The sequence below is a fragment of the Manis javanica genome, chromosome 1, assembly GCF_040802235.1.
Source record: "Manis javanica isolate MJ-LG chromosome 1, MJ_LKY, whole genome shotgun sequence".
In the NCBI taxonomy this organism is placed as follows: Eukaryota; Metazoa; Chordata; class Mammalia; order Pholidota; family Manidae; genus Manis; species Manis javanica.
Genome location: NC_133156.1, coordinates 207,003,706 through 207,568,811, shown reverse-complemented (window position 1 = coordinate 207,568,811; position 565,106 = coordinate 207,003,706). Strand labels below are relative to the sequence as shown.

General features: G+C 37.5%; 8 protein-coding genes and 1 long non-coding RNA gene across 35 annotated transcripts in view; 6 read left to right on the top strand and 3 right to left on the bottom strand.

The window, feature by feature from the left end:
* Positions 1–301: 301 nt before the first annotated feature.
* DYNC2LI1 (dynein cytoplasmic 2 light intermediate chain 1) lies at positions 302–30,641 on the top strand. 2 transcript variants are annotated; one of them, XM_017640949.3, is made up of 13 exons: positions 302–445; positions 2,376–2,484; positions 8,381–8,415; positions 10,673–10,742; positions 12,848–12,936; positions 16,940–17,126; positions 18,082–18,150; positions 18,754–18,831; positions 21,817–21,893; positions 22,471–22,541; positions 25,530–25,627; positions 26,052–26,144; positions 30,578–30,641. In XM_017640949.3, the coding sequence occupies exons 1-13, from the start codon at positions 438–440 to the stop codon at positions 30,638–30,640; spliced, it is 1,047 nt and encodes a 348-aa protein (XP_017496438.3). In that variant the 5' UTR covers positions 302–437; the 3' UTR covers position 30,641. The 2 variants fall into 2 exon arrangements, with proteins under 2 accessions (XP_017496438.3, XP_036846703.1); XM_036990808.1 differs by lacking the exons at positions 10,673–10,742; positions 12,848–12,936.
* A 102-nt stretch (positions 30,642–30,743) lies between these two features.
* ABCG5 (ATP binding cassette subfamily G member 5) lies at positions 30,744–54,398 on the bottom strand. 3 transcript variants are annotated; one of them, XM_017640944.3, is made up of 13 exons: positions 54,096–54,393; positions 53,295–53,416; positions 51,413–51,549; positions 51,237–51,335; positions 47,657–47,789; positions 46,392–46,531; positions 45,557–45,686; positions 44,912–45,125; positions 44,624–44,829; positions 43,674–43,812; positions 38,425–38,610; positions 34,505–34,617; positions 30,744–33,664 (listed from the first exon to the last, which is right to left on the bottom strand). In XM_017640944.3, the coding sequence occupies exons 1-13, from the start codon at positions 54,236–54,238 to the stop codon at positions 33,471–33,473; spliced, it is 1,956 nt and encodes a 651-aa protein (XP_017496433.2). In that variant the 5' UTR covers positions 54,239–54,393; the 3' UTR covers positions 30,744–33,470. The 3 variants fall into 3 exon arrangements, with proteins under 3 accessions (XP_017496433.2, XP_017496434.1, XP_036846702.1); XM_017640945.3 differs by having other exon boundaries at positions 30,776–33,664; positions 54,018–54,121; XM_036990807.2 differs by lacking the exons at positions 30,744–33,664; positions 34,505–34,617 and adding an exon at positions 34,624–37,576 and having other exon boundaries at positions 54,096–54,398.
* Positions 54,399–54,492: 94 nt separating this feature from the next.
* On the top strand, positions 54,493–71,070 carry ABCG8 (ATP binding cassette subfamily G member 8). Of its 3 annotated transcripts, XM_017640940.3 has the most exons (13): positions 54,493–54,679; positions 58,407–58,547; positions 59,719–59,869; positions 62,790–63,028; positions 63,506–63,638; positions 63,730–63,999; positions 65,720–65,882; positions 65,972–66,055; positions 66,647–66,846; positions 67,263–67,339; positions 68,036–68,303; positions 69,237–69,364; positions 69,443–71,070. In XM_017640940.3, exons 1-13 carry the CDS (start codon positions 54,617–54,619, stop codon positions 69,578–69,580), a joined length of 2,055 nt encoding a protein of 684 aa, XP_017496429.1. In that variant the 5' UTR covers positions 54,493–54,616; the 3' UTR covers positions 69,581–71,070. The 3 variants fall into 3 exon arrangements, with proteins under 3 accessions (XP_017496429.1, XP_036846700.1, XP_036846701.1); XM_036990805.2 differs by lacking the exon at positions 63,506–63,638 and having other exon boundaries at positions 63,849–63,999; XM_036990806.2 differs by lacking the exons at positions 62,790–63,028; positions 63,506–63,638.
* A 6,663-nt stretch (positions 71,071–77,733) lies between these two features.
* Positions 77,734–191,733, bottom strand: LRPPRC (leucine rich pentatricopeptide repeat containing). The gene is made up of 38 exons (XM_073213764.1): positions 191,532–191,733; positions 177,825–178,024; positions 176,619–176,741; positions 172,211–172,332; positions 172,043–172,101; positions 170,929–171,015; positions 170,193–170,319; positions 161,103–161,247; positions 160,663–160,808; positions 160,301–160,406; positions 160,112–160,219; positions 154,426–154,544; positions 152,893–152,986; positions 150,057–150,123; positions 141,859–141,886; positions 139,879–139,936; positions 138,701–138,807; positions 138,411–138,488; positions 138,040–138,084; positions 137,583–137,696; positions 136,428–136,558; positions 135,626–135,711; positions 134,001–134,208; positions 126,098–126,222; positions 125,522–125,628; positions 107,172–107,240; positions 106,299–106,389; positions 100,297–100,439; positions 100,053–100,161; positions 97,181–97,307; positions 91,958–92,046; positions 88,124–88,328; positions 86,205–86,344; positions 85,960–86,075; positions 83,441–83,515; positions 81,609–81,693; positions 79,535–79,677; positions 77,734–77,893 (listed from the first exon to the last, which is right to left on the bottom strand). Exons 1-38 carry the CDS (start codon positions 191,678–191,680, stop codon positions 77,837–77,839), a joined length of 4,188 nt encoding a protein of 1,395 aa, XP_073069865.1. The 5' UTR covers positions 191,681–191,733; the 3' UTR covers positions 77,734–77,836.
* Positions 191,734–192,014: 281 nt separating this feature from the next.
* LOC108403722 (uncharacterized) lies at positions 192,015–308,585 on the top strand. 9 transcript variants are annotated; one of them, XR_012121548.1, is made up of 6 exons: positions 192,015–192,433; positions 192,594–192,729; positions 221,257–221,393; positions 221,911–222,104; positions 298,866–298,943; positions 308,458–308,585. It is a non-coding gene; the product is annotated as an uncharacterized lncRNA (long non-coding RNA). The 9 variants fall into 9 exon arrangements; XR_012121547.1 differs by lacking the exons at positions 298,866–298,943; positions 308,458–308,585 and adding exons at positions 236,816–237,252; positions 271,126–271,178; XR_012121544.1 differs by lacking the exons at positions 298,866–298,943; positions 308,458–308,585 and adding exons at positions 236,816–237,252; positions 249,128–249,688.
* A 6,964-nt stretch (positions 308,586–315,549) lies between these two features.
* PPM1B (protein phosphatase, Mg2+/Mn2+ dependent 1B) lies at positions 315,550–394,673 on the top strand. Of its 4 annotated transcripts, none has more exons than XM_017671048.3 (6): positions 315,550–315,992; positions 361,449–362,308; positions 369,393–369,510; positions 374,680–374,791; positions 375,174–375,231; positions 393,254–394,673. In XM_017671048.3, the coding sequence occupies exons 2-6, from the start codon at positions 361,463–361,465 to the stop codon at positions 393,326–393,328; spliced, it is 1,209 nt and encodes a 402-aa protein (XP_017526537.1). In that variant the 5' UTR covers positions 315,550–315,992; positions 361,449–361,462; the 3' UTR covers positions 393,329–394,673. The 4 variants fall into 4 exon arrangements, with proteins under 4 accessions (XP_017526537.1, XP_017526539.1, XP_017526538.1 ...); XM_017671050.3 differs by lacking the exon at positions 393,254–394,673 and adding an exon at positions 383,871–384,922 and having other exon boundaries at positions 361,449–361,591; XM_017671049.3 differs by lacking the exon at positions 393,254–394,673 and adding an exon at positions 385,747–387,512 and having other exon boundaries at positions 315,551–315,992.
* Positions 394,674–419,456: 24,783 nt separating this feature from the next.
* On the top strand, positions 419,457–469,340 carry SLC3A1 (solute carrier family 3 member 1). 3 transcript variants are annotated; one of them, XR_005053778.2, is made up of 11 exons: positions 419,457–419,945; positions 422,436–422,615; positions 422,771–422,925; positions 426,764–426,889; positions 444,323–444,442; positions 446,781–446,905; positions 448,207–448,402; positions 451,135–451,302; positions 452,268–452,384; positions 467,988–468,269; positions 468,963–469,340. XR_005053778.2 is itself a non-coding variant. In XM_036990833.2 (10 exons), the coding sequence occupies exons 1-10, from the start codon at positions 419,516–419,518 to the stop codon at positions 468,027–468,029; spliced, it is 1,659 nt and encodes a 552-aa protein (XP_036846728.1). In that variant the 5' UTR covers positions 419,457–419,515; the 3' UTR covers positions 468,030–468,560. The 3 variants fall into 3 exon arrangements, 2 of the variants coding, with proteins under 2 accessions (XP_036846728.1, XP_036846727.1); XM_036990833.2 differs by lacking the exon at positions 468,963–469,340 and having other exon boundaries at positions 467,988–468,560; XM_036990832.2 differs by lacking the exons at positions 467,988–468,269; positions 468,963–469,340 and adding an exon at positions 457,144–457,584.
* PREPL (prolyl endopeptidase like) lies at positions 455,625–501,359 on the bottom strand. 4 transcript variants are annotated; one of them, XM_073213664.1, is made up of 16 exons: positions 500,772–501,359; positions 498,931–499,027; positions 491,647–491,695; positions 488,382–488,504; positions 487,010–487,076; positions 486,266–486,472; positions 484,941–485,076; positions 477,786–478,002; positions 476,978–477,163; positions 472,526–472,723; positions 470,035–470,210; positions 468,598–468,814; positions 460,213–460,362; positions 459,684–459,807; positions 458,774–458,847; positions 455,625–458,402 (listed from the first exon to the last, which is right to left on the bottom strand). In XM_073213664.1, exons 4-16 carry the CDS (start codon positions 488,454–488,456, stop codon positions 458,313–458,315), a joined length of 1,917 nt encoding a protein of 638 aa, XP_073069765.1. In that variant the 5' UTR covers positions 488,457–488,504; positions 491,647–491,695; positions 498,931–499,027; positions 500,772–501,359; the 3' UTR covers positions 455,625–458,312. The 4 variants fall into 4 exon arrangements, with proteins under 4 accessions (XP_073069765.1, XP_017516366.3, XP_017516368.3 ...); XM_017660877.3 differs by lacking the exon at positions 491,647–491,695 and having other exon boundaries at positions 498,931–499,461; XM_017660879.3 differs by lacking the exon at positions 491,647–491,695.
* Positions 501,311–565,106, top strand: part of CAMKMT (calmodulin-lysine N-methyltransferase) — a 422,349-nt gene continuing 358,553 nt past the window's right edge. For 4 of the 6 annotated variants that reach the window (XM_073213696.1, XM_036990834.2, XM_036990839.2 and 1 more), the window contains exons 1-3: positions 501,311–501,517; positions 513,370–513,542; positions 526,820–526,884. In XM_073213696.1, coding sequence (XP_073069797.1) covers positions 501,380–501,517; positions 513,370–513,542; positions 526,820–526,884 — 376 coding nt within the window. In that variant the 5' untranslated portion in view covers positions 501,311–501,379. The remainder of the gene's footprint in view (positions 501,518–513,369; positions 513,543–526,819; positions 526,885–565,106) is intronic. The other 2 variants (XM_073213707.1, XM_036990835.2) reach the window with 1 other exon arrangement.

The window sequence follows — 565,106 nt, the reverse complement described above, 5'->3', positions numbered from 1 at the left end:
AAACTCCTAAATATTCTTTGCCTCCACTAAATCACTAGAAAACGGCTCAGGAGATTTTCACACCCTCCATTCCCAAACCATTGCTACTGGGGAGAGAAAAGTAACTGAAAAGAGAGAGCAGAGACCTCTGGCATATAGAGGGTGCTCACTAGAATATTTTTTAAATAAAAGAACACTTCCAGACCAGGATGTTTTAGGTCCCAGGTTACCACGTATCACCTCATTCTACAACATCGTAGATGAGGCTGAGAGAGACTGGAAATAGAACGTAAAAACTACATTTCCCATGATGCCCCTCTTACTCACGCAACCCAGTCTGAGACGTCGCTCCCATGGCAACCCAAGAGCCTGCATTTCCCGGCCCATCTCCGAGGTCGCAGTCCTAATTTTGTGCTGGGCCTACGCTGAGCCCACGGCACTGGGGCCGCCAAGCCACGATGGCCAGGTATCCCGTAGTCTTGCTTGCGCCCGGCTATCCTTTCTGTAGCCTCTTCTCCCCTCTTTCCCACCGCGGCTGGAAGGGCAGGGAAGGGAGAGGCCGTTGGGGGTTATTTAGCTAGACTAGCCCACGTGGGACCAGCTGATGGAAGAAAATTGTGGGTCTGTTCTGCTTGCAACCAGATCTGGTCAGGGATCCGTAGGAACTGTCCTTTGAGCATGTGGGTTCTGTCAAAGTAGAAAAGTACCTCACGTAGAAAAGAGATTTTGAAAGATCATTATTCAGTTCCAAACATCCACTTACTCAACATTCATTTACTGAATAGAAGTTGCTTGCAAGCCAGGAAGTGTCCTAGAAGCAGGGGTTAAGGCGATGAACTAGACAACAAAGCCACCTCTTCAGGGGCCTCCCCTCCTGGTGCAGGGGTTCGCAACAACAGTAAATGAGGGGAATAGTACGAAAGCCTCCCGTGAAAAGTGAAAGATCACGTTTAAAAGGGGGCGGAGAAGGGAGAGTTGTGATGATCTATAAAATGCATTTTAGCTCTTCAGTTCCATTTTAATTACTTATTCTTAAGATCACACCTAAACCTTCTCTGAACAATTTATAAGGACGTCTGGGAGAGAGGGTTCCTGCAGTCAATGACAGAGAAGGATAGGTGTTCTGGTTCAGTGGTCTGATCTCTGTTGACTTTATGAACCTTGGTGTGAAAAACTCTCAGCTTCCTTCCCGTCATGGGATAATTGGTTACAGTTATAAAGTTACGGTTATAGTTATAAATTTCCACCAGTGCAAGACTGGTTGCCGCACCTCCTTCTCTGTCTCTGCTGGGAACTTTGAAAGAAGATAATCGCACTTTGAAAGCATGGTGTGTAAATGAAGAGCAGGCAGGCCTGGACTGAGTTCCTGGATGTTTGCCTGTGAAATAAATGGATTTTAGTGCAAACATTTAGGGACATCTATAATGGACTTTTATAGCTCCTTTCCTAATCCCTGGTTCTTGAATGACAATTATTAGGAGTGCTCAATAATTTTTGGTAATCATTTATAGGCCAAGCTCTAAACTGAGTTATCACATTTTAACAATCAAGCATGACCATCCTATAAACTGATATTCTTTTTTATCAGTAATTTAGAAATGAATGAACTAGGTATGCCTGGGGACTAGCACAGAAGCTTGGCATATATTAGGTGCTCAAATATTGGTTAACTTAATAAAGGAATGAAGGACCCAGAGAAGTTAGGAATTTGCCCAAGCTGGCATTTGTGAAAAATAGCAGATGCAGGGTTATAATATGTCAGATCTTACCTGTATTGTTTTAGTTTGATACTCCATTTTTCATTTAGGCCTAAACAAACAAAACAAAAAAAAGATACAATCTTTGTTGTGTAAAATTATGTGTGTATGTGGACAGATGAATGAAAGGATGATTTTAAAAATGTAATTTTAGGTGATTTATTTTCCTTCTTTATATTTCATACATTAAAAAAGGGAATCTTGAGCCAGAAATAGAATTTAAAAAGCAAAAACAAAAAAAGAAATAGTTCAGGGAGCAAAGATTATTTGGTATACTGGTTTGACACATTCCCCGTTTTCCTAGATGTTGGTGGTTTCTAAGTTGTCATTTCCAGAAGTCGCTGTGTATTCATGTGTGTCTGAGAAGTTAACCATACAGCTTTCAACCTTGCCTGGGAGCCCCAAAATAATATAACCTCAAATTCTTGTGATAAGCACTCTGCTTACCATTTTCTGCTTTCTTTGATGAACCAAGTACAAAGAAAATGAATAATCTCAGAAGTTTTACCAGCTTATTGTCCCCCTGAAAATAATGATTTGTTTTCTAATTTGACTGAAATAAATCTCTGAGCTTGTAGTAAATATTGGAAAGGATTCTTTTTGTTTCTCTGAATTTTGTTTTTTCTGCCTTTCAAATAGTGAAACTCTATGGGAAATTGCAAGAGCTGAAGTAGAAAGAAGTGGAAGTGAAGGTGATGGAGTTGAAATTGGAGAAAAATCCGTTTTCTTCATTGGTAGTAAAAATGGGGTAATACGTTTTTTTCCTACTTTTTTTTTCAAGTGTTGTGATGATTAAACAACTAGTGGTAAAATTTATTTTAAAACTTTGATAGAAATTTGAATGCTTCAATTCTTTAGCCATAAAACCAATCTCTGGCTTGCTGGTTACATTGGAGCTGGTTATGCCCTGTATGATGGTGCCCTGCTCAAGTACGAGTGGGGGCTAACATCCATTCTAAGTGCTTCTCATCAAGTGTGTGCCCTGACGTGGGCCACAGCAGCCCAGGGAAGTCATCTTTTCCCAGTTTTCACAAAAGCACCATAAATGCTAATCTGCTGTTCATATTTATAGCACAGTTGTACAACTGAAGCAAGTATATAGAAAATAAACACATGAACCATATATATACATTTAATCTTCATTTATCTTTACTAGAATCACTGGAACTGAGGGAAATGGGATTTTCTTGTCTTCTACAATAGGGATTTTTTTTTTGGTATCATTAATATACAATTACATGAGGAACACTATGGTTACTAGACTCCCAACTTCACCAAGTCCCCACCACCTACCCCATTACAGTCACAGTCCATCAGCATAGTAAGATGCTATAGAATCACTACTTGTCTTCTCTGCGTTGCACAACCCTCCCCATGCCCCCCCACATTATGTCTGCTAATAGTAATGCCCCTCTTTTTTTTCACCCTTATCCCTCCCTTCCCACCCATCATCCCCAGTCCCTTTCCCTGTGGTAACTGTTAGTCCATTCTTGGGTTTTGTGAGTCTGCTGCTGTTTTGTTCCTTCAGTTTTTTTCTTTGTTCTTATACTCCACAGATGAGTGAAATCATTTGATACTTGTCTTTTTCCACCTGGCTTATTTCACTGAGCATAATACCCTCTAGCTCCATCCATGTTGTTGCAAATGGTAGGGTTTGTTTTCTTCTTATGGCTGAATAATATTCCATAGTGTATATGTACCACCTCTTTATCCATTCATCTACTGATGGACACTTAGGTTGCTTCCATTTCTTGGCTATTGTAAATAGTGCTGCGATAAACATAGGGGTGCATATGTCTTTTTCAAACTGGGCTGCTGCATTCTTAGGGTAAATTCCTAGGAGTGGAATTCCTGGGTTAAATGGTATTTCTATTTTTAGTTTTTTGAGGGACCTCCATACTGCTTTCCACAATGGTTGAACTAATTTACATTCCCACCAGCAGTGTAGGAGGGTTCCCCTTTCTCCACAACCTAGCCAACATTTGTTGCTGTTTGTCTTTTGGATGGTGTACAATATGGATTCTTACCCTGGGGTCCAAGGAGGTACTTTTGGGGGGTCAGTGAACTCTCTAGAAATGTATGCAGAGTTGTGTGTGATTATGCATTGGTGCATTTTCATAAAAAATTAGATTCTCCCAGCATTCCAACACCTCCCAAAAAGGTTAAGAGCCACTGCAAATAGTGGTTGTATGGTTTTGGTTTGAATATCTCCAGCAATGGGGGAGTTCTGTTTTATAAGGCAGCCTGCTTCAATTTTTGTTAAACTAGGAAGTTATTAGAAAACATGTTTCATTGTGACATATAATGGTCCTAATTCTGACCTGTGAAAGTATAGAAATAAATCTAATTCCTCTTCTACTTGTTAAATCTTCAAGTATTCTTAAACTGTCCTTCAAATACTTAATGGCAACCACCTTGTCTCCCTGAGTCTTTGTTTCAACTCTAACATCTTCATTTCTTTCAGTCATGCCTTTTGTGTTGTGGGCTCTCTGCCAGTCATGGATTCTCTGTCGTGATCTTAGTAACTCTTGACTGGAATTATTCTAATGTGGAATTCTCAAGAGAGAGCAGAATTTTTGAGATTTTTCTTATCACCATATAGACTAGAGCAGGTCTACCAGCTTCTCTTTTTCCAGATATGGAAATAGAAATATTTTTGTAATCACATAACCCTGTTCACTAAGGATGAGCTAAAAAATTGTCTTTTCATTTATGCTACTGTTTTGTCCTTAATTTTGTTATATTGGGCCTTTTGTTGCAGTCTGTTTTCATTTTTATATTTTATTACTTTTATTAAAGTAATTCATGTATGTGGCCTAAAAACTCAAAGATTATCAAAAAGTGCATAAAGTAAAATAACAAACCTCTCCACATTGTTCAGGACCTCTCCTCAAAGCAACACTTTCATATCTCTGTTTCTTCTATAGTTTACCTCTTTATTTCTGAAATGGCTTATGGGCTATTTCTATACTTTCAGTGTTAGACTTTATCTGATGTATTTATGATAATGATAGATGTTGAATGGCATCAGATGTTGAATTTCTGATAATGGTTCTATTTCTTTTAAACTCTGACTTCCCAGCCCTAGTCTGCAACACAGATGTTATCATTTTGGGCTAAATCAATATTCAGTCTTCATTTATTATTTCCACAACTCATTTGCTGCTGAGCCAACTGGATTACTTTTCCTTTCTTGAATAACTTTTACTAAAGTTTAAAACTGCCATATTTTTTTTATTTGCTTAGTTTTTATATGTGTTAGTTATCTATTTCTACATAATAATTACCCTAAAACTAGCAGCTGTTAAAACAACAAACATTTTCTCACCTGGTTATTGAGGGTCAGGAATCTAAGAGCTGCTTAGTTGGGTGGTTCTGTCTCAGGCTCTTTCATGAAGTTGTAGTTAAGATGTCATCTGGGACTAAAGTCAATTCACTGCTCAACTGAACTGGAGAATCAGCTTCCAAGCTCACTGACAGTTGCTGCAAGAGGACTCAGTCCTTTGCTGATTGTTGGCCAGGCTTCAGTTCTTCACCACGTGGCCTCCATAGGGCTGCTTACAATATGGCAGCTTTCTTCCCCCAAAGTGAGAGATCCGAAAGAGAGAGGGCACCCAAGACAGAAACTACAGTATTTTATAACCTAAGATTGGAGGTGGCATGCCATCACTTCTGCCATTGATCACAAGACCAACTCTGGTACAGTGTGTGAGGGACTGCACTGGGTGGAAATGCCAGGAGGTAGGGATTATTGGGGGCCATTCTTGAGGTTGGCTTCCCATGTACCTGTTTCTAATTCTTTCCACAATCACCAGCAGATATTCAATATAATTTTCATGTAATCAATTTTATCAAGGCATCTGAAAATTTACCCTCTCCGGCCAGAGTCCATGCATCTTTACCTCTCTGTACTAGTCTCTACTGGTGTTCTTGGGGCCAGCTGCATAGTACTGTCCTTCCCCAACATCTTGGGAATTCTGTTTTTAGGTTGGAGCTTCAGTTTCCTGGCTGCATTGTCTTCTTTTTCTTGGTTTACTCATTTATCTTGCTGGTGCACATTCTTTTATATAGTATACAAAGTATACATGGGAAGTATATGTGGGAAGTAAATTTATGAGAGCCTGCATGTCTAAAAATGCCTTTATTTTCCCTTACTCTGATTGAAAATATATCTGGGTGTGGGATTCTAGGTTGGAATGAGTTACTTACCCTATCTGTGTGAGTCTGGATTATTTTGGGGGGAGTGACAGAAAACTCAATTCAAACTGACCTGGGTGCTTTTTCAACTAGTTGATATCTCCTTCACTGTTACACTTTACCTGTACTCCTCTTGTGATGTACATCATGAGATATCAAATGTATAATTCATTTCATATGGGCAGGCAACAGTCTATTTTACTGTCACAATTTTACAACTGTTCTGTTCTTTATTTTCATCCAAATGCATTCTTTCATGGATGTTTGTAAGTTTTCATGTAAATAAAGTGTGCTGCATTTTATCTCCCCTTCCATCTCTTTTTATTCCTTTACATCAATATATTGTACTCACAAGTTTCATACCACAAGTTTTGGTAATATATATAAGGTCATTTTGCTTCACTTTGATCACAAAATAAGGCCTACACTTATTACCTGCATGGTCTTGCATCTGTAGCTATAAATTCTCTCCCCAGGCCTTTTCTTGGCTCTTTTCTCCTGTACCCTCTTCAGTTACTGTTCCTAAAATTTTTTCTTAATGTCATGCCTAAATTATGACATCTCAGTTTATCTAGATATTTTTCTCTCGTTTAGATTGATTGTCAACTCTGTAGGCATGGTCTTCTGATCTTGACATATGTTTCCTCTCTTACCAAGGGATAATCATTTCAGTATTTGTGGGGTATGGACCTGAAAACTCTGTCATTGACTAGAAAAGGTTGAGGATATTGGAGAGTTTGCCAGTCATGGAGATGGAGCTGTAGAATGGAAAGGTTCTCAAGGAAGAGAAGGCATTATTGCGCTAGAGAAAGGAATTTCTAGAAAATTATGGAATGAGAGTTCTAGGGATAAAGGATCACAGAAGACTTGATGTCTCTTGTGACTAAAGGAATGGGAGGAAAGATAGGAATCATTCTGATTGTCTTTAAATGAACATGTACGAGGTCAGTGTTTCTTGAACTAGGAAACCAAGGAGTCTGTGGAAGCATTCTCAGAGAGCAACAGTTTACTAGTGCATTTTAAAAATATGGGACCATGAGAATTTGAAAAAAGTGGCTAGATAATCTAAGGTTCCTTCCAATTCTAACATTAAGAATCATTAAATATAACAATCCAGATTTTTAAAATGCACTAGTAAACTGTTGCTCTCTGAGAATGCTTCCACAGACTTCTGGGTTTCCTAGTTTTCTGTATCTATTTATTTGTGTGTTTATTTCTTTGTCGCTTGTGTGTGTGTTTGTATATATGTGCATCTCAGAGAAGCCGGAAAAAATATTTTTAATTAGAACAGGGTTAGGCTAACCTGTTATAAATACCTTATCATGTCAGTAAGTATATTCCTACATCATCATTCCTAATTGCTGCATGTTATTCTATTATATGGATTGTCATAATTAATGTAAACAATTCTGTATTTTGGGAAATTTAGGCTGTTTTTAGTTTTAAATTTTGATATAACACACGTGAATAAACATCCTTTAATTATATATTTTCTTGGTCCTATTCCAATCATTGAATTACATTTCTCATTACAAAAATGTCATTTAGTTTGATCATATCTGACATATAATCTAGAGTAATTTATTTGTGATCATCTTTTTTTGGTAAAACTTACAGGTTTTTTAGTAAAACATATATTTAGTAATATATATATTAACATGTTCTATGTTTTTGGTAATCTAGGATTTTACAAACTGTTTTCCTTGGATCCTAAAGGTTTCCTCCATTAGACCTTTCCCTGATGTTCCTCTTTTATCTGTTTTCTTCTAAGAGATCATTTGTTTAAAAGAAAAAAAGTTTTACTATTAAAAAGAAAAACAATGATTAAACCACTGAGCCAGTCCTTTGCTAAGATATGAGGTTAAGTTTCATGGGTAGTGGCAGAGATGGCCAGGAACTATTTCCTGACTCCTAAAAAGAAACTCAGAATAAGTATATACTCTAGAAATAAAACAACAACAAAATTCTAACCCAGTATCTGGGTTGCATACTTTGAACATATTTGCAACATGTATATTGCAAAAACATGTAAATACATATATTTTTTTGTATATTATCTTTTTTCTTAATTTCCACTTCAACAACTAGAATTAAAACATTTTAGAAGACACCAATCTTTAGCTTAACCAGTAATTAGCATTGATGTATAGAAAGAAAATTTAAGACAGCTGCCAAGTTGACCACTAAAGTAAGGTATGATTTGCTAATATTTGTCATCTGCAGGACTTTATAATTATAATAATAGCAGTGTAATTACACTGTGATGGAAAGTTAACAGTTAACTTTTTCCATTCATCAAACTTAGGAACAACTCTGAAAGTTACTGGTTTCCAGGTAATTTATCATTCAAGTGATTAAAATGCTATTTTTGGCCACAATTAGGAACAATAATAAAATTTTACATATGAGTGACATTAACATGATATTCTTCCTTTTTTAATTTCCAGGGAAAGACTACCATTATTCTGAGGTGTCTTGACAGGTAAGTGTTGTATTAACCTTTAGACTACATTTTTTGCTTATTATGCTTGTATGGGACAAATTAGATTCTAAAGGATATATGGAGGAACAATTTTGAGACCCAAACAAAATAATTTAATTCTTAATGACTCCTTACTATGGCCTTTAAGATAATTTTTTAAATGTAAAACCAACAAAAAGCAAAAAAAAAAAAAATTATCCAGCATTAACACTGGATTTCCCTGTTGAGGGAGAAATTAACATAACTATGATAGTACTTACTTCTTTTTAGCTATGTTACTCTGGTGTTTAAATTATTTTTATTTTACCTAGTCCATGATTATTTTGGCATTAATTATAATCTTTAAATTGCTCAAGGATACATTTTTGAAGCACAGTGTTGGTCCTCAAACTGGACGTTTTACCACTTTTTTAAATACTTTTTTGCCTTCTATATGGCCATCTGATTAAGCTTTAGGTTTAAGATTGGTAGATATTGCAGGAAGTTGATAAGGAAAGTCTTCATCCAATTTTGGAAGATATTTCTCAGTTCTTTTCCTTCCGATGCCTATTATATCTTCTCCAGAAACATCAAAAAATATAGAATTTTGTCTCAAGGTTATATTATAGAAGTATCATTCATTTGAAAAATACTATTAAAGAATAAAAATAATGGAATACTTGCTTTATGTAACTCTTTTCACCAGCAAAATTGTTTCTTAGAAGAACTATCCACAGTGACACCCACATTATCTTTCCATCCCCAGGAACCATGGCTCTCTTTAAGCCACATGTATTTCCTTTTACAAATAAGTAATCTAACACATCAGCTTAGGGTGAAATGCTTCATTGTACTGAAAATTAATCGTTTCCATTTCTTGTTAGTCTACTTAGAAACAAGACAACTCTACAAATTGTAGGTTAAATCAGAGCTTATAAATTTTGTCTTAAAACAGCATTTTGTTTCATAAAAGAAACTTTGCCTCTTTCAGGAGATATAACCAAATATTATCCTAGATGTGTATCAGAAAAGATATATGGAGGGATGATATACAAAACATTTAATAAACATATAAATCACAAATTTAAAAATTGTTTATGTTCTCCAAATAAAAAGATATATACCAATATTATTCAGTCTTATAAAAGAAGGAAATCCTGTCATATGCTACAACATGGAAGAACCTTGAGGACATTATGCTAATCCTAAAGAAATGAGCCAGTCACAAAGGACAAATACTGTATGATTCCATTTATATGAGGTATCTAGAGCAGTCAGATTCATAGAAACAGAAAATAGAATTGTGTTTGCTAGGGGACTGGGGAAGAGGAAAATAGGAAGTTGCTTAATGGGTATGGAGTTTAAGTTTTACAAGATGAAAGTTCTAGAGTTTGGTTGTACAACTATGGGGACAGACTTAACAGTACTGAACTATATACTTAAAAATGGTTAAGATAAGAGACTGGGAAGGATGGGTGGGAAGGGAGGGATAAGGTGGGGGGAAGAAAGGGGGCATTATGATTAGCATGTATAATGGAGGGGGGGCATGGGGAGGACTGTGCAACACAGAGAAGACAAGTGGTGATTCTACAGCATCTTACTACACTGATGGACAGTGACCGTAATGGGGGTTGTGGGGGGAACTTGGTGAAGGGGGGAACCTAGTAAACATAATGTTCCTCATGTAATTGTAGATTAATGAAACAAAAAAATGGTTAAGATGGAAAAATTATGTTACATGTTTTTTACTGCAATAAAAAATGTTAAAATAAATGGTTATATACCATAAAACTCCTTGCCAAGCAATATAAGCTATAGTATAAATAATTAATCAAATAATTGGTTGATTTTTAGGACTTGTTATTTAATTTGTTTGCAGCTCTCACTAGCCATGTTTGAGCTGTCCATGCATGTCAAAGCTGAGCATGAACCTGAAGTCAGTGCTCCCCCCATGGCCAGGATGCCAAGAGCTTGCACCCTAACATAGCCATCGACACTGCCAACCCCACTCCCTTCTCCACTTGCCCTAACAATAGTGTATCAGGGGCTCCCACATTGTGCAGGTGCCATTGTTTACCTCTGCAGCTGCCACTAAAATCCACTAAGATGTTTTTTTGAAGACTTATTTATATTTTATATAAAACATTTTTACCTCAGTGCTATTATACAAGGTAACTTCTCTATTAATAAAATTTTTAAGAGCAAGCAAAAAGCAATTGGGTAATATGATAGCATAAGAAAAGCCATGGTGCTCATACTATCTATCTGTATTATATAGGGAAGAGCCACCAAAACCAACCTTAGCTTTGGAATATACATATGGAAGAAGAGCAAAAGGGCACAACATAGTAAGTGTTTTTTTAAGTGATATTGCTCTGCCTGTACATGGAGAAGTAATGATGCTGACTTTGTTTACATTTTCCATCTTATCTGCAATTGATAAACATATCCTTTTATACACTTCATAGCTATGTACTTATGAACTTAAAATGCAGCTCAGCAGATGTAATGTCAGCCCAAATTGAAAATATTACAGCATTCTCATCTGTTGTATCTTAAAATTCTGGAATAAGATTCCTCTTTAACTTCATTGTACAGTTTGTTAGCATATTAATATTAATTGTGTTAATATGACTTTTCTTTCATTGAGACTAATATTGTTAGTTACCATTTGCCTCACAAAAAAATGTGCCAAAAATCTGAGTTTGACCTATGGGAATATTTATGAGAATATACTGCTCAAAATCCAAATTACTATTATTTTACAGATACATGTCTTAAAATTGGCAATATTATTTGAGACTGCAGGCCCAAATTCATCAAATTCGTGTTCACTTGTTTTAGTGTCTCTTCAGAAGAAAGTTAGAAATTGTTCAGGATAGACGGAGTGTTTATGGCATATGTTAGAGAGATTAAAAAAGAAATCCAAAATAGAGTTTTCTTTTGGAGTTCTCACATGAAAGAGGTCATTTCTTAAAGTTAGTTGCATGGAAGAACAATCTAGAATAGAAGGTCCCACTTCTCCCATGAACACAGACAAATTTTTAGAGATTGACTTAGTCCAAATGTTTGGTCATTAGACAGTGTATGAAGAGTTTAAAACTGCCTGTTACTGTTCCCTGGATTCACCAATGAAAGCTGATTATTAAAACTATGAGATTAAAAAGAAAAGAAAAAATATAATGTATTAAGGTACAGGAGAACTTTATTTTAGTGACTCACATAAATTTTGACATGAGAGATAAGCTAGAACTGGGATGATCCTTTTCATTGGAAACTTTGAGACAACTTTCATAAGCTTAGCTTTTGAGAAGAGCTCTAAAAATGTCCCTTTGTCAAATTATGAATTCAAGGAGATTTTCCAATGAAAAACTATTCTCCCACAAACATTAATGATTCAAATACAAACAGCAAAACCATTTTAATGATATTGAAATGATACTTTGTCAAAAATGCAAAATATGTATTCATCTAAAACTTGCTTCCGTGATCATCTGTCTCTTCCAAGTTCCTGGTGGCATATCTGCAAACTCATGTGATTCTTTTCACTTATTTTTTAACTAAACTTTGTGCTATCAAGTCAGGCTTTTCATATTTATTCTGGAAGATTCATGTATTTCTCAGATTGCATGTTTCATAAGAGTTCTAAATGGAAGCACTGTATCAGCAACTCACACAATCTTGGTGTTCGAAAGGTTTCTCATCATCAGGGAGGAAACAGAGATGCCCTTAGCAAGCAAGCAGTCTAAGGTTATCATGGAATAGATGGTCTCATTTCCCTAGCTACTTGACTGCCTAGTCCTAATATGTAAGAAACCTATAAAAAGGGGAGCGGTGGTTTAGTCTTTGCTTGTTCCCTGCCTGCACTTTGTATTGTTAGCACTAACCTGTCAGATTCCCCAGGAGTGTCAGGCACAGATCCTCTGCTTATACTTTTGCTCAGATAATCTTGATCTGCAGCCGGGACTGCCATCTCTTCATCCCACTTCTTCATGCCTCACCTGAATGTCTAGTTTATTTTTTGAGCTTCTGCCTGTCTACATCAGGATATTTTCCTATTCAACTATTTATTTCTACCTAGAAGTATAACTATTTTCAAAAAGATGACATCAAATGTGTTCAACTGGTTCATTTTATTTCAAATTTGAGTGTCTGCTGCATGTAATATTTACAGAGTCAGGGCACTGGTTATGTCTTCTATTGAGGTATTATTAGAATTAGGGCATTTATGTACACATATGTATTAATGTTTCAGCTTTGTTCTTTGGAATAGATGCATTTTGAAGGATGGGAGAGAGGAAGGGGAAAGTTTTGGCTGTCAACAAAGGGTTGATTAAGGACTACAGTATTTTCTATCTGTAATTATTACTGGCTGGTGCTAATGAAGTATAAGAAGTATTTAAAATTCAAAAAAAATTTTAAAATTATAATATGGAAGAACCTGTTTTTACAGCCAAAAGATATTGCTCACTTTTGGGAACTAGGTGGCGGAACCTCGTTATTGGACTTAATCAGCATACCCATCACAAGTGACAATTTACGGTAAGTGAGCCAGCTCTACAACAGTGGTTAGTATGGAACCATAGTGTCCACAGAATGAATATGACTGACTTTTGTGAATCGGAATTTTGGGGGACAGTTCTATATTGCTGAAGGCTTACTCTTTCTTGCTCTGTGCTTAAACTGTAATGCTGTCAGAGGTTTTAAAAGAAACAAGCCTGGTTCTGCCTGATCTGAAGTGAGATAGCTGGCAATCCAACTAGCAACATATTTTCAAACCTGCAAACAAAAAATACGTCAAATAACACTTGGGCAATGAATTCACTTGGCAAAAGTAAACTTGAAAAGTTTAATTATTTCTGATACCCATCCAAGTGTGAGCTAATTCAGCCCTGAGTTTTTTCTTCAGTTGGATATTTTAAGTCTGCCTTTGAATTTATGGTTAATTAATATGTTGAAGCTTCATCCAAGGGAAGACTATGACTTAGAAGAAGGCAAAGTCTGTTTGCTGACCTAAAAGAAAAAGCAACTTGGGGAAAACCTCAAACTCTCTGGTGGTGTTTTCCTGACAATGACTCCCACATGTTGGCCAAATCTGATGTGGAAAATTGTGACATTTCTTACAGTGTTCATGGGAACCCCTCTTGGCCGAGGAAAACAAAAATGTTAAAATCTGAAATATCTTCTTAACTCTCATCAGAGTTTAACACAAACCATTGCTGCTGCCTGGACCAAATACAAAGGGCTTGACAATTATTTGTTACATTTCAGCCACTAAAATCTTCAGAGTATGAAATTATTTCTTGTCAACAGGACATTTATTTTTGTATTGCCACTAGATATAGATGATGTTGGCTTCACTTGTCCAGTGTCATTTTTTTCTTTTAAACAAATATAATTTACTTTCTTTTACTTACCACAAAAGTAATATATGCTCATACAGAAAACTTGGGAAAAACTGAAAAGCACAAAGAAAATAAAAGCACCCATAATCACATAAAAAAATTGCCACTGTTAACCTGCTAAGGTATTTCTTTCAGTGTCTATAAAAATACTTGGTACAGATTTGGGATGTTTTATATATACATTTAGATGTTGCTTTTTCACTTATAACTACCATTTTCCCCTGACATTATTTTTCAGGAGCCTGGAATTTCACAGCTATCTAGTTTTTCATTTGTTCTCCTTTAACAGAGATACATCGTCAGAGCTGCCCGGAAATTAGGGATTGCTCCTGGTGGAGGGGTTGAGAAGAGATGGTGCGGTGGGAACCAAATCTGCCTGTTAAGTGTGGCCTGTGGCTGAAAGGAGTGGAAAATGCTGGGAGCAACTCTTAAGAACCTGGCTTCTAACTGGCTCCAATTCCAGCCCTGCTGTATCCCCTCACCCTGTTAGAGTACCACACTCCCCTTCTCTAGATCTAAGAGCGTTTGGGCTGATGGCCTTGTGGAAAACCTGGTTTCTGCAGGAAGCCAGATCTTTCCACAGCTTCTTTAATACCTAACTTTGTGAGTTCTGGGTCTTCTTTCCATGGACCCCAAGGGCAGCCAGGGCCTGCTTTAGGCAATAGTTGAGGTTGGGTTTATGATGAGCAGAGGAAAGGGGAGCCATAAGCCTGGGTCCAAAGTGGGTTGCTGAGTGGTCAAGGCTTCATGGAAACATTTCCTTCCTAATACAGTCGCAAGTCTCAGAGTGTTTTGTGACTGGAATTAATTTGACACGTAATTTCCTTGTGTTGGACAAGCCCAGCAACTTAAGAAAACTCTATTACCAAATGCTACTACGTACTTTTTATCTTTAAAATGACTGTTTCCAAAGACTTCAGATAATTTTGCAATAGAGCATTTCCTGGGGTTCAATTCCTGATTTTAAGAGTTTGTTGGATTTTTTTTTTTAATTTTAACTGTCACTTGCTGTGAAGATTAAAGTGACACCATGTATTTCCAATGCAGTGGAAACACAAATTTTAATCTTAGAAAAAAAGTTGAATGATCCATTTGTCTTCTGCTTAAAACAAAGTTATTTTTCATTTGAAAAAAAAAGATAAATTTTATGTTATGTGCATTCTACCATAAAAATAAAAAAGCTGTACCATAGTCATCTTTTTTAAACACTAACCATACTAAACCCAGGAAAATAAAATTAGTTTCCTTACTATTAAAAATATTTATATATTATTATTATAGTTAAGGAAAACTTTATGAGCATATTAAAATGATATAGATATGATTGGCTTGACGATTTAATGGCATAATTTTATAGAAAATCTTGAGGATTACTATCTAAAAGACTACTTTCTGAATTTAGGCCTGTAGTATAGAATTTAGTTCATGTTTTTCTTGAATTATACAAAATAGCTGATTGCACAAACTAAGCAAAATAACTATATTATAAAATAAACTAACATATACTATTATTTCTTGCTGTATCTACTAGCAGAATGTTTGCCCTGTTGATCAAGGATATATTCGCCCATAATTATGGCTCCACATACTTATTATGACCATTTTCTGAAATATTCCTAGATTTATGATTACTTGTTTATTTTTTAATTGTAGTAAAATATAACATAAAATTTATCATTTTAACCATTTTTAAGTACACTTTAGTGACATTAAGCATATTCACATTGTTGTATAACCATCACCACCATCCATCTCCAGAACTTCCCAAACCGAAACTCTGTATCCATTAAACAATAACTTCCTATTCCGCTCTCTCCCAGCCCCTGGCAACCACCGTTCTACTTTCTGTCTCTATAGATTTGACTACTCTAGGTATCTCATATAAATGAAATCATGTAATACTTGTCTTTTTGAGTCTGGCTTATTTCACTTTGCATAATATATTCAAGTTTCACACATGTTGTAGCATGTGTCTGAATTCCCTTCCTTTAGAAGGTTGAATGATATTCCATTGTATGTGTATACTACATTTTGTGTATCCGTTCATTCACTGATAGACATCTGGGTCATTTCCACCTTTTGGCTATAGGGAGTAGTACTGCTATGAGCATTGGTGTGCAATATGTTTGAGTCCCTGATTTCAAGACACCCGGAAGTGTAAGTGCTGGATCATATGGTAATTCTATGTTCAATATTTTGAATTTGAACCACCATCCTGTTTTCCACAGTGGCTGCAGCACCATTTTGCATTCCCACCAGCAAAGCACAAGGGTTTAAATTTCTCTATATCCTTACCAACACTTGTTATTTTTTGGCATTTTGTTTTTGTTTTTGTTTTTTTAATCAAAGCTATCCTAAAGTATATGAAGTGGTATTTCATTGTGGCTTTGATTTGTATTTCTGTAATGACGGATGATGTTGGGCATCTTTTCATGTATTTATTGACCATATGTATACTTTGGAAAAGTGTCTGTTGGAATCCTGTGCTCATTTAAAATTGGGTTGCTTGCTGTTGCTGAGTTTGGATTTTTGTTTGATTTCCATGATCATGAGTACACATGCATGTGGTGATGGCGGTGGTGTGTGTGGTGGTCAGCAGTATGCAGCGTGCTTTAGCAGAAAGACATGAGGCTTTGGATCTAAATGCCAGCTCTACAGTTCACTAGTTATATAAATCTGTGCCTCAGATTTCTAATCCATAAAATGGATATCAACATCTTCTAGGAAGGATTGTTGTGAAGACTAAATAAACATGGTAGTCCCCTGGCAAGGCCCACCAGTAAATCTGTTCTCCTTCACCTGATCATTGTGTTGCTGCTGGTACTGTTATTATTTTCACTTCTGTTCGTTTGGAGCACATAGTAAACTTGGATCTAAACATGACATTGTCGGACTCAACTGCTTACAGATTATTTAAATGAACTGGATTATTATTAGTTCAAACAAAAACCTCAGTGCTACTCTTGGTTGTAACACTTAAATATCACTAGAGAAAAGCATTGGTTATAACTTTGGTTTTGTCATAGAAAATTGCTAGGTTTTTAAGCTATAGTGTTATTCTTAGATAATAAATTTCAGTAGTAGGGTTTTACAATGTAGTTACTTTGGATCTTTTTTGAGAGATGTTTTTATTTATTTAGGACATTTTCTATTGTTCTTGTTTTGGACCTTTCAAAACCTAATGACCTTTGGCCTACCATGGAAAATCTGTTGCAAGCCACAAAAAGCCATGTAGATAAAGTGATAATGAAACTGGGGAAGACAAATTCTAAAGCAGCTTCTGAAATGAGACAGAAGATACGGAGTAGTATGCAGAAGGACCATCCAGTGAGTTGCTGTTGGAATGAACCCTGGAATCATAAGCCCCTTAAATAGTTAAAGATAACATTAAAAACAACTTCTTTAGATTTTTATGCATCACTTGAAATTCATTTGATGTAGGTGAACCTGTTCACTGGAAAATTATAGCAATTCAATAAAACCTCAGTAAGAGCAAAACAAGGAAAAAGATTTCTTACATCTTCTTGTTAGGTGTCTACTGATTGTTATGGCATATTACACCAATCAAAAGGAATAGGGTTTTAAAGTAGTAGTTTGATATTGTTTTTATAATCTCTGTAAAATGAAGATTAAAAAACAGAATGGATGAAAGTCACCTGGCAAAGACTAGATGAAGCTATGAATTTAAGCAAAGAGTAGAGTTTTAACAGCCTTCACTGTCACTCCATATTTGTACATTTATTTATTCTCTATCACATATTCAAATCTTTTGAGCATCTGACAACTAATAAAATTATAAAGTTGCACTGATGAGAACACAAGTCTGTTAAATATAATCATGAATATCACCTTCTGGAAAACTAAGAGCAGTATTTTATGTTGCCCAGTGTTTTTATATTATATGTGTACATAGGTTGAATATCAGAACAAAACTGATAGTTTATGGTTCCTATCTATGCATTATAAATGCTATTGCAACAAACAGTTAATATAAAATAGTAAAAAAAAAAAAAAGGAAAATGACATGTTATATAAGAAAATAAAAGGGCAGAACATGAAAAAGAATATCATATTAGTTTAGGGAATGCTGTTTCTAGTTTCCTACTTGAGAAATATAGTTTAGTAAGTGAAAGCAAATATTGGAACAACTTCTATGTCAAGTGAACAGTCAACATTTATGAAGAGGCTTAAAATGGTATATTTTTAGAAGTAAATAAAAGTTGCTGAATACTCACTAATAAACAATTATTATAATAAATCAGTGAATTATGTTTGTTTACAGGACCGTGAATTAATTGACCCATTTCTAATACCTCTGGTCATAATTGGAACTAAATATGATATCTTTCAGGTAATCTCTTATAAATTGAGTTTGTTCTACATGCATACCTAGGAGAGGAACAAAAGCGATAATAAAATGAGGAAAATGGCTCTGGGAGGTAGAGGCCAAGGAGCCACACATCTTAAAGATTTTGGAAAAAAGGATATAGTAGGGAAGAGAAAATAAAGAACAATAAAATACAGTGGAATGGAGATAAGGCAGTGGAATGTGGATAGGGTAGATTGAGAAACTGAATCTTTAACCCTTCATGGAGGGATAGGACTTACCTTCCAACTTTTAAATTGAAGAAAATAGAAATTGGTTCCTTCCTATCTTTGCTTGTCAGAGAATCCTTAGGGTATTCCACACTATAAAATGTGTGCTCGTATCTTAATTCTTTTGAGCTAAATGTTTAAACAAGGAAAGATCTGATAGCTGTAGCTCTAGAAGGCTGCAGCTATTGTTCAACTCTCTATGGAAACAAGTATCAAGGTAATGGAATCCTACTTCTCAGGGCATGTGCCCAAAAAGAAAAGAAAGAATATATTTCTACATTTAATAATTTGCACTTTCTGCTACAGAAATTTAGTTCTCTCAACTTGTCTTTTTCTTTTTAATAACATATTTGTTCAGGATTTTGACTCTGAGAAGAGAAAGGTAATATGCAAGACACTTCGATTTGTTGCACATTATTATGGAGCATCATTAATGGTTTGTATATTTCCTATCCTTTGGGCTTAAATGGACAGTACCAAATTTGGAAAGATTAGCAACTTGATGCACAGTTATGAATACCAGTGCTTTTACTAATGCATATAATCCCCTCCTTTCCCATTTCCCCCAAAACATCTCCTTACAGAGTGTTTGATAATGTATTTATAGACTAGATGGCTACCATTTTGGGGGAGTGAAAGTTCTAATTGCTTATATCCATAAACTCCAATCAATCTCAAACAGATAAATTGGTTATTTATTAATTGTTTTCCTGTAGAATTAGAATCTGTATTTCTTAGAAGAGAGAAGAGAAAAAGGCTTTAACAATGTATTCTTTTTTAAACTTAAAAAAAACACCTTTTTTTGTAGAGGTTAAAAATATAAACTCAAAAGTCATGCTGCGTAGTTTCAAATCTCAGGGCAACCAAGTATTAGGTATGTGATCTCAGACAAGTCACTGATCTCACTTAAGCCCCAGTCTCCTCTGGGTGAAATGGACAAAAGTAGAACTTTCTTTGTATGGTTGCTGTAAGGACTACAGAGGGAGCGCCTGTGAAATGCTTAGCCCAGGGCCTGAAACAAGCATTGCTCAATAAATGGTGCTTATTCTAGTTACTCTTAACATTATCTTCCATAGAGGGTCCAAACTGTGCTAGATATCCTTTTAAGACAATAAAATATAAAATAATTTTTATTTTTAAAAACTACTTCCCCTTTAGAAGGGTCTCTTTTTTCCCCCTAAATCAAAGTGCTCAGAGGAACCTGGAGACAACACGGTCTAGCCCCTAGCCTTTATGGCTATTATGTAGCTTTATGACTAAATGTAATAACTGCAATCTGTATTTTAAATTTTTATACTTTTCAAAATACTCCAAATAAATTTCATTACGTATTTTCTTAAAAAGTCATCACCTTTTGTGTTTGTACTATATTTGCTTACATACTAGGTTGGCAGAGTACTTTGGAAATATTCTTCTTTACTATTTTTTTAAAATATGGGGAATTTAAAATCAATTAACTCATCCAGGAAGCAAAGATAATGGATCTTGTAACTTCTTATTTTTGCCACCAGATAAGGCCCCACAGTTAGTTTTGGTTAGTGGGCTCAGGGAAATCCCTGGCTTTCTTTAGGAACAGATCACGTTTAATGATCAGTCAGGGCCTAGTCTGGTGTTTATGGGTACAAATTGATACAGGTCAACTCAGGCCACCTTAGTCCTGAAATTAACAGGTCCCAGAAGACCCTAGAAGGACCAGAGACTAGGGAAAGGATTTGAGAAGGACTTCACCTCAGCTTTCAATTGGCCTGAGGGATTAGAGGTTGGTGTTGGAAGAGCTCTTGTGGATCACCAAGGGAAGGATAAAGCTTTCCTAACTCTGCAAATCAAGAGGAGAGTAGCTCAAGTTATCAGAGCCTCACCTTTCAGTTTCATTTCCACTCTTAGCTGTACCCCATTCCAGGGAGAGAGCTGAATACTGCTTTACAAGATGCAGTGATGCTCAGCAGATTTTTTTCAACACTAAAGAATGCTGATTCCGTATTATAAGCAATCTAATGAAGTTCAAAGGACAAAAATAGAAAAGCATTGATAAGCAGGATGAGATTCAGTGAAGAGCCACCAGGATGGACTTGAAATTATGGTATATGAGGAGCAGTATAAAATTATATTCTATCATCTAGAATGTTCTTTAAATATTTGAAGGACTGTTCCATGGAAAAGGGATTAAACATATTCTTTGCTCTCTTAAGAGTCAACAACAAGAGTCAATAGAGAGAGTTTAGCTCAAAATAAGAAAGAACTTGCTAATACTGTCATTATCTGAAAATGGAATGAGTTGCTTTGGGAGATAATGAGTTCCCAGACATTGAATTTATCCAAGCAGAAGCTCTACAGCTATTTATGGAGGATGTTTTCAAGGTGATTGATGTGGCAGATGGAGGGGTTAAGTTGGAAAACTCTCACATCCTCCCAGCCCTACAGCTCCATGAAATACATTTGTGATAAGGTATTTTCCTCTCCAGATAGAGAACATAATTTAATAATAAAAATAATGAAGTTGTGTTTTTAAATTTCAATTTGTTTTCTACATTGTTAAAAATTGTCTCAATAGAAGCATTAAAAATGCTTCAATTTTTAAAAGACACATTATCAAATTTTACATATTCACATGAGTGATCTCCTTTAAATACTCTCCCTGGGAGCCTGTTCTTAATCAAGAATGAATCTTATCATTAAAATTGATCTCTTTGCCTTTAATTATATTTAATTTTGGTTCAAGGTTGTTTTCTCACTTTCTTACATCTTAGCCATTCATTCTGATTTGGCTGAGTGACTTTTGGTAATTTCAAAAATCAAATCTAGTCTTAAAAGATGTGTTGGGTAACCATATGTCTTGGTTTTCACCTTATGTCCCAGCTTAATTAGCAGCACCCTGCCACTTTCATTCTCTGAAATATTCTAGTTATGGTCACCCTAATTATATACCACCACTGAGCATATTCAGTAGTTTATTTTTAAGTAACTTCAAAGGCAATTCAGAACAAAAGTTAAAAAATTCTCTAAGTGAGCATCAGTATTGTTGGACTAATGGACAGCTCCACCGACTGCTTTTGAAGGCAGAATATGCCCTTGAATGGAAAAGTTATCTATGATATATACTTCCTATTTTCCAACCAGCCAGATTGCATTTTGGCAATGATTATGATCTAGATGTAGGGATAACTGAAATGCCTAGTGCATAAACACAAGTCCCTTCAGGACATGCACTCATAAAGTTTGAAGAGTGAGTTAAAACAAGTTTATTGACACTGCTTTCCTTTATTCAGGTTTGTTTTGTCTACTCAAACACAAGTATTTGTTGGGCACGTAAATAGTAATTCTCTCTGCAATCTGTACTTGTTCAAAGCCGTATTTATTTTACCCGTTTCTGTGATTTGCAAGTAGAGCATATAATTTATTCTAATTGTTTTTTTTTTTTTAGTTTACCAGTAAATCAGAAGCTCTTTTACTAAAAATCCGTGGAGTTATCAACCAGTTGGCATTTGGAATTGACAAAAGGTACTGTTAAAAATACTTTTTTTTTGCCAATATTGCCTCATCTGCTTATTGGTCTTAGCAGTCTTTTGTGTCTTGACAGGGAAGTGCCCACAGACGGCTGTTTTTAGAGAAATGCTGTCCTGCTTTTTATATCTTTTAAATATTTCTCAAGTTTTACAACTAAAATGTTATATGATACTTAGTTTCAGAGTAGGATAAAATAGCCTACTATTACACTGTCTCTCTGATTTACTTCTTTTCCCTCATTTTAGCAGCCTGCACTATAATATCCTTTTCTTATATTGATTAGATATGGAATTGATAATTTTAGTAAATATTTTTCTTGACCTTGCTACTTTTCTTGGTTTTGATTTAAGGTAATTTGGGTCTGTCACCTCCCCACCACCCCATAAAAACCTTTATTAATTCTACACTTTAATTTTTGAAATCACTTAAATTGATATTCATTCACTCACTTGGGGCAATGCTTTCACCAGTAACTAGATATAAAACTTGGCTCTTGTATTTACAGTAGAGTATGGCAGGATATTCGATTGCTAAACTAAATTAGATTCTTTTTTTCTTTTTGTCCATGTAGCAAATCAATATGTGTGGATCAGAATAAACCACTGTTTATCACAGCAGGATTGGATTCCTTAAGTCAAATAGGTTGGTGAACTTATTAAGATTGTTCAATCTTTTTTTTAATTGCTTATTGATTTCATCCTACTTCATGTTCACTTTATCTCCAACCTACCACCATTTCTGATTTCATTACTGTTGCTATTATTTTCTTATGTATTTATTTGTATGCACAGTATTGTTGCAACATGCAGCACATTGACATATTTGTGATGGAAAGCATGTTGCCCCCATAAGAGACCAATTTCTGATCTCTGTTCCACTAAAAAACATGTATGCATTTCCTTTCCCACCTGGATTTCCAAGTACTTTTAAATTTTAGTTCTGGATTTAGAAGAAAATTAGAAGCATAGAGTGGTCAGGAAATTCAGAACTATATATTATGGATAATGATGAAAATATAAGAGATTAGGTGATGAAATAAACCAAAAAGAACACAGTTGTATTAATTAGATATGCCTTAATTTTTCATTATGGAAATAGCTTGCCTCATCTAATGGGACGTTTTTCCTAAACTTATAGACAACCCTAGACTCATGAAGCAAAAGGAATTTTAAGAATTTATATAGCCAAGATCCTTATCTTCCCACAGAAACTATTTCATTCTGGATATTTTGGAGCCTAGCAATTCTTTATATTCTGGGGTTGGCATAGTTTGGTTTTAAAACTCTAATGGATATTAGTTTTCTTTTTTATTTTCCATCCCCCATTATTCTTACAAACTAAAGCTGATTTGATGTCAAATGTGGAGATCTTTGTAATGAGATTATAGATTGGATTGGGATGAAAAGAAGAGAGATAATTAAAGAGTGATCATGAAGACTGATTTTTATAATGATCATTAGTACCAACTTAATTGCATTAGCATTGAGAATCACTATGTATACTGATAATGCTGCTGGAAATCTTTTGTCCATGTAAGTAGCTGGAGGTCAGAAAAGGGTTAAGAATTACTGAATTCAAAAACCATGGATCTTGGACCTCATCAAAATTAAAAACCTTTGCTCTTGGAAGCCCATGTGAAAAGGATTAAAAGACATGCTGTAGTCTGGGATAAAATATTTTTCCACCTTATTATTCTGACAAATACTAGTCCAACAAAGGATTAGTATCTATAATATATAAAGAACTTAACAGTAAAAATTAAAATGCAATTAGAAAATAAGCAAAAGACATGACATTTTACCAAAGAGGACATACAAATGGCAAATAATCACATGAAAAGATGTATAATACTATTAATCATGAGGGAAATTCAAATTGAAACTACAATGAGGTATCATCACACATGTATCAGAATAGCTAAAATAGAAAATAGTGACAATGCAAATTTTGTCAAGGATGTAGAGAAACTGGATTGTTCATACATTGCTGATGGGAATGTAAAATGGTATAGCCACTCTTGAGGACAGTTTGGCAGTTACTTATAAAGCTAAACATTCAGCTACCATCTGACCATATTGCACTATTGGGCATGTATCCCAGAGAAATGAAACCTATGTTCACATAAATCTATACACAAATGTTCACTGCAGCTTTATTTGTGATAGCTCCAAACTAGAAACAGCCGAGATGTCATTCAACAGGTAAATGCATAAACAACTGTGGTACATCTATACTGTAGACTACTGTTCAAAAATAAAAAGGAATCAATCATTGATACACACAGCAACTTGGATGATTCTCCTTGGAATTATAGTGAATGAAAACAGCCAGCCAATCAGAAGAGGTCACATGCAATATAATTACATTTATATGTCATTTTTGGAGTGAAAAAACTTTAGAAATGGAGAAAAAGTAATGGGTGTCAGAGATAAAGGGCAGGCTTGTAGAGGGGGAGGTAAGGGAAGGGGTTGGGAAAGAGGTAGGTGTGGTTATACAGGGGCAATACAAGGGATCCTTGTGATGGAACGTCAGTATCTTGACTGTGGTATTTGATACATGAACTTCAAAGGTGCTGAAATTCATAGAGCTTAAAACACACATACAAAATGAAGACAAGTAAAAAACTTGGGAAAACTGCATAAGATCAGTGGTACGTGTCAGTATCTTTCCTTCCGAAATGGTGTGGAGGCCCTGTAAGATCTATAGTGAAAAACAGTCTTAGTGAACAGTGTAGAAGCTAGAATAGAAAGAATGAGAAATCTCAGAATAGAGATTGAAAACTGCCAGGAAATGCAGGACATTTTCAAATTTTTCAAATTAATTTGTATTATACAAGCAATTCATAAAGACATTCTCCTTATAAAATGTGAAAATAGCATATAAAAGGATCAAGTTTGATATGTATCTTTCTAGACCATTTTCTATATGTTGGAATGTGTATAGAAAAAACTATTTGTTTTAACATAACATTTGTTGTACTGTTCTATAGCTATCATTTTGAATTTCCTTGTTTATTCAGTATGCCTTAGTGGGTTTTCCATATTAATGGTACATATAGGCCTATTTGGTATTTTGACTACTGGATACTGTTATAGAGCATGGCTCTGCATAGTAATTTAGTTCATTATACCTTTATTGATTGACATTTGGGCTCTGCTCAATTTTTCACTAATAGAAATGATGTTACAGTGTGAAATCCTTAATACGTGCATGCAGTTGTTTCTAGGGTAAACACCAAAAACTGGAATTGCTGATCGATAGGGTATGACCGTTTTAGTATTTTCACAGTATTTAGTGGTGCCAAGTTACCCTCCTAATTAGCTGTCCCAATTTGCATTCTAACCAGCACGTAAGACTGTTTTCTTACAAATTCACAGGAGCTTGAGAATATCAAACTTTATATTTTTGCTGGGTGGCAATTTAAGTTTTGGAAAAGAAAATTACCCTTTACTCATTGCTCTTTCTCCCCTTCCTCTGGTACTAGTATCTGCCCCAGTGGCCTTGCTACACTGGGTTGGGGTAAATTTTAATGGTGACTGTATTAGGGAGAGGGGAAATAGTGACCTAGATTTATACTTTTATAAGTGTCATCTGTCTTATTGAGAGAGTTTGTAATGACTTCAATTTTAGGATCTCCTCCTGTTCCTGGTAACGACATCAGAAAGCTTCATGCAAATTCACCAATGGAGTTGTGGAAAAAAGTGTATGAAAAGTTCTTTCCACCAAAGGTACATATTTCTAATTCTGTTGAAACAAGAATTTTTAGCACTATTCAACAGTTATTGGGAAATGTTCCAAAGGGCCTGTTATGATAACTTTGTTTTCTACTCCCATGCTCAAAAACCAGTGAAACATTCACTAAAAACCTATTGTATATGGGCTTAAAAGATGTGTAAGACACCATTATTGTACCACTTGCAAACAGAACTCCTGGCTGTTATGGAGAGACAACATCTGAAAGGAGAGGGAGGGGGAGGACCTGGTGGAATTTGAAATGGCCCTCAGCAGTGGCAGTGATGATAAAAGCTCCAAAGATCAGAGTGAGTCCTCAGTGGCTGGCCATGAAACAGGAGCTTGGTTTGTGAGGCAGGGGGTAGTCACTGAAGGTTTTGGGTTATGGGCATGACATGATTTAAAGAATTGTAATTTCAGAGTATCAACACACTAAAAGATATCAAGGACCCTGCAAGAGACCCTCAGTATGCTGAAAGTGAAGTTGATGAAATGAGAATTCAGAAGGATCAGGTATTACCCTAAACATATACTTTATTTCATCTTGAGTTTTATCACAAAAATACTCCTAGAGTTCTATAGATTTTTCTCAGTTAATTTATCATTTTTTTTACTTTTAAAATTAAATAGTATGTCTTCACTATACAAAAAATAAGATTCTGGTGAGCATACAGAAGGAATTAAAAATCACCATCATTCTACCACCGAGAAATGACTTAATGTTTACATATCCTTTTTGGGTTTTCCAGTTTATTTTATGTTAAAGTCGCTTATGTTATTTTGCTGCTGGGGAGACACTTTCCCAATATTCTTTTGTTTGTGGGATTATTTAAAAGGTTTTGTTTTTTATTAGGACATTCAGGTGTACCTATGCTTTTCCTGTGGCAGAAAAATTAAGGAGTGCCCAGTCTGAAAGCACATAAACCAGCTGACAAAACCCAGGCTCTCTCAGGAAGCTGGTTAAAAGGGGAGACATTTCACATATGCTCAGATAACATGGTTTCTGATACACAAGTTTGATGTAAGAATACAGAAGTTAGTAAATTCAACATGGCCCAATATTAGATTTTTCTCAGATAATCCTCTTAGTTTGATAAAATGAGACACTGTGCTAAATCTAACCTTATATTAGTAAGCATTATAAACTGATGGTCTGACAGCCTCTCAGGTTGGATTCGTAGAACTGTGTAACATGAGAAGTCACACTGCTGCGAGGATAACCTGGACACAGCCTTCCACTGGGAGCAGTGACCAGGGTATTGTTCTCTACCCCTTTCCCTTCAGGGGCCCTAGAGTTAGTAAGCAAAACATTTTATTTAAATATAGTCCAGAAGACTTTTTAAAAATATGTCATGAATATTTAGAGGGTTTTGTAGCTGTAACAAAGTGAGAGGCATGTTGTAGGAAGAGTAAAATGACCTTATGTAACCCGAATTAAGTGTGCAGCTTGGCTATGGATTAGTTGCATGTCATTCTTGAATTAATATTTATCTAGGAGTCTGTGACTAACTGCCATTATTGATAACAGTATCTGTTTATATTGTATAGTGATCCCTTCTATGACGTTTATATACATAGGTATTATTAAAGAGCTAGGATATTCAGAGCATTGTGAGTTTTCATATTCAAATCCATCTTCCCTAACTGACCTAAAACCATAGGAATTTTAAGTGGAACTGGAAAGCAACCCCAATAGCCACATTATTCACTCAATTCTTGTACCTCACTAATTACTATACTCTCTTGCCTGAGTGATTTCTTTTTTTTTTTTTTAACATACCTGAAAAGTTACAATATCCCAGTTTTGCCTCTAGGCCAATTTCATTCATGGTGTTTTAGTAGACGAATTGCATTCATTTCAGTTTGCACACTATGTAGTATCTTAACATAATTTTATGCTTGTTTTAAAGTTACCTTCATGATTACCAGTTGATGCTCAATTATTTAACTGATATCCACATCCAAATTCTAGCATTCTAATACCCCAAATTTTAAATTGCTATTATTTCATGTTCTTCCGAAATAGTTTCAGGGCCTTATGGTTGTTTCTAACTGTGCACTGATATACACAGAAGCTGACTTAGGTATGAGAAAATTCTCCACAAGTTAATTTTGAAATATTCCTATTAATTTTCTTCTGGACATTTAAAAATAACATTTTCATTTTTTATACAGGCTAGATAGGTAGTATCAGCTTTATTAACACAGTCTGTAAAAGAATTCATCTGCATTAAGTGAAAATCTATCCAGCTGTCCACAACTCTGTCTTCACATGACCTATCTTTTTGATCTTTTAATATGATTATTGTCAAAGAACATTTTTCAGTGAAAATAGCATTATAACCTTTAGATCTGATTTGATTTGCCATTTGGAACAATAATAATATTCACTTAAAAGAAATGTATCTCTCAGGGGTTTCCACAATTACACAAAAGTATGTTCTTATTTAAAAGCTATCTGTAAATGCTTAAAGAAGTCTATACTGTGTGCTACATGTCTGCATATCTTTAACCCAAATAGTTACTTCTTATTCTTATACTTCTTGGAAGGAAAGATAACATCCTGTTTCGCTAAAATATAATTGCACATGAGTGGAAAACTGGCCCTGCGCCTGCTTAAGACCAGACATGATCTTCCTTTTGACTCCCTGCTCATGCCCAAACCCTGTTTTTAGTGGCTTAATCGTCAAGAGTAAAACAGAAAATAAAGTCCAGGGTCTTTAAGCTTCGGCAGTGAAATTAGAGCACGTCACTTCTAAGATGGAGAGGCTGACTCATGAGTTCCATTCAGTTCCTCCAACACTTCAGCCTTCAAAAAAGGCCCCAGTCGTATGTAATTATTAGGCCAGAAAGATGTGTCCATCCTCTGCTGCAGAAAAACTCACTTGAGCTACACTTCTATTAAATAATCCTGCTGGTGTGGAGAAAGCACCAAATCACAATATTCCATAATACCTTACTGTAAGTCCTTGGTAGTAAAACATGTCATGTGTGATGGTTGTCCAGAATCCCTCTTGCTCCAGTCCCCGCAGATGCAGGGAAGACCTCTCAGAGGACTGACGTTAGTTCTCGCAGGTTTGAGGGGCAGCCTTAAGACCCGTTTCACCTTTCCTGCAGACTGTTCTTACTAATGAGTTTTCTTTCTCTAATTACTCAAAGTTCTCTATTTGTCATGCTTCACATGGGCTCCAGAAAATACCTTCTCAGTATTTACTATTTTTTAAAAGCCCTCTAGTTTTATAGCATTTCTGTTTTTAAGGGAATGTGAATATAGAAAGCACTTGCTGAACCCTTCTACTTCTTTTCTATATTTTTGTTGTGAAAGAAAGCAAAAAAAAGGGAAAAAGAAAAAAGTTTGGATGAACAATTATTTTTAAGATCTCCTTCATCAACTGCATGTATCTATTTTGAGTCCTTATCTTCAAAAAGCAACTTGTTTGTAATCCTTAGTCCTGTAATTTAAACACACACACACGCATACACACTGATTCACAAGTTCAGGGTGAAATGTTCTTACTATCCTTTATTGAAGATTCTGTTTTAAGCATGAGAAGCCTGGTCTGCTTATATTTGAAAACTTCAGAAGTTTTCAAGAGGCAGGGTGGAAACCTTTCTTGGTTTTGCTTTCCTTTTAAAATGGCTCTCTAAAGCAGCCAAGAGGAATTGCCATATAAAGAAAACCCTCTTACTTGCTATTCCTTTAAGGCATCATCATATTAGCTTGAGTTCACATGATAGCAATACTGAAGATCTAATGGACATGGTGAGTTCTGTAACCTAACGATCTTTGAAACCCTAAATGGTAGAAAACTGGTGAACTGAATTGATTTCATTTAAAAAAATATATCAAACTGTAAGACTAATTTGGAATTATTACTCTAAAAATTCTTCTGAAGTCTTTATACAGTTTTAAAACTTTTAACATTTAAATTGTAATAACTTAGAGTATAAGTATGAAAGAGACAATCTGCAGTTTTTCTGAAAATGAGAATATAATTTTCTTTGCAGAGCAACAGTGAACTTAGGTTATGTTAGCCAAAGGGCAATGACTGCCTTATCTTGCAGAATAACCTCTTTTTGCTTATCTGGAATAATAATATACTTTGTACTGTTATTTAGAAATAGAACAACATGTAAGAGGTCAGGACACAATCTCCTGAAATGATCCCTTTTGTATATCAATCCTCTCATGCAGGATTTCCACCCCTACTAAAATTTGTCTTCATGAATTGTGAAAGTAGCATACACTCATTGTGGAAAAAAATTCAAAATATATGGAAGTATATAAAATAGAAAATGGAAATGTCCTGTCCTGCCCTCTCTCCACCTGTTTGGTTTTTTCATTGGCTCATGTGACTACTATTATTTTTCTTGGCTGCCTATGAAGACACATATGAATGACTACTGATGTATTTAATCATTCCTTAGTTGGAGATATGTAAGTTGTCTCCAGTTATGTGCCAACATTCATAGTGAATATCCTTCTGTTTATATACTTGTGCTCTTCTCTATAATTCTATGATAAATTTCTAAAGGCACAATCACTGGGTTAAAGGATATATATGTTTTAAATATGGATGCTTTGCTAACTTCAAACAGGTTTTGATAAGAGTTGGACAGCAAACAATTAAAAAGTATCACTTTAAAATACTTAAGTATAACAAACGTCCTATTTTATTAGTTGAAAGACAATTTGTGTTTACTATATAGTATATAATTTTGTCTAAAACTTTAATAAATTCATCTCTAAATGCTGCTTAGGCTACACAGAAACCGAAAACTATGTTTCTAGAAAATAATTCCAAAGTATAATCATTTACAAAATAGTCATCAAGCAATTTTAAGAATGATAAGGCTACAACTTTATTCCTTAAAAAGTGCTAAAGCAGTTTTAAGGTACCTAGTTTAATTTTTAGATTTTTAAGTAATACATTTTTTTGTTTTAGGAACTGGAACAGTACAAAAGAAGTTCTTCAAAGTCTTGGAAACAAATTGAACTTGATTCTTGAACCTAATTTGACTGTCGTGTATTTATTTCTTCTTTCCCAAACACAATATTATTTTATTAATTAACTATTATGGTAATAAATGAAGAAAATAAAGATGTGTGATTTGTTAAAGGAAAAGTGGAAGGTCTTGTATTAGTGCAACTCCCTGGATAGTTTTATATCTTTAAAAAGGGGGGAAGATTGTGTAATTACATGTAATATTCTTTAAAAAGTTAAAAGAATCTCTACTGTCTTCCCCTAACATGTATAAGTAAGTACAGGATACTCAGTTTCTGCATCTGTTTTCAGGAATATATGAAAGAAGAGCATTTAGTAACAGTTATAATGTTCTGTGCTCATACTGGACACATTCCTTCTTTAAGGAGTTCTCTGCTGTGTCTGGCAGAAAGCTGGAATGGGTTTATTTTCTCAGCTTTCATGGTTTCAGTAACAGTGGGGCATCCCGAGCACCTGTGGTACTTATTTAACGTGCACATTCCTGAGTCCCACACCCAGAGATCCTGAATCAGTGGGTCTGGAATGGGGCTCAGTAATCTGTATTTTTAATCAGTTTTTCTGGTGATTCTCACCTACTATTTGGAGCATAACTTTTTGAAGAACAGGCAAATTTAAGGAGACATTCTATGAATAAGTAAGCCAAAACTTCATGAATTGGTAATAACCAAGATCATTTCCAAGGGGGAATAGCAAGCCTTGTTAATCTTGTAGATTTGTGTACCTGCTAGCCAGGTTCAATTTGGAGTAAGCATAATTGCTCTCATTTACCAGGAACATCATTTATTCTGTGTCTTCTATTTCTCCTACAATATATGTCAACTATAATATGCCATGTACCTAGCTTCAAATAAGCACACTTAACCCCAAGAACACTAAGAGGAATGAGTGATATCTAAGTGTATGGCAAACTACCTGATTATTGCAATGAAATGCGACTTCCTAAACTAGCTGCAGTGTTTGTAATTCCAACACTCTTGACAATGGGGTTTTCAGCATGTTTTCATGTCTTAGGAGCAGACAGGCAACCTAACTGTGGAGAAAGAACTGTCTTTAAAATAATTGTGAGCATTATGAGCTCAGAAATATCACTGATGTGGTGGGAAGAAATAGCCTATTCCACAATAGTAATAGACATTTTTAGTATATAATTTGATTTTTTTTACACATCGCTGCCCATTTTGGGGAAGAAACAGGCTATTCCACAATAGTAATAAGAAGTTTTATTATATCATTTGGTTATTTTGTACATCACTGTCCATTTTTGACTTAGACATAAACTGTCACATGTTGAAAGTCATTGTGTTTTTTTAAGATGGTATCACTAACATTTAATAGCTTGAAGTCACGTGCTGTGTCAATTTTCCAAATGTTTCTGAGCTAGAATGAAATTCATCTACATATGAATAGTAGAAAATGTTTCTACTTATATTGTACACCCATATCTTTAGTAAGTTGAAATCAGTGATTTCAAAAGAGGTTCCTGTGGGACTCTCTTTGAACTACTTTAATAGATTATCATCTTCAGAATTGTCTATAACTGATGTGACATATATAATCTGTAAGGCATTATGTAACTATTATACCATAATCATCAGTGTCAAAGACCTTTTATAAAAATTGACAGTACTATTCTGGTAATTTACCAATGTCTCCAGATCCTTAAATACTGTTCTAAGAAATAGAATTTTACTGTGGTTTCCTTAATGAAATGATCTTTCCTACTATAATGTGAGACATTTCAAATGCTATAATTTATCATTCTTTACAAGTTAGGTCACAGTAACTGAACAAGTTCATGTACTCTCTAAGATATTCTCACTCAAAGTTACCATGGTAACATTGCGACAGTTTCATTTCAGAGTTGTATATGAATTACTTGAAAATAGATCAGAAAGATTTCATCTCATTTCATCACTAAAAATATGTAATATAGATGTCTGTATTTATCAGTATTCTTTATCTTTACGGTTCAAGGACATGAATTCCTGGTGTGTAACCTCTTCTTCTCAGTGTACATGTTATGGCAGCTGAGCATCTTTTCTGTAGGGACTTAAAATAACAGCTGTTCTCTAATGTTAAAGATGTCATTTTTCACTCCATACACTTTATCTAGCAGTATGTACTTTTAATTTTATTAGTAAACTCTGCAAAAAGTGAAAAGTAGCCAACAAATCTCTAAACACATAACCAGAGTTTTGTCTGGTGTGCTGTGTTCCCAGTTCAGCCCATTCCTGCAGTTTTTCATTCAAACACTCACTGAACTCATTGGATGCTCCAGATCAGTGTTGTTCATCATCTAAGGTCTGTCCTATATCCTCTCCACTTGATCAGCTACCTCTAACCTCTCATGGATATGTGCACATAAGTGTGGGTTTTTAAAAGATATTGATAGCATTCTTACCCACTCCAGTATGATGCTTTGCTTCAGTCAAACCCACAACTCTCTTTTCTGTTACTTACAGTCAGTAATCATTCAGATGTTTTCTTTTTACCAAATCCTTTATCAAATGTAAGCATAATATTTTTCACTGACCTGTTTTTCTATGTCTAGAACAAAGAAAATGAAAAGTCACACTTGTTTGTCTCCCATACCTTTATGAATTATTATTATTCACATTATTGGAACACCTCAGTCACAATTTTCAAAACAACATGTCCCTACAAGTTGGAATAGTGTTCAAGGCCTGCATGGATCCAGTGGGCACAAATGGAGTCTTAATGGTTAAAAAACTTAAGATCTTCTGTCAAGAAACACAGACATTCTTATTTCAGACATTCAAAGCAGTCATGCACATCTAGGCACTTAAGTTCTATTTCATAACAATGTTCTTTACTATCTGCTAATGAGATGATCCCTAATTTTAAAAACAGCTATCCCTAGGATGATAAGACTTGGCGTAAATGCATATAAAAACAGAAAGTTTGTTGTGAATCTGGAGGTTGCACCCGGGAAGTTTTTCTCAATGAACTGAATTCCTTGAGTGAAGGCGCACATTGGATTAGTTGTCACAGAACCATTTGAGCTGCCTGCCAGGGAAAAGATTGACAATGTCAGATATGTTCCTTCCCAGGCAATTTAATCAAGTATTTAATGCATACCCACTAAATGCTTAGCTCCCTGCTAAGTACCCTTCTTCATTAAGTATCTATGTCTTTCTCTAAGCTAGGCCATTTTAGACAGCCAGAACTCATTATTAGATGAAGCAACAGTAAGTGTTCTGGGTCTTGGCTTCATCTGAAGATGGAAATGTATTTGTTTTCATTTTGGGTACATATTCATCACCATAGTATAATAAAAATCATAATCAGTTATGATCACTTACCAATGAATGTCCTAAAGTTACTGATGCTATCACCTAAGACTATTTAAAATAACTTCTAAACTCTACCCTGTTCTTTAGTTGTCTTCTCAGAGTGGCCTGGGATTTCCATTGGCCAGAACGCCCTTGTTATGCTCCCACTGCCCTCTCATGGGCTTGGGAAACAGACTTTTGCCAAAAATGGCTTTACTCAGCTATATACTATGTACATTTTGGCCACTGCAACCAGCTTCAGTGTTTTCTACTCAGTGGGTATAGAAACTGATTCTATCCAGGATATACTAGAGTTTACCTAGGTATACATTAGGTCTGTCATTTTCTAAAAACATCAGAGTGGCCCTAAGCTATTAGCCTTTGACAGGTGACAGACTTGACCACTTATTTTCTTTTATTTTAAAAATGAAAGAAATGTTACCCTTTATTTCAAATCAAGGTTTTAAATCTTTTTATTAAAAGACACAGCTTTTATTTAAACAACATATTTCCCTCAGGGAATTTTTTTCTCAGAGTAATATGTAAAAATAATATTCCAAAATAGAATACTTACCACAAGTGAAATTCTGTCCATAGAACTCATTGACTACAAGAATCTCACAGCAATATTTTTGGAATGTAAAATAACTTAAGATTTTTAAAGGAATGGGCATATCTTCTGTGTTTCTTAAGAAAAAGAAAAGAAGAGACGAAATTCAGTAGGCTCTGGGAATATCCTACTAAATGAAAAGAAAGGCAACCTTTATGTTTCCCAAGATGAATATAGTTTTTCATCTCTTATTACAAAGATTATGCTCACTATAAAAATCTTCAAACAATATCGAGAAGGTTAAAGAAATACCACTGCTCAAAAATAACTACAGTTAACATTTTGGTGATATATAGGTAACATGTATGTATGTGTTTATAAAATTTTACATAAACGGAATTAAACTCTTTATGTTCTTTCATAACCTGCTTTTTTTCAGCCAAACATGTGTCTCAGATGTCCTTCAAGTCAGTAAGCATAGCACTCCATCATTTTTAAGTATAGCTCAGTGGCCCACTATAATCGATACCTCAATTTAATAATCCCCTGATGATGTCTAATTTTTTTTATAAACACCGCTGGTATAAACATAAAACACACACACACACATATACACACACACACACACACACACACACCTAACATTACATTAGAGGAAAATATTTATGCTTAAACATATTTGAAAGTGTTAGTATATGAATTGAGAACTATAAGGGGAAAAGGATGGAGAGAGCAAGCAGACATTCATTGTGAAAATGAATTATGTCTCTGCTTCAGTCTACCTCAAGAGAAACTGTATGCTGATCTTGGGGCTTTCTTGGTCCACAATATAGCTTCTATCAATCAACAAATATGTACTAAATTGTCTCTATTTGCAAGGCAGAAGTTTTAGGTGCTGGAGGAATTCAAAAGAAGTATCCTCCCCCTAAAGAGTTCACGATGTGGTTGGAGACATAGAGTATATACTCTTAAGACTATAAAAATACACAGTGTTGAGTGATTTGTGTCAAGGAAGTGTAAAAAACCAATACCACATGTCCATGACATTCTTGTATTTAGTACTGATGGTTTCAGTTATTCCCAAGGATCCTCAAACTCCATGACATTCACTAATTGGCAGTTTTCTAGGGCACAAAACTGAATTAGCCACATTGAGAGGCTGCTAATTGGAAAGAGTAGATAGGAACCTTGGGAGGAAGCAGGGGAAGAGGAAGGACATGTTAGGAATACAGAATGGTATGAGCACAGGCATGTCAAGGGCTGCATATGGAACTGAATGAACCAGAAAGGCTTGAGCAGAGGATTTGAAGTAGAAGCAGTGGGAAGTGAGTTTGGTCTGGGAACCAGCTGTTTCAGGACCATGCAGTAGGTTGACATTGAAGGACCATGAGAAAGATCATGCTGAAATCAGTGTTTTAAGAAAATTAATGTGGCACCAGCAAGTAGAATGGACCAGAATAAGGGCAGATTAGGAAAATCAAAAGAAAGGAGCACACGACAGCAGTAGTTAAGTATGATATGATAAAGATCTGGAATAGGATGGTGGCCACAAGAGAAGCTGCCCACCTGGCCACATTGTTACCCCCTTAAGGTAGGAACCGTGTGCTTTCATTTTGCAATGCACCACAGAGTAAAAGGTCCACATGCATTTGCGGTTTGACATCAGAGAAGAAAACTGAGTTGGTGACTGATCCAGTGTGTAGGCAGTCCAGGAAGAGAATAGTCATTTATTTACTCACTTAATTCAATAAATGTTTTTTGTAAACTTAATTGGGTCAAGGCCTTGGGCCAGCCACTGAGAACCCTAAGGATGAAGGAAACACAGCTGCTGCCCCCAAGAGGTTGATAGTCTTTAAAGGTAGACTGCAACAGGAGAAGCACATGATGGCCTCTCAGAAAACAAAGGAGGCTTTCAGAGCCAGCCGTCTAGCCGAAGGAAGGATAGGCTGGCTTTCCGCAGCTGGCATAGGGCAGCAAACAGTCAGTGAAAACAGAAGAACCAGGCTATGTTGGGGAAGTCACTGGAGTACTTCCGAAACGGAGGAATCATAGATCTAAATTTACTGACATGGAACTGTCCACATTATATTGTTAAATGGGAAATCAGCATGCATACTCCACAACAATATAATCTCACTTCTGTTAAAGATCATTTAAAAGTCTAGCAAGGTACACAACAAAATTTACCCCTGGGTTGTGATACTTCAGGTAACTTTTACTTCATTACACATTTCTGCAATGTGTGCACTTTTCTCCCAAAGAACTTGCACTATTTTGTAAGCAGAAAGAACAACAAAGCTATTCAATTTGTGTTTAAAGGAGGAGGCAGCCAAATATGCAAGTGTTGCAGTCAGTCAGTCAGGAGAGATGATGACTTGAAAGAAAAATATAAACTTAATGACTAGGAAGTTGATATGGCCTTCAAGAGTGGAATTTCAAATCAGTGATGGGAGTGGAACCCAGGTGAAGCTTTGGGATATTGAGATTTTGCAAAGAGCCCAAGGGCATTTGTCAATATTTAGCCATTGCCTCTTCTTTTAGAACACTGAATCCCCTTTTCCTGCAAACCAAATACATGAAATAGTGCCAGATTGATTGGAATACTTAATGAATCAAATACAAAAAAGGAGATGACTGACCAAGGTTGGGTCAGTTACTTGCTGGCTGATTCCATACCCCTGGGGTGATTTGATTTGTGTATTTTTCACTTAAGCAACATAGACTAATACGATCTAAAGGTGTCATTGTAAAAAATCCTTCTTGACCGATCAAAACCTAGCTTTCTTCGCTTTATACTGTCTCACCTTTATATAACTCACTACAGCTTGTGAAATGCTTTCACGTTATCTTATTTGCTCTTCCTGATCTCCTGAGGTAGGTGGGGCCAAGATCATTATCTCCATTTTATAAATGGCAATACTGATTTAGATAAAAAAGTGACTTGCCCATGGTCATGTGGCAGCCAAGTGGCAGAAGAAGTCTCTGACTCCAGAGTCATTCCTCTCTCCAGGGAGCCAGTGCATCCTGGGAGAATCTTCACAATGATGTGACTGGAGCAAAGTCATGTCTGAACTTAGTTTTCTTACCTGGATTGCTCTGAGAGTTAAATAATTAAACATGTAAATATAATTAAATATAAAAGATGCTCAGTAGCTTTTTTGTTATTTTATTTTTAAGTCAAAAAAGAGAGCCACTTCACTCTTCCTTTGAGACCCATAGATGACTTACTAGATCCCACTCTCATCACCTATGTGCCTAGGACCACTTCCATCCTTCTAAAATTTCCCAACCTTCCTGCTACTACTTTTAAAAAATGTATGTATGTATGTGTATATATACATATTTTTCTTGGCTATACAATGATGATTGTCCATTATTGAAAATTCACAAAATATAGGAAAATATAAAGAAAGAATTAAATATCACCCAAAGATAATTACTGTTAACATTTGGTGACTGTCCTTCTAGTCCTGATATTTTCTTGAGCATTCTTTTATCCTGCAGGCTCTTTTCTTATCTATTTTTACTTCCTAAAAGTAACTCAGAACTGAGAACTGGAATAGAGACTCAGTATCAGGGCAGAAATGTACTAAATCCATGCTATTTAGCTTGTAATATCTGTGAGTTGTTTTTTTTTTTTGGAGGATGGATTGGTTTTCTTCCTCTTGTTATGACTTACTTATCACATGTGAATCATATTGATAATATGCCTAATTTGTCATTGCCTGGTTCTCAGTGTAAAGATATTTTATTGAACAAATGGTGAACAGTTCAAGGTCTAAGCAATAATGACTAGCAAGCACTAAAAATACTCGAGACTACAAAGCGATACCTTTAATCAGTAAAACATAGCTCTTCTCTGGAATTCCTTACAAGAATCATTATTAAGGTGATCAATAACAACAAATCATAGTAAACTAAATCCTTGAGTCATTGTATTTTACCTTACAAATCCAGATCCCACAAGCAGTCCAGCAATGCAGAGAAGAGCCACTATACTGTTGACTACATTTGGGTTTTGGATCATACCGAGGAGCACAAGAGTTAGGAATTCACCAATTAAGTGGGGGGCCAAGAGAGCAGCAGAGAAATATCCAAATCTGGCAACCTCAGGGTATAAGCCCAGAGTCCTAGAAAAACATAAGGTCTTTAGTTTCTTCTCCAAGGGTTATCATTTATGAAAATGGCCCCACTTGCCTTCTATGAATAAGTCCATGGGGGTCAGCAGGTGGAAGGAGTTTGCAAGGACTTTTTGGAAGGACTTTTTGGAACACAGTCAACATTTGAGACCATTTATTACCCCAAATTGTTTCTTTTGGCTCCAAGTCAGTGTGAGCCACCTTTCCTCTTTTACAGCTCCTTCAGCTCTCAGGAAAATATTAACATTGAGACAGTGGTCACAGCTAACTGCAATAAGTAGGGTTGTTGAACCCTCTAGGCTTCTCCATAAATAACCACGTTCTGCCTATCCAGCCCTGCCCCTGCACTAGCTAGCCTACTGCCCTAATGCTAAGGGCTCCCCCAACCTGCCTCTCAGCCCCTCCTTCCCTGAACCCTGTTATGTGTGATTATTGCCAGCATGATGCTTGCATCCTCCATCAAATCAGCACCCCCCCCCCAGGTCTCCTCCATTCTATTCTTCTATTTTATTATTATTCTCCCAACCCCTTGCATTGATTTGACCTTCATATTCTTGTAAACAAACTACCCTGTAGCTATGCCCCTGAACCCTTCCTTCTATTCCTTTCACCAAATAACATTTCCCTGATGATAGCATGTCCTCAGCAACCATTACACATGGCTGCTCTTTCTTCCCATTTGTAAAGGAAAAGGAGATTGCATGTCTTATATCCATCCCTCCGTACCCTTTTCAAGACCATCTGCATTTCCTTTTACACAAATCATGAAGTTTGCTTATACTATTAATTCTCTTCCCCAATGCAATCCTCTGTGACTTTAAGACTTTCTGTCACCTTTGATGATTTTACAGCATCTGAACCAGGGTCAGTCAGTGCACTCCTATCCAACATTATAGCCCTCAAGATCTTTAACCTTCTTGGTGAACCATCAACATCAATGCTTCTTAATTAGATAATCTGATCAATTCCAGTGGTTCCATCCACCTAATATTGATCACTCACCCTGTCTTGCACTTAAATGTTACTCAAAACTCTTCTTCCAAGACTCAGATTCTAAAAATTCCCTGTCTGATCATGGCCTCCCTCTGTCTCCCATTTCCCCAAAGCCCTCACTGCCTCAGATCCTTGCCCCCTTCTGCTATTCTTTGCCTTACCAATCCCTACACCTAGAGAGCCCTGCTCTCACTTAAGCAACTGAAGGGGTGTTGAACAAGGCATATCACTATGCTCATTGGATCCCCTCTACCACTTGGCCTCAGCTGACATCAAGATCCCTGGTTTTTTCTCATTGCTTATTGAGTTCCAATGGCATGTCCCATCAAGGTTAATATAAACCTCCACTTTAAATTACCCCCTCCCTAATTTCAAACTCTACCCCATGCTCATCAAATGGATTCACCTCCCATTTTATGAATTTCTCACTATCTTTATTTTCCCTACTTTTCATCTTCCAGGTCTTGCATGTTCTCCCCACCCCTCTTTTTCCCTGTCTTTGCCAAGATTGATCCTGTCTACTTGCATCCTTGATCCCATGTTATCCTGATTCCCCTATCCCTACTGTGGTCTACTCTGCAAAGTTGATTTGTGAATTATACAATTTTGCTATAGTTCTGTCTACTCTCAATCTAATGTTTTTTCTTCATTTGCCAGATCCTAAAACACCCATACCTTCCTTGATAACCATTTAAGCAACTGCTCCCTCTTCATCCTACCCTACACTGCCAAGCTTCTCAAACAGCTTCTGCTTCTTCCAGCTCACTCCTTATACCCTTATAAACCAGACTTGCACCCCGACCAGTCTACTAAAGCTCTTTTTTGGAAGATTGCCAGTGATCTCCAATGTTATACCTCGCCTCCTTGACCTCTGTGATACTGCATGGGTTGACCGCACCTCTCCTTCCCGGGCTTCTCTGACGCGGCCCCTATCCTGCTGTTTCTGCCCCTCTGCCTCTTATCACTGGATCTCTTGTCACTTTCCTCTTCCCACTTTGTGAATGTGCCCCTTAAAAAATTCTTATACTCCGACAGCTTCCTTCCCTTCTGATTCTCTCTCCTACAGAATCCATTCTCAGGTCTTTACTCTTACTCTCCTTTCTTTTATTTTTCTACTTCAACCCAAACCTCAGATTGACATCTCCATGTGGGTGTTCTGTAGCATCCTAGACACAACATGTTCAAAACCAAGTCCATTCTCTTTCCCAGCAATCTTGATAAGGGCACTGTTACTTCCCATTCCCTCAGGGTGAAAACTCAGGCATCATCCATGACATTCTTTACCCCCAAAAAATCCATTCAATTTTAGAGCCCACTCAGCTCTACTTCCCCAGCATCTCAGAGCAGTTCCTTTCTGCTGCCATCACTACTCTCTTCATTATGGCCTCTGGCTTTCCCACAGATTGTTGTTGCCAATGCTCCTCACTGGGCTGCCCAGCAACTCTGCCCTAACTTCAGTCTATTGCCAATGTGATGCCAGTTCACCCTCCAGAGTCCAATACAGATGGGTCACTCCCTGGTTCAAAGTCCTCTCCTATGTCCCATTATCAAATCAACTTCAGCCCCTTGGCCTGGCATTCAGCACCTCCCCTCTGGGGCTCCAAGGCTGTCAGGCCCTATTTTTCCTCTACTCCTTCCAAACCTTCATTCCCCACAGTACACGCACCTGAACCTTTTCTCTGGAAAGCTCTTACGTGTTTTTGCTTCTGAACCTATGGTCCTGTTCTTTTTTCCCTTGGAATGCTCTTGCTCTCTTTTCCATCTTCTGAATGTTGCTCACCTCTCAAGTTCTTCCATAAAGCCCCCAAAAGTCCTCTCCCTGCCAAGCAAATAGACTCTTGGTCTCCTTTGTAATTAACTGTGATAATGGATGTGAGATGAGGAAAATACTTATCCCATCTGTACCTCACTTTGCTCATCTCCAAACAAGAATAATTTTAGTAGTACCACTTTTATAGAATGATTGCAAAGATTACTTGAGTGATATATTTAAAGCTCTTAGTGCCTGAAATAAAGTGCTCAAAATGTGTTAGCTGTTATTACTATATTCCTCAGTATAGGGTTTGTGCTTCTTTATAATACTAGTCTTATACTTTGTTGAATTAAAGTCATCTGGAAATTTATGTCCACAGTCTGAAGTGCTCTAGGGCCAGATGTGTTTGGAATGTGGCAGTTACAGATTCCGGAAAGGTTGTGCACTGCATGGGCCACACCTGCTCCGCAGTGGGATCTGGGACTCCACCCATAATCAAGCACATTAACATTTCTGCTAAACAGGAGTATTGGTGTGGGAAAAGTACAAAGAACCTCATGTTAGTTTAGATCAGATTTTGTCACTAAGTGAGTTCAGGTCAGAATGTGCTGCTAAAAGAGTTACAAAAACACTATGGCTTTCAGATATGTTTAAATTTTAGAATGGTAAGTTTGACGGCAGTGCCTTCAGTGTACTCCTCCTCAAATCTGCTGTCACACCTAGCACTGTCCCTTATGAGGCATTCAGCAAATATTTCTGTCATTTTACAAGCATTTGCCACATTTTTTTGCTAACGTGTGCTGCCACTGGAAATGACTCTGTACTTTTGTGTCTGACTTCTTAACAAAAATAGTCATGACCTGCATGCTTACATGGAGCCTAGTTTAAAACTGCCCTATTTTCTCAGATCTCACAGAACCTTTTCTCATGGGAAGTTTTCCCTATACTATGTGGTCTTCAAAATCAGTGCCTCATAAATTTTAAAGTACATGTGAATCATGTAGGGGATTGTGTTAATCACAGAATCCAGCTCAGTAGGGCTGGGCCTGAGATTCTTTTCTTTAAGTTCAACAGGCTCCAGAAGTAACACTATCACCGTGGTCTGTGGGCCACATTGAGTAGCAAGATTCTAAATGAGCAAGGCCTTCAATTTTTAGCCAAACTGTTTTACTCAAAAATACCAGGTTTTTAAATTTGCTCCTGGGTCATTTCGCTTGAACTAGGCAGGTTTGCAGTTCACGTCACAGATCGGAGATCCCACCTGTTCCTGAGTGTCCCAGAATAGGGAGGCTTCATCTGGGCCAGTGAGGAGGGCCACATGGCCCCTGCCGTCGCCCTCAGGCGAGAGAGTCTGCCCTCCTGCTGACTGGGGACAAGCAGTTTTGCCTCTGTCTCTTTCCAGACTGGTGCTAACTTCTAAGAGCCTGCACCACGGCCTTCCAAGTCTTCATCTTGGAGCTCAAACTAAGTAGACTTTCATTTACCTTTTATTTATGCATCACTTAATCCATAATAATTATTCATATAGTGTGTCATGGGTCCTTATAATGGCCATGGTTAGGAGCACTTACACACAAGCCCAATGTCCTGAAGAAAGACAGTGTCTCAAGCTGCCTGAAGTTCCATCTTGGGATGCCAGGCTGGGCCCCTTTACAGCACTAGAATGCCAGCTAATTCCCCCCATCTTTTCTTAGGGGGAAGCTACAGATTAGGGAGATACATCTCAAATTGTGACAGCAAATCATGCAAATAACTGTATGCATTTTCAGATTTGTATCTTTTAAAGTTCTAAGAAACAAAAAGAATGGTCTGTATGCCTTCAATCAAGCCCTAACAGCATCCAGGATACCCAGGGCCCTCTTCCCATAGCCACCCTCACCCCAGCCCAACTGTGATGTCCCAGGTCAGTCAGTGAAACCTCAGGTGGGGTTGCTACTCCAGCTTCCAGCAGCCTGGGAGCCACTTGTAGCTGCTGGGGACCAGTAGCCCACTTCCTCCACACCTGGTTGCATCTATTTCAGAGCCATCTTCTCTGGCCAGGCCCTGCAGCAGATGTGGAACACGTACTTTCCTGGTATAAGCAGTCCTGTTGGTCTGCTCTTAGGTCCCATGTGGCCCACGGTTGGGTTCTTTTATTTGTCCTGAAGGACAGGACATTGTACTGGATGTTGATGGGCAAAGACAAACCCTCCAGAGTAGAGAGCAGGGAGTTGTTCATCCTGGAGCTCTCCCTCCGCAGGTCCCACTGGCCATCCGGGACTGCACGGGAGGCCTAGCCTGAGCACTGAACCCTCTGAACACCCCTTACCAGTAACACACACTGCTGAAAACCACGGTGGCAATGATGCTGAAGGGGAGGATGTGCAGCATGTAGGCCAGAAGCATCTGCCACTTCTGATACAGGCCGTCCTGGCTCTCCTGGTCGCTGACAGCTCGCAGCACAGGAACTGGGCATGGAAGGCAGGTTTTAGAATGCTGGGTCACACTATACAGCTCAGGGAAGGAGGGCTAGCGCAAGATGAGCTTGAGGTCCCCCTGGGCTGGAAGGTGAGAAATATCTGGGGCTCCCTCTTTGTGGAAAGAGAGGACCTGCCATCCATAAAACTATGAATAACCCCACCCCAGTAATCTACACTCTACCTGAATTACAGTATGATTGCAAAAGTTGTCATAATTTGGTTCTTTATCTCTAATGTGGGAGGAGTGGTATCACCAATACAAGAACATGCATGCAAAAGGGACACAAAGGAGTGAGATGAGGCACCCTGTCCTTTGTGCAGGTTCTTGGAACAGGCAACTAGGTACCACTTCTGGATTCCCACTGAGTTTGAAAATTAGGTGCTGGCTGTCCTAAAACAGCTCCAGAAAGAATGTACAAGTGCAAAGTTGGCAGGTAGCTGGGCCCCCATGGGCTGCACATCCTAATGGCCAAGACAGGATACCAGGAATGCTCTGCTGAAAAACACCCTTCCCAAAGCCTGCCCCACCAGCACCTGAGAGCTTCACATTTTCCTGGATCCTTAGAGAGGCCCTCAGAGAGAATCCACCTGGTAAAATAACTCACATGAGAGTGGAGGAAACTCAATAGTTACTCTCCCCAGAGAGAGAACCTGGAGAGAGAGAGAGGGTGAGCTCAGAGGACTACCCATAGAAGAGTGGAGTCTTGCAAAGTGCAAGCAGGAGAGGGGAGATACTGAGGGAGGGAGGAATTGCCCTCCCCAGCCCCCCGGTGCACACCTCCTGGGTACAGGTACTTACACAGAGTCACGGCGTTGAGCATGCCTGTGTACGGGGTGGCACCCACAAACTGGTACAGGAGACCCACGCGGTCCTGGATGGCACCCTTGAGCACATCATTCTGGACTTGTAGAAGGTAGAAAATGAGGAACAAACCCATGACAAGATTCTGAACCAGACGCATAATCACTGCCAGCTTATTTCTCATTAAGTTTCTCGTCACTTTCCTGAAAGCCAAACAACCCCATTTTAATTCTCTTTCTTTTAGAGGTGAATGTCTGACTGCCTACAGAGGGGTGAGGCTCTTACCTCAAGAGAACACCCAGTTTAGAGAGAGCACCAGGAGAATCTTTGGTTTTGAAAGGAAGCATTGGTAATGTTTTCAGGTGTTTTGTTCTTTCAATATTCTCCAGTGTTTTGTGATAAATCGCCGATGCTTTGTAGGCAGATTCAATCACCTGGACTCTCCTGAAGGTTTCTATTTCCCGTTCTTTGTTTTGGGTATCCACCGATGTCAGGTCCACTAAAAATTATTCCCATAAAAATTGACCCATGTGTTCTCAAATGCACACACACACAATAGCTAATAATATATATTTCATCACTTGCTTAGGAGTACTAGCCATAATACCTCATCCCATCAGAATATACCTGTTGCTAATGCCCACCTATAAAATCAGAACAAAGCTACCAGCAAGTCCATGAGGATCCCTCTAGGGCTGTCTGGGAGAATTTAGAAGTTCAGCTAATTTTTTTCTGACAAAGTAGATAATGCACCATATCATTCTGACAGGTCATCCATGGCAGTTAATTCACCCAGCCAAATTAACTCCTTAAAGAGCAAAAACACCAAAAGCAAGAATAAGCTCAGTAGTGCTGGTGTCATCCAGGTAGACATGTGAGATGATGAAGTTTAAAATCATTCACGATGGGGAATGTGAAAGAAAAACTTACTATAAAAGTCAAAAGGATTTGAGTGTTCAGGACAAAGATAACCGCAGCCACTGAAGAAATCAAGCATTTCCACTGGTGTCCCACAGAAAATCAGCTCTCCGCAACTCAGAATGGCAATTTTGTCAAAGAGCTGATTGGACAATAGACGATGTTAGTATGTAATCAGATCACCATATCCTTATGGAAAATAAGTCTCCAAGCAGTCAGTTCTGCATGATGATCTTGGCCATGCAGCCATATGCTTCCTATGTCCACTGGAGACACTCATCTGTTCTATTCGGCCTGTTATGAATGGTGCTGCATGCCAGCCTACACCCTGCTACATGTGGGGTGGAGGAGAACTGCTGGACCTGGTCAGTGGACCTGGGTTTGAGTCCCTGCCATGCCACTGAGTGACCTCATACCAGATTATTTTTTAAATCTCAGATTCTCATCTATAAAAAGCAAAAAATCCTGGGAGGATAAAGATTTTTTGGAAGGGAATCAATGTGATTTAGTAGAAAAACACAGCCTTTGAAGCCAACTGGACCACAAATGCCAATTCCAGCTTTTTTACTAACTGTGTGATATTGGCTCAATTTTGTATCATTGCTAAATCTCACTCTTCTCTGTAAAGTAAAAATGCTAATACCCGCTGCATAGGGTTGTTGCGTGAACTAAATAAGCTAGTGTATAGAAGGGTTTTGGTACATGGTAGGTGTCCTTCCCACATCAGGAGCTATTGACTCCAGCTTCTGTGGTCGGCAAATACTAATCTCTACCCTGTGATCCCCAGTCAACACACACATGTAACCACTTTTGATAAGCTGAGCCAGAGGAAAGACGTTCCCCTCACCTGGAAGAGCTCAGAGCGGGGCTGGTGGATGGTGAGGATCACAATGCGCTCCCTGCGAGCCAGCTCTGCTAGGAGGAGGACAATCTGATTTGCAGTCATGCAGTCCAGGCCTGTGGTTGGCTCATCAAACAGCATGACCTCTGCCGGCACAAAGAGTCAGAATTCTGAGTTACTGCCAAGCCCAGACTCTGTGCTCTAAACTTAGAATTTTGAACAGTTCTTTATTGAGCTGTCTGACCCCATTCAAACAGTGCACAGTGAGAAGTACCTGCATGTAAACTGGCTTTCAGCCGAGCCCAGGAGAAAGAACCTGACCCGGGAAAGCCCAGCTCCCAGCTCTGGAGCATTTCAGCCTTAATTCTCGAAGGGACAAGGCAGCAACCAGACTAGGCTTCTCACATTGTCCTATGGACTGTTTGAGCTCCATCCCGGGACCCTGACAGGGAACAAGGGCTGCCAGTCTGGCACCAGGTTGTTTTTAAAAGACTGAGAGGAAACTGGTTAAAAAGACATAGCCTTATTTTATGTCTAGCACTTCCCAACACTAATAGAGTCTTTGCACTGCAAAAAACTCTGACCCATGGAACAAGGTCCAAGGCAAGCAGGTGTCTGGGTTCTTTAGAGGTTTTAACTGTAGATTATTTCTACCCAAAAGTCACAAGGGCTCAAAAGAACATCTCTCTTATTTGCCTCTAGTGAAAAGCAGGCAGTCTTTGTCTACTCCAGGGTGAATATGTCCTCCCCAAGGTACATATAGCTGGTGAGATTTCCCCAGGTGGTGGGGACAATGACCAAACCAGGCACAGGAAACAGGTGATGGACACCCATCTTGACAGCCCCTCCCTCTGATATACAGACTTTTGAGTGTGTCTCTCAAAGTCCTACTTTCATTCCTGCCATTTCATAAATACCTCAGTCACACCAAAAGTCATTGGCTTTCGATAGCAGACATGGTGGTACTGCTCTAGGAAGAAGTGAGGATGGATAGGGCAGGGCTCCAATATTCATGGAAAACGGCAATTGAACATTGAAACACAAATGTGGTGCTTCCAATCCAAGAGCTGTTTTGTACTTGAATGATGGAAGAACATCAGAAACAGCATAGTATTTCCAAAGAAAGCGAGTCTCTAGTTTGAAAAACCTCAATGACTTCAATTCCACACAAACCCGTGTCCAGATGGAAACTGAAGAAACGGCCAACAGCATCTGCAGATGTACAGAAGATGCCCAGGCAGCAGCTAAGAGCAGTTCTGGGTCCCACTTACTGGGATCCTGGAGAAGCTGGGCTGCAATGGAGACCCGGCGCCGCTCGCCATTGGAAATTCCCCCAAAGTTGTAGTTTCCAATTAATCTATCAGCCACGTGGCTGAGACTCAACTCAGCCATGACGGTGTCCACCTGCAGGAGACACAAAAGCCCAGGGAGGCTGGTCACTGCCAGGCTGCTGTTCCAATTCATGGGCAGATTTTGGCATAGGAGAGGCAACATACTTCCTTTGCACACTTGGGCCACTTTCAGACTCACCACCCCGTGGGGAAAGCTTGCCTATTACAATAAAACACAGTTTGGTTTAAATCACATATAATACATGTATCACATTAAAATAAATAATAATTTTTTTTCACATTTTTAGAGCAATAAAAACTGGTTATTCTTGCTTCAGGGAAATTTTCCAGGAAACCACAAAGATTTCACTGGACTCCTCTATTTAAGATGCTGCAGTCAGTCCAGCCCATCCAGGAAAGTCCCCCAAAGGCATAGTTACCACATACCTCTTTTTTCATGTTTGGTTTTTGAAACTTTATTATAACAAATGTTTTTTATGTAAAAAAAATCCAATTTGATTTGAACTAAACCTGGCTTTATAAACCTAAATAAGTCCTAGTGTCCCATATGGTCCAGCTATAAAAAGGAATTAAAATAATGCCAATCTTCATTGGAATGTCTTTAAGGACTTTAAAGGGAGCCCAGTTTATAACCTACAACCACACTTCTTATAATTTCCTCTCCCCCATTCTCCAGCTATAAAAAGGAATTAAAATAATGCCAATCTTCATTGGAATGTCTTTAAGGACTTTAAAGGGAGCCCAGTTTATAACCTACAACCACACTTCTTATAATTTCCTCTCCCCCATTCTCCTCAATCTACTTTTCTTATATTCTGCAGCTCCCTGAAGCCCTCTCCCTATCCTTCCTTCTCAGTTCCCCCACAACAACTAAAAAAATTCTTTACTGACTCCCTGATGGAGATTTGTGGCCTTTTTCCTCCCTCTCTCTTTCCTTCCTCAGTATATTTCCTCTCCAGAGACTCCTTCAAAAATCTCTATTTCCAGCGCACCCCTTACTGACCACCCCTATCTGCATAAGGCTCTAGGGAAAGCAGATAGAAAGAAACTGAGAATACTTACAAATACAGTAATGAATTTTGTTCCCATACACCTCTAATGAGAGTGTGGTACTTTTTAAATGAAAAAAGAAACAAAACGCTGCATTAGAAAATAAAAAACTAGACTGGAGTAAAAGAGGGGATGGAAAAAAGATTTATGGAACAAAGTTCCAGAGGAAACAGGATGGGATCAACAGCATAGGTGAAGTTTTGAACCAAAAGAAGGGACATATCTGAAATAGACACAAAGGAATATGGTGAGGTGGTTAAAATTGCAATAAACCAGTATGAGTTCTGGAAAAAAAGAAGGGTCTCTTCTTGCCATCAGAGTAGAAGGATCCTGGATCTGAACTGCACTTAACGTAGCTAGGTTTATGTGCTCAACAGCGAAGGCAGATTTCCTGAGCATCCCTTTCATCCGCTCTGCAACAGCAAAGGGGTAAAGCTTGCCCCTCCTGGCTCAGAAGGGATGGATAAAGAAGACATTTACTTAATCTGTTCAGATGTCTCATGCTCTATTGCTCTGTCCGGAAGCCTCTCCCATGTTTTGCAAACACTGTTAGGAATGGAATTCAGTCTTGGAGCACTGGGATCATTGAGACCCACTGGAATCACTAACCTTCTCTATGCTATGTGTATTCACAAAACTGATTTATCCCTCACATCAGTTCCAGAAGAGATGCATTATTATTCTGATTATTATAGAGGAGAAAACATCCTCCATAGCCTGCCCAAGGCTCCACCATTAGCAAATAGTTTTGCTGGACTGAAAGTAGAACTATCTAGCCTCTCTCAGGTGGTCCACAAAACACAAGGTTTAGCCAACAGCCCAGCAGACGCAGACTGCCCACATCAACCATGGCCTTATGTTCAGGTTCCTCAGAGCACAAAAGCAGATCAGCTGTGTTCTGCCCTTTGTTATCACCAGCACTTCCTTCTCACAAAATTACTTTTGTACCCAGCGGACTAGAATTGCTCAGGAAGCACTCTCAAGCAGGGAGAACTTTTTGCAGGACATAGAGAGAGTGCTAGTGCCAGGGAGAGGGACCATTCACCAGGGGGATGAATTTGCCATCAGTCAATTCCAAGGCACCCATGAATTTTCTGAATATTTATGCAGATATGTGCATTTCTGGGGGAAAGGGCTCAGTGGATTTCTTAGATTATCTCAGTGGGATATGTGACATAAGTAACTCAGAAGAATCTGTTTATGACTTAATTTCTCCTACCCCAAATACCAATAAGATCTCCTGGCCATTTTAGAGACAGAAATAATAAAGCAAGTGAGAGAAAGCCTACAGAGGAGCTCTCCTGTCACTCACTGTCAGGGCTACTGAATCGTGTGAACATGCCTGTGCCTCACCATGGGCTGGACTCTGACCTCCATCTTCTCAAGTCACAATAGGACTCAAGAGACCCCAGGACCCCAGAGAGGCATAATGGAGCTGGAAGTCCTGCGTTCATGTTCCAGCTCTGCCATTCCCAGCTGTCTGATCTTAATATCCTTGGGTGTCAGGAGATAATGCCTCCCTCACAGAGCTGATATCAGAATGAAATGAGATCTTGTGTGTGAATAAGGGTTGACTGTGCCAGCCAGATAAGAGAGCTCAGAGTATAACCTGGTAGAATGGCAAGAACCTTGCAAACCTTCTGAGCACTTGAAGGTAACCAACAGGGAAGAAAGAGGGGTAGGTGAGGCTGATGGTCCTTCTTGAGGGCTGGGCCCCTTGCTGAGGATCTTCTGGAGTGAAAGCAATACTCCAGCATTGTGCAGGACTCTCAAATAGAAATTAGACAGTCTTGTCAGGTCAGGTCCCTGTGGGTTTACTTGCAGCTACATCCAAACTGGGTACATTTAAAGAAACAGATTGGAACCTAGAAAGACTTGACAATTCAATAGTTCCTTCCTTCATTAACCTAGTCCAGTTTGGATGAGGCACATTCAAGAAACTCCAAAAAGTGCTGAGAAAAATCCCAACAGGACTGCAGGGTGAAGTGCAGTGAGGAAAATAATCATATCTTTTCAGAGCTCCTAGAACAGCGCCATCCAATAGAAATATTATGCAGGTCACATATAGAATTTAAATATTTTAGTAACCACATTTTAGAAAGTAAAAAGAAAGACGTGTAATTAATTTTAGTAATTCAATTAACCCAATACAGCCAAAGTGTAATCGTTTCAGCCTATTACCAATATTTTTTAAAGTATTAATAAGGTACTTCACATTCCGTTTTTTCAGACCAAGTGTGTCTTTTACACTCATGGCACTTCTCGCTTAGGACTAGTCACGTTTCAAGTGCCAAAGCCACGTGTGACTAGTGGCTGCCAAACTGGAAGCGCGGGCCTGGACGCAACAGGCAAGTGGAAGGAGAGCGGGTGCGAAGCCACTGCGGGGTGGCCCCTGGGGCAGGACCCTGGCCTTACTCCGAGGCCCGCGCTGAGGGTAGGCGGTACCCACCTTCTTCTGGAAGAAGCCCGCGGAGCCGCCGCGGATGGCCAGCAGCGCCGTGTAGCGCAGCGTCTCGCGCACCGTGAGGCTGCTCAGCAGAGTATCGCTCTGCGGGAGAGGCAGGCGTCAGTCAGCGTGGCCCGAGCCCCCGGCTGCGGCGGGCGGGGGGCTGGGGACGCGCCCACCTGCAGGACGTAGGAGAAGCAGTCCTGGAACTGCTCGGTGCGCAGCGGCCGGCCGTTCACATACACCTCCCCGAGGAAGGTCCCCGCGCGCCGCAGCCTCCCGGACATGGCGTCCAGCAGCGTGGTTTTCCCCGAGCCTGGGAGCAAGAAGAGAAGGCCCCAGACGAGTCCCTCCGTGAGGCTCTGCAGGACCTCTCAAGACCTCGGGAGACCCTCGGTCCAGCCCTGACTTGTTCTCTCTTTAGCTTGTGAGTCAAACTCACGACAGAAACGTGGCTTTCCACCTGGAGCCCTGAATGAGAGGGACAGACCATTTCTCTCGTTCGGGTCCAGACTGGAGGGGCTTTGGCTGGCTATTTATTTGCTTTTAAAGCTATTTTGGCTTGAAAAAGAAAATACAGAATCAAAATGAAAGGAAAACAAGAGCTCTAGGAAATGTTGGGATCTAGAACATCTGGATTTCCTTCTGTGGGCCCCTGGGGTTGTTGAGTGAGTGGTTCCTGAGGGTCAGGGACACTGCCTAGAGCCCTGCTAACCAAGTGCGATCTGAGGACCAGCAGCATGTTCAGTGTAAAAGCATAAACGTTGTCATCAGACCATGACTAGATATCATCAGAAACCAGCCCATGAGACTCCAGATCAAGACCCCCCACCTATGAAGCATGACGTTGGCCTGTGGGACACACTTCTGAGAAGGAGGGTTCAACTCCTTGTTGTGTGCTACACACCACCCTTTTTTATCCTACACGAGGAAGGCAGAAAGTAACCAATTATGAAAGGATAACTCAGCCTTTTTTCTTTTTAAAGAAGTATATTATAATTATCAAAAGGAAAATTAGAATGACCCTGGATATTCTGGTATATGCCTATAGTAAGAAATGCTTAAAACTTGGAAATAGGAACTGACAGCAAATCTCAGGAAAGTGTAATAGTTTTACTCTGTGAATTCCTTTTCATTTAATCTTAACAGTACCACTACCACCCAGTTCACTTGTTGTGGCTATGGATTTAACTCCCCAAGTCAAAAAAGGGTGACCATGCTTACCTTTCGTCACAGATTTACATTGCCTATCTCTATCACAGGAAGGCATGCAGGCAGAGAGTGCCAGTAAATGTCAGCAATTTGCAGGCAAGAACTCAATCAAAAGGCTCCTCTGAAGCCAATTTGTCAGGATCTTTCAACGTTAAAATGTGTGGATAACCTAGTGTAGCAGACCCTGTGATGTACCACACAGACCCCCTCCTCCCAGCCAGCACACCCATCCCCCAACTGCTGCCAGTTCATAGCTGTGGCCCTCAGAGGGCGTCGTCCCCAGCCACGGCAGCTACACCCTCCCACAAGCGGATAAACTCAGTCTAGCTATCCCAGGAAAGACCAGAAGGACGAGGTGAGGAATGGGTACATAGATAGCTTCATTGGAATCTGTAATATTTAATTACTTTAAAAATAAGGAAAGGAATCTGAAGCAAATATGGTATAATGTTAAGATTTGATAAAGCCAGATGTTAATATATGAACATTCTTTATGTTATTCTCTATTCTTGCCTGTATATACATCAGAATTTTTTTTTAATGAATATGGTGGCTAACTGGGCATCTTTGTGTGATTTAATTCCTCTTTCGGTCTCTAGGCAGGGTACCAATCAGGTAAATTGTGTTTACTGAGCACTGTGCTGGGTGCTTTACACACTTTGAAATATGAATGACTTACATGTTAGGTAGGACTTTATTCTTTTTCAAGTATCCTTCTAATTTCATGTTAGTACCAGGTTCCATTCACAGACATGTCATTAGTTTCAATCTTCAACATGGTGTTCAAACCAAAGCCTTTTCTGAACCCTCATTGAGAATTCAGATTTAATGTATATTTCCCAGGCTTACCTGAACTCCCTAAGATGCACATGATCTGCCCACTCTCTACATACAAAGAAACATCTTTGAGGATCTGTCTGTTCCACTGCTGCCGGCAAGATGTGACGTCCCACCAGGGCCCAACTCGATGGCTGTAAAGGAAACCCCCGAAGGGGAAAAGGTGTGTGGGATCCCAGACCTTTGCCCCCCAGCACTGATTCCAGTTGCCCACCCCAGTTGTCTCTGGACAGAGTCCTAAATGTGTTTTACTTCTGGGTCCTCTGTAGACCCTGGCAGGCAGTGACGGAGGAAGATCATCTGTGTAGAACCGCTGCCTGGCAGCTCCTCTGAACCAGCTGTCTTCGGCATTCAGAGCAGGACACTGTTTTTTCCTTCAGTCCACCCAGTGTTCCTTCACCAGGCTTCATTACACCTCCTGCAGCCAGCACCCTCATTCCCCAAGGCCTCTCCCTCCACAAGGGCAGGCCATACACAGGGGAAGCAACAGGAAGGGGTGAGGGGCCCAGAGCAGGGGCATGAGGCAGAGCAGGCTGCCTCCTTTGTCGCAGCTTCCAGGTCCTCCTGTGTGCAGGAGGAGGGGCCGTTCACCGTCGCTCCTCATTCACCGCTGGCAGCCTTTCCCCTTCCCTTCTCCTCTCTCCACCTCGATCCACTGAAGTGGGGGCCCAAAGCCTCCATGCATGCCCCGCATTAGTGAGGAAAGCCAGGAACAGGGGTGAGAGGACCACTTACCTCGGGTCATGCCATCCCTGACCACAGCTCAAAGCCCAGGCTTCTATCTCCAGCAGGTAGAAGAGGCATCAGCCTTACCTGACACTGTACGAGGCATGGAGAACACCCAGACTGTGCCGAGGTTTTGAGGCAGCTGTAGGGACTTCCGGGGAGCCCTGTAAGCCTCTGTTTACTTGGAGTCCCAAGGACCCCATGGGGGCCCTAGATAGGAGTTCACTCATGGCCCACACACAGCAAAGACAGGTGAATTTTCTGGTGGCCTGACCCTCCCTGGAGAGGCCTCAGCTGTGGAGCCAGCAGCAGACTGCCTTGTCTTCTCTCCTGGCCCGAGTCCCTCCTCAGGCCTTCCCAGCGGTAGCCCTGGGGGTTAGCCATGCAGCCATTATCTGATGTACCTTTAGCCAGCGTGTGTGTGTTATCTTGGCAGGGGCAGAACACAGAGCCTGTGTTTGTAGGAGGGCTGGCTGGAGAGGAATGCTGGGAGAGAGACCGTGGCACAGTGAACGAGGGCCAGAGGTTGCCCAGCTCTGGGAAACAGAGGAAACATTGGTAGCAGCTAAGGTCCAAAGGAAGCTGCACCAGAGCAACGCCTGGGCTCCATGGCTGAGAAGGTCTCCGGGGAGAGAGGGCTGTGGGCCGGGGCTGTGCCCCAGAACGCCTCGGTGAGTGACTGACCGTCACCTCATCCTGGTGGGCGGGGGCGGATCAGGCCTCTCTTTCCTCCCTCAGCAACTTTCTGTCCAAACTCATCACCCGGACCCCCAGCAGGGTGAGAATGTGACAGCAGGACTCTATTTCCTGGGCAGCAAAGGGCTGAAGGGAGCAGATTCAGAAATTAGGAGGTGGTGAGGGGCCTCTGAGCTCACTTCCTGCCCCAAGGCTCACTCCCACAGAGAACTGATGTTCTTATTTGTGACTTGGGCTGATAAAGCTTTTTCCAAAGGATACTCCATCAGAGGAATTTGTTCATGCATACCTGGGACTCTGTGGTGTCCTCTTTGTCTACGTGGCTGTCAAGCTCAGAGTCTCAGTGGCACTGAACTGATGAGATAAGATGGTAGGTGACTTGTGGAAGCATCAGAATCTATGCTCAACATAGGGCTACAGCTAGCAGTCATAAGACCACGGGGAAAGGTGAAAGAAATAGATGACAGCCGGAGGGCCAAGAGCCTCTGCGCCTTCTCTGCCCACCCCCAGCTCCACACACACCTCACCCCTACGTGGTCATCTGTCCTGCCCACCCTCGGTCCACCACACTCTCCACAGACACATGCGCCTCTGGCCTGGGATGTCCAGCTGGGCAGTCCTGTCAGTGACCAGAAGAATGGGCCTGAGATGAGGTTCACAGGCCCTGGGAGTGGGCTCACAGCTATTTGTGCAGAGAATTCTAGGGTCCTGGGTACCTGGAGTGGCAGGCGTTCTTGGCCCACACGCTCCTCAGTCCATGGGCAGGAGCATGGCCTGAGGAGGACGAGAGGGACCCAGGCCCCAGGCAGAGCGGTGTGAGATCTGGCCTGGACATTTCAGTAAAGGCCCAGGCTGATCCCTGCAGCTGGAACAAACCCTTCCTGTTTCCCCCAGGTGTGCGTCCTCAGCACATCACCACTCCAGGGCATGGGCTCCTTGTCTCAGAACAAGAAAACTGGGCTCTGTGTCCCTGAGTTTTCTTTCAGTCTATCCTTCTGACTCAGGAATTTGATCAGAAGTTAATACGAGGAGAACTGACAATGTATCCCAGCAGGAGCTGAGCAGGTTACCTACAAATAAACCTGCTTTTGCTTTTTGGGTGTCACCTGTCAGAAATTCAAGTGATACTCTCACAGTCATACTGATTAAGATGTCAGCTGAATAGATATTTAAGTATTTGAAAAATACAGAGAGTTTGTCAAAACCTCGGAAAGAATCTAACAAATCCTTCATGGGAGCCAAGATAAATATTTCAAAGTAGGAAGGAGGCTGTCCACAACCCAGCCACGGATTCTCTCTGAAAACTGTGCTGCCTGTGTAACTCCCAGAAGGCCCAGCCCCTCGATGGTGGTTAGCATCCCAGGCTGGTCCGCACTTGCCTGCTTAGGCCAGGGTGAGGGTGTGTGTGGTGGGGGGAGCTGGGGTGCAGGGAGCACGCACCCGTCCTATTCCCTTTATCTGTCTTCCCGTTCTGATGCCTCTTTCCCCAGAGCCCCAGCACCCCCACCTTTCTCCCTGAAAAGTGCAAACCACCTGGGCTTTAGGTCCCCTCCACATATTGCTCCAGACTCCAAAATGCTCAACCTCCATTCCTCAGCAGGCCTTCCACCTCACCTGGGAAGCTTTGGGCCAGGTATTTACAGAAGTAATTTCTGAGCTAATTCATATCTTGTATCAATTGACTAATATCTCTCCGATAGATATTTGCTTTTTGTAAACAAACAGGATGCACATTAGTCCAAATAAGTCTCTCAGCAATTAATAAAACTTCTCGTAGTTCAACAAATTTAATGAAAAAAGTAGGTAGTGTTTTTTCACTGCTTCTGCTAGTGGCAGAGGAGGTAAGAGAGGGGGTCAGGGTGTTAGGGCTGACCTGCCAGGAATCCAGCCGCTTCCAGAGCTGCTCTTCATCTCTCCCAGGAGCTTCATTCTCCACCTCCAGGCACAGAGGCCCTCTTCTCCTCTCCTCCAGCTCCCGCCTTGGAGCCACTGGTGGCTGGGGACAGAGGTGGGAGTAGAACTTGAGTTCTCCTCATGGGCTTGCCCTCTCTATTTGAAAACTTACTTGGAAGTATTTCAGAGAAATCAGTTTAAAGACAGGTGAACTCCCATGTACCCAACACTACCAAGAGCTTTGAAGCTACCCCATGTGCCCGTCCCTCTTGCACCCCTCTCTGTTCCCCAGAGATGGCCCTCCTGCTAAATGAGGTGAGTATCTTCCCCAGGTTTTTCTGTCTACTTTAGGATCTTTATGATAGCAGTTCAAACATTAAACAAGGTAAAGAGCCATCATCTGCTTTTCCACACTCTCCCGGAACTCTGGGTGAGTCTGCGGCAGATTGTCACCTGTATTTATTTCCCTCCACTTTCACTGGTCTAGAATATCCTTTCCAAGCACCTCTCACCTCTCTCCTTGCAGGGAGGCTTTGACAAAGACTGTCAGATGTTATTTTCACATCAAGCACACATGGGCATTGTGTACACAGTGTAAATATCCCCCAAACGGATGCTCCAGGGCAGCCTGCCTCTGCACCTGGCCTGTCAATGCTCCATCCTGACCACCTGTCTTGTCTGCTTAGATCTAAGCTTTGTATGGTGACAAATGGTAACTAGACTTCTTGTGATGATCACTTTGAAGTGTATACAAATACCAAATTACATCATACACCTGAAACTGTTATAATGTTATATACCAATTTTACCTGAAAAAAAAAATGTAAGCTTCTCAAGGACTTTTTCACTGTTGTATTCCAAACTCTAAGCCTGAAGCATGATGTGGGCTCCCAGTATCTGCTGGATGCTTGATTCCCCCACTGAAGGAACACATAACGGCAGCCTTAAGGGAAGAAGACTGGTGTCTGCTCCAGGGACTTATTAATGAGTACATACTTTTTCCTGCACTAAGAAACCAGAGAAAAATTGAGTGCATTAAAAAACAGAAACCTTAATAGTCAGGTTCTTCCCTTTGGGGATCTCAATGATTTAAATGATTGAATTGATAAAAATAGAAGGAATTCAGATCTGCAGATGCAGGTGTATCTGCAGATACATTCAAAGGTATCACCCGATACCACGAAACCTTGTTTTTTTGAGGTGTGCTGACAGACAGCACCACGTCAACAAAGCAAAAGGACCATGGTGGTGGTGGTGATGATGATAGGGACTTCCTCTGAAATCTCCCAACAGCATTTTAAATGGTTTTGTTGTGCAAAACTCCTCATCAAAATAAGATGCAACTTTCTAAGGATAGTGTCTCCCAAGCATGAATCATTAGCCTTTTAATAGCTGTTTTCCTCTCACATGCCACATATGTAAAGTCTGTTTGGCCTTAGGCAATACTATTCAAGACACAGGGAAGAGGCAATTAAAGGCCAGTTCCCTGCTGGGGTCCCCCCAGAGCACGGAGGCTCCCAGAGCTTCCTCCAGTTCAGAGCCTGGGTCCCATCCACCACAGGCTGCTCGGATTCAGGCTCCACCAGCCTGAGGCTGAGGTTCTCTGGGGCCCGCAGCTGTCCTGGGAGGAAGCCCCAAGCTCTCTCCGCAGGGAAGAGGGGATGTGCCCTCATCAAAGCTCCTATTTTCTCAGAGCCTTTGGGCTCCACCTGCCCGAACCACGTCTTCCCAGTTCGGGCTCCCAGTCACACCGGCCGCTACTCTCACTCTTGGGTCTCCTCCCTCTGTTCTCTCCTATGTCCTCTGCAGCTTCTGAAGGAGTCTCTCACCTGTCATGTTGCCCAGCAGGGCCTCCAGGACAGTTTGTTCTCCTCGGAAAGTGACAACAGTCTGTACTTCACCTACAGTGGCCACTGCAACACCTTGGAGGTCCGAGACCTCAACTACCAGGTAGAGGCACAGCTGAATACAAGTGGAGGAGCTGAAGGGGAAGGCCAGACCATTCCCCAAATGCAAGGGAAGGGAGCCCACCCTGCGGGCCTCTGCCCAGAAGGACAGGGTCCTGGCCGTGCGGATGCCTCAGATGCTGGGCGAAACACTGCGAGCTTCCCTTGATTACCCCTACTGTGGCTGGAGTTTGAGAGACATAAGTAGGAATGAGACGTTTGTTAAAATATAAAGAAAGTTGTGTGAACCTGTGGGGGAAAAAGTCCCTAAAACTTTTTAAACTTCATATTTTGAAATAATTTCAGGCTTTGAAAATGTTGCAAATATAGTATAGAGTTTCCACATATCTTTTGTCCACCTTCCCTGAATGGTAACATCTTGCAGGCCCACAGCACAGTTATCAAAACTAAGAAATTAACAGTGATGGACTAGTAACTATAGACTTTTTTTTTCACATTTCACCAGTTTTTGGGGAGCTTTTTCTTTTCTGTAAAATGTACTGTCCCTCAAGGTAATAAAACGTACACAGCATGAGGGGACCTCTGGCCTTTCAGAGGCTCTCAGAAATATGATCAGATTCAAAGACCCCCATTTCCCACACCTCCAAAGACCCCAGGTGGGAACATGGTGGGGCCTGGGATGGTGAACCCCAGAGGCCCAAGTCTGGCTTCCTGTGAATGTGAGTTAGGATGAGTTAACTCGCTATAACCACACCATAACCTTTCTCTGCTCTGACCCGTGCTGTGTGACCTTGACCAAGTCACTTAACTGCTCTGAGCCTCATCTGCAAATGGATTATAATAGTACATACATTATAGGCTTACAATAAAGACTGCATGACATAATGGAAATAAAGAGATTTCCACAATGCCTTGTGCAAAGTGAACACTTGCTAAACGATTAATAAGTTACGTTATTGAGAACATTTTTTGCTTCATGTCTCATATTTTCTTCTGTTCTACTACATGTGCTTTCCACACCTTATCTTCAGACTTGGAAATGGCATCTTCACATTCTCAGCATGGTGGGGTCCTCCTCTCTGAAAGACCTGGGCGGGGGTACCTTCAGGCCTGTTCTTAGCAGGAGGATGTCTCTTGTAGGAAGCTGAACAGAGATTGCTGAAACCCTCGGAGACATTCAGCTCTCTGAAGAAACTTCCAATGTGTCCCCACAGGTGGACATGGCTTCCCAGGTGCCTTGGTTTGAGAAGCTGGCTCAGTTCAAGGTGCCCTGGACATATCACAAGGACTCTTGTAAGCTGGGCATCCAGAACCTGAGCTTCAGAGTGAGGAGCGGGCAGATGCTGGCCATCATCGGGAGCTCAGGTACCACCAAGGGCACATAACAGAGCAGTAAGTTTGTCTCTCCTGGGTTGAATAGTCCCTTGGACAAACAGGTGTTCCTTACAAAATCCTGTGCTGACTGATAAACTAATATAGCAGAGTGGTTAAGAGCACAGATTCCGGGTGAGACAGACCTGGGTTCAAAGCGCAGTTCCTCCATTTGTCAGCTCTTGGTCATTGCTATTATTATGAATCATGGGTGTGCCTCTTGAAGCTGCAGCCAGAGTTCCTGTTGTTAGTTAACATCTGTATCGAGACAGGACAAAAACCTTTCCCAGATCATCAGGCAGCTTCAGGACTGAAAGTTCTTCTCAGGGGACTCCCCACCGTGAGGAGCACTCATTCGTCCTTCCCCTGCACCCCAGCACCCCTCACAACAGATTCCACTTACGGCCACACAGCCAATAGGCACAGCCTCCACCTCAGCTCCCCCTTCTCAGAGTGACCCTCCAAGTTAGCACAGCCTTTGGCCTTCAGCAAAGATCCACATTCTTGGGGTGCCTCCACGAGTCACTTCCTCAGGCCAAACTTAAAATTATAGGAGGCCAGAGCTGAAAGAGGGAGAACAGAATTCGTTCTCATCATTATCTTCTACTTTTCTTTCTCCTTACCAGTCTGGAACCATCTTTATAGGATGGTTTTCAAATACCTGGAACTCTGTATTTCTACAATGTCCTCCTACACTACCACCCACTCCACACACACAGCTTCATTTGACAGATGAGCAGACGTCTAGGGAAGTTGAGTGGTTCACCTAAGGACATAGCTTTAGTGCAGAGCCAGAACTAGAACCTAGCTTTTAGTAACTTTGGTAAAGTGTTTCTCCCTTACATAGTGTTAGAGAGAGCACTTTATACCTTTTAATTAATCATTTCCAGAAGTAGAGATTACTCAACTTTTTGAACATCTGCTCCAAATTTTTACGGTCTTCTGATAGGGAAGTTCTGTTTATTGTCTAAGCAAAGAGCAAAAGAGATAACGTGTGTAAATGCACTTTGTAACTGAAACAATGCCCCCACCTCTGCTCCCTTCTGGCCCTGCCTGTGCAATTCTCATCTGAAAAAGGAAAAAGCACATATTTCAAAGGCCAGTTTTATTTTTGTTTGTAACTCTTGATGGCTTTTCTTGTTGTATCTGCTCTTTCTTCATGACCTGAGGATCTAGGGGACATGTGAGCCCTTACCAGGCACTTCCCCAATGCCTGGGCGCCACCATGGTTAATTCTCACTACATACAAATAAATGACCCTGTGGCTGTCAGCATCTGTGATCAGAGGATGAGAAAAGGGAAGTTCACGGAGGTTAAGCAGGAATGACACAGAGCAGTCTCCCAGGCTAGGTTCACTGATGTTTAGCTTCAGGTTTACTTGACCAAAATGATTTAAGTGATTTCTTAGAAAGATTTATCAGTCATACTTCCTGCAACTTTTATTCTACTCACATATAAAAAAAAAAAGTTGGGAGTGCTGGTCATAATTTTTAAAAACTAGGTGTTTCTCCTGGTTCACAGGTCTCCCTAACTGTGCCAGGCAGCCTCTCCTGGAAAGCCCACCCACAGCTCTCACAAAGCATTGTTTAGGAAATGTGGCCTTCCCACCCCCTGGTGGCCAATCCCCTGGTCCCTGTGAATGTTGGCAGAGTCCTGTGTGCTCCCAGAGCCTGGATCCAATGCCCAAGGCTGAGCAGAGAGCAGCCCCCGAGCTTCTCCTCTAGTTTCTTTTCTGGCTATTTTGTTCAGGGTACGTTCTCAGGGGCGCTTGACTGAGGGGTACCCATGTGGTGCACAGGTGTGCAGGTCTTCTCCCCCTGAGAGCCTCTGGTCAATAAACAGAGGGTTACTGAGGAGGCTTCTTGAGTTGTTTTTTTTTTTTTTTGCTTGGGGCATGGGGCTGCCTGCAAGAGGCATATGGCACCTGGCAAACAGCTGTTACATTCGTTTATTGGCACTTTCCTTAGTTGAAAACAACTTGGAAATGTTGCTCACCAAAAGGAATTTAAGGTAAGGAAACCAAAACCCCATCTGCGGGAATTGGACAGAGCTTGTTCCCAGCTCATTTGCAAGAAGGTGTTCTCAGAGCCTGGCCCAAGTCACATTCCCAGCTTATACAGCTGCCAAAGAGTCTCATCTAATGCTTTTGGAAACCTGATCCAATCTGACTTTCCCCAAATCGGTAGCAATTGCTGTCATTCATGTAGATGGTGTTAACTTGCGTGCAATGGATTATTTTTTTAAAGAAGGAGTATAATGTACCAGTGATATAAATAAGAGAAAGACAGGCATAAATTCAGAACATGTGTATACACTGTGCTTTTTAAATCATTTCCACATCTACTACCTCTCCGTTTTTTTCTCTGATATTTCTGAAAATACGTTCCACTTTTCCATTTTTAAAAGACACTGTGTTAGTTCTCCAAGATTAGTCTTTCCCACAAAGCCAGCTTCTGAGCCAAATGACTTTGAATGATGAAATGAGGCTGGCTCCTTTGCCAGCCAAAAACAGTTAAGCTTCACAGTGCAATTAACACCAGCCTTCCTTAAGGGAGAAAGGACGGTGTTAGCAGTGGGAGGGGGCTCATACTCCAGTCACCAGCAGGCCTGTGGCAGCCAAGACCCCAGCCCTCTGCTGTCATGCAGCCACTGGGTGACATGGACTAAACTCCCTCATCAGTGTGCCTCCAGTCCCCCAAGGGTGCTTAGATTGGCTGTGGGCTCCAGGTAGATGCTGGGACTGCCCCATCTGTGTCAGAGAGCCAATTGACTTTGTGCTGCTTTCCCTAGAGCTTGGTCACTTCTGCAAGGACAGAGCAGTCTAGGATGGCTAGACAGTATGCAGGTACCCATGGCTTCCAGGCTGGCCCCCAAGGAAGCTCTGTTCTCAGGGATGTCTCTGGTGGCTTTGCAGGCTGTGGGAGAGCTTCTGTGTTGGACGTGATCACAGGTCGGGGCCATGGCGGCAAGATTAAGTCTGGCCAAATCTGGATTAACGGTCAGCCCAGCACGCCTCAGCTGGTGAGGAAGTGTGTGGCCCACGTGCGTCAGCATGACCAGCTGCTCCCCAACCTAACCGTCCGTGAGACCCTGGCTTTTGTTGCCCAGCTGCGCCTGCCCAGAACCTTCTCCCAGGCCCAGCGTGACAAAAGGGTAACTACCTGACCCTTGGTGACCCCAAGAAGCCACGACGTCCTTCCCCTGTGTGGCCCTCCCTCTCTGCCTCAGCCACAGGTGGAGTTTAAGCAACTCAGCTCACTGTCCACCCATCCAAAAGAGTCATCCATAGGCTCGGCCCTGCCCTCGAGTCCCCCACCACATTCTATAGGCCATCTCAGCCCCTGTGGGTCATCTTGGCGGCATGTGACACAGTGCGTGATGAGCTTTGCTTACTTGTTTTCTGGCCCTCCATGTGCACAGGGAGACTGACTGACATTTCCCCTGGACGTGGCCATGTTCCCAATACATGGCTCAGGACTCAGCACAAGTGAGCTGTTTGGGAAAGAGTCAGGGGGCAAACATTGCATCAGGAAATGAAGGCTGGCACTTTAAACCCATCCAAAGGAGCAGGCGTGTTTACACCTGGGGCAAAATATGCCTGGCCCTGAGTGAGGCCCCTCTCGCCTGCAGGTGGATGATGTGATCGCAGAGCTGCGGCTGCGGCAGTGTGCCGACACGCGAGTGGGCAACATATACATGCGGGGGGTGTCGGGGGGTGAGCGGAGGAGAGTCAGCATTGGGGTGCAGCTCCTGTGGAACCCAGGTGAGGTCATAAGGGCCTCTGCCGACCACCTGGCCTGGCTGGGACTGCCTGGGTCCTGCCGACTCACTGGGCTCCTCTCTTCCTTGGGAAGGAATCCTCATTCTGGACGAACCCACCTCGGGGCTCGACAGCTTCACAGCCCACAACCTGGTGAGAACCCTGTCTAGGCTGGCCAAGGGCAACAGGCTGGTGCTCATCTCCCTCCACCAGCCTCGGTCGGACATCTTTAGGCTGTTTGATTTGGTCCTCCTGATGACGTCCGGCACCACCGTCTACGCGGGGGCAGCCCAGCACATGGTCCACTACTTCACAGCAGCTGGCCACCCCTGTCCCCGCTACAGCAACCCTGCCGACTTCTACGGTGAGCCAGCCAGGCCAGCGGCCCGGTGAACCAGGCTCTTCCCCCACCAAACGCTGCCAGAGCCCAGTGAGGAGAGAAGGAGAGCCGGAGTGAGCAGAGTGGGGCGGGCCAAGGGGCAAATGCTGGAAGTGAGGCCTGGAAAAGTGGCTTCTGACACAGCCACCCTTGAGTGCAGGATAGATAAGAAAGGAGAGCTCCAAAGACCCAAAGGGATGGAATCCAAGAGGCTTTGGGCTGATCTCTAGAACTGCCGTCTGTATTCAGACTCCACAGGGAAACTTACGGTATCTGGGCTCAGGGGGTCACCAGATCTTAAATCTGTGCCTGGTGCCCAACAGACACAAAGATCCTAAAAGTACTGGGTGGAGGAGGGGGCCCAAGGCAGCTCAGGGCCTTTTGGTGATCACAGCCAGTGAATCTCTAGCTAGGAAAATTGCTCTGTCAATAGCAGTCTTTGTTTAATAAAGAGCCTTTCTGCTTGGGGTGCTTAGCATATGGCCCTCAGGGAAAGCGTGACCCAATTCCTTCATTCCTAGAGTGGAGGTGGGTGGGGAGCAGTTGTCTTTCCAGATGCCTGATTTGAAAGGCGTGCCGGAATCTGGCATGCAGAAGAATGACACAGCCACTGGTTGTGCCTCACAGTCGTGGCAGCGCCCAGGGGAAGCAATAGCCATGGCGTGTCCCATAGGTCACCTGGTGCCTGCCGTCCTCCCAGGGTGGCCTGGTGTAGCAAGGGCATCACCACTAACCATGGTGACAGGGGCCAACTCCTTGAGAGCAGACTCTGGCTCAAAGGTGCCAGGGGAGTGTCCCCTTGACCCTCCCAGCCCTGCCAAGCCAAGGTCATCTCCTCCATCCTTATCGAGGAGAAGACGGGAGCCCAAAGAGTGAAACACCTTGCTGTAAGGCATAGAACTGGGACTCCCATTCTGAGGCCTGGCCTCCACCCTGACTGCCCACACCCTCTTCCCAGCAGGGGAGGACCAGCCACACTCTGCTGCCTACCACCCCTGGGTCTGTGCACTCACACCGCGTGAACTCACATAGAGGTCACGCTCCCTCCCTGTTCTCAGGTGCCAACCTGGCTTCCTGCCACTGCACCACCTTCACGCCAGCCATCCCCAGATAAGGGGCAGAGGGCACCTGTTCAGCCTGGCCACCAGGACAGTATGCATTAACCCCAGAGAGAGAGAGAGGGGTTACCAGAAGTCAAATGCCCATAACAGGCCTGGAAAAAAAACCTTTTTCTTTATTTTTATATTATCATCTTTTCTTGGTGGGGAGCTCTTGCCCACAAGCCCTGGGAAGAGCACCGTCACCAATCTAGGATTCAGGGCCTCGCAATGTTCACAGAATCAGGCATTCTGAGCTGCAGCCTTGCCAACTGAGGGGACACGCTGTGGTTAATAAGACCCATCCTAGACAGTATCCTGCCTTGAGGTGTGTCATGAAAATGGCAAGAGGGAATTGGCAGAGAGGTTAGGGGGTGACTCCCAGCCAAGAGAGGAAGGGAGGAAAGGAGGGGAGTCCCCTCAGGCCTGGAGTGAGGCTGTGACCTGCAGGGGTCCCTTGAGGAGGGGGCTGTGGTTGTGACTACCAGGTGCTGCCCACAGGCTAACATGGGTGGGAGGAGGTCTGGAGCCCCCAAGGGCTGCCCAGAGGTGTGGGCAGGCCTTGCACCAGCTCCTCCCCTGCGAGCAGATGCCTCCTCTGCTTACAGTGGACTTGACTAGCATTGACAGGCGAAGCAGAGAGCAGGAAGCAGCCACCAGGGAGAAGGCTCAGTCCCTTGCAGCCTTGTTTCAAGAAAAAGTCCGTGACTTCGATGATTTTCTGTGGAGAGCGGAGGCAAGGCAGCCAGGTGTGGGCGTTTGTGGAGCGAGGTAAGGCAGTCAGGGGTGGCCCTGGGTGGAGAGCACCCTGCAGTGGGGGCTGTCCCCATGCCTCAGTGACACACTCTGCCTCCTGACAGGCTGGCCCTGCCGACCGACACCGGCCACGTCCCGACTTCCCCTGAGCTGCCTGGCCCTGTGCAGCAGTTCACCATGCTGATCCGGTAACTGCCATTTCACCTGCCCCCTACCCCACCTGCTGGAAGTCTTTCTTGTTTCCAATTAAGCCATTTCTATCTAAACTGAATTCACAGGAGAAAGCAAGAGGTAGAATCATTTGAATAAACCAGAATCACCGACACTAGCACCCTCAGTGATACAGAGAGCTAGTGATACAGAGAGCTCCTGTTACTTTTATTCTTAAAACTAAATCAAAAGATTCTTACTGGCCAAGTGATCATAGACATTACATAGGATCGTTGTGAAAAATTCAGAAAATACAGGAGAACCAATGCAGTGGAAAGGGAAGGTTCCCTGTCACACCAGCCCTCAGAGAAAACCAGAGCCAAGTGTTTTAAGTAAAATTGCAAGGCTGACACATTGGGGATAAAAATAACAATCATTCGTTCAGCATCTGCTGTGAAACATGCTTTGGTCCATGATATCCTTTGATCCTCACAGTAACTCTGTGAGCTGGGTATCATCCCCATTTTACAGATAAGGAAAGCATGGCTTACAGAGATTCAAGGACATTGCCAATATAACAGGGCTTGTAAATGTTGTTCCCTCGGCACCAATTTCTTTTGTTTTTTAAGTCGTCAGATTTCCAACGACTTCCGAGACCTGCCAACTCTCCTCATCCATGGGGCACAGGCCTGTCTGATGTCCCTGATCATCGGGTTCCTCTATTATGGCCACGGAGCCACCAAGCTCCCCTTCATGGACAAGGCTGCTCTCTTGTTTATGATCGGAGGGCTTATCCCTTTCAATGTGATCCTGGATGTCATTGCCAAATGTGAGTGTTGCTTGCCCTCCGGCCCCACACCTGGAGCAGCAGGAAGCACAGCATTGGTGCCTCTGAGCTGGTCCGAGTGCAGCCTGTGTTCCTCTGAGATTCTGGGGAAAATAGGTTTGCTGATTGTGAAATAAAAGGTGATAGCTGTTTTTAAAGTTCACACATTAATGTTAGTATGCAAATGAAAGCAAATTTCCAAGGAGACTTAGTCCCATCCTAGCAGAATTTATATTTGACAGCAATGCACAAGCCACAGAATTACAAACATCCAAATTAAGATGGTCTTACTCTGCCTGTTTTTTAAAAAATAAGACATTTAGGCAATATAACTATTTTCAATTGTACTGAGGATCTCAAAAACAGAAACACTGTAAATTAATTTCACTTTTTCATTTTCCTTTTCTCCCCATTTTTAGGTCACTTGGAGAGGGCAATGCTTTACTATGAATTGGAAGACGGGCTGTACACTGCTGGACCCTATTTCTTTGCCAAGGTGACTGATCAGGGCTGAGAGCGAACAACCACTCCCAGTGGTGGGTACAAGTGGAGAAAATGTGCTGCATTGTGCAGAGTTACCAGGAAGCGTTTTGCTGAACCAGGGGCCACACATCACCTGTGCTCGCAGGTGCTGCATTCCCTGGGGGAGCTTCAGAGGCTTGATATTTTTTTAAACATTTACCAGAAGGCCAGGACTGGGGACAGAAACAACACTTTTCTGGTCAGCAGAAACCTGAAAAAGAAGAGCAGGGAAACACCTAGTGTTTTTCACCTCTCCGGTGTCACCACATTTCCGGAGGCAGATTGGCCAGGCAGAAGTGGAGGCTCAGAGAGGTTATGTGGCCGTCTAAAGGCACACAGCTACTAGCTCTAGGCATGAGGGATGTGGACTTGAAACCAGATATTAGGAGAGCAGATACCTCGCTGCCATTTTCACGGGCAATGTTGCCTTCCCGGGGGAAACTATTCTGAACTGCCCCAGACGGACATAGCACCTGCAGGGGAAAGCCAGCAGTGAGCTCCTTCCTGCTCCCGGCTCCCGTGCTCCCGCACACAGGCCTCCTGCTGCAGCCCCCTCACAGGCAGGGAAGGTCGGCATCGGCATCGTTGGGGTTACTATGGTCGAAAATTTAAAGAACAATGGCAAATGAAGGTGTTGGCACCATATCCTCATTGGGGCTGTTCTCTGCAGATCCTAGGGGAGCTTCCGGAGCACTGTGCCTACATCGTCATCTACGTGATGCCCATCTACTGGCTGGCCAACCTGCGCCCGGGCCCCGAGCCCCTCCTGCTCCACTCCCTGATGGTGTGGCTGGTGGTCTTCTGCTGCAGGGTCATGGCACTGGTCACTGCCGCTCTGCTCCCCACCTTCCACATGTCCTCATTCTTCGGCAATGCTCTCTACAACTCCTTCTACCTCACCGGAGGCTTCATGATAAGCCTGGACAGCCTGTGGACAGGTGAGGCCTGATCCGCACATCCGGTCCAGCGCTCCGAGGCCTTCTGTGGCCAGATCGGGGCACATCATTCAGGTCCGAGGTGAGGCCATCCCTCTGGGAGCTGGGCCCTTGCCAGCTGCCCTGCGAGCCGTGGGAGTGACTCCATGCGATACCCCCAGCCCACATCTGGAGGCCACCCGTGACTCCCGCTCACTTTCCACGCGCACCAGGAAGCTGGGTCATTGTGCCGCCCAAGTCTTTCTGAAGTGTCCCCTTGCCTTATTCCCCAGCCCTGGCCTTATTTTGGGCACCGCAGCAGTCTGGCCTCTGTGACCCTGGCCGCTGCACACCCCTCTCAACCCTCAGCCATGCAGTGAGCTTTCTGAGGTGCAAATCTGCATGGCTGCTTTGTTCAAATCCCTCCCCCCAATTCCCCCCGGGGCTGCTCATTTACTGCCGCTTCCCCTGGCGTTTCTGAAGCCCCCACCTCACTCCATGTGCTCCCCGCCTGAGGGTTGCCCTCTAGCGAAGGGCCACTCCCCACCCCCACGGCTGCTTTCCGCTGCCCTGCTTTCCCACCTGGCCCCCGGCAGGCCTGTCACATCCTCCTCCCTGCCCCGTGACACGCCCACAGGGCCGGGGCACACACACCAAATCTCTGGTGTGGGGCCGCTGGGTCTCCACAGCTGAGCACTTTCCGGAGACCCCATGAATCACTCTCTCTAGTTGCTTCAGATCAAATGTGCGGTGACGGCCCAGCCCCTCAGCCCCTTCAGCCTAGCCCATGTCCCAAGCTGCTCCTCCGCCCTGTGCCCGTTTGTCCTTTTTCTCCCCTCCTACTCCCTCCGGGGGACGTGCTTCCCCTGGGTGAGAGCCGCCACAGCCCCTTGTCCAAGGCGTACTTCCCAGGGAGCAGGTGGTGAGCCCGTGTGAGTAACATGACTGTGTCTTCAGTGCCGGCATGGATTTCCAAAGTGTCCTTCCTCCGGTGGTGCTTTGAAGGGCTGATGCATATCCAGTTTAAGGGGCTCACTTACCACATGGCAGTCGGCAACCTCACCATCCCTATCCCTGGAGACGTAGTAAGTAGCCAAGGCCTTGGACACTGAAGGGATGGCATCCATCTAAAGTTCCTCATGAGCTCACTTCTGTTTTCCCAGATCCTCAGCTCCATGGACCTGAACTCGTATCCACTCTACGCCATCTACTTGATCCTCGTCAGCATCACGGGCGGCTTTATGGCCCTGTACTATGTATCCTTAAGGTTCATCAAACAGAAACCAAGGCAAGACTGGTGATCCACACCCACACTCCTGCCCATTGGTGGAGTACTCGAGAAGACCCTTCAACTGCACTCCCTTCCTCCCGAAGAACCTCTTCCCGGGCACAAGGACAGTGAGAACACCGAGCTCAGCTACATCCGGCCCACAGTGCTGCAGTGGCACAGGCCAGCCACAGGATGGCAGTAGAATAAAGACAGTGGAAAGGGATTTCTGCTCACTGGCCAAAGCTTGCAATCACTGGGAACGTGAAAACCATGCTTGGGGACACCTACAATGTTGCTAATTTATTTCCTTCTTATATATATTTATATAGGTAACTCAGTACAGGATAGGAGCAAATCAAGTATGAATTGAGTAGCTAGGCTACGCAAGAATTGGTAGGGTCCAGAGGGAATAATATAAATAGCTAGTGAAATGTTTGGCCTCATCTTCCTGGGGCCCTCTGTGTTAAACCACTCTCAACACAAAAAATGACCTAAAATATACCAGTGAGATGCCATCACTTGGTGTGGAAGAATGGGCTCCAAAATCCAAATTGAACAATTAAAAATTTATTGAGCATCTACTGTATGCCAGGTACAGCTCAAAACACTTAATTCATGTGGATATCATTTAATTTCAGAACAACCTTTATAGGTAAGCAGTATCCCATTTTATAGATGAGGAAACTGAGGCACAGACAAATTCGGTCTGCTAAGTAGGTTATACAACTACCATGTGGTAGAGTCCTGTGGGAGTCAGAAAAGCCTTTGAAGGCTTTAGGAGCTAGAGGGCAGAGAGCAAGGCCTGAGCCACTTAAGGCTTAGAAGGCCAGGATGGCTCTAGAAGATGAAGTGGTTTATAGAGGCTGTGTCAACTCAGCCAGACTCCTTAGAATTGCATCTCACTGGCCCTGCTTGAGTCTCAGGACCAGCTTTGATGGTGGCCAGGGTATGGGATGGAGCAGGCCCAGGTCACATGCTCCATGCCTGAGCATTGAGGACCATCTGCCCCAAGGTACACAGAGAGCTAGGAGGATATTGTTCCCAAAGGAAATACCAGAGTCTGGAAATAAAAGGGGAAAGGTGAGTGTTTGGGAGGCAAATAGGAAATGTTTACTACAGTTGGTTCCCTAGGCCATTGCTACTTCAAGTGTGGCCCCCTGGACCAGTGGCATGGCCCCCACCTGGTTAGATAGGCAGACTCTCAGGCTCCACCCAGACCCACTGAATCAGAATCTGCATTTTAAGATCCCCAAGTGATCTGTATGCACAATGGAGTTTGGGAAACAGTGTTGTAGCACACTGCCCTTATACAGGACAACCATCAAACTCAGGGCCTTCCTACTAACACAGTACATGGTAACTTTGTTACGTTGCCACCATCCAAGAGGTGGGCCCCATTCAAGAAGTGCTAATTGTTCTGACAATACGTCCTTCATTGCAAAAGGATAGATTAGGATTAAACCTATTAAACGAATTGTCAATAACCTCTGGTCTACAGTTTACAACAGTCCTTCGACTTTCCTTGACTTTCCCTAACACTTGAAGATTTTGTAGAATAGTCTCAATTTGGGTTTGTCTGGTCTATTTTCATGATTAAACTTGTCACGCACCATCGGCAGTGATATGCTCTTCTCATCGCATCCTGTCACTGGTGCATGATTTCAATTTGTCCCTTATTGATGATGTTCATTTTGATCACTTGATCAAAGGATATCTGCCAGTGTTCTCCACAGTCAAGTCAGTTTCCCCTCCTTCTGTATTTAGTAAGCATTTTGTAGGGAGGGACTTTGAAACTGTGCAAATTGCCCATGCCTCATTAACTCACTTTCAAATTTATGTCAATATGAACTGTGGTTTCTTTTATTCAGTGAGTTATAATCCCTTACTGTCATTAATTTTTATCTCAAATTATCTCTAATTTGGCCATGACAGCCCATTCAAGCTGGCTTCTGCATTCCTTTGACATGTCCCCATCATTCTTTGAACACTTTTCTTTCACAAAAAAGTGTTTCAGGCCCATCTTGTACTTTTCTACCCCTAGTGCTGGAAGCAGACGTTTCTCTAAAGAATCTTAATTCCTTTTAGTGAAAAATGGTATTTAGAAGCCAAGATCCAAGTGGTAAGTATGCTCATTGCTATTGCGGCATCACTGCTCCAGACCCTCAGTGGACAAAGCTAGGGAATTATATATCCAATTCCAAAATTCCAATGCAGCATCACAGAGTTAATCCTAGTGTCCTTTTTTGTATTTGTAACTTGCTTCTCCAATTATGAGAAGCCTGGCTTCTGTTATCCTTCCTATTTTCCAGCCATTTGGCTAATGCCCTACATGTAAGCCATCTCCCACGTACACCACGCGCTTTCTGCTGTGCGGGCGCCCTCCTCGCTCTGCTTGAGCTCTAACTCCCGTATCAGGCTGTCCCCTAATCTGTGTAGATGCACTCCTCACCCTACTCTGGACCACAGTGGCTCTCCAACCCACACCCACACTGTGGTCACTACTGGCTTTAGGCCTGAATGGAGAAGAGAGGAGTTAGAGGACACAGGACTTTCTCATTAATTCCCCAGTGATTCCGATGCGCAGCAAGGGCTGCTAGACAATGCAACACACCACCTGACTCTGTGAGAGTTACAGCCACCGAGTCTGCAAAGGGCTTTAATAACTCAGTGGGCTCTGGTGCGCAGGCTGCAGGGGCAAGGGGTGAAGTGCCAAGGCAGGAGAGATGGAGAAATTCCAGCAGCTGTCATTTCACTGGGTTTTTTTTCCAGAGCATCCTGGTTTCTCACCCTGGAGCTTTTAACAAATGCCAATGTGGATCCACCCCTAGAGATTCTGACTGCACTGGTTTAAAACAAAACAAAATAAAAGCTCCCCTGAGGGCTGTGCAACACAGAGAAGACAAGTAGTGATTCTACAACATCTTACTACGCTGATGAACATTAACTGTAATGGGGTTTGTGGGGGGGACTTGGAGAAGGGGGGACCCTAGTAAACATAATGTTCTTCATGTAATTGTAGATTAATGATAACAAAATAATGAAAATAAATAAATAAATAAATAAAAGCTTCCCTGGGAATGTAAGGCCAGGCAGGGAGAACCACCACTCCAGAGGCATGCACACTGTTCAATCAGACCCTCCCTGCAGTGAAAGGGTAGAGATGTGCTTGTAATTATCAAAAGCAGGTGTTGTAAACTTTTCCTGTTAATGGTGAGATAGAAAATGTTATAGTCTTTGGGGGCCATATAGTCTGTCACAGCTACTCAATCCCGGTGTTTGGAGACAATTTTGAAGGAGAGGTGATGTGTCTGTGTTCCAGTGAAACATTATTGACAATAACAGCTTGCTGGATTTGGCCTGAGGCTGTACTTTGCAGATCCTTGATCAAAAGGTAAAGGTTTCAAAATTTGCATTTTAAAACCTCTAATTTCAAGTTACACTATTGACAGGGAAATTTTAATGAAGCAGGAAATAATTACCTATATTGACTCAAATATTTCCTCATGTGGTTTTATTTTTAACTGTTCGCTCCTATTAAGATTACGTAAGACATGGTCTTGCCCTAGGTCAAGCTAGTCCCCCTGGTCAGGCTTGCAGAGGTACAGCTTGCATTTGCTTTCTTCTTCTCCCCTCTTTGTTTGTTTTGATTCCAGAGTAAACATCTAGCAGCAGTGATTTTTAAATGGATAGTGAATCCAAGTGTTAGCTACAGACCTGGACTGAGGGGTTCTACTGAGACTCAAATACTAGTCATTCAGCACAGCTGCCCTTCCTCACTGTCTTTGGCCCCGCCCTGGGTCTGGAGCACCCAACTGGCTGAGGAAGAGAGCAAGGGGCTGGGATGCTGAGAGTGAGGAAGCATCTTGTTGGCTGACATGTCCCTATTGGAAAATACATCCTATGCTCATGCCTTAAATATCCTCATTTGCTAATAGGCCAAACTAAGCAATTCAAATCTCAAGTCATCAGTCATTTGTTTTGGATAATGATTTGTTCTTCCTTTTAAGTGGTCAAGGTAAAGAGCAATATCCTGACCATGTGGTCTCTCTGCCTGAGGCATCTACAGAGGGAGGAGGCCGGCAGATGGAGCACAGCTACTTTCTGCTGGCGGCCAGGGAACACCAGCATGTGGGGTGTTAGCAGCTAATAATTAAAATGTTTCAAGCAGTGGGTTGAGGTTTTTAAATGCATCAACTTAAAGGCTGGATAACACTTCTTAGTAATAGAAATTGTGTCTACGTAACAGAAATTATTTGTCCGATGGCTGTCTTTTTGTAAAGTTGGAGACCTTTGTTTCCCCAAACTGCAAGTTCTACTGCCCTGTTAAAAATGAAGCTGTCTATTTTTGTTGGCTTCATTCTTGCACTGAGCCTCTACTCAGCTTGAGATTATCTGCCTTCCATTACATATCTGAGAGCCCTCCTCCTTGGCAGCAAACTTGAAAAAAACTTGAAAATACTTTCATGTGGGCACACGGGTTTTGAAGGGCCTTAGGCCTCAACCCCCAATATCCTGGCTCTGAGCTACAAAGTGGTATCTTTGATCTCTTATGAAGACACGTACATATGCACACAAAGCATACATCTTATAAAAGAACACTGCTTGGAAAGGGACACAGGTGTGCCCACAGATTCATCAGTGATGCTTACTGGGTGCCTGCCAGTACCAGGCTCTGTTTTAACTGGTGGGTCTGTGGAGCACCAGGAGAGCTCAAGGTCTTGGGGAGACAACGACAAAAACAAGCAAACAATGAAGGGAATTTCAGCAAGTGCTGAACCCTGGGGCATGACTGGTGAAGATACTTTCAAGAAAACTCTAAGCATGAATCCGGAGAGCCAACCACTGTTCAAAGATGCAGGGGTGGTTAAGTCTGAAGCTGGTTTCATGTTTTTGCTCTTCTTGGACCCGATGTTTCTTTTCTTCATGCAAAAAAGAATAAGATAAATGCCTATATTGAATTTGCTAATGCAGCCACTTCCTTTATTTGTACTAAGGCTGCATAATGTGGGCTTTGTAAAGTCTGCAGGCCTGAAAGCAGGGTACATTTCTAATGGAAACACTTGCGTGCATGATTGTACAACAGCAAAGCGATAAATTACCATAATTCTGAACCTCCTGCAGCTATTAGTTCGATCATACTTCAGGAATGTTGCTTTCACTTTCAGAAGCTCTACAAATATTGCTTTGTTAGATGAATATTAAATGAAAATTGTGCTCAAAGACATGAGAAAAAGTGGGCAGGGTACACACATTGCAGACTTGAGCAACAAACTGTACCGGGAAGAACAATTAGCAATATAAGGCTTGCTTAATAATTTACTGGAATATGCCAAGCTGGCGATTATGCCAGGAACTGGGTATTTGATTAAATGGAAGAAAATAACCTTATAGTGTAGGCTGTCCAGAGATTGGGAACACATGTATTAATGTGAAAGGTTTTTTCCCCCTAAGTATTCTTAGAGTTTGGATTCCAATGTGACTTTCAACTGGATTTTACTTTGACTTGGATTGCTTGATTTTGTTAAGTCAGAGTCCTATTGCCATGATTCTGGGCAAATTAACTTCTGTTAACCCAAGTTTTCTCATGATGATGATCAGGCAAGGGGGCACCTGACAAAAAAAGGTTAGTACACAGCGCTGGCCACACAGAAAGCACAGAATTGACTACAGACAAGTCCAACATACCTTGAGCCTGCAGGCAGGCTTGTGCTAGGCCTGGGTATACAGAGATGAGACAAAGAACTTGGTCCATACGGAATCCACAACCTGTGTGATACCTGCTCCGCGTTTAAGTGACTGCAAGAGCCCTGGAGAGAGAGCGGTTAATATGCTGGGAGGGGAGTGGGGCTGAGAAAGCAGCAGAGATGTGCTTACCACAGCTTTGTGGAGCCTACCAACAGCAACGTGGCTGTAAAATGCTCCTTCTGACACTCAGTGCGAAAGGGGTTTAATCTTGCATTAAGTGTCGATTTACCACACACCTGACTCCACTAATGCTTGCCCACTCTGTACCTCAAAGATCTCAAATTAACGTCTGCTTGTCCTTAAAACAGATAAGCGGTCATTTCATTGGTTCTCCTCACAAACTACATGCTATTTAACAAGGAAAATTCTTGTTACAGCAGGGGCTACCACATAATTCCTAATTAAAAATTTTAAGACTAAAGTCCTTGAAATGGCTTAAAGTGGTTATACAATATTTTGGTAAGATAAAAATGACAAAGTTCACATAGGTTTTTGGAGAACATTTTATTCAAAGCATTTCACATTAAAAGTTATTAGGTTCAAATACATGAATGCACAATTACATATAAAACACTATACTTTCCAAAAGTTTACAATTATGTTTACTTTTTAGAATCAACTGTTTGCTTATAATTTGAGTCTAAAATGTATTAGAGTACTGCTGTAATTGTTTACTCTGTATTTGTTTAATTTCGCTATTAGATAATTAGAATGTATTCACAAGTCCACGTAGAATAAACCATTATTACATTTAAAATATTTAATTTCAAAGGGGAAGCCGATATGGTGCTAGAGATACATGATTTTCCAGTTGTTTATTAATACATGTAATATTTTAATGGCCTAGCCTGCTATTTAGAATGGTAGGTGAGGATTGGTACCTATTTCCTGTGCACTACATCCACATTTTACCAGAGTTAATATTCATGGCTGGGTTGGAATCATTTCATGCAAATGAGATTGTACTCTCGGTTTCCCCAAAGACGAATGGAAGTCCAGACTTTGTCCCAAGGCCATATTCATCTTACAGACCTGTCTTAATGAACAGTACCAGTAAAATTTAGCTCAACTAATATGTGGTTATTAGCACAACTGCAAAACATAAGGCCTGCTTCAGTGGAATCACTAATGGATGAGGCTCATGACAAATCAGACAGTATCAAAACCACAGCATTTACAGGTCCTGCACCTGAGAAGTGCACAAAGAAAAGCTTCATTGGGTCCTCTTAGCTGGGACTTGGCCTTAGCCAAGCCCCAATTCCCTGGTCTAACTATAAAACAAAGATGAAGCAAAGCACAGCCAATGCCAGGATGCCACTTACTTCTTGGTGTCGCTCCATTAGCCTCCCTCTCATGCCATCTGCAGGCTCTAGATACAGGATGGCTGGTCCAAGACACAGGCCAGCAGCACAAACAGCCTGAAGCCAGCTCACCCTCCCACCAAGGCAAGCGCTCCCCTTGTGTAAACAGCGGGAACCAAGTAAGTTGTCCCTGCAATAGTGGGTAAGTCACTGATTTTAAATGGACAAAGAATATACCAAAATGGAGACTAATCTCAAGTAAAATATTTACAACTTTTTAAACAGTTAATAACCTAATCTCCAAAAGGTCAATACTACATGTTAAAGATACCTTTGTAATAGCAAACTGTTTTGACTAGCCATCTTAAATACTTTAATAGTAACTACCTACAATTGTAGATCGTAACAGGCATGAAAGCCAATCTGGGGATAACTTGATAAACTGAATACAAACCAAGATTCCATTCCCTCATATATGGAATCACATCTCACAGGCTATGAGTATAAAGTAACAAGACCACTTAGGGTGCAGCTTGTGCTGACAAAGACCAGACACTGGAGTAAGAGGACCCATGTTGCCCTGCTTCGTGACCAAAGCCATGGCTAAGCCTCAGTTCTAGAGACTTCCATGAATAGGGACAGGCTGCCCTGGCAGAAGAGAAAGCATGTGAGGAGGAGCATCCAGGCACTGGCAAGAGCACCCTGACTACAGACAAGTGACGGCCTCTTTGAGTCTCTGCTTCTCCCTGGAAAATGAGGAGCACAGGAATTGATGACTCGTAAGATGTCTTCTGGTGCTAACATTTCATGAGACTGGAAAATTATGCAGAGCTTCACACATGTGAAGAATTGTTGTATGGCAGAATATTAAGCATTAGAAAGCTCACTGAGCATCAACTGTGTCTAGCTCCAAAATCTTTTTGAAAATCAGGAAGGAAACAGCAGGGACTTGAAAAGTCAATGGGGAGAAGAACCCTGAAAAATTATCGCTTCATACATCAGGAGCCTCAAAGAAAATGCCATAGATTTGCATTGTAGGCAAAACTGAAAAAAGTCTAGTGACTACATGCATACAGTTATAATCAATAAGATGTTGAATTATTATGTATTCTGAATAAATAAAAATACATAAACAAAGTAATTTTTCACTTATTTATTTAGCCCTCTCAAATACGTTTAAAAAATAACATTTTTGACACAAAATCACAAGTACACATAAAATAAAGTAGTGACTGCTTATTTCATGAAGGGTTTTCCTTTAATTCCTTTAGCTGCTTTGCATAAAATTCAAAGCTTTCCTGTTAAGGAGACACAAAGGGAGGGAACATATAGAGGTAAAGTTACTAGCACGAGATGATGGTACCACAATTAAAAATTCCAAGAACTGTAAAGCTGGTAGCAAAGCCTGCTGGCCCACGGCAGCGGCTGCCCCCTCAAGCTCTGGCACTTCAGTCTTAGCCCATCGCCAGGTCCAGGGCCCCAAGTGCAAAGGCAGAGCTCACACCAGGAGCCTCTGCTGTGTGTGCGCGTGCAACATGCTGATTACACCTAGGTATGGAAGATTGAGTTGTTTGAAAAATAACATGAAATAAAACAAAATTTTCTAGACAACTGATTAAAAATGTACAGAGGATCTGAATAGATATTTTTCCAAAGAAGATGTAGAGACAGATGCTCATCAGGGAAATGCAAATCAAAACCACAATGAAGTATGACCTCACACCTTTGAGAAAGGCTATTAGCAAAAAGACAAGACTAACAAGTACTAGCGAGGATCGGGGGAGAAAAGGGAACTCTTATATATACTGTTGGTAGGAATACAAATTGGTTTAGCACCTAAGGAAGTGGTATGAGGGTTCCTCAAGAAATTAAAAACAGAACTACTATAATATCCAGTAATTCCACTTCAGGGCATTTATGTAAAGAAGATGAAAACAGTAATTCAAAAACATATCTGCACCCTCACGTTCAGGGACACATAATTTACACAGCAGCCAAGATACAGAAGCCACCTAAGGGCACTGATGGATCAATGGGCAGAGAAGATATGGTACATACAGAGAATGAAATCTTGCTATTTGTGACAACATGGATGGCCTCGAGGTCCTTATGCTAAGTGAAATTAGACAGAAAAAGATAAATACTATATGATCTCACTTATATGTGGAATCTAAAGAACAAAACAAAACAAACCTCAAGCTCGTGGATACAGAGAACAGACTGGTGTTTGTCTGAGGTGGGAGTGAGGGTCAAAATGGATGAAGAGGTGAAAAGGCTCAAATTTTTAAATGTAAAATGAGTAGGTCATGGGGATATAATGCACAGCATGGTGACTATTGTTAATAATACTGCATTGTATATTTGCAAGTAGCTAAGAGAGTGGATCTTTAAATTCTCATCACAGGAAAAAAACCTTTTATAATGATGTATGGTGACAGATGTTAACTGGGTTTAGTGTGGTGACCATTTCCCAACATATACAAATACTGGATCATTGTGCTGTACACCTGAAACTAATATAATGTTACAACAATTATACATCAATAAAAAAAATGCCTAGATCAAGAAATAAAAACCAACTTAAAATGATCAAGTGACACAATTTGCTTGGCTACTGAAATACAGGCCATTAAATCTTATTTCAAGTAGAAATTATCAGAGAGCCACACCAAGGACATTTGTTAAATTCATACCTGTTGCTGAAGGTCTGAGACTGACCTTGTATTTTAACCTGAGACCCAGAGGGTTGTGTTCTCCCCCAGGCAGACCTGTGGCATGATTGAGCCCACATGTAGTTCTGAAGCCCCACCTGAGGAGTCTTCACAGAGATCTAATCCTCATGTAATTAAGTAGTCAACTGACATTTTTTTTACCACATTCTTATGAAGCATACATAAATCTGCAGAGGTGTTTTTTCCCCTTAATTAAGAAATACTCACAGGGGGTTCAACAAAAGGGACAGACTCTCCTGCTTTCTTCAGCAAATCTGCGTAACGCTTTAGAAACAGACCGTTCAATTTTATATTCTTTGCAGTCAATTTTTCATATAGTGCTTTAGCAGACACAACATCTTTGTCCAACACTGAAGAAAAAGATATTAATCATGAATAAGAATAAACTGTCTTCTTTTTCTCCCCAAACACTTAGTCATTCAGGGACTTCTGGATCCCTTTTATTTTATTTTAAGGCAAACGAATACTTAACTACCTCTGGCAAAAAGCCACATTCAGAATCTATAAGCTCCCCCACTCCTTCCCCACACCTCTCACTCAACATTATTTACAATGAATAATGAAAATGACAAATATGGCAAACTTTAAAGACCCATGATGGTCAAAGTCACCACACTGAAGCCACCAATCAGAGTAAACACACACTGACCCTCTTCTACTTAAAACCTCACTTTGAAATCCTACTAATTCAGGGACTGCTGTGGTGGGGCATGTAAATTACGTGGACATCCGCATCTACATCACTATCATGATCATCAGCTGAACACACAAAGACTTTTAATACAGCCTCCTACTGTAAAACAAGCAAGTATGAGGAATATAGCTAGCCACGAGAACTAAAAAAATCTATACACACTATCAATATACACAGAGAATCTACATACTTTTATTTAACAAGTTACACTAGTATTTCACTTAAATGACTGACGAAGTAGTCTAGAAGCCAAGTTTAGATGGCTCTCCACTTGTGGCAGATTTGCAGAAATTCTGTTATTGCATTTACTGTTGAGAATATAAGGGCTCTGCTGACAAGTATTGCTGGTAATTCAACTTTTAAATTTTACGTCAGCTTTTCACAGCTAAGCCACCTAACAATCCCCGAGCCTGCACTACTGCTGCGAGACCACTCCCAGCTCTGGCAGCCCCAGGGTGAGTCTCCTGGATGGATGTGGGATCTGAGAATCTCCCCAAAGGGAGTGAGGGTGAATGGCTCACCAACTCTCACTGGAATTGAACAGATCTTCAATCTGGGTGGAAATCAATTTCTTCTGTGGAAATCCTTTGTTCTCCCCCTTAAGGGACCAAATTCTTTCCCCACCACTGTCAAGGGCTCAGATCAGGCTCCACCACCTTCCAGGAAGCTGTTCAGGAAACTTTCCCATCATGCCTTTCACTACTTCCTGATCTCCTTCTCTCCCCACCAGGTCTACACACTTTAGTAGTGGTTTCATGCTGTTTGACACAATTTCATGTTACTTAGTTATTATTTAATACCTGCTAATTCCCCAAGTGTAACTTTGCAAAGGTTTATGATTATAGCTCTAATTTGAAGTACATCATGCTCCCCTCTGTGGAAAAAATGAGACTCAATTTACCAATTCTGATTGCAGTCTGTTGTCTTGCCAACAGTAAAACCAACAAAGCAGTTTTTTATTTACTCCTTGCCTCAAGTGAGTGAACTGGAGGGTGGCAGGTAGATAGGTGATCGTAACTTTGAAATGCTAACAGTTATCTTGATTACTGAGGAAACTTTAGCCTGGTTCCCTTTAATATATGATGGGCTAGCAATCAGGGAACAAACTGCTTAAAAAAACTAGAATTTCAACTGTAACGTAAAGTAAAATCTCAGGGCCCACTTTTCAGTTAAGGTGTCTGTTATTTCAAAGGCCAAGCAGGCAGGAAGGTACTGAAGGAGCAAGAAGGTAAGCCATGTTATAGTTTCAAATGTACCCTTAGTTCACAGTATGTTTAAGGTGGCAGGTTCTTGGGGAGACTGGATTGGTTCCAATGTGTAAACCTGAGGGCACATCCAAGTCTTTTTAGGATCCTATACAACATACCTGGGTCCCTCGGAAGATGTTCAGTGATACTTTTTTATTTTAAAGTTATATGAATAATTTCAGTTTTCTTATAGTTCTAAAACATGTCCTAAAGCTAAATAAGTTTATACCATAAATTATCTGATACCGAGGATTATGCCTCTGAGCTGAAAACTAACTTACCTGACTACCCTACCAATATTTAAATCACTAAAATAAGATAGTCAGATTAAACATATTACCGTAGCTTTTAATGATGGAAGTGTATGCTTCTTCCTTTTCGGTTAATTCAGGAATCAGTTCTAACAAAGAGTTCAGAACTGGTGTCTAGGAAATTAAATACAGGTCACGTTACCACAACCCAAAAGAACAGTGAAATAGAACACTGATATATGGACATTATATCAGCAAATCTTGACAATAATTATAACAGAATGCCTATTCAATTGCATGGACTATTTTTCTTTCTGTGTATCTGATGCTGATTTAATAACTTACAGCCAAAACAAACAAGCATTTTTAAAAAGTTAATGCAATTCCAATTGCATTTCTGAGTATTTTTCTCAAACATAAAAATTGCTTCTTTTGTCAACTGCTAACCGTACCACAAAGTTAAGAGATCCTAAAGAGCAGAAGAGAAAATAACAGTATCTTAAGGAGGCCAAAAGTTTTAGATGATATGTGAAGCATTCAGTCAAACATTCTGAAGTTTATATTCCTACTTGATACAATACCAGAGCAATTTCAGATCTCACTGGAATTTTTACTTCATTGCTTTCAGGAATATCTAGACAGAGGTATGGCTTTAGATCCTGTAGTGAATACAGAATTGTCACATCCTAGTGAGACCCATATTTCCAAACATACTCCAATATTGCTGGATAAATCAAAGATGGATTTTACATACCCTTATAGGCATAGATACCTGGTTTCTATCTCACCCAAAGAAGCTAAATCTGGCTTAGTTACTCTATTGTCACACAGGGAGACACAGCAACTGGAATTTTTAAAAATCCTCACTTTTTATAACATTTTTTTTCAGACAATCTTTTCAGGATTTCCTGCAATTTCAAGTCTCCTGGGAGACGTATTTTAGGCAGATATATTAACATATACTTCCTGTCCCATCTTCTGAGCAAGGCAGTAAGTACTTGGCACAGCCTCTTATATGGAGGAACAAGTGCTTTTTTAGATTTCTTTTACTTTTTAATCACAAATTTAAAAAAAAAGTCTCTTCGTAAAGAAAAAAAATGGCAACTGAGTATCTTCAAAAAGTTATTGCAAACAAATACATGAGGCCAGAGAGAAGAAGTGCAATTAGGTAAAAAAAAATTTTTAAGTATGTGTATATGTAGGGGATATGTATGGAAATTTAGGACTAGTCCTCTCAGACTGAAAAGAACCTAAATGTTTCACATAAAATTACAATTTCACATATGAACACAATTGGCCCTCACTCTGAAAAGTTCAGAATGAGCCCAAATCAATTAAGAATCGGGTTATTAGTGCTCAACAGGTAAATCAGATTAAAAAAAAAAAACAGGACTTGGTTCTTCTTTATGTACACATACAGACACCCCTTTTAGTGTCAAAAAGGTAACTGTACAAACTGAGAACAATTATTTGTGGCACATACCGCAAACTTAAAGCCAAACAGCTCATCTCCAGAAGGTTTATGCCTGATAAGTGGTCAAAGGTAGCCACGGAGGGGAGATGCCCTGAGTTGGGAGGTCTCCTGCAGCAATGCTTCTGCTCTGCTAAATGTCTAAGTGACCAACGGGGTTTTCATCACCCATTCAAAGGAAGGGCCTTTCCTTGGGGCTCTTCATGCCCAAGTGTATGAGTGGAGAATTCACTGCATGACCTTGTTTTCCAGCTGCAGTCCAACTAAGGAGCCAGAACTGACTCCATATCAACATCTACAAAAATGAACAAGTAGAGCCAAGCGAAGTCTTCAATCTCTACAGTGTTCTAGATAAGGTCCTGAGCCAACAAGCTCTTATGAGAAACTCAATACTTGAACAGAAAACCTGGCTTAGAGCATCGTTATTTGTCAGCAAGTAAAGCATAGTACCTGGCCTTGTTTCTGCGAGCTCCTGACACAGAACACCACGAAAATCGCAGTTTGTTCAGCAATTGCACCACATCTCTAAAAAGTGAAACATCATTCAGTAAGTGAAGGTTTCCAATAAACAGGCAGACTAAGGTGAATATTTCCAATTAAGAAAGTTCACAGTGATACAGTAATGTATTATTACCAATAGGAAGGCCTAATAGCAGACAGAGTTTTTTAAGGCAAGGGAAAAGAAAACAAGTACAAGCTATGCCAAGCTTTTGTGAATGCTGTCCTTGGCACTGCAAATATAAAGTTTGTTTAAAGAGAAAAGGGAAAAATTAAACTAATGCTTCAACAACCACAGAATGAGGTTTGGGACCGCAAAGAAAGGAAAAAAAGAAACACTATTCCTCTCCAATTAATCTGCCAAGCATTCACAAGTGAGCTAGGGATCATAAGGTTAATTATACATTTAATAAGGTGTCAGGGAGATAACTGCTCGTTTCTTTATAAAAATTAAAATGTACAAAGCAAGTTCTCTTTAAAGTATAATTACCTACACTTATGCATACAAAAGGACTGATTTCAATCTCTCTATTTTATAAAAGGCTTTCATTGCAACAGACAGCCAGTGCTCGAGAAAGAGACAAAAGTTACACTCAAAAAAAAAAAAAAGTTTGTATGACAGACCAGATAAATCAAGTGTCTATCCAATCTTAGATGCTATAGTAAAATCAAATATGGCAAGACAATATTTTAGTTTACACTCATCACAGATGTCATTCTCTTAAGTTTCTAAAAGCATATTGCTCTTTCAAAGCTTTAGAACATTGTCAATACTAAAATGAGTAGCATGAAAAGAACTTTTGGGGACACATGGAACATGTACATTATAAACTGATGTTTTCGACATATGAATAAAGTACTCTTCACTATGGCAAGCATCATCTTTTACTGTTTGACAAGCAGGTAAAAGACGAGTAAAGGGTTTTACCATTTGAAACCTCAATCTATTGACGGGATGAAAAGCAAACAACAGCTGCCATTGCGCCCACTCTCAGCTGTCCTCAAGGGCCCCAGCCAGGCCGCCACGGGCATACACAGCCCTGGGGACGGTAGGCACCCTCCCTGCTGTCTCCCGCCCAGGGCAGCTGTCAGTTGTGCCCTCTAAGAGCCTTGAAGATTATAGCTCAGAACTAGCTGGTAGATAAAATACCAAGTGCCACCCAAGTGCCACGGTCTCAAGAGCAATCAAAACAAAGCATTAAACTTGAATGAATGCTATCACATATATAATTAGATAGGCATACACCCAGCAGGTACTCTTAGAGATGTATACGCAAAGATAAATAACTAGAGTCATTCCTTTGAACATAGAACTTTTAGCACTAATGGTGGCAAGACAGACCAATGAAGATTCCTGAAATCCCTATCAACCATAAAGTGCCCTTTCTGTTAAAAGTAGAAAAACAGTGAACAAACAAGAAAATTCCCAATTAACTGGAATTTCTAAGAACAAAAGTAAAAAAGCTTTAAAGGTGGTACCGATTTATACTTTTCACAAAACTATTAACAAAGAGAAATTTCTCAAGAGCTCCTGTTCAAAACGGCTTGGATCCTAACTGTCAAACTAGATGAACTTTAAAGATCTAAATTGAGTATATGGATACAGTTTCACCTTCCCTATCTATCGCTTAAGATATTTTCAGCTTGTAAAAATGTAAGTGAATATAATACTATTTACTATCAGAAATTGGTCCCAGGCCTCAACCTGACACAGGAGTCTACACAAACACAGCCCTTGTCGGGATCATGGTGACTGTTTGACTGCCACCTGCTGGGAAGGGGCTCCCCAGCGGTGCCTGTTTGTGTACACTGCCAGTGGCAGCTCAGATCACCCACCGTTCAGTCGGCACTTGGCACAGCTTTATATTTAATGCCGTTAAAATGGCATGAATGCAGTTGTCTCCTTCCTTGAAGATTGCTAATTTAACTTAGAGTGCGGGCCACGGAGACCTGCATTTGTCATTTAATGTGTCTGTGACACACAAGTGAATAGAAAGCAAATTCAATTCTTAATAAACCTTGAATAAGGCATTGAGAATGTTTGAGTATTCAAGTGAGAAGCTGTACTTAAAAAGCAAACATTTCCTACTTTTTGTTTGCAAACTGTGTTGCTATGGTGATGCACAGTATTTAGAGCATTAGAGAAATTAAATTAGGAAATCAAAGGAGTTGTTTTGCATTACCTATCTGCACTAAAACATTTGTCTTTAAATAAGTTCAGCAAAACACTTCCTCCCATGCTCCCCCTTACACCTAAGGACATTTCTAGTCTGAGCTGACATCTTTAAAACCAGCAAGCTACAACTTACAATCCAGTCCTTGTCATGCAACCTTGATTCACATGAATTTAAATGTTCTAGCAGAACCACACTTCAGTTCTGGTGTTCTACCGAATGGCTATGTTTAGTAATTTCTCAGTTTACTTCTCACAAGCCACAAGCCCAACGGCTCCATATGTGGTGGGTTATTACCTGTAGGAGAGCTCTCGCATCATCCACCTTGCCTGAATCCAGGAACTGAAGGAAAAGATCGGTGACAGGTTTGTAAACTGCAAACTGATTGGCCAATCTTTCTGCCATGATGCTTACTGAAAAAATGACAGGTAAGAAAAATTTTTCATTTAAATGGTGGTATAACTTATCCACCAAATAATTTGCTCCAGTCTCACTAAAGAGAAAATGTGCTCTGTGTTTTTCAGCAGGAACAGCCAACTTACTCTTTTCAACTGCTGGTTCCAACTGTTCCTCCATTATTTTTCTGAATAAGTATGTCAAGCCAAAGTGTTGGAGGTCCACAGTTCGATTCTCTGAAGTAAGCATATTTTCAATGCTTTCTATTGCAACATCTATGTTATTGCTATAAAAAGAAAGTCAAATCCGTTATAAAGAAATATTTGTTTTTGTATTAGTGTTGCAGGTGTTTAAGAGTTAAGAACTTATTCTAGGATTCACACATGCAAATACTTTAGGAAAAAAGAAAATATATTTACAATTAACTGGATAAAAAACACTAAGCAAGCTGAACCCAATCACATTCAGGTACCAAAGGCAATTGCTGGGTGGTTTATGCTACAATAATTGAAGCAGTTGCTTGTTTTAAAACACTGCTCTACAGACAACTATATACAGGAGGATTAGTGATAATACCTTAATAAAATACTGTTATTTTAAATATTTAATTTGATGTTGTAGCTGTTTGGATGTAAAATGAAAACTTAAAAGTGTTTTATCTTTACAGTCTACTGTATAGATAATCTTTATAATCTGCAACTAGTGAATACAGTTCACTACTGCATGGAGTAACAACAATCTACATCTCAGGATTCTTAAAGATGCCGATGATGTCTTCAAAAAGTGTATTTTCATTTTTCTCAATCCATACTCACAATAATTTGTTTTTGTCAGGTATTACATACATTTGAAAAATATTCAGATTATACTAAAATTCTCAGAAAAAAGTACCTTTACACTTTACATTTAAAAAAGTCAATTACATGGCCTTATTTAACAAGTTAAGATAAAAATTATCTTTAAGGCTATCTTTGTGGTTAAGGTACTCTTTAATTGATACTTTATAGTTATGATATGGCATTCCAAATCCAAATTATCAATTTTATATTGGAATTAAGACCTAAATCATAGGGATTCTCTAACACCCTGTTACAGTAATTTTTTTTCTTATGGGTTTTAGTTAGAGAGTTATTTAATGGTGAATAAAAACATATTCTCTACATCATATAAAACTGTTTATATGGTAACATTTAAAAATTCATCCAGATCTTACTTGGATCATTTCCTTCATCTTCTAATGTAAAATCATCACAATCTCTTATTAAAGGGAAAGTTTAAAGTTCTATTTGGGGAAATAGTTTCAAAAGGGAAAATATGAACAAAACACAACTTCTTCTCTGCCCAAAGAAATAGGAACAAGCAAAAACAAACATTGCATTTAATATCACAACCCACTAAATGTATATAAGATTAACCTACTAAACATTTTTTTCTAAAAGTATGAAGATTGTCAATTCCATAATTACTGCCATGAACCTTTAACTCAAGCAGAGTACTTTGCTAGTGAGGTCATCAAAAATCAAGCTGTTATTTACTTCTACCAAAGTGATTCTCAACAAGGAATCTAGGGATGGTGGTGAAAACAATCACTTCTAAACGCATCCCTTTTCGTGGGTGTGTATTGCCAAGGATGGATGGAGGGTGGGGAAAATGAAAATGCGTATTTTTAACAAGCATGCCTGCGTGTTTCAGAATGTTCTAGTAGCGTGTGACCCTCAACTGTTGCTGATGATCAAATGAAAACTCATCTTTCAGTTTTCTGATAGTATTTCGACAACAAGGGCCTGGCATATATGAATTAGAAAAGTTACCAACTGTGGAGCAAGTTTTATTAATCTGAAAAATTTGATAAATATTGTTTATGCTAAGATTTAATTTAAAGCCAAAACACATTTTGTAGCATATAATTTATTCCCTAATAGAGACCAATCAGCAACTGGCAACAGTATTTCCTCGTCCAGTTGATATGGTTTCTAATAGCTTAAACAAGCTTTTAAAAGGTGGTACCTGAGGCAGTGCTCCTTCTAGTATCTAATGGAGGAAAAGGAAGCTGGAAAATACTCACTTCTTTATTTGTGCCAAAGCAGTGTTATTGATGAAAACCATACTTGAAAGTCCAATTGAATTTTCGAGTCCACTTGTCATCTTCTGAATCACTTGTATGCTTTCTACATCACCCTTCAAGGCACATGCCTGAATAAGGCGGGTCACTGCTACCCTGGAAGGAATCTGCTCCAGATCCAAGGCCATTTTCAGTGTTGTGAGAGCCTCTACAACAGAAGAGCAGGTAACAGGTTTTCTTATATGAACCATACAAAGTTTAATGCATTTTGAAAACCAACTTTTAAGTATGAGCACCAAAAGGCTATACACAAAAAACTATGAATAATTTATTCCAGATTATAGAAAATATTAATACTTTATGAGAAACCTAAAGAAAAAGATTCATTTGACTGTATATAAGAAATCGGAGAATAGAGAAAATTTTTCAGTCAAATGTTACTGATGGAATGTGAGTTCCATTCAGGGATGACCTTTAGTTATTTAGTTATTTATTCAAAGTTGACAAGTTCAGGGAAAAAATAGATGAGAAAGAATTTTAAAAATGAAAGAGTTTCCCAAACCACGTAACTTCTACCCACATTCATACATCCCCTGATTTTATTATACTCAAAGATTACATGATTATCAAAATCTTCCAATGTCTCCTTCTAGTCCAAACAAGACTGATCACAGGATCAGCCAATTGGAACATTCAACTTTTACACTAACAAATTTATTTTATATGATTAAATATCTTACAGATATTTTCTTGCACTCATTTTACAAAGAAAATAAAATTTATCAGATTCCCATGGATATATAGCCATGGGAGTTTTTTATTTTTAAGTACTATATTTACAAATACTTGGATTATGGATAAATACAGAATATATCCTTCTGATTTACTGATTCATGTGCAAGTGTAGTGAAACCATTATACTAAATAAAGTGATGGACTAGAAGGAAAATGTAATACTGAGCCAACAATCACCACAACCACTACCAAAGAAAACTTAATGGCTTCCAAGCAATTAAAGAAATGTCACCTAGACAAAACTAAGACTCTCAAAGCACCTTTCAAATAAGAAGAGCCTATCCTTTACAGAAGAATGGGGAAAGGGTAATAATTAAACCGTCTATTAAAAGCATATCATAAAAAAACAATGAATTCAGTGTTTATTACTGCATAAATAAACAATTTATATTTACTCCAAGTCTGCAATGTAAACCAGTGATTCTAAAGCGGGGAAAGGGAAAAATAGGTATTTTAAAAGGCCCATTCAAAAACTTTTTTATAAATACACATGTACATATAGAAAACAAAAAATGTTATTTTAATAATGTAAGCTGTAGAAAATCAACTTGATAAAAACCTTAACTGGTGGTCATACAGATAATGAACTTTGCAATACTCTTATTAACCAAGAATATGTGGGCGAGAGAGGATCTTCCCACAAGTGAATCAAAATAACAACAAAAATAAGATAATGACGATGCTACAGTACTAGCATTTATTGAGCTTTTACAAGATATTTTGAGCATTTACCACGTGCACAGCAGTAAGCAGCTACCCTGACAACTACCCTTCTAAGTCAGTACCAATTTTATGTGTGAGAAACTGAGGCGCAGAGTTTAAATAATTTGCCCAAGGTCATACTGCTATACACCAACCCCAGAATCTAACCTCACCAGCAAAATACCTAGCTTGAATTAAAGATTCATGGGGTTACTATGGGGGCAATTATTCCAGGGACTGTATTTATGGGTACATGTGTGCGTGACAGAGCAGATGGTGGAAGAAAAGAGATCATTTTATTTCTATCCATCGGAAGCACAGGACCTTGGAACCACACCATACTCCCATACAGGGAGTGACATCTCCACAATTTATGACTTAAGGGACACCAAGAACAGTACCCATCCATACCCCTCCACCTGAGTCATTTTCACCTGACACCTAATTTACTTGTAATATTGATTATATTGCAAAGGTGCCATGTATGAGCTATTAGTATTCCAGAACTGTATTAGTTTATAAAATTAGATTAAGACTGAATTGGCTTTATTTTTCTTCCTGCTTTTGATGTGATTGAGAGAAAGAAACCTCAAACACAGAAGGGATTCTAAAAATTGAGAGCACTAGTCAGCCATGGAGCAAAGTAAGGAGATGGAGGCAGTGCCCATATCACTCCCACCCTTGCTGATGATCACTTGACTCTGGCGAAGGGTGGTCTGTGGTGGCACGGGCACCGGCAGGTGACGGGGGAACAGGGGCTCATGGCTCTGGCTCTCAGCCAACCCCCCGGTGAACAGAATAGCTAGGAATAGTCATGAAATCCCGTTATAAAGTTTCTCGTTTTCACAGGATACCAACATACAACTGAAGGATGGTGGTCAAGTTAAACAAATTCAGTTCAGATTCAGCTAAAAAATTAACCCCTTGAAATTAAAAAGTGTTTTACCCTCATCTTTCTACCTACAGAGATATAAGCTATTTATGAGAATAAGCTTATTTATACAGTGAGCAAATTAAATTTTTCAATGTTTTAAAATTATCATTTCAACATAAAAATTATCAACTTGACCAAAAACCCCTTTTTATTGAAAATAAAAGGAAGGCTTTTAAAGTCTTAATAACAAACCCTACATCACTCAATTATGACCTAAGGCTATCCAAAGACTGTCTAAATGAGTTGGCCCTGCTTGTGGAATGCTGATAGAAATAGTGCCAAGGGAGAACTCTTCACGTACTTGGTCTTAATTAATTAAGACATCTAAAGACCAACACAGTAAGCTATCACAGGCAACATTAAAGTTACACAATTAGACAGCAACTTTCTCTCAGGGAGGTAATTATTTATATTTCATAAACATTTTATAAATGTTTATTTATAAAATAAGAATTATAAACATGCAAGTAAGGAATAACCCCCCTTTGCAGAATTAGGAAGAAAGGTGGTAAAATATTTAACAGTTTTAAAGAGCATCTTCAACCTTTCTTACGGATTTCCTAAGTGGATTGTTGTATTGGCAAAACTGCAGTATACCTGTATTGACTAAAATTCAAATGTAAAATTAAATGTAGAAAGATGCTTACCTAAGATTTAAGAGATGCATCATTTTCCCCCTTGGGAACTTATTCATAAGACCTCCAGATCCAAATCCACCCCTCTGCGAACCCATAAGCAGCCTCTAGCAGACAAACGGCCCTCATCCCAATCCTCCCTGGAGTCATCTCCACATCTTTCTGGTGTTATCCTCTTAATATTAATTTAAAAACTGTAAACTCCAAACAAACACTGTATTTTACTGCTGTTGGTATTATGAACTATTAAAAAAGTATTAGATTAAGTTTTAAAAATCAATATTATAATCACTTGGTGCACAATCCCACACATTTAACACTCAATTTAACTCATTTGCTATCTCACACACAACCACCAACACAATATGCAAGAAACAACTGCTGGGAATTGTTTCAGATGCTCTAAAGTATGTTAATTTCCAAAGCAAAATGACTTGTGCTGTGAATTTTAACGCACTTGAAAGCCTGTACTTTCTCTCATTCTGGAACACAAATTTTGCATGTCTGAAGAGCTGTGATTCATCTTAAGAAAACCCATCTTGTGTTAAATGGAATGGAAACTGGACTAAGTGGTCAAATGACAAGTACATTCATATTCAAGCTGTATTATAAATGCATGTACAGTAATTTACGTCTCTCAGCTACCACAAAAGGCTCTTGATAAGCAGGTAATTTGCTAAATGGACTCCTTTATCCAAGTATTCGAAGGGCGTTACAAGAAAAATCTGCAGAGGCATTAATGTGACGTAAAGGTCAAGCATTGTGACATACCTTTCAAATAATCCCGCCTAACTTGCCTTATGATGAGGAGGCTGTTGGCAGCATCGTTCAGTGTGAAGCCCTTGATGTGGGTCTCAGCGCTAAAAGAAGCAGACATTTAGAAAGGAATTACTGACATGCTTCTGATACGATAATAAACGGTTGAGCACCAAGGTGAAATTATAAAAACTACTGTTCGTATGTTAAAAATATTGCTGCAAAATATCGACCTGGAGACAGCTTTTGTGTTATCCTGTCAATGGTTATAGAAGGATAATTTTTTTTTGCATTCTGACAGATGACAAAGTTGGAAATGAGCAACAAAAGAAACAAAGTACAAGATTTTTTTTAAACAATCGGTTCAGATTCTTGAATGCTGACATATTAGATGACTAAAATAACTGCATGCCCTGCATTGTTCTGCTATATCCAAAGCTGGATACTTTCTCCTCTTTTTTTCCACATTCACCATAATTATAAAATGTAAAACTATTCTTTTGGCAACAAAAATGAACATTTATTTTCAGCACTGTATTATTTTAAATACAAACTGAAGCATACTACTAACACCGTATCATTTGGTTGATTAATTTTCAAATTTTTGTTATCTAGATACATAGTTTTTAAAGGTGAATGTACTGCAGAACGAAAACCACTGTTACATTAAAATTAAAAATGTCATACAATCTTGATCCTTAAATTTGAAACAAAACCCAACTTCCTACACTCAAGAGCAAACACTTGCTTTCCTTAGTACTAAAACCTACATGATTAAAAATTTTTTAAAACCTAGCGAGAGATGTCTCTTTGCTACATTGTTTGTACATCTCTGTGATGAAATTTCTGCATCCATAATGCCCCCAGGGTTCATATCCTGATTAGGAAATCTCCACAGGTCAAGGGGACAAAAGCAATTGCTGCCATTTGTCTTATCAAACTCCATGATGATTGTGCTGCCAGCAGCCTCAACCTGCCGACAGGAACATCTATAAGCCGAGCAGACTGTGAGGAAAGCAGGGTCACTGCTAAATTATTCTCATCAATCCCAAGAAAATCCTCCAAAGACAAGGGGCACGTATCCATCCTCTCAGTCACTTCCAGCCTCTGAGGTTCACCCCTGCAGTCCCTGGACATAGGATTTTCTTATCCCCCGACAAATCCCCTTAATCCCACCAAAGCACCCATTGCTCAGTTGGACTTTTTTCCTTTGTCCCATCTGTCAAAGCTCTTAAGTCAACAACTCGTGCATGAGACTACAAACTGCACACAGGATTTACTTTCTCAATCTTCAGCATGATTAAAGAAACAGAAGACACTATTAAAATTAAGCTCACTTCTTATGCCAACATTATTACATGTATTATACCACATTTACTTGAAAATATCACCTAAGATTTATTAAAGCCATGAGATAACAAACTTCTCTTTTAACTGACATTAAGTATGAACTATAAACCTTTCAAAAAAATCTCAAAACACAGAACATTTTATTTCAATAATTTATTCCTATCGCAAGAAGCTGTCTATTCAATACAAATATGAAAGTAGGGATAAAAAGGAAGAGAAACCTCTTGGCTCTATTATATCCTGAACATACATATTTTTCTACAGAAACTAACCAGTCACAACCAAAACGTATTTCCCAATTGGCCAAAGGAGAAAACCTACAGAAGTTACTGGTAAAGATCTTTGCACTGGACTCATTCATACAATACAACATAAGTTTACTTCTGACCCATCATTTTGATCTTTCCTCTGGAAGATGATCTACTCCAGGGCTGACAAATCAAATTTCTTGTGATGATGGGAATATTTGTTATCCATGTTGCCCAACAAGGTAGCCAACAGCCACATATGGCTAAATGGCTACTGTGATGGAGGAATGGAAATCTTTATTACATTTAATTTTAATTAATTTAAATTTAAACAGGCATATATGGCTAGTAGCTCTGGAACTGGACAACACAGAATTCTATGCATTTTCTTTTCATTCATAGAACTGCCAAAATAGAGGAAAAAATTACAGAGGGAAAGAGGTATGAATCTTTGAACATACAATCAACTGCAAAAATTAATCTGTCTTAACCAAAGAAGATAGTATTACAAGGAAAGTTTCACATTAGAGATTTCAGAGCAATGACTAGTCAATGGATTGTAACTTACATAACATACATATAGGACATTAGTCGGTGATTATAATTTATCTTACTTTGGATAACAAAAACCAGCCAATCCAGTAAAAACCATCAGTGATGGATTTAGTATTATTTCTAGATAGAATGAATTAAGAGTAGGGACAAGAGAAAATGAAGTGCTTGCCTTAAAAGATAAAGCAGAGCTATTGCTGCATGATTCTCAAATTACCCAAGAATCCAGTTTAGTGGTATCAGAGATCAGAGATTTAAAATAATAATTTATATCCCTTACTGCTCTTTGAATAAGTAGTTCTGCTCCCTTGGAAGGATTCCCTATACTGACATTTTTATTCTGAAACATGAGGAAATGTTGAAATTCTGACTAAAAATGAAAAAGTTGGTTTCTTTAAAAAACATATAAAGGCAGCTGATACTGTTACGTTTTAGCCCATTACGTGTTGGTAAGTTAAATGACCTTGTTAATAAAACTGAAGAAATCTCATTAGCAGTCAAGGGAGCTGTAACACATGAGAGACAACAAAGGTATAGTGAAAACAAAGATGATATTTTTTAGTTCATAGGGAAAACTACTACTCTTAAGACTGAACAAATGGCATTATTTGTAGGTAAATTATACTAGGTAATTATAACAATAGACTGCTGTGTATAGACTGAGAATAACAGTTCTGGAATACTAGGGGGTACTGCCACTTGCTATAGTGGCACATTTGATCACACCATATTACAATAAAGACGATTATTAAAAAAGCAACAACTCGTTTATTCTAAACATTGACACAGAACTGGAAGGGGAAGAGATGACCTAGTCAAATGTTGGCAATGAATCAGGAAATGAATCCAGAGAAGTGCATGACACTCCTCTAGAAACATAATTCACTGAACAGGAACTTCAACTTCCACTTTTGAATTCCCAGTACAGAGTTTTTCAGAAGTACCCAGTGGAGACCTAACCCAAGATACAATTCTCCACGGTTAACATATATCATCCTATTGGACCAATGGTAAGGGGGTGCATCCACTTCCCAGATTAGGCACCTCTGGGCATTCTAAGACTTTGCATCTAAGATTCTCTGGGGCCCATACAGCTTGATGGGGGGAGGCAGCTAGGAAATACTCCCGCAAGGAACACACAGCTAAAATAAAAGCACCTTCAAGAAGTCTTCTCAGAGATCTAAAGACAGAGACAAGAAAAGAAGATGAATCTAGATTTTCCAGGTTGTGGGCATAAGGGGAAACAGAAGGACTACGCTTACAACCATCTTCCAGTTCAGCAGCTTTCACACTTGTTTGATTGAGATCCACAGTCAGACGTAGTTAAGAAATTATATTTTATACTACATACCAGTGCAGATATATACATGCATACACTTCAGTAAAACTTTCACAAAATAGAATCTTTACTACATGAAATGCTTTTATATTTGCTATTTCCCTTAAAAAAACTACTTTTTAGAAGTATTTCAGAGGTCTTTGTAACCAACCTCAGGATTCTAAGTTGTTTTTTTTTTTAAGTTTTCCCTCTGCATCTATTCCCTTACTTAATCATACACAATTTCCAATACAAAATGCTCTTCCCTTTTTCTGCCTCCCCTTCCTCCCAAATCACTGTTGCTTCAGACGGCTTTTATTTAGTATGGGTAGTGTTGGAATAGGGAGTTCAAATGAGAAGAGTAATTTTAGGAAAAAAATCCACATCCCCTTGAAAACTTCAATGGTCACAGATGACAAGATGCTGTTTAATGTGAAATTTTCCAAGTCATTAATTGAGGATGTATTGCATATTCTACAGATAGGTGATATAGTTAGCAAATGAATAAACACTCAAATGAGACACAGAATACATTAAAAACCTGAACTTAAAAATCTTAGTGTGACTGTCTTGTATTAAGACATAGATGATCCAAGACCACAGATATATACAGTGTAGTGTGTGCGTATATATATACTGTACCTGTACTGTACATATATATATACACATACACACACATTTCCATAGATAAGTAGTTATACACATTTTTCACAATGTACTGAAACACAAACAGTATATATGGCCCTGTGGTATAACTGTAACATAATACTAAAATCAATACTAGGTTTTCCAGCAAATTGCAACAGTAAGCATTCTGTTTTCTATTCAAGTTTTCTATTCAAGTTTTCTATTCAAGATTCTAACAGTCTCAAAGTGTTATGACTTAAAATTTTAAAGGCCAAAAATTAGCCATGACAGATTATTTCAGAACTCTTAACAAACTAGGAAAAGGTTGATCTTTGCCACTGAAAATAAGGCTATTACCTCATCAATAGCACAGGTCTAATATTCCAGAGCACGTGACCTTGATCTACTCCTTTCTAAGGCCCTTCCTCAATCTTTCAAGACAATTCCTTGGGATAAAGCAGCAGAGTCAGTTAACTGACACACCAGGTAAGAAAACTTTAATCAAGGGGACTAGCCAGAGAGAGAAAACCACTACCACTGCCAATACCACCACCACCAAGCCGATTAAAAAAAAAAATTCAAAATAAAACTAGAAAACAACAGAAGGGGAAAGAGAAATGGCATTTAAATGTGTTACCTACCTATATTTCTCTACTTAATTCTATCTCCTTTAATACCTAGAAGAAATCTTTAATGTAAGTTTTATCGTCATCCACTCCTCATAGAGAAAATAAAACTAAAGCTCAGAGATGGGAGGTAATTTTCCCAAGGTCATAGAGCTTTCAAGTAAGATCTGAACCCTTGCCGTCTTCATTATTAGGCTGCTACCACCACTAAAGGTACATTGATTAGCTGATGAACAAAAAGCAGAATAAGATAAACAATTACTCTTCTGTATGTGGACATCATAAATCAGTTGCAAGATTATATAAAGTAAATAAAATGTGCTACATCATGCTGGGCTAGTAAAGGTTATATTTTTTTATAGGTTAATGAACCCCATAAAATTAGAAAAACATTTCATATGATTTTTGTGGATAGTTGAGGCTAATTAAGCAACTGTGACAGTGACACATCATTAGAAAAACCCTAATGACAGATGATATTTTAAGTGAGAAGTTTTATAAATGGACTCATACTTACAAATCTTTTACTTTCATTGCGTCTGTAAAATTATCCTTTGCCAACAGTAATTTTATAAGACTGGTGTAAGTTTCACTGTCAAACACTATGTTTTGCTTTTGTGCACTGAGGAAAACATTATATGCATCTATGAAGGAAAAAAAAGATGACATTATTCTGAAATGGAAAAAAGGGAGGGAAAAAACCTTAAACAAAGCCCCAAACCCACACATTGGTTTCTTTTAACACTTATCCACTACACCACTCTACAGAGGCACACACACTGACCATGCAAGCAGACAATGGTCACTCTATTCAGATTTAAAAAACAAAGTGACAGTTTTGGAAACTACTACTTAATACAAATGGATGGTGCCTAAAGAGCTTCTTGTTAAAATTATGTTTCATATTAGCTTTCTAAAGTCAATAAATTATTTTCACGTCAATAAAAATGAGAAATGGCTTTTCTGAATTTGTCTGTCATAAGATGATACTAGTTTGAGAGTAAATTGCAAAATAAGTGTTAAAGTCCAAATAAAACAGAAGTATAATTTAGATTGAGGGGAGCAAAAGACTCATTTTAAAGCAATCTTTAATCTATAAGTGGGTGGTTACAATGGTTAACATTTCAACACAATAGCATTAAAGAGAATATAGCCTATAATTCTAAAATTAGGAGATCAAATTATTTGGCTACGACAGGACTTATACAAAAACATACAATTTTCAAATATACAGATATCTAACAAGTAAACTAAGCAACATTTGTTCGACTGATTAACAGTTTTATTTCACTCATTCACAATAACTGTCAGCGAATGAAAAGATGTTACCAAAAGAGCAGTAACTACACTTTTCAGTCACTTACTTTTCTGAAATAAAATTGTCTGCCTATAAACATCCAACTGAAACTATAATCCATTCTCTGGTGTATATAAACAAATCATAATAAAGATGGGGCATAACCGAACTATCATATATGACCTTCTATGGATATAAAGTTCAATGTAAGGAAAAGGAGACATGCAACTAGGAATGAATATATTCATGTCAGAAGAACATTCTGTACTACTTTAGATACTTCTGAACAAGCAGAAATTATACTTGTATATATAAGTTGGGTGAGTTTGCATTTGCTCTTCAATTAAACTGAAGTGACAATGTCAAAAACTTAGCTATCCTTTCAAGCTAAATTCAGAGAAAACATGAGAGAAAAGGTATGACATTAATATTTGCATCTTAACTAAGGAGAACAGAATCTATTGTTCACTACCCAATGCATATATTTTCCTTGTAAGGGAGCTAAGAAGTCAGATGTAATGCAATTATTGTCTACTTCCCAACAAGCAAATATAATAGTTCACTAGTTTACTGAATGGAAATATACATTCAAATCCTGAGATATACACAAAAGTAGCTAAAAAACTCTAACAAACTAACAGGATAAAACCAGTAAGACAAATATAATTTGTATATTAAAACTAGAAAAGGGATACACCTCTACACTTATAATAAATACTGCATTATATTTAGTTATTTGGTTAACTGGTTAAGTGTTTTTACTTAAATAAAAGAAACAATTTTTAAAAAGGCAATCTATGAAGGATTTCTGGAATCGTTAAATGTAAACTAGACACAAGCCCTATATTCACCTCAGTCAAATCAAAATTCCAACTAGAATATATTTAAATTGTTTGATAATGATAATTAACTTTATATTTAAGTTTCATAGCTACCTGGTAAAAGACTCAAGGATACATAGACTGTGCAGCAAAGGAAAATGACTTAGAAAGAATGAAGCTACTCTGCATGACTGAGCAAGCATTAAGAGCTTAGCCTACTCTAATTTCATACACTTAATGTCGGTGTCGCAAAATTTCTAGTTAAGTCAAGAAATTTTGAGGTTCTGTAAATTTCTAAAGTGATTCTGTTGAACAGAGCTGAAAATGTCAATATTAACACAAAAAAAATATGCTGCATAATGGTTAAATTATTACAAGGCGTACTTCAAAACACACAAAAATTGAAGGAATTAAAGATAATGGTAGCATTCTATGGGAAAAAATTTCACAGAAATAAAGGAGACAATAATAATATATGATAATAGCAATAGAGTACAAGGGAGTCTAAAATGAAAATACCTAAAATGCAATAAGAAAGTTTGTATCAGAGAGTTCAAAGTAGTTATAAAAATTTTAAAGTAGTCATAATAGAGGAAGGCATGACTTCAGCCAAGTTTACCACTAGAGGAAGAAAAGAACAAGAAAAGGGCTCATGTCCTGCCTCCAACCTTGAGATACTGCTTTGTATTTTTTCAGTATGGGTGGTTACCACCCTGATTTTTTGTTTTTGCTTTCTAATGAAAAGGAAATATAAAATAAATATATTAGCTAAACAACATTCATGGTCATGCTATTTTCAAAGTATATTTGATTTTAAAAAGTATACCTATTTTGTAGTTATTATGAAAAATTTCAAATGTATAGAGAAATATAAAAAATAATATAAAGAACCCCTCCATATACCCATCACCTACATTTAACAATATTAACATTCTGCCATATTTGCTTTACCTTTGTTCTTTATGGCTTAAATATTTTTACAGAGGTCCTGTTTTTTTTAATCCCTAAATATTTTATTATAGATCTCAAAATTTAAGGATATTTTCCTATAAATCAAACACTGTCATATCTAATAAAATGAGGTAATTCCTTAAATTTATCTACTTAGTCAATATTTAAATTTTTCCCAATTGCCCCAAAATGTCTTTGTTAAATGAAAAAAAAAAAAAATCACACAATTTAAGTTCCATCTCTATCCTACAGCACTTTTAGTTTATTGGGCTTAGATCCCATGTTGCTATTAGAAAGAAGACCCCAGTGTTCATGGTTACCTTTGCTTTTCTTCCATTGGCAGGCGTTCAACAGATCTTTCTCCATATTAGTTTCTTTAAGTGAAGGTATTGTTAAATTCGAGGACTGTTTTTGATCCTCATACCACAACTTAAAAACAAAATTATTTAGTTAAACAAAAACTGGTAAACATAGCAATCTTTTCAGTATAAAACTGGGCTTATCTATGACTTAAAATTATACTGACAACAAAATGTGTTACGCTTACAGGTTAAAAAAAATTACCTCAGGTACATCAAACGGAACCTCCTGATTACTGGTTCTAAGGATGTCTGCTAATAATCTTAATGTTTTCCCACGAGGAATAATATTTTCTTCTTGCATTTTATTCCAGACAGCATCGGCTCTTTGCCAGTCACCATTTATTTCTGTAAAATTTGATTAAGCATAAATTAATGAACATACTAAGTATAATTCATGAAAATGGTTAAATTTTTTCTTATTCAGTGTCGAAGGAAGCATTATTCCAACTACTGCCTCCAGGGGAAGGAACAGGATGACTACGGACCAAGTAATTGAGAAATTGCCCACTGCTAAAACCAAAATCAGAAACAACACTTCAATTATGCCCATTAATCTTTGGAGTGATGATGGATACATGCACGCAGTGGTATAGATCACAGCCAAGGGTTTAAAATGATTCCAAGTGTGCAAATGTATGATTTTCTTCAAAAGTTGCAAATCCACAAACCTTTCACTTAGTGAGTAGGGAGAATTCTGTCTCTTCTGTTGATTTGGAGAATTTCTATGGCAGTGTGTGACAGATTTCTCATCTCAACAGATAATGCCATCAGATTAAGTCAGTATTACAGGTTGAAGGAAGGAAATAGGCAGATTCCTTCATACTGAAAAATTTAGTTCCTTCTGTGTGATAACAAAGTCTTCACAAATAGCAAAAACTTAGTAGTCAAGACTTTATTTTTAAACATTCTAATTGGTTTTGAAAAGAGAAAAGGTCATTAAATTAAAAAACTTCTGCTTCTTAAAAGCTAGATCAAAATATGGACAATGTTATATGATATTAAGTTCAATACAACTCTGAAACACACAAATGTGGCTTTTAATGTGTTCTTTTTAAAATTTTCACATACGAATAAGGAATATCTTGATTGTATAGTCAGCTCTAGGAAGGGGGTTTGTTTCAGAGCACAAATGTTCCAGAAAACAAAGTAAATTTGTTTCTAAAAAATACCAAAATATAACAAATGGGATTTTCCTAGACTCCCCTCACTGTCCCCCAAAACTGAAAAGCTAAGTATTTTGATCACTAATGACTCCTAGAACTAAAAAAAATATTTAAAAAAGAGCCCCAAATATATTCACACTCCAGCAGAAACTGTAATAAAGAAAAAGGTAATAAGGAGGAAAATTTCCCCAGGTCAAACAAAAATTGCAGCCTAACCTTTCACACAGAATATACTAAAAAATGGCCCAAGTAGTAGTAGAAATTAATCTAAAATTCAGAGTGATTTTATACATATTTCTATAATAAAATCAGTCTAATAAAAAAAAACCTTAAATTGTCAATTTCCAAAACCAGACTCTCATAAGCAAATGATGCTTTTCCTTCAATCTCATGGAATATAAAATTCAAAAGTAATTTTCCAAGGAGGTGAATGTATAAAATTAACTTAATTAAATAAATTAAAAACAAAACGCCAAGTCCCAGAATCTTTAATTCTGTAGAAGGGGGAAGGTGGAACAAGACTTCTCCCTAGCAGGGGATACTACAGACAGTGGCAAGACACACATTTAGGTCAGGTTTCCAAGAGCTGAGAACAGCACTGCTCAGGGGCTTTTAAAAGAGATTTATTTTTAAGATAATGTAGCTGTTCCAAACACCTCAGAGAAGGTGGATAGATGATGTACAACTCTCTGCCTTCAGACTGATTAATGAACTCGGGGAAGATAATTTTCTTCCTTTAAAAAAGGCACAAAGTATACGAGAAGCTTCTATGCTTTGGGAGGACATATCACAGAGATGCACCTATTCAAATGGACTAGCAACTTACAACATGAAAATATTGCATAATATAAGTGAGAGTTAGTGTATATAGCACAAAACTCAGTTTATATATAAAATATATATGTGGTTTTTTTTACAGGGAAAAAATTTCTTCAAAATGTGCTTATAACCCAAAATCTTAACAAAAATTTGAGGCATTCAAAATAGTCAATATGCCAAAATCTGCAGCTGTTTGTAAAATGCCATAATGGCACAACAAGGCCATGGCTTTTTTCCTATCTCTCTGGGGCTTAAAATTCCTTCTTACCAAGACAATGACCATACTTGTTATTTAAAGAATCAAACAGCCAGAAATGTGGGCTGTGACCAGAAAACAGACACTGTGCCTCCACAATCCCATCACCTGCCTGGAACTGAAGGTTCCTTCCTTAAAGAACAACAGGACTAAATGATCTCTGAGAACTCTTAAGCTATAACGTCCAATATTTTTGATACTATTAGTGAATTTTACAACAGATACAGTAGTGGGGCTATATTTTATGTCTATAGCCTATAACAACAGTTGGCACTGCCTGTAGTATCTCTACAATATTAAACAAGAGATGAGGTTTTCTAGTTCAGGGTTTTAATTATAAAGCTAAGTTTTTACATATTACCGATAAGGTATGGCAATTGACAAATTCCCCATTTGTCAATCACCTGATCATGGTCCTAAAATCATTCCTCTCTAAAATGAGGCTCCAGGTCTGGGACAGGAGTCATGCCCTGTAAGCCTGCATCACCTTGTTTTGCCTGAAAACAAAGGAGTGCCAAGACTGACAAGGTGGTCCGAAGGTGTAGGAGCCGGCACAAAGGGGTTCCTGCTGGCTGAAGACGGGAGAGAATTTAAGCACCAAAAAGAATGATGACTACAACAAATTAGCACACAAATACATAGAAAAATTCATTTTGTCATAAATTAAAAAACATAAACAAAACCCATGATCAAACTGAGAGGTTAAAAGGACACCAGTATTTAAAATTGGTGACTAAAGGGAGAAAAGGTGTTTATCTTTTCTTGTGAATTTATTTCAAATTAAGTTAAAAAAAGAAGTTACAGAACACAATGTAGAGTATAAAACAATCAAAGTAACAGGTGTATATATAAAAAAATACATGCACACACATGGAGATGGGGGAATGGAAGGATCTACAAACTACAAGTACCTCTGAAGGGTGGCCGCAATGAAATTTTCTCATTTTGCTCTGTATACTACTGCATTGCTTGAATCTTTAGAAATTTATAATATATTCGTGTTTATTTGTATAATAATGGAGGGGAGAAAAAGGACCACAGAGTGTGAAAAGAAATGCCAATGCCATAAGTACATGAAGAAAATAGCACATAAGTAACTTCTGAAGTAGAATAAATGCTGAAGTTGTAAATGTTGATGTTTTAAAATTAGATTCAAAGGAATTTTATTGCAAAATTACAAATATAAGGCAATTTTATTTTTGGATAGAGTGCTTTATGTATATAAAGAACAAAGTATATATGTAAAGAAGAAATTGAAGTGTTTAGAACATAAGAAAATGTTCAGTAAGAGGGTAAGGTAAAAACTGTCATTTAGAAAAAGTGTATTCCTTATGCAGGTGAGAGTTGTTTCATTCATGTAACGTCTATTGTAGGTCGTAGGAGCTAATTTTGCAAGACTATCACAATGAAATGTCAAAATGTGTTATAAAGGATAAAACTGAAGTCTGAATTATGACAGATTTTTGTAACAGATCACCTGTGAACATCTTACTATACAGATTAAGTAGAAAATGAAAGCAGTTTTAATATAGCTAGTATTTATAGCTAGTATTTCTATTTCTTAATCTAGATTAGTTACATGAATGTTGGCTTTCATAAACCACTGAGTAATCTTCATTTTGTGCATATCTCTAGTGTAATTCATAAAAAAAGTAAGTGTGTACATGTGTGAGAGAGAGGTCCTATTTTAAAAGAAAGAAAACAAAACTGCTCTCCAACAAATATCTAAAAATAATTAATCCAACCCCTTTCAAGGGCTAAAATAACATAATGAAGAAGAATAAGGTTGTAACAAATTTCAGTAGGTCAAACAACTTATTTTCTCAGAAATCCACAATCCAAAATATGGATATTTGAAGCAAAATAGGACCACATTTCATATATCATTCCATGTCATATATTCATTTTCAAATAAATTGAGTCCATAATGCTTTGTAAATTATATAAGTATTTTTAAGTAGAGGTCCAAGTCAGAGGGCATAATGGAGAGAGGGGGATGCAGAAGAAGACAGCTTACTTTTCTTTCAGAAAGGGAAGGATTTGGGTTATCACACTCACATTACCTATTTATAGCAGTACAGAAGGTGGGAAGTATACACATTGAGTTAAAAAGTATACTTCTCTATAATGATTCCTCCAGCCTCCAGCCTCACGAGAGGCTGCCCTCACCCTAGAGTTCCTCCGACTGCTGGCCTGAATACAGAGCAAGAAATGGGAGGGAGGCATCCAACAGAATAGACAGAAGAGGTTAAGGAGAAGAAAATGGGAAAAAAATCTCAAAGACTGCTTATCCCTGGAGGACGTTTTAAGATGGAACTTAAAAGTTGTTGTTCCTTTCCTTTCCTTTTTTTTTTTTTTTTTTAAGCAACAGCAAAAGGTCATCTGCACAGGAAAAAGAAGTTTGTGATGTTGGCCGTGTCTCACACTAAGCCATCCCCCTCAGACTACGACTGTGTCTCGTGCATTCTTACAGCTCTGCTTTCACCCTTGCGTTGTCAGTCCTGGTTATAGGTCTCTTTTGCAGAGCAGGACCTTACAGCTGTAGTGTCTACCTCAAAGCTACCATAGTAAAGGGCTTGAATGATTTTTTCCTGAATGGAAGTTACATGGTTTCCTACTGGACTACTTTAAATGCTGAAACTCATTTGGATACAGAAATTTTTTTTTTGCAGTTTTCATAAAATTGGAATTTAAACATGAAATAGTTCTTCAAAAGGAAGAAAGAGCAGGGAAAGGGGGAATATTAGCACTTGAACACAGGTTATAATCTACAAATTAAGGACTAAATGTCTAAAGCATAAGTTTTTCAATTCTACACATTCAATATAACAACCTCAGTATTGTATACCAGAATTTTATCATCATTCAAGCCAAAGTTTTAAGAATTACATTGTAAAATGTGTACTTCAATGCAACAAACAATTGAAATGTAAATCTTACAGCAAGTCTTACTTTACTTACATTAAATGTATGATAGAGCTTCCAATGATAAGAAATACAAATTCAAAAAGACAAATGAATCAACTTATTTATTGCTGTTTGGTAAAGAAAAATTTCCCATGAGAAAGAGAGAACAGTAACTTTAGATCAATCATCTATGAAGCCAAAAAAGAAAAAGAAAAAAAGAAAAAACAAAGAAAGGTCACTGCCTATTCTATGCATTGTTCTCCTTACCAAAAAAGAGGCTAAAGTTCCCAGATGTGTAAACTGGTATAAACATCCTAGAGCATTGTTTGATAACAGAGATCAAAAGTTTCAGAAATGTCAATCACTTTGAACCCTAAATACAAATACAAATTCAGCTTATGGAAACAGGGGTGCAAACAAAGATTAAAGTACAAAAATGATTAATGCAGTGTTATTTTATAATATGGAAGGCTGAACTCTATATTCACATGTCTTAACAACAGGAAATCAGTTAAGTAAATTCTAGTATATCCATTCAGTGTAGTCAATTTATAGGTGATAAAATATAGAAAAATGTTTGTAAATATAGAACTGAGTCAAACTAAACAATAATATGACCACATCTTAAAAAGAGATTATTTAGCAATGAGTTTGTGTATCAATATGTATTTTCCTGGAAAAAGATCTAGATACAATTTGAATATGGTTACCTATTTACAGAAATGACTGATAAATATACTAGAGGATTTAAATAAGAAGAAGAAAAAGAATAGTCTCTCCTCAGAAGTTCTATTAAATTCTGTGGCTCCTGTGAAAATCTTTCTCACCTTTTCATTTTTGTAGTAAGAATGTCAGAAATTATGAAGACTATATGGTATCTAGCGATATAATATTGTGATAAAAAAAATCCATCTGGTTTCTATTTAAAGCCTCTGTTAAAGACCCCACTTTTGACAATCTCTGAAGCTTCCTCAAAGCTACTACTCCTTTCCTGCCAATGCTTTCACAATAGAATAAGTGTTACAAAATTAAAACATGAGGAATAGTCAGATTACTTACTATATAGTTTTAGCAGATTGTAGTACAGCTGATCTCTATCACATTCAAATAGCTTCTGTGTCAGTTCCACTAATTTTTCTAGAGTTTCAACCTTAAAAATAAGATAAACAGATGGATCTAGATTTTATAAAGGATATATTTTTATAGTTGACAAATCTTCATTTAATCCTTCAATTAACTTTACAGAAAGGGCAGATTAACTTCACTTCAAAAGTACTGAACACAACGAGAATATAGGGAATGTCACTGACCTGTACCCTTAAAACTGGTTAAAATGACAAATTTTGTATGTATTTTACCACAATTAAAAAATTTTTTTCCTTTTTGAATAAAGGGTTGACAGATTCTTCAGAATAAAAACCCAACATGAACAATTATCCAGTTGAGGGAACCACCACAACAATACATTCTGGAGAATTCAAAGATATCTGGGGTGGAGGACTCGGTAAGTAAGAATATTCCTCCATCTAAACATTGTACTCCTTTTTCCCCTATGGCTTTTACTTGGTGGATGTGAACAGATATTTGCACTGGAAGAGAAAGAGGTAAAAGAGAAATTCCACTGGACTCCCACTGACTCCTCCAGTCACTAAGGACTGAAGCAGATTAAAATTGCCAAGGAAACAAGGTGAGCCTGCTTGAACCAACAACTAGGATAAAGCAAGCTAAAATCTTCAGGGCCAAGGTAATATTTTTAGGGATCTACTGCAGCCCAGGAACAAGAATTAAGCTATTGCTTATCTGGTAACCAACCAAGACAACAGTGCTTCCATTACTAGATTTCCTGAAATATCCAAGTGCTCAAATGTCATATGGGACACTTGCTTTCTACTTACAGTTTTAGGTGCTTGAAACCAGAAATTAAACACAAACCTGATTACTTGTAATACATCTATCACAAAACCACTGCAGTCTTGTAGATCGAGCTCTAATGCCTGGAGTCTGTAAAATAAAATAATCACATAGCGCACAAGGTAAGGCTTTAGCTACATCTTAGTTTTCTCTCAAAGACAAATAGTTTTCCTTCTAATGAATCTGTTACTTCCTTCCCAAACATACTAAAAGAAACCTATAGTTTAATCCCACACTTATGAAAGAGTTCTGGATTAGAACAGAGCACAAAATGTAACCTATACTTAATCTGTGTCTAGAAGAATCACATTATTTCAAATAATAATTTGCAGGTCAATTTTCATTCCACATATCTTTAATTATTAAAATGGTTAAGCTTCTTCAGTTCAAAAAGAAACTGAAACAAATTAACTAAGAAACTTTGAACTAAATCAACTCCAAAACACACTTCAGAGATTCCAACAGATTCAGGAAGCAGAAACTACTAATATGTTACACAGATTTAATTAACTATTATCACAGTAAATCAATGTCCTGCATTTTTAAAAGAAACATGAGTTGCAAAATTTAGTGACGATTTCGAGTACCACAAATGACTGGCTACTAGAGAGCCAAGTATTTAAAACAAGCTAAGTACTTAAAATTAGCTCATGTTCTTAGTTCCAGTAACTGAGACATGATATATTCTCAATTAGAAATTACTAAGGTTTAGTCAGTAACTGGCTTCAAGGCAATTATTTTACTATTCTAGATAGTGAAATAAGAGACAAATCATTTCACACATAATTCCAAGGATTTGTCACTCTTAACTAGACTATTTTTATCATCTGTAACAGGGTTTCCCCATTAAATACTACACTTCAATCACAGCACTATGATAAGATACACTCATTAGCCCTGGCTGCTCCAGCCTAGAGGAGACACCTTTACTGCTTTCTCCACTCAGCTCTGTTGATTAAACCCCTCAAATCTGGTTTCTATTTACAAGTCCTCATTATTTTTTATTTCTTAAAATAACATTGCATAATGCTAAACTATGAACTGAAGCAGAAACTAACATCTGAGAGCTTTGGTAGACTGACAGAAAAACTGGTACAGCAGAAGTTGTGCAGTATTCTAACGGTGCAAGTGTCCACATTTTGGGATATAAGAAATAAATGCTGAATAAATTGTTTAAATATATTCTTAAGTATCATTAATATTTACATTTGTGCACAATTTCTGCTCAAGGACTTTCTTGTATTTTGTTTCATTTCACATGCATTACACTGAAAATAAAACCAACATCAAATGTATAAAAAATCCCTTGAAAAAATATTAGGTAATCCTCTTCAGAATTACGGCAAAATTCGGGGGCTACATTCACTTACAACTTTCAATAGTATTGCTGATTCTGGTGGCAATGATCTAAATAAACAGTACAACTTTTATGGTAAACTCCTCTTTTTCACAGCTGATTGATCTGCCTGTCACTGGCCAGACAGCTGACCTATACAGCAGATATTCCTGTGTTCATTATGAAATTGAGAACTGTTTTCACAAATAAATCTCAATCATTAAAAGAACATCTAGGTCAGATTAACTAAATCTGCTAGGCTTTAGTAACAGTCTACATTTCTGGCTTATCTCTTAACATCTTATTGAATTTTAACACTGCAAGTTGAAAGCAAAAATAGAAAGTAAAAGAAAACATGGAGAAGAACAGAATTCTAACTGGGATGCTAAATATAACTTAATAAAAATCAGTTTATGCCTAATTAAAAACAATAAAATCACCTCTAGTTTTTTTCTGTTTTTGCTATATAATCTATTTAATGACAGTAAGTATGAAACCATAATTGTAATGAAAATATCGGCATGCTTACTTCAACCTTGGTTACTGTGCTTCAAAACACTTTGTGCAGTTCCAATTTAGTACTAAGTTCACTTGTAGAAGAAAAAAAAGGAAATCCAAAATAAAAATAACTTTAAGTTCATTTCATTACTCTGTTGTAAACTTGATGTTATCATAATAGGCTTCTGAGTATACTAGTAAAAAATAGATTATCAAGTAATTATTACCTTTAAAGTAAGAAGAAATGAAGACTCTACTTCAAACTTTATCTCAAGGAAAACTGTCTTAAATTTGACTCAAAGAAACTCTTACCTGTTTTAATTTTTCTTGCCATTACTTCTGGAAATGGAAAATGGAAAACAAACAACTCCCCCAGCCTCAGGACCTCTAATCAGTATAGCCGAAGGGAAATCAAGTTGCACGAGGGGCGTAAGATAAACAACAAGAACCCAACCAACCCAACGTATCCCCACAGCCAGGATAGCAAGGGATGAAAAAGGGTAACCTTTCAGTATTTGTCCTTTTCTCTAGTATCTTCAGGGACAGAGTTAAAGACCATGTCCAGTAAGGAGGAAAATATGCCTGAACAAGTCAAAATAACAGTTTACCTACAGTAAACTAAACACGATCCACTTGAACAGCTGTTACAGGAGATACCAAGTAAACTAAGTCATGGAAGAGGGGGTATGAAAACTGGCATCTCCTGAAAAGTTGGGGGAGGGGAGAGCCAGCTCTAAAATCCCTTATATTATGTAAAAAAATCTATCTTCACTTATTAAGGAAGGCAAATTAGGATAAAACCCTGAATTTCATCTAGTAAAAACAAAGGGCAAAGTAACAAAGATTGGGAGATCATTGTAATCCAAACTTTCGGTCCTAACCAAAAAGCCACAAAAAGGTTTTACCTCCCTACTTTCCCTCCACAAAAAGACAGCAAGTTTACTCTGGCTACAGCGGATGGAACAGTAATAGCAGATAAGAAGAAAGGGAAAAGGTAAGAAAGAGTACTTTTGGAGAAAGGACAAACTGTTTTGTTGGTTCAGATAGCAAGGGGTCAAGAGACCATGGAGGTCATACTGCAATATATAAATGTTTCAAATCAACAAGTGATACAACTTAAACTTACAAAATACTATACCTTACCTCAATTAAAAAAAAAAAGAGAGATCATGGAGGTAGAAATGGTAGGGGAACCAATAGATAATGTGAAATCAGGATCCAGTTTCAAATTCTGAGAGTAGGAACTAAACAAGGCCCACACTCTCACACTGAAGTTTCTATGCCATATTTACTTGTCAAGAGTTGTTTTGTGAGGCTCACATGAAGATGTACATGAAAATCGTTTGAGAAGTATAGAAGTGTTAACCAATATTAGTTGCGGAGTTTAGCCAGTAATCTTGGTAGGAACCTTGACAGAAGAGGCTAGAGTAAGAAATGCTAGGTGTGTTTACAGCAGACTCTTATTTGCCTTTCTGTTTGTACTCTGAGAATTTAGCAGTGCCTGGCACATGGTAGGCACTTAGTAAGTGATTACTCAAGTGCTCTAAGGGCTAAGAATGAAATTAAACAATACTATTTAACTTTTCATACTTGTATGTATCATCTCTCCCTAGATTTAATGTCCAATCTTAAAACACAAAATGAATTATCCAAACAGTGTTAGTTTATTTAAACAACCTGCAATGCTTTCTTCCTGAGGTGACTAAGTACCTTAAAGGATATATATTAGGGCGGAGCCAAGATGGCGGCGTGAGTAGAGCAGTGGAAATCTCCTCCCAAAAACACATAGAGCTATGAAAATATAACAAAGAAAAATCTTCCTAAAATAGAGACCACAGGACACAGGACAACAGCCAGACCACATCCACACCTGCAAGAACCCAGCGCCTTGTGAAGGGGGTAAGATACAAGCCCCGGCCCGGCGGGACCCGAGCGCCCCTCCCCCCGGCTCCTGGCGGGTGGAGAGAAACCGGAGCAGTTCTTGTTTTTTTTTTTTTTTTGGCGAGCGCTTTTTGGAAGCCTTAGAGGGACGGGCCCCCGTTGCTGGGGAGGCAGGGTGGCGGGACCGGTGAGGAGGTGCCTGGGAACGGCGCAGGAGGACAAAGAATATCCCGCGTTTCTCCCTGCGAGACCTGGGGGCGGGTGCCTGAGACCGGTGCCTGAGGACGGAGGAGGTCGCGCGTTTTTCCCCTTTTTTTTTTTTTTTTTTTTCTCTTTTTGGCGAGCGCTTTTTGGAAGCCTTGAAGGGACGGGGACCCCAGTGCTAGGGAGGCACGGTGGCGGGACTGGTGAGCGGGTGGCTGGGACCGGCGCTGAGGACAAAGAATATCCCCCGTTTTTCCCTGCGGGACTGGTGGGCGGGTGCCTGAGACCGGCACTTGAGGACAGAGGAAATCGCGCGTTTTTCCCCTTTTTTTTTCTCTTGTCTGCGAGTGCTTTTTGGAAGCCTAAAAGGGACAGGGACCCCGGTGCTAGGGAGGCAGGGCGGCGGGACTGGTGAGCGGGTGCCTGGGACCGGCACCTGAGGACAAAGAATATCCCGCGTTTTTCCCTGTGGGACCGGTGGGTGGGTGCCTGAGACCGGCACCTGAGGACGGAAGAAATCGCGCGTTTTTCCCCTTTTTTTCTCTCTTTTTGGCGAGTGCTTTTTGGAAGCCTTGAAGGGACAGGGACCCCGGTGCTAGGGAGGCAGGGCGGCGGGACTGGTGAGCGGGTGTCTGGGACAAGTGCCTGAGGACAAAGAATATCGAGCGTTCCTTCCCTGCGGGACCGGTGGGTGGGTGCTTTTTGGAAGCCTTGAAAGGACAGGGACCCTGGTGCTAGGGAGACAGGGCAGCAGGACCAGAGAGCGAGTGCCTGGGACCGGCACCTGAGGACAAAAAAAAAAAAATCGCTTGCTTTTTCCTTTTTTTTTTTTTTTTTTTTTTTCCCATTCTCTCTGTTCCCTCTCTCATTGTTGCTTGTTGTTTTGGTTTGGAGAGTGCTTTTTGGAAGTCTTAAAGGGGCAGGACAGGTCACTTAGACCAGAGGCAGGGAATCTGGGGATCTCTGGGCACTCTAACCCCCTGGGCAGCAGGGAGCACAGAGGCCCCTTACGGAGATAAATAGCCTCCTGGCCGCTCCCCCTCCAACGGGGCTCCACCATTTTGGAGGAACAGCCCCAGCCAGGCCAAGACCACAGCAACAGCGGAGATAAACCCCAAAGCAACTGGGCAGGAAGCAGAAGCCCTGTCTGCGCACAGCTGCCCCGCACAAGCCACTAGAGGTCGCTATTCTCCCAGGAAAAGGCCACAAACCAACAAGAAGGGAAGCTCTTCCAGCGGTCACTTGTACCAGCTCTGCAAACTATCTCTATCACCATGAAAAGGCAAAACTACAGGCAGACAAAGATCACAGAGACAACACCTGAGAAGGAGACAGACCTAACTAGTCCTCCTGAAAAAGAATTCAAAATAAAAATCATGAACATGCTGACAGAGATGCAGAAAAAAATGCAAGAGCAAGGGGATGAGATGCAGAGAAAAATGCAAGAGCAGTGGGATGAGATGCAGAGAAAAATGCAAGAGCAGTGGGATGAAGTCCGGAAGGAGATCACAGATGTCAGGAAAGAGATCACAGAAGTGAAACAATCCCTGGAAGGATTTATAAGCAGAATGGATAAGATGCAAGAGGCCATTGAAGGAATAGAAGCCAGAGAACAGGAACGTATAGAAGCTGACATAGAGAGAGATAAAAGGATCTCCAGGAATGAAACAACACTAAGAGAAATATGTGACCAATACAAAAGGAAAAACATTCGTATTATAGGGATACCAGAAGAGGAAGAAAGAGGAAAAGGGATAGAAAGTGTCTTTGAAGAAATAATTGCTGAAAACTTCCCCAAACTGGGGGAGGAAATAATCGAACAGACCATGGAATTATACAGAACCCCCAACAGAAAGGATCCAAGGAGGACAACACCAAGACACATAATAATTAAAATGGCAAGGATCAAGGACAAGGAAAGAGTTTTAAAGGCAGCTAGAGAGAAAAAGGTCACCTATAAAGGAAAACCAATCAGGCTAACATCAGACTTCTCAACAGAAACCCTACAGGCCAGAAGAGAATGGCATGATATACTTAATGCAATGAAACAGAAGGGCCTTGAACCAAGGATACTGTATCCAGCACGACTATCATTTAAATATGATGGTGGGATCAAACAATTCCCAGACAAGCAAAAGCTGAGGGAATTTGCTTCCCACAAACCACCTCTACAGGGCATCCTACAGGGACTGCTCTAGATGGGAGCACCCCTAAAAAGAGCACAGAACAAAACACACAACATATGAAGAATGGAGGAGGAGGAATAAGAAGGGAGAGAAGAAAAGACTCTCCAGACAGTGTATATAACAGCTCAATAAGCGAGCTAAGTTAGGCAGTAAGATACTAAAGAAGCTAACCTTGAACCTTTGGTAACCACGAATCTAAAGCCTGCAATGGCAATAAGTACTTATCTCTCAATAGTCACCCTAAATGTAAACGGACTTAATGCACCAATCAAAAGACATAGAGTAATAGAATGGATAAAAAAGCAAGACCCATCTATATGCTGCTTACAAGAAACTCACCTTAAACCCAAAGATAAGCATAGACTAAAAGTCAAGGGATGGAAAAACATATTTCAGGCAAACAACAGTGAGAAGAAAGCAGGGGTTGCAGTACTAATATCAGACAAAATAGACTTCAAAACAAAGAAAGTAACAAGAGATAAAGAAGGCCACTACATAATGATAAAGGGCTCAGTCCAACAAGAGGATATAACCATTCTAAATATATATGCACCCAATACAGGAGCACCAGCATATGTGAAGCAAATACTAACAGAACTAAAGAGGGAAATAGACTGCAATGCATTCATTGTAGGAGACTTCAACACACCACTCACCCCAAAGGATAGATCCACCGGGCAGAAAATAAGTAAAGACACACAGGCACTGAACAACACACTAGAACAGATGGACCTAATAGACATCTATAGAACTTTACATCCAAAAGCAACAGGATATACATTCTTCTCAAGTGCACATGGAACATTCTCCAGAATAGACCACATACTAGCTCACAAAAAGAGCCTCAGTAAATTCCACAATATTGAAATTCTACCAACCAATTTTTCAGACCACAAAGGTATGAAAGTAGAAATAAATTCTACAAAGAAAACAAAAAGGCTCACAAACACATGGAGGCTTAACAACATGCTACTAAATAATCAATGGATCAATGAACAAATCAAAATAGAGATCAAGGAATATATAGAAACAAATGACAACAACAACACTAAGCCCCAACTTCTGTGGGATGCAGCGAAAGCAGTCTTAAGAGGAAAGTATATAGCAATCCAGGCACACTTGAAGAAGGAAGAACAATCCCAAATGAATAGTCTAACATCACAATTATTAAAACTGGAAAAAGAAGAGCAAATGAGGCCTAAAGTCAGCAGAAGGAGGGACATGATAAAGATCAGAGAAGAAATAAACAAAATTGAGAAGAATAAAACAATAGCAAAAATCAACGAAACCAAGAGCTGGTTCTTTGAGAAAATAAACAAAATAGATAAGCCTCTAGCCCAACTTATTAAGAGAAAAAGAGAGTCAACACAAATCAACATAATCAGAAATGAGAATGGAAAAATCATGACAGACTCCACAGAAATACAAAGAATTATTAAAGACTACTATGAAAACCTATATGCCAACAAGCTGGAAAACCTAGAAGAAATGGACAACTTCCTAGAAAAATACAACCTCCCAAGACTGACCAAGGAAGAAACACAAAAGTTAAACAAACCAATTACAAGCAAAGAAATTGAAACAGTAATCAAAAAACTACCCAAGAACAAAACCCCGGGGCCGGACGGATTTACCTCGGAATTTTATCAGACACACAGAGAAGACATAATACCCATTCTCTTAAAGTGTTCCACAAAATAGAAGAAGAGGGAATACTCCCAAACTCATTCTATGAAGCCAACATCACCCTAATACCAAAACCAGGAAAAGACCCCAACAAAAAAGAAAATTACAGACCAATATCCCTGATGAATGTAGATGCAAAAATACTCAATAAAATATTAGCAAACAGAATTCAACAGTATATCAAAAGGATCATACACCATGACCAAGTGGGGTTCATCCCAGGGATGCAAGGATGGTACAACATTCGAAAATCCATCAACATCATCCACCACATCAACAAAAAGAAAGACAAAAACCACATGATCATCTCCATAGATGCTGAAAAAGCATTTGACAAAATTCAACATCCATTCATGATAAAAGCTCTCAGCAAAATGGGAATAGAGGGCAAGAACCTCAACATAATAAAGGCCATATATGATAAACCCACAGCCAGCATTATACTGAACAGCGAGAAGCTGAAAGCATTTCCACTGAGATCGGGAACCAGACAGGGATGCCCACTCTCCCCACTGTTATTTAACATAGTACTGGAGGTCCTAGCCACGACAATCAGACAAAACAAAGAAATACAAGGAATCCAGATTGGTAAAGAAGAAGTTAAACTGTCACTATTTGCAGATGATATGATACTGTACATAAAAAACCCTAAAGACTCCACTCCAAAACTACTAGAACTGATATCGGAATACAGCAAAGTTGCAGGATACAAAATCAACACACAGAAATCTGTAGCTTTCCTATACACTAACAACGAATCAATAGAAAGAGAAATCAGGAAAACAATTCCATTCACCATTGCATCAAAAAGAATAAAATACCTAGGAATAAACCTAACCAAGGAAGTGAAAGACTTATACTCTGAAAACTACAAGTCACTCTTAAGAGAAATTAAAGGGGACACTAATAAATGGAAACTCATCCCATGCTCATGGCTAGGAAGAATTAATATCGTCAAAATGGCCATCCTGCCGAAAGCAATATACAAATTTGATGCAATCCCTCTCAAATTACCAACAACATTCTTCAATGAATTGGAACAAATAATTCAAAAATTCATATGGAAACACCAAAGACCCCGAATAGCCAAAGCAATCCTGAAAAAGAAGAATAAAGTAGGGGGGATCTCACTCCCCAACTTCAAGCTCTACTACAAAGCCATAGTAATCAAGACAATTTGGTACTGGCACAAGAACAGAGCCACAGACCAGTGGAACAGATTAGAGACCCCAGAAATTAACCCAAACATATATGGTCAATTAATATTTGATAAAGGAGCCATGGACATACAATGGCAAAATGACAGTCTCTTCAACAGATGGTGCTGGCAAAACTGGACAGCTACATGTAGGAGAATGAAACTGGACCATTGTCTAACCCCATATACAAAGGTAAACTCAAAATGGATCAAAGACCTGAATGTAAGTCACGAAACCATTAAACTCTTGGAAAAAAACATAGGCAAAAACCTCTTAGACATAAACATGAGTGATCTCTTCTTGAACATATCTCCCCGGGCAAGGAAAACAACAGCAAAAATGAGCAAGTGGGACTACATTAAGCTGAAAAGCTTCTGTACAGCGAAAGACACCATCAATAGAACAAAAAGGAACCCTACAGTATGGGAGAATATATTTGAAAATGACAGATCTGATAAAGGCTTGACGTCCAGAATATATAAAGAGCTCACACGCCTCAACAAACAAAAAACAAATAACCCAATTAAAAAATGGGCAGAGGAACTGAACAGACAGTTCTCCAAAAAAGAAATACAGATGGCCAAGAGACACATGAAAAGATGCTCCACATCGCTAATTATCAGAGAAATGCAAATTAAAACTACAATGAGGTATCACCTCACACCAGTAAGGATGGCTGCCATCCAAAAGACAAACAACAACAAATGTTGGCGAGGCTGTGGAGAAAGGGGAACCCTCCTACACTGCTGGTGGGAATGTAAATTAGTTCAACCATTGTGGAAAGCAGTATGGAGGTGCATCAAAATGCTCAAAACAGACCTACCATTTGACCCAGGAATTCCACTCCTAGGAATTTACCCTAAGAACGCAGCAATCAAGTTTGAGAAAGACAGATGCACTCCTATGTTTATCGCAGCACTATTTACAATAGCCAAGAATTGGAAGCAACCTAAATGTCCATCTGTAGATGAATGGATAAAGAAGATGTGGTACATATACACAATGGAATACTACTCAGCCATAAGAAGTGGAAAAATCCAACCATTTGCAGCAACATGGATGGAGCTGGAGAGTATTATGCTCAGTGAAATAAGCCAAGCAGAGAAAGAGAAATACCAAATGATTTCACTCATCTGAGGAGTATAGGAACAAAGGAAAAACTGAAGGAACAAAACAGCAGCAGAATTACAGAACCCAAAAATGGACTAACAGGTACCAAAGGGAAAGGAACTGGGGAGGATGGGTGGGCAGGGAGGGATAAGGGGGGGGAAGAAGAAGGGGGGTATTAAGATTAGCATGCATGGGGGGGAGGGAGAAAGGGGAGGGTGGGCTGCACAACACAGAGAGGACAAGTAGTGACTCTACCACATTTTGCTAAGCTGATGGACAGTAACCGTAATGTGGTTGTTAGGGGGGACCTGATATAGGGGAGAGCATAGTAAACATAGTATTCTTCAGGTAAGTGTAGATTAAAAATTTAAAAAAAAAAAGACAGAAAGAAAGAAAAGGGGGATTACTCCTTAACAGGATAAAACTATTGGTAAATCAAAGATCAACGCATGCTTTAAATATCCTTAATGTTGATCACTTAAAGGGTGTCAGATGATCAGCTATGGAGGTACTCTTTTCTGATAATATTCCTTTCTCTTAATTAAAAAAAAAAAAAAAGCAGTTACTGTGTGCTGACCTCCAATGAGTTCTGCACAGTGGTATAGAGGGCATGTCAAAGTGTGGGCAAAGGGTCTGTTTGTTTCTATGCAGAAGATCAAGGCCTAGCTTGGATACCCAGAAAATGAACTAAGATACGATATGAGGAGGAGCTTCCGGCATCAGCACTCTCTGGAGGACTCGTGCCGGGGGATGATCATCAAAAAGCCTCCACAGGGATCCGGACGATGCTGCGGTTGTGGCTGCATCCAGCCCACTGTCTCCTGGACTTGCCATAAGAAGGAGGAGGGAGATGTCTAGGCTGGCATGTGCATACAGTGAGACAACGAATTTGACTGGATCTGTACTGTTGGAACTCAACCAGGAGTTGGGAGGTGTGCAAGTTGTAGCACCCCAAAATCTCATGACTATAGACTTTCTATGGTTAAAAGAACATATGGGATGTGAACAGATCCCAGAAATGGGCTGCTTTAATTTGTCTGATGGTTCAAGTACAGTTGGAAAATATCCATCATATCATAGATAAATTTTCACAAATGCCTAGGGTGTCTAAATGGTTTTCTTGGCTTCACTGGAGATGGCTGGTAATTATAGATTTGCTTTGTTTATGTCACCGTATTCCTATTATGTTAATATGTGTGTGCAAATTAGTTAGTAGTTTAAAACCTATACATACTTAAGGTACTATACAAGAAGATATGTCAAAGAAATAATCAATCCTCCCAAGTTTCCTTCATATGCTACATCTATAGCTTTTCTTCTTCCTTCCTAATTACAAACCTTAAATAGAATTCGTGCCTCATATCGAATTTACCGAGTATCATAATTCCTCCAGGTGGTAAAGATACCTCGAGACAAGTGCTGGGCATAGAAGCCACAGGGCATAAATCTGCAAAGAAATAAAAAGCTAACCTTTGCAAACAATATGGCTTCTCTCTCACTTACCAACTTTACATTTCCCTGTATGGCCCCGGAAGATGACTGGTTAGCCAGAGACGGGTAAGATTCCTCAAGGGAGGAACAACCTAAGACAGGCACAGTCGCAGGGGGGCCATCAGGTGAGAATTTGGGGATCAACAGAGGTGAGGCTCAGAACCTCACCCCCCCTGCTTTGAGAGAAATCTTCTGCATCCGTGGATGTCTTGCTGCCCTTGTCTAGCCTGGATTAATACTTAGTCCATAGGCACACACCTGATCATCTGATCATCTACATTTGCCTTCTTACAGCACTAAACTATGTTTTCTACCTTTATCTTGCATCTACCTACCACTTCAGCATTTTATTAAAAATAAAAATAATAATAATAATAGGAGAAATGTGGGATCAACATATAAATCAAGTACAAAAATCAAATGAATATTCATATTTGACCTGATGGTTTATAGGTCATATTGCATGATCAAAACCGAAAGTTTCTGTGATGACTGCCCTTGTACTGTTCACCATGTAAGAATTTATTCACTCTGTAAGAATTCGTTCACCATGTAAGAACTTGTTCGTTATGCTTCAGAAGATTGGAGACTGATGAGAATTAGGCTTGAGATGGATTAATGATTGTACATTGAGCATTGACCCCCCATACTGAATTTTATTGTTGTTAACAACCATTTGATCAATAAATATGAGAGATGCCCTCTCAAAAAAAAAAAAAAAAAAAAAAAAAAAAATGCAGGAAAAAAATTTACCACCAAAAATGTGTAGAGATTTGAAGGCCATCCCACTTTGCTCTTATTAGAGCAACTTTCTAAACTGTCCATTGTTATTTTCATTTTCTCCATAAGAAATCCTGTGTCTTAAAACACATCCAAACAGTTGTAAAATGCTCTGAAATAAATCTTAAACAATTCTCATAAAAAAAAAGAAGTTCTGGAACTAGATGGTTGCACAACATTGTGAATCTATCAAACGCTCCTGAATTGCATACTTCACAGTGGTCAAAATGGTCCATTTTATGTTATGTGTACTTTACCATAATAATAAAAATAATCCAAACTAAAAAAAAAAAAAAAAAAAAAAAAAAAAAAGATATAGATTAAAAGAATGAAGGCTTTTCTTTTTTTAAACAATGAAATACCATTATTATTATTTTATCATTATTTCTAGGAAAAGGAGTATGGATCTAAAACTCAGGAGGCCTGGATTTTGTCCAAATCTGTTACTGTATGAACCATAAAACAGGTATCACCCATATAAAGACAAAAGAAATTTGTCTTTATGGCAGGAAACTTGGAAACAGTGATGACAATTGCCAATTCTAAGAAACGGTCTTAAGTAACCTGAAAAACAAATATGCCTGTAGGTAAAGATGGGAATTATGATATCACTCATAATGGTGAAATTTTTTCTCAAAGGATAAATGGGCAAATAAACTTTAGTTCACTTAAATAATGGAATGATGTGGCCATTAAAAAATAATGCTTAGAAGACCTCTCAATTTCATGCAGAAAAATGCATAAATAGTGATATGTAGGGTGAGAAAGTATAAAATAAACTATTTCAATAATATATAAAAGAACATATAATTGAATAAAGGAGAAAAACCACAAATATGACCAGATGAGTTAATGGGATTAATAGTGGGGCTTTGTACTTGGCATGTGTTAGACAATGACATGTAAGTTTTACTTGAGTCCATACACAGGGGGACAAAATCAGAATGATCATCATCTAGAGTGTCTGGTACATGATTAAACACTCAATAAATACTAGTTTTAATTCCTTCCTTCTACGTGACATTCTTTCCTGGGTTGAAGTCAACTCTTCTGTCTCTTCTGCAGTCTCATTCTCTGCAGGCTAACTGTCCCTAGTTTCTTCCAGCTTTCTAGCATGTTCTGGAGGGAAATGCCACTGGGAAAATATTCACAAATTAGTTTTTTGAACGTATATAATAGTATCAGATAAATATATTCAACCACTATCATAATTTAGATTGTGTTAATCTCATTGTTTCAAACCCCCTTTATCATGCATCCTTCTGCTAGTATAAATTTCTTTTTAACACTGCTCAGAGTCCATGGTATTCTGAATGAACTCCAACCTGCTTACTCTGATACTGAAGGGTCTCTGGAAACAATCTATTCTTATAAAGCATTTCTCACAAATCCTATACCCCAGGAGTAAAAGAATTATTCAGAAAATCAGAAAGTAAAATTGTCTTTGTTTACAGGTATCATCTTATATGCAGAAAATCCTGAATACTTCACCAAAAGCCATTAGAACTAATCAACAAATTCACTAAGGTTGGAGGATACAAAATCAACATATAGAAATGAGTTTCATTTTTACACACCAAGAACAAAATATCTGAAGAAGAAATACAGAAAGCAATCCCACTCACAATGGTATCAGAAACAATACATACTCAGGAATAAATGTGACCAAGTGTATAAAATATCTGTACACTGAAAACTATGACTTTGATAAAAGAAATTGAAGACATAAAAAAATGGGAAAATATCCCATGTTCATGGAGCAGAAATAGAAGAAACAACCCACAAAAGAACCTGAGTAGCCAAAGAAATCCTGAAAATAACAAAACTGGAGGCATTACATTTCCTGATTTCAAACTATTAATAAAGCCATTGTAATAAAAATGGTGTGGTACTGGCATACAGACAAATGGAACAGAATTAAAAGGGCAGAAATAAACCCTAACATATATGGTCAACTAATATTTGACAAGGTAGCCAAGAGTAGGAGATTCACTATAGAAAATGATGCTGAGAAAACTTGATAAGCACATGCAGAGAAATGAAATTGGACCCCATCTTATGCCACTCACAAAAATCAACTCACAGTGGATTAAAGACTTTAACATTAAATTCCCCAAACTGTCAAATAAAAGAAAAGGAAATACAGGGAAAAAACTCCTTGATATTAGTCTTGGCAATGATTTCTTGGATAAGACAATAAAACCACAAGCCAACAAAACCAAAACTAAACAAGCATGACCACATCAAATTAAAAAGCTTCTTCTTAGCAATAAAATTCAAAGACAACCTACAAAACTAAAAGGCACTGTGAGAAAATATTTGCATATCATATAACTGATAAGGGGTTAATATCCAAAAATATAAGAAAATCATATAATAGCAAAAAAATAAAAATAAATAGGCAGAGCACCTGAATAGACATTTTTCCAAAGAAGATATATAAATGACCAGTAATTACATGAAAGGATACTCAACATTGCTAATCACCTGGGAAATGCAAATCAAAACCACAATGAGTTACCTTCTCATATCAGTTAGAATAGCTATCATCAAAAAGACAAGAGACAAGTGTTGGCAAGGATGTGGAGAAAGGAGAACCCTTGTGTACTATTGGGAACCTAAATTAGGTCATCAAAAGATTAAAAATAGAACTACCATATGGTCCAGCATTTCCACTTCTGAGTATATAATCAAAGGAAATGAAATCAGGATCCCAGAGAGGTATGGACACTCCCTGTTCACTACAGCATTACTCACAATAGTCAAGACATGGAAACAACCCAAGTGTCTGTCTATGGATGAATGGATAAAGAAGTGATATATATATAATACTTATCTTATCTTATAATTATATTATATTATATATTAAATAATCAATCAAAACCACAATGAAAAGACTAATACTGTATGCTATCACTTATAAGTGGAATCTAAAAAAGCTGAACTCCTCCTAAAAACGGAGAGTAGAGAGGTGGTTGCCAGGGGGCTTGGAGCTGGGGGTAATCAGGAGATGCTGCTCAAAGGATGCGAACTTCCAGTCACAAGATGACAAAGCTCTGGGGATGTCAAGCACACCATGACATTACAGTCAACAGCATTGTACCACATACCTGAAAGCTGCTAAGAGAGCAGACTGTAATGCCCTCACCACAAAAAAGAAATGGTAATTATGTGAGGCAATGGAGGTGTTAACACTACTGTGCTAATAATTTTGTAATATATAAGTATACCAAATTAACATGTTACACACCTTAAATTTACATGATGTTACATGTTCATTATGTCTCAATAAAGCTGGGGGAAAAAGAACTAGAGACTGCCCTTTTCTACTCTTTGCTCTACCTCCAATAATACCTCTAATACCCTTCCCGACCCCATCAAACTCCTAAATGTTAAAGTACTACCACATGCATGAATCCCCACCTCACACTGCTTTTCTTCCAGAAAGTCTTGCCTAATTTCCTACACTGGGAATAAATTCCTATCTTGAACTCTCAAAACTATTTACACTTTTCTTATAGCAGTTAATGCTTCTCAGTTTTATATAGCATTTATCTTCACATATTAATCTCACATTCAAGGAGCCTCACTTCAGCTCCTTCAAGACTGATCTTAGTCGAATGGATTTTTTTTTTCTTTCACTCTCTTTCTTTTGGAAGAAAAAACACTTAAATCATAAGAATACAGGTGCTCATTATAAAAACTCAGAAAATACAAAAAAGTGTAAAGCAAAATACCTGCACCCTCCCACACCCTCCCACAATAATCTATGTGTAGAGACACAAGACTATATTAAAATGTGTTATAAAAAATACATGATAGATGTACATCAACTCATTTTAAAAACAACATAGTTCATATTATACACTGAATCTTGCCTCTTCTTTATTTAATGTGAGCATTTTTATGACAATATTTCAAATACAAAGAAGCTTTCTTTTATATTTTGCTTTGGAAATTCAACACTAGTAATAAAAATGTTGCTCAGTATTTAGAATATTCTTTCACTTCTGATAGTCCTAGCTTATTCATTTGTATTATCTTTTATAGTTTTAATAATTTTAGAAAACTATGAGAGCTCCAGTACTTAAATTTTAATAGTGAAATAAAGGAAGTTCCCACTTTAATTCAACTCCAACTAATCATTTAAAAAAGAAAAAGACAGCTGAAAATGTGCTTCAGTATATTCTCATATATGACACACCTTGCTGTCCTACCCCAGGGTATTATAGGGGTTCTGTAAAGCTACTCTTTATCATTTAAGCAATTTTGTACACATCTACTATGAAAATGTCATCAGTAGCCAGCTATTCCTAAATGATTACATTCAGTGATGTACATTGGCAAAGCTTTAAAGTAATTAACAAGCAGTTTTCTGTTACCTCTTCATGTGAAAAGCATGTACTTTACACTAAACATGATATGGTGAATTATATGAGGGTAAAGAAGGTAACACAATCCCTCCCTTTTAGGGGCAAAGACAATTAATATTATTGATTATTACCATAATCCAGGAAACAAGCAAGCTGCTTTATATGCATTATGCAAATAAATCTTAAAGAAAGATACTATATTCCCTTTTATGGATCAGCAAGCTAGAAAGGTTTAGTAACTTGTCCATTATCATACTAGCAGGTAGATGGGAAAGGAGAACTCACCTTTACACTTTTGGCTCTTCCTGTTATGTTTTGCTTATTACATAAAGAGAGGGACATTATTTCCTACTGTAGAACATCTCATAGCTATTATCTGAGTGAACTTAATTTCTACTCTGATTTGCACCCTGCTAATACTGATAGCATGCATACAGAGCAGCAGAACTCAACAGGCAGAGGGTGCCCCTCATTTTCAGATACACTGTGCACTTTCAATGAAAGAATTTATTCCATTTTCTAGAAAGCACCAAATGAACTACTTGAACTACAGAAGCTACCTGTCCAAGATAGCACATCCCACTTCCCTCTGTCAGGAGGATAGACTGAGTTATAAGACAGACAGAAAGAGAAGTTAAGTTCTGAATTTTTTAGTCTTTCTTTTTCATTTTAGACTTCTTTTTTCATAAACATTAACAGAAACTAATAATTTTCTGGGTTGTGTGCCTACACTTTCAATTTCTTGATAAGCAGCCATCAATACAAACAACGAGGCTAAACATCACCTTTGTGTCTCATCCACCGTGGGCGGGAACAGACATGGAGTAACGGCAAAGTACGATCTGAGAGAAACATGACTGATGATGGTATTTTTAAATTTATTTTAACTGTATTAGATAATTTTTCATAAGGTGATGGGTCTAGCTTCTGCGAAATGTTCTGGGATTTTTTTAGGGGACACAGAATTGTTTAATAGTGAAATTAATCACGATTTGGACAGACTTTATAGTTGCCCTTTGACTTACGAATTTCAGTAAGTAAAATTTCAATCAAATCTAGATAAAATATACTAATCCTAAATAGGCCAGGTTTGTTACCTACCATTTCACATAAGCTGCTTACCATTTTAAAAAAAAAGAAAAAGAGAAAGAGAAGAAATTTAAAATTAAATGCCAAACAGTTGCAGACAGCACTTGTTTGGCTGATTAACTTGTAGACAAGCATTACAAATAAATCTGAGCATGGTTTGCAGCAAATTAAATTCCACTGCTTTTAAGAACAAAGAATTCCTTGGCAAAGAGGATTAGCAACTTTACACCTAGGAATGCCAGTTTAATTTAATTGTTCCACAATCCAAGATTTAATATGCAAATATCATTTTGATATATAATAGTGAATTTAACAAAGTGAGAAACAAATTTAATATACAACCAGGCTGACTTTTCTGAACTATAATTATATACAATAAAGAAGCTGGCCAAGTTCCCCCCCAACCTGCCACCATTATTGGGCCTGAATTATATTAACATGAATCAGAACAAGTATAATTAAAGGTTAAAAATTTTAAATATACTCTAATTAAGAGTCCAAACAGCTGTACAATTAGAATACTGTAGTTAAATCACACCTCAATGATCTTCCTGGCCTCTTTGTAATTTCCTGTTTGTAGGAAGGCAAAGAAGAGATCATAGAGCATCGTCATTTCACCTTGTTCTTGGCTCACAAAGTCCATTGCTAGAGAGGAAAGGAGAAAATGTAAGAAAAAATATAGAGAAACACAGCATCACTTGAAGTTTTGGACAAATAAAACTTTAAAACAAGTATTTAGAATAACTTAAAAGATTATAGTTTTATCAACCAATTTTCTGTCACATTTCTTATCTGACAGCCTATATGATCTAAGACTAGCCTCAAAGAGAACTGGTGAGGATAAAGTAAAGAAATGCCCTATACAGGCAGATCACCACAGAAAATAAGAGAGGGACAACTTCAAAATAAGAAGTTATTAAAGTCAGGGACATTTATAGTATTAAAAATCTATCTGACGTTTTTCTTTTCAATTTAGAAGTATAACAAAGTTTCTCTGGTGTGTTTGCCTTCCTGTTATAAATATTCTCTCCACAGCAATGCATTAAAATTAAGTAAGTAAGAGAAAAAAAACAACCCCAAACCAACTACACAAAGATATTGGAATGTGACTAACCTTTCTGAATTAGATCAGTCTCTCCTTTCTCTATCAGTTTACATAAGACATCATGAATCCTTGGCAGTATTTTATACTTTTCATAGCAGTCAATGGTGACTTCAAGAGCAGCATGCAAGTCATCCCTTGGAAACATCAAAGTATTAACAATGAATAAAACAGATCCAATTTAGTTAAGAGAGATGTACAATGGCCAGTCACATGTACACTACTGAGCTTTATTTAAGGTACAAAACCATGAAGCCAAAATGGAAAAAATGGTAAGAGAAATGATCTTTATATATAAATAAATGTTCAGAGCAGACATCATCAGCAGTTCCCCATTTTCTTTACTTCATCTTTTATTTCTCTTGCTAAATGGCACTTTTTTTTACAAAGTCCAAAAAGATGAAAGCATTCTCTGAGATTATTATAAATAAAATCTTATTTTATACAAGTTGGTATAAGAATACATTATTTCTAAAAACAAGGACTAATGTAAAATATTTTTTCCCAACTACTTATATATGCTTATAGCCCTCAACAAATCCAAATTTGGGAAAATTTATTTCAACTTTATCGTCGTATTTTTCATACTGACATCTCTCCAGATAAGGAGGAAATAACTTCAGGATTCATTTATACAGACTCTTACTGTTGATAAAAGTAGGACATTTTATGGGATCGGAGGGGTTATCAGCGAATTCTAGAACTCTTAAAAATTTCTTCAGTAGAGGATAAGGTTTTAAAAGTTATTTCCAGTTATAAAGTCAAGGTTTCTCTTATGTGGCAATAAGTTAAAATAAAAAGATATTTTCATAAGTCAGTTTCTTAAACAAGAGTGTGAAAATACATTTTTGTGGGTCCTCAAAAACTACATTTCCTTTAAAAGGAAAATGACAATGAGAAATATCTGCAACCTTGGAAAAGCTGTAGAGATTATGTAATCCAGTATTACTTGCGACTCTCCTTTATTTTTAAATAGATCAGGAAATTAAGGTATCTAGAGACTGACTAATTAGCCAAGGCAACTAGGTAAACCGAGGAAGGCAGTGCCTTGGACTTCAGGTCCTTCGACTTCCCACTTTCAATTGAGGGCATCTAATTATACATTATGCTCTATTAAAAGCATGGTGGTTTGTTCAAACTAGTAAGGTGGTACAATCTGGGGTAGGAAATTAAAGATTTTTGAAAAGGAAGTATGACATGTATTAAAGAGGAGGCATGGTTATAGATGTAACCCAAAGTACAACTAGTGACAAGTAACAATCTTTGTGAAAAAAATACATTTTTCTCTCACACACACAACAGTTTTCAAGAAGAAAGCCTTTTACATATCTGTTGAAGCCCTAACATTTTAGTCCATTATACAATTGTTATGTTGCCCTAGACTGAATTACTATTTTATGTAGATTAAGATTTTAAGATGTATTAAAGAGTAAAATACCATGAAGAAGTGTTAATTTTATGCAATAATACTGACACAGTGAAAATGAGCCTATCCTGAAGGAACTCTACCTTATCCCCTTAAGAAGCCCTGTTTACAGTGCATCTTCTGGCACCCCACAGAGTCATTTGAATTTTTGTCATTCGGGGTGAAGACTAAATTACAGGTTAATTTCAAAACCGCAAGTCGATGTTGCAGGCTAGATTACTGTCATACAAGAGAAACGCTACAGTAGCTACCACATATGATATAAAGCTTTATATAATCAGTATTTTCCCTTGCTTCAGACACAAGTTCAGTTATTACTTTTCTACAATCCCATTTAACAGAAAACTACTAAAACATTTTTAAGAGAAAAACTAACACAAACTGATATTTTTCAAAGTGGTATGATTTGCTGTTTCAGATTAATTCCCTAACTAGAATAGTATTGTCTTCAATTGTATTTCCCCTATATTAGGTCAAAGCTATCAATAAATGAATAGTTGTTCTGTCAATCAAAGAGACGTGTTAATAGTCTCTGGTCTCCAAATATATGCTTCTGAAGATTATACATGCTCAGAACAACAGTAAAGATAAGAATAGCAAAATGGAATTAATTCATATATTTGTTAGTAATTTTAAGGACCAATGATACTGCTCTCAGGTTCCCAACAAAATGAATTAGAAATCTACCATGCAACATTCCATACAAAGTGTACTGATGATACAAAGAACTAAGGAACTGGGCCAGTTCTTTTCAATTCTTGTTACCTACATTCTGACTTGTGCTTGAAGAACAGAAGAGATAAAAACGTCTGTTCCTCATATGATTTGATGTCACCATTACTCTTTCCTATTAAATCTTAAAAACTTGGGTAATGAAAATGAAAAATATGAAAAATATCTAAAATTCATATTTCTATGAAAATAGTTATATACTCTTAGGACTTCTGTATTTCAATCCCAATTAATAAGTACTACATCATGCAGCTCAGCTCTAGAGATGTGACACATTTCTAGAAGTGGTAATGAAAAGCATATTATCACAATGGCTGAACTCAAGGACCTTTGAGTTTGGTCCCAGTTCTAATACACGAGGTTCTATGAATTTGGGCTTATTAAGTTCATCAACTCAAATGTTTCACACCAGTTGATAAAATCATCATGTGGAAAATACAACTTTTATTAGGCAGGATGAAATCACTAAGAGCAGCAAAGTATTGAAAAGGAAAATGTGGAAACTGTTTTATACCCAAAATGTGGGATAGCATATCAGTGTACTTTTAGTTTTTATGATCTAAAATGATTCTGTGATTTCCTTTTTATACTTTAAAATACTAGAACTGATTTAAAGCCTGACTCTACAATAACCTGACTAAAAAAACCTGACACTAATCCTTTGAAGAAATCTTGCTGATAACATTAATTTTGGATACAAAACTTGGATTCCATGCTTATTTCAGTGTATATGTGTAATTCCTATGGCTATATATACAAATATGTCACAACTTTTAAAAAGTACATTCCTGATAAAAATTTAGCTACTTCTTTCACAAACTTCAAATAATACTAAAAGAAAATCAACTCTATAACATATTATCTAAAAGAAACCCACTCCGATAAACTAGACCCCACAAAACAATGAAATATATTTCAATGAAATACATAAAATATTTTCATGAATAAAACTATATAATGCTAATAAAAAGGCAAATAGTTAAAAAATATTTTGATTAAGGTAAATTTACTTAACATAAGCTTTATCAAAATTCTGTTAGCCTATGAAATAAAGGCAGAACAGAGGGCAAAGGAAAATTCTATAATTCTAAATTTTAAGAACACATATATATAATAAACTGAGTTCAGCAAGCAATTTGTACATTTAAAGGAGAGTATTTTATTTAACTGGAATGGACTCTCCTGGTTCATATTTAAATTTTAGAACCTCGAATTCACTTTTCAAGGTAACATGACCATATATAAAACTACTACAAACTCTAATTTTGCATGAAGGAACATCCAAAAGGCAAGCTTAAAACTCACGTGACAAATCTGATGTTACCACTTGTTTTAGTCCTTAACATGAAATGAAAATAAATGTAATGTCACTGACAGAAAAACAAACACCGGACATACGTTCATATGAGGCATCCACTGATCATAAAAATACCTGAAAGCACTCCTAAATTCCTCACTATATATAACTAAAAAATCACAAATGTGCTTCATATGATCTTAAATTGTTAGAACAAGAATAACCAATGGCAACTATTCACTTATCAGCAGCTTTAAACTTAATCTCCTTACTTATCTTTCCAATCCTGAGTATACTTAAACAACAAAAAAATGACAAATATTGATTTTTAATTGGAATAAAGTGCTTCAACATTATGCATAAAGTGTTAGTGAAGTGGCAATTTACCTTAAGCATTTACTGACTGAAAAGCTCTCAAAATCTAAAATGACTGGAGAAAAGAGGAGTTTGGGGGGAGAAAAACAGTTTAAGACAAGAAGGGGGAAAAAACACTTCAACACTCTAAAAACAAACTATTCTATAAATCTTATGCAGATGTTACTGTGGAGAAAAATCAATTCAGGAGAAACCATCGTCTTCACAAAAATTATTCTGTTAAGAGAATCAGCCCTTGAAAGAGCTAAATGTTTTTTTCTGTTCATCAACTATAAATGAGGAATCTTCAAGGAGACTGGTGTTGCAATTACAACTAATCCTCCCCAAAAAATTAACTGTGTTGAAGGCTTTGTAATTTCCCTAGGTACAATTTAGCTGTCACTTACTTTAAAATTTACTCAAACATGCGTTCCGAACAGCACTAACTTCACATGTCAAGTGCTTTCCAGCCAATTGAGTCTAAACTGGAAGTCGGTGTTAAACAACTGAATGATTAGACAAGATAGCTCATTTCCCTGCTCTTTTGTTCAGAATAAAATGCCACATTTACATTATCAGGCTCAACAGGATTTTCTGACAGAGGGAGAAAAAACCCTACTGAACAGTGTCCGTACTAAGCACATGAAGCCTGTCATTTACCAATCATCCTTCAAAAAGCAATAGCCATGAATGTAACTTAATTACGACCCAATGATCCTTGACGAAAAATCATCTTATCACTGTCCTGTCCCCCTAGGGCAAATGGACCACTTTTGTCCTTTGGCACCCATGATGCTAAATTCTTAATTGCAATAATGGAGTAAAAGAGCCAAACCTCCTTAATTTCCTTTCAGCACATAAAGAGTTTTACTCTAGAAAGCAAGCATTCCCGTAAGTAATAAAAGTATCCAGTACAAATGAAGATGCTAAAATTGAAGGGGAGTGTATATGACAGAATAATAAGCATTTAAAAATGTGTATTTCCCATATATGTAACATATTAAAGTGTTACAGTGAGTTTTAAAACTTCTATTATTACAGGGTAATCTTACAGAAATTGTGACCTTTATGAAGAACTCAAGATTAATTTACCAAGAGTTCTGGGAGGATTATATATACAAAGCCCATGATTCACTTAAATGAAATGCATGTGGGCATATACAGATTATAGCACAAATCAACACAGAAAAATCCTTAATGGAAAGCAGAAATTAAACTTTGATCATTTGCACTAAATAATCCAGTTAAAAAGCTTCAGATATTTTTCATATGCAATGAAACCAAAATGGATCAGCTATAAAACAAGTGAATCTCAAACTGCCTCACATAAATGTTTGTGCTTTTAAAGTAATGGCCCAGATTTTATTAATTTCATTTCCTTTACCATTGCATAAAGACTAATCAAAAACTCTCTTAATCAACTTTAAAGCATTTCTTTCTTCCTTAATATGGAGGACCCGGATCATCTTCTGGAATCAGGCATGATTTCAACTTTTAAAAAATTGTTTTTAAGTAGTTACAAAAGAAAATGTTTAAAATGACATTCATTTGGATTGTGTGTAGACACAGGGTTTTATAGAACAATCCTGATGTACACAAAACACATGAAAATTCTGTTCAACTCTGCAATGCAAGCATTATCATTTTGATAATACAAAACTTCTTTATAATTTTGCAAACCTATTATTTTGGATTTCCTTTGGCAAATGAGTAAAAACAAAGTGTATTATTTTCCATACCCATGAAGCATTTTTGTACATTAACCAAATTACAAACTGACACAGTACTGATTGTTCCTGTATTTTATCCAATGCTGGAAAAGTCAATTTAAAATTAAGATCTCCTGACCTAAAGATCATCTTTCTAAGGAACTCGACCATTTATTGATTTGTTCCAGAATTACAGTATGTAAGTGATAGTCTCTTTAGAGTCTTTGCAATGATAATTCCAAAATGATGTTTGCCTTTGAGTGAAAAGATGAAGATTTTGCATATGATGTCCTGAAATGTTCTTCTTAATTTTACCTCAAGTTTGAATTTAAAGCTCATTCCTCACGTGAGCTCATACCTGCTGAGGTCAATTACAGGATATCATTGAAGATTAAACATACTTAATCAAATCAAATACATGTGGACTTTTTGGCAGGCTAGTATAGTTAATCCTAGTACTGCACTTGTCATGATACTGAATAAATTAGCTATCATCCATCAGTTGGAGAAAACAATTGAAAAGTTTCAAAGCTATTTTCCCCCCAACTTATCCCCAACTAGGAATGCTACTACTGTTTTCTTCAAATTTATAAACATGACATTTTCCCATCTCTTTTTTATTATTTTCATTACTCTAAAACAGTCAACAAAATCTCTTTATGATGATGATGAAACTGAAAAATCTTGTGGAGACTGCCTCTGAAAGCAAAGACAGCAAAAGAAGACTAGGTAAATAAAAAGAGAACAAAATAATTTAGGTATCTGAAAGTAGTAAGAAATCATGAAAGAAAAGGTTTAATTTAGACTTCTCTAGTCCAATTACCAGGGACAGTCAATTTTTACCCAGACATACAATTCTCTTACTGTCCTGGGACAACCAGAGGCACAGAGTACACACCAAGATAACATCTGAGTCAAATTTTCCCTTAGGTAAAGCTCTCTTTGGTTCATGAGCCCCATCTGCAGACTTCTTGCGGAAAATTTCTGTGTCTCCTCTGCCTTCAGGGTATTTCTATTTGTAAGGTGCTTTTCTACCACAGCCTCATTTTCACTGTTAATTATTTTATTTTTGCCCAGTAGTGTAGGAGGGCCTAATTCTTCTGGGCATTGGGCCCATTTCTTTCAAATCCCTACACAGAGCTCCATATGCAATTTGCAGAGATGGGTCTTTTAAACAATCAAAAAAAAATTCTAGTAGGAAGCATATTAATTATAGGATTTCTATATAAAGTTGGCTGTTAATATGAGAACTCTGTAACAAAGTAATTGTTTGAATCGTTATTTCTTTAAAAGAATGTAATGCTGAGATTGTGGAGGGTTAGATTTGAGATTTGGCCAAGTATTTAACTTCAGAGACTGTTTTTGATTGGATGGCAAAGGAATTATTTCATAGAACATGTATATATATGTATGTGTATGCACATATGCATATTTCCTAACAGAGTTAAAAGACATGTTTTTTATTCCACTTTTTAAATTAAATACTAAATCATGCATTATATTCAATTAACATATCCCCTAATAAATAAAGAAAAACTACCAAAAATTTCAGAAGAAAATACCTTTTCTTTTTCTCCTGGCATTAATAGGGCAACACCCATATTAAAATCAGAAAATCCTAATCACAAAATTAGATTAAAAACTGCATTAACCATGGAAAAGATAACAAAGAGGCAAGATCTAGGAAATTATTTTTAAAAAGGAGAACAAACACAAAAAGAAAGACGATAATGAAGGGTGCTTAGTCAATCTTACTAAAATGTTTCACTCATTAGAAGAGGGCTGGCTGATTTTTATCATTTGCATTGCAAATAATACCTTAAACTGGACACCAAACACAAGCATTCCTAATGTAAAAATGTTCAAACTCAGTAAATATTGCCCTACCAACAAAATTCATCTTTTTCCCACAAGGCACAGAGACATCTTGTATGATATTTATCAAAGCTAGAATAACTGTATTGGTATGTACAATTGAAATAAAATACTATATGGAGAAAAGCAGCACTGAAGAGATGCTGCTACATTATCATCACCTGAGTAACACCACCATGCATTACTGAAAGCCCCAAAGAATCCTTCTTTCTTATATTCATTAATAATTAACACTTGTAAGGTTCAAAACTGGGAAAGACTATTCATGCCTACAAGAAATTACCATAGACCATTCCACTGAGATGTAATCCACAGGACCAAAGGGCTGTTGGTAATCTTAAAAAGTCCCCTAGTCCACGTAAGCCCTATTTTGTGGCAAATAACCTCAACGCTTCCATAGCAGCCACAGAGGATTTACAAAGTATAATCCCCAATGTCCAGTATTTTTGTTAGATAATCCCCAAATGATCAGACTCATTCTTTTAATGACAACATTTAAAATTCAAAATTCATTTAACTTACTTTTCCAGATATACAGTGACCAATGGGGAACTCAGGTTGCTGGATGGTTTCACTAACCCTAGAGTCACGAGGGCTTCATGCAACTGTTGTACTGTTTCAGTTTCACCTCTTAAAGCTGCACCATTTAGGATGTGGAAAAAGGACAACACTGTTGCATCTCTGATAACAACATCCTTCTCTTTCATCTCCTTTAGAATGTTAATAGCATCTACAATGAAGTAACACAAAAGACCCTTAGGTAATTTCATGTAGGGAAAACAAACTGCTATTAAAACAGCATTTCAAGCCCAGCAGGAATGTAAATTCTAGTGTATAATGCCGATTTCAAGTTAATTACTACTTGCATTTCTAAACGAGACTACAATTATAAATCCACAATAGCATGGTTTTATCATTTCCCTGCAACTTTGACTACAAATTACAGATAGGGACTGTGTGCCCACTCTGCACCACATAACCCTGTATGATCTGCCCTATAGCTGTAAGATCCTCCTAAATGGATGCTTTTATCGTTCAGAGCTAACATCTGCTAAATCACATCATTGTTTCTTCAGCAGATGGCTTGTCAGGAGGCCAGATAATAAAGATGTGTTTACACTGCATATACAGCCAGACTAATGGTCTGATACCGATAGGGCCTGTTTGCTATGTCGATACTAATTAGCCAAGCAGAGCCAATGAAAGCTTTCCAAAAGACTGCATGTTAATACATTAGATTCATTAAGCTTCATTAGGAGGACAGAAACAAACATTTTAGGATATGGAAGAAGTGCATTTTTGTAATGTTTTTAAATACTGCACAAGACAAAATGTTTTGAATGCTTTACAAAAAGTGATTTTTAAAAAGCTGGCGAATCCTTATAAAGAGTTTTCTGCGTTAGAAAGACTTCCTAGGAAAAAATTCAATGTTCACGTATTTTCCCCATACATTTTTCACTCCAAAATTCTTTTAAAAATCTTCTTTAGATATAAAAGGAGGACAGGAAGGCTAAAAAGGAATTTTCAAAATAAAGTCCAATGAGAAAGTTGAGAAACTAGATATAGTAAGAATATATTATCAAGTGTAATTAATTATATTAGGCTTGCTTATCACAACAATGAAAAAATTAGAGTATGCACATCAGCTGTATAATCAGCTAGGCTTTCCCTGCAAACTTCTAAATAAAAACATACTGAAGTATACATTTTGTTAATGTTATTAAAAGTAAAGATAAAAAGACAGACTACTGCAAAATTCATATTCTTAAATAAAGGTTATGTTTATAGGTTTTATGTTCAAGCCTTCAGACGTTCTTAAGCAAAACCAAGCCATTAGTGCAGGCACATAAGCAAACTGTGCCATAAGTCATGATCTTCAAACTCCAACCCAAACAGCAATGCTAATAAAAACTAGCTGCAGAAATGCAAAAAGCACTGAGCTGTGCAAATGTAAATGACAAGCTTGCCAATCCATTAAAACTAATGGCCTACACTGTCCATGCAGCTCTGGATGAATTCACATGCAAATTTGTATGCAAAGTGTTGAAGCACTTTGCAGGACATGATATACCATTAATATCAGTTCACATGTTATTCCAGTGGCAAGATGCTTGCATCACATATTTCCTTTATGTGCTGTGGCTTACCTTGGAGCTTGCCATGTTTTCCCAATACTTTTACAAGGCCTACATACTTGTTGGTGTCAAGGATGGCAGAAGAATCTAAACGGTCACTAAAAATTAAAGCCACATTTATATTATGTTAAAAGTTGATTACCTGATAAAAGGACTGCATATCCATTTTACCACTTTTCAAAAACTCACTGGACAGTTTGACTTGTTATTGACATTGGTCTCAACAATTCAGGTAAAGTTTATTTTTGAAGCTGTATACAAATTCACGTGCAGTTATAACCAAAGTAACATGAAAAGTAAAAGTCTAGCACTAAATATTTTTGCATCATTCCATCTGCAAATGATACTAATGAAGACCTTCTTTTGCTTCATGCTATTTTAGGTGATTTTAACTGTTGCATGAATATTGAAATGCCAAGAGACATATTTTTATTTGATACGTCTATCAGGATGGGAAACCAAAGACACCCGAGAAATGGACACAATTTTGTCTACATTACAGAACAGAATGGGATGTTTAATAAGCCTTATAAAATAATTGCCATCACCACTGTTGTGATATGCAGTTGTATAAACAACAGGGGGGAGGAAACCTGGGTTTTAATGAATAGAATGTCTTACACTTAAACAAAAACTCCTTGTTGAAAACAAGCCATAAGCTATCAGTCTCATATTATGAAATTTCAAGAACACAGAGAGAAAAGAATCCTTAAAGATTGAGTCTCATATAAATATAATACTCAATTTACATGATCTATCAAGGACTATGTATTAGCATAAATGTTGATGATTTATTGCAGTGCCAAATACTCACAATTCTTGTTTGAGGTTCAGTGCATCTTCTGCATTATCATGTCGACAGCACAAATTTATTAAAGCTGCATAGCCACCAAGAGTCATGTCTGATTCATATTTTGCTTTAATTTCAAGAGCTTTTTGCATGTTCTAAAATAAAGGATAAAGTGAAAAATAAGATATAAAAGCAAAAAATTTTAATTTCTAGGTTTAATGTCCAGAGTGTAAAAAAGTTATTAATACTTTAAAAATACATTGATTATGCCACTGATTTCACCGTGTTCCTTGGTATTTTTATGCACCTTTTAAGAAGCAGGCAAGATAGGCTTACATCTGTAATGCAAAACAGGCTAATATCTTGTTTCTCTGTAATGCAAAATAGGCCACTATGCCAAATTTAATGTTTTATCTTTGGGTACTATATTACAAAAAAGACTTCCAGATTAAATGTGTACCAAGTCAGCCCCTACTCATAGTCCAATTTCCACACACAGAAATATATATATCACTGCAAAGTTCCTCACGGTCTTTGTGAAGGTAGAGAGGTAATATGAAGAAACATTTTAGAATCTAAGAGCAGTACCATGCTATAATCTTAAAGTCAGTTATATTTTTCCCCTAAAAATACAAGCATGCCACCAAATCATATTGAACTAGAAACTGAAAAAGTCTACTGATACACAACAAATTGCAGACACACACTAAAATGAACACAAAGTACAGCTGGATGCCTGCTGGAAAAAGGCAAGAGACCCTTTATCTCAGAAAGAGCTTTTTTTCCAGGAGGAAAATGGAATTTCAATCCCTGCATTAACAACCTAGTAATATTTGACTTGCAAATGACTACTGCATGTATCACTTGCTTGACAATCTAGATATGAGCGACCGGAGCCATGGCTTGAAAGGACACTTGGCATGTATGATAAACCTATCACAGCTGTTACTATCATTCACTTTGCAGATTATTGTAAACAAACTACAGCAACCTGAAAACATGCCATTCAAGGTGTAGCTGAAATTAGTTAACCTTTCATTTAATTGCATTCTTCACAGGCATACTGAACAATAATCAATTGTAAATATCATAAATATTGTATTTGGCTTTGCTTACCTTACTTACTGAAAAGAATTTTCTACCTTAATAGCATATTTGAAGCATTTAAACAAATGTTACCTCTTCTGAACAAAGTGCCAATAAGAACTGCTTTAGGACATCTTCTATAGGTTGATTATCAGCTTTTAGTTTTTCAAGTGTAGCCTCCAAGTCAGATGATGCAGACTGCATAGTCTACAGAAATGAAAAGAAAAAAAAGAAGGAAATTTACTACAAAAAAAAATATTCACCACTTGTCACTTTTACCTTTAAACTGATCTTCCTAAATATCATAAATACTATCAAGGATAATAACCTGGAGATCTGTGGATGGGCTCCAGAGGTTTATGAAGTTCCTAAGATCATATACAATTTTCTTAGATATGTTGATATTTCTGGTGAGTAACAGCTTTTGCCAACTTCTTAGAAGTATACGATGACAAAAATGTTAGGGACCACTGGTTTTATAAAGATATAGTATAGAATTCTCATTAAATGTGGTTATTATAGCAGGTAGAATCTCAGAAAACCTACTTACTTTTCGAGAGTCTGTCTTCTCTCTGTCAATCAACAAATAAACATCCTAAAATTGAGATTTAAATTAGAATTAGAACATACATGGCAAAAATATATCAACAAATGTCAAAAGCAAATTTTGAAACTCTCACCTGATTTTATGCTTATTATTCACTTTACAGAAATTATTCATACTTTATTAGCCATTGTAATGTTTTAGATGCATTCTTTAATATATAAAGTTATTTACCAACAACCAATGAAAAGCCACATTTTAATGGTTGTCATCTACATAAACTTCTTGGGGGCCAAAAACATATTTAAATAAAATTTTAACATGCTTTTACATATAAATTAAGCATTTAAAAAGGTTGATTACTATTTCACACACACCTTAATCAATTCAGGAACATGGTGGCTATCCAGTAGATTACGGATGCCTCTGTAGATATTCTCATGAATTTTTACATTCTGTGCAAAGGGATGGGAGGAAAAAAAACCCCTGAGTTTTAGACAACTAAACTGAAATTTGTCTAACAGAAATTATCTTAGACATAATATAAGTCTCCAACTCGTGTATGTCATTGAGAAGTGGTCTAGTTGTACTTAAAAGCAGCAATTTCAAATCTAATAGATACATGTCAGGGAGGACAGGCATTATATAGCGAAAGATGAAATGGTACCATCTCCTTCAGCTGATGGAAGTATTGTCTCAAATGCTCCTCCTTGGCCTGTACCTCTGAGTCACTCATGCTGTCAATCAAGTTATAAAGAAAATAGCCAACAGCTTCTGTGGAAAAAACAAGAGAAAGCATTCCACTAAAATTACTGAGACTGTCATGTTATCAAGATTAATTTATAAGAAATCATTTTGGTGTGAGATGTCACCCTGATGAGAGGCTCTGAAACGGCAACAATGATCACTGAGGCATAGAGATTATGTGGTTTGGGAGCACATATCTAACTGGTGAGTGAAAGGAATATTAATTATTTTCAGACCGAGTGACAGCTTTTCAGTACTGAATCTTACTTCAATCTATTTTTTTCCACCACTCTGTGACAGAAGTGGTCCTGCCCAAGGCCTTACCCCTTTCCTGTCCAAACCACATGTAGTGAGAATAAATAAATGCCTTACACACATTTCTATACTGATTTTTTTTTTGTGGGCAATATTTAGAGAAACACATAAAATTAGAAAGGATTGTTAAGTGTTGAGTATATAAAGTTAAATAATTTTAATAAGCAGATACAGCAATCCTGTGGAGAGCTGCCTATTAGCCAATGAAAAACCAAGATTAACAAAGATGTTTTATAACAACAGTAATTTTCCTATCTATTCAAGCATAAAATGTATAGGGCTATGTCTTAATGCCTACGATAGAAAATTTAAACTTTAAAGAAGGGTACCTTCTTACAGAAAACCATACCTTCTAGGCTTCATTATATGAACAACAAAAATCATTAAATAACATACTAATGTATTTTGAGTAATACATTTAAGTGGAAAAAAATCTACAGGACCTCTTTATTACGTATATTCAAAATTACACCTGCAAAACATTAAAATCACATAGACCCTAAGAATACTGATTTTAAACTTATTTATTTTCATAGGTGCTATAAAAAGCATTTCCTCAGTATCTGAAAAGGCCTCCCAACCCTTTTAAAAAAATAATTATGATAAAATCAAAACACCTCATAGCTCTCAAAATGTTGTGCTTATCAACAGAGATTTATAACCAAATGTTTTCAAATTTCACTTTCAAAAGGAAAATGTTTATTGCTGTAATCCTTCTAGTCCATCATTACACAGAAGAATGGATTTGTGGGTAAGTTACAATCATCGAAATTGAAATGGTACCCATTGGTCCTGAAGGATCCTGGCAATTACCTCCGTCCTTGTACAAGAGTTCTGTTATCTGGTAAGACAGAAAATGCGTACATTGCAGCAAGAGAAGCAAACAAGAACAAATACAATCTGAAATTGAATTCTTGAAATAATATAGCCTCTTCCCAGTAAAGTATTATTCTATATCAGAGTAACTCAACACCACCCCCACCTGCCAAGGAGACTGTTTTGTTGTTAAATAACAGATTTGTCTTTAAAAAACAAAACCAAAACAAATCCATGTTGAAGGAAAACTGCAATGTTTTATGAAATGTCACTAAGAAAGCCTCTAAACTGACTTGTTTATATATTGTTTTAAATGAGTTGTTATAGGAAATAGCTTATAGGCATTATCAACCAGTATTATTTTTCATCATACTGTTTTGGATCTGATTGAAATTGGACCAGTTTCCTCCTTTTAAGTGAAGTATTAAAGAAATAATAAAGTAAAATATCCTGGACCACTAAGCAAATCAATGATTTTGTTTTTGTTTTTTCCACAGACATTTTTCCAGTCCCAGTCATTTTAATGGTGTAACAAAAGGGATCGTAAGTTCTAATAGGTTGTTCTTACGGATTCTTATCAATACACGAACACTAAAAGACATACACAACACTTATTCTTCAACATTAATTCTGCTGGCAAAATTCTATGGTTTAAAAAAACCAAACATGTATTTTATCATGAAAAAGATTACAAAACCTATAGTACTGACTTACAACTTCTGAACACAGTATATGGCTATATATCCTTGGACTGAAGATAGTAAGAACAGCACAGAGTTGTCTTCTAAAGTGTTATGAGTTAGGAATTCTCAACTACTTTTTGTATATTCTACAACTGAACTTATATGCTCTTTCCTGGTACATACTATGTTAGCAACTGAAACTGCAGCTACTTTTTCTACTATTTATTTGCTAATATGGAATTAGGCAAAATTGACCATAAACTGCTTTACTCTACCGTGATTATCATGTTGCAGTTAATGGCAAGTCAAAGGATAGTTAAGGTAGAAGCTGTTCAAAAACAAAGCAAAATAAAGCAATTCTCACCTACAAATTGTTTTTTTAACCATCACAAACACATGTAGAATATACATAATAAATTCTGCTAGAAGTAACAGCCACATATTAGATATAAAACAGCTACATTTAACACAAGGTTTGAAAGACACATTTATTGAACAAACCAACGAAAACTCTTTCTCACCAAAAAATTATTTCTAAATATACATATCACAACCATATATTACAATTAGATACATATAGTCTGAATGGTAGTGCAAGTAACACAAAAAACATAATTAAATGAAATTTAGACTTTAAAAAATGTCTAAACTGGGAATGCCAGTCAATAATGTGTACTTTGGTTTTTATTAAGCTACAAATACAAATAATAATTGTACTTCCTACATAAAAGCATTTAACTTTTAAAAGAAGACAGCAGTTTAAAACTGGTCTGTATATACAGATTCACTTAAAAACATATCCATGTATATATTATAAGAATTAATTATTAAATCTGTATATCAGATGTCATGGCAATAATGTGAACAGTTGTCCTCTGGAAAAGTTGGAAGCCTTAGGAAGAATTGAGGACTAAGTCAAGGATCACTTCACTAACATATTTCATACTCCAAGAAGATAGTTTTAAAACTACCAGTGCTTTAAAATTCTAAACTTATTAACTTATAATAATTTATCATAATTGGTAAGGCTTGTACTTCACATCACAGCACAGGCAGGTCCCTGGAATGACAGTAGAGCATGAAGGAGACAAGTAATAGGGGGCTGAGGGCTTGATAATATGGGTGAATGCTTTGTGCATGTGAAACCATCATAAGATTGTATATCAATGATACTTTAATTTAACAAAAAGGGTGAAGCTATTATGACTCTTCATCTTAATGGTTTTTTGTATTTCACCATACAATTTGCATTAGAAGTGCTTACCTTGCTCCAAAGATTTACATTCATGGACCTGCAGAGGGCAGCAAAGGATTAAAAATAAATCCAGAGTGTCAAGAAATATTTAAGTTAAAATGCCCTAGCAATTCTTACATGCAATGCATAGATGAAAGCCTTAAAATAAAAGTAAATAAATGTTTCCAAAGTCAAGTTGAATTCTCAGGACAAGGTAATTTAGAAAGGTTGACTCTCACTTTGAACTATCAAAATAAAGATTAGTTTGGGCAACAATCATTAAGAACCATTCTAAATCTGGGGGTCCAAATCTGATGCAACAGGATGTTTGTACGGTCTCAAAAGTGTTTGTCTACAGACTGCATATTGCTTGTAATAGTAAAGATGGAAGCCATGCAATAGAGAAATCAACATTTTCACTATGTGAACAAAATTAACATCACTAATGAGATGCTGTAGGACATTACGTGTTTTTAGATTTAATTTCCAACAGAGTATCATTCTTGTGGTATTCCAGCCAGGGATATACAACTGAATAGTCACAGGGAACCATCATGAGGAACATTCTATAAACTAACTGGCCTATATTCTCCAAAAATGTCATCATAAAAGACAAAGGCTGAAGGACTGTTCCCAATTGCAGAAAATTAAAGAGAAAAGACAATACCATCTCTGAACTGGATTCTGGATAAGAGGTAGAAAAATACAAAAATAATAATAATTGTTAAACTAGAACATGAACTATATTAGACAAAGAGTTAACTTTCCTGAATTTGTTAGCTGTGCCATGGCTGCATAAAAGAAGAGCCTTGTTCTGTGGAATTACATACTGACATATTTAAGAGTCACGATACATGCAACCTAAGCCCAAACAGTCCTAAAAAAATTAATTTTATGTATCTGTATTTGTGTATGTGTGTATATACAGATTGATAAAATAGATGGAGAGAATGAACAATGATAATGTGGCAAATGCTAAAACTTAGCAAACGGGATATACAAGAATTCTTTAACGTTCTTATAATTTTCTGTAAATCTGAAATTATTTCAAAGAAAGCAAAAAGGACAGCTCAAACTTTGCATGTTTAAATAAAAACACATTTACAAAACAGAATAACTAATGATTATAGTCATACTATTTCTAAGCTTTGTAAATTTAATGTCTAAAAGCTTTGTGTCGTTAACCCAAACACACAATCTACTTGAGGAAGACTTAATTATGTTCTTACAAATGTTCCTAGTGGCATGTAGAATGGTGAACCCTTTCTAGAAGGTTTCTATTTACTTTGCCCAGATCCACCACAGCAAACAGTATCTATGGCAGCTACAGCCTTATGAAATGTTATTTCTTACATAGTAGTCTTAAAGGTCAAAATTACTGATTCATGGGCTGCAGAATGGATCTTGTGTTAGCAAGCATGTAAACAACATTAATCTCACCGTCCATCTCCATCAGAGCTCTTGGTGACCAGATGCATTGTCAATGAGCAGTAATATTTTAAGAGAAATCTTTTTTGGAGCAGGTCTTAAATATTCAGGCTTCAGATATTCAATAAACCATGTTATAAACAGATTTGCTATCATCCTGGCTTTGTTGTTCCATTTAGAGAACACAGGAAGAGTAGATTTAGCATAATTCTTAAGGACCCTAGGGTTTTTGGAATGGTGTATAATCACTGGCTTCAACTTAAAGTCACCAGAAACATTAGCCCCTAACAAGAGTGTCAGCTTGTCCTTTGAAGTGTCGAAGCCAAATATTGGCTTCTCCTCTCTATGAAAGTCCTAGAAGACATCTTCCTCCAGTAGAAGGCTGTTTCGTCTGCATGGACAATTTGCTGTTTAGTGCAGTCACCTTCAATAATGATCTTATAGATCTTCTGGATAACCTGCTGCAGCTTCCACATCAGCACTTGCCGCTTCACCAGCACTTTGACGTTATGTAAACAGCTTCTTTCCTTCAACCTCATGAACCAATCTCTGCTAGCTTCCAACTTTTCTTCTGCAGCTTCCTCGCCTCTCTCAGCCTTCACAGAACTGAAATGAGTTGGGGGTTTGCTCTGGATTACACTTTGGCTTAGGGGACTGTTGTAGCTGGTATGATCTTCTAACCAGACCACTAAAACTTCCTCCTTATCAGCAATAAGACTGTTTCACTTTCCTACCATTCGTGTGTTCACTGGAGGAGCACTTGTGATTTCCTTCAAGAACTTTCCCTTTGCATTTACAACTTGGTCAAATGTTTGGCACAAAAGGCCTAATTTTTTTGGCCTATGCTGGCTTTCAACATGCCTTCCTCACTAAACTTAATTATTTCTAGCTTCTGATTTAAAATGAGAGATCTGAGACTCTTCCTTTCACTTGAACACTTAGAGGCCACTGCAGATTTATTAACTGGCCTAATTTCAATATTGTTGTGTTTCAGAAAAGGGGGAGGCCTGAGGAAAGAAAGGAGGAATGGCTGGCTGGTGGAGCAGTCAGAACACACATTTACGGATTTAAGTTCACCATCCTATGTAAGTGTTGTTTGTGGCCCTCCAAAACAAGTACAACAGTAACATCAAATATCCGTGATCACACAACACCATAACATGTAATTATAATCATGAAAAAGTATGATATATTGCAAGAATTAACAAATTGTGACAAAGTGCCAGAAACTAATACATGTGCCAGAAATGCAAGGCTTTTGGGGAATTGGTGCTGACAGACTTGCTTGATGTAGGGCTACCACAAACCTTCAAATTCTAAAAAATACAATTAGCTGTGAAGTGCAATAAAATGCAGTAAGCCTGTACCTAGGGAAGGCATGGAGACAAATTTTCTATATTGCACATATATGTAGAACAATAGAAAATGACTAAAAGCACTACCTTGAACGTGAAGATTCATGACAGCACAAGTTCAAAAAAAACAAAATAAAACAAGCACAAAAATACACAGAGAGAATCTTTCAAAACCAAGCTTTTGTTAAGATTAATTAATACTTCTTCTCTGCATGTTCACTCTCTAATACACTGTAATCTGTCCTCTGGCCCCAAACCTCTACTCAAAGGACTTTTACTAAAATGACCATTAACCTCAACTCAAAATTCAACTCCCCATTTTGGTTCCCTGTAAGTTTTGAGATCTGTGTTGTTACTGATCATTCTCTGTCAGTCTCCCAGTGATGCTACTCAGATCTCTTTCAGAAATTCTCCTTCCCTATCTGCTCCTCAAAAGCAATTTCTCTATTAGGTTGCAAACATATTACATTAAAAAATATTTTAAGATAATCAATCCTGCAAGTAGGTATTGAAATTCCTTGTTTCACAGAAGAGGAAAGGAAACCTACTAAGCAAAGCATCTTCACCTGAAGTTCCACAGGCAACTCACAAGGCAGCTCAGAGGATCCCACAAACTACTGATCATCTCTTCACGCAGTCCCGTTCATCCACCTACTTTACCTGCACCCTCTCTCTCTTCAAATATCCACTATCAGTCTTCTCTTCATTATGTAAATCTTTCAATGGCTCACAGCTATGACTCAAGGTCCAAACCTTAGAACTTACTTAGAATGAGAGCCCAGGCTACCACTTCAGCTTTATTTCTTGCCACTATTTTAGTTTCCTGAGCTACCATTATATCAATCTACCTTCAGATGCCCAAAGGCACTGCTCTCTCAGACTTAGTGTCTCTGCCTGGAATTTCCTAGACAAATTCTCAATCATCCCTTAATACTCAGCTCAGAACCTTCTCTGTACATCTTGTCCTGACCCATCCCTCCCCTACCTAACCTTGGTAGAAAGATAGAGTACTTTCTTCTCTATACATTCATAATTATCAAGACTAGTTTGCTGTTGCTTTCCTATTTTCTGGTGAGGCACGATTCCTATTCATTCTTGAATTATGTCTATCTTGCAGCCCTAGCCCTTGGTATTTTCTGAGCACTTACAAGTTGTAGTTCATTAAGTACTTTCCTTTCCCTGTAAAAATGTCATGAATGGGAGGGAGCCTCATTGGCTGACTGAAAAGAACACCTTAACTTGTTGACTTGGATAGGGCTAACATCAGAAACTTGAATTTTTTAAACATACAAAAAGCAGCACCACACTTCAATAGTACAAACTCCCACTCATCAAGTTCAGTCTGTTGCCACTGGGTCAGAAGTTCCCTCCTTATATCACAGAACTCTTCTGTGGACTACAAAGACTTAAATACCTCCACGCCAAATCTGAAACATTTCTGTTTGATACATTATATTCCCAGCCGAGTTTTGAACTAGCTTCAGTGACATTTTGTCTCTTAGAATGATTCAGTATTTCTGGTGCTGGAGTTTTTAGTAATATATAAAATGTATACTGTTTTCTTTCTCACTTGAACTTTGTTCGGCTAGTGGTATTGTCAGGAGAGAAAAAAAATCCTTATTCATACTAAACATCTTCTTGCCCTGGATTTGACATAAGAATTTACTAACTTTATTAGTTATCGATTAGATCTAAATGCCCTTTAAAATACTCTTAAAAGTAGCCTTAAAAAAAAAGGTTTAAAAGTAAAAATTCCCTAATAATCTTGAATACTCTCACCCTAACTAAGCAGTATTGAATTTAAATAATTTTGCCTACATGTTAACTGATAATTTAATTTATAAATTGGAAAACTTTACAACAGCATTACACTTGATTGACAGTGACCATTCCTTGAACTCATCAGCTTACAGAAATACTATGTTACCACATAAACACAACTTTCAAAAGTTACGAAGAAAAGTGTTAGTGTTTTGAAAATATTGTGGGATAACACAAAATGATAATCTGGGCATATGGATTACAGAACACATGCTATAGGAACTACTGCCTCATAGACCTTGATCAACCACTAGTAGGTAGGTTATAGTAAAGGTAGGTAACTATTCCAAAAATTGCATTCCAATATTGAAATGCATATCCAAATTTCCCTTATGATTAGCTAAAGTGACTACAATATCTCTTTAATGTTCTACAACTTCTTAAATTATTATTCAAGAGTAATATTAATATTATAATTATAGTTTCTTACAGAATAATTTTAAGTGAATCTCTAATGTGCTAATCTTTAAAGAAGTTGAAGGTAGTTAATTTAGACTCTATTGAGAATGCAACCAGTAGAGTTTTCTCCTACTCACTCAGCTAATTCTAAAGTTGCCAGAGTACAATAGGCCCCCAAGAAGCATGATAGGTGACTGTTTCAGTAGTTGCACTGAATGTACAGACAAAGGATTCTAAAATATATATGCTATTTGATTCAGTATCTAATGAAAGAATAAAGAGCCACATTAACACCAAGATAATGGATTATAAAACATCAATTACACTTTGAATTTTAAGAAATTTGGGGGAGTAGAAGGGAAAAAAGAAATCACCTCTAGTCACAAATACTTCAAATTATGCACATATTCTTATGAATAATGCCAAATTATCACAACCTAAAGCTTTTCTATACCTACAATAAGAAAAATTCATCAACATAATGTAGTTTTAAAACCTACAGATTTAAAATACATTCCTGGAAGGGACTACTTGAAATTTATTTTTATAGGACAGAGTACCAGAGAGCAGGGGCCTTGACAGAGAGTGCTCTAGAGATCTGCAGAGGGTTGTACTCCTAATCACATGGGAGTGAGAAAGCTATGTGAAGCCTAGAAAACCACCTGAAACCTCAGAGCCTCTGAAAAAGACAATTCCCAGAACTCACATAGGGACTCAAATAGTTCAGATTCACAGGAATTCCAAAATACATAGGCTAGCAGGAAGTCCTCAGCCGGACACTGCCTCAAGAGCAGGGCTAAACTAATTTAGTGGGAATAATCCTAGTCTAAAGGCTGCTCTAGTACTGCCTAACAAAGCATTAAGAGCAAGCTCTAGGAAAGCTGTTCCAACCAGCTTAACTCAAGACTGTCTCAGAACAAAGCTCAAAAATATTTAAAAGAATACAAAAATTCCATATCTGCGAGCATTAAATCCACACCAGGAATCCAACCTGAAATCATAAAAAAGCAGTAATGCACACAACAAAGGAAAAAAGTTAATCAATAGAAAGAGATTCAGAAATGATACAAAGGATAGAATTAGTAGATCTATCATTAATATTGCTATACAGTCAAGAAAGAAGAAAAAAGCACGAAAGTGTTGAGGAGATATGGAAGATAAAAAAAAAAAATGAAGCTGAATTTCTAGGAATGAAAAATATGATGTCTGGCATTAAAATACATTCTAAACTTATCTCTGCCTCAGCCACACCTCCATCCACACTGAGCAAGTTAGTCTACTTTCTTCAGAATAAAAGACAAGTTCCTTCATGCTATTTAAAATATTTCACAATCTGATCCCAACCAACATCTCCGATCTCAACAATATTTACTGAATTAAAGGGAATGCTTAAAAACAGAAGCAGAAAATATGGCCTCAGTAATTAATTTAACAGCACTGTTTATGTGCCAGGTATTAATCTAGATGCCAAAGATAGTGCATTAAGCCAAACAAAAATGGAGCTCATGTTCTAATAATTAAATATCTGCAATAAAATCTTTGTCCCAAAACAACAGCAAAGATATTTGTGTGCCCTTATTTAGAGCCATTTATCTTTCCAAATTACAATGAGTTTCGTTACCTAATTTCCTAGCCCACAATAAATCAGAAACAGCAAATTATTTGTGTATAGGTTACTTAAAGAAAACATACTGGAAGAATGACAACAAGAAAATCTTACAGCAGAAATAATACAAAATTAAGAAGCAAAACAGAGAAAACACAGCCACTAGACACAGTTACTGTATGAGAAGAAGCTGTTTACTTCGATTGTTAAGCCATTAGAAGCTCTGTGACTGAAATATATAACCTGTTTTTTCCCATCACATTAGATCAACTTTATAGTCCAAGTACTCTAAGAGGTCTCGGATTTGTGAAAAATAACAACTGCCACTCAAACTGAATAAACAATACAACATTAGTGAAGTTAAAGAAATACCCACAACCTGGAAGTTCATATGAAAAAACTTTTCAAGTCCTTTTCCAAGGACAAGTATATGAAAATTTTACTGTATTTTACTGCATAATACACTATGAGTTCTTTTTAAAAATCTGGCTCTACCAGCATTTTTATCTACTTGTGTATTCTGTATTTTTCACACTTTACTTTTAAAGGCACAGACATTGGACTTTTTGCTGTTGGTTTTTTGACTTTACACAAAATTATTACTGAAATGAGTGGAACTGCACTGGCCAAAGGAAAAGCAGAACACAGACACGCTCACCTGCTTGTTCTACCTCTTCCTACCTACAATGGAGGTTCTGGAGGTGTCTGCAGAAAGCCAACAAACAGACTAAAAATTACTGGGATTAATATTAAAAGTCATTAAAATTGTAAATACAGAAAGGACAACAAAATTAAAACCATATCCTTTTGCAACCACCACTGTGAACAACTGATTCAACATGGATTATCAATGGCTTATAAAACCACTAAGTGAAAGGTGCTGGGAAACAGGACAGACACACTGTCTCAAAGTACCATCCTGAAGACTTCTTACTAATTACAAACAGGTTGAGGTTCCTTTGCAAGGGAGAGACATGGGGGTTACTACCATAACCAAACTTAGCTGATGGCACAAATACTGGATGCCTAATACTGTACCTCTTGATGTAGTAAGAAATGCCTATTACCTGTGAAGCATTCTTGCTAAAATGTTCAATTCTGAGTCTGATAATGAGGGAAAAAAATTTAAAAAAAACAAAATGTGGGAGGGACATTCTAAAGAGAAAGTAGCCAGGACTCTTCAAAAACGAGTGTCATAAAAGACGATAAAAGGTAGGGGAATTGTTCTGGACTAGAAGTTAATAAAGAGACAGCAAACTGAATCCTCAATCAAAAAGTAAAACAGCTATAAAGGAAATTTTTAGAACTGGAACAATCTGAACATGAACTATGTGTATTAGATGATATTATAGTACTGTTGATTTTTTAGGAGTGATATTGGCAGTGTAATTATGTAGATGATAACCTTATCCTTAAGAGATATAAACTGTATTTCTTGGAAAAGATGATATAAAAGGCTGCCTGAACTCAATTCAACTAATCAGTAGGAAGAATAAAACAGATAAGGTTATTTCAGGTAACTAGCATACAAGATTGGGAAGATAAAAATATGTGTATCTTTCCTCAAAAAGAAAAAATCAGTCCATATTTCAGGCAAAAAACATTATATAAGGTCTTACCTCTTAAAGCCTAGAATTAGACTGCCTCTCCAAGTATTAAATGAGAGAGGTGATGTATTTGATTCCACTGAAAAAGAAAATAATCATCATTAAGTTCCAGACCAAAAACAAAAAATTTAAATCAACTTATTTGGAAACACATTTATACCAATACCTTCTAATTTTCATTTTGGAGATTTTAAAAAATTTAACTACATAATGCACTAAAACATATTTGCAATATAAGCTATCCTTTTAAAATATTTTCACTTCATTTTCATGAATACAACTAATGAATTTAGTCTTTCATAGAAAAAGTCATAACTAATCTATCAGCATCTAAGTCACTCTGGTACACATATCAAAGCTGCATGTTACTGGCCGATGTGGCACTACCAAGAGAGACTGTGACCACCCTACAGGACTTCTGCCCTTTAAACAACAGACAGGGGGAAAAGTGCTCTTCTGAAAGTGGTAGTGGGTTCTGTTGAATCATTCACACTTTCTCATTCCACTTTCCACTATGATCAGTGACCTGCATTCATGCAAGAGTGACAACCTAAAGTCAAAATAAAATAAGTCTTTATCTCTGTTATGTAATTGATTTATACTGATCTTTCACTTTTCTGAGCATTTGTTTTCATTGGACTCATTTTGACATTTAAGTCTACCATCTGTATGCTTCAATGTTGACACTGTAAGCCTGATTTGCCTCAGTACAAAAATACTGATTCTTCACATAATCCTTGTCATAACTAGCAAGGGATGGAACCACAGTAGGCACCTCCTGGATTTATTTTTCCCTCACAGTATTAAAATGATGCCATATTTTAAGTAATTGATTTAACCTGTTCAGTATATATGTAATGTGGCTACTGAATGGTCCAAAATGGATGGAATTAGAGAGAAACTCGTGCTTGAGGCAAATTCTAAAGACAGAATTAACAAATACAGTTTAGGTGATGATTAAAGATAACTGGTTAACTTAAAAAAAAAAACTCAAGCAAAAAGTCACAGATTTTAGGATTTGCTCATCTCTCCTATATATGAATAAAATTTAACCCACACTCATTAGAACTGTTTTAGATTAGCTATTATATCCCTTCACAAGAAGCGTAAGTTTCTCAGTGGTTTTACAGCATTTGAAACTCTGAACAATCATTTAAAAATGACCTCCATTTAGTCACTCAAGGAATTTTAAAGTAGACACACCTACATGCCTTTCGGCAACCTTTAACTTGCTTGATCAAATTCGTTTTCCATGCTTACTAACAGAAGTGGGAAACTGTTTCCTACTACTCCACAAACTCAATCAAGATAAGCCCTTTACTCTTCTCTACTACCCGCCATTCGTGTGCTGTAGTAACCAAAGTGCATAACCAGGAGCTGCCTACTGCAAATACCAACCATTATTGAACTAACCTATACATCAGAGTGGAAAGGGAGAGCGCTGACAGGAGTGAGCAGAGATACTCTTTAGTATTGAAGTTCCTACAATTTTTCTTTCTCAAATTTAATAAATAACCTCTTGAAAATTTATCTTTATACTATTCAAACTGGCATTTTAGAGAACACTGTCAAGTTTGTGTTCATTACAAAGGTGACCAGAAACATCTCAGCAAGCTGAAGGCTGCTGACAAAAATCATCTACTTTCCTTAGCAACAAACAAGTCTGAAAAATCATGAGGTTGACAATGAGGTGGATCAGATGGTATGATAAAGGGGAAAGGCAGCTCTCATGTATGCACCTTATGCACCCAGATTCCTCTAATGCTTCTGTTTTCATTTTGTCAGTATAGAAAACCTATATATTATACAGAGTGGAAGTAAAATCAATACACTCAGCAGCCAGCATTAATGCCCAACCTTCAATTCAAAATAACTACACCTCTCACAGTCACCAATTTTATACTGAACACTTTGCCCTTCCTTTACAGTATTACAATGCACTACTTTAAGTCACATAACAGGTAAAATATATCTATAATCTAGTTTTTACAAAGCTCCCACATATACAATTCGAATACGCATTAATGAGAGTTTCGCAACATTTCAGAGGGCTAGAAATTGAAGTTTGTTCTCGTTTTTAAATTTTCTTTTTCAGAAGATTTGAAAAACTATCAAGTACCAACATGGATATGTGCAAAAATAAGTAAGATTTTTAAGAACTGTCTTATTTACTAAAATGTAGTATGATGAAAAGAATATGGTTAAAGTTAAAAGATCTTGGTTCTAGCTCAATCACTAATTTTGAGCAAATCAACTTCTATATGCCTGTCTTCATCTATCAATGGAGGTAATTTTATTAACATGTGATGAACATTACAAAGCACCCTAGCATTTCTAAGTGTTTAGTAAACATTTGCTGTGCTTTTGTTAATGAGGACTGGGAGATGGCTTCATGGAACTTAAGGCTATAATAGGTGTTAGTTTAGAAAACACTTTCAGAAACAGTATCTCATATGACTTTCACAACAACTCCCACAAGGTAGACAGATACGTAATATGATCTCCATTTCATGAAAATGAAGCAGAGAGGTAAAGAGAGCTGTTCCAGGTCCCATAATCAGGAGCTTAATTTAAAAAAAAAGAACCAAGACTTCTGGGTCCCCAGTCCAACCTACTATCATGTTATGTCCAAGGTCCTCTTAACCTTAAAAATTACTTCCAGATTATCCACAAGTTCAATTCATAAACTGTCTTACCAAGTCTGACTTAAACAAACCATAAGCACACCCCTGCTTTCAAGGGACTTACCTTAAATTGCCCTATGGAGGCACTGAGAGCATGAACTGCATGCTCTCAACAGTAACTGAAACAACACCTGTTAAGTTTACTGCTAATGTTACATACTTACAAAATGATAAAATATAGTCTAAGTTTCCATTTACAGCTTCACTTCTCAATTCAGCCTCAGAAAAAATATTATTTTCAGGTAGACATCCATTTTCCTAGGAATAAAGTATATTTCAATGATAATGTGCCTCAGCTAAAAACATTTTGATATGCAATTCTAATTTCCTGTTTTCTCATTTCATTCCATCACATTATCTAATAATCCTTCATTTAAAAAAAGTTATTTTCTAACAATATATAAAATGAGTAACCGAACTTGAGCAAAAGCTATCAGATGGAATTACAACATCCCATATTGTTTATTTTCAAATTCTGACAATCTATTACCCTTAGAGTGCCTTAGAATGAGTTTACTAATAAAGATCCTTGAACAATTCTCTCATTTACAACAAAACAAAAATTCAATGCCTTAGTCTTGGGGCATACAGTGAGGTAAAGATCAAACTTAATTTTGCTAAATTCTGAAAGATTAATCACTTGTCCCAACATCATCATTTGTTTAATAATTTAAGAATATAAGCCAAAATTTAGCTGAAGTATTTTTATTCAATCCCTGCACAATATTAAAAACTACCTAACTGGATATAAGCAAATGAATAAAAAATAAATCATGGTATATCCATACAATAAAACAGCATACAAGCATAAAAAATAACTGGAATAATATAATGGAAAGGCACCAAGTGAAAAATTAGGTTTTTGGGGAAATGAGAATATGTGGGAAAATTACTTCTTGAAATATATTTTTAAACAGTAAAATATGTACAGCAGTCTCAAAATGCTCCACTATGTACTCAAGAAAGAGAGGTAAAGACATTCAAGACAAAAACTCTACCTTTAAGAGGACTGTAATTATTTCTAAGAAAAGATTTCTAACAATAGTTTAGAAAAATCAATGCTTCATGTGAATAACCACCAAGGAAACTGAGCTTTTGAACAAAATATTTCTTAATAAAGTACTTGGTGCTCTGCCATGTTGCTCCTAGTTGTACAACACTGTTTTGAAAACAGAACGTGCATCCCTTGCTGATTCAATGCACTACACCCAAATCGATTTCTTTGTATGCCCCTCCCCTAAATTCTGTGCCAATTCTGGTAGGGACAGGAAGTATTAGGTGGGAAAATCATGCTTTGGAGTCAAACAAAAGAATATTTTAAAAAGAGTGACTATACAGAGTGTATTATGAAAACTCATACAGAAGTGAAAAGTAATATTCAAAAAATGAGAACTGTAGTTGCACTGTAAAGTGGGATTATGGAGCAAATTACTTTTTTAATTTTTTCTGACAATGGCATACTGTCTTTCAACACACAAAAAAATGCTGCCTCATCTTTTTTAAGTTTTTTAAGTTTAATCACTACAGATATTACACTAATCAATATTGTTAGAAAGCTTTAGAAATCTGTACACAGACACAATCATTCTTAGCGCTTAGCCTAATGACTTCCCATTTTTTTTGGTTACCACTAAACATTAGGGAGGAAGGAAAAATATTCTCTTTAATTATGAAATTAAAACCACAGTTGTACTTACTTGTAAAACAGTACGAGCTGACTTAATACTAACAAAGGATGGAAACACGTAACTTATGTATGTTTCATGATCAGGATTTACTTCTATTTCTTGCATTCCTTTGAGGACTTCAATTATACCTGCAAGATAAAATTTAGAAGCACAGAAGAACTTGGAATAAATTAACAGAAGCTCAGAAAGTTCAGTTCACTTACTTTATGAATCATAATGTAGGGAAAGTATGCAGTATTTTGTTTAAGAGAGAAAGCAGAAAAGCAACAAAATTGAGAAGTAAGATGATAAAGGAAAACAAAAATCCTCCTTTCTTCATCTGTCTCTTAATTTAGTGATATTTCCTTTAATGAGTGCTATGGAAATATCTTAGAAATTGGAACCATAATAAAACTTAAAGTAACTAGGCAACATACCTAACATTTCTGGCATCCCAACTGAACAGAGATCATAAAAACATCATTGCTATTACAGAGCAATAATGGATCTACACAATAAAACTTGACAAGAATAAATACTGCAGAGGGACAGGATTAGGGAGCAGCATGAGAGGGGAATCTGTCAGAGACAAAAGTGTTTTTCAGTTAAGCACTTAAATTCCCTAATTGTTACTAACTTCCCAATTTCATATTTTATGACATAATAAAAAATGAAGACAACAACTGATTTTAATGAATTACCTCATTTTATTTAAATCTAAAAATCTACTAAATTGTTCCTTCTCCCACTCACAAATAAAAATATCTTTTATTACTGTCTTAAAAGGACATATCATGTTTTCCAAAGCTAGTTAGATTCAAATAGTACAAACTGATTTCTTTATATCAAACCAATTAATTCTAGAAAATTGTCAAACTACTCAGGTGTTACCTAATTTGATAGAGGCCAGTTTGATAAAAGAAAGGGCTCCTTTTTAAAAATTACTTCTTAGCTTCGTGACTTTCACATTATTAATACTTCCCCCAGAGTCCTGTCCCTGTTTTTGCCCTATAACATCTACAGAAAAATTATTTTTATACATTTGTTACGTAATGTGCTTTAAATACAAATACTTGATTATAAATTCCCATTGAGTACTGAAATGCACAGGTTAAGTGTGATACACTAAGAATATCTGCTCATTTATTTCTTTTAGATAAAAGTCATACTATGGGACAAAAATTTTTAAGCAGTTTATTATATTTTGAATGTTTAAAGGCATTTTTCAAGATGTAGAAATAACAGAAAGAAAAAATACCTCAAAAAAAGACAAAGCATATGTTTAGTTATAAATTTAGGAGAACATACATGTAGAGTTGGTCCATACAGTACACAAGCATTAACAATACTTAAATGCAAAATTTGTAAGTATTCCTGGGAATTAGTGCTTTATAACCACTATTTAAAAAATGGCAAATCGTACTGTGTTTTTCATATGCAGAGATTACTGAACACGTGATAGGAGGGCACAGCTAGCTGCTTTTCAATTACTAGTAACAGACCTGTGCTAATCTAATATCCTTGATGTCCTTTCTGACCATTCAGGATTGCTTTCATGACCATGGTTTAAAGTAAATAGCTAAGTGTTTGGAAAAACACAACAGTGAAAACAAGAACAGGCTTTGGGGTTTAAAGAGACCTACCTTTCAACCCTTGGTTCTGGCACCTAATTGCAGTATACATTTGAGCAAGTAAGTACCTTTCCGAGTTATAATTTCTTAGTTTATACACTCAAAATAGCAGTATGACAGAACTGTGTCTCCTAGACACTTTAACGCCTGGCTTAATCCTTCTAACTACCATCTACAGATTAAGCAAGTCAATATGTGTCAAGGCACTCAATGAACAGAACAATTTTTTGAGCTACCTATAAGAGCCCATAAACACTGAATAAACAGACACAAAATACCAAGAATTGTAAATATTGCCCACAGATATAAAAGGAATTCTTGTGGTCTAGGACTAGAGGAAGACTGAGTACAATAGGAAAAAGAGAACAATACTGAATAGAAAATATCCCAGTGTTACAACTTGGTTTAGATCAGTTTATCAAGCTGTACATTAAGAAGGCTTTCAACTCTCTTTCAGGGGGATGAACTTTTCTATGTAAATAAAGCTGAAAATGGCTTTAGAAGTCAAATAATCTTTAATCTAACAAAACATTAAAGTAAGCGATCTCTCCAAGATCAAAGGCATGTATGTTGAATAAAAAACCAAGCCTCCTAACTGCTGGTGCTTATGTTACAAAAATGCAAAAATGTACTTTTTCCTGGAATCTGAAGGACTCAGGATTATCCTTGTTCTGCCACCAAAAAGTGACTTTAAGTGATTTATTGAGCTCCCTAATACCTCTCCAAAGGATCATTAAAATTAGAAGTAATAATATGTGTGAAACCCTAAAAATACTAAGTAAATGTTAATAGTAACAATGAATTAAGTTTTTTGGCTGTCCTGAAATACTCTTAATAATTTTAAATTTTCTTTATATGATACACAGAATAAATGTAGCATAATAAGGTAGCTATATACTTGATTTTCTAATGTTTGAAAACAAGTTAATCGATTGATTGCAGACAGAAGAATCTTATTCCTACAAACAGTTCACACCATCATTTATGTCTCAAATACATTTTATTCCATTAATTCTTCATTTTTCCAATAATGCTTATCTGGGGGAGAAGTACATTCTGCTCATTTAGATGACCTGTGCTGCTAGCACTTTTAACTTACATACCTTTCTAACTGAAACTACGCTAGGTTTAAGAAAACCTGGGTTCACACTTCTCAGATGAGCTCAGTCACTCCCTTAGGCAATCTGAAGGAATGCATAAAGACATTCATTTGAATAATTATAGTCAAATGAGAAGATAGAAATGCTTATCAATAAGGAGAGAAAAGGTGATTGATCTGACATACCTACATATCTCCTCCTAAATACAATTTGTATTTCTTTTTAAATAAAAAAAGATTAAGATAATCATTTATTAACTAAGATAAACATGGATCCCAAACCTCTGTGAATTTGGAAAATCTAAACTAAGACTAAATAAACAATCTAATTAAAATATTGCAAATGTAGTCATAAAAAATTTATGAATCTAGAGGAAAGTCTCCATTCAGAAAGTTTAAAAGAATTAAGATAACTCAAACTTTTGGGAAAGACCTATGGTTTACCGAAACAACTTTGACCAACTGTTTATTCCACATCATTTTAGACTCTCTCTACCTGGAGCACTCACTATGTTACTTTCCTATTTTTTGGAAAGCATCCTCTATCTAACCACTTCATTCAACTGGCACCTAAGCTTTCATACTGGCCCTTCTATACTCTTATTTTCATGTTTTCTGAATATACCAAGGGATGATGAGTCATAACATTCTCAGTTATTTCCTCTCATTCAGGCCAACTTGCTAAAATTCTGAATGGGGACTCTTCCATTTGTGCCACAGAGAAAAATACCAGTAGATGAGCTATATGGAAGTCATTATAAGAATCTTCCTTAAGAGGTTGATGGTGGCTAAACAGCAGCTGTAAAAATTCTAAATTCAGTAAAATTTCCTCATTCTTTTGTTGGAAACTCTTGGATCAGTTTGACCTGACCTGTACCTACCTTTCTTTGATTTCCAGAAGGGTTTTATTTAGTCCTATAAAACACTCCCTCTACGTCCTCCATCACTGCAGCCATTATTTTTTTCATTATTTCTATCATTTTATATATGATTTTCCCCAAAGAACAAGTTCATTGCACTAATAAAAATGTTACTGTCTAACCTTATACCGAAGAAACTACAGAATACATATAGCCAGCCATTTTGTTATTACATTAAGGAAAATGGTAGAATATATTCTTCACCACATTTCAGGACCTCCTGAAAAGGTGAAACTAGTTTTTGAAGACAGTAAAACAACTGCTGAGATCTTGCACTCTCAAGTTACCTTTCTCAGCTTTTGTACTTTTCAAGATAAAACATTCATTGATTAAAAAACTTGGTACCACTTTTTAAAATGCCCTTAATGCAGAAAGCAGTTCCTAATTATTAACTAATAGATAAGAATCTTTATAAAATACAGCTTAATACTTACGAATGTCTAATATGGAGGTGCTATAGTGTTGAAAAGAGCATTTAAAATAGGAGGACAGAAATCCTTAGTTCTAATCCCAGCACTCCTGTCAGCTAGATGTGGAACCTTAAGGTCATTTGCTGAATCTTTCTGGGGCTCTCAGTTGCTTCATTAACATAATTTGAGCTTTCAGTATTTCAACACCTTTTAAATCTAAATTCTAAGATTCTAAGAAAAGATCTATTCAACATAGAGCTCACTTTGCTACTAGTTTGATCTACAACTACAGAAGGATTACCTGAATTATTTTATGTTTAGTAAGTAGTAAGAAACGTGATAACCTATTCAAGTCTGGATACAGTAAAAGTTGAGGAAAACCAATTTATCTGAACAAACAAGCATTTCAACAGGTGTACCAAAAGTATTTTCATATCTGTGTAAAGATGGACAATACTAATATGCCCAAAGATTTTTATGTAATGATGTAAATCTTTCTGTGGTTCAAAGATACTGGGTTATAAGTCACTTCTTGGAGCTCAGAACTGGAGGATATGCAAAGAGTTAATAAACTAGCATATTGTTTTCACAAAGATTTTGCTAAAAAGGATTTTGAGACTTTTATAGCCAGAAACAATTAGGGAATACTTGTTTCACTATTTCCTTTAAACCAGAAGACTGCTATATATTTAAAATAAAATTGCAATATGAAAGTCTGCTAAAAGCACTTTTTTTGTTGTTTGTGCATTTTGTTTGTCACCCAGTGTCATACTAACAACTCTGCATTTCATTCTAAAGCACATTATACTGTGAGATAAAATGAAAAAGACCATTTTTTTGTTTCCCCAAGGGGGAAGTACTTCTGTTAAAAGCATCTTTTCATGAGACTGCTCCTTCTGAATTACCAATAATGCAAACCAAAGAATTAGATACTGTACTCTAAAATTTAATATTTGTTCAATTCTTATTCATATCCTATAGGCATCCCATGTGTACAAGGGAAAAGTATGCTAAATGCTTAAACATACTTAAGAACCTTAAAGATTGAACATTTCTGTCCTTCAATCAGCAGGCTGTCAGGTCATGAGCACTCTCGCAATAAAAGTTTTCCTGCCTTTCCTATTATCGTAACTCAGCTCAGTTTAGAAGAAACAGGCTGGTTCACAAAGAAAGTGGCCTCATTATGTTCTAACTTTATCTTGAGTTAGGCTAGACAAACTAATCTCAAGCCCCCTATATATAAAGTCAAGAACTAAAGAGTGTTTTGAAAAACTTAAAATAACAAACTGTTGAAAACAACACTCACAAGTTTGAATATCCAAATCAGAGATGAATTCAGAAATCAAGATGAAATGCATTACGTTTGTTTCTTAAAATGCTTACCAAATACATTACTATGATTTAAGTCAATTCTATTTTCTCAAAAGAACTGGTACTCAGAAATAAGTATGCTTTCCCAAAGAATTCAATTAGATAGGTATAGAAACTGTTACAGGAGACCTCTGAACCATTTCAAAAGTGTATAAAAGCAAAACCTAACCTTGAATCTATTGATACGCCAAGAACCCTGACATTGGACTCCAGCCTCTAGAACTGTGAGAAATAAATTTCTGTTCCTTAAGGAAAAAGAAACAAACAAACAAACAAAAACCTAACCTTGAACATTTTTCTCCTTCTGATGTCCAACCAGCAATGGCCAGAAATAATGAATTCTGACAGGCAAACCTTCTTCCTTCAGAGCTTTGATCAGAGCTTTTGCCAAATCTGAAAGAGATACCATAAAATATTATAAAGCTACCTCAGCAAAATGTACTTACATTGGTTTTAATTAGGAGAATACAATACCAGCTTTTCTGCTTAGTAAGGCACAGTGGAGTATGAACTGCAGAGGCGATCTGTGCATGTGGGCTTCCTTTAACTTCTTACAGTAGTCTTTCAGTTTTTCTACAGGCTAGAAAAAAAGGCACCACATGAGTTGGACCAGCAAATATCCTTCCTACCATTTGACCTTCTGCAAATATTCCAACACTCTGGGGATGAAAAAATTGAACTTCTCACCCTCTTTCTACCCAATAATCTTACAAGACAAAAAACAAAGTCATAATGTTTATAACTGGTCTAATGTTGTAACATATTCTTGTATTTTAAAGAATCTTATTTCACTGCCTGTTATACTGTCTACAAAGTAAAAATGGACAGAATACTACCGTATTCATAGTCACACAGTGTCGTAAGAAGAAACTGCCAAAGTCTCCCAGACCATCTTCCCTTGATAAAGGACATGCTAATAAAATTTGCAATGCTGTATCTTCCAATTCTCCTGTGATTAAGTGCAAAATGAGGTTCATTGCATCTGGAAAGAAAGCAAAGACATTTTTCTTACTGAACTAAATGGTATTTTTACACTGCAACCATTATGAGAGAAACTGATGAACTGCAAACAGCAAAAGGATGTATCTAAGTCATAATGAAGTGAATACTTCCAAACCAAAATATTCCCATATATTCATTTCCTCAAGTTTTTCTAGCTTATTAAGCTGACTCTCAGAGTCCTATGTTCATCTACCACAATCCCCTACTGTTACAGAAGGCCCTTCCCATCATGTAAGAAGAGAAATAATTCATGAAGGTAAGTTTTAAAAATTACCTGGAATATATCTTTTTTCAAATGTAACTTTTCCCAACATTTCTGACACATACTGAGGATGTCCAGCTTTCGCGAAGCTAAAGATAATTTGCAATAAATCACGATCCATAAGGTAAAGATCAGACTTCTCCATGTTCTGCAGAGTCTACAGACAGTTCCAAAAATTAGAACAAAAAGTTAGAAATTAGTATTTTTTTGTTAAAGTCAAATAGATTAAAATACCAGGAATAGAAAAATTAGGAACATCTACCATCTCATTGTTTAGGAATTCTTTTATAAAACAGAAAATATTCTATTTCAAAAGTAACCAATAGAGAGGCGGAGCCAGGATGGCGGCGTGAGTAGAGCAGTGGAAATCTCCTCCCAAAAACACATAGAGCTACGAAAATAAAACAAAGAAAAATCTTCCGAAAATAGAGACCACAGGACACAGGACAACATCCAGACCACATCCATACCTGCAAGAACCCAGCGCCTTGCGAAGGGGGTAAGATACAAGCCCCAACCCAGCGGGACCCGAGCGCCCCTCCCCCTGGCTCCCGGCGGTGGAAAGAAACCGAAGCGGTTTTTTTTTTTTTGGCGAGTGCTTTTTGGAAGCCTTAAAGGGACAGGGCCCCTGTTGCTAGGGAGGCAGGGCGGCAGGACCGGTGAGCGGGTGCCTGGGACCGGCGCCTGAGGACAAAGAATATCCGGCATTTTTCCCTGCGGGACCGGTGGGCGGATGCCTGAGACTGGCGCCTGAGGACGGAGGAAATCGCGCGTTTTTCCCCTTTTTTTTTCTCTTTTTGGCGAGAGCTTTGTGGAAGCCTTAAAGGGACAGGGACCCCGATGCTAGGGAGGCAGGGCGACGGGACTGGTGAGCGGGTGCCTGGGACTGGCGCCTGAGGACAAAGAATATCCCACGTTTTTCCCTGTGGGACCGGTGGGCAGGTGCCGGAGACTGGCACCTGAGGACGGAGGAAATCGCGCGTTTTTCCCCTTTTTTTTCCTCTTTTTGGCGAGTACTTTTTGGAAGCCTTAAAGGGACAGGAATCCCGGTGCTAGGGAGGGAGGGCGGCGGGACTGGTGAGCGGGTGCCTGGGACCGGCACCTGAGGACGGAGAAAATCGCATGTTTTTCCCCTTTTTTCTTTTCTCTTTTTGGCGAGCGCTTTTTGGAAGCCTTAAAGGGACAGGGACCCCGGTGATAAGGAGGCAGGGCGGCGGGACTGGTGAGCGGGTGCCTGGGACTGGCGCCTGAGGACAAAGAATATCGCACGTTTTTCCCTGCGGGACAGGTGGGCGGGTGCTTTTTGGAAACCTTGAAGGGATAGGGACCCTGGTGCAAGGGAGGCAGGGCAGCAGGATCAGTGAGCAGCTGTCTGGGACCGGCGCCTTAGGACAAAAAAAAAAATCGCGTGTTTTTTCCTTTTTTTTTTTTTTTTCTGTTCCCTCTCTCATTGTTGCTGTTGTTGTTTTGGTTTGGAGAGTGCTTTTTGGAAGTCTTAAAGGGGCAGGACACGTCACTTAGACCAGAGGCAGGGAATCTGGGGATCTCTGGGCACTCTAACCCCCTGGGCAGCAGGGAGCACAGAGGCCCCTTACATAGATAAATAGCCTCCCGGCCGCTCCCCCTCCAACGGGGCTCCACCATTTTGGAGGAGCAGCACCAGCCAGGCCACGCCCACAGCAACAGCGGAGATAAACCCCAAAGCAACTAGGCAGGAAGCAGAAGCCCTGTCTGTACACAGCTGCCCAGCACAAGCCACTAGAGGTTGCTAATTCTCCCAGGAGAGGAAGGACACAAACCAACAAGAAGGGAAGCTCTTCCAGCGGTCACTTGTACCAGATCTGCAAACTATCTCTATCACCATGAAAAGGCAAAACTACAGGCAGACAAAGAACACAGAGACAACACCTGAGAAGGAGACAGACCTAACCAGTCCTCCTGAAACAGAATTCAAAATAAAAATCATGAACATGCTGACAGAGATGCAGAGAAAAATGCAAGAGCAATGGGATGAAGTCCGGAGGGAGCTCACAGATCTCAGGAAGATCACAGAACTGAAACAAACCCTGGAAGGATTTATAAGCAGAATGGATAAGATGCAAGAGACCATTGAAGGAATAGAAGCCAGAGAACAGGAACGTATAGAAGCTGACACAGAGAGAGATAAAAGGATCTCCAGGAATGAAACAACACTAAGAGAACTATGTGACCAAGCCAAAAGGAATGATATTCGTATTATAGGCATACCAGAAGAAGAAGAAAGAGGAAAAGGGATAGAAAGTCTCTTTGAAGAAATAATTGCTGAAAACTTCCCCAAACTGGGGGAGGAAATAATCGAACAGACCATGGAATTCCACAGAACCCCCAACAGAAAGGATCCAAGGAGGACAACATCAAGACACATAGTAATTAAAATGGCAAGGATCAAGGACAAGGAAAGAGTTTTAAAGGCAGCTAGAGAGAAAAAGGTCACCTATAAAGGAAAACCCATCAGGCTAACATCAGACTTCTCGACAGAAACCCTACAGGCCAGAAGAGAATGGCATGATAAACTTAATGCAATGAAACAGAAGGGCCTTGAACCAAGGATACTGTATCCAGCACGACTATCATTTAAATATGATGGCGGGACTAAACAATTCCCAGACAAGCAAAAGCTGAGGGAATTTGCTTCCCACAAACCACCTCTACAGGGCATCCTACAGGGACTGCTGTAGATGGGAGCACCCCTAAAAAGAGCACAGAACAAAACACACAACATATGAAGAATGGAGGAGGAGGAATAAGAAGGGAGAGAAGAAAAGAATCTCCAGACAGTGTATATAACAGCTCAATAAGCGAGCTAAGTTAGGCAGTAAGATACTAAAGAAGCTAACCTTGAACCTTTGGTAACCATGAATCTAAAGCCTGCAATGGCAGTAAGTACATATCTCTCAATAGTCACCCTAAATGTAAATGAACTTAATGCACCAATCAAAAGACATAGAGTAATAGAATAGATAAAAAAGCAAGACGCATCTATATGCTGCTTACAAGAAACTCACTTTAAACCCAAAGATAAGCATAGACTAAAAGTCAAGGGATGGAAAAACATATTTCAGGCAAACAACAGTGAGAAGAAAGCAGGGGTTGCAGTACTAATATCAGACAAAATACACTTCAAAACAAAGTAACAAGAGATAAAGAAGGATACTACATAATGATAAAGGGCTCAGTCCAACAAGAGGATATAACAATTCTAAATATATATGCACCCAATACAGGAGCACCAGCATATGTGAAGCAAATACTAACAGAACTAAAGAGGGAAATAGACTGCAATGCATTCATTGTAGGAGACTTCAACACACCACTCACCCCAAAGGATAGATCCACCGGGCAGAAAATCAGTAAGGACACACAGGCACTGAACAACACACTAGAGCAGATGGACCTAATAGACATCTATAGAACTCTACATACAAAAGCAACAGGATATACATTCTTCTCAAGTGCACATGGAACATTCTACAGAATAGACCACATACTAGCTCACAAAAAGAGCCTCAGTAAATTCCAAAATATTGAAATTCTACCAACCAATTTTTCAGACCACAAAGGTATAAAAGTAGAAATAAATTCTAAAAAGAAAACAAAAAGGCTCACAAACACATGGAGGCTTAACAACATGCTACTAAATAATCAATGGATCAATGAACAAATCAAAAAAGAGATCAAGGAATATATAGAAACAAATGACGACGACAACACTAAGCCCCAACTTCTGGGGGACATAGCGAAAGCAGTCTTAAGAGGAAAGTATATAGCAATCCAGGCACACTTGAAGAAGGAAGAACAATCCCAAATGAATAGTCTAACATCACAATTATCAAAACTGGAAAAAGAAGAACAAATGAAGCCTAAAGTAAACAGAAGGAGGGATATAATAAAGATCAGAGAAGAAATAAACAAAATTGAGAAGAATAAAACAATAGCAAAAATCAACGAAACCAAGAGCTGGTTCTTCGAGAAAATAAACAAAATAGATAAGCCTCTAGCCCAACTTATTAAGAGAAAAAGAGAATCAACACAAATCAACATAATCAGAAATGAGAATGGAAAAATCACGACAGACTCCACAAAAATACAAAGAATTATTAAAGACTACTATGAAAACCTATATTCCAACAAGCTGGAAAACCTAGAAGAAATGGACAACTTCCTAGAAAAATACAACCTTCCAAGACTGACCAAGGAAGAAACACAAAAGTTAAACAAACCAATTACGAGCAAAGAAATTGAAACAGTAATCAAAAAACTACCCAAGAACAAAACCCCGGGGCCGGACGGATTTACCTCGGAATTTTATCAGACACACAGAGAAGACATAATACCCATTCTCCTTAAAGTGTTCCAAAAATAGAAGAAGAGGGAATACTCCCAAACTCATACTATGAAGCCAACATCACCCTAATACCAAAACCAGGCAAAGACCCCACCAAAAAAGAAAATTACAGACCAATATCCCTGATGAATGTAGATGCAAAAATACTCAATAAAATATTAGCAAACAGAATTCAACAGTGTATCAAAAGGATCATACACCATGACCAAGTGGGGTTCATCCCAGGGATGCAAGGATGGTACAACATTCGAAAATCCATCAACATCATCCACCACATCAACAAAAAGAAAGACAAAAACCACATGATCATCTCCATAGATGCTGAAAAAGCATTTGACAAAATTCAACATCTATTCATGATAAAAACTCTCAGCAAAATGGGAATAGAGGGCAAGTACCTCAACATAATAAAGGCCATATATGATAAACCCACAGCCAGCATTATACTGAACAGCGAGAAGCTGAAAGCATTTCCTCTGAGATCAGGAACCAGATAGGGATGCCCACTCTCCCCACTGTTATTTAACATAGTATTGGAGGTCCTAGCCACGACAATCAGACAAAACAAAGAAATACAAGGAATCCAGATTGGTAAAGAAGAAGTTAAACTGTCACTATTTGCAGATGATATGATACTGTACATAAAAAACCCTAAAGACTCCACTCCAAAACTACTAGAACTGATATCGGAATACAGCAAAGTTGCAGGATACAAAATTAACACACCGAAATCTGTAGCTTTCCTATACACTAACAATGAATCAATAGAAAGAGAAATCAGGAAAACAATTCCATTCACCATTGCATCAAAAAGAATAAAATACCTAGGAATAAACCTAACCAAGGAAGTGAAAGACTTATACTCTGAAAACTACAAGTCACTCTTAAGAGAAATTAAAGGGGACACTAACAGATGGAAACTCATCCCATGCTCGTGGCTAGGAAGAATTAATATCGTCAAAATGGCCATCCTGCCCAAAGCAATATACAGATTTGATGCAATCCCTCTCAAATTACCAGCAACATTCTTCAATGAATTGGAACAAATAATTCAAAAATTCATATGGAAACACCAAAGACCCCGAATAGCCAAAGCAATCCTGAAAAAGAAGAATAAAGTAGGGGGGATCTCACTCCCCAACTTCAAGCTCTACTACAAAGCCATAGTAATCAAGACAATTTGGTACTGGCACAAGAACAGAGCCACAGACCAGTGGAACAGATTAGAGACTCCAGACATTAACCCAAACATATACGGTCAATTAATATTTGATAAAGGACCCATGGACATACAATGGCAAAATGACAGCCTCTTCAACAGATGGTGCGGGCAAAACTGGACAGCTACATGTAGGAGAATGAAACTGGACCATTGTCTAACCCCATATACAAAGGTAAACTCAAAATGGATCAAAGACCTGAATGTAAGTCATGAAACCATTAAACTCTTGGAAAAAAGCATAGGCAAAAACCTCTTAGACATAAACATGAGTGACCTCTTCTTGAACATATCTCCCGGGCAAGGAAAACAACAGCAAAAATGAGCAAGTGGGACTACATTAAGCTGAAAAGCTTCTGTACAGCGAAAGACACCATCAATAGAACAAAAAGGAACCCTACAGTATGGGAGAATATATTTGAAAATGACAGATCCGATAAAGGCTTGACGTCCAGAATATATAAAGAGCTCACATGCCTCAACAAACAAAAAACAAATAACCCAATTAAAAAATGGGCAGAGGAACTGAACAGACAGTTCTCTAAAAAAGAAATACAGATGGCCAACAGACACATGAAAAGATGCTCCACATCGCTAATTATCAGAGAAATGCAAATTAAAACTACAATGAGGTATCACCTCACACCAGCAAGGATAGCTGCCATCCAAAAGACAAACAACAACAAATGTTGGCGAGGCTGTGGAGAAAGGGGAACCCTCCTACACTGCTGGTGGGAATGTAAATTAGTTCAACCATTGTGGAAAGCAGTATGGAGGTTCATCAAAATGCTCAAAACAGACCTACCATTTGACCCAGGAATTCCACTCCTAGGAATTTACCCTAAGAACGCAGCAATCAAGTTTGAGAAAGACAGATGCACCCCTATGTTTATCGCAGCACTATTTACAATAGCCAAGAATTGGAAGCAACCTAAATGTCCATCGGTAGATGAATGGATAAAGAAGATGTGGTACATATACACAATGGAATACTACTCAGCCATAAGAAGTGGAAAAATCCAACCATTTGCAGCAACATGGATGGAGCTGGAGAGTATTATGCTCAGTGAAATAAGCCAAGCGGAGAAAGAGAAATACCAAATGATTTCACTCATCTGAGGAGTATAGGAACAAAGGAAAAACTGAAGGAACAAAACAGCAGCGGAATTACAGAACCCAAAAATGGACTAACAGGTACCAAAGGGAAAGGAACTGGGGAGGATGGGTGGGCAGGGAGGGATAAGGGGGGAGGAAGAAGGGGGATATTAAGATTAGCATGCATGGGGGGGAGGGAGAAAGGGGAGGGTGGGCTGCACAACACAGAGAGGACAAGTAGTGACTCTACAACATTTTGCTAAGCTGATGGACAGTAACCGTAATGTGGTTGTTAGGGGGGACATGATATAGGGGAGAGCATAGTAAACATAGTATTCTTCATGTAAGTGTAGATTAAAAATTAAAAAAAAAAAAAAAAAGAAAGAAAGAAAGAAAAGGGGGATTACTCCTTGATAGGATAAAACTATTGGTAAATCAAAGATCAACGCATGCTTTAAATATCCTTAATGTTGATCACTTAAAGGGTGTCAGATGATCAGCTATGGAGGTACTCTTTTCTGATAATATTCCTTTCTCTTAAAAAAAAAAAAAAAAAAGCAGTTACTGTGTGCTGACCTCCAGTGAGTTCTGCACAGTGGTATAGAGGGCATGTCAAAGTGTGGGCAAAGGGTCTGTTTGTTGCTATGCAGAAGAGCAAGGCCTAGCTTGGATACCCAGAAAATGAATTAAGATACGATATGAGGAGGAGCTTCCGGCATCAGCACTCTCTGGAGGACTTGTGCCGGGGGATGATCATCAAAAAGCCTCCACAGGGATCCGGACGATGCTGCGGTTGTGGCTGCATCCAGCCCACCGTCTCCTGGACTTGCCATAGGAATGAGGAGGGAGATGTCTAGGCTGGCATGTGCATACAGTGAGACAACGAATTTGACTGGATCTGTACTGTTGGAACTCAACCAGGAGATGGGAGGGGTGCAAGTTGTAGCACTCCAAAATCTCATGACTATAGACTATCTACGGTTAAAAGAACATATGGGATGTGAACAGATCCCAGAAATGGGCTGCTTTAATTTGTCTGACTTCTCTCAGACTGTTCAAGTACAGTTGGACAATATCCATCATATCATAGACAAATTTTCATAAATGCCTAGGGTGCCTAAATGGTTTTCTTGGCTTCACTGGAGATGGATGGTAATTATAGATTTGCTTTGTTTATGTCACCATATTCCTATTATGTTAATATGTGTGTGCAAATTAGTTAGTAGTTTAAAAGCTATACATACTTAAGGTACTCTACAAGAAGATATGTCAAAGAAATAATCAATCCTCCCATGTTTCCTTCCATATGCTACATCTATAGCTTTTCTTCTTTCTTCCTAATTACAACCCTTAAATAGAATTCATGCCTCATATCGAATTTACCGAGTATCATAATTCCTCCAGGTGGTAAAGATACCTCGAGACAAGTGCTGGGCATAGAAGCCACAGGGCATAAATCTGCAAAGAAGTAAAAAGCTAACCTTTTCAAACAGTATGGCTTCTCTCTCACTTACCAACTTTACATTTCCCTGTATGGCCCCGGAAGATGACTGGTTAGCCAGAGACGGGTAAGATTCCTCAAGGGAGGAACAACCTAAGACAGGCACAGTCGCAGGGGGGCCATCAGGTGAGAATTTGGGGATCAACAGAGGTGAGGCTCAGAACCTCACCCCCCCTGCTTTGAGAGAAATCTTCTGCATCCGTGGATGTCTTGCTGCCCTTGTCTAGCCTGGATTAATACTTAGTCCATAGGCACACACCTGATCATCTGATCATCTACATTTGCCCTCTTACAGCACTAAACTATGTTTTCTACCTTTATCTTGCATCTACCTACCACTTCAGCATTTTATTAAAAATAAAAATAATAATAATAATAGAGGGAGAAATGTGGGATCAACATATAAATCAAGTACAAAAATCAAACGAATATTCATATTTGACCTGATTGTTTATATGTCATAATGCGTGATCAAAACCAAAAGTTTCTGTGATGAATGCCCTTGTACTGTTCACCATGTAAGAATTTATTCACTATGTAAGAATTCGTTCACCATGTAAGAACTTGTTCGTTATGCTTCAGAAGACTGGAGACTGACGAGAATTAGGCTTGAGGTGGATTAATGATTGTACATTGAGCATTGACCCCCCCTATACTGAATTTTATTGTTGTTAACAACCATTTGATCAATAAATATGAGAGATGCCCTCTCAAAAAAAAAAAAAAAAAAGTAATCATTACATCAATACCAAGGTACCAAACTATAATATAATTTTCCTTCACTACTAAGAGATATTATCATTAAAAGCAGATACCAAATACACTTTTCTGCTTCATGCAAAACCTAACAGGTTTATAAAAATGATTTTTAAATTACATTTATTTACAAAACATAAGTTTTACCTGCTTAACATGGTCAATATCACCCTTCTCAGCATATGCATTCAACAAGGCTACGTATGTGTCTGAGCCAGGGTCAATTCCAGCCTCTTTCATTATTGTGAGAATATTTTCTGCATTCTCCATATCTCTGTAAGTTAATTCAAAGCAAACAGATTAGCATACTACTACCACGGTAATATATCATTCAATCTAAAATGTACTGCCCTATGCCTAATAAAATAAGAAATTCTTAAGTATCCGAACCATAACATCAGAAAAAGATAAATACATATTGAAATGGTTGTAGGTTTCTGAAATAATAAAGACTGTAAATATCCCAAATTTTTACAAGATACTCTTCCAAAAAAGAAACCAAACTGCACAATAATTACATTAAGTAAAGTACCCTCTCTCACTAAGTATGTCATGACTCAAATTTACCTTCCTATGGAAGAACAACATTTGTGAAAATTTTCCTCAAAAACTAAAATTTTATCCAGTGTACCAGCAGAACAGCTAATAAATTTTTACAAAGACAAATACTTTGGATCAGGCCCCATTTTTAAAATGGGAAATTTTCAAATAAAAGTTTTATGAAACAGATAAATTTAAGAATAAGTTATTTTAAAATTAGCATGTTCTACCCCACACTCTCAAGATTGTTGAGGGAGTAAATAAACATAGCTCAAGAATTTTCTATAATAATTTTCTATAATTTAAACCTCGCTTGAGAACAAAACCTTAGGCTGAACATTACCCAGCTCTTGCATGCCCTGTGACGAGGGCACTGAAAACTGCCTCTGTGACTGGAAGATCCTTAGTTTTCATAAATCCAAGAATCTTGCTGCAATAAAAGAGAAATGAAAATACTTCTTGGAACTATATACCAAAAACACTTTTTACAAGTACACAGAACTCTCCCTGAAATTATATCCATAGTCTTAAAAAAAAAAAAAATTTCTTCTATACTGCTAATTAACTTATAAAATACCTAAGTTTAATAAGATTCACTTAAAAATGAGTTTGTACTTTTCAATTTATGTCTTATTTCCTAAGCCTCCAGCCAAAAGTAGTAATGAATTTCATACAAGCAGAAAAATACCAACTGATTTTATATGAATCAGCAAGATAAAGGGAACATTACCAGTTTTATTAGTCAATACAGTTTAAATGGCTAACAACATTTCCTTTATGAAGTATCAATTTTTAAAAAAAGGAAAGCAGCTTAATTTTTTTAATACACCATTATTTATTTATTTTTATTGAGGCAAAACTGACATATATTATATTAGTTTTAGATGTGTAACATAATGATTCAATATTTGTATATATTGTGAAATCAGCACAACACATGTAGTTAACATCTGCCATCACATATAGTCCCAGAATTTTTTCTTAGGATGAAAAAATTTTTTTTAACAATGGGAATTATGCCATGTTGGGCATATTTTTTTCTTTATTTTTTTAACTGCACTATAGTTGATATACAATTTTTTATTGGTTTCAAGTATACAATACAGTGGCTCAACAGTTACTTGTATTACTAAATCCTCACCACAACTAGCACAGTTACTATCTGTCAACACAGAAAGATGTTACAGAATCACTGGGAAAGCCAGCTTTATACTTCACCAACTTTAAACTTCTGCTTCAGTAAATCATATTTTTAATTAAAATAGCAAATTTCACTTATCTTTCTCCTCTTACACAATTTCATATATTATTTAAGTCATATTATCAAATTTACCAGATTAAAATACTTTTGAAATAGTTTCCCTTCAGAACAAATGTCTACAAAAGAGTGAATATGTTCTAGGTTTAAAAGAATTACAAATATGTTTACTTAAACATACATTTATAGAGCTCCATACCTGGCACCTTCAATATCTCCTACATTACAATAAGCAGCAATCAGCCTCTGGTATGTCACCTGTCAATGAGATGGGCCAGTTGATATTTTTTAGTATTTTTTTCTGAGTAAAAACAAAAAAACAAAAAATTGATGTAACCAGTAAACATTTATAGTATCAAGTACTTACTCGATTTGGTTGAATGTTTGCTTTCTCCATTTTTTCCAAGAAGTCAGTTGGTGAAAATGTATGTTCATTTTGAAGATAGACTTTAAGCAAAGCATTATAGTGACTTACATCATAAACAGTACCTACAAATGAAATTTAAGTCAGATTTTTTGAAAAGCACTTAAAATCATATCCTTTATCACAACTAAAATATGCGCACTTAAATTTAACAAACATAAAGGGAAAAATGATCACTTCAGCTTTTCAACACAGACACAGACCCATCTTACAGAAAACCTGTCAGAACACAGTAAACTAAGCATATAAGGCAGTAATTACTGAATTACTGTAGTTACAAGTAACTGCCTAACCAGATATTAAGAGCTCTCTTACTTATGAACCACAGTATTCCCTTCCTGATAGAAAAATGCTGAAAATACCCCTGTATTTAAAGTAACTGAAAGATTTTTCTTATATAAAGCAGTCCTTGCCACCTTACAGACACACTGACATGGATGGATTGTGACAGCAGTTATTTTATAGAGATAGGACTATACTGGCAATTTATTTACTAACCAGGTTACCCAAAGTCTTTGTAGACTCCATTTCCACACCATTTCCAGTTGCCGAACACCATTTCTGGTCTGCTGTAGTTAATTACCTGTACTTCAATGCCCTGTGTTTTCTTTCTGTGTCTGTCTTCCCTCAAGCCTCATCACTTAAAGCTACCACTCAGCCTTACTCTACTCACCTATGACACCATGTTCATCATAACCATCTAGTGCTAACGTACTTTAACCAATTTTCATGAATGAAATGTAATATCTTTATTTAACTGCCTGTGGTCACACAGGCCTGTGGTCAACATCTAGTGTCAGTTTGAGATTCTGGGCAGCAGAGACCTGCTCTATTAACTTAATACTTGTTTTTATCTTAAAGTGCTTACTGTGTTTCAGACACAGAGAGGTTTAGCTACTCTTCACAATAGCTCTGAGGCAGGTACTATTATCATAGTCATCTTACAGATGAGAAAACTAACTCACCCACTTTCCTAAGGCCACATGGCTAGTAAGTGACATATATTTGAATGTAGGTGGTCTGCCTCTAGAGCCCTATCTCTTAACCATGCTAGTACTTAACACAGGGCCTAACAGGGAACCATGTGTAATTCAACATCTGCAATATCGTTATGCAGCAATGTTACCTTTATAGTGTCTGAAAACTAAAAAAAAATAATCAACTCAAGCTGAACTCTAATAATGGTTGGCTATAGCTGTAAGGCTGAAGGAAAATACATTCCATAAATTTGTAAAGGCATTCATGCCGGTTGTTGGAGAAGCTAAGGATACTGCTCTAAACCTAGATAATTAACATCTGCTCTGGCTTTTCATAAAGATTTTAGTCAAGAGCAATGTTCAACATAACTCTACTAGGTTTTCTTTCTTTATTTCTGCCACACTGGCATAGTTCTACGGATGAGAAAAATGTTTTGTTGAACTTTAGTAAAATTTCTATCCCCATACTTACTATTTTTTTTATTAAGGTATCATTAATACACACTCTTATGAAGGTTTCACAAGAAAAACAGTGTGGTTATTATATTACCCTTATTATCGAGTCCTTCCCCATATCCAATTGCAGTCACTGTCCATCAGTGTAGTAAGATGCCACAGAGACCCTATGTATCTTCTCTGAGCTACACTATCTTCCCTGTGACCCCACACACACCATGTGCACCAATCATGATACCCCACAATCCCCTTCTCCCCCCCTCCCTCCCCATCTACCCTCCTCCCAACCCTCCCCTTTGGTAACACCTAGTTCCTTATTGGAGTCTGTGAGTCTGCTGCTATTTTTTTCCTTCAGTTTTGCTTCACTGTTACACTCCACAAATGAGGGATATCATTTGGTATTTGTCTTTCTCTGCCTGACTTATTTCACTGAGCATAATATCCTCTAGCTCCATCCATGTTGTTGCAAATGGTAGGATTTGTTTCTTTCTTATGGCTGAATAGTATTTCACTGTGTATATGTATCACATCTTCTTTATTCATTCATCTGATGGACACTTTGGTTGCTTCCATATCTTGGCTATTGTAAATAGTGCTACAATAAAATAGGGGTGCATATGTCTTTTTGACTCTTAGAACTTGTTTTCATTGGGTAAATTCCCAGGAGTGGAATTCCCAGGCCAAATGGTATTTCTATTTTTAGTTTTTTGAGGAACCTCCATATTGCTTTCCACAATGGTTGAGGAGGGTTCCCCTTTCTCCGCATCCTCGTCAGCATTTGTTGTTCCTAGTCTTTTCTATGTTGGCCATCCTAACTGGTGTGAGGTGGTATCTCATTGTGGTTTTAATTTGCATTTTCCTGATAATTAGTGATGTGGAGCATCTTTTCATGTGCCTGTTGGCATCTGAATTTCTTCTTTGGAGAAGTGTCTTGTTCATATCCTGTGCTCATTTTTTAATAGGGTTATTTGCTTTTTGGGTGTTGCCTATACTTACTATTATGTCATTTATTTCACAAGTCACTTCTTGAAAAATAAAGAATTTTTTTAAACTATATATTGTATCTTTTATAATATGAATTAAAATCTACATCTGTCTAAAATTTAAGTAAAAAACTCAGTTATATATTATTGTGGTGTGGCCAAAGAAACATGGCAGAATTCTATTTTTTTAAGTTTAGTATACGGCTACCCTGTAATGAGATTCTATCATTTCCAATGCTTCCTCCAGAATGCCCTGCAGTCTGGATATCTCATTTCCAGTCTCAGACCTGTCAATAGCTCATACTGTAACTTTGGACACGTTGTCTAAGCTAAAATATCTTACAGCTTTGCAAGTCTGTGAACAAGTATCATACTGGCAATCTACCAGGCTTCTGGCACTATTAATTCAAGAAGTATTATCAAGTGCAATATGTACAAAGCATCATGCTACTGGCAAAGAGGAAAAGAAGTTATGGATTCCACTCTCACAAAAGGATATAGTACAGAGGAAAAGACATGTTTTTGAATAATTATAATTAGAAAGTAATACATGTCTACCTTTCTACTGAGGTACTGTTATGACTGCTAAGGGCTGTTCTATGTTAGAATATAACCTTTTTTGCAACTACCTTCTTAAATTCAACAGAAATTCAACATACTTTTTAAAATTATGTGACTGAGAATATAGAAATCTCCATAGTTTTTATGCAGTCAATTCTTACCTTCACTTCTCTGCTGCTCACTAGAAAACCCTTTTCCACTCTGCAATCCAAGATTTATTTTTATGTTTTTAAACTTTAAAAAAATGAACTTAGAATCAAATTACAGATGAACTTAAAACTGAGGTGTGACTCCATCTTTATTCCAAAGTTGTTTTCATATAGGTGCAGCACATTTCTTAAAGGACATTCCTAGATATTTTATATATTTGTCGCTATACTTGGATCCCTTTATCCATTTTACTTTCTAACTAGGTAAAATTATGGATTCTTAAACATTTAATATTCCCAAAAGCTTTATTGTAAGTTGATTTTCTGGAATTTTACAGGTAAACAAGCACATTACCTAAAAAATAGTAAATCCTAGAATTATTTCACATATTACTTCCTTGCCAATATATCTGAACATTAGTTGTTGGATTTAGATCTTAACATGTTAAAGAAGCATCTTCTATTCTTTGTTAAGGTTTTTTAAAATCAGAAATGAACACTGTATTTTATCAAATGGTCTTTTAAATTACTTAATTTTTTAATAGATAATATGCTCAGAGTTTAAAAAATTTTAAAGTATAAAAAATACAGGGTAAAAATTTTATCTAGTATTTTTCATCCTTCTGGAAATATTTTAATATTGTTTACATATACACATAAACATTTTTCTTCAAAATAGGAGAATACTATACATGATGTTCTGCATCTTAATTTTTATTTATATTTGGAGAGTACCCCACATTAGTATATAAAGAACTCCTTTAATTTTTTAATAGTTGCACAGTATTCCTTTTTATGAAGACTTTATAATTTATCTAACCAATCCTCTACACAGGGACAACAGAGTTGGTTCCAATTTCTTACTATTACAAACAAGCTACAATGAAGAATATCTTTTTGCACATGTGAGCATATCTGCATCTAAATTCTCAGAAGTGGAACTACTTGTCAAATGGTACATGCATTTATAATTTTGACAGACCAAAAGACTTTTTGTTTTGTTCCTTTCTCTCTAACATATCCAAAAAGTAATACTTATTATAATTATTTCATTCTTAATGCCCCTAGATGTCACTGTAACTCACCAAATGATATTATAAAAAAAAACTATGAATCGAGTACCCTTTCCATAAAATTGAACTATAACATTTAAGTAAAGAAGTTTTTTTGCTAAAAAAATCACATCTTTTATATATAAACCTTTTATATATTTAAATAATCATACCCAATTTCTGAAGTTTGCTCCATATCCTATGAGCTAATTCTGTTCTATCTGAGAGCTTTAGTTCAGGCAAGAGAGAGCCACAGCTGCGCAGCAGAAGCAATGCTTGATTACTTCCTGGGTTACCTATGGAAAAAGGTTAACGGACAATGTTTAACACAGTACCGGTATCATACAGATAAATACAAACACTTAAACTGAAATTTATAAAAATTCAAAAATTTACTACCTCACTAAAGATAATATTAAGAGAGTATACCCATAAACTGAAAAAATGCTATCTTAATCTACAAGTATCATTTAAAATATTACTAAAAGTTATCTTTTTAAAACTAGTCTGCTTTCTTAAGGTCATCAACCTATATAACCTACAAGACTCCACAGAACATAAAAATACAAAGAACCTAATTTATAAAGCAGTGCTTATTGCCAATTCAAAGGCTAAGTGTCTCAGTATCTTATGAAAATAGTACAAAGCAGTAAAATTAAAACCCATGAGTATCAAATTTAGGTTTATAATCAGACATAAAATAATATAAACTTCCTTCTCCCTTTATCCAGGACCTTCATTTAGATGTCCCCAAAAGCCAACTTTAGCACAAAATAAATCACTTATTGTATCATTCCATTTATATAAAGTATCTAGAATAAAAGCAAATCCACAAGGACAGAAAGTACACTAGTGGTTGCCTAGGGCTGGAAGGGATGGGGGGTTAGGGACTGATGGTTAGTGGTATGGAGGTTTCCTTTTGAGGTGATAAAAATATTCTTAAATTGTGATGACAGTTGTACAACTCATAAAAGAAAACGATAAAACAGACTTTATATGTATACAAGTGTAACTGCTACTTCTTTGTTATCTCTCATCATTAGATTCTACAGCTTCTTAATGTGACTGAAATTCACAGATAGGCTTCAGGAAGCTGGTGAATGCTCTGAAACTACATATAAAAACTCCGTGTGTGCTTACATGTTGAGTTTTTTTTTTTTTAATTTACTGACTTTGAAAAAAATATCTAAAACAAAATATTTTAGTTACTGGAAACTTTGCCCTGATGAGTGGTTAACACAGAAAGATCACAATCTTGATGATCAAAAGAAATAACAAACAAAATTAAGAGTATCAAATAATGCACTCTACGATGAGCTCACCCCCAAACAAGTACTTATAAAGAAGTTCAACATTTTGTACAGAAAATTGTAAAGTACCTGAGTGGCAGGTATTCTCAAAGACTTTTTGCAGAAGAGTCTCTGGGATGCGGCCAGTTCTTTGGACAGAATTCTCTAGTCTCATTAGAGCCCAGTCAAAGTCCCTGACATTCACTCTTTGAGAAGAAGCAGGCTCCTCTTGAAGATAGTTTTTTTTTCTAACAGCAACAGCATATGGCCTGGCGTGGCTCAGTAGTCCTCTATAAAATGAAACACAATTAGTAAATAAATCAACAGCTACCTGTATAGGCCAACCTTTTTGAGCAAAACTTACACAGTCTTTTTAATTAGTTACTAAATACCTAAATTCTAATGCAATAGCAAAAGTACTCAGAGCAGTGTAAACTGGTAGGAAAGAATCTTGACTTTTGCTTTAAGTAAAATCACGTGCATATATACAAATTGTATGCAAAGTAAATTTCTTGAACAACTGTTTGACAGTGTATTACTTCCACATGGAATATTTCAAACTAAGAGAATAATATGGGGTGTCTTAAGTGTTTTTTTTCTCCCTTAACCAAAACCAGGTTAATGAAGGAAAATGGGCAGTTTATGCTACAAAGCTCTTCTCACCTCTACAAATGAGACATGAGACCTAAAATAAAGCTAAAATTCTAATAACTACCTTCAAATGTTTTCTAAGTGTAAGCATATTATGAATTTAAAAGAAGACCAATGTCCAAGTTAAAAATATGCAGTTTTTAAAAGAATCATTCAGGACAAAATAATCTCCAACGATTTTATTTTATAGTGATGTTTTGGCTCTTGGTTCATATCTGCTTTCCATCTGTCAAATGATAGTTATATTTTTCTATTTTAACAACTACAACCATTAAACATAAAACTAGATTTCTGGTGATAAACATCATTATTTCTCAGGACGTCAAAAGGAAAAAAATGTTTATAAATCAGATAAAGTCAGACTAGTACATGTGTGTTTATGAAGCTCAAAACAACCTTTAAACCATTCAATATTTTAATAATAGAGTTTAACATGCAAGCCAAATTATCTAAAACATGAACTCAGAGATATTCCATGCTATAGAAATACTGGCTGAACCTAATTTACAAATAACAGACTTATGCATAATCTTTGTGTGTGAATCTTCTAATTGAACTTAACCTCCTCTACATTCAAGCATCACTATTAATATACAAAATTTCTAAATAGCAGAGATTTACATATTTAATCCAAAATATCTTAAACTTTCCTATAGCAGCCAATACGAATAACCAAATTACATATTTTAAGTATGTAATAATTATGTATAATGTAAAAATACTCTATTTATTAATCCAGGAATGCCTTTGGGATAATAATCACATTTTTCTGGCATGTGCACAATTACCAATTCACCAAAATTACCAAAATAAGTATTTGCATATAGTAGTGAGTTTCAAAATAAAACTATTAGTTTCCTATCCTATGTTAACCTGGAAAACCAGTTACAAATTCGATGATTAACCATGTGATAGTACATTAAAGAAAACTAACCAGAATCTTCACCACAAAGTTATAAAAAACACAGGCAATAAATGATACTAGACTAGAAATTCTATATTGTGATGTGGGACAAATCACAACCACTCAGACCATCAATGATTCCACCTATATAAACAAGTAGGTTGGAAAATAATGGAAAAAATCAGGATACTAACTACCTAAGACAAGGTCTTATCTTTGTAAACATAATGTTCAGCACATTGTAGGTGGCTAATTAAAGTTTGTTACATGTATTGAATTAATTAAATGTTAGATTATCACCTACAAACCACAGAATATACATCCCTACATATACTTATCTCTCATTTTCAAAGGTTTTCTCTGACTACTTATCTGCCTACTGGATCAGCTATTACTAAACTATGTCCTGTTAGGCAAATACCAAATAACATTATTCTCTATCACTCAGAACAAGTTCAGGTGAGTGTACAATAATAATCAACAATGAAAGAGGATTAATACAGAGATTTCAAAATTGTAGTGAAGCAGATTTGCCAAATTTTTGTACACAACCCAAATCTGATAAACTGTGAAAAAGAACAAAAATAAAACCTTTGCAGAATTGCAGTTTTCAAATCTAAGATTAAACACAAAATTCAGGCAGAAGAAAGATATTAATAAACTCACATCATTCTGTGCTATTAAGCTAATTTTTTCTCACAAATAACCCTTAACACAGCCAAGTCTCCTTAAGGTAAGTATGCTTGGCTTTAATTACTTAAGCTGAAATATGAATCTACTACAAAATAACTGGGGTGGAGGAAGGGTTACATATTTGACCAAAGAATACTTCACTCTTAAAAGGAATTCTCCGGTGCTTCCCTACATGGCAGCACTTTCTACATTTATAATTTGGCCCATAATTTACTTTAAAATTCACTTGAATACCCCTGAAGGAGACAAGAAATTTCATGACCTGGAACAAGAGTTATGTAGGAAAGAGAACAACAAGCCCAAGGATGGGGTGGATCCATCCAAGGTAGGCGTCTACCTCTCAGGCTTACCCAAGTGGGAATGCCCTGCCTCCAAATTCTGACGACCAAAACTGATGTAACCACAGAAGGGAAAATAATTTTATCACCTCATTAAAGTGTTATAAACGTCTCCTTTACATTTTGATTCCCTCCTGAGACTATGACACTCACCACTAATAGGTTAACCATGAATTTGCTCTTGCAATATCTAGAATTTAAGTTATTTTTCTCAGTGTTTTTTTTATAATTGGTGGTGGTGGTTTTTATTTGTACTCTCGCACAAAAAAAATAACAATTATATTTCAAAAAGGAACAGGGACCAGATTATTGTAAGTAGGCTTCCATGGGGCTCCCCTTTCAATTCTGTACCCTTTCCTAATTAATACTTTTTTCAAGGCATTTTAGGTATTCAATGCATACTTAAGTTCAGAAAGTACTGAGTTCCCAAATACTCTCTTCTCCCTTCACACTCAATTTACCCTTTTAACATCTCATATTAGTGTGGTACATTTGTTATAAATGATGAATTAGGTTAATACATTACTAACTAAAATCTATAGCTAATAACAGGGCTCACTATGTGTACATATCCACAGGTTTTGACAAATACATCCTTTAGCGTACCTTCAGAATAGTTTGTTTCACTGCCCCCAAAATTGTACTTTACCTTTTCATCTCTTCCCTCTCGTCTTAAAGGTTTGGTAACCACTTTCACTTTGTTTCTAGTTTTGCCTTTTCCTGAATGTTATATAGCTGAATCATACATTATGTATGTAGCCTTTTCAGACCGGTGTCTTTCACCTAGCAATATACATTTATGGTTCTTACATGTCTTTTCATGTTGATAGCTCATTTATTTTTAGTGCTGAATCAATATTCCATTGTATGTATGTACTACAATTTGTTTACCTGTTCACCTATGAAGGACACAAAAAAATAACTGCTTCCAATTTGGGGGCAATTATGAATAAAGCTCCTGTAACATTAGTGTGAAGGTTTCTGTGTGGATGTAAGTTCTCAACTCCCTTGGATAAATTATCTCGGAGTATGATTGCTAGATCAAATGGTAAGCTCATATGTTTACTTAGCTTTGTAAGAAACTGCCAAACTATATTCCAAAATAACAATGCCATCTGTACTCCTATCAGCAATGAATGACAATCATCATGTGCATTTGCTCCCACAGGTATTTCGGGTTTTAGCCATTCTAAACAGTGTGTGGTGGTATCTAATTATTGTTTAATTTGCAATTCCCTAACAACATCTGGCCTTGAGCCTCTTTTCGTATGCTTACTGCCTTCTGTACATTTTCTTTGGTGAACAATCTATTCAGACTGTCATACCATTTTTCAACTGGGGCATTAAATTTTCTCATTGGGGGATCTCGCTTCCCAACTTCAAGCTCTACTACAAAGCCACAACAACCAAGACAATTTGGTACTGGCACAAGAACAGACCCATAGACCAGTGCAACAGAATACAGAGTCCAAATATTAACCCAAGCATATATGGTCAATTAATATACGATAAAGGAGCCATGGATATACAATGGAGAAATGAGAGCCTCTTCAACAGCTGGTGTTGGCAAAACTGGACAGCTACATGCAAGAGAATGAAACTGGATTACTGTCTAACTCCATACACAAAAGTAGACTCGAAATGGATCAAAGACCTGAATGTAAGTCATGAAACCATAAAACTATTAGAAGAATAGAAGAAAATAGAGGCAAAACTCTCTTGAATATAAACATGAGCAACTTCTTCATGAACATGTCTCCATAGGCAAGGGAAACAAAAGCAAAAATGAACAAGTGGGACTATATCAAACTAAAAAGCTTCTGTACAGCAAAGGACACCATCAAGAGAACAAAAAGGCATCCTACAGTATGGGAGAATATATTCATAAATGACAGATCCGATAAAGGGTTGACATCCAAAATATATGAAGAGCTCACGCACCTCAACAAACAAAAAGTGAACAATCCAATTAAAAAATGGGCAGAGAAACTGAACAGACAGTTCTCCAAAGAAGAAATTCAGATGGTTAACAGACACATGAAAAGATACTCCACATCACTAGTCATCAGAGAAATGCAAATTAAAACCACAATGAGATATCACTTCACACCAGTAAGGATCGCCACCATCCAAAAGACAAACAACAAATGTTGGTGAGGTTGTGGAGAAAGGGGAACCCTCCTACACTGTTGGTGGGAATGTAAATTAGTTCAACCATTGTGGAAAGCAGTATGGAGGTTCCTCAAAAAGCTCAAAATAGAAATATCATTTGACCCAGGAATTCCACTTCTAGGAATTTATTCTAAGAATACATCAGCCAAGTTTGAAAAAGACATATGCACCCCTATGTTTATCGCTGCACTATTTACAATAGCCAAGAAATGGAAGCAACCTAAGTGTCCATCAGTAGATGAATGGATAAAGAAGATGTGGTACATATACACAATGGAATATTATTCAGCCATAAGAAGAAAACAAATCCTACCATTTGCAACAACATGGATGGAGCTAGAGGGTATTATGCTCAGTGAAATAAGCCAGGGGGAGAAAGACAAGGATCAAATGATTTCACTCATCTGTGGATATAAGAACAAAGAAAAAACTGAAGGAACAAAACAGCAGCAGACTCACAGAACCCAAGAATGGACTAACAGTTACCAAAGGAAAAGGGACTGGGGAGGATGCGTGGGAAGGGAAGGGTAAAGGGAAAAAGTGGCATTATGATTAGCACACACAATGTAGGGTGGGGGCACGGGGAAGGCAGTATAGCACAGGAAGACAAGTAGTGATTTTATAGCATCTTACTACACTGATGGACAGTGACTGTAATGGGGAATGTGGTGGGGACTTGATAATGGGGGGAATCTAGTAACCACAATGTTATTCATGTAAGTGTATATTAATGATACCAAAAAATAAATAAATAAAAAGTTTTCTCATCGTCAAATTTTCAGAGTTCTTTGTATGTTTTGGAGTCTCAGCGGTTTTTTTTTAAGTAAACTTTTTATTGAAGTCTTATTAACTCCTTTTTAACTTCAAATGTACACCAAACTAATCACACACATTCTTAAAGCTCTTCCTTTCCTATTCTCTTCTTCCCTGCTATTATGAGTCCATTAGGCATCACTTTGTGGAGTTGTTTTGGCATCATTCTGGAGCATCACTATAAGAGTTAAGAAAGGAGGGTCAAGATCAAAAGTAGGTATAATCAGTAGTTAATGTTTATCACCCATCTAATACTACATGCTAGGTAACAGAAAAACATGACTATAATCCTCATGTTTACAGGTAAGAAAACTGAAGCAACTTGCTCAAATCACAGTAAAAGCTAGCTGATGACAGGGCCAGGATTTGTACTTGGGTATTATCATTCCAAAATGAGCTCAACATGGAGGAAGGGCATCAAGAAAACTAATCTGGCTCCAATGCAGGTGGGGGGTAGGTTTCACACTGGGAAGTGGTAAAAATTAAAGCTAGGTAAGGCAAGACTAAAAAATGGAAAGCCTCCAAATAGGTGATCAGTAAGGGTTTTGAATTTTATGACATGCTTATTAAACACAGAACTGCTTTCCATAAGCTATTCAGCTTATTTTGTTGTACCATTCTGCAGGCAACAGGACCTCACACTTACCTCTTATGCACATGCTCACCAATCTTTTATTTTAACTATTCCACATGAGTTTTCTTGAGCCTGTTGATATGATTGTCTACATCAATTGATTTTCAATTGTTGAGCCAGCCTTGCATCCCTGAAGTAAACCCAATTCTGTCATGGTATGTAATTCTTTTTGTGTATTTTATATATTCCACTTTAGTTTCAACATGTTAAACACTCAGATAATGGCTCCTCCTAAAACTGGTTGGTACTCCTTTCAAAGTTCTCCATGGCTAAAGACTACACCACCATTACATTGTTCCCTCAAGTTGAAAACCTTAGGATAATCATTTTATTGCTCAATCCCTCTCACCCTTTATACCCCATCTGTGGAGTCCTCAGATATCTCTTTACTTCCAAGCATGGATTTTTGCACCAAACCCCTAATTAGTTTCTTAGGCTTCAGCTTTTCTTCACACAACTGCCAGATCAATTACCCTCAAAACCACCTTTGTATCATTCCTTCTTTAAGATTCTGTAGTTGTTCTTTTCCTTTATCACAACAAACTTAAATACTTTCATTTATTAATTCAAAAAAGCTTACTGAGCATCTTTTACATGTAAGGCACTGGGCTAAGATGAGCCCTTCTATTTACGTAGTGAGTGATTCTGATAACAAATCAGTTAAATTAAAAAAAAAAAAAGAAGAGTTGTGTTAAGTACTGTGACAGAAGTAACAATGGGCTCAAATGAAAGTATAATAGCAGGGTTCTACTCTGAATAAAATATTCAAGGAAGATGACACAGATTTTTTGGCTAAGGGTGAAAAGGACCAGCCATATCAGGGGATGAATATTCCAGGAAAGGTAGAACAGTCAGCAGGCAAAGCAAGTGAGCAGCACACAGGATGAAGTTGGAGAGGAAAACCGGGCGAGATCATGAAGGGTTTGGAAGGTAAGGGGTCCGGAATTTATTCTAGGCACAGATTCTACTCCAGGAACAGACTTGTATCAGAACCTACTGAAGGTTTATAAAGCGGAGGTTGTGGCATGATCTATTTGTTTTGAGAAGATCAGTCTGGCTGCTGGGTGGAGAACAAAGTAGAGGGCAGCAAGAATTAAAATAGAGATACCATTTAGGAGGCTGTGGCGGTAGTCAAGGTAAAAGACTGATGGAAGCTGAGACCAGAATGGGCAGTGGAGATGGAAAAGAAATGTCACCAAGGCCCAGACTGGATTTAACTGCAAATTCCAGGCAACAAATCTCACCAATAAAATTTGCTAACTCTCACTTCCACGTAATAAGGAAAATTTCATGTAAAAGTGCCCTAGAGAGGCTTACTTTAATCCTCATGTTATCATTTTCATAAACACTTGACAAGTACAATCTTAGAGACAAAAACAGAAGGCTCCATAGCATGGTAGAAGACACAAACCTTCAGATGGTGGGCTTGAGTCCTACAGACTCTGCCATTTATAAGACATGTGACTGTGGATAAGCTACTCCAACTCTAAACCTGTAAAATCTGGGAGGTACGGCATTTACCTCACAAGAATGTCACAAAGATCAAGTAAGATAATGTAGTGTTTCCCCAAATACTGCACTGCTGCTAGGCAGGATGATTTTAGACAGCACTTAATCCAAAGATTTTTCTCTTTCAGCAGTTTTATTTATTTTAATAAATATTTAAAAATAACAACTGCATCAAAATCTTTATTTTACTAACATTCTTGCTTAAGACAAAAATTAAGTTATAAAAATGTCAATTAAGTCTAAAACCAATGTAAAGAGAAACATTAAATATAGTTTATGTAGTATTCAGATATGGCAAAAAATCTGAAGGCAGTACACAAATGTTCAAAAGTGTACATAAAGGACCCAGCAAAGTAAGCGTATAAATACTAACTACATACTTACTACAGTTTATTCTTTTTAAAATATAAGAGCAGAAAGCACAAGACCTATTTTAAAAGGCCTATTTAAATCCCAGCTATGCTATTTAACACCTACGTGACTCTGAGAGGTACTTGATCTTTCTGAGCATTAGTTACTTCATATGAAGAAAAATATCAACCTTGTAAAGATCATGTTAAGAAAAACAACATAAGATGCCTAACACCACAGTGCTCAACAAATAGTCTTACTATAAAAGGTACTCAATAGTCTGTTGATTGATCTTTTACAAAGCCTTTTGTAAAGATGTCACAATGGACCTTCTCCCTGAACTATTTTGCAAGATCTCAATTCTCCAAAGTCTTGCCAGGTAAGCTGTTCCCCAAACACAGCTGTACACGTTATGGTAAGTCACAGAATTTTAGATTAGAAAAGCCATCTGCAACCCTCTATACTTGGTAACAGTTTGCTGGCTTGAAACACCAATGCCATTTCTTTCCATCTATCCAGATGTCCCCTCCATCTCAGGCTCCTCCAGGCCAAAGGGATGTCTCCTTTGTCTCTGCTGTGAGAGGAAGTGACGAAGATTTAGTTAACCAGGTTGGGACCTATAATGTGATTGGAGCAAGATTCACTTTAAAATCTATAAAGTGAGAGTGGAAGGGATTAGATTATTCTAAAGATCCCTTTCAGAATTTATATTCTAAGATCTTATCATGTGCTTACTTGTGATAGTCTTAAATTCCTGAATACATAATGCATCATATACTGCCTTTTTAAAAAATATATCTATATCCATAAATAATTCCCCCAGCACCTAAAACACAACATACTCAAACATGTCAGATACTGGGAATCACAGTATCTGCAGGTGAGTTCCAAGGAGCTCCAGAGAAATTACTTCACCCTTCTAAGCCTCAGTTTCCTAATCTGTATTACCAACCCACAGAAGATGAAATGTTTATGTGATGTATTCATACAAACACAGCTTGAAAATGGTAAAGATCTAAAGATACTATTGTTTATTCTCATTTCCAAATTCGCTGTTTCTAATTCTAACATCCTCCTCACCCACTGCCTGCGCACTCACACTCTCTCAAGAAGAAAAATATCTTTTTTTTAGTTCTGTACCACCTAGTCCAGGCCCTACTGGCCATAATCTGCAGTATCAATGTTCTTCCTAACTGGTCTGTCCACTCCTAGCCTCCATCCTCCTACAGTCTATGTGAACTTTGTCAAGACTTGTACCTCTCTAAACCCTTCAGAGCCTGCAACCAGGAAAAGCCCGATTTTCTAATCAACTGAGTAGCTTCACAATATTGGCCTTTGTAGTATCAACTTCCACCACAGCCACAGGATAAAAGGACAGGCTCTAGTCTCTTCATGGTGTTTTCTTCCCCAGGAACACCCTTTTCCTCTTAAACTCAAGGTAGGTGATCCCCTACCAAAGAACAAATGTGATAGCTCTTCTGTCTGAAATACCACTGTGTTATGTTTCTCTCTTATGGACAGCACATATATAATAGTTGTACACGTGCCTATCATAAGCCTCTCCAACTGATAAATTTATATTCACAGGGGGCAGAGGCTGAACTGCAACCCAGGTCCCAGACCAACTCTTAGTATCTGCTGATAAGACTTTTTAATTCAATGACAGATAAATATGGGAAAGTCTTCTTTCCTTCCAACTCAGGAAGTCACTCATTGTGTCATAGTGCAATATGTGATCTTTACCTCCACACCAATCATCAATCTAGATCTACTTCCAAACTGATTTAGCTCACAGCTTATCTTTCATAAGAAGTACACAAGCATTATTCTAAAAATTCGCACAAGAAATAAATAAGTAACATCTGACCCAAAAGTGTAAGAAAAAAAGAGTGTGTGAGAAAGCAAGTGTCTGTTCCTCAATCTCCCCAGAGCAGACAGGGTAAAAGCTAGTTTTTAAGAAAATAATTTGCTTAAAAAAAGGAAAAAAGTGCTGAAATGGGAAAATGAAGAGCAAGACTAAAGGATATAAAAGAAAAGTGTATCATTTTGGTGCTTCAATTCTGGAAAGATAAATAAATTATAATAGTCTCACTCAATAATACTCACCTGTCCTTCTCAGACAGGACATTGCTGGAAAACAAGATCAGGGTGAATTTGTGGATTCACTGTACTACGTGAACAGGCTAAGTACCCCTTCAAACTCCTTGCATCTCCTAATATTCCTTGCTTACTGTCTAAGATTTTCATTAATTTACCCAACAAATATTTGACACCTACCATGTGCCACAAAGTTAGGCACTAGGAGAGGCAAAAAGAGTAAGACAAAGTCCCTGCCTCCAAGGAAATTAGAGCCAGGTGTGGAGTGCTGGTGGGTACACGTGATCATGTTAACGGATGCCTTAGTGATCAGGATCTGAGGGAAAGCACAAGAAGGGAGCAGTCAAATGGGAGAAGCAGTCAAGAAAGATTTAACAGAGAAGACACTTGCGTACAGAAAAAGGGAGACACATCCCAAAACCAAACATCAAACACAAAGGCAGGGAGATGTGCAACATGGCCCATCAGAGCCTTACTTGCCTGCAGACCAGCAGCCTCAGTTAAGTATTTATCAGCTGGGGGCTTGTTAGAAATGCCCTAGGCAGAAGTCCCCAGCTAGTCCTAAAATGAGAATCTACAACTCAACAAGATCCCCAGAGAATTCTTATGCTCATTATAGTTTCAGAAGCCCAGTTGTAGAGGACTTCAAAGTAGTAGTTTGGCATGGCTAGAATACAGGACGCCACAGAAAGGAACTCCTAAGTGAGGCTCCAGAGCTATCTTCAGATCATGAAGCACCTTACCTGGGGACTAATGCGAGCGACCACAATGGTTAATTTAAGTAGGAAAATTTTATAATCAAATTATAAGGGAAACTAGGGAATGATGTGATGGTTCTAAGAAGAGGGGATTCATTCCAGATGAAGCAGATCTAACAACTTAATCACTTGTGCAATCAGTATGTAAAGGGGAGTGTAGAGTCCTGGAAATACCAATGAAATATAAATGAGAGATCTCCAGGAAACAGATAGAAATAACATCTTTCACTGAAACGAGGAATACATGAGGAACAGACGTGAGGAAAGATGAGTCCAATTTAAGATGTGATGGGTTTGAAGTACCTGTGGTTGAACCAATGGAGGTAACTAGTAGATAGTCTATATCCAGGAGGAGAAATAATGTCAGCATCAGATAGACAAGTAAAAAATGATGCCCTGAAAATGGAAGAAGTCACCCAAAGAGAATGAAAAAAAGTAAAAAAATGTAAGGACTAAGGACAAGATCCCCAGAGACATCACGATTTAGGAGAGAAATGGAGGTTAAAGGAAGCACAAAGCGAGCAAGAAAAATCCTAAAGATAATCAAGTAAGAACATGTCGTCAATGCCAAGAAAAGGGTCTCATCAAGTGGGAAATGGGAGAGAGAAACATGTCAGAGGTCAAGCCCTTACAAGTGGACTTGGTAATTCAGAGGTCCCTTGGAAAAATTATATAAACTTGTATCTCACACATACATAAAAGATCAGGAGATACACATACATGTATTTTGGCTCTTTCTGGGTGATAGAATTAAGGGTGATTTTTAGTTTACTGCTTTCCCCCATGTCTTACAACTGTTCCACAAGGCACATGAGTTTCTTAACTTAAAAATATACAAAAAAAATTAGTAATACAATGATGGCTTTTGAAGTAGAGTGACTACAGTGGGTGTAGAGTGAATGTGAAGTGAGGAAATGGAGACAGAAGTACAGACAGGAGAGACTGGGAAGCATCTAGACTAAGTCCAGAGTCCTGGCAAAGGTTTGGTTTTTCAGGTGGGAAGGACCTGGGCATGCTATGGGCTGTGGGACGGGAGACTGTATAGAAAGAGTGTTCAAAGTCCAAAAGAAAAATGGAACAAATACTTCTATGTTGCCTGTTATGAGTGGACACACAGTGGTGAGCGAGACAAAATCTTGCTCTCATCTAACTCACTTTCTCTACTAGGGAAACAGAGAACAGATAATACCAGACAAGTGAGACATATTGATAAAACTAAAAAAAAGGTAGTTTTTTAGAAGAAACAGCAGTTGAGTCCTAAATGACAAGAGATCAGTTTGACAAAAGTTACCTCTACTTTACAGATAATGAAACTGAGGATCAAGGAAGTGAAGATAATGCAGCAAGTAAACAGAACTCAGGTTTGACAAACACCTAAACCAATATGCTTCCTACAAGATTGTGTTCCCTCTATTACTCTCTTCAAACACAACATTGAAAGTGAACAATAACACTGACTGACCCTCCTCTGGCCTCACAGGGACGTTACGGACTGGAAAAATAAGAGAGTAATTGGCACAACTTTCCCAAAAGAAACTCTCAAAGCCAACAGAGTAGTTCTTCAAAGACAGAGGCATAATTTCCGAAGATTAAAGTTCAGGCCTCCTGAGAAAATCCAGGCAGGTTGCAAGTTACAAGGAGGCTGCATTCCAAAGATTTATAACTAATTTGTTAAGAAGTCATAAAACATTTCCTCCCTATAACTTTATACAGAGAGTAGATTTCCAGGCTGGGCAAGAAAGACCCATGCAATTATGTTGTTACTATTCCTATTAACTAATAAAGCACTTACTAGGTACCCCACCCAAAGGTGCTTATACAGATAATCTCATGCAGTACTACCAAAACGATGACCACTCCCTTCTTATAACTAAGAAAACTGAGGCCTGGAAATGTAAGCTGTCCAATGGCATAATACAAATAAATAGATGAGCCTGCAGTCGAGCCTGGCCTATTCCTTATTTTAAGCTTTTAGTCCTTATGCTGGTTCAGAAAGTACATTTACAAATACTGCCTTTCAAAAATCAGTTTTTCTCCAATTCTAAAACCTCAGCTCCCATCTTCCCCTCTCAGGTGATCAGAATACTACTCAAATTAATACTTTCATCAAGTTTTCTTATTCCCCCACCAAAGTCTATATCAAACCTATCTCCTGATAAACCTCAATCCATAAGGGCATTTATTCACGTATTTGAAACGCACTGAAACCTTTAACTTGCCTTTGCATCCCCAAATCCCATGGAGTGCCCTCCGTGTGTTCACTTATTCATTCGTTGATACTTGGAGGGCTTACAGCGACAATTTCCAATCCCAGCCACACCTCGTAAATATTGGGAGGAAAACTGCACTCAGGAAAATGCAGGCAAAAGTCCAAACTGATAATTAAACGTCCATTTCTAAGCTATCCCTAACTCACCCACAATTTCCAACCGATCCACCTCACAAAAATAATGCTTTCGAAATCTATGTCTTAGCTGGCTACGTACTACCACTAAGAATCGCACGTGGGACAGCACTCAAGCCGGTCAATCATAAATCAAAAGAGTAACACTGACCCTCACAGCAGCCTTCAAAGCCCCCCTTAGTGTCATAGGCCTTCAGCAGCCCGAGGGCAGGACCCAATTCCAGGCTGCGAAGGCAGGAGCCTAGCCGGAAGCAAGCCATGCTCACACGGCCATGACCTTCTGAAGATGACCAACCCTGTCACCCGAAAACCCCCGGTGGGGAGTGTGGTCTGAGGTCCCTGGACGGCTGACCCTGGAGCAGCAAACAGGGCATGGAGAAGGCACAGGCGGGACCCCTGCCCTCGCCAGCGTCAACGACCCCCAGGAACACCCCATACTGTGGGCGGGCTGACGGATGTGCCCGGACACTCACCCGGGGACCTGCCCGGCGCGAGAAGCAAGCAGAAAGCGGGCGGCGGGCGGCCGGCCCAGGCTGCCAGCGCAGAGACGCAGGGAGAGGGGGAGGCGCGGGGCCGCCCCGGCTCGGAGGAGCCAGCAAGCGGGTCTCAGCAGGGATGCCATGGCTCGGTGTCCCCACCACGGGATGCACGTTCCGCGAGAAGGACAGGAGGAGCACGTGACTGCGGGGTCGTCCGGCGCGGAAGAGACCAAAAGTGGGGCGCCCGGGTATAGGGGGAGACAAGTGTTGTTTTCGCTTGGAAGATGGAAAGACCTACATTTATAAGGAAATATAAGATCCATGCCAGGCTTAAATAAGTTTATGTCTTGATTTACTACTTAAGGGAGCTTCTCTTTCCTTCTTATGTCCTTCATCTCAGCATGTTCAGTCACTCCACCCCTAAATTTTTCAATTGGTAGAGCCGGAGGAGGTCGACTCCTCCCAGTTAGCGCAGGGGCTTGAGTGGGCCGACTAGCAAGAACACCCGGAAACTGCAGAAGGGCCGACCGTGACGGTTCCAGAGGGACGACTCTGCGGTGCGCGGTTCTGGTCCGCGCTTCCTGCTCAGTGTCCAAGTTGCCGCGCGCTGATAGGAGTGCGCTGTAGCTCTCAGAAACATGGGCCAGAAAAGACGTTGAGGACCTTTGCACGGTGCTAGGAGCCTTCAGGCTTAAATACGATGTGTTTGTATTATTGGGGCCCGGAGACAATGTACAGGAATACATAGGTCCAACCCTAAGTCCATAAGCAGTGACTCGCTTTATGAAATAGGTGGATTCTAACAAAGGTCGTATAGTTTTAAAGCTAGAACTGAGTTCATTATCTTCTCCAGTTCCATCCCGCCTCTTCCTTCAGTAAATGCACCAGCATTGAAGGTAAGAATAATATAAGAGTCTGGAGCCAAATTTGGGAATACAACGGGAGGCCCTTGCCTTCACAGGGTTTATAGATTGTGAGTGTTGCCCGTGCGCGGGTGGACAGCCGGGAACAGGCTTCCACTTCCTCTTTACCGAGCTGTGTCCTACCCATTTCCAGGTGAACGCTCAGAAGTTTCCTTTGGTAGCCCTCCGTGGTAACTTCCTGTTTGGCTGTTTGCCCTTCTGAACATTGAGCTCCTTGAGAGCTGGGACTGTGACCTCCTTCTGTATCAGGAGAACCTACCCAGTGCCAGGTACACAGTAGGTTGCGTTAAATGTTTACTGAATAAATGTGTATTTTGAGATCATCTAGCACATCTCTCCTTAGAGAGATGTAGAAAATGAGATCCAAAATTAGTATTACTGTGAGTTATATTACTAGGCATTAGGAATGTAATTATTCATTCACTCATACAACACTGATTTATTGAACACATGTTCAGTGCCAGGCACTTCTTGAGATGAGGATACAAAACCAAGTCTGAACTCTGATTGAGTGTTCCAAAGTTTAGTTTGGGGTGACAGGTAAGAACTGTGATGTAAAATACATCAGGGTAAAGGAATTGAGGGTGGCATATTTAGTCCCTTTGAAGAACACTAAGGAAGACCCTCTGGGTGAGAATGAAGAGCAAGGCAGGGAGAGGAGGGAAGGTGGGCCTGGAGATCTGAGGTAGCTAGGGCTAGATCTTGCAGGGTATTAGAGACTGCTGTAAGGACTTTGATTTTTATTCAGGAGATGGGAAACCACTGCAAAGTTTGGTGTGTTGCTGTAATATGAATACATTTGTGTTTTTAAAGGATCACTCTGGTTGCTGTTTGGAGAGGTGATTTTAAGGGGATAAAGGTAAATCAAAGTAGGGAGACCAGTGAGGAGGCTTTTGCAATAATCCAGACTAGAGATGGTAGTAGCTTGGACTAGGGGTGTGGTAGGTGACGTCATGAGAAAGTCAGGTTCGTACTCTTAATTAGTAGAACCAGGAGGATTTACTGATGGATTGACTGGGAAATAAGTCAAGGACGACTCCAAGATTTTTGGCCTGCGCAATTGGAAAGATGGAGATGGTGCTGATTAAAATGGGGAAGGTTGAAGGAAAGCAGATTTGAAAGGTGAAATCAAAAATGATCTTCTGGAGTATTAAGCTTAAAGTGCCTGTTAGACATCCAGTGGTTAAGTCTGAGTAAAGGGGTTGGCTGTGTAACATAGAGTATGGAGTTCAGAGCTAGAGATACATTTAGAAATCTATAGCCCATACATAGTATTTGAAGCCATGGAAATGGATGATACCATCTAGACGAAAATATAGATAAACAAACGGTGAGGTCCGAGGACTGAGGTTTGTGACATTTTGATATTTATAGGGTGCAAAATGAAAATCCAGCACAGAAAAGTGAGAAAGAATAGCCAGTGATGTAGGAAGAGAACTGAGAGAGAGTAATGAGGTCCTGAGGAACCGAGAGAGGGAAGTCTTTTGAAGAGGTAATTATCAGCCACATAAAGTGCTGCTATTAGTTCTAGTAAAATGAGCTCTCAACACTGACTATAGGATTTGGCAACTCAAAGCTCCCTGAGGTGATGCTCGGAAGAGACTTTGGTGACATGTTAAGGCAAAAGATTGACTGAAGTCGAGTTTAAGAGTCTGCGCAGGAAGGGGATATGGACATAGGGAGTGTAGACAAACCTTTTGTTGAATATACTGTAAAGGAGAGGGCAGAGAAATGGGGTGGTATCATAGAAGGGTGTATAGTCAAGGGAGGTTAATTTTTGTAAGATGGAAGAAATAACAGCATGTTTGATGCTGATGGGAATTATCCATATGTAAGTATTTAAGTTTAATTAAATTTTTAAAATTCAGTTCCTCAGTGATTAACGACATTTCAAGTCAATAGCTTCCAGTGGCTAATAGCTACCATACTGGGCAGCACAGACAGAAAACACTTCCATCATTGTGGACAATTCTATTGGACCGTGCTGCAGTAGGGAGTTCCCAAGTTCTTCTCAGATTTCTTTAGACTCCAGAAGCTGTGACAAAAAGGAAAAGAAATCCAGGCTGATCATCCCTGGTTTCTCCTTTAGCTTATTCTAAACTATGAAATAGAGTCAAAATGTTGGTTAGAAAATTAGGGGCTCCCTATCTCAGTGAATGGATTAGCCTCTGAACCTCGAATCCTATTGGGAAGGACAGCTTAGATGCTACTTTGCCAAAGTACTTAACTGTTTGGTTTCCGTTTGTGTGAAACTGGTGATACCTACTCCTTACTCTCAGAATTTTTGGGGGAATATTGGGTAAAATAAGTACTTCCAGTACCAAGCACATAGGAAGCTTTGAAAAAAAATGTAGCCACTATTATTGTTGTTGGTTTTCATGGTTAAGTCTAAACCTTATGAGTTTGGGTTCTTCTCCAGTCTCTCCTTGGGGTCTGATTTTTGACACCAACACCTAGAGTCTCAAATTCCTAACTCAATTTATTCAATTGTTAAGTGCTGAGAGTAAGCAAAGCACAGGGCAAGTGACATGTCCAAGCAAAGAAGTTCTGCATGCTACACTTGATGAGTTTATAATTTATAAACTAGGATAAAACACATATTGTATATAGGTAATCCTTACATAATGCAGTGCACTGTGTGCAGTGAAAAAGAGGCAAACCAAGCGACAGCTGGGCAGGAAAACAGAAACGTTTCCTCAGTGGGAATGACATTTCAGCCCTAAGAAGCTGGGTAAGATGTGAAATAGTAGACAGTATTGAGGGGAGTTCTAGGCAGAGGGAACAGCAAGAGCAATGATACAGATTTTCCTATACATCTCTCCTTAAACTGTGGAAAATATTTTTGAACACGAAGTCAGCATCTAGCCCATCAAGTAAAACAGAGGGTTGCTAGACCAGTAGCTTTCACACTTCCGTGACTGAACAGTGGTAAAAAAAAAGAAAGGTACACTTTATAAATGACACAAATACACACATACAAAAATAAATTTCATAAAACAAAAATGAGTCTTACTACTACATGTGATGACCTTGGATATTTACTAATCTGTTTCATTTAAAAAATGTTTTTTATTGAAGTATAGCTGAAACATTATTATATTGGTTTCAAGCATACAGTGTAGTGATTGGACAATATCTATGTTATTAAATGCTCATCCCAACTACTGTAGTTACTATCTGTCTAGTAGAAGGATGTTACAGATCTATTGACTATATTCTCTATGCTGTACTTTCATCCCTATGACTAATTTATATTATGATTAAGATTTTGTACCTCTTTATCCCCTTCACTTATTTCACCCAGCCATCCCAACTACTCCCCTGTGTTAACCACCAGTCACTACTCAGTGTCTATGAGTTTACTTCTATTTTGTTTTGCTTTGTTCTTAGATTCCACACATAAGGGAAATAATATGGTACTTATCTTTCTCTGACTGGCTTATTTCACTGAGCCTGATAGCCTCTAGGTCCATCCATGTTGCTGCAAATAGCAGGATTTCTTTCTTTTTTATCACTGAATAATATTTCATTGTGTATATGTACTACCTCATCTTTATCCATTCATCTATTGATGGACAATTTGGTTGCTTCCATATCTTGGCCATTGTAAATAATGCCATTTTTTCTTCAGGTGAATTCCTGGAAGTGGAATTACTGAGTCTATTTCATTTTTTTTTTAATGCTGATTGGTCTTCATTCAAATAAACTAGTTGTAAGAAGACATTTTTTAGATACTTGAGGTATAATGCGCAGTACCAAGAATCCTTGTTAATTTTTCTAGGTGTGATAATGGGCTTTGTGGTTATGCAAAAAAATGTTTCTCTTTAAAGATACATGCTGGCATATGTAGAAGTTCACATGCTGCCTGGCATTTTCTTGAAGATACTTCCCCAAAGAATAAAAGAACAAAAGGATATAAGAAGCAAACTTGACAATATCTTGATAATTGTTGAATCTGAATGATGGGTGTATGGGAGTTCATTTTACTATTTGCTCTACTTTGTGTATGTTTTTAAATGATCATAAATAAAAAGATCTTAAATGCTGGTTTGTAATTCACTACTCATTAATACAGCATGACTTGGAGTTTGAAAAACACTGTGCTCAATCATATGAGTATAGATGCAAAATAAACAGCACCAGGTAGACAAATGTACCAGGCTGTACTCAGAGAGCTGGCGACCTGTCCATTCACATGGACAGGGAATGACATGGTCCATTGACTTCTTCAGCAAATAGTTGCTCAAACGTCAAAACTTGCTGTTGTTGCTAAATCATTTTACATGAGGCATGAAATATCTGAGATTGTAGCCATTACAATCTAAGACAAAGATTTTCACTTAAGAACAAAGTTAAAAAAATTCATCTTCAAAATTCTGGGCTGAAAATATTGTATTCAACACCCTGAGTGGGCAATTTGCAGGACAGTGATCATTAATCTCATTTTACTTTGGTCATTTAAACTTTTTTTGGTCTCATAACTCTTTATGATAAATCACAAAGAATCAGGAAATAGAACTGATCATTCACAATTGTTTGTCATCCTTTTGGGAATCCCTTCCAGTTTTCACACAAATACATTCAAAATAGTGTGAGCAAAGTACCAACTGATTGCCTTGAGTTTAAAAGCCTGTTTTGCTTAAAAGCCTTAACGTATTTTAAGCAGGAGATTTAATGTTTAGCTTTGATTATATTTTCTCTTAAGGCAACTTGTCTAATGATTCAAGGGTTTCTTCCATCTGTGCCTACATTTTTAATATCTAAATTTATTCACAATTATTCAAAAAATAATTCTTCTCAGACCTTTAGTTGCACACAGCCCCAAGATCCTCATTGTAAGTGGAGGTCCAGTTTGTCATTGTTACACCCTTTAGCAACACTTCTGTCAAACAGTAATTCTTTCATAAGCACACAAACCAGGAAGACAGATGCAGAGTCATTTGCTGTAAGAAAGTAACCAGTACTGGCAACAATGAGTTGTTGCTGGTATTTTCCCAGTGTTATCATGTGTGAAGGTTGAAAGCTTATGTTTTTCCCACAGGGCATATTGCATCTGGATAAATCAATACAGAATAGTAGTCAGATATAATTGACTTTCAATGTACTGTACCACTCAGTCCCTTCAAGATGGAAAACAATTATAATCCTTCTAATAGATGAGCATAAACTTTAGGAACTCTATTAACAGTCATTATTAATTCCTAAAATGTGACATGAGTCTCTTAAATTTCTTGGTTAACTGAAGTGTTTTGTTTTTAAGGGACTAAAAAATGTGTTTAATTTTATTGGAGTAATAAGTAATGTGGAATTTTTGTTTTAGCTTGTGTCTCTCAAAGGGTTGAAAAATACTTTGACTTTTAATTATCTCATTATCTTATACTAGTCAGCAGCCATGAAAATGTGAATCAGTAATTGCTCGTGGCCATTCTCCCTGTCCTGTGAAAACACTTGTATGTGGTAGGAGAGAACGGGAACAACTTATAGTGCAGCAGAGCCAAGAGCTGGAGACAAGACTGATGACTTCATTGGCATTTCTGTATCCGGTTGTGATTGAAACCAGACTTACCACTGGACATCCCAGTGACATGAGCCAGAAAGTTAACTTTGTACGTAAGCTAGTTACACTAGAAAAAACCCCAACTTAATACAAGTTGAGTTTGGATAGGATCATCATTCTCTCCCTAGTTTTAGGTTTAAGTCTTTAACGGCATGTCTCCTCTAAAACATGAATGAGTGTTGATTCTTTTTAATTATTTAAATGTTTTAATTCATTCTCTATGTCCTTATCATCATTTATTTTATCATTTTGTTGAATATAACTTCATTACACTTTTTAAAAATGCACTGAAAATGCTAAAAGATTAAATTATTACCAAGCTGCATGCCACAGTTTCAACAAAAGGGAACAAGTCAAGGATAACTGAATTTTTAAAAATCAGATATACTCTAATTTGCTTAAAGATGGCAGGGTGAGAGGTGAGACAGAAACCTCCTCCCAAAACCACATAAAATCTGAAAATAGAGGAAATACCATGAATCCTTAAAGAGCAACAGGAAAGAATGCTGCAACAGACTGCCTACATCTGGGGAAAAGAGCAGACCTCAAGGAAAAGGTAAAGTACCAAAGCTGTGATCCAGCAAGACCCAAGCCCTTTCCCCACCCCAGCTCACCAGCAGGAGGAAGAGAAATGGAGCAGGGAGGGGGCGGAGGCCTAGGACTGCTGAACACCCAACCCTGGAGACCTGCTCTGGGAGCACAAACCTACACTACAGCTACTCTGGATATTAGCGGGGTTGGAAACCTAAGACAGGCAGAATATTCAAGAGAGACTGAGATTCCAGCCACTTGTGGAGAACAGGTACACAGAACTGGCTGCTCTGGGACAAAAGAAAGGCGGGAACTCTGAGAGACTTCCAAACAGTGAGAGGCCTGCAAAAGGAGCAAGGTTTGTACAGAGCATGCTGCTCAGGAGAAAGGACAGGTGGACAAAATTGTCTGGGGGCTTCCAGCCCAGCAGGTTGCAAACTTTCAGGAGCTTCAGGTGCTCCATCCCCTGGCTGGCAACACAGCTCCAATGCCCCCCACCATGATACACAGCCTGCTGCTCCTTCCTCCAGGCTGGCACTGGCTCACAAACTGGCTTCCCCTGCCATTGCACCAGGCCAGCCAGATGGCAGCCCTGCCTATGGCAGCTACAAGTGCTTAGCACAGAAGCTTCTCTCTGTGTGTTCAGCCCACTGGCCCTGGCAGTGAAGGCATGAATGGCAGCCAAGAAGCAGGAAAGAGCTCTTTTCTCCTGGTAGGTACCAGTGCCACTCATCTGCGACCCCTGCCATCACTACAGGGGCTGAGAAGCTCCAGAGAGTAGAGCTTCTGGGCACAAGAGGGTGCCACCTACAAACATGAAATGTCAAAGTAGCCTGGTTCAAACTAAAATCCCACAAATATGAGAAAGAGGGCCAAGTGAAACTGAACTCACCAATCTTCCTGAAAGAGATTTCAAAATAAAAATCATAAACATGCTCACGGAGCTACAGAAAAATATTCAAGACCTCAGGAAAGAATTCAAGAAAGAGGAAAAAACTTTGAAAAATACTGTATCTGAAATGAAACATACAATTCAGGGATTTAAAAGCAGATTACATGAAGTAGAAGAGATGGTAAATGAAATAGAAATTAGAGAAGAGGAATACAAAGAAGCTGAGGCAAGAGGGACACAGAGGCACTGAACAACACACTAGAACAAATGGACCTAATAGACATCTATAGAACTCTACACCCAAAAGCAACAGGATACACATTCTTCTCAAGTGCACATGGAACATTCTCCAGAATAGACCACATACTAGGCCACAAAAAGAGCCTGTAAATTCAAAAAGATTGAAATTCTACCAACAAACTTCTTAGACCACAAAGGTATAAAACTAGAACTAAATTGTACTATGAAAGCAAAAAGGCCCACAAACACATTGAGGCTTAACAACATGCTCCTAAGTAATCAATGGATCAATGACCAAATTAAAATAGAGATCAAGCAACATATGGAAACAAATGACAACAACAATACAAAGCCCCAACTTCTGTGGGACGCAATGAAAGCAGTCTTAAGAGTAAAGTATATAGCAATCCAGGCATACTTAAAGAAGGAAGAACAATCCCAGAGGAATAGTCTAAAGTCACAATTATCGAAATTGGAAAAAGAAGAACAAATGAGGCTGAAAGTCAGCAGAAGGAGGAACATAATAAAGATCAGAGAAGAAATAAATAAAATTGAGAAGAATAAAACACTAGAAAAAATCAATGAAACCAAGAGCTGGTTCTTTGAGTAAATAAACAAAATAGGTAAGCCTCTAGCCAGACTGATTAAGAGAAAAGGAGAGTCAACACACATCAACAGAATCAGAAATGAGAAAGGAAAAATCATTATGGACCCCACAGAAATACAAAGAATTATTAGAGAATACTATGAAAACCTATATGCTAAGAAGCTGGAAAACCTAGGAGAAATGGACAACTTCCTAGAAAAATACAACCTTCCAAGACTGACCAAAGAAGAAACACAAAATGTAAACAAACCAATTACCAGCAACGAAATTGAAGCGATCATCAAAAAACTACCCAAGAACAAAACTCCCAGGCCAGATGGATTTACCTTGGAATTTTATCAGACATACAGAGAAGACATAACACCCATTCTCCTTAAAGTTTTCCAAAAAATAGAAGAGGAAGGAATACTCCCAAACTCATTCAATGAAGCCAACATCACCCTAATACCAAAACCAGGCAAAGACCCCACCAAAAAAGAAAATTACAGACCAATATGCCTGATGAACGTAGATGCAAAAATACTCAACAAAATATTAGTAAAACGAATTCAAAAATACATCAAAAGGATCATACACCTTGACTAAGTGGGATTCATCCCAGGGATGCAAGGATGGTACAACATTCGAAAATCCATCAACATCATCCACGACATAAACAAAAAGGACAAAAACCACACAGTCATCTCCATAGATGCTGAAAAAGCATTCGACAAAATTCAACATCCATTCATGATAAAAACTCTCAACAAAATGGGTATAGAGGGCAAGTACCTCAACATAATAAAGGCCATATAAGATAAACCCACAGCTAACATCATACTGAACAGAGAGAAGCTGAAAGCTTTTCCTCTGAGATCAGGAACAAGACAGGGATGCCCACTCTCCACACTGTTATTTAACATAGTACTGGAGGTCCTAGCCATGGCAATTAGAGAAAACAAAGAAATACAAGGAATCCAGATTGGTAAAGAAGAAGCTAAACTGCCACTATTTGCAGATGACATGGTATTGTACATAAAAAAACCCTAAAGACTCCACTCCAAAACTACTAGAACAGCAAAGTTGCAGGATACAAAATTAACACACAGAAATCTGTGGCTTTCCTATACACTAACAATGATTAATAGAAAGAGAAATCAGGAAAACAATTCCATTCACAATTGCATCAAAAAGAATAAAATACTTAGGAATAAACCTTACCAAGGAAGTGAAAGACCTATACCCTGAAAACTATAAGACACTCTTAAGAGAAATTAAAGAGGACACTAACAAATGGAAACTTATCCCATGCTCTTGGCCAGGAAGAATTAATATTGTCAAAATGGCCATCCTGCCCAAAGCAATATACAAATTTGATGCAATCCCTATCAAATTACCAACAGCATTCTTCAACAAACTGGAACAAATAGTTCTAAAATTCATATGGAAACACCAAAGACCCCAAATAGCCAAAGCAATCCTGAGAAGAAAGAATAAAGTGGGGGGTATCTCACTCCCCAAATTCAAGCTCTACTACAAAGCCACGGTAATCAAGACAATTTGGTACTGGCACAAGGACAGAGCCACAGACCAGTGAAACAGAATGGAGACTCCAAACATTAACCCAAACATATATGGACAATTAATATTCGATAAAGGAGCCATGCACGTACAATGGAGAAATGACAGTCTCTTCAACAGATGATGCTGGCAAAACTGGACAGCTACATGTAAGAGAATGAAACTGGATCACTGTCTAACCCCATACACAAAAGTAAATTCGAGATGGATCAAAGACGTGAATGTAAGTCATGAAACCATAAAGCTCTTAGAAAAAAACCTAGGCAAAAATCTCTTGGACATCAACATGAGCGACTTCTTCATGAATGTATCTCCCCAGCAAGGGAAACAAAAGCAAAAATGAATAAGTGGGACTTTATCAAGCTGAAAAGCTTCTGTACAGCAAAGGCCACCATCAATAGAACAAAAAGGTACCCTACAGTATGGGAGAATATATTCATAAATGACAGATCCAATAAAGGATTGACATCCAAAATATATAAAGAGCTCATGCACCTCAACAAACAAAAAGCAAATAAGCCAATTAAAAAATGGGCAGAGGAGCTGAACAGACAGTCCTCCAAAGAAGAAATTCAGATGGCCAACAGACACATGAAAAGATTCTCCACATCGCTACTTATCAGAGAAATGCAAATTAAAACCACAATGAGATATCACCTTACATCAGTCAGGATGGTTACTATCCAAAAGACAGACAAAAACAAATGTTGACGAGGTTGTGGAGAAAGGGGAACCCTCCTACACTCCTGGTGGGAATGCAAATTAGGTCAACCACTATGGAAAGCAGTATGGAGGTTCCTCAAAAAGCTCAAAATAGAAATACCATTTGACCCAGGAATTCCACTTTAGGAATTTACCCTAAGAATGCAGCAGACCAGTTTGAAAAAGACAGATGCACCCCTATGTTTATTGCAGCACTATTTACAATAGCCAAGAAATGGGAGCAACCTAAGTGTCCATCAGTAGATGAATGGATAAAGAAGATGTGGTACATATACACAATGGAATATTATTCAGCCATAAGAAGAAAATAATTCCTACCATTTGCAACAACATGGATGGAGCTAGAGGGTATTATGCTCAGTGAAATAAGCCAGGCAGAGAAAGACAAGTACCAAATGATTTCACTCATATGTGGAGTATAAGAACAAAGAAAAACTGAAGGAACAAAACAGCAGCATAATCACAGAACCCTAGAATGGACTAACAGTTACCAAAGGGAAAGCGACTGGGGAATATGGGAGGGAAAGGAGGATAAGGGCGGGGGAAAAAGAAAGGGGGTATTATGATTAGCATGTATAATGTGATGGGGGGGCATGGAGAGGGCTGTGCAACACAGAGAAGACAAGTAGTGATTCTACAGCATCTTACTACACTGATGGACAGTGACTTTAATGGGGTTTGTGGGGGGATTTGGTGAAGGGGTTACCCTAGTAAACATAATGTTCTTCATGTAATTGTAGATTAATGAAAACAAAATAAAAAAAAAAACAAGACCTGTCTATAGGCTGCCTACAAGAGTCTCACTTCAAACCCAAAGACATACACAGACTAAAAGTAAAGGGATGGAAGAAGGTATTTCATGCAAATAATAGGGAGGAGAAAGCAGAGTTTTAGTACTTGTATCAGACAAAATAGACTTCAAAACAAAGAAAGTAACAGGAGACAAAGACGGACATTACATAATGATAAAGGGGTCAGTCCAACAAGAGGATATAACCATTAAAAATATCTATACACCCCAGGACTCTCTTGTCCCCTCCTGGCCTGAGCCAGGAGCTCTGTCCTCTCGCTTTCTCTCTAAAAAAAATATATCTATACACCCAAGGTAGGAGCACCTACATTTGTGAAACAAATACTAACAGAATTAAAGGGGGAAATAGGATGCAGTGCATTCACTTTAGGAGATTTCAACACACCGCTCACTCCAAAGGACAGATCAACCAGACAGAAAATAAGTAAGGAGACAAAGGCACTTAAACAACACATTAGAACATATGGACCTAACAGACATCTACAGAACACTCCACCTAAAAGCAGCAGGGTACACATTCTTTTCAAGTGCACATGGAACATTTTCAAGAATAGGTCATATACTATGCCACAGAAAGAGCCTCAGTAAATTGAGATGGATTGAAATTGTACAAACCAACTTCTCAGACCACAAAGGTAAAACTTGAAATAAATCATGCTAGGAAAACAAAAAAAACTCACAGACACAACACTTCAACAAGTGTTTGTTCAGGAACAGGTAAGATCAGGAACAAGACAAGGATGCCCACTCTCCCCACTTTTATTCAACATACTACTGGAAGTCCTAGCCATGGCAATCAGACAACACAAAGAAAAGGGAGATATCCAGATTGGTAAAAAGAAGTTAAGCTGTCACTGTTTGCAGATGATGTGATATTCATAAAAAAGCCCCAAAGAATCCACCCCAAAACTACTAGAACTAATAACTGATTTCAGCAAAGTTGCAGCATACAAAATCAATACACAGAAATCTGTTGCATTACTATATACTAATGACGACCTAGCAGAGAAATCAGGAAAACAATTCCATTCACAATTGCATCAAAAAGAATAAAATACCTAGGAATAAACCTAACCAAGGAGGTGAAAGACCTATACCCTGAAAAGTACAAGACAGTCATGAGAGAAATTAAAGAAGACACCAATAAATGGATATACATCCTGCACTCATGGATAGAAGAATTAATATTGGCAAAATGGCCATCCTGCCTAAAGCAATCTACATATTCAGTTCCTATGCAATAACTATCAAAATGCCAATGGCATTCTTCAACAAACTAGAGCAAATAGTTCTAAAATTCATATAGAACCACCTAAGACCCCGAATAGCCAAAGCAATCCTGAGAAGGAAGAATAAAGCAGGGGGGATCTTGCTTCCCAACTTCAAGATGTACTCCAAAGCCACAGTAATCAAGACAATTTGATACTGGCACAAGAACAGACCCACACATCAATGGAACAGAATTGAGATCCCAGATATAAATCCATACATATATGGCCAATTAATATATGATAAAGGAGGCGTGGATATGCAGTGGGGAAATGACAGCCTCTTTAACAACTGATGTTGGCAAAACTGGACAGCTGCATGTGAGAGAATGAGTCTGGATTACTGCCTAACTCCATACACAAAAGTAAACTTGAAATGGATCAAAGACCTGAATGTGAGTCATGAAACCATAAAAGTCTTAGAAGAAAACATAGGCAAAAATATCTTGAATGAGCAACCTGTTCCTTAATACATCCTGTCAGGCAAGGGAAACAAAAGCAAAAATGAACAAATGGAACTACATCAAATTAAAAAGCTTCTGTACAGCAAAGGATAACATCAGGAGAACGAAAAGGCATCCTACAGTATGGAAGAATATATTGGAAAACAACATATCCAATAAAGGGTTAACATCGAAAATATATAGAGAACTCACATGCCTCAACACCAAAAAAGCAAATAACCCGATTAAAAAATGGGCAGAGGATATGAACAGACACTTTTCCAAAGAAGAAATTCAAATGGCCAACAGGCACATGAAAAGATGCTCCACATCACTAATTATCAGGAAAATGCAAATTAAAACCTCAGTGAGATATCACCTCACACCGGTTAGGATGGCCAACATCCAAAAGACCAGCAACAACAAATGCTGGCAAGGATGCAGAGAAAAGGGAACCCTCCTACATTGCTGGTGGGAATGTAAATTAGTTCAACCATTGTGGAAAGTAATATGGGGGTTCCTCAAAACACTATAAATAGAAATACCATTTGACGCAGGAATTCCACTCCTAGGACTTTACCCAAAGAAAACAAGATCCCAGATTCAAAATATATGCATGCCTATGTTTATCGCAGCACTATTTACAATAGCCTAGATATGGAAGCAACCTAAATTTCCATCAGTAGATGACTGGATAAGAAGATGTGGTACATATAAACAATGGAATATTATTCAGCCATAAGAAAGAAACAAATCATACCATTTGCAACAACATGAATGGAGCTAGAGGGTATTGTGCTCAGTGAAATAAGCCAGGTGGAGAAAAACAAATACCAAATGATTTCCCTCATTTTTGGAGTATAACATGAAGCAACAGTGAAGGAACAAAACAGCAGCAAACTCACAGAGTCCAAGAAGGGACTACCAAAGGGGAGGGCTGGCAGAGGGTGGAGATGGAGGGAGGGAGAAGGGGATTGAGGAGCTTTATGATTGACACACATGGTGTGTTGGGGTGGGTCACGGGAAGACAGTGTAGCACAGAGGAGACAAGTGGTGACTCTGTGGCATCTTAGTACGCTGATGGACAGTGCCTGCAGTGGGGTGGGGGAGGCACTTGATAATACAGGTGAATGTAGTTACCTCAGTGTTTTTCATGTGCAACCTTCCTAAGAGTGTGTATCAATATGTTAATAAAAAAATCAGATATACTCCAAATTGAAACTAACACACCAAAAATATTACAAGGGCTTGAGGAGATACACCATAAAGCATGGGTGACATGGCCTGCTGACCAAGTGGCTTGGAAATAAGACTTTCAAAGAAAAAAGGCTTCAATTAAATTCTATGCTACAGGCTCACTACCATCTCCCCCGGTATAATTAGCTGCTCTAGTGGGCTTATTTTCTTCAACTTGTACAGATCCCATAACATGCATATTTTGCATAAACTCCCCAGGTGATTCTGAAGCACACCACATCATAAATTTACTGAGTGAGTTACATAAGTTTACTCATTTAACTTTAATACTGGCTCTATAAGGGGGATTCTATTATTAACTACATTTTAAAAATGAAGAAACTGAGTCCCAGAAAAGCTAGGTTGCTCAAGGTCACACAGCTAGTAAGTGATTGAGGCAGGTTTGAAACCCAGGCAGCCTGGTTCCAAAGCAGAACGTTTAACCACTGCTCTATGCTGTTTAAAAATAGCAGCCTGTTTCTAAAGTACAGCAATAATGGTGACAATTGCAGCCCGTCCACTGGAAGACGTATTTGGATTCATTTGGGGTCTTGTGCTACTTGGCCTCCCAGAAACTCTTCTACCCCAGCCAAAGTGATTTCTCTCATTTCTGAACTTCTTATATTCTACTTAAAATAAGTCTCACACAGTGTGGCAATTACATCCCCTTTCATTCTATTAGTCTTGCCTCCTATCCCTATCAGAAACTGAGAACTTGGGTCCAGTTCACTTCTTCCCTTGCTTGTCCTTGACCAGGTTTGGAAGTGCTCAATTGACTTAAGAAATCTGTCCCTTGTGAATAATAGACTCATTTAGGACTGAATTCATGACATTGACATTACTTTTTTTTTTTTTTGGTATCATTAATCTACAATTACATGAGCAACATTATGGTTACCAGACTCCCCCCATCATCAAGTTGACATTACATTTTATCAGTTTTAGTTGTTTAACCAGATACTTCCTCCCTTCGTTCACATCAGACACCCTTTTGCTGACCTGCACTACTCAAAGCTCACATTTATTTTGCTTATCAAAGTGGTGCGGGAATATTTCCTTCCTGCTGCTGAGAACAGTTCTTGAAAGGTTTTCCTTTTGAGAAAGCTTCCAGCAAACCCTTTCCTCTCTGACTTTTGTTTGCTTCCTAGAAATGCCCATACTGGGACAAAATTACTTTATTTTGATGCCAGTGATTGAGAAGACATTCTAATTATCTTTCAATAGTAAATCATAAAACTTGTTTGGAAACCCATTTGTTGAACTTATGAATGTTCAGAGAAGAGAGCGGTTTATCTAGCACAGCTCAAATAAGCATGGTGTTTGGAAATGCTGTAGGCTTGATTGCATTGAATTATAAATTGAATCATTACTAACTTAACCTCTGGGAGGTTTTCAGTGATTGTTCTATTCTGCTTTACTGACTATACTTCCTATAACACCTCTGGCAATGTTTCTCCTAGCGGCAGAAAGGAGCTGCCCAGCTTCAGAAATCATGACGGCTCCATTTGCCTGCAGAGTTTGGAAAGATCTAAGGTCTTTGGAGACTAGAAATGTGTTTTTCCCTTGTCTTAACTGGCAGTGTGAGCCTCTGGCATTTTGAAGTGCAAGTCATTAGTGTCCACAGGGGTGATGCTAATCTGTCTGTGTTTCAGTCTCAGGACATTTTCCAGTTGCTTCTGCCAGAACAATCTCTGCCATCTCAGTGCCTCTGATGCCCCTTGTGAATCTCTGCAGTGCCAGCAGGACTTCACAAAAACTAGTTGCCAGCGATCCTCTTTCTCTTCCATCTTTGATTCATGTTTAAGGAAGTCTCAAAGCTTGTTTAAAAGGTGGGGGCTTCTGATTATCCTCCGTGAAATAAGCTAGGCGGAAAAAGACAAATACCAAATTATTTCACTCATTTGTGGAGTATAAAAACAAAGCAAAACAGAAGGAACAAAGTAACAGTGGATTAACAGACACCAAAAGGGACTAGTGGTACCAAAGGGGAGGGGTTGGGGAGGGTGAGTGAGGAGGGAGAAGGGGGTTAAGGGGTACCACAGTTCACAATCACAATGTAGTAAGCCGTGGGAAGGTAGCACAGCATGGAGAATACACTTAATGACTCTACAGCATTTTAGTACGCTGATAGACAGTGACCGCAGCGGAGGGGACGAGGACTTGATAATGTGGGTGAATGTTGAACCACTGTGTTGTGTATGTGAAACTTTCATAAGATTGTATATCAATGATAGTTTATTTAATTTAAGAAAGGTGGGGCTTCCAAGCAGAGAAAAACAAATACCAAATGATTTCACTCATCTGTGGAGTATAAGAACAAAAGAAAAACTGAAGGAACAAAACAGCAGCAGAATCACAGAACCCAAGAATGGACTAACAGTTACCAAAGGGAAAGAGACTGGGGAGAATGGGAGGGTAGGGAGGGGTAAGGGTGGGGAAGGAGAAAGGGGGTATTATGATTAGCATGTATAATGTGGGGGGTGGGGGAAAGGGGAAGGCTTTGCAACACAGAGAAGACAAGTAGTGATTCTACAACATCTTACTATGCTGATGGACAGTGACTGTAATGGGGTTTGTGGGGGGGACTTGGGGTAGGGGAGAGCCTAGTAAACATAATGTTCTTCAAAAAAATAAAAATTAATTAATTAATTTTAAAAAAAGCACCTACAAAAAAAAAGGTGGGGCCTCTATTTGGCATTTTCAAATTTGAGCTGAGAGAACCTGTTACTGTTCTTGTTTTTCTTTTAAATCTCAGTAGGAAACAGACTTTCTTTTATTTTGAATTTAGGGTTTGAGTCCTGCATTCTGGGGAATTTAAGCTGATTTTGATCACATTCAAGAGAAATAAAAGACTAGAGGATGGAGGGGGGAGACATGAGAATTGCCAGAAAGAAAACAAAAACAAGGCACTTGAATGAATGGAAGGGACTCTGGAAAGCCAGAGGGTCCAGGTGAAGGTTGAGATGCATGTGAGGGGTTGGAATTGTCAGGACGTCCTCTCCTCCTTCCTCTTCCTAGGATGACAGAGCTGAACCCCCTGCTGTCTGAGCTGTGGTTTGGTGGAGGGCCAGTAGTGGGGAGGGTGTTCTCCTTTCATCGGATCCGTCCAGACTTCCCAGTGTGTTAATATGAGGTGGAGCCAAACTATACTGAAGAGCTAGTTGACGGTTGTTAAGAGCCTTGGCCTTTTATTTAATCATCAGAAAAACCAAGGCTCGGAGGTGCTGGTAAAATGCCAGATTAATTATTCTGAAACAAGTGCCTGGGATTGGACCAATGTTGCCTCATTAGCATGCACTGTCCATGCTGGAGTCTGGTTAGAAAAGCCACAGAGACTGCAGGAGGGGTCAGTGGGAGGAAACCAGGAGAAAAATAAAATTAACTTTCCCTATATTGTGCTGTGAAATCTCATACTAATAGAACGCCAACCTCCCTAATATAGGATACTCTCCAATAATGTGTTCTGGCCCAGGCCCTGTTCTGGAATATGCAAAACAATTACTCTACCAGGTTCCTGCATCTGTGCCCATGAACTTGGCCATTTTTCCTCTTATAGTATATGTGTCTAAGGCCAGTCCTCCCATTTATGCTCATACCTCATCTCTTCTTGCCTACTCAAGGACTTCATTCTTAACATTATTTCTTCTTTCTCCTGTACCATTAAGTTTCCCCCTCTGCTGAATCATTCCTGTAAGCAGGCGTTCTAATATATTTTTCACCTTAAAAACAAAAATAAAAACTCTAGACTCTACTTCTTCCAGCAATTCCCTTTTTTCCCCCCTTTACATAAAATTCCTGAAAAAAGTCACCCATACAGGTTTTTCCACTACTTCATCAGTTTGCATTCATTCTTGAACTTACTCAAATCAGGCTTTTGTTTTGAACTTATTCAAATCAGGCTGCCATTCTACTTACCAGTACCTTTATGTAGCCAAATACAGAGGTGAATATCCCTCTAACCTCTAAACATTGCAGAGCCCTGAGCTTCAGTCCTTGGGTTCCTCTGTCTCTACGTTGGCAGTCTCTAGTTTCATGACTTTGTATACTATCTGTGCAATCATGATGCTCAATTTCCTATCTCACTTCTCCTCTGAGGTCCAGTATCCAAAAAAAAATTCCCACTTGATTATTTAATAGCTGTCTGTAACCCAAACTGTTTCTCCCAGTCTACCCTGTTTCATTTGGGCTATACCATTCTTCTAATTCCTCGGAGCAAAAACTGAAAAATTGCATTTTTTGCTTCTCCTTCACATAATGGATCCGATCCACCAACAAGTCCTCTCAACTCCACCATCAAGGCATACTGTATTTTTTAAAATTTAAGTATCATTGATATACAATCTTATGAAGGTTTCACATGAACAACATTGTGGTTTCAACATTCACCCATATTAACAAGTCCTCAACACCTCCCCCCCCGCCATTGCAGTCACTGTCTATCAGCATAGTAAGATGCTAAAGAGTTATTACTAAGACATACTGTATTTCAAAACATTTCTTACCATCTGCATCTCCACCTCCCACCACTGTCCCCTTTCTCCGGTACTACTGGAATTGCCTCCCAACTGCTCAACTATAGTCTGTTTTCTACACAGCAGCCAAAGTCAGATTTTTAAAATATAAATCTAATCGTTTTATTCCCCCAATCAAAACTCTTTATGGCTTTTCCATCACACTTAGAAGAAATATCCAGAGTCTTAACTGTGCTTGCATGAGATCCTACATGTGGCCTCTGCTCATTTCTCCACCCTCACCAACTTTGCTCCTCTTGGTGCCTCTTTCTACCCACAGTAGCCTTCCTGTGGTGTGTCCAACACCTAAAGTTTGTCTCCCAGATGGCATAGTCTCAGGTTTTACTTAATAATAACAGCATATCATTTATTGACCTCCTACTACAGGCTATTTATATATATAATTTTTCAACCTAACCATGACCCTCAACATAGATAATTATCATCCCTTCTCTACAAATGAAGATACTGAGACTCAGAGAAGTTAGGTAATTTGCCTAAAGTGGCAGAGTTGGGTAGTGGTAGAGCTGGGATTCACACAGATGTGTCTGGTTTTACAGTCTAAACTCTTTCCACTGTATTATATTACATCTTTGTGACCAGGATAGACTGGTATGGACCTAATGCCCTCAGTAAAATGTGACTTTTTTTAGATTGTGTTTGTGTGTGGTGCCCTAGTGCTCATTATAAAGCTGCCTTAAAGCTTTTGACAGAGGTTGCTGAGAAAGTTGATCCTGTTTGTAAATCCTTGGATCTCCGAAAGAGAAGTGTGGGTGGGGGGGTGCAGGGAGGGGGGCAGGGGCTGGGTGGGGGAGGAGGATGGTGTGCTGCATCTGACCACTTGAGTGATATAGGCTGTAAGGCTGGGGAAAGAAGCCCTGGTGGGACAGCTGCAGTGAAGGCTCTCTTTTGTCTCTGAATGCTAATAGTTCTAGATTCAAAATCTTTTCTCTCTTTGACTGGACCCGGAGATAATAAAAAACTTACAGCATATAATTTGGCATTTTACTGGTATGGTAGGCTCACAAAATTTTGTTCTCCCTGACAAGGCTCAGATAATTCTATCAAAATAAATCTCTGAAAGAAAAAAGCTTTATTTTAAAGTCTATGAGAAGCCTTTTCAGGAACAAAAATAACACTTAAAACCGATATTCTGTGTATCTCCTTTTTCTTCTCTTTTTCAGAAGAAATTCTGCCCTTTCTGATAATAGAAAATAAAAAATGTCAGGGGTAAAAAACGTCAAATTTTGGCATGCCGTAGAGTGGAAATTTCCTCCAACACTGTACTTTGAATTTTAAAGAGTTTTGGGCACAGGTTGTTCAGGAGTCAGATTTACATATCTACATGTATTCTTTGCTGGTTCTCACGTCTGTAAAGGGTTCACAGTAATTGTTGTCATTCATCAGACCTTGACTGAGACCATATTAGGGTTCTCCAAAGAATCAGAAACTATAGGATACATAAGTAGATATGTATAAGAGGATATTTATTATAGGAGTTGGCTCACAGGATCATGGCGGCCAGCAAATCCTGCAAACAACTGTCTACAAACTGAAAAACCAGGAAAGCTGGTGGTGTAATTCAGTCTGAATCTGAAGTCCTGAGAACTATGGGAACCAAGCCTAATCTGAATCCAAAGACCCAAGAATTGGGGGAGCTGATAATGTAAGTCCTGGTCCAAGCCAAAAGGCTTGAGAACCAGGAACTCCAGCATCCAAGGGCAGAAGAAGATGGATGTCCCAGCTCAGGGAAAGAACGAATTCTTCCTTTCTCCACTTTTTTTTTCTAGTCAGCCCCTTAGTGTATTGGATGATGCCAGCATTAGTGAGGTCAGTCTTCTTCACTCAGTGTACCAATTTAAAATACTAATCTCTTCAGGGAGCACCATCATAGACACACCAGAAATAATGTTTTACCATCTATCTCAGCATCCCTTGGCCCAATCAAGTTGACATAAAATTAACTATCACAATAACCCTTCCAAGAACCAAGTATTTCAACATCTCCAAATGGTCTCTCTCTTGTTCACTTTCTCAAGTTTTATGAACACTTTTCTGTCCAAAATGTGCTTGATCGGACATGGCCAGTTTCCCGCAGGTGGATCACACAGAAAGGTTGAGTAAGCAAGCTGAATTCTGTATGTATCTCAGTAAAGCCACATTTACCATGTGTTGTTCAATATTGTGCCAGGTGATCTGAAGCCTATAGTGGGGAAAAGAAGAGAGCAAAAACTCCCTTACTGAGAGTGTATTGTGTGCCAAATAATGGATATTGGATATATAATTTCATTACATAGGGTAAACATTATTCTTGATGGTTAGAGAAGAAATGAGGCTCCTAAAGGTTAAGTATCTCACTCAAGGTAGGGAATGCAGGAGGTAGAATTGAAATCAAGAATTGTCTGATACTAAAACATACGTCCTTTCCAATGACACTGACTTAAAGTTGAGATTCCCTTCCCAAGTATGCTATGGTACAAGACAAAATGCCAAATTTGCCAAAAAATAAATTCCAAAGAAATTTAGAGAAGAGGAAAAACTGAAAATACTTGGGAGCAAGGAAGGTTTTGTGAGGGGGCAGGGTGGCAGCTGGGCCTTGAAATCTGGGTTGAGTTTTTGTGAGCAGAAAGGAAAGTCATAGCAGGTGAGGGGAAGTCCAATTTGGGAACCAGAATGAGCGAAGAAATAGAGGAGAATGACAGTGGCATGAGAGGAGTGAAGAGGCAATTTCTCTTACTGTTGCTGAGAGTGTATGCTGAAAGTGGAAGATAGGGCTGTGCAGGTATTATAAGACTGTAGAGTTCTTTCAAAGTCAGGTAGAGTTATAAATAAAGAGTTACGGGGAAGAATAAATAATCAATGTGCCTTCCAGAGTAGGAAATTTTGTGATAAACTGAAACATGGTAGAACTCTCAGTTCATGTGAATTCTCTACATACACTGGGATATGTAAATCATACCTTTGTTCTGCAGTAGAGTCAAAATTAAAGTTACCTTTCAGGTAGAAAACAAAATACATACAACTATGACCATTTTGACATAAAAGTTCATAAGAACCTTCAACTGAACATCATCAGTCTCTGAGTTAAGAAACAACCATGTCTACTTAGCATAGTGATGTGTCAGCACCACGGACAGTGATGCCATGACAACCTGCGGCATCTCCAGGCAGAGAAGTTTTGACTTGATGCAGTAGATTTGTCACACCAAACCAGTGGATGCAATCCTCCAGTGAACTTCAAAGACTGGTCTTTCTACCAAGTTTCCTTTTCTCTGGACTCCCACATGTACTCTCTTTAGAGACTTGCTATGTAGATGTGTTCATATGTGCCTGTGTACACACACAGAGAACTCAACACTTTTGGAAAATTAAAACCAATTCTTTTTACAAAGATTGAATACTCTGGAAGAAGAAAATAGGGAGATTTTTAAGTGGCACTTTTGCCCTTCTGAACTCAACTTTCCCCGAGCACCAAGATGTGGAACTCAGTTGTCCAAGAAATGGAGCCCCCGAAGACCAGCCAGTTATCCCTCCTACTGGGGCCCAAGATAGAAAAGGACAAAAAGCTGCAGCGGCAGGGTGGTCTTGTTCTAAGACTGTATTTTGTTTTTTTTCCTAGTTCATAACTCTCATCTGCAAACTTCTTAATCAGGCTTAGCTTGAGTTTGGACCTAAATGACATCTCAGGGCTGAAGCTAGGGTAGAATACCATTCTTTGCTTGAGAGAAAAGAAAAGGATAGAAAGAGATGTGTATAAAGGGACACAAACTATAAAAAGCATCTGGAGCACACCTTTTTTTAAAAATGGACAATTATGTCACTGAGAGACATGATCAGTTTTACTCTTATTGGAGACATTAACACAACTCTGATGGGACTACTTTCTGATAACAAGCCTTCAGTGGATAATGCAGTCTCATTGTTCTAAGTCTTTAGCATGGCACTCATAGTATCTTCTTCTAGTCTGTCTCTCCAGGCTCACCTCATACTAATGAATATCACTGATGGGAAGGTTCTACTTCTCTTTGTCTAGTGCTTTGCTCAGTCAGACCTTATGGTCTTCTGCATTATAGTTCTCACTGTTCCCTCTGGTTGGCATGCCCTAAGCACTCATCACCCTTTTCTTTTCCTGAAGGTCTTACCCATCTTTTAGACCTTTGTTTTCATTGGCTCTTCCCAATCCCTCAACTAAATAAGGAGCCTTAAGTCCCAATAGTATCTACAATGCATAACATTGCATATTGGTACTCTGTGCCTTTAAATAATCTCTCTTCCACTAGATTGCCAGTGCCTTGAGAGCAGTAATTGTGACATATGTTGCATGTACCACAGGGAAATCCATAGTATTTGTTGAGTTTAATTATTTGGGAAAATTCTATCAGGCTACACTTGTGTACCAGTCCTTCAGTTAGACCTTCAACATAGACTGTGAATACTGAGAACCTCTTAGAAGTGAAAGAAAAACAGAGAGGGCCTAAGAGGATTGCCACCAGTCACCCTCCTCCCTGTTCCTCTCTTGAATTTCATTGTAGCACAGAGAATACACAGGGTTGGCTTTTTCATGTAATCATCACTGTGGTTTGGAGGCTCTTAAAAATTAACTTTACCATAATGCTTTTCTAAAATGCCACTTAAAAACAGTGTACAGAGATTTTATATAACTACTGCATATGGAAGATGTCTTTGGGAGAATGTAGTGATCAAAATCCAGATCATAGTTATATCCTGTCAGTGTTTCCATTATGAGCTCCTCTCTGGATGGGTTTAATACTCATTTCTTTAATCTGAATCAGGCTTCAGCATTACAGACAAGTTCTCAGTCTGACTATAATGTAGGCAATCTTTTTCTGCCTCAAAATATACATTTTAATCAGCACAGCAATTCTGTATGTGGGATACTGTGTTTCCCTGCCAGGGAAGCAGACTCAGATATCCACTCTGGAAATTCTTATCAATACTGGCTATTCATAGCATGTCTTTTTAACTTCCTAAGGCTCTCATGATCAAAGCTGTGACAGTGCTCAGGGTCCCCTATGAGCCATCTGTTGGATTGGGTGTCATTAATGATCACAAGAACTCTTGGGAACATAAGTCACTTGTGAGTATTTATCATCCTGAATCCACATGTTGAAATGTTAAAGACATGGGGAACTCAAGACAACCCCACCCAGGGTGCTTGGCCTCCTGTTACTTGTTGACCTGGACTAACAGTGGATAGGGAAAATGGAGACTCACTGGTTCCTCTAACCAGGAATTGGCCTTATTTTCTTTCCTCTGGTTTGCCTCAGCCATTGGAGACCTAAGTTGATTGCAAACTTCACTGTTTCTAACTCTGAGAACTTCGTACCTGGCAGGGTTGGAGGTTAGGAAGTGCTGACTCCTCATAGATTTACTTTAGGGTAGAGGACATTTCCAACACCTAGTCTTCTCTTTTTATCCAATCCCTATTCCTCTTGATATTCTATTTGTTTTTAGACATCTTAGTGGATTTTTGCCTTCATAATTTTTGCATTGAATTTCCCTGGGACACTTATGTGATATTAAAGGGCAAAGAGGGGCAGGGCTGGAAGAATAGAGAGAGGATAAAACTGAAGTAAGTTCTTTTGATTCTCACAAGTTAACTTTGGGGATTCCTCCTAGAAAACTTTCTATTTAGAAACTTTTTGCTTTGGGAATTCTACCAAAAAATTGCTGTGTTGCTTGAGCCAATTACTTATTTTCTCTGTTTCCTTACGTGTCATGGGAGGGGATTCATTATTTAATACACTTAACAAACTGTCTTCATTCATAGTTGATCAAAACATTTCTATTTATTTTAATTTGGGGAAGTTTCTTTCATGTGAAGCAACAACTATGCAAGTAATTAAGAAAAAAGCTTGGTAGAGATTTATAAAAATTCCCATTTCACAATAAGTTCCAGAAACTGCAGTATCCTTCTTGTCTTTATTCCCTCAGGACTGACTCTAGATACTTTCATATATTTTCATTTGGAGCTTTTATATGTGTTTAAAATTGTGTTTCTTTACGATCACTGTTACTGTTATTTTTAATATACTAGCAAGAGATGTTGGTGTTTTGTGCATTTGAATGATCTCTCCTTTCACTAGAAAATGTAGTGGGATACATACTTAGAGGAGTACATGCTATCATAGAGGCCAGAGACAGAGAGTAAAAACCATTCCAAACTTTTACAACCTTACTCAAGACAAAGGCACATAGCTGAGTTCATATGTATGGGACACTACTGTATAATTGAATGTTTCAAATTACCTTAAACAAAGAATACAATGTTTATTAAAAGATAGTAATAAAATGGGCTGATTTGAAGATTACATATATTTTATTAAAGCTCAACAATAACCACAGCAATTATTTAGAAGTTAGACCTATGAAAGACGTTTTTGTATTTCATCAGTGCCCCTCAGCCAAACATGACCAGGGACATACCTGTAGTTGAACAGTCTGGGCTTATTGTTATATCAGGGGGGAAGGTACAGCAAGGGGAACTGTGGCACATCTCAGACGGTGTTAAAAAGAACCTGTTTGGTCGCTTTGGTTGGGTAATTTGGGGGAGGATCTATGGAAGCAGGGTTCCCTCTGGACTGAATACTGAGAGAAAGTGGGGCATCTCCATGATTGCATATATCAATAAAGCTTGAGGGGTGAAGACTAAAAGCTAAAGCTGTAACTGATGAAGCAGCCAATCATATTAGCTAGGAGAGTGAGGTATATGGTATTTTTGTTGCACAGTAACCATGTCTGAAGTGGATGTTCTGCAAGATGTTTATGTCCAACAGGAGAGCAATATGCCTTAACTGTGTCAGATCTTTTGTGACACATTGAGCCTACTACATCAGATCTGTTCCTGGCAATTAGGGGCTGCTTTTTTTTTCTTCTTACTGTTATCATCTAGAATTGTCAGTACACTGAAGGGGTGCAGAACATGCCACCCCATAATATGCCATTTTGGAAAATTAAATATTTTGAGCAGAAGGCACGTAAGAAACAGCAGATGCAGGAAGGGCTCTCTAACCTTTTCCATTCTATCTAAAAGCAGATGATAAAATTTCCCTTGAGAAAGATGCCCTCCCTGTACCAGGAAGAGAAAAGCATTCTTATCACAGGAGACCCTTGGTCAGCACTCTGCATACCAAGATAAAATTTGGATGACTCAAAGATTTAAACATAAAATCACAAGTCCATAAAAAGTGATAGAGGAAAACATATGTTTTAAAAATATAATCTGTAACAGAGAAGATTTTCAACTTTCTAAATTTCAAAAGAAAAAACTAAGATAAGGAAAAGATTGATATGCATGCTCGGATGTAACAAATTTCAAAACATGTATATAAAAAATGGCCACAAAATTAAAGCAAACTTGGAAAATATTTGCAACCCAATGGCAGACACATGGTTGTGTTAAATTGGTAATAAAAAGATAATCCTATTAAAATGGGGAAAGGATGTGAATCAAAAGATAGTTCACAGAGAAATACAAATGTGAAATCTCAGAATTAAAGTAATTCAGAACAATGAGACCTTAGGTTTTTTGTTTTTATTTTAATTTTTTTTGCTTTTTTTCCTACCAGGAAGTTTTATCACTCAATTAGACATTTAGGCATCTTTACTAATAAATATTTTTAGGACCAGGATGGCAATGTTTTCAGATTTTTCTTGCTTTAGCATTTATTATTGTCTTTTTAAAATCATATCGCTTCAATGCCTTGATTATTCTATCCATCTGAGTTAGATCATGTTCAAAATTGTATTTTGAGAAGTGTATCTACCTGCAATTGGATGCACTGTCTGCATAGGTAGGATAGCCAGCTTAGGTTTCCTTAAGTTTCTTTAAGAGCAGTGGCTTCCAATGTGTGGTTCCCAGACTCGCAGCAACAGGTTACCTGGTAATTTGTGAGGCCTGTAAATTTTCAGGCTCCTTCCTTTAAATCAGAAACTCTGGGGTTAGGTTATATTAACCTGTGTTTTAACTAGCCTCTAGGTAACTCTGATGCCAGGTTGAGAACTACTGCCTAAGAGGATCCTGATTCTGTCTTAAACTTGGCCAGTTATTTCATCGTGTGAATCTACACTTGAATGGCAACTTAGAATATTTGTACATGTTTGGGAGTATACCTTGAACTCACTCTTTATAGATATTGACAAATTGTTTTCCAAAGTCATTATGCCAGTTTGCTTAGTGTACTGATGAATAGCTGTTTCCCTGGGTCCTTAGTCAGCATTGATCCAAAGTTCAGCTAAAGAAAATAGGTGTAGAGAATTGTCTAAAGTACTTCATCCAAGACTTGATTCTCTGAATTCACCCTTGAATCTGAGTTAGAATGGTGGCTTCCAGAAGCTGATCTGCTGAGCCAGAGGCTGCCAGACAAGTGAGCACGGACGGGAAATGGAAGGATTAGGGCTTTGCTTTCCCTTTCAGTTAGAACTGTTCGGCCTGAAGTTTTAAGTGTTGGGATTCCACACGAAATTTCATTTTTAGCAAAGAAGTCTGGTGTTAAAGGAGGTTTGAAAATTATGGGCTTAGTAGTCACAGATCAGAGTACCTGGACTACAAAGTTTTGGCCCTCCATATGTTTACCTTCTTTCAACATCAAATTCATCAATATTGAGAGGCATTATTTAGAAAGACAGAACAGCTTGTAGGAAAACATTGTTGTATTTACCGTCCTGATACATTCTGTGAGTGCTCCATAACACAGTGCAGTGTCCACTTTGTGAAGACCTATGAGACAAAATTGATGGGTCTCAAAACTGTGTATTTTGTGCTTTTATTGAGCAAATGTTTTATTTTTATTTGCATGACACAGTGAAGCCTATGTATCATTGTTGCACTGACTACCAGAATTCTTGCAGCCAAATTTTGTATTGTGATTTATTTGCTCCTTACCCTCTTTTACCTAGATTTTCTCAGTTAATTTTTTCAATGTATATTTTAGTGAAATATCAAGTTCATTTTCAAATAAAGCGGGGATAAGTAAATAAGTAAATGGTTGGGAAATTATTAGCATTTGAGTGATACAGTGCACACTGAGGCAGTGGATGAGATCACCCAGGGGATAGTTAGAAGTCTTTGAATATGCATTATTTTGTAGACTTGCCTTTGAAACCACATAAATATGTTACCTAGTTATAAAGCAAAGTAATATTTAAAAAGCAATCCTGAAAATGGAAAATAGAATACACATACATACACACACACACACAAACACTTAGTAGTCTGATTTAATCTCTCTAAAAGAATTCAGTGTTCTTTAGTAAACCTAGCCAAAGTCCTTCTGGCTGCAATCTTGTTTGTTCCTATGGGAAGTCAAAGAAACATTGAATAGTTTCCTCACAACAGACTTTCTGCATTAGAAGGGAGTAAAGAGATCTTCTTTTATCCTGGGCCACATGACCTCAATTCCACTTCACTTTTCTCTGAAGCCCAATTTTAGCCCACTTCCCAAACTCTCCCTTGCTACTGTACAGTTCTGAGAAGATTTGCTAGGTTCAAGGCTTAAGAGAGAGACAGGTGTCTGATTCATGGCAAGGGCATTGTAAGTTTGGCTTTCTCTCACAATGATGAGGCAACAGCGTCCTCAGGGGGAGATCAAAGAGTATTAAAAGTGGGTTGGAAATTGCCACAGAATGATTGAGGAGACCTCAAAACATTAATTTTTATGGGTATCTCTTCTTGTCTTAACAGTTTCTTTGGTACAACCCCAAGTATATTTGGAAAAAAGTACTTGCTTCAGGTTAGATCCTGTGGGTTATAAGAGATGCTAACTGCCTTCACAGAACTCACGGTTCAGTGGGGAGTAATGGCTGCTTCACATGAAACCGAGAATGCAGCCCAGATTCCAACTGGAAAGAACCACACTTCAGCATTGTTGAGTTGTCCCCTGTATTTTCTGCATGGAAAGGATTATTAGTTCTCAGGAGATTACAGTGAGGTACCCCTGGCTCCCACTGGAACTAACTTGTGTGAACATCTAACTGATGAGAACAGCCATCCAGACTGAAGATGGGTGGCTGAACACCCTCAGAAACACCTATGTGAAATGGAACCCCCAAAACACCCTGGAGTGGATAAAATCAGTCAGAAAAAAAGGAAAGCAGGGGTTTTCCTGGAATCTGGGAAACAGGGTGAGGAGGGGAGGAGGATGTAGAAGAGGAGTAAACCCTTGGGAGACTTGGGGTCAGGCAACTAACATGTTATCATCTCACTTAACTAACAAGCTTATGAGGCTGCTATACCTTCCCATTTTGCACGTAAGGAAAAAGGAAGTAGCTAGCCTAACATAAAGAATTTGCTTTACAATCCATCTACTTTTTAAAGTTTTAAGCCTTTTATCTATGGTAGCCATTATCTCTCTCCTCTCTTTAAAATGATACTTGGTATCTCTATGGCATCTGTTAGGAGGAATACGCCTACTGTGGAAGTGACATGGAACTAGAAGGCAGCATGGTTTCTCCACCAGTTCAGGTGGGAGCATCACTGACCTATTCTCCCCACCTTTTATGGAACTGACAGTCACAAGTGAGATCTCTCCTGTGGTAAGTTGTGGCGGCCAGGAGGTAGCTGGAGTTCAGGAGTTTTATTTATGAGGGAGTGCTCTTGTGATTAATACCTATGGAAGGGAGGAGAAGAAATTAGGATTGGGTAGGATTGAGTAGAGGAAGGAAGTGAACTGTGATGTCATCCCAACAAAGGCGTTAGCCAAACCCACAGGGAACTCTGGCACCAGAATGACCCTTCAATTATCCCAGCTGGGCTGGTCTCTATACCCCAAAAGCGACCAGTAATCAGATCCACCTACCCCCGGGAGTGTGACCTTGGAGGGGTAGTTTTCTTCACGCAAGGCTAACAGCTGAGGGTCAAATCCCAATAGCTGGGAGACTAAGTCCTTCCTTCCTGAAGGAGGTCTGGACCATGTGTTACAGTATCCACTAAAACTCCCGAAAGTGTGGAGGCTCAACCTAAGTGAAGACTTTAACCCACATGATTATTGCCCTCTTCTATCCATTTGCCAAGATTTATGAGTTTATATTGGCCTATCTCTGTTTATTTTAGAGTACAGCAATTCTTCCACAGTAATTGAAATGCAAAGAGAAGAGGTGTCATCTGGAAGAATAAGCCATCTGACTGCAGAAAAAGGCAAAAGGGAAATATACAGGGGTGACCCTACTGTCATGGTTGGTTGGCTTACAGTGGGGAAGAAATCAGGACTGCATGATGGATCCACTTGAAGCCATTAAGAATGACTGGTAAGTGCTGTATTAGTTTTGGATCAGATTTAAAGGTCATGCATGGATCCTTTTTTCATTCACAGTATGACTCTGAGATATATTGAGAATCACTGGTGGAAAAAGTGAAGAACATTCCATCAAAACTTGACCAACCTTGTTCTCCCCATCTCGTCCTCAGGGTCCTACTATTCTAGCCTTGAGCCTGCAGTGCAAGCCCAGAGATGAGAAAAAGGAAGAAAAAGAAATAAAATATATTTTTAAAATGATAATATTCCTGTTCTCTGCTCACCCTGGAGGCTTATTTTGAAAATCACAGTGATTTAACTTGTTAGCAGTTTAATTCACTTTTAAAAGATTAACCAGACTAATTATTCATCAGATTTCACCATCTTTGTCAGCCTCAATAAGGATCCTTTGTTACGGTGATTAATGTGTTTTAATTGTAGCTTCTCTCAGAGCAATAATTCGATCGCACAGTATTTGCCGAATCTATGGAAATCTTGGAAATGCTTTGACAGGTGAGCTATTCTTGAGAAATGAAAGTAAAGGAATATATGTAACTAACAAAAGGTGTTTTATAGCGTATCATTAATATGGATTTTCCTTTCTGACAGACCTTACTGTATTTCTGTCCATGAATCTGCTTACTGTACATGTCTATTTGCCATCCAAGAACTATCAGGAGACTAAACTTTCTCCAATTGATGCCCTTAAACATATGTTCATCATAGTAGTAACCTCAGAAATACAGAGCCACATGGAAACTTAATTGACTGGCCAGTGTCCATAAATAGCCATCCAATTAAGAGCCTGGATTCTGTGTTGATCACTCTATTGCCTACCCAAGGCATCATCTTCATTCATTTAACTGATGGCTACTGTCCAAGTTTAGTATTTTTACAGCATCAAAAAGGGACCTGTAGAACCTGGTAGAGAGACAAATTGTATGTGGCATATACTAATTTTGAAGTTTAAATGTATTTTAATGGTATTATTTTTTAAAGGACAGCTGTCTTAAGACCTTTGGTGTTAGACAGATCTGGAGTTGATTGTTGGCTCTGCCTCTTATTAGCTATGAGAACTTGGGTAAATTAGCAGTATCTAGCCTCCCTGAACCTCGGTTTCCTCATCTCTAAAATAGGTATAATCATACCCACCTCATAGAGGATTAAAATTCAGTATTACATGTAAGACCTAGTATACTGCCTGGAGTGTAGGAATAAATTACTTTTAATTTTAAAAAATATTTTTTAAAAAGCTATAAGCCTTTCTAGTTTAAGAAAATCACATATACACGAGCATCTCTGGTTCTCACAATAACCCTGAGACAAGTAGGAAAGGTCTGCTGCTGTTTTTCACAGATGAGAAAACTGGGCACAAGGAGATGCAGAATCTAGGTAAATATGTCATTTATGTTCATGAACCAACTACTCAATCAAGTGCAAAGGTTCTCTAACACCCACAGATGCTGATACCTAGTCCAGTGTTTCTTCAGCTGCAACCAAAGAAGCACCAAGGGCTCTGAATTAGTAAAGTGATGAGAACAGAATAGCTAATTCATTATTTGTTGACCAGTATTAGCCCCTTTGTTGGGATCTATACATCAGTAATAGCAAACAGTGCCAGGCATTAGCTCATTTAATTCATATACCCATAAAAGGAAGTACATATCACTCTTTTTACAGCTGGGGGACACTGAGACTTGGAGATACTAAATAACTTGCTTGACAGACAAGGTCTGTCCAACTACAGTGTCTTTGTCTTAACCATATACTATTCTGCCTTTTGCCCATCTCACTTTATAAAAGACTGTTTAAAAAAGGGAGCGTTTTTAGACCTGTGAGGTCTGTATATAGTAACCAATTACCATACTTTAAATTACTGTCCTAGTGGTTTGGGTACCATGACTCAAAATTTTCTTTAAGCTTCTAAACCAAAGGTTGGGAATACTGTTGTTCCTTCAGTTGAGGAATAGCATTGGCTGTGAAAAAGATTTATATGTTCAAATATTAGCAGGTAAATTATTCTTTGGGTATTCATAATACATGGTTGTATAGTGAAGGTTCTGAGAAATACTATGGTTTTAAAAATTGTTTTTCTGTTAAACCTGATTCCAAAACCTCTTTGACCACAGAACCCTTCTTTTTAGGTACAATCACTAAGAACTCATGGCAAGCCATTTAGGTTCATTTAAGTAGTAATCATGGCCAAGTTTAAGGAGTACTTAATATATCCCAAACACTGATCTCAGAAATTCACATGCATTCATTCATGCTATAGTACTCCCTTTTTTTTGGTATTATTAATGTACAATTACATGAGCAACATTATGGTTACTAGACTCCCCCTATTATTAAGTCCACACCACATACCCCATTACAGTCACTGTCCATCAGCATAGTAAGAGGCTATAGAATCACTACTTGTCTTCTCTGTGTTATACTGCCTTCCCCATAACCCCCCCACCAGCTACATTATGTGTGCTAATTGTAATACCCCTTTTTCCCCCTATCCCTCCCTTCCCACCCATCTTCCCCAGTCCCTTTCCCTTTGGTAACTGTTAGTCCATTCTTGGGTTCTGTGAGTCTGCTGCTGTTTTGTTCCTTCAATTTTTTCTTTGTTCTTATACTCCACAGATAAGTGAAATCATTTGATACTTGTCTTTCTCCACCTGGCTTATTTCACTGAGCATGATACCCTCTAGCTCCAGCCATGTTGTTGCAAATGGTAGGGTTTGTTTTCTTCTTGTGGCTGAATAATATTCCATTGTGTATATGTACCACATCTTCTTTATCCATTCATCTACTGATGGACACTTAAGTTGCTTCCATTTCTTGACTATTGTAAATAGTGCTGCAATAAACATACGGGTGCATATGTCTTTTTGAAACTGGGCTCCTGCTTTCTTAGGGTAAATTCCTAGGAGTGGAATTCCTGGGTCAAATAGTATTTCTATTTTTAGTTTTTTGAGGAACCTCCATACTGCTTTCCACAATGGTTGAACAAATTGCTGTAGTACTTTTATGAGACAGATATTTTTAGAATAATCTTATGAGGTAAACATTTTTATTAAACAATTTTCCTAAGATCACTAGTAGGTGGCAGAGTGAGGACCTGAACTCAGGGAGTCTTTCTCCAGAGCCTCTGCTCTCACAGCTGCCATGAAAGAGCTAATTCAGTTCATCAGACTCAAAGATTATGTCATATATTTTTCTAATTTAAATATGGAATAAGTATACTCTACCAAATTGCTATTTTGATTAAATTGACCTCACCAAGGGGAGAAAACCTGGCAAAACCACCTCTCTGAATCGGACTCTCAAAACAATCAAATTTGTCTATCTGATATTAATAACTACATGTTTCCCTATGGTACTGTTTAATTCTCCAAATACTTAATCCAGATACAGACATCTGCTTATATTTTATATCAGATACAGAGGTAACATCCTCTTATCAGCCTGTCTCTTCCCAGGTAATAATCAAATCACTTCAGTTTTTCTCCAGGACTAATGCATCAAGATCTGACAGATAAGAATGCTCACTTAGAAACAGTCAGGTGATCACCCTTCAGAAATAGGAAGGATGCTATTTAATCTAGTAAGGCAAGGGCACGAGAATCCTTTTTTCTCTTCATTGCTTCCCTTACTTTTCTCTTACTTTATTCAGTTTTGGGTGGAGCAGTGGCTTGTGGAATGAGAGAGTCTGAGACTCACTCACTCACCTGAAGATGCCCCAAGCCTAGGAGAGGGACCAGGAAAAACAACAATGGCTCTAGAGATGCAGAAAGCCTGAAGAATGCTTCCAAGAACTGTTCTTGCCTTCTTTTCTTTGGATCCTCTCTCCCTACAGAGTGGCTTTTTTTTTAAGCATACTTCTCCAAGTTGTTACATTAACAAATCTGCACTGATATCTTTATCCTTGTCATCTAAAGACCACCTTGTCGACGGGTGGTGAACTTTTCCTTCATGCCAGGCCTGCTGCACTGTCTAATGTCACAAGTGTCTGCTCACATTAGCTCCCAGAGACGGGAGAAGATTCCGTGTGGGGCCTTTCCGGCAAGTTGATTTGACAGAATGAGTCCCCATGCTAGCTCATGGCACTTATCAGTTAGTCAGCCTTCCTCGGGGAGGAGAATTTAGAGTGCACCATATTCAGTTTCCAGATCAACTGCTGTCCCCTCAGGAAGCTGTGTGTTGCATTATTAAAAGAAATGCCTTCAACCACAGCACCATACTTAAAAAACATTCATTCACATTAAAAAAAAAAGTGGAGTCGGGGGACAATACAACCATGACCCCCACATCCTTCACATGTTAACTCTTTCTCCCCAGGTTTCAGGCTCCCTCAGTGAACAGTCCTGAAACTTTTATTGGTGAGCATGAACACTTGCTATTTGGTGAATCTTACCTTTATCTTAAAAGGGGGCTTTAGCCCAAGTGATGGCTGTGCAACACTCCCGTAACTTACAGGATCTTGGGGCTGAGATCACCATTTTCTCAACCTCTCCTTTTCACTGAGCTCCCATAGCAAAGTTCAGTCCAAAAATCCAGCTGCCAGAAATAGCAGTGACATTGATTTACCTAACTATCCCAGGAATTCAAATGAAATCTAAGAATTAGTTCTGAGTTGGAAACGGACAGATCTGAAGCTCACACTTTAATAGTGATAATTTCATTAATTTCTAATTTTTAGAAAAACTAAAATTTATGTCCAGTTTGCCTTCATCTTTCCGAATGAGAAATTGACAAGATTGCTGGAGAAAAGGAGGGATCCTTTTTAAAGCTGCATGTTGATATAAATATGAAAATGGATTAAACTCTGCTTCCAATTTCCAAACATGTGTACTTCAATGAATATTAAATGGCAGGCTCCTATCACCATCGTGACTTATTTATTCACTAGAGTTTTTATCAAAAAGGGACTGGAATTGCCTGCAGAGCGTGAAAGTCTCCTGTAATTGAGTTTAGAGTGGTAAATCCACTAAACAGGCCATGGCTCCAGAGACACCCTGAAACCCACCTGTCAGCTGGTGTTAGATCACAGCTCAAACAAGGCATGGCTGCCTGTTCCTGCTAAACAGTGCTGTGGCCCAAAACAAAAAAAGAGAGAAGCTGTTCCCCAGGGGATAAGTGAGGGCTGGGGGCAATCATGGGGGTTGGGAGAGCAGGCGAAAAACTCTCATCCAACAGCTGCCTGATGTCAGCAAGAATCATGATCTGAAACTCAGCTTGAGAAGGGAACTAGCTAAGGCCTCATTCGGTAAGGTGTCATTTCTTGATTCCAGCATCCATTAGGTAGGAGCGTAATGGAGTGGACAAGAAGCTTTTTCATCACAGTTGAGCCATGGAAATCAAAGCCCAGAGTTTCAGTGAGGATAAAGATACAACAGGCTTATCACTGGTGCAGAAAGGTCCACATCTGGAAATGGAGGGGAGTGCCCAAATAGGCATGCTGGACCAGCCAGGGATGGGAGTAGGAATGTTTTGAGCTGAAGAACCATCATTCATCCAATGAGCATTTATTAATTGTTTACTAATGCTGATTACTGTATAAGTTGCTGAATGTATAAAAATAAGTAAGACACTCCCCAACTTCAAGCTGTACTACAAAGCCACAGTAATCAAGACAATTTGGTACTGGCACAAGAACAGACTCATAGATCAATGTAACAGAATAGAGAGCCCAGATATAAACCCAAGAATATATGGTCAATTAATATACAATAAAGGAGCCATGGATATACAATGGGGAAGTGACAACCTCTTCATCAACTAGTGTTGGCAAAACTGGACAGCTACATTCAAGAGAATGAAACTGGATTATTGTCTAACCCCATACACAGAAGTAAACTTGAAATGGATCAAACACCTAAATGTAAGTTAAGTCACAAAACCATAAAACTATTAGAAGAAAACAGGCAAAACTCTTGAATATAAACATGAGCAACTTTTTCCTGAACGCATCTCCTCAGGCAAGGAAAACAAAAGCAAAAATGAACAAATGGAGCCAGAGACGGGTAAGATTCCTCAAGGGAGGAACAACTTAAGACAGGCACAGTCGCAGGGGGGCCATCAGGTGAGAAATTGGGGATCAACAGAGGTGAGGCTTAGAACCTCAACCCCCTGTTTTGAGAGAAATCTTCTGCATCCGTAGATGTTTTATTGCCCTTGTCTAGCTTGGATTAACACATAGTCTACAGGCACACACCTGATCATCTACATTTGCTCTCTTACAACACTAAACTATGTTTTCTACCTTTATCTTGCATCTACCTACCACTTCAGCATTTTATTTAAAAAAATAATAATAATAATAAAGGGAGAAATGTGGGATTCACATATAAATCAAGTATAAAAATCAAGCGAATATTCATATTTGACCTGATTGTTTATAGTCCATAATGAGTGATCAAAACCGAAAGTTTTTGTGATGAATGCCCTTGTACTGTTCACCATGTAAGAACTTATTCACTATGTAAGAATTTGTTCACCAGGTAAGAACTTGTTCGTTATGCTTCAGAAGATTGGAGACTGACGAGAATTAGGCTGGGGGTGGATTAATGATTGTGCATTGAGCATTGACTCCCCTGTACAGAATTTTATTGTTGTTAACAACCATTTGATCAATAAATATGAGAGATGCCCTCTCAAAAAACAAAAATTACACAATAATATGCCAACAGAAGGTGCCCCTATTGGATTCCCTCTCTTTCTCCTCTTTCTTTCCTAAAGGCATATTGTTTTGAACATATGGCTTCTGTAATGCATGCCTGTTGACTGTATCTGTATTAACAAATATATATAAGAAAAAAGGCAGTCTCTGTAATTCTTGTCAAATAGGGAAACAAATTGTCATGCATCTATATGGTAATTCAATTCCTCGTTTTTTTAATTTTATAATTTTCTTTTGTTTAAAATTAAAATGCATTTGATTACTCAAAAAAATATGAACAAATGGGACTACATCACGCTAAAAAGCTTCTGTGCAAAGCACAGAACCCAAGAATGGACTAACAGTTACCAAAGGGAAAGGGACTGGGGAGGACAGGTGGGAAGGGAGCGATAAGGGTGGGAAAAAAGAAAAAGGGCATTACAATTAACATGTATAGTGGGGGGGACACGGGGAGGGCTGTGCAACACAGAGAAGACAAGTAGTGATTTTACAGCATCTTACTATGTTGATGGACAGTGACTGTGAAGGGGTACGTGGGGGGGACTTGGTGAAGGGGGGAGCCTAGTAAACATAAGTCCTTCATGTAATTGTAGATTAATGATACCAAAATAAAATTAATAAAAAAAAATAAAAAGCTTCTGTACAGCAAAGGACACTGTCAACAGAACAAAAAGGCATCCTACAGTATGGGAGAATATATTTGAAATTGACATATCTGACGAGGGGTTAACATCCAAAATATATAAAGAACTTACATGCCTCAACACCCAAAAAGCAAATAACCCGATTAACAAATGGGCAGTGGATATGAACAGACACTTCTCCAAAGAAGAAATTCAGATGGCCAACAGACACATGAAAACATGTTCCACATTGCTAATTATCAGGGAAATGCAAATTAAAACTCCAATGAGATATCACCTCACACCAGTTAGGATGGCCAACATCCAAAAGATCAGCAACAACAAATGCTGGCAAGGCTGCAGAGAAAGGGGAACCCTCCTACACTGCTGGTGGGAATGCAAATTAGGTCAACCACTATGGAAAGCAGTATGGAGGTTCCTCAAAAAACTAAAAATAGAAATACCATTTGACCCAGGAATTCCACTCCTGGGAATTGACCCAAACAAAACAACTTCTCAGATTCAAAAAGGCATATGCACCCCTATGTTTATTGCAGCAGTATTTACAATAGCCAAGACATGGAAGCAACCTAAGTGTCCATCAGTAGATGAATGGATAAAGAAGATGTGGTACATATACACAATGGAATACTATTCAGCCATAAGAAACAAATCCTACCATTTGCAACAACATGGAGGGTATTATGCTCAGTGAAATAAGCCAGGTAGAGAAAGACAAGTACCAAATGATTTCCCTCGTTTGTGGAGTATAACAACGAAGCAAAACTGAAGGCATAAAACAGCAGCAGACTCACAGACTCCAAGAAGGGACTAGCGGTTACCAAAGGGGAGGGGTGAGGGAGGGTGGGTGGGGATGGAGGGAGAAGGGTATTGAGGGGTATTATGATTAGTGTACATGGTGTGGGAGTGTGTCATGGGGAACACAGTATAGCACAGAGAAGACAAATAGTGACTGGCATCTTACTACACTGATGGACAGTGACTTCAGTGGGGTATGCGGAGTGTAGTAACCACATTGTTTTTCATGTGAAACCTTCATAAGTGTATATCAGTGATACCTTAATAAAAATAAAATAAGTAAGACATAGCTAAGACATGGAAGCAACCTAAATGTCTATCAGTAGATGAGTGGGTAAAGAAGATATGGTACATATACACAATAGAATACTACTCAGCCATAAGAAGAAAACAAATCCTACCATTTGCAACAACATGGATGGAGCTAGAGGGTATTATGTTCAGTGAAATAAGTCAGGCAGAGAAAGACAAATACCAAATGATTTTCCTCATTTGTGGAGTATAACAACAAAGAAAAACTGAAGGAACAAAACAGCAGCAGACTCACAGACTCCAAGAAGGAACTAGTGGTTACCAAAGGGAAAGGAGGTGATGAGGGCAGGTGGGGAGGGAGGGAAGAGGAGATTAAGGGATATTATGATTAGCACACATAATGTAGGAGGGGCATGGGGAAGGCAGTATAGCACATAGAAGACAATTAGTGACTCTATAGCATCTTACTACTCTGATGGACAGTGACTGTAATAGGGTATGTGGTGGGGACTTAATAATAGGGAGGAATGTAGTAACCACAACATTGCTCCTGTGGAACCTTCATAAGATTGTGTATCAATGATACCCTAATAGAAAAAAATTAAGCTAGCCAAAAAATAAAAATAAAAAAATAAGTAAGACATAGAAATGTACCTGCCATTGATCAAGCAGTACTAGAGGTACTCACACATATACACTAAACCAATGCCATGTCCGATCTAAGCCACCACATCACTGTGGCCTCAGATAGCAGAAACCCAGAATACTCATCAATGCCTCTTCTGTATCTGGCCAACCTGTCAAAAAAAGAGAAATAAAGTAAGACATAATTCTTCCCTGAAGGTACTTAAAATGTATTAAGGAAACATACAAATAAGTCAACTATTACCATACAGTGCACCAAGGGCTAAGGGAGCAAAAATTTGTGTTTAAATAATAACTTTTCCAAACTTCTTGGAGAAAGTGACATTTAAGCTGGGTTTTCCAGAATGACTAGGATTGAGCCAGGCAAAGGAGAAGAGCAGGATGGGTATGGGGATGGTGGTAGGAATAAGAAGCTGTTGCTATACAGGGGAGATAAACACCACCGAAAGGGATAATGTTGGACCCTTATAGGGCTCCCAGAGGCTTAATGTGGCTGAGGCGTGGGTGATGAGTTAGAGCATGGGAGGGATGGAACCAGTGAGAGGGAAGAGAAATGATCAAGGGCTTTATAAGCCTGGCTAATCAGCCTGAAGTTTATGCTGAAAGCCACGGGGAGCAATGGAAGGATTTTATGCAGGGGAGCAATGTGGTCAAGTTTGCCTTTTGGAAAGATCAGTTTACCTCTTGTGTATAGCATGGATTAGAAGGCACAAGGCTGGAAACAGGAAAGCCAAGCAGAAGGCAAATACAAGAGCCTTTGAGGGAGAGGGTAAAGACCTGAACCAAGGAAGTCACAGTGGAGATGGAGAGGAGGGGGCAGAATGGGAAATACTATAGAAACGAACTATCAGGTCTTGGGCAGCAACTGATCGTGAGAAAATGAGGAGGAATTTGGAATGTTGCTAAGGCTTCTGGCTTGGGTATAGGGTAGATAGGTTTAGCAAATGAAAATACAGAAATATTTGGGACAAACTGATACAAAGAAAATGATTCTTTGTTTATCTGAAATTCAAATTTAACTAGGAATCTTGTATTTAATCTGGCAAACCTACTTGGGGGGCTGGGTAAATGGTGGGTCATTTACCAAGCTGGGGATTGGAAGAGACAAGGAGCAAAGGAGATAATGAGTCTCCTTTTATTTATGTTGAATTTGAGGTATCAGAGGGATGATATAGCCAACTTCCAATTATCTCACACTACCTTTCTGCTCTTCTGCGAGGATATTTTTAGCTGGTACATGGCCACTAGCTAAAGTCTTTACTTTCCAGCTTGTCTTACAGAAAATGGCATGTGACCAAACTCTGGCCAATGGGATATGAGAAGAACTGATGTGTGTCTTGCTCTTAGAAGGATTGGGGGTGAACTCTGCTGACTCTTCCTTTGCACTGGTTAAAAGATAAGCAGAACTCGAGCAGCCACCTTGGGCTCAGCGATGAAAAGCACGCATTGAGGATGGCAGTGCCATCTAACTTGTCCTGGGCCATCTGTCTCAGAATTGTTATATGAGAAAAAAAATAAGCTTAACTGATACCTTAACTACAACATCCAAGAAGAAATGTCCAATAAGCATTTGGGTATATACAGTTCTTCAGCTTAGGGGAGAGGCATGAGCTAGAGGGAAAGAATGGGAATGATTAGTGTATAGGCACTAGACAGGCTTCAGTTAAGATGAAGTTTCCTAGAGGGAATGCGTGATGGGAGAGAAGCACAAGAAAGTCAAATGCGATCTGTTTTCTTCTAACACACTTTTTTGAGCAAAACTTAAACTTACCCTCAAGTTAATAGAGATTTTCTGGAGTACTAGAATGGATGTTTGAGAGTTTTGTTTTCATTTCCAAAGGCTTTTCCCTCTATAAAGCTATACATTAATGTTCAGTGCTACTAAGTTCATTTGTTGGTATTTGGATTTATATCTCAGCAGTATGTGGGCAGTGGGTGTGTTCTCATGCCCTGTAGGTGTTACACATTGGCACACATCCCAGTAGCTGTGCTAGGGTCTGGGCCAGAGTCTGCTTACATGTGTGTAGTCTGTGCTGTGCCTGTGTGTGTGTGTGTCAGCACACAGTCATTTGCTCCTCCGTGTTCTAGCTTGTTGACGTGTTCCCTGAAGTGTCTTTGCACGTGTGTCTGTGGGAGATGCTGGTTATTTTGCTTAATTAGTAACCAGTCCCTGGGACTGCCAAGAAATAGCCTTTTAGATTCTTCTCACTTAGAAGTCTCTTCTGCCCATTTTGGACACTGTAGAGTGTCTTTTAAAAGATCATTTCAATTGTCTTTTTTTAGACTTTCTTTTTTAAGAGCAGTTTTATGTTCGCAACAAATGGATTAGAAGGTACAGAATTTTCCCATATACCTCCTACCCCCACACATGCACAGCCTCCTCCATTAGCAACACCCCCCTCCAGAGAGGAACGTTCATTACAATTGATGAACTTACATTGATACATCATTATCACTTCAAGTCCATAGTATACATTAGAGTTAATTCTTGGCAATGTACATTCTGTGGGCTTGGGTAAATGCATAATGACATGTACCCATCATTACAGCTTATACAGAGTAGCTGTGCCATTTTGGGTTCCCACTAGCAGTGGACAAGTTCCTGCTCTCCACATCTTCACAGCACTCGGGGGCATCAGTGTGCTGTATTTTGGCCATTCTAACAGCTGTGTAGTGGTATCTCATTGTTTTCAGTTGTCTTTTTAAATCCAAAATGTTCGAAGGAAGAGTCTCCCAAACTTCCCCAAGAGTGTTACCTGCTTCCTCTCTGTAAGTTATAACATGTTTCATAAAAGGCTGAATTTTATGAAATATGTTATGAACCGAAATCTACATGGGAGTCAAGGGCACCAGAGTGTGTGTGTGTGTGTGTGTGTGTGTGTGTGTGTGTGTGTGTGTGTGTGTGTGTGTGTGTGTGTGTGTATTCAGTAATGGTCATTTCTAAACATACTCAAAATTAAATTAAAAAGAACCTCCATGTATCCGTCACCCAACTTCAATAATTATCAACATTTTGCCAATCTTGTTTCATCTATACCTCCCTTTTTTCCTGGATTGTAAAGCAAATATTAGATAGCTTGCCATTTCATCTAAAACATTTTGGTTTGTATCTCTAGTTGATAACACTTTTTTAGATTCCACAATGTCATTATTGCCTAACAAAATTAACAGTAATGCCTCAATATCATCTAAATCCATTTCAAATTTCTTAATTATTTCAGACACTTTTTTTTTACAATTGGTTTTTCCAAAATCTACATATTGCATATGGTTGTGTCTCTTGGTCTCTTTTTATCCTGAGGCAGTCCACCCTCACCACTGATTTGAGGAGAAACCAGGTGATTTGTTCTGTATAATGTCTTGTGTTCACTATTTGTCTGATTACTTTCTTATGGAGTTAGGTAACATGTTACTTTATCCTCCGTTTTCCTGTAAACTAGTAGTTATATTTAGGGCCTTGATTAGATTCAAGATCAATATTTTTAGGCTCAGTACTTCATAGAGTGGTGCTATTATTACTATGAGGCATATTATACCAGGTTGTTTCACTTTTAATGGTGCCAGGATTGATCAGTGGGCTTAGGTAATGTCAGCCCACAAAGTTCCCCATTAACTTTCACCTGAAGATTTTAACATCTGTTCATTTTTTCATTTGGAGTATTGGTGATTTTAAAATTCTTTTATTCCTTCTGTATTTTTTAGCTGGGCCTCTTCTAGCTCAAGAGTACGGCTGATCAGGGGAATAATGGAGTTCCTGGCATTCAGAGCCAAGTGAGGGTCCCCTTTTTCTGTCCTTGTTCCATATTTTGAAAGATCAGCTCACTCTCCTGACCATCTAGTGATCAGGCTTAAATTCCAGGCTCAGTCCCCCGGAAGTGATCCTTTGTGCTCAGATAATGTTGAAGTCAGCAAGTATCTAAGGAGAGGGGTCACCTTTTGCCCTAGGAGTTGCCGGGGGAGGCCTTTCCCCAGGATGCAGTGATCCCAGGACCTGAGGCCTGACCTCCAAGTACTGGCCTTGCTGATTTGGGGAGGGCTCTCATTAAGCCCCCCGACCCCCAATCAGGCAAAGTCGGGAGCTCTGGCTCTCCCGCTCTTCAGGGAAGCAGCAGCCATTCAGTGACTGATCCCAGGGACTAAATACCTGAGTCCTGATGCTTTCTGGCATCCTTCTCTGTGTCCCCAGATGGACTTGCATGTCCTTTGCCATCCCTGGCTTGGGTACTAGGCTGTACACCTTTAAGAAATAAAAACAGGGCTGATCTCTTGCCTGTGTCCCTCCATTAGCCCTTTCCTGGATTTGAAGTCTTCTGAAGAAAACCCTATGACAAACAGTCTCGCTGGCAGAGCCCAATTTCTGGCTTTAACATCACCTCTGAGGAAGGACCTCAGGAGACACTGGGTCCATCAGGCTGTATAGATGACTCTGTATTCGGCATAAATAAATCAAGCAGACCGTTCTTCTTTTCTTACATAGATGGGCTACACAGAAAAATTACATACACTCATTTCTGGGGGAAGATATATTGTAAATTTTATAGAAAAATTTGCTTTAGTAAGAGTCCATAGTATACACTGTTGGTTTTAAAATAATGAGAGTTTGATCTGTTCAGGACACTAATTGAAAATACATATGTTCTTCAAAATACTCACTTGCTTTTAGATGGTTATGAGCCACAGAGGAAAATCTGTATTTCCATCAGTAACTGTTTGGCTTAGAATGACTTTTAGCTGTTTCTAAACAAACCCACTTTGAAAGCAGAGTGGTTTGCCCTCGTGGAGGGTGGCCAAAGAATATGCCACATGCTGAGCGCAGCCAGTAGTGCAAGGAAAGGTCGTTTGCCCCTGCGCCTCCCATGCTTGGACACTAGATGGCAGGCTTACCTTCCAGATGGAGGTGTCTGGCACCTAGGTTGAAGCATCTGGTACTGGCAGCCCTTCTCTGCTTCCAGCTGCCACACACACTCACACAGATCTCAGGCGCATCTGGCAGGCCCCGGAGAGGGTGTTGCTGAGCCTCGGTGGAGGGCAAGGGGAAGAGGTGTCTGGTTTGGGAATGCTTGCCTGCCTGACTGCAGGTGCGGTGCAATCAGTCAGGGCCCACTGGATCCCAAACCTCTTGGCTTGTAGCTGTGGTGACTCCATGATGGTGCCAGCCATGCCCCACCCCGCTACCCTCTCCTGCCAGCCCCAGACATGGGGCTTAGAAATGTGTCCTGCTTCCTGTGGGCTGGCTCAAGGTGTAAAGTCTTTCAGATGTCCCAAACCTAAGGAGGTTATGCCTTATGCAAGCTTCTGTCAAATAGAGATCCTTGCCCTGCACGTGGGGACTGCTGAGCGCCCACAAGGAAATGCACAAGCCTGTGCTGACTCTGGGCTGAGATCTGTGGTGTCAGCAATGTTCCAGCCTCACAGGATTTGTAACACTTCTGTTGGCTGCTCTTGCCTTCCGCCCATGCCACCTGGGGTTTAGATATGAAAATGCCTAAGTTCTCATTGGGGGAAAGAATCTTCACTTGTTTACATCTGGATTCCTGGAGCCTGGCACATGGTGAGGGCTCAGTGACTGTTTGCTAAATGAATGAGTGAGTGAATTACTTTGAGACTGAAAAATTGCTTAGTTTAACCTCCTGATGCTGGAAAGGGTCACAGGTGGATGGGAATGTACATTTCATAGGATGCCTGCCTTCATCTTCACTATTTCTTCCTCCCCAGCTGAGATTCCCCCAAGATCTGAATTTGGGATATGCCTGCACCTTTCTATCATCTAGCTGCAATCTCCCACACAGCAAGGGACACAGTTCTTTTTGCTGTGACCTCAGTGCATGCCGATGAGATGATTGGGAAAAATATTGTTATGGGCTTAATTATGTGCCCCCCTTCCTATATTGAAGGCCTAGTCCCAGTACCTCAGAATGTGGCTCTGTTTGCAGACAGGGCTTTAAAGGTTGGACCCTAACCCAATCTGACTGACATCCTTATTAGAAGAGGAGGTTTGAACCCACAAGGAGACACCAGGAGTGTGTGCACAGAGGGACCACTTTGGGAGGCAGCAAGAAGCCGATCAACTGCAAACCAAGGAGAGAGGCCTCAGAGGAAACCAAACCTGCCAACATCTTGATCTTGGACTTCCTGCCTCCCAAACTGCACAGGTGAATTTCTGTTATTTAAGCCCCCAGTCAGTGGTGTTTTGCTATGGTAGCCAAGCTAATACCAGTATGATCTGATGTGACATGATATGATTATAATATTGTAAACATGATATTATACATGAATTTTTGTCCCGTTTGTCAGCATGTCCAGTGCCTAGAGTACCATTGTCTGATTGAGGTTACTGCAGTTGAGGTTTCCACCCCACCTTTGTCCCCTGGCTTTTGCTGGGTAGGTAGGAGGGAGAGAGAAAAAGACCTAAAAGAAGGAGAGATGTGTACAGCTTTATCACCGCATGGGCTGCCCTCCTAGGTCCTTTTTAGAAAAGCAGGCTCATGTGTGGTGAAGAACAGGCTGACACAGGCAGCCCTCAGGAGAAGGGGTTCCTGAGCATTACAAAAGCTGAGCTCCCCAAAAAGGTCAGCCCCGTCTCAATGGCCCAAAGGTGGACACATCCACATAAATCAGGTTTGTCAGAAAGAGAAAGCAGCAAAAGAGGCTGCTTATCAGAGATTAGATTAGACCAGAGAAGATGTGGTTAGGACTCCACGACCTGGGGATTGAGGACATGGGAGGGAAGGAGGGAAGGGCACAGGGCTGGCCGAGGGAGTGTCAAAGAGAAGTGTCTCCATGTGCAGGCACACTGAATGCACAACCCCTCAGGATCAGACACTATTGAGGGAGCAGCTGTGGAAAAGCAGGCAGCGCCTCTCTCCTTGCAGAGGCACATGTAAGTGGTAGGATTTGGTCTTGTGAGAACTGACTAAAGGTAATTCACTACTCTGTAAAGTTGAAATTCTGGGTCACACTGCTGGTGGTGGGGCCAGGATGGATGGAGGAAAACTTGAGACTCAGCTTGCCTGGGCCCATGGCCACAAGGACGTCTCTGTGGCATGGTCAGGCAGCTTCCCTTTTGCTTCTGGAGATTCTCCTTCTCCCATAAATGCTGCTGTGAGTAGACATCACTGGGGAGAAGAGAGACGCAAGAGCACACACAGAAGGAGACCATCATCCGTAAACAGTGTCCCCCACATTGGGTAAGACGTGCAAGAAGGGAAGTGGGGAAAGGTTCTTTTTCCTCTGCCCCTAATTTCAGACTTAGCCTGGCTCAGATGCAGGAACTAAGAATGAACCTTGGTCCTTCCTCTCGCATATCCTTGGTCTCTTGGCCCTGGACTCAGAGGATTGGCTGGCACCTCCTTCTGCCTGCCCCACCATCTCACCACATTCCTCACCCCAGCCATGTGTCTTTGGGTAGCAGAGCTGGGTGGCTGCACTTCAGTATTGGGTAACACTTGGACCTCTAAGGAAGAAGAAAAAAATGTGGAAGGGACTTGTTGAAGATCACACAGGGCTGATCAAATATTTTAATAAGTATTAGTAAATATATCAAAGCCATGTGGGTCATTTAAAAACACATCCCATACAGTAATAGCTCAAAATCCAGTCTATTTTTTAAAAGCCAGTCCTTGAAGCACTTTATTATCCCCCTACTTTATGTCAAATACAATTCTAACATGCATATGAAAACAGAAGGAGCATGCTCCTGTGTTACCGTGTCTGCATGAATGGCCACCTCTGGGTCCTGGGTTTCATGAGGCACATCAACATTGTCGATGAGGAACAGGCTGACTGTGGTGATGAAGCATCTGGAAACCAGGCCGTACAGAGGAAGAACTAGGGCGGTTCAGCTTGCAGAAGAAACTACTGGAGAGAATGAAGAAAATGAGCTTCAGTAGGTGAAGGCTGAAGGTAGAAGAAGCTCGGATCACATACATACTGTTCCTTGGGGCAAAACTAGTACCTAACCTGCTAGAAGTCAGATTCAGATCAAAAGAAGCAAGAACTTTGCAGGTGAGAATGGGATTTTCCTTCCTTCTCGGTGCTCTTAGGAATGGGTTGTCCTGGACAGCTTGGGCTCCTGTAACAGAATAATGCAGACTGGGTGGCTTAAACAGCAATTTATGTTCACAGCTCTGGATACTGGAAGTCCAGCTCAGGGTGCTGGCATGGTGGGGTTCCAGGTAAGGGCCTGCCCCTTTTTTGTAGATAGCCACCTTTTCCCTATACATCACATGGGTAGGAGGCAGATGGGAGGGAAAGAGAGAGAGATGGATCTCATGTCTCTCAGTCTTGTAGTAAGGGCATTAATCTCTCATGAGGGCCCATCCTCATGGCCTCCTCTGACCCTGATCACCTCCTACAGGCCCCTCCCCCAGGTGCCGTCACCTTGGTGATCAGGGTTTCAACATAAGAATTTGTGGGAGACACATATTCAGTCCATGATAAGGGTCTTTGGTAAGGTATAACTGATGTTAACAGGAGAAAGGCTATTCTCTTGTAGATGTTTCCCTCTGAAAGACCCAAAACCTCCTCAAGGACCTCAAGGAAGGAAGGGCTGTCCGTGATGCGGCCGGCATCCTGTGGAGAAGGCAGGGGTAGAGGAGAACGTGAGGAGACCATGATGGGGTGAGGAGAGGAGAGAGAAGGGGCTCCCGGTTGCCTGGGCGTCGGGGCTGGTGGTTCAGCCTCAGCTGCAGGTGTGCAGGACATGAGTTCTCTGGCTACCATGAAGTCCTGGTGCTTCCTCTATGGGGACCCAGGAGCCATTTTTCTGGGCACATAGGAATAGAGTGAACCCACGTTTGTGTTGTGGTTGCCTTTGTGCAGCCTGGTTGCAAACCCAGCAGTCAATATGGCATGTAGGGTATTTTTTAACAGCATGAAGGCAATGGCACATTTAGTGCCCTCAGCCCTCTCCATTGGGATGAAGCAGAGAGGTACTGGGTGGCAATAAAGGCAGGACAACTGTTTGGGGAGAAACACTAAGTGTTTACACTCTGCTGTTCCCTTCTACCCACATATACTCCCTGAAGCAGAACTGTGGTGTATAGTTGTGCAGGTTGTGCACTGCACAACTCCAGGAGGTGCCATTCACAACCTGTGCAATTCTAACTGGCAGCTCTGTGTGAAGTCAGAGACCACAGGGAACCCTGGAGCTAACTCCAGATCACTCTTTCTAAAAGATTCATTGCCCTGAGATGGGCAACTGACCTTTTCACAATCATTGGTATGAGATTAACAGGATTCCAGCCACAGCCAATGAACAATGGGTGGCCCTCCCTGTTACTTCCCTACTGGAAATGACCTTTGGGAAAATTACAAAGTCTGTGGTTCTCTAGTCCTAATACTATGTTGGATATTTTTATTTTTCCTTTCACTACTCAGGAAAACTTAACCAGTATATAGGCTAATGGAAAATGTTGCATATTTGCATCCCAAAGTATAAGTTATAGGCTTAATTTTAGCCTAATGTGATTTGAAATAGGAAACCATGCCTGAAAATAGCCCTGAATGTGATCAAACCCTGGTGAGGGTTGGGAATATGAAGACATGACAAACTCCCTCATAAATAGCTCACTCTACATGATAGGCTAATGAAATTATGTACCTGACCCACAGTGTATTTTCTGAAAACTGAAAATGCACTTAACATCTCTGCAGTTGATAAGCCAGATTTTTTTTTCCTATGGAGAACATTAAAATTTTTAATTGTGATATCTTTTTTAAGTTGCTAGGAAAAACTGTGATTTGCCAGTACTATTTAATGGAGAATATGTGGCTCTCCTGGAAAAAGTCCCCCTGCCTTCACTGAGTTAGTAAGAGAAATTTGGCAAGGAATGATAGATTGGCCATGACATTGGGAAGGAGAAAGAACGATGTGGCCAGGTCACAGGACTAGGCTTAAACTAAGAAAGAGCCGTCCTGGTTTCAGAGGAACTTGGGATGAAGAGTCCCTCAACCACAAAGAGCTCAACAGTGCACTTTATTTTGGCATAACCTGAAACATTCTCTGGGTGGGACAAACAGAAGAAATAGTGGGCAAATGTATTTTGAAGTCAGTGTTTTTCCCCATAAAATTATTTTTGGATCCCAGTACTCCATCTCAGTGACCTGCTTCCTTTTATTGCAAAACTTCTCCAGCGTTCACTATTCCCACTCGAAACCACTCCAGTTTTGGCTTTTGTCTCCCCTACTGCACAAAACCATATTTGCCAAGGTCACCAAAGGCCTCCACACAACTGCAGGCAAAGGTCAGTTCTTAGTCCTCATCTGATTAGGTCTACCAGCTGTGCTTACCAGGGCTGATGATGCTTCCCTGAATGGAGTACTTTCTTCCAGGATACCAGCCTCTCGTAATGTTCTCTTCCTTTACTGCTTGTCCTTCTCAGTCTTGACATGTCTATTTGGATGCCTGATAATAAGGCTGCACCTTAAATGTCCAAAACTAGACTGTTAATATCCACCATCCAAATTTGTTCTTTCTGCCTATCCGTTAATGCTTAGGCCAAAAATCTTGTAATCCTCTTTCACTTTTATTTCATATCCTACAACGAGCCCTTGGGCAATTCCTTTCAAACCTACCTTCAATATATAACAGAATCTAACCTTTGTTTACCTTACCATCTCCACTGCCGGCCCCCTGGTTCAAATCATCCACCTCCCTGCAAACCACAGTCAACCTCAGCTCCCCTTCCCCACCTCACAGATAGCTCTCAACACATCTACCCAGGTGAGCTCAGTAACATGTAAGTCAGATCACAGGGCCCAGACTTGGTGTTCTTTCTCTAATGTCCTGCTGCCTCCCTTCTTCCAAGAAGGGTGTGTCACTCCTCGGAAGAGGGACAGGAAGGGGTTGGTGGAATTAGGACTTGAGTCAAGCTTGAGTAACAAGTAGGATTTGAGTGGGTAAGGGAGGACAGTGCAGGTGGACAGTGCACCCTGGGGAATGCCACAGGCAGGGTCCCCAAAGCCACAATGCCCTCAGGTTGCATTCAGAGACCAGGGAAAGGGCACTGAGGTAAACATCCAGTATTCATGATGAGAAGTGCCTGGAAAGATAGATTTGTGTCAGATGGTGGAGGGCCTTGAATGCCACACTCAGGAGTCTGGCCTTTGTCCTTCATTTTCCAGAAGGCTTGGGCATAAGGGGAGTGGAAACGACTATGAAATTCACTTAGCATAGTTATCTCAGCTGCTTGCCAAGTAGTCTATTTAGTCCAATTCACAGGCAGAGCTTTGTTGAGCATTGAGAAGTCACTTGCTCCGTGTGAATCCAATCACCACGGCAGGCACACCTCAAAGAGGAAACACAGCCGCCCCTGAAAAGCCTGCCCCACACTCTGGCAACTCGATTCATGAATATGCTTTTCCAGCATCTAACGCTGCTGCTTAGCAAAGATATTATGGGACAAATCCTTGATTTGACCTTTTGTATCTCCATCCATCCCACTGTGCTAAAAGCAATTATGTGCATCTTGTGTGTGGCTGTTGGAATGGGGAGTCACTTAGCGACGGTCCTTTTCACACTCCAACTGTCCTCTCGCTCATTCCCCCCAACCTCCGCATGAAGGCCCACACAGCAGGCCTCCTCACAGACTTGGCAGAGTCTAAAATGGCATTAGGGGGAGGTGAGCAGGGATGTAAACAGGTGGAAACAGTTCCTGTCATGGTGATAAGCATTCTCCTTGGCCGGGCACAGCTATGGATGAAAAAATGGGGCTACAGGGGACAGGGAGGAGAAAGCTGGCTGTTGAGAGGAGGCTTAAGAGGGCTGAAGTCACTGTCAAAGGCACAGCCAACTTTGTACAAAAACTTCCTACAAAATGAAGCAATCCCAGTATCAGGTGGGTGGTAATAGTCTGTATCTAGCAATAGGTGATCAGTCAGCCATCTTCTTTGCCTGTAGTAGATTATGTGCACTCATGTCTGTGTGATTAAATACGTGTGCAAGTGTCAACATCTGCAGGTGTGAACATGCACTGTTGTGTCTGCATGTTGTGTACATTCCAGTGCCTGTAAGAATGACTGTGTGTGGTCTATGTGTATATATTTATTAGGTTTGGATGCCTAGAAGAGCGCATGTTGGTGTCTGTCTATGTGTGTCTTAGGATGTGTATCTGGAGCATACATACATGCATGACTACATGCGTGTCATTTCTGGATGTGGTATATTCCTCTGGATATAAATATATTCTAGAATATACCAGACAGGCATATTCCTGTCTGTGTACATGTGTGTGGGGTTACTCGTTGGCATGCATGAGTAAAGGGCTGGGTGGGGAAGAGCTTCCCTATCCTTCTCTCAGCATGACTGTGGAGGCCACTCCAAGACTGGCCAGAGAGAGGAGCTTTGATATTGTTACATTGCACAGGGTCTGGTTTTCCAGAACTGATGCCCTTGACTCAGTTCCCCAGTCCCCCAAACTGCAGTCCTAAATGTAGTAGAAGACAAACTCCAGAGCAAGTGAAAATGTCTAGGAAGACAACAGAGGGAGAGAGTTAAAATGCTGGAGTCAAGACTCTGGAGGAATTGGGAGGAGAAGATCAAGGGTCTTTTCTGAACTTTTGTTTATAAATAATCTACAGTGGAAAGGTGAGCTGGCCTCTTGGGCAGGAGGCAAATGCAGACAATGAAGTAATGGTGAGTAAAGTAATCTGCTTCCAGCCCAGCCTCACCCTAGATTGAGTTCAGACAAGACGAGGAGAGGGAATAAAAGAAGGAAAGGGGGGGAAAAAAATGGGAGAGGGTTATCGGAGCTGATCTGGACCATCTCTGGGGTCTGGAAGAACGCTTATCTCCGAGTTCCAGGTACAGTCATCTGGTGGTGCCACCATTTACTCTGGCAACTAGGACAGAAGGGAGAAAATTAACAATGCCTGCAATCGGAACTATCTGTTGTTATCCAAAAAACTTCCCAAACACAGCAGATTTCCCTGCAGTTGGCCGCTTCCTGCCACTCCCACTTCCAATCAGCAGTTTGTGACCTGGCATGATCTTACCGCCCATTCCTGATCACCTTTGGGTTTTCAGATTATTCTCAAGGTAGGGAGGGGTTGATGAAACCCCAGGGTCAGGCTGTCTGCTTTTAAAATCATCAAAGAGTCTCACTCAGACAGACCTTTTATGATTACTCATTGATTGCTCATTGTATGCAGATTATAATAAAGAGAAAACAAAGAAAAAAGTATCTATAGGGATACAACCTGGCATAACCAGACTTTGATGTTTTGATGTGTATCTTCCCAGGCTTTTCTTTTTCTGTTTATATAGCTATCTATGTGTACATATACCTACAACGTGTTTGAATCTATTTTTTTCACTTATGCATATGTCTTAGATATATTTTCATGTCAGTAAAAATCTGTATCATCATTTTAAAAGGCTGCTGAACATCTCTGCATGGGCATATCATAATTCATTTAAGCAATCTTCATTTGTTAGATATTTAGGTTTTTCTTCTAGTACAGATTTTAAGATTTAAGATGATATCAACACGTTGTTTTAAAAGGTCTTTCATAGTCCCTTAGGTGGTGCTGGTGGCAAAGGTGACATTGAAAGCAGAGAGCCTGGCCCTGGGGTTCCCTCCCCTCCCCCTCTGGAACAATCCAAGGAGGCCCACAGGTGACCTGGGAAGGGTGATAAAATCGTGCAGGTCCTGCTCTGCTGGCAGGAGTCACAGGAAGCTGCAAGTCACCATGAAATCTGTGGTGCTCGGAGGGCTTTCTGGAGTGCTGTATGTTATTATAGGCACTGCTAACTTTCTCCAGGAAGCAGCCTTCCTGCCCAGGTTCCAGACATAATGGCAGCCTCATCTCGGATCCTAGAGGGAACAACCATTCTCTGTCCTCATCTCGTCCAGACAGCAGAGAGGACCTGGACCGAGAGCAGAGACTTCAGCAGACTTGTTCAGTCTCAGCAGAGTGGAATGTAGACGATTTTTTTCCTATTCTGCATCACTCTAGTTTTTATTTCTACCTGGATCTCTTAAAAGTTTGTTTTGCCTACTTCCGCTCCCAAATTAGTGTTCTTTACAATCATCCCATTTGATCAGTTTACTCAGTCATTCCGTATACATTTACTGAACACCTGCTATGTGCCATTTATTGTGTTAGCACTTGGAGACGTGAAGAGTAAAACACAGTCCTTGGCCTTCAGGTATTTCCTGGCCAGAACCAGAAGGCAAAGAGATAAGCTGGAATCACAGCTCTCATTCTCTCCATAAATGCCTCCTCACTCTATAAATCCTCCCTAGGTGGAGGGTGCTTCCCAATCTTTACTCCCATATCTCAGCCATTACAACTCTTACACAGGACTGTCTGCACTTGAGACACAGCCTCTCAAGGACAGGGAATGGATTCTACTTACTCCCATGTGCCTGATACCTGGCGCAGTGGCGGACACACAGCACAGAAGATGCTTAATGCATATGGCATAGGAGAACACAGAGTGACAACCACCACCAGCCAGGCTTGGTCCCATTGTGTCGTCATTTTAGGCGTCTGTGCTGATCACCCTCCCATTCGCTCCTGCCAAGAATCTCAGCTAAGCCTCTGGGCTCTGAAGCCACAGTTTGTGAACTCAATTCTCTTCTCCTCCATTTACCAGTGTGAGCCTGGGTTAGTCACCTGACAGATCTGTGCCTCAGCGTCCTCATTTGTGACATGGTAGTAAGAGGTAGGACCTATCTCATCACAGGATATGGTGAGGATTATCTGGTTAATATTTATAAAGCCCTGAGAACAGAAGAGGGCACGCTGTAAGCTCTTTAAAATGGCTAGTTGTGACTATTACCGCAAATGGGAAGAAGTGTACTTTGAGTGAGCCTTTCAGCCAAACTTGGAAGGCTTGGCTGTTGTGATTATTTCTCTTTTGACTCTTTAAAAGTAGCTCTGCTCTTTGAAGTTCTTTCCTTCCTCTCCTCAGAGTCCTGGTCCATGACGCCCTAAAAGCTATTAAGACTAGTGTGACCTGTGCTGCCCACATTACCGAAGGCAGAGCACCTGGCCTCCATTATGCTCCTGCACGAGATAGAATTCTTTGTCTCTCTCAAGCATGTCTCAGGAATTAAAGGGCAGTTTTTGTCTTCCCGCCTTTGTACAATGGGAACCTGACCATTAGGTCCAAGATCGCCTTTGTAATTTTCCCCAGAACCCTGGAAACCCCACTTATGGTAATATGGTGTTGGTGGCCCACAGTGACATCTGTACCCCTAGCTTCTGAAGTGGGCACATAGGCTCCCAGGGACATTGGTGTATTGACTTCCATAAAAAGAAAATTGAGAGTTATATATCTAGGCTTGGGAATATGTTGCATGGAATTACACTCAGAGTCCTTTGCGATCTGTAATACACTTTTTAGCAGGGGCTTCTCCATAGTTTAGGAAAACTACATGGGGCTTGGGCAAAACAAGTCCTTGACAGCATGTGAAGGAGGTGAAGTCTGTTCCCAGTACTCCCATCTGTCCATTCCAGGCCCAGCTTACTGATTCATTCAATGAATATCCCTTGAGTGACTACCATGTGACAGGGTATGTCTCATACAGGGATATTAAAAAGTCTCACATGGAACCTGTGCCCTTAGAGCTCAGTCAAGCGAGGATGCAGGTAATAAATGATCATATAGTGTGGTATATTGCATGCTGTGATGAGGCAAATATAAGGAGCTATGGTGATACAGACCAGGGGTATCAAACCCAGAGGGGGATGAGTAGGGAGATCTTGGAGATAATGTCTCAATTGAAATTTGAAGGATTAGGCAGCCAATGGAGAGGGCACAGTATGTCCAGAGACCAGAAAGCTAAGAGAGCCGGGAATGAGGAAGGCCTGAAAGATGTTGGGTGTTACAGCAGTAAAGTATGACAGAGGCAAGAGCAATGAGCCATAGTGCTGGAGGGGTGAGGGAGGCAGGCAGGGGCCAGATCGTGATAGCTGTTCTGAGCCATGTTAAGGACTTAGATTGTAGTTCCTGCCCCCAAGGACTTAACCCTTTCCTCTTGATTCCCAGTTATTATGTCTGCTGATAAGGCTTAATACTCATGGGGAAGGCGTGGGAGGGGGTGCATTTTAGGAGGAACCTCAGAAGAGGAATAAAAAGTTTTGTCTAAGAGAATGAAGCTCTAATATTGTAATGGCAGTCAGTGGGATGATCATTTTGGAAGTGTGGAATACCGCTTGAATCCTCTTCAAATATCAACTTGTAAGTAGCTGCCTTCTGAAACTCAGGGAACACATTCTTTTGTTTTTGATATTCATAAGAATCAAGTAGACCAGTTTTTGACCCATAAGGACACAAAAGCCATAATCTTGTGCACTGTGTCAAGAAAGAAGCCAAGGAGCAGGCAGGAGCAACTTAAATGGACTTCAGTGAGGTGGCCTGTGTGAAAGGGCCCAGCACAGCAGGCAGTGCCACTGGACATTGAATAAATACCTGTGAACTTGCTGACATCATTTCAGCTACCCATCATCGGATGTTCACTCCTTCCAAGTGCCAGACACGGTATACAGTGAGTGGTGCGAAGAAATACCGGACCGAGGAGCATGAGGTCCAGTGCAGAGCTCAGACATCTCCATGGTCAGTGCTCATGGGACACAGTACAGTGTAAATGCACATGGCGGCTCACAGTGATATTGAAGCCAACAAATGGGTGGATGAGACAAGTAGAGCTGTAAGAACTCTCTTCTGGAGTTTCCTGGAGGAGATAGGGCTTAAGGAGGGCCAGGAGAGTATTTACCTAGGCAGAGAAGATGGGAATCAAGGATGGGAAGGAGGAACATATTTTGCTAAGAGCTGAGAGCACTAGTGGGGAGCATGAGGTTGGGGGATAGTGGGACCAGCATCAGCAAAGGCATGGGCAGAAGATGCGATCCCAGCCAACCCTGGCTAGGTTCTGCAGTCAGCTGGACTGGGGTTTGAACCCTGGCATCACCTCTTATAAACCGGATAAACCTGGATGAATTACTTACCTTCTCCGAGTCTTGTTTCCCTCATCTTTAAACTAAGACTAATAAGAACCCAGTTCACATGAGGAATGACATGGCATGGGCCGTATGCTGTAGAGAGTAAGAGCAAAGATTTAGGGGCCTGGTTTCAGCTCACACTCAGCAAGCTACTATCCATGTGGATTTGGGTAAATGAATTAACCTCTGCGAGGCTCACATGTCAGTAATGGGGACTCTTGCAGTACTATCGTGTCCCAAGTTTGTCCAAGTGAACAAATTGAGATAACGCAGGTAAAGGACACAGAGCTTGGCACCCCTAGCATGACTGCATACTAATGACAGGCAAACCTCATTTTACTGCACTTGATTTCACTGTGTTTTCCAGATACTACGCTTTTAACAAATTGAAGGTTTATGGCAGCCCAGTGTCAAGCAAGTCTTTTAGTGTCGTTTTTCAAAAAACATTTGCTTACTTCATGTCTCTATGTCATATTTTGGTAATTCTCTCAGTATTTCAAACATTTTCATTATTATGTGTTTGTTATGGTATTCTGTGACCACTGGTCTTTGATGTTACCATTGTATTTGTCTTGGGGCACTGAGAGCCACACCCATGTAAGACAGCAAACTTAATCCATAAATGTGTGTGTTCTGACTGCTGCACCTGCCAGCCGTTCCTCATCTCTCCCTCTCCTCAGGCCTCCCTCTTTTCTGAAAAACAACAATATTGAAATTAGGCCAATTAATAGACCTACAATGGCCTCTAAGTGTTCAAGTGAAAGGAAGAGTCTCAGATCTCTCATTTTAAATCAGAAGCTAAAAATAATTAAGCTTAGGGAGGAAGGCATCTTGAAAGCCAGGATAGGCCAAGTTAGGCCTCTTGCGCCAAAGAGTTGACCAAGTTGTGAATGCAAAGGGGAAGTTCTTGAAGGAAATCACAAGTGCTCCTCCAGTGAACACACGAATGGTAGGAAAGTGAAACAGTCTTATTGCTGATAAGGAGGAAGTTTTAGTGGTCTGGTTAGAAGATCATACCAGCTACAACAGTCCCCTAAGCCAAAGTGTAAACCAAAGCAATCCCCCAACTCATTTCAGTTCTGTGAAGGCTGAGAGAGGTGAGGAAGCTGCAGAAGAAAAGTTGGAAGCTAGCAGAGGTTGGTTCATGAGGTTGAAGTAAAGAAGCTGTTTCCATAACGTCAAAGTGCTGGTGAAGCGGCAAGTGCTGATGTGAAGGCTACAGCAGGTTATCCAGAAAATTGGTAAGATCATTAATGAAGGTGACTGCACTAAACAACACATTTTCCATGTAGATGAAACAGCCTTCTACTGGAAGAAGATGTCTTCTAGGACTTTCATAGAGAGGAGAGGTCAATGCCTGGCTTCAAAGGATGGGCTCACTGTGTTGTTAGGGCCTAATGCTTCAGTTGACTTCAGGTTGAAGCCAGTGTTCATTTACCATTCCAAAAATGCCAGGATCCTTGAGAATTATGTTACATCTATACTGCCCTCGCAGCAGGGAGTGCCTGACATCTGTTATCTGCTCAGTAAGAATTAGTAATTATTCTTGTATCTAAAGTTTCTGAAGTGAATTTCTTATGTATCAAGAATTAAAAAGAAACTTGAAACTAATTAAAAAATAAAAGCAATTATTTTTAACCACAATCAGAAGCTGAGTATGTTGTTTTAGAGCCATGTAATAATGTTTGCTTTGTTGTGTAGTGTGTGTGTGTACAGACCTTGGATGTGAGTGGATTAGGGGACCATTATAAGTGTCCATTTATTAGGCAATCTCATTCTTGCCTTCTGACCTGGTCCTCCCCTTTCCATCAAGGGGAGGGGATAATTGCATCATGCTTCTCCCTGGCATACACAACACACCAAGTGTTCGCCTATTTTTAGCCAACATGAAGTCACTGAAACTCTATGCCCACTAGATGCAATTAGTGCTTTGTTATTCGTCGCTCACATGGTTTAATATCCTGACTGTTCTGCATAGTTTGTATCCTTAGATGAATTTAAAAGGACTGAAAACCTTTTGTTGCTGGGAAAATTGCTTGGGGAGTAAGCAATGAAATCCCAAGTCAGTGAGGCCCCTGGAAAGGACTCCTGCAAGGCAGGGAGACCTCAATTATCCTCCTCTTTGATGGCAGGGGGAGGCTGGGGAGGCAGGGAATGGCTATATTCGACCCAACTGGAGAAAGCAGTACTTTTGGTCAGGGGCTCCCAATAATGGTCCCAATTCCACTTTTCTTCCAGCAATCGGAAATGACACATGGAACGCAAAACTCAGAGCAGTGCAGCAGGGCTGACTACAAGTGGACAGGGGTGGAGGGCTGCCCACAGGTGTGGTTTCACATGTTCAACCCATTAGCTCTTGCCTCAGTTTTACTCTTGGGACCTCCTGCCTCTTGTTTAAGGCCCTGAGTCAAGTGTGTGGAAACATTAATTAGCTTAGAGTCCTCAGTCTCAAATTTTTGTTTCTCAAACTTTGTCCTCATTTTGGATGATGAAGACTTACTCCTGTCAAAATCAATTTTGTTTTATTTAACAAACAATATACCTTCCTGGGAGCAGGCAAAGAAGTAAGGCAAATGCTATTGAAAACATTTCTAAAGTAGGTGAGGTATTCATAGAAGTATTTTACATGGTAAGGTATTCCTGAGGCCAGGACTTCTGTACAAAATTTAGAGGCCAGCTACCCCACCATTGTGCCCTCAGACATCACCATCCTCTTCTCTGTCTCAATTCATCACTTAGTTTCATTCTGCTCCTAAAAATAGATAATTTTATGATTAAAATATATAAAAATAACTTTTAAAAGAATATTAAACTTTATTTGGAAAAACACTTTTGAAATTGTTGTTTTTACACCACAGATTATATTAAAAGTGAGTAAATATTTCAGTAAAGCATAAACCCTATTACATCCATTAAGGACATAAACACAGATTTTAATACGTTTTAAAATTCATTTATTCATTCCTTCCAACAAATATTTATTTAGTATCAAGTGTGAATAATAGGAAGTGCACATTTCATTTGTGTCATGTCTGTCATGAAGTAATCATAATTTTTGTAATTTTATTAACAAATATGCTTCCAGCATCATTCTTCTTCACTTGCAATATGGATTTGACAGTTATTAAAAATGTGTCCTGGGACAACATTAAAAAAAGATGAAAGCAAACGTCTAAGCTCAACCCACTCCCAGAGCCGTCTGAAGGGGCCCTGGCTATTCGCAGTAAGTCATTAGATCCTGAGGGGCTGTGACAAAGAGGTTATAGACAAGCACCAGCCCACCTTTTTCTCTCTCACAAAAGAAGTATGCAAATAAGATCAGGTGAATTCATTTCAGGGGAAACATTGAGTCTACTCAGATTCATTAAAAAGTGAAATATTTTAAACTTCAGCCCTCTATTATTAGTAACCAGTTAATTTCCACAGACCTCACACTCTAATGAGAACAGCCGTGTTGGACAGTAACCAGTCATCAACACCTCAGTGTGAATGAAGATCTGAGAGCAGATTCTAAGAGATGAAGTGAGGTAGGGGGAAGAGAGAACAGTGGGTACTGGAGCAGGGAGGGGGCACACCGGGGAGAAATGTCTCTAACTTTCTAGGTTTGCACAAGAACCCTGTTCTCTGGAGTAAGCTCTCTAGGTCTTAGTCTTACTTTTCCCCAAATAATAGAAAGTTAAGTTCTTTACAATTAAGATTCATATGGTTACTTCTGTTAGTTGCTGTGATTAATAATATTAATCACCATGATAGAAAAGAGGAGGTCTGCTCCTTCTGAGAGCTTCTATATGTTGATAGTCGTTATAGTGACCATTTCTGGTAGGCTTTTAAATGCATTAAAGGAGTTGTAGTGAAGTTGGAAGTAAATATTGTTGGTATGGTTTTTAAATGTAAATAAAAATAATTCCATTAGTACAACAGTTAAAATATTCCATAGTATTATCAACAATAGCTTTTATTACTATATTAAGTATATAACATAATTTTTTAAAATTTCATAAAGATGATATATTTCAAGTCTATATGAAAAAAATAAACTTCAATAAATGGGGTACTATTTGAAAAAGAATATAAAGGTATCTCACTCCTTATATAAAATACTTTTTAAATGTCTAAAATTTCAAAATAATATAAGTGAATCTATTAAAATCCTAGAGGATACACTGGGTGCATATTTTTATAATCTTGGGGTAAGGAAGCTCTTTTTAAGCAGAAAGTGTCAAGGAAAAGATTCTCTGTTGGGGCCTTTTTTTTCTAAGTTAAAATGTCTCCACAGACAAAAACGTCTATTTATTCCACAGAAACAAGGATGAAACCACACTGGGTGGGTTGGGGTGTGTGTGGAATTGCAATACTAATGACAAAAAGATAAAATATATGTAAAACATTTACATATAAAGACCATTATAAGTCATATGTGAGAGCAAACAATCCTATTAAAAAATGGGCAAGGCCTTGAGTAAGGAGTTCAAGGAAGAAGAAACACAACTGACCCCAAACTGCTGAGCTTAAGATGTTAGCAGCAGCCACTTTTGAGATCACGAGCCCAACCCCCAACTTGACACAGAGGGGTTCAGTGATAGGTCTTGTGTCAACCAACCATTAATGCAGAATTAATTCAACTTCACCTTGAAAACAGTCTGCAGAGATTTTTATACATCACATATAAACAAAAGAAGATCAAGTTGCAGCCCTCCACATTCAGATCTGTATGTGTGGCCCCTCAGAAGGCATCAGAGACAACACTGGTGAGGCAAAGGGAGATCCTGAGGCCCCATTTGAACGCTTAGCTGTAGAATACAAGGGACCTAGCTCACTTGGCTAGGCTGCTCTTGCAGTGGCTTTCAGAGGCTCGGAATGTGAGACATAGAGTTAAAAAGACATTCCAGGTCAGCCCCCATTTGTCTGATGACACCCTCCAGCCCAGCTCTGCTAAAGGTCACTACTGGCAGGGCAAGGCCTCACCAACGATGGATGCAAAGACCAGACTTACATCCAGAACTGGACACTGATACAATCTGAATGGAAACCAACAGAAGGGCGAAGAAAGCAAAATCTGTATAATCCCAGCAGCTTTAGCTAAAACCCAGGTCAGGGGTTCCCCAAGTCTGGCCTACACACAACTGAGAGCATGGGAAATAATACTTTCAGGTAGTATAGAGAAACATTTTAAAGTTTAATGGCTTTGTGTTTATTGCAATACATATGAATACATAACTGGCACATTAGAGTCATGATTTCACATATGCAGTTTTTAGGATGAGCCTTCAGTAAATATTTAGGTTAAAAAAATAACTTCATTTAAAGAACAATACTAAGTATTAATGGTGCCAGTGCCATTTGAATATGGCAGAAATTGTGAATGAGATATACAAATGACTGAATTTGGGGAAACACTGATATAGTCCATTAAAAAAATTTTTTTTTAACCAGTCCTGGAAAAAAATGCATTTTACTGTTCCTGCCAACTCATACATACATACATTTATGCAGCTGTAACAAAGAGTGAAAAACATCATTTACCCCGTTTATGTGAAGTACCCTGGACCCTTGATTCATCTCTGACCCCCTTTTTTCTTTCTTTCTCCTTCTCATAATTGATTATCTTTAAGTTCTTCCTGTCAGTTCTGCTTCTAAAGGCTCTTTATTCATCCCTTTATCCAGCTCCAGTGTTTCATTCCTGGTCTTTGTCCACATTACCTTTCACCTGGACTATGTCCTAACTCATCTCCTTGCCTCCAATCCAGTTTTTCTCCTTCAATCCACCCTCCACGCTGTTGCCAAAAAGGCTTTTAAAAAAACTGATCTGATCCTGTCGTGCTCCAGAGCACAGGATAAAGTCCAAGCCTCTCAGGCACCTGGTCATTGGGCCCTGCTGACTCTTCCAAATTCCAGTAAGGGCAGAATCAGAACTAGAAACCCAGGTTTCTTGATTCTTAATATACGATGCTGCCCTCCCCCAAAGAATCTCTCCCTGCTGTTTTCATAACACAAATGATACCTGCATAGATAACTCCTCCTGTCCTTTTGGCACAGGAAATTTTGAGTGAACTCTGTCTTGAAACAGACAGAATGTTACAAAGTAACATAGACCTGGGCAAGGGTATTGTGTCACTTGTCCATTACAAACACAGAATGTCATAAATGGAGGTTAGAGGACAAGCTAGTGATAGAGAAGTGAATAAAAAGGAAATTAAAATCTTATCTATTAGGCAACACCCATTCATGTTGGAGACCACCAATACTGCATCATGATTATCTAGGCCATCGGCACTTTGCAATTGTCCCACAAGAAGCAGATGTCTTCTGTGAGCAGACAATAGCCCATTGATTAAATTCCCATCTGGTTCAGTTTACTAGAGAGTAAGCAGAGTATATCTCCATTTCACCCCTCACTCCCCCTGAGGTTGGACCTGCCTTAGCCAGTGGAATATTAGCTGAAATTGCACAGGGGCTTCAAATGTGTTTGCCTGCTTAGACTTGGCCTCTTGAAAGGTTCCACCCCTGGCCAGGGCAGAAGCATACCTCAGCTAGCCACTGGCCGTTCATCCTGAGTCCAAAATGGTACCATGTGGAGCAGACCAGTTATCTGAGTCTAAGCTGGGAGTGCAGCCTAGCTCAGCCAGCGCAGGTGAGCCCAGCTGAAATCACTCAGGCTGACCTTCAGACCCTTTAGCAAGAAAAATAAATGTCTGTTGTCGCCAAACACGGAGATTTTGAGGTGGTAGCAACTCAGCAACTAACCCAAAAGTAAAGTGGAATTTGTTTTATCAAGTTAAAAAATTAACTCTTAAGTTTTCTTTCGTGGACCAATCTACAGGGTGAAAGTAACAACGGGAAGCTGACCTTCTCCTAGCCGCCAACACATTTCTAGGACATCTCCCAGCATGCTGGTTGCGTAATGCAGAAAGCTCTGCAGCCTCATTCTCACATTAGCCTGACAAGAAAGTAAATTAGGACGGTTTCACTCCTGCACACTCTCCCCCACTTACGTCACAGTGAAGCCCAAAGTAAAACAGAACCTGGTGGCCCTTTGTTATTAGCATATTCCTGCCACTGCTTCTTCTCTCGGAAACTGGGAATTTTTATCAGCCGTCTCCAGGGTTAGGGATCCTGTCCCCACTAGTTTTAGCCATAATTTTTTCCAGCGAAACTTCATTGGTGTCCGAGTCATTTTATAAAAGGAATGTTCCCAGGAGGAAGCCAGCAGCGTCAATGCCACAATGTCCAATGGCCTAGATTACAAAGACCTCGTTTTCCTCCAGCTGAGGTCGCGGAGGAACTTTTTTCCTCTCGGGTTAGTTTCCTCTGTGTTTTCTTCCCCTCTCCGCGTTTTCCCAGCTCACGCCTGTTTTCACGCGTTCCTTCCAGCCGGCTGAAAGCCCCTTCCCCTTCCCCGTGGCTCCGCGCCATTGCGGACGCTCTCCTCGAGGTGGCAGTAGAGAGCCGCTCCCTGCCCCGCAGCTTACGTCACCTTGTTTACCCGGCTTCGGGTCATTTTTAGATCTAAGATCACAGGATGTTAATTGAGCCAATAATTTCCCATTCGTTTTGGCAAAAGATCCTTCTTGTGGGCGTTGGGATAAGCTTGGTGTCCTTCTAGACAATGAGATTTTGCTGTGGGGAGTATTTATTTGTAAACACTTGGAATTTCATCTTTAGGAGATGGGAAAGCTGCGTATTAGCCAGTTTTTGCTGTGGGTTTGTTTTTGAGTCAGTTTAGTTTTGGAGCCCAAACGAGGGTGGCTCTAACTAGGGAGAGAGGGGAGGCTAGATATTACAGTGGTGTCTAGGAGGCAAGGTCAGAACCAGCCGAAAGTCCAAAGAAGGAGTTTGCCTTTTTACTTCCCCTTCCCCCGTATAAAATAAGTGCTCAGCAGGAAAGCATTTGGACTTTGACACTTGGAGAAGTAAGGGAAATAGCTGATATGGCCAATCTGTGCCCTGATTCGTTGTGGGGAGACCTTGGGACTTAGCGGAATCCAAGGTGCCTGCCTCAGATGCCCTCACCTGGGAACTGGATCTGAACGTCTCATCGCCATAAATCACACATTTCAGAGGTTGGGACTTTTCATCCCAACAACAAGCACCATTTCTTTATTACTCCTTACTTATTATTCCCGCATTGCCCAGGTACTAATGAGGACAAGTGGGGCACAGAGGAGCGAAGTGGCCCAGCTCGCTCTCTCATGTCCAGGCCGTGTGTGGTTTTTGCAAAAGCAAAAACCTCAAAAGCACTGGGGTTTCTGCTTTTTCCGTGCCATCTTTGGTGGGTAGAGAATGACTGTACACGAGACAAATATAAATAGAATTCCTCAGCTATGCAATCCTTTACAAGAAGGAAGTAGGCATCTTACGATAAAGGAGAAAAAGAAAATCTGTAGATTAGTGTTAAAAATGAATAAGCCTCCAAGTTTTTTAAATGCCTGCTCCTCTCTGTCCATCTTCTTCTCACCCTTTCCCTGGCATCTGCTGCTGCTTCCATATGAGAACCAATTCTCTGAGAAGGAAATGTCCCACTCCCTCAAGTAGTGAGTTGTCCACTGGGGTGGGTGATCACGCTGGCCCGGAGGATAATTTTCGTACAGGCAGGAAGGGAAGGAAAATTCAGTTTGATTCAATAACCATTTCTTGAGCCCCTAATCTGTGTCAGTCACTCAGACAGGCAACAAAGGTTCTAAAAACACGAAAAGGCACAATTCCTGCCACTGTGGAACTTTGAGTCTAGTAGAGTTTATACTCACAGAGAGTTTTTCTTCCTTTTGGAAGGCACATAATGAAAGAAAGATTGAAAGAGATGTTACAATAACTGAAAAGGAGAATCTCAGGTCAGTGGCTTGGGGAAGCATTTCTCTGCTTTGGGGACAGGGCCTGGCAGCCATGGCAGTGCTGCTCCGTGGAGAACAGAAGCCTAACCCTCCAGACACTCTAGACGCTAAGGAAGCTGAGGGAGATGGGAAGAGGATAGAGGAAGCAGCTTGCTGGCCAGAAAGGCAGGGATTTGGATCCAGCCAACAAGAACCATGGAAAGTTCTGGAGTAGGGCACATTCCCTATACCTGCCTCCAGGCATGCATTCGGGACAAGCATTTACCTGCCTGCATCTGTGAGTAGGAAAATATATGTGAACAGGAAAAAGTAAGCAGCCCCAGGTCCACTTACCACCAATAAAATTGCCTTTCCAAATGCCTTTTGTCAAGAACCTACTGATAATTCAGATTCATTTGAATCACAAGAAAGAAAATGGAAAGAAAAACTATAAAATACTTGTGTTCTTATGGTATGTGAAATTTTTAAAAAACTTCTTTGCTAAATATAACAATTACACAGACAACAGCATAAAACAAATGTGCAGCTTAATAAATTACAAGATAGTCCAGTAACCCTGCAACCACCCACGAGAGGAGAGAGAAGCATGTCAACAATGCCAGCAAGAAATTTTTAAGCCACAGTAACTGCTGCAAAAGCTTCAAGGACAGACTGAACGGAGTACTTACAGGGAGTTCTGGGGTCTCCCTTCATACATCAACCAAGCAGTTTACGGAGTGCAAATTATACTGCCACATACAAAGCATAGCACCTCATCTTTACGTATTTACCTGAAGGAGGTGAGAGAGGAAAGGGACCAGCATTTTATTGAATGCCTAATGTATACTAAGTGCTTTTACTATGTTATCTCTGAAATAAATTAAGCATTAATGCTCACTACAACTCTGTGAGGTTTGGGGTTATTATCCCCACCTTACAGGTGAGAACACTGATGTATAGAGAGGTTAAGTAACTTGCCCAGAATCACTTGGCAAGTAAGAGGCAGCTGGCACTTGAACTCAGGCAGCCTGGCTCCAGAGCCCCATTCTTTCCCACTGCCCTAAATAATAATGTGGTTAGTATGCTAGACTTTTCTGTTTGCCCTTCTAGATCTACTTTCCACCCTCCTCTGTCCTGGTCTATGTTGTAAGCTGTATCAAGGGGTTTGCTTACCCTTTGGCTTCTGGTTGGGTTTAACCAGTGGTTGTCCTGGGCAGAAGACCTGAGGGTGGGGGGCACCACTGGGCTGGCTACATCCCTTGATCTGTGGTCACAGCTCTGGTCAGGTGGCTCGAAGCACACAGAGCCCACTCAACAGGTTCTGGTGACAGCACCTCCCCTTGACCCTTCAGGCACAGGGGTGATCAAGTAGCTCTTACTTATTACACTGCTTCTGTGGTCTCCCTGCATCCTGTCCACACCTTTGTAACTAGCTCCTTTATTCAATTCTCCTCAAATTACCCAATTTGAGTGTGCCATCTGTTTCCTGCCCAGGTCTGGCCTGATATAAATAGGAAGTCAGAAAAGTGGCAGCTCAGAGGCCTCCCTCCCTGTGTGGGCCGCCTTCCCCATGGGTGTAGGACCAGTCACAGGTGAAATAAAGATGACCTCTGATTTAAAGGCATTCAGGACATTCCGGGTGGGGGTGGGGGGTCCTGGCACTGCAGAATGAGGTTGATCCCTTACTTTAGGACCTCCTGAATCAAGAGAGGCCACAGGGTTCCATTGGTTTAAAGGATCCTAAGCCTTCTGGGAGAGAAGCCAAAGGGAGGAAACAGAATGTAGGGAAGTTAAAGATGTGGGCTCCCAGCTCTTTAATTTGCCTGGGTTCAAGTCCCAGCTCCTCTGCTTATCAGATGTATGACTCCTGGCAGGTCTTTTAACATTTCCATGCCTCGGTTTCCCCATGTATAAGGTGAAATGATAATGGTATATGAGTCAGTAAATTCAGTGTCTAATTAAGTAGTATATTAAGTAGTATATTATTGAGAGAGTGCAGACATAAAGTTTTTTGACCTTTGAAAAATACGGGGCAGATATGTCTGCCCCAGCTGTTGGGTATGAGGCCCTGGGAAGTCAGGAAGTGACCCATGAAGCAGATTGCCACAGCCTGGATCCTGGGACCAGTATGGAATGCCGAGGGAGGCATCCTTCCCACACCTCTCGGCCCTGTCCTGGATTAGGCTGCCACTTGAGGGCACATGGAGCAGATGTCCAGCAGAAGACCAGAGTAAATGAAGTTGCCAGGAAGATCTCACACTGCGAGGGGGAAGTACTGCTCCCTCTCCTCGGCCTAAAGGCTTCTCCTCTGTAAATATCACTTCTCTCTCCTGCACTGTCAACTTCTCCCTCTTGAAAGGAGATATTCTCATCAGCATATAAAGATGCTCTAATATCTCTTATCAGAAACTCTTCTTTGATGTCATATCCTCCTCCGTTTCTCTGATCCCATTCATAGTAAAATTTCTTCCGAGTTGTTTGTAGACACGTCTTCCCCTCCTGTTCTCTCCTCAACACAATCCATGAGCATTTCAGTCCCAAATCGCTCCCTTAAACCGTTCCTCTCACAGTCACCAGTAAGCTCCCCCATTGCTTCAGATAAGGGTCACCGTTCTGTTGCAGGGCTTCTCATTGCGTTTGGCCCACTAGGACAATACTCTCTGTCGGCAGCCCTTCCTGCCGAGGCTCCCTTGGGTCTCTTGGATTGCCTCTTGCCTCCCCAGGTCCGTCAGTGCGCCACGCCAGCACACTTACTATGTGAGCACTCTTCGGGGGTATGGTGTGTACAGATTAGCTCATTTATCAGTTCTTCACAGTGCTTCAGGAAATGTGAAGAAACTTCTATCTTTGGTGCATGAGGCTGTTGGAAGTTGGAGAAGGGAGGGGCAGCCAGGGAAACACTGGAAATAGTTCAGGGACAATCTCCAGTCTGACTCAGAGCCCTCTTCTCTGGATTTCTATGGTCCACTGGCCCTTATTCCTGTTTTACAAGAGAAAAAAATGGAAGCAGGGAGGGTGTGGTATTTATTAATTATCTCTATCAGGGTCATACGAGAGGCAGTGCCCCCACCCTTCTTCCCTCGTGCCCTGCAGGGTCTCCAGAAAATAAGACTCACCTACTTATGTATATATATTTATATGTACATAAAGAAGTATAGCGCTTTCCAAGCCTTTACCACAATCAATCCTCTCTGGGGCAAACCCAGATCAGACTTGGGACCAGAGCTTGTCCCAAGACCTTAGCACCACTATTCTTTGTCTTTATTGGCTGCCTGGTTTTTGTGTACTGGCGGGAACTGGGGAAAAGAGGGAATGGGGAAGGGAGAGGCAAACGCAGCGAACAGCCCTTTGTAATCTTGTCTGCAGAAACTGTGTCATGAATATGAGAGGCAGAACTTCCCTCTGTGAGAAATGCTTCAGAGAAGCCAGTGTTAGTCTTTAGCCCTTACAAATGATAGGCGCCATGGCCAGGTTTGCAAGACCAACCTGGAGCCCCTGTGTCAGAATGTGAGGGTTTCCCATTCTTCCTCGCTTGGAAGCAGCATCTGGGGTCTCAGGTGAGGGATGTCTTGGGTGAGGATGGTAGTTTCATTATGCATCCAGGCATTTTCAGGAGGCGGGATTTCTGTTCCTGTCATCCCATACCATTGACCCAAGCAGCCTGCTTCTGAACACTGATCCTCATCTCTTCCACTGTGTGTTTGGAAAGCTAGTAAGAGGTGGACTGTAGAGAAAAACATAGGGTTTAGGTTATACTGGGTTTGAATCAGAGTTGCACTGCAAAGTAACCAGGTGTTTTGAGTGAGTTTACATGTGCTCTCAGAGCCTCAGTTTCCTCATCTGTGGAATGCAGTAATAAGAAAAACCACGTTGTGGAGTTGTCATGAGGACTAGAGTCGTATGGTTCTGGTCCATGTGCATGGTTGGTGCTTGATGAGCTGTAGCTGATAGAATAAAATTTCCCACTAGGCTAGCCTTTCACCTAAATTCCTTTGTAAAGAAAAAGATCTGCTAAATCGCTTACATCAATTAGGATGCTTCCCGCTGTAAGTAATAGAAAGTCGAACTGAGAATAGCTTAACAATAAAGAAAACGGGTCATCTACTCAACAGGAAGACCAGAAGCAGCTTCGGAAATGACTGATCCATAGCTTTCCAATGCGATGGAGGCCACACATTCTCTCTCTCTCTCTCCCTGATCTGCATCCTCAGCCTGTCTACTTTGTCACCAGGTACTTACTCTTCCTCATGGTTTCAAGATGGTGAGCAGAGTTCTAGGTATCACGTGGAAACACAACCACATCCAATAACTGAAGAGGACTATGTCTTCCAATGTATGTCTTTTTAAGCAAGGAACTCTTTCTGAGAATTCCCCCAGCAGGCTTATTATACCTCATTAACCAGAATTATTTCATGGGCTAGTTTAAACAAGAAGACAATCCTACAATTGGTTGTTTGAATCAGGTTTTATTTCTGAAGCAGGAAGGGTGGTTGCTGGATAGACATCCATCCAATGATCTGCTCCACTATTTGGTTAGCAATGTCCTCCCCCAAAAAGGTTTATTGAGCACTGATTATGTGCTCAGGCTTTGGAGGTGCTGACATTATGATTTCATGCCAACCACTGCAAATTTAGCATCTACATGCTGGACCAAAATGCTTGACTCACAGAGAGGAGATGCTCAGGAAATGTCCTCTGAAACAAGGAGCTAAAGGGCAAGGAAGAGGTGCCTGGGCCAGGTTCATTCATGGCCAGGAAGAGGCAGTCTTGGAAGTGGGACTTGCCAAGAAGGCGAAGGAGCTCCCCATGCTTCAATCTGGTACTCAGCTCTCAATTATGATTCCAGAATTATTAGCTTTGATTCTGTGAGAAAGGAGCACATCAAAGCCAGAATCCTATGAATTAAAATGTTGACTAATCGAGCTAATTATAGTTCACTCATCTGAATTTTCACACAATGAGATATTCACTCATGAAAGCCTTCTCTTGGGCAAGGAGCCTTTGATGATGAAGCAGCGATTTATGTCCCAGACCCAGTCCTCCTCACTCTGGCCAGAGAATCTTCACTGGAGTGCCTTTTGCCCACTCAAACCCCTTGTGGATTCTGCCCCAGGTTCCTGAAAGCTGAAGCAAGCTCAGTTGAAGGAGGGATTATGACGACATTGAGAGTAAGATTCTGTTCCTTAAAAAAAGATCATCCAGTGTGCCAGGATGTCATGATGGGCTTCTTTTCATTTTAAATTTTATTCCAGATTTTAAAATACTTTGGTAATTTACATAGCCTAATTATACTTTTGGGAGAACCTTCTCACTCAACATATCTCAGTTATCAGATACAGAGTAGTATAATACATTTTAATTACTGTTTATATGTACTTTGCTGCAGAGTTAATAATATAGACTAAGCCCAAATCTCTGACGAGCTACTGAAAACATTTTGTGGTTGTCACACTGGGGAGGAGGGATGGATGCTACTGGCATCTAGTGTGTGAAGCCAGGGATACTCGCTGCTAGAAATGTTGCAAATCACAGTTTAGAATCGCCCCTCACCCCCAACAAAGAATTATCAGACCCAAAATGTTAGTACTGGTGAGGCTGAGGAACCCTGTGTTAAAATGCAGCTCCATTCAACACTAGTCATCCATTTAAGGTGACAGAATGTTGACTTAAATGGTATTACCTGCCATCAGAATATTTATTTGGGCAGACTCCTTTATGTTAAGCATTTCTGAAGGAGAGCCAGGAATAAAGAAATGTATTAAATCCATGACAACCATAGTCTCATGCATTATAGATGATTAATTCCTCCTTGTCAATATGCTTGCTCTTCAGGAACTTGATAAATAACAGTGATGTTTATGGATGCACAGGCCCCACTGGTTAGGACTTCTTCCTCTGTGGACAATTAAAGAAGTAGGTATGTAGAGCATGATCAAGTCAGTATGCTTCTGTCCCCAAACTACCTCTTTCTAAAGAAAGTTTTAATTAATTCTATTATAAATATTATATAAGTAATAGCAAGGTTTAAAATGATGCAAGATCTAGGTACAAACTAAGTACTCTTGTTGTTAAACTTAACTGTTATCAAACTGTGCTTAAATCAACTAAGAGAACCTTCGGGTATTGGTGCTTGAAGTTAATTTGTCTTTTCAACACACTTTTAACTGTAAAGATGTTTTATAATGTCCTGTCCTTTTGGAGAAACAATTTTAGAATTGTTTTAATGAACACATGCACATAATTTAAAAAGTCAAGTAGTATTAAAAATCTAGTGAAACTCAGCAGTTTTCTTCTTCATTCCTTTCTACCCCTCTCCTACCCAGTCTTCTTGTTTCTTCTGGCATTTACACATTGCCTTATTTTAAATAATATGCATGTGCTGTTCTCTTTTGGTTCAACAATTTAGATATATTATCTTCCTGTTATGGTAAATGAGTATTTAGCACTCTTTTCAGCCACCCCCTCTGCGTTACCTCCCTATTCCTCCTTACTGAATTATAATTTTTGGTTAAAATTAATATTAGGTGCTTACATCATTATATACATGCAAGGAAAGCAGAGCATTGTAGTGTACTATTATTTTTCTTTGTTACTTTTTGTTTTTCCTGATGTTAATAATTGCCTTGTTTTTTCATAAGTGTCTTCTTAAAATCTCTTCCTTTGCAGTACCTTTGGTCAAAAGTATTGTGTTTGTGACCTAATTTCTCTTTTCAGAGGCCAAATTTAGCTGACACCTGAACACCCTCTACCTGATGCCTCACTGAAAAGAGACTCTAATGTACAGGTGCAACCCATTTCCCATCTTTATCATCCCCAAATGGGTCATTCTTTCATCAGAGGTTTTATCTCCATTTAAGAATCTGGCTCTAACTAATGTTCTGTGGCTTTTTCCTAGGGGTCACGTAAAAGTAAATACTTGAATCCTCAATACTATCTTTTCCCCAGTCACACATCTTAGTTATTGAACAGCTAATACTGGTTTCTTCAGAAAGTCTCAGGGTCAATACTGCTTCCAGCCCAGGTGATCACAAATTCCGTAGCTTCTAGAAACTACTAGTGGGCAGTGTTTGCAGATGGCTGCCTCTAGGACCTCTGTTTTCTCCTTTTTGTCTTTTTACTGTTGCTAATTGTCCTTTGGATCCAGGACCTTCCGATTGCCCAGCTCAAATATTCCTGAATTGTTAACAATCCAGGGGTCTATTTAGAATGGTCTTGAACAGGTAGCAACCCTCTTGTGGTTTCTGCTTTCACTGAGCATGCTCTGTCACATTCCCAGGATTTACTGCCCTGTTCCTTATCCTCTCTACAAGGATCTGTGCCACTGCCAGTGTATAGAACCCTGGTGTCCCTATCTCCAAGTATGAGTGGGTCTGCCATAGAAGATGAAAACTCCAATGTTGAGGAGAATAAACTTCGTTCAAAATATACATGGTTCAATTCATTGAGAGAAAAGGCTGCATTAGGCAGAGGATCCCCATCAGAGGAGCTCCTCTCCCAAAGTATGCTGGCCTCTCAAGATGCTGATAGCAGCTTCCTGACTTAGCTGATTCATCCCTGGTCTGCCTGTTCTTGGAGAATACTTGATCATATCAGCTTTCTGGTGATAACTGGACTTATCCTGCCATGCCTGTGTCTATTCCTGTACCCTTTCTTATGGAATTGCTTCCCATCCAAAACTGAGCCGTAGTGGAACCAAGTCAAACAGCCTAGACTATAAAACCCTGAAGCATCCAGATCTCTCTCCAAAGTCTTTAACCCCTATTTTACCAGAAAGACAGATATAGACACAGATGCTGCAACACTGGCACAGTATCTTTTCCTCAAACACAGCCCTGGCTTTCTACTTCTGTATCTCTGCTCACTTCTCAACAGAGAACAAAGGGATTTTTGTGGAGGCAGACACACCCTACATTCCTAGTTTACAGAATTTATTTATAACCAGAACTACATTTAGAAATATATGAATAACTATACTAGTAATAATAAGCGGAAGAAGAGAAGGCGTGTGTGTGTGGATTCATCTTCTTAGGTATGTGTGACTCCAGTTAATATTTAAAATGCTCTCAAGTTCCCTGAGCACCCACTGACTGTCTGATGGGGGAGGTAGTGAGGAGAGGGACAGGTGGCGGAGGGAAAGAAAACCTAGGCTTAAAAATTAATCGTACTCAATTTTCAAATTAGATTGCTATACACAGACAGCTATGAATTTTAATATGATTTTGTATTTAACTTTTTTTGCGACTTAAACTGTTATTCACCGACTAGGCAATTTATGAACTCACATTTCAGCTTTAATTCTATCTCATCACAAGTAGAATTACAGGGCTGGAGAAAACTCCACCAATCATCCTCCATTGGAAAGAACCACACCCAAAGCCAACCAGGGCAACATGGGTCCTGAACATATTTTTTAAGACTTCTAATTTAAGGTATTCCACATCCAGTCTCCCTTGAGAGTGAATTCTTGTGTTCTACTTTTCCACTCTGTCAGCCTCCGCTGCGCTTCCTCTTCCTCTGCCCAGGCAGCTGGATAGACAGAGGAACCACCACCCCACCCCATCTTCATCAACCTCAGCCTCAGCCTCAGCACCTTCAGGGGCCTGCATGCCTATTCTGTGCGCTGCATGGTGAGGCACGCTGCATCAGGCCATAGCCCTGGGCCAAAGGGGAAGGAGAATAAGCAGGGAGGGCCCTGCCCACTTCGGGTGTAGGATTTGGGCTGGAACGACCTAACTTAATTTCAGAGCCTAAAAGGAAAAGAAATCCTGGGCAGAGAGTGGTTCTAGAGAGTCCAGTTTGGATGGTGGTGCAATAATGCAGAAATTAGATCCAGCAGAGGTGTGATTCTAGAAGAGTAGAACATTCATGGAGGGTATCATCAGCAAATGGGTGAGGGAACAGAAAAGAGTGTAATTTCTTTCAGGAAAGAATCTGGCGAGAAGAAGTCAGGGTATCAGGGCCCTGAATAAGCAGGCTGGGGGTCAGAATAACTCTCAGGTTCTAGAGGAAGGTGTGATCCCTTCTAGTGGTCATTGCTGACGCAGCTCTCCTTGTCCTGCCCATTCTCTCTGGGCACCTCATTACATCTTCAGAGCCAATGACCACCTTGATGGATCCCTATTTTAGATTGCCAGTGTCTACCCTTTTCCTGGACTCCAGACCTTCATATCCAGCTCCCGACTGGACCTGCCCACTTACATATCCAAAGAAACTCACCAGCTTCTCCAACCTGCTCCTCTTCCTGTATTCTCTATCTTAAAGGACTTATTCTTGACTCTTCCTTCTCACCCACCATATTTAGTCTTTCATCAAATCCAGTCGCACCTACCTTCTGCACAGCTTCCTCATTTTCTTCCCTGCTTGCTATTTCACTGCTGATGTCTTAGTTCTGGTCACCATTACCCCTCACCAGAATTTGTGTTATAACCTCTTAACTGTTCTTGCTTTTAGACATGCATGCCCTTGACCAATCCTTCCTCCTAAATACAACTTTGATTTTATCTCTCTTTTATTTAAAATCTTACTGGTGCCCATTGTCCCCAGGATAATGTGCAATACTTATTATCATGACATAAAGACTCGGGAACTGCCCCACTGCCTGTCCACCTTCACTTCTTGCCCCTTCCTCCACCCATATAAGACTTTTTGCAGGTCCCTGAGGAGGGCTTGATTACTGTGGACTCCACAGCTAGGTACATGAGGTTCTCATTCTCTTCTTTCTGAGTAATCTTTGCTTGTCTTTTGGGATTCAATTCAAAGAAAGCATCATCTTCTCTGAGGACTCCTGTGGGTAAGTCAGCTATGAGTGAGGCCTGTGTGGGTCACCATGGCCTCAGACATTGATGCAGAGAGATGGCAGAGCTGGAGGAATTAAGTCCAGACTGTGTCTAGAGAGGAAAAGCCAACTGAGCAGGAGCAAAGCAACATCCAGGGCTGATGGAGAGGAAGATACAGAAGACTGTGAACACAGAAGGTCTCAGTGAGTTTGTGTGCAGCATCTGGCTGTACAGGGTCATGGCTCAAAGGGACAGGCTTGCCACATGCCTTCAGCTAGCATTCAGGAGGAAGCACATTCTCACCCTCATTCTGGACTTTTGAAAACATACTTACTTGCCTGGTCTCCATCTCCAGCAGTTTGGCTTCAAGTCATTTAAGTGAGACCCAGACTGAGCATTTTTAAAAGCTCTACAGAGAATTCAGATACAGGGAAGGCTGAGAATCACCACTCCAGGGGGAAGGCAGCCAGGTCCAGAGAGAGGAGGACATGCCACACCTCTCAGACGACGTGGGAACTAACTTGCCCCCAGGCCCCCAAGTCCCCAGTCAGGTCCACTGAGCACAACTGAGGGAATGGACGGTGATGAGAGGCTGCTACTCTCTTGCCTGCCCTAGTGAGGACTAGCTCAGCACCAGAGCTGGCCCAGCCAGACGCAGTGCCAGAAACAGGGAAAGATAAGGGCAGAAGAAATGAGGCTGATGGACACACCCTTCCTCATCAAGCCCAGCCTGCCTCTCCAGCCCCTCTGCAGAGGAGACCAACTGCCCTTTAGGAGGAGGAAGGTCATTTGGGAAGTGATGGAGTGGAGCAATGCCTTCTCTTCCTTCATATCCGCTCTAGTGGCAGAGGGGGAGCCAGTGGGGAGCTGCCCTTCACTTCTCCTGGGGGACACAGCTCAGAGAGGGCAGCTTAGAGCTCATGGCCATTCTAAAGATGTAAGGAATTCTTTTAGATAAGAAATGAATCCCCAGCCAGCTGCAGCAGACTCTTAGCTGGAAGAGGTCATAAATAAGAATGAGACAAAAGGAAGGGAACTCTTATTAAAAAATTACAATCAATTGACATCTATTTGAAAATTGTCTAGTTCTCTACTCTGTGAATTTCCAGTCTGTATATGTTGAAGGTAAACAAAGGATGACACCTATTACAGTTCACAAGGAATAGACCCACCAAGAAGTGACATCATGAAGTGACTTTTAGGAAAAGCTGCCTTTCATTTTATCACCTGGTCCTCACTAGACCCTTCAAATATTTGGCCATGCAAACCTGATCAAGACGTTGATCAGGAGTCTCTGAAATGCAAGCAGCCTCTTTCAAGTTCAATCGGCCTCTTCCTGGAAGGGGAAAAACAAAAAGATGGCCAAGGATTCAGTAAGAAGTAAAAGATACATCTCCTCCCCTTGACTTTCAGGGTGGAGGCTAGCCCAGGGAAGGAGAGCAGATGAAATTAAAAAGTAACAAAGGGCAAGAGGTTTATCTGTCACTGACTGTGATGTCCCCATTGCCCCAGCCCCACCCCACCCTCATCACCCTTCACCTACGTACACCTACATGTAAAGCTACACCTCTTATCACCTTATTGTAAAATCAGGGCTCTACAAAACTAAAACTTTTGCGTTGACAAAGTATTCCCTCCCTCCACCCCCTCACCCCCAGCAAAAAAGCAGGAAATTTTGTAAAGTGGTTCATCATCTTCCTGGAACTCGCCTAATTGTAGAAAGACCTAAAATGAAAGGGACTTCCATTCCCCATGGGCAGACTCCACATAAACTATTTTAGTTCAATCATCTCTTCCTTTTTGGAAATTAACAGCTCAAGTCTCTATTGATTTAACATGCTGTCCCTGTGATACAGTGGGGACTTCACACAAGTAATGAGGACAGGCTGTTCTGTGATTATTTAACCCTTCTGGTCCTTTGTTTTTGTAATTCCCTCTAAAATGAAAACAACTCAAAAACATGAATCTATTAGAATGAGAGCAATACCTGCATTTCTTCTTGTATGTTTAATATCTGCCTATCTATCTCTCTATATATTGACATATACTGTAGAAATGAGGAACTTTCAGTTCATGTGTCTGTGATACCCTCTGAACTGCAGATAGTCCTCTGTAATACGTGAGGATAGCAAGCCAGAGACTGGGCAGGGAATGGAGGGGGGAGTGAACACGTTCCTTAATTTTCTATCTTGGTCTCTGCCTCTTTGTCTTCAAGTTGTCTGGGACTGTGCTAGCTTTCAGTGATATCAGTTTGCTGTGGGTAGAAATTATGATGGTGGGCTAAATTAGGCACCATGACTTCACAGTAGGGAGGAGGAGAAGGAGAGAGGGAAAGAGGCCAGGGCTACTGTTTAAAGTAGAGCTAATGGAGTAATTGTCAGGATCAATCACTTTATACAAGACTGAACTGTCAGGGAGGATTCTTCCCTTTGTTTTAAGGAAGTCCTTTTGTTACAATCTAGCAACAAGTCAGTCTTCCAAATTATGAGGGGTGGAGGATAAAAAGAGAAGCTTTATTAACTAGGTCGCTTAGCAAATGTTCAATGAGTACCTGCTCTGTGCAGAAGCCTGAGCTGGGCAGAGCAGAAGTCCCACCCCTGCCTTGTACTGGGGAGCTGAGTGGGCGGAGGGGTTCCTGTGACATCCGGCTTGTGCCACGCTTAGACCACGTCTCAGTCTCACAGGCTATTCTAAGTTAGTAAAGTTTGTCTCCCCAGTCTTCCTCCCCACTCCTACTTGTCAGGGGTCATCCCTGTGTGGCCGTCAGGCTCTGCTCCTGTGACTCCCAACCTGGACCTTCTTTTTCACTTTCCACTCCCTGAGTTTATCTGTTCTCTCACTTAAACTCTGAATGGGTTGCTGGAAAGAGCACCGGTTCTGCCCTCACTGGGGAATTTTGGCAGCTTATTTCACTTCCTGAGTCTCAACTTTTTCTGTAAATAAGAATAATAGTAGCGCATGTCTTATATTATGAAGAGCAAATGAAATGATGAATGTGAAATTAGCTATAACTATTTTTTATAGAGAATGTAGCACATGCCAGGCACTGTGCTGAATGCTCTTTGTGCAATATCCCATTTCATCCTTCCAAAAGCCATAACACAGGCATTCTCAGGCCCATTTACAGTGAGGGAGCTGAGGTTTAGAGAAGTTAAGTAACTTGCCTAAGTCACATTGCTAGTCAGAATTTGTATTCAGTTCTGTTTTACTCCAAAGTCCATGCTGGTAACCACAGTGCCCCATTGCCTCTATAAATGCCCCCATAAAATGCTATATCAACAGGAGATAATCTTATTAGATACAGCTAATATGCAGTACTATTCATTATCACACAGATTTGAATATACCAAAGATCATGTCATTGACATATTAAAAAACTGCAGGGCAATTAATTTACATAGAACAACAGGCTTTACAGGGTAAAGGGACCTTTGAGATGATCTCGACTTGTGGTTTCCAAACTTTGCTTCTCCGATTCCCATACCAAGCTCTGTTTTTATCTCTTTTAAAGTTTATTATTATTTCTAGGTAGCATTTGGTCTGAAGAACGGTTCTAAGGCTTACTCTTTTGTAATTCACACACTATCATTTTACAGTGGTCTGTTTCAGGGGCATTTTACTGAAGCCTTAGGAGACAAAGAAACTTAAGATTTCCTGACTTCTGGTCCAGGTCCCTCTTTACTCCACAGTCCTATCTCTTGACAATGTGTCCAATGTAGTAAAGAACTGTGAATATAAAAATTAATAATGGATACTCAACAGAGATTTTTCAAAGAAATATCTTAAGAAGGTCCATAGATCTGGCTGATCTAAGCAGAGAGAGTGGAAGACCCAACCAGTATAAAGTAATGGGAATAGTAACAAAAATAACTGAGAGATTTGCAGAGGGGCTTGGAAATGATGTCAGTGATGACTATTATGAAGTTATCTCCTATGGGAGTGAGCAGAGAAATACCATCCCAAGAGGCTCTTCAATTCATTCATTCATTTAGTCATCATTTATGAAACATGTACTGTATGCCAGGCACAGTACTAGGCAAAAGGAACACAAATGTGAACTAGACAGCATCCCTGCACTCAAGGGACTGACTAACTGGAGTGAGGAATGAGGAGGCAAAGGTGTTGGTATGGTAAGAGCAATGATAGATAATTACAAAGAGTCCTGGGGATGTTTGAGAAGGGACATCTTACCCTGCCATTGTAGGGAAGAGGGTGGTGGTCAGGAGACTCTTCCTGGAAGATGTAACACCTGAGAAGAAGTCACACTTCAGGAGAATGACATAGGAAGACATTGTTCTGGCCTTAGGCAAAACTGAATTCTGTTTCTTTCTGCTTTTTCTATTGAGCCAGGGATGGGCCATCCAGCAAGGCTCCTTGACCATAAGCCACAAACTGATCAAAACCCAAACCACATCGCTTCAGGGCTATTGCTAACTAGAAGTTCTGCTTTCAATTACTGTAAATAGTTTCTTAAAATTTTTTATTCTCACAGAGATGAAAACAGCTACTCCCCAGAATCAGAGCCAGGTGGCATTTTCCTCAGCGATCACTTAGCTCTCACCTCCTCTGGATAATTTCTAAGTAAGTGCATGCTGTGCAAGTCACAGTACATATCTATTGGATGCTTGACCAAATGTGAAAATAGACTGTACTAGTTAGGGGAGTCTAAATTGCTAAAACAAAGGGCCACTTAATCAGTGGCCAAAAGATCCATAAACACCTTAAGGTAGGTTCACAGGAAAACCACGTGGCAGGCGGAATTCTAAAAATAATCCGCAAGATTTCTGTCCTCTGGTTTTTCAATCAAAACTAATCTAGTAATGCTGTGAAGTGATTTTGCAAATCTAATTACAGTCGCAGGTTAGTTGACCTGAAGATTGCAGCAGAGAGCCCTTTGAAAGCAGAGCCTTTCTCTGGCTGATAGCAGAAGTCTGAGAGATCGGAAGTGTGAGGACTCAGTGTGCTGTTGCTGGCTTTGAAGGTGGAAGTCAGAAGAAACAATGTAAGGAGTAGTGTGGGTGGCCTCTAGGAACAGAGAGGGGCCCCTGGATGACAGCTGGCAAGGAAATGGGGACCTCAGCCGTGAGACACTAGATCCTACCAAACACCCAAGTAAAGTTGTGAGCAGATTCTGAGAGTCTCCAGAAAAGAGCCCAGTCTGTTTGGCACTTTTTGACCTTGTGAAACTAAGCAGAGAGCCCAGTTGAGCTGCCTAGACTTACGGCCTGTAGAACTATGAGTTAATAAATAAATGTTGCTAAGTTCATGCATGATGATTTGCTACATAGCAATAGAAAACCAATATAAATGGATATCTGAATTCATTTTAAGCAGAGGTTACTTGAAGGCTCATTTCTAGTCCTGTATAATTTTCCTGATCACCCTGGAGTGACCCTTTTCTCCCTTCTAGTCCTATAGGACTTTGGAGGTTTTTTGTTTATTATTTGTTTGTTTTTTATAGAAGTGTAATCAACATACAATACCCTATTAGTTTCAGGTGTACATCATAGTGATTGTATATTTTAAACATTGTGAAATGATCCCTATTATAAGTCTAATTACCATGTCAGCATACAAAGATATTACAATATTAGTGACTATATCATTATTATGTATTATGACTATACATTCCCAATGTCATAGATTACATCTCTGTGACTAACTTATTTTGTAATGGGAAGTGTGTCCCACTTAATTATCTTCATCTGTTTGCGCTCTGCCCCACTGCCAATTCCTCCCCTCTCTGATAATCAACAGTTTGTTTCCTGTATCTGTAAGTCTGTTACTGTTTTATTTGTTCACTTGTTTTGCTTTTTAGACCGCACATGTAAATGAAATCATATGGTATTTGTATTCCTCTGTCGGACTTATCTCACTTAGCATAATACCCTCTAGGTCCATCCATGTTTTTGCAAATGACAAGATTTCACTCTTTTATGGCTGAGTAATATTCCATTGTATATATGTGCCTATCTTCTTTATAATTCATCTATTGGTGGACACTTAGGTTGCTTCCGAATATTGACTACTGTAAATACTGGTCCAGTGAATACAGTACATATATCTCTTCAATTTGGTGTTTTCATTTCCTTCAGATAAAACCCAGAAGCGGAATTGCTGGATCATATGGTAGATCTATTTTTAATTTTCTAAGGAACCTTGATACTGTTTTCCATAGTAGCTGCACCAATTTACATTACCACAAACAATATACAAAGGGTTTCCTTTTTTCTACATCTTGGCCAACATCTGTTATTTTTGTCTTTTGATAATAGCTAATCTGACAGGTGTGAGGTGATATCTTATTGTGGTTTTGATTTGCATTTCCCTGAAGATTAGTAATGTTGAACATTTTTTCATGTCTGTTGGCCATCTGTATGTCCTTGCAAAATGTCTGTTCAAGTTTTCTGCCCAATTTTTAATCAGATTGTTTGGGTTTTCTTGTTATTAAGTTGTATAACTTCTTTGTGTTTTTTGAGTATTAACCCCTTATTGGATGTGTGATTTGCATGTATCTTCTCCCATTCAGTAGGTTACCTTTTCATTTTAATGATGGTTTCCTTTGCTGTACAAAAGCTTTTCAGTTTGATATAATCCCATTTGTTCATTTTAGCTTTTGTTATCCTTGCTGGAGGAGACTGGCGCACAGAAATATTGCAAAGACTGATGTCAAAGAACTTTCTGCCTATGCTTTCTTCTAGGAGTTTTATGGTTTCAGGTCTTAATTCAAGTCTTTAATTCATTTCAATTTATTTTTGTATAAGGTATAAGAAAGTTGTCCAGTTTCTTTCTTTTTCATGGAACTGTCCAGTTTTCACAACACCATTTATTGAAGAAACTATCTTTTCCCTATTGTATATTGTTGCCTCCTTTGCATAAATTGACCAAATAAGCATGGGTTTATTTCTGGGGTCTCTATTTCATTCCACTGGTCTATGTGCCTGGTCTGGTTCTGTGTTAGTACCATCCTGCTTTGATCACTACAGTTTTGTAGTATAGTTGAATCCCAGGAGTGAGATACATCCAGCTTTCTTCTTCTTTCTCAAATTGCTTTGGCTATTCAGGGTCTTTTCTGGTTCCATACAAATTTTGGCATTCTTGGTTCTAGTTCTGTGAAAAATGCCATTGGTGTTTTGATGACAATTGCATTAAAACTGTAGATTGCTTTGGGTAGTATGGACATTTTAATGATATTAATTCTTCTAATCCATGAGCACAGAATATCTTTCCACTTACTTGTGTCATCTCAATTTCTTTTATCAGTATCTTATAGTTTTCACAGTACAGGTCTTTTCCCTCCTTTATTCCTCCTTATTTTATTCTTTTTGATGCAATTTGTAAATGGGATTGTTTTCTTAACTTCTCTTTCCGATAGCTTGTTGTGAGTGTATAGAAATATGACTGATTTCTGTATGTTAATTTTATATCCTGCAAGGACTTTGTTTTTATTACTCTGGAGTTAGATACCACATACTGTGTGGTACTTTGTGTACTTGACCCTAGAAGGTAAGCTCACTGATGGAAAAAATCAGGTTTTTATGGTTTCTACATCTAAGAGTATGGGACTGTCAGAAGAGTGCAAACCAGATTTTCAAGGATTTTCTATCAACAAAAGCAATTTAAATGTTCTTGAGAAAGAGCAAATGGCTCTAGTTTTCTTTCAATAAATAAAAATCTTAGGACAACATTCAGTAGTTAAGATCAAGGCTACTCCTATGAGTGCCAGCCTGACCAGGGTACTATCATTACGTAATGGGCAAACCAGAATGACTAGTCTGACTCAGAAACGTATAATTGAGACCCTTTCAGTTATGAGCCTGTTTTATTCTTAGTGCCAGTTATTACCCCATAACTATGGCTTCATCCTGTCCCTGTTTGCTGCTGAGGCTGTGACCATGCTAGGGCAGTAAGACCCTAGAATGACAATGTCCTTTTCTTAGGAAACCATGTGAAAGTCCTACCAGCCTCCAGATACAATGTCCTTTATTTCTGAGAAATTCCTTAATGTGCATGTATTTCTGATAGGAGTGGGCTTTATCCTTTTACCTTTATGTATGACCCACTAATTCAAATAACTTAAATTTCAAAAGTGCCCAGCACATTTTACACACTTGTAGATGGATTCTGTAACAAGTTGGCAGTGTGCTCACATAGTTCTGGAAAAAGGCATCTGAGGGCCTGCACCAGGGCTAAGAATTCATTTCTGCTTCATTCTCCCATGGGTGGTCCTTTTGAGACTCCCTATTGTGTCAGAAGTAGTGATCAGACCCCTGAAATGGAAGAGTTTTGCTTGGGACCAATGTTTAACCTGAGGTTAAATGTTTCGTTTTAGGAAACTGTCATGATACTCAATGGTGATTTTATTTGTTTAAGTTCATCAACTAAATCAAATGTAGGTTTAAAATTGTTTTCTTCAGCTAAAAAAGATTTGACATTTTACTAGCAATATTTTTGCTGGATTTCTCTGGCCTCGTGTATGTCGCAATTGTCTTTTTATTTTTTAGATTGATTTATCTACCCCTTTTCCAGCTTTGCAGAAATTCAGAAAGTATCCTAACTTCCTCGTACTCAGCCCTTACTCACCCTCCACCACATTCAATTCCAAACCAAAAATATCTTTAAAAACCATTCTCCTTTCAGAAGACAACATAGGCAAACATTTCCTGCATATAAGCATGAGCAGTTTCTTCCTGAACGCATCTCCTTGAGCAAGGGAAACAAAAGTAAAAATGAACTCATGGGACTACATCAAACTAAAAAGTTTTTGTACGGCAAAGGACACCATCAACAGAACAAATAGGCGTCCTGCAGTATAGGAGAATATATTTGTAAATGACATATCCAACAAGGGATTAACATCCAAAATATATAAAGAACTTACACACCTCAACACCCAAAAAGCAAATAACCTGATTAACAAATGGGCAGAGGATATGAAGAGACTCTTCTCCAAAGGAGAAATTCAGATGGCTAACAGACACATGAAAAGATGCTCCACATCACTAATCATCAGGGAAATGCAAATTAAAACCACAATGAGATATCACCTCACACCAGTAAGGATGGCCAGCATTGAAAAGACTAAGAACAACAAATGCTGGTGAGGATGCAGAGAAAAGGGAACCCTCCTACACTGCTGGTGGGAATGTAAGCTAGTTCAACCATTGTGGAAAGCAATATGAAGGTTCCTCAAAAAACTAAAAATAGAAATACCATTTGACCCGGGAATCCCACTCCTTGGAATTTACCCAAAGAATACAACTTCTCAGATTCAAAAAGACATATGCACCCCTATGTTTATTGCAGCACTATTTACAATAGCCAAGATATGGAAGCAACCTAAGTGTCCATCAGTAGATGAATGAACAGAGAAGAGGTGATACATATACACAATGGAATACTATTTAGCCATAAGAAGGAAACAAATCCTACCATTTGCAACAACATGGATGGAGCTGGAGACATTATGCTCAGTGAAATAAACCAGGCGGAGAAAGACAAATGCCAAATGATTTCCCTCATTTTTGGAGTATAACAATGAAGCAAAACTGAAGGAACAAAATAGCAGCAGACTCAGAAACTCCAAGAATGAACTAGTGGTTACCAAAGGGGAGGGGTGTGGGAGGGCGGGTGAGGAGGGAGGGAGAAGGGGATTAAGGGGTATTATGTTTAGTACACATGGTGTGGGGGATCACGGGAAGAACAGTGTAGCACAGGGAAGGGACACAGTGGATGTGTGGCATCTTGCTGCATTGGGGTTTGGTGATTGTATATTTTGGACAGTGACTGCATTGGGGTTTGGGTGGGGACTTGATAATATGGGTAAATGTAGTAACATTGTTTTTTCATGTGAAACCTTCATAAGAGTGTATATCAATCATACCTTAATAAAAAATAAAAAATAAAAAAACATTCTCCTTTCCCCATCTTTACCCTCACTGCCTTAGATAAGGTCCCCAGTCTCCTGGCCTTTCTTTCCTGCAAAGTACACCTGGCATGATTTTTCTGAAACATCAATCTAGTCATGTCATTGACCGTTTTGCTTAAAATCTTCTGTCGCGTTGCCATCAGGGTGCACTTCAGACTCCCGAGCCAGCTGGTCATGTCTTTGCTTACTTCGCCAGCCTTGTCTCCTGCCTTCATCCACCTCCGTTATTTCTTCAGTATTTCTCAAAGTGTAGACCTTGGACTGTGCTTAAGAAAATTATTACTTTAAATTACAGATTCTTGGGTCCTGTCTGAGGTCTACAGAATCAGAAACTGTGTGTACAGAGCAGGAAATCTATATTGTTAGGCTCTGTGGTGACTCTCAGGCAACATGGAAGGAGCCTGTGGTCTCCTTCCTTTTTTTCCTTTCTGCTGATGAACTGGGACCTTGATAGTTGGAGCTGGAGAAGCCATCAGGAACCATAGTGTAGAAGCTGTATATGGAGGATGAAAAAGTAGCAAAAATACAGGAACCTGGTTCCTGATGGTCCCATGATGCCATCATGCCAGCCCTAACTTGCATAGGTGTATTTGAGACACAGACTTTAACCCACTGTTGTGTTCATGGGGTGGGGGTGGGCAGGGCTTGCCTTCATTTGCAGCTGAAGTTAATTCTAACTAATACAAACTTTAGCTTGATAGCTGCCGGTTGCCCTTCTGAACTACTTCCTCAATGTCCCACGTTCTCTCTTCACGTGTGTCTTTGTGCTATGTGCCTTGTGTACGCTCACACTTCTGCCTGTCTGAGTTAGGACTGTGCTTCTACAATAGTCTAAATCCTCTGTGAGGGTCACCTACACCAAGCCTGCCCCAACAACACCTCCAGGCTGGTTGAAGAGCTGGTCCGGCATGGCCCTTAACATGAAGAATTGAAGTTTGTTGTCATCTGTGCTGTTTACTTGTACGTTCCATTGCCAGGTGAGCTGATTACAAATAGGGGCTGTATTTGTCATCTCTGACTCCACTGATCTTATTGGAAAGGTCTTTAAAGGTCTTTAAATTCTGGAAAGTTGTCAAAGTCACAAGGCAGATCCAAGGTTCCTAAATTCTAATCTTCATGTGAAATCTCAAATTTTATCACTGGCAACAAATGCTGTCAGCTGTTTTCCTTGAAGTGACAGGACCACTTTGTTCATTTTTGAGAAACTGTCTGCCAAATACCCAAGTTTGAATAACTATCATTTGTCTACCAGTCATTCCTTTAAGTCAAAATACGGTCCCATGAAAAAAGCAGTTAGTGCAACTTGCAATTGAGAAAACAAGTGCTTTTCCTGAAAACAGCCCCCTACTTCAGTGTGTGGCACAAGGGCTCTATGTGTACGTCTCATTTCACCACACACAGTATTAAAAAGACACGTACTCAAGGGTCAGTATTTAGTAAAATGAAGAATTTTTGTTATTTCATCAAGGATATTCTTAAGTGAAACTGGCATCTTAAATTTTATTTATTTACTTATGTATTACTAGAACTTGGCAACGAACACTATGATGGCTATTTTTACAGTCTGGTACAACCGCTTTCCTTTGTGTGAAGGCATCAGCAGTTTTACCCACCATTGCTTCTGTACATCAGTACAAATGTCAACATAATGAGAAAGGCACGTAATGTCTTAGCATTGTTAGGAAAATAATTTTGACCTCATGGACCTCCTGAAAGGGTTTTGTGACCCCCAGGGGGAGGCAGACCTACTTTGAGAACCACCACCACAGAAAATAACTATATTTGCTCACAAAGAATCTCTGATATCTGAAAGAATGCTGGAGTAGATCACTGATTATTATATATGCCCTTTTACTAGAATAACAACTATAAAAATCACAGAATGAGAAAACAAAAGAACTTAGTACTAATTTAGCTTTTCTAATAAATGTACTTAGAAACAAACTTAGGGTTAAAAGTTTGGAGAATTAAATTTAGATTAGTTATTTATATTTTTATTTTCAAACATTAAAAGGTCTATTAGTGAGAGCTTTCTCTCTTATTACTAAGTCTATAAAAATCAATTACATTAATGGGAAAGGATCTGAATAGACATCTCCCCAAAGAAGATATACAAATGGCTAATAATATGAAAAGATTCTCAATATCAGTAGTCATCAGGGATATACAAATCAAAACCACAATAAGACACCACTTCATACCCACTAGGATGGCTAGAAATCAAAAGTCAGATAATTACAAGTGTAAGTGAGGATGTGGAGAAATCAGAATCCTCAAACCTGCTGAGAATGTAAAATTGTCCAGCTACTTGGGAAACAGTCTGGCAGCTCCTCATACAATTAAATATAGAGTTAATGTATGATCCAGCAATTCCACACATAGGTATATAACCAAAAGAAATGAGAACATATGTCTAAACAGAAACTTCTATAAGAACGTTCATAGCAGCATTATTCATAAAAGTGCAAGTAAACCAAATGTCCATCAATGGACAAATGGATAAATGAAATGTGGTATAGCCATACAGGGAATATTATTTGGCTCTAAAAAAGAAACGAACAACTGATAAATTCAGCAACACAGATGAACTTGAAAACATTATGCTAACTGAAAGAAGCCAATCACAAAAGACTCCACTCATATGAAAGTTCAGAATAGGGAAATCTATTGAGACAGAATGTTGATTAGTAGTTACTTGGGAGGGGAGTGAGGAGTATGAGGAAGATGCGGAAATGATAGCCAAAGGTTAAGGGGTTTCTTCTTGAGATGATGAAAATGTTCTAAAATTGTGGTGATGGTTGCACATATCTGTGAATATACTCAAAAGTTTTGAATTGTACAGTGTAAATTGTATAGTATATGAATTATAGCTCAATAAAGCTGTTACCCCCAAATTAATTACATTATAGAAAAATTAAGTATAAGAAAAAATTTTAGAGAGATAACTTCATGCATGGGCAGACTGAAGCCCGAGAAAAAGAGGCAACTGGCTTAAAGTTGCACAAAAGCTGAAACAAAAGCCTAGGTTTCTGGTTCCTGCACTAGAGTGCATTTCATCCTCCAGAATAGTATTTCAACACCCCTTTTACTTATGAGAAGAAAATAGCAATGATCATACTAAATGCATTTAAACTGGAGTCAGCCTAAGAAGTGAAAAGAAAGAATCTACTAGAAACCGTTCTATCTAAAATTCTGCTTTGAGCAATGTCACCCTTTGTGGAAAGAAATGGGAAGCTGAGCAGAATAAGAGAGGAGAAATAGAATTCACCTCTTGCTTTAAACTCTACACCATTTATGGGCAGGCTTTTGAGTAGCCACACCAGTTGCACAGGCTTTTGCCAACTGCTTTAAAAATAGCTAGCTATTCATAAGAATAGTAAATACAAAATGTAGCACAAATATTTTTGATAGGTCCACAGGCTACTAAATATCATACCTTTTCACGGTCAAATATATTGCAGTGGACAGCTTGTTGCTTCTCTCACAAATGATTTGGTTCCAGGGCTAGTCAGCACTAGATAAAGCCATAGGGATGCCTCTGATTTGTAATACTCTTGAGTTTCAATCTGCTTCTGAGGGGTATCATGTCTGATGCATAGAACAACCCTGTGAAATCAATAGGGCAGGTAATATTAGCCCCATTTTACAGATAGGAAACTATTTTTAGGAAAGTAGGACAAGGTTTTATCATCATTCTTATTTTATGAATGAGTTCTTTACACAAGCAGTATGATATAAATAGCTGCAAGAGACAACTTAAAACTTGTAGCTGGTACATGAAATTGTGGTAACTATTCAAAACTGGAGAACAAGGGAACAGAGTGTATAGCTTGGATACTCATGGAAATGACAGATGCATTGCAGCTTTATATTTATTACACTTCCATGAGCTGCTTTTACCTGGATCAGACCCTGGATTTGCAAGCCTTGATATACTATAGAATGAACAACAGTGCTGCCCTCTACACAACTCCAAGGGGCACCATTCACATAGAGGTGACACCATCACATAGAGGTACTAGGTATGAGTGGTGGGTATCCCCTTAATTAACAAAACAGATTCTTGGCCCTAAAATCAGAGATGCTATATAGATATCGCAGACATGAATCAGGCAAATCTCAAGGTCCTTCACAAATCCCCCCTCCTTAATGAAATGCTCCCCAGTAACTTCTGTCCTAACAGTCCACTATATGTATTGTATATTTTGGCATTTTTTAATATTCTATTTTAACTATAATTATTCTTTTTTATATTGTTCTTCTAGTTTTCATCCTTAAGCATTTGACTCCTGTAAGTTTTATCTCCTTCAGGAGATTGTAACTCTTTGAGGATAGAAATCATATTATTTTCCATTTCTTTATGCTCTAAACTTTCTTATACATAGTGATAAGTAAATAGCTAATAATTCAATTAGCCCCCTTGTCTTCAATAATTTAAGTAATTTCATATTATAAATGCAGTAAAGAATATAAGTAAATCCAGAAATACATTAATTATTCCATGAGTAATAGTCCCCTTTGAATTAACTTACTTACATTTCATATATGTAGTTTTTTGATATTAGGATTATTGCCTTAAATCTTTGTGCCTCTATTTGGTGAATCATATGAACAAACAAATACAAATTCGGTTTACTAATGCTATTAAGTTTCAAGAGCCAATCACTGATAGAATGAATACCCAATTATTAGAACTGTTGAAAAGATAAACTGAGGCATATTAATACTTTAAAATTTATTTGAGCAAAAGCTAATTTGGATCAAAGAGTGCCAAACCAGAAGGTGCTCCATCAACGGGAGCTAGGGGAAGATTTTATAAGAGAAGAGGTGGAAGCAAAACAAGGAAATTATTTCATTGGCTGTAACTTAAGCACTTCCCTTATTTGGGAAAGCCTTATTGATTGTTTGCAATTGGTTGTCCTTAGCTTTTGATTTCTTAACCTTGAGGCATTTACAGGATTACATAATGCCACTAAGGCATTAGAACCACTTCAGTCAAATGGCCTCATTGTTAAATTAATTTAACAGTTGCTGTATCTAGATTGCATTTTCTAAGAAAGAAGATTTTATATGCTCCTAATTCTAAATAGTTAATCTAAAATCAGGACTTTAAGGAAAAGTCTAAATTAATTTAAAACAAACCCTTTTTAAAGGTGTATCAGTTAGAAGTTGATTTGAGCTGCATGTAGGGGAAACTTGACTGTAGTAATAGCCTACCCAGATAGGATTTTGGTGTTTTTAAATATCGGAAGTCTAGAAGCAGGTAGGGTTGCCAGCTTTAGAAAGTAAAAATACAAGGCATCCAGTTAAATTCGTATTTCAGATGAACAATGAATTATTTTTTAGTGTAACTATGTCCCAGGCACAAATGTAGCTGGACAACCTGTGTTTGATTTGGCAGTCATAGAAGCTGACTGCCCAGGGCTGTGCAGCTGCTCGGCTGTCTGCAAGCTCCTTCTTGGGTAGGTAGGGTCTGATGTTGTCCTCTTGTTGCAAAATGGATGCTCCACCTCCAGGCATCAAATCCATGTTCTATGCAGGAAGAATGGAGGAAAGAGGAATGGGGAAGACAATAGTCTTAGGCCAGTTGAGTCTGACCCTTTGAATAAGGAAAGCAACAAGTTCTCTGGAAACTCCATCTAGCAGACTTCACTTAGATTTTATCTGTCAGAATTGGGCTGCCTGGCCACCCCTCATTGCAAAAATCAACGGGGAAATGAATATTTTTAAGTGGGTACTCTGCCATGGGTTGAACAAATTGGATTTTCATTAGGAAAAAATAAGAGGAGTAGACTTGGGACAGGCAACTTGCAATATCTGTAATAAAAGACAAAAGTGACTTTCAATGCCTATTTTGAATTTTATTTTGACCACACAAATATGTACTGTGAATTTGGAAAGGAAAGAAACTCAAAAGATAGAATTTCCCATTGTTACTCTTAACTACCCTTAGGTTCCTCTACCTTCCTGAGAAATTATTGCCCACAGTTTTAATGATGGCCTTAACTTTAGAAAATCAGTGGGGAAAACTTAAGATACTTCTGGTAGGCATGACTCCAAAGTAGAAATGTGTTCCCTAGTACCATACCAGAAGGCTTTCACTGTGTCTCTCGGCTACAAGATCCATGATTATGTTAGTTTACTGAAGTTTATTAAAGTAAGTTCATCTAAAATACCAATAGTGTATCCTGTCTCCTTAGGCCAAAAACTCTTATATCTGATAAAATTAGTATCCTTTCCTCCAACACAGTTTTCCAATTAAATTTTCTCCTTGGTTTAAAAGTATTATGTGTATGATTTTCTTGCCAAGAGACAATTAACTAACATCAGACATTGACACCTCTCTGTACCTCTTCAAACAATTAGCGTAAATTATTTCTTTTCTTGTGGAAATTGGAAAAGAAGTCACTAACAAATGATACCCAATTACAAGATATTTTATTTTTTTCTATTTTGCTTACAAACCCTCTGGGTTCTTTTTCTCAGCAAGAGTTTTGCAATTTTGATAGGCCAAAACCAATTGTTCCTCTAACTTTGGACTCTTAAAAGGAGTATTATGTGCTTAGCCAGTTTCATTTTTCTGTACTAGTAGAGAAGTTTATGTAAAATAAGAATACAATTTGCACAATGACTAAAGCATTTCCAGTAATTATTACTATAAAAAATAATTCTTAAAGAAAAATAGAAGTTCAGTTTTACTGTTTGTCATTTTGCTTTACACATTGGCTGCCTGTCTGTCTTTATTAAGGTAATACTTATTTGATTTCTAGTTAAAATAAAAGATTTATGCCCAACTGAATAAGCAGCATAATTATTGTCAGGGAGTAAAGAAAATGAAAACTTCCTCAGTTTTTTTTTTTGAGTCGTATAGCTCTACAGAAGACACTATTCAGATAAGGTCATACCAAATAGGAGTTTTGCTCATTGGATTAAAAATAGATCAGCTCAGTGACTCAGCAGGTAGTTTATTGCAGTTGCCTACTGAGAATATCCTAATTCTTCCTTGTACTACATCACAGTGAAGTACTCATGTGGCTTTACGGGGATTAGCTTATTCAACTATTAGAAATAAGATCGCAGTGTATCTAGGACATTCTGTGAGATACAACACCGCTGAGAGTATTATGGGTCAAATTCTGGTTAAGTATAAGTAAGCACATATTTGAAGATTTTATTTATTTTAATAAACCTACAGTAATATGGGTAAATTGAAAATGAAAGGTGGAATCAAGTTACAGAGAGCACTTGACTATGTGTGCTCAGATTTCTGTAGCAATGCCCCTTTCATCATTCCATGAGCCTTCCTACCTGACTTCCCTTCCCCCTGCCATATGGGAAACCTCAGGGGGTCCTTTAATGTCTTTCCCTTTTTTATTAGTCACTTTCAGGTAGTGGCCAAGTCACCTCCAGCCACAGAACAATCAGGAACAGTCTTACAAAGGGGGCTAGTAGATCTCCTGAAAGGAGATGTGAAACTAAAGTACCCCCAAAGTATCTCCCTCAAAATTATTGGCTACTGATAGGGAAACACTTTAACCTAGTATCTTCCATTAATATATATTAATATATCCAGCACCTACTTGAGAATCATTCTTGTTCAGCCTCCGTGTATTAGGTGCTAGAGAAATATGGATGAATAAAAATAGACCTTGAACCTCTAAGGGTTCCATCTGCCTGCTGATTTATCAAATCCCTGAGTGAATAGATAAGTAAGTAACGATATGAGGAAAAAGAAAAGTAGGAAGGTGGGAAGGTGGGAGAATCGGGTCTTGCACAGCTGGGAACTCTGCCCCTGTAGCAGGCCAAGGAGAGGGAGAATGAGGGCCCAGCATGAGGGCGCAAGGGGCTCTGGAGGGAGGAAAAATCAATGTAGAGCCTCTGAGAGGTGCAGGAAACAAGGTTCGTTCTCACAAGCAATTGGCCTAGAGCTGACCTCGGAAATACCGTCTTTCCAGTCCTCTCTTAGTCGGACCCTCAATAAAACAGAGGTGGGTAGCCACAGTTTGTCTTTGACAGGCTGTGTTCCATTTGGGTGGCTATTTTTCCCCCATCACCACTTGATTTACCACAACCTCCCCACTACAAGTCATATGGAGATCTTTCATCCCTTCTAAGGTTATTAACTGATAGGAAAAATTAAAGGAGGTTTCACTGATAAAATTATAAAATGAGATCCCTGCTAGTAATGTTTGTGTTTTAACACAGAAGCCTGGGAAGCCCTTAGATTATTCAAATCAGGCCACTAAACTCCAATCTAATACCATCCTTAAAGATTAACTTAAAAGGCATTATATTAATTAAATGAGGAGGGCAATTAGACTGAGGTGATTATTTTTTTCTAATTTTTTTAACTTTTTTGTTGCGATTAAGTTTGTATACAGTATTATGTTGGTTTCAGATGTGCAACATAGTGTCTGGATAATTGTAAACATTGCTGGATGCTTTCCACAATAGGTGTAGTTACCCGTTATCATACCAAGATATCACAATATTATTGGGTAAACTATCTATGTTGTACTTCCATTCCTATGTCTAACTTATTTTACAATTTGCGGTTTGTACCTCTTTATCCCCTTCATCTACTTCATCCATCCCTCCACCCCCGTCCCTATGTTATAACCAACAGTCTGTTGTCTATATTTGTGGGTCTATTTCTTTTTTGTTTTTTAGATTCCACGTATAAGTGAAATAATATGGTATTTGTCTTTCTCTGCCTGGTTTACTTCATTTAGCATGATACCCTCTAGGTCCATCCATGTTATCACAAATGACATAGACTGAGGTGGTTCTAATGCCTTAATGACATTGTGTAAGCAGATCAAAATCTAAGCCTATAAATGCCTCAAAGGTAAGAAATTGAAACCTGACATAAACAACCAACCACAAACAGCCATCTTGGCTTTAAGCTATAACCAATCAATAATTTCCTTATTTTGCTTCCCTCTTTTCTCTATAACGTTCTCCCCCTGAGCTCCAGTTGGTGGAATCCTTCCAGTCTGGGGCTGCCAAAATATTTTTCTTCAAATAAGCTCTTAAAATTCTTAATCATGCCTCAGTTTATCTTTTAACAAAGGTTAATTTTACTCAGAGTCTCAAGTCTCTGTCCTAGGCCTTATAAATTTTCTTCTTAAATTTTGTGTTACCCTTGTAAGTGGCTTTCCATTCATTTGTTCAGAGTGAATGATATTTTCTTCTAGTTAATTATTAATTCCAATGAGAGCATTTAAAAACATATACTTCCCATAAGAGTAGAGCTAGCTGTAAAAAGAAAAAAAAATAGGTGGATTGTTAAATTTTCTAAGCATTATTTCAAGGTTTATTTATCAAGCTTGTTTGGGAGCCAGTTTTATGGTAGATTTGAAAGTATCCTCCATTCACATATTCCTTTGGTACATGATTGTTCATAACTTCCAAGAAGGCAGAGACTGTGCTCTCTTTGGTCCCAACATGTGTCTTCTGACACTGGTCTGGTGGTCAATGGATTGAATCTCAACAGCTTCACAGTTGCTCCAAGTTCTTGGAGCTGAAAGCTATCAATTATTTCAGAGGATTTACTGAATCCCTTTTCTGTGCAAAGGAATTGTGAGTTGATAGAGAGTTTGTATTAGTCCAGGAAAATGACTTGAAATAATTTACAAAGCAACATATAATTAAATATAAATAAACAAAGCAAAAATATAGTGTATAGTTGGTGGGAATATAAATAGGTGCAACCACTGTGGAAAGCAATAAGGAGGTTCCTCAAGAAACTAAAATAGAAATACCATTTGACCCAGTAATTCTGCTCCTAGGAATTTACCCGAAGAAAACAGAATGTCTGATTCAAAAAGACATATACATCCCTGTGTTTACTGCCACACTATTTGCAATAGCCAAGATATGGAAGCAACCTAAGTGTTCATCAATGGATGGATAAAGAAGATGTGGCGATATACAGAATGGCATATTATTCAGCCATAAAAGGAAAAGAAATCCTGCTATTTGCAACAACATGGATGAATCTAGAGTGTATTATGCTCAGTAAGTAAGCCAGGCAGAGAAAGCCAAATACCATATGATTTCACTTATTTTTGGAGTGTAAAAACAAAGCAAAAACAGAAGGAATGAAATAGCAGTAGACTCATAGACATGGAGAAGATGACAAGGGATTTACCCAAGGGTGGGCCCATGGGGAGGGTGAAGGGGATAGAGGGGCACAGTCACAATCACAATGTAAGTTGGTCACTGGGACAGTAGTACAGCATGGAGAATATAGTTATGATTCTGTAACATCTTACTACATTGATAGATAGTAATGGCACTAGAGGGGGTGAGGATTTATCAGATGGTGTAACTGTTCAACTACTGTGTTGTATATTTGAAACCAACATAAGATTATATATCAATGATACTTCAATTAAAATTATGTTGTGTATAAAGTTGGTCTGAGAATATTGACTGATTTTCTTAAATGCTAGAAGAAGTGTGAGGTCAAAAACAATTTTCTCCCCACTGAAAATGAGCAAAGAGACTTTCCCCTTCTTCTCCCTTTTTCTTTCTGAATTTCTTCCTCTGTCCTTTTACAAATGTACGTATATCTTTTTAATGGCCGAATAGGCCTCTGGCCAATCTTAGATTCAGGAATGTTTCCTCAAGGAAACATAACCACTGGTGTCCACACAGACCATTGTGAATCTGCTCCATGCTAAACTCCTTGAGGAATGGGGCTTGAGGGATGGGGCTTGAGGGATGCGGCTGTGTCTCACTTAATAGTTTCAGTGCCCAACATAGTAGCAAATGCTTAAATAGTTACTCAATAAACAACGAATGAATAAATTTCTTAAGCAAAGTTTCATAAGTCAAAGCTGAAACAAGGAGTATAGAGAGTAAATAAACTGAGGTGTAGATTAGGACCATATAGTAAAGAAACTTAAATGCTAAGCTAAGGAACTTGTGCATTACTCTGTAGGCAGTAGGGAACCACTAGAAGTTTATGGGCAGGGAAATAATATTATCAGTGCTAAAACTTAAAATGAGTAAAGAGTAGCAATGTGTAGAATGAATTGGCAGTGGGATTTCTAATAGATGGGAAAATGTTTGTAATAGCAGGCTATGGCAATCATTTAGGTTAGAGCAATCCTTCTCAACTGGGGGTGATTGTGCCCCTCGGGGGACATTTGACAATCTGGAGACATTAGATTTTCATAACTGAGGGATATTTACTGGCACCTCCCGGGCAGAGGCGAGGGGTGCTGCTAAAGATCCTGCGTGCCCAGGACAGCCCCCCCGACACAGAGTAATCCAGCCTAAAATGTTAATAGGATCCTGCTGGAGAAACTGTGGGTGAGGGGTGGCTAGAACAGATAACGGGTAGGAAAGAATAGAGCAGATGGGAGTAGCTCTGTGGAAGTGGACTACATAGAATTTTGAAAATGACTAAACCTATAAGTCAGAGAAGGTGGTGGGAATTAAAAGACAAACAGTCCAAGGTATAAGGCAGGTCACTGGAAAGATGATGATGTCAAGAACAGATAAGTCAGAGGAGGGACCAATTTTAAGGGAGACTAATGAATTTGTTTTGAGTGTGAGATGTTAGCTAGCTACCAGAGCACAACACCAGAGGCAGCTGAAAATGGACTTGTGAAGCCCACCAAGAAGCTGAGACCAGAGATACAGATTTTAGGACACATTTGCATTGACTTATTAGTTAGGAAGCGGAGCAGATGAGAGTGCTGAAAAAGAGCACAGAGAAGAGGCCTGAAAAACAGAATTTTGAGACTGGGAGAAAAATGCTATTACTGTATGACTTGGTGGCTTTTATAAAATCGTATTATCTTTCAGAACATTTCTCCACTTTAGCAATTAATTTCCCCCAACAAATACAACATATTAATTAGACTACCTGGAATTGAGTCTTTCCTAACTGTTCCTAAACTTAAGTCCATATCAAAAAGCCTCTTGTTCTCTCGTTTTTTAAAAACTGTTTTATTAAATTTCTTAAATCCTCTTACAAATCCTAAACATACTTTCAAGCTTGGCTTAATAAAACAGTATTTTAAAAGCATTCTTTTCCTCTTATTCTTTAACTATCTTCAGCACTTAAGAATTATTTAGAAATTATTTTCAAGATGGGCCTTCTGCAAAATTGAGAAGTGGGTTATTTGATTTAAGAGCAAGCCTCTAGCTTTTTTGCTGTCCATATGGGAAAAATGTGTGAGCATGAGCTTATATCCTAGCTCTGGCACTAGTAAGCTGTGTGACTTTTGGTAATTTTGTTTCTCTGTCTCATTTTTAAGACTTTCTGTTGGATTATACCATACCTACAAAAAGCTACATGAATTTTGTCAAGGATTAATGTAAACATTTAATGTGGTAGTTGCCCACAGACCTGTTCCCGTATACTTATTGCTCATACCTTCAGTGTAAATTCCTTGGCACAATCCAGAAGCATTACCTTTTTTTTTTTAAACTTTCCTAAGTTTTTACTTTGAAAAATGTCAAACCTACAAAACCTTAAAAGAATAATACAATGAGCACCCATATACCCTTCGCCTAGATTCACTTATCATTAATATTTGTGACATTTGCTTTCTATCATATTTGCTTGCTTTATCTGCCTACCTAACTACCTGTCTTAATTTTTTTCTAAATCACTTGGAAGTAAGTTAAAGATATCGTGAAACTTTATCTTTAAATATTTAGTACGTATCTCCTAAGAATGAGGGCATTATGCTACAATGATCTCACTCCAGAAATGTAATATTGATAGCGTACTCTCCAATGCACATTCAGATTTTTTTAATTGTTTCCCAAATGCCCTTTAAAACAGTTCCCCCCACCCCCATCCAAGCTAAGATTTCATCAGTGTTCATATTTTTCTAGTCTACTTTAATTTAGAGGAGTCCTTAGCATTCTTTGGTCTTTTATGACACTTATACTTTTAAAGATTACAAGCATGCTGTCTCATGGAATGTCCCACAATCTGGAATTGCCTGGTTGTTTCCCCCTAATTAATTTACAGATTAAGTTTTTTCCCAAATACACACATGCCATTATATCCTTTCATTGTGTCAATACAGGAGACTCATCATGTCAGTTTGTCCCATTATCAGTGATATTAAGCTAGGTCACTTAGTAAACATGGTGTCTGCCAGATCCCACCTTTGTAAAGATAGCTTTTCCTCTTTTTAGTAAATATGTACATAATCCATGGGGCGACACTTTAAGACAGGTAACTAACCTGTGTTGTTGTGAAGTTCTCACCCTGCTTACCCTTCTGTAATTCTTGCCAGTTTATTAAGTGTGGCTCACCAGAATTCTTTTTTTAAGTATGTAAGCTATCCTTTATAATTTAGTTCTTTTGCTTGGCTTAGCCAGAATTGGCTTCTGTTATTTTCCAAGTACCCTGACACCTACAATGTGAGAAAGCCTTGTATAAAACTCTTACTTCACTATGGTTATTATCTTCAGGGATTCTAGAATCAGAGTGATGGTTTGTAAACGTTTTTTTCACACCACGCCAAAGCCTTTCCGTATGGGACCTCCAGAGATATTCAGGTTATGTGTGGAAAACATTTAGACCTTCTAGATAAATGATACATACACCCATGGATGGGTCATTGTTACCTGGTTGCAGTGACACTTTGTTTGTGATGCTTAGTCATGATCATAACCCTGTGGACAATGTAACAAGTTAGAACTAGTGACAGAGTAAAACACTATATCCAAATCCTAGTCACTAGACCCAGATGACCTTGGCTGCTAAAGGTAGGTTCAATAACTACATTAGATTTTTGATGAAATTTGACAGTGATTTGGGTTGTATTTGTTAATATAATAGCTGTAGGAACATAAAATACTCGAAAATCTTAGTGTTTTAATACAATAGAAATTGAATTTCTCTCTCAGTCAATTCCAACTGGTGTTTGGCTGATGGCTTTGTATATAGTGACTCAGGCCCTCGGTTTCTTCCATCGCACGATTGGAAGCCTTTTGGAGCCTTGGAATCCTTGCTTCCAGGGGTAGGAAAGGAGTCATGCAGACTTTTTATTTGGGTTTTGGGTTTTCTAATTAAATGGTTTATTGAATCAATTTTAATCAATCAAGAGGAAAGAGAATGAGATAGATAACCAGAGTTAAGACAAGGTAACAGCAGGGGAGATGGACTACTTGAATTCTGTGTTATGCGGTGTTCATACTCCTATGTCTTTCTACCATACCAGCCTTTCCAGCTGATGGTCCAGTTGAGTAAAGAGGCTTAACAGATGGAGAAAGTTGATGCAGGCTACCTGCTTTGGAGAGAAGCAGCGGCAGGTACACCTAGAAAATAGCTGTAGCTCACCAATGACTACGCAGAAGATTTTGTGTGCTAAGCTGAAAGTGCTGCATATCATTCCATTGGCCAAAACTCAGACCACAGCTGTTCTGTAAGGGAGGCTAGGAAATGCAGTCTAGGAGCAAAGTGGCACAGCTTTGGAAAGCAGCCAGTCATTCAGTCCCACAGAGGCCTAAGAAACCCCAACTTGGGGTTACCTGCAAAACTGCAAAGGCAGAGACCTACTAGAGAAGTCGCAGTCAACAAATACCCACAGCCTGATGGTCTCTTTGTTTGGGGCTGATTTGGTCTCACTGCTGCAAACATTTACTTGTATTAATGTATGTTGATAAGTGCTGCATTTCACTGAGGCCTCAACCTCCTCTGCAGAGTTACTTCAATAGCTTAGAAGCACTACCCCTACTTTCTTGACATTATTTTAGAAATGTTAAAGAAATCTATCTATAGCTAGTCACCTAACTGTGAAGAGTGTGTGTTCAGTTTTAGGTAGAAGCTGAGTTTAGTAAAGCACAAGTATGAAAGTCACCCTATTTGTCATCACCAGTTTCAGTTAAATGTCCCTGCCCAGGTTAAAATTCAGACACAGATGCAGTTACTTCCAGATAACAAAAAGTCCTTTGGTTTCTTTCAAACACGAAGGGGTCTTATCCAGATTTCCAGAAGTATGTGTACCCAGGAGGAAAGTAACAGGTTTGGTGAGTAGCCAAGAGGCTGTAAGAGGTTTGGTAAACCCCCATTTGGGTTTCTACCTAGAATAAATTATTGAAAAAAATATTTAAAAATGGGCTGTTGACTGGCATGTTACAAGGAAACCTGTCAAGGCCCGAAATGAAATGAAAGCTGGAATTCTGAGAGGTAAAAGTAAAGGAAGCACCAAAGCTTGGTCTTAAAGTTTCTGAAGAATTCTGGGACCTTGAGCTTCCTCTTTGATGGCTGCAAAAAAATAATGCCTAGGGCCCAGCCGTAAAGAGTCTACTGCACGATCTGCATAAAGCCGGAACTCCAACAATCCCAAAGAGAAGTAAGTTTATCACTTAAAAACTTGTTTGTCTTGATTTTGACCCTGGTTGAGGACAAGAAGATAGAAAAATCTCCCATTAACTTTTATAACACAAGCTGGCCTCCAGGTGGATTTTCAGTCCAAAAGCAAGCTTCCTGTGAGGTTTGAAACTCAGATGAGCATTGAACTTGAAGTTGTCTCAGGTTGGTAGTTCCCCCAGGCAACAGGCAGGGCCACTGCGTTTCAACCTGGACCTCAAAGAAATTCCACAGATAAAATGCTAGGGCCATTGATTTAGCTCACAGTAAAAAAAAAGTCTAACACAAGAAATCAAGGCACTTGGAGCAAGAACTAGCAGAAACAAAAAAGGAGAATGAGATCTGCAGAGACTTCAGGGATTGTCAGACCCAATATAAAAGTATTATGTATAACATATTTAAACAAGTAAAAAAAAGTGGCTTAAAGACATGGGCAAGGAACAAACAACTATAAAAATGGTGAAGTAGATAAGATAAAAAGCCAAACAGAACTTCTGGAGATGAAAATTTTAATAATAAAGTTGAAAACTCAATAGAGAAGTCAGACATCACAATAGGAACAGTAGAGGAGAGAGTTTATAGATGATCCCAATCCAGGTTTATAACCACATGACTCTAGTCTTGTGAAAGGCAATTTCAAGATTCCAGATGTGCTGAAAAGCTAAACCTCTGCTTCCCCAGCTCAGGCCGGCTTCGTGCCTCAGGGCTTGAGGTGGGAGAGATGGCTTGTTAGCCACTTCTCTCCTCCCACACTACCACCCCACTCCTTAGGGAGAAAAGAGGATTAAGGGAAAAGAGAAGCAGTCTTGGATGCCTGGTACTGTGTCATCTGGCTTCAGTGCCCTCTGGATATCCAAAAGTGACTCTTTTTTTCCAGATTTTTCTCAGAAGTGCCAGATCTCCCTCTGCAGACCCAGACCGTAGCTCCCTGATGCAGACTCCTGCTCTCCAGTTGCCAACTTTTGATACCTCCTTCAAACCTGGGCTTCCAGTGGCTCCTCCACCCACTGGGGTTAAGGAGGCAAGATTCCTTCTCAGGGATCCCAGGACAATGCTTTTGTGGATTCCACATTGTTTCCTGGAACATACTCCCCTTTGCCTCCTGTAAGTGAAGGTTAGTTTATACCCACTGTGGTCCTGCAAGCAGGTGAAGCTTAGGCCAGAAGCTCTAGCCTTCACACTTGGCAAAGGTCTTGCTGACCCCTTGTGAAGGTGGAGGGAGGAGAAAGCCCTATCCAAAGAAATTCTCACCCTCTTATCTTTTCTACCTTAACCTCCTTATACTTCCAAGGTCAATGGTAGGTTCATGAAAGCTAGAAGTATTTACACACCCTTAACAGGTCCAGTACTTGGGAATATTGGTCAGCGTTTATGACGGTTTGAGGTTTGGGGGTCTGGCCAAATTAGAGAGAGAAGTGCCATTTGAGCATCTTATTTCATTGGATTTTATTGCAAATAACTGGAATCATTACATTTTTTTAATGAAGCAGCAAAATGAAAATATGGTGCTGTAATTTCTTTGATGTCAAAAATTCAAGGCTGAACATGCAAATCACAGAGGGGGAGGAGATATTTGCAATACATGTATTTATACAAAGGGTAATGCATTTTATTCAAAATATATAAAGAATTCTTAAAAATCAATAGAAGAATGGGCAAAAAGTTGAACAGGTCTTTCACAAAGGAGGATATCTTCATGAACCAGCAAACATAAAAGTGCGTGCAAGCTTATTAGTTGTCAGGGAAAAAACATTAAAACCACAATGTTATATATCATTACATAATCACCAGAGTGGTCAAGATTAAAAACAGAAAATACCAAGTGTTAATGAGAATATGGAAGAACCAAAATTTTCCTATACCAATGGGGTGGTAATGTAAATTGATACACCCACATTGGAAAACTGTCTCACAGTAGCTATTAAGTAGATCCAGCAATTCATTCTTGGGTATTTATTCAATAGGGCATACATGTGGTGCACTGAAAGATACGCTCATAGCAGCATCACTCATTAGAGCCCCAAACTGAAAATCTAAATATCTGTATGTGATAGAATGGATACGTAAATTAGGTATATTCATAAAATGGAATACAAAGCAGGAAAAGAGACGTACTGACTACTCTTATGTACAACCACATGGATAAATCTCATGTGAGTAAAAGAAGTTGAACACAGAAGGCATCCATACCACAATTTCAGTTATATAAAGTTTGAAAACAGGCAAATCTATGGTATTAAAAGTCAAGAGTGATTTCCTTTTGGGAAAAAGGAAGGAGGGAATAGTGATCGGAAGGGGCCAGATGGGGCGTTGGGGTGCTGGTCATATTCAATTTCATGCCCCACTGGTGGTTACATGATGTGTTCACTTTGTGATAATTCATTGAGCTCTACACTTATGATTTGTGCACCTCTCTGTATCCATTTTACACTTCAATAGAAAAGGGAGTTTCTTTAAAAAACAATTTTTAGAAAACCTAGCTATAAGAAGACAAAGAGGTGGGTCAGAAATATAAAGAACACTGGTTTTGAGTCTATTTGTATCCTTCCTACATTATGATGCTGAACAAATCTGATTTCCTTGTGCCTCAATTTCTTCATTATGAAATAGGAATAATATTATAATACAAAGGACTGTTATGAATGTCAAAAGAGAGGTGTGTAAATATGCTTTGAAAATGGTATACTTTTGAATGGTATGCTTTTGAAAATGGTTATACTAACAGACATGTATTAAATGAGAAAAAAATTTCAAGGCAAATTTTCCTTCATAAATTGTTTTCTTTCAAGAAATCATACAACCTCCAACTGAGAATCAGGTAACAGATACCTTCCATACCATTTAATCCTCATGAGTCACCAGCAGATGGACTATATAGCCGCACAGATATGTGAGTCTATGAGATAAATTTAGAAGATTTTCATGGTAACAAAATATTGGTATCTTAACTTGACTAACTTGTCTCAATGGACAAGTATAGGAAAGGTTCTTACTTTTAATCTGGATGTCTCAGTTACAACTATTTCAGTTGCAAATAACAGAAACCAACTCAAGCTAATTTAAGCAATAAAGAATGTGGCGATATCTCACAGACCGCAAGGGCTTCTGGAATCAGAAACTACTCAACCTTGAAGAACCAGTCAGAGCTTGCTCTTGTCTCAGCCCTGCTTCTTTAAGGATATCTGCTTCATTCTTCTCTCACAATAAACTGGCTCTCTTTTCTACCCAGGGCACATTATGGAGAAGGATGGTCCTGAAACAGTTCTGAATTAACAGCCTTTCCTCTTTCCCACTTTCCATCAGCCTAGCCTGATGGGCAGTTTCTCAGCCTCATATCAAATTTCCCAGGAGAAAACCAATTTGACCTGGCTTAGCAAGAGTGCTCACCATGGTTTGGTCAGCTGGTCAGTGGTACAGTGGTTAGTACACATACTGTCTGTTGGGGGACCACCCCACTGGGTCAAGGATAAAATTATAAGCTAGGAAGACATCCATAAAAACTTTTGCTTCAATTTCCTATAGATTTTAACTGTAGTTGTTACATCAGTCAAGTTGGCTGCCTTTTGTCTTTCCTGTTTGAGAGTTGTTCCCATAACCCTGCTGAGAATAGATGCCAAACCATGTGATCCTTGATACCTAGGTGACATACAGCTGACTGGGCCAGACAGTTCTGATCTGTTACAGGCCAACTATAGACTTGGAAGACCCTGGAAGGCTGATGCTGGAGTAGCCATGCTAAGACAAATGTAGGCGAGGGGAAACTTTCCTACACTTAGAGAGACAGAAGCAACTGGATGGAGAAATGGAAAAAAGAGAGACCATGCCAGCTTGTAGAAAAGGACATTGACTGGTTTTCTGACCTGCCAATTCCCAAGTATTAATTAACAAACTGCAATTGGGTTCCATGAAATCACCCTCTCTGCTTGTTATAGATACCTATCTAACAAAGCCAACTTGAGTAGACTTACGTTCACTGTAACCAGAGGCTCTGAATGAACTTGAAAACATCAATGCTCAGTGAGTGTTTTTCTACCCCAAAAGACAGGAAGTTTTTTTGTTTTAAGCTCTGGTCATAGCTACACGAAACCAATGGCTACTTTTTAGATTCTTCCAACAAGACATTACTTAATGCCTACCAAGTTTAACACAAAAAGCATTAACTAAGAGATATGACACGTGGTCTTAGCCTCAGGGACTACAATCCAGTTGAAAAGAAAATACATAACACACCTAAAACAATGAAAGACTAGCATAAAACAATATATAATTAAGTATTATATTGCATGGCACAAAACATTACTACTGTAGTTTGGGAAAGAGAGGGAGATCCTTGAGGTTGTAATGGGCAGAGATGAGAGAGGATGGGGAGGGACTCCATAGTGAGCAAACCAGCAGGAGGGTTCATGTCGCTAATTGGTAGGAAATTTGCTTAAAAATAGTTCTCTTATTTTTGATTACTGGCTTCTAGTTGGTGGTGAGTTCTCTTTACTGTTGGGAAATTATAAAAGCACACTGCTTTAATCGAAGTTGTTCTTCTCTATAATCTTACAGCATTTTCAATGCACAACCTACTTTTACTCACTTCAGCTTGACAAAAGGATATGAGATTTCCTGGGGCCAATTAGTTATTTGTCCTACTGGAGGACATATTTTGCAACATTGACAATCATGTCTAAAACTCAAGTTAGTTATTGTATGTTGTCCTGTGAGATGGTGATTAGTAGGAAACAAATCATAATACAGTCATCTAAATATGAACAAATGTGTATATCCATGTAGTAACTGAAAATTCACAAAATGCTTTACTTAATAATATATCATCCTACACTAAGTAAACAGAAGTAACGCTAGGAAGTTACAGTAAAAGAAGAGTGTTATAGTAGTTGTATAAAATCTTCTAATACACACACACAAAAATTACCAGGAAAAGGAAACAAAAAAAATATAGGTGCTTTTTTGACTTAGTATTGTAAAATTATTATTATCATTCTAGAATTGACCTATATAATTCATCAATGACTTTTATTTGGTGCTACCTTGTCATAGATTGCATGAACTTAGTATTAACAAAACTATCAAAATAGTTGTACTATGTGGGGAGATGACTACTATATATGGTTTGAAAATTATATTTAATCTATTGTTGATTACCAATTGAGTTCCAAAATAACACAATGAAAACTATGCTTTAAAAGGTGGCTCTTCCCCCACCCCCATAACTATTGACTGTGTCAAACTTAACCTTGAAGTATAGCAATAAATATGTGATTCTATCTAGAGAATTTTCACAATCCATTCTATCCATTCTGTATATTTTTTAAGTGGTATTCTGAAAAGGATATTTTCTTTTCGTCTTTAGTGACTGACTTGATCTTTATACCTCAAAGATACTTAATGAGCTATTAGGTATTTTTTAGAAAATTATAAGTATATGTACTCTGTATCTCTTTATTCTGGAATGAACACATATTGAAGATTTACCAGTTCATTAATAAGAGGACCAGTGAGATGGTAAGGCTTGTCCAAAATGTATCTCTTTAATATTTAAAAGTAGTTCTAATACAACTGTGTCCATACCTTCATGAAAGTAATTTGAAATTATATTCTATTATTTTTCTAATGTCACATTTTAAAGATATATTGCTGGCAGAAATAGGATATCAAGAAAACTGAAAACATATTTAAATTAAAATGTTACTTTAAAATAGTAATGATTTTGTCTTACATTATTTTTAGAAGTGCTTTTTAGAAATCATCTTATGCAATAGGCTTAAAATGAAAGTACCCAGAGAGTGCTTTCAAAACACAACTCAAAAGCAGAGCAAGGTGAAAATGTAGTATAAAACTGCAGTTTGGACTTTATGTTTTGCAATTAACTTGGCAATAAAATGTTCAAAGAAAGAATTGTACTTGGCAAGTTTCCCAATCTGGAAATAGCCCAATCTTGGACAAAAAATAGGGATCTAGGGGAATGAAACCAGCATGTATTAAGCTTCTATGCTATGCCAGGCATTCACATAATTATCTCATAGTAATCCTTGCTCTACAAAGTATGATCTCCCTCTTATGTAGCAGAAAATGGACTTCATAGCAGCTAAACAACTTGCTCAAGGAGTTCCAGCTATTGGTTGCTGGACCCCATTTATGATCTTGTACATTCACAGGTTTCTCTTGTTCCTTCAGTGGCTACTTTACTTGGAACCATGTCAACTGATGATTAGGGTAAATTTAAAAAAACCCTCAGATTCTCAGGATAGGAACTTCTTTTTTGTAAACAAGGGAAACTGAAAAATATCTTTCCTATGAAATTATTCAACATTATTAAAACAGTTTCTGCAAGTGATTTTTCTTTTAAGAGTCTATGTCATAGAAAAAAAGGGGGACTGTTTTAAATTGAAAGCACATGAAGAGATTAATGGAGTCCAGGACATGCTGCCCCAAAATATGGAAGACTTTTTCCTTTCCTAGAAGATATAACAAACAAATGCAATACATAAAATGTTATTGGATCCTGGTTAGGAAAAAACAGATATAAGAGGTATTCTTGAGACAACTGGGGAAAAATTGAGTAAGAACTGGATATTAGATGATAGTATTGGATTAGTTAGTAATTTTCTTGGGTATGATAATGGCTTTATAGTTATGTAGGAGAAGCTTCCTTTTCTTATGGATATATAGTGAAGTACTTAAGGATTAAGTATTATGATAACTGCAACTTATATTTAAATGATTCAGCAACAATAGAAAATATGTGTAAATAGATCATTGGAGCATGATGAAATAAATAGGGTAAAATGACAGTTGTTGGATCTAGGTGGAAAGTATTCAGACACTTTTTGTAATTTTCTTTCAATTTCTCTCTATGTATGAGTGTACTCAGAATAAAAAGTTTGGGAGACAAAAACCTGGTCTGTAAGCTTCTGCTTAACCTCAGTTTTTTTTGTTTTTTAAGGACACTATAAACTATGCAAATTAAGAAGATGAACTTGGATCAACTGTCCTACAAATTCAAGTTAGTTTCATTCAAAATGTGAGTTTCCTCCATCTGTTGAGTATCTACCCAGTTGAGAATATTCTGTTTGTGTACTGCTGATTTAAAAGTGATGTAGAAGACAAGGATCCCATGTTTGGGATTAGGATTAGCACATGTTAAGAAATTAGGATAATAAAATCATCAACAAGTGCTGGAGAATTTAGAGTAATGGGAGATCTCTCACAACTGCAGTAATCTTGGGCTATCCTTTTAAAATGGGGAAGATTTTAAAAGGAAGAAGTAAAAAATTACAGTTAAGTGGATCAAAATGAAGAAAGACATGGAAGTAAGAATAACTTTAGCATATTTTATGTATCAAAGATATATATAACTGTCATCCAAACTTCAGATTACTAGGAGATAATTGCTATTTCTTGACTGCATTGGTATATAATTCCAGACGAAAAGTATGAAATGTGGTCTGTGCAACTGTAAATGCATGATATCCTTTAGGTTTTTCTGAATATTGAAAATAGCTCTCAGGTTCCCTTGATTACTTTTTAGCACCATGAGAGGTATGGAGACTTTAAACTGCCAGCTACTAATATAGGGCCTGGTAAGTTTAATTGCTAGTAGGTATTAGGTCCTTTAGGTGTGAGGAGATGATGGTCTGGACTAATACAGTAGACAGTGGCAGCCTGCTGTAAAGGCTAATCTGGACCCTTTCCATGATGGGCTTCCATAGATGAGGAAAATAAACAGATAATCTTTTGCACATTGTACACCTCTAGGCAGGTCATGGCACCTTTGAAGTCATTCTCAAAAGTATGATCTCTGGTTCTTATAAACATCATCTCAGTCAATTATAGTGACATTCATTTTCACATAAACTGAGGCCTACTTGATACCTACTGAGTTTTTAAGGGTTATGAAGTTTAGTTTATTCATAAACTAAAATTAGTGATTTGTTAGAATTCAATGAGGACTAACTCAGTGTTCTAGGAAGTCAGGATGCATGCAAATCTGCTATAGCACATGTGCATATATGGTTAGGTGAAATTCCTGTAATTTTCAGAAAGGAAATTGTCAGTACTTCATCAGTATTATTTTAGGTTGGTTATGACTTTTAAAAGTTGCTATTCTTATGTTCCAGGCTCAGTTAAACTTCATCATTATCAGTTTGCTCCAATAGTATATATTTGCATTAGTCATGTTTTAGCATGGAATTTTCCAATATTTAGACTTTAGGATATGGACACATTGTTCAAACAATAAATAAACAACTCTAGAATTACAAAAATGGATGTATACATAATCTTCTCAAATTTTCCTATGGAATGATACTTCATTGTTATCCCCAACTCTTTTTCCCTTGAAAAATGAGAGTGTGTAAGTAGGAAAGCATAGACTGTTTTAGAATTTTCTCTTCTGCCTAAAGGTGTCATTGGCAAAAATAGCTTGAGACCAACTGCTGTATTCCAATGACCCGCTATTAATAAATACCCAAACCTTTTCTTTTTCTGGACAAAACAGTAGTCTGAATTATACAGGGTAAATTTGACAAATATAGTTGCCCCTTGAACAACCTGGGGGTTAAGGGTGCTGACACCCTTGTGCAGTCAAAAATCTGCATATAGCTTTTGACTCCCCCAAAACTTAATTACTAAGCCTGCTGTTGACCAGAAACCTATGATAACATATATAGTCTATTAACACATATTTTGTATATGTATTATCTACTGAATTCTTACAGTAATATAAGCTAAAGAAGAGAAATTTCTTTTCAATTTGTCACAAAAAATCCATGAATAAGTGGACTTGTGCAGTTCAAACCCATGTTGTTCAAGGATCAACTGTTTTATGATCTATTAAAACATCCATCTATTTACATTCTTTAAGTAGAATATAAAATTATTTATTTGAGAGGCAAGATACTTGATGGCATCCAGATGACAGAATTTTCCTAAAAGGATTGTTTTAATGATTAATCATTCAAAGAATAAACCCTTTAAAGTAATGTAAAAATTATTTGCTATAGTGGTAGTTAGAAGTGACAATATGATCTATTTAGGATGCAAGTGATGACTTAATTTTTCGGAGTAGCAACTGTTTAAAAGTATTAAATTGTAATTTTATATCTGGTCATACATATTACATGAATATATAAATATATATAAGTATTAATTACTACATTCATATAATGAATAAAATGGTAAAATGACTTTTTTCTTTCATTATGCATTTTAAGATACCCAAACTCCAGAATATTCTTTTTTTTTTCAAAGTCAAAAATTTGTGACAGCTTTACTGAGGTATAATCAACAAATAAAAATTGTACATATTTAATGAGCACAACTTACTGTTTGATATATATGCATTATGAAATGATCACCATAACCAATCTAATTAATTTATCCATCACCTAGCATTGTTACCAATTTCTTGTGTGTGTGTATGTGATCAGAACACTCAAGTTCTACCCTTTTAGCAAATTTCAAGTATTCAATAAGAGTACTGTTAACTTACAGTCACCATGCTGTGCCTTAGATCTCCAGACTACTCATTTTATAACTGAAAGTTTGTATTCTTTGACCAATATCTCCTTTATTTCCATGTAGGGTAACCTCCAGAAAATTCTTTGCTCTGGAACAGGTTACAATTAAAATTCAGGATGAGTTTTTTGTAATCTGTTTTATGTAATCTGAGTATAAAACTGTTCATACAGTTATAAGGATGGGCCCTAAAAGATGCTGTTGATAGGCTGATTGGTCTAAAACTGGCAATCCAAGGGTGTGTTTGGCTCAGGCACCTTTTTTTTAAATTAATTAAATTAATTCTTAATGTTGAAAAGCTAAGAAATGTACATAAAAATCCAGAAATGAAGTTTTTCTTTGAAGAAAAAATAAAGAAGGAATGCTTTTACCACACAGCCCTATATTCATTACTCAGCCAGAGCTGTGAGTCAGCAGCCCATTAGCTGGGTACCTGTTGTTCCCTGCCACTGATACTGAGGATCAATTGCCATTTGATTTCATGCTAGTACTGGGTGTATTTTCATACTCACCTGCTTCATTCATTTTCTTCTTGGCATCTCTAGTCATTTGATATCTGAGATAACTTATAGAAGCCTTGGGATATTTATAGAGTTTTACCTCCTGTATTATCATGTAGGCCTCAGTCCCATGTAAGAGTGGGAGGGGGTTCCAATTTCAGAATGCTATCCCTGTATCTTTAAGAAAATCTAACTAAAGTTGATTCCTATTCAAGTATAATTTCATTTGTTAGATAATGATATTGTGCTTAGTTAAACATGTATTGGCTTAGCATTTCTCGAGCTATGTTCTGTGGAACTCCAGAAAATGGTTACTGCAGAATAAATAAGCACTTATCTGGTCAATTGAGGCTGGATAACACTGAATAGATAAGTCCTCTCCTGATTCTTAATGCATAGAAGCATATTGAAGGTGTTGAGAAGACCTGAAGCAACTTCATTTAATGGTTAGTCAAATACACTTATTTGGCAGAAGAATATTTCTTTCTCTGAAAAATTATTCTCTGAAAAATCTTCACTTGGAAAATGACTCAGCCATCCATCCCTCCATCCATTCATTCAATAAATATATATTGAATACTTCCTATATGCTAAACTCAGTGAATAAGACAAAGTTGACCATGATCAATATTTTCACATTATATGTGCCCCTCACTTCTCATGATGGCTGTTTCAGGGCATTAGCTGCACTATTTTTTGTTTTGCCACTGATGGTAACTTTATTAATGGAGAGAAAGAAAAAGTCGGAAGGAAGCAATGACAAAAATTGAGAGAAAGAAAAAGTTGGAAAGAAGCAATGACAAGAATGGTTAGTAAAGGGGAATTATAAAGAAGACAGAATGGGGAAATTGTGTTGCCTTGAGGGGCAATAACTTGAGCAAGCTTTAGGGAAAAGAAATCTTATTTGGGGCATATGTTAGTATGCTTTTGTTTGCAAGTAATAGAAAATTCAACCAAAGAGACACATCTGATAAGGAAAATTATTATCTCACTTGATGAGAAATTCAAGGATAGTGTGATTCCTGGGTTGCTTAATTCAATAGCTTGACATCATCAATGATTAAGATCCTTTCCACAGTTCTTTGGTTTCATGCAAACTAAGTTGGCCTTTGTGGTCACAAGATGGCTGCCACAGCTCCAAGCATCACATCCTTACAAAATAATAATAATAGCTAAAATTCACATAGCATTTTTGATAAGCCAGACACTGTTCTAAGCACTTCACATATATTAATTCCTTTGCTCCTTACAACAACTCCATGAGTTGATTCTATATCTCCAATTTACAGGTAAGAAAACCGAGGTACAAGGAAGTTAAGTAACTTGCTCAAAGTCACCTAACTACTGAGTGGCATCAATAAGATACAAATGCAGGCAGTCTGGCTTTAAGAAAGGAAGAGAGTACCATTCTCACAGTCCTTTATAAGAGTGAGGGAAACTCTTTAGAACCCCCTACTTCCTAGGCATTTCCCCTCAAGTGTCATTAGTCTGATTTGTATTACATGCACATTCCTAAACCTATCACCCAAAATGGGGGATGAAATTATCATAGTTTGGACTAATTAAGATTAATCTCTGGGGCTTAAGAGTAACTAAACTTTCCCTCTTACCTCAACTAAATGAACTTCTATAACAGGATACAATATCAAGGTGGGGAGGCCTAGGGGTGGCAGCCAACAGTGTCTGCTGCAGACTGAAGTGTCATGGGACCTTGAAATGGACAGAGCCAGTAGGGGCTGATGCTCCATACTTGAAGCTCAGATGCACTGAGGCAGTAATTGGAGTCATAAGAGTAGGGCACATTTCTGAGGAAGATGGTATAGAAATAAGAGGGCTAATGAAATTTGAATAAATTGAGGGTAGGGATGGTTGAAGAAATATAGGCAAAATGTTGAGAATTGTGTGAGTTATGTGGTAAGTACATAGGTTCATTCTATAATAATATCACTCTCTATTTTTGTGTGTCTGAAAATTTCCCTACTAAAATTTTTTGAAAAACAATACAAAAAACAACCATAGAGCCTTTGGAAACTCTCCATCACTATGAAGGAGCTTCCTGACCTTTCTTCTCCAGCCCCTCAGCAACCTTACACCGTAACCCTTGTCAAAGGTTTGAACCCACTCCTGTGCATTGAGACAAGTTGTGATTGCAGGCAGGGAGACCATAAGAAGACCTAGTTTGGCCTTCTCACTCGTTCAGTTTACAGCCATTCTGCTGTGGGTCTGCTTTGGTTTTTCTGATGGGACTCCCTGGCTTCCTCCCCCATCACCATTTCTATTTGACCTCGGAGTCTGAATTTCTCAACCCTGAGCTCCAATCTTCTGTGGCCAGGTTTGGATAAGATACCTGCTGTTGAGATAAGGCCAGTTATCTGATTGCTGGGATCTCTGCTATTTGCCAGAATGTAAGAACATTAAATGTGGGCCTTATTATGAAACCTTTTAAAATAATAGCACTCAAGTCCCACATGTCCCTTTCACCATGAATTTTTTATCCAAGAGTTTTCTTAAAACTCTATCCCTGCATCTTTGTTGATAGAATAATCAAGCTGTAGCTTTACTCCTGTGTCCATCTCCTTCAGGTCTGCTCTATCCAGAAAGTTTGCTTAGGTTCTCAAAGATCAGCATTCATGCACAACTTTAATAAGAGAAGAAAAAGGACTGTCAGACAGATAAACCGGAAGAGAGTCATTGCAAATATGGAAGAAAAATAAGCAAAAAGTAGGACAGTTTCCTTTAGGTTTTTGAAGCATGAGCAAAGCACCATATTGCATAAGTGAATGGTGGTGCTCTGAAGAGCAAAAGCTTTAGAGTTGGCAGAAATGTATAGTTTATTGCAAGAAGAAAAGAAAGCACAACAAAGCAAAAGAACAATGTAAATTAACTTGGGCATAAATGTTAAACTGCTTACATAAATGGCTGATGTTAGAGTTTTCCATAGCCAAGCGTATTTAAACATTTTGTAGTTTTGCAGCATTTATATAGTTGGGTTCCAAGTAAAAAGTGTTTCTGATACCACCCACTGTTTTGTAACCATAATCTCAATCATCTCATGTACATGACACTTACTTTAAAACACAAAGGAGCATCTGGCTCTGAGGTGGCCTGCTGTGGCCTCCAAGGCTGTGGGGATTGCATGCAGGATGGCGATAGCTTGATCAGCTTCCTCTCTTAGGAGGAAGTGGGGGTGGGGGCCTGGCCTGGCCTTGGTGAGGTGGCACTGAGGAGAGGGAAGACATCCAGTGAACTATTCAAGCTCCCCCAAATTCAATTCCATGAATACTTACTGAGCATCTACGGTGTACAATGTGCAACAAAGGAAGTAATTTCCTTGCTGAACTGGAGAGTATTGTCTCAGCAGGGGTTATTTATTACTCCATAATATTTGGCAAAGGTTCCTTTTGGTGAACCTAGTAGATTCCTTCTCAGAATAATGTTTTTAAATACATAAAATATTACCAATGGCATTTTCACATAACTAGAACAAAGAATCTTAAAATTTGTTATGAAGCTATAAAAGACCCAAATAGCCAAATCAATCTTGAGAAAGAAGAACAAAGCTGAAGGTATCACACTCTCTGATTTCAAACTCTACAACTACACAGCTGTAGTGATGAAAACAGTATGATTTTGGCACAAAAACAGACACACAGATCAATGGAACAGAATAGAAAGCCCAGAAATAAACCTACACTTCTGTGGTCAATCTACAACAAAAAAGGCAAGAATATACAATGGGGAACAGACAGTCTCCTCATTAAATGGTGTGGGAAAACTGGACAACTAAATGAGAAAGAATTAAACTGGACCACTTCATTATACCATACACAAAAATTAACTTAAAATGGATTAAAGACCTAAATCTAAGACCCGAAACCATAAGATTCCTAAAAGAAAGCATAGAAGTAAACTCTTGCATGTTGACCTCAGCAATTTTTTTCTGCATGTCTCCCAAGGCAAGGGAAACAACAGCAAAAGTAAACAAGTGGGACTATATTGAACTAAAAGGCTTCTGCACAGCAAAGGAAACCATCAACAAAATGAAAAGGCAACTCCCTGAATGGAGGATGTATTTGCAAATGATATATCCAATAAGGGGTTAATATTCAAAATATATAAAGAATTAATACAACTCAACACCAAAAAAAACCCAAATAATCTGATTCTAAAATGGGCAGAGGACTTGAATAAATATTTTTCCAAAGAAGACAGACAGATGGCCAACAGACACATGAAAAGATACTCAACATCACTAATCATCAGGGAAATGCAAATCAAAACCACAGTGAGATACCACCTCACACCTGTCAGATTGGCAGTTTCAAAAAATAACAAGTTAAGAAATAGCAAGTGTTGATGAAGATGTGGAGAAAAGGGAACCCTGGTGCACTGTTGGTAGGAATGTAAACTGATGCAGCCACTATAGAAAACAGTATGGAGTTCCTCAAAAAATTAATAATAGAAATACCATATGATCCAGTAATACCACTTCTGGGTATTTAGCTGAAGAAAATGAAAACACTAATTTGAAAAGATTTATGTACCTCTATGTTTATTGCAACACTATTTACAATAGCCAAGATATGGAAGCAACCTAAGTGTCCATCAATAGTTGAATGCTTAAAGAATGTGATACATATATGTATCTATATATCACACAATGGAATACTACCCACCCATTTAAAAGAATGAAATCTTGCCATTCTCAGTAACATAGATGGACCTAGAGGGCATTAATTATGCTAAGTGAAATGAGTCAGACAAAGACAAATACTGTATGATTTCACTTACATGTAGAATCTAAAAAACAAAACAAATGAACAAACAAAACCCAGAAACAACTCATAAATACAGAGGACGAACTGGTGGTTGCCACAGGGAGGGGGATAGGTGAAGGAGATCAAGAGGTACAAACTTCCACTCATAAAATAGATCAGTCACAGGGATGAATGGTACAGCATAGGGAATACAGTCAATAATATCGTAATAACTTTGTATGGTGACAGATGGTAACTATACCCATTGTGCTGAGCATTTTATAATGTATATAAATGTTGAATCACTATGTTGTACACTTGAAATTAGTGCACTTCAATAAAATTTAAAATTCAATAAAAATTAAAAAAATAAATACATAAAGTTAATAAGATTTCAAAGGAAACCAATTTATTGAAATAGTTACCAAACTATGAAAAAACAAGCAAATTTGTGATACAGCAATATATATGCTTCTTTGTGAATGCTTTAAATAACAAGAACTAGTGTGAGTCTAATAATTCCTGTAATTTCAAAATGGTGTTAAGTGTAAAGAATATTTCGAGACATCTGCAACAACTTTAATGTGATAAAAAAAAATCAGTATTTTACCTTGGTGATAAAATCACAGGTATTGCTTAGTGCTACTATGGTTTGTTGTCAACATTCATAGGAAAGAAATGCTAAATGTTAGTTAGAGACTGGTAAAAATAAATGTGTAATTTTTTTTCCCATCGCAGTTCATAAGCTTATGAATTCAATCTCCATGGAGTCTGTGGATCCTGAGTTAAGAACATCTCATCCTCTGTGTGTGTACATTATGTTCCTGTGCATGCATGCATATGCTTACACAGTCCTTCAAAGAGGGTAGAATGTTGGAACAATAAATTACCTAAATAATTAAAATGTGATGTGTACTAGGTTAAGTGCTCAAGATTGGAGAAGCAGAGCTCTCTGGAGATGCAGTAGGGAGAGGAATTAAGAAAAGACTTAGAAAGAGGTAAAGGGGAACAAAAGAGAGTAGAGATAAGAGAGGCAGGCATTTTCCTGTGGAGTCACCCTTTTCTTCCCATCCTCCTCCTCTCTAGTTCTTTGAACTAACTAAAGCTGGCTTACCTTTGGAGCTAGTCTTAGATGGAGCATGATTTTAGAGCAGTTCTCAATTGGTTTGGTCTCAGGATACCTCTGCACTCCTACAAATTACTGAGTCCCCAAAGAACTTTTGTCTGTGTGGGTTATATCTATAAACATTTATTATGCTAGATATTAAAATTGAGAAATTTAAAAATGTTGATTCATAAAAAACAAACCCATTATGTGTTCACATAAATAGCATTTTTTTTTCAGTGAAACTATATTTTCTTAGACAACAAAAATATTAGTGAGGAAAGAGACATTGTCTTATGCTTTTGCAAACCTCTTTAATTTCTGGTTTAATAGAAGACAGATGGAATCTGCACCTGTTTTTGCATTCGGTATGTTGCATAGCGCATTTTATATAGCCTCTGGAAAGCTCAACTGTATTCTTGTGAAAAAATGAGAGTGAAATAGGTAAATTATGAAAGTAAGGTAAATAAAAGTAGATTTGACCTTGTGGACCCTCAGGGGTCCTCAGACCATATTTTGAGAACTGTTGGGGCTTCTAATGTTTTTGTTTCATGACTCAAATTTTCTTTAGCTACAGAAAAAGACTTAATTCTATAACTGAAAATAAATGTTATCAAATATAATTATGTGTGTGCTGTCAATCTCTTGTCCCTCCAGATGTCCAGATGTACCTCCACCTTCGGCTCTCCTGCTCTGTGATCTGTACAGACAATATCAACAGGCTGCAGCTGGGTTTGGCCAATGGGTAGCACCAGAAGGAGATCAAAGGGAGGGAGGAGAGTGAGATTTGAGGTATTTTCTCACTGGTTGAAGTGGGCTTGCTTTGAATTTCACCAAGGGTCAGAGTTCTTGTCACAGGATCCTCTGCATACAACCCTCTCTATCTACAGGTTTTTACAAGTCCTTCCTATCCTCATCCCTTCAGGCACTGGGGTAATAACATGCCTCTCTACTACTAGCCTGAAGGGATCAGACTTTATGATCTATGTCTGTCATACCCACACCTTTGAAAATAATCCTTTTATTACACTGTTCTCAAAATCTCTAATTTGAGCACACCAACCTTTTCTTGCTGAACTCTGACTAGGCAAGCTATGAGAGTTATATGACCTTAATTAAGGATAAACTTCAGTTAAAGTATTATCAATGGCATCAGATCCACTTCATTTTATGGAAGTTAGAAAGCTCTAAAGTCCAGTGCCTCAGAGCCAAGGTCTTCAGTGGCTCGAGAAAGTGGCCTGGGTGCGTCAAGACCTGCTGGTGTCTGCAAAGACTTCTTGGTTTCACCTCTGAGTTTATTTCCATTTGCACATAGATACAACAGAAATGTAGCTGCAAAAGTGTTTATAAATGCTAATGTGGCTATGCTTCTGGGCAACAGTGTGCCAATTTCAGGCAATGATCAGCCTAAGTCAGTGGTTCTCAAAGTGTGGTCCCTGGACCTCCAGCAGCAGCAGCACAACAGACACCAGAGAACTTGCCAGAAATGCTCCATCTGAGACCTACTGATCAGAGATTCTAGGAGTGGAGCTAGCAATCCATGTTTTAACAAGCCCTTCAAGGATTCCAATGCTTGGTAAAGTTTGATAACATTAACTCTAAGCAACTCATGACATCACAGACCCCTAATTCCCTTTCTCTCTTGCAGCAAGGAGTGCTCATGTGATTCCCTCACATCCTTCGGCCTTCAACTTGGGCATCTTTTCTGATTGCAGGAACCATCCTGCAATCTTGGGGCAACAAGATAGTTGCCGAAGCCCTGACCCTGACATCACTCTTGACTCCAAACTTCTTACACCCATCAGTTATTTAAGCCATTCTTTAGGATTGCTGTTAGTCATAGTCAAAAATACTTCTAACTAATATGATGTGTTTTTTTCAATGGAATATTATTCAGCCATAAAAAGAAAAGAAATTCTGCTATTTGCAACAACATGGATGGAACTAGAGGGTATTATGCTCAGTGAAATAAGCCAGGCAGAGAAAAACAAACACCATATAATTTCACTTATTTATGGAATACAAAAACAAAGCAAAACAGAAGGAACAAAACAACAACAGACTCATAGACACTGAGAAGTGACTAGTGGTTACCAAGGTGGGGTGGGAGTGGGTGGGGGTTGGGGAGAAGGGGAAGGAGACTGTTGAACCACCATGATGTACATTTGATCAAATTAAAAAAAGGATGTTTTTTTAAAAAAAGATTTTTCTTCTAATGATGGTAAGAATTTTAAATAATATTTTACTGAAGTATTAAATAATAGAGTAGAGAGCAAAGTTCTCTTGGATTTTTAAGATAATTTTTGCATGTGTGGCCCAATTCTTGCTAAATCTCCAGATACCTTGGGATAAAAGTGCCTTAGTGCTAACAACTCCTCTGGAACTGTTCGAGAAACAATTTTAAGAGAAACTATATGTGGTTTCATGAAAGTCAGGGTTGAATATTTCTAAGAAAGTAGTAATGGTCAATGAAAGGGAAAACTTGTTACCTACTCTACTCACAACACTTCTGACACCAAATGTGCTGGTTGTTTTTCCCACATGAAACAGTTCTGACATTAACTACTTGGAGTTAGCGTGGCTCCTGCAGGCTTAAGGGCTTAGTCCCACAAGACTGCCCCTTACTTCAGAGACCATCACAAGTCCCAAGTTGTGACCTGTACTTCTGAACCAGCTCTAAATCAGGGGTTCCTGCAACTCCATCCTCAGCTTTGATAATTTGATCACAGAACTCAGGAAAGCACTTTACTTACTATTACCAGTTTATTAGAAAGGATACAATGCAGGAACAGCGAGATGGAAGAGATGGATAGGGAAGCTACGTGGGAAGGGTTGTGGAGCTTCCATGCCCTCTCTGGGTTTACCACCCTCCCAGCATCACCACGTGTTCAGCAATCTGGAGCTCTCCAAACCCAGTCATTAAGGGTTTTTATGGAGTGATCATTACATAAGCATGATTAAATCATTGGCCATTGGTGAGTAAGTCCATTTCCAGTCCCTCTCTCCTCTCCAGAGGTCAGATGTAGAGCTGAATGTTTTAACCCTCTCATTTCACGGTTGATTTCTCTAGCAACTAGCCCCCATTCTCCAAGACACTTCATTAGCATAAATTTAGGCATGTTTTAAAGGCACTTAGTATGAATAACAAAAAAATGTTCTTCTCACCCCTATCAAAGGTGACCTCAAGAAATTACTAAGGTTTTAGGAACTCTGTGCCAAGAACCAGGGATGAAGACCAAATAAATATTTATTATAATATAATATCACAGTTAATTAATTTCAAAGACAGTAGTGCCTATCATTTATCATAGTACCTGATTCACAGTGAATGCTTAATAAATATTTGTAGAGTGGAACTAGTAAATTTCTTTTTTAATGAAGAAAACAGGTTTATTAGTGGAACATTTCCATTGGTTAAGAGTGGATCAATCTGATTTAATGAGACCACTTGACGTTTAACACTGAAGCTCCTTTTCAGAGAGAGTACAGTGACCTGCATATAACAGACATACAAATTTGCTGAATGAATAAATGAAAAATTTTTTATGTGACGTATATTCCAAACCAACTATGTTATGCAGTGTATTAGGTGCTACTATGTATCATATCCCATTTAATTTTGAAATAATCATATGAAGCAGGCAGCACTGGATTGCCAAGTATGGGTTTAGGGTACCAGCAAAACTGGGGCACCCAAATTTGCTGGGAGAAAATGGATATTTGATGTGTTATTTAAAAGAACATCAGAGTACTATAGTTAACATTGAAAAAAAATCACAGCTTTTCTACATTATGTTGAATGTTGTTTCCACTTTAAATTATATATTGGGGAATGCTTTGCATTATTAAGAGCATCTAAAACTCTTCATCTGGCTCCAGAAGATGTTAAGATTCCTATTTTACACAAGACCACACAGAGGCTTAGAAAGCCTAGTTACTAGCTGAAGTCATGCACCTAATTAGTAGAAGAGCCCACTATGATGGTACTCAATGTTTATGATACATTATATGTTTATGATGTCAACACCAATTTTCCTTTCAAAATTGTGAATTTTGTTGGGCCTTCTTTATTGGTATAGTGTTTTAATGAAATAAAGCATACAATAAAGTTAATCTAAATATCTGGTTTTTAAAATTTTATCAAATGTACATCACAGTGGTTCAACAGTCCCTCCTGTCCCCTGCTCCTACCCACTTCCTCCCCCTTGGTAACCACTAGTCACTTCTCAGTGTCTATGAGTCTAATGCTGTTTTGTTCCTTCTGTTTTGCTTTGTTCTTATACTTCATAAATAAGTAAGATCATACGGTATTTGTCTTTCTCCATCTGACTTATTTCACTGAGCATAATGCCCTCTAGATCCATCCATGTTGTTGCAAATGGCAGGATTTCTTTTCTTTTTATGTCTGAATAATATTCCACTGTGTGTGCATATGTACTACATCTTCTTTATCCAGTCATCTATTGATGGACAGTTTGGTTGCTTCCATATTTTAATGATTGCAAACAGTGCAGCAATAAACATATTTTCAAATCAGAAATTCTGTTTTCTTTGGGTAAATTCCTAAGAGTAGAATTACTGGATCAAATGGTATTGCCATTTTTAGTATCTTGAGGAACTGCCATACTGCTTTCCACAGTGGCTGCACCAATTTGCAGTCCCATCAAAAGTGTAGGAGGGTTCCTATTTCTCCGCACCCTTGCCAGCATTTGTTATTTCTTGTCTTTTGGATAGTGGCTGTTCTAACCGGTGTGAGGTAATATCTCATTGTGGGTTTAATTTGCATTTCCCTGATGATTAGTGATGTGGAGCATCTTTTCATATGCCTGTTGGCCATCTTAATATTTGTTTTGATCCCTGTTGTATTCTTAGCATCTAGAACAGTATTCAATACATCTTTATATTTAGTGATTGAAAGAATAGATCGTGTGCAGTCATCAGCCCTCCTGAATGATGGTTCTGTGTATTAGTTTTGGGGTCAACTGAGAAAGTGAGAAAAAAGTCAAGCAGACTGAGAAACTTCTCTGATGCCCTTCTGAGGTTGCATAGATTCTCAAGACAAGTGTCCTTGGATGTCTCCACTTTTAAGATCTTTAGGTTCCTATTTTGGAAACTGAGATCCCAGGCTGCGTTTCCGCTATATAAAGTGTGTCAGGCAAAGAAGTGTGATTTAAGGAAATGTATTCTATAAGCCATTTAAAAAACAGTTCCTGAGAGCTGTATGATTCCATACTGATAATAAAAGGGACAAGGGAAAAGCAAAATCTAAATGCGACTTGTTTTTCCCATTATTTTTCCTCCAGGCATGCAGGAATGGAGATACTGAATTTTAGTTATGGTATCTCCATTACCTACGCTAAAGGGTCTCTATCAGGTGCATAAAAACCACCTGGGGAATTATTTAAAAATTCACCTAAGTCTTGTCTCCAGAGTAACTGATATTACAGTTGTGAATGGACCCAGAAATCGGTGCCCCAGATGATTCTGAGGCTGGTGATCTAGCCACCACGCTGTCAGAAACACTGTCCTTACTCAAACTTGAGTAGATCAAAAAAGCTGAACTGCAATCAAGTTTTTTTTTTTTATAGTTAAAGAATTCTTTTAAATTGGTTTGAATTTCTTTAGAGAAGTTTTCCCCATGGAGAAGTTTTCCCCATGATAAATAATCATTTCTTTAAATTGAAGTATAGTTGATATAATATTGTGATAGTTTCAGGTGTACAATATAGTGTTAACATTTATATACATTACAAAATGCTCACTGCAATAAATATAGTTACCATCTGTTACCATATAAAGTTATTACAATGTTACTGACTATATTCCCCGTGCTGTACCTTTCATTCCACGACTTACTTACTTTGTAACTGAAAGTTTGTTCCTCTTAATGTCCTTCCCCTATCCTCCCATCCCCCTTTATCTCTGTCAACCACCAGTTTGTTCTCTGTGTTTATGGGTTATTTATTTGTTCATTTGTTTTGTTTTTATATTCCACATACAAGTGAAATCATATGGTATTTTTCTTTCTCTGATTTATTTCACTGCAATCAACTCTTTATTTCTGCTATCCTCACCATGGCCTGGGCAACCGTCTTATTCCCAAATTCGCTTTTTCTCCCCGAAACATCCACAGCCCCTAAGCTAAATAGCATTGTGTTGGGTCTTACCTAAATCATCTGTCCAACCAATTTACTTCTGGGGGTGGGGAGAATTAATCTGGCAGTACCTTTTAGTCTAATTTGATTGCTGGAGGAATCATGCCCACTTTCCTCATCTACCTGTTGAATCATTTATTCTGGACTCATCCTGTGTCTTTGTGAAGCCTTCCTCAGTGAACCATCTACAGGGATGATTCCTTATGTCACCACCATTCCTTGCACCCTATTTCAATTTTAGTTTCAATTATAGCAGCTAACATCTTGTACTGGGATTGCCTAATTTATTTTTTGTATCTCTAATCCTACAAACCCTCAAAAACTGGAATGAACTGAATGAATGTGAAAGAGTAGGCAGAGAGTTTTTAAGATCAGTGTTGACTAGGAAACAAAACAAGGAATACCAAGGGCTGATGCCAGGCAGTGAGGGCCTAGAAGGAATAAAAATAACCTCTAATAGCACAGTATTCTCCTGAAGGGAAGATCTTTTCCATTTTCTCAGGTCGCTTTTTGGCTTCTCCTGTCACCCCATTTTCCCGCTCACTAACTCGTTGGTTCTCTTCCCTTGGGTGGACAGGTCAGGCAGGTAACCCAGATCCTCTGCTTCGATTGGCCCGCGATGATTTCATTGTTAGGAAACATCCGGGCTTTTCCCTTCCCCGCAACACCTCCCCAAGAGTTCTGCCTTCCGAGTTTCCCTCTCCCGCGTGCGCTCCACCCGCTTGCCCAAGCAAAACAACCGCCCCTCCCTAGACCGCTTCTTGTCCTCGCCTGCGCCATCCCCTCCCACGTTGTCGCCTGAGAGGCATTTACATCCTCCAATGAGGGCCTAAGAGCACTTTGTTAGCCAATCAGCAGCCAACCGCCTGCAATTCTGGGAGGGGGCTAGACTTCCACACCTATAACAGGATAGCCCGTTGGCTCCTTTATGGCGCTTGTTTCACGCAAGGCTTAGAGGTCAAAAATAAAGGGGTACAGTCTCTACAGATCAGGAAGCAGCCGTACAGACTCTCTGGGTTTGACAATATTCAAACACTAGCCAATCGCTTGTCGGATACTTCCCCGCCTTTTGCGTTCCTTTAAAAAAAAAAAAAAGCCTGTGTGACGGAAATTGTTTCAGTAACGGATACGTACAGGAAGCCAATGACTTCGGGCAATCTTTGGACCAATAACAAAAGAGGAATAGCTAGGGCTCGGGCTTTGAGAGGCGGAATGCAGGTGGGCGTTATTTGATTGGCGGCGCTCTCTACTTATGATGGGTAGGGTGGGTTGGTCCCTATCGTCCGTGAGGTAGAGCAGAGGCGGGGCTGAATGAACTAAATGGTAATGAAGAGTTGGGTCTCACTCAGTGGGCGGTGTTTGATGGATAGTTGACCTTGCCAATTGAAGGTGGTCATTGATACCCAATGGAAAATTAGGAACTCAGAGGCGGAGCATTGTGGGCGGGGAAAGATAACCACAGAGGTACAAGGGTAGTCGAAGTAGACGGGACAGCGGTGATTGACGGGAGATCCAGCAAATTGGATACAGAGAGAGGCCTCAAGGCGTCCCAATGGGGGTGAGCTGGGCGGGGCTCGCCGAGGGGCGGGGAAGGACGGGGTGCGAGGAGGGGGTTGCAGAAGGAGCTGAGCGGCTGCTGCTCAATGGCGGAAAAGCCGCCGGTCCTCTGACCGCCTCGTCCCCCTAGCACTTGCGGGGGAGTTTCCTGCCGGCGCGGCTGGAGTCTCTGTTTCTCAGGGTTCGGTGGCTGGAAGATGCTCCAGAGAGACGAGGCTGCGACGGAGGAGGTGGCGGCGGCCGAATCGGTAGCGGCGCTAGGGTGGAGAGAAGGCGGCAGTGGCGGCGGCGGCGGCGTGCGGGGCCCGACGGTGTAAACAGCTCCGGAGGCGGCGGAGGCGGTGGCCGAGACCCAGAGGGGAAAGCGTTGGCTGAGGCAGGATCGTGCCTCCGTTGGAAGCCTGGGCTGAGTGCAGCAGAGGGGTGTCTGCGGCGGGCTCGAGCAGACGCCCTAGACCTCGCCACTCTCTCTCGCCTCAGGTAAGGCCGCTCGGCGCCCCGCCGCAGGGGAAACGGCTCGCGGCACCACCGAGGCCCTGGACTGTTTTCGGGGTGCCGCCGACCTGTGGCCGTGGCCCCTGCCTGTCCAATCCTCGTCTCTTTCCCTCTGCCGCGGAGCCGGGGGAGCGGAACGTGGGGCCTGGCTCCTTGGTAGGCCCCTTCCCCAGTCGCCGCCTCCGCGCTCCGCCGGGGTTGGGAGAGGCTCGGGGCAGGGTATTTTTGTTTGCTCCAACGCCTGGAAGTAAACTGCTTTCCCCGGTTCTCTGCTTCAGTCTGTGAACATCTTTCACACCAAACTCCTGTTGTTACCCCAGGCCTTAACTCATCTCTTCCTGGTGCATTCCTATTTGAAAACTACCTTTTCCCGTTTGTTCCTTCAGCTTCTGCCCTACTCTGCGCTCCACTTCACTTCCTTGTTAAACCTTTCTTATTCTTGTCTTCTGCGTCTCACCACCTCCTTCCTCCTTAATGGCTTTAACTCCTTTCTCTTTCTCTTCTCAGCCGACTCCGGGCTTCTCTTCTCTGCTTTCCCCAGCAGTCCTCTTCGGATGTCGTTGTTTTAACCGTGGAGTTCTTACACGGAACTGCTGTCACCAGTACCCCCAAATCTCCCAGAGGCCCATTAAGAATAGACTCATCAGCTTATATGGCAGTTTTTTTATAATTTGAGCCTAACATCCTTTTAGAAAAAACAGGTTGTATTAGATGTAGTGTGGAAATAACACTGAGGTAATTTTTAAAATGAGGGGCTCATTGACTATTGAAAATAGTTATTTCAGTTATAAGTTTAATGACCTGTAATGTGAGATTTAGCGGATCTAGAACATTTGCCTGTCTTATTTGGCAAAAATGCCTCTCAAGCATTTGACAGCGGCCCAAATTCATCAGTATTCAAGTTAGTTTAAAAACAACTTGAAAGCTTTAAAAAGAGGACATTATATGAACAAGTAGGAAGCTGTTTTGATGAAGTCACAGTTAAGGACCTTTTAAAATAGGCTCCACATGTTTAATGTATCAAAATAAAGTTGGCAGGAGTCTTGTAAAAGGATTATTTAGGAATTTCAGCAGTCTTAGTGTTATGTAGCTATTTTGGGAAAAACCTCTTTTTGTTAACAAACGTTTACAACTGTGATGTGAGAATTGCTGAGGTTTATTGTGGGATTAACACAGGAACTCATTTTATTTGAGCTCTACTGCATGGATGTAGAAGTGGCAAATTATTCAGAGTAGACAGTGTAAGTCAGTATAGTATGTTTTAGGAGATGGAGAAACATGGCCTCTACACGAATGTTAAGAAGTATTATTTCATTTACTTTCTCTGTTGTGCAATAGCCAAGTTCCTATTGTTGGCCTACTTTTAAATAGACTATTTCTAAATAGTGAGGCAAGTTATTCTAGTTATTACTATTTTTTCAAAGCATACAGGCTTTTAGAATACATATATAATTGAAGTTACAGTATTAAAGTAGTAATTTTTTTAAAGACATATTTTTCTAGGCCTCCTGAATGGGCAATGTGTTATTTCAATAGAACTTTTAAAATGTAGTTTTTAGAACAGATTTTTTTGTTTTTGTTCTTCAAATTTTCTTTTAGGGATAATCTTGATGGTGACTGTATTTCTTAACCCTCTCTCAGTGTCTTCTTTGTCTTTCTTTTTTTAAATGGTTGTGTTTTTCCCTGTTCGTTTGTTTTGCTCTCAAAGTCTTATCACAGTTTTTTCAGTGGTTCTTTATGTTGTTGTGTTACCAGGATGAAGTAGTGTTTTCATTTTGTCTTTTGGATTTGTTCATGTGTTTATTCTCTCAGAAGTGACCTGCAGAGCTTTCAACACCTGTTTTCTTAAACTGGGTGTCTAATTTCTGTGAAGACTTGGGAATAGGTGAAAGCTTTTTCAGTTTGTCTGGTAGTCATGTCTAAATACTATTTCATGTTAGTAATTCACATATAATTACCAAACCCCTGAAGATTACATCATCTGAAGGAATCGTAGTGTCAAATAGCTGTGCTTCTAGGAACACCTGATTCACAAGTTGGCAAGGTCAGAAAAAAGTAGCTCTTCTTGATAGTTTATTTTCCTATCACATATATTTTTTACAGAGCCTTTTTAATTGAAATGTAATGCTGATAGGCTCTTGGCACTCTTGGAAGAGTAGAGTTTACCATAGTATTACTTAATGATTGTGAAGATTCATCGAAAACTGGCTAAGCCAATAGTGGAAGAACTGCAAACAGGCCCTTCTAAATGGGTTGGTAAGCATTTCTTTTATTGCACATGATACTGAGAGTGAGTATTTTTTTTCTTCACACTCTTTGGTGTTAGTTACACATTATCTGCATTATATGAACATTTGCCTATTATGTGTAACTTTTGTAACATTTTGTAGCATGGAAAGTAGAAAATAGTATAATTTTAACTCTACAGTGGTGCTTCATAAGATACTAGTAAAGTGAATAAAGTTATTAAAATATACAGTTTTTTGCTTTTTCTGTGAAATGGCCTTTCATAGTTCACTGATTTTAAGCAAAAATTAGTTGGGAAACAACCAATAGTATGATAGCTATAATACTTAAAAATGTTTAAATCTAAAATTCTAATATTTATTCAAGTAATACTTAGCTTAAAATAAACAATTACTATTAGAAGAGAATTTTGAGGAATAAGGTTATTTCTGGATTTTTCAGTGATTTTTCGCATTGTACTTAATTCTGCTTTTTTCTTGAACTAATTTCAGAATTTGGGTTGAAACTAAATAACAGCTATTTAGATCAGCAGCTTCTAAGTTTTATTGTAGAATGGCTTATTTATCTATATACCAGCAGAATTGTAGATTAAGAGGACTGATTAACTGGGAATAGGAGAAAAAGATTCCTAGACACTGGGTGAGCCCTGGAAATGTAATCTGACTTACTTTCCATTTCACTCTCCTGTACTCAAACAGAATAGTGAAGGTAAATAGGGTAGATTTTGGAAAAACTGGTTTTGTAGTTTTTGCTTGACTCATAAAGTTGATAAAATGACAGAGCTTGTCATCAGTTTCTGGAAGCTAATCTAATAAGTATAGGTGAAAAAAAGATACAAAGGCTTAATAATTTGTATTTTACCCTCATTTTTGTTGGTGATACTTCTTTACATCAATCAAAGCATTGATTTAAGACAACCTATGGTGTTTTAGACTAATATGCTAACATCTCTGATTAGCCATTTTGGAATCTTTTTTCAGATGAAACATTTGTAGTGTGATTTCATCTTTTTGTGTAGATTTGACTTGAGTTAGACTTTCTAGTTTTCCAGCTGTATTTTCCCTCCCTCAAAGACCACTATTAGGATGAACTGGAGTGATTTGATCAAGTAGTTGAATCAGTGTTATGAAAAGTCTACTAAGTTCTTGATAATGTTATGAAGTTTTTGAAAAGGGCAGTCTATATGCTGTAGTTTCTCAGACTACATAAAAAGGGTTGTCTGGATACCTAGGAAAAAAAATATATGGTTGCTTACATCTTTTTATAAACATGTTTCATTCAAATTTCTGCCCTTCAATTTAGTGTTAATAACAGACATAGCATTTTGCTCTGAGTTAATGATAAAAATCATTACACAGGGAGTTCTTAAGTAAATTTTTTTACTATAGCTAACTGAATAAAACTACAATGTCCTATTATTTCTTGGCATAATGTAAACCTTTTCTAATGGTATCCTTTATAATGACTTATTTAACTTTAAGAACTGAGTAGCTTTACTACCAGTTGTAGTATTTCACTTGTTCATATATTTAGACATTTAATATGGTTTATAACATTTAAAGGAGTTTGTTTAAAGCTTTTAATACTTACTAAGTAGTTTATTAATTTGCTAAAAATAAAATGGATTTGCAGTTTTCTTTTGGAGTGTGGTGAAATATCAATACTATGTTTATTGGCTTTAAGTTGATTTGTTTCCTGAAAAGTAAAGGTCTTACAGCTTAGAAACAACCCTAGTTGGTGACCTTGTTTTACATCCTTTTGAACAGAAGGGAAAAAAAAGTTTTATTAAAACATGGTCTGATTAATTTAAAGGAGAGACAAACATTGGAAGACTTCTAAGGATTATTAAAGAATTTGTCTTCCTCTTTGAGGTGGGACCAATTACTGGCAGTGATGCAGGGAGGACAAGATCTCTCTCTCTAGTCTTACTGTGCTTTTTTGTCAACGTAGAATGTCCTCCACTTCAAAATAGGTTGTGAAGGAAAGTGCATTTGTATGATAGAAGCACTTCATGGAAAACTTTTAAAATGTGGGTATGTTATCAGGTATAATCAAATTTGTAATATAAGAAAAAAACCCAGTGAATAGATTTTTCTTGATTGAGAGAACATACTTGAGAAGCAGCTTTGATAAAGGGCATATAGAATAATTTGTGAAGTTCTGAAAGATTTCAAAGCATTTCAGAGCTTGGGAGCAGTGTCACTTTTTCTTAAATCTAGTTGCATTTTACTGTCTTGACGTAGGTATGTTGAAGTGCACTCCTAACACTGAAAATAGACATATAAGTAGGAGAATCTAGGAGTGTCCATATTGCTCTTGGGTGCTTAATCTATCCTGGCAAAGAGTTTACTTTCCTCTTCTCTGATTAAAGCAATCAGCTGAGTTAACGAACTGGGGTTATCTGTTGAACACAGGTGGCCCTTCTTTTTTAGTCCCTTACAAAGAGGAAATAATTGAACTCTAAATGACAATGTGTGGAAAATCAGGTTTAGATGTGACAGGCTTCCTGTGACTTTCACTTACTCGAGACTACCGACACACTGTGAAGTAAAGGATTTCAGTATAGTTCAGTAGTTTTTAGTCTGTAACTCCCCTCCCCTGACCCTGTCTCCCAGCAATTATTCTTGGATTCACTGAGTGCCTTCTAATATGCAAGACACCATTCCAGGCTGGAGACTGAACAAAACAGACAAAATCCCTGCCCTCGTGGGTCTTATATTCTGGTAACAAACATTCCTCCTCCGTTTACAACTGTGCTCCCTTTGTGACTGGCTTAAATTGTGAGCAGAAAATTGGGGATATATGGTGTTTTCTATAGTATGCTTTGAAGCTGTGGTTAGAGCTTTACCATTTTTAGCAAGAGACAAGAGAAGGGTTTTTCTGTAATTGGACAAAACCTGGAATATGAAAAGAAAAAGTAGAAATGGGGAAATATTGTTGTACCTAGGATTAAAAGGTAAGCCAAGATAGAAAAGAGGTCCTTATAGTAGGCATGAGGGAAGCCGGTGGCTTCAGGTGTTACACTGTACAGTCCTGGATAGTTGAGTTCCTGGATGGAAAATGGGAGAAGAGGTGTGATAATAGGAGCAGGGTGAAGAGGATGAGAACTTTGAGCAAGTCTGGTTTAAATAACTAGGGATGTACCTATAAAATACATGGTGTCATTTGTGTTTACAAAAGACCCTGTTGCTGTTTCTGTTCTTTTGTGAGTATAGCTGAAAGGTTCGTGATTGACCACTAATGTCTGGAAATACTGTCACTGAGTTGTGACTGGTACTTCTGTTTACTGCTTATTTAACAATTCTGTTGAAGATAGCTGATGGAGCCAGTCTGTCTCCTAATTTATTGCACTGAAATTGGTCTGTATATTTGTCACTGCTTCCCTCAATTCCACCTGTTGTGTATTGCTTGAAGTTTTGCCTTCTTTTTCCCCTGCATTGTAAATTTCTGCGTGAGGATGTCCTTTTGCACTTAGATATGAAGCAAGTTGTTCCATAGCTTTCCTGGTGATGATCTGGTGTGGTAAAGATGGCTCTTCCTGAGTTTACACAAACATGGCGCTCTTAAGATAAGCATGAGAGATTCTTTGATCTTTGTTTTTATTTGAATGCATAATGCTCTTGCTTTCATTTATGAGTCATTGAGTCAGAGTCTCTTGTGATCTTGCTTGCTGTAGTGAATTGAGATTTTTTTTATTTAAAGCAAATCAACTTGTGTTTAGTTCAGTGCCCTGATATGAAACTGAACACTAGTTCCATTCACAACCTAAGAGATCTCATTTCTAGAACCCAAATAAGCCTTCAGATTACCAGTTTCACTTTTAGTATGATTTTGTGATTGTTTATCAAAACACTTATTAAAATGGTGATATGCAAAAGAACTTGAATTTTAAAATATATTAAATGTAATACTGTAATTCAGACAGGTTCATTAAGCTGTTCAACATTTGGATATCTTTAAGTGCTTATGTTCTGGATGAAAAAAGAAAACAAAAACAACCTTACCTGATTTCTTTAATTATCTATTGTAACTGCCTTTATTTGTGTAATTCAGGATTTCATTAAAGCTTTGGTGATTGTAGGTACTAAATGTAAGGAAAATAAGTTTAATTTCTTTTCAACTTTTGTGGAGTGTTTTGAAATGATACTTTAAAAATTTTTCAGTTATACTATCCTTTTTTTTTAGGAGAGCAAGGTACAGGCTTTTATTTAGAGATAAAGTGAAAGGACAGAGCTCCTGGCTCACGCTAGGAGGGGACAAGAGAGTCCCTATACTCTCCTTTTTAAATAAAATCTAATCTACTATATAAGGGAAGTAGTAGAGCTTTGGAAGGATTAGTGGTGACTTAGATATGCATTATTGCTCTTAGTCTGCATCTTGAGTCTTTTTCTGAGTGATACACGTTTGTATTTTAGTTCAGATTATTTGCTTCTTCTGTGCTTTTGGTTTGTGTTACCTTTTGTGCCTCTGGCTTTGCTTGCTTAATTTTTATGTTTGTATTTATTTAATTGCACAGGGTATTTTATTTTTATGTTTTTTATTAAAGTATCATTTATGTATGATCTTAAGAAGGTTTCAAATGAACAACATTGTGGTTTCAACATTTGCCCATATTATGAAGTCCCGCTCCCGCCAATTGCACTCACTGTCCATCAGCATAGTAAGATGCTATAGAGTCATTATTTGTCTTCTCTGTGCGATATTGCCTTCTGGGTGACCTTACCTATATTGTGAGTGCTAATTATAGTACCCCACTCTCCCCATTCCCTTTCCTTTGAAACCACTACTCCCTTCTTGGAGTCTGTGAGTCGTCTTGTTTCATTCCTTCAGTTTTGCTTTGTTGTTAACACTCCACAAATGAGTGAAGTCATTTGGTACTTGTCTTTCCCACCTGGCTTATTTCACTGAGCGTAATACCCTCTAGCTCCATCCATGTTGTTGCAAATGGTGGGATTTCTTTTCTTCTTATGGCTGAATAATATTCCATTGTGTATATGTACCACCTCTTCTTTATCCATTCATCTACTGATGGACACTTAGATTGTTCCATATTTGGCTATTGCAAATAGTGCTGCGATAAACATAGGGGTGCATATGTCTTTTTGAATCAGGGACCTTGTTTTCTTTGGGTAAATTCCTAGGAGTGGAATTACTGGGTCAAATGGAATTTCTATTTTTAGTCTTTGGGGAACCTCCATATTGCTTTCCACAGTGGTTGAACTAATTTACATTCCCACCAGCAGTGTAGGAGGGTTCCCCTTTCCCACATCCTTGCCAGCCTTTGTTGTCCCTTGTCTTTTGGATGTTGGCCATCCTAACTGTGAGATGATATCTCATTGTGGTTTTAATTTGCATTTCCCTGATAATTAGCAATGTGGAGCATCTTTGCATGTGCCTGTTGGCCATCTGAATTTCTTCTTTGGAGAGGTGTCTGTTCAGATCTTCTGCCCATTTTTTAATTGGGTTTATTTTTTTGGGGGGTGTTGAGGCATGTGAGTTCTTTATATATTTTGGATGTTGACCTCTTTCTTATTGGAGAAGTCATTTATGAATGTATTTTCACATACTGTAGGATGCCTTTTTGTTCTACTGATGGGGTCCTTTACTGTACAGAAACTTTTAGTTTGATGTAGTCCCATTTGTTCATTTTTGCTTTTGTTTCCCTTGCCCGAGGAGATGTGCTCAGGAAAAAGTTGCTCATGTTTATATTCAAGAGATTTTTGCCTATGTTCTCTTCTGTGAGTTTTACGGTTTGCTAAATTTTTGTTTTAAGTATAGAGTGGCCACCAGGCTTGGGAACACAGGTACATAACAATAAATGCTTTATTGATGTTATATAGTACAGAATATGTTAAAATAGCATCTATGTTTTCAGACTTTATGATCACCCTACAGAGTGGAATTCATGTAGGTGGGTCTTTTTGTTTTTGGTATATATTATTTTATTTTATTTTTTATTTTGGTATCATTAATCTACAATTACATGAGGAACATTATGTTTACTAGACTGCCCCCTTCACCAAGTCCCCCCCACATACCCCATTAGTCACTGTACATCAGTGTAGTGAGATGCTGTCAAATCACTACTTGTCTTCTCTGTGTTGCACAGCCCTCCCCATACTCCCCCCCACATTATACATGCTAATCGTAAGGCCCCCTTTCTTCCCCCTCCTTCTCCCTCCCTTCCCACCCATCCTCTCCAGTCCCTTTCCCTTTGGTAACTGTTAGTCCGTTCTTGGGTTCTGTGAGTCTGCTGCTGTTTTGTTCCTTCAGTTTTTCCTTTGTTCTTATACTCTACAGATCAGTGATATCATTTGGTACTTGTATTTCTCTGCCTGGCTTATTTCACTGAGCATAATACCCTCTAGCTCCATCCATGTTGTTGCAAATGGTAGGATTTGTTTTCTTCTTATGGCTGAATAATATTCCATTGTGTATATGTACCACATCTTCTTTATCCATTCATCTACTGATGGACACTTAGGTTGCTTCCATTTCTTGGCTATTGTAAATAGTGCAGCGATAAACATAGGGGTGCATATGTCTTTTTCAAACTGGGCTGATGTATTCTTAGAATAAATTCCTAGAAGTGGAATTCCTGGGTCAAATGGTATTTCTATTTTGAGCTTTTTGAGGAACCTCCATACTGCTTTCCACAATGGTTGAACTAATTTACATTCCCACCAACAGTGTAGGAGGGTTCCCCTTTCTCCACAACCTCACCAACATTTGTTGTTTGTCTTTTGGATGGTGGCGATCCTTACTGGTGTGAAGTGATATCTCATTGTGGTTTTAATTTGCATTTCTCTGATGACTAGTGATGTGGAGTATCTTTTCATGTGTCTGTTAGCCATCTGAATTTCTTCTTTGGAGAACTGTCTGCTCAGTTCCTCTGCCCATTTTTTAATTGGATTGTTCGCTTTTTGTTGCGTGAGCTCTTCATATATTTTGGACGTCAACCCTTTATCGGATCTGTCATTTATGAATATATTCTCCCATACTGTAGGATGCCTTTTTGTTCTCTTGATGGTGTCCTTTGCTGTACAGGTTTTCAGCTTGATATAGTCCCACTTGTTCATTTTTGCTTTTGTTTCCCTTGCCTGGGGAGATATGCTCATGAAGAAGTTGCTCATGTTCATGTCCAAGAGATTTTTGCCTATGTTTTTTTCTAAGAGTTTTATGGTTTCATGGCTTATATTCAGGTCTTTGATCCATTTTGAATTTACTTTTGTGTATGGGGTTAGACAGTGATCCAGTTTCATTCTCTTACATGTAGCTGTCCAGTTTTGCCAACACCAGCTGTTGAAGAGGCTGTCATTTCCCCGTTGTATGTCCGTGGCTCCTTTATCATATATTAATTGACCATATATGTTTGGGTTAATGTTTGGAGACTGTATTCTGTTCCACTGGTCTGTGGCTCTTTTCTTGTGCCAGTACCAAATTGTCTTGATTACTGTGGCTTTGTAGTAGAGCTTGAAGTTGGGGGGCGAGATCCCTCCCACTTTATTCTTCCTTCTCAGGATTGCTTTGGCTATTCGTGGTCTTTGGTGGTTCCATATGAATTTTAGAACTATTTGTTCCAGTTCATTGAAGAATGCTGTTGGTAATTTGATAGGGATTGCATGAAATCTGTAGATTGCTTTGGGCAGGATGGCCATTTTGACAATGTTAATTCTTCCTAGCCAATAGCATGGGATAAGTTTCCATTTGTTAGTGTCCTCTTTAATTTCTTTTAAGAATGTCTTGTAGTTTTTGGGGTATAGGTCTTTCACTTCCTTGGTTAGGTTTATTCCTAGGTATTTTATTCTTTTTGATGCAGTTGTGAATGGAATTGTTTTCCTGATTTCTCTTTCTATTAGTTCATTGTTAGTGTATAGGAAAGCCTCAGATTTCTGTGTATTAATTTTGTATTCTGCAACTTTGCTGTATTCCGATATCAGTTCTAGTAGTTTTGGAGTGGAGTCTTTAGGGTTTTTTTATGCACAATACCATGTCATCTGCAAATAGTGACAGTTTGACTTCTTCTTTACCAATCTGGATTCCTTGTATTTCTTTGTTTTGTCTAATTGCCGTGGCTAGGACCTCCAGTACTATGTTGAATAACAGTGGGGAGAGTGGGCATCCCTGTCTTGTTCCCGATCTTAGAGGAAATGCTTTCAGCTTCCCACTATTCAGTATGATGTTGGCTGTGGGTTTTTCATATATATGGCCTTTATTATGTTGAGGTACTTGCCCTCTATACCCATTTTGTTGAGAGTGTTTATCATGAATGGATGTTGAATTTTGTCAAATGCTTTTTCAGCGTCTATGGAGATGATCATGTGATTTTTGTCCTTTTTGTTTATGTGGTGGATGATGATGATGGATTTTCGAATGTTGTACCATCCATGCATCTCTGAGATGAATCCTACTTGATCATGGTATATGATCCTTTTGATGTATTTTTTATGTATTTTTGAATTTGGTTTGCTAATATTTTGTCAAGTATTTTTTTTGTTATATATTTTATGGACTCAAATAAAAAGTGTATTTTGAATATAAAGAGGTGGAGATGAGTAGGTAACTTTAGAGAGCTGGCTGGAGTAACATTGATCCTGGGCATTTAAAAGAACTGAAAAATACAGCAAAGTAAAATAAGTGTTGTATTTAATTGGTTGCTGGGTATTTTGGCCAGGAAAGTTTGGGAGATGTTGTTATATAGCAGTAGTTGCAGGAGTATAGTATCTGAAAGATGGTCAGAGAGGTTGGCCAAATGGGGGTGACATTAGAAGAGTAATTTTAGGCTTCTGTTACTTGAGAGTAATGCCTTGATAATGGTAAAATTCTTCTTAGTTACTCAGGAATGAAAACTGGTTTATATCCACAGACCTACCTGAGAATTACTGTTTCACAAAAATGGGTGAGACATCTCAACAGATTTAGAAACATATTTCTGAATTTTTGCTACTCTGTGATTTTAGGTAATGCTGCCAGATACTTAGCACTATTTACTTTGTATATGTTTGTAAGTGTATATTAAGAGTAAGAAGTCTTTATAACTAGAGTGTATTGTGTTTCTGGAAAAAGCTCCAAAAGGAGGATGACGACTGGGGGCATTACTAAAGTCAGACTACTTGGATTTGAATCCTTGTTCCACCACTCCATAGGTGGATGACTTAAAGCAAGTTAATGTTTCCAAACCTCAGTTTTCTCATTTGTAAAGTGAGGATAATATATTTCATAAAATTGTTGGATTGTGGTAATCCTTTACTGTAGAGCTTGGCACATAATCACAACATTTGAGTGCTTTCTGTTTTTGCTCCATCTACTATTACTATTAGTACTTGTATTACTACTGCTATTAAATAATAAATAAGAAGCTAACAGAGTAAACTAGGAGGCAGAAGACTGAGGTTCCCACTGAACCTTTTAGTGATTCGTGACTTTGTGAGTTACTTCTTTCTAGGATTTTGCAGCCTGTTTCGTAAAATTAATTTTACCTGAGTTAAGGCATAGCACTGGGCCATATACCTTGAGGCTCTTTTGACTCTAAAAATCAAGATTTCTGTCATATTCTATTAGAATATAAGATACATAAGGGCAACAACTGTATTGGTTTTGTAGGCTGGTTTATCCGTGCATTCATATTGTATTCTGTAAATATTTGCTGAGTTAATTTTCCCATAGACACAGTATCTTGGTGAGAGGAGAGTAGGGAGTAAGAAGAGGTAAGAGCTGTTTACATTCATTCTCATGGACTTAATGCTTATTAACTTGTTAAAGCTATAAAGACATTTCCTGCTGTTCAGTTTTTGTTTAGTAAATAAATATTGTCTGCTAGCATTAGGCACTTTGGAGAACAAAAATGATTTGAGTCTGCCATCTAGGGGGTGAAGAAGGGAGTAAAACGTATATGAATAATTAATTATACAAAGTAAAAATAATACTATATAAAGGAATTATGTATTAAGAATTTTTCTAAGATGTATGAAAATGAGGTGGCAGTGTAATTAGAGTATCGTGCAATTTTTCCCTGTTCTTACTTACAGAAATCAGATGCTTAAAAGGAAAAACATCTAGCTTGTTTTTAGGAGAGTCTCTTTTGGGTTAATTTTTGATACACATGTAACCTTGAGAACTTTTGGGGAAACTTAGGACTAATATTTGTGGAGGAGAATGATTAATAAAATTTGGTAAACTAGAAAATAATCTCGTGTTTTTTGCTTGTTGATCATGAAAATTTTTAATGTTACAGAATATTGTAGCAATATATGAGTACCCATATAACCACTATCTTAGTGAAAAAATACTTTACATTTTTCCCATAATAGCTTCATCTGCATGATCTTTGCTGAACCATTTGAAGATAAATTATAGCTATCATCTCACTTTAACCCTAAATATTTAAGAATGAAGCTCCAAAAATGATATTTTCCTATAAAGGTACAGTGTTATCATCATACATACAATAATTATCTAATCCTCAGAAGTCATTTAGCCCCTAATCCATATGCAGATTTCCTCTGTTGGGTCCAAAATGTCTTTTATAGCTTTTCCCCCTCCACACCAAGTTGCATTGAAGGACCATGCATTACATTGCATTTGCTGTTGTGTCTCAATTCTCTTTTAAATTTAAATACTTTAAAAAATGGATGTCTTTTTGAAGAGATAGATTATCTTGTAGAATGTCCTTGATTCAGAATTTGTCAGATTGTTCTTCTGAGGTCTTGTTTAAAACTTAATTCCTTTATCTTCTGTAGACTGTGAAGCAGAGCTAAAGACTGCATTAAACTCAGTTTAAAATTCTTGGATTTCATACATGATGCTTCTTTGTACTTCATACGTGATGCTACTTTACAGGTGATCTCTGTGTATTATATCCCATCAGGAGGCACAGACTACCTGATGGTCACACTTTTCAGTGGTGCTAGGTTTAATCAGTGGGTTAAGTTGGTGATGGCTCTATGTCTCCATGGACAAGGAACATTTTCTCTTTTGTAATTGTCATTTTGAAATAAGTCATGATGTATTTTGTTACTATGCAAATCCATTTCTCCTCAGACTTTCACTTAATGCATTTTGCTGACTTCTATTTTTTAAAGGTGCAAATAGACCAAACTATGGTTCAGTGGTCTGCTGAACCAAATTTGGGCTACTCTCTGTTTTTGTAAATAAAGTTTTATTGGAACACAGCCATGCTCATTTGTTTAAATAGTGTCTGTGGCTGCTTTCCCAGTGCTATGGCAAGGTTGAGTAGTTGTGACAGAAACATATGGCCCTGAAAAGCCCCAAATATTACTATTTGGTTCCTTAAAGAAAAAGTTTGCTGGCCCTCCATCTGTGATGTATGTTTTGTGCTTTTTTTCTTATTGAAGTGATAGTAGTGTTATAAAATTGGTGTTCATGTAATTTGTGTTTATATGTAGCTTCTGCTCAGTGCTGTTACTCAAAGTATAACTGTTTTTAACAGATGAAAATTGTGAGATTTTTCTTAGGTCCTTCAAATCATAAAGTACACACAGTTAGTGCTATATATACATGGTATACAAGTCTTATGTTAAAAATAGAACTATTTCAGATGTAAAAATAGCTACACAGAGTAATGAGCACCAAAATACCATTACTCAGCTTAGTTTAGGATACAGACATGACCAGTATAGTAAAACGTCCTTTTGTGATCTTCCCAGATTCCATCCTTTCTTTTCTACTATCCTGAATTTTGTGCCTATCCTCACATAGGTTATCTCTTACATATGTATCTATGTCTAAATAGCATACTGTTTTAGGAGATTTATAGTTTTTGTATATGGTACATGGAATGTCTTTTTATACAGTTTGCTTTTTTCACTTAACATTTTGCAAAGTGTTTCCTTGTTCAGCTATTCCTTTTTAATTTCTTTTGTATTGCATATGTACTGTATAGTATTCCATTGTATGATTAAAACACATTTTGTCTTGTCTCTTTGTATGGACATTTGAGTTATTTTTTTAATTGCAAACAATGGTGCAAAACATAATTTATATGTCTTTTTATATAGGTGTGAGTTTCTCTGGATCACATACTTAGGAGTACAATTGCCAGGTCATAGGCTGTTCTCATCTTACTAGATGTTTCCAAAATTCTCTCCAAAGTGGCTGTACCAGTTTGTACTTCCATCAGTGGTATATAAGTAGATTTCTGTTGGTCTGTATCATTATTGGTGCTGTCCTGTATAAATACCATGTTGGCTATACATGTAACTTTAAGTTTTATGGTAGCCACATTAATAAAAGAACTGGTGAAATTAATTTTAAGAGTGTATTTTAAAGACCTAGTACATAAAAAATAGCATTTCAATATGTAAACAATAAGAATTAATGAAATATTTTTGCATTCTCTTCTATTAAGTCCTTGAAATTTGGTATTATATACTTAACAGGGTATGTGAATTTGGATTAGTCACATTTCACTAATTTCACTAACCCCAAGTGACTAATAGCTATTGTGTCAGACAGCACAGCTCTGCATCCTTGTCTACATTTGGTGTTGAGAATCTTTCTTTTTTTTTTCCTTTAGTCCAGTGAGAAGAAATGCTGTTTCATTGTGACTGTAATTTTGCATTTTCTTACTAGAAAATCTGCACTTCACTGTTACTGATGAGGCTGAGAATTCTCATGTTTATTATCCATTTGAATTTCTCCTTTTGTGTATTTGCTATTAGCATTTACCCTATTTTCTATTTTCCTATTTGTATTTTTATTAATGATAAAATCTTTTTTTTGTAATTTTTCCTTTACAAATTTTTTTTATTGATAGACAATGTTATATTAGTTTCAAGTACACAACACAGTGGTTCAGCAGTTATCATGCTATTGAATCCTTCCTCCACTAGTGCAGTTACCATCTGTCAACATAGGAAGATGTTGCCCATTTTTTTAATTGGGTTATGTTTTTTTGTTGTTGCTGAGGCATAAGAGCTCTTTGTATATTTTGGATGTTAATCCCTTCCTTAATGATAAAATCTTAGAGGCATGTATATGGATTTACTTGGCCATTAGAATGCTTGTGTTTTGTTAATTGTGTTCAAGAGTTTATAAGGATTAATTAGCTTGTATATCTATAAAATACATTAAACATTTTAGCCTAAAAGCAGTTTTAAAATAGCTCCAAAAAATACTTGGATTAAAGTGAATGCTTGGATGGATAGTACTTGAATGGTAATATGGGAATGGGAGCAATAAGGTAATCCATTTATACTTAAGGTAAATAATCCTTGGTATATGTCTTTTCCTTCATACATTCCTCTCTTTTGCTTATTTAGTCTTGCTCCTTATTTCCTTAACTCTAAGACCCCTAAGAAGAGCTAAAATGAATATTTTCTGGACTAGAGCCCTGGTGGTTCTCAGAAGGGGCTTATAGGGCTGACTGTGGTGGCGGGTTGGAGAAGCTTTGTGCAGAGTGTCTGGAAACAAACCAAGTGATAAATTCATTAGTATGCCTTCTGACTGCAGTAAGTGGATGTAACTGGCTGGGTGCTTTAAAAGGGAAACACTGAAGTTAAAATTGCTACTGAAATGGCCGTGTTGTTAGTGAGGGAGTTGACATAGGCATTGAGGACAGTGACAGAAATATAGCACATGAGTATGATGGATAGATTCCTGAAGGTTCTGGTCCAGTGTGGTGGCAATGACAGTGAGATTTCCTAACAGGGTGGCCAAGTACATCAGTAGGAATAACATGGTGGAACCTAATCTCCTATACATCATCAAAGTCCTTGAGAAATTCAGTTACCATGGTAGAATTGGCCATTCCAGGAAATGATGGTTGATCTGGAAAGCAAAAGCGATAAAAGATAAAAATAATATCTAAAACTACTTTAAACATTAAAAAATTTGCCGGAAATCAAGAACTGCTTATACTTAACAAATGTGTCAATAGATGATAGAGGTTAATCAGTGTTCAAATAGATTTTTGGGTCTCCGCCAATTTAGTGTTTTTGTGAATGTTGAAATAGCTGACTAGGATGCACTTTCTGAAGAATCTTTTAATTTAATGTGTATTTTACTCAGTACCTTCTTGGTGCCAAGTAGGAGGTTAGAGTAGGAGGGGATAAAGAAGACAAAAAGTGAAATGGACAACTTTCTAGAAAATTACAACCTTCCAAGGCTGACCCAGAAAGAAAAAAAAATGTGAACAGACCAATTACTAGCAACTAAATTGAATTGGTAATCAAAAAACTACCTAAGAACAAAACTCCTGGACCAGATGGCTTCACCACTGAATTTTATCAAACATTTAGTGAAGACCTAATACCTGTTCTCCTTAAAGTTTTCCAAAAAGTAGAAAAGGAGGGAATACTTCCAAACTCATTCTATGCGGCCAGCATCACCCTAATACCAAAACCAGGCAAAGACACCACACACACACAAAATTACAGACCAATATCCCTGATGAACATACTCAACAAAATATTAGCAAACCGAATTCAAGAATACATCAAAAAGACCATCCATCATGATCAAGTAGGATTTATTCCAAGGATGCAAGGATGGTACAATATTTGAAAATCCATCAACATCACCCACCACATCAACAAAAAGGACAAAAATCACATGATCTTCTCCATAGATGCCGAAAAAGCGTTTGACAAAATTCAACATCCATTCATGCTAAAAACTCTCAACAAAATGGGTATAGAGGGCAAGTACCTCAACATAATAAAGGCCATGTATGACAAACCCACAGCCAACATCGTACTTAACAGTGAGAAGCTGAAGGCTTTTCCTTTAAGATTGGGAACAAGACAAGGATGCCCACTCTCCCCACCCTTATTCAATATAGTTCTGGAGATCCTCACCACAGCAGTCAGACAACACAAAGAAATAAAAGGCATCCAGATTGGTAAAGAAGTTAAACTGTCACTGTTTACAGATGACATGATATTGTATGTAAAAAACCCTAAAGAGTCCACTCTAAAACTACTATATCTAATACCTGAATTCAGCAAAGTTGCAGGATACAAAATTAATACACAGAAGTATAGGTATAGGGTATAGGGTGGACATGATAACATGGGTGAATATAGTAACCACATTGTTTTTTCATGTGAAACCTTCATAAGAGTGTATATCAATAATACCTTAATTTAAAAAAGGAAAAAGAAAAGAAGACAAAGTGTTGACATGAATATGGATGATTATATAGGAGTGGTGAGAGGGTTGGATGAACAGTTGGGAATGATGTAAAGGAGGAGGCATTATTTCAGACACTTTAAACAATTTGGTTCAGTAAAAGAAGGTAGGACTAAGTTAGATGGGAATGAACATGATGTACTTAGGGTGTGTAAGACGTAGGCTAAGTAGGTTAGAGAGGAAGGTTCCAGACTGGATATTTTGTACTTAAGGTCAGTTATGGAGTGAGGTGCATTTTAATATATATCAGTGACAGTTAAGGCATATTTAAGTGAAATGAAGCTCTGGTGGTAATCTGCAGGGTTTATTGAAGAAAGGAGAAATTGAAGTCAGGGAGACAAACTAGATAATTAAACAATAGGTAATGGTACTCAAATCTAGGTAGAAGAAGCGTTTAAAAGGAAGATTTAATGAAACATACTGACTTGGAGTATAATGGTTTGATTTATACAAAAGATTTATGATTTCTAGATTAAGTTACTACAAGAGAGATTATGTAGTAAGTAGTTTATACAGATAGATTGGGATATGAACATGTTTTGGATACAGAGATGAAGATTTTGGTTGTTGTGTTTGAAGAAATCTATGCAAAACAGCCAAGCTTAATGATTACAAATCTGAGAAGTCAATATAGAAGTGATAGCTAAAGCACTGACATTGAATTAGAGGGCAGATACTATATTTGGGATTGAAAGCTAATTACTGCTTTGAGGGGCCCATTTCCCTCTTGAATTTAGGAGACTGAAGGAAAAAGAATGAACATGAATGATTGCTGCTCTTAAAAGTCAGCAGACATGTAAGGTGTTTCAGGAAGGGAAGAGTTAGCAATAGCATCAAGTGCCACAAAGTACCTTATCTGAGAGCCTCCTTTTTAAGACCAGGCTGATTCTAGCAAATAGGAGCTAATTCTACCAAGAAAGACATCAGTGTTTGAGTTGTTTGCCAGGCATACTGGTGATTTTTGTACTGAGATGGTTATATATCATGGGAAACATTCCCTGCATGGAACACCCTTCATATGTTGGTCATACTATGACCATGCTTCAGGGTAAAGTAAACTCACTTTTGTGGGTATTAGGACTATGACCATACATTAGAGTCATGTTGTTCCACTTCATTGACTACTCAGATATAGCACTAAAATGATTAGATAATCAGATCTGTAAATAAAATTTCCTCTGAAAACCTCATGAAAACTTTGCTGTATGATTTTTTTTTCCCCTTAATTTGCTTTTTTGTAACCTGGAGCCATTTATTTGTTGGTGGGGAGTAGTGTACAAAGAACAACTAGAAGTAAAATCATGTAGGCACAAATTAATTTTATTGTCATTGCTGATTGAAAACCTGTTGTGATTAGGAAAAGCAGTTATTTTATTCTTGGACTGCTTTGCTGAATTTGAAAAGGTGATTTCTGTCCATATATTTGAAATCAGTCTTGTAGTAGAACGATCAAGCATAAAATCATGACAAAGTTGTGGGTAACTTTAGCCCTTGTTTCCAGGTAGTCAGATATAAACAGGACATGATCTCCCTCTGATTTCAGCAACATTAACTAAAAATACAGTGTTACAGGTGAGGGTAGAAATTCTTTTATGTTATAATGTTAAGGTTTTAATGGACATGTGCAGGTAGCTGGTGGTATGTTCATTACACAGGCCTAAACTACTTTCTTTAGGTTTTGCTGCAGTCTTCTTTCAAATCTATTAGGACCCAAAGATTTTTGAAAGCCATGTGAACAGTAAGAAGGAACAAAATGATGATAAACACAACATGGATGGATCTCAGAAATATGATGCTAAGTGAAAGAAGCCAAACACAAAAGAGCATATACTATAATATTCCACTGAAATTCTAGAGAAGGCATAACTACTCATGTTGCCTGTCTGAAGGTGATAGGGATGTTGACTTGAAAGGGGTGTGAGGGAACTTTTGGGGTTATAGAAATATTCTGTATCTTTATTGTGGTTATGCAAGTGTGTACATTTGTCAGAACTCATCAAACTGTACATATAAAAGGAGTGCAGTCTATTATGCATAAAAACAGCAACAGCCCGGGGTTGTCAGTAGCAGGGAGATTTTGGACAGAATTTGGAATGGAACTTTATGTATTGGACTCTGAGGTTTTCATAGAGATTTGACCTTTTTTGACATAAAATTGTCTAACATGATATCCTAGATGTGTCTGATGATGTTATACAAAAGAGAAGGTAATTCAGATGAATGCAGTGATTTTACTACATTTGAAATAGAAGCAAATATGTATATATAGAGTCAACTAAAATACTGTGATACTATCTAGTTAAATAAGTTTTCTTTTGTTTTTTCCTGGTTTGCTGGTTTCAAGAGTCATTGAAGGGATCAGAAGCGGAAAATCTTTTAAAAATAGTTAAATATAGTTGTGACTAGTTGGAAAAATGTGAGAGTTCAAGATGTTACTGATAGGATAATCATTATCTAAACATCAGATGTTTTCTTGTCTGTCAATTTATATGTGGGTAGTTGATCTGGAACATAAGCTGTAATTTTTTTTCTATTTGAATACTTCTGATTTTATTTACATATTCGTTGGTTATGATAGACTAAAGTGTGATTTAGGGATTATAATGGTAATGATAGCTAATACTTTTAAAGCACTTCCTTCAGGTAAGGTGCTGACCTATGCAGTTAACCTGCATCATCTTGGTCTGGTACTACAACTCTGTGATGTAGGTGTGCTTTTTATTACTCCTATCTTTCAGATAAATACATCACAGCTATGAGAATCTAAGTAGTTAGGGAGAGTCACACAGTAAGTGGTTGAGCTGGCATTTGATATATTTTTTTTTTAATGTTCAGAAAAAAGTTGAGAGGGAGAGTGATATAAAGAGAGGGCATGACTTGGGGTTTCTGCAGATTTTGTGACCCCATAATAACTGGATCTTTGATTCCAAGGAATCTGGTGTTTCTAGCTTTTGACAGCCTCTGATAGGTCCAAGTAATGGCCGTGATGACCACTGGAAATGAGACTTCTGCCATTCCCAAGGTTGTTCATCCAGCAGTCTGCTTTTTGCCCTCAGATGACCCTTGATCTTTCTCTTCTTTCTCTTCCTCCTCTTCCTCATCCCCACTCCTAACATCCTTCTGTCATTGTCTTAAGTCAGGTTCCTCTGGAAGGCCTCAAGGGAACATCATTCCCTGAGTTCTTGCATGTTCATAGGAATTTTTTTACTCACCTTTATACTTGAAAATCAGTTTTGTTGGATGTAAAATCTGTGACAAGTATTTTCTTTCCTTGCAGTCTTAAATATCATCGTTTTCTGGCATAGAGCACTGCTGGCACAGCTTGGTAATAACAGTCTCATGTAGTTTTTCACAGTTATGATATGCATGTAGTCTGATTTTAAGGGCACACCATATATATCCAAACACTGAATGGGTTCTTGTTATTTTCACTAAATTAGCAGCCAAAGCAAAATGTCACTCTCAGCAAAGTTATTTCTATTTTATGACCTACTTTTCCTTATTAAAGGGGTAGGGGACTGTTGTCCCAAATTTGACATTTCTAGCTATGCTTTTTAGTTAGAACAAGAAATCTTAATCATACTGATATCTGATGAACCTCACTTGCAAATTAATTTCACAAAATGTGTGAAATTACTTACTGAATTGATTAGTTTTCATAATCTAATCTTGAGCTATAGTTTCCAAACTTTGGGGGATTCTTGAAACTGCCCAGTTTATTTCCATCAGTAACATCTCTTTATTACTGGAGCTGGGTGTGGTCATGCCTAGTTATCCAACTGTTATAATAAAAACTATTGTATCAATTTAACAATTATTCAAACCCTTCTGAACTTTCTGTATCTATAATTATTTCAAAAGTCTGAAGCAAATGCCACTATTACAGTTTACCACAGTTGATCTAGAAGAAGAGAAGCTTTTGATTTAATTATGAAGAATTAAGAATTGGAAGGAAGGATGAGAGCCAGAAGTTCTGTTTCTGTGAGTTTAGTGAAGGGGGAAAGTATTCTACCTTTGGCTCTCAGTCAAGCAGAGACTAGAGTTTCGGCTTTGGTGCAAGTATTTGTGAAAGTATTTGCTCTTTAAGGCTGTGGATTGGTTGTAGTACTGTTACTCTGCAAGCATAATCTTGAGTATGATTATGGATTTTATTACTACCATCATTAATTTTTTTTAATTTTGGGATCATTAATCTACAATTACATGAAGAACATTATGTTTACTAGGCTCCCCCTTCACCAAGTCCCCCCCACATACCTCTTCACAGTCACTGTCCATCAGCGTAGTACTACCATCATTAATTTTAGTGATATATCACACTAGTAAAAGTTGTTAATCTAGCCATTTTTGTCTAGCAGCAGGCTAGCAGGGAAGAATACTTGGCTATAGAAACATTTCTTGATAACCCTTAGGAGAGTATGTGGCCTTGGTTTTAACTTTTGAAAATAGGAAGAGGGACTGTTCTAAGTATTTCACGTGATTTAGTTTTTTAATGCTCACAACTCAGACGGTGGGTGGTATTCTCCAAATTTTATAGGAACTAAGGCACAGGAAAGGCTAAGTAACTTGACCAGGATCCCCAGTCATGTAGGGGATAAATGCAAATCCAGACAGCTTAGCTCTAGAGTTCTTGCTTTTACTGCAAGTTGAAGGGCCCCCACCAGTAAGATGGCAAACTTCCGGCTTCTCTTCGGGGTCCTCAGTTCCCCCCGGCGCCACCTGAAGCCCAATCACCTCTCGCCCCACTCCCAATCCCAGCACCTAGCCAACAGCCACCAGCCCCGTAGAAGTGACACCTCAATCAATTCATGCCCCTTCCTATATAACCCAGCACCTTTCCCTAATAAAGCAGAATTCTCCGGTGAATTGCTGCTGTGTGTTGCTCCTTTCCTTTCACAAGTAAGTAGAGTGCATTGAGGAAATACATTATGTTATGAGATACTAGCTGACAAGTTTTCAGACTTGATGAAACCTGGATCAACTGACTCAGAAAGGTGAGTGATTCTCAACCTCAAAAGTAGTGTTTAAAAGTTAGGCATGCTCTATAATGTATGGGTGTCATGGAGAAGGCAGTGCAGCACAGAGAAGACATGTAAGTGACTCTGCATCTTACTATACTGATGGACAGTGACTGAAATGGGGTGGGGGGAAACTTGATGATATGGGTGAACGTAGTAACAAAGTTGCTCATGTGAAACCTTCATAACATTGTACATCAATGATACTTTAATAAAAAAAATAAAATAAATAAGATAAAAGTTAGATGTGCTTAGCAGGAATCTAGGGTTGTAATCCACAGCATACAATTAATCACCATGTATGCTGTATCTCCTTTTTTTCCCCCTGCTGTTGAATCACAAATTTTTCGTATTCTGGCTTGTTTGAACATAACATACCAATACTGCTATAATGAATGCTGTAGTTACAATTTCTTATAAGCAAGTATGTTTCCTTTAAATTTGTTTTGCCTTAGATTTCTTCATTTATAAATGCCATTTTATTTCCTTTGCAAGAGACTCTTTTTTTAATTCAGAGAAACATGCTTCATATTTTATAGTGGTAAGCAATAAAGAAAAGTTAATTTAACTTTATTTTGGTGATATTTTGAGTATTATATACAGCTCAGTAAAGATACTTTTATATTCAAGGATTTAAAAAAATCAAAATAGTGTGTGCACAGTTTAAAATAAATTGTATAGAAAGCTTTTAATGACAATAAATACTGCTCACCAGAAACAACAATTTTCAGTAGTATCTGTGGGCTCTTCTGTCATCACTCTCATTACCTTTAATTAAAATGTTTATGTAACTAATAATTTTTTTAGTATCATTTGACTTCCTGCTGTGGAACTTCAAAGGAATTTTCTGTCATTTAGTTTTGCTCATGAAAAGTCATGTGCCATTTGGATTTTTGTTTTTGTGTAGATGACTTTGCAACCCCATTCTTATCCACAAAAGCCTAAAAAATTTTTTTTTAATTTTAGTTAAAAAACATAAAATTTACCATCTTATTAACCATTTAAAAATGTACAGTAGTGTTAAATAATACTCACATTGCTGTACAACAATCTCCAGAAATTTTTCATCTTCCAAAACTGAAACTTTATACCATTAAATAACAATTCTGTGCTTTCCCTTTCCCTCAGCCCATAATAAACCACTATAGTACTTTTGTTTCTGTGAATTTGACTACTTTAGATAACTCATGTAAATGGAACCAAACAGTATTTGTCTTTTTGTGACTGGTTTATTTCACTTAGCATGATGTCTTCAAGGCTCACTCAGGTTGTAGCATGTGACAAACTTTCCCTCCTTTTTAAGACTGAATAATAATTAATTGTGTGTATATATATATACTTCATTTTATTTATCCATTCATGGGTCATTGCGTACTTTTGCTTCCTCCTTTGGGCTGTAATGACTAATGGTTCTATGAACATTGGTGTGAAAATATCTCTTTGAGACTGCTTTCAGTTTTTTAGCCATGTACCTGGAAGTGGGATTGCTGGATCATACCGTAGTTGTTGTTTTATAACTTTTTGAGGAACCACCATGTTTTCTCAAAAGCTTTTAAGAGATTCTCTTAGGATGGGTGGGAAGGGAGGGATAAGGGCCGGGAAAAAGAAAGAGGACATTACGATTAGCATGTATAGTGCGTGGGGGGCATGGGGAGGGCTGTGCAACATAGAGAAGACAAGTAGTGATTTTACAGCATCTTACTACACTGATGGACAGTGACTGTGAAGGGGTATGTGGGGTGGGACTTGGTGAAGGGGGGAGCCTAGTGAACACAATGTTCTTCATGTAATTGTAGATTAATGATACCAAAATAAAAAAAAGAGAGATTTTCTTAGTTTTTGGTCATCTAAAAGTTTACAATGATCTGCCTAAATATGAATCTCTGCCCTACTCTGTTTCTCCCCTAAGTTAGGGGACTTTGAGTCTGAATATTTGTATTTTCCTTGAGCTTGGAGAAATAGTCTTTCTTATATTTCTTTGATAATTCTCTTGTTTGCTGTTTCTGGAATACTTATTTGGCACATTGTTGCACATCCTAGATTGAACCTCTGTGGTGTTCACCTTTAAAAAAAATTTTTTTGTAGTTGTTATACAGTTGGGGAGATTACTTTAACTTATTTAAACTTAAACCATCTAGTGAGGTTTTGTTTTTTTTGTTTTTGGTGGGGGATGGGGAGCAGTAGGGACAGTGAAATATTTAAATCTGAAAAGCTGTTTCCCATTCTTTGTTCCATTTTCATAGTATCCTATTCTTGTTTTCTGGAGGCAAGATTCTGTATCTTTGTATCTGAGGATTCTGATTGCTGATTTTCTTAAAAAGAATTCTCTGTGTCGTTGAAATTCCCTTTGCAGTGTTGTCTTTGCCCCCTCTGTCACTGTTTCATGGTCATTGCCTTTCATGCTGCTGGGTTCCTTAAATGTTTGATTATCCTTGGCTATCTGTTCATACTCTTTTTTCTTTTAAATTGGAGTATCATTGATATATTATATTGGTTTCAATTATACAGCACCGGGTTCAGCAGTTACCTATATTAAATCCTCATCCTGCTAGTGTGGTTACTTTCTGTCAACATAGAAAGACCTTAGAGAGTCATTGGCTGTATTCTCCAAGCTGTATTACCATCCACATGACTAACTTACATTACAATTGAGCATTTTTATGCCCTTTACTTCCCCTCACAGTTCTCACCCACTTACCCCAACCCCTTCCCCATGGTAAACACCAGTCACTTCTCAGTGTCTATGAGTCTACCGCTATTTTGTTTATTTTGTTTTGTTTTTATATTCCACAAATAAGTGAAATCACATGGTATTTATCTTTCTCTGCCTGACTTATTTCACTTAACATAATACCCTCTAGCTCCATCCATGTTGTTGCAAATGGTAGGATTTGTCTTCCTTTTATGGTTAAATAGTATTCCATTGTGTATATGTAACACATCTTTATCCATTCATCTACTAATGGGCACTTAGGTTGCTTCCATGTCTTGGCTTTTGTAAATAGTGCTGGATAGACATAGGGGTACATATGTCTTTTTGAATCTGTGATCCTATTTTCTTAGGGTAAATTCCTGGGAGTGGTATTCCTGGGTCAAATGGTATTTTTATTTTTAGTTTTTTGAGGAACCCCTCCATATTGCTTTCCTCAATGGTTGAACTAATTTACATTCCCACCAGCAGTGTAGGAGGGTTCCCCTTTCTCTGCATACTTGCCAGCATTTTTTGTTGCTTGTCTTTTGGATGCTGGCCGTCCTAACTGGTGTGAGGTGACAGCTCATTGTGGTTTCAGTTTGCATTTCTCTGATAATTAGCTATGTGGAGCATCTTTTCATGTGCCTGTTGGCCATGTGGATTTCTTTAGAGAGGTGTCTGTTCAGATCCTCTGTCCATTTTTTAATCAGGTTATTTGCTTTTTGGGTGTTGAGGCATGTCTTTATATATTTTCAATTTAAACTCCTTTTTGGATATGTCAATTTTGAGTATATTCTCCCATACTGTAAGATACCTTTTTGTTCTTCTGGTGGTCTTTGCTATACAGAAGCTTTTTAGTTGGATGTAGTCCCATTTATTCATTTTTGCTTTTGTTTCCCTTGCCTGAGGAGATAGGTTCATGAAAAAGTTGCTCATGTTCAAGAGAGTTTTGCCTATGTTTTCTTCTAAGAGTTGTATGGCCTTTGATCCAATTTGAGTTTACCTTTGTGTATGGAGTTAGTAATCCAGTTTCATTCTCTTACATGTAGCTGTCCAGTTTTGCCAACACCAGTTGTTGAAGAGGTGGTCATTTCCCCAATGTCTGTGGCTCCTTTATCATATATTAATTGGCCAAATATGTGTGGGTTTCTATCTGGACTCTCTGTTCTATTTCATTGATCTATGTGTCTGTTCTTGTGTCACTACCAAATTGTCTTGATTACTGTGGCTTTGTAACGGAGCTTGAAGTTGGGGAACGTAACCCGACCCCCCTTTCCCTCTGCCACTTTATTCTTCCTTCTATGGATTGTTTTGGCTATTTGGGATCTTTTGTCGTTCCAGATGAATTCTAGAACTATTTGTTCTAGTTCTTGAAGAATGCTGTTGGTATTTTGATAGGCTTGTTCTCATTTTTTAACAACTTTTTTTTCTTTTTTAAGTAATTTTTAAGGAACTGTCAAAATTTAAATGATTTGATCTTTTATTTATAAGTGTTAGACCAGGAGTCTATTAGAACAGAAGTGACATTTATTTTGACTAAACAGTTTCTGTTCTACATATGTGTTTACATAGCATTTTCACACTGCATAAATTGAACAGAGCACGTACTCATCTTTTTGGGTTGACTAAATTTTACTGTAATAATTGCCAAGGAAATGGGTATTAAGGACCAATTATTCAGACAATTGGTGCAAAATTAGTGTTGAAATGAAATTTTACTGAGACTTTTGAAGAGCATGAACATTTTCTTATGGCATGAAAATTTGATTACCGACAGAAGGATCCATGGGCCTATCAGAACTTAATGGACATTAACATTTTTCTTTGTTCCCAACTGCTCTCCCCCGCAAAAATTTTTTTAATGAATTTTCTCTAAATATTACCAATTCATCTTTTCTGTCTCTTCTACCCTAGAAGGTAACTATTGTCAGTTTGGTTTTGGTTATTTAATACTTTTTATTTTTATACTACCCAAGCATGTTTTTAATGCATTTGTTATATATTCACTCATCTAAACTGATCTGTTTATTGTTCTGTAAATTTTTATGAATTTCACACTGTCGTTTTCTAGCTAGCTTTGTTTTTGAGATTTGTTCATGGTGGTATATATAGATATAACCCATACTTATAACTTCTGTAGAGGGTTAACGTTGCATCAGCATCATTAGGTGCTTCTTGTCTATAGAATTTCTCTAGGGTCTATACTCTATAACCCAACAATTCCTCAGGAAGTTATGTGTGTCTTTACCAGATAATAGTCTGAGATTTCTGAGGCCCTTGTGGTTCCTGATTCTCTGTGTATGACCTGTTTTTTCCCTGTGGGAATTTTCAGGGTTTTTATCTTATCAGTGTTTTGAAATTTCAATTACCTTTTTTTTGTTGTGGTTCTACTTTCATCAGTTTTGCTAAGCACTTTCAGTCTTGACCCTAGTGTTGTTTAGTCTGGGAAACTTTTCTTAATCATTACTTGAATAATCTTTTCTCTTTGCTTTTCTTCTTTTCTCTAGAATATCTCCTACTTGGATGTTTTACCCTGGAGTGGTCCTACAGCTATCTTAGTTTTATTCTCTCCTATGTTGAGTCTCTTTTTCGTTGCTGGGAGTAAGGAGAATCCTACTTTTTGGGTGCTTTTCCAACTTAATTTTTTAACCTTTTATTAGAAAACATTTTAGTTCATAAGAGGACTTTTTTAAAATCTGAAAATTAAAAAAAAAAGTCTCATTCTTGTTTCATGAGTGTAGTGCTCTTCTCTAGAGGATTTTTTTCCTACTCCGCACTGTTTTTTTTGTTTTTGACTCCTTTCTGTTTCTTTCTGACTTAATGTGTGTTTCATACTGTATGTTTTCCTTTAATGTCTAGTGATCTTTGGATGTCATCTACTCATGTTTGTTTGGAAGTCTTGGGTGAATGGATGGGAAATGTCATTTGGTAGGCCCCTCTGTAGGGTGACCTGACCATTTTCTTCAGTATTCCTGTGTATAAGTCCTCTGTAAGTACTCTCTCTATGGGGCTATTAAATTTCCTCAGTAGAGCTATTTATTGCCTGCCTGAGGTCTATAAGATTTCTGGAAGTTGAGTTGGACAAAAAGGCTGAGGATTTTAGCATTCATAGCTTAAATCTCTCATTTTCAGTAAAGCTTCTTATGCTGGCTCTCTACTAAATCTCTAAATCCAGAACCTTTATAGTTCAGACTTTTCAAAGTAAACCTCCAGTCTTTTGCCATGTGTTATAGTTTTAATACATGTGTGCAAAAACTTATTTAAAAAGTCTTGCTGTGAGATGTGAAGTCTGTGTCCCCTCCACTTGAATCTGAACTGGCTTTAGTGATAACGCTTGTAACAGAATGGAGCACTGGTTATACAGAAAAGGCCTTGTAGTTTCTGCCTGGTTCCCTTGGGATATTCCCTCTGGGGAAATGCAGGTGCCATGTAAGAAGTCTGACTACCCCAAGATAGTCAAACTGGTGAGACCACATTTAGGTCTGGGGACAGTTCCAACTGAATTCCTAGCCAGCAGCTCCTATCAACTTCCGATCATAAAATGAATTTTCAAGTGACTGTCTCCCCAGCCAGTATCTGTGTGCAGTAATAAGAGAAACCCCAAGTAGGAGCTGCCCAGTTGATCCCTTAGAATTAATGAGCCAATATTATTATTATTAACTAAAGCCCTTATTCAAATTCCTTATTTTTTACCTAATGTCTTTTCTCTGTTCCACAATCCCATTTGGATATTCTACATTACCTTTTCCCTTAATAAGCATCATGTCCCCTTAGACCCCTCCAGGCTATGAGAGTTGCTCAAGCTTTGTTTTTTATGACCTTGACAATTTTGAAAGGTACTGGTCAGGTATTTCATAGACTGTCTTATTGGGATTTGTCCAGTTCTTTCCTCATGATTAGATGGGAGTTTTGGGGCTTGGGGAAGAAGACCACAGAGATAAAGTGCTATTTTATCACATTATATCAAGAGAACATACTATGAACATGATTATGACTATTGATGTTGACCTTGATCCCCTGGTTGAGATAGTGTGTGTCAGGTTTCTCCAGTGTAAAGTTACTCTTTTTCCCCCTTTTCATTTTGTGGTCTTTGAAGAGGAAGTGACTCTGCCCAGTCCACACTTAAGGGGTGGAAAGTTGTGGTCCACCTATTAGAGTGTGGAGTATCTACGTAAATTATTTGTAATTCTTCTGCACCGAAGATTTGTTTGTTCTCTCCATTTATTCACTTATTCAATTATTTATTAGTATGGACTCATGGATAGTAATTTTATACTTTGGGTTATAAACCAAAACCACTTTATTTTGTTGCGCACATTATTCTAGCTTTGTCTGTTAAAAAAAAAATGTGCTTGATAGGGCAAATGCGGTAAATTAATTCTGTTGTTTCTATTTTTTCCCCTTTGTAGTTCCTGTAGTTTTTACTTACGTATTACGGTGTTACTTAGTTTATCACTACAAGTTTATCACTACAGTTAAATTTTCTTTGTGACTTACATGTTATCTTTTAAACTGTATTTCCCCCCTAATTTGACCTAAACTTCTATTAATTTCCTCACAACAGTATCTTTTTGATTACATTTGTTACCCTTTTCATTTGTTCTTTTATGTTCATCGTTGCTGGCTCTCTTTGTTGTGAGTGGGGTTTTTACATGTGGTATCAGCATGTAAGTAGATTGGTTTTATTTTATGTTCCTGTTTTGAGAATTCTTTTTTTTTTATTAAGTGAGTTTATATTTATTAATATGATATGTCTTTGTTCTGAGCTATCTTATATTGTTTGCTTTCTCTTTTTAATGTTTGACAATTTCAAATATTTTATGGTCTTCTTTTGGGCATATTTTTTCTTTATGTGACAGACATTTTATAATCTCTATTTCTCTAATGGTTACTTTTTAATTGTATAGTGAGCTGAAATTCTCTCTTAATAATATCTGAAAATATTAGAAAAACTTCTAATATTTCCAATTTCATCTTCTGCCATCTGATTTTGATTCTTTAATTACTTCTCCTCAGTTAATGTTGTGCTCTTGCTAATAAGGGTGTGTTGTCTGAGTATAGTAGGTATCTCAGTTGTAAAATAGGAATATTAATAGTACTAACTTTACTAAATTGTTATTTGATATAAATGATTTAGTGAACATCGATGTCATAATATAAAACCTGGCATACAGAACTCACAAAAACTATTCTTGTTGCTACCTATATTACCTTTTTCATCAAAAGAACAACATATTAGTCTTAAGAAACTCTTGGGAAAAATTTTGTCCTTAGGCCTGAGGCATCCCTGCCACCACCTCATCCTTTTCATAGGGAGCAGGATGGGACTGACAGGTTGTGCTATTCTTAAGGTTTTGCCAATGGCCATGTGCCCCCTTTAAGAGATACTGTGCCAACTGTCAAAAGGAGAGGGGAGATTTTGCAATATATGAATATCCGTTGTTGAAATTTTATAATTTGCTCTGTCTAAAGATTTTTGGTTAAAGGTATTTTTGGGTACTGTTTGCTTTTTTGGTATTTGTTTTTCTAAAGGTTGAATTTAAATGAGTTAATGTCTGTGAAGCATTTAAAGCAACAGTGCTTTCCACAGAATGAGTGCTGTGGAAGTACTTGCTTATTCCTCAGGGCCTCAAATAAGATAAAAGTGTATTATGATTACTTGTAATAATGAGTCTCTGGAGCAAAAACTAATTGAAATAGTAAGGTGAGAGGACCATTAGCCCTCTCAGATGAGTCACCTGGTTGTCTCTGAAAGGCCTTGGTATCTGAGCAGACCTCTCTGTGGTCTGCCCTGTCATGCTGTTGAGACAACTAAAGATTCTTACCTTTGGCCGTAGTGCTGGTAAAAGTGAGAGTAGTATCTGACATTTGTAATTATGAGGAAATAAAGGGAGAATGAAATTGTTTAGGTGTTTTTTTCTGTACAGGTGCAGCAATTTAAATTTCATTACAATCAAAACTATCCAAGTCTGCTTGTCAGGAAGAAGGGATCCTAATTTCGTAGAATGTAGAGAGATAGCTTTAAATTAGTATTTAAAAATTTGGTTATGGAAAATTTCAGACATGCATCTAGGTAGAAATAATACTATATATATTGAGCCTCCATGTATCTATCACCCTACTTCAACAGTTATTGCCATAGAGCCAGCTGAGATAGACGTTTTAAATCGTGGTTAACTCCCAGAACACTATTGGTCTAACAGCAACCATTTTCATTTTTGTATATTTTCTTTTACATGTGAAAATTTTACATTATTAAATGAGAGTATGCATATTTCTGTTTTTGTTCTGTTACTATTTTTTTGATAAGTACTATTCACATTAATCATTTTAGCGGGGATCAAAAATTGTTTTATGTCCCTCAACTTCCCTTCATTGTTTATTTGCCCCTTTTCCTATATTCTGTTCTTTATATATATCATTAAATTAAATGATTTAGTGAACATTGATGTTTTAATATAGAGCCTGGCACAGAGAACTCACAAAAAACTATTCCCTATATTCTCTGCTTTAGCTTGGAAAGGCCCTTGATACTTTTATGTTGCAGTAGACACCAAGGTGATTAATCTTCATTTCCATGTACCTAGAAACAATAGAGATCTTCTAATATAGAGGTGTTTTTTTTTTTAATCATTGGGTGGGGCTGGGTGGGACTGCATGTAAACAAACTCCAATTTTTAACCTGATTGCATTCTTTATCTCAGCATCTGTCTTGCCAATGGGTATCAGCCCCTAGGAAGTTTGCTATGGATTCAATGTGACCCAAAGAAATGACTAGAATGTTCTTGGGGTGAAAGGGTTATACCCAACTTTATTTCCACGGTGGCAGGTCAGTCACTAAAATCCTGTTCACTCAGAGTGAGTCAGCATACAGCAAGCCGGTCTCTGCCTCTGGGCACCTTTGCCTGCACAGCCGTCCTCTGGGCCTCTCTGCCCACACAGTCATCCCACACAGCCATCCTCTGGGCCTCTGTCCTCAGCACTGCCACCACTCCAGCCTCTGCTCTGCTCTCCTGCAGCCTTGCAGCCGTGCCACCTTGTCACCCAGAGCACTGGGTGGAGCTCTTTATATAGAGTCAACAGCCATGTATTGCCCACACATGTGTAGTGAGCTAGCCAACCAGGGACAGGTGAGAATCTTGGCCACAGGAACTTTCATTTTATCCACAGCATCCCTAATAAAATAACAGTCTTTTTAAAAAAATGTCTTAATGTTAACCAGACACTTGCCTTTTCATCTGTTGATTGCAGATCTACCCTCCAAACAAATGATTAAACTTTTTCTTCTTTCAGAAGGATTCAGTATTCACTATCAGCCCTATTAGGACTTAAAACTTCCTCTCTAGTTTGAGCAATCCAGACTTCTTCAAATGTTCTTCATACATGTGTTTTTTCTTTTTGAGCTGCCTGCCATTATCATTCTTCTGCTTAGGGTATATGTATATATTTTAGTTTATTCAGTGTCCCTCTTAAAATGTTCTTAGAACTTTATGTTTGATGAGTCAGAGTACTGAATGTTCTATTATTCTAGATTGTTGTATTTGTACTTTCTAGCTTTAATGAACTTGAGCTAGGAACTCTGAATTCAACCATTTTCAGTTGTAGTAGGCTTCCTGTACTGTGAGCATTATCAAAAGCCAGCTACTTTATTTGGTGCTCATTTAGTACTTCATTCCACAAATATGGAGTGTTTACTGTGTGCCGTGCAGTCATTTCAGTCATTTTGGACAAGATAGAGGTAGTCTCTTTTCTCGTGGAGCTTATATTCTCGTTGAGGTAAAAAAGTAAATGAAAAACAATTTCAGCATGTTGTGAGTAAACTAAAACAGGGAAGTGAGCTGTGATGGTATTTAGAGAATACTTTAGATTGAATAGTCAGGAAAGGTCTTTTCTGAGTTGACAGGTTGAGATCGAAATGTCAGGAAGGAGCCAGCCGTGCAACTCGGAAGGTAGAGAGAAGAGAGTGATTCCAAGAAGAGAAAACAGTAAAAATAAAAGTGCAGAGATGGGGAACAGGCTTGACCTTGAGGGAATAGAAATGGCCGCTGTAGCTAGAGAGCAGTAAGTGATAATGGAAGAATTAGAGGAAGTAGGTTGAAGAACTGAACAGGTCATATCAGGGAGGCTATATTGTACTTTCTTTAAATTCAGTGGGCAGCCAAGAGTGACATGCGTTCATTACGTTTAAGAAAGAGCACTCTGGAGAATGGACTATAGAGAGGCAAAAGTGGCAGCAGGGCCAATAGTTAGGAGGTTATTGTTGTAGTGTAGGCAAAAGATGATGACTCAACTGGGATGGGCCAGCTATAGCTGGAGAAATATGGAGTGATGTATCTGGAGATAGAATTGACAGGATTTGCTAATGAAATGAATTGTATTTGTGAGACAAAGCAGAGTCAAGGCTCTGACATAGATATATTTTTGTTCATGTGAGGAAATGGAGATTTGTTTCAACTCTGGAGAAAAAAGTGTGGCATGCTTTTAATATTTACTATGTTGTGTGTTGGTGGTGATTAAGGGGATGGTCTCTGGAGCCAGACAGCCTGAGTTACAATAGCTCTGCCAGCTACTTTGGACAAGTTATTCAGCCATTCTTTGACTCAGTGCCCTCATCTATAAAATGAGGACATTAAGATCTACCTTACAAGGTTGATGGAAAGATTAAATGTGTTGATTGATATAGGCGACATTAATAGAGGTTCCAGTACCTGGTTATATTAAAAAACTTACATAAATAATAGCTTTTATTATTTTATAATGTTTTAGATTTTTACAGGTTTTCTTTAGTATTTGATGTGCTAAACATTAATTCAGTCCCAAATTTTTTCGTAGCTGAGACCAGTGCCATTCTGATTGAGCTTTTGTATGAAACCTTTTCGTGTCTCTCTGCAAGCTTATAGGCTCTTATCACTATCTCTAGTGTTCTGAAATTTTGTGTAATATGCCTTTGTAAGTGTCTGTTTTCATCCATTGTGTATAGCACAGGGTAGGTCTTTTCAGTCAAGATGAATTTCATGCCCATCAGTTTGGAGAAGTTTAGATTATTTTAAAAAATAATTTCTTCAATTTTCTGTGTTCTCTTTCTCCTGTTTTTTAGGCTCTTAAGCCTCTTGGACTGATCCTCTCCTGTTTTACCATCTCTGTCCTGTTCTCTAATTTCTGGGAGTTTCCTTCTTTTATCTTCCCAGCTTTCTCTTCTATGATTATGTTTTCACTTTACAGAAGCTCTTGTGTTCTCTAATTGCTCTATTTTTCCTTTAAATAAAATCCTCTTATTTCATGTTTTCAAAATCTCCTGTTATCTTAAAGGAATTTGCTTGCTTCCTTCCTCCCTTCTTTCCTTACATTTTCTTTTCCCAACCTTGTCCCTTTCTCTTCCAGGCTGCCCTTTTCTGCTTGGTTTGGCACCTGTTCCTTATATTAGGGGAATTCTTCTATGTTTGACCATGGGCTGTCTGTTTATATTTAAAATGGGTGTTGAACAGATGATTGGAAGCTCAGTGTCTGTCCATGGGATTTATTGACTTGTGGGGCTCACTGCAGGGGAATTGGGCTGACCTATTTATTTTAGAAACCTCCAATATTGGTACGTTTACATCTTTCCTGTAGTGCTAGTAAGATTCTAAAGAGTGTAATGACTCATTTTATCTTTTGTTTAGAATGTGTAAGTTTGATTGCCAGCATTTTTGGAACCAAGTATCAGAAAAAGGCTAGTATATCAAACAACAAATATGTGAACTTTCACTAAACTTTATGTTTTAAGTCTAGTTTACAGCCTTCATCTTTGACTGGTATTCACCATTTCCAAAAGTCCTTTTGGGCACTTTAACCTTTTGAGATTAAGTTATGGTATTCACTGATTCAGATACCCTGAACCAGAGAGGAGAATTCTGGGGAGGCCAACTACTTCTTCAGCAGACTTTTAGTCCTGTTTTTAGTTCCAGTTTCACCTTCACTTACAGATGTACCACTAAAATGTAAGCCTTTTGGGGGCAGTCTGCAGTTTAAGCTAGTTTGCTTCTTTCTTCCCCAACAACTGGCTTAGGTTTTAACTCAGTATTCCACTAAGTCAGAGTCTGACTTCTGCTTAGTTGCCATTGTCTCCACTCCCATTAATTTTATTTTATTTTATTTTTATTTTTATTTTTTGAGAGGGCATCTCTCATATTTATTGATCAAATGGTTGTTAACAACAATAAAATTCTGTATAGGGGACTCAATGCTCAATGTACAATCATTAATCCACACCCAGCCTAATTCTCATCAGTCTCCAATCTTCTGAAGCATAACGAACAAGCTCTTACTTACATGGTGAACAAGTTCTAACATAGTGAATAAGTTCTTACATGGTGAACAGTACAAGGGCATTCATCACAGAAACTTTCAGTTTTGATCACACATTATGAACTATAAACAGTCAGGTCAAATATGAATATTCGTTTGATTTTTATACTTGATTTATATGTGAATCCCACATTTCTCCCTTATTATTATTACTATTATTATTACTGTTATTTTTAATAAAATTATGAAGTGGTAGGTAGATGCAAGATAAAGGTCGAAAACATAGTTTAGTGCTGTAAGAGAGCAAATTTAGATGATCAGGTGTGTGCCTGTATACTAAGTGTTAATCCAAGCTAGACAAGGGCAATAAAACATCCACGGATGCAGAAGATTTCTCTCAAAACAGGGGGGACGAGGTTCTAAGCCTCACCTCTGTTGATCCCCAATTTCTCACCTGATGGCCCCCCTGCGACTGTGCCTGTCTTAGGTTGTTCCTCCCGTGAGGAATCTTACCCGTCTCTGGCTAACCAGTCATCATCCGGGGCCATACAGGGAAATGTAAAGTTGGTAAGTGAGAGAGAGGCCATATTGTTTGAAAAGGTTTGCTTTTTACTTCTTTGCAGATTTATGTCCTGTGGCTTTTATGCCCAGTATTTGTCTTGAGGTATCTTTACCACTTGGAAGAATTATGATACTCGGTAAATTCGATATGAGGCACAAATTCTATTTAAGGGTTGTAATTAGGAAGGAAGTAGAAAAGCTATAGGAGTAGCAGACGGAAGATAACATGGGAAGATTGATTATTTCTTTGACATATCTTCTTGTAGAGTAACTTAAGCATGTATAGGTTTTAAACTACTAGTTAAATTGCGTACACACATTATCATAATAGGAATACAATTACATAACCAAAGCAGACCTATAATTACCAGCCATCTCCAGTGAAACCAAGAAAACCAGTTAGGCACCCTAGGCATTTGTGAAAACTTATCTATGATATGGCCGTTAATTTTATTTTTATGGATTTAAAAAGTCCCTGTCATAGTTCAGTGGGTATCAGAATGGAAGAGAAACAAATGCTAATGTTCAGTTCTTCATCTTTATCTGGAAGTCCTTTATATGAATCATTAAATATTTTAGTTTGTTCAGAGATAAGTTTGGATCAGGTAAAACTAGGTAGGTAGTCCTCATCCCTGGTGTCTGTTGTTTTTTTATGTTTTTGCAATCAGAAATTTCTTTGAGAATGTGATATTTCAAACTTTCTCTGAGAAAAAAATGTATAAATATATACATGCAGTATTTTGTGTGTATTATATTTTTAGAATTTGTATTCTGTCAGTCAAAAATTGTCTACTGAAGTGTTATTCCTTACTTTTTGTGACCAATTATTCTTCAGGCAGATTGTGCCTAGCACCATGGAGAAGCATTGGCTTCCTTTGCACAGAATGCAAAATTTAAACTTACTGGAGAGATAATCTTCCCAAATTAGTAATCCTTCTTTAAAAAAAAAAGATTAAATCCAAACTGGGTAAATAATAAAAATATAATAAAAAGCAAGCTTAGTTCTGCTTAAAGGTAAGTTTCAGTAAGAAGATTGCTTTTGGTCTGAGTAAAAAGTTGAAATTAAAATTTGGTTCCACCGGACATCAGCATATATGTTTAGAGTGGTATTTATGCCATTTAATATAGGGCTTGTCTTAAAACAGTATATAGTCAATTACCTTATGTGTAAGAGACAAACAGGAAAGCAGAAAGATAAGTAATTTTGATTGGAGTGAGTTGTAAGATTTCATGTAAGAGGATATGCTTGACGTGAGCTTTTCTTTTGAGTTGGAGGAGAGCATTTTGGGAGCCTTGGGCAACAAGCCTACATAACTCCTATAACTTTCATTCAGAAATCAAGAAATCTGGTTAAAATCCTTGAATCCTTACTTAGCCTGTTTCACATTAATCAGGTATTATATATGAAATATGAGTGTCAGTGGTACTATTCTGTACATTCTGAGCTATATATTGGTCATACGTAAAAAATGAAAAATCCACTTCCAAGCAGATAGGAGTGGCCAGTTCTCTCATCCCCAGCTCTTTTGCTTAAACCAGACTTTCTCTCCCCTTTGGGAGACTGTTCCTTATTACCGCTGCCTCTCAGTACTGACTTAAGGGAGACACAGTGCATTCACTTTACCTGTAGTGCCCTCTCTAGATCATGGGCTTGAGACTTTTCATCCTTAATTTGACATAAGATAATTTGACATAAGATAATTGAACATCTCTTACTGTTCTGAAATTCTGTGTTTACAGAGTCTGATCAGTAACTGAATTATTAATTGCTGCCAACAGCTGTAAAATTATTTGATTTTGTTCTATTCCCTTCATGTGTTTATGGGGGGTAAAAAAAGCCTTTGTCAAAAAATTAAAAAAATCCTCTCTAGGGATCCATTTGATTTAAGGAGTAGTGATGATTTTGAGTGACCCAAAGGGGGATTTAGAAAAAAAGGGAACCTGAAATTCAGTTTTGTAAGTGTGTTAATTATCTGGTGATGAGTCACATTAGTATTTTTTGGATGTGCACATTTGCTTGTTTTGACCTTATTTTGAACATTGTAGTAATATTTCAAATTGAATATTTGAACAACCCTAGAAGTTTCATGTAACTGAATTTTCTTGTTACATGTAAAGGTTGTCCACCCTCCACTCTTACTCCCTTCCAGAATGGGTTTGTAAGCAAACTCACAGGTACCAGAGTTTATGTGGAGGCTTATTCTAGAGAGGAATGTAAATTACAAGTATCTGTGTAAATTTAGGGCCACTAGAAATTTTTTTTCCAGATACATTCTTAGTGAAAAGCAGAATTGTTCTCATTTGGGTTTGCGCTTGCTCAGGCAAGAAGGGAATGGTTCATCTTGAGTTCCCAAATCCATGATTGTGAGATAAGTAAATAGATAATGGACATCTCAGTGGGCAATAATGTTATTCTTAGGATTTCAGTGCTTGTACTTGGTTCCTTGAAATGCTCATGTACACACGCACACACACACACCAACCACACCCAAGTAATTTGTGCTTTTACCCTTCTTTTGGTCTTTGTACATGATGACTAATTTCCTTCTCCCATTTTCATCTTTTAGGTCTCAACTTAGATTAATTCCTTTGGAAAATGTTTATACATAAGGCTGTATTTGTTGCCTTTTCTTGCCATATCCCATTGTCCCTGTATCAGCAGTGTGCCTTCATAACATGTGCACTGGTCTTTATCTTCTACCAGACCATAAGTAACTGTAGAGAAGGGAGCATTTATTCTCAGTACCTAATACAATGCATGGCATGTAGTAGGCATTCAGAAAATACTTAAATGACTGACTATTGTATTATATTGTTATATGTACTTTTAAAATAATTGAACAAAGTTAAAGCATTTCTTTGACAGATACATTAAAGGTATGTTTATTGCTGCATTTTATGTACTGATTCTTTTCTTTTTAAATTCTTATAATATTAAAAAAAAATTTTATTAAGGTATTATTGATATACAGTCTTATGAAGGTTTCACATGAAAAGCAATATGGTTACTACATTCACCCATATTATCAAGTCCCCCCACCCCCACCCCATTGCAGTCACTGTCCATCAGCGAAGTAAGGTGCCACAGAGTCACTACTTGTCTTCTCTGTGCTACACTGTCTTCCTAATGACACCTGCCACACCATGTATCATAATATCTCTTAATCTCCTTCTCCCTCCCTCCCCACCCACCTTCCCCCACCCCTCCCCTTTGGTAACCACTAGTCCCTTCTTGGAGTCTGTGAGTCTGCTGCTGTTTTGTTTCTTCAGTTTTGCTTTGTTGTTATACTCCACAAATGAGGGAAATCTTTGGTACTTGTCTCTCTCCGCCTGGCTTATTTCACTGAGCATAATACTTCTAGCTCCCTCCATGTTGTTGCAAATGGTAGGATTTGTTTGTTTCTTACGGATGAATAGTATTCCATTGTGTATATGTACCACCTCTTCTTTATCCATTCATCTACTGATGGACACTTAGGTTGCTTCCATATCTTGGCTATTGTAAATAGTGCTGCAGTAAACATAGGGGTGCATATGTCTTTTTGAATCTGAGAACTTGTCTTGTTTGGGTAAATTAATTCTGGGTCAAATGGTATTCTATTTTTAGTTTTTTGAGGAACCTCCATGTTGCTTTCCACAATGGTTGAACTAGTTTACATTCCCACCAGCAGTCTACAGAGTTCCCTTTTCTCCACATCCTTGCCAGCATTTGTTGTTCTTAGTCTTTTCGATGCTGGCCATTCTAACTGTTGTGAGGTGATATCTTGTTGTGGTTTTAATTTGCATTTCCCTGATAGTTAACGATGTGGAGTATCTTTTCATGTGCCTGTTGGCCATCTGAATTTCTTCTTTGGAGAATTGTCTGTTGATATCCTCCGCCCATTATTTAAGGTTATTTGCTTTTTGGGTGTTGAGGCGTTTTAGTTCTTTATATATTTTGGATATTAACCCCTTGTTGGATATGTTATTTACAAATATATTCTCCAATACCGTAGGATGCCTTTTTGTTCTGCTGGTGGTGTACTTTGCTGTACAGAAGCTTTTCAGTTTGATGTAGTACCATTTGTTCATTTTTGCTTTTGTTGCCCTTGCCTGAGGAGTTGCGTTCATGAAAAAGTTGCTCATGTTTATATTCAGGAGATTTTTGTCTATGTTGTCTTTTCTAAGAACTTTATGATTTCATGACTTATATTCAGGTCTTTGATCCATTTCAAGTTTACTTTTGTGTATGTGGTTAAACAGTAATCCAGTTTCATTCTTTTACATGTAGCTGTCCAGTTTTGCCAACACCAGTTGTTGAAGAGACTGTCATTTCCCCATTGTATATCCATGGCTCCTTTATCGTATATTAATTGACCATATATGCTTGGGTTTATATCTGGGCTCTGTAGTCTGTTCCATTTTCTATGGGTCTGTTCTTGTGCCAGTACCAAATTGTCTTGATTACTGTGGCTTTGTAGTAGAGCTTGAAGTTGGGGAGTGTAATTCCCCCAGCTTTATTCTTCCTTCTCAGGATTTCTTTGACTATTCAGATTCTTTTGCGGTTCCATATGAATTTTAGAACTATTTTCTCTAGTTCATTGAAGAATGCTGTTGGTAATTTGATAGGGATTGCATTGAATCTGTAGATTGCTTTAGGCAGGATGGCCATTTTGACAATATTAATTCTTCCAATCCATGAGCACAGGGTGTATTTCCATTTATTGGTATCTTCTTTAATTTCTCTCATGAGTGTCTTGTAGTTTTCAGGGTATAGGTCTTTCACTTCCTTCATTAGGTTTATTCCTAGGTATTTATTCTTTTTGATACAATTGTGAATAGAATTGTTTTCCTGATTTCTCTTTCTGCTATTTCATTGTTAGTGTATAGGAATGAACAGATTTCTGTGTATTAATTTTGTATCCTGCACCTCTGCTGAATTCAGATATTAGATCTAGTAGTTTTGGAGTGAATTCTTTAGGGTTTTTCATGTACAATATCATGTGATCTTATGCACTGATTATAAATGAAAAATTTTAGACTCATCCCAGAATTAAATGCTATATAGTATATTAAGACATGTGAAGCCTAAGCAAGTTTTAAAATGTGAGTGATTATAGTGATTTAAGCAAATTGCTCAAAGTAAATAGAAAAGACAACCAGTAATCCCCAATTTTTCCAGGTATTAGAACTGAATTTAAAATATCATTACTTGCATTCTTATAGTACAATTACTCTGTACCATTGGCTGAGAAAATAAACAGTAACATTATGCTGCTGTGGGTTCAGTAATGTATTTTCCCCAAGAAGGCAGTGGAAAAAAAAAAATGCGTAGGGAACATCATTTATTCAGTCTTTAGATGGTGCTTGCCATGCATATATTCTCAGACTTGTAAAACTTGTTAGGTCCGTAGAACTTCTCTTTATTGTTTTTCATCTTTAAAAAGGCAAATTATTTTTAATATAGGGATTGACACTGGCTTCCTAACACTGTCAGTATGTCAAATGGACTCGTGAGAGATGCTAAGGAAGGATAGATTTTTCACTTCCTCATTAGTGTTCTTCGTAGAGTCACATTTAGGTTTACATCAGTTATATTGATTTCCATATAATCTAGCTTTAATGAAACTTTTTTAAAAGATGAGCAAGTGACTGTAAAAAATTCCTATCAAAAAATCAAATTGAGTATAATAAATCACATATAAGGATACAACATAAAAAATGTTAGGACTGTTAATCCCTTGATGGGCTCTTATTATTGGGGGAAACTATTGATATAATCAGATCTGAAATACCGAACTCTCAAAAACACCTGAGGTTGTCAAAGAGGATTATTTGAAATATGGATCAATATTTACTGTTATGAAGCAGGATAAAAACTAACATTTTTTTTTTGTTTGGAGATATTTGATAAAGCCATACAACATTCAATATAGTACTTCACAAAATTTAATTCAATTTTATTATAAATGTTTACAAGTCCCTTTGAAGTTTCTGGTTGAATAATAAAAGACATAAGCCATACCACTGGGGAAACCCTTATTTTTCTACTTTGGTCAAAAATGACTGAAATAATACATGGAATGTGTGGCAAAAAACTAAAATACATTCCTTTGTCATCAAATGCCTTTGAAATATGCAGAGTAAACATTGCTGATTTGAAGACACCGGTATCAAAGCAGTTACACACTGTGGAAGATTTGCTTTAAGATTGATTGAAGTATGGGTTTTTATAAAATACATTCCCCATAGTATTTGCTAAGTTGTGTTTCAGTAATAAATACTGTTCTTGGTGAATGAATAGTAAAAGCAAAGAAATGCTAGACAAATGGATATTTTCAATAGTAAATAAATGGCTTCTATAAGAAGACCTTTTTAGAAGAAAAATCATAGTCATTTATGGTGAAAATCTTGCATTGCATCATTCATAGGCAAATTACTGCTACGAAGAAATTGAACCATGAGTTTACAAATAACTGTTAGGGTATCATCCATGTAGTTCATTTTATTAAAACAAGGTCTTTGCTTTAAAATGTATTGATAATAAGTAAGATGAGAAGTGACCAAGAAAGTACATTTTACCACATAGGGACTTGCTGATTATCTCATAGCGAAGTTCTTTGCTTTTAAAGATTTATGGAGCTTAGGAGTTTCTGATTCCTCAGCAGTATGCTGATATTTTTGGATAAAAGAAAATACAACCCCAATCTTCCCATGCAAAATAAAGGTTACTTAGTAAGAAAGTAATTATTTTAAAGAAAGTAGTATTAGCAAAAGAGCATTTGGGAAATAAATATTTGGAAATGGTTTGTTTTGAGATTTTTGTTGGAGGAAACAGGATCATTTATGTAAACTCTTAAAGCTTTTGGGAATTTTGATACCCATTTTACGAAAACTCATACATATGCACCAATATTCAAAATCACATTTTTATAATTAAAAATAAGTTCAAATATTCATTGATAGTGGAATAAATAAAAATTGTGATACAAGAAAGTATACAGTGACACACAGTGAGTAAACTATAGATCTCTGTAAATGTGGATGAATCTCAGATTAATGGTGAGCCTAAAACAAGTACTAGAGTAATACATACTGTACTTTATATGAATGTAAAGTGTCAACTATAAAGCTAAATAATCACATAAAATAGTTAAACTACATAGGATACTATTTAGAAAATTCAGGATAATAGGAGGCTTCAGTGGTCTTGATAATGTTGTTTCTGAAACTGTATGGTGGGTACATGGGTGTTTCTTTTACTGTTTAGCTATATGTATAACATTACATAAGTTCTTCTATGCATAACTGCATGATGTTTACTGCATGATTTTTAAAAAATTAAATCCTTGTGGAACAGCCCCAACTTTAAAATGAAGTCAGTTTGAAACTTCAAAAAAAATTACCAGTTTACAAGAGAATGCAAATCCTGATATAGCCAATAAGTGTGCTTCGTGATCTAAGCTCAGTCAGGTACTCATTTCTTGGGCTTCCAGTCTTGAGCAAGTGACTTTCAGAGTGAAAACAGAGAGAGGTAGGAATCATTGCAGTGATGATCAGCAGTACGCAGCCAGGCTGTTTTGGTGTAACTTCGATAGTGTGTGGCTCCCTTGTTTCCTGGTGGTTTTCCAAGCTAGCCTTCTAGGCTCCCTTTGATTCTTAGGGTCCCCAATAGCTTTCCATAGAAGACCCCTCCTTTCTTCCCTCCTTTTTATTCCTAAATTAAAATCAAATTTGGAAATAGGAATTTCTAAACTCTTTTCTAAAATCTTGTTAATGAGGAGTTCTTGTGAATTTGAATCTACTAAAATGTAAAACAGCAACTTAATGGCAACTTAATTCCTTCAGGAATGATGGAAATGACTTTTTTTTTTCATAATTGGTAGATGGGATTGAAAAGTGGTTTGATAAATATAATTGACAATTCACTTTCAGTTGCATTTATGTGTTTTTATGAGTTGTCTTTTCAGGTGAAATTGTCCCAAGAATCTAAATTAAAATGTACTTTCAAATTATTGTATCATAGCATTAAAAATAGGCATATTCTGTTATTGCTGTCAATACAAAATAGAATTTTGATTATCTTTTTATATATTAAAAATAATATGTATTTGAATGAAAAATAATTTTTATGTGTTAAAAATCCCTAGATCCAATGAAAGGCAGTTGAGTGTCTCTCAAAATTTGGTTCTTCGGTCACCAGCATGCTTTTTTTGAAGATATTTATCCAAGATCTAATGAAAAAAGAATCTGTGTGTATGCAACTATGGAATCTGAATTTTGAGATAATAGCAAATATTTTGCTGTGTTAGTATGTTTCAAGTACTGTTATAAGCACTATACATTCACTCTTCACTGCAACCCTGTGACGTGTACTATTATTTTATATATATATGTATTATACATATATATATGTATGTGTGTATTATACATACATATATAATAAACACACATACATATATAATATACATATATTATACCCTTGTTGTTATTCCTATTTGACAGAGGAGGGATTTGAGATACAAATGACTAAGCATCTTAAGGTCACACAGCTAACCAGTGTTAGGCCCATGGTTGTATGTAGGAAACATACTAGAGCATTCTCATGCTTTGGAGAATCAATACTCTAGTCTGAGTAATTTGAAATTGGAAAAGCTTTATTCTAAAATAATAAAGTTAGGAGGGAGTGGTGCATAGTAGTACTTGACAGTTCTTCCTATGAGTTTTAAGTCTTTGTCAGCCAGCACTGAGAAAGAGTTGTCTTATTGCTAATTCATGGATTATAAAACTCAGCAATATTACATTCTTTAACACATCAGTTAAGTTACATTTATTTCGAAGAGAATCCAAGTAACGGATTTTAGTCCATCTAAGTAAGGTCTGTTTTCAATATAAAGTAAGATCTTGATAAAAATCATGTGTGTGTAGAATGGAGATTTTATATTTTAATTGGATTTTGGGATTGTCTTCAGGATCACTGCAGGGGAAATCTTGCTTACAATATTAACTTTTGGAAGTCTTTTAAAAATATATTAGCATACTTTTTTAAACCACAATATACTGAACAAGATGTTGTACCATTCAGAATATTTTCATTGTTCAGTCTTATATATTGAAACCTAGAGTTATCTTATAAATTGAATTTTTAAAAAAATATAATTAGATTTTGTTTCTTGATTTTCCTGTTTCCTAGAATAGTGATTCTCAACTTGCTACACATAGGAATTGCCAGAGGTTTCAAACAAAACAGCGACGGATATATGGGTCACCTTCCTAGAGATTCTCATTTAGATGTGGTCTGATAATTCTGTGTGCTAGGATTGAGAAACTACTGTTCTAGAAGAAGGATGTACAGGGAAATCTTGGTTTCCTTTTTGTTGTTCTAGTAAATTCAGATAATACCAAAAAAGATACTTGAGATAGGAATTAATTGAAGATTAGATGGAATATTGTAGATAAATTCCCTATCAAATTTAAACATATAACACCTACATTTTTTTTTTCTTTCAGCTTCTTTACTAAACATGGGTGCATTTTTGGATAAACCTAAAACTGAGAAACATAATGCTCATGGTGCTGGGAATGGTTTACGTTATGGCCTGAGCAGCATGCAAGGATGGAGAGTGGAAATGGAAGATGCACACACGGCTGTTGTAGGTATTCCTCATGGCTTGGAAGACTGGTCATTTTTTGCAGTTTATGATGGCCATGCTGGATCCCGAGTAGCAAATTACTGCTCAGCACATTTATTAGAACACATCACTAATAACGAAGACTTCAGAGCAGCTGGAAAATTGGGATCTGCTGTTGAGCCTTCAGTGGAAAATGTCAAGAATGGTATCAGAACTGGCTTTTTGAAAATTGACGAATACATGCGTAACTTTTCAGACCTCAGAAATGGAATGGACAGGAGCGGGTCAACTGCTGTGGGAGTTATGATTTCACCTAAGCATGTCTACTTTATCAACTGTGGTGATTCACGTGCTGTTCTGTATAGGAATGGACAAGTCTGCTTTTCTACCCAGGATCACAAACCTTGCAATCCAAGGGAGAAGGAGCGAATCCAAAATGCAGGAGGCAGCGTAATGATACAACGTGTTAATGGTTCATTAGCAGTGTCTCGTGCTTTGGGGGACTATGATTACAAGTGTGTTGATGGCAAGGGCCCAACAGAACAACTTGTTTCCCCAGAGCCTGAGGTTTATGAAATTTTAAGAGCAGAAGAGGATGAATTTATCATCTTGGCTTGTGATGGGATCTGGGATGTTATGAGTAATGAGGAGCTCTGTGAATTTGTTAAATCTAGGCTTGAGGTTTCTGATGACCTGGAAAATGTGTGCAATTGGGTAGTGGACACTTGTTTACATAAGGTATGTAAGTCTTTTTTTGTAATTAAAATAATTCTGAAAGTCACGGTAAGTAAATTAAGCAAACTTTAAATTTTTAAACTTTAGTATTTTCATTAGAGAAAACTGGTATATTTTAAAATTATTTTCTTCACCAAAAAGGAACCTCCTTTTCTTTCTTTCTTCCTTCCTTTCTTTCTTTCCCCAACCTTCTTTACCTCAACATTCTAATTTGAAAGTTGACTTTAGTAAATTTGTGGCATTTGTTGTCATTTAAGCACTTTATGGCTTGTTGCTATGGCACAGACAAAAAGAATTGCTACTTTTGATTCCAGTTGTCAACACTGGCAGCAGCTCTTATGCCTGATTATGAAGCAGTTTGATAATTCTGTACTAGACATAAAAGATCAAGAGCCACATAAAATATTGGAAGATACATCAGAAACCTAGGCTAAGTTTTATAATTTAGTTCTGAGCCTCCTAGCAGCTAATATAAAAAACTGAAGGAAAAGTATGTGTGTTACATATTTTTTACTGTCTAGGAAGAGAAGCTTTTCTTAGCAATAAACTCTAAAAGGAATTTACATGTGATGCGTAAGTAGTATATGACATAGTGGATAATATCTTACTTTTGTAAAAGGTATAAAAATTCTTTTCCTATAGATATTTTTATTATCACTGATTATAAAACCAGAGGCTAATATAAAATGTAATCCTGATAGGAATCCCTGTAGGACTCTAAAGTTTAATTTAGATTTGTAATATTCTGTGAATCTTAACTTGATACAGTAATAGGAAGAAAAAATTCAAACTAGCAGATAATTAGCAATTCCCTTGAATGTCTGTAAAATAGCAGTTCCAGGTGAAGTTTTCAGTGTGTCTATAGCAATCAATTAAAATTTCAGTTACCTGACTTGTCCCTAAAATATGCAAGTATTCTCTTACCAAGGCAAAAAACTAAACTTTGGTTATATAAAAAAAAGATTTTGACTTATTTATTCTAAGTTAGAACCTTTTGTATTCCCACCATGTAAGTTGCTGTGGAAGGTACAGGCATAGCCAAAAAGTTTTTCAAGAGGGAGTTCTGAGTCTACGAAAGTGCCTAGGTTTTGGTGAAGCATCTACCTCTTTTCCATAGAGTGGGAGGAGAGAACTTCAAAAAGAGAAAATGTAAAGTCTGGGTTTCCAGTTGGCAGCTTTTTTCTGAAAGGGTTTAATGATGGTATTGTTAGCTATTCTGATTTATTTTTTTTAAGCACACTGGATCCTTTTTACTTCTCTGGATGAGTTAAGTACAGAAGTATTGGTGGCCGGCATTGATCGAATAGTAAGTGGCAGTAAAACTGTCATTTCTCCTTGAACTCTTAATGGAGGGATTCCGACCTGCAATTCTTGGGGTTATAGTAAGCGTATATATTTTGCCTGACTAGCAAATGAAAACAGCATTTTCTCCAATTACAAAGAACAGTTTATACTCATTACTGGAAAAAAAATTATGTGAAGAAACACTAAAACATTTTGCCACTTCCCCAAGTCAGCTTCTTTCATCTTGGCATATATCTTTCCAGTCTTTTTTGCTTGCCTTCATGTGTGTGTTTTTATAAAAATGAGATAATTATTCTTGTTATTCTATAATTTGCTTTTTCATTGAACAGTGTATCATAGATCTCCATATTTGTAAGTGTTGATCTAAATAATTTCTAATGGTTGCATAGCATTCTGTTGAAAGAATGACATGCAGTTTTGAGAGGATAGCCAAAAATCTATTAGGTCTGTAATTTGAAATAAAGAAAGTTTGTATTGTAGATAAACTTCATTCTCTGTTCCACTGAAAAGTTGTTCGTTTTCAGGAATTTCAGCCCCACTCTTCTAAATGGGGTTTAAATGATTCTGGTGGCATATTTCACTTGATAGCTTTTATCAGTTTTAAAGTGATTAAATATTCCTGTTGATGGTATCAAAAGACTCTAGGCAGAGTCCTAGAATCTCAGAAGTGATACATGATAATAGAAATAAGAGGTCGGAACCTATGATTCATTCAATTTTAGTGGGAGTCAACCATCATAGTTCCTTTGAATGAAGCTGCATTCAAATTGAAATCAGTTTTGAGAAGCTTAATTAGCTCATTTATATGTAAACAGTTATGAATTTTTTGTACCACTGCATGTTACTTACAGAATACTGTAAACCTCTTACTTATTTCTTTTTTTCCAACTCCAAAATTTTGTCATTCCACTTGTTTGTATTATAAAACCCAGGGCTAACAATATCATAAAACAATGATTGATTTGAGTTTAGTTTGAAAGTTTGAATATAAAATTTTAAATCCATGGAAGGCACTTAGCCCAGTGCTTGGCACTTAGTAATTGCTCTGCAGGTATGACCTGCTTTGAAAGGACAGATTAGAGTTGTTCCAGTTTTTAAGTAGATGTTTCCCTGATAATAGATTTAAATGAAGTGTTAAAATTTTCTAACACTTGTTATGCCCTTTATAAGCACTTCTGTATGTTAACTCATGAAATCTTGGAAGATCATGATAATAATCTCAATAGTGTTAAAAGTAAATTACTCAAATGTAAATTAATGCTTTCTGTGAGCCAAATGCTATTCTAAGCACTTTACACATATTTTAATTCATTGACTTTTCACAACCATAAAAGGTAGTTAGCATTATTGTTAATGATGACAGTCATTTTACAAGGTGCCATTTAGCAATATGAAGCTGTAAGCGTTCGATGACTCTGGTCAGGTATTATCCTATTTAGATATTTAGCTCTCGGGGAGGATGGCTCCTAAGAAAGCAGCCTTCCCATTTTATTGCCAGTGCTAGCATTCACCGTATTTAAGCTAATTTCAGGTTGCATAGAATATGTAACTGCTATTTGCATAGCCTTTTATACTTAAAAATCACACTCATTTTATTTATCCTCACAGTAACCTTCTCAAGTGAACAAAATAAAAAATTGTTTCCAATTTATAAGTAAGGAAAATGAGGTTAAAAGAATGCTGTAAGTCATACATATTTGATGAGCACTGAAGCTGAGGCTAGAAGTCCAAGCTTTTGGACTCAAGTTTATTATGTTTGTTACCATGTTATCCCAGAGGGTTTAATGAAAAAAATTTACCCAAGGGAAACATTAAGACTTTTCTTTTTTCAATAATTGTAAGATTCATTAAAAAATTTTTTTTAATAAACACAAAGATGTTTGAAGTAAAGTTACTAATTTTTAAGTCCCTCCTTTCCAGTCTCATCTCCTCGCGTAATCACTTCTCACAGTTCATTATATATCCTTTCAAATAGTTCCCTGTGTTTATTCATACAAATATGTGGAAGTATAAAAATCAGATCTTTCCTTTTTTTTCTCTTATGCTTATTAAAGAAGTGGATCATACTATGCATGTTGTTTTGCCACTTGCTTTGTTTTTCTTAAATCATTGAAGTCAGTATTCCTTTATTTTTCTTTTACAGTACTATTTGATTTCCCTAAGTTCAGCTTATTTAGCACCTATTAGAAGTTTGTTTCTTAAAACATGAAGTATAGTACCTGTTACGTGGTAACATGGAAGGAGATTAATGACTGATTTTCCAAAGGCAGTATTATTTTAGATTACTGGTGCAATATGGAAAATAGACTTGTATACCCCTGAAAATAATTGTTTAGCTCTAAACTTAGGGGTTTTTCAATTATAGTTTCCATTATAGTTTATACAGTCATAAGTAATACAGAAGCAGACATGGATAGTATTAGAGTAGGATGTGGTTGGGTATTTTGAGGTATGGAAGAGGACTGGTTTTGAAAGTTCAGTATGTGCAGTGTAGAGATTCTCAAACTTTGTTGGTTTGTGGTGCCAACACAGTATCTCGGTAATTTTTTCACAGTGCTACTTAGCCATATCAATACTTAAGTTACAAGTTAGATCCAACTTAATGAGTATATGTCTTTACAAAAAAAATACTGAAATAGTGTGTCTTAGTTTTTAAAAAAACTACAGTTACCTACTAGTAGTATGGGTGCACCTGGAGGACATTGTACACCTGAAATCCTGGACTCACTGGGCACTGCCACCCTCATTTCCTGGATCACACTGATTTTTGTGGGAACTTTGCTTTTTATCACAGCAATCTTGAAAACCCCAGCTTTAAAAAGACAGGATGTCATTGAGAGGCATGTAGCATTATCTAATGTTAAAACTATGAACTACCTCGAGCTAGTTTGTGGGGTGTTCACATGTTGAGTACTGCTGTCTTTCCTCTCATTTAACCTATCTCTGTGAGTGCACTGTGGCATCCTGGGAATTCTGGCGTACCATTTGAGAACCATGGATTTGGTATTAGGATGCAGTATTTGAAGCCAAACTGGGTTTTAAGTTATGCTGTGCCACTTAATACGAATTTGGACAGAGCCTTGGTTTCTTCATCTTTATATATTGTATTTCCTCATGGATTTGTTTCACGTAAAGCTTTTGGCACGTGCCTGAACAGTATCTGGTTTTATAGACTTCAATAAATTTTAGTTTTGTTGATGATGGTTAGGAAATGAAGAGGTAAGTTTGTGTGAGGGAAATAGGCTCAAGGTAATGGTGAGAGAAGTGAGTATTCTTGAAAGGAAGTAATTGTAGACTTTGTCTTTCATGGATAGTTGAAATTTGGTCTATTCCTTAAGCTTGGCTGTTTTTTTGAAGTATATGTAAATGAGATAATTATATGAGTGTCAGATTAAAAGTTTTTGATTTAAAAAATGGGTAATATCTATCTATGGTTCACTTATCAGATGTTTGTTTACTAACCTTGGCAATGATAGAGATTCTGTTCACAACCTATTTTATATGCTATGGTAAGACTTGATCCGGGACACTTACTTGTAACTAGGCAGCGTTCAACTTTAAAACTAACAATACCAAATTATTTTCTCTTAAATTTGAATATCCTTATTTATATAGGGGTGCTGGCTTACTTTGACCTACCTATTAGCTATATTAATGCTCCAATTAATTAGACTATAATTGCTGTCTGTTTTCAAAATCAAAAAGTAAGTTACTAAAATAATCAGTTTTATGTATCTGGCTAATTACTTTTAGTTGTCTAGGCCTGGATTTTTTTTTGTTTTTTTTTTTTAAATTTTATTGTGTTTCATTTTGGATTTAATGACAAATTTATACTGATTATTGCAAGGATGATTCATCTCTTGAAAACGGAAGCAGCATAAGGAAGGATGTTTTTAAGTGCTGTTTAAAATTTACTGAAATATACTCTGTGTTTAGGGGAAATTCATCTTTCTGTTGAATAGAAATAGAAGACACATTGAACTCATACATGCTGAGGTGTAAATGTAAATTATTTCCTTTAAATATGTTTGGGTATTTCAGTTTCTTGAAACTATCTTTTCAGTTAATTTTCCAACTGATTGGGTGGGTGTTTTATAACTTATAAAAACCTAGTGGAAATTTTAGATAGATAAATGAGGAATGGCTAAACAATGCTCATGCTATTGTAACCAAAATAGAAAATGGTTAGAAGAAACTGGATTTCTAAAAATGTAAGGGTGTTAATTCTGTTTATTCATAAAATTGCTTTTAAAAATCATTAATATTCAAGTGATGCTTGATTCTTGAATATCTATGGTATAAAGTTTTTGCCTGACCTGAACTTATTATATGGTAAATATTGATTCCCGTGTAATATATTGACTCTCTTTTTTGGTGTTTGGAACTATTCTGTGTGTGTGATATTTTTTCATACAGTCATATCAGTGTATCTGTTAAGTCATATAGAAGTTTTGGTTTTATTAAGAAATGAAATTAGTTTGGTTCAATTTGGAAATCCTGATTTTTTTTTTCCAGATACTGAGGATCTGATTAAATACTCATGATGGTTCTTCCTACTTAAACTTGGGGGGTCTGTGGAGAGAGTGATTCTTTTTGAAGCCTTCTTAAGACCTGACCTCCACTACCTTTAAACTTTGCTTCATTGAGTTTTAGGAGTTGGTAGCGGTTAATCAAGGCCTGCCTGTCTTTTTGGCTGTGTCATGTGGGTTCTGCAAAAGGTGGCAAGGCTAAACATAACAATGCCTGCCTACATTCTGACCGTAAGGACTAAAAAAATCTAGAATGGGAGTAACCTTGGCTTTTTTCCACTTGGGTTGGCAAATCCCACTATCAGACAGAATAGCCTACCACCTCCATTGACTTAGCTCTCGAGAACAGTAAATAGAAAAAAAAAAAGTTGAAAAAAATCACTGTCTCAAGAAAAATTTCATTCTAAGATACTCAAAGTAATACACCTATAGGATAAGTAATGAGAATTATTTCTCATAATCTCATGGTAGTAGACTAGTATATATTCTGTGCTTCCTTGTAATATAGATCATTTGCCTGTGATGGTGTTACTGAAAAGGCAGTGATAAAATTTGTCCTTAAATAAGCAGTTTTAGCTGTTCTCTACAGACCCTGACACTAATTCTAGTTCTGTATAACAGTCTGATACCTTCTTCAAAAGTTCCTACATCTGACCTACAGTGTATCTCAGCCATCTCATTGCATTGCATGGTTTGATGCTGTACTCTCAAAAGTTTCCAGTTTAACTGTTGTTTTCTACTCTTTTTGTACTTGTTTAGTATCTTAGGTATCCTAACCATCAACAGTTTTCAGCTATGTCAAATTCAGTAGAGTTTTAGTAACATTGCTCTGATGCAGGTTAATTAGCTGTAGGGAAAAATTGCACATTTGTTTGGGAGGATGTGTTTTGGGCTTTAGTCATTTTGAGAATATGCAATCTTACGCAGGAAACAGGTTTAGAAGTTCTCATATGTATGAAGGTATTTTCATTTCTCAGGTTGTTGAATGGTGGTGGGTAAGAATAGGTACACAGAATCGAAAGCTGTAAAATAATTACAGATCTACCCATACCTAGAGACCTTGTTTCTTCAGGGTATGCTTCAGATAGTTGTTTGAAATGAAAAAAAATGTGTTGAATGTGTGATGATGATTAAATAAATATTGAATCTGAATGATTAAATCAACTAATTGCTTAATGTGATAAATCTTTTGAAGCAAAAAATAGGTTGGTAGATTATAGAAACATAATTCTTTATGTTATCTTTCTTTACAGGGAAGTCGAGATAACATGAGTATTGTACTAGTTTGCTTTTCAAATGCCCCTAAGGTCTCAGATGAAGCAGTGAAAAAAGATTCAGAGTTGGATAAGTACTTGGAATCACGGGTTGAAGGTAAGAAAGATGCTGTTTTGTATTTAGAAGGAAAGGAAAAGTATTCTTCCTTGTTTATCAGATAGTTCTTAACATAATACTGCCTAAGATTTACTTTCACTTCTTAGAGCGGTGTGTGGGATTTATTGGCAGGGAGAAGATGACAAATTTCTAATATACCACCAAAAAGAATCATAATTTGAAAATAGTCTGTTAAAAGCTTGCCTCCCAACCTCCCCAACACACAGAAATTTCAGAAGTGAAATTTGCTTCAAGCTATCATGAACACCAAGTGCTGTAATTCCACTAACACTGATTCTGCCTTCCCAAGCCAGTCATAGGCAATCATTACGTTTCTCATCTTACTGATAGAATTAATCATTGTTGTGGTGAAAAACTATTGATTTTACTTATTTTTAAAAATGTTTTATTTTTCAATAATTTTAAACTTACAGATAAGTTACAAAACTACTATAGAGAGCTCTCATGTACATGTACTACCTTTTACCTAGATTCCTCGTTTGATTATATCTCATTTGACTCATCTCTGTGTATTTTCAGTAAAAGTCTCATCCTTTTTCTCCCTCCTTCCTCTCCCTGCCCCTGCTTCTCTCTACATATTACTAATTTTTTTCTGAAGCACTTAGTTTAAGTTGCAGATGTATCCCAGTACCCCTTATTAAAAAAGCAGTCTCTACATAACTATAGCACATCCATCAAAATTGAAAAGTTAACACTGATATAATATTACAGTCTAATCTAACAGGTTCCATTCAGACTTCCCAGTTGTTTGTTAGTCTTCCTCAGTGTAAGAAAGTTGAATGGTCCTTTTCTTGTTTTTACTGACCTTGATATTTTTCAACAGTATGGGTTGGTTAGTTTGTAGAATGTCCCTCAGTTTGGGTTAGTTTAGCTGATGTTTGCTCTTGATAAGACTTAGGTTATACATTGGGAGGAGTACTAGAGAAGTGATTCTAAGTTCTTAGTTACATCATATAGGGAGGCACATGATGTTAATTTGTTCCATTAGTGGTCGACTTTTATGACTTGCAGTGTTGCCTTTCAGGCTCATTCACTGAACAGTTAATAAGTATGTTGTATTTATTTTAGTAAGTATTCAGTAAGGAGATACTTTGAGCTTATGTTAATAACCTACTCCTAAAATTTCACCTACCAGTTTTAGTGTCCATTGATGATTCTTGCTTTAATCAGTTGCTACTAGGATGATAAACAAATGGTAATTTTCTAATTCAGTCATTCCTTCCATATGTATTAGTTAGCATTTTACTGTAAAGAAAAATTTGTCTTCTCCCCATTTGTTTGTTGAATTCCTATGATCATGGATTCAGATTCTTTTTGCATTCATTGTGTTGTAATCTGTTACTATTATTTGTCATTTTGCTGCTTGTATTGTTCTTGATATGACCAGTGAGAACCTCTTCAAGCTCATTCCATTGTCTTTTTGACCTGTCTCCATAATTCTTTGAGAAGTTCTTTACTTTCTGGCAAAATGAGATATTCCAGATTCATCTGGTATTTTCCCTGCAGCATTCTTAAATGAGCCACTTTTCCAGTGATCTCTCTTTTTTTTTTTTTTTTTTTTTTTAGTTTAGTTTAGGGAAGAACAGTATTTAGGAATTGGAATTTGGGCATTAGGTGTGCTATTAGGGCATTTCCATACCCTACCAAAGGATAGAACTGTACACACACACGATTTATGTCCATATTTCTCCCTCCCTTCTTCTTTATTCATTCCATTGGTGACTCCAACTCCTGTTCAGTACTACAGAGTTCATTCTAGTTTCCTCCCTCTTCATTATTTATCACTCCTTTTCCTACTACCACGAGAAACCTGGCTCCTACTGACTACTGAAGCAAATTTGTCACTGCTAACCCTTGTTTAGATGCCTTTCTCACTGCACATTGGGTTGGAATCCCATTCCAGGTTGTCCCCTACCCCCAGTGCTAGAGCTTTGCTTACTGTACTCAGGCTTGAGTACCCCGTGCCAGACCCTGCTGCTACCACCATTGCCCTTCCACCCCCTCAAGACTTAACTTGCTTGGCCTTACTAAGTCTTTTGGGCTAAAAATCCATTATTATTCAGGAATGAGGGAGGGAAGAAGCTAGTCTCTTTATCTTGAATTGCTGATATATTTGGGTTAAAATCTATCATAATTGTTTCTTTATGTTCCATCTACTCTTCTTTTTTCTTCTTTTTTGTCTTCTGTATTCATCGGTGTTTTCTATTCCATTTTATCCCTCCATTTGCTTATTAGTTGACCATTCTTTTAAAAATTCATTTTGTGGTTACCCTGATAAATTGAAAATCCGTATTAGAGATTACGACAGGATCCCTAACTTAATACATTTTGATTTTATGTGTGCTGTTTTTTAGATACAAAATTACTTTTTATGAAGTTACATTGTTATGTTATGTCAGTCTTACTTATTTTTTTGCCTTGTTATTCTTACCAAGTCCTTTTCTCAGTTCAGGGTGACATACTGACCTGCATTTTCTCCTAATACCTTTATGGCTTTTTAAAAAAATAGTAAATACATTTAAATAATAACTTTAATGATTATGGTGTGATAGGCTTATTGAATTTAGCCTAGTATGAGTCATATTTTGGATTAAGTAGCCATCATTTGTTAATTATTAATAGAGTTTTAAATGTGAAGATTTGCAACTTCATATGTCTAATTACCATGGGAAAACTAGTTGTTTTGCAAATTTGGGGCAGCATGGAAGAGGTTAATCTTTTTTAGCTTTGTAACTGTCTGGTTACACACCCTAAACAAGGTGTTTAAAGGTTTAGTTTTCATTTTTGTCTTTTACATATATGTTTTAACTGTCAATGAGTTCTGCTTTTAAGGTAATTGAAAGATAAGAAACATGTGGGAATACTCTGAAGAGGACGTCAGAGGCATTCATTCCTGTTGATAATGTCATACATATTAAGAGGAACTGTTAAAAATGTACATTTTCTGATAAATTACAATATATTTGGATGGGGGATTGCTGGCTAAAATTTATCAGAAGGCAAGAAGAATTTTCTTATTGTCCTGTTTCTTCATGCATAACAAAATGAATAGTTTTCACTTTGGTAAGCGCTCCCCAGTTTGGTCAGCTACTTGTTAAGTGATCTCAAGCCAGCTTGCCTAACCTCTGAAGGCTCCAGTCTCTTGAAGAGCATTGTATTTCTATTAAAGTTTTAAACTATGTAATTTGACATTAAGTTTTGAGATCAAACTATTCTGGTGTGGTTTACAACTGTGAATGTGTTTTTAGTGGGAGTGAACTGGTTGGGGAGGTGTGCTGTTAAATGGAATAGGATGAAACTAAATTGATTAATAAATATTTAGTGCCTCCTACATGTATTCATTTACTCAGCTTTTCTTGAGCATGTGTGTCACTGGAGATAGAGCAGAAAATAAGTTCTTGATCTCATAGAGTTTATGTTCTACTAGAGACCAATAATTTCAAGTAGAAGAAAAATAAAACAAGCAGAGAGTAACAAGGAGTACTGGTTAGTAAGGTGCCTGTGAGGAAAGACATTTGAGCAGATAACTGTATATGGGAAAAAAGAGTGGCTGAGAGAGTATGGTCGGGATTGAATGAGCCAGTAGAAAAGTGGAAGACTAAGAGTGGTTGCTAAGAAGCAAATTATGTAGGGCTGTAGACCAAAATGAGGACTGTGGACTTCACTCAAACGATGTTGGGAAGTCTTGAAAAATTTTGAACACAAGAGTGACTTGATCTGACTATTTTCAAAGGCTCTTTCTCAGTTGCATGGGGAAGAGAACTGTAAAGTGGGGACAAAGAAGAAGCCAAGAGACCAATTAGGAATCATGCATTAATGCAGACGGGCAGATGGTGGTGGTGGGTTGAACTGCAGTGGCACTGGTAGAGGGGTGTGAAAACTAGTTGGTAAAGTGCTAGAGGGCGGTGGTTCTCAATTAAGGGAGATTTTGGTCCCTTGTGGCATGTGGCAATGTCTGGAGATATTTCTGTTTTTACAACGGAGGGGATGCCAGTGGCATCTCGTGGGTAGAGGCCAGGGAGGTTGCATAGCATTCTGCAGTGCATGGGACCGCCTCTGCAACAAAAATTACCTGGTCAGGAATGTCAGTAGTGCCAAGGCTGAGTGAGAAACTGCACTATTGAGATAGAAGGGTAAGGTAGAAAAGTTATATGCCTGCCTTTGTGAAGCTTGTAGTCTGTGATACAGTTAAACATTATGTACAATGGGAGTATGTACCGTTGTACCTACTCCAGGCTTGGGTTAGAGAAGAATTGGAGAAAGTGACAGTGAAGTTGAAATCTGAAGGCTGAATATGAGTTTAACAAAGGGGTTTGTTGGATTGACATAGAAAGTGTTCTAAGCCAAGGGAAAAAGTACACATAAAGATCTAGAAGTAGGAGTAGTCTTCCTTGAATAGAGTCTTTGGAGATACAGGAGTCAGAAGGTCACAGTGAGGGCCTTGCAAGGTAAACAGTTTGGATTTTGCGTCTTGAGGGCTGCTTTAAGACAACTGCTTTTTTGTCTTAAAAGTAAGTTGCCATTGATTTTGAGTTTATGTCTTGTTACTGGCCTAATAATTATGCTTTAAGTACGTGTTTTACATAATTATAAATATAAATTGAATGTGTAAATTTTTTTCTAAGCATTAGCAAGTTCTGTAATTTGTTTTTCTCTCTTAATTGTTGTGTAACATAGCTATTTAGATCTCAAAAAAAATCTATAAAACGATTTTCAGTTTTTCCCTTTTATAATCCTTATCCATCCATTGCTTCTGTTTTCCTATAATTATAGTATTAAAATTTTTATATAGTATTTCATAAAATTTGATAAAAAAAATTTTCATATAGCTGTTACAGTGTTCATAGAGATCATTTTTAGTGATGATAAACCATTTTACTCAGTGGGTATACCAAAATGTTCCTGTCTCTTTATTGTTGGACATTTCATTTGTTCCAGTTTTTGCTTTTATGAATAATGCTAAAATGAACATATATATGCAGATGACTTTTTATGGGTTTTTTTTTTTTTTTGCTTACTTGTGCCATAGTAATATTTGCTTTCTACATTTTAAAAAAGGTACTACCAGATAGTACCTTTTGTTTTACCTCTTTGTGAATATTGAGTTTTATCACATTAATTTTAGGAACTCTTTTTAAAAACCTACAGAAATTATGGAGAAGTCTGGTGAGGAAGGAATGCCTGATCTTGCCCATGTCATGCGCATCTTGTCTGCAGAAAATATCCCAAATTTGCCTCCTGGGGGAGGTCTTGCTGGCAAGTAAGTAGAACGAAAAAATCTAATTTTGAGTTCATTTTTAATTAATAATTAAATAATTTTGAAGTATATCAGTTGTTTAAAGATTAAATGGGTTGATTTATGAGTTGATTGATATGGGTTGATTTTAGAGAGAAACTCTAAAATTTCATCCAAAAGAGGCTAATTATTTATGATACTTTTTTGAGGATGAAGGCCCTCTTTCTTTAAGTGAGAACAAATGGATTGTGCAGGATCAAATCTGAGTGAAATGTAGCAGCAGTGGTCTTGGCAAATACTCAGTGTGGCTCTTAATTTTTGAGGTAGTCAAGATGAAGTATTATTTTAAATATTCAGAAACTTAATAATTGTATGTAACTTAAACTAAAGCATAATATTTTTTTAGGCGCAATATTATTGAAGCTGTTTATAGTAGGCTGAATCCACATAGAGAAAGTGATGGGGTAAGTTTTATTTTACTTCTTAAGCATTTGAAATAATTTTATCAATACTAGATATGAATATATTCACATAATGAAATCTGTAATAAACTGTTATTGCTTTTCATTTTAAGGCTTCAGTAAAAGTTTAAGGATATATATTGACTGGAGATAGAGATAACTTCTGTTTTGTAGATAGGTTTGTTGTCACTAAGTAATGGGCATCAAATACCTTTTGTTTGGGCTTTACTTACTTCCTCCCTGTGTGTCTGCCTTTCCTTGTCTTTCTTCCTTAAGTCTTAATTTTGAGGCAAGGAATGTGCTTTTAAATATCTCAGTTTCTTCGCTGGCAGGCTGCTGCCACCCCTGGAAGTTAGTTATAGCGAGTGAGTGACTTTCTACAGGCAGACCCTTCAGTGCCTCTGTGTGAATATATCAGGGTCGGTTCTCTCTGACCTTCTGCTGCTCTGTGGTGTCTGTGTTGGGCCAGAATAACCACTGTCTGTTGTACCCTGCTGTGCTTGTCAGAGGGAAAGTTCTTGATCCGTTTACCTTCCTTAGAAATACCGATGAGCTGTCCGCTGCTCCTCTTTGTTACTAGTCTCAGGAGACGGAACAATGTCTTTGATTTCTTTCCTCCTAAATTTTAAGGTCAATAATTCAAATAAGTATTTTCTCAAAGGGTTTTCAACTTTTTGGACATCTAAAAATGAATAACTTAATTTTTAACGTGTGCTTCAAAGATTTCAGGGAGCCAAACTTCATAATGAGACTTGCTGAGAAGAACTAGGCTCACCCCTCCACACCCAAAACCTCTTTGACAGAAATCAGAAATTATGTATCATCTCAATTGCATTATTTTCCAAGATTCATTATTACACATCAATGTCATGTAATTTCTTTTTTTAAAAAATAAAAATATCCTGGCAAAAGAGAAAATTTTAAAATTAATAAATACATTCAGTGAGTTAATAAAAGTGATACTAATACATTTGCTAATTAACAGAATCTATATATTTGTCTAGACTTAGTGATTCTGAGTCATTTTTGGCAGGTACCTCAAAGTATTAAGAATTGTATTCATAGCTGTGAAAATGAATTTAAAAATAAAGATAATGCCCTGTGACTTATTTAAAGAACCCTAAGTCAAACAAATGATGATAGGATGTTGACACCTTAAAAGGACAGTGGTAACTGGGATGTAGAATGAAGAGTCTTAACCTTTTCAGCCAGATTATAGGTTCCACACAGCATCTACTACCATGATTAGAGGAAAAAACCCTCAAAAGATTGATTTTATTAATGAGTTATTATTAGCCATATAAGCATTCCTGTTTCCTCATGTGTTTAAAATACAACCCTGGTGTATAATCTTAAAAAATTATTTCATTTTATCTTGTTGAATTTCTTGGTCCCTTAAGATGCTTTATGCCAAAGAAGATTTTTTTATATGTTATATAACCCAAAATTTCTGTTTGATGTATACCAGGATGACTTTTTTTTTTTATTGATTTAATTAAGGTATCATTGATATACAATCTTAAAAAGGTTTCATGTGAGCAACATTGTGGTTTCAACATTCACCCATATTATCAAGTCCCCTCTATCCCATTGCAGTCACTATAGAGACATTACTTGTCTTTGTGCCACACTGCCTTCCCCATGACCTACCTATATTAGGTGTGCTAATTATATTGCCCCTTAATTCCCTTCTCCCTCCCTCCCCACCAATCCTCCCCAAACCCTTCCCTTTGGTAACCACAAACCCTTCCTTTTGGTACCCACTAGTCCCTTCTTGGAGTCTACCAGGATGATTTGTAAACTTTTTAAAAAACAGAAAAATACTGAGGCAGAGAAGCTTTATCACTAGTAGTGAGTAAATAGGTGACAGAACCATGAAACTAATGGAAAATGCTCAGGATATAAAATTTGCCTTAAATATAATTATTATATGACTATCTAAATTAAGGAGATGTATACATACCTAAGCTTTCTATTAACATCAGCAGATCAAACACTAAGTCTACTGTGTAGTGCACTGATGAAGAGGAGAGACTACAGGACATAAGGTGTGGTCCCATTCCTACTCACAGTGCAGCTTGCAGTGTAGATGTAAACAGATAGTACAGGTTAAATAAGGAAAACGTCTCATATCTTTTAGTAAAAAATAACAAATGACAAAATATAGAATGTGTTAATTGCCATGTTAAGTGTACAGTGATTGCTGGGGAAGTTAAATTTTCAGATGAAAGATGGGATTTGATGAATGATTAGAATGGCAGAAAATGAAATGAGGAGGTTGATAGTTCAGCTGGGTGGGAGTGGCAACAACAAACTATAAGCTATCTTTGAAGGAAAGGGCCATCATTTTGACTAGAGTGTAGACCTGCTGTAGTGAAAAATAAGTTACGATGCCAGCAGTATTTTTGAAGAGACTGTAGAGGCCTTTTGCATATATTTTAGAGTAAGGAACCATCAGTCATTTTAAAGCGTAAGAATGATAGACTCAAAGGACTATGTATGGTATTTCAGTCTGTCAGAAACATGCAGTGTTAGATTAAAGAGATGCTGGAAGTCAAGTAGTTGTGAAATAGTGCAGAGATCATATGACTGTAAACTCATGAAGCTACTCTATTTACTACAAAAACTTAACTTTTACATCCCAGAATCATCTCTTGGGAAATATTACTTTACCTTTTCAGAATAAAGACAACTTTGAAAAAATGTTGAGATATAACAACAGGTAGCGGAAAAGTACTTAAAAAATACAAAAGAAGCAGAGAAAATAAGTTATAGCTGTATAATTGAATTTTTAGCTCTTTCTTTAACTTACTGTAGCAGTGAATTAGGCACGGACATGCTCTGTAAATGTTTCTCAACTTAATTAGATCTTTCCCATGTGGAAGATGTTGCCAGGAGGTAGAGTGGCAAGAGCTGGTAGTTAACTCACAAAATAGGAAAGACAGTGGTGTTGTAGAAATAAATATAGCAGAGGAGACCATTGGAAGGCATTATTAAAATTAAGTTTTTTTAATAACAAAAACAGTATTTTGTTCAGATATATTTTTTAAAAAGAATGCTAGTCAGAATTAATCAGAGATTTATTTAGATTGCCAGAATATATACTTTGTATCAGAGATAGAATTGTTCTGCTGTAAATGGGTTCATTCATTTTTCTTATATTAAAAAATTCTTTTGGGTAGTAATGTATTTCAGAAAGCTGAGTTGAATTATAAGTCAAATCATTTACAAATTCAGAAAGTTGACTAGGGGAATCTTCTTGTTTACTAAATTTCTTTGGAATATGTTCATTCTTCTTCATGCAAACAATATTGATATTTTCCCAACTAATCAAAGTCTGTGGAAATCTGTGTTTAGCAGGAATTTTTTTTTACCTGATGTATATATAGTCTTATTGTAGTTTCAAGTGTACAACACAGTGGTTCAACAGTTCCCCGTAGTATTAAATTCTCACCCACTAGTACAGCTGTGTGTCAACATAAAAAGATGTTACAGAATCATTGACTGTGTTCTCCATGCTGTAATATTATCCCCATGACCAACCTTCATTATGATAGAGAATTTTTATGCTCCTTTATCCCCCTCACCTTCCCTTCCCTTTCCACCCACCCCAACCCTTCCCCATTATAACCACAGAATTCTTATTAAGGGGTATGTGAATCCCCAGAAAGCTTTTGAAAATACATTTATGTGTGTACATATGCATTCTTCAATGATATGTCTGTGATTTTCATCAGTTCCTCAAAGGAGTCCATGAGCCCAAAAGAATAATCACCTAGACCACCAGAAAAAGTAAAAACTACATTTTGCTGTAAGTTCTTATATTAGGCAGGGTCTGAGACATGTGCCCCCATCCCTTTTCCTTCTTCTAAAATGCTAGTTTGTGTTGTGTTAACGAGAATATAATAAATTTTGTGAGATATGGGACTTCATCTGATGTATTTATGGCTGTAGTTCCCAACACCTACAGTAGTACCTGGTATATGGTGAGAGTTCAGAAATGAGAGTAGAGATGTTTCTATTCATTTTTAGTAGTTGAGACTATCCTTCAGTCATATATTTTAAAAAAATAGTTTGGGTGTCCTGATTGGTATGAAAGTATATTTTTAGAGCTTTCTATTTTCCAGGCAAAAATGTTAAATTCTTCCCTCAAACAACACTTACATAATGCATTTGAATTAGTATACCATTGGTCAGGTAGCTATGTAAGCTGATTTTCCAAAGATAAAGGGGAATTTTTATTTACCCAACTTCTATTTGTGCCAGGCCATATCCAATATATATAATGTGTTAATAATTATGTGTGTGTGTTTGTATAGCTAAAATCATATGTGATCTCAACACCCTTCTTTTAGATATAAAAAACTAGGAATCACTGAGATGAACTAGTCGGCCCAGGTTGCAAAGCTAAAGAAATTGTACACCCAAAATTTGAATCTTAAGAATAACTTGAAAATGATTCTCTTTACACCTTTCCATGCTGCTTCTCTTAGAGATTACATATATGTCTGTGTGGCACCTCTCTCTACCATCCAAGAAAAGTCATTTCCCATTCTTTTGTGAATCTCAAGCTTAATAATCTTAAGCCTGGTTTCATGTCAGATATTTTTCACTAAAATACATTTTTATTTATCCTAATCAAAACATTTAAAGCTTGAGAAGGGGAAGAAAAACAGGACAAAAACACAGAATAATGTCTATTTTTCTGTTTCATATTAGTAAATTTTATGTATACTCTTCTGTTTTCTGTTAATAATTTCAGAAAGATCAATTGAAATAAACATAGCTGCTTTTACTGATCTGATTTTGATATCACAATTTAGGACTATGTGAATACTACTAGTTTTTTGGAAATTGTTTCTTTTTACTTCAAAAGCATTTTCATGGAAAAGACCCTACACTGTTTGAAAATATACCAACTTTAGTCACTATTTTTTAACGATGATTTGGCATACCACTTCTCTTAGCTGTGTGGTCTTGACCATTTAAATCGCTCATTAAAATTACTGCAAATTCATTAAATTTTACATGATCCTTGCAATAATACCTAATTTATTATATTCCTTATTAGTCACTGTTAACTGTATTTCATGAAGTAATATTTGAGAATTTTTAGTTTTAAAAAATTGCTGCAAATAAATTCTAGCCAAATTTTACTTTGAAAAATGTGCTTAGATTCCCCCTCCTTCTGTTTACTGTCTGCTTTATTTATCTGTATTTCTGTGTCTTAATTTGGTGTAGGGGAGTATTTTCATAATGAGAGATTTGTTTCTTAAACTGTTTGGATGGCAATAAAATCTTCAAAACAAAAACTGTGGGTAAAGTTCTAAGTTCTCTATAATTATAATTGCTTTAAATTTATTTTACAGAACAATTTTAACTATCCCATTTAACATATATTTTTTTGTCCTATAATTTCATTATCTTTCTGTATCAAGGAAGTACATTATAGACTTCAGTTTGAAATAATGTGTGGTCAAGTACTACAGTAATTTTGACCAGTATTTCCTTAGTGTCTGTATAAGGGGCACTTACTGTGCAAAAACTATTACTTACTGTAATGTATTTGAAAGGGCATTCAGAGGGAAGTTAATGTTAGTTACACCTATGTACAAATCTGAGCTCTGTCACTAGCATTGTCACCTGGACAAATAAATCATTCTGAGCCTTAGTTTCTTAGCTTACAAAAATTAGGGTTGCAGTACTTATTATGTAGAGTACTAAATGAAATTGTGTATATAAAGTTGTTACAGCACACTTCCCTTCTGTAGGTGGTAGGGAGGGTACAGAAAGGAATATGACATTTTCTTTACCTCAGAGTTTACAGTCTATTTGGAGAGACTTGTGAACAGTTACAAGGTGGAATTAATTGCTATAATAGATAAACTACAGTATTTTGAATAATCAAATGATATGGCTGGGGAAGAGGTTTTACCCATCTTTTATTCAGCACAATAGGAAAGTATAGTTTGGTGTAAGATAAATGACTTCTAAATGTAGTCATTAAGCTCAAGTTCTTTGCGATTCAGTGGCTCTATGATGCCAGCCATTGTTAAATCCATCCTTACTTGACTTACAGTTTCGGTTTTAATGTGTCTTTTAAAAAGCAGATACTCCTTCCCAGCTACCACTACTATAGCAATTCACAGGTACATGGATGATTATTGTGGTAGTAAAGGTGTCAGATGGAGTTAGAGGTGCTTCATCTTTTGAAGTCACCGAAATTGAACTACAACCAGTGTAACAGTCTTTGATCCAACCTTGTCAATAAGTTCAAGTAAACAGTTATACTATTTAGTCTGAATCTGTGGTTCTCAACCTTGGCTGTATATCAGAATCACCTGCCATGCAGGCTTTAAAAAAAGTCACCCCCAACCCACTGCATCTGAATATCATGGGATGGAATTTTGGGATTTTATAATTTTAAAAACTCCACAGGGGATCCTGATGTGAAACCAGGGTTGATAATCACTTCTCTCTATGTGTAAATCCACTGCTCACTTTGTGCATGTCCTAGAAGGTTTTATTATTTTTTTTAATAGAAAAGGGGTGCTTATTTGGGGGCATTTGCACGGGCCGGGGGGTGGTCTTATGCCCTCCATTAAAAGTTCTTTATGATATATCAAGTAGAAAATTTCCTTTTCAAAGACATGATTGAAGACTGATAACGTTTATGATTAGCAAGCACTTATTTATTCTATCTTAATTTTTCCTGAATAGATTCAAATGAGAAACTTTTAGGGAAATATGTTTATTTAGTACAGAAGGAAAGGCAAGGGGGAAAATTTTTTTTAATCTTAGGAGAGCACATTTTCTTGTGCTCTCACTGTACAATAAATATTGTAAATTAAAAAAGAATGTTTGACAATATGCTTGGTATAGCAAATTGGACAAGTCAAAGAAAATGAAGTATCTAGTAACTTTGCTACCTATTATCATTATGTATTTCTGTATTTACTTTCTTTCCAGGCATTTTACCTATAATATTCTAAAATGAACATATAAACAGACATATATATATATATATATATATATACACACACACACACAAAAAAAAAAAAAACCATTTACTATACACAGTGTCATATATCTCTTGCTTTTTGCTACAGGGGCATTTTTTTTTAAGTGTTCAAATGCTCTTTTTCTTCTAGTAAACATTGCTGTTTATTATGCGGTTATATTAGTGTTTGTTGCAGATTTGTAGAGGAACAGTCTCCAAAGATGGCTGAGAGTTTGTTTCAGATCATCTATATCAGTAGGCTTTTTGTATTTTATTTTCCCTACACTTTATGATGAAAACTTGCAGATGAATAGAAAAATTGAAATGATTGTAGTGAACACCTGTATACTTTCTACCTAGATCCAGCAAGTGTTAATATTTTACCGTATTTGCTTCATCTTTATATGTGTGTGCATATATACACTCTTCTCTCTTTGACTGAGCCTTTGACAGCAGATTGCAGACATCATATTTTACCTCAGTGTTTTGGCATGCACCTCTAAGAATGAAGACATTTTTCTACTTAACCATAATACTATTATCATATTAATAATAAATTTAATAATATCTAATATAATATCCAGTCCACATTTTCCCATTTGTCCCTAGAATGACTGTTAGAATTATTATTTTGAACCACTGTCTGATCAGGTTGTTAATCAATCAAGCATATTAAGCAAGTCTTTAAGAAAGCACCTGCTCTTTTTTTCCCCTTGGCCTGAATATGAGGAATCTGAGCTGGCTTTTCATAGGATGCCCTACTTTCTGGATTGTATGTTTGTTTCCTTGTGGTGTCCTTTAACTTGATCCTCTATTCCCTGTTATTTGTAAATGGGAAATTAGCTTTATTATTTTTATATTAAACAATTTTGGTAAGAACATAGGACGTGTGTCTACTCCCTAGTGCATCACATCACAAGGCCCATGCTGTTAAGTTTGTGCTTGGCTTTGGCATTAGAGCTTGTTTTGCTAACAAGATTAAATAGCTACTATTGTAGAAACTTGTAAGCTTTCCAAAATTAAATAAAATGAAAGGTTTGAGTAGTTTCCTATTCATATCTTATTTACAATGTTTAAAATGTCTGTTTTTAGCTGGAGATGATTTTATTAAAGATGAAAGTAAATAAATTTGTATCTACAAAACCTTTAAAAAATTTCCCCAAAATCCAGTTTAAATTTATAGTTTTCACATTTTGTATTTCCTCTCCTACCTGTCACTTAGTGGCAATGATAATGAAGTTAATGTTCTAATGGCCTGCTTTCTGTCCTTTCTTGTTGCTTTAAACACTAATTTCCTTTTGTGCTATATATAAATCACTTCAGCCAATTACTGTTGAAGTTAGTCAGTTTTAGGAAATGCTTGTGTTGCTGTTGAGTTCTAATAGCAGAGTACATTTCAGATTAAACTTCAAATGAAAATGTGAAGTAAGACAGTACTAGTTAATGGTAATCTGCTAAAAATGACAGTATTTGAATTGCAAATTTTTATTAATTGACGCAAGTAAAACTTGATACTTATTTAATGAAATGTTCTCATGCTTAGACTATATTACTCATGGTAGAGAAATGAGTGTTTGCTGTGATATGTTATGTGATATCCTAGTTTGTCTACTGACACTGGGGTCTTAAATCTTAAAAAAAGGCCTCCGATGAAGCAGAGGAAAGTGGATCACAGGGAAAATTGGTGGAAGCTCTCAGGCAAATGAGAATTAATCATAGGGGAAACTACCGACACCTTCTGGAGGAGATGCTGACTAGTTACAGGCTAGCTAAAGTAGAGGGAGAAGAAAACCCTGCTGGCCCAGCTGCTACAGCTACCTCTTCGCACAGTGATGCTGGAAACCCAGTGACAATGCAGGAAAGCCATACTGAATCAAACAGTGATCTTGCTGAATTAGACAGCTGTAATGAAGATGCAGGGACAAAGATGAGTGGTGAAAAAATATGACTTTGTGGTAATATTTTTGTGATCTTTAATTTGATGGTTTTTACTTAGAAAGTATAATGTGTGCATTTATATAACCATTTTGTTATTTGAATCTTGGTAAACTAGTTTTATTATATTCATATAGCCTTGTTTTTTAAGAAGGCCTTTGCATACACCTTTATCAGATAGTTTAAAATTGACTATTTATAGCACTTTGAATTTAATAAAATTATGTCATTTCATACTGTATGCCAGAAATGAAGCTACCAGTGATTAAAGTCAGTCATTAAAGTCATGCTAGATAGGATTAGAGATTACTGATTTAGCAAGATTACATTATATTGTGGAAAAACTTGTTAATATAGAATTATACTATTTCACATTATTTTACATATTAGTACACTCATAGTTAGCTTTGTAATAAATTTGTGTTTTCTTTAGTAATTTTATTTCTTCAAAGAATGGCAGATGCTGGCCTGTACTTTTTTTTTTCCAAGGATGATAATTGGTGTGTTCTCTGACCTGTTTATGTTTTACATCTCTGTAGTTTTGTTTTTTAGAAATTCTGAGATATTGGATGTGTGGTTATTTTTCCTTTCTTTGTATTCTTTATGAAACATAATTTTTGAAAAACCTATGTAATATTCTTGCAGTTTTGGTTTGTGTATTCTGTATAGCCTAACTACATACACCAAAAAGTATGTCAACCAAGTGTTTAGAATGAAGTGTTTTAAGTCCAAATAAAGCATGTTATGTGGAATAATCTATGCATGTTGTACTTATTTTTAAATTAATTATTTTAACAACCAGGATTGGTATATTAAATACCCATTAGAAATTCATTTGCATTTATATAAAATTGAGAAAACTTTTGGCTTGGCTTTTTTCATTAGCTAAAAGGAAAAAATCTTGTAAAGTCTTGCTTAGATCTATTCTGTTTCTTACCATCTTTTTTGGTACAAAATGTTAATCTTTGGACAGTATGGACACACATAGACATGTCAAACACTGCCATGATGAACATTTCAAAGATTGCAAGACTGTCAATTTTGCTGTGACTATTCATCACATACTAATAAAGGCGAGAATTACAGGATATCTTAACTAATGGCAGATGTGTTTTGTTTTTGTTAAAATGGAATTTTAAAGAACAAATAATTATAGTCACACAGGAAAATATTTTTTAAAGCAATTTTTTTGTGAATATAGAACATTAACTTTTCTTCATGTTTATGTTTATCATGTGCCTGAAGTTGCTTAGGGTACCCTAAGTTGAAACTTTGGAATCTTCGGATGTAGCTGATGTTTTTATCTATTTTTCCAATGCCAGAGTATTTTAAGTGGTTTGAGAAAGAGGAAGGCATTTGGTGGAGAGGGGAGAAAAAACCCAACCACTTATATCTATCTTTATTAGATAGATCATGTGTATGCATACAATATACAATACACACACCTCTCTGTAAAAGTACCTTTTCAAACAAAGAAAGGAAGGTAATTTGGTCATCTAATTTTGTTTTCTTTTGAAATTCAGTCCAACCTGGAAGTGGTATAGGTAAATAATAATAATATTCTTCCTTTTCTCTTCCTGTAGGGTGCTGGAGATCTAGAAGACCCATGGTAGCCTTATAAACCTTCTAAAATGCTTTTGATTCTGAAAATTGGGGGAAAAAACTTTTAATCACAATTTTCTTCAATACAAGGGAAAAATATTCTTGTGGATTCCCAACGTTTTGTGATATGAGCAGAAAATCATTAGCATTTCCCATCATTTGTTCATATTTGTGTTTTCTGATAATTGCCACTTGTAGCATTGCCTGTACTACAGTATTTTTTGCCACCCTCAGGCATACTGGTTACATCTGTATTGAACTTTTGACCCTAGGAACCAACGGAGTTATTTTACCACAAATAACAAATGTGCCTGAGGTGCATGGGAATATAGTTAGCTGTACTCTGAAGATACATTATGTTTTTGTTTTTTTGGGTTTTTTGGTTTTTTTTAGACAAGACACACAACATATAAGCATGTAAGAGTAAAGACTTGTATGAGATGTTTCTTTTTCAATTCATCAAATTGAAAGCCTTCTGCAGCTGTGTGGCTTGAAATTTCATTTGAGCAATTTACTATAAGATTTATATTTATTATTAATTGTTATTTAATTATTTTTCAATTTTACCTGTATTGCCAACTGGGTTCTCCAATAGTGTCCAAATTGTAATGTTGCCTGCTTCAAGATAAAGTGTATTTGGCAATAATACTACAAACCCTTAACAAATTTTATGCATGTATCTGCTACATCCTTCAGCTCTCACTAGAAAATCTTTTGAAACCAAATAGATTAATTTGTGGCTATTTATAATTTGCTTTGACATCTCACTACTGCAAAATTTTTTAAATGAAGATACTTGCCTTTATAATGTAAATTGTGATTTTTGTTTTACATGTGGGTTTCTATAGTTTTACTTTTTCAGCTTTTAAAATACAAGTTTTGTGTAATTTGATATAATTTTTAATTGTTTACGTTATTTTAAAAGCTCAGAATATCACATTGAAATGACTATAAATACATTTAAAATTATCTATTTTAGATCTAAGGGAATATTACAGAGATATTTTCATGGGTTCAGTAACCTTTCATTTTATAACATTGGGCACGGTACAGAGTGGCTGTCACATAAGGTACTTGAAGATTATTAGTTTAATTCTATTTTTACAATAACCTTGAATTCTTTTGAGTTTTGCATGTATCCAATTAATGCTGAACATGAAGAGTTAAATATTTATCTAAAAGGGGGTAGAAGCAATGAATGTATCCATTTGTACATGGTTTACATGTTGTGGATGCTTTGTAAACATTTTCCTGTATGTTTAAACTGTGTTTCAGCAGGATGTAATTGCCCTTGTGTGTAGTTAGAATGAGTCATCATCTGGTCCTGTGTGAAATGGAATTCATGGTATTTTCTGTAACATTTTCCTGAAGCTGTTTCTGGAGAGCCACACATTTGAATACAGACAGCTTTCCTGATCATTTGATTCATTGTGCACCTGGTTTTTGGTCTAAAAGGAATTATTGCCACAGTATATTTTATTTATTCTTTAGATTTTAGCCTTGTAAGTTAAAAAGTGCTTTACATGATGATGTTACAAGCTGTTTGTCCCTTTACCGGGTTTGGGGGGTTGTGAAAAGATAGGGAATGAAGAATGCAAAATGGTTTATTGTTCAAACTGTCCACTCTGATCCAACCCTGTACTGATAGTACCTTTCCAGTATGATATTGTGATGTTTCATACAATGCAGTGAACATAACCAACTTGTTACCTAAATAAAGAATTGATAAAAACAGTGTGACATATTACTATTTGGTATGATTTTTAAAAATAAGAGTCCATTTTAAATGTTATTTTTAAACATTTTATATAGTTAGAATATTTATTGTGAAGTTTTTCATCAAAACCACATAGGGGGATTTTATACAAAGAGACATTAAACTCTATGGTACAGTACTAATTAATTAGCCCCTTCTCTACTCTAAAAACATTTTTATACTACTTAAAAATTCTTTTTGGGGGAGTTTAGTGGCTCTTGAAATACAAATAATGTGGAACTTATCAAAAGAAAACCTATATTCAATGTTTACTAATCTAAAATACCTAATCCAGCTGTTCTCAGATATTTTAATCTCAGGACCCACTTATATTCTTGAAAATTGAAGATCGCAAAGAACTTTTTGCTCTTGTGGGTTATATCTGCTTCTGCATTCAGCCTGTTGCAATGTGGCGCTTTGTTTGAAGTATATGAAGAAATCTGGGCTCATACAAATTAATTTGGAAAAGAATATTTTAATAGTGTCACATAACTGTGGATTCCTCTTTGATAAATTACCAAAACTTGAGAACTTTTCTTTAAGGTTAGTTGCAGTGTGAAATCTGAAACTTGATCAGCTTTTTACTGTTACATTAAAATCCATTTGATCTATCTTACAGTTTGAATGGATCTTCTACTTTTGCAAGATTTCATAACATATCATGCTTTGAACATTGGGAAGTACTGGTTCATGGAATTACTCAGTTCTTTAGAATATTGATAAATTATTATGCAGTGTTTACATTTTTTTGTCAATATAACAGAAAAAATCTTTTAAGTATTGCGAAGCTGTCAAGCTCACGGTGATGGATACAGATTTTTCAAAATTCTGATTTTCATTTGAAAGCTTAAATGTTATCATTGGCAAATATTGTCAGTTTTTTTTTTTTAAGTGACAGGTTTATTGATTTTAGAGTAAATGTCTGCTGAACAGCCATACTCTGTCAGTCACTCTTTGAAGTAAAAGTGGTGTTACGTGAAAAGTGGCTAGTCCAGCTCACATCTTGATAGCATGAGACAGCCCTCACACATGCTGTAGAACCAGTACTCTCCATTGCATTGTGCAGGATAGTAAAAAGGTGTGTGCTCATGGATAGAGATGGAACAAAATTATTTTTTTACTGCTTAGTCAAGGACATTGTAAACTGAAACTGGCTTTTTCCTCTGTTCATTGTGATTGTGGAGCTACAAAGCAACTAATAAGTTTTGTGTTGTCTGGGTTTTGCTAAAGTGCCTGCAGTTTTACCTGCCATTTCTTCTGTAAACCAGTGCAAATTCAGTATGTTGAGAAAGAATAAGTATTGTAAAGGAAACAGTTTTGATTTCACAGTCTTCCTTGAAAGGTTCTCTGGGACTCCCAGACTTTCAGAATTGCCATCCTGACAGCTTTCTAGTGTGGTTATTTGTTCCAAAGATTACACTGTAATAGTAAATGAATCTTAAGAAATGCAGATCTGACAGAGGGAAGCGCAGGGGTGCCATGGTGGCTATGTGGTCACTGTTATACTGAAACTTAGAAAGCAAAGTAAATAAGATGGAATCTTTAATACTGTACTTTTTTCTCCCAGAAAAGTCCTATGATAGGTTTAAATTGGAAACTCAGGATTAAAGTTGAATTAAACAATAGAGTTTGATTATCATATGGCATATATTCAGATCATTTAAATCTTTTCAGATACCTTCAGTTATAGATTTGTGTTATTTCTTGAAAAGGGCTCACTTCTGTATTGAATTTTTAAATCTGTATTTTAAATAAAATCATTTTTACCATGACTGAGATGTTACATCAGGTTGGCCAGATAAACAGAACTTTTTTTTTTAATGGTATTTAAGTAGATCAGAGCTTTATGCTAAAGTGTTTTTTGTTTTTGTTTTTCTGTTAGTTTTTTTCAGTGTTTTGAATATTCCACAGGGTTGGGGAAAGTTACATGGCATTATTTAAAAGAAAAAGCACCCATATATCTATCACAACTTGCCCAATTATGAGGCTTGGTAATTATCATACTTAAGATACTTTATTACCTGAGTTTTTGGTTTTTAAATGTGTTCTGTTAGTCAAAAGTGACTGCGACTCTAATCTCCTAATCTCCTTAAGTCAGCTTATTTTTTGAGATGTGTCAATTTAGTTCAGCTGTGACATCTTATCATAGTTGCTGTCAGGCTCTTCTCCAGCCACCTAACTAGACACTTAGTCCTCCTAATAAACTAACAAAATTTAAAACTTAAGGTGAAGGTTTATATATGTGTGTGTGTGTGTGTGTGTGTGTGTGTGTGTGTGTGTATATATATATATGTAACATTAGTATATCTAAAAGCTTAGTTTATTTGGGCTCCTTTATTTAAAATAGTATCTCAATTGCATTTCTGATTACATGAGGGAAACAACATATATATATATATGTTTTGGCCATTGAGTTTCCTCTGAATTGAATGCTTGTATCCTCTGCCCATTTTTCTTTCTGGTTTGACTTTTTCTTCTTTATTTGTAGGTTTTTATATAGTCTGGATACCAGTCCTTTGTTGAATGTGTTACGAAACAGTCTTTATATTTTTGTGTATGGAGTCTTGTTATTTATCAATCTTTTAGTTTATGGTTTTTGCTATTTTTGTGTAATAAATCACCATCTGAGGTTCATACATTCTCTGTAGAACAGTAGTTTTAAAGTCTTTATCCCACCTCCCCAACCATATATGTTTAGGTTTTTAATCTGTATTAAATTTACTATCTTAGGTAGTGCAAAGTATGGAATCTTAATTTTTTCCCATGTAGCTAGCTAATTGTGCCAACACCATGCTGGCCCTGTCAAATACCAATTTCCTAAATATGTGTCGCCCATTTCTAGTTTCTAAATTCTGTTCTATAGTCTTTTGGTCTAACCTTATACAAATATCACACCATTTTAGTTTCTGTAGCCTCATAAGCAATGATACCTGGCATGCATGCATTGTCTTGATCTCCGATAAACTTAGTTCCTTTTAATGAAAATACAATTAATAATCCACATTATGTAATGCATAACAGCCTGCATCCACTTGGAGATGTAATACTGAAAATTGTGTATCCTACCTATAAAGATTATGTGTTCCTGTTGCACATTTACATTTTAAACTAGTGTGGTGTATTACATTGTCAATCTGATCCCATAGGGCTGGACCAATAATGATGCCCAGTCATGCTCCTGTGGAGCCTGAGCCAAAGGAAAAACTCAGTAATAATGATTCTGTTCGTATTTAAAAGTTAAGTGTTTTGTTCATGATTTCTGCATTAGTTTTGGTTCTTTTAAATGTTGCGTCAAAATACTTGAATGTGGAATTCTTTTGGCCCCAAGGCAAATGTCTTACTTGCACCCTCTAGTCCAGTTGATAAGTATTCCAGCAGCAGCTAGTTGCTATTGATTTTGCTTCCTTAGGCAGTAGGCTATCTTTTAACATGTGGAAAATGTACTACTGAGAAATAGCAAGTTCCAAAAGGATGGCATTTATGTAAATCTCCAAAATTTATTCTACGATGTTTTGCATATTTTAATGTCTTTTAAATTGAGAAGCATCTTAGTTCAGTGGGGTCTAGAGTTGCCATTGGCTAGGCAGCAGTCGTGGCATGGTTCTACCAACTTGGTCATAGCCATTCATAGTTCACCTCCATAATTGTGTTTGGTACACTGTTGGAACTACATGTATTAAGTTTAAGGTTTAAAATATCTTCAAAATGATCACACTGATTTAACAGAAGCAAAGTTACTGTGTAAGCAAAGCATAGCTTAATATTTTTAAAAATATTTTAGTCTTAAAAACCCATTACAGTAAGTATAAAACAGTCCTGTTATGAAAGCATTGTTTCATAGTTTATTGGCAGCATTTTTTTCTTAACTGTACATAAAAGAATGGTACATAAAATAGAGGGATCTTAAAGTTGATGGAATATATATATAATATGCAAAACATGCATGGGAATAATGACACATTAATTTAGGACAGTGGTTTCTTTTGGAGACACTTGAGAGGTGTGAGATCCCACCCCATCCAAAAAAAGATAAAATGTTAACATCTGTTAAATTGGGGGAGTAGGTAAGGGTATTTTACATTCTTTTCTGTAATTTTCTGTATGTTTGAATTTTTCATAAAATTCTGAATTAATAAAATACTAAGTAATGAATTCAGTGGTCCTAAATTGCATTCCAGGAAGAGGGTACCAGCTTATGATTCCAACAGTGTACAAAAAAAAAATCCCCATGTCTTATTTCTCACTATTGTTGCGCACTGTCAATTTGGTGGGTAAAATACAGAAATGTATGGTATATTCTTGACTTAATTCTCAGTTACTGATTACTAATGATTACTTGTCTCATAGTTTGGTAATTATATGTATGTCTCTTACATGTATGTCTCTTACTAAGGCCTATTCACATATGTTGTTTTTTTATGAATAAATTGATCATTTTTTTCTTATGTATGAGAGTTCTTTATATATTTAAGAAGTCAAACATTGTTACACATCACATTTTATTAATTATTGTTTGCTTTTTAAGTAACAGTGTTGAGGGATGGGACTAAGAACAAAGCAATACTGAATAGAAATAACAATACTGAAATGACCTAATATCAGAAAAACTACAAGCTCAATAGCATGGATTTTTTTCCTCACAATCTTGTATCTTGCTACTCTGTTTCTGTGCTTTTTCTTACACAATAACTTTTTGTTTCTATGCCAGCTTTTCCTATAGGCAGAATAAAGGCTTTCTAGTCACTATGACTTAGGGAGGCATTACAGAGAGCTAAGGTGCCAGGATCTGAATAGCTCTTCTTGGTCAAAAACATTCCTTTACCCTCCAAATACTGTTTAAGTCAAATATAGTGGAGTTTACTTTTTGTTTTACTTTTCTCAAAAATATATTGAACGAAAACTTATATACAGCAAACCACAAAGATCTTTGGTGTTCAGTTATATGAGTTTTGAGAAATGTCCCTTTACATTCAAAAGTTTTAGAATTTTATCATTTTAACAGTTTGAACCTTCAGTTGTATACATAGACAATCTTTTCACATTCTGAGTAAGTAAATATTTACATATATTTTCTTTTAATGACTAGTACAAATGTAACTTACTTCGGGTATTACTGAAGGGTGAAAATCTGATGTAATATTTTCCATTAACCTTACAACCAGCTAATATATAAGCAAGTCTTATTTATTTGGAAATTCTCTGTTGCTTTTTATTCTTGTATATACTTGAATTTTTATGGCTATTCTATTTCATTGCTTTGTTTTTTGTGTGTATCAGTATGTCATCTTAATTATCCATTTTATTACATTTTATTTGGGAGGGAAAGAGTCCACTTATTAGTCTACTTTAACAAAAATGGAATGTTCATTTTTCCAGATGAACTTTTGAATAATTTTGCCAAAACTTCCCTGCCACATAAAAATCGTGTTAATGTTGTATGTGTAGTTTAATTTGGGGGTGATTGATATTTTCAGCAGAGATGAGTTCCATTTAAGGAAAATGCTGTATCTTTCTATATTTATTCAAGTGCCTTTTAATGTCCCCAGTAAAGTTTTATAGTTTTCTCTGTATGTTTTAAACATTTGTTAAGTTAATTCCTTGTTATTTTATGTTACTGCTGTTATGAATGAACTGCCTTTTCCCCAATACATTTTTAATTCGTACGTTCTTAGTAGACAACTAACTTAAATCACTTACCAAAAAATCACTTCAGTTTCTATCATTTCCACCAGATGGCAGTCTTGGGCACATCCATGTGTAAATTCGCTGAGCGCTCTGGTGACAAGAAGGACCTTCCAAGCCCCTAAAAGTACAAGGACAAAATGTTTTTTTTTAATAAACCTGAAAGAAAAATGAACCGAATGTTATATCATAGTATTTATGCGTTATATCATAGTATTTATGCTGCTATTAAACCTTTAATTGTATAGCCCGTTAGTGGAGGCAGAAAACTCATTCTACCCTTCAAAATCATATTTTTCTCTGTCCGTGTAATTTGATTTTATTCCAGGGACTCTCCTAGTTAAAGGCAGGCTTTTATCTGTCATTATTTTTCCCTTCTAAAATCAACATTTAAGTCAAAAGTTACTGGATTTCATTGTATAAGAATGTCTTGTGACTGGTTTTTATGATGCCTAGATCTCTTTTGAAATGAGGTACAGTGTTTATATTAAGTGAAGTAGGCTTGTAACTGGTTCTACATGCGTACAAATTTTAATCCCCTTAAATTAGACACTATGAAGCTCAATTTAGATGATTTAAAATACCTATGTTTAGGAATATGGAAGGTTGTGAATTTCTTTTGTCAGTCAAAAAATCAGCACAAGTATTTTCTCATAGACACTTTTTTCCAGTGGCCAAAAAATAGTACTTTTGGATGATACATTGCCTAGGTAAGCTCTCCTCTTTCACTTTTTGTTACAGTTCAGTTTGTTAGCTTACTTTTATATAATCAGGAAATAGTAAATGAATAATTGTACAGTTACTGTACATTCCCTTTCTGAGAGATTGTATTTCCACTCTGAGATTGAAAGTTGCAAGAAATCATGGTAAGAATAAAGGAACATATTTGGTCATTGAGCACAAAGGTATGCCAAGGTTAATTCTTGCTTTTCCAAAGAAAATTGATACCAATATTCTAGGAAGTAATATAGCACAATTTTTGACAGAGTAGATAATTTAGGGAAAACCATGGAAAAGTTTCATGTTTTGAAGTCTGTATAATTTTATGATGTAGTTATATGAAATAGCAAATTCTGGTGTTTGCATGGATTTACTCATTTTGAGTTTTGAGTAAACTCTGAGAATGGATGTCGAAGTGGTCTTTGGAGAATGTCAGCTATGTAGTGGTTATGCCTAGAATTTGTAGTGCATTAAAACCTATTTTTAAGACAAAATTGGAAATTTGTTATATGTTCATGCCACACATTTCCAGAGATGGATAACCTAATATATAAATAAAACTATTGAGTTAAATGCATCTGGAAGGTTGGCTGTGTAAAGTTGTCTTTGAGAAGGAAGGAATTCCTTTCTAATAATCCATGTTCGTATTGTACTTATATATTATAATACAGATATATATACACACACATATATGTATGTGTATATATATATATATATATATATATATAGAGAGAGAGAGAGAGAGAGAGAGAGAGAGAGAGAGAGAGATAAAAATCAGTAAAACTGTAATAAAAAAGCACAAATGTTTCTCCCTTTGAGAAATAAAGAGTGGCCAGTAAAGAACTCTGAATGATTTGTTTTACATCTTCAAAAGTTTTAACACAGTAGTTCTAAAGAATTGTCATTTCAAATATAGCATAAATTAAAGATCCACTAGCTGGATGGATTTTTAAATACATATTTATGGAATTCAAAAGTTTGAAAAAAACTGAATACCAGATGGTCCTATAGCAATCCCTGTTCCGACTCCCTGGGGACCAGAATCTATGTCCATATTTGGCCGCCCTGCTGGTCCTAGTTGGTTCTCTGTGTTTCTACTTCATTTGTCTTGTTAACTCTTGGGGCCAAAAATTTTACCACAGATATTATAATGACTCCCAACCTCTTGTCTGTCCCCAGTTATTTCACTCATATATTGTGACTTGAGTTGTCTTTACCGTCCAAGACCCTTTTCTCCCAATGCTCTGGTTTCTGTATTTTTCTTAATGGATGAAATCTAGAGCTGAACAATTGGAGGTAGCAAAACTGTATGTCCTTTGTTCTAGTTGATACTTTCCATCTATTAAAACCTTGATATTGGACTAGCTTTTCTGACACCCACATGAAAACTGTTTTAAGTCCTTTGAGGTTAATTAATTGCTGCTGCTACTAAATGTTATTTCCCCATCCTGCACTTGTGCAGTTGGTGTTTTTTTTAACCTACTTTACAAGACCTTCGTTTATTCTTACCAAGTTTTTTTATGTTACAGTCATTAACCTTGAGGTGTTTTTAGATTCGTCTAAGATAAGTTTGCTATTTTTTCTTTCCGATCACTCTAAAGTTTGATATGTAAAACTCATATATTGAACGAAAAGTCTAAGGATAATGGCCCTGTTGTATACCTCAGAAACTTTTCTTCAACAAACTGACCAATGTCTTAACACCTCTTAGGTCAGTAGTTGAGTGATCTACTGATTAATCCTTATCTCTCCAAGATTATTTATAAGGATATCATGCGATCTTACGTACCTGCTGAAGTCCTGCATTGCTCAAATGTTAGTTGAGTAACTGCCCCCAAAAGTTCATGAAGTTGAACCTGCTGACAGGTTTGACTATAAGATTGAACATCATTCATAATGAAAGATGTTCTTTTTGCTAAAGACTTTCAAAACATAATCATCATAATAAGTATCTATGTTAGAGCCTGTCCTGGGATCAGTATCAAGTTGTCGCCATCTTTTACTTCTTCCAAAAACTATAATGATATTTACCCTTTCTGATGTGTTTGGTACCCTACTCTATATTTTTGTATAACTTACAGTAGGCTACTCAGGAATATTCTTAGATTTTTCAGTATTATTTTCTTGTTTTCCATTAGCATAAAATAGGAAATAAGGTTCTTAATTGGTCCTCTCACTCAGTTACACTCAGCATTATTTGGAGTTCTCACTTTGACCCCTTAGCTACAGTGAAATTCTTAGGGTTTATTTTTGCTTACGGTATTCCTTGCATCATTTGCACATTTTTGAAATTCTAAACTTTTTACATTTCTTCTGTGCAGACAAGTGGTTTCTACTTGTTTTTGTTTTATTCAGGTACATCTCCCTTTTTATCCTATATGTATGTAAATAAAAAGTATTTTTTTAAATAACCCTGATACACTTAAAAAAATATATCAAAGCCACAACTTGGCTAACAGCCTGAGGCCAAGTGCAGCATGTAAGACTGGACTGAGCAGAACAGTGCCATGTCCAAAGGGTGCTATTCACATCACAGGCAGTGGGGACTTGTCTATCACAACTTTCCAGCAAGTGGCAGAAAAGTGTTCTTACTAATAAAATTAGTATAGTTATATTGTAACAATCTGACAGGTGGAAGTAAAGTGACTCAAGAAAGGAATTCTTTTTCAGAAGTTTTAAAAGTGTACCAAAGGTGCCAAATGGGCTAGTGGCAGCCCTGGAGTCTTGCATTTGCTCAGAAAGGAGGTAATGTAGCTCCTTTTTTTTTTAACCTTTTTTCCCTACCTGTACTATATCTTTAAAAAAAAATTAGGAAAAGGTGGTACAGGAGGAGTGTGGCAGAGGAATTGAGCCATATGGAGGCAGTCATAAAGGACCGGCTTTGTTTTTCTAGCATTGAGTTCAGACTTCTTGGAAGGGCCTCTCTGTGACACACTCTGGGTAATCTTTTTCTCTCTCATTTTCTTGACTCCTCAATTACCAAGGCTTCAAAAATAGCAAGCAGGAAATAAATAGTAGAAAGTAAGAGAACGCCTGAGATGTAGACAGCTTTGTAAATTTCTGCAGATGTATGCATTATATATAGTATATATATAGTTAGTATATTTGTGCACATTTCTGTATGCTTTATTTCAATAAAAAATATTTTTAAAAAAGGACCTTGGCTGATGCAGTAAATTGCATATATATTTACAATCATAGGAAGATTTTTTTTTTTTCTGTAATAGAATACAAGAAAAAAGTTCAAAAATGTAGGTATGCTTTGAACAGAATAGAGAGCCCAGATAGAAGACCACACATGTGTGGTCAATTAATAAATGGTAAAGGAGCCATGAATATGCAATGGGGAAAAGACAGCCTTTTCAACAACTGGTGTTGGGAAAACTGGACAGCTACATGTAAGGGAATGAAACTAGATTACTATATAACTCTATACACAATAGTAAAATCAAAATGGATCAAATACCTGAATGTAAGACATGAAACCATAAAACTCTTAGCTTCTCCTTTGACAAGGGAAACAAAATCAAAAGTGAACCACTTGGCCTACATCAAAGGATGCCACCAGCAGAGCAAAAAGTGACCTACAGTATGGGAGAATATATTCCTAAGTGATTTATCCAGTAATGGTTAACATTACTAAAAAACCCAAATAACCTGATCAAACAATGGTGGAGAATCTAAACACATTTCTTCAAAGAAGAAAAACAGATGGCCAACAGGCACATTAAAAGATGTTCCACATTGCTAATTATCATGGAAATGCAAATCAAAATCACACTGAGGTATAACCTCACACCAGTTAGAATGGCCAGTATCCAAAGGAAAGAAATAGTAAGTGCTGGCAAGGATGTGGAGAAATGGGAATCCTACACTGTTGGTAAGAATGTAAATTGGTGCAGCCACTGTGGAAAGCAGTATGGAGTGCCTCAAAAAACTAAAAATAAACATACCATTCAATCCAGTAATTCTACTTCTAGGAATTTACCTAAAGAAAACAAAACTGCTGGTTTGGAAAGATGTGTGGATTTTTATCCCATTTTATTTATAATAGCTGAGATATGGAAGCAACCAAAGTGTCCATCAATAGATGAATGGGTAAAGAAGATGTGGTACATATACACAATGGATTATTATTCAGCCATTAAAAAAAAACCCTGTTATTTTCAACATGGATGGATCTAGAAGGTATTATGCTAAGTGAAATAAGCCAGCCTGAGAAAGACAAATACTGTATGATTTCATGTATTTGTGGAATATAAAAACCCAAAATGAAGTGAACAGGGTATCAGTAGATTCATAGACACTGGGAATTGACTTGTTATCATGGGAAGGGGTTGGGGAAGGTGGGAGGGTAGCATGAGGGGGATAAAGGGGCACAAAATTCTCAATCATAAGTTGGTTATGAGGGTAGTAGTACAGCATGGAGAATGTAGGTAATGATGCGAAAACATTTTTCTATGTTGACAGTAACTGCATTATTGGGGGTGAGGACTTAGTAATATTGGTAACTGGTGAACCACTGCATTGTATATTTGAACCAATAAGATTGTATATCAATGATACTTCAGTTTTAAAACCCATACATGGAGGAAATCATAAAAGTGATAAATGTGTTGGTGTGGGGGGGGGATCATGGGGAAGACAGTGTAGCACAGAAGGCAAATAGTGACTGTGGCATCTTCCTATACTGATGGGCAGTGACTGCAATGCGGTATGGGGGGGACATGATAATATGGGTGAATGTAGTAACAACATTGTTTTTTCATGTGAGACCTTCATAAGAGAATATATCAATAAAACCTTAATAAAAAATTTTCAAAAAGAAAGTGATAAATGTGGAAAGGCCTTCAGCTGTAATAGAAAAATTTGAAACTCAACATTCTTAGGAGAAAGTTATGAATACAGGAAAGCTTTTCAAATGCCAAGACTCATTAGACTCCAAAGAAGACATCCTGGGATACCCTATGTGTATAAAGAAAGTGGGAAAGCCTTCAGTAGTGACTTCAATCTCAGCATGAGAAAATTCATACTGGGAAGGAAATCCTGAATGGAATCAATGTGGAAGTGTCTTTAACTAGAAGCTATACCTCACTAAAGATCAAAACATTCATTGTGGAAACTTTTACTGTAATGAATGTGGCAAATCTTCAGCCAAAAGGAAAAACCTCGTTATTCATCAAATGATCCATAAAAGAAATCTTAATGAATGTACTAAATATCAGAAAGCTTTATTCAGAAGTCGAGCCTCATTAGACACTAGACAAGTCATGCTGGGGATAAACCTTATGCAAGTAAGGAAGATGGGAAAGCATTCAATGGCAAATGAAAATTCCTATTTGAGAGATGCCTTATAAATACAGTGAATACAAAAATCTTCACGGAGGAACTATACCTCATTAAATATTGCAACATTCATATAGGAGAGAGAACCGAATGAATGTACTCAGGGTGGAAAAGCCTCAAATCACACTGCTTATTGTAAATGCATATAGGTAATAAACAGTGTAAATTGTGTAGAAAAGCCTACTCTAAATTTCAAACAATGCTCCATATATGAGAACTGTTTCTGAATGGAATGTCCATTAACAGGTGAATGGATAAACATATTGTGGTATATCCATACAATGTAGTGCTACTCAGCAATAAAAAATAAAAACTATTCATATGTGCAACAAAGTAAATTAATCTCAAAATAGATATGCTGAGTAAAATAAGCCAGACAAAAATAGAAAAATATATTCTTCATGAGCCCATTTATATGTAATTCCAGAAAAATACAGATCTGTGTGATAGGAAGCAGATCAGTGAATGCCAGGGTGAGGTGGGGATGGTGGTAGATGAAAAAGCTTCAAAAGGAAACTGGAAAATGATGAGTATGTTCACTTTCTTGTGCTGATTGACTCTTGGATGTGTACATATTTCAAAGTTTATTAAGTTACCTACTGTAAACATACATTTTAATGTATGTCAGCTATATCTGATTAAAGGTGTTAAGATTTTTTTTAAAAAGTTGGTATGCTTTGGATAGTATGAACTAAAATATAGACGATGAGTTTACAAAAAAACTGACTTTGGAGGGGAGCCTTTAAAGAGATAAACATTTTAATGAAGGTAAGCTAAAGTGCTGTAAAACAATGAATCAACCATTTAATGATTCAAACAATAGAAACTTATTTCTTTCTCATTTATGGACCAGGATGGGTGTTCTAGGTAAGTGTGCTGCTTTCTTCCATGTAGTGATTAAAATATGACAGTTTTTCTATCTTGTGGCTACATCATCACCCAGGACCTTATTGTCATGTGTATCCAACCAACAAAAGGGTAAAGCAAGCGAGGAACAGGTATCCCTACTTCTTGAAAGTCTCACTAAATTTAAAGGAGATTGAATTTATATAAGCATAAGCATATTCTCTGATCACAGTGGAACTAACTTAGAAATGAATAACAAATATAAGAGCAACACACTTCTGAATAACGATGTGCCAAAGAATAAAGAGAAACTAGAAAATATCTTGAAGAGAATGAAAATGAATGTCACAGCCAAAATTTATGGGCTGCAGCTAAAGCAGTACTTAGAGGAAAATTTATGGCTTTAAACACTGATGTTAGAAATAATGTAAAGTCTCAAATTAACAAAGTAACTACAAGTGCAAGAAAGGAAGGAATAAGGATAAGAATAGAAATCAATGAGAAAACAAAATGGAAAAGTCAAACCAAAAGCTGACTCTTGAAAATATCAATAAAATTGATACACTTCTAACCAGATTGATCAGGAAAAAAGACAGGAAAGATCACTATCAGGTGAAGAGAGAATATATTATCATGGATCATACAGACATTTGTTAAAATGGATTATTATGAAAAATTTTATGCCATTGAAACTGGCAACTCAGAAGAAACACCTGAGAAGAATCAATGTAATTCAGTACCAGGAGTAAAAAAGGAAACCCGTATCATTACATTCATAAAAAGCATTTGACAAAATGCAGAACCCATTCAAGATAGAAATTCTCAGTGAACTACAAGTAAAAGGGAACTTGCCCAACCTGATGAAGGAATACTCTAGCACCTAAACCTAACATCATACTTAGTATGATTAGTAGAGACTAAATACCTCTAATACATGAAACAACAAGAATGTCTGCCCTCTCCACTTGTATTCACTATTGACTGGAGTCCTAGCCAATGCAACAAGACAAAAAAGAAATTTAAAATATACACATTGGAAGGGAATTTACAAAACTGTCTATCTGCAGATGACATTGTGTAAGTAGGAAATGATTAAAGAATCTATAAAGATACTACAGCTAATAAGCTTTGCAAGGTCATAGGATGTAGGGTTCATGTACAAAAATATCTATATTTCTATATACCAGGAACAAACTATTAAACTATATACCAGGAACAAAACTATTAATAAGCTTTGCAAGGTCATAGGATATAGGGTTCATGTACAAAAATATCTATTTCTATATACCAGGAACAAACTATTAAACAATGAAAAAAATTTACAATAGCATAAAACATGAGACATTTGGAGGTAAGTTTCATGAGTATGTGCAAGACCTGAACACAGAAAACTCCAAACCATTTTGAGAGAAATTAAGACCTAAATAAATGGAGAGAGATACCCTGTTCTTGGATGAAAGTCAATATGGTCAAGATGTCAGTTACCCACAAATTGATTATAGACTAAATGAAACAGTAGTAAAAGTGCTTAGCAGTCTTTTTTTTTTTGGTAGAATTTGACGAGCTGATTCTAAAATGTATATATAAATGTAAATGGACCTAGAATAGTCAAAACTGTAATAAAGGATTAAGTTGGAGGATTCATATTACCTGATTTATTATAAATAAAAATTACTATAAAGCTTTAGTAATTAAGTTACTGTGCTTCTGGTGTCAGGCTATATAAACAGATATAAAGATAGATATAGATAGATATCAGTGGAACACAATAGTCTAGAAATAGATTATGAACTCTGTAATACCTATAGTCACTTACTTTTTTACAAAACTAACAACAGTAATTCAGTGGGGGAAAGGAAAATCTTCTGACAAATGGTTCTATAACAAATGCATAGCTATATGCCAAAATAGGGGGAAAAATCAACCTTATCTTCCTTATCTCATGCCATACAATAATTAACCTGAAATGAATCACAGACTTAACTGTAAGAGCTAAATCTAAAATTTCTAGATGAAAATACTGGAAGAAATCTTTGTAACCTTAGATTGGGCAAAGTTCAATTAAAAAGTTCTACTCTTCAAGAGATATTGTTTAAAAAATGAAAAGACTAGCCTTTAGGCAAAAACCTATCTGATGGAGGAGTTGTGTTTGTAATAGATGAATTTTTAAAAATGGGTAGAATACTGAAAAATCGAGCATTTCACCAAGAAAGATACACAAATAAGTACCAGTTCTCAAAGTTGTCAGTCATTAAGGAAATGCAAATTGAAATACAACTCACTATGACTACCTGTAGTTAACAAATACGATCACTGCTGATTGTCAGTGATAATGTGGAGCAAAAGGAATGCTTGCACTTTGCTCAGGGGAAGGTAAAATGGTCCAACCACTTTAGAAAACAGTTTGACAGTTTCTTCTAAACTTAAATATTATACTAGCCTCTGACCCAGCAATTCCACTTCTCAGTGTTTACCCATGAGCAATGAAAACTGTGTCCACAAAAAAAATCTGTACGAGCATTTATAAGAGCTTTGTTTATAAAAGTCCAAAATTGGAAACAACCCCTTCCACACAGACACCCAATTGAGCAGCTGGTGAAAGGATAAGCCACATCTATACAATAATACTATTCAGCAATAAAAAGGGACAAACTACCAATTTGTGCAACAACTTGGGTGAATTTCAGAAAGCATGCTAAATTAAAGAAGACAGACACAAAATACTACATATTGTATGATTCCATTTATCTGACATTTGAGCAAAGGCAAAATTATGGTGACAGATCAGCTGTTGCCAGGGACTGGGTCTGAGGGAAAGGAATTGACTACAGAGGAACATGACGGAAGTTTAGGGAGAAATGTAACAGTTCTGTATCACGATTGTGGTAGCAGTTATATCACTGCATTTGCAAAGTCATCAAATTATATACCTAAAAGTGATTATGTATTCTATACCTCATTAATATGATTAAAGGGAAAAAAATATGTCAATATAAGTTTAGGCTTCTGAGTATTCACTATAAAATTATGTTTTATATTTAATAATTTTCATTTTAACATTTCAAAAGATATGCACTTAGATGAAATTCACGAGGGAAGAATACTCCAAATTCTATGCCCCAAGTTCTTTTTCACATGGGCCCCTCTGTGTGACCTGCTTAGGGTAAGTAGCACCAAGGGTCTACTATTTTTGTTCTTATTAGTAGTTGGGTGTATATATGAATGTATTTATCATCTGATTACTTAGTGGTTTTCTTGAGCAGGTACTGGGATAATGGTGTGGTTGAAATGAGGAATCTTTGCTAAATAATCCATATATATTGGCTGAATTATATGATACTGATGGATATAAATTGGTGAAGGCTATTATGTAATCCCAACTGCTACCCTCCCCCAACTATTAGGAAGACTTTTAATAGACCGTAACTTTAAAATGTTATAAAAGTAATGAAAATTTTATTGAAACCCAGCTATAGAAGATGCCCATAATTGAGGTTCTCTGTACAAGAGCCGTGGTTTTGTAAACTTTTAGAACAGTCCCTTTTGCATGGCATCCTCACTAATGCAACATTGCTGAAACCAAAAACACTTTGATCTACTACTTAGCAAGGAATGGAGTGACTCTATTTCAATTATGACTTTTTCAAGCTTAGGAAAGTGGAACTCTTCTGTTTAAGCAAAAACCATTGCCTTTCTGGTACAAAGGTATATAGGCATAGGGTGGCATCCTTTGAGTCTTTTCAACTGAGAACTCTTTTTTGTAATGATTCCTTATCATATTCAGTTACTATTCTATATTTGTAGATCCAAATATACAATCTTTGTCAAGGGTCAGAGAGTAAATATTTTAGACTTTGAGGGCTATCTGGTCTCTGTCTCTCTTGTCTTTGGCAAACAGCCACAGATAACATAAACAAATGAAAGTGACTGTGTTTCAACATTTACAAAAACATGTATTGGGCTGGCTTTGATGTGGAACAAAATATGCTGACCATGGCTGTCAATTATAAACACCCCTCAAAACAGATCTGCTACTTTTTGTGGCGAAGTGTATAGCCACAGAGCATAGGTACTTCTTTGAAGAGACCTAATATTATATGATAATACCAGGGTTCAGGGTGTGCAACCTGGCATGTAGAGTATTTCAAGCTAAAAGAATCTGAGAAATGGCATGTGCAGGAAGGACTCTGCTGACCTTCCCCTGAAGCAGGTCACAAAACCCTCCTGTGAAAGGGGCAAGCATCCTCATCCCTGAGGACAGAGGGACACATGGAGGGGCCTATATGAATTTTAACACACAACTTACATTAAATACATTTGTATGCTTTTCTGTTGTTAATCTTTTGTTATGGGGGTCTCGGTCAAGAGCTTAAAAGGGTGGGGGAAAGGATATTTTTCATCCCTGACAAAAGAAAAGTGTTCATCAGGAAGGCTCCATATCAGAAAATCAGAGACTCTCTATGATTAATTGGTGTACAAAATTTTCTAATTTCTAGAAAATGAAATATTTGCCCAAGATAGCTTACAAAATATTTCATGTATTTGATTATGACTTTGCTTGATAGATTGTACTTTGTTATAAATGCAAAATTCAGAGAGTGGGTTTTACTTCTTGTTTACCTTGTTTACCCTTCTATAAGATTATGCCTCTGTATATTTAATAAGTATGATAAAGATGACCACTGATCTTGTTAAAATATTCCACAAGCCAGATTCACTTGGGTTGAAGATTTAGTTCCACAATTTCATTCTTGGCTGTAAAGAGTAGTTAAGGACATGACTAATATCTATGAGTAGAGCTTACACAGTCTGTGGTAGTCCCTATGTTTAGACCATTTTCCTCAATTTAAAGCAGAGTTACTAATTAAGGACTTCCCAAATGATCAATTATGATTCAAGTAAAGGTACTATCATTAAATAGAATTTAGAAGAACAAAGGGTCCTTTTCTTCACAGTCTTATCATTCATATTAAACACATTTTTTTAAAGCAGAATTAGAGGCCATAGAAACAAAAAGGATATGATGGTAGATGATATTATTCTCTGTTCCTTTTAGTGTTTTCCTAGTCAGTGTTTACTATCAAAGAGAACTATTGTTTATTCCTTATTTAGTGAGGGAAGTTTCTAGCTGCCTCTTGGGATAACTGAGGATACAGAAATTACCTCCAAGCACATCATTCTTATTTTGTGAAGAATAGTTTGGGAAGTTCCCTTTAATTCTATAAATGTAGTGAGTAGACCCTACTGTCCTAATGTTGGGGGTTGACTTTTTCTCCTCAGTTCTTGTCCCCGCCACGACAAAGAATTGAAGGGCAGAGATACAGTAGTGAAGTGGAGCAAAAGTTTTATTTGAATACACTCTATAAGGCAGAAACGGGCCTGAGTCAAGGTAGACAAAGGCAGGTTTGCTTGAATAAAGCAGAGAGGAAGGGGAAGCCCATTGACAGAACTTGGAAGCTCAAATTGAGCTCTCAGTAGCCCCTCCCTACTTATCTGAAGTAGGACAGAAGAGAATGAAGACTTGTGCTTAAAGTCTGGAAAGCAGAATGAAATAGCAAAGTGAAAGACACACTGGAAGAGCACAGAGACAAAACGTAGTAAATTGAGCTTAAGAAGTCTTTTAAAAATACACACTCCAAGAAAGTGGAGTTTGGGCAATCTCAGACAGGAGGCACACTTAAGAGCTCAGGATTTTGTCTTTTAAGGCTTTCAAGAATGGCATAAAGGTAAAGGGTTGGGGAGGGCATAGGCTGGTATGCACTCTCAGGATGTCTATCTCCAGGGAGAGACAATATGTCATTATCTATAGTCAGTGCTCTGCCTAATTCTGTAGGTTAAACTTCTTGTTCTTCTCCAAGATAGTGGCTACTCCCAGGCACTGGGAACATACCGGTTCAGACTGCTTGCCTTGCCTTAAGATAGGTTGTTGGTTAATTACTAAAGAATATGCCAGGAATCCAGCTTTCTAATTTTCTTTTAAAATGGAATCTTAGCCTTAAGGTAAGTCCCTCCTGTTAAGCTATTCATATTTTGTCATTTTTAGGAAATTTAATCATGACGCTTGTCCCATGTCTCTGCCCTATCTCACTTGAATTAGCTGGAGCAAGTCTCAAAGTCAGCCCAGATTCAGAGCATGTGGAATGAATTCACATTGTAAAGGGCATGAACTCTGTCCTTTCTGGCTCTCTGGCTTTATCTGATTAACTCCCTGAGTTCTTGGTGGGCCCCACCCTCTTTTCATCCTGCTCATATCTTTCTCCTTAACAGTAATACTTAATAGTAATTATTATTATTACAATTATAATGGTAACAATAACAACTTATGTAAGTGACGTAGGCCTCACTGTGCAAAACTCTGCTGCAGAGGAAGCTGATCAGTCTTTACAACAGGAGCCTGTTACTACTGGCTAAGTAGTTTGTGTATGCTATTTAATTCAATTTTTAATATGTTTACTTAATTAAATTATATTTAAATTTAATTAAAAAATTTAAATTTCTTTAACCCTCTTAACAACCCTATGAAGTAAATATAACAGATGAAAAAGCTGAGATTCATCCAAAGAGGTTGAATAATTTACCCATATCCACAAAGCTTAGAAGTTGCTGTTCTGGAATCCAAACCCACATCTATTTAGCCTAAGTTTCCCATCTGACCATGCCGAGAGAAGATGAATTACCATGAAATTATAACTCCAGCAGCAGGAAAAGCAGAGAGCACTGGGCTGTGCCACCAAAGCTTGAGGCAGTGAGCAAGTCATGCTATTGCTGGGCCGCTGTGTTGGGGACACCTCTCCCAGTGCACTAGGTGAAACCTCAGCCTGGATAGTGGGGCAATTCTTGCCTCTGGTCAGAGAAGAATTCTCCATCAGGTCCAACATGTGGCAGCAAAAAAGGAATTCTTTAAGGCAAGAGTGGGAGTATATGTCAGCAGCCATGCAGGCAGTATAGAGCAAGCAAGAACTGAGGGAGGAAAGGGAAGTACACTGAACTGATAGGGGTAAGGCAAATCCCACGCCTGCTCCTAAAGCCAGGGTCATCTGGTGCCCAGTGTCCGCTTGATCTGCATGGTGTGGGAATCATATCCCTGCCATACCCAGGATTTGAGGGGGCTGTGGAGCACTGGATGGAGTGAGTTTTTCTTCTGAGAACTTTCACTTCTCTACTGATGTGAAATAAAATAGGGGGAGAGAAAAGGATTGTGTGAAGAATAGAAAGCTGAAATAGAGTGATAAAGACATTTACCACCAGAGGTGGAGGTCCAAGAGTTCTCGTCTTTATCTTGGAAAACAGTTGAGAGACAAGTGCAATTAGCTTATGCAACAAGGAAGTTTATTTGATAGAAGACAGCACACACTTAGACAGGAGTGCGGGTGACCTCACAGGTGCACTTAAGGGTTTAGGATTTGGGGTTTTTTAGGGCCTTTTGGGTAGGGGCTGGTATAAAGCATGATGTATACAGGTGATTCATAATTCTTTTTTAAGTTTTATCTTAAGAATGGGGTTATTTAGGTGATCGTGTTGATCCGGAATCTTAGCATTCTGTACTCAGGTAGGTTCATTTACACTTCTGAGGCCTCTCTCTTGTCCTGGTTACAAAGTTACTTAGTTGATTAAGGGGCTGGAAGAAAAAGGAAGAAAAACATACAGATTAAGTTAAAGAATAAGCTAGGCCTTTTTCAGAGGCTAAGATTGTACAAGGGCATGCCTCTTGTTCCATTTCCCTGCTCTATCTCAATACAGTCTTTCTGCATATTAGTTCCTTCACCTGTAAATAGAAGGGATTAGATAATCAGTGGTTCCCCAAAACCAGAACTTGAATCAGTTTGCACTTGCCTATCACAAAATTAGAAAAGCAAGGACAGTGTAGGTTTTTGTCCATAAAGTTATCATTTATTCTACTTAAAGAATTATCCTTTGATCTAAGATTATGTCATTCCTACATGTTTTTGTGTTATAGTGTCCTGCATACAGTAAGAAAATGTTGGTAAGGGGACTGAAATTGAGCAAAAGAAAATGTTGGTAGGGGGAGTAAACACATTATTGTTGTTAGCATGCATTCAGACAAGTGGCCATCAACTTGTCATAGAGTGATAAATATGTAGGATGTCTTACAAAGAGCCCATGGTAAACCACAAGTCAAAAAACTATGGTGGATACACAAAACACAAAGAGAAGGGAGTCCCAACACCGCACTAAAGAAAGCCGTAGGACACTGGGAGAGCAAGAGGGGAAGAAAAGGTCAGAGAACAGAGAAGCAACTCGGAAGCCCTGAACAAAATGGCAGTAAGATCCCTAGCAATAATTACTTTAAGTGTAAATGACTAAATGCTCCAATCAAAAGACATAGAGTGAAAAAAGAAAAAAGAGAAAATGTTGGGGTCATATTTTGGTTTCCAAAAAAAATTTTTTTTAAACTCTTCCTTGCCTATCAAATTCCAAAGTTAGGGAATCATTGTTCTAATTACATCCACACTAGCAGATGGAATATATATTCTTCAGGCCACAGATAATTTAATAAAAATTTTTTTCAGTTTACAAAACTCTGGTCAGTAGATAAAGTCTGTTATAAAGAAAATTAAACTTCAGGAAGAGCAAAGACAGTATTATGCCCTCCAAAGAGATTAGGGCTATATTGTACAGATCCTCTCAATCAAACATGGATTTAAATTGACTGCTCACACAAAATTTTGGGAGTTCCACACATTAATACAGGCTTCCAGCTTCTCTGGAAAATATGTATCTGTCAATCTCAGGCCTTCATTGTTGATGAAGTTGAGAGGCCACTGTCCCTTTCAGCAGGGCATGAGCCTCCTTAGCCACCTTCCCACCACTCTCTGTTGTATCTCACTCTGCCTGCTTCCCTCATATATGGATACATCTCAGTCCTGCAGGCTTTCTGCACTTGCAGCCTTTTACAAGTGTGGTCCAGTGTGGTAAGGGGTTAGAAATGCAAAATCTCAGGCTCCACCCAAAGTTTACTGAATCAGAATCTGTATTTTAACAAGATCTCCAGGAGATTCATATGCAGGTTAAAGTTTGAGAGGTCTTGCCAGAGTTGATCTTCAAGGTCCTTTAGCCAACAAGATTCTGAATATTGAGCAAAGGTGAAAACCTCGATTATTCTCTATGGTAATAGATACAACTTTCAGTTGTTCAGGGTGGAAAGACCGAATGAAATCATACAGTAAAAGAACTACCGTTATGATGATGAATATACAAATCAGTAACAGATGGAAGTTCTGGGAAGGCAAGACTAGTGTCCATTGGAGTGATTGATGTTGGTCGTGGGGGAAGACAGATGGAACAGGGCCTTAAGAGAGGCGGGAACAACTGTCCAGAACACGGTGTTCATAATGTGCAGTGAGGGAACAGTGACCATCACTGGCTGACTGGAGCAGAGGGCCTCATTTGGAGATACCAAGATAGAAATAAGATTACCAGTGCAGTATGGGCGTAGACTGTAGCTTAGACTTCTAGGCTAGATATTTGGACTTTGTTTTCTTTATATTGAGAGGATATTGACAGCTTTAGAGTCATGATATGAGTGTTTTAAGATTAATGATCAGACAGATTGTGCAATATAAATGGACTTTATTTCAAAGAGATATATTCACAATGGTTTTTTTTGTACATGCCTGGATGTGGGTAAAGCATTTCTTTTAAGCATGGCATGTTGTGTGTCTTTGCTATCTCTACTGGTTCTTGTCCTCTGATTAAGGTTCTCAGAGACCCTGATGCAGTGCCCACTGCATGGGGAATAGTTCCTGGCTTTTGAGTCAGGCCTTACTAAGAGTGTGTCCATTGAAGGTCAGGGAGTCATAGAGCCTTTCCCAGGAATCCTCTGTCTGGCCAGGAATTGAGGAATTCACTCAACATCCAAGAACCACATCTTCCCAGCTATAGATTACAGAGGATACTGTGTCCCCATGAAGTTCTCAGGTGGCTGTAGTGGTTTAAAAGTAGCAGGTGATTGATGATCTTTGAATCTGAAGCAAGACTATTCGCGGCAGTACAGTGTCTATCTATGTTAATAATTACAAGTTTTCTAGAATAGCTCAGTGTGTCTGAATTCAGAATATTTGTCAGAGGGTAGGCAACTTGGCATTTAGTTGTTGGGTGATCTTTTTCAATAGAACTTTGTTGAAGACTAGACATGATGTGTCATTGTTTCTTTTGTGATTTTGGACTTTTTTTGAGGCAGTCTTTAAGCAGTAAAGAATTGAGACATCCTGAGGTTAAAACCCTTTATAAATCAGCCCATTACACTGTGGCTCAATTATATTGTTGGCCATTGATGTCACATAAACACTCAATTATGCTTTTTCATTTGTGCCTGTATTTGTTTTGCAATTCCTGGAGGATTGGCCACTAGGAAGGCACAGTGGTGAAATGTTACTATTAATAGTAGTGCCTCTGGGTTGACAGTGGCCACAGAAACCCCCGGGCTGTGGTTGTCACAAAATTGTATCTGAAATACACAGAACACCTGCCTCTCATCAGGCTGAAGAGTAGCAGCTCAAGACTGTAACTAGTACTGTAACTGCCTGTTGGAAATATAAATTTCAAAATTATTATGACTGAACAATAAAACATTAAATAACCTGATTAAAAAATGGCAAAGGAATGAATACATATTACTCCAAAGATGATACACAAATGGCCAAGAAGTATATGAAAGATGTTCAACATCCCTGATCATCAAAAAGACATGCAAATCAAAACCACAGTGAGGTATCGCCTCATACCCATTAGGATGGCTACTATCAAAAAGCCCCAGAAAGTAACAAGTCTTAGTGATGATACAGAGAAATTGGAACCCTTGTGCACTGTTCATGGGATTGTAAAATGGTGAAACTACTATGGGAAACAGTATGGAGTTCCTCAAGAAATAAAAAAAATAGAATTGCCATGTGATCCAGCAACCCCATTTCTGGGTATGTATCCACAAGAATTATAAGCAGGGTCTGGAAGACTTATTTGCACAACTGTGTTCATAGCATCATTATTCAGAATAGTCAAAAGATGGAAGCAACTTTAATGTCTGACAGATTAATGGATAAACAAAATGTATATATGAACAATGGAATATTATGCAGTCTTAAAAAGGAATCCTATCAGGTGCTACAATGTGGACAAAACTTGAGGACATTATGCTAAGTGAAATAAGCCAGTCACAAAAAGACAAATACTGTGTGATTCTTCTTATATGAGATATCTGGAGTGGCCAAATTCATGTAACTGAAGGTAGAATGGTGATTACCAAGGGCTGAAGGGAGGGAACAGAGTTGTTTAATGTATATAAAGTTTGAGATTTATAAGATGAGAAAGTTCTGGAGATTAGTTTTACAACAATGTGAATATACTTAATACTGAACTGTATACTTAAAAATGGTTAAGATGGTATATCTTACATGTTTTTTAGCCACAATTTAAAAACTTTGTTAAGGTAAATATTAGATTAATTGCATTAGTAGCCCAATTAATGGCTTTCCTGTATCCATTTCCTTTGCTCTATAACTTCTTCATCCCTTCACACCTGGACTTGACTTGGTACATAAAGTAGAGTCAAAAAGATACTTGTTATGTGACTTGAGGCAAGGCCACAAAAAGGATACAGTTTCTGCCTTTCTTTCTTCAACTGACATTCACATTTGGGACCATGCCAGAATGCCATGAGGAAACTCAAAGTAGCCAGTGTAGAGGGCCTACATGGAGAGGCCCCTGTGGAGAAAACTGACAGCCTCTAGCTTATTAGCAGCATCAAGTTCACCAAAAAGATTTATGAATGGCAAATCAGCATTGAAAAGATACTCACCATCACTGGTCATTGGGGATATACAAATTAAATCACAATGAAATACTACTGCCTCCCTACTAGAATCACTAAAATTAGACAGACTGAATGTAACAAGTGCTGGCAAGGATGTGGAAGAACTGAAACTATCATACAGTGCTGAAGGTAATGTAAAATGATCCAACTACTTTCTAAAAATAATTTGGCAGTTTCTTAAAAGCTTAAACATACACCTACCATATAATCCAGACTTTCTGCTACATGTTTACCCAAGAGCAAAGAAAGCTATATCCTTACAAAGATTTGTATGTGATTGTTCATAGTAGTTATATTTATAATAGTCAAAAACTGGGCAAAAAACCCCCAAATATTCAGTTATAAACATTAGTAATTCATATAATGGACTAATACTCATAAAAAAAAAGAGTCAACAACAATGAAATACCATTATTAGAATGGCTAATATCTGAAACACTGACAGCACTAAATGTTAGGATGTGGAGCAAGAGGAACTCTCATTCATTGCTGGTAGGAATTCAAAATGGTACAGCCTCTTTGGAAGATAGTCTGGCAATTTTTAATAAAGCAAAATAGAGTCTTACACATGATCCAGTATACTTCTTGCTATTTACCAAAATGAATTGAACATTTCTGTCCTCACAAAAACCTGCACATGATGGTTTACAGTAGGCTTACTCATAATTCTCAAAACTTTGAAGCAACTAAGATGTCCTTCAGTAGATGAATAGATAAAATGTAATACATCCAGATGGTGGAATATTATAGAGCACTAAAATGATCCATCAAGCCAAGTAAAGAAATGGAGGAAACTTAAATGCATATTACTAAGTGAAAAGCCAGTCTGAAAAGGCTTATTCTGTATTCTAAGTATATGACACTCTGGAAAAGGCAGAACTATAGAAACAGTAAAAAGATCAGTGGGTTTCCAGGGACTTAGGGGGAGGGAGGGACAGATAGGTGAAGCACAGGGTATTGTTGAGGAACTGAAACTATTCCATATGATAACTGTAATGGTAGATACATGACACTATGCATTTGTCAAAATTCATAGAACTATACAACAGGAAGAGTGAACCCTGCTGTAAACTATGGAGTTTAGTTAATGATCTATCAATATGGGTTCATCAATGATTCATCCAATGTACCACACTAATGCAAGATGCTAATAATAAGGGAAACTGTAGGAACAGGGAAACAGGTGGTATATGGGAAGTTAGGTTCTGTTCAATTTTTCTGTAAAATTACAACTGCTCTGAAAAAAAGCTTATTAGCTAGTTAAAAAAACCCTGAAATTTGATATACACAAGATGGATGTTAAAATAATTATGCTGAGTAAAAGAAACCGGACAAAAAGTACATATTCTATGTATAATTCTGTTTATATAAAATCCAGAAAATATAAGTGAATATATTGTGATAGAAAGAAGACCAGTGGTTGCCTGGGTACAGGGGTAGGGAAGGCAGTGTCCAGAAGGATAGGAGAGAGGGAGTACCGAGGGGCAGGAGGAAACTTTTGCAGGTGAGGTCTGACAAGTTTATTTTGCTTGTGGTGATGTTTCATGGGTGTGTACACATGTTACAACTTACTAAATTGTATATTTTAAATGAGTGCACTTTATTGTATGTCAGTTAATTCCTCAATAAAACTTTTTTAGAGACCGAAACCACAAAGTAACCCAGCCATTTATTAATCTTCATGACACAGTAGGTCTTGGCGGGGCAGTTTGGCTGACCTCGACGAGGCTCCACTGATCCTGGCAGGGCTGCTCTAGGTATGGCTGCTCTTGGCCCTGCTGAGGAGTCCATGCTCCTGGCACATTGCCCACACCTCTCTCTCACCTTCACCTAGCCTGGGCGTAATCTCATGGTAATGGCAGTGGTCCAAACCAGGGACAGAAAGGCATAAGCACTCTTTTTTTTTTTAATTAAAATATAATTGATATACAATCTTTTTTTAAATTAAGGTATTATTGATATACACTCATGAAGATTTCACATGAAAAACAATGTGGTTACTACATTCACCCATATTATTGTGATAAGACAATCTTATGTTGGTTTTGAATACACAACATAGTAGTTCAACAGTTACCCATATTATCAAATCCTCACTCCCTCCAGTGCGGTCACTATCTATCAACTAGTGAGATGTTAGAGAATCATTAACTGTATTCTCTGCACAGGCCCTTTTTAAAGCTTCTTTTTTTGTTATTTGTTGTTGTCTCATTGGCCAAAGCAAGCCACATATTTAAGCCCATATTCCATGTGTTAAGGAACTAAGAAATGATGGGGCAGAAGGCATGGATACGGGGATGCCGTTAATTGGGCTGTTAAATGCAATTTACCTTTCATGTATCTTAACCATATTTTAATTTGTATTTCTTTAATTCCTTAAGAATGTATTTATATGCAGTGACTTTACATTCCTTATATATAATTTGCAATCTTTTAATTAAATCTCTTATTGCATGTAATTTAGGCATTGATTTTGTATGTTTGCTTGAATATTTTATTATAAGTGAAGGATGGTAAAACTGTGTTGTGACATTTGTCACACTCTCATGTTCTGTCAACATTTCTTTTGCTATTTGTTATATTTGGTTATAAAACATTTAAAAATAGTTTAACCTTCAGCAAAAATGTGTTTTAATTATTATCCTTTGATTTCAGTGGTTCCCTTTCCAGCTGGGATATATCTATTGTTTTTGTTTGTTTCCTTCTAATTAGAACTGTTTTAAAAAATATTTTACTCTGGACTATATTTAATAATGTTGATCCTGGAACCAGATTAAATTCGGCCACTGAGGTAACTGAGGCTTAGAGAAGCTGGCAGATTTGCCTAGTATCAAGCAGAGAGCAAGTGGTAGAGGCAGGCTTGAATCTTACTTCCTCTGACTTCAAATTTTAATCATTGAACTGTACGAAGGCAAGAACATTTGGAGCAGTGATAGGAATCTACATTTTTGTGCAGAATGTACTTTGTACTTTTCTCTTTCTCTTCCTCCTTGTCATCTTCCTTCTTGAGCATAGGGTTAAGTCTGTCCATCTTTAGGTAAATATTCTTTTACTGATTTAGTAATATACCAGGCACTGAGCTAGATGCTATGAGCCTAAACATAACTATGCAACAGCTCCTTCCCGTAGTGCACAGAGGCTGTGAACAGGTAAATGCAATATGGAAAATCCTTGTATTTTAATTGTTTACAAATTTGACAGGTTCTATGCTATGTGTTACTTTGGTGGGTTTGCTACCAAGTGGCAGGCAGTCTTTATAATAGGGCTTTAAAATTTGTTTTATATATATGTATTTTTTTCATTGATTATTGCTTTCTGTATGTTTGCTTCTTTGTTAAAGTGCAGGATATTTCTGGCTCCTGTGGTAACCTGCATTGTGCTGTCATGTTTTCTAGATATTTTATTCTTCTTGGCTTTATTGTCATGATTGCATAACTCACTTGGGATTTGAGTTTACTGAGCCAGTTTGTCATCATTATCTCTGATTCTTTATCTGATTATCTGAGTTAGCTCTTAAAGCTTTCTTGGTGTTCCTGTTCCATATTCATGTTTACAAGTTTTAAGAGTAGTGTGTTTGGCTTTCTACAATCAATATTTCCTTCTACATCTCCTTGAAAGTAAGTAAGACGCCGCCTTTGTACTTGGAGATCTCAGCGTTGCGGTTATCTTCTTCAAATGACTGCCAGATTCCTCCTCCCCAGGGTTTCAATATTTGTTCATTGAATCCATGTTTTCTTTCTGCTTTTTGAAGTTTGCTTTTTTCTCCTTAGTTTAGATATGAGTATTGGGTGTTAATGAATTTTGGGTGGCTGTTGCTAGGAGTCATCACCTTACACTGAACTCTACCACCTTCCTGGAAGTTCTAGGTAGAGACTCCCAACTCAGGGTTCCCTAACTTAAATTTTTCCAATGGAAGATTAATACATATTTATTAAAGAAAAATTAGAACAATATGAGAAACTTTGAAGACCAAAATGCATATCATACACAAAATGAATGTTCCCACCTCCAATTCTAATTATACATATTGATTTAAAACACTTTTTTCCACTTCCACTCCACAGTATATTTTGGACAGTTTTCTTTATCAGCTAGGTATAGAAACTTATAATTTGTAGGCATTAGGTGGTATTCCATTGTCTAAATATGCCATATTTATATGATTCTGTATTGACGGATATTTGTATGGTTTCCACTTTTGTTGTAGTATATATTCTTGTACATATATCATGTTGGTTATATCACTGAGATGTATTTTTAGCAGTATAATTTCTGAGGTAAAAGTTATACAGTTTAGAATTTTTGTATATACTCCCAAATTGTTTATGGGAGTTTCTCATTAGTTTATCCTCCCACCATGAATATATGGGAGTGCCAGTTCCCTACACATTTTTTGATGCTCGGCACATAATGCCTACAAATTATAAATTTATTTATCTGAGCTGATCAAACTTTCTCAATTTGCCAAAATGATAGTTTAAAAATAGTATATCTTGTTTATTTTTGTTTCTATTTGTTTAATTTTGTGTTTATTAACCACTTATAACACTTTTTTTCCCCCGTCAACTGCTTTTTCTATTTTTTGGTGTTAATTTGTACACTTTCTGTATTATGGAAATTAGCTTGTCATAAGTGTTATAAGTATTTTCTTCTTTTTTGCCATTTGGCTTCTATCTGTTTTTTAATTCTTGGAATGAAGTATGTCAACTCTTCCTTTATAGGCTCGAGTTTTGGGTATTATATTTAGAAAGGCTTTCCAACCCTAAGATTATGTTTTAAAATATGCAAATTTTTGTCTAAGCCTTTTTACAGTTTTATTTTTTACTTTTAAATCTGATCCACATGGAACTTATTTTGATGTAAGGAATAAGGTATATTTATATATATGGCTTTACTTTCTTTTCCAAATATCTAGCCAATTGTCTAGCATCATTTACTAAATAATCTTTCGTTTCCTCACTGATTTGAAATGTTGCCTTTTCATATTCTAAATTTCCTTCTCTATATGGATCTATCTGTTTTTGGTAACTCTAATCTGTTCAGTGGATTATTTGACCTATCCCTTTTTAGTATCAACTCTCTATTTTTCTGGAGTTTTAATTTTAAAATTAGATAGGACTAGCCTCATTTATTACTGTGAAAGTGTTAAAACTCATGATACACATTTCTAAGTTACTTTCTAGAATTACTGCATCAATTTACATTGGACCTTTGGCAGCTCTATTTTCTTTTAGAAGTTCTTTACCAGTGTTATTGAAAATGCTTAAGTATTTCTCTGATATTAGTGAGTTGATTTCTGTGAAATGTCTGTTTATATTATTTTTTCCAAGTTTTCTACTGACACATATGTTCAAATTGACATCATAAAATTTTATAAGTGTATACATAATGTCTAATTATATATATATACCTTTAATGTTAACCACGAGTTCTTCGACATACTTATTACCAATATATCTTCCAGTTCGTCATATGCTCAATTAGTATGCTTTGTGATGTAATAAATTTAAAAATTTCTATCAATTCAAGCAATCTTCTTTTGCACTTACTTTTATTTTTTTAACCACCAACTCACCCACCCCTTTCCCCCACCAGAGACCAGATAATTTTTCTAAATTGCTTTTAAAAGATTCTAATTTGCATGTTCTGGAGTTTCAAAGTGTTATTGAGTTACTGTTACTTTAAATAAAGTGTAAAGTCAAAATGGAATATTTCTGTTATGAAGGTATTTTGCTATGATGTAGAGTTTCCTCTGCATTTATAGAATTGCACACTTAGAATTTAAAGGTTTATAATTACAAGTTGTTTTTTATGAGTTAAAATTATTTTAAAACTATGGGTACTTTTGCAGTTTTTTCCCCCAAATAGTAACTATATTTCAAGAATTTGCTCCTGTTATGGTATTCTGTTATGTGTTTGAGAGAGAAAGCAATTTCAAGACAAAAGTGAATTGATTTTTTAAAAATATGCAATATGCATAATAATAATGAGAGAGGTCACTTACTGGATGTATTCAATGAGCTGAGTATTGGGATTTACTCATTTTAAAAATAACTTGGCCAAAATCAAGTAGCTCATTCATTTGTACTATATACTGCCTCTAAGCCATGCTACAAAAAATAAAAGTAATGTTAGGAATTCATGTAACTTTCCTCATTTAAAGACAAAAATTATTGTTATCTGATCAAAGGAGTCATAGGGCTGTATAAGTGCCATTGATTAAATGGAAACCATGACTCATCACATGCTTTTAAGGCCTGGAGAACCTTCTAGGAAAGTGCACCTAACTAATGCAGTTCCCTCAGGACTGCACAGGTATTTCACACTTGTCAACAGTTAACTCTTTAGTGTGTGTATGGACATCTATTTACCTGGAGTAAAGCACTTGAACTTGTAGATTTGGAAACTTCCACCCCCAATTCCCTTTGGAAAGTGCTTCCAAGAATGAGCAAAAATGTCCTTTTCTGAAAATAGCAGAAAAGACTGAAGGCACCTGAAGTGGACCTGAACTTACAAATGAATATTTATAGGATTGCCCTGAACTGAAATAAAATATAATTAGCTTCAGTAAGAAAGTGCTGTCGTTCCATGTCTCCAGACCCTCTTCCTTTTGGACTTGTAGGAAGAGACCTTTAATGTTAAAGACACAAGTTCTTTGGCATATTTATTACCAATATGTCTCCCAGTTTAACAAAACAAAGAAAGAAAGAAACCCATTTCTCCTTGCAAAACTCAGTATTTGCTTCTTTTTCTCAAACCTAGCTAAAATGAAAAATTTTAAAGCTATTTTTAAAATCGTGGTAAAATACACATAACATAAAATTCACCAATTTAATGATTTTTAAATGTACAATTAAGCAGCATTAAGTACATTTACATTGTTAGGCAATCATCACCACTATCCATCTCCAGAACTTTTTCATCATCCCAAATGGAAACTCTTTACTTGTTAAACAGTAACTCCCCACTGCCCCCCAATCCCTGGTAACCACACTTCTACTGTGTTAAATTTGTCTAGGTACCTCATATAAGTGGAATCACATAATGTCTGTCCTTTTGTGTCTGGCTTATTTTACTTTGCATAATGTTTTCCAGGTTTATCCATGGTGTAGCCTGTATCAGAGTTTCCTTCCCTTTTAAGGCTGAATAATATTCCATTGTATGCATATATCACATTTTGTTTGTCCATTCATCTGTTGATGGACATTTGTTTCCACATTTTGACTATTATGAATAATGCTGCTGGGAACATTGGTGTACTCAAGTAACATCTTAAATTGCAGTGGAACCCTGCCTCTTCTTACCATTTCTCCTCCTCTATGCCTCTGTGCCAGTCCAGGTCTGAATCCCTCAATGTTGTGACTGCAGCTACATCAACCTCAGGCCTTGAAAGAGATATTTTTTTAAAGCCCCCTCTACCTTTACCCTTTCCTCCCTTGGCTGGACTTTGTCCAGCCAGGTTTATTTATAAACCACACAAAGCTCATTAACATGACCAAACATTTCAGTAAGCCACCTTCCTACCTTTGTTATTGCAGGAAGGCACTCCGAAGGGATAAGACTGTGGGACATGGCTGAGGATAAAAGCAAGAGAGACTCCATGCGAATGGGTACGAAGGGATGCTGGACAAACAATGGGTTTGTCCAAAATGAAGACATCCTAGAGAGGCACCTGGATCCAGACAGCCCAGCAGATAGCTCGCAGCACAGTGCTGTGGGCATCCTTGACTCCTCCGAGCCCGTCGTGAAGGACATCAGGCCCTATGCAGGGATGCCCAAGGACGTGCTATTCCAGTTCTCACGCCAGGCCCGCTACCGGGTTCCCCGGGAGATCCTCTTCTGGCTCATTGTGGCTTCTGTGCTGGTGCTCATTGCGGCCACCATAGCCATCATTGCCATCTCTCCAAAGTGCCTCGACTGGTGGCAAGCAGGTCCCATGTACCAGATCTACCCGAGATCTTTCAAGGACAGTGATAAGGATGGGAATGGAGATCTAAAAGGTGCGTGCTGGAGAGAGTTTAGGGTGGGGCCAGGCTGAGGCTGGTTTATGGCTCTCTCAGTTCTTGAAACTCAATTATGCTTGGATTGTACTGTCAGCACATTCCGGTATGATTAGTCATGCCAAGTTCCCCTTGTTTATCATATCTTAAGCCATTCAGAACCCAGTAATTCTTCCCATATGATAAAAGGTTATTTGCTGAAGGTCTTTGAGCCCCCAGTGAGTTAATTTACTGCCCAGTAAGTACATATCTTAGTTGGTTGGCTGTTGTAACTTTTTACCTGGAGCATGTTTCCTCGTGAAATGCTTCTTGCTTCTGTGCACTTTATAGCTGATTATCTCAGAGTGACAGTTTAGAATTGCTTTTCCAGTATATGTAAGTAGCTAGTTTGGCAATCTGGCTGAGAGTTTCTTACTAATGAACAAAGCATAAATATTTGAGAAAAATATTATGTGATGTCTTTAACGTTTAAATTCTGAGCAATGAAAGGAAAAAAAGGCATAGCAATGTGTTGGTTGTTATTTGAATTAAGAATTATTAAAAAAACATGGGGAGTTACATGTAGAACATCCTTATACTTTATTGCTCAAAACCCAGGATACTTTAAAAGTAGAATTATCCCAGATAGCAGGCATTAACTGGGACTGTCCTGGGCAAATTGGTCGATAGGGTCACTCTAGTTAAAGAAAACAATAAGAAACAAATAAACTAACAAGGTAATTTTTCATAATGATACTTGGTTTGAAGAAAATAAAGCAGAATGATTTAATAGAGTTTGGGAAGTGGGAATCAGCTTAATTTAACTTTAAAATGTCACAAATAAACTCCTGAAATCTCCAACTTACCAAATTACTAATAAAAGGCTTTCTTTTGCATATGCATATCATTCTCTCTTTTTTTAGTCTTCCTGCATCTATGCTAACTGAAATATTATCTGTCCTCCAAGGTGTAGTTCAAACCTGTTTCCTGCAGTAATCTTTATTTAACCTTCTGATTAGACTGAGTTCTTTCCCTGCCCCCACCCCACCCCCGCAAATGGGTTGTTTCTAGCACCTTCTGATACTGCCTTGTAATATATCTGGGTGACTTCCCTGCCACCCCCACCCCCCTGCCCTAATGCCTCCACCTCCACCTATTTCCCAGTAAGTGCTTGTAATCTCCTTCTAAATATACACCAAATTCTCATAAACAGGACAACTTCTAATCAGCTCTTGTATTTGTCATTTCCAATAACTTCCTTGAAGGACTGATTGCTTCTGGTAACCAATAGATATTTGTCCTTGAGATTGAGGGGATTTTGTTGTTATTTGAAGAAACCATTCCAGGTTTCGGTTTTTGGTGATTGCCCCTGTGCCTTAGAGTTGGGCCTGAGATCCCTTGTTTACTTTGTGTCTGTCCAGCTCTTTGTTTTATCATCCTGTTTCTTTCTGCCTTTCTGAAGATATGTATTGTTGTTCTGACTTATGATCCTTTCGTTGCCTGCTGGCACTCTGTGAGGTTTCACAGCCACCTCTGTGGGGGGAGCTGAGGTATAAAGAGGACAAAAATAAGCAACCTGTTAGAGGGGAAGCCTACTGTGTGACCTCTGACAGGCTCTGACTGTAGAGAGCCATGTAGGGGGTCCCACAGAAAGTTCCTGGAGATTGAATACTAGAATCTTAGACTCAAGTCTCTGAATCTGCATGTAAGTCTCTGAACTAGAGGTGCAAAAGCACTGTGCTAGTTTGTCCTACAAGGTTCTAAGTACAAAGAGTTTCGTTCCTGTGTCTCTTCTCAGTTGAACCTAGAATTTTCTTCTGTATAAATTCTTGGCTGCAGCAGTGTCAGAGGAAATAGATTGTGAACCACATATATAACTAAATTTTCTAGGAGCCACATTAAAAAAATAGTAAGAATAAGGTCAGGTAAAATTAATTTTAGTAATATATTTTGTTTAATTCAATATACACTTAGATGTGTAATCAATATAAAAATATTAAAATTTTACATCCTTTCTTTTCTGCATCTTCAAAGTCTGGGGTGTGTTTTACATTTATAGCACATCTCAGTTCAGACATGTGACATTGCAAGTGCTCAGTGCCACATGTGGCAAGTGGCTATCACACTGGACAGTGCAGACTAGGCCAGGTGACTATAAGGGGTCATGTGTTCTTTGCTCCTTAGCACTTAGCCCACCACCTGGCCTAGACCAGGTGCTTAAAAACTCTGGATAGAATAAATGAACAATGCTGTAGTCCTGGTTTTAAATATAAAACACGACCAAAAGAAGGTTTTTTTTTTTAATGTTATGGATCTATGTTAAAGGACAAGGGTTATTGCCAGAATACGAATTTGATGTTATTAGTAGAACTAGACTTCACTGAAATTCAACAAAATTCCAAATACTTCTGTCTCAATATAAGTATTTCAATATTAGGCAAATCGTTTGATTTTTAGTCCGTCAACCAAAAAACACAAAACTTTTTCACAGCCTTGACTTTTTTTCTTCAGGTATTCAAGAGAAGCTGGACTACATCACAACTTTAAATATAAAAACTGTTTGGATTACTTCATTTTATAAATCACCCCTTAAAGATTTCCGATATGGTGTTGAAGATTTCCGAGAAATCGATCCTATTTTTGGAACAATGAAAGATTTTGAGAGTCTGGTTGCAGCCACACATGATAAAGGTAAATTGAATGGAAGTTGGGTAGGATGGGAGTGGGGGTTGGGGGTTGGGAAAAGCATTTCTCCAAATGCCTAGTTTAAACCATTTTTTCATTAACTGTCATGTATTGTGCTAGTATAATCTTTTCCTAACATTTGAAATGTTTTCACTCCTTAGGTTTAAAACTGATAATAGATTTCATACCAAACCATACCAGTGATAAACATGCTTGGTTTCAACTGAGTCGGAACCGGACAGGGAAGTATACTGATTATTATATCTGGCATGACTGTCCCCATGAAAATGGCACAACCACACCACCCAACAACTGGGTAAGTACCAACTTACCCAATTTACAAAGGGAAAATGGGTAGATCTTAGGTGATTAGAATGGTTACTTATAAAGCCCTTTTAAGGAAAAGATTAATGGATATAGTTAATGGGGAGGGGAAAAATTTTCTCAGGGAAATAGAAATAAGGTACCCAAGGCCCCTAACATTTGGATGTAGATTTTTTATTTCATTGTAGAGCTGATGTGTTCTAGCCCATTAATACCTGTACTTTCTATTAGCGTCTCCTTCCCTGACTTCCCACTGTGTCCACCTTAGATTCTGTTCCATTACTTCAGGAACTGCCTTGCTGTTCTCCAGGTCCCTTTGCCTTTCTGGCTTTTTGACCTCCCCGTCCAACAAAACCCTCACCATAGGTGAATCCAATCATCCACCTTCTCTTGCTTGAAGTTTGGTATCCAAGCCTGTGGACACATCATACATTCATTATCTCCACCTGAACGGAGTCATCCAAACATCTTGGGACTTTTACTAAATCCAGCCGATCAGCATGCCCTCCCTCCTCTTCAGGAATCCTGCCTTCTCCCCATCTTACCACTCTCAGCAAACTCCATTTCAAAGAGAGAGCAGAAGCCAGCTAAGGTGTTTGTCCCCATTCCCCACCCTCTTCCTACTCAATTTTATAGCAAAGGCCATGGCTGTCTTGTCCAGGGTTACCAGATTTACAAATAAAAATTGAGGAAGCCTAGGGAAATCTGAATTTTAGGTAAAAAATGTTCAATTTTTTAGTATAAAAATTGCATGGGACATACTTACATGAACAACTTCCTCACAGTTTATTTGCAATTCAGATTTAGCTGGGTGTCTTGTGTTTTATCTAGCAACTGCTCCTGTCCCAGGCCAGTTCCTCCACTGGCTCTGGTTCACGTTCTCTCTGGTTTTCTGTGGAACTTTTACTCTACGTCATCTCTCCCCTTTCCAGTCCCTTCTCCCTTCTTAACCTTTTCCATAAACATTTAAGAGGATGACTTCTGGACATCAACTTACTGATGACCCAAGGGCACTCAGAATTGACAGCAGTCCAAGCTGACTGTGTGATCTTCTCCCTGCAGCCTCCCATCTCACGTTCAGTGAATGGTACAAATGTGCAGCCTGGTGAACAGGTCATCAGCAAGTCCTGACAGTTTTACTTCCTTAAATTTTCTTTTCTCCAGTCTATCCACTTGTTAAAAATGATAATGATATAACAAACATTTGGCAAATGTTTACTATGTGTCAGGATCTGTGCTAGGTATTTAATATTCATTAATTTGTTGAATCCACTCTTCAATCCTATGAGTTAGGTTTTGATTTTTGTTTCACAGATGAGCAGACTTGAGTAAGAAATGTTAAGCACCTTGCCCTAGGTCCCACAGCTAGAAAATGAAAGGCTAAGAGGTGGGTCTAGTCAGTACAACTGCACAATCTGCTTTAAACTGCTGCCCATACTTCAAACCATATCATCTCTTATCTTTAGGACTTGTTTTGGCACCCAGTTTTCCCATCCTTACATCAGTTCTCCACGGTAGCCAAGGCTATGGTTCTTTTTTAATGTAATAGCTGATACATAAAAAAATAATATATGATAGATGTATAAACACCTTGCAGTATAACCATACAAGGGAATAATACTCAGCAATAAAAAGGAATGAACTATTGGTAACAAACAACATGGATGAATCTCAGAATCACTATGCATAGTGAAGGAAGCCAGACAAGAGAGTATGTACTATATTATTCCACTTACATGAAATTCCAGAAAATGCACACTCATCTATAGAGAAAGAAAGCAGCCTGATTGTTGCTTAGGTATGAGAGGGAGGTGGGGAGGAGCTGGAGTGTGGGATCAGGGATCACCAAGGATGGCTATGTTCACATTCTGATCATGCAGAGACGGTCACAAGCATGTAAGCATGTCACAACTGATCAAATCGTACATCCCAAATATGTACAGTTTATTATGTTCAGTTATACCTAGATAAAACTATTTAAGAATACATGTAGTATATATCTAAGCTAGGTAAGTTAACAACATAGTGACCATCAATGAACCCATCTCCAAATTAGGAACTTGGACATAACCAACACTGTTGAAACCATCTGTAGGTGACTCCCTATCCCTGCTGTGCCTCCTCTTATAGGTAACCATTATCTTGAATTTTTCAGTATTTCCAAGACATTGCTTTTATTTTCCTATACAATGTATTAAAAAAAATAGTTTCTCCCATTTTGAATTTTATGAGAAGTATCATGCTACATGTAGTCTTTTATAACTAGTTTTTTTCACTCATTATTTTAATATTCATGTTGTTTCTGATAGCTCTGGTTCATAACATTTTCTCTATTGTGTAATATTCCATTGTGTGACTGTTCCATGATTTACCTGTCTGAAACTTCAGCTGATGGGTATTGGGCTGCTTCCAGTTTTTTGTTTTTTGGTTTTTGGTTTTTTTTTTACTATTACTAATGCTGCTTTTGTAAACATACTTTATTTCTCCTGGGGCACATGTACAATGCTTTTTTAAGGCAAGTGACTAGAGTGAAATTGCTGGGTAAAGAGTCCTACATGCTTGACTCTGCAAGATAATGCCCAATTGATTATCAAAGTGGTTGTACCAATTTATATCCCTGCTCCAACAGTATAAAAAAATACATATTCTCATTAATTACACTACCAGACTTTTGTAATTAGTACTACCAGACTTTGTAATTTTTACCATATGCACATGAATTGTTATCACATTGAGGTCTTCATTTTACACTTATCTAATTACTCATGATTTTTCTAATTACTAATGATATTGAATATCTTTTCATCCATTCACATGAGGTTACATTTCTGGGAAACACCTATTTATGGTTTCTTTCCTCAATTTTCTTTTGGATTGTTTATCACTTTAAAATTGTTTTGTATTCTGGATACCCATCTTTTCTTGGTTATATTTATTGTAAATATCTTACACTCATTTGTGTCTCGGTGGGCCATGCAGTGAGCTGACAAGGATATGTTCTCTTGAAAGGCAGTAGCTACTGCTTACCTTCAGCCTGCTGTTGCCATGGAAATGTGGATCCAGTGTGATTCGCTCCTCCAACTAAAAAAATGATTTATGCAAAATCTCTCAACTTTTAAATGCTGTCCAGATGTTCTCTTCAGCATGAAATGAACAAATGGCCCAACCTAGAGCCCTGAGGAACTGTCATATTTAAGGGAGCTCAGAGTACATTGAGAAGGGTTAGCGAGAGATATAAGTCAGCCAGGAGAGTCATGTTGTGAAGCTATGGACGTGAGCATTTCCAGAAATAAGAAGTTGGTACCAGTGTCAAATGTTGCTGGTACCAATGCTTAAAATTGCTGGATTTCTTTTATTCCTGAGGGCTAATAGAGTTTTTAAGTGAATGACTCTAATAATTTCCTGATGTTACAGTTTAAATATGCACTCTCTCAGGATTCAAACTCCAAGACCAATGGAATGTGTCTTTCTCCCAAATTGGCCATCCTGCGCTATTGTTCACAATCAGGAACTCAGAGCCTGGACATGAAGGTTCAAGAAAATATGTTATAAATGTCCCTTCCTTAAGTTGACCTTGTTCTGTGTTTGAGAGCATTGGTTTGCTATTGTGGTTATTATGAACAGCTTTTACTGTACAAATACATCACAATTACATTTGTGGGGCATGAATTGGGCCAGCGGGTGGCATTTTAGGGAATTAACTTACCTAGAAGGAAAATCCTGAGGATTTGTGCACTCAGCCTGCACAGGGCCAGGGATGGCAATTATCATTTCTTTGTGGGCATCATATGAATAATAGAAAGTGACTGATTTGCTATTTTGTTTGCTAGGTAAGTGTATATGGAAACTCCAGTTGGCATTTTGACGAAGTGCGAAACCAATGTTACTTTCACCAGTTTACGAAAGAGCAACCTGATTTAAATTTCCACAATCTTGATGTTCAAGAAGAAATAAAAGTAAGTACAGACACCCATACAGACTATGCTGTTACATGGGTGTTTAAGTGGCTGGTCAGTATCCTTTATATTGAACAGTAATTGTATAAGCAAAATCAAGGAGTCTAAGTCCTGGGATTAAGGAATCTGATGCAAATCTAGATGCTCAGACATGGTGGTGGCTCCTTACTTTCTCTAGTGGGTGGCAGGTTGGAGCACCTGCTACTTCAATGCTGAGTTGCCCCTCTGCCCTTAACAATGAGTTCATGCATAAGGTGGCCTGATACGGGCTCTGAGGTCTGTCTCCTGAGCGTGGACCCAGCCCCGCCACTGGCTTTTTCTGGTATGTGTCACATTTGCTGTATTTGTCTCGTGGGGCTGTGCGGGACATCAGATGAACTAACCCATGCACAACACTTCTGATGCACTCAGCAAATATTAAGTCAGTGACTGCTCTGTACCAGGTCCTTTTCTAAGCACTGGGAGTGCAGTAGGGAATAAAAGAGGCTCTGCCCTCAAGGTGTTTTTTCCAGATACTGAGGGGAAGGCAGACAATGAGCTAAACATATGCCATGTCAGATGGTCATGAATCCTAAGGGTAAGGGACATCAGAGTGCCAGGGAGAAAGTGACTTGGAGACACCCCTGTGTGAGGTCCTGTTTGGGCAAAGACCTGCAGAAGTATGAGAAGGGAGCCATCTGACTATCTGAAGGAACAGAATTTCATGCAGAAGGAAGAGCAAATGCCAAGATCTCAAGAGTGTGTGCTTTGGAAACGACCTGGAGGCTGGTGCCTAGGGTCACCAGATACAGCGAATAGAAACACAGGATTCCAGTTAAATCTTAATTTCAGATAAACAACGAATAATATAATATTTGGGATATATTTAAACTAAAATATTAGTCATTGCTTATCTGAAATTGAAACTTAACTGGGTGTCCTGTCCTGTATTTTATCTGCAAGCCTACCAGTATGTTGGGGAGATGAGTGAGAATTAGAGAACCAACGACCAGAAAGAGGGATGGGAGCTAGTCCCACAGGGCCTTGAACACTGTTATAATGGATATGTGCTGAGCTCCTGAAGATCCCTCTGTGGCCCATGCACAGCAGATTTCCTGCCATGACCCAGGAGAGAGCTGACAACCCCAAACCTGTGTGGTGGCAGTTGCAGCCACACCTGATGCATAGGACACATAAGGAAACATTAGCTGTGTTGCTCTTCTCCTTGCTGTTGCAGTGGCCATGGTGGGCAGGGGTTTAGATTAGTGGGGTGGTGCTCTGAGGTAGGGAGGTGAGAGGAGACCCAACAGCAGAGCAGAGGGCCGTGGGTCCCTTTCTGCAGCTCACCATGCCAGCCAAAGGAGGAGGAGATCACCAAGAGTGCCCACAGCCCTTAATTAGTCCTTTTGTTGTTTTTAAATAACAGCTTTATTGAGACATAACTCACGTACCATAAAATTCACTCCATAAGTCTGTAACTCAGTGGTTTTAGTGTATTCACGGAGTTGTGCAACCATCACGGCTAATCTCATCAGACCACATTTTCATCGCCCCAAGAAAAAACCCGTACTCGTTAGCAGTCACTCTTCGTGGCCCCCTTTCTTTCTCCCACTGGGCCCTGGCAACCACTAATCTACTTTCTGTCTCTAGGGATATACCTGTTCTGGACATGTCATATAAATAGAACCATACAGTATCGATCTGTATGCCTATGATACATACTCTATATTTAACTATTTGAGGACCTGCCAAACTGTTTTCTAAATCAGCTGCACCACTTCACATTCCCACCAGCAGTGTACAATTTCTCAACATCCTCACCAAGACTTTATTACTATCTTTATTTTTGATTGTCGTCATCCTAGTGGAGTTTCACTCTTGTTTTGATTTGCATTTCTCTGGTGGCTAATGGTGAGCATCTTTTCATGTGCTTATAATTTATTTGTATATCTTCACTAGAGAAATGTCTATTCAAATCTTTTGCCCATCGTTAAGTTGTGTCTTTATTTTTGAATTTTAAGAATTCTTTATATATTTTGACACATGATTTGCAATTTTCTTCCATTCTGTGGGTTGTCTTTTTACTTTTTTTTTTTTTTTGAGAGGGCATCTCTCATATTTATTTATCAAATGGTTGTTAACAACAATGAAATTCAGTATAGGGGGGTCAATGCTCAATGTACAATCATTAATCCATCTCAAGTCTAATTCTCGTCAGTCTCCAATCTTCTGAAGCATAACGAACAAGTTCTTACATGGTGAACGAATTCTTACATAGTGAATTAATTCTTACATGGTGAACAGTACAAGGGCATTCATCACAGAAACTTTCAGTTTTGATCACACATTATGACCTATAAACAATCAGGTCAAATATGAATATTCGTTTGATTTTTGTACTTGATTTATATGTTGATCCCACATTTCTCCCTTTATTATTATTATTATTTTTATTTTTAATAAAATGCTGAAGTGGTAGGTAGATGCAAGATAAAGGTAGAAAACATAGTTTAGTGCTGTAAGAGGGCAAATGTAGATGATCAGATGATCAGGTGTGTGCCTATGGACTAAGTATTAATCCAGGCTAGACAAGGGCAGCAAAACATCCATGGATGCAGAAGATTTCTCTCAAAGCAGGGGGGGTGAGGTTCTGAGCCTCACCTCTGTTGATCGCCAAATTCTCACCTGATGGCCCCCCTGCAACTGTGCCTGTCTTAGGTAGTTCCTCCCTTGAGGAATCTTACCTGTCTCCGGCTAACCAGTCATCTTCCGGGGCCATACAGGGAAATGTAAAGTTGGTAAGTGAGAGAGAAGCCATATTGTTTGAAAAGGTTAGCTTTTTACTTCTTTGCAGATTTATGCCCTGTGGCTTCTATGCCCAGCATTTGTCTCGAGGTATCTTTACCACCTGGAGGAATTATGATACTCGGTAAATTCGATATGAGGCACGAATTCTATTTAAGGGTTGTAATTAGGAAGAAAGAAGAAAAGCTATAGATGTAGCATATGGAAGGAAACATGGGAGGATTGATTATTTCTTTGACATATCTTCTTGTAGAGTACCTTAAGTATGTATAGGTTTTAAACTACCAACTAATTTGCACACACATATTAACATAATAGGAATACGGTGACATAAACAAAGCAAATCTATAATTACCATCCATCTCCAGTGAAGCCAAGAAAACCATTTAGGCACCCTAGGCATTTGTGAAAATTTGTCTATGATATGATGGATATTGTCCAACTGTACTTGAACAGTCTGAGAGAAATCAGACAAATTAAAGCAGCCCATTTCTGGGATCTGTTCACATCCCATATGTTCTTTTAACCGTAGATAGTCTATAGTCATAAGATTTTGGAGTGCTACAACTTGCACCTCTCCCAACTCCTGGTTGAGTTCCAACAGTACAGATCCGGTCAAATTCGTTGTCTCACTGTATGCACATGCCAGCCTAGACATCTCCCTCCTCATTCCAGTGGCAAGTCCAGGAGACGGTGGGCTGGATGCAGCCACAACCGCAGCATCGTCTGGATCCCTGTGGAGGCTTTTTGATGATCATCCCCCTGCACAAGTCCTCCAGAGAGTGCTGATACCGGAAGCTCCTCCTCATATCGTATCTTAGTTCATTTTCTGGGTATCCAAGCTAGGCCTTGATCTTCTGCATAGAAACAAACAGACCCTTTGCCCACACTTTGACATGCCCTCTATACCACTGTGCAGAACTCATTGGAGGTCAGCACACAGTAACTGCTTTTTTTTCTCTTTTTTTATTAAGAGTAAGGAATATTATCAGAAAAGAGTACCTCCATAGCTGATCATCTGACACCCTTTAAGTGATCAGCATTAAGGATATTTAAAGCATGCGTTGATCTTTGATTTACCAATAGTTTTATCCTATCAAGGAGTAATCCCCCTTTTCTTTCTTTCTTTCTTTCTTTTTTTTTTTTTTTTTAATTTTTAATCTACACTTACATGAAGAATACTATGTTTACTATGCTCTCCCCTATATCAGGTCCCCCCTAACAACCACATTACGGTTACTGTCCATCAGCTTAGCAAAATGTTGTAGAGTCACTACTTGTCCTCTCTGTGTTGTGCAGCCCACCCTCCCCTTTCTCCCTCCCCCCCATGCATGCTAATCTTAATATCCCCCTTCTTCTTCCTCCCCCCTTATCCCTCCCTGCCCACCCATCCTCCCTAGTTCCTTTCCCTTTGGTACCTGTTAGTCCATTTTTGGGTTCTGTAATTCCGCAGCTGTTTTGTTCCTTCAGTTTTTCCTTTGTTCCTATACTCCTCAGATGAGTGAAATCATTTGGTATTTCTCTTTCTCCGCTTGGCTTATTTCACTGAGCATAATACTCTCCAGCTCCATCCATGTTGCTGCAAATGGTTGGATTTTTCCACTTCTTATGGCTGAGTAGTATTCCATTGTGTATATGTACCACATCTTCTTTATCCATTCATCTACCGATGGACATTTAGGTTGCTTCCAATTCTTGGCTATTGTAAATAGTGCTGCGATAAACATAGGGGTGCATCTGTCTTTCTCAAACTTGATTGCTGCATTCTTAGGGTAAATTCCTAGGAGTGGAATTCCTGGGTCAAATGGTAGGTCTGTTTTGAGCATTTTGATGAACCTCCATACTGCTTTCCACAATGGTTGAACTAATTTACATTCCCACCAGCAGTGTAGGAGGGTTCCCCTTTCTCCACAGCCTCACCAACATTTGTTGTTGTTTGTCTTTTGGATGGCAGCTGTCCTTACTGGTGTGAGGTGATACCTCATTGTAGTTTTAATTTGCATTTCTCTGATAATTAGCGATGTGGAGCATCTTTTCATGTGTCTCTTGGCCATCTGTATTTCTTTTTTAGAGAACTGTCTGTTCAGTTCCTCTGCCCATTTTTTAATTGGGTTATTTGTTTTTTGTTTGTTGAGGCGTGTGAGCTCTTTATATATTCTGGACGTCAAGCCCTTATCGGATCTGTCATTTTCAAATATATTCTCCCATACTGTAGGGTTCCTTTTTGTTCTATTGATGGTGTCTTTCGCTGTACAGAAGCTTTTCAGCTTAATGTAGTCCCACTTGCTCATTTTTGCTGTTGTTTTCCTTGCCCGGGGAGATATGTTCAAGAAGAGGTCACTCATGTTTATGTCTAAGAGGTTTTTGCCTATGTTTTTTTCCAAGAGTTTAATGGTTTCATGCCTTACATTCAGGTCTTTGATCCATTTTGAGTTTACCTTTGTATATGGGGTTAGACAATGGTCCAGTTTCATTCTCCTACATGTAGCTGTCCAGTTTTGCCAGCACCATCTGTTGAAGAGGTGTCATTTTGCCATTGTATGTCCATGGGTCCTTTATCAAATATTAATTGACCATATATGTTTGGGTTAATGTCTGGAGTCTCTAATCTGTTCCACTGGTCTGTGGCTCTGTTCTTGTGCCAGTACCAAATTGTCTTGATTACTATGGCTTTGTAGTAGAGCTTGAAGTTGGGGAGTGAGATCCCCCCTACTTTATTCTTCTTTTTCAGGATTGCTTTGGCTATTCGGGGTCTTTGGTGTTTCCATATGAATTTTTGAATTATTTGTTCCAATTCATTGAAGAATGTTGCTGGTAATTTGAGAGGGATTGCATCAAATCTGTATATTGCTTTGGGCAGGATGGCCATTTTGACTATATTAATTCTTCCTAGCCACGAGCATGGGATGAGTTTCCATCTGTTAGTGTCCCCTTTAATTTCTCTTAAGAGTGACTTGTAGTTTTCAGAGTATAAGTCTTTCACTTCCTTGGTTAGGTTTATTCCTAGGTATTTTATTCTTTTTGATGCAATGGTGAATGGAATTGTTTTCCTGATTTCTCTTTCTATTGATTCATTGTTAGTGTATAGGAAAGCTACAGATTTCTGTGTGTTAATTTTGTATCCTGCAACTTTGCTGTATTCCGATATCAGTTGTAGTAGTTTTGGAGTGGAGTCTTTAGGGTTTTTTATGTACAGTATCATATCATCTGCAAATAGTGACAGTTTAACTTCTTCTTTACCAATCTGGATTCCTTGTATTTCTTTGTTTTGTCTGATTGCTGTGGCTAGGACCTCCAGTACTATGTTAAATAACAGTGGGGAGAGTGGGCATCCCTGTCTGGTTCCTGATCTCAGAGGAAATGCTTTCAGCTTCTCGCTGTTCAGTATAATGCTGGCTGTGGGTTTATCATATATGGCCTTTATTATGTTGAGGTACTTGCCCTCTATTCCCATTTTGCTGAGAGTTTTTATCATGAATGGATGTTGAATTTTGTCAAATGCTTTTTCAGCATCTATGGAGATGATCATGTGGTTTTTGTCTTTCTTTTTGTTGATGTGGTGGATGATGTTGATGGATTTTCGAATGTTGTACCATCCTTGCATCCCTGGGATGAACCCCACTTGGTCACGGTGTATGATCCTTTTGATATACTGTTGAATTCTGTTTTCTAATATTTTATTGAGTATTTTTGCATCTACGTTCATCAGGGATATTGGTCTGTAATTTTCTTTTTTGGTGGGGTCTTTGCCTGGTTTTGGTATTAGGGTGATGTTGGCTTCATATAATGAGTTTGGGAGTATTCCCTCTTCTTCTATTTTGTGGAACACTTTAAGGAGAATGGGTATTATGTCTTCTCTGTGTGTCTGATAAAATTCCGAGGTAAATCCGTCCGGCCCCGGGGTTTTGTTCTTGGGTAGTTTTTTGTTTACCATTTCAATTTCTTTGCTTGTAATTGGTTTGTTTAACTTTTGTGTTTCTTCCTTGGTCAGTCTTGGGAGGTTGTATTTTTCTAGGAAGTTGTCCATTTCTTCTAGGTTTTCCAGCTTGTTGGCATATAGGTTTTCATAGTAGTCTTTAATAATTCTTTGTATTTCTGTGGAGTCTGTCGTGATTTTTCCATTCTCATTTCTGATTATGTTGATTTGGGTTGATTCTCTTTTTCTCTTATTAAGTTGGGCTAGAGGCTTATCTATTTTGTTTATTTTTTCGAAGAACCAGCTCTTGGTTTCGTTGATTTTTGCTATTATTTTATTCTTCTCAATTTTGTTTATTTCTTCTCTGATCTTTATTATATCCCTCCTTCTGCTGACTTTAGTCCTCATTTGTTCTTCTTTTTCCAGTTTTGATAATTGTGATGTTAGACTATTCATTTGGGATTGTTCTTCCTTCTTCAAGTGTGCCTGGATTGCTATATACTTTCCTTTTAAGACTGCTTTCGCTGCATCCCACAGAAGTTGGGGCTTAGTGTTGTTGTTGTCATTTGTTTCTATATATTCCTTGATCTCTATTTTGATTTGTTCATTGATCCATTGATTATTTAGTAGCATGTTGTTAAGCCTCCATGTGTTTGTGAGCCTTTTTGTTTTCTTTGTAGAATTTATTTCTACTTTTATACCTTTGTGGTCTGAGAAATTGGTTGGTAGAATTTCAATATTTTGGAGTTTACTGAGGCTCTTTTTGTGAGCCAGTATGTGGTCTATTCTGTAGAATGTTCCATGTGCACTTGAGAAGAATGTATATCCTGTTGCTTTTGGATGTAGAGTTCTATAGATGTCTATTAAGTCCATCTGTTCTAGTGTGTTGTTCAGTGCCTGTGTGTCCTTACTTATTTTCTGCCCGGTGGATCTATCCTTCGGGGTGAGTGGTGTGTTGAAGTCTCCTAAAATGAATGCATTGCAGTCTATTTCCCTCTTTAGTTCTGTTAGTATTTGCTTCACATATGCTGGTGCTCCTGTATTGGGTGCATATATATTTAGAATGGTTATATCCTCTTGTTGGACTGAGCCCTTTATCATTATGTAGTATCCTTCTTTATCTCTTGTTACTTTCTTTGTTTTGAAGTCTATTTTGTCTGATATTAGTACAGCAACCCCTGCTTTCTTCTCACTGTTGTTTGCCTGAAATATGTTTTTCCATCCCTTGACTTTTAGTCTATGCTTATCTTTGGGTTTAAGGTGAGTTTCTTGTAAGCAGCATATAGATGGGTCTTGCTTTTTTTATCCACTCTATTACTCTGTGTCTTTTGATTGGTGCATTAAGTCCATTTACATTTAGGGTGACTATTGAGAGATATGTACTTATTGCCATTGCAGGCTTTAGATTCATGGTTACCAAAGGTTCAAGGTTAGCTTCTTTAGTATCTTACTGCCTAACTTAGCTTGCTTATTGAGCTGTTATATACACTGTCTGGAGATTCTTTTCTTCTCTCCCTTCTTATTCCTCCTCCTCCATTCTTCATATGTTGTGTGTTTTGTTCTGTGCTCTTTTTAGGGGTGCTCCCATCTAGAGCAGTCCCTGTAGGATGCCCTGTAGAGGTGGTTTGTGGGAAGCAAATTCCCTCAGCTTTTGCTTGTCTGGGAATTGTTTAATCCCGCCATCATATTTAAATGATAGTCATGCTGGATACAGTATCCTTGGTTGAAGGCCCTTCTGTTTCATTGCATTAAGTATATCATGCCATTCTCTTCTGGTCTGTAGGGTTTCTGTCGAGAAGTCTGATGTTAGCCTGATGGGTTTTCCTTTATAGGTGACCTTTTTCTCTCTAGCTGCCTTTAAAACTCTTTCCTTGTCCTTGATCCTTGCCATTTTAATTACTATGTGTCTTGGTGTTGTCCTCCTTGGATCCTTTCTGTTGGGGGTTCTGTGTAATTCCATGGTCTGTTCGATTATTTCCTCCCCCAGTTTGGGGAAGTTTTCAGCAATTATTTCTTCAAAGAGACTTTCTATCCCTTTTCCTCTTTCTTCTTCTTCTGGTACCCCTATAATACGAATATTATTCCTTTTGGTTTGGTCACATAGTTCTCTTAGTGTTGTTTCATTCCTGGAGATCCTTTTATCTCTCTCTATGTCAGCTTCTATATGTTCCTGTTCTCTGGCTTCTATTCCTTCAGTGGCCTCTTGCATCTTATCCATTCTGCTTATAAATCCTTCCAGGGATTGTTTCACTTCTGTGATCTCCTTCCTGACATCTGTGATCTCCCTCCGGACGTCATCCCACTGCTCTTGCATTTTTCTCTGCATCTCATCCCATTGCTCTTGCATTTTTCTCTGCATCTCTGTCAGCATGTTCATGATTTTTATTTTGAATTCTTTTTCAGGAGGACTGGTTAGGTCTGTCTCCTTCTCAGGTGTTGTCTCTGTGATCTTTGTCTGCCTGTAGTTTTGTCTTTTCATGGTGATAGAGATAGTGTGCAGAGCTGTTACAAGTGACTGCTGGAAGAGCTTCCCTTCTTGTTGGTTTGTGGCCTTCCTCTCCTGGGAGAATAGCGACCTCTAGTGGCTTGTGCTGGGCAGCTGTGTGCAGACAGGGCTTCTGCTTCCTGCCCGGTTGCTATGGGGTTTATCTCTGCTGTTGCTGTGGGCTTGGCCTGGGTGGGGCTTGGCCTGGTTGGGGCTGCTCCTCCAAAATGGTGGAGCCCCGTTGGAGGGGGAGCTGCCGGGAAGCTATTTATCTCCATAAGGGGCCTCTGTGCTCCCTGCTGCCTAGGGGGTTAGAGTGCCCAGAGATCCCCAGATTCCCTGCCTCTTGTCTCAGTGACCTGTCCTGCCCCTTTAAGACTTCCAAAAAGCACTCTCCAAACCGAAACAACAACAGCAACGAGAGAGGGAACAGAAAAAAAATAAAATAAAATAAAAAAGGAAAAAACACGTGATTTTTTTTTGTCCTCAGGTGCCGGTCCCAGGCACCCGCTCACTGGTCCTGCTGCCCTGCCTCCCTAGTACCAGGGTCCCTGTCCCTTCAAGGCTTCTGAAAAGCACCCACCCACTGGTCCCGCAGGGAAAAACGCACGATATTCTTTGTCCTCAGGCGCCGGTCCCAGGTACCCGCTCACCAGTCCCGCCGGGGTCTCTGTCCCTTTAAGGCTTCCAAAAAGCACTCGCCAAAAAGAGAAAAAAAAAGGGGAAAAATGCGCGATTTCCTCCGTCCTCAGGCGCCGGTCTCAGGCACCCGCCCACTGGTCCCGCAGGGAAAAACGCAGGATATTCTTTGTCCTCAGGCGCCAGTCCCAGGCACCTGCTCACCAGTCCCGCCACCTTGCCTCCCTAGCAACGGGGTCCCTGTCCCTTTAAGGCTTCCAAAAAGCACTGGTCAAAAAAAAAAAAAAAACCGCTCTGGTTTCTTTCCACCCGCTGGGAGCTGGGGGGAGGTGCGCTCGGGTCCCACCGGGCTGGGGCTTGTATCTTACCCCCTTCGCAAGGCGCTGGGTTCTTGCAGGTGTGGATCTGGTCTGGATGTTTTCCTGTGTCCTGTGGTCTCTATTTTAGGAAGATTTTTCTTTGTTATATTTTCATAGCTCTATGTGTTTTTGGGAGGAGATTTCCACTGCTCTACTCACGCCGCCATCTTGGCTCCGCCCCCCTTTTTACTTTTTTGATGGTGCCTTTTGAAACATGAGAGTTTTTGCTATGATGTCCAATTTATTTTTTTCTTTGTTGCTTGTGTTTTTAGTATCATATTTAAGAACCATTGGTTCTTCTAACCCAAGGTCATGAAGATTTATGTTTTCTTCTAAGAGTTTTATAGTTTTAGCTCTGACATTTGCTTCTCTGGTCTGTTTTTTTGTTATTTTTTATGTTTGGTGTGAAGGAGTTCAACTTCATTCTTTGGCTTGTGGCTATCCAGTTATCCCAGCAATACGTGTTAAAAAAAAAGATTATTCTTTCCCCACTGAACTATCTTGGAACCCTTTGGAAAATGAATTGACCATAAATGTCAGGGTTTTCTTCTGTGCTCAATTCCGGTTCATTGATCTCATCGATCTATACATCTCTCCTTTTGCCAGGACCACGTTGGGTTAGTACAGATCTGTTGTAAGTTTTGAAATTGGCAAGTGTGATTCCTACAACTTTGCTCTTCTCTTTCAAGATTGTTTGGCTATTCCAGGTCCTTTGCATTTCTATACAGATTTTAGGACTGGCTTGTCAGTTTCTGCCACAAAGTCCCCTGCTGGGGTTTTGGTAAGGAGTGCACTGAATCTGTGTATCAGTTTGGGGGAGTATTGCCACCCTAACAATATTAAGTCTTCTGATCCATGAACACAAGATGTCTTTCCATTTATTTAGGTCTTTAATTTCTTTCAGCAATTTTTTGTGGTTTTCAGTGCACAAGTGTTGCATCTCTGTAGTTCAGTATATTCCTATAGAATCCTTAGTTTTAAGACTGTTTTTACTATAGATGTTTGATATTTTTCAGAATTTAAATGAGTTTCTTTGGGATTTGTTCTAGAAGTAGACACCTTGTCAGGACAGCCTTGTATCATTGGGGAATGGAGGGTGGGGCAGAGAGTGGGGGAGTAGTAGACACAGTCAGCCAACTAACTAGCTGTTAATTTTAAGCTTCTCTGGTGGAGTATGGACACTCTTCTTCTCCACCACCAAACATCATTTGTACACCCACATTTTCTCTCTTTTTAGGTACTTACTTTGTGCCAAGTACTTTATCTGGACCATCTCATTTAGTGTTCAGAACAAGCCTAACTTAGGAGATTTTATGACTATTTTACAGAGAAGGAAATTGAGGCTTAAAGAGGTGAAGTCACTGACCTGGTGAGTGATGGAGCAAGACTCAAACCCGGCATTGGGACTCCAAAATCCATGCTCTTGGCCACAAATCCACATCTGATTCAAGGCAAACTATTTCCCTCTCTGTGCTTCACTTTGCCTACACAATTTTTTCAAGGAGGTTTTCAGTTGGAAATTCATAAATATGAGGGTAATCCGGCTGGTTTTTCAGGCAGTGGGTGTATTCTCCTTGCTCCTGTGGCAATCTTTAAACAAGTGTGATAAATTTTGCCAAAATGTGCTAGCCAATATATTCATTATTTTTTCACTAACCCAGCTATTCTGTTTTAGGCATACAACTAGTGAAGTGTGTGAACAGGAGCTTTATTTACTAGTATTGCAGTAAATGATGAGAGACCTCTTGAGATGAATCATTACTGCCTCCATTTGGGAGGTTAAACATTATTTGTGAGGCTGGTCTGAATATTTACTACTAGAAGTAAATAAGAAAGGCAAAGAAGCTGAAAGGGAAGGCTCTTTGCTCCTGGCAAGGGACCTTTTGCACACAGGGAACCTCTGACGCCCTCCTACCCACTGTGGCACCTATCTCTGTAGCAGAGTGAAGCAGGCTAATGATTTGCCACACAGAATGTGTGGCGGGGGAGGCATTTGAATGACTCCTGTTTGCATTCCAGATGGCACTCCTGGGGCCTGAGCCTTCTTCCTCCCAGCTCCCATCAGACTTCAGAGGATCTGCACAGCAGGAGGTTAGCAGGCAGGGGACGTCCAGCACAGAGAACCCTTTGCTTTCCTCTTCTTGGGGCTTGCCTTGTGCTGGCCATCAGGGGACTTGGCTCTGCTCTGGACCTCTCAGGACTTGAGCTTTTTCAGCTAGCCTTCTTGGAGAAAGTGGGGGCTTATATTTGTGTAGTATTTTGCACTTTCCCATCACTTTGGCTTTTACATGCTCTCTAAATCTTAGTTGACAAATGAGGAAACTAAGGCACAGAGCAGTGAAGTGACCCAGGGTTAGTGGCATCACAGGGAAGAGACTTCAGATGTCCTGGCCTTATGTGTAGAGCTCAGTGTGACCCTGGAACTGCCATTTGAGAATTCTGAACCCTAGAGTAGGGGGTCCTGGGGAGCTAGGGTGCTTAGGGCAGCTGGAATGGGGAGCCCAGGTACCCTCCAGCTTAAGATGGAATCCTGAGCATAAATATCAGCTCTGTTCCACTCCTAATGAGTATGGTCTTGGTGGAGACTAGTAGCTTGATTCAAAATAAAATATGCTTACTGCCTGTAATAAACCAATTCTGTGCTTGATGAAAATAACTGTCCTTTTATTGTGCCTCCTATATGCCAGCACCTTATTATAAGTCACTCATTTAACAATATGTATTGTGTATTGACTATATACCAGAGGGTGATGGTTGGTAAGCTAGACACATGTTACAGCTCTCATGGGGCTTATGTTATGAAGTGGGAGGCAGACAATTAAACAGGTAATTAGAATAAAGTGTGCTGAGTGGTGATGACAGTGGGAGGCAGGAGTCCACAGGGCAGGCAGCTAACCTGCACACGGAGTGGAAGAGATCAGGAAAGGGTTTTCAGAGGAAGCAACCACGCTAATGGGTGAGCAGGAAGGAGCCAAGTGAAGAGGCCTGGGTGGGAGTGCGTCAGGCAGAGAAAGAGCAGAAATCATGGCCCTACAGAGGTGCTAAGAGTTGTCCAGTAAGGCTGGGACTTTGTGAACAGAGAGGGGGCTGGGTTTGACTTGATGACACTAGAGGGGGCCAGGTCACGAGCAGGCTCAACACTGAAGGCTGTGTTAGGGATTTGAGTTTAAAAGGTCTTAGACAGGGAAATAATTTTTGGTTTGCATTTTGAAAAATCAATCTGGCTTTGGAGAAGGGGTTTAATTAAGGCAAGTTTGGAGGCAGAGGGGCCAGGGAGGAGGGTGGTTATAATAACCAGGAAAGACATGCTGGGGCTTTGGCCTGGGGTTGCATAGAAATCACCAGGACTTAGAGAGGAGTCTGATATGATGCCCAGATTTTAGATCTGCATGCTGACTAGGTGGTGCTACCATTTCTCGGGGTGGGAGACACAGGAAGAGGAGGGGGATGTCTTCAGTGTGTAGTGTTTGAGTTCTCTGTGAGACATCCACATGTTCAAAGGATAGTCAGACATAAGGACATGGGGCTCAGGGACATATCTGATGTAGAGCTAAAACCTTGGGATTTGTTGACATATGGACAATGCCAATGGAGATCAGGCAGGTAATACCAATGAGAGAGGTAGGCTGGCTGAGGTGAACAAAGGGGCCAATTGCAACTTAACTTGAGCCAGTTGTTATCATGTGCGAATGAGGACCAGGTATGGCTGATCTTCAATTAAAAAGAAAAAGCATAACATATGGGTAAGGGTGTCATAGGATTCCAATTTTGGTGCCACCACTTATTAACCATGTGACCTTGGTCGCGGTACTTCAACTCCCTGTGCCTCAATTCTCTCATTGATAAAATAGGAACAATAATGGTACATGCCTCACCGGGTTGTTTGGAGATAAAATGGTTTAACTTTTGTAAAGCTCTTAGGACAGTGTATTCCTTGCTTTTCTAAGTACTTGTTAGATAATCAACAGAGAAATGAGTGAATACTGTTGTGAAGTGGTACACAATGGTGCCCCAAGGAACGCTAACATTTAAAGGACTTCAGGGTAGACAGAGGAGAGGCAGAGCAGGAGTGGGGTACCCGGGAGCTAAAGGATATGAGTGTTTCTAGAAGTCCACTTCAGTCAGCAGTGTCAAACACTGCAGAAAGATCAGGTAATCTGAGGGCAAGTATCAGCTGAGTGGAGCAGCAGTACCGCATTTAATCCTCACAGAAACTGCAAGGTGGGGATTACTTATTAATGAGGAAACCAAGGTTTAGTGAAGTCATGCTGATGCACTAACTCATGCAGCTGGGTCCTGGGGCAGGTGGGCTGGCCCCTGGGTGGATCAGATTCCAGAGCCCGTGACCTCTCCTCTGCACCCTGCTTCTGGAGGAGTCGGCCAAGAAGTTTGCTAACATTTCTGAGCAACAGCAGGGTTGGTGTTCTTTCCTTTGCCTGGAAGCAGAGGTATTGTTTTCTCGCTGTACTTTTGAAATATCCTACACTCTCTCATTCCTTTTTGAGATGATGTGGGATTTATGCCATGATCAGGAGGATGTCTTAGAGATCATCACACGTACGAGCAGTGCTTTTCTATTTGCCAAACTTGGATCCTTAGGTAAATGGGTCCAGTAACTCCAGCCATCTCAAAAGGGACGGTTTGCCTCAAGGTTTTGTGAATTTGGGTATTAGTAATGTTGTGTTGAGTTGATTCTTTTTTTTGCTCAGAGCAGTAAAGGAGAAAAGAATGAAAAGGTGCCTGGTGGAAAAAACAGGACTGTGTGATGTCATGGGAGTTAGACTGCAATTGGGGACACAGTGTACCATCCCCAGAGTCCTGTGCCGCCTACATGGATGACCCAGGCCTGGCAGAAAGCAGGCTCTGTGCCCATTTCCACACCAGGTGCCCCGGGGAGATCTTAACTGGAATAAAGAGAGAGTGAGCGATTAAAATCAGGAGCTCTCTTTTCTCACCTGGTTGAGGGAATAAATAGCACGAAGCAAATATTTTTTCAAGAGCAAATTTTGGATTGTTAGGTGACAACCTCTGCATTTAAAATGACCCTCAAAATAACCACCCAGCTTTGCTCTTTCGTCTCCTCTAACGATAACGTCCCTGTGGGGGCCGAAGGCCTTTATTGGGTCACACATTTCTCATTCTTTACTATCTGGTCAATAGTTAGCAAGGCTGAGATCTCCAAAGTGAATAAGGATCCCACCAAGAAAACAAGTAGCCTTATTTTAGGAAATTCGTACTCAAAGCTTAATGTTTACAACTGCATGGTGTTTAATGTCCTCTCTCATTTTTTCAAAGGCTGTTTGGACTGACTACAGCTATTTGTGCCCCACCCCACCCTGATTCTCTTCCCTCTTGTAAAGAATAGCGCCACCTGGGGGTGGACACGGGTGGTGTGGGGTCTGAAGCTTGTAAAAAACTGGGCCTTCTTAAAATAAAGAGTGTAAAAACAGGTATAGACAAATGAGTGTTTATTTAGAACAAGAAAAAAAGGTGGGTAGGAAGGGGCCTGTGCAAGTGATATCTTGTTTTACAAATGAGGTGCCTGTCTATCTGTTGATTTCTCTAGCTCACTCGACCCACTTGTCCTCACTTCCTGCCAATCTACTGTGCTGACCTCCCAGGCACATCCTTCTGTTTCACCCCCTTCTATTACCATGTTTCTTGCTAAAGCTTTAACCGGCTGTGATTTAAATATTTTTCTATTACTGTTTGATCATCTAGTTGGAGATGCTAAAAATATCCAGGAGACCAATACTGTGCCTGTTGTATTTTGCTCATGGTTATGGGCTTAGCTAAGTGCCTGTCCCATAGTTAGAACTCAAATACTATTGAATGAATTAATTTGGTAACAAGCTAAAGATGATTGTAAGAACAAATTTGCGGGTTTGTGCTCCAAAGAAAAATTCCACTTGGTAGCCAGCTTAAGGTTATTAGGATCAGCTGTGTCCACACTCAGGCTTGTCAGCAGCAGAGACTGCTCTTCGATTTGAAAAACTTCCAAGCTTTGCCACTCAAAAATGTCACCTTAAAGGGAACTGACCTCAGTCGTATTAACCCTTGCATTTAGCCTATAGAAACCTTTGTAAGATGTTGGAAATGAATTTATTCATATATGGATACACACTTCAAATCAAACAAGTGTTTTTGGGATCTATGGCTCTGTACCCCCCTCCATAGGTGAAAATTGGCTACTTAACTCTAGTACTTTGAATTACAGGCAGTTTTGCTCTAATGTGAAAAATATACTCCTGTAAAACCTTCCATTCAGCAAGGGATGAGCTGAGAGGAAAGTGGGGAGAGCCATCATCCCTGTGCAGAAGGGTAGCTTGGGGTCGGTATAGTGGGCCCCGCGGAGAGGCTTTAACCGGGTGAGGCCCTCCACTCTTCAAGGCCACCCGGTCGTCCCAACTGCCCCAGTACAGGCCAAGCAGGTCTCTGCCTCTATGCTTGGCTCATGCTGTACCACAGACAGTCCGGAATGTTCTTCCTGATCTTATTCCCTCATGAAATCCCACTGGCCAACTTCAAGCTCCAGCTCTTCCTTCTCTGGTCTTGCCCACCCATGTTAAATTTGATCTTTTTAGAGCTCCAACCGCCCTGCAGAAGAAGCTCCTCTTGTGATGTTGAACCGCATCCTGCCTTGCATTATTATTATTATTAGGTTAGATGCTTTGAAGTCAGAGGACGTGCTGTACTCCCAACAGCCCCAACAGTATCATGCAGTGTTTGATTCACTCAGGCTCGCTACTTCACTTTCATTCCACCACTGGTTCTCAAAGTACCAGGAGTCAGAGGCAAAGGAAACAAATGAAAGCTGCAGGCCTTCCAAGAATCTCCCAGTTTGGTGGAAGAAGCCCTACCAACTGTCGCTTTATTGTTTATTTTCTCTACTTGGAATGGCTGTTAAGGACTTGGGCATGGAGGAGATGAGACATATTCCCAGTTCCTCTTGAATCTTTCACTGTGGTTTCATTCGTTCACTTTGAGTGGATTCTTTAAACCTTGGAAGCATGCTTATAAAATCAATGCAAAATTTAATATTATGAATTCAAATGTGAGGGAGTCCATAAATGCAGTTACTGAGAGTTCATTAGATGAAGACACTGCTCTGTTGGATAAAAATACACTACATGACTGCTCTGCTTGCTTTGCATGTGGAGATGGCTGCTTTATGACAGAAAGTCATTAACAGACAAACCTATATTAAACTTGATAATGTGTAACCAAACATTTTACTTCTTTGTGTTTAGGAAATTATGCAGTACTGGCTCACAAAGGGTGTTGATGGCTTTAGTTTCGATGCTGTTAAATTTCTTCTAGAAGCAAAGCACCTGAGAGATGAGGCCCAAGTGAATAAGACTCAAGTCCCGGTAAGGTTTTGAACATATTTTTTCTCCTTTTCTAAACATGTCATCAGAGTGTTTTCTGTTTTAGCCTGAACATTAATGTCCAAAGATGCCTTCTGTCTGTAGGAAATGCTCTGAATCACTTTCTTTAGAAGATTCAAATGCCTATGACCACATGCTTCCTTCCACTGTTCCCTCTGCGGGTAGGGGTCCCTTGAAGAGAACTTCGGTGACCGGAATCCCAAGGGCACCAACAGAGGGGATTCCACCGAGGGCCACCGCCACTCACTGCACTTCTGTCATCCCGCTTGGGCTCAAGTGAGGAGGCATAGATCCCCAGGTGCCCTGAGGTCATTGCAGGACACCCAGCCAAAAGGGACAGGAACTAACACTTGCTGGGAGCCTGCTGAATGGTGTATGCCCTTTACCTGGGATATTCCATTTAACTTTCACAACATTCCATTTAGCAAATCTTAGAGAAGTTAACTTACTGGGTGACAAGAGGTGTTAAGTCGAATTATAAACCAAGCCTGTCTAACCTCAGAATCTGGGTTCTCTGTGGTTCCACACCAGTGGTTCTCAGCCTCCCCCCCTGTGCCACACAAGAGAGTGATCACGTGTCACTCTGTTCCTCTGGTTGAACACCATTCTACAGTCACTCTGTTTTCAAAGACCAAGTAGTCCTAAAATGTGTTCCAAAATAATGGATTTGTATATTTACACAAGAGAATATTATTCTCAGTCAAGATAAAAGAATTACAGTGACACATAGCAATATGGGTGAACCTTAGTAATGTTTAGCAAAAAAAAAATCTACAATTATTACATAGAGTATGATGCTCTTTTTATATGGTTAAGCAGGTAAAATGTAATTCATATGGGTAGTTTACTAGCAAGCTTCTAGCTTTTATCCTGAGTAACAGATTTGTGGGTGCATCTAACTTAATTAAAACAAAACTGTTAAATAACTAAAGAGGAGTTAGCTGTGCACGGGCTGACTCTAAGAGCATATCATGAACTGAAGGTCTTTTTTTGTTTATTTTCCACATGATTTCCAATAAAAAGGAAAAATGAAGGGGAAAATAAAGGTTATATATTATCCAGTGTTCCAAAGAGAAGCACTTATCTCTAGAGAAGAAATCTCAAAATAACCTTGCCAATTATAATTAAATGTTATGAGATAGGCATATGTTTCAAGTCATGACAAATGATCAGAATAATGGGATTTGTGGGCTATTCAAGAAAAACTTAGGGGACATGTAATTTCAGGAAGAAACCTAAGATTCTAAAAAAAACTTCACTTGATCAAACAAGGTGTGGATAAAATGAAGGTTCTTGTGGCTAGGATTCTCACCTGGCCCTGGTTGGCTAGCTCACTACACATGTGTGGGCAATGCATCATTATTGGCTCTATAATGAAGAGCCATGCCCAGTGCTCTGTGCAATGCGGTGGCACAGCTACCAGGGCAGGAGAGCAGAGCAGAGGCTGGAGTAGTGGCAGCGCTGAGGACAGAAGCCCAGAGGACAGATGTGCAGGCAGAGAGGCCCAGAGGTAGAGATCAGCTTGCTGCATGCAGACTTGCTCTGAATGGATGAGATTTTAGTGATTGACCTGCCACTGTAGAAATAAAGTTGGGTATAACCCTTTCACCCCAAGAACATTCTAGTCATTTCTTTGGTCACATTGAATCCATAGTGAATGTGCCCGGGGCTGAAACCCATTGGCAAGACAAGAGGGATGTTCACTTATAAAAAAGGGGTCCAATGAATGGATGGCAACTCATGTTTGGACTGTCCCACCTGTCTGTGTTCCAGCCCAAGACTTATGTTAGACGTAATTTTTTACTTTGGATTCTAGAAGATTTCTGTAACCCTAGGAATGAGTGTTAGGAAAAATTTCTGAACCTTGGGTAAGTGTAACAGTAAGAATAAAGGATAAAAGTGGTAAAAAAACAAATTTAAATGGATATTAATAATTTTGTGAGCTGATAAAGTATAGGTGTGATAATGAGCTTTATAATTAGTAAGATAATTTGTTTTGTTTGCCTTTAAATGTGAAGCATTTAGGACAGTTAAATGTTTAAGAAGAGGATTTTGTTAAATACATTTGTAATCAGTGTTTAGCCATTTGGTAAAATTGAATTTGTTTACTCAACTTAGAGTTAATAATTTAAGCACCAAATGAAGTACCAATAGTCATAGTGTTCTCCATTCACAAGCGCCTTAAACACTGAAAGTCCTAGGACCATGCTTGAGCATGTGTGTCTCGCCTTGAGCCCTTTGAAGAGGTCTCTGTTCACAGAAGGCCAGTGGTGGGCCTTTGACATGAAATGGTGGTAACTGTGCTGTCCTGTTTTCAAAGGACACGGTCACTCACTATTCGGAGCTGTATCATGACTTCACCACAACACAGGTGGGAATGCACGACATCGTTCGGAGCTTCCGGCAGACAATGGACAAATACAGCAGGGAGCCTGGCAGATACAGGTGACCACAGGGCAACTTCCTCACTGGAACAGCATGGCATCTGCAGCTGATCCCTTTCTGTCAGGCATTCTCAAGAGGGTCAAGTTGTTATTTAACAAACCTGCTTTAACTATAATGGATCATGATTCAGTTCTGCCTGGCCTGGTGTATCTTCCCGTTGCTTAACTTTGCTGCTTGTCAGTTTCCTCTTTTGTGAAATGATGCTAATTTTCACAGGAATTTTGTGAAAATTAAATTAAGATAATATACTATCTGAATGTTAGCCACTAATTATTATTATTTGACCTGTTAGTGTTCATGTACTGTATAAATCCAAATGTTTCAACTAAACTGTTGGTAGATCGCAATGGTTAGGAACACAGCTTTGGAATCAGATGGGCCTGAGATAGGTCTTACATAAAACTGCAACCTGAGGCTCGTTAGTTAACATAAGTTCTGTTTTCTGACCAGTGAAAAGGTGATCATGACACTCCTTTAAGACTGTTGTGGGATGACCGGTGATAATGTAGATGAAGCACTTCAAACAGTGCCTGGCACATAATAAATACTCAGTAAACTTACTATGTTTATATAGATCATCCAGAAGAATCAAGAGAAAAAGAAATTTCTCCTCCTTAAAGTAGGTCCTCTGGTTACCATCCCCATTTTACAGATGAGGAAACTGAGACTCTGAGCATTTAGGTAATTGTCACACCCAAGTAATGGGATTGGAACTCAAACAGTTGGGCTCCAGACACTGTGCACTTACCTATTAATGTAATGCCTCAAACAGGCAAAGCCAGCATTGATGCAAGTCATTCCAGGCCAGGATCTTCCCCTGAGAGGGTTTGGTTTCAGTAATAGAGTGTATCCCAATAATGAAGTGAGACTTTATAGGAATCCAAATACAAGGACAAGTTTTTGGGGAAACCCCTTCCCCTTACATTGCAGAAATATACTGTTAATTCTAAGTGGAGTGATGAGAATTGCTAAAGAATGTCTTCATGGAAGCTACTCAGCTGTAATCAGATTTAGAAGAGAACAATACTGAGATCCAAATGTGTTTCCTAACCCCTAGACGTGGTCTAGTGTTAGGCTAGTGTTTGGATTTATTATGATACTTAGTAAGTGAGAATTTGTCCATGTGACCCAACATGCCATTTCTTGGCTATCTGGCTTGATTATGCTCTAGGTCGAGCACTAGCCTAACATGAATAGTGTGCATTCCTTCCCCACATCTCTGCAATCAGATATAAGCAGCTGCAGAACACTTTCCCAGTCTTGACAAGCTCTGAGGACGTTGGCCCTGCCACCTCTTACAGGTTCATGGGGATGGAAGCTCATGGAGAGGGCATTGACAGGACCATGATGTACTACGGGCTGCCTTTTATCCAAGAAGCAGATTTTCCCTTCAACAATTACCTCAGTAAGCTAGACACTCCTTCTGGAAACTCTGTGTTTGAGGTTATCACATCCTGGATGGAAAACATGCCGGAGGGAAAATGGCCCAATTGGATGGTAAGACCTCATGCCCAGCCGAGCCCATCTGGTGCTGGTGAGCTTGCTGAACAATCACCTCGACAAGGAAGTGTGTCTAAGTTTGTCTCTAAGTCACCTCCATCTTTCCTTTATTTGGTGACTATTGAGCCAGGCCTGTTCCAGTTTCTGACCAGGTTCTGTCATTTTTCTTCTTTTCCTTATGGTTCTCAGATAATCACAATCGATCTGTCTTCAAGTCTGCCAGTTCTCTGCCAGTTTAAATCTGTTCAGTCCCTCCAGTGAAATTTTTTCATTTCAGTTATTGTACCTCTCAATTCTGAAGTTTGTCTTTGGTTCTTTTCCCTAATTTCTCTTCATTGATAATTTTTATTTGATGAGACATTTGTTCTGATATTTTCTTTAAATTCTGTAAATAGTTCTTTGAACAGACGTATAATTGCTTTAAAGTCTTTGTCCCCCAAGTCCAATGTTTAGGGTTTCCTCAGTCACATTTTTCTATTGACTACTTTATCCCCCTCTGTATGGGCCATACTTCTTTGTTTCTTTGCATGTCTTGCATTTTTTTGTTGTTGAAAACTGGATTATTTTAAATAATGTAAGTATAAAACCTGGAAATCATTCTCCCCTCCAGTGTTTGTTCTTACTGTCTTTGGTGACTTTTTGGGATTAATTTTGTAAAATGTGTTCTTTGTTGCTTGGCTACTAAAGTCTGCTTGTCAGCAAATGATTGGAAAGACTCTTAAAATGCCTTGGGCCAGGTAAGTCTCCGAGCCTTTTCGGAGAGGCTCTTGGGGGCATGCATGTGTGTACTGGGCCATGAATTTCACCCAGGCAGGCAGTTGTCAGTTCTGACTTAGTCTTCACTTTCTACCTGCCCAGAGCCTCAAGGTCAGCCAAAGGTGATCAGAGCCTTCTCAGGTCTGCCCCCAGGGCATCTGCACAGCCCTGCGCATGGGTGTAGCCTTCTAGATTCCAGGAATATGTCAGAGCCTTTCGAAACCCCTATGGTCATCTCAATCCCCAGTTTTTAGGATTTTTGGTCAGTCTCTGTTCAGCCCCAGTTGGCACCTCCACCTCAGGAAGGTGTCCTGTTAAAACTGCTGCTACTGTTTTGGTGAATGCCCCGGGGATAGGGCTATTCACAGTAGAATTCACTCTGAGAAACAAAGAATCCAGCCAAAAGGGAGCTGATAGAAAGGTCAAATAGTGACAGTTCTCTAAATTTTGAGCTTTTGGTGAACTCTAAACCTATTTTGTTTTCCCAGTGGCTGCTAAGCTGCTGCTTTTCACAGCTACTGTAGTTGGAAGGCTGTTGGTTTGCAAGGCTGTTGAGGATCCAAGGGGCGGGGCATGAGAGTAGGGCCAGTTAAAGTGACACAAAGTTTACTGTTCTTACTCAGGTCCAGCTGTTGTTCTTGACTACAATACTCCTTGGATTGTTGAAAGCCTTTTAGCTCATTTCCAGAGTTCTGACAAAGTGAATTTTTATGTTTTTTGCCAGCATTCACCTTGCTTTTACAGTGATTTTTAGGATGTCCTTACTCCACCGTTCCAGGAATGCCCGCTTTATTACCAATTTTATAATGCAGTTTTAGTACTTGTTTTTTATATACTAAAAGTCTTAGGTATATAGACCACTGGTGCCTCTCTCAGCCTGTGAGGGGCCCTGATTTCTATCTACTGCTATGAACTACCTGTGCAAATATTTCTTGATTTCAGTTCTGAAAAAGAAGTGTTCTAGGTCCACAAGGCTTGAGAAATCACAGGGTTTCTTGTCAGTTGCTCTCATCATGAAAAGAACAAAGGGAGGTGAAATTTGACCTAACTTTTTGGCCATAAAAATAGATATTTTACAAGGGTCTATAAAAAATTACTTTTTATAGTTTTAGTACAGCTAAAGGAAAAAAAAAAGCAACCTCTCTTTCCCTGAATTGTTAACAACCTAGCTTCTGTTGTCAGATTGAAGTTCAAAGGCTGGTTCTGCCTCATACTCTGACTTGAATAAATGATGCACTTTCTCACAGCTTGTTTCATCATTTGTAAAACGGAGACAATACCCGACAGTACTGGAGTAGAGGGGAGAAGATAGAACTTATATGTGAAAGTGCTTACTAAATGTGAAATGCCATGTTTAGAATATGCACATAAGATTGAGTTGTGGTATATATGGAAAGAGTTGTTAGGTGATTTAAATAAAGTCTTAAATAAGATCTACATGTTATAATATATAATTAGAGCATTTAACATAGAAATATATAAAATAGAAAACACTTTGCAAAATTTCCTCTATGTAAATTTCTTTATAAAAGTTGATTTATCTTTTAATTTAAAATTTATTTTCGCATAGATCAAAAGTCAACACACACACAAGGGGCACATCAGAAGTCTTTTTCCCACCCTTGTTCCTTCTACCTCTTCCCCTTGTCCTGCTCTCTCTAGGGGAAACGTTTTTGTTTCCTTTCCTGTCAATATTCTCTTATCCAAATGTGTGAAAATGCTAATAGGCACCTGCATAAAAACTGTAATATTCTTGTGACACAAATAGTTGTCACCATTTTGTTAATCACAATGGCCAAGGCAGTGAACTGGTCTAGTAAGAAGTAGCAGGGTTGGGACTCACATCCAAGTTTGCTGATACCAGGTACCCATGGCTAACCATTTTTCTGCCTGCTGAACTTATTGTGAAGTACGCTGAATCTTCCAGAAAAGCTGTATATAGAGCTGTGTTCTTAAATATACCTGCCTTTCAGGTCGGTGGACCCAACAATGCCCGGCTGACTTCCCGTTTGGGGAAAGAATATGTCAACGTCATGAATATGCTTGTTTTCACACTCCCTGGAACTCCTATAACTTACTATGGGGAAGAAATAGGAATGGGAAATATTTTAGCCTCAAATCTCAACGAAAGCTATGATGCTGTAAGTTAATATAACCATGTACCACACCAAATACTTTTTTTCCAAATCAGAGAATTTATTATTCCTATTCTACTGGAAATCATGATTACCTTGCCTTCCTTTCTTCCTGTTAGTGAGAATGCTCAGCTCTATTTGGGGAGCTTGTTAAAAATGATTGTGTAGAGCCCAGAAATCTGCATTTTAAAGATGTTTTCCAGCTGATTTTTAGGCACACTAAAATTTGAAAACCTGTTTTTTGAATTTGGAGTAGTATTCACTGCCCTCTCCCTGGTAGGTGTAGGTAGGAACATTTATTGCAGTGCTTGTCTGTATTGCTAGATTTCATTTGACCACAGCACCAGGATTCTTCCTTTTATGTTAACAAATGTAATACACAGCCTCATATCTGAGTAGTTTTTATTTTGTTTTTGAGGCTACAGATTTCACAGTTGTGTTGCTGGGCAGATGAATGATCTTGAACCTGTGATTTGTATGGTTAGCTTTCAATTGTATGAGCTCTAATTTTCCTATTATTTGGTCAAAGTGAAACTTTTTCTATTTTTGCTCCTGAATGTGTGTCTGTACACTCATGTGCAATAACCAGGCGGGACAAAAGAGGATAGAGTTTCAGCTCACTTGTACATGACTGCAAACTTGAATTTACCATCACTATATCACAGTAGAATGAGTTGGCAATGGCACATTTTGAAATCCTACACTACTCATTTTTATGGAAAAGAAGCACAGATTCCAAGCATGTATCAAAGTTCAGTTAGTATAGGCTATTCAAACTCAAGATGTCATTAACTATTTCCAATTAAGAGTGTGAAACTGGTTTTTGTGTATTGAATCTTAAGGCCTTTTTATTATGAATGCTAATACATACAAGTACTAGCTAAGAAGTACAGAGAATTAAATACTTATGAAGTAAATCATGGTCAAATTATATTTCTTTTCATAACCAGATGACTGTTTTCTCTTTATAGGATACCCTTTTCTCAAAGTCACCAATGCAGTGGGACAATAGCTCAAATGCTGGTTTTAGTGAAGGCAGTCACACCTGGTTACCCACCAGTTCAGATTACCACACTGTGAATGTTGATGTAAGTATCAGTGAAAACTTAATGCTGATTCCAGAAATGGGAAATGGGTTTCTGTGCTGACAGCATACACTCACTCTCAGTGTGTCTAAAACTTTAACTGATGCTCTTTAAATCAATCACATAGATGGAAATCTTTCTGCAAGCTCTTGTCCTGACTATACTATTTTCTGGTGATCAAGTTTATGAAAATTTCATTTTTACTTTGAAAACATTCCCCAGGTAATTCTTACAGGAGAAAATAGAGATTTTAACATTTTTGTTTTGGAAAAGTGCATTCCAAATGTGTTCCCATAGGGCAATTTGAGTCCAACAGATCTATACCCTAAAAACTATGGGACACTCTTAAAAGAAATTAAAGAGGGCACTAATAAATGGAAATTCATCATCAACGAATTTCTGTGAACACTGGCACAAGAACAGACCCATAGACCAGTGGAACAGACTAGAGAGTCCAGTGAGCCTCTTCAACAATACTGGATTATTGTCTAACCCCCATACACAAAAGTAAACTCAAAATGGACCAAAGACCTGAATGTAAGTCATGAAACCATAAAACTCTTAGAAAAAAATATGTTCTGTGAAATAATGTGAATAATGTTTGGATGGATGCTAATTCACAATAAAATGTCCCAGGCAATACCATTTTAGTAAAATACATCCATAGTAGCCATAGAAACAGGTGAGTATTTAGGTAATTTCTAAAATACAGAAAGTAAGATTAAGATTAAGGGCCTAATCTTACTACACTGATGAACAGTGATTGAAATGGGGTCAGGGGAGTCTTGATAATATGGGTGAACACTGACTGAAACCACGATGTTGCTCATGTGAAACCTTCATAAGACTGTATATCCATGATACCTTAATTGAAAAAAAAAAGGTAAATGAAAGAATTCAGAATAAAATGCACAGGAGGAAACAGTTCCACCAGGTGCAGGTAAGAGCACTGCAGAAGAGTTCCCAATCGCTGCAACTGGTTGCAATAGGATTTCCCTAAGGAAAAAACCGAAGCCTACTTGGGGATCAAATTCGTGTTGGAATGAGTAAAGCAAAGCCTGAAATAGAGCGAGCTTCTACAAGCACAGCAGAAGAAAGAAAAGGCAAAGAGCACCTGCTTCTAGAGCAGGGACATTCTCAGAAATGAGAGCTTTTATTCTTCAGGTCATAGAGATCAGAATCCTAGGGAGCTTATCACCATCAAGCAGGAAGAGAGCAACTACATCACAAAGACAAAACAGACTTACCTCCAACTCAGCTTTGCACAATTACTAGAGGCAGGACGCTAAAGATGGGCAAATGAGTATCAAAATGCAAAAGTAAAAGGATCACCAAGAATCACACTACATTTAAGAAAAATTAACATAAAAGAGACCATTTCTAAACACAGAAAGCAGAGAATATATAGCAAACGTTAAGACTTCATTATTAGTATAAAAATCCCCAGTAGACTGTTGTATACTGGACTGTCTTTAAAAGTATATTAGATAAGGGAAGTACTGTCAAAATAAACAATGAAATATAAGTTCTAATTAATAGTGTAAAGAGAAAATTTTTGTAATGTGGAGCATAAATCTAGAAATTCCAACAAACAGCAAAATGGAATTCTAAAAGAGAATAGAGGCTGGAGGAAAACATCAAATAAATAAAGGAAACAAATCAGAGATAACAGAAGAATTCATCTTCTTCTGGAAGGGCAAGAATAAAAAGAAAACCCTAAAAAACTCTAGATTGCCTGAGGAAAGGATTAAGGATTAGAGTAGCATCAGACTTCTCAACTGGATACTAGAACACATTAGAACTTTATCTTCAAACCTGTAATAGAAACTTATCTAAACCTAGAATCCTGTATCCATTCAACTAGCAACCAAGAATAAGCAAAACAGAGATGGAGAAGTGAGGTCCCAAATTTTACCAGGTCTAGCCAGTTCCTGAAAGAACTGGGGACTCCCAACAAACCAGAAATGAATCCAAAAGGAAGACATGATGTATATAAAATAGTGAGGAAAGGACTCAACACAACTTAAAGATAAATAATTTTGCTATATAAGGTATTCTGAAACAATGATTTATTTCTGTATGGGAGTGGTGGCAGGGAGGGTGTGGGAGAGCAGGCCAAAGCACCTGTCTTTATAGGGAATAGAAACAGTAACTTCCTCTAGGTTTGAGTTGTCCAGTAGCCATTAACAACTGTGACTATTAAAATTAAATCAAACTAAAAATTCACTTCCTGTGCCATACTAGCAACATTTCAAGTGCTCAGTAGCTATTGGCTACCACACTGGACAGCACAAATACAAAACGTTGTCTAGCACTGCAGGACGTGCTACTGGACAGCATTGCTCTGTATATTGAGAAAAATATATTTTAATTGACTCTTGTAATTTTAAGGGTAACCAGTAGAAGAACAGACATAAATGTATGATTTGCCAAAGAATATTAGAAGGAAAAAATTACATAAAACCAACTGATCCAGTAAAAAGCTAAAAAGGAAGAAAATGTATCAGTAGTACAATTATAAATAAAAGATAAAATAAGGCTGTTAAATTATGTCTAAACATATGGTAATCACAAGTCAAGTATAAATGGGTTAAATTAATCTATTAAAAGATAAAAACTCTCAAATTAGAGAAGACAAAATCCAAAATGAGATGAAATTAGAAAAGGACATAGAACTAAAATAAAGATAGCACAGGCAAATGGTACAAGAAAGCTTACTTTCTGGTTACAGCTATCAAAACAAAAAAGGCATTGACCTTTTAACCTAATAATTTCATTCCTAAATAGTTATCTCTAGGAATACCAGACATGTGGAGAGTGATAAATATTTAAGGATCTCTAGTACAGCACTGTTTTTAGTAGTAGGAAATGATTTAAACACTATCAATAGAAAACTAAATCAATTATGGTTAATCAATGCAATGGACTAGTATGAGCTTTTAGAAAGAATCAGGGTGCTGTATATGCATTGATAGAAAACCATCTCTAACATGTACTAAATAATAATAAACAGGATACAGAATGATAATACAGCCACTATTTGTTTAGAGAAAAAAATAGGTCTACATATGTTTGTATGCATAGGGTACATCACTTCATATGATACACAAAAACTAAAGAATACGTGCACAGTAATAGTGTTTATGTCTGAGAGGAACTGGAAAGCTAGGGGAGAGTGTTGAGGAAACTGAGTTACATACTGTGTGCATGCACTGCCTATTAAAAAAAATAAGGTTACAAAAAGCAGGTGTGGAAATATTTAATAGCAAACAAAACATAATTCAATATGAAAAGCATGAGACAGGCAATTTTCAAAAACTGATAAAAGAACATTCCACTATAAATCATGAACTATGCATTTAACAATAGCTTCAAAATATATAAAACAAGTACTCTGAGAAATGCAAAGAGAAACTGACAAGTGCACAATTACAGACAGACACTTCAACATCTTTTTAGAAAGTGGTAAATCAAGTAAACAAAAATAATAGTTAACACTTACTGGGCACATCTTATGTGAGTGGCACTGAACTACATGTTTTCATGCATTTTCTAAGGCTGATAAAATGTTACTAGTATATTGACAAATCATATATGTATGCCATATACCATAGATACCTTTGTACCGCATAAACAGAATAGACATTTTTTTCAAACATTTATTAGATACTCATTAAAGACCACACATTAGGTTCCCACCCCCAAAGAATAATGACAAGCAACAATAAACAATAAGAACAACCACTACCACCACCACTGCACTCAACAGGTGGGCAAGAATACAATGAAATGAACATTTTCAATGATTTGGCAACAGCTCTCATGAAGAGTAATTTGGCATTATGTATCAAGTGTCCATATTCTTTGACAAGTAGTTGTCTTTCTGATATTTATATCCTAAATAATCCAAATATGGGGGAGGCATTAAAGATATAAGAAAATACTAGAAACTTGAATGTTGAAAGGGAATGGTTGAGTATGGTATGACCTTTCAATAGGATGTTATTTTGCTATTAAAATGGTATTTATGGAGGCTATGCAATAACAGAAAATTTTTGAAATGTTAAAGGAAGAAAAAAGCAAGAAAAATAAAACAAACTATGTATGTTTTATATAGCTGTAAAATAAACCCAAATCCTCTTTAATGGACATATATTACTTTTATGGTTAAAAGAAAAAGCACTTTTTTCTTTTAGGGAAGTGATTTCTAACTTTCACTTTAGGCAGCATTTTGCTTTGAATCCTTTTTTACAACTTACTGTTCATCATTAGCTCATCAAGAAATATGTGCTAAAGTTACAGCAACCTACACATTACTCTAATGAGAGACCAGAGAGGCCCCAATTCACCAGAAGTTCTCAGAGTCCATGGTCACAATGGCTGCTTTTCTTCCAGTTACAAGGTAGAATTAAAGGGACTTTATTTACCTAAGTTAAATATCCATTAACTTAAACATAGACATTACTTTTGGGATTTGTAAAATGGAGTCATATTTGGTCTTCCCATCAGTTCTGGCCAAGCTGAAGCAGGGCACTGTACAAACTGCACTCACTCCCACACAAGGTGAAACCAAGCATTTGCAATTTCTGTCAGTAGTTAAATAAACCATTCTTATCTATTTATTGACAAAATTTAGTAGTTTTTTTAAGGGGCAAAATTGAAACAAGTTTTTTGGGAAATAATTCTTTATTTGATACTAAAAATATTTTTTAAATCCTCTTAGAAGAAACATTCATGTTAACACTCTTTTATAAAAAAACAGGTCCAGAAGACTCAGCCCAGATCAACACTGAAGTTATATCAAGAATTAAGTTCGCTTCATGCCAATGAGCTGCTCCTCAGCAGGGGCTGGTTTTGCTATTTGAGGAATGACAGCCACTCTGTCGTGTACACAAGAGAGCTGGATGGCATAGACAGAGTCTTTGTCGTGGTTCTCAATTTTGGAGAATCATCACTGCTCAATCTAAAGGAAGTGATTTCAAATATTCCCACACAAGTGAGGATAAGGTTAAGTACCAATTCTGCCCATGAAGGCCAGGAAGCTGATACACAGGCCATTATATTGGACAAGGGAGAAGGCCTCATCCTTGAATACAACACAAAGAATCTCCTTCATCACCAAACTGCTTTCAGAGACAGATGTTTTGTTTCCAATCGGGCATGCTATTCTAGTGTATTCGACATACTGTACAGCTCGTGTTAGGCATCTCTGTGACAGAGGTGAAGACCCTGGCATTCTGTTCTATTATAAGCATTTGCAGTAACTTTAGGTAGAGCATGCTGCTGGGTAAAGTTTATGAAGTCATTAATTCTTAGCTTTTTCTGTAGCTTGAATGTAACTACTTTAGGAAAAGTTCTCAAATGTTATTAAAGAATAATAAAATTATCACTTGCAGGAACTTGTAACTTTACTGAGAAGCATCAATAAGATGATCAAAACACCTCAGAACTCCAGATTCTATACTAGATAGTCCTAAGGAGTTTTGATGTGAAAATGTTATCTTTTCACATAAAATTTAGGCATAGAAACTGGAGGATGACTTACTGTCAAAGTGTCTAAAAAACGTTCACTAGCAAAGAGGCAGGACCGTGCTTTGTAAACTCTTTGAAGGAAATCTTAGTAAAACCAACAAAAACAAAGCTGTTCTGATGGGCGAGGAGGGAAGAGTTCTGCTGTTGCCAATTCTTCCTTTCTTCCCTATTCCATGTCCCTTTATGGTGCATGACTGGAAACCTACTTTCCTAGGCTTAGGGGCCTAGGTGTCAATGGAGAGAACAGTATAAGCAAGTAGATATACACTAAACAAAATTTAGATGGAGAAGCAAATTTAAAAAACTTACTAACTTAAAAAAATCTCTTCTGCTAACCCAACTATAAATAAGACCATGAAATATTTCAGTGTGTTTCCAATGCCCACTGAATGCAGCATTTCAGAATTTTAGGTATTTCTTAAGATTCTCAAAAACACTGGTGCTGTCAAGTCCAAGTTCGTCATACAGGAATTTAATTTGGGCTGTAATCTAAAAGAAACACATTAAAAAAATTAGAAGGCATTTGTGGTAAAACTCCAGTGGTTCAAGTCTCTCTTTGTCTATCCATCCTCACCCAATCTTGAAGTCAGCAATTTATGGCAAGGGTACTTTTATTTGGGACAGAGGCCGAAGGCCCCCCCAAAATTAAGACTCAATCACTTTCTTTAACAGAGCTCACTTATCAAGTATAAGAGAGAGCGTTTTCTCTGGATTGACTGTGTTCCTCCTTCCCCTCTTGGGTCTCAGCCACAGTCCTGGCAGTTGTGAAGCAGCTGTCATAAACCCTGCTGCAACCACTGAAGTGTTAAGACAACACATGTCTTGGGGACCTGTTAGCTGAGAGGGGCTTGACAACATACCTTTTTGTGAGAATCCTCAATCACATGGTTGCCTCCAGGCTGGATATCTAAAACAATATTGGGGGCCTGATAGCCTGAAAGAGTTAACATGAAACAATTAGAAGGTATTTGGCGGCCACTGGAGATCCATTTCTCCCCTCTTTCCAAGTATTCCATTAGAATAATAATGAAGGAAAAAGGCATAAACCACCACTACCAACAACAAGGAGATGGGTGGGGACAAGCAGGAGAAGACAAGTATCTGAAACAGAAAGCAGGAGGTGGACCAGGCAGGAACTGGATGGAAGAGACTGTAGGCTGACATGGAGAAGTTACAACCCAGGAGGAAGCCAACTGGCCTGGGAGAATCTGAGTTTTGTGATTGGAAACACCAACTATAGCATGAGTGAGAGACATACGGCCTGCACCTGTCTAAAAATTGATGCGCGTGTTTCTCCAAGAGCACAGATGGTCTTGGCATGTCTTGGCAAGGAAAAAAGGTAAGAGTTCTTAGGTGATGAAATGGAAAGATGTAGAGAAAATTAAAGCAGCTAGTTTGGGCACTGAAGCTCCACAGGAAAAATTTCTGAAATCTGTTTTTTAGAGGTTCCCAAGAATAATGACTCAATTAATACTGTTACGTGAATGCATGACCATATGATAATACGTCTCCAAGTTATCTTGCTATTTAAACTTACTTTTTACTTTGTGTCTTGCCTCCTTTATCTTAATATTGTCCTTTGAAAATGAGGCAAGGCAGTTGTAGCTCTTATACATGCTTCAACTTGGTAGTCAACATAGGAAAAACAATTATTTATCCAAAATCATGGGCGGATGATTTGGTCTGTAGCATAAAATGTATTGTTTGGAGCAGTATGCTGAAGGTAAGAGTTCATTTAACTCTGGTCCCTGCTGCCAGGTGGTCTCTTACCTTCACTGTTGTCCTTAGCGTGCTCTGTGATGGCTTCCTTGAGTTTGTCAGTGTAGTTTATAATTCCTTTCAGAGGTACACGTTCGTCATTTTCATAAGCTGTGACGTGAATCGAAGGATAATGCTGAAAGAAAACAGATGTACAAAGAATTTATGTTATTCCTTATGGTCCCTTTCTACCATATAGAATATGAAAAATAATTACTTTCAATTTTTTTCCTAAGTGCTAGACATTTTTTACTCATTGGATATTCTTAAAGAGATCTACACTATCACAGTACTAGACTACCTGTTACTTGAAACATCCCTGTCTTCACGAGAGACCATACCTTATCTGATCTATTCTCTTGAGCCATTAAATTGAAGTAAACATGGAATTATGAGCAGAGATGATACTGCAAGTTATTTGGGTTTTATAAATAGAACAATCTAAAGCCCTACTAAAATTCTTGCCACAGCTCAGCTAAGTATCTTTTTGATGATCTTTTCTATCACTTCAGGATAGTATATCATAACTGTCTTTCACTACCTGAGGTTTAATATTTTGATAGGGACAGTAACGTTTTATGTAATTCTTATGTTTTTCATCAGATGAAGGATTTCCCCATTCTTCTAATTCTTCTAAGGTCAGAGGAAGTGTAGTGTCCATCATGGTGTTGAGAACATCTAGGAAAGGTGCCTAAAAGAAAAAAGCCAAAGGAACTTATACTTTGACTAACAAGTTGATAAAATGAGTTTCAAAAGAATATTATACTTTATGAGTATATGTGCTGATATGAGTAAGTAGAGCTCAAGCAGCCATGTAGACAGACTCTCAGGAGCCAGACTAATCACTCAGTCCTTAACCGGGGCCTGTGATTTATAATTGGCTTTTAAGGTAGTCAGACTTTTTACATGACTTTTATATAAAAAGAAAGGGTTTATCATCACCATTTTTTAGTTTTTAATTCAGTGCCTTTTATTTATTTTATAAAAGTAATAAATGCTACCACCTCACATCCATTAGAATTGACTACTATAAAAAAACAAAAATTAACAAGTGTTGATAATGATGTGGAGAAGTGGGAACCCTTGTGCACTGTTGGTGGGAATGTAAAATAGTGCAGACAGTATGTTAGTTTCTCAAAAAATTAAATTTAGAAACAGCATTTCTATTCATATATATATATATATATATATATATACCCAAAAGAAATGAAAGCAGGGTCTCTTAAGAGCACACCCATGTCCATAGCAGCATTATTCACTACAGCCAAAGGTAGAGGCAACCCAAGTGTCCACTGGTGGATGACTGCATTAGCAAGACATATACATATAATGAAATATTATTAAGCCTTAAAAAGATTGATTCTATACATAGGAGGTACCCATGGCAGTCAGATTCGTAGAGACAGAAAGTAGAATTTGGGCAGGGGCTGGGGGAGGGGGAATAGGGTTATGAGACTGCACAACAATGAATATACTTAACACTACTGACACTTAAAAATGGTAAACATGGTTAACTTTTATGTTATTGTACAATAATTAAAAATGATAAACAACAATAACACATGGATAATCTCTTCTTTACCAGTTGGAAATTTTACATTAAAAAATATAATAAATGCTATTGAAGAAAATTGGAAAACATCCAAGTTGAAAGAAGAGAAAAATCACTTACTGGCTTATAGTCAGTGTTAAAACATTCAGTTAGATCCAAGATAGTGGCAATAGGAAGATCCTGAACTCAACTCCTCCCATGGATACACCAAATCTACATTTACGTGTAGAGTAATTACTTCTGAAGAAGTGAGGACTGACTGAGCAGCTTGTACACCACAAAGGATAGAGAGACCACACAAGAAGAGTAGGAGAGATGGAGACATGGTGACAACAGGAACCCCACCCTCCAACGTGGTGCCTGCAGTAGGGTGCCTGAGGGGCCTGCAGGCAGACTAGCTGGCATTAGGGCAAAGTGTAAAAACAGTGGAGGACAACTAGACTATACATGAAGAAAATCCATTTATTATCCTGAAAGCATCTGCCAAATGGGCAGGAAATTGATGGCACGTTCTCTGAGTTGGAGGTGTCAGCAAATGTCATTTTTTTACATTTCCATTCACCTCGATAACATGGGTGAGCAGGATCCAGGCACTCTAGCTAGCCTGCCAACTCCACCCCAGTGTGCACTGGAGCCCCTGGCCTACACTAGCTCCAGCTGTCCCCCAGGGCATCCAGGGCACCAGCACAGCAGCCCCAGCCATCCTGCCACAGCAGCCTTGGTGTGGTGTGCCCAAGGACCCCCTAGGCCTGCACTCATACCAGATTCAGTTGTCTTGCCAGGTAGGTCCTGGTGTAGCATGCCTGCTACAGCTCCAAATGACCTGTCAGGGTGGCTCCAGTGCTGGGGGCACTGGGATCTCAACTGTGCCTGCACCAGCTCCAGTTGTCCTGCCAAGGCAGCCCCAATGTAGTGCACCCTGGACCTGATGGACCATGCCTGCACCAGCTCCAACTGAACTATCAAGACTGCCTGGTGAAGCATGTCTCAGGTTCTCAGGACTGTGTACACATTGGTTCCAGCGATCCCACCAGGGTGGCCCTGGTTCAGTGTGCTCTGGTCTCCCTTACCCTGGGCCTGCTCCAGGTCCACCAGGGCTGCCAAAGATGCCAGGCACACACAGTCTACACAGAGGATGCTCTTACACAGGGCCTGGAGAGGTAGCTGTTTTGCCCAATTCATAGAAACAAACAAAGTCAACAAAATGAGGAGTCAGAGGAGAATGTTCTAAATGAAAGAATAAGATAAAAATCCAAGAAGAAAACACTAATGATCCAGAGATAAGTAACTCACCTGATAAGGAGTTCAAAATAATGATCATAAAGATGCTCACCAAATTTGAGGAGAAGAATGGAGGAACAGAGTAAGAACTTCAACAAAGAGAAAAATATAATAATCAGAGCTGAAGAATAAATAATTGAAATAAAAAAATATACTAGTGGGAATCAACATCAGATTAGAGGATCCAGAAGAGTAGATCAGCAATCTGAAAGAATAGTGGAAATCACCCAATCAGAACAGCAAAAAGAAAAAAGAACTAAAAAAATAATTTAAAGGACCACTGGGACAACATCAAGTGTACCAACATTCTCATTACAGAAGTCCCAGAAGGAGAGGAGAGAAACAAAGGGGCTTACAATAAAACTTATTTGAAGAAACAGTAGCTGAAAACTCCCCTAACCTAAGGAAGGAAAGAGACATCCAGGTCTGGAAGCAAAGAGAGTCCCAAACAAGACAGACCCAAAGAATCCACACCAAGACATAATGAAGATGGCAAAAGTTAAAGAGAGAATCTTAAAGGCAGCAAGAGAAAAACAAAGACTATACATGAGTCCTGTAAGACTATGAAATCATTTTTCATTGCAGACCAGAAGGGAGTGGCAGCAAAGTCCTGAAAAGGAAAAACTCAGAACCAATAATACTCTACCCAGGTTATCATTCAGAATTGACGGAGAAGAGTTTCCCAGACAAGCAATAAATAAATGAGTTAATCACCACTAGACAAGCCTTACAAGAAATGTGAGTCTTTAAGTGGAAAAATATAGGCCATAATTAGAAATAAGAAAATATATTAAAGAAAAAGATCTCACCGATAAAGAGAAATAGACAGTAAAGGCAGTGGATCAGCCACTTAAAAAGCTAGTATGAAGATGAAAAGAAAAAACAGTAAGAACAACAATGAGGGATAGTTAAGGGATACACAAAATAAAAGATGTAAAATACGATGCCAAAAACAAAACAATGGGGTGGAGGAGGGAGTAAAAATTAGTGTTTTTAGAATGAGTTCAAACGTAAGTCACTAACAGCTTAAAATATACTGCTTTATTTATAAGTCAATATATATGAACTTCATAGGAATCACAAACCAAAAACTTCTAAGAGATACATAATAAATAAAGAGAAAGGAGCCCAAACGTAACACTGAAGAAAACCACCAAACTACAAGAGAAAAGATCAGGGGAGGAGTAAAGAAGAATTACAAAACCAACCAGAAAACAATGAATAACAGTAAGTACATACCTACCAGTAATTACTTTAAATGTAAAGGGACTAAATGCTCCCATCAAAGGAATAGGGTGGCTGACTGGATAAAAAAGCACTACCCAGATAATATACTGCCTACAAGAGACTCACCTCAGACGTAAAGGCGCACACAGACTGAAAGTGAAGACAGTACATGCAGATAAAAATGAAACCTGGAGTAGCAATACTTGTACCAGAAAAAACAGACTTTCAAGACTGTAACTAAAGACATTACATAAAGGGACCAATCTAAGAAGAGGACATAACTTTAATAAATATTTATGCATCCAACATAGGAGCACCTAAATACATAAAGAAAATATTAACAGACATAAAGCGAGAAACTGACAGTAATCAAGTAAGAATAAGGGCCTTTAATACCCCATTTAAATCAATGTATAGAACAGCCAGATAGAAAGTCATTAAGGAAACATTAGCCTTAGATGACACATTAGACCAGATGGATTTAATATATAGAGAGCATTTCATCCAAAAACTGCAGAATACACATTCTTTTCAAGTGCCCATGGCACATTCTCTAGGACAGATCATGTAAGACCACAGAACAAGTCTCAAAATTCAAGAAGACTGAAATCATATCAAGTATCTTTTCCAACCACAATCTCTTCTATGAAACTAGAAATCAGTTACAAGAAGAAAACTGGAAAAACATGTGGAAACTATATAACATTCTACTAAACAACCAAAGGATTAATGAAGAAATTTAACAAAATACTGGCAAACTGAATTCAACAATTTACTCAAAGAATCATATGCCACAGTCAAGTGGGATTTATTCCAGGGATGCAAGGATGGTTCAACATCGATAGATCAATCAATGCAAGACACCACATTAATGGAGAAAGGCTAAAAATCACGATTGTCTCAGTAAATATGGAAAAAGCATTTGACAAAATTCAATGTGTACTTTAGGATAAAAACTCTCAACAGTGTGGATACAGAAGCAATGTACCCCAACATAATAAAGGCCTTATATGACAAACCCATGGCTGACATCATTCTCAACAGTGAAATGCTGAAGACTTTTTCTCTAAAATCAGGAACAAGACAAGGATGCCCACTCTTGCCATTTTTATTCAATATAGTATTCAAAGTCCTAGCCTCAGCAATTAAGCAAGGAAATAAATAAAAGACAGACAAATTGGAAAGAAAGAAGTAAAACTGTCAACATTTACAGATGATGGGATACTATATATATAGAATAGACTCCACCAAAACACTATTAGAATTAATGAGTTCAGTAAAGTTGCAGGATATAAAATTAACATACAGAAATTGGTTTTGTTTTTGTACACTAATGATGAACTATCAGAAAGATACTAAGAAAACAATCCTATTTACAATTTCATCAAAGAGTAAAATACCTAGGAATTTAACCAAGGAGGTGAAAGACCTGTACTTTGAAAGCTATAAAACTCTTGATGAAAGAAATTAAAGATGACACAAATAAATGGAAAGATATACCATGCTCATGATTGGAATAATTAATAGTGTTAAGAAGTTCATACTACCCAAAGCAATCTATAGATCCAATTCAAGCCTATTGACATGCCAATGGTATTTTTCACAGAACAGAACAAAGAATGTTAAGTTGTATGTTATCACAAAAGACCCCAAATAGCAAAGCAATCTTGAGGAAAAAAAAAACAAAGCTGGAGATACTGTGCATACTCCCTGGCTTCAAACTATACTACAAAGTTTTAATAATCAAAACAGTACAGTACTGGCACAGAAATAGACACACAGAACAGAATTTATTTTTGGAACCAGAAATAAGCCCACATATATGTGGTTGATCTATGACAGAGGTGGCAAGAATATATAATGGGATATGACAGTCACTTCAGTAATGATGCTGGGTAAACTGGACAGATATATGGAAAAGAATTAAACTGGACCACTACCTTACACCATGTACAAAAAATTAATTCAAAATGGACTTAAGGCTTGAATGCAAAACCCAAAACAATAAAACTCCTAGAAGAAAACATAGGCAATGAGCTCTTTGACATTAGTCTTAGCAATATTTTTGTGGACCAGTCTCCTCAGCAAGGGCAACAGAAGCTAAAATAAACAAACAGGATTACATTAAACAAAAAAGCTTTTGCAGAGAGAAAAAAACCATCAACAAAACCAAAAGGCAACCCATTGAATGGCTGAAGATACTTGCAAACCACACATCCAATAAGAGGGTTATATCAAAAATATATAAAGTTCTTACACAATTTAATATCAAAAAGCCCAATTAAGAAATAGGCAGGGGACCTGAATATGACATTTTCCCAAAGAAGACATACAGGTGGACAACATGCACATGAAAAGATGCCCCACATCACTAATCATTAGGGAAATGCAAATCAAAACCGCAATGAGGTATCACCTCACACCAGTTAGAATGGCCACCATCCAAAAGATGAGAAATAACAAGTGTTGGTGAGGATGTGGATAAATGGAAACCCTCATACACTGATGGTGGGAGTGGAAATTGGTGATGCAGCCACTATGAAAAACAGTATGGAAGTTCCTCAAAAAATTAAAAATAGAACTACCATATCCAAAAATTCCACTTCTGAGCATTTATCCAAAGGAAATGAAAACACTAATTTGAATAGATATGTGCACTGCCATATTTACTGCAACATTACTTACAATAGCCAAGTTATCGAAGCAACCTAAGTGTCCACTGAAGGATGAATGGATAAAGAAGACATAATATACATATACAATGGATTATTACTCAACCATAAATAAGAATGAAATCTTGCCATCTGCAACAATATGGATTGACCTAGATAGTATAAAGCTAAATGATGTCAGAAAGAGAAAGACAAATACCATATGATTTCAGTTATACATGGAATCTAAAAAACAAACAAATCAAAACAGAAACAGACTCATGGATACAGGAAACAAACTGTGGTTATCAGAGGTTGGGATGGGTTGGGGGGTGGGCAAATTAGGTGATAGGGATTAAGAGGTACAAAGTTATAAATAAGTCATGGGGATGTAATGTACAGTATAGAGAATATAGTCAATATTATAAGAACTTTGGTGACAGATGGTAACTAGATAGGGATCATTTAATATATTGAATCACTATGATATATACCTGAAAGTAACAGGATATTATATTTTATATTTCAATTAAAAAACAGCTATAAAAAAAGTACATGTGGATCAGTGGCTGCCTAGGGCTGGGGGAGGGGATGAGGAGTAACTACCAATGGGTATGGGTTTCTTTCTGTGATGATGGTTTCACAACTCTGTAAATATGCTAAACCTGATTGAGTTGTACACTTTAAATGGGTGAATTATATCTTAATAAAGCTGTTATTAAAAAAAAGTTTAAAAGCCAGTTAATAAAATGGCAGCTGGTTTTTTCACTTAGCTTATAGTCTCCTGTTAACATACTTTTCAGCTTTCTCTTGTATTAATATTAACAGGCATAGTGGGCAAATGTAATTCCTTGGCTGCCTAGCATCTGAACTCCTTTTCTGCATTTAGAGTATCCATAATCTTGTGAAACAGAGCTTGTCTCTCACTGCAGAGGTGCTAAATGCCAGGCCTACCGATCAGACATAATGCGCTGCAAACTTTGGGAAGTTAGTGACTCCAAGAAGTAGGAAACATACTGAATTTATTTTGGCAGAAGTGCTGCTGCTACATTTAATTTCTAGAAGCAACACTGGCTGTGTGAGGTGACTTGTGCCCAGCAGTGGCAGTAGTGATGGCTTTACTGGGCCAGGTTTATGGTATATTTTGGACATGTGTCTGGTTAGCCAATACCCTTTAATAAATCCCTTTTTTGCTTAGTCAGAGTTGGTTTTTGGTGCTTCTAATTAAGAAATTTGACTAATATATGAATCCTCCATTGTTGGATATTTAGGTTGACTCTTAATTCATCACTATTATAAATAACAGGGAATAAATATCCTTAATACATACTGGTTTATTTCTAATTTCTGCATATTTCTAATCTCTAAAAGTCAAAGTAATTTCTACAAGTCAAAGGTAAGTTACATTTTCTTTATATTGTAAATAATTCTGCCATTAGTATCTGTTTGCATAGGTTTCTTTTACTCTATACTTAGTATTTCTATTGAAAAAAAAGATTCATAGGTCAGGATTATTTAACATTTATTTTCCTAATACAGGCCTATAGTGTGTACCCCTTATCCTCAAAGTAAAAAAACATGAAAATAATATTCTCTTCACCCCAGTCATTATATTCTAGAATATCTAACCAGGAAGCAAGAGAATGATGGAGGTGAAATGAGCTGCTATAACTTCATAATTTGGGATACCAGGAAAAGACTGTAGAGAACAGAACAAAGTATTTCAGTTAAAGCACAGAAAAACTACCCCTAAAGACCACTAAGAATGGAGCATCTGAAAACAGGCAGCCTCTGGATCCAGGACCAAAGTGTTGTTGGTGGGCAGCAGAGTCAAAGGATTCATGCATTCCTGAGTCCCAGTGTGCTCTGCCTGACTTCCTGGCACTGGTGAGTCATACACGCTTTGTCTCTTTTCCACCAACTCTTAAATGTTCTTACAAATAAAAAATGGACGTTGGGAACAGTCATTAATATCCTTCAATGGAAATCCTTAAAAATTAGTTTTAAGAACACTGTCAGGGAGAAACAAGAAAAGGGTAAGTAGCTAGATTAAAAAAACTTTGTAAATTCTCTCAGAGCTACAATTCTGTGTTTAAAATTTATATGCTTTGTTAAACTCCTATGCTATGGTACAACTTAACAGAAACTTGTTTCTTAGAGTGGACTATGGCTTCGTGCCTCCCAACTATGTAAACAGTAGAGACAGAGTACTCACCTCCAGAGTCACAGCTCTCAGAAGCTCTGGATTAGAATTACACAATGCTCCCACAAGCACCCCTCCAGCACTGAAAGCAGTCAGGGTTGTTAGGCTTGGCTGAGAAAAGCCTTGGCCATGAAGTGTCTTAATGCAAGCCTCTAAGTCAGCAAGGCCATTGAGTTTTTTAGTTAGACGGCCATCAGCGTGCCACTGGAGGCCTAACTCACCACCACCCCTGAAATTAAAGGGCAAAAGTTTTAGTGGGGAAAAAATATTAATGGCATAGGTCAGGGTCAGCAAACTACAGCCTGTTGGCCAAATATACCCAGAGGCCTGTTTTTTGTATGGTCCTCAAACTGAGAATGGTTTTTATGTTATTAAAGGTTGGGAGGAAAATACAACAACCAAGAATATGCAACAGTGACCATATGTGGCCTGCAAAACCTAAAATGTTTACTATTCCTCAGAGAAAAAGTTTGCCAACTCCTGATGCAGACCATCAAAAACTGATTCAACAGGTATGTTCTGAGAGCCTGCTTACTATTACCAGGCATTGTGCAAAATACAGGCCTTGTAAGTACGAATAAGCAAAAATCCCCTGCCCTGAAGTAGATCCTAGGTTTGTGAGGAAAGGAAACAGCTACTAAGCAATGTGGCTGCTGGTATCACACAAGTGTACTTAAGGTACCACCACAGGAGCAGAAGAAACAACACCTGCCTGTCAGGAAGGTTACTACCATAGACACAGAGGAGAGAACACCCACCTGTCTGCATGAGCCAGAAACACAACTGCCTGAGAAGGAGATGATACCTAAGCTGAGTCCTGAAGGAAGAATATGAGGTCCCAAAAGGGCAAAAAAAGGGAAGGCATTAAGACACAGCATGTGCAAGGGCACAGAGGGAAAAGAGCTCATCATGTGAAATGAGGCGGCAAGGCTGGAGGTGTTCGATGTGTCTGGCTGGAGTGTGGGACTTGTGTGGGGAGTGATGACAGATACTACTGCAGAGAGAAGGTAGATCATTAGCATGTTAGATAGGATGCTGAGAATTCGGATTTTATTGTGGAGATGGGAAGGTGGTGAAGGGTTTTAAGTGGAAACATAATATTTGTGTCTGGAAAACACCTAAGTAAAACAGAAGTTAGGGTGGAATAAAGGAGTCCATATTAAGGGTCTATTTTAGTAAAGCCTAAACTCAGGAGAATTAAGTGGAAATAATAACATTCCTAAGTGTATAGACTTGTACATCTATTCCAAAAATCCTAAAAATGTGATACAAAATCCTAAAATCCTATCCTTTTTGGATCAACTATTCTATTACTGAATTAAGTTCCACCAGAACAGGTTTAGGAATACATAAATTCAACAATACAAATTTTGTTCTCTGTATATTGTTACTCTGGACACCTCTCACAATGCCTTAGCACTCGTGTGCCAGGTAAAGCGTGTGACTCACCGAACATGGCAATATGCTAATATCCATCCATCATCCACCAACACCCGCCTTTCAGGCCTGAAATTCATTTTTAAATCCATTCCATAAGCTCCATATACATGTACCAGCAGAGGTTTCTTCTGCAAGTCTTCAGAATCCGTTTTGTGGAAAATGGTCATTGGAACTAATTTTCCATCCTGGAAGTGAAGAATCAGTATGCATATAAGTAGGAGTCTTTTAAAATAGTTTTATTCCCAATTTTATGTGTTGCTTTATGGTGTTGAGCACAAGTTTCATTTAATTAAGACAAAAGAGTTATGGTCTCTAAAATATATATCATGATCCTTATTTTCAGCTACTCTGTTGACTTTTAATATTAACTAGAAAAGAGCGGCAAGATTCTGGCTTGAAATCAGGTTATTAAATTCAGCTCTTCATGATAGTGAAGCTATTTTCAAGTGTTTTTCACTACCCACAACTACTGTGGTTTTCTTTAAGGGCAAGCCAAAATACTTGTCAAGGTTAGACATACTAGCATAGCATTTTTCCTCTATTAAGGTTAGATTGTGGCATATCTCATCTTTGCATATGTAAAACAAATACGCTGACTAAAGTTTTAACAGCTCAATTTTCTGTCCCCTAGTGTCAGAATTATCAACCATCAGGAACTGAATCTCTTATTGACCTTAATGATATCCATCCACCCATATCCTCTTCAGAGGCCTATTTAAATTTATTTTAAAATGTTTAAAGGTGGTTTAAATAAGTTTTATAAATTTTAACACCCAAATTACTTTTAGGACAGGTAAGTATTCCCCAGTGTAATTCATACTCATCAATTCCAATTGACTGAAACTAGGTACTCGGCACAGACAAAATTAAGATAATCTTAAAAGGGAGGAGAAGATTCTTACTCTGCTTACAGAAACTAATGAAGTAGCACTAGTTTACAAAAGGAAAACAACATAACCAAACACCTCTATTTTTTCATTCTCATTTTGAAAACCTCACTTGGGACACCAGAGGGTTATCAAATAAGGAGGGAATCTTTCATTTTTCTTTATCATATTCAATTTGCTGTAACAGTGTAACTGAATTTTCACTTCTCAGTACTATTCATTCTTATAAAATGATGTAGATTAATTTCATAAAATAATCTTTTCCTTTCATCTCCCTGCTTCCTCCCTAACTTCAATTTAGCAATCAGAGAAAAATTTGCTAGTATAAAATATAAAAAGGAAGAGGTAAGGATGGTAGCAAGTCCTGTGATGGGCCGGATCCAGGGTTCAGCAGTGCCGAAATGCCTATGGAGAACGACAGCAGCTCCCATATAGCAGCTGCTTCCCTTTTGTGTTGTAAGGAATTTCGGAGCTCTCCAAGAACTTGGCTTCATTGTTCTTTCAATTTGGGGTATAATAACCACAACATTTTGACAGACTGGCATAATCCCATATTTACATAACAAAACAAAGCCTAAACATATAATTTTGTTGACAAAAAAATATGGAAGGTGGTACATTAAATGGTAAGCAATGCTTACTTTCAAGAGGTACAAATGGGACTGAAAAGTAGTCAGTTCCATGCATTTTAGCAAGCATGTATTGCTTTTGTACTATTATTTGTGTAAAGACATTAAAAGAAAATCAGTGAATTAAGAAAAAATTTCACATAGAAAAAACTCTGTGTTGCAATTCTTTGTAACACATGAAATTATCTCACATATGATATGTGAAGGTCTGAAAATTCCATAAGTTCAAGGCCACAGTTTATTAATTTGTTTGTCATTTACACAAATTTTTTCTACTTCTCACCGCCCACCCTTCCGTCCTTTACTTTATACTTTGGCCATACTGTCCTCCCTTATACTTTTAAATGCACTCTTTCTCCCTCAATTCAGGGCCTCTGCACAAAACATTCCTCCTGTCCCCTTTCTAGCTTAACTCTTAGTCATCCTAGAGGTCTTATCTGGCACATGACTTCCTCAGAGAAGCCTTTCCTGATCTCTCCACACTAGGCACGATCCCTTTGCCACGTTTCCACTGTACTCTCCTCGCGTCTCCACCGTGTCTTTCCTCGCCACAAGCATTACATTAGAATTACTCTCTAACATCTGTCATCTTTCCTGGTAGACTGAAGCTCCATGAGAGCAGAGATCACATTAGTCTAGTTCACTCTAGTTAACTGCTCATCACCTTCACAATTTTTGCCAAACCTACAAACTAATCTTGACTATTTTTTCTTTAAATATACTTTTAAAATTCAAATATAAACAACATATGAAGAAATCAAGGGCTTGATGTGCTAGTTATACATTTCTTCTACTCAATGTTAAAATAAATACATGAGTATTAAAATTAATAAGAAATGCATGTACACACTAAAATCATTTGAGTCTTGCTGTGGAAGATCTACTTCATGAAACTGCTAATGTAATCCCAGCAACAGCACAATACCTGACAAACAGGTTGCTTTCAGTAGATGGCGCTTGATAGTTGAGATTATAAAGACTTACCTTGCTTTTGGCTTCTAGACGTAAAACACGACTAGTTTTTGTGATTGGGTCTTCATGCCCAGTTTCCTCAAACAGTTTGCCTTCTGCAAACTTATATGTGTAATATTTTGGGGGACGTATGGGAGAGCAAAGCTGAAATGGGCAGTTCTTTGGGTCTGAATTTGTATCCATTATGAATCCACAGGCCCAAGGAGGGAGCTAAACAAATAAAATAGTTATTTGCACTTTTTAACTAGACACTATGTATCATTAATTACTTACTGACTGCTCCAAACAAGATGATGTAGACCTCAAGTTTACTTCTATCCATATATATAACACCTCATTTAAAGAGGCATTATATAATTACATATAATTCCTCATTTACTTCAGCCCAACAAAATATAATTCAAGAAAAAAAACAAGCAAAACTCCAAGAAAATGGTTTATAATGATTCTGGATTTATATGAAATCTTTTTTTTTTTTTTGAAGCAGAGGGAAAGTTCTATTTGAATGCATTCCAAGGGAGGAATGGGCCAGAATCAAAGTAGACAAAGGCCTGAAATCTTTTTTAATAAAAATTTTCATTTTAGGGTATAAATTTGGGTGATGAAATAGCAGAATGGTAAGGAATAAAAGCCAAACAAATAGTAATTCCAAAACCCAGCAATAACTCCAAAATCTGTACTCACAGACCATGAAATCTCTCATGTGTTTTTAATAATCTACCACCAGCCCTTACGCAGCCTAGACAGCCACAGTGATGACAGTCATTATTCCAGGGCTACAAACAGGCTCAGCAGCACTAAAGCATTTACAATTTGTTTCTAACTTTAGCTCCCAGGCTAACCATTGTGCAGAACAAAACCTTTCCCAGCACATCCACTCTCAGAGACTCACAGCTATTATCATTAGGATTCTTAACTTTAAGAAAAAAGGAAAGGAATCAAAATTTATTCTCTCAGAGCAGCGGGGTCCACCTTCAAACCTTCCGCTAACATCACTCTTACACCTTTTAAAGAACTTTGGTAAGCAGGCTGAGTTAGAAATGGTACCAGGAGCCAGAACATTAAAAGAAAATTGCCGTTCTTTTCTTGAGTAATTGTAGAAAGAGCAAATTCCTTAGAAAATCAGAGGTCTTGGTACAGCAATATCACTGGTGGGCACTATTCAGAAAGGGTAGGTGGGGGCTGCATGCTTAAAGAGGGCACCATTTAACTTGTAGAAACTACGTACAGCCAAAGAGCTTATGTTCACAGAGCAAATTTCTGTAATTAAGACAAAGAATCTGTTTTCCTGAAATGCTGATAAGGATATGTTTTGGCAATGTTTCTCAAAAAGAGTTCCTAATTTACTCTCCTCAGATTGAGGATTTATTTCAAGGATAAATTTTCTTTTTAAATGCAAGCTATAACTGAAAATAAAAATGTATCCATGAAAGTTGGGAAATTTGGTAGCATAAGTAAAGTGAGCAAACTGAAATCTTAATGGAGAAAAAAAGGAGGAGGAAGCATTGCTACTTATAACCAGGCTTCAGACTGAAGGTATAAGGTTTCTTAGCCCATGGAGGCACAAATGTTTTTCGGCTCTTTGGTGAGACTTTAAAACAGTTTCTATGTGACACATTAGTAAGCTATCTTAGTTTATGTGTATAAATACAAACATAAAAAAGTCTTTTGGTTTTATTTCTTAAACAAGTGGAATCAAGATTAAAATTTTAATCTTAACAAAAACTCTTCCAAAGTTTTGTACTTTTTTAAAGTTTATGCAGCTGATGTAGAAATAAGTATTAACCATCTCAAGGATATCCTAAGTCATATTTTCTATTGAGGTAAACTTGCAATATCAACTTTGTATTTTAATGGATAGCACCCAAGAATAATTATAAATTAGCCAGGTGATATGCAGAGATTCCTTAGATACTTGATAGAAACAGGTTCAGCTTTAGCATTCTACCAGACCACAGTCATTTCATTGAAAGAATAATTAGATCTACAAGCTGAAAGAAAACTGACACAAGTATGCAGACTCCTCCAAATGAATTAATGTTAGCACAAAGCAAAACATTACTCCCTTTGTGCTTAAATTAAATATCATAGTGAATTAAAATACCATAATTTCTTTTTGTGAATAAAAGAAAGTATTACAAGGAAATACTAATGACATGATGAGCAAGGATAGAAGGCAAGTATATTAAGGGTTTTCCATTTCTATTGCTCAGATTGAGTTCAAAAAAATCTTTTAGTCAAGGGCCCACTGAACAGAGATGTTACATACAGAAATACTTAATAATCCACTCAGTTTGGTTTAAAGATTTTGTCCTTTGTGTATGGCACTGTCTATGCATATTAATCAGTGTTATCCAGTTCATGAAGAGGCTCTGATCTATAAAATCCTCTTGAAGTTAGCACCTGGTATATAATATTTGATTCCATAATGGTGATTCATAACATTACAGCAAGCATAAGAGATACTACAGGTTGGGAAGGCTCAGGGAGTAAAGAGATAGAGGATATAGATTAAAGACATGATGTTTGTTTTAATTGAAGTTAAAACCATGGGAACTGAAAAGTATTTTTAAAACAGGAATACTTATAAGAAAAAGTAAAAGGTTGTATTTACTGAGAAGTCAAATCTTATTATAGCAGAGTAAACTCATGGCATTCCTAATTACTTGACATAGAATTTTGTTGTAATAAATGCATTGCTAAAGTTATATATTCTCCCTCATCCCTGTTCATATAGACTGCAACAAGAATTGATGCTCTGCCAGTTTGCCAATTGAAGATCTCTGGATTTGGCATCAATTAGCAAACAAAAAGATACGTTTTGAATCCAGTAGATGAAGGCAGTAAGAAAACGAGAGTAAAATCACTATTTTTGTTTTAGGGTACCTACATAGTCTTCTAAGACAATGGACATTGCATTTGATAATTTGATTTTAGGGAGTAGCAAGCAAATTCTGTTGCCTTAGGCTGTTGGTATTTCTTAGGTTTACCACTGTAACAATCTCAAAACGAATTTCCCTGTCCCTTACCTCTTCTTGCTTCAGTGGTCCTTACCATGGCTCCCAGATAACCTCATGAATAGCTCAACTCCTCAAACCATCTTCCTACCACCCCAAAACTTCAAACCATCCTCCTATCCCTCCCTCTTCATAATTTATGACTAAATTCCTTACCCTGACAGTCAAAGATTGTCAGATCATAGCTTCACCTCCTACACATTTATTCTGCTTCAATAAAACAGAACTATTAACAGTTTCCTGAACATTTTTGAACTTCCCCAGCCTAGAGCTTCATCTGATGGACTCATCTCATTCTAGAATATCATTTCCCTTCTGACCCGTAAAAATACTCTCAAATTCCATCTTTCTTCTTTGATGCATCTCAAATTCTACTTTCCCTACAAAAGCTTTCTGGGTCCTTTCCCTCTCCTTTGGGCCCCCCAGCACATTTTATGTTTTTGGCACCATGTATGTAAACCCACTTTATACTTAATCTTTGTGGACTAGTCTAACCTCACGATAAACTGTATCCTCCTTAAGGCCAGATATTTTGTTCTGCTATCTTTTTAGCCCAGAGTGCCCAGTACGGTACTTTGCACACAGAAATTCAGTAAACATTCAGTGAATTTATTGGACCTACATTTTAGCAGAAATTGTGACAATATTGCAGAAAGGGAGGTGTAAGTGGTCAGTGCTTGCTGCTCAGTGGCTCAACCATATGAAGTAAAATGAAGGCCTTTCCTCTTCTCTTCAGTGCCTGTTACCTTAATTTGCATGTTTATGCTGCTTTAAGACTAGTTAGTCTAGTGTTTACGTAGGTAAACACTAGCTAATAAGGTTTCCATTCACTAATTCTAGCAAGTTCATTGTGGAGGCAGATGATCTTTCTTGGCAGCCACAGGCAGTACCAACAGTTGCCACTGTCACAGCTATGCTGCAGTGGAGACCACTGAAAGAAGTTATTATTATCTCCTTATTGAAAGAGGTTGCAGTAAGTTTGCATCCCTCCTAATAGCTCACAGGTAAGAAAACTGATGAAGAGAAAATGAAGCAGGCACAAGCATGCAATGGCAGAAACACCATTGGCATGATTGGTTTCCCTACCGGCGGGTGTGGGATGGGAGCAGCAGGCAGTGGTTGGGCACTAGCTGTCAAGTTGGCTTGAGTTATTACTATATCTACAGTTGTGGAGATCTGTGATATATAGAGATATGTACAAAGAAAAATATAGTTCTCTTCTTCTGAAGTTCATGCTATAAGACACCATTTTAAGGAAAACTACATTAAAAGCAAGGTCCTCTAAAAATTCTAAAATCTCCTAAACCTGTGAAAGACCCAGTATGCTAAATTCCATTTAAATTTATTTTAAGAAAAAGCACATTGCTATTATTTAACATCTGATGCTCTGTACACTAAACTGCATGTATTTTGATTAATCATACTGTCTTCTGAAAATTAAACATACCTTTAGAGACCGAACCGAATCATCAGCCAGACCAATCACATTAACATAAAGTAGATTGCTGTGCTTCAGGAACAGAACACAGTGGTCCTTAAACATGTCCAAGTCTACAACTTTGGTATTTCTCTTCATTGTGAAAAATAAATCCCAATTCATAATAGCAGGGGTATCAGCTGCTGTTCTCATGAGCTATGTGGAACAAAGTTAGAAGAGATCTAGGTAATCAAACATGAAGACTACAGCAACCAGAGACACTATTAAAAACTAGTCTTCCCTGCTTTGTGAAAAGCTGAAGGAACAGATATTGCATCAGGGCTGCAGTGCGACCATCAGCATGTGAATGCGTCCAGGCTAGCCTGCTAGGTGGTGAGATAGCACAGCCCAGTGCTTTGCTGACAGCCAACCAAAGGACAGCTGAGTGAGGGCATTGATATCCAGGTGACCGGGTGCATTAGTGAGCCTAGCTGAGGACCAGCAGAAAACCTGCTGGGCTGAGATCAATCCAAATAGCTAACTTACAAAATTACAAAGTTTTACAAAAGTTTGGTTATTAAAGTCACTAAATTTGGCTGTGATAACTAATATAATCAGGGTAGAGTATGTTTCATTTACTAACCTTTTCAGGCACAATTAAAATATGTAGAAGTATTATCTCAAGGGAAAAGGAATGGGATTATTATGCATAGGAAGGTAGCATCAATTACTGTACCAAAAGCCTACAAAACAATGAATTCTTAGAGTATGAAATGTTGCTGATGGAAAATGACACTCCTTAATGGCCCAAATGGTGACAAGGAGAATCCAAGATTACCTTGAATTCTGTAGGCTCGCCAACATTAGTGAGAATGTATAATTCATCATCTCTGTGTTCAACATAGTACAGGACTCCATGTATTCGCTTCTGGATAAGTACTGGTGGGTCCCAGGGGCTTAGGCCATCTATCAACCACACTTCAGAAGTGGTCTTGTTCATAATATTTATGGTAAGGAAACGACTGTCTTTTGTAAGATAAAGGAAAACAAAATAGCTAGAGAGAGAAAAACATGAAAATCTAGTAAATTTCAAATGTATTCTACCTTGTTAATGACAGTATTTCACAAGTGGTCAATATATATGTTGAAAAACTTCTTAGTGAACACTGCTTATAAATTGAAAAACTGAGTATTATTTTTCTTATTTCCCCCCAAGGCACTCAAAATAATTTCATCTCTAAAAATTTATTATGAGCATTTTTTAAACACACAGAAAAGCTGAAAGAAATGTAAGGTGAATACCCACATACCCACTACTGAGATTTAATAAGTTCCAACATTTTGCTATATTGCATCACAAACTTGTGCATCCATCTATTTTTGAATGTATTTCAAGGTAAACTAGAACATCATCTAACTCTCACTTAATCACATTAATAGATGATAGAGCTTTTTGTTGAGAACAGGAAGTAAACTTCCTAGAGGAGATATGTAGAGAAGAGGAGAGACAGAGTTTACTTTGTTCTTCCTCTGTATGCACGTTGGGATTTCCTTTTCTCCTCTCTCTCCCATCCCAGTTTTTATATAATAAACTAGAACAATAGAAGAAAACCTCACAATCCCACTAACCTAACACATTTTTAAAATTAATGTTAACTATTTACATTTTTCTATTTTTCCTTCTAAGGTTTATTTGTATTTCATGCATATTTTAAAATTGATGTAACTAAAATGCAGATACCATTTGGACTCTGTTTTTCTTACTTCAGAGTATCAGTATCGTACCCCATATTACTTATACAGTTCTTTATGATCATTACTTTAAATAGCTACCTAATATTCTATCAAGTTGAATTATCATAATTCTTAAAAATTTGAGTTGTAATGCTTTATTATAATATGGAATGTAACAGGGAACATATGCGTGAAGACAGTTTCTGCCTCCCTGACTTTTACAATTATTACCTCAGGATGAATTTTTAGGAATGGCAATGCTAATTTAATGATTGAGAGTATTTTTATAATAATTAATAACTATAACCAAGTAATATTCTAAGAGCATTATGCTGATTCACAATGATATACCAGATGGCTTTAAATGTTATATTTACATGTTTTCTTATTGTAAAGTAATTGAACATACTGAAAAATATAAAGAAGGATGATAACCCTGAATCCCACTACTCAGAGATAACCATGGTTATGATTTTGGTCAAATTCCTTCTGTATTGGATTACATTACCATGTTTGTCAATTTTTTTATTTCTTCAGTGATGTATCCATCCCCATTTTAAACCTGAGATGTAGTTTAAATTATTGGTCTATAAACATCTTCTCATAAATTAAAGGTATTAACTTGTCCTTTTATTGAAAAACTTTGCTCCATTTTATCATCTGGATTTTTATTTGTTTACAATAGTTTCTGACTTAAGAGTTTAATATTTAAGGTAATCAAGAATATTGACACTACCATTTTAAATTTCTTTTGTTGATTTCATGCTTTGGAAATATTTTAACCAAGTTGAGTAAAATGATTTTCATCTAGGGTTTTTTTTTTTTTTTGATAGTTTTATTTTTGTCCAAATACTCAATGTTTCTCATAGCACCAAAAAATAATACACATTTATTTTTCATTAATTTGTGATACCTCTTTTACCATAGAGTAAGCTATTTTTTTAAACATACTAGGGTCTGTTTTAGAGTTATCTATTCTGGTCTCTATTATTTGTCAATCTGTCCTACTTAACTGTTGTAGCTTCATATATTTTAATATATGATTGTAAGGAAAGTCCTTACAATCTTTTGCTTTTTAGTTTCAAAACTTTCTTTGCTATTTTTATCTATTTTATTTTTGTTTGATGCTGACAAAGGTAGTCAAAGGATAAATTACTTGGTCAATTATTTGGTGGGTAAGTGGATACAGGGAAGTGAGAACACAAGTGGTTCTATAGTAAAAGGCTTCTTATAAGCAGAAGACAAGTCATGGTAACCACAAAGCAAAAACCTACCAGTAGATACACAAATAATAAAGAGAAGGGACTCTAACAATACCACTATGGAAAATCATCAATTCATAAATGAAGAGAGGAAGAAAAGAAGAAAGGAACATAGGAACTATATGTTAGCCAGAAAACATTAGAAAGATGACATTATTAAGTCCTTACCTATCAATAATTACTTTAAATGTAAATGCATTAAATTCTCCACAGACAAAAGACAGAGTGGCTGAATGGATTAAAAAAACAAGACCCAACTATATATGCTGGCTTTAAGAAACTCACTTCAGCTTCCTCACTTTCTGTAACAGACTCAAGGTAAAGTGATGGAAAAAGATAGTCCAAGCAAGTGGAACCAAAAGAGAGCAGGAGTAGCTATATTAGTGTTGGACAAAATAGTCTTTAATTAAAAAGCTGTAACAAGAGGGCCATTATATAATAAAAAAGGGGTCAGTTCATCAAGAGGATTTAATAATTATAAATATATAGTATGCATTTATATTAGAGCACCCAAATATATTGAGCAAATACCAACAGATTAGATAAATAGACAACAATATAATAGTGGGAGACTTCAATACCCCTTTTCAACAATGGAGAGATCATCCAGGCAAAAAAATCAATAAGGAAATGTTGGAAAGGAAAGGACTCCTCATTAAATTAAGTTGAGAAAACTGGGTAATAATATACAGGAATATGTTAGGTTACAAAACAAGTCTTAAGAAATTTAAGAAAACTGAAATCATACCAATTATCTTTTCCAATTACAAAGGCATTAAATTAGAAATCAGTAACAGAAAGAAAAACGGAAAATTCACAAATACATGGAAATTAAACAGTACATTCCTGAACAACCAAAGGGTCAAAGAAATCAAAAGGGAAAAAAATATCTTGAAACAAAAGAAAATGGAAATACAATATACCAAAACATACCGGATGCAGCAAAAGCAACTGTAAGAAGGAATTTTATAGTAATAAACATCTACATTAAGAAAAAAGAAATATATCAAATAAACAACCTAACTTGTTCCTAACCTCAAGGAACAAGAATGAAAAAATAAGGACAAAGTTAGCAGAAGGAAGGAAATAACAAAGATCAGAGTAGGAATAAATTAAAGAAAACAGAAAAACAATTGAAAAGATCAATGAAACTAAGCTGCTTTTTGAATAGATGAAAGTGACAATAAACCTTTAAATAGACTAAGAAAAAGAGAGAGAATACTTACGTAAAACCAGAAATGAAAGAGGAGACATTACAATGGATACCACAGCAATACAAAGGATCATAATACTGCTACAAACATCTACAAAATGGATGCAGAAAAAGCATTTGATAAAATTCAACATCCATTCTCAGCAACTGTGAATGGAAGGAACACACCTTAAATTATAAAACCCATATATAACAAGCCTACAAGCTAACATCATATTCAATGGTGAAAGGTTGAAGGCTTTTCCTCTAGGATCAGGAACAAGGCAAGGGTGCCAACTCTCACCATTCCCAATTAACAAAGTACTAGAAGCCAGAGCAATCAGGCAAGAAAAATAACAAGCATCTAAATCACAGAGGATTGGCAGGTGATATAATCTTATATATAGAAAATCCTAAAGATTCCACCAAAAAACTGTTAGAACTAAAGAGTGAATTCAGTAAAGTTGCAGGAAATAAAATCAACATACAGACATCTGTTGTACTTCTATACTCTAAGAATAAAATATCTGAAAAAGAAAATCCCCTTTTGAAATGGTATCAAAAACAATAAAATACTTATGAATAAATATAACCAAGGAAGGAAAAGATTTGTACCCTTAAAACTATGAGACTTTGATGAGAGAAAATGAAGACACAAGTAAATGGGAAGATATCCCATGCTCATTGATGGGAAGAATATTGTTAAAATGTCCATACTACCCAAAGCCATCAAATGTAATCCTATTGAAATTCCAATGGCATGTTTTACAGAATAGAAAAACAATCCTAAAATTTGTATGGAACCACAAAAGACCCCGAATAGCCAAAGCAATCCTGAGAAAGAGGAACAAGTCTGGAGGCATCAAATGATTTGAATTCAAACTAAATTACAAAGTGATAGTAATCAAAACAGTATGGTACTGGCATAAAAACAGACACACAGACCAATGGAACAGAATTGAGAGTCCAGAAATAAACCCTCACATATATAGTCACATATATGGACTCCTATCTTACCCACTCATAAAATTAACCTGAAGTGGATTAAGACTTAAACATAAGATGTGAAACCATAAAACTCCTGGAAGAAAACACAGAAAAACTTTGACATAGGTCTTAGCAATGATTTTCTGAACCCCAAAAGCACAAGAAACAACAACCAAAATACAAAAGTAGGACTACAGCAAACTAAAAAGTACCTGCACAGCAAAAGAAACTATCAACAAAATGAAAGGTACCCTACAGAGTGGGAGAAAGTATTTGCGAAACATCTATCTGATCAGGGATTAATATCCAAAATATTCAAGGAACTCAGATAACTCAACAGCAAAAAAGACCAGATAATGTGATTAAAAAATGGGCAGAGGACCTCAATAGACATTTTTCCAAAGAAGATATACAAATAGCCAACAGACACATGAAAACGTGTTCAACATCACTTTCATTGGGGAAATGCAAATCAAAACTGCAATGACATAATACTTCACACCTGTTAAAATGCTATTATCAAAAAGACAAGCAGTACTACTGTTGGCAAGGAAACAGAGAAAAGGGAACCCTTGTGTACCTTTGGTAGGAATGTAAATTGATATAGCCATTATGGACAGAATTATGGAGGTTCCTCAAAAATTCAAAAGGGAGCTACCATACATGATCCAGCAATCACACTTCTGGTTACATATCCAAAAGAAATGAAATCAGGATCATGAAGAACACACATACACACACACACACACACAGCCATGAAAAATAAGGAAGTCCTGCCATTTGCAACAACATGGATGGACCTTGAGGGGATTATGCTAAGTGAAATAAGTCTTTCTTCTTACTACTTGTACTTGTTGCAGCCATTATACTTGCATGGGCAGCAAACTCCAATTTCTCATTCTGCAGTATTATATGGGTATGCATGTGATGAGTTTGAAATGATCTATGTGGATTTTTCATTTGCCTAAATGTATTAAAAAATAACTATATTCAAAGGTATGAAAGAAACCTGGATCCATGAAATAAACCATGGAGTCAATATGTGAGTGTCATTACCCAATCCTAAAGCATCCTAGGTAAAGTATTACCTTGGATACAGAAACTGAACAAGTGATGGTTAGTCCAAGATCAGATAACCAATCTGTAGAAGTAAGACTAGGTGTGCCTCTAAAGTTCTTTTTATTTGAAATATCTAAGATGCCGAGTGTTTGACACAGCTTAATACACTCAAGGTTACTCTGAGTTTGCCTCACTGGGATCTCTGAAGGCTTCCTGGGAGCCTATAGTGACCAAGCTGGCTTCAGTGACCTCCTGTTCTGGCCTCTGGTGGTAGAATCACATTGTAAATGGTACAGTGAATAGCATTTGTACCAGTAATTATTTTTATTGGTGGGGGTGGAGGGGGGCGAGGAAGTGTTTTTCAGTGACTTAAAAATCAGGTCTCCTAATTCTGTCTAGATCTTTCCCATCAGAAACTACATAAGGCTGCTCTCCTTAGAATGTGTGAATTAAATGGCTCTGGAAATATCTGCAAATGGAAGAATGAGTATTCAAAATATACCAATCTTTAAGAATAGAAGAGCAGGATCTTCCTTGTACCTCATTTTTACTCTACTATCAAAATAGAAAACTAGCTTTGAACAACCAAATGTACTTAAATACTGAAAACTAAGTAGATGAAGAACCTGGGTGGTGAGGGTTTTTCTTAGCCATATCTGTAACTACGTTTTTCAAAATCAGGTGTCCACACTGGGCCAATAGCGGCAGGTAAATGGAAATTATAAAGTCAATTTGGCAAACTTTACTTGTAAAAACAGAAAATTGATACCTGGGGATCAAAAGAAATAGAGTTAAAGCAGCTCTGTGGTTTCTACCTTTACTCCATTTTCTTTTCAAGTATTCTGCTTTTCCATTTTGGTCCTCTCCTTTGGATTTGAGGCTGTTTATAAAGTATTCAGAATCCACCAACTAGTTTGTGCTGTATGTAGAACAGGGTTCTGAATACAAAACTAGGCTTAAACATATTTAATTATGGTTAGTTCCTAATGGAGCAGAAAAAGAATGCTATAAGCCAAATAGTTTCCAAAAATCCTAAATGCATGTTTGACAACTGACTTAATCTTAGAATTCAGGATAGTAACAATGTATGTCAAGTAAGTACCTTACTCAAGAGTATAGCTCAGTGGGGCAATTTTGAGCTAAGTTTATTCACAGATGGAAAATAGCTCAGAGTCTTAAGTCACTGATGATAACATAAATTACTAGCTTAAACTGTCATCTCAAAAGATGTCCTTGACAAATGACATGAAAATAGCAGAATCATATGAAAAAACAGTTCTGGTAATTTCTCACTGAAACTCTCAACATCAGAAAAAATAGCAATGAGAGCATTACTGGACCAAAAATGTTAGTTTTATGGGCTGGCATAATGTAATTTCTCCAGACTTCAAATCTATAATATAAGCTGTGAATTCTGTGCAACCAACATCATGGTATTGACATAAGAAAGATTTATAATTGCTGTATGGCAACCTTATTAAATGTTTAATTAGCAACTCCTGTGTCACAGTCCAGAGAGAATGTTAGCAACTTAGCATTTGCAGTCTAATGATGTATTTATTTGTATTTACTATGGAGTTGGAATATAAACAAATTCCAATTCTGAATCTAAAAACTAATGAAAGAATGGTCATGCTCATCTTAGCCTTATTACATTTGGTCCCAGCCAAAATCAACATTTTAAGTCAACAAGTGGCAGTACTTTAGATAACTGGAGAAATACTCTGGAGAAAAAGATTACATTGTATTATTTTACTACCTTGGGTCTTTTTCTGTGTAAAAACGTTCATTACGTTTGTTATCACCAAAAGTGGCTCGATATACATCATGACAGCGAAGGTTCCTCTGGAAGGTGTAGAATAAAACATCTTCCTCTTCTTCATCCTTTACCCATTCTGAAAGAAAGTAATTAAGAATTATCCATAGCCACCTACTTACAGTTGGAAAAAAAAAAAGTGCACAATGCATTCTAATTTTGAGTGCCAAAGAAAAGAGATGTGCAAATTTATCCCTAGAAATCATATTCTAATACAGTTTTACTGTATCTAACCTATTACATAAGTCGGAGCTTTCTAGAGAATAAAATACTACTACATCAGTTCCAAGTTTTCAATTAGTTATCAGTCTCAGGTTTCTAAATAAGAGTTGAATCCTTAATATTTAGGAGAATTTGGTGAGTCACATTTTTCTCTCAGGAGATGAATTATGTTCACATTTATAGCCTCTAATTCTGAAGGAATACACTGGATCACTTTCTTTCATGCCTGAAATCTTTTCAGGATGCCTTTAAGCCACAGGTATCTCAAACAACCAAATATATTTTAATGTTGGTGTTTTCTTGATCTTACCAGCAGCAGCCAATGGAAGTTTTCACACAATTACATCATGACTGCCACCTGGCTGACATTGACTGTAAGACAGCATAGTATAGTATGCATCCTGGTTTTAGAGAGGTTAAAATGTACAAAATATATGCCTTAGAAGCAATTAGATAGGGTATAATTTCAATTCATTGTAAAAGCATTTAGTTATTAAAAATGGGGAAAACTATGGCAGAAAATGAAAAGGGAGGACAAAGTATGAACATATGTATCAACTCATTGATAAATGATAAAATTTAAAGTTGGTTCTGTTAGTAAAAATATCACAACTTCTGTTAATAATTAATTGAACATGTTCCAAAGTTCCTCAGTAGTAACCTCAGGCAACCTGCTATAATAGCTCCACAAGGTAAAATGAAATTAAAAAGTTTTAAAGAAGAATAAAACATTAAGATACAACTTACATGCAAAAATGTATTCTAAGTAATAAATTAGAGAATTACTCATGTATCAAAATAAACCATACAACTTGAATTCTGACTATAATACTTTTAAACATGAATTTGGATATATGATTAAAGAAGGAAAGGTCTCCTGAAAAAGAGGCATAGGGGAAGGAGTGAAGTCCACAGAAATAAATAAATGGTTCAGGCACTCATCTTCTCATTCATTGAAATGGGCAAGTGAAAATATTTCAGAAGTGTGGACAGTTCTCTCACTGTTGCCTTTTCAAAACTGAAGACTGCTGTGGTTGGTGGCTTACCAAAACTGGACACATTTGGGAAAGAAGCTTCCATTATGGGCTGGTCACTGAGCTTTACAACTATACAGGTAGATGCTTCAGAATCTTCAGTTCTTATCTTGGCAGCTACATACTTTTCATCAGGAGCAACTCTGATACAATCGATAAAGGGCTGGTCTAATTTAAGTTCCTCCAAATTGAATAAAACTTCATAATTATCATTGTCTGCTGCAAAAAGAAAAGTATGGAAGAGATAACTCCACAGATACATACACCTAAACATTTTTAAAAAATTGTCTTTCATTGTTTTAAATTAGCATCCCCCTTGTATAAAAGCTATATTCTCACTTTCTCCAGCATTGATGGCAGTTTGATTTGCACAGAAAGTGGCATTAGTTATTTAATATTAATCTCTGCTATTCAATATTATTCCTTGTATCAATTTACATTGATACCATCTAGAACCTAGAAAGTTAGATAATGTAAATGACACTGAATCATCTATGTATAGTGCCTAGCATAGTACCCAGGGTACAGCAGATGCTCAAAAAATGCTGGCTTCCACCTCCATTCTCCCTGCCACAGCTTTTGAGGACAGTTGTTTACTATACCTTAGACCCAGATATTAAAAGCTAGTTATTTAAAAAAATTTTTCTAGAAATAATCTAAAAAAGTAACTTCTTTGAGAAGTCAGTATCAAATTTTCTGTGAAAACTGTGAAATCCAAAAAATCAGAGTATGTTAAAAGGAAAAACTGTGGTATACCTTCTTCATCTTTGGAACGAACCAAACAGCAACCTTCTTGATAATAAACAAAACCACCATGTTTAACCTGATAATAAGTAGAAACAAATGGTTTATTTAATATAATAAGTTTTATAATTTAAACATTATTTAATACAGTCTCACTGTTCAGGATGAAGAAATGAGATCTTTTATAAAAAGCAGACCTGTTGAAGTCTATGAATGGATTTTAGATCAAATGGACCTAAAAGACATACACAGAATATTCCATCCAACAGTGGCCAAATACACTTTCTTCTCAAATGCACAAAGAACATTCAAATAGATCACTTTTTATAACAATAGTTAAGATATGGTTTGCTTATGTTCATAATCACTGGAGGAGTTTCTAAATATATAAATGTCAGAGGCAAGAAAGAATCTATGTCAGTTCTTATGACTGTGCAAATCACTTTAGCTATATTTTAGAAACACCTGAAATCCCTATAGTGGGGTTTAGTTAAGAGAGATCAACTGGCCTCTAAGACAACCTAATATGAGGCAGATTAGGAAACTGTGACTCAGATTAGTCTGAAGACCCAGTCAATAACTTTGATATTCTTTTATCTAAAATATGCTGTCACTACCAGCTGTCCATAGTCTTGATTTGACTTTACATGTAGTATCTTATCCTCTGTGAGGTGACACAGACAATTTGAAATGAGAGAATGAACACTATCAATATATGAATAGTGCTCTAATACCTACATATTAAATGTAACTGATTGATTGGTTTCAGGTACCTTATGCACATTTATTACCTGCCAGTTAGTGGTGTACTTTGAATCTGGAATTCCTTATTCTTAACCTACTGTTATTTCCATTCTACTAAGTGTGTGATTTTCATTTATAAGTTATGGTTCTGTTTTCTAATTTTACTGAGAAAATTTCAACATGCATATTCAGTTTGTTTCGACTGAATATTTGTAACTCTGTTAACCATAAAATGGTCAAATACTTGGCTTTCATGGTGTTGTATTTCTTAGAGTGAATTCCCGTTTCTAAAAAAAAAGTGTAGACAGAGCAATAATATACTTTTCAAATAATACAAAAACATGACTTAGTTTCATATGCTTTCTCCTTGGAATTCTTTTAAAAATTTTACAACAGCATTGGTTGTTTCCAGAAACCAGAATTCACATAACATACTTGGAAATTCATCTTGGTTTTGATCTTGATAATTTGTTTTAAGGGTCACACTCTGTTTTCCTGTATTTTTTAAGTTTTGCAGCATATTTTAAAGGCCAAAAGCAGTCTAATTTTGATGGGGAATTCTGTCTATAAATCACAAGGTATTTCATTTTTATTCTAACTGGTAATATCATATTTTCTTAAAAAAAACAACATATCTTACCTCTGCATTGATGATTTCATATTCTTCTTGTGGCTGTGTTTCTAATTTTGTTCTCACTTTTTCAAATGCATCCATATTTTCTGAAAGTAATTTTTCTTTTTCTTGTTTAATAGGCAGAAAATCCTGAAAAAAGTTTTGTTGGTATGATCACAGTATTTCAAACTATAATCTCTTTTTTATTTAAAAATGTAGACAAAGAAAATAAAATGGACTCTTGATACATCCTGTACCATTAATTTAAGTGAGTATATCCTTGAGATGCAGAAGTACTGAGCACTGCTAGAGAATGTTCAGAAGTACCATGGGAAAGGTTTACATAAAATCAAGCAGCAAAGGAAATCCTATGAATGTTTACATATTTAGTAGGGGGGAGAGGTAAAAAAAAAAATCTACTAAGTTTTACAAAATAAGAAAATACTGCCTAAAAGGAGGAAAATGTCAAAGGGGAAGGAAGACATTATCTTTATTAATAAATGTTCACTATCATTTTATTCACAGCCAGAGTTAAGAAATTTGCCCTATTTCATGTCTTCATTAGCCACAATCTTCCTCTCTTGTGGGGGATAAGGAATCCCCCAATACAACTGTTTATCAGATCAAAAGGTGAATTAATGCTTTATAAAACAATGCTTCTCTTTGAGCTTAAGGAAAAAATAATATATTCACCTTATAAAAGAACAAGGAAAAATAATGGAAAATTAATGACCACCAGTAGAGATATACATGAAAGCCAAATAAGCACTCAACATCTTATTGGGAGTAACTCATAGGCTAAAAGCTTTAGCTGACCTCCAGTAAGCATATAAATACCACATGAATTATTAAAATTTGGATAAGGCAAAACCTCAGTTGTCAAATACAAAATGGGTTCAATAACTCAATGCTCCACAGGTTTGCCTTGTTTAAGCAAAAGAATTGTAACCATGATTTTGACATCTGCTTTCTGCCAAAGATGACAACTGTAAAGAGATTTGTGCCAGAGGGGCATTAAGCCTTTGGTTAGGACCTCCAACAGCTGGTAAATATTTATTGCATGAATGTATCCATGATACTTTACCAACATCGTACAGAATGTAAGCTATAAATATCATTTATGAGTTTATAATCTAAATTAAACACAAGAATAAAATAGAAATATCAAAACAAATTAAATGGAAAAATAATCATTTGCACAGTTTTCCCTTTACACTTTTTGAGATGCTTTATAATTTGGATTAGATTCAAATCAGCAAGGGTTGTTTATGTCGTCTGAAGGTTTCAGTCCCTACCTCAATCACATAATTAATAAGCTTAAGTAATTATTTGGCATCCAAATACTGGAGGCTCATATGTTTAATTTTCCTTATTTTTTTAGCATTTCTACAAAGTCTAGATATGATCTCTAGACTAGAGAGGCATAATATTTGTATCAATAATTTCTTACTGTCACCCCAAATACAAATCCCTAGAAATCTGTCCTGAAGCTATAACTTCACAATAGGAGATGGCTTTTCATTTCTAGGTGTGTTCTTTTTTGTTCTGTCATTCCCATAAGGGGCTAAAGGTAACAGAGCTGGGCCCAATACTAGTCCTCTTAAATTTATTTTACATTCTTGATTAACTTTTTCTGTGTCAAAAATCCAAATAAAGCAAGTTTTTCTAAATCAAAATAATCCTGGAAGTAATATGATTTTTAACTGCCTTAACAAAATGGAAGTAGAATTCAAGAGCTTTGAAAATAATTCCTCAAAAGAAATTATTCCCAGGGAAATTGGGATTTTATATAATATTCAGAGAATACTTTTAAGTTGTTTTTAGTTTTAGTTTTGTACAAACAATATGTACTGGTGTTTTAAGCTTTCATTTCAATGACAGCTAGCATTATCATTAGGGTACACTGCTAAATGTATCCAATTTAGCCAAATATCTTAATACATTAATAGTCTATAGGTTTCAAGGGCATGTATTACCTAATGGAGCTGAGAGGATTGGACAGCTCTAACTTGAAATTTTAAGGTTACATGTACACTATCGCTCCATTAGCAGAAGAAAGAAGCACTTCTTCCCACCTTCCAGGTGGCCCACCATAAACCATTTAACAATGAAAACTTGTAAAATGAGAATGGAATACAAAAATTTTATTATGGTAAAAACGTTGAACATCTGTAAATAAATTCAAATTATTTACAGATGGAAAAACAGCACAGTAGAAAGACAACAGATAGCTTTTGGTCAAGATGGTACCATAAGCAAATGGCTAATTCCAAGTCTCGGTCAGGGAGAGTAAAAAGTAGGCTTGGGCTGTCTTGTGCCAGAAAGCAAGTAGGTGCTCAAAGATTAATGGAGGTGTGTCAAAAGGACCCAAGGGCCAGTTTGTAGGGGTTCCTACTAGTCACATTTGGGACAATTTGAACATCAAAAAGAATAATGTACCTGATTACAATTCACTGAAAAATTTAAATTCACACTAATCTGAAATGAGGCAACAATAACAAAATACCACACACCGAAGTAAAATAAAAAAATAAAACAAGGGGTCAATAAAAAAAGGAGACTCTTCTTTTTAGAACAATACCAGCTAATAATTGTAGAAAAAACAGAATTAGAAAATCATTAGCAGCCCCCAGTGAAACAACTGATTAGGCTGAGATCATCAATGACTGTTAAACTCATTAAGTAGAAGCATGTTGGGTAATACAATATTTGCACAGAACCAAAGTATTACCCTATTTAACTTAGTAATTGCAAAGGGAATAAATAATTTTCCTTTACGAATGAAGAGGATTTTCAGTTAACACCTTAACCAAAATTATCAAGTTTAGCATCAACAGTGGGACAAGCTGATATTATGTGTCTTCTGTTATAATGCAATATGAAACACTTGCATTGAAGATATAAAAAGAGTAAACCTAAAGTAGAAGAAAGGAAATAAAATTAATTTCCATTGCTGAAACTGAGAAAGTAACTAAGGAGATGATCAACAAAATAAAATGTTGGTTCTTTGAAAAATGTACTAAAAACTGATGTACAGCAAAGAGTTAAAAAATTTGGAATAAAAAAGTGGCTTAATTACAGATATAATAGAGATTTTTAAAAATCACAAAAAGTTCTTTATGCCAATACATTTAAAAACACAGATGAACTGTGTAATTTTCCAGAAAATTAATGAATTGCCAAAACTGACTTAAAAAACTAGAAGAGCACTATAAGTCAATAACTATCAAAGACATTGAAGTGGTAATTAAGTGTCTCCCTTTTAAAAGAGACACCAAAGCCAGATACTTACAAAGCTAGCTTTCTTGAATCTTCAAGGAACAGATAATCTCATATGCCAACTAGTCAAGAAAAAAATTCTATTTAAAACTACTCAACTTATTTTATCAGTCTAATATAATCTCGACACCAACACTGGACAATGACAATTTAAGACAGTTACAAATCAATTTTACTGTAAAATATGGATACAAAAACCTAAAATATGATAAATGAATGTATTTTTTTTAAAGCACAAAACAAAAATAATAATAGAAATAATAAAACCCTATATGACCAAGCAGGATTTATCTTAAGAATGAAAGGATGGTGCAACATTAGAAAAATCCATGTAATCTAACACAAATAAAGGAGGTAAGTCTTAGGGCTATTTGATTAATGCAGGAAAAAAAACATACATAACCTAAAATTAGGAATAGAGAGGAAATTCCTTGACTTGATAAATGGTTTCTTTGTTGTTTTACACAGAACCATACTAAATCTGTAATTAATATGCCTGAAATGTATTCATATTAGTATACATCTTATTTAGCATTTCTGAACCTTTTCAAGAATCTTAATTATATTCATTTAAAACACCTAGTTATATTTGCTGTTTATTTCATTATTCAAAAGTGATTAACTGAAGGAATTCTTTCCTATGCTCTCTGCCTCCACTTCCTCTCCTCCCTCTTCTCTTGAGCCCAGTAGGATTTTTGCCCTTCTCTTTCCACTTACTGCTCTTGTCACGGGCACTGATGGCCACTGCACTGCAAACTGTGAACATTAATTCTAGGTATTCATAGTAATTGACCTAGTGGCATCATGATACAGTCGCTCACTTCCTCCTCCTAAAAATTGATGTTGCTCCAACATGTCAGGTTTGTTCCTACTTCAGTTCCTTACAGCTTTCTGTGCCCTATGCCTAAACACTTCAAGATATTGCTCGAAGTGTCACCCTCTCAGCTAGGCTTTCCCTGATCACCCTACTACAGTAACAATCCTCCCTATCCTAACATGGCTTGTTCATTCCCTCCCTGTCTATTTTACATTGTACCTATTGCCTCATATTTCACTCATACATTTCTTGGTTCTCTCTCCTCTCATCTGGAATGGTAAGCTCCATGAAAGCAGGGATTTTGTTTCCTTTGCTCACTGCTATATAACAAATGGCTAGAATGGAGCATAGCAGATGCCCAACAAATAATTGCTGAGTTGAATCAAACACATCACAAGCTGGACCCCTAACCCTCACACCATATAAAAAAATGAACTTAGAATAGATCACAGACCTATGTCTGAGGCTTCTATGCTCACAGATGCATAGTTTGAGAAAGAGTTCATACTGGATGATTTCTGAAGTTTTTCTTCCAGTAATAAAATTTATGGTTACATGAAATTAAAAAATTCATTCATTCAAATCTTACTTCATTCCACAAGCATCTATTGCTTATCTACTATGAGGCAGTCATTATGCTATGTGTTGGGCATATAAAGATATCTGTTACAAAATTCTTGTCTCTATGGCCTTCCTAATCTAATGGGAAGAGAGAGAATATTTTAAATGATACATTAGTAGCAAGTAAATAAATATAGTGTTATAAAATTCTGGCTTCAACCACTGCCTGTATATGGACAACTCTCCCCAAATTCCAGACTCATATATCCAACCATCTATTGAAATCTCCACCTTAGTAGTGAGTTATATTTATTCCTTCTCCTTCCTTACCTTTAAGATATAAGTAACTGTAAGGCTACCCCATGTGACTGTGAAATACGTCCATTTGAAACATAACCTAGATGTACTTTGGAATTTTGTCATTTTGGCAAGTTAACATGGTGCCTATCCCATAAAGGGGGACACCATCCTGTAATCAAACACAGTATTCTGGAGCAAAACATCTACTAAATGGGATAAAGACCCTAATAGCTGTGTGTAGGTCAGATTAAAAAAGAAAAAAGTTCAAAACAAATATTATAAGAGGCTTTTGGGTTTTAGAATCCAAACAGAAAAGGGGTTATCAGCCTACATTCTCTATTCTTCCACTCAGCTGTCCCAAATAAAATATAATCACCCTGTAATGATAAAGTTTATTTGATTTTATCTCTTTTAGATCTTCCCTCAAATCGTCTACTTCTCTCCATTCTTATGGCTGTGGCCTTAGTTTATACTCTCACCTTCATCTGAACTACTGACAAGGCTTTCTACTTTTAACCTATTTTCTGTAGTTCTGACAGAGTGTGTCTTCTAAAATGAAAACCTGATTGCACTGACATTTTTCAATGGCTTTCTATTGTTTCTAGGATGCAGTTCAAACCTCTTGCAAGAGTTACAAAGCTGTCTATTCGTGATAAGTAAGCCCTGCTTACTTCTTTTGGTTCACCTTTGACTGTTTTAGCTATATTGCTTATAGTGATGGCCTATCTCCATTTGAAGCTTTTACATATGCTGCTCCCTCTGCCTGGCATGACCTTAACTACACCCTTTGAGTCTTTTATTTGTCTAACTATTCCTTTATTGCGGGATTTAGGTTCAAGAATTATATTGTAATCCACAGAATGTTATTCTACAAAATAGATTTTCCCTCCTATTTATGGAACAGTCATTCATTCAGCAGTTTTTATTACTACGTCTTCCACTGTCTCAGACAATAGGGAAGAATGCTGAACAAGACGGACATGAGTCCTTGTCTTTCTGGAGTTTCCATTTTAGTTGGGAAGACAAAACAAAAGAGGAAACTGACCAATGAAATAATAATTGTAGTAAAATGGCAGGAAGGAAACAAGGCTAAGGTAGAAAATAATAAAGTGAGGACAATTATGTTGTTTATCATAGTCAGAACTGGCCTTTCCCAGGAAGTAACATTTAATTAAGATGTAAAATAGAAGGAATGAGATTTGTAAGGGTGAATGGGATAAGAGAATAGCATATAGAGACCCTAAGATGAATGCCATGGAGTTGTGTTCTTTGATTGGGAAGATGACCATTGTGGCTTTACTGAAGTGACATGAGAAGGGGCTAGATGTTGCAGAGTGTTGGGGAACCTAATTAAGAAACTGGATTTCTGTTTATGTAATAATTGCTGGAAATGTTTTAAGCTGGTGAGTGACATAACTTTATATTTTAGGATCACTTTTCCAATTGCATGGAAAATGGTTGGAAGGGAAGAAAAAGGCAAGCAAGGAGCCTGGGTATGTGGCTTTACCAACGATCCAGGTAAAAGATGCCTAGAGTGATGATGGTATGGATGGAGAAATACAGACACATGCAGTATGTATTTTAGAGGTTAATGCAGTGTTTCTGAAAGCATACCTACATGATAGCATATAAGATTTGAGTTATATGAATATTTTATTGGAATATAACTAGCACATCAAACCAGTCATTTACTGAATTTATTCCTTGGGATAAGACAACTTGATTAAGCTAAAATAATTGGGTAAATAATAACTAGGTGGTAGTCAGATATGATAAAAATCATAAAGCTTACTTGGGATAGATACACTGTTAATGGATGTGATAGCAGGGTAAAGGAACAGGAGGAATAAAAAAATGTTTTTCCTTATTCCAGCTTAACAACTGAATATAGAGCAATGAGATGAAGAACTGAGTCAGGGTTGGGGGGGCGTTAAACTTCACCTGTGGATAGTATGCCATGAGATGTTCAACTGGGGACTGTTAAATAGGTGATAAAATAGTGTATAACAGAGGGGACATGGGATTAAGATGATAACTGCTATATACTTAAATCCATGGGAATGGATAATATTACTTAAAAAAAATTAAAGAGAGAAAAAAGGCCCAGGACTAAGCCCTGAGAAACTGAAATTTAGAGGTCATATGGAAGAAAAGTTAGAAAAGGAAACTGAGGAGGAAAATCAGGAAAATGTGTAGTCAAGAGGCCAAAAGGGAAGAGTGCTTTAAAAAGGGAATGGTCAAGCATGTCAAACCTGCTGAGAGAGCTTTGTAAGAGGAGGAAAGGGAAGTGGGTACTGGGTGGAAATTGGATACAGCTTTGGCAACTGATAGGTTTTAATGGAGGGGTAAGAACCATACTTTACCAAGTTACAGAACAAATGGACTGTGGAGAAATAACCAATAATGAAGTTGTACCTATAATGCAGTCCCACACTGTGAATTTTATAAAAAAATTATTTTGAGACTACAATGTTTTCTTCCCTTTCTGGCTTCCTGAATTTTCCTTTAAAATGTCTCCTTTTTCCTTCTTTCCTGATGATGTTTTATATTTTAGTTAGAACCAGTGATTCCTAAACATCACACAGATCTGTAGCACCACTGAAGGAAATATCTGCCAACCTATCTATCTTAGACACTATTGCAGGAACTGCTAATCTTTATTGTGGAAACAGCCAACACATGTTTAATAGAAGGATTTTTCTCTCATTTGGTTTTCTTTTTGTACCTTGCTTAGATCATCACAAGCAAAGATTTTAGGAATTATTTTTTGTAATTAATTTTGAATTATTTTGCAATTAATTTTGTACTTCTGCTCTGCAGAGCAGAACAATGTAGAAGGTAAAGAAATGTGGCATCTGGTTTAATGCTAGTCTTTGAATATTACTACCTGGTGTATGAGTACAATGGAGTACTTATCTGGTCATCTGGTAACATAAAATGGAAAACTAAGGTACTTGCCAAAAAGAATTTCAGAACTGAACAAATTCAATTAGGTTTAGGTCAGCAACACTCCATCATCCAGTGTCTCTAGTTCTTAAATACAGGACTACTGTCAGTGGCAGTCTGGGATTTCAGAATTACCTGAGGAACCTAAAAAAACCCAAACACCTCCAAGCCCCCCACCCCCCACCATAAAAACCCCCTAGGCCTCAGCCATAGAGATTCTGATCCAGCAGATTTGGGGAAGATCCAGGAACTGGCATTCCTAAAAAGCTCCCCAGGACCTCTGATATATATAGCCAGACTGTAGAAGTTGGTAGTAAAGCATCCCAAATGTATACGTGATAATTTGTTGCTAAGGTAATAAGCAGATGTAGAGAATCATGAAATTTTAGCACTGGGAGCACTTTAGAGAACACCAAGTTGAAACATCCTTTCTCTCCCCAATCAGCAAGATTAGGGTCCTGATTAGTTCACAGACACACAACTCCCGACCTGATCTGTTGCCTTCTGGCATTTCTATTACATAGGCCCTCCATTGTTCTTCTGTTAACTTATATACAGATATATTTTAATTTGCCTACTTCTACTTTATTGTACCTCCAAGAGTAGACAAAGTTGGAACTGAATGGATGCTTGCTGAATGGAGGAAATGTGCATTCTTGTCTACGGGTCTCTTCACAGCCTCTGCATGTCCCAGTGATCATACAGGACAGAGAGCACAGCTTTAGGTCCCAACATTTCCCATGGAAAGGCTGATATATAACATTTGTGAAGGCAGTACTACTTTGTCAGGTAAGAGTTACCAGAAGAGCTACTGGTCTTGGAGTCACTGAATCAGGTTAAAGTTCCAGGTTAAAATTTCTAGGTGATAGGAATCTATGAAAGACAACTGAAAGGCTGCTTTAGGGACAAATGGAGAGGAAAAAATAGTCAATCTCCACTTTAGAGTGTGAGCTAATCTCACAGCTGTCTCTCTGAGGGTAATTCCTGTCTACTATTTTTAAACTAAGATTTAGACGTACTAGATGACAAAATGTTCTAAACAATACAAAATAAAATGATCAAAAGGTCTAAAATTTGTACAACAGGCAAATTTTAAATATTTATCTTTCTAAAGTAAGATACAGCTGCATATGCACACATGCGGTAAAAATAAAACAAAAGGAAGGCGTAAAGAATTTCTGAGTAAAGCATCAGAATGCTAAGCTATGCCAAGATGCTCTAAAAAGAAAAATAATTTGAAGGACTAAGATGTAAAAAGTAAAAGCCTAGAGACTAACAGATAAGAAGTTAAGAGGAAAACAAACAGAAAAATAAAAATCACACAAGAACTTACAACAAATATGAGCCAAGAGAACAACAAACATTAAATAAACCAGAAGAATTTAATATAATAAGATTTAAAAAATTGTTTTTGAAAAGAAGCCTCTCAAGCACCCATCAGCAGATGAATGGATAAATGAAATGTAGTATGTATTTATGATGGCATATTATTCAGCCATAAAAAGGACTACAGTTCTGACATATTTTACAACATGGATGATGCTTGAAAACATGCTAAGTGAAATAAGCCAAGCACAGAAGGATAAATGTTATATAATTACCATTATCTAGAGTAGGAAAATTCATAGGCAGAAAATAGAGTAAAGGTTACCAGGGCCTTGGGAAAGCTAGGAGTGGAGAGTTGTAAGTGACTGCTTTGTGGTTGGGTAATGACAGGGTTTTGGAAATAGTGCTCATGGCTGTACAACATTGTGAATATAACTAATGCCATGGAATCTACACTTAAAAATGGTTAAAATGGCAAACTTTATTATACATATTTTACCACAATAACAAATAAGGAAGCCATAAGACGAAAAAAAATCAGTATGCAACAAAACAGTGAAAACCAGAAATTAAAATACTGAGATAATGAAACATGCTAAAATACTGCAAGAATATTATGCCCCAAAGGTAACTTAAGGAACCTAAGTAAAAGGTAGGGGAGGTATGTCAAAGAGAGAGCAGCATAAATAGATAGCTTTAGACTCAAATATGTAGGATGATCATATAATTTACCATCCTATCCAGGACATTTTTGAGAGGAAAGGGGACACTATTAATAATTATACAAGGACAACAGGTGTAGATAGGGACAGTCCCAGGCAAACTGGGATGTGTGGTCACTCTCTATATAAGAGCAATCAGGTCCTCAAGGTTTTGGTCACGCCCACAACTTGGGGTCTGGCCAAAATACAACAGTCTGAAAGTATCTTCCTAAAGGACACGCTGGTCAAAAATGCAAGTTCTTTATCCATTATTTTACACAGAAGTAACAAAAAAATTATACAGTGTTTACTGAAGTAAAACTTGGGATTTAGAAAACAATCAGAATATTAAATTTCATTAATTTTTTTTCCCAGGAATTTTAGAAAGTTGAATTATACTTTGAAATGCAATGGGAGGCAAACTAAGGCACACTAAGGTGAATCATTTTTTATATCTATGTCTTTATATATTACAGCTCTATAAATATATACCTATATACTTTTTTATACTTTTAACTACAATTGAGCCTGAACATTAAAAAAAAATCAAACCAAAATTCATGAGAAAATTAGTAACTGATATCCATTCTTTAATTTTAAACTAAAATTAATGACTTACAAATAGGTTAATTTAAATTGTCCATACCTTACATGAGAAGCTCCGACTTGTGTTTCTTGCTAACTCTGATATCTTGGGTTTATTCTGCAGGCACTTGGTTAGGTGATATTTTTTCAATTTTATTCTATTGTAATAATGATCGGTGAAGTTACAGTGATTCAAATGCTGTTTCTGCATGCATTTCCCAAGATGAGGAGTACTATACTTCAAAGCTTGGAGAAATAATTTGCTCTTCTGCTGCATGATATCAAAGTCCCTGGTTTATGCTCCCTTTGGGCTCTCAGCACATGAATGATGTCATAGGTATGCTTACACAGTAGTGGGTTCTCAGAGCATCTAAGATCCGCAGTTCTTAAACCCAGCCCTTCAGGGCCACTGTACCCCTCAGGTATGAGCACACCTGAAAACTCAGGTTAAAAATATCTCAACACATATATTAAGTTAAAATTTCACTCAAATCACACTTTTTAGCAAATGTGACTTAAATGTCTCATTTGTAAAGTCAATCCTATCAGGCTTAGATTATGCAGCACTGACTCTGGTACACATAGGGGCAAACTAAAAAACAACAAAACAGAAAACAAAAAAATTGCAAATAAGTACACATACTTAATGGAGGTATCTCAGAAACTGAGGTTGTTTAAAGGCAAAAAACAGTTTTGATCTTACATAACTCACGACATATCTTTGGTATGCATATGGAGCATAAACTGGAAAAGCCTTATTAATAAAATAATAAAGGTAGAGGAGTGTTTGTTGAGTGCTTGCTGCGTGCCAGATACTTTTTTATGCTTTGTCTAATTTAAACTTCCTAAGAACCTGATAGAGTAGCTATTATGAATTTTACATAAAATTCATTTTACAGGTGAGCAAACTGTGGCTCTGGTAGGGTTAAGCAACTGCCCCAGGTCATTTGGACAGTAAATAGAGCAAAAACTCCAATTTTGATTTGGCTCCAATCTAGGACATAACGATTGGACTTAAACGTTTAGAAGGCATTTAGCTCTTTAGATAAAAAAAAAACAAAACACATTTCAGTATGCACAAATAAAATGTGGGGCCTACTTTAGTTTCTGTTGGGAAGGTGATTCTTATTAATCCATCAATAAGTAGTTAGTAATTAGTTAAGTCAGAGGGACCTGGGCTCAGGTCTTCACTTGTGCACTTACTATATGTGCCTCAGTTTCTTCATCTGCAAAACTGAGATGACATCACTTACTTTATGGAATTCCGTTGTCAGAATAAAATGAGACAATTTATGTTAAGGTGTTAATACAGTGGCTGGCACGTAGTAACCACTCAATAAATGGTAGCTACTATTAGGATAGGAAAAATCTAGGCATGTTGCACACTGTTGAATGTCATCATGGAGCCTTCCACAAAATGGCCCTCGGTATCAAAGGTACAATACTGCGTCAGATTTACCACAGATCTGATCTGTTACGACGCCCCCACCCCCTGTACCCTGCAATCTCTTTCTCTGTCGCAGCAAAATTAAGGGGGAATGGGGATTAGGGACTAGGAGTTGACAATAGCAAAAAAAAAGGCCCCTCAATAACAGGTCTGCAAAGGCCTAAATTACTATATCCATGCCGGCAGCCTCAACCCAACAGTCATCCGCGGGGACAAGGCAGTATGCAAGCCTAGGGACGGGGGTGGGGTGCACGAGTGGGTGTTCCCGGGAGAACCTTTTTCCCTGTGCAACTCTCCACCCCAAGGATGAGGAGATGTGAGGGCCAGAGGGAGTGGTACCATGTGCCACGCAGAGAAGGACTACATTCGAAAAGCGAGGACCAAGGACTGAGGGGTGGTTGGTGGAGGGAGGGAGAGAAGGGAAGACACCCCCAGTACCCGCCTCCCATACGTACGCAGATTGAAAGTCCGCTTTTGGACACCGAAACCAGCGAGGGGAAATCGGAGAACCAGAAGCCGTCAGGAAGGAACAGAGGTGTCACCTCAGTCGCGTCCACCCGATGACTGCGTTCTGCAGCTTGCAGAACGACAACCACCCAGAGTCACCCAGAGCTGGTTTGCAGCACGCCGGTTACGTAAGCCAATATAAGCATCGGCTACGCAAATTTCGCCATCTTTATTGTGGTCATGAAGGGATTTTATTTTTCCTCCTCCTGGTCCTTAGCCATCAAACATCTAAGCCTTTTGGCTCTTACTAGTCTTCTGAGTTCTAGATGAAGCGAGGGAGAACAAAGAGGGAAGCGTCTCCCTAGCTCTTCCACAGCTCCCTCACCTTCTTGCCTGCCCTCACTCAAGATGGCCACCATAAAAATGGTGCAGTGACACGAGCAGCGCTGCCTTGGTTGCCAAGGAGACGCGGATACCGGAAATGCGGAACTCGGGGCGGGCTCCGGCAGTAGGAGGGAGTCTGGGCGCCACAGGTCCTGGCAGGGAAGAAGTAGGAATGTCCTGACAGGAAAGAGCTACAGAGGCGGCAGCTGGGGCTATAGGGGACTTCAGCCAGATGGAATTGCGAGGCTCGCGCGCCGAGGTCGGCGAGGCTGAGTGCGCTGCGGCCGAGGACCCAGCAAGCGGCGCTTCGGCTCGGGGGCCTGAAGTCCCGGCGTCCGTGGGAGCCGCCCGGTGGAAGCTCTTGCGGCAGGTAAGAGGAGCCCCCTCGCCTCACCTTTGCCTCTGGCCACTCCCCTCGCAGGTGCTGGGTGAGCGACCAGCCGAACTCTCTCCCCTGGGCAGCTCTGGGAGTTCTCTCACAGTTTAGCCAGAAGCCATCTGAGAAGCGCCCTTCTGCTTCACCGAGGCGTCCCACTAAAAGAGAGAAATGGGGTGGGGTCGGGCGGGGAGAGGGCAGCCCAGGCGGAGTTGCTGGGAAACCCATACCGAAGTAGATCTCCTTTTAGACGTTTGTCTGCGTCTGGGGTACTTTTCTTTCGGCTCGCTAGTCCGAGTGGTGGGACCGCCGCTGCCCACGGCGTACTGCTCTTCTTGCTTCTGTTTTACTTCTGGTGTTTTCCCGGTTCTGAGCTCGCAGCCTCCGAGCCCCGAGTCTGGCCTCTCTCTCCGAGATCAGCGTGGTGGACTGTCTGGGCTGTGACGTTGCACGCGTTGCCTTGGTTTCTGCCGTTGAGCGGAGAGTCGAAGGGAGTAGCTAGAGCTGTCTCTCTTTCACTGGGGTGTGAAAGTTTTAGTTTGAAGTGAGCAATGAGATTCTCGGTGTCCAAGGCGAACTAGTCCGAGTGTGTTTATTTGTTTAGTGGCGGTTATCTTGTCGTACTTGCAAGTTGCTGCCGTTGCTGATACCTTCGTGTTCAGGTTTGACAGATTTCTGTTTTGACGTCACTGACCCGCTTTCCAAACTGCTGGGAGTAGAAATATTCTTATTGTTTTACACGCCAGTGTCATGCCTCTGCCTGAGGTTTCCCGCAGAGAACTACTCAAGAGAACCCTATCCATTTCTGAAGGTTGGATTTTGAGAAGAGTTTCTCAGCTATCTCCACTTTACTTGAGATGGTGTGTTTAGTTCTTTAGGGGTTACTTTGTTGCCATTGTCTCGGTGGCCTTCCGTGGTTTGTCATGACATAATTCAAAGATCATTTCTTTGTTGGTGCATCCAAAGTCTTCCCAAAGCATTAATCACCTGTTTTTTGCTGTTAATGTTACAAATGGTATTATAGAGTAGTAAAATGCACGTCCTCGTGGATCATTATCATAGGAATTTAGGTAAAATCAGTTAAAATTGAACTATCAAAGTAGTAAAGTAGGACCTTAAATTGATCAAATCTTATTGTGGTGTCTTCAGTGATTCTTAGTATGGTAAAAACTCTAGTTGACTAGTACTTAGGTTAATTCTGAATTGCTGTCTACAAACAAGGGCATGTTTCAACTCTGGCTACCATTTGAACTCCCCAGATGCTTCGACATTTAATGTTTTGGTACACATGTGCCCTCTGTTTAGCTTCTTTTTTATCTTCTCTATTCGATGAATGACCATTCATCCTTCAGGTTTAATTTCAGTCTCCTTTTCTTTGAAGCCTCTCCAAACTCCTCTGGGCTGAGTTAGACCCTTAGCTCACTTTACCAGTGAACCCTATCTCATAAAATTTTATATCATTTGATTAGAGGCCATATTTCTCACTAGAGTGGTAATTCTCCCTGGAAAGATAGTATTTTATTAATCTCTATCCTCTGCCTCTAGCATAGGGCTTGGCTAGTTGGTTTTTTTAGTAGATACTGTTAAATGTTATGGAAAGCCTAAGAATAAGATTCTTTAAGTGGTCCATATCACCTAGTCCTCAGTGTATTTATCAGTCAGCTATTGCTGAGTAACAAACAACTACAACATTACAGTGACATACAACAGTGAGCATTTATTTTGTTTGTGCTTTTGTGGGCCACTTCGGAGTTGTCCGATATAGGCTGTGATCAGCTGAGTGTTTCTATGCTATATGCTTGGCCCGCATGCCTCTAACCTGTGGACCAGTTGGCTGACATGCTTTTATGGTGATGGCAGAGGTATAAGAGAGCAAGCCCAACCACTGAAACACATTTTAAGTTCCTGCTAGCATCCTGTTGGCTAAGTAAGATACTTGACCAAGCCTAAAGTCAAGGGACAGAGAAGTATACTCTTTCCTTGAATATTGTTTTATAATAATTTGATCTATCATGTATATTAAACATTTGCATCTTATGTGCATCCAGAACTGGAAAACCGTGAGAGATATAAGCAGTGATAGAGATACACAGTCTCTCTTATGGGACATCTTCATGATATCTGCTAATATCTGCCTGTTTTTTCCTTCCTAAATTTGTCTTACCATTACCCCATAGGCTCCAGTGCTTTTTCATGGCCCTTCAGTTTAATTGTTCAATATTTTATATGTTATATAATTAACATTTTTTGAGAGAAAATCTGGTTGACATAGTTTATCATTTGGTACCAAATCAGTGATAGGTGACTGACTTTGCAGCTAGTGCCTGCTTTAATCAGATGAAGCCTGGGGGTCTAATGGGTTGGTATCAATAGAGGTGTGAATAGTGTTCTACTTTCCTCTTTGTTGGTTGGGTCTCATTACCTGGATGGCAAAGATGGCTCTTGGTAACTACAGCTTTTCATCATGTACCAAGCTAGTGATCCAGAAAAAATAACTGTTTTCCTAATACCTAAATCATTTCCTCCAAATGATTCTAACAGACCAAGGTTGGACCATTTGCTTTGTCCAGGAGAATGGGGCACTTTGGCTAACCTAGGACATCAGCCCACCTTGTGGCAGGGAAGAATAACAACCCCATGATTGTTACATAGAGTGAGGGAGTGGCATTTCTTTCCCAAGAGGAAGGGAAGCAGGACAGATGAAAAATACTCATATTCACAAACACCAATAGAATGAAGATCTTACATATAGGTCTGACTATTTGGCTGAAGAATTTGATTAGTGGAATATTTCCTGGTACAATTTAAATTAAAGCAGAATGCTATATGTTAGATTATTAATGCTGAAAGAGACAACTTGATTTCTGGAATAGAATTTAATGCAACTTGATTTGAGGCCCACTTCTGTCCTTAACTATTTGTATGACGTTGAACCACCTCTTTGGATCTCAGCTTTCTTATTTATAAATGAGAGAGTGGGACTAGATTTCTTTAAGACCTCTTTGATCTCTGGTTATTTTAAAGTGAAATTATTTCCAGAATTATAAATCAATTCATTTTCTATTTTCTAATCCTATGTTGTCTTTTCCTAACAAGGATTTGAGTTTAACATTTAAAAACAGATGACATAGTGGATAAATAATGCAAAGAAGTGTATACATAAATGAGATCATCACACATTCTACTTTATACTGGGCCATGTGAACTGAAAAGTTGTGAATATAAAATACTTATTTTTACAGTATCAAAAAAAGCAATATAAAACATAGGATGTAAATAGTATATATGGCATGAACCCTTTAAGAATTACTCATCGCTATTTGTATATGGATGTTTAACTGTGTTCTCCCTGAATGGTGGAATTTTAAGGGAGTTTTTACTCTTCTGTATTTAAATTTTTTCAACAGTCAACACGATTATTTTTAAACCATTTTGCATCTCTTTCGAGATACATAGTTTTAAGTATTTTATCTTTATAATCGGAATATGTATTTTAGCTGATAGAATATTGGTCAATTGGCAGTCTACCCTATATAATATAAAAAAGAAGGAAAAAATTTTATATCACATTTGATGTCCCATTTGATGAAATACAATCATGGGAAGGGAGGACAATTTTATTTCTTCATTTTGAGGAAAGCCACTGAAGACCTTTGACTACTAGGAAACTATTTTATGTGAGTGAACAAAATTGTTCCCAGAACAAGATGCTAAACAAATGGAAGATCTATTACCTGTATTGATTAATTTGAGAAAGTTGGTTGAAGAGGTGAGTCATAAAAATGATACATATTCTGAAGTGAAGCTACAGCCTGAGTGCCCAACTTTCTAGATACATACAATTAGTTCTCTGGATTTTTACAATTGGTTTCTCAAACCTAAATTGATAGTAAATTTTTAAACAATTTATCCTTTAGCAAACAAACTTACCTTTAGCTTCCCACACATTCAATTTAATTTTTATGGGAGTAACAACTCTGTTTTTTTTTTTTTTTTGAGAGGGCATCTCTCATATTTATTGATCAAATGGTTGTTAACAACAATAAAATTCTGTATAGGGGGGGTCAATGCTCAATGCACAGTCATTAATCCATCTCAAGTCTAGTTCTCTTCAGTCTCCAATCTTCTGAAGCATAACGAACAAGTTCTTACATGGTGAACGAATTCTTACATAGTGAATAAGTTCTTACATGGTGAACAGTACAAGGGCATTCATCACAGAAACTTTCGGTTTTGATCACGCATTATGAACTATAAACAATCAGGTCAAATATGAATATTCGTTTGATTTTTATACTTGATTTATATGTGGATCCCACATTTCTCCCTTTATTATTATTTTTATTTTTAATAAACTGCTGAAGTGGTAGGTAGATGCAAGATAAAGGTAGAAAACATAGTTTAGTGTTGTAAGAGAGCAATTGTAGATGATCAGGTGTGTGCCTGGAGACTATGTGCTAATCCGACAACTCTGTTTTAATTACTATTTCATTAGTTTTTGTAAAATTTGATTAATGACAATAACAAGAACAACTGTTATTAAAAGAACTTGTGAAGAAGCACAACTAACTTGGCAAGCATACAGCTCAGCAGGGAATAGCAAGAATTGTGCATTGGCTACGGCTTTTCAGTTCACATGGCCTAGTCTGAATATTTAGTAGAGGAATGCAGCAGGTCTGATAATCCAGAGTCTCTTAAGAGAGCGGCTACTATACTTTGTGCTCAGTGTATGCCTTATGAATCTATTGTAAAAGATAAGATGGCAGACACCAGAGACCATGTTTTAGAAATAACTGTGTGGTGTACTTATAGATCTTGCACTGAGGATTGTGGTTTGGATCCCTACACAAAGTGAGATGCTAAGAGACTCCTTTTTGGTTTTTATTGGCATTGCTTGACTTCCTGAAGCAGGAGCTGAGCAGGTCTTTAGTGCTTTTCATTCCTTTTGTTTGTTTTTAATACTCTCTCATTCCTTTGTTTTTTTTTTTTTTGCATAGAGAATTGCTTATTAAAATTTTTGTACATCATTGTATTACAAGGCCTTTTTCACATTGTTGATGTTAAACTGACATTTCAAGTAACTATAGAATTTTATACTTCTGTAGTAACAGGTAAGAGATTTCAGATTTTTGCATGCTCTGTGGTGCATACTTTAACCTTAAGTGTCTGCACAATGCTTACTCTCCTCAATCCTTGCTGTTCAAACCCTGCTGACATATAAACTCAGTGACTGGAGATTTCCTTTTTCATGTCTCTGACTTACTAAGATTAATAATTGCTTTCACTAGAGTGCTTAAAAATACTTAGAGTTGTGCTTTAAGTCAAAAAGGTGAACATAAATATTTTCTTGAATTTAAAAGAATATAGGTTATCAGTCTACAGCAAAATATTCCCCCAGTAATTATTTTAAAATAAGTGAATTTTTCCTTTAATTATGGGGTAAAGAAAAAAAAATGTTTAGAAGGCTGTAGGCATGAAAACATTTGTGTTTTCAGTTTCACAGAGCTGTACAAGTTATTAGACTGTATTAATAATCTTCCTAGCAGTAAATATAGTAATTTTTAAAAGTTAAATACTTGGCCTTTTCTAAAATAATACTGGATATTTTTATATGGTCCATTTTTATTATTTAAATAAAGATCAGAAATCTATTATTTCTCAGTCTTAAAAATATTTTTGAGTCCTAAAAGTGATTAATTTTTTTCTAAGATTTAAAAAAGTATCATTTAAAGATGTTTTTCAGCTTTATTGAGATATACTTTACAAAATTGTAGGATATTTAAAGTGTACAATATGATGAGTTGATATACATATACATTGTGAAGAGATTTGAAGTGATTCCTTGCCCCCTTTTTTTAAAATTTCATGAGGCCATTTTCTTTCATACTTTTTTTTTTCTGGAGCTTTCAAACAACCTCATATTTTTCCTTTATCTACCTGGTTTTCATTTAATACTGCCTTCTTGTTCCTTCTAAATTCCTTATAGAAAAGAGTCAATATCAAGCTCTTACTCATAGTTTTTTGCCATTTTGGCCAAAAGTCCTTTTTCTAGGGAACAATAACACATAACTCTCTTCCTGATCCTAGCTCAGACTAAACCTTTATTTTAATATTTATAACCTTTCTCTGAACTTAGTTCTGTGCTTTCTGACCTTGCCTTGTCTTTTCCAAATCTTCACAAAATTACTTTTTCTCAAGTTATCACTGAGTCAGGTGCGTCAAATAAGGAAAATGTCTTAGTGTTTTGCGCTCACTATAGGTATTATTGCAGAATGATAGAATATCTAAGCAGTGTTCCAGTACAGTGGAAAGAGAGCATTGACATTAGACACATCTGGATTCCAGTTGTAGGTCTACCCTTACTCTTCACTGACCTCCTATAGCAAGTGTTTAGCTCTTTATGGAATGTACTTTATTTTACCTTTATTTTTGACTTCATTTTATATCTCTATCTTTGCTTTCCCATTTTTTTCCTTATCCAACTTTAATGAATAACATCTTGTTTTATATCTATCTAAGCTACCTTAAGTCTTTTTGGTAATGGGTGTGACATAAGGAAGTTTCCTGTAAGTTGTGGGAATTTGGGCAGCTTTTTACTTTCTAAGCCTCAGTTTCTTCATTTTTTAAATGGGAATAGTAACACATACTTGTTTTGAGGATTTAATATATCCAAAATTGTTAGCTAAGAATCTGCCACATTGTAGACTTAAAATAAATAGTACTATTACTATCATTGTTTTAACTCTTACTGGTTACATTGCACCCTCATTTGCATTTTCTGTCTTAGCTTGGATGGTGAGCCCTTTTTCTTTGACAGAAGTGTTAGTCTTCCTTCCTGTTTTCATTACCTCTCCTTATCCTGGTTGGAGAATTATACAATGTAAGATATTTTCTCTTCTGACCTCCCTTATCTATCCTCTACCTTGAGACCTGGATAGAACTAATTCTTCTTCTAGAAGATTTCTGGAGAAAGTCCTAACCTTAAGGTTCATTTTTGCCTACTGACTTCTGTTTTATGCTCACCTGCTTCATTCCTCTGGGGCTATCTAGACTCTCAGAAGGGAATTGTTATCCCTTTAGGCTCCAGAAATAAGCACCCTTCTGGTTTCATACCATCTTGATTGAATTTGTAAGGTCCCTTTACCATAGGGTGATTTCTGCAGGAACCAACAGTCATTTTGTTAGGGGATCCCAAAGGTCTGTATAGGTGTTTTCTCTTGGTTCAGTATCCCCAGACAGGAACGCTTCAATCTCCTCTCTGGCAGATACAAGACTGGCTGCTTGTGATCTGAAAGCTAAGGGAGGGAAAGGGATGTCGATCAGAATGACATGTTACACCAGTCTAAACTGCGCTTGATGTGTAAGATCAGAACTTCTGAGATGTATCTTCTCTAGAAACTTACCTCTTGGAAGGAAGGGTAGTTGCCTGGCATTACTGATGAATCAGTGGAATTAGCTATTCTTCTAAAAGGTTTTCAAGCACTATTTCTCTGTTTAGCCTTAGTGCTCTAAGTGCCTACTATACCTGAGTCTTTCCTGAGTGTGGGGTAGGACTTTGTTCTTGGCTTCCCCACTGCTGGCACTTAGGTATCTTTCTCTGATCTGCCAAATTAGTTACCATTCATCATTTTCCCTCCCACTCTTTGTGCTTTTGTATTTTTACTGTTTTTACTCCTTAACTGGTATTCTGTGGGGTTGGGGGGGGAGGTTTATGAGAGATGGGAGATCACTGGGTGTGTGTTCTCCCTGCCTTGTTTAACCAGAAGGTAATTATTGAGTATCTGCTCTAGGCCAGACACTTACCATTTGGCCTATGTTTTACCTACTTTTCACAAAAGCCTTGTAGTCAGTCTGCAGTTACTGTGTCAGACACTGTATTAGAAGCTGCAAAGTAGGAATTATTATTCTTGTTTTACAGTTGAAGAGACTGAGCTCAGAGGATTACAAATGTGCCCACACTCATGTAACAGACAAGTTCTCCTCTGCAGAGCCCTTGCTCATTTTCTGAGTGATACAGCTTTTAGTAGAATACTGGTTACTAGAGTTCTTGCATGGTTATGTTCAGTTTAGTGAGTTCTGGAGTAAACAAACGTTTCAGGTTAATGAATGGGTCTTAAACTTCCATTGTGTTAAGCATATACATTGTTTACCTCCTGGGCCTTGGACTCAGTGCCTTTCTTTTTCTTCAGATAGATAATATTTTGACATGAACTTGGTATAACATTATCTTGATCTTTGATTAAATAGCTCATTGATTTAGAGGAATAGAAAATGCCTTGACTTTGACAAGCATTTTCCCTCACCCCAGATAATTCAATTTGACTATTAATTATATACAAGGGAGTTGGAAGGAGATATTCTAAAAGTGGTAGGTGATATAGTTATACCTTTATGGGAGATTTGAGTATTCTCTCAGCTCACAAAGCTACAAATATTATTGATGGCCTTAAAATAACTAAATCTTTAAACTAAAAAGGAACATCAAAAATAATTGGACTTGATCTTCTATTTGTAATTACTTTTACTGAATATAGATTCCATAAAGAAATGTTTTATTTATTTTAAGTATATTGCCTGTTACATTGTTTTGATGTTGTAGATAGTGGGCTTTACAAACTTGTACAAAATTGTAAAAGCCCTTTCTACATACGGTGACTTAATTTTTTGCCTTATTGAATTGCGGTGCCATTACCTTGAGATCAGAGTAATTTAGTATAAAAAGGCATTTGCTTTTTGGATATTAATTGGACAAAATCCAAGACAGCTTTTATCTACATTTAAAAAAATCTAATTACTTTGTTTTTTTCCTAAGAGTAAGTTCTGTTGGTAATGTATATAAAAGTTAAACCGCTATGTTGCATACTTGAAACTAATATGTCAATTATACATGAATTAAAAAAAAAAAGAAAGAGTAAGTTCTGTTGGGTGGTTTTTTTTTGTGATAACCGTGGTTGACAGCTAATAAGACCCTACTTTTGGTAAAGGCTTTTACAGCAATCCATCCTTTAAAAGAAAAAAAAAGAAACCTTCAGCCAAATCAAAGAGAGACAACCTTTTCTGATTCTCAATTTAAAAAAAACCTTCTAAACTTTCTACATAATATATACTTTTTCAACAGATATTTTTCCCTCAGGATGTATTCATACTTATGTGTTTTTTTGCTTGGTTCTTATCTTGGTTTGTCCTTTTACATATAAGATTATGGCATCATTGGAGTCAGGGTTCCTTTTCAAGGAAGAGAAACAACTCTAGCTTTAAGAAAGGGGTTTAATATAGTGAATTAAGTACTTACAAAAATCTTTGGAAAGACTGGAGGAGTAATTCAGAAATTCATCCCAGAACAACACAAAGTCCCAGAGCAACACAAAGCTGGCCTGCCTTATACCTCTACCAAAATGAGGAATCAGATGCTTTCTCCAGGAACTCTAGTGATCAGAAAACTGCTGCCAGAGCTATAGACTCCACAAGCACACCTTGCTTGCCAGATCTCACCCAGCAAAGGTCAGATCTATAGTGATTTCGCTCTGTCACATTGATATTTATACCTTTTCTCTTTTTTTCTTATTAGGCTCATCAAGGAGGTATCAGTTTTATTAATCTCTTCAAAGGACCAACTTTTGGTGTTCTTAATCCTCCCAGCCATGTTTGCTTAGTACTTTAGTTAACACCTACTCTTTTGGGGACTTAATTTGCTACTGCTTCTAATTTTTGCAATGAATGGTTAGCTTACTGATTTTTAGCCTGTCTGTAAATTTCCCTTTAAGCATGGATTTAACTGCATTTCAGATGTTTTAAAATGTATCTTTTTTTATCATTCAGTTCAAAATACTTTCTAATTTCCATGGTGTTTTCTTTTTTTTGGTTCATAGGTTATTTAAAAGTATATTGCTTAATTTCCAAGCATATTTGGTGTTTTAGATTCTTTAGTTACTGTTTGTTTGGTTATGACTACTAAGATACTTTGTGTCTTTAAAAAAACTTTTCCATGGGAAATGTCAAGTATATACAAAACTGAAGAGAATACAGTAATCACTCCGTTATCCATAAGCTTCAACAATTTTTAAATCCTGACCAGCGTTATTTCATCTCTATTCTCTGATTACACGTCCCCCACCCCTGCCTCAGATTATTTTGAGGCAGATCTCAAATATCATTATCATTTTTTTATAAACATTTCAGCATATACCTATATAATTTGATACTGGAAAATATAATTACAATACCATATCACACCCAGAATTATTCCTTGATATCATGAAATATCCTGTCAATTTCTAATTTTCCTTGTGTCAAAATTTTTCTTTAGAGCTTTATTGTTTTGAAACAGGATCCAAATAAGGTCTAAACATTGTTACTAGTTGATATGTTTCTTGTCTTTTTAATCTAAACGTTCCCTCTTATGTCTCTTTTCACCCCTTGCCATTTATTTCTTGAAGAAACTGAGTTTTTGTCTTGGAGTTTCCCATAATTTGAATTTTTCTAATTGCACTTGATGCCATTTAAAGTGTTCCTCTATGCCTGTATTCTTATTTCCAATTAGTTGGTAGATACAGAGACTTCATCAGATTCAGATTTGATGTGTTTTTGGTTTGGTTTGGTTGATCAAGATGGTAATGGTGTGTACTTTGACCAATAGTTATGATGACCACTTATTTCTCTTATTGATGATTGCCTACGTTCATGAGTTCATGAAGGGGCTGAAAAATGGTGACATTCTGATTCTGTCATTTCCTTTTTGTTTATTACTTGGGATACTACTATGAAAAGAAACTTCCCTTCCTCTTCCGTTTGGATACTCTCAGTTACAATTCACACAGGAAAGATGGATAAATACTTGCTTCTTTTTAATAGTTTTCAAAAGGTTCTTTAGAATCTTTCAGTGATCATCAGTAAGGCATTTTTTAAAATACCATATGAACGAATGCATTTCAATTCTATTACATTTGTTATCTTTGCTAATACAGTGTACTATCCTTTGCCAATGGACCCTATTCGAATGGGTTCCTGAATTCTTTTGATATAACCCTTAATTTTTTCTGGCTTTCTTGTTTTCTTGTGTGTAGGGTGTTCCAGGCTCATGTCATACAATTCCTGCCATGTCTCCAAGGGTCTTACTTTGTTTTAGCAGAAAATGGTAGTTAGAGACAGCAATATGAGCATTAGGTGGACTCATTGCTACTAGTTCAGTCATTGTTTCTAGACCTTTTCCATGGCCAGAGGTAGGAAATATATGGATGGTTTTAAAAAATTGAAATACATCATTAATTTATATTATACTTGGTTTAGATTCAGTTACAGAATTATTTTTGTTTAATCTCATTAATCTTATATCCCCTACAGAATTCCCTACTCTTTCCCATAGTTAAAAACCCAGTTTTCAGTGACACCAACAAAATTACTCATTTGATTTATCTTAAAACATATACACACACCTAGACTCAGAAAAACATACCTGCCCCTGCCTAGGTGGTAAGCTTTGAAATTCAACTTTGACCTCTTAACCCCACAGGCTGTAAAAGGTTCCATTTATCTTCTCAGCTCTTATTTTTAGAATTGAACAAATGTCCCCACGAGAAAAGTTTGCAAAACCAAGTTTACCTCTCTAGATTTATCTCCTTTTTAAGATGTTAGACTGGTAAGTTTTCACTATCTTTTTGTTTCTCTGATGGCTTCAAATGATGTTTTAAGGTATTTTGTACATCTTTTCTTGTTGTCTTCAGTAAGAGATTGACCTAAATGATCTAATCTGCCATTATTGGAAATGAAAATTCCCTTACCACTTAACTCTATAAACTCTTACCTTGTGTTTATATAATATGACCACAATATTTCATTTCATTTCAAAGGTTCTGAAGCAAAAACACCTGGACGATTGTCTGCGACATGTATCTGTAAGAAGATTTGAATCATTTAATCTGTTTTCAGTAACAGAAGCCAAACAAAGGGAAACAGAAGAGGAAGTTGGTTCATGGGTCCAATATACAAGCATCTTCTATCCTGAGTACACTATTTCCTTAAGGTAACCCTCACTCTAGTTAAGATTTTTTAAAGTGATTTTCTCTTGTTGAAGAAAATCTAGTAAGAATCTCATTATTCAGTCTATTGAGTTTGCAGGTAATCAAGAATTTAGGATTTGCAACTTTGTGTAGGAAATGCTGCTGCTTTAATTGGGTCTTGCTGTATTCTCAGGGATGTAGCGGCATTTGAGAATAAAGTGAGTTGCAAATCAAAGGATTCATTTAACCATTCTCTCATAGCATTTGATTATGACAAAAGCAAGTTCTTTTTGAGGCAAAGAAGGCTGGAAGTGAAAATAGAATTTTCCAAACTACTTTTAAAGTTATCTGAAAAATCAAGCTTTGGTATTTTTCCCATTCATGTTTTGTCACGTTCAGAATAGAATCTTAAGAATTAAGAATTAAGGAGGGGAAAATTCATCTGAAAACATTGGTATTGTGAGACACATACAGACTATTCTGTCTTTAAAAATCATTAGACAAGAGATAAGAGAGTTGCAAACTGAAGTAACAAGATACCATTTTTACTGAATTAATTTTCTCTCTGTTATAATCTAGCATGTTGCAATATTACTGTAGGTGTTTGATATAATCTAATCTTTTTTGACAAGATTTCACATTTTGAAAGAGAGGGAGGAGCACATTTACAGTAACTGTAAGAAGAACAAAAAACATTTTAAGTGGAAATGTGACTGAAGAAGGTTTAGGCGAGGCTAGGAATAATTTTGAGAAAAAAAGTTTTCACAAAGGATGCTATTTATAGTATATGTTTCTTGAACTATTTTAGTTTAAAATATCCAACCTTTAAAAGACATCATAATAGCTTAAAATTTGGGATTTGGATAAAAATGAACTAGGGTGGGCAGGGAAGAACAGTTAAGATCTGGTTTCATAATACTGCTTTATTGAAAACTTCAAAAAGAGGGCAAAATCTATGAATTTGTGAGCTTACCTGTACATATATTATGAGATTCTAATTAGAATACCTCAACTGCCTCACATTCTAATGGAGATAATTGTAAACTAATACAATATAAACTCAGTTATTGGTTAGGAAGGAAAGAAAAATGCATTAAATGCTTACTTTGTTGTAGGTACAGAACTAGATGCTTTGATGTATTCTAATTCATGTTATCCTTACAATAACTCTGTTAAGTAGAAATGAAGATGATTAAACAATTAGAATATAGTATCTATAAGGCAATTAAAGAGAATGTAAAATGGAGTGATCCTTCCAGGGGGGTCTTCAGGTATAGAGTTCTAAAACTAATCTTCTGTATCTACTTGTGACAAGATGCAATAAGTGTAAACTGTACCAAGAATAATTTCCTGACACCTTCAAGGCTCTGGTAAGGGTTAGCTGGAGAGTGAATCTTCTGTTCTTGAGAGCTTTCAAAATAAGGCATGGCTCTCTACTTGGTGGAGGTAACCCTAATGTAGCAGGAACCCATGCTAGAATGAAAACTGCAACTCCTTTCCAATAGCATTTTTCTTTGTGATATATCCACTTTTGGAAGAATAAATACTAGTATGTCTATATAAACATTACATTGAATCATAATTTATGGAGAAGACCAGTGACTGAGCTAAAATTTTGGCTGCAATGGCTGCCAAGACTTTTTTTCTTTTTTCAAACTAGTTAGTATCCCTCCACATTAGTGGTAGAAAAATAACAGTAGTTTAAACGTACAGAATTCTAGAACTGAATGTGATTTTAAAATTAAAAAAAAACCCTTAAAATTAATAATGGCTGACTATTGAGTGCCATTTACTCAATAATTGTATAATTACTTGTTGTGAGTGGTTTACATGTATTAGTTTATTAATCTGTACAGCACCTTATGAAGTAAATATTGTTATTATCCTCATTTTACAAATGAAGAAAGTAAAACCCAGAGAAGTTAAATAACTTGACCGAGGTCTCACAGCCAATACTTGATTGTGTGCTATTCAAATCCTGGTGGTCTGGTTCCACAGCTTGTACTTTAAGAAACTTTTAATTTAAAATAGTTAAAGACTCAGAAAGTTGCAAAAATAGTACAAGGAGTTCTATGTACCCTTCACCCAGCTATCTCTGTTGGTAACATCTTTATAATGATAGTCACAGCCTGCACTTTTAATTTCTACACATCCTGCCTCTTGTGAGGCAATCATGTATCCATTTATATACATTTCACAGATGAAGGGATTGAGGCCTAGATAAGGTAATTTCCTCATTGATTATACTGAACATTCTATTTCTTAGTCCATAATCCTGTTACTGTATAGGAAATCACTGACATTACTGAAATTGCTGGGTAGGGGAGGGTTTCTGCCAAGAGTAGTTCATTCCATTTCATTGCCAATTTTCACGTTCATTTCCTACATTTGCTGCTTTTTCTTGTTTTCTGTTACGTGCCTGACACATCTCCATTCTTGTTTCTTTAATGTCTCAATAGCTCTTTTCTCAACATGCTTCCATGACAGTTCTTTAATTACCTTTATCTGTTTTCTTCAGTGTTGTTTAAATTGTGGACATTCTAAAGTTTTAAATAATTATTTGCAATAGCTAAAAGTGTTGGTTTAGAAAGTAGTTTTGAAATAGAGTACTATCATCTTCCTCTACATTTTTCAAGTTTGTTAGATCAATACTATGGAATGATTGAAAAAAAGTAGTAAATACTTTTAAGTAAATTTAAATCAGTAAATATTTAATAGCTCCTTTGTATAGATAAAATAAATGTAATATATATTATCCTCAAGGAGCTTAAATATGTGGAAAGTTAAATAATAAAAATTATTAAGAAAGAAAGTTGACCATCCATTCCATGCTCTCACCAGGTGTTACCTAACTAATTTCCAAATGAATGGAAGATCATGCATATTAGGAGTTTAGAGATAGTAGTGATTTTGGGGAGGCCTTGAGGAGAAGGAATTTAAACTGCATCTGGAAGAATTGGAAAGTTCTGTGAGAAAGGAATAAATCATTCCAGATGAGGATGAAGGTACTAGAAAACATACAAGGGGAAAAAGTGCAAGGTAGAAACATCAGAGGCTACTGAGAAGGCCGCCACAATCTCTCGGGGAGGAATGCTGATCAATACATGCTATATGGTGGATCTGCTTTTGAGTTTACTAATAAAGGGCTGAACATTTGGGATGTTTATTCCTCCCAGATAATATAAATCCCATATTGATGTTCTCAGGTCCTAACATCTATGAACACCTGTTAAATTCAACAGAGTTGATGCATATATGGTGATTAGTACTTGTTATTAGTTTTATCCTTCTTAAAACATCCCTGTGTCTTGATTTTTGGACCTTGAGAGTTTTATTAGATTTGAAACAAATACCCTAAGGGGGTAAATAACTAGATATCTGTGAATTCAAAGTACATACTTCTTTTTTGAATGTATAAATGCATTTTAATACCTTGCTGATAAAATAGTAACATTCCATCTTTGCAATCTTGAAAGGAATACAGGAATATACTGTAAAGGCTTTGATGTGTATATCTATTATAACCAGGTATCAGAACACACATACACACACACTACCTACTTCAGTGTATACCACAACAACTTTTCAGAAAAGGCCATCTTGAAGCTCTACTGGATAGCTGAGTAAATAGCATCCCATGTTTAAAGACTGGGGAATAGGAAGAAAGGGATAGGAAATAGTAAGCAGCACACATTTCAGAGCCTACTTTTAAGCACACGACATTATGAATATTACAAAAAAATGCGGAAAAAAAGGCAATTCAGCATTTGCAAAAAGAGCATTTGGCAATATTCAGCGCATAAGGAGACTGTGCTTGGGACCATCCACTCTCTTTATATTATTAAAAGGTATACAAACAGTGACCTAAATTAAAACTGACCATTATTTTCAGCCTTAGATGATGATATTTAAAATGAAGGCATAAAGAATTTCCCTTAGTGACTTCCATCAGAAGCAAAGATCTGGACAATGTAAAAGTTAAGTTACAAAATCCCCAAGATCTGTTGTCTTCTTTGTATATCTGAGGATGGTTGACTGTTCTAAGTATTGAGAGTTAGGAAATTAAAATCCAAGGATTGATTCCTACTTTATTCCTTCACAAAGTCTTCTTGTCTTTCTGGTGTTTTTTTTTTTTTTTTTTTTTTGAGAGGGCATCTCTCATATTTATTGATCAAATGGTTGTTAACAACAATAAAATTCTGTATAGGGGGGTCAATGCTCAATGCATAATCATTAATCCATCTCAAGCCTAACTCTCGTCAGTCTCCAATCTTCTGAAGCATAACGAACAAGTTCTTACATGGTGAACGAATTCTTACATAGTGAATAAGTTCTTACATGGTGAACAGTACAAAGGCATTCATCACAGAAACTTTCGGTTTTGATCACGCATTATGAACTATAAACAATCAGGTCAAATATGAATATTCATTTAATTTTTATACTTGATTTATATGTGGATCCCACATTTCTCCCTTTATTATTATTATTATTATTTTTATTTTTAATAAAATGCTGAAGTGGTAGGTAGATGCAAGATAAAGGTAGAAAACATAGTTTAGTGTTGTAAGAGAGCAATTGTAGATGATCAGGTGTGTGCCTGTAGACTATGTACTAATCCGAGCTAGACAAGGGCAATAAAACATCCACAGGTGCAGAAGCTTTCTCTCAAAACAGGGGGGGGTGAGGTTCTAAGCTTCACCACTGTTGTTCCCCGATTTCTCACCTGATGGCCCCCCTGCGACTGTGCCTGTCTTAGGTTGTTCCTCCCTTGAGGAATCTTACCCTTCTCTGCCTAACCAGTCATTTTCTGGGGCCATACCGGGAAATGTAAAGTTGGTAAGTGAGAGAGAAGCCATATTGTTTGAAAAGGTTAGCTTTTTACTTCTTTGCAGATTTATGCCCTGTGGCTTCTATGCCGAGCACTTGTCTCGAGGTATCTTTACCACCTGGAGGAATTATGATGCTCAGTAAATTCGATATGAGGCACGAATTCTATTTAAGGGTTGTAATTAGGAAGGAAGAAGAAAAGCTATAGAGGTAGCATATGGAAGAAAACATGGGAGGATTGATTATTTCTTTGACATATCTTCTTGTAGAGTACCTTAAGCATATATAGGTTTTAAACTGCTAACTAACTTGCGCACACATATTAACATAATAGGAATACGGTGACATAAACAAAGCAAATCTATAATTACCAGCCATCTCCAGTGAAGCCAAGAAAACCAGTTAGGCACCCTAGGCATTTGTGAAAATTTGTCTATGATATGATGGATATTGTCCAACTGTACTTGAACAGTCTGAGAGAAATCAGACAAATTAAAGCAGTCCATTTCTGGGATCTGTTCACATCCCATATGTTCTTTTAACCGTAGATAGTCTATAGTCGTAAGATTTTGGAGCGCTACAACTTGCACCCCTCCCAACTCCTGGTTGAGTTCCAACAGTACAGATCCAGTCAAATTTGTTGTCTCACTGTATGCACATGCCAGCCTAGACATCTCCCTCCTCATTCCAATGGCAAGTCCAGGAAACGGTGGGATGGACGCAGCCACAACTGCAGCATTGCCCGGATCCCTGTGGAGGCTTTTTGGTGATCATCCCCTGGCACGAGTCCTCCAGAGAGTGCTGATGCCAGAAGCTCCTCCTCATATCTTAGTTCATTTTCTGGATAGCCAAGCTAGGCCTTGATCTTCTGCATAAAAACAAATAGACCCTTTGCCCACACTTTGACATGCCCTCTATACCACTGTGTAGAACTCATTGGAGGTTAGCACACAGGAACTGCTTTTTTTTTTTTTATTAAGAGAAAGGAATATTATCAGAAAAGAGTACCTCCATAGCCAATCATCTGACACCCTTTAAGTGATCAAAATTAAGGATATTTAAAGCATGTGTTAATCTTTGATTTACCAATAGTTTTATCCTATCAAGGAGTAATCCCCCTTTTCTTTCTTTTTTCTTTATTTTTTATTTTTTATTTTTTTTATTAATCTTTAATCTAGACTTACATGAAGAACACTATGTTTACTATGCTCTCCCCTATACCAGGTCCCCCCTAAAAACCACATTACAGTCACTGTCCATCAGCTTAGCAAAATGTTGTAGAGTCACTACTTGTCCTCTGTGTTGTGCAGCCCACCCTCCCCTCTCTCCCTCCCCCCCATGCATGCTAATCTTAATACCCCCTTTTTTCTTCCCCCCCCATTATCCCTCCCTGCCCACCCATCCTCCCCAGTTCCTTTCCCTTTGGTACCTGTTAGTCCATTTTTGGATTCTGTAATTCCGCTGCTGTTTTGTTCCTTCAGTTTTTCCTTTGTTCTTATACTCCTCAGATGAGTGAAATCATTTGGTATTGCTCTTTCTCCGCTTGGCTTATTTCACTGAGCATAATACTCTCCAGCTCCATCCATGTTGCTGCAAATGGTAGGATTTTCCCTCTTCTTGTGGCTGAGTAGTATTCCATTGTGTATATGTACCACATCTTCTTTATCCATTCATCTACCAATGGACATTTAGGTTGCTTCCAATTCTTGGCTATTGTAAATAGTGCTGCGATAAACATAGGAGTGCATCTGTCTTTCTCAAACTTGATTGCTGTGTTCTTAGGGTAAATTCCTAGGAGTGGAATTCCTAGGTCAAATGGTAGGTCTGTTTTGAGCATTTTGATGAACCTCCATACTGCTTTCCACAATGGTTGAACTAATTTACATTCCCACCAGCAGTGTAGGAGGGTTCCCCTTTCTCCACAGCCTCGCCAACATTTGTTGTTGTTTGTCTTTTGGATGGCAGCCATCCTTACTGGTGTGAGGTGATACCTCATTGTAGTTTTAATTTGCATTTCTCTGATAATTAACAATGTGGAGCATCTTTTCATGTGACTGTTGGCCATCTGTATTTCTTTTTTAGAGAACTGTCTGTTCAGTTCCTCTGCCCATTTTTTAATTGGGTTATTTGTTTTTTGTTTGTTGAGGCGTGTGAGCTCTTTATATATTCTGGACGTCAAGCCTTTATCGGATCTGTCATTTTCAAATATATTCTCCCATACTGTAGGGTTCCTTTTTGTTCTATTGATGGTGTCTTTTGCTGTACAGAAGCTTTTCAGCTTAATGTAGTCCCACTTGCTCATTTTTCTGGTGCTTTTTTTCTTAGAACTTTATAGAAGAAGTTCTTCCTATTAGATAGACACATGTATGGAAAACAAAACATTCCAGGAGATGTTTATACTAAAAATCTTCCATTAAAAATTCTTCCCATCTTATAAGCTGCAATTTGTTATTGTATAGTTTACTGTACAGATACTAGAAATTGTTCCTCACCCCCCATATTTCAACTTAATTTTAAGGTAGTAGGAATTTGTATATTCTGGAAGCTTTAAATACTTCCATTATATTTGGAACCACAGAAGTGCTTGAGTTACTCATTTATAAATGTATACATGTGTCAGGTGTAGAAAAAGCCAAGGGGCCTGAACTATCTGCTTTCTTTGGATAAGACTATTGTTTCCATGGTAGTTGCCGAATTAGAAGCCTAGCACTCTCGATTTTTGGCTTATCCTGGGATCTTAGAATGGACAAGAAGTCAAGAATGAGTTTGTCTTTGACTGTGGTGCATCTTTATAATACAAAAAATACACTACAGCTAGATCATACATTGCTTCTCTAGGGAAACCAAAAAAAAACACCAAACCCTTACCTCACTAAATTTAGTGTGTACTTGTGAGTGCTTGCTAAATAAAACCTACTGATGGGAATGTATGCTTGTGAAATTAAGTGTATGGCAAATTATCCTTCCCTGTGTGGTATCATACGTACCTATTTAAAGCTTGGCAAGGCTGGCATCTGGGACAAATATAAATACTGACTGACCTTATGTTTAAAAAGTACAGTTTAATTTGCAATAGCCAAGATATGGAAGCAACCTAAGTGTCCTCAAAAGATAAATGGATAAAGAAGATGTGGTACATGTACACAATGGAATATTATTCAGCCATAAAAAGAAAAGAAAGCCTCTCATTTGCAACAACATGGATGGAGCTAGAGGGTATTATGTTCAGTGAAATAAGCCAGGTGGAGAAAGACAAGTACCAGACGATTTCACTTATTTGTGGAGTATTAAAAAAAAGCAAAACAGAAGGAACAGAATAGCAGTGGACTCACAGACACCAAGAAGGGACTAGTGGTTACCAAGGGGAAGGGATTGGCAGGGGAGGATGAAGAGGATCAAGGGGCACCCTAATTCGCAATCACAATATAAGTTGATCATGGGGACAATAGTACAGCATGGAGAATACAGTTAATGACTCTTAACATCTTACTATGTTGACAGAGAGTAACCGCACTAGAGAGGGTGAGGTTTTAATAATATGGGTAACTGTTGAACCATTGTGATGTATATTTGAAACCAACATAAGATTGCATATCAATGATACTTTAATTAAAAAAAAGACTCTTATAAGGCCTTCTGTATAAAAGCTTTTTTCCTCCTTGGGAAAAAAAAGTATAGTTTTAATGTTAGTGGTATGAACAGCAGAAGTGAGTATGGAAACAGCATTTGTTCTCTTACACTTTATTTTGTATTTTAACGGGAACTTTGTAGAACCTTTAAAATATGATCTACTGTATGCAGAAAATTAAAAGACTAATCCATTGAGTCTTTTCTGTGGAATTTAAATCATAGAATTGGTCTAATTATAACTTAGCTTTTTAATTTGTTTTAAACACCAATAATGATTGTTTATGTTGTTTGCTTACATACACATATACTCAAAGTTTCAGTAAATTGGAATGTCAAATTTTCAGGTATTACATGTAGAATTATCCACTACTTCCTGTAACTAGGATATACAAGATTGAAAAAATCTCTGAAGCCATTTATTTTTGAAAAAGCTCCAAAGCAAGTTGCATTTAGAATCAAGTTTTTCAAACCTTTCCTAATGAAAACCTCTCCTCTTTGTTCTCCTGCAGGCTTTTAGTGCCTATTCCACTTTCTGGCTTGCTTTTTCTATATTTTTTTGGACCAGTTTTCTTTTAAATCAAGGTAAAATTCATGTACCATAAAATTTACCATTTTAACCATTTTAAAGTACACAATTCAGTGGGTTTTAGCATAGTCACAGTGCTGTGTAACCAGCACCATTGTGTAATTCCAGAAAATTTTCATCACCCCATACCCATTAGTAGTAACTCCTCATCTTCCTCCTTCCCCAGTCCCCTGGCAACCACTTTTTGTCCCTATGGATTTGCTTTTTCTGGACATTTCATATAAATATAATCATGCAATATGTGGACTTTTACATCTAGCTTCTTTGATTTAGCCTAGTGTGTTTGATTCACTCATTACTTTATTCCTTTTTTTATGGTTGAATAATATTACATTGTATGTAATTTTGTTTTTCCTTTCATCAGTTGATAGACATTTGGGTTATTTCCATTTTTTGGTTATTTTGAATAATGCTACCATGAACAATCATGTGCAGATTTTTGTGTGACTATATGTTTTAAATTCTCTTAGGTATGTAGATAAGGGAAAATTGCTGGGTCATGTGGTAACTCTTCATTTAACTTTGTGAAGAATGGCCAAATTGTTTTCTACAGTGCCATACCATTTTACATTCCTGCCAGGAATGTATGAAGTTTCCAATTTTTCCCCATGCTTTGGAATATATATATCTTCCTTGGAGAAATCATTTCCCCATTTTTAATTGGGTTATTTATTTTTGTTGTTGAATTATCAGAGTTATTTATATATTCTGGATATTAGACCCATATGTGATTCTCAGGTATTTTCTTCCACCCTATGGGTTGTCTTTTTACTTTCTCGATAGTGCCTTTTGATACCCAAAACTTTTTAATTTTGATAAGTCTCAGCTTATATACTTTTTTCTTCTGTTGTTTGTGCTTTTGGTGTTATTTTTTTGCCTTGGCTTGCTTTTAACCTCTAGTTTCAAACTCTTGTTAACTTTAGGCTTCAGATTTTTCCGCTGGTAGCTCCCTCCACTCCACTTTTCAAATAATTATCTGTCCCAGTGACTTACTTGCTCCTTAGTCCTTACTCCATAAGCCACTCTTGGGAAAAACTTTAAGGTCCTCAGTTCTAGGATAGTTTTATGTGCTTGTAAAAAAAATTTATTGGCCTTGGTCAAAAGAAATTGGCTATTGGTAGTTTTTCCCCAGCTTTACTGAGATATAATTGACATATATAATGTTATATAATTTTAAGGGCTACAATGTATTGATACACTTTTATATTGCAAAATGATTATCACTATGGAGTTACCTAACACCTCTATCATGTCAGATAGTTACCATTTCTTTTTTGTGATGAGAACTTTTAAAATAGCTATGGGTAAATCAAAGATTTGTGAAACAAGTTAAAGTTTTGGAGTTTAGAAAAAAGCAGGAGGCATGTGGCAAACATTTTTCATTGTCATATAACATTAATTACCAGTATAATACTAAGAGTAAAATTTGAAGGTCCCTTTCTCATAGATATCATCATTTTAACCACATTGTCCATAGGACGTAGGTAAATAGTTGAAAAATTATGAGTAGATAAGGTTTTACGGAGTTGACATTTGAATCAAGTAGATGATTCATGAATCAGAAGTCCTTGAGTCTGGGACAAATGAAAGGGAACTTGAAATATTTACCACGTGTTCATGGCAGTTTTCCTATAATTAGCACTAACTCTTGTATTATTGGTGACAATGATTGGTGACATTAGTCTTTCAAGAGATGCTATCTTTTAGGTTTTCTATACTTCAAAGATAATTGATTTTCATTTTTGTAAGTTATATAGAGGCCTAGGATTAGTTTTACTGTCTCTCTTCTCCATTAAAATATAACATAAGATATACTTCCTATTTTTTTTGGCTTTAAGAAATAATGCTTTCAAGAAGAGACAAGTTCTGCCTTAGTGCTAACTCTGAAAGCCATACATTTTAGTTTAAATAATGCTTTAAATTTTTAAACATGCATTTCAATTATTCCAATTTGTTTTTTTGGAATATTTAACTTTTTGCAAAATATGTGTGCCTTTTTTCTACTCTTGTCTCAGATTTCATTCCATATGTTTATTTCATCCTGAATTGAGAGTGAATGTGTGTGTGTGTGTGTGTGTGTGTGAGAGAGAGAGAGAGAGAGAGAGACAGAGAGAGAGAGAGAGAGACAGAGAGAACATGAGAGAATGCCCTTATTAAAACTAGGCCATAAAGCAGTTCCACTCCTGGGAATTTATCCCAAGGAAATAGAAATGAGCCCAATGTTTCAACAAAGATGGTCATTGTAGCAATATACATAATAGCACAAAACTGGGCACCATCTAAAAATCCAACATAAAATGTTGGTTCAATAAATTATGGTGCATCCATTGAACTACTTGGCCCCATTAGAATCATGTTGCAGGAGAATACTTAGTGATGTAGGAAACTGTTTATAATATGTTAAATGAAAAACACAAATTGCAAAATAGTATGAACAATGTGCTCTCAGTTATTTAGTGAAAGTATGAGTATGGAGTAACATTTGAAGGCTCTGTACCAAAATATTAACTGTTTATCTCTGCATGATAGGATTATGAGCATTTTTTTCTTGAGGAGAAATATATATTGATTTTGTATTCAACAAGCCATTTGAGTTCTGTGCCATATTGCTGATCATTTTAATAGTTTCTTCTTGCATTTTAGATGTTAAATACTTTGTTCTTTTTTCTCTCTTGCCTCACACACATATCATAGTTTTCCATGTTAACAATAAATAACCTCCTCTAAACCTAGAATCTTGTGTTCACAGAGAAGATACAGAATCATTGTGTTATGATGATGAAAATTTGACTTGTGGTGGGGACTTTGCTTCTTTAGGTTATGATACTCTTGAGTCCAGTATTTGGACAGTGATGATTGTAAATAGCTTTTTGTAATCTCAGTCACTTTATCAAAGAACTGGGTCTGTATAATAGAAATAAAATGTTCTAAAAAGAGTAATATAGTTTACCCACATTCTCTTACTTACATGTATTAGTTTGCTATCGCTTCGAAAATATTGCTGTAGACTGGATGGCTTCAACAATACTTGTATTTTCTCACAGTTCTGTGTCTAGAAGTCTGAGAATAAGGCTTTGCATGATTTTTTTCCTCTGCGGCCTCTCTCCTTGACTTGCAGGTGGCTGCCCTCCTGTGGCCTCTTCACATTGTCATCCGTCTGTACACATACCCTGTTGTCCTGACCTCCTTTTCCTGTAAGGACATACTGGATTAGGACCCATCCTAATGACCCCATTTTAACTTAATTACCTCTTTAATGGTCATTTCTCCACAACATTAATTACCTCTTTAATGGTCATTTCTCCACAATTTAATTACCTATTTAAAGGTCATTTCTTCAAATACTGTCACATTCTGAGGAAAGGGGATTAGGTTTTCAACATATGAATTCTGGGGAGACACAATTCAGTCCATAATACTATACATCATTTTTGATAAGCTTTAATGACAAAGTTAAAGTAGTATTGATGAAGTAAATTTGGTGAATTATTAATGGTTAAAACTGTTACAACATCCCAAAGAACTACAGTTGTAGTTGTATAGGGCAGACTTTAGAAGACTGTAGATACATTTATGTCAGTTTTTATCACCATTGGAAAAGTAGCTCACACTTCATGGCCTGTTGGCAGTTGGATCTATTTGTATATGAAGAATAGTTCTCTTATAAGCATTAATAAAATACCAGTAATCAAATTAAATATTTAAAGCTCTGTTAGGTGAAGAGAAATTAGAATTAAAGGGAATGGAATTGAGATTCTTAGGCAAAAGGTACAAAAAAATTTGCCCCCTGACATTTAGAACTCTCCATAGAGGAAGTGTACAGACTTGAAGGTTAGTTAGTTCTTTCTGACTGAAGTTCTGAATTTGTTGGGCTGTTATAGAGGAAATTTATATATTGTTGAGTGTGGTTCTGTGATTCATTGATTATTTTTCTTTTGAGATTCTCAAAATGTAAGGTTTTGTTTTGTTGTCTTTAAAAGGGTTAGTAACTTACTTTTATATAACTAAAACAATAATAAATATTTGCTAATACTTTAAATTGTAGATTAATCATTAAGAAATGTCATTACAATGAAATATTCTGATGACTATATTCTGTTCTTTTCCTTCTCCCTCTAGTGGGCAGAAAATATTTAAAAAATAGAACATGGAAAGTTTTATTAATATTGGGTGTATCACAATGCACAGTCTCAGCCTTTTAAGCAATAATTCTATATTTTAGAATCACTAAAGAAATGCTTTCTTCCTTTCTAGACACAATAATGGATCTTTGAATGTTGAAGATGTTCTTACCAGCTTCGACAATACAGGAAATGTTTGTAAGTTATATGCTCACTGTTTAAGTATTTTTAGTGTTTTAAAACATGCATTTATAATTGGTGTTTTTCTCACTGATTTTTATTATGCTGATTCATGTATGTGTGTGTGTGATAGAAACTCTCATTGTGCAAACTCTTTAGCTACAAAATAAGCATCATATAATATACATCTACTAAGTGTGGAAGAAGGCAGTTTTTACACTTCGCAGTAGTGTATGTGTGTGTTTAACAGAATGTAAGTCAGAAGGAAAAACGACTTTACAGTACTGTCCCTTTTGTTTCTTGTTTCCATTTTGACTTTCTCAGTTAATCTAACAGATGGGCTGCTCTTCTTTCTTTGCCATGTTTTGGGTGCTTCCTTTCTACTTCCTGCTGCTTCTCTCTTTCCTGCAGAATAAACCCAGAATATGTTATCCTTGCTGCTAATATGCTTTAATACCAGAATGTTTTTGTTTTATGTGTTATTATAATATTATAGAATGCATTGTCTTTTCATCTAAGCCTCTGATAGATTGTCATGATTTCTCTATTGAGAGAGTCATTTACGTAATTATGATGTTATGTGATGAGAGAAATCATCCAATAATATCTTTATTTCACTGAGTTAAGCAATGTCCTGTGATAGGAGCTGTGTGTTCCTTCATGTAGGTTACATAGAATATTTCTCTAAAGACTGTGAATTATCAGTGAAATATGACCATTTTAAATGTAAAAATTGTACTCACTTTTTTTCCTTAAAGGAAATTTCAGAGCTCTAAGTACTTATTGTCTGAACTAAAGTAATATACTTTATTAACAGTACTACTTTATCAAATGCTCTCTAATTTTAGATCTGCATAGAATAAAGCCTAGCAGTACTTGGGCAATACTTTTGTTCTTATGCTCACATTATGGCAAGCTTTTGATTGTATAGAAAAATACTTATTTTGTCACTAAGGAGTCTATAAATATCCTAAAATTGTCCTGAAATATTTAAAATACAGGTTTCTTTTACATGGATAGTGACAGGTGCACCTTTTAGTTTCCATACGTTGGCTCTTGCTGAATTCTTTCCCACTTAAGCATATCTCATATGTTTATTGGGCAGTAGGACAAGGACTGTGCAAGCAATGGTTGAGATATTCTCCTTTAGCTGTTGGGTAATATAAAATTTCATTGTTAGGCTTATGCATATATAATGTTAAATGAGGAATTTTTGATTCAGTAATGTAAAAGTCAATTCATATTCTCAATGGCTCAGTATAAAATAGGACCACTAGCTGGCAGCATTATGTAAAATAAAAATATTTTTCTAAGGGTCTAAGCTATAATTTTATACATAAGTAACTATCATATCCTTTTCTAACACTTTTCCTATCAGCTTGCTTTCCCATCCTCACCCACCCCCAGTTGACAAATGGAGAAATTGTAAAAAGGTGTTTTTTCACTGTTGTCTACCCAACTACCTGCATTTGAATCCTGGCTCTGAAATTAATCTTGAGCAATTTACATCATCTCCATGAGCCTTAATTTTTTCATCACTTAGAACTGTACATTATATATAGTAACTGTATAATGTGTACTACATTCTTTGTAGTTGATATTCATTAAATTGAAACTATTTATCACTTATTATTGATGATGAGTACGTCTAAAACTTCTTTCCCTTTTTTCCTAATAATGAAGATAATATTATTAAGGGTTATCCTGATATTTTGAAGTATTTTGGTTGAGTTAACAAGGCAGGAACAGTAGATAAAATTACCATAATAGTAATTTATTGAAATATCTTGTCATAAATGTGGTCTTAAAAACTTTGAACATATTGCTGAGTGATAAAAGTGGTGACAGAAATAACTTTTATATTATAGTTTATATTTTAAAAGAAAAATCTATATTGATATTTCACTTAATGATGAAATGGTAAAGTCCTGTTACAATAAAACAAATATTGATTATAACTTTTATATAATCTTTGCCAAGGCGTAAAGTGATCAATGATTGGAAAAGTGATTTTTTACTTGAAGCCTGTAATGTTTGATTTTACACTGGTGATATTAGGTTGAGTATGTGACTAGAAACCCAGCAGAGGGCGCCACAATCATAATTGTGTTTTACAGCCTGCTATAACTGGAACAAATAACTTGAATAGTAACTGTAAGCTTTCATCATGTAAACATATAGAGGTGTATGTTTAAACATTTCCATTTGATTTCTTTCTTATGCACTTAGTATATTCAGCAATCTACAAAAAATATGTTTTCCTGATTGATTTTTGAGTTCATATTTCTGTCTTTTGTATACTTCTAGCTTTACATAAAGTTATACTTTTGGTATTGTTAATATTGATAGAGGGCAGAAGTTCTACAAGAATATCAATTCCTAAATCACCATCATTGTAGTACACTGAAGGATATTTAGAATGAGAAAAAACAGTTGCTAAAACTGAGAGAGAGAAACAATAGATGGAATTATCCATTGATTTCAAGAATTAGTTTCTAGGTTAATATAACTTCCTGAAAATAGAAAAAATGGTTAAAATTTTATAGTTACAAAAACATGATATGTATTTATATACAAATATATGTGTGTGTATATAAAATATAGTTCTGTCTTAATAGAACTATTGAGTTCAATTTTAACTCAATTTTAAAAATCAAGTAATGATTTTATTCATTGTTAATTTTCAAAGATGAAAGAAATTTTACTTCCTGTATCTGTTCATGCTGTGACCAAAAGACATTGAAAAATAAATGAAACCTTTGGGTAGTTTATTTCCTGAATAATAGAGCAGAAAATGTTCTTTATATTTACCTGTATTGTTTAGAAGTGTTAAGTTTTTAAATGTATGACCTGCAAAGTGTTTTATATTTCTGATAAGATATATGAAAGATATTCTTTCACTGTTTGAATTCTTTTGAATGTTGTAGGAAGAAATTGAAATGAATCTCATGTAGTCACTTTTGCATAATGATTCACTGCTTTATAGAATATGACCCCATTCTTATTTTTGTATATTTATGTTTGCTGTTTTGGAGAACAGATTATTTTGAAAGCTAAGCTCCCTTTTTGCTTGTCTTAAACCAGGGGCAGTTATGCATATTTCATTATTTGTGTTCTACTACTTGAGAACCTAATTCATTTGCAAATATCAAAGCTGCTCGATGTAGAGGTTATATCTGCTATCGATTCATCATGCCTGAAAAGAGATGCCATCAAACTACCTAGGGAAAAAGTACTGAATGACATCCTTCACCTCTAATGAGGTGCTTCTCTGTTTCATGTAACATGTCACTCAGGTACCTCCGGTAAGAGTACTCTTCAAGTGCCGCCCACATGTCTTGCTTATGTTTTCTCTGTGGGCAGAGTCTCCTTTGCAGCAAGACCCTGACCTCTGCTGAAAGAAGCCCCAGCATGCCATGCCTCTTCCGAAGCCATTCTCTCTCCAAAGTCATTTCTTTCCTCTACTGAAATGAATTAAAACAAAAACCCAAAAAACGTGATTCTCTTCAAGGGCATTGTTGTTGATGCAAATTTGGCTGTCATAGTGTATAATGTAACTATTTGGTAACTGTAAAATTTCATCAGAGCTTGAGGATTTAAGAGGTTCATTTGTACTTTTTAGCATATCATCCTTCACTTGACAACATAAACAAATGAAGTAATACTTCTTATACAATTTGTGTACAATAATATAATGTGTATAAGCAGTTAAAGGATAGAAAGTCAATAGTAATAGATCATTGCAGTAACCTAGTGTAAATCAGGATTCCTGGCTAACACTGCAGCTTAAATTGGAGGAGTGTATTGGTAAGACCTCTTCTGACATTCTTTAAAAAATTTTTTTTCTCCTGCTGGGCCACATGACAGGACCCTATGGTGGTTGGTGTCTCATGGCATCCTGGAGAGATTTTTAGGCCCTCTGCCTTATATGCTCTCGCATGTGACAATGGTGATTTTTTTCCCCCCAGAGGAACAAAGGCTGACTTGGACTTTTAATACTACAGTTTCCTGCTTCTTCTGAATCTTTCCTAGTGGTTTGATAGTGGAACCTATTTTGTGACGTATCTAAAACTGATCTCTTTTGGATTAGTAATCAATTATTACTTAAGGAAATGTTCCTATTTAAATATAAAGTATTTTTATTTTCTACCTGTAGTTAGGAAACCAAAAGTCTCTTAGGAAACAGAGTCCAAATTTTTAGTTTTCCTGTTTCATTGTTATTGTGGTTCATAGTTAGGATCCATAATGTTGGTGGAATAATCAACGTTTCAAGAATGTCAGCTTGGATTTAAAAACTTTTTCCTCATTCAAATAAAGGTGTGTGTGTGTGTGTGTGTATAGGTATGTAATACATATATGTGTATATATGTGTGTATATATGTGTGTGTGGTTATATCTATACCTATGTACACTTGGTAAGGTAGTTTGATTAAAAAAGGAGAAATTTGGATTTCTATGGGTAATTGCTCTATTTTTAATTTAGTGGGGTCATAGAAGGATCATGGAATGTGAAGTTCAGGATTTTAGCTTTGCCAGTTACTAGCTGTGTGATTGTAGGCAAGCCTTCAAACAAATTTTAACTCCTTATTGTGAATGAATAAGAACCCATAGCTTCATTGTAGTGTGGTGAATATGAATATAAAAATATTAGATAATATGAAAGCACTATGTAAACTGTAAGTGGTATTTGTATTAATTTTTGTTATTAGTATTAATATCATCTATTGTCTCATTTATTCTTCTTGAACCTTTCACTATCTCTGTTACTGGAAAATAACACAAGATAGGAAATATTTTTGGTGTGTGCCATCTTGCTTTAATAATTTAAGTTATTTTGTTATGTGAAAACAGTGCAAAGGCACGTAATTAAGGCAATATTAGTGGAGAAATATACATATCAATCAGAAAGACTTAAATAAATGTGGTTTATCATATAATGTAGATGGATTCAGTAAAATAGGAAAGGATGAATTCTTCAGTAAATAGTATTGGGACCATGACCAGGAATTTAGAAAAGATAACAAAGCTGAATCTCTCGCTTATGCTTTATAACAAAATAAATTAAAAATGGATTAAATATTTAATTAAAAAATCCTAGATATTTCAGATGCATAATTTTATGATATTGAAATAAGGAAGGCCCTTTTAAGTGTGACCCAGACCCCATGAATTTAAGGGTGAATATGTTCACCGAATAAAGATTTAAGGTCACTTTATTCAAAGAGCATCAAAAAAGTTGAAAGACAAATGACAAACTGGTGATTATTATTTATGACATATATGCAGACAAAGATGTTTTCTGTTGTGTAAAGAACTCTGACAAAGCAGTAGCAAAAGCAGACTGCAAAACTAGAAGAAAAAGACAAAATGGCCAGAAATTGAAGATACATCAGAAAAGAAATACCAATGCTCTAGAAACATATCAAATGTTTATTTCACTAGTAGTGAAGTAATTAAATGCTATTAAAACAATGAGGTATAATTTTTGTTTATCAAATTGGCAAATAATGAGAGACCATAAGCAGTAATTAGTGAATGGTAGAGAAATAGGCATTCTTTGCTGTTGGTGGGAGGGTAGGTTGGTTCTACTTTTCCAGAGGCAATCTGGTAATATCTATCATAATTTTAAGTATCCATATCATTTGACTAAGTAATTCCTTTTCTGAACAATAATGAAATCATTATGCAAAGCTAGAATATAAAGGGATTAATTGTAGCACAATGACTAACTGGAAAAAACATATCTTTAATTTTAGATGACTGAATATTTATGGATAATCTATAAAAATGGAATATAATGTAGCTTTTCAAGATCTCTAAAATGTTATTAGGTTAAAAAAATCACTTATAGGGAATATGATCTTATGTCTGCAAAAGACATATACCCATTAAATACATGTATAGATACGCATATGCATAGAACTATGTCTTAATGTTTATAATGTTTCATGAGGTGTTAGGATTATGAATGACTATTACTTTCTTCTTTATACTTTTCAGTACTATTTGTTTTTATTAGTTTTGTAACTGGAAAAGGCAATGTTATTTCCATTTTGAAAAAAAGTAGATACTTTTTAACTTCCAAATGAGTATCAAGTTTTTTGACTGAAAGCTATGATAAAATCTCAAATTGCTTAGGACAGCACTGTGGAAAAAAAGGAGCAATTTATTTTACCAGTGAAAAAATATAAAATATTTTGTTCAAAAATAGCAATTTCTCCAAGGAGCTCACAGCATGTTAGATGTTAATGTATTAGTCTCTCAATACACTTACGAGATAAGAAATCAGAGATCAAATCATTCTAGTCTCATGTTAGGTCAGGGGAGTACAAAGAGGTTAAAAACTCGGGCAGAATATTGAAATTGGTAATAAATAATTTTTAAGTTCTATGAAAAACTAAATTTTAAGTCTCAGTGCATTATAGATTTACCGTGCATGGATAATGTTCAGCAGCCCTGGGACTACAGCAGGCCCCAGTGCCAGTGGGGAGCTGGTGGTATACCTGCACAACTACTGTATTTTGCTCTTAGCCCTACTTGAGAATCACATGTATATGTAGTCTTTGCTAGAAAAACTACTTGAGGGTAAGAAAAGACTTCTAGAGTGTAGGGCAGGTCTCTAGATGGTAGTTTTCTTAGTTATGTATATACGTCTGACTGACTTCCTACCTTCATAGGTGTCAGGGCAGTTTTTCTTTTGACATAATATTGAGTAAATATGCCCCTAAGCCTAACAGCATCCTACTCATTTGTCATTATTATTTACCAAGGAAGGAACATTTAGAAGATAAGTCTTTTTTTTAAAAATTTTGTTATCATTAATATACAATTACATGAGCAACATTGTGGTTACTTGATTCCCCCTATTATCAAGTCCCCACCACATACCCCATTACAGTTAGAAGACGTCATTTTAATTTACTTAAAATTTTTTTGGAGTTAGAAATTCTCTTTGACAAATGCCTAATCAATTCAGTAACACTGGGATATAGTTCACATCTTTGTCATAAACTTGCTAGTTTTTCCCTCTAGATATTTGAAGGGCGGTTCCTAACTTTGGTGCTTCCAAGTTTCAGCAGACAATATGCCAAGCAATTCCCCCCTATTGCCAGTAATACTGAGTTGTACTTCTTTCTCTGTCTTCTTTTAAAGACCTACTATTTCTTTGACTTTCCTTGCAGTATTTTTGAGGAACTTCGTGACTATTATTCCCATTTAATCTTCTTAATAGCTTTGCAAGGGCTGAGGAAACTGGTACTCAGATAAGTATAACTTGCTTTAACATTATTATTTAGTAAGTCATTGCACAGGAATTTATAACTATTCTACTATATTTCTTGAAGGTAGCATTTCCCCAAAGTGGCAAGAAATGAATTTTAAAAATTCATGGTGGGAATTGAAACTAAAAGTGGTAACTTGGAGTGCTAGAAAATAACTTTGGCAATGGAAAAGAATTCTGTTCAGTGGATTGTGTCACAGAGGAGACTGATTAAAGGTCACTGGAAAACAGGCTCTATAGGGTGTCTAAAAGATAGTTGACAATCTAATGGAGTGGGGATTTGGGGAGTTAGGATGGGGCAAAAGAATGCATTTTCTTTTAATAGTCTAAAACCAAATGTGGGTCTTATTTTATTTCAGTTTTTTTTCTTTTTTGAGAAGTGCTGCTTTTTGTATGTTAATACAGTAATAAGAATGATTTGTATTTTTACATTAGCCCTTTCTCTAAAGTACTCAATGTGTTTCTCAAGCTTATGGCTGTAATGATATTTAAAAATTGTTTGGTAAACCTAAGTCACACAAAAAGCTCAACTAAAAGAATATTCTTGTCTTTATTAGCAAAGTTGTTTGGATTGTGGATGGCCTTTCCACAGAGAACTGGATATTTGGATGTTTGTATGGCCTGTGTGTGTTGCACCACTCAGTGAATGCTTGATGTGAACAAAATATTTGAAAAGTGAATAGATTTAATGTTTGTGTGTATGGATCTCATTTTTTAACGTTCTCTCATCTCACCTTCACCCACCTTCTGTACTTGAATCTGACTATTTGTGCTATATCCTGAGAGGTAGGAGTAGTTCATGGAAGGAATGAGAAAAGGTTTCAGATAATTTTATCTGTGTATATGAGTTGGAAAATGTGGATATATTATGTACATGGTAGGTGCTCCACATATTCACAATCAGCTTGTTCTAGTATGCTGGATTAGGTAGAGTCTCTGCTTTTGGAAGTGCATTCATGATTTGATTGAAGCTTTTGCCCATCCAGGTTGTTGGAGGCCAGATCTGCGGTCACTGACATTTCCCAGTGGTGCCTTAGTTTCTGACTGAAAGATGTGGTGGAACCCAGAATTACAATTTGAATACACTGTCATTTTTAATTGTGTGATAGTCAAAGAAAGACAAATAGTATTTTGTTAGTCCTGGGCTTGGTTTTGTTTTAATATTTGACAACTTAGTCAGAATTTAGTGGGGTTTGCTCGGACCGCCAATATGTACAATTGGCAAGCCGCATATATAGGTAAACCACAACTTCTCTGCTTGCGCTTGTTGCAGGTTCCTTTAAAGGAGTTTTTGGAATAACAAGAAAGGGGAGATGATTCATATTGTTGTCTTTGATCTTTCTTAAGTCTTACAGATTTGTAGTTTGTTAACTATTTGTTAATTTTTGTCTCCCCAAATAAAATGTAACCTCCTCAGGTTGCAGGGACAATGTCTTTATACTTTTGCAATATTTAGAAAACCATGTCTTCTCTGGTTCAATCTCAGAAGATTAGTCTAAAGTCCATGCAACAGAAGTATTTTCAAATAACTTCAGTATCTTACCTCTCTTGAGTAAATGACATGGAGGTAATGCACAGACTTTAGCAATTTTTCTTTCCTTCCCTTTCTTACCACTACCATCCCACATTGCTGCTGGTCCTGTACCTCATAAGTACAAAACAAAATGAAACAAATCTCAGAAAACAATTTTAGCTCTTGTATCTATCATAAGACAACTATCATCTTCCTTTTTACTTTTCTGACTCTCCATCACAGTACCAAAGAACCAACTGATCAAGGCAGGATCTTCCTTGGATAGTGTGAGTCTGAGGTTGGTAGGCAGAGGGGAAGAGGCTGAATCAGACCAGTTTTTTTAAGGTAGAGTGACTGTATAAGCCTTGTTTATCTGGCATGGTTTCAGTTTACACCTGTTCTTAGCTAATTATTAACAGTGGCTCCTTTTACTCTCAGAAGTGTCCTGATTTGGATGATAAATTTTCAGAAGACAAGGAAAGACTGCAAGCTTACATTAATTATTTATATCCAGTAATGATACCTCTTTAATACACCATAGTACCTTGTACAAGGGTCTGGTTCAAGTGGTATTCTATAAGTATGTATTGAATCATTTGAATCCTTTGTCATATTCAAATAAACCCATTCATTCTACTCAAGTGTATTTGTATTTTATATTCTATTTCTGTGTACCAGAGAGGTAAGTCTAGGTCTCAATTTTAGAGGACATATACCACAGGACCCATAAATTAATGGAAACTGAAATCATAATATGTACATGTTTTGATTAACAATAATTGAAGAAAATTGAATTATTGCCAAGATTTGAAAACAACAAAATTCACATAAAAACCTAGATTTTCACTTTCTCTTAGAGAAAAATAATGATCTAGTAGTCTGAGTCTGAGGTCACATGGTAATTATTATATGGAGCTGAGCAAATTCTTCATCTTGTACCCTTACAGCCCCATCCATGGACATTTGAATTTGCATCCTCTGATATTTGGAGGCATTTAAGGCATGTTTGTCTTTGTATATTTTTCAGGTTTACTTGTCTACTTAAGAAGAGTCAATTCTGATTAGTCTTTTTGTTTATCAAAGCTAATTAAATACTTCTAAATTCTTTTGAAGATAAGCCTTTTTTTAACTCAACAAGTTAATCATTTATCCTGAGGAAACATTTTTTTCCATACAAAAAATGGGAAACACTATTAACACATTTATATTGCTCTATTTAAAAAAATAAGCTGATATTTTAAATATTTTTCAACAGCCAGTACCTTTAAGAAAACATGTTTTTGAAACAGTCTCATTTGAGTTAAAATTGTGAAAAATACTAAAAAATAAAACTGAAAAGTAATGTACAGGAGGAGAAATTTTAAATATTTATAAGTGTATGTATCTATGTGCATGTATATGTATATGTCTGTCTATATAAGATATATAGTTAACTTTATCTTCATTTGCCTCCTCTTATTTATTTGTAGATTGGAAAACAAAGAGCAATCTCAAGTATTTATTAAGTGCCCATTATGTGCTATCCTGCATTTTCAATTGTCAAATGATATTTCAACTTTGACTGAACTCTACTACAAAGGAATAAAACATTCTTTCTGCACATGTTGAAGAAACTACTGTATATTAAAATATGGATAATATCTCAGTGTCTGATGCATCCAGGTACTTGGATGATCTCTGTGAACTGTGTCTTGAATCTCAACAGCAAACATCTTTTTAAATTAATTTAAAGGGCTACATTGCTTCATCAATGAAGAATTCATCTTGATAATCAATTTTTAGGATATTTGCAAGAAAATGGCTTAACTTATTCTAACCACATTAAATATAAATATAATGGTATGAATGTATTATCTCAGGACACAATTTTATTTGTATATTTTTAAGGCTTAACATATTTTCATTTAAAATTGTCTATATGTAGACCATCAATTTCATGTTGGTGAAGTCTTTTCTGATGCCTTCTGACCTAATCCAGTTGATGTCTAGTCCTACTAAAAAGACCTTTTACCTTGAAATCTCCCTTCACTATCATCATAGGAATTCTTTTCACTCTCTTTGTTAGATCTCATTTTCCAAATCTATTGGTTCCTTTTTGTTTACTCTGTCATTTTAGAGGATTATAAACTAAGTAGCTTCTTGAGATAATAAGGACAAGTAATTTTTTGAGCCCTTGTGATGCTTTATATACAAAATGAGAGAATTTGAAATAGTTTCTTCAAAATTTTATAGCAGTGTGTTGTAGCTTCTAGGGTTACATTTGAGGAGTCTAATGCTATTTTAATTATTTTTAATGAAACCTGTTAGTTCTGTCTGGGATTTAACAGAATCTTTTCTTTCTTTCATTGTTGTAAAATTTAATGATATACTATCTTGGTGTAGCTTTCTTTTCAGACATTGTGTTGGACATTTGGTGGGCAGTTAAAACTTACAAGGTCATGTTTTTGGTTCTGGGAAATTTTCTTGAACTATTTCTTTAATGATTTCCTCTCTTTCGATTTCTCTGATCTCTTCCTGAACCTTCCAATTTTTGAATGTTGGACATTGTGGATAGGTTCTCTATCTTTTCATCTTCTGTTTTGCATATTTTTGTCTTTTTCTTTACTCTCAGCTATATTTCTATAACTTTACCTTTCAACCTTTTTGTGAAATTTTTATTTCTATTTTTATGATTTTAATATCCAAAAGCTCTTTTTTCTCCCCTCACCCTCATTGTATTCTTTTTATATTTCTTGATTTCTTCTCTTAGTTTTTTAAATATATTACTGAAAGTTTTTTTCTCTCTTTTCTGTGTTTCCTTCAGGATATTTTTTTCTGTTTATTTTCTTTGGCCTCCATCTTTTATGATATAGGTCTCCATCAAATATCTGTTGATCTTTAGGAGTTGTGTACTACACAGATGATTGGACACTGCAGTGATATCCAAGGTTGTTGATTATGGGTGTTGCTGAGGTATATCTGGCTGGGCTGTTTCTTGGGGAATCCTGGATGTCCATATATTTAGGTGTTTCTTTTGAGCTGGTCTGCTTCTCAGAGGACAGTCTTTTGAGTCTGCTGTCTTGTGGGGGGTGGGTGTATACCTTAGCTGCTAGCATTTTGGGAGTTGGGAGAAGAAGGGTGTGAACATGAAGTTACTCAATCTCCTTTTTAAAAAATTTTTACCTTACCCCTCAGTACTCTCCCTCAACTATGCTAATGCCCTATATAGAGAGACTCTCAGATTTGTACACTTTGGAGACTAGACCAGGAGTTGATCTGACAGGATGGAGGAGGGTTAGTTGTCCAGTTGTTTGGAGTAGGATGTAAGATTTCAAGGTCTAACTGCTTCATAAATAGATTTTCAACCACTCCTCCTGTATTAGCCCATTCTTACCTCCATTCACAGAAGTGTAAATGGCTTCCCCCATTGCTCTTTTAGGATTTAGCTTTATGCTGTTATCTTCTTGTGCCTTTATGAATCCTTGTTTTATTTTCAAATCTACATATCTTGTAGGTGGGATATCAAGAAGGGAGTGGAAGACATGTACATTCAGTCTCTAACATCTTTACTATCTTTAATACACACACACATATATATGCAGACATGTATCAGTCTCACATAAATGCTGTTAACAGCTTAAAAATAACTTCATTAAGTAGACCACATATCGTTCTTGAAAATCTACACTAGAAAAATATTTCCAGTTTAAATATACTGAGATGAATCTCCAGGGCTTTAAATAGGTTGTAGAAATTATTTTTCTCCTCATTTCTGAATCACTATTCAGCCTTCAGGATTCAATTCATATGTCACCTTTGCTGTAAATCCTTTCCTGACTCCCATAAGCTACAGTTCAATGGCCCTTCTTATATTTACCTCTTCTAAAAATTACTTCATTATAACATATCACATTGTATTATAATTATGTGTGAATTACTCACTGAGTGTAAGTTTCTAGAGGGCAGGAATGATGTTTTTTTTGTTAGTGTATGTATAGCACCTGGCATATAGTGAATAATCAATAAATGCTTTGTGGATGAGTGAATTTAATATTTAAAAAAGGAAACCATACTTTAAATAAACAAATTAGGATATGATTATTTTATAAAATGTTCACTGTACAAATAATTTCCTTAAATAGCCATGTGTCTAGTGCATTTAAAATTTCATTGTGTGGCTTTTTTTGAGGAACACATTTACATCTAATATCCTGTTTGCATATATGTATACATATATATTCATTCTATAGTGTTCTAAAGTAGGGATGTTCTTACATTTAAAAAGAAGTAAGTGTTATTTTGTTACACATTGGCGATGTTCTTCCCTCAAAACATCTTTAGCTGGAAGAGCACTAAGTGGCTATTCACCTGGCTTTCTGACCAGTACAATTTATTTTAAGCAGCTAGTTCCAAAATACATTCAAATAACATGTCCTATTCCTCATGAATTGCTGTTTCTGTGCTTAAATTTCCCACTCAGACCACTGGCAACCCCTTAAGTACTTTTCCTACCAACTAATGCTAGCTTTTAAAAGTCTACTTAATGTTACTCCTTTCTTTCTCTTTGTTGCCTCTGTCACTTAATACACTTCTATGTCAGCCTGATATTTTTCCTTTCAAGGTCTTTTTATGCTTTTAGGATGATCTTTCCATCTTTTCTACCGTCTTCATGCTTTGATTCTGCTGTTTCTCCATTGCAAGGAACTTAGTAGAGGGGGAAGTGAATATTACAGGTGACTTTTTCTTGTAAGTTTTTATTACAATATTAAAGAGAATTCAAATGCTGATTGTTACTATATAACTAGTGTTCCAAAAAGGATTTTACTAAACGTTTAGAGTTAGTCATAGAGACAGAACTACTAAAATGGGACTTGTTTAAGTTTTACAGATGAGGGAAAAAGGAACATTAAAATTTGGCAGTTGTTAAAGTTGATTGATGGGTAAGTGGGAGTTCATTATTTTCTATTTTTGTGCATTTAAAAACTTTTTCATATACAAGGTTTAAAAAACATTGAAATATCATTTTTCATTCCTTTTGACCCAACAATCCTGCTTTTTATTATCTGTCCTTTAGTACATAAGGACACATGAACAGGGATGTTAATTACAGCATTATGTGGATTGGAAAGGAAAATAACCTGATGAATCTGTTCCCATCATTAATGGAATTCTTGGATAAATGTTGGTGTATCTGTACAATAGATTATTATGCAGCTATTAAAAATTAATTGAGTTCTCTGCTGTATTTTGGAGGGATGCTTAAGATGTATTGTTTAGTGCATTAGGTAATGTGTATAATGTGACTTCATTCTTATAACAAGAAACTTTATGAATATGCCAAAAACTGTGAAGGCATATATACCAAATTATCAGTATTGGTTGTTTCAGGAAAGTGGGACCAGAGGTGATGGGATAAAATAAAAATTAATGTTTCTCTATTATTATTAGTATTCGATTTGTTTCAAGCATGTGTTATTCTTGGGGGGAAATATAGTAAAAATACTAAAAATAAATGCAAAAATACAATATTTTCAAAGGGAATGTGTCAGTTCATCCATAATAAAAATTCATTTTTATTTTAATCATTTCAAAAGTTTTAAAGAGAAGTGGAAAGTGATGTTCATAGGAAACCAAATGACATATTTAGATGATAGATTGCCTTCAGAAACTAAAATAAATAAATTGATACTTGTGTATAGAAAATACATATTGAACTCTGACTCTGTTCGAAAACTTTCAAAAGAAATTACCTGGTGACATTTGGAAGATTTTGACCTTCTCTATATTAATTCAAGAACCAGCCCCCCAATCCCACCCCACCCACCACAAAAATTTGACTGTGCCTAAAATTCAGGCTTTTTTTTGTTACAGTAATTGAACTAATCTAATAAATAAAGATGTCTCATTTTCAAGAGGCCACATTTAACTTAGAACTTGGGTACCTAGGTATATCAGTTAGGGTTCTTTAATTGCAAGCAACGGAAGCTGACTCTGGCTAACTTAGGCAAAAAGAAATGTATTGGAATGATACGAAGCAGTAATACAACTAAAGTTTCACTTGGCAATTGGGAATTTCGCTTTATGTTTTAGTATGCCTTTAGTTATATTTCCTGCTTCAAATTAAAGCACTGCATTGAAAGTTCCTAGCCAAATATCTTTTTGTCATCTTGCCTTCTGAGGATTAAATTTAGTCATGCTTTTTAAAGAAAAATTGTTATTTTTAAAAAGGGAGACATGTAGAATCTGTAAAAAACAGACTTAAAAGGCGAAACATTTTTGTAATTCCAAACTCACCATTTATTAGAGCATAATTTTGTTTGAATTAATATAATTTGTTTCATTTGTTATGAGAGGTATAATCATTCAAAAACAGACAGTCTCAATCTACATTTTAGAATTGTTACCATTGCATTTCTCTTCAATGTCTTGTGTGTGTGTGTGTGTGTATGTGTGTATGTATATTTAGCATAGTTTAAAGCATATTCTTTTAATTGTGAATTTCCCAGGGAGATTCATTATAAATAGTTTTTCCTGTTAAATATTCATTTTATATGCATGCTATTGTTTTTATAGTTTCTGTCTACTTAATGGGAACACACTGATGTTACATTATGCTCTTTTTAAATCTATGGAACAAATTCTTCTTCCAGAAGTTTTTCACTTACCGTTTAGAAATAGTGCACTAATTTTGACTGTATTTAAGTTAATTTTGTGTTTCACAACAGACTCTTCTAAGAGGTTTAATGCCATTTTTATTATAAATTATAAACATAAATTTATATATAAAAATTACTTATACATATGCAAATTATTGGTAATAAAGCCCAGCTTAATGTTTTTCATCTTAAGAAGCATAACATTATTCCCTATGTACCAGGTATAAATAATACTTGTATTTATATAGGACACATTGCACTCAAAGTAGAATCTGGTAAAAAGGCACCCTACATTTTGGGAGAATATATTCCTAAATGACTCATCTGATAAGGGGTTAACAGCTAAAATATATAAAGAACTCATATGCCTCTACACCAAAAAAACAAATAACCCTATTAAAAAATGTGTGGAGGGCCTAAACAGACACTTCTCCAAAGAAGAAATACAGATGGCCAACAGGCACATGAAAAGATGCTCCACATTGCAAATCATCAGCGAAATGCACACTAAAACTACAGTGAGATACCACCTCACACCAGCTAGGATGCCCACTATCCAAAAGACAAGAAATAACAAATGCTGGTGAGGATGTGGAGAAATGGGAACACTCCTTTTACTGTTGGTGGGAATGTAAATTGGTGCAACCATTGTGGAAAGCAATATGGAGGTTCCTCAAAAAAACTAAAAAATAGAAGTAGCATTTGACCCAGTAATTCCACTCCTAGGAATTTACCTGAAGAAAACAAGATCCCTGATTCGAAAAGACATATGCACCCCTATGTTTATCACTGTACTATTTGCAATAACCAAGATATAGAAGCAACCTAAGTGTTCATCAACAGATGACTGGATAAAGAAGATGTGGTACATATTACACAATGGAATATTATCCAGGCATAAAAAGAAAAATCCATTTGCAGCAACATGGATGGATCTAGAGGGTATTATCCTCAGTGAAATAAGTGAGGTGGAGAAAGACAAATACTAGATGATTTCACTTATTTGTGGAGTATAAAAGCAAGGCAAAAAGGCAAAACAGAAGGAACAGAATATCAGTAGATCACAGACACAGAGAAGGTGAATACCAAGGGGGTAGGATTGGGGAAGGTCAGCAGGAGAGGAAGGGGATAAAGGGGCACAATAATTCCCAATCACAATATAGGTTGGTCATGGGGAAGGTAGTATAGCATGGAGAATACAGTTAATGATTCTGTAACATCTTACTATGTTGATAGATAGTGATTGCACTAGAGGGGGTCAGGATTTAATAATATGGGTAACTGTTAGATCACTATTTTGTATATTTGAAACCAATATAAGATTGTATATCAATTGATACTTTAATAAAAAAAATAGAATCTGTCTCAGTTTTCTCCTTTACCTCCTTTGGGGACAAGTTTTCAACTGGCAGTAGGAATGGGAATATAAGTGGCATGTTCAGGGCCAAACTTTCTAACCAACCTTTTTTCCTTCCCCATTCCCTTTTCCCCTTCGTTGAAGTGAAGGTTTAGGCTCAAAAATAGGCAGAGGGATGGAAGTAGGCACATAGTGGATGGGTACATCTGGGGTTAAATTTTCTTCATTGCAGCTGAGAATTTGGTTACATATCAACGGGTGGAAATAAATACATTGAAGATATTGGTAGCATCGTTTTTCAGTGTCAACAAAGGCAATTGTAGATATGGAAAGGGGTGAGGCTAAAACAAACCCTGTGGTGTTGAATGAGAACTGGAGGTATCAGTATGAACACATTGCTCAATAGGTAGGGAGGTAGGTAGATAAGAGTGTATACTTCCTGTGTCTCGGTCTGATGCAGTGAGCATACCTACCACCCAGATCTTGGTTTCTAAATGACATTCTCCACTGAACCAGGACTCTGAAGAAATGGCTGACTCCAGCCATTTTATGTCAAAAAGTAAGGAAGTACTAAAAAAATGACTGATACATGCCCAAAGGACACAGGAGCTGGTTTGAAGGAATTACTGTTGACTAAGTCTGAGATAATTTGAGCATCAAAATAAATGATAGAAACAGACTATAACCATTTGAGTAAAATAGAACTCCATGAATCTATAGTAATATTAATAAATATGTAAATGAAATAGAGCAGAAAATTCTACCTGTATCAAAATGTCACTTAGTAAATCTAGAACAGGCACTATATGAATTTAGAACCTTGGCATTAATGACATTTTGGTTAAGATAATTCTTTGGGAGGGTGGTAAAGAGGGGAATTTTCCTGTGTATTGTGGTTTGTTTAGCACCACCCTTGACCTCTACCTACTGGATAGTAGCATCCTCCCCACCCCTAGCCTCCAGTGGTAAAAAAATGTCTTCAGACATTGCCAGTTGTTCCCTGGGAAAGAAAATCACATCCCCTTATCCTCATTTGAGAACCACTTATCTCAATATTAAGGGTAGATGTACAGCAAATCCCTAATGAATCAATAAGTGCCTGGCTGGGTATTATGCTGAAAATTTTTTAAGCAGAGAGCTTTAAATGTGTGCATAATTAATACATTTTTAATACACTGTAATACACTTTTTTATACAATAGCATTTATGATGCACAGTGTGTGGTGGATACAAGGATGAATAAGATCTTGTCCTTAAGGGACTCTGTGTTCTAAAAGGGCCCATGGGCAAGAAAACTAGACATTACAGTGCATTGTAATGAATTCTATAAAGATACACAATTTGAACATTATCAGAGGCTAGAGGAAGGCAGACATCTTTTGGAAGTGGTAGGTGGATTGCTAAGGCTTCTAAGAATGATGTAATGAGTAATTGTCAAGGGTATTTGAAATAATAAGAGAATGACAGGACACTTTCAAATTAAGTACAAAATTCTGTGATATTAACTTTAAGGGCAAAGTATCTAGAACAGTGACTGGTTACACTGAAAGCAACAGGAAGGGGGCAAAAACACAGGATTGAAGCTAAAACATCTGGCTGCAAGCCGTGTTCTGTCACTTCTTGATGGAGAGGTCTTGGCCAGGTCACTTGCAATTATGGGATAAACCTCATTGGTTATACTTTCTTTGTATTTTTGGATTTAATTTTCTAATATTTTGTTAAGGAGTTTTACATCTATGATCATGAGGGATATTGATCTGGAGTTTTCTCTTCATCTAATAACTTTTTACTTGGTTTTAGCATCAGGGTAATGCTGGCCTCATGAGTTGGAAATTGTTTCCTAGCGTGTGTGTTGAATTAGTATTATTCTTAAATGTTTGATGGAATTCACCATTGAAGTCATGTGGGCCTGGAGTTTTCTTTGTGGGACTGTTTATAGCTCTATGCTCTAGTCAGCTTTGTCTGGTATTAGGATAGCTACTTCAGCTATTTTTCCCCTTGGCTGCTTTTAAGTTTTCTTTATTTTTTCTTTTTTCAGCAGTTTGAATATTGTTTTCTTTAGAGTGGTTTCCTTTAGGTTTACTCTGCTTGGATTCATTGAGCTTCTTACATATGTAGGTTTATGGTTTTCATCAAATTCGCAAAGTTTTCTGTCATAATTTCTTCAAATGTTTTTCTTCCCCCTCCCTTCAGGACTGTGCTGTAATTACACATATGTTAGAATACTTGATGTTGTCCCACAGTCAATGATGTGCATTTTTTTCCCAGTCTTTTTTCTCTATGTATTTCATTTTGGGTAGTTTCTATTGCCATGCCTTCAGGGTCACTGATAATTCTTCTGAAGTTTCTCAATCTGTAGTTAATCCCATTCAGATTTTTTTTTCATTTCAGATACTGTATTTTTCATTTCTTGAATTTCCACTTGGGAACTTTCTATGTCTTCCATCTGTCCTCATCAAGCTCATGTTTTCTTCTATCTTCTTGAACATATGGAGCATTATTTATGTTAACTGTTTTAACATCATTGCCTGCTAATTCCATCATCTCTGTCATTTTTGGTTCAGATTTTATTGATTGATAGTTGTTTTCCTGCTGATTATGGTCATATTCTCTTTCTTCTTTGCATGTTTGGTGATTTTTTTATGAGATGCCCAATACTGTGAATTTTACATTGTTTGCTGGATTTTGTTATATTCCCTTAAATTGTGTTGGACCTTGTTCCAGCATGCAGTTAATGACAATCAATTGGATCCTCTTGAAGCTTAATTTTTAAGTGGTTAAGGCAATATCCAGAGTAGCCTTTCATTCTAAGGTTAATGTAGCCCCATCTATCAGGTGATATACTTCTGAGGATTCTTCTAGTCAATGTCCCATGTAGTGCAAGGTCTTTTCACTCTAGTGAAAAGTGGGAATATGAACTATTCTCACCTTATATGAGCCTTGGTGATTGTTCTGTGCACTCTTTTTTGGTGTTTTTTTCCTCCTTTGGATAGTCTCATGCATACATAGATCAGTTCTCAGCCAAAGAGAACACTACTTAAGACCTCTGCAGGTTTCTAGAACTTTGTCAGTGCAGCACCCTACTCTTGGTGCTTTATCATACCACACATTGTAGCTGCTTAGGCCTCCTCAAGATCTGTTCTGTTTGTGTCCCCCATCCCTGTTCTATGGCTTAGAAACTTCTATGGGCAGTCAGTTGGTGCAATTATAAGGATTGCCTTGTCACTTTTAAGGATTACAGTCCTGTGCTACCTATTGTCCCATGACTGAAAAAGATTGCCTCATATATTATCTGGCTTCCTAGATGTTTAAGGAGGCAGTGTAAATTTAGTCTCTTATTCCAACTAAGCCAGAAGCAGAAGTCCCCTGCCTTCATTTAAAAAGATGTTTCACTGAGTGTAGAATTCCAGGTTGCATTTTTTTCATTCAGTATTTTAAAGATGTTGCTCTGTTGTTTTCCATCTTGAATGGTTTCTGATGAAAAGCTGCTATTTTTATCTTTGTTCTTCTGTATGTAATACTCCTTTTCCATGTTTTCTCTTCATCTTTGGTTTTCATTATGATGTGCCTAAATATGTTTTTTTGATATTTACGCTGGTAGAGGTTCTGTTTCTTGGATTCTGTGGTTGTTTCATTCACTTTGGAGATTTCTTGTCTGTTGTCTCTTAACATATATTTCCTGCTCTTTTCTTTGTCCTCTCTTCATTGATTCTAGTTACACATATCCTGGTACTATTTGATATTATTCCATAGCTCTTGAATGCTCTGTTCTGTTTGTCTCTCTCTCTCTTTTTTTTCTCTCTGTGTTTCAGTTTGGGTAATTTTTTACCAATCTATAGTGAAGTTCACTGTCCTTTCCTCTATTATGTCCTGCCTGTTGATAAACCTGTTGACGGATTTTTTTTTAGTCTCTAAAGTCATGTTTTTCATCTTAGCATTTCCATTTGATTCTTTTTTAAAACAGTTTTCTTAATGCTTCTGACATTTTCCATGTGTTCATTATTCTGTTGATTATTTTGTCTTTTGAGAATGTTATTTTTTCCCCTTAATTTTTGTGTATCTAGACTTTATAGCTGAATCCAAACATTGTGTACAAATGGAGAGCAGGGACTGAGGTAATAATTCATGCCCAGAAGTGGGCATGCCTCTGTTAGGCTATTAGCATGGCGGGTTCAGTCAATTGAGTCAATATTTGAGCTCGGTTTGGGTTTTGTTATTGTTCTAGTTACCTTCAGTGTACTGCAGACTCAGGTTGTTCCAGTGGGCCACCACTTAGTTTGAAATCTTGAAGTCTTGGAGAGTTTTTCTCAGAATTTCTGCTCATTCACACTTTTCATCACACCTGTAGATAGATAGGGTTTTTCTCTGTGCTCTTGAGCTTCCCCAGCAGTAGGTTGACTGCTGTAGTTTGTTAGTTAGGTTTGTGGTAGAGGCTTGGGGCTCAGTCTTAGGCACCTGAGTCTCTAGAGTGGGGCTTTTTCAGTGTTCCTGCTCCTCACCAGATAGTAGTAACCCTTTGCTTTGTATTAGTGCAGGATCTTAGGCAAGAGTGGGTTTTCTCTCATTCCCTGACAGCAGGGGCTTTTTCATAGTGTCGGTGCATGGTGGGGTGGGATTGCCTGGGCCAAAGTAGTCACAGTGAACCTCCCCAGTTAAGTGGAAATGATATTGATCTCCACCTCACAAGATATGGTGGTGAAACATTTTATATATGTGAACTGATACGATATGAAAGTGTTAATCGGCAATATTTAATGCGGAAGATATAGGCTGAGCCATAACTTGAAAGGATTGGGAGAAATTAGGTAGACAGACTGAAGGAAAGAGCATCTCAGATAGGTTGAGTAAAGACAATTGATAGCCAGCCACATTTTGACTTGACGTTGCATAGTTTTATTTATTTTCCAGTTTTATTGAGATATACTTGATAGAACACTGCTGTTTAAGCTGTACAGCATAATGATTTGACATACATATAGTGAAAAGATTAGAAAATACTTTTCCTTAGATGAGTTCAGAAAATTCTTCAAAATGCCATTCAATCATCCATTCATACATTGTTTCTTGTTGTGCTTTACCAAAAGTTGGGGCTTCAGAGGCATATGACTTCACTGTAGTAGCAGATGGTACCTAATACATTTCCTAATACATTGGGAATGATCAGAGACATTTGAGGCCTGGGTTGTTTGAAGGCAGGACAGCAATAGAGTATCTCCTGCACCCTTTAGGGAGATCTTTACCTATAGACTCCAAGATAGTGACAGTGATTCTAGAAATGATAGTAGCTCTGGTTAAAGAGAGTTTTTGTTTTGCTTTGGTTAGACATTGACTACATACTTTGATAAAATTCTCTCTGATCTTTACTAGAGCACAGCAATCTATGAATTATTTCCTGTTTATTTATGGATAGCCACTGATGAAGAAATTGTCTCAGAAGGGTTAAGTGAATTGCCCAAGGCTGCTCAACTAGTTTTAAGTTAGAACATGGCTTTGACCAAAGTCAGTCTGACTTTAAAGTTTGAACTCTTTCTATTATATTAATCTACCTACGAAGACTTGGAGATTTTGTAAGGAGAGATATTTAGAACCTCTGATCAAAAGGCTCTTATGTTTTTGTTTTTAGATGTTTATTTCAGCTGATAATCTTTTATTGCTAGATAGGAACAGCTGGCTAAAATTCAGTGAAGTATCTACCCAGTAATTTATTATGTATCCAGCATTGTTGTAGGTATATATTCTCTTAATAACTTGCATTTTATCCCTCAGAGGCAAACCATGGTCTATTGGTTATGCCCAATGAGACATTTCTTAAGTTCTTATGGCTCAGGAACATTTAAACTTTTGTATCATGTGGGGTTAGATGATTTACATATTAGGTATTGACCCATTTTTATCTCTTCTTGCAATTTCTCTTGAATATTGATTTTATTTTCTTTATTTTCTTTTATTAAGGTATCATCAATATACAGTCTTGTTTCATATGAGTAGCATTGTGGTTACTACAATCCCCCTATTATCAAGTTCCCACTACTTACCCCATTATAGTCACTGTCCATGAGCATAGTAAGATGCTACAGAGTCACAATTTGTCTTCTCTGTGCCCCCCCTGTATTTATGTGTGCTAATCATAATGACTTTTAATCCCCTTCTCCCTCCCTTCATGCCCCCCCTCTCCAACCCCTTTCCTTTTGGTAACCTCTAGTCCATTGTTGGGTTCTGTGAGTCTGCTGCTGTTTCATTCCTTCAGTTTTTGCTTTGTTGTTATACTCCACAAATGAGGAAAATCATTTGGTACTTGTCTTTCTCTGCCTGGCTTATTTCACTGAGCATAATACCCTCTAGCTCTGTCCATGTTGTTGCAAATGGTAGGGTTTGTTTTCTTATGGCTGAATAATATTCCATTGTGTATATGTACCACATCACCTTTATCCATTCATCTACTGATGGACACTTAAGTTGCTTCCATATCTTGGTTATTGTAAATAGTGCTGCAATAAACACAGGGATGCATATGTCTTTTTGAATCTGAGAACTTGTTTTCTTTGGGTAAGTTCCTAGGAGTGTAATTTCCAGATCAAATGGTATTTCTATTTTTAGTTTTTTGAGGAACCTCAATATTGCTTTCCATAATGGTTGAACTGATTTACATGCCCACCAGCAATGTAGGAGGGTTCCCTTTTCTCCACATCCTGGCCAACATTTGTTGTTGCTTGTCTTTTGGATGTTGGCTATCCTAACTGGTGTGAGGTGATATCTCACTGTAGTTTTAATGTGCATTTTCCTGGTGATAGGTGATATGAAACATCTCTTCATGTGCCTGTTGGCCATCTGAATTTCTTCTTTGGAGAAGTGTCTGTTCAGATCCTCTGCCCATTTTTTAATCAGGTTATTTGCTTTTTGGGTGTTGAGGCATGTGAGCTCTTTATATATTTTGGATGTTAATCCCTTATCGGATATGTCTTTTATGAATATATTCTCCCATACTGTAGGATGTCTTTTTGTTCTACTGATGGTGTCCTTTCCTGTACAGAAGCTTTTTAGTTTGATGTAGTCTCGTTTGTTCATTTTTGCTTTTGTTGCCCTTGCCTGAGGAGATATGTTCATGAAAAAATTGCTCATGTTTATATTCAAGAGAGTTTTGCCTATGTTTTCTTCTAAGAGTTTTATGGTTTCATAACCATACATTCAGGTCTTTGATCCATTTCGAGTTTGCTTTTGTGTATGGAGTTAGACAGTAATCCATTTTCATTCTCTTACATGTAGCTATCTGGTTTTGCCAACACAAGTTGTTGAAGAAGCTGTCATTTCTCCATTGTTTATCAGTGGCTCCTTTATCATATATTAATTGGACATATATTTGTGGAATTATATCTGGGCTCTGTATTCTATTCCATTGATGTATGGGTCTGTTCTTGTGCCAGTACCAAATTGTTTTGATTACTGTGGCTTTGTAGTAGAGCTTGAAGTTGGGAAATGTAATCCTCACCCCCACTTTTTTCTTCCTTGTAAGGATTGTTTTGGCTATTCAGTGTCTTTTGTGTTCCACATGAATTTTAGAACTATTTGTTCTAGTTTGTTGAACCTTGATTTTATTTTAAAAGTAAGTACTATATTATCACAAATAAGCAATTTGAAATTTTTTCAAGACTTTACTTTTTTTTTCCTGAAGATGCATCTTAAAGGCATTTTATAACAAGATTAGCAACTATTACAGTGGCAGATTTGAGTGTTTAAATATTTGAAAGTATGAAATAAGACTTCTTTAAATTGCTGTAAAAGTATACTATTACACATTTAAGATAGTAATGTAAAACATTTTTTCTTTAAATTATGTTTATACATGGACTATAGAAATTTATATAAAATAATCTATATATTCAATCTTTTGGTCGCATAGAAGCAATATGATGAAGATAAATATAACTACTAGATTTGTTTTTTCATTCAGTCAGTTATTTGATTAACAAATACTTACTGTGCTAGATACTCTGTTAGGTCCTAGAGAACAAAGAGAAATAAGGTCTGGTATCTATAATCAAATGATGTATAGTTTAATGGGGTTGACAAATAACTTGTTAAATTATAATATGATGATAGGATATTATAATAGACTTTTGAGAGAACCGCTATGATAGCACAGGGAAAACTGAGAATTATGTCTCTTTAGTATATTTTGTTTGCATGGTTTTAGTTTTTTATACCAATTTGTATAGAAAAGTCAATCTATTAGGGAGCATGTTTCAGCAGTTTCACATCAGGTGCTATCAAACAAGAAGCAGAATATAAGGTACCAGGAATCCAATAATAATATGATATATCTTGACAAACTCAAGGATTTAGTTTAGCATAATCTTTAGATGCAAATGTGTTCAGTTCCATAAACAAGTGGGTACCAGTTAGATCTTGGTGTATTTCACAAGCCTTTCCACTTGATTTATAGGATACTTTCAAACCAATATAAAACATGGAGGATCCTCTTAAAATTGAGAGCTACACAGCAGATTCACAGACTCCAAGAAGGGACTAGTGGTTACCAAAGGGAAAGGGGTGGGGAAGATGGGTGGGGAGGGAGGGAGAAGGGGATTAGGGGGTATTATGATCAGCACACATAATGTAGGAGGGGCACAGGGAAGTCAGTATAGCACAGAGAAGACAAAGAGTGACTATAGCATCTTACTACACTGATGGACAGTGACTGCAATGGAGTATGAGGGGTGGGGACTTGATAATATGGGTGAATGCAGTAACCTCAATGTTGCTCATGTGAAACCTTCATGAGATTATATATCAATGATACCTTAACAAAAAAAAATTGAGAGCTACAGTCAATGCTCAAGTTGTAGTACCAAAGCTATTCAAAGCCCAGTGTAGGCTTTCATGACTCATCCCATCTAAATAAAACATAGTCTAATTTATTTGAAACAATATTTCAGTTGCTTGCTCTTTAATATGCCAAAGACTAGTGTAATTTGGTGAAGTAACTTCATTAGGAAGTGGAGGATAGCTGAGGCAAAGAAGAATTGTCTGATACTAATGGGGAAGCAGTATAGCCAGAGATTAAAGAGTTTTAATAGATTAAAAATAACAGCTGTGTTTAAGGATTAGTGAATTTTAATTTACCTCCAGAAAATGAAGTAATACTTTTTTTGTGAAATATATAGTTGTGTATAATATTAATTTTAAAAAGAAATGATTAGCTCTCAAGTATTAAGGAATTTTGGCTGAGATTTTCCTTTTGGAGTATACACTTTAACTTAATCTTTTGAATACCCAGATTGAGTACTGAGTTCACAGAAATTGTCTTTACTGTCATATTCATTAGTTCCTACTTGTCAGAGCTCCTAAAAGTAGGAAATTGTATTGTTTTGCTTTTTAGAAGGTGTCATATGTTTGAGCAAATATAATTTACAAAATCTGTAGGCAATACTTTGTACACAGTACTTCTGGCCTTCCAGATTGGTTAGGATAGATATATTCATGATTAGTTTAGCATTCTGGCTAGCAGAGTTCATTCATTCATTGATTTGTTACATGTATACCAAGTACTAGACTAGGCACTGTGGATCAAAGGTTAAAAAAAAAAAAAGATACTATCCTACAGAAAAATTGCATTTCGTTTTTAAAGTTTCTGAATATTAGAATTCAAGGAAATACACACTTAACACTCATACTAGACATCATTGCATTTTTTAAATGATTTGATCTTGAACATACAATTTCATCTCTCTACATTTTATTTTCTCATCTATAAAGTGATGTATTTGTATTATATAACCTACAAGTTCCCTAATGAAATTATTACAATCCTTAATAGTTTGTCAGTGCCTCATGATTTTGAATATGGGCTAAATTTAAAAACTCTGTGAGGCAGACAGATTTTTGTATTTTCTTAATTAAAATATTGAGTATACAAATGAATATAGCCTTGGACAATATAATATGACTACCTTTCTATTATATATTGTATCTACCACCAGAACAATCTTTTCCCAAGTTTTGTCCCAAATTCTTTTTTTTTTAATTCCATTTACTAAACTGTGTTTAAATGGTTTATGCCAGTTGCCATCATCTTTTTTAATCGTCATTCAATGTAGTCTTAAAATTTTTTTTTATTGACATCCTAACCTCTACATTTTCAGCTGACTGTTTTAACCTCACTTTCATTGTCAATTTGATGCCCAAAGCATCGTTAACATTACTAAGAAACTTTGGCTTTGTATACATAGCCAATTAAGTCTTACATAACAATTCTTTTAAAATTGTTTTCTTCAGCAGACAGTATAGATTTGTACTGAATCCTCCATAATTCTTCTGCCAGGACTCTTTGAGAGTAAAGGCATATAGTTGGAAGAAGACAGCATATAAAAGTAACCATAAGGAGATGTGACTGTCATGAGCATTATGTTTCAACCAACTGAATGAAACACCTCCAGAGAACCTGCAAAGAATCTATTCATTTATTCTTAATATCCCCTGCAGTACCTACTATAGTCCTACACATACAATGGAGGAGCAAATATTTATTGAATGAATGAGAATGAACGAGCAAAATAATGGATAGTATAACTTTGCCACAAATTGTTTTTGGACCACTAGAGTATTTGTTTAAATTATATACTATATGAATAGAATATGAAGATGCTGAGAAAGAGGGAATTTACACACATCAAGCTGTTGCTGAGTTTTCTTTTCCACTCTGTAATATTCCCCGTTTTTAAACCTGCTTTTATGTGAATATAGCTGTTTCTTATACTTTGCATACTTATAATTTCAACATTTTTAAGTTATGAGCTATATCATAGATGAGAAAACATCTATGTAGCTACCATCCAGATTTAGCCAGAGTAGACACTGAATTTTTTATAGCAGTATATAGTTACAAATTAATATTGCCAGTCCTATATTAATTATTTACGCCATCTCTAGACTATGGCGATAGTGATATAAATTAAAGAATCACACAGGAAAAGTAATGGTTATACTTTCCGTGAGTCTTTTTCTTTTGCCTTAGAATTGGTCACTTTGCATATTTGTAGGAATTTCTAATGTAAACAGAGCAAATTGTGTGTGTGTACATACAGGCATGTCTGTGAAATCCATAATGAAATCACAGTTTAGAGAAGGAATTATACGTTTAAAGTCTTCAATTTTGTGAAAACAATGATTCCACATTTCTTCAAGTGGCTGCCATGGAATGGAAATTGAAATCCCTGGGTGGGAAGTGTGCTAGAAATCATAGTATTCGTTTTCAAAGTATTTTGCATCCCCTTATACGTATATTCAGTACTTCATTTCTAACCCCTACACACTGAATCATGCTGTGATTCATAATACTGTGTTATGTTTTAAATTCAAATATTGTTTTTAAAGGGAAATTGCTACTAATGTTGGCTAAGCTGCACATAATAGCTTAGTAAATGGTTGTAGGTTTGATTCTTCTCATATGAATCTAAATGTGAACTAATATTATTTGAAATCCTTTCAAGACATTGAATAATTGTTTCAGTTAACTAAATGCTTTACCAAGTAATATCAATTTATGAAGCATAGTTGAATTTAGTGCATTTATTATTTAAAGAAAAAAGTAATAGGTACACATCTACATAATTGTTAATGGCTATCTTTTGAGTGGCTCTGTGTTCAGAGAAAGAGGCAATTTAGTATCTTAACAGAACAATTAGATTATAGATCATTAAAAATTTTCAAAAGTAATATATGACTTAATTTGTATTTCTTTTCATTTGATTTTTAAAAAGAGCAACTTTATTGGATATAATTTCCATAAATAAAGGTACTAATTTTGATGTACAGTTTGCTGAGTTTTGAAAATTTTTATACTCAGGTAACCACTATCACAATGCAGATATAGAATATTTTCATCAACCTAAAAAGTTCCCCTATGCCCTTTCCAATCAACCTCCAATTCTCCTTCCAGGCAACCACAGGTCTATTTTCTGTCACTAAAGATTAGATTAGACCCTTATAGTGTTTCATATAAATGCAATCTTACATGTACACTATGTTTTTCTCTAGATTATTTCACTTAGCATAATGTTTTCGAGTTTCATCTATGTTGTGTGTATCTCTTGTTTATTTCCTTTTTATTGCTTTGTAGTATGTATGAATATACCCACAATTTGTTAACCAGTAATCTGTTGATGGATATTTGGGTTGTTTCCAGTTTTTGGCTATTCTGAATAACACTAGTATGGCATTCAATTACAAGTTTTTCTGTGTGGATATACCTTTTTTCATTTCTCTGGAGTAAATGCCTAGGAGTGGAATTGCTGAGTTGTGATGTTTAATTTTGGAAGGTATTAGCAAACTATTTTCCAAAGTAATTCTACTTACAGTTTTACATAGCTTCCAGCAATGTGTGAGAGCTCCAGTTGCTTCATGTCTTTGTCAGTGCTTGGTATTGTCTTTTAGCCATCTACTGTGTATGTAGTGTATCTATTGTGATTTTATGCATGTACCTGATGACTATGATGTTGAGCACATTTTTATGTGCTTATTGGCTATTTGTTACATTTTCATTTATGAACCATATGTCAGATCTTTTGCCCATTTTAAAATTGAGTTGTCTTCTTATTAATGAATTATAGAAGTTCATTAAATATTCTGAATGTAAGTCCTCAAGAGCATTTTCTCCAAGATGTTACTAATGTGTGTTTGCTGCACAGAGATTGAATAGGAACTAGGAAGTAGTATCTTTTTAATGTGAGCCAGTGTTCTTAGTTGCAAACAACAGAATCCATACTAGGTGGTTCAACTGAAAAGGAATTTATTAAAGTATTAAGAAACTTACACAGTCCTGGGAGAGCCAGAAAGTCAGACTTGGGGGGGATGCATCAGGTACAATGTCCAAATCACACTGAGAAGCTGATTCAGTGAAGGCATCATTGATGCCATCCGTGGCACTAAACCCATAGTTTGAACCCCTCTGGACACTTGCCTCTTCACTTTACTCACTAGTAAATTGAAGTCATCTACAGGTGTGTCTATTAGAAATGTAAGATGGGAGAGTGACTTCTGGTTTTTACTTTAGAGAAGAGGAATTTACAGTAAAAGAAGTTTTCCAGATCTTAAAAGGATGCTCAGAAGATGCAGGATATCCACAGACATGAAGATGTCTACCATAATGAGCAATAAGTTGAAGACAAATAAGCTATGTTTTATAAACTGAATGATCTGGTTTCACATCATATCTAAATTCTCCTTTGTTAAATCCTAACTTTTTATAGATCTGGTTTGAACAGTCTAGCCTGTATCAGCCAGGTGATACAGGAACAGTTTAAGACATTTATAGTTCTTAGGGAGTATAACATTTGGAGGCAAACTCAATCAAGCTCATTAAAGTGTACTCACATCACATATTAAGTACAGTGTAAATAAAACCAAATATTTAAACTGAAGTTTATTATGTTGAAATTGAACATATTGTGTTAAATTGAAGCTTGTTATGTCTTGTACATTCTGATACTACAGTTTTTGTTTTGTACATTAGCACAATATTATTTTTCAGATTTCATATATTTTCATAATTCTTTGCATAAGAAAACATACAGGCCATAAGCAGTGTGTTCATAGTGCCTACTGCATTAAAAACCTTAACACACTCTATAGTCTGGATTTTCACACTAAGTACTACTGCACCAGTGACCCTGGACAATAACAAAACAAATAAAAGCCCAACCCAAACCCTGCCACCATCATAGGTCTGTAATACTCTGGAATCCGTAAGCCATGTCTTCAAAGAAATTCACTGTTAAAGAAGAAAATTAAAGATGGCGATGTGAGAAGTGAGACAGAAACCTCCTCCCAAAGCCACATATAGTATGAAAATATAGCAAATGCATCAAATCCTGAAAGAGCAACAGGAAAGAAGGCTGTAGCAGACTGTCTACACTTGGGAAAACCAGCAGACCTCAAGGAAAAGGGTAGAGTACCAAAGCTGTGATCCAGAGGGACCCAAGCCCTTTCCCCAACCCAGCTCACCAGAGGAAGAGAAACAGAGCTGGGAGGGGGTGAAGGCCTAGGACTGCTGAACACCCAGCCCTGGAGATCTGCTCTGGGAGCATGACCTACATTACATCGTGCTCTGGAGATTAGTGGAGTTGGAAAGCAAAGACAGGAAGAATACTTGGAGAGACTGAGATTCCAGCCACTTATGGAAAACAGGGATCCACAATCAGCTGCTCTGGGACAAAAGAAAGGTGGGCAGTCTGAGAGACTTCCTAACAGTGAGAGGGCTGCTAAAGGGGCAAGGATTTCACAGAGCTTGTTGCTCAGGAGAAAGGACAGGTGGACAAAATTATCTGGGTGCACTCTGCCCAGAAGGTTGAGAACTTTCAGGAGCTTCAGGTGCTCCATCCCCCCTGGCTGGCTATGCAGCTCCGAGGCCGCCTACCGTGATACACAGCCTGCTGCGACTTCATCCTGGCTGGCACCAGCTCACAAACTAGCTGCCTCACCAGGCCAACCAGAGGTCAGCCCCATCTACGGCAGTTACAAATGCAAAGCATAGAGGCTTCTCCCTGCATGCATAGCACACTGGCACTAGCAGTGGAGACAGGCACTGCAGCCGGCAAGCATGAAACAGCTCTTTCCTCCCCATAGGCACTAGCGCCCTTGCCTGTGATCCCCACCACTGCTCCAGGGGCCGAGCAGCTCTAGAGAGTAGAGGGTGCACTAGAGGGTGCCACCTACAAATATGAAATGTCAAAGGAACCTGGTTCAAATCAAAATCCCAAACACCTGAAAGAGGACCAAGTGAAACTGAACCCATCAATCTTGCTGAAAGATATTTCAAAATAATCATAAACATGCTCACGGAGCTACAGAAAAATATTCAAGACCTCAGGGAGGAAGTCAAGAAAGAGATAGAAACTTTGAAAAGTACAGTATCTGAAATGAAACATACAAAGGAGGTATTTAAAGCAGAATAGATGAAGTAAAAGAGATGGCAAATGAAATAGAAATTAGAGAAGAGGAATACAAAGACGCTGAGGCACAGAGAGAGAGAAAAGGATCTCAAAAAATGAAAGAATATTGAGAGAACTATGTGACTAATCCAAACAGAACAATATTTGCATTATAGAGTTACCAGAAGAAGAAGAGAGAGAAAAAGGCATAGAAAGTGTTTGAGGAAGTAATTGCTGAAAACTTCCCCAATCTGGGGAAGGAGATAGTTTCTCAGGCCAGGGAGGTGCACAGATCTCCCAACATAAGGGACCCAAGGAAGACAACACCAAGACATATTATAATTAAAATAGCAAAAATCAAGGATAAGGACAGACTATTAAAAGCAGCCAGAGAGAGAACAATGATCACCTACAAAGGAAAATCCATCAGGCTGTCATCAGGCTTCTCAGCAGAATCCTTACAGGCCAGAAGGGAGTGGCATGATATATTTAATGCAATGAAGCAGAACGGCCTCAAACCAAGAATACTTTACCCAGCAAGAATCACTTAAATTTGAAGGTGGGATCAGACAATTTCCAGATAAGCTAAAGGTGAGAGAATTTACCTCCTATAAACCATCTCTACAGTGTTTCTGGAGGGACTGCTATAGATGCAAGTGTTCCTAAGATAAATAGCTGTCACCAGAGGAAATAAAACACAGTAAAGAAAGTAGACCAATTAATTACTAAGAATATGCAAAATCAAATCAACCAGCCCCAAAGTAAGTCAAAGGATAGACAAAGAGTACAGAATGTGATAACTAATATATAAAGAATGGAGAAGGAAGAAAAAGAAGAAAAAAAACCCTTTAGATTGTATTTGTAATAGCATACTAAGTGAGTTAAATTAGACTGTTAGATAGTAAGGAAATTACCCTTCAACCTTTGGTAACCACGAATCTAAAGACTGCAGTGGCAATAAGTACATATCTATCGATAATCACCCTGCATATAAATGGTCTGAATGCACCAATCAAAGGAAATAGAGTCACTGAACGGATAAAAAAAAAGACTAATCTATATGCTGCCTACAAGAGACTCACTTCAAACCCAAAGACATACACAGACTGAGAGTAAAGGGATGGAAAAAGTTATTTCATGCAACTAATAGAAAAAAGCAGGAGTTGCAGTACTTGGGTCAGACAAAATAGACTTCAAAACAAAGAAAGTAATAAGAGACAAAGAAGGACATTGCATAATGACACAGAGGTCAGTCCAACAAGAGGATATAACCATTATAAATATCTATGCACCCAAAATAGGAGCACCTATATATGTGAAACAATACTGACATAAATAAAGGGGGAAATAGAATGCAATGCATTCATTTTAGGAGACTTCAACATACCACTCACTCCAAAGGACAGATCAACTAGACAGAAAATAAGGAGACAGAGGCACTGAACAACACATTAGAACAAATGGACCTAACAGACATCTACAGAACACTCTACCCAAAAGCAGCATGATATACATTCTTCTCAAATGCACATGGAACATTTTAAAGAATAGACCATATACTAGGCCGCAAAAAGACCCTCAGTAAATTCAGGATTGAAATTGTACCAACCAGCTCTTCAGACCACAAAGGTATGACGCTAGAAGTAAATTATGCAAAGAAAATTTAAAACCTCACAAACACATGGAGGCTTAACAACATGCTCCTAAATAATTAATGAATCAATGACCAAATAAAAAGAGAGATCAAGCAGTACATGGAAGCAAATGATAACAATAATTCAGCACCGCAAAATCTGTGGGACTCAGTGAAGGTTGTGCCTAGTGGCAAGTATATTGCAATACAGGCTTACCTCAGGGAAAAGAGCAATCCTGTATGAACAGTCTAAACTCACAATTAATGAAACTACAAAAAGTATAACAAATGAGGCCCAAAGTCAGTAGATGGAGGGACATAATAAAAATTAGAGCATAAATAAATAAAATCAAGAAGAAAAAGCGAAAGAATCAATGAAAGCATGAGCTGGTTCTTTGAGAAAATAAACAAAATAGATAAACCCCTAGCCAGACTTATCAAGAAAAAAAGAGAGTTTACACACATAAACAGAATCATAAATGAGAGGAAAAATCACTGCAGACACCACAGAAATACAAAGAATTATTAGAGAATACTATGAAAAATTATATGCTAACAAACTGGATAACCAAGAAGAAATGGACAACTTTCCAGAAAAATAAAAGCTTGCAAGGCTGATCCAGGAAGAAACAGAGAATCTGAACAGACCAATTACCAGCAATGAAATTGAATTGGTAATCAGAAAACTACCTAAGAACAAAATTCTTGGACCAGATGGTTTCACTGCTGAATTTTATCAAACATTTAGTGAAGACCTAATACCCATCCTTCTTAAAGTTTTCTAAAAGGTAGAAGTGGAGGGAATACTTCCAAACTCATTCTCTGAGGCCAGCATCACTCTAATACTAAAACTAGGCAAAGACACCACAAAAAAAGAAAATTGCCAATATCCCTGATGAACATAGAAGCAAAAATACTCAACAGAATATTAGCAAATCAAATTAAAAAACACAACAAAAAGATCTTCCATCATGATCAAGTAGGATTTATTCCAGAAATGCAAGGATGGTACAATATTTGAAAATACATCATCATCATCCACCACATAAACAAAAAAAGAACAACAATCACATGATTGTATCCACAGATGCTGAAAAATCAGTTGACAAAATTCAGTATCAATTCATGATAAAAACTCAACAAAATGGATATAGAAGGCAAGTACCTCAACATAATAAAGGCCATATGTGACAAACCCACAGCCAACATCATACTTAACAGCAAGAAGCTGAAGGCTTTTCCTTTAAGATCGGGAACAAGACAAGGATGCCCACTCTCCCCACTCTTATTCAACATAGTTCTGGAGGTCCAGGCCACAATAATCAGACAACACAAAGAAATAAAAGGCATCCAGATTGGAATGGAAGAAGTTAAACTGTCACTGTTTTCAGATGACATTATATTGTACATAAAATACCCAAAAGAATGCATTCCAAAACTGCTATATCTAATATCTGAATTCAGCAAAGTTGCGGGATACAAAATTAATACACAAAAATCTGTTGCATTCCTATACACTAATGATGAACTAGCAGAAAGAGAAATCAGAAAAACAGTTCCATTCACAATTGCATCAAAAAGAATAAAATACCTAGGAATAAACCTAACCAAGGAAGTGAGAGACCTGTACCCTGAAAACTACAAGACACTCATGAGAGAAATTAAAGAAGACACCAATAAATGTAAACACATCCCATGCTCATGGATGGGAAGAATTAATATTGTCAAAATGGCCGTCCTGCCTAAAGCAATCTAAGGATTCAATGCAATCACTATCAAAATGGCAATGCAGTCTTCAATGAACTAGAGCAAATAGTTCTAAAATTCATATGGAGCCACAAAAGACCCTGAATAGCCAAGGCAATCCTGAGAAGGAAGAATAAAGCTCGAGGGATTATGCCCCCGACATCAAGCTCTACTACAAAACCACAGTAATGAAGACAATTTGATACAGAAGAACAGACACATAGATCAATGGAACCGAATAGAGAGCCCAGATATAAACCCAAGCATATGTATGGTTAATTAATATACAATAAAGGAGCCATGGATATACAACGGGGAAATGACAGCCTCTTCAACAACTTCTGTTGGCAAAACTGGACAGCTACATCTAAGAAAATGAAACTGGATTATTGTCTAACACCATACTCAAAAGTAAACTTGAAATGGATTAAATACCTGAATGTAAGTCCTGAAAGCATAAAACTCTTAGAAGAAAACGTAGGCAAAACTCTGTTGAACATAAACATGAACTTCTTCATGAACATATCTCCATGGGCAAAGGACACAAAAAAGCAAAAATGAATAAGTGGGACTATATCAAACTGAAAAGCTTCTGTACAGCAAAGGACACGATCTGTAGAAAAAAAAGGCATCCTCTACTATGGGAGAATATATTTGTAAATGACATATCCAACAAGGGGTTAACATCCAAAATATATAAAGAACTCATATGTCTCAACACCCAAAAGCAAATAACCCTATTAAAAAATGGGCAGAGGATCTGAACAGACACTTCTTCAAAGAAGAAGGTGAGCTGGCCAACAGGCACACAAAGAGATGTTTCACATCGCTAATTATCAGGGAAGTGCCAATTAAAACCACAATGAGATATCACTTTTCACCAGTTAGGATGGCCATCATCCAAAAGACTAGGAGCAACAAATGCTGGTGAGCATGTGGAGAAAGGGGAATTCTCCTACACTACTGGTGAGAATGTAATTTAGTTCAACCGTTGTGGAAAGCAATATGGAGTTTCCTCAAAAAACTAAAAATAGAAATACCATTTGATCCAGGAATTCCACTCCTAGGAACTTACCCAAAGAAAACAGGTTCTCAGATTCCAATAGACACATGCACCCCTATGTTTATTGCAGCACTGTTTACAATAACCAAGTATATTATAGTCCCACTTGGAAGCAACCTAAGTGTCCATCAGTAGATGAATGGATAAAAAAGAGGTGGTACATACACACAATGGAATACTATTGAGCCATAAGAAGAAAACAAATCCTGCCATTTTCAACAACATGGATGGAGCTAGAGGGTATTATGCTCAGTGAAATAAGCCAGGTGGAGAAAGATAAGTACCAAATGATTTCCCTCATTTGCGGAGTATAACAGCAAAGCAAACATGAAAGACCAAAACAGCAGCAGACTCACAGAATCCAAGAATGGACTAGTGGTTACCAAAGGGTAAGGGATTGGGGAGGGAGAGATTAAAGGGTATTATGATTAGCATACATAATATAGGGGGGGCACTGTAAGGAACTATAGCACAGAGAAGACAAGTAGTGACTATAGCATCTAATGGGGTATGTGGTGGCAACTTGATATTATGGGTGAATGTAGTAATCACAAGGTTTTTCATGTGAAACCTTCATAAGTGTGTATATCAATGATACATTAATAAAGAAAAGAAAAGAAAAGAAAATCCTTAACGCTCAGTTTTGAATCCATTATCCACACTTGGACCAAAAGGTTAAATTGGTAGCCTCCCCTAACAACGCAGTGTTGTAGCAACAGTAGTAATTAGTGACGAGATCCCTGAGGGGAAAGGGGAAGACAAGAGTTGGACTGTTAGGTACCAGTAGGTGTACAACATAGTAAAAAGAACACACTGCTAGTGGCTTTTGTCATGGTTTCGAAGATGTAACTCTGTTTTATAAGAACTGTAAAATCAACATATCATGTGCCTTAGAAGAAAGAATATGTAGACATGTAAAATATTAAGTGCATCACAAGATTAAACCAGCCCAACATAGGTATTTCTAAAGAGGTAGAAAATGATAAATAACCTTTGTTTACCATGGAATCTTTTCCAATAATCTATTCAAAATACACAAATCATTCTTTTGATCAACCATATTAGTCTAATGTAACAATTTCATGAGAACTCATTTTTCTATATTTTACTGAAGCTGAAAAATCTAAGTACTTTTGTGATTGATGAGGTCTATCAGTTTCATTTTGTACTTTAATTTTTTAATACATTTATAACACTTGTGTATGTTTTATGAGGTTCAGGAAATAGCCTTAAATTTTTTTATCCATGGTTGGTAAGTAATTGTTTTTTAAAGTGCAGAGTATCATAATCATTAGATGCAATAGATGATGTCATACCACCATTCCCTCTTTTTAGTATTTAGAACTTTTTGCCATTTGAGAAATACAGAACATCACTAATCATCCAAATTTAGGTGAATATTCTGGAAATTACACAACTAAACTATTTAGGGAATTACATGCAAAGATTTATTAATTATGTAAGTCTAACCTGAGTTTAGTAATGATAGGATATAATTTTAGTATCTGGTTTCTGGTTTTAAAGTTTCTAGGGATCACATTTAGTTATACAAAATAAAAGTGTGACATGTTCATCTCTGTGTAATTTGCAAAGTTTTGCATAAGTCAAACAGTCAAGTCTTAGGCTGCTTTGTAATTAATATTTGTTGTTGCTTTCATGTTGTGTTTTCTTTCTTTGGTTTTAGGATCCAACCAATACCTTTACCTTCGTTGTGAGAGAGGGAATATATACATAGAGAGATGGAATGCAAAATCTGGTGAATGAGGTGCATCTGGGATGGTACCTGAATTATTAGTAGGCTCATATAGAGAATTTCAAGCTAAAATCATTTCATTACATTTTAAAAATATCAGTTTGATGGAGTTATTCCCAGACCTATGATTTTGGATAGAGTATTATCTATTTCATAACCTACATTCTGCTAGTAAAAGTTTACCTTTTTTTCCCCTCTTGGGTAATGTTTTTTTGAATATTGTCTAAGGGATTAACTGTCACCTCATTATCTTTGTTAATCACTTCCAGAGCTTTTTACTATTATCCATCACAGTGGTCAAGAGGATCACAAAGAAAGTGCTAAATCTTCATTCACA

Coding starts and splice junctions, on each gene's coding strand:
- DYNC2LI1 (XM_017640949.3), top strand. Junction 2,485..8,380: donor TCATTGGTAGTAAAAATGGG/GTAATACGTTTT, acceptor TTTAATTTCCAG/GGAAAGACTACCATTATTCT. Junction 10,743..12,847: donor GAGCAAAAGGGCACAACATA/GTAAGTGTTTTT, acceptor CTGTTTTTACAG/CCAAAAGATATTGCTCACTT.
- ABCG5 (XM_017640944.3), bottom strand. CDS start 54,238: ATGAGTGAACTCCTATCTAGGGCCCCCATGGGGTCCTTGGGACTCCAA. Junction 46,532..47,656: donor CCAGCTTCTCCAGGATCCCA/GTAAGTGGGACC, acceptor TTGTGCCGGCAG/AGGTCATGCTGTTTGATGAG. Junction 45,687..46,391: donor CCCGCTCTGAGCTCTTCCAG/GTGAGGGGAACG, acceptor TTGTCCAATCAG/CTCTTTGACAAAATTGCCAT.
- ABCG8 (XM_017640940.3), top strand. CDS start 54,617: ATGGCTGAGAAGGTCTCCGGGGAGAGAGGGCTGTGGGCCGGGGCTGTG. Junction 59,870..62,789: donor GGCCATCATCGGGAGCTCAG/GTACCACCAAGG, acceptor GTGGCTTTGCAG/GCTGTGGGAGAGCTTCTGTG. Junction 64,000..65,719: donor CAACCCTGCCGACTTCTACG/GTGAGCCAGCCA, acceptor CTCTGCTTACAG/TGGACTTGACTAGCATTGAC.
- LRPPRC (XM_073213764.1), bottom strand. CDS start 191,680: ATGGCATCCCTGCTGAGACCCGCTTGCTGGCTCCTCCGAGCCGGGGCG. Junction 107,241..125,521: donor AGGCCAGGAAGATCATTGAG/GTGTGATTTAAC, acceptor TTTATTTTACAG/ACTCCAGGCATTAGAGCTCG. Junction 79,678..81,608: donor TTCCATCATTAAAAGCTACG/GTAATATGTTTA, acceptor CTTTTTCTTCAG/TGTTGGACAAAGATGTTGTG.
- PPM1B (XM_017671046.3), top strand. CDS start 361,463: ATGGGTGCATTTTTGGATAAACCTAAAACTGAGAAACATAATGCTCAT. Junction 362,309..369,392: donor TGGACACTTGTTTACATAAG/GTATGTAAGTCT, acceptor CTTTCTTTACAG/GGAAGTCGAGATAACATGAG. Junction 375,232..383,870: donor CACATAGAGAAAGTGATGGG/GTAAGTTTTATT, acceptor TCTTAAAAAAAG/GCCTCCGATGAAGCAGAGGA.
- SLC3A1 (XM_036990832.2), top strand. CDS start 419,516: ATGGCTGAGGATAAAAGCAAGAGAGACTCCATGCGAATGGGTACGAAG. Junction 426,890..444,322: donor ATGTTCAAGAAGAAATAAAA/GTAAGTACAGAC, acceptor CTTTGTGTTTAG/GAAATTATGCAGTACTGGCT. Junction 451,303..452,267: donor TCAACGAAAGCTATGATGCT/GTAAGTTAATAT, acceptor TTCTCTTTATAG/GATACCCTTTTCTCAAAGTC.
- PREPL (XM_017660877.3), bottom strand. CDS start 499,146: ATGCAGCAGAAGAGCAAATTATTTCTCCAAGCTTTGAAGTATAGTACT. Junction 472,724..476,977: donor ATTCGGTTCGGTCTCTAAAG/GTATGTTTAATT, acceptor TTATTTGTTTAG/CTCCCTCCTTGGGCCTGTGG. Junction 468,815..470,034: donor TTAGCATATTGCCATGTTCG/GTGAGTCACACG, acceptor CTTTAATTTCAG/GGGTGGTGGTGAGTTAGGCC.